This window comes from Mustela putorius, unplaced genomic scaffold (genome assembly GCF_011764305.1).
Source record: "Mustela putorius furo isolate JIRA1106 unplaced genomic scaffold, ASM1176430v1.1 tig00003853_pilon_pilon_pilon, whole genome shotgun sequence".
NCBI classification, from domain to species: domain Eukaryota; kingdom Metazoa; phylum Chordata; class Mammalia; order Carnivora; family Mustelidae; genus Mustela; species Mustela putorius.
In genome coordinates this window covers 5,478,983-6,055,698 of record NW_025422005.1, presented here as the reverse complement: position 1 = coordinate 6,055,698, position 576,716 = coordinate 5,478,983, and the positions used below count along the sequence as shown (strand labels likewise).

General features: G+C 44.2%; 4 protein-coding genes and 1 pseudogene across 12 annotated transcripts in view; 2 read left to right on the top strand and 3 right to left on the bottom strand.

Annotated features, from left to right (window-relative positions):
* CA6 (carbonic anhydrase 6) overlaps positions 1-8,161 on the bottom strand; it is a 20,546-nt gene extending 12,385 nt beyond the window's left edge. The window contains exons 1-2 of the mRNA XM_004768616.3: positions 7,977-8,161; positions 5,668-5,847 (exon numbers count right to left, since the gene is read on the bottom strand). Of these exons, the coding sequence (XP_004768673.1) occupies positions 5,668-5,847; positions 7,977-8,055 (259 nt within the window). The 5' untranslated portion in view covers positions 8,056-8,161. The remainder of the gene's footprint in view (positions 1-5,667; positions 5,848-7,976) is intronic.
* A 39,023-nt stretch (positions 8,162-47,184) lies between these two features.
* Positions 47,185-62,097, top strand: ENO1 (enolase 1). 3 transcript variants are annotated; one of them, XM_045063686.1, is made up of 12 exons: positions 47,185-47,317; positions 50,211-50,304; positions 52,961-53,056; positions 54,461-54,519; positions 56,153-56,222; positions 56,611-56,744; positions 57,080-57,302; positions 58,446-58,643; positions 59,213-59,414; positions 59,898-60,006; positions 60,182-60,240; positions 61,657-62,097. In XM_045063686.1, exons 2-12 carry the CDS (start codon positions 50,220-50,222, stop codon positions 61,724-61,726), a joined length of 1,305 nt encoding a protein of 434 aa, XP_044919621.1. In that variant the 5' UTR covers positions 47,185-47,317; positions 50,211-50,219; the 3' UTR covers positions 61,727-62,097. The 3 variants fall into 3 exon arrangements, with proteins under 3 accessions (XP_044919621.1, XP_004768674.1, XP_004768675.1); XM_004768617.3 differs by lacking the exon at positions 47,185-47,317 and adding an exon at positions 47,651-47,805; XM_004768618.3 differs by lacking the exons at positions 47,185-47,317; positions 54,461-54,519 and adding exons at positions 47,651-47,805; positions 54,078-54,136.
* Positions 62,098-81,228: 19,131 nt separating this feature from the next.
* Positions 81,229-82,216, bottom strand: LOC101692587 (annotated as a pseudogene).
* Positions 82,217-99,046: 16,830 nt separating this feature from the next.
* On the top strand, positions 99,047-524,883 carry RERE (arginine-glutamic acid dipeptide repeats). Of its 5 annotated transcripts, none has more exons than XM_004768623.3 (23): positions 99,047-99,169; positions 268,026-268,494; positions 292,666-292,736; positions 302,592-302,717; positions 350,698-350,803; positions 352,393-352,489; positions 367,813-367,917; positions 396,314-396,362; positions 401,827-401,951; positions 403,563-403,662; positions 428,074-428,172; positions 468,707-468,787; positions 512,600-512,762; positions 513,724-513,816; positions 514,222-514,421; positions 515,540-515,701; positions 516,197-516,310; positions 516,588-517,918; positions 518,027-518,249; positions 518,553-519,273; positions 521,050-521,196; positions 521,709-521,889; positions 522,233-524,883. In XM_004768623.3, the coding sequence occupies exons 2-23, from the start codon at positions 268,170-268,172 to the stop codon at positions 522,264-522,266; spliced, it is 4,653 nt and encodes a 1,550-aa protein (XP_004768680.1). In that variant the 5' UTR covers positions 99,047-99,169; positions 268,026-268,169; the 3' UTR covers positions 522,267-524,883. The 5 variants fall into 5 exon arrangements, with proteins under 5 accessions (XP_004768680.1, XP_004768679.1, XP_012920042.1 ...); XM_004768622.3 differs by having other exon boundaries at positions 518,550-519,273; XM_013064587.2 differs by lacking the exon at positions 99,047-99,169 and adding an exon at positions 215,365-216,025 and having other exon boundaries at positions 518,550-519,273.
* A 4,823-nt stretch (positions 524,884-529,706) lies between these two features.
* Positions 529,707-552,186, bottom strand: SLC45A1 (solute carrier family 45 member 1). 3 transcript variants are annotated; one of them, XM_013064589.2, is made up of 9 exons: positions 551,948-552,186; positions 546,433-546,853; positions 545,783-545,875; positions 545,129-545,353; positions 540,319-541,061; positions 537,553-537,706; positions 535,882-536,058; positions 534,624-534,829; positions 529,707-530,046 (listed from the first exon to the last, which is right to left on the bottom strand). In XM_013064589.2, exons 1-9 carry the CDS (start codon positions 552,107-552,109, stop codon positions 529,984-529,986), a joined length of 2,244 nt encoding a protein of 747 aa, XP_012920043.1. In that variant the 5' UTR covers positions 552,110-552,186; the 3' UTR covers positions 529,707-529,983. The 3 variants fall into 3 exon arrangements, with proteins under 3 accessions (XP_012920043.1, XP_004768683.2, XP_044919620.1); XM_004768626.3 differs by lacking the exon at positions 529,707-530,046 and adding an exon at positions 531,702-532,118 and having other exon boundaries at positions 551,948-552,180; XM_045063685.1 differs by lacking the exons at positions 529,707-530,046; positions 546,433-546,853; positions 551,948-552,186 and adding an exon at positions 531,702-532,118 and having other exon boundaries at positions 545,824-545,875.
* Between the last annotated feature and the right edge of the window lie 24,530 nt (positions 552,187-576,716).

Genomic DNA, 576,716 nt, shown 5'->3' with positions numbered 1-576,716 from the left:
CAGCATAGGAATAGGAAGGGGGGTTGGGGGACCTCTGGGGACTAGTGTGATGACTTTTATTCCCAGAGCACTGTTTGCGAGGCCAAGTTGAGGTGTTAAATATCATCATCCTGGGTAGCATTTTAAGAATAGCCCAACTGAGCTCCTTGCTCAGTGGGGAGCTGCTTCTCCCTCTGCCCCTCCCCCGGCTCGTGCGCACGCTCTCTCTCTCTCTCTCTCTCTCAAATAAATGAATAAATAAAATGAATGAATGAATAAATAAATAAATAAAAGAACAGCCGACTCCACTCCATAAAACCCCTGTAAGCTTCAGTGTTTTTATGGACAAGGAGGCCAACCTGGGGAGGGGGAAAGCCTTCCTTGCTCAGAGGCACAAGATCACATGGTGGGTGGGGGAGGCAGACCAGGCCAAGAATGGGTCATGGTGGGGACAGGATATCACCTACAGGCTTCCACTTCTCTTTGGAAGACAAGAGATCACATTCTGCAGCAAGTCAGGAAACACACGGACCCCTGGCCTGGGGCTTAACTTGTTCTGATCAGTGGATGCGTTCAAGTGTTAAGTTCTTGCCGCCAAAAATGGGCTACTCTTCCCACTTCCTCCTCCTGCCCGGTGCCCTACAGATTGGCCCCAGGGAGGTCCCTCTGGTCACCTAGCTGCTGTTTGCTTCAACGGTTCAAGCCTCAGAGACATTTGAACATTCTGAAATGAGCCAGGGAAAAGGGAGACTCCAGAGGGCGAGAGAAGAGAGTGACCTAGGAAAAGATCTATGAGGATGTACATAATTTAGGTCTGGGACAAGGACAAGCAGCATCTATTCTGTTAGCCGGGTCTTCCTATTGAAAGTCATCGAAGAGAGGCGCCTGGGCGCCTCAGTCATTAGGCATCTGCCTTCGGCTCGAGTCATGATCGCAGGGCCCTGGGGTCGAGCCCACGTCAGGCTCCCTGCTCAGCGGTGAGTCTGTTTCTCCTGCTGCTGCTCCACCTGCTTGTGCTCTCCCCCACCCCTCTCTTTCTCAAGTAAATAAGTAAAATCTTTAAAAAAATAAATAAAAACTTCTATCTTGTAAAAGACACTATGAGGAGACTTAGAAGATAAGCTTCAGACTAGGAGAAGATATTTGCAAAAGACGCATCTGATGAAGGACTCCTAGCCGAAATGTACAAAGAACCCTTTAACACTCAACAATAAGAAAACAACCAACCTGATTTAAAAAAAAATGGGCTGGAAACCTTAGCAAACACCTCACCAAAGACACACAGACTGCAAATAAGCAGGTTCAGGGAGACTCCACGTTGTAGGTCATCGGGGAAATACAAATGAGCAACAGTGAGATACACGTGCACTTATCAGAACAGCCCAAATCCAGGACACTGACTACAGCAAATGCTGGGAGGGCGCGGCGGGCAGGAGCTCGCGCAGGGCGTGTGGGGGTGCGACATGGTGCGGTCCCTTTGGAAGACAAAGCTAAACGCAGCCGTACCATCACGTTCATTGGTCTTTACCCAGTGGTAAAACCAAACTCTGCACCTGGATGTCTATGACAGCTTTATTCGTAATTACTGAATGATGAACTTGAAAGTGGCCAAGATGCCCGTTCAGTAGGTGAATGGATAAACTGTGGTCTATCCAGACAACGGAATATTATTCAACGCTAAAAAGAAACGAGCTATTGGGTGCCTGGGTGGCTCAGTGGGTTAAGCCTCTGCCTTCAGCTCAGGTCATGATCCCAGGGTCCTGGGATCGAGCCCCGCATCGGGCTCTCTGCTCAGCAGGGAGCCCTCTTCCCTTCTCTCTCTCTGCCTGTTTCTCTGCCTACTTGTGATCTCTCTCTCTCTGTCAAATGAATAAATAATCTTAAAAAAAAAAAAAAGAAAGAAATCAGTTATCAAGCCATGAAGAGACATGGAAGAACCTTAAATGCATTACTAAGTGAAAGAAGCCAATCTGAGAAGGCCACCTACTATGTAATTCCAACTCTGTGACATTCTGGAAAAGTCCAAACTACGGAGACAATCAAAAGGTCTGTGGCTGCTGGGGTAGAGGGGGAGATAAACAGGCAGAGCACAGGGGACAATTAGGGCCATGAAAACACTGTGTATGATTCTGTAACAATGGATACTGTCATTCTCATTGGTTCAAACCCATAGAATGTGTAAGTTAAGAACGACCGGGGCACCTGGGTGACTCAGTGGGTTAAAGCCTCTGCCTTCAGCTCGGGTCATGATCCTGGGATCCTGAGATCGAGCCCCACATCAGGCTTTCTGCTTGGTGGGGAGCCTGCTTCCCCCCATCTCTCTGTCTGCCTCTCTGTCCACTTGTGATCTCTTTCTGTCAAATAAATAAACAAAATCTTTAAAAAAAAAAAAAGAAAGAAAGAAAGAAGAAAGAAAAGAATGACCCCTAAGGCAAACTCTGGACCAAATTATACTGTGTCAAGGTAGAGTCATCCTTGATTTAAAAAAAAAAAAAAAAAAGTATTTTTCTGGGGGACCTGCATGGCTCAGTTGGTTAAGCAACTGACTTTTGATTTTGGCTCTGGTCATGATCTTGGGGTTGTGAGATGGAGCCCCATATGGGGCTCCATGCTCAGCCCTGAGTCTGCTTGAGATTCTTTCTCCCTCTCCCTCTGCCCCTCCCTCTGCTCACTCTCTAAATAAATAAAGAAATAAAATCTTTTAAAAATATATCATTCGGGGCGCCTGGGTGGCTCAGTAGGTTAAGCCTCTGCTTTCAGCTCAGGTCATGATCCCAGGGTCCTGGGATCGAGTCCCACATCGGACTCTCTGCTTCAGCAGGGAGCCTGCTTCCCCCCCCCCCCCTCTGCCTGCCTCTCTGCCTAGTTGTGATCTCTGTCAAATAAATAAATAAAATATTTAAAAAAAAAAATATATATATATATCATTCGGGCACCTGGGTGGCTCAGTTGGTTGAGCAGCTGCCTTTGGCTCAGGTCATGATCCTGGACTTCCAGGATCGAGTCCCGCATCGGGCTCCCAGCTCCTTGGGGAGTCTGCTTCTCCCTCTGATCTTCTCCTCTCTCATGCTCTCTCTCACTCATTCTCTTTCAAATAAATATATAAAATCTTTAAAAATAAATAAATAAAAATAAAAATATATCATTCTGGTAAGTAATATGGATAATGTATGTGGAGGCAGAGGGTATATGAGAAGTCTCTGCATTTTCCTCTTCATTTTGCTATGCACCTAAGACTGCTCAAAAAAAAAATGAAGTCAATTAAAAATACATGTATACAAGTCCGTATATACGTACATATATAAGTGTGTATGTATATCCGTATATATGTACATATATAAATGTGTACATGTATAAGTGTGTGTATGTATATGCATATATGTATATTAGGTTCTAAGATCTAAAAGGTAATAAATGTTTAATCAAAATCAAAAGTAATAAATGTTTAATTATATCGTATCAACTTTCTTGTTAAACTTACTCAACAAAATGTTATCAGATTTGAAAATTGGTTGAGTGGGGTGGTGTTGTTGCCTTTTTCCTTCAGGAGAATTCTTGAAGCTTGGAGCTTGCTGACAATGTAAAGCCAATTGTAAAGAATTCTAAAAATCTTGCAAAATACTTGACATAAAAAAACGTTAAGTAATGGGAGCTGTTTGAGTGCTTTCCCATAGGTTTGACATGATGTCAGGTGGACTGGGGACCCTACAGGCTACCAGCCTCTAGAGAACCCAGTACAGCCCATAGGAGGAAGTTCCAGGGTTTTCTCCAAACTGGGAGGAGGGAGCCGCTGGGACCCCCTGGGAAGCTAGGACCTTCCTAACACTTCCCCTCTCCTGGGTCCTCAGCACAAAGCCCTATCCGGCAGGTCCATGTCACCAGTGGGGGTTTTCAGTCGTTCGATACTTCCGGCTGCCTGTCCTGGTGGGGTCAACCCAGCTTCCTCCCTGCCTTCAGTTGCTACCTGTAGCCCCTCTTCATCGAGGGCAAGGACTGGACGAAGGGCAATTTCAGCGATTGACAATGTTATTTAATTATTACTGTTTTAACAAAGAAAAGGAGTCCTTAAGAAAAAGCCTGAGGTCAAATTCTTAGATTTCAAATACTGAGAACTGCGGGTCTAATTATCCTCTCTTGGAAGAGCCATGACTTAAGGTTCCCCTAATCTGGCCCAACCATTACTGTAATTATTAATGTTCATGTTGGTATGAACCAAAATAAATGTTTATTGAACCAAAAAAACGGGGGAGGGGGTTTGCAATCTGCCAATTTGCTGGAGGCTTCAGAGAGAAACTTTGGAAGTAGGAGCTTGACATTAAAGATAAAATCAGGCTTTCATGAATTATTTGTGGAGTTCAGGGATCCAGGCCACATGTGCCTGAGGGCTTTTATAGCTCTTCACTCTCCTGGGTCTACCAACCCATCAAGGGCAACTGCTTTTATCTTCTCAATTGTGCAAATAGGAGATCTAAATCCTGTGACCCCAGGCACCTATGTGGGTGGGCAGTAAGTCGGCCTAGCCCAGGAGGAAGTGGGGAGGGGGGTGTCCGAGGAGGAGGACAGGGTTGAGGAATCAGACATCCAGGGGCAGGGAGTGGCCTGGGTGCAGCTCAGCCGCCAGAGACCAGGTGACCTTAAGTCCTTCAGCCTCCCAATGTCCTCACCTCCAGCCCTAACAATGACCCCTGCCATGGGTGGGGGTATCATGAGGCTCAGAGGAGAGGGGCCCACTTGGAAAATCAAAAGTATGTTCAGGGGCGCCTGGGTGGCTCCGTGGGTTAAGCCGCTTCTCAGGTCATGATCTCAGGGTCCTGGGATCAGGCTCTCTGCTCAGCAGGGAGCCTGCTTCCCTCTCTCTCTCTCTGCCTGCCTCTCCGTCTACTTGTGATTTCTCTCGGTCAAATAAATAAATAAAATCTTAAAAAAAAAAAAAAGTATGTTCAGTAAACACAAAGCAAGGGTTTTCCAGTTGTCCAGTCCAGGCTTCTGAACTGGGGGTGGTCTACAAGACCCAAGTCAGCCTTTTCCTGTCTGACCTCTACCTCCTCCCTAGAAGAGGACCCATTCAAGGCCCCAAGAGTCTCTTTTTAAAACCTTTGAAGGATGCCTGGGTGGCTCAGTTGATTAAGCATTTGCCTTTGGCTCAGGTCACGATCCCAGAGTCTTGGGATCCAGATCAGGCTCCCTGCTCATCAGGGAGCCTGCTTCTCCCTCTCCCACTCCCCCTGCTTGTGTTCTCGCTCTCTCTGATAAATAAATAAATCTATCTCTAGAAAAATAAATAAAACCTTTGAGAAATCCTGGGCCCTCCTGTCAGGCATTTTGAGCCAATCAGACTCAATGCAGAAAATATGGAAAAATCAGACGAGGGCACAGATCCCCGAGGACAAGCGGGTCCCTGGCGTCAGCGGCACAGACTCCGTGGGCTGCATTTCCCACTGGCGGGGTTGGAGTGAGCTGGGGGAGAGGTCAGCCCGCGGAAGGAAGGATCCAGCCAGGAATTGAGGCCAAAGACTGAGCACCAAACCCCCCCTCCACCCCGTGCAAAGCTTGGCGTGGGGGCCACCACCCGCCTGTGGCCTGCAGCGCCCAGCCTGCACTCTGCATCTCCCTCAGGCTGCTCCGGCATCTGGCACCTGCTGCTGGGGCTGAGTGTGAGGGGACAGCGGCCTGCGACCTGCTCCTTACCTGTGTGGCCGTTGTTGATCATGTGGAACTCGCCCTCCTGGACCCCGTAGCCTGTCAGGTTCAGAGCCTTCAGGGAGGGGTTGTACTGAACTTTTCTCCTCTCCAGGTTGATGGGGGACTGTCTCCTCCCGCCGCAGGTGGGGTACTCCCTTGGCCAATGCAGTTCATCCAGCGCCCCCTCTGTGATAGGAGAGAGCCAAGGGGGTCAGAGTTGGAGGGGCTCAGCGCACCGCAGGGCCTGCCCAGCGGGAGGCCAGGATCAAGGTTAGAGGTCTACCTTCTAGAAAGCAGAGCCTGACCCCTAGAAGTCAGAATCTGCTTCGTAGAACCTGGTGTCTCGGGGACGTGACCCGGATTCCAAACTCCCCTGTTGTCACTGGCACCAAGAACAGTTGGTGTTTGGAAAACAATAAAGGTCTTTAATATATAAATTTTAATATATTTTTATGTTTATATTTTTATATGTATGTTTATAGTAAATATATTGTATATATTATATTAAATCTATTAAATCTATATTTAATATATATAACATATGTTGTATGATTCATATTTTTATATTATATATATTTTATGTAATATATATATTTATACTTTTTAATATTTATATTTATGTAGCTTGGTTTTCCTCTGGAATGGGGATAAATGCACTAGAAGGCTCCTCAGGGCTTGGTGTTACTGAATTACTCTTAGGGGTCCAGTCCCCATGTTCTTCTAATGGCACAGCTTTCCTTCCCCTCTCCCAACAATCATGCAGTGCCCTCTCCCTCTGCAGCACCCCCCCAACTGTTTCCTTGCTCCAGCCCCGTGCGCTGGGTCTCAGTAGGGTAGAGACCCCCAGGTTGCCTACACCTATGGATTCAGGACAAGAAGGTAAAGCATCAGGTTCAAAGATGACCAAAGTGATTAGTTGAAAAAAACCAAAGTAAGGAAATGTCTCATTTTAGAGTGCGTGATCATTCCAGGGAGGAAAGGAAGAAAGCTTGTCGCTATAATGGGCCCACACCTTCGCAGTCGGGAATCCAAGCTCTCCCCCCGTTAGGGAGTAGCTGTATGGCAAATGCCTGGCTTGTTTTAAGGAAGGTGTTTGTTTGGGGACCCCTCACAGTTGCTTGGTTTTGCAATCAACAGAAAAGTCAATTTTTTATTTCTCTGCTCTTCTCGATTTAATCCTACAAACCAGTATTTAAACAATTCTTTCCCAGAGGTGGGATGCCAGGATCAAGGCCGGTGGCCCCGAGCACAGCCCCTGCATGGATCAAGAGGCTTTGGCCTGTGTCCCTAGCTGTGCTGCAGATTTCCCGAGGATTCCTAAAAGGCCTTTGAAGTAGCCTCCCCAAGTGTTGCTGGGCCCCTGACGGCTTTCAGGAAGGCCTGCGGTCTCGTGGGCTGGGCTGAGCCCGAGAAGGACAAGACCTGCCTGTTGGAGTCTTTCTCTTGCTTATCCTTCTGAACCACCCTTCGTACCAATGAGCCGCACGAAGCTGAACTCCAGGGCCTCCACGGCTCTGGCCACGTGTGGCCTCCTCTGCTCCAGAGCAGAGCCATAGGCCACAGCTGACGCCCTGCCCTCTGACGCCGGACTCTCTGAGCCACCCATGATGTCCCTAATTCTGCTGCCCTTAACTCAACAAGACACGCATCCACCATGAATATATGCTTCCCTTGGGGTCCAAAGCTGGTGGGGGCACCGTGGGGAGAGTAAGTCAGTCAGCAGCCCTGAGAGTCCTCCAGAGCCCGATCCCTGGGTGCAGTGTAGGGAAAGGGGGGCAGGGCAGGAGCTCTCTTCACCACCCCATGGGGGGGGTGACTCGGGTCCAGATGTGCAGCTCTGGACCTTAGCAAGGTCATGGCTACTGGGAGGCGGCAGCCCCGGAGGCTGTGCAAAGGTGTTGGGTTCTCAGGAAGTCAGGATGTTCTGGGTAAACTTCCAGAGAGACCATGAACTCTCCAAGAAGAAAACTCCACAAACCCGCGTGCCCTCTGTGAGATGGCAGGGAGCCTGTTCTAGCAACTTCCTCCTCCACTGCAGAGCCCGAGAAAGCAGAGGGCTTTGCAGTCAGTGGCGGCAAGCGGGCTCTCCAACCAGGAGCATGGCCAGGAAAGGTTCTAAGGCAAAAACACCTGCCGGAGAATCTTGGGCACCCCCGACCAAGACCTGGTTGTCCAGGAAGGGAGAGCAAGCTCCCCTTGTCCCCGATTGGAGGTCTGAGTTCCGCACACTCTCTGTAGGCGGACAGGGCAGCTCCCGCAGGGGTGAGGGTGACAAGGAAAGGCACAAACCCAGCGGGTGTAAGGGGGGCGCTTACCTGAGTAGCTCCACTCAGACCCGTGCTGGGCCTGGGCCCCCAGGAAGAGCAGAGCCACCAGAGCCACCAGAGCCATCATGGTGCCACGGGTCTGGAATCGCGCTGATCCTGGGGCGCTCTTCTTTTAAAAGCTCAGAAACTGTAAATAACAATTTACCCAGTCTCGCTGACTGACCCACCCTCCGCTGCGCCCACTAAAACAATAACACCTTCCCACAATGGTCCTTGTGACTCTGGTGACGGGCCAGGTGACGTGCGCTCGCCCAGGCCCGCTGGTGTCATCGCCACGTGTGCTGAGCCCACGCTTGGGGTTGTTCCATGTCCTAACTTATGAAAACTCCCTTGAAGGACCACACAGTGCACCCTTTGTAGATGAGTGCCCACAGGACAGGGGAAAGGCCCAAGGCAGAGAGAGGCAGGATGGGAAGGATTTCCAGGGACAATGACATTTCCTGTGCCCTTGATCCTGGCAAGCGGGGACTCTGGGAATGGGTGAGGGCCGTCCCCTGAAAGCCCTCGCCAGATTCGGCTTGGCATCTCCTGCCCATCTCAGCAGTGCCCAGAGGCTGCCCCTGCAGACCTGGGCTGCCTCGGCCAGCTGTCCTTGGAAATGGCCTGCCTGGCCCTCACCCCCCGGCTTGGGCATGGACCAGACAGTCCCACCTGGAGGCCCTGTTCTTGGCCTCGCCCTTGAATCACCTGTGGACCCTGGAGCCCCAGCTCGGGACCCACGTCCCAGGGCATTCCTCGGGGCCATGGAGCCCGTGTGGGCATCCTGTTTCTCCAGGGGAAGCCTTTGTTCTGACAGCTGCCATGGGCCCAGGCACACCCAGACGGGTTGGATGGGCGGTGTGCCTAATCCTTCCGTGTCTCCTTGGGTAAACAGTCCTTGAAACCCGCTGAGGGAGAAACTTTTGAGTTTATACCTGCTGACAGGTCAGCATTTCCCATGCCCTTCCGAGAGGGCAAAGGCACAGGGCAAGCAGCATCCCCCAGGGCGCACGGGGCTCTGCCCGGACACAGAGGACATCCTGTTCTGGAGAGCAGCGCTACCCCGTCCCCCTCCCCGAGCTCGTCACACGCCCCCTCCCTGGAGCCCAGAGGATGCTGGACCCACTCCGCGCCAGCGCGAAAGGATTCTGGCCAAGAGCAAGGGTTCTTCCGATCCCCGCTCTGCCACTGATGAGCTGTGTGGGACCCCGAGCAAGTTACTCACCCCCTCTATGCCTCAGTTTCCCCACCTTGAATAAGCGTTCACGAGAGGACCTCCCTCCTTGTGTGTGGCCACTGGCAGCACCTTCTACCCAGATCCCTCACTTTACGAAGAAAGGAAGCCAGCCCGTTAGTGAGGGGCTGGAGGGAAAATGAAGGACTCATCCCCCCCCTGCTGGAACTCTCTTACACGTTTTCAGAAATTAGAAGCTTGCTCTCCAGTCTTTGCAAAGAGAGTCACGTCCTGCCTGCTGGGCTCCAGCCCTGGGTGAGACCCCACTTCTCCTGAGGACAGCAAGGACGCTGGGGACCTTCCCCAAGGCCAGGGACCCCTGACATCGAGCGGGCAGGGAAACACGAACCAGGCGTGTAAGCGTTTTTCTTGGGAATCTGAGGTGGGACTCGAGGAAAGAGGGAGCACAGAGGGAGCCCCAAAGTCACAGCCGGCGGCGGCTGCTGGTGCAGAGCCCGAGCGGGGGAGGCAGGAGGGAAAGGGAGGCTGAGTGAGGGGTAGGGGCAGCCCACAGAGAGAGGGAGGGAGTGGGGGGCACGGGGCAGTGTGAGGAGACAGGACCCGTCCTCACAGGAAGGAGGGCTCAGGGAGCAGGTGTCCACAGCCACTGCCCAGGAATGGGAGGGCGTCGGTTACTCCCCATGACTCCATTTCCCACGGGTTCCCCTGTCCTGCACTCAGAGTTTTGGGGACGCCCAGGGAGCCCCGGCCCTTTTGCTGCCCCACGGAGGCCTCCAGTAAGCACACGTGAGTCTGTCGTTTTAGCAACCTCACCAAGCAGCCATCCTTCTCTGAATCCTTGGCTCGGGCAAGAACCGGGGAGGGCTGGGAATCTGTGCCGCTGGCTAACGTGGACAACAGCCGGTTAGAGTGAGTAATTGGGTTAATCGAGTGGTCGGACCAACCGGGACCCACCTGCTAATGAGCGCATCTTACTAGAGAAAGAGGGTCCCTCCCTCTTCTCAGTGGCAGACTCTAATGACATCGTCAACACCGTCAAGCAGGGTCCCTTTCTTTGCCTACACTCTAACTCACTGTCTTCTTTTTTTTTTTAGACATTTTTTTCTCTTTAGAATTTATTTATTTATTTGGCAGACAGAGATCACAAGTAGGCAGAGAGGCAGGCAGAGAGAGGAGGAAGCGGGCTCCCCGCCAAACAGAGAACCCGATGCGGGGCTCGATCCCAGGACCCTGGGATCATGACCTGAGCGGAAGGCAGAGGCTTAACCCGCTGAGCCACCCAGGCGTCCCCTGACTCACTGTCTTCTTCAACCACAAAATTTTCCATTCACTTTGAACATGAGTTTCCTCCTTGTATTTGCGAAGCGTGCTGCTTGTTTTGGTTCGGGATTTGTTTCATTTTAACTTGTCACATTCGACTCTGAACTCGCTTCTGCCATCATCAGACCACATCTCTGGCTCATCAAAGCTGTGTCTAATTCTAAACTCCTGTTTTTCTAGCCCTATGGCTTGAGGGACTGGCTGAGATGAACTGACAAGTATGCCATTTTCAAAGTAATACCATATCAAAAATGAGAAGGGAGCTTTGTTCTTCCTCAGTGCCACCACAGCGCCGTGACGGAGGCCCACGGAGGCAAAGGAAAGGAAGAGGCAAGGATGTGTGATCAGCCCAGGTAAACAGGGAAGCACCATCAGCCCAGGTGAGCTGGGAGGGGTGGTCAACCCAGGGGAGCAGGGAGAAGAGGTCAACCCAGGTGAGCGGAGAGACAAGGTCAACCCTGGTGAGCAGGGAGGGTGATCACCCCAGGTGAGCAGGGAGGAGTGGTCAGCCCAGGTGAGCCAATGCTCAGGTTTGCATAAGACTAGCCTAGAAGAATGCACATTCTGGTTATAGTAATACAGATGGGCCACCATTTCATTCAGAAGAGCTAGCTCAGGAATCCTAAAGAATGAGTCATGCTCAACAAGTGAACTTTCTAGCTGGTTAAAGGCTCCATTCTACATAAGTACCAACACACAGTCTCTTTTGGATTAAAACTTCTCAAATGTATTACAATCATGCCTATTTTCTTAAACAGATTTAGCTAAACATAATTAAACTTTTCCTAATGACTGAGACTCACTGAGAGGAAAATCAATTATCTTGCATCATCACCTATTAAATGTCCCCTGGGCCTATAACTATATAAGACTGTTCTCCCTACATGAAACAACCCCTGGTATATTTTTTGATTTCTTAGATGTTGAGGGCGGGGATTGGCTAGCTTAGTTATTAAAGCAATATAAGCTGATGTTCCTGAGAGGTATTCTAATTATTAACATTGAGAAGGCCAGCGCGTGACCAATCAGGACAGAAGTGAGACTTGGTGCCTTGGCAGGTCTGGAAGCCCCGTGCTTTGCCAGGAGCTAACCCTTTTGTTGGAGGACTGTATGGAGACTGCCAGGCCGGAGCCGCGCTGGGCAGCACGAGTGTCTGGAGGTACCCGTGTGTTTCTGCTTAATTTTTGCAGATAGCACTGGTCACATGGGCAGCCAATTGTTTCCTCTTAGGGTCATCTGTTTGCCTGCGCTCATCTCCTGCCTTTTTGTGTACTGGTTTTTACCAGTTTGGCTAGAAATCAGTTGACTACACATCTTAGAATTACATGCACAAGAAGAATGAATGGAGCTGAACTGAGAGCCCACACAGGTTGTACTAAAGCCAAAATATGCAAACTCTGAAGCACCTTTTTTTTTTTTTGCATATCTTTTATTTTCTTTTAGATTTTTTTTTTAAAGATTTTGTTTATTTATTTGAGAGAGAGAGAGAGAGATCATAAGTAGGCAGAGAGTCAGGCAGAGAGAGGGGGGGAAGCAGGCTCCCTGACAAGCAGAGAGCCCCATGTGGGGCTCGATCCCAAGACCCTGAGATCATGACCTGAGCCGAAGGCCGAGGCTTAACCCACCGAGCCACCCAGGTGCTCCTTTTTTAGATTTTTAAAAAATTTATTTATTTGGGGCGCCTGGGTGGCTCAGTGGGTTAAAGCCTCTGCTCAGCAGAGATCCTGCTTCCTTCTCTCTGCCTGCCCCTCTGCCTACTTGTGATCTCTCTCTCTCTCTGTCAAATAAATAAAATATTTTTTAAAAATTTTATTTATTTGACAGAAAGAGAGAGAGATCACAAGTAGGCAGAGGGGCAGGCAGAGCGCGGGATGGGGGAGCAAGCAGGCTCCCTGCTGAGCAGAAAGCCTGATGCAGGCCTAGATCCCAGGACCCTGGGATCATGACGGGAGCCAAAGGCAGAGGATTTAACCCACTGAACCACCCAGGTACCCCTTATTTTATTTTTTTAAGTAAGCTCTACACCCAGCATGGAACTTGAACTCACAACCTAGATCAAGAGTCGTATGCTCTTACCAAGTGAGCCAGCTAGGCAACCTTGAATCATCTTTTTTGACTTATATAAAAAGTTTTTATTTCCTTTCTGACTTGCAACTATGTCCCTATATGTAAGTATTAATGTAACTAAATTGTCATATTAAATAATCTGCTGGGGGCGCCTGAGTGGCTCAGTGGGTTAAAGCCTCTGCATTCTGCTCAGGTCATGATCTCAGGGTCCTGGGATCGAGCCCCGCATTGGGCTCTCTGCTCAGTAGGGAGCCTGCTTCCCTCTCTCTCTGCCTGCCTCTCTGCCTGCTTGTGATCTCTGTCAAATAAATAAATAAAATCTTTAAATAATCTGCTGGCAGACTATTCAGCCATATCCACCTGCATCAGTGGGATGCCCATGTTTCCTCCACCAACCTCTCTGGGAAGATACCCAGTCTTATAGGATATCTTCCAACTCATCTGTCCCCCCAGAATTCAGTATTTAGGGTGTCTACCAGCAGGCAGATCCCTCCATCATATCTACCCTTGGTCCAGTAACATCTCCCCACACATTCACACACAAAAATACCACCCAGACCAAAACCCTGGTGGAAATTCTTTTCTCCATTATTAGTTTAGGTATTAACAAAACTGGAACCAACTCCTAACAACATTTACAGCCCAGCCTGCCATTAACATTCAGAGCACCTTATCTGTGTAAACTCACCGTAAGACCTGGCGTTGGAACCGGTCCTCTCTTTTGCACCTGCTGGCTGGACCATCTGCTGCTTCTTCTTCATCTGTAGACCAGAGTCTTGCTTATATCCCTTTCATGCACTCCACACCCACCTGCCTTCTGGAGGACAGTCCATGCCTGTCAGCTCCACCCTGAAACCAGTCAGTAAACAATTCCAAATCTATACTGAGTTCTGACTCTCCCCCTTACACTCAAGCGAATGGTTGTGAAAGTAGACTGTATCAGTTTCCTGTTGCTGCTATAACAAACCACAGCAAACTCAGGGCTGAAAACAACATAATGTATTCTCTTCCAGATTCAGGGGTCAGAAATCCAAAAAGCAGTTTCACTGGGCTCAAGTCAGGCTGTTGGCAAGGCTGGTTCCTTCTGGAGACTTTGAGGGGGAAAATCCATTCCTTAACGCTTTCAAGCTTCTGCAGTCACTAGCCTCCCTCCCAGAATCCCTCCCAGCTCGTTTCAACCGCCATGCCTCCTACTCCTTGCGTCTTCTTGCTTCCCTCTTACGAGGATGCTTGAGACCGGATGTAGGACCCACCCCAAAAATCCAGGATAATCTCCCCCATCTCAAGGTCCTTAATCATATCTGCAAGTCTCTTGTGACATTCACAGGTTCCAGGGACCAGGACATGGACATTTGGGGCCAGGGGAAATATACAGCCGAACACAAAGAATGAGGTAGGGACCCAAAGCTAAATGAAACTTTAAGCCACTGAAAACTGGGTTTAGATTCAATGTCACCAAACACGCCAGGGATGGTGTGGGCTGTGAGGGAACAACTTGGAGAAGGGCTGATCTGTGGGGAGAAGACCTACAGCTGGGCAATTTTCTGAGTTCTTAACAGTCACCACGGTATGACCCAGGTCAGCTGGTTGGACCAGCAGAGCAACCCAGTAACCTGAAAACGTGTCAGTAGCACTTTAGGAAAGGGTGTCAAAGACCCAGTGTGGTCAGTCTCCCAGGAGCAGGTGGTATGCTGCTCCTTGGTATGCTTCAAGGGGGGCAGAGGAGTCACCTTTTGGCCCAAGTTACAGTCTGACATGGAAGGACAGTCTCTGCATCAGAAATATAAAACCCTTTGCCTTGTGCCCATACATACCTCTGTGATCTTGATCTAAGACTGAAAAGGAAAAGATAACAGATACACCAAAATTTTAAATCTTTAAGGTTTTTCCTCCTCAGCAAAGGAAGCCTAACTCACTTTTTTACCAACACTTTCAACAAGAAAATTAGAAATGCCGGACAAATTATTTTTTAAAATATTTTATTTATTTATTTGAGAGAGAGGAAAGAGAGAGAACACGAGTTAGGGGGAGGGGCAGAGAGAGAAGCAGACTCCCCGCTGAGCAGGGAGCCTGACGTGGGACTCAATCACAGCACCCTGGGATCATGACCTGAGCTGAAGGGAGACGCTTCACCGAGTGAGCCACCCAGGCGCCCATTTTTTTTTTTAAGATTTTATTTTTAAGTAATTTCTGCACCCAGTGAGGGGCTGGAACTCACAACCCAGAGATTAAGAGTCTCACACTCCTGTGACTGAGCCAGCCAGGTGCCCCAAGGACAAATTAGTTTTTTGAAAAGTCTCTTGGAAAACATTAGAGCTCACCAAGGCAGGGATATATAAGTGGAATAATATGTCACCAGAGGTTGGGAATGCAAGGTTAGTTTAACATCCGAAAATCAATGTAACAAAAAAATAGGAGAAAAGGATATTAAAAGCATTTCCGCATGTGAAGAGGATATCAATCAATAAAATTCACCAAGCAAAAGAAAAAATCAAAATCCACTTACGATTTAAAAAAAAAAAAAAAAGCCACGGGGCGCCTGGATGGCTCAGTGGGTTAAGCCTCCGTCTTTGACTCAGGTCACGATCGCAGGGTCCTGGGATCCAGCCCCAAACTGGGGTTTCTGCTCAGCAGGGAGTCTGCTTCCCCACCCCCTCTGCCTGCTTCTCTGCCTACTTGTGATCTCTGTCTGTCAAATAAATAAATAAAATCTTTAAAAAAAATTCTCTAAAAAAATTTTCTAATCTGGAAAACTTTCCCTTCTTTATTGCTCTGGCCTGGACCTCCAGGTAAATTTTAAATTTTAAATTGGGGTAGCAAGTCTCTTTCCTGATGTCAGAGGGAAACTTCCAGTATTTCACCATTATGATGTCAGAGGGAAACTTCCAGTATTTCACCATTTATTGTAGAATTAGAATTTTTTGTAGATATTCTCTGTCAAATTGAGAAAATTCCCTCTTTCCCCTAATTTCTGAAGAGGCTTTTAAAAAATTTATTTTTTATTTTTTTAAAGATTTTATTTATTTATTTGACAGACAGAGATCACAAGTAGGCAGAGAGGCAGGCAGAGAGAGAGAGGAGGAAGCAGGCTCCCTGCTGAGCAGAGTGCCTGATGTGGGGCTCGATCCCAGGACCCTGAGATCATGACCTGAGTCGAAGGCAGCGGCTTAACCCACTGAGCCACCCAGGTGCCCCCAGATTAGAAATTTTAAATCAATTTCACACCCAATATGGGGCTCAAACTCACAGCCCTGAGATCAAGAGTAGCACTCTGCCCAGTGAGCCAGCCAGACGCCCCCATGGTGGTGTATTTGCACAGAGGAATGAATTAGCTACTTTTACAGGGAACTACACGGAGGATTCTCATGATATGTTAAATGAACAAAAGCAATCACCGAAGAACAAAAAATGATTCTATTTGTATAAAGCTCCAAAGCCAGCAAAACTAGTCTCTGGTGGGAGGAGGGTGACTGGAGGGGAACACAAGGGGCCTCCTGGAGAGCCAGTGAGGATTCTGATCTGGGCGTTGATCTGAGATGATTAAGCGAAATGCTCATGTATGATTTATGCCCTCACCGATGCGTGAAACATCAATTAAACAGTTAATAATGAAGGAAAACTGTTTGACAATTCCTCAAAAAACTAAATACAGAATTACTGTATTAGGGGTCTCTGGGTGGCTCAGTTGGTTGGGCAGCTGCCTTCAGCTCAGGTCATGATCCAAAGGTCCTGGGATCAAGTTCCACATCAGGCTCCCTGCTTGGTGGAGACCTTACTTTTCTTCTCCGTCTGCCTGCCACTCTGCCTGCTTGTGCTCTCTGTCTGTCAAATAAATAAATAGAATCTTAAAAAAAAAAAAAAAGAAAGAATTACCGTATCATTCAACAATTCCACTTTTTTTTAAAAGTCTTTATTTATTTATTCATTTAAGTAATCTCTACACCCAACATGGGGCTCCAACTCACCACCCAGATACCAAGCATCTCATGCTCTTCTGACAGAGCCAGGAGTCTCTTCACTTCTTGATCCACACTCAAAAGAATCGAAAGCTGCAACTCAGACACTTGCACATGCATGTTCATAGCAGCATTGTTCCTCATAACCAAAAAGTGCAAACAGCCCGCATGCCCTTCGACAGATGCATGGATAAACCAAATGTGGTATGTGTATACAGCGCCGTTTTATTCAACCTTTAAAAAGAAGGGAAGCATTTTTATTTATTTCTTTTCCAGCTTTATTGAGATAAAATGGACAGCTAACCTTGTGTTAAGTTTAAGGTGAACAGTGTATTAACATGATACATGTCTATATCACAAAACCACTACCACCACAGTGTGAGCTAGGAATGAAATTCTGACAGACACACACTACGACCAGGATGACCCCGGAAAACATGCCAAGTGAGAGAAGCCAGACAAAAAAAGACACACACTGCATGATTCCACTTACAAGAGGTACTTGGAGTGGGCAGAGTCATAGACACAGAAAGGGGAATAGAAGTTACCAGGACCCTGGGGACAGGGCACTGCTGTTGAGTGGGTCCTGTTTCTATTTGGGAAGATGGAAAACTTCTGGAGAAAAAAACTTCTGGAGATGGGTGGTAGTGGTGGTCGCACGACATCATAAATGTGCTTAATGACGCCAAATTGTGCACTTAAAAATGTTCAGTGTTCAGTTCTGCACTTCCGCTGAGGTCATGATCTCAGGGGTTGTGGGATCGAGTCCCAAATCAGGTTCCCTGGTCAGCGGGGAGTCTGCTTCTCCTTTTCCCTCCGCTCCTCCCCCTGTTCACGCTCTGTCCCCCAAATAAATAAATAAAATCTCCTAAAAACTAAATGAAATTGGGGCGCCTGTGTGGCTCAGTGGGTTAAAGCCTCTGCCTTCGGCTCGGGTCATGATTCCCAGGGTCCTGGGATCGAGCCCTGCATCAGGCTCTCTGCTCATTAGGGAGCCTGCTTCCTCCTCTCTCTCTGCCTGCCTCTCTGCCTACTTGTGATCTCTGTCTGTCAAATAAATAAATAAAATCTTAAAAAAAAAAAAAACTAAATGAAATTAAAAAACAAAAATAGCCAAGATGGTAAGTTTTATGCCGTGACTACTCTACCACAATTAAGTGATTTAAATTTTGGGGGGGTTAGAATGGTAAATTTTACTCTATAGGGAGTAGTAGAATTTCCATATAATGTATATCATATGTATATTTATAACCCCATTTTATGGGGGGTTAACCCCAGCTAATGATGAATAATTCTTTGTCCATTGGTGTGAAAACATAAACCAAAGGGACAACCCTCTTCAAGAATACAATGTATTGTCTCTTAGAAAGAGACAAGCAGAATTATCCTATCATTTTTAAAGAAATTAAATCAACAGTTTAAACACCTCTTCACAAATCAAAAGCAGGCCCATGAGGTATTACAAGAGTGTTTTCTCAAACACTGAAGACACAAATAATTCTAAACTCACACAAAACATAGGCGAGTGTAGGGATAGGTAAACCTCAGTTTGTAGGCTGAACGTGGCTGTGTCTGTCCTTCCCGTCGTCTGTGACCACTCTGGCCCAGAGACCAGAGAGTCTGCCAAGCCTAACATGTTTACTCTCTGGACCTTTACAGAAGTCATTTGCCAATAAGAGGGAACTGCCTCCAACTCATTTATGAGCTAGTATATCCCTGGCACCGAAATCTAACAAGGACAGCATAACAAGGAAAAATTATGATATCTCTCATGAATTTAGATACAAAAACCTTAAACAAAACAGGAAGGAAGGGAGGAAGGAAGGAACTAATGAGTGAACAAACAAGCTTCCTAAGACTTTCTGCATTTTCAGTCTGCAGCCCCTGGGCATGTTTGGTTCCTCCTGTGACGTCATTTTGCTATCGATCAGTCTCTTTTCCCTCATTTACTCAACCGTGGAAGGCACCGTTATTAACCGTCCCTTTTCCTTTGCCTACATCTCAGCCCCTCTTGTGGCTAATAGGAGCCACATCACTCACTTTTAGCCAATGAGACATAAAGAGAAATCTGCAGGGAAGACTTCTGGGAAAGCTCTTGCTTGCTCTCTCTCTTTCTCCTTTTTTTTTAATAACAGTTTCTTCCCCCCACCCCACCCCCCTTTTTAAAAAGATTTATTTATTTGACAGAGAGAGCAGGAAAGCACAAACAGGGGGAGCGGCAGAGGGAGAGGGAGAAGCAGGCTCCCTGCTGAGTAGAGAGCTCCAAGTAAGGCTCAATCCCAGGACCCGGGGATCATGACCTGAGCCAAAGGCTGATGCCTAATGGACTAAGCCACCCAGGTGTCCCAAAGCTCTTGCTTTCTTATAAAAACAGGCAAAAAGGTAGAAAACTTGCCAACATTGTTTCCTCCTCTTTCTTTGACAATAAAATTCAAGTTTGATGCGTGGAGCTGTGGCAGCTATCTTGTGACCATGAAGACAAAAAGCCAATATGTTAATGATTGTAGAGCAGAATGAGAGGAAGAATGTGGGCCCTCTGGGGCGCCTGAGTGGCTCAGTGGGTTAAAGCCTCTGCCTTCAGCTCAGGTCATGGTCCTGGTGTCCTGGGATCAAGCCCTGCATCGGGCTCTCTGCTCAGTGGGGAGTCTGCTTCCTCCTCTCTCTGCCTGCCTCTCTGCTTACTTGGGATCTCTGTCTGTCGAATAAATTAAAAAAATCTTTAAAAAAAAAAAAAAAGAATGTAGGTCCTCAACGGCTTCATAGAACATTTGCCTCTAGACTTCTTGTTATCCGAGGAATCAACCCCTTTTGTCTGGGTCTCTGGTAGTTGGGAGTTCTGCCACCGGCATACAAAAGAAAGCATTCTTAAGAGATACCGCCACAAATATACAACATTTCTGTCACTTTCCTAAGCTATGCTTCACAGAGCTTACATTCTAGTTGGAGGAAACAAATATATTTTAAATAAATAAATAAATAAATATCAATAGGAAATCAATAAATAAAAATGGGGTGCCTGGCTGGCTCAGTCTTGATCTTGATCTCAGGCTCTTGATCTCAGGGTCATGTGTGTAAGTGCCATGTTGAACTCCATGTGCGGGGCATGGAGTCTACTTTAAATTTTTTTTATTTTATTAATAAATAAAATTTAAAATAAAATAAAATTAATATTATTTATATAAAATAAATACTTTTAAATAAAATAAAAATTTTTATTTCAGGGGCACATGGGTGGCTCAGTCGTTAAGCATCTGACTTTGGCTCAGGTCATGATCCCAGAGTCCTGGGATGAAGCCCCGCATTGGGTTTCCTGCTCTTTGGGAAGCCTGCTTCTTCCTCTCCCACTCCCCCTGCTTGTGGTTTCTCTCTTGCTGTGTCTCTCTGTTAAAAAAATAAATAAAATCTTAAATTTTTTTTTAAAATTTCAAATAGTGATAAATGTATTAAGAAGATAAAGCAGCATAATGGCATAGAGGATAAGGGAAGGAGGAAGACATCAGACAAGGTGGTCAGGGAAGGCTTCTCTAAGGTGATGTTTGAGCTGAGGCCTGACTGAGAAGAAGCAGCCAGGTAAAGGGGTGAGGGAGTGCGTTCCTGACAGAGCAACCCACAAAAACCCAAAGATGGGAAGAAACACAGTGAGTGTGAGGGTCCCCCCCACACACCCAGTCCATTAACAGACCCTGTCAAGTCTACCTTCAAAATATTTCTGACCATCTTTCTCATCCTGCACATTGTTACCAGCCCGGTCTAAGCCACTAGGTCCCTTGCTTGGACACCTGTAGTGGCCTCTACCTGGTCTCCTACTTCTACTGAGGTCCTCCCTTATAGTCTGTTCTCCAAGCAGCCATAGAGAACCTTCTAAAACATGAACCAGCTGATTGCAATCCTTGCTCAAAGCCATCCAATGGCTTTGGTCTCACTCAGGGTAATAGCATCTCCTACCACCGTGCTCCCCTTTCCCTACTCTTCTCCTATCAAATGTGTTCTCACCACAGGGCCTTTGCACCTGCTGTTTCTCTCTGCCTGGAAAGCTATTTCCCCAGATAGTCATATGACTCCTCCCGCATCCCACTCAGATTACTGGTGGAGGGACATCCCTTCACTTGATCTTAGCCAAAAGGCCGAGAAGCAATTGGTGGAGGGACATCCCTTAAGAGAAGGTCACTCCAGCCACTCACTCTAAAACACCCATCTGTCATTCCTGGTCCTTCTTATTTCTCCTTGTGCCATTGTTCTCAAGAATGACCAAATTTTCTTTTTACATTCTGAATCAGGTCTTTCTCCCATACAGAAGTTGTTAGCATTAAGGATGGGGAGAGTTGGAGTGCATTCTTAAAGTGCAAGCATTTCCTTCCTAGACTCCTGGATTTGCTCAGGGCCTGGGCTGCTACTTTAAATCACCTACTATTGAATACCTCCTGGAAATAAAAATGTAGTGGCACCTGGGTGGCTCAGTCAGTTAAGTGTCCAACTCATGGTTTCTGCTCAGGCCATGAGCTCATGGGTCATGGATTGAGCCCTGCGTCGGGCTCCAAGCTCAGCAAGAAGTCTGCTTGGGATTCTCTCTCTCTCCCTCTGCCCTTCCTCTCATCAGAGCACACTTTCTTCCTCTCTCTCAAATAAATATTTAAAAAAAAAAAAAGGAAAGAAGGAAGGAAGGAAAGAAAGAAAAAGAAAGGAAGGAAGGTGGGTGGGTGTATTTTTTAGATGTCTTACCTACTTTTCTAGATACAGTCTTTTCTTCCAGCCCCCTGGTTCCAGTTGCTCTAAGTCCCAGATTGCAACACTTCCATCTTCATGAATTGGCTTTTAACAAACCATTCAAATTCTTATCTACCCGGTGGGGTGTGTGTGTGTGTGTGTGTGTGTGTGTGTGTAAAGAACCTCCTGTCCTTGGAAGTAAGCGATTTAAACTATCAAGAGCCCAAATTTACTTCCTACTTAAAACATTGACATTCCTTCCTAATTAAAAAAAAAAAAAATTTAGCCATGTTAGTGACAGATGATTTCTGCAGCCAAGAGGAATTAATTAAAGCTGCTGGTTGGCACACTCAGGGCCCCCTGACTGTCCCAGCTTAGAGCGGGGCTGAGAGCACGTCCACAAATGAGGAAATGCTGATGTCAAAACCCGCTCTATCTGAACATTCCATAGTCGTGCGGTTCTGGAGTGGGATCTGCACCAGGATGGCTTACACAGAAGTTACTCTCAGAGGAACGAAAAACTATTCAGTGGAAAATAAGATCGTGACAGCAAGCATCTACTTGTCCTTTCTTTACTTTGCTAAATGAATGAAGCTCTGTACCGTCTGAGGCCAAAGGGTACTCCCGGTGTCATGCTTGCACAATCAAGACTTTTCTTTTTTCTTTTTTTTTTTTTTTAGATTATTTATTTATTTATTTATTTGACAGACAGAGATCACAAGTAGGCAGAGAGACAGGCAGAGAGACAGGAGGAAGCAGGCTCCCGGCTGAGCAGAGAGCCCGATGCAGGTCTCGATCCCAGGACCCTGGGATCATGACCTGAGCCAAAGGCAGAGGCTTTAACCGACTGAGCCACCCAGGCGCCCCACAATCAAGGCTTTCAACAGCCCATCGCTTGCGCCATGCCCTCTGCCCAGACACATGGGGGACCACCACCATATTGAATGAAGCGGAGCTCCTCCAAAAAGGCTGTTTTTCTAGCTGGAGGGATACACTGTGCACTCATGACATCCAGTGGCCAGAAAAATACTGTGCAGCATTTTCATTTATTTATTTATTTATTTTAGTTTCTTACACCACCCACGGTGCAACTGCAGACAGCTGCTCTGTGCAGGAATAGAGGATCCACAATGAGAGGGGAATGAGTTGGGTGTCTCCCTGCTGCAGTGCGAGCCAGAGTCCAGGCTAACCCGGGAAACCTACTGGATGGATGCCCATAAAAGGTCATTTGGCTATCCAGAAAATTCCGTTCCCCACACCATTAAATAGGCGGTTACAGAAAGAGTGAAAAAAATATATTTAATGTCTTAAATTTTAACTAAGATTTAATTTAATTTAATTTTAAAATTTAAATTTAGTAAAATTTAATTTTAATTAGATTTTAATTTTTTTTAAATTTACTTTTTTTTAAGATTTTTTATTTTATTCATTTGACAGACAGAAATCACAAGTAGACAGAGAGGCAGGCAGAGAGAGAGGAGGAAGCAGGCTCACCGCTGAGCAGAGAGCCCGATGCGGGACCCTGGGATCATGACCTGAGACGAAGGCAGAGGCTTTAACCCACTGAGCCACCCAGGCGCCCCAAAAAATTTAATTTTTTTTAAATGGAGGTGAAATTTACACAACATAAAGTTAACCTTTTTTGAAGAGGCAATTCACTGGCAGTTGGTATATTCACAGTGTTATGCAGCCATCACCTCTGTCTAATTCTAAAACATTTTCATCACCGCAAGAAAATCCTGTACCCATTAAATAGTCCCTCCCCATTCCCTCGTTCCTTCACTCCCTGGCAAGCACCAGTTTGCTTTCTCTGTCTGTGGATTTACCCATTCTGGCTATTTCATATACATGGAACCAGCCCATATGTGTGGCTTTTGTCTCTGGCTTCTTTCACTTAGTGTAATTTGGGGGGTTCATCCATTTATAGCATTGTATAGGCATTTCATTCCTTTTGGTGCCTCAGTAATATTCTACTACATAAATACATTATCACATTTGATATATTTACCAAACTCAATTATTGGTGGACATTTCAGCTCTTGCCACTGTTCGGCCACTGCTAATGCGTTGCTGTGAACATTTGTGTACGAGTATTTGTTTCAACAGTGGTTTTGATTCTTTGAGGTATATGCCTAGGAGGGGAATCTCTAGGTCACATGGTCCTTCTCCTCAGTTCTTCAAAGAAAAAAATTTTTAAATCCTTGAAATCAATAGAAGAAATTTAAATAGATTTTTTGTAGACTCCTTGAAATTGATAGAGGAAGAATTTTATTTAGACCAGGACCTAACCCTAACCTTAACCCATTGATTTTTTTTAAGTTTCCATCATGCATGTGTATCTAAAGTTATTAGCCCAGCCCGAAAGTACCCAGGGGAATGAAAGCAGAAGGAGGAGATAAAAGAACCCATTCAGGGGAAAGTTAATTTGCCTCAGGATACTCTGCGGACATTTGTTTAACTTGGGATGACAGTTCAGCAAACGGGAAATCCCTGCCCCAAATCTTTGGTATGAGCTCTGTCATAACATTTTATTTGAAAATAAAATGCAAACCTAAAATGAGTTTGGACAACGAAAATGAATTAATTAAGCTGAAAATAACTCTCAAAACAATGATTTCCCTGGTGTGTTTTTTGATTCAAATCTTCCGGGTCACTAATTTGTCATGTTTTCTTCCAAAGGAGAAAACAATGAGGGGAGGTATTCGGCGCCCTCTATGGTGCCTCTACAGTCTTGATCCAACAACAGTGGCAAAGGAGCTGCTTGGCGTCAACGAATGTTCCTGCAAGTCCCTGTTATAAACACGTTAACCGTGTTGGACGGAATGCTTTCTAAACCAGCTTTTGATTTATTGTCTTCTCAAACAGAGGATTCTGAATGTGATTAGGAACATATTGGTCGGACCCAGTCTGAAGGACAGCACTGTGGTCTTCTCCAGAGCGAAGGGCTTGGAAAGATGCTCTAGGGCCTGCAATTCACCCTCAAATCCTTCAGCGCCATTTGTACGTGTGACTGAGTTTCAATTTACTTCCCGGGGACAGCCAGCTTCCTCAATGGGGAATGTGAAAACTCGGAAACCGGAGGTAGTTAGAACTTATATTTGAAAGACTCATCGAAAGCCCACTTCAGCTCTCTTTATCTCCAATCAACACCAGATGGTTTGCCAATTAGCATAATGGGTGTTAAGAATAATTTTGCACTGATGGATTGATGGAATACCAAGGCTACTATCCTGAACCTCGACTCTAAACACTCTTGCCCGTGTATGAGCAGCGTGGGTCTATCTGATGAGCCCATGTGTGATCTTAATTCCCGAGTAGTCACGTTTAAAAAAAGTAAAAACAGCTGAAATTAATTTGAATAATAAATTTTATTGATTCCAGTCTATCCAAACATCACTTCAGCATGTAACTGACATTTAAAATACTTATGAGATATTGTACGTTAGTTTCCTTGTACTGAGTCTCCGAAATGCCGTGTGTATTTTGCATATCACCAGCTACACAACACTGTGCTAGAAGCTCTGGCACATTATATCTCTAATCCTTAAAAAGTCAGGATATATTTTTTTAAGATTTTATCCATTTATTTGACAGAGATAGCGAGAACAGGAACACACGCAGGGGGTGTGGGCGAGGGAGAAGAAAGCTTCCCACAGAGCGGGGAGCCTGTATGTGAGGCTCCATCCGAGGACTCTGGGATCATGACCTGAGCCAAAGTCAGATGCTTAACAACTGAGCCCCCGGGCGCCCCAGGGTTTGTTTTGTTTTGTTTTGTTTTTTAAGATTTGACAGAGAGAGAAAGCATGAGCAGAGGCAGAGGGAGAGGCGGAAGCTCCCTGGGAGCAGGGAGCCTGATGCGGGACTTCATCCCAGGGCCAGGGAACTTGACCTGAGCCGAAGGCAGATGCTCACCAGACTGAGCCACCCAGGCGCCCAAAGTTCGGGTATTTTTGACCCATTTTCCAGAGGAGCAAACTGAGGTGAGGAGCCATGAAGTGACCTCCTCAAGTGACATGCAGGTGTCAGGGGCAGGCGGGGGGGGGGGGGGGGGGGTAGAGGAAATGCGGCCACACCCAGATCCCCCCCCCCTGTGGCAGGCGCCAGTCCTCCACCTGCCAAAGCAGGGATGCGAAGGCCCAGCCCTCTGGTCTCCATTTCAGAGCTTTCTCACAGAACGGGCCTCCCCTGCAGCCACACTGGGCTCACCTTCTCCCTGCGCCAGGTCCTGCTCTCTTCACAGCCGCGGGGCGTCTCTCCCCGGAAACTCCCCAGGCAAACCTCTGCAGTGTTTCAAAGGGACCCAGTCTAAGACCCCAGGACTCCACTCCGACTCCAAAACCCTTACGCAGCTATGCCATTCTCTCGAGGTGCCGGGCTGGCTCAGTCGGTAGAGCATGGGACCCTTGATCTTGGTGGTGTAAGTTCGAGCCCCACATTGGATGCAGAGATTACTTAACAAATAAAATCTTAAAAAAGAAAAAAAAAAGTCTCTCTCATTACAGGCTAGCTGCAAAGACGGGGTGGTGAGAGGAGGGGGAGGTAGGCATCTGCATTTTTAAAACACACAGACACAGAGAGAGACACATAAATCAACAGGAACATCGGCTTGATTTCCAAGGAATCCCCCAACCAATAAAATGTGTCTTCAAAGTACTGGCTGAAAATGACAAGACTCCAAGAGACCTTAGACACTGTGGATTTTTTTTTTTTTAAAGATTTAATTTATTTATTTGACAGAGAGAGACACAGCGAGAGAGGGAACACAAAAGGGGCAGGCCGGTGGGGGGGTCGGGGGGAGAAGCAGGCCTCCCTCTGAGCAGGGAGCCAGAGGCAGGGCTCGATTCCAGGACCTTGGGACCATGACCTGAGCCAAAGGCAGACACCCAACGACTGAGCCACCCAGGCACCCCAGGATCTTTGTGTCACTTTCAATCAGCCGGACTTCAAAAATTACAACAGCAAATTTCTCAAGTGGACCAGCCCCAGCAGGCCAGAGGTCACTGGGGAGTCAGCCATGACCCAGTCACCTGGCCACTCAGTCCCCTGGGTTGGCACGGCCAGCCCCCCAGGGCATGGACTCCTCTGAGACCCGAGGGACCTTCCAGGACCAGCAAAGGCTTTACCCATCTTTAGAAACCCCTTCCCGGGAGACCCTGGCGGTTCATGAATCCAAACCGCCCAGTTCGCTAACTTGGAAGGTTCTGCTCAGTACATCCTGTGGCCACTATGCATTCTATTCCTGGGGTCCCTCTGATCAAATTACATAGGACTTTTTCTAAATAATTAAAGGGACTTTTAGACACAGGCCCTGGCCTGTCCTAAACAGCCCACCAGGGAAGACAAAGCAAAAAGAGGGGAAGAGAATGATGGATTGCTTTTATTTATCTCTGGAGCTCAGGGGCAGCTCTGCATAGCAAGAAAACTCATCTTCCAACAAACCCGTCCCCACAGAAAAGGAAATGGCCTAGGGCCGCAGTGGGCCTCGGAAGATGGGGGTGGGGCGGGGGGAGCTACCCAGGTTTCCAGGCAGCTTGTCCCTCATAATCCAGGGTGGGGACAAAGAAGTGAAAATAAAAACCCAGCTGGCCCCAGGGGCTGTGGCTTTGCCCCACCTCCCCTCTCCGGGCCACTCCCCTTCTCCAGCCGGCCCCAGGGACACAAGGCTGTCACCCCCTCCTGCCCCAGGCCACCCCTCATCGTAGGTGATCTGAGTCCAGCTGGAAGCAAACCCGTGTGGGCTCCAAAAATTGTACACCACACGCAGTAATGCCTGTTATAAACAAAACAAAATGGAATGAAAAGAAACGAAATAAATAAAATAAAGGACTAAATAAAATATCCCAGCAGTACACAGAGGGGTCAAGGTAAATCCATTCCCTTCCACCCCTCAGCCCTTCCCCAGGGGTTGCCATGTTAGACGTAGGGTGTGTGTCCTTCTAGACATGCTCCAGATGCATGCGCGCGCGCACACACACACACACACACAGTGGGGTTCCTGTGGCACGTGTGGCCCAGAGATTTAATTCTTTTCCTCTCACCAAGCGGTGACACCTTCCCGCATCACGCATACCCTGTAGATCATTCTGTTCATGGTGGAAGCCTGTTCCACGGAAGGGACGCCCCATAACCTGGCCCAGAGGAGGACACACATTCCTCTCTTCTGCTTCCCCTCGGGACGTTGGCAGGTCCTCTCCCCGGCCCACCCAGCTTCCCCCCTCGAAATACAAGCTCTCCTGTCCTTTCCCACTGTGGCTCCAGCCGTGGGTAAGCTCAGGGCTCAGAAGGACACTTTGGCCCCCTGGAAGGACAGGCCTGTGGGCGCTGGAAAGAGGAAAGGTTTATTTTCTAATTCTACCACTTATTCTACATTCATTAGCTGGGATTCTTGTATAAATAGCTCTTTCCCTCAGCAACTGAGGCTACTTGGTTACTATGAAATATAGAGTATGTTCTACTGGGATAAATACTTGAATTCTTTTCCTTCAAGTACCCATTCTCGGAGAAGGGAGGTTGCGTAATAGTCATTGTCAGTGGTAACAAGCGAGATGAGTTGTTGGTGGTAGTGGTTGATGGTTTTTAGCTTTTCCTTCTTGGGTATCATTGACTTGTGGATTCTCATATATTTATTATGCTAGAATTAACTACAGTCATCTCCAGCTATTCCTCCCATATCCATTAGAATTTATCAGAATCACCAGGAATCAACTGCAGGAGAAAGGGCTCTTTTGTGGCTTTGACCTTTGGTAACTGTAGGAGTGGGATCCTGTGCAGCTGTGCTTCTGTGCAGGCAGGCAGCTGAACAGGAAAAGATGGACATAAAGTAGGGAAAGGAAGGGTAACTGGAACCCACAAGGACGAGCCAGACCCATGCTGGTCTATCACTGCCTCAAAGCCTCCAACTTCAATGGTGTGGGTGACCTGTGAGAGAAGTCAGGGCCTTCCCCCTAGAGCTGCACACAAACCTGGCTGGAGGAGGCCTGGCAGGAGCTAAAACTGCCTTTTCTCGCCTGGGGCTCTACTCCAAAAAGGTGAGCCAGCGATCGGCCATACATGTGAGCTGTCGTAGGGCCTGACATGACGCAGACCCTACCATCAGCAGAAACACACCTGCTGCTCCGCCTTTATTTTTTTTTTAGAGAGAGAGACAGTGTGTGCTTAAGATATACACTGGATTCCAAAGACTTAGGCCAAGGAAAGGAATGAGAATATCTGATAAATAAGTTTAATATGGATCACATATTGAAATGACATTTCGGATCTACTGAGTTAAAAAAATAGAGGACTAAAATTAATTTCACCTGCTTTTTTTTATTTTTTTTTCACCTGCTTTTTTTTAAAACTTTGTCTAATGTGCCACTAAAAAACTTTGAACGGTGTACGCGGCTCATGTTATATTTCTTTTGGACGGCAAAGGATATAGACAATTGTGTCATCTTCAAACGATGAGAGTTTGGTTTCTTTCCAATTCTGCATTTCATTTATTTTTCTTGTCCTACTGCATTCGCTAAGACCTCCTATTTAATACTTAATAGAATCAGTAATGGTGAGGATCGTTGTTATGTTTCCAACTCAAAAGGATGGCTTCTCAGATTGAGGAATTTCCTAGCTTACGTGATGGCTAAATTGTACCCCTCCCCCAATTTATATGTTCAGGTCCTAACCCCCAGCAATCTCCAAATGTGACCAATTTGAGGACAGGGTTTTTAGAGAGATAATATTCAGTTAAAATGAGGTCACTAGCAGGGGGCCTGGCTGGCTCAGTCAGTTAAGTGTCTGCCTTTGGCTCAGGTCATGATCTCAGGGTCCTGGGATCAAGTCCCGCATCGAGCTCTCTGCTCAGCGGGGAGCCTGCTTCCCTCTCTCTCTCTCTGCCTGCCTCTCCATCTACTTGTGATTTCTCTCTGTCAAATAAATAAATAAAATCTTTAAAAAAAAATTTTTTTAATGAGGTTATTGGGATGGGCCTTAATCCACTATGGCTAGTGTTCTTATAAAAAGGGGAAAGTTAGCCACATAGAGGGAAGATGCTGGGAAAAGGAATGGGAGAAGATGGTTGTCTACAAGCCCGGGAGAGCACCGTGGAGCAAATTCTCCCTCACAGCCTCAGAAGGATCCTGCCCTGCTGACACCTTGACCTCAGACTTCCAGACTCCAGAATTGGGAAGATACATTTTTCTCCTGTGCAAGTCACCTAGTCTTGCTACTGTGTGATCACAGCCCTAGCAAACTAATACGAATTAAGGCATTTCCCTTCTATGCCTACCTTGTAGGCATTCTTACCATAAACGATGCCTGACTTTTCTCAAATGCCTTTTCCATGTACATTGAGATCAGCATATGGACTTTTTCCTTCAACCTATTTATCAATAGTGCATAGCTTTTCTGACTGAGCTGGCCAAACGCCCCCATCTGGTCATTTTTGGAAGCTTCTTCTGTTGCTCAATTTTTTTTTTTTTAAAGATTTTATTTATTTATTTGACAGAGAGAAATCACAAGTAGATGGAGAGGCAGGCAGAGAGAGAGAGAGAGGGAAGCAGGCTCCCCGCTGAGCAGGGAGCCCGATGTGGGACTCGATCTCAGGACTCTGAGATCATGACCTGAGCCGAAGGCAGCGGCTTAACCCACTGAGCCACCCAGGCGCCCTTCTGTTGCTCAATTTTTAACTCCCTTTTTCTTTCGGTCCTACTTAGGTATTTAGTTATCTGTATCTGATCGCTCCACAGTCTGAAATATTTCGCTGGCCTAAGTCTGTTGCTCATAGTCTCTGCTGAGTGTCACTCATGATGGCTCGTTTCTTAGATGTTTGCAAACCGTGTCTCATGAGTTTGTCTTTAGTTGAACCTGGTATAATCCGGAAGGCCAAGCTGGGGTGCTCGCCTCTAGACGGGAGTGACATGCAGCCCAGTCAGCCACACACCGGAAAAGCGGTGAATGAGACATCCTCAAACATCCCGTGGTCTGACACCGTGGAAACTGCTAAGTGCCCAGGTGAGGAAAAGGGGGATAGATCTGAAACGGGTGTTAGTGAGCGAAACGGGTTGTTATGTTATGAAGACAAGTGATATCCTTTTCCTTTACAAAAATGTATTCTCGGGGCACCTGGGTGGTTTAGATGGTTAAGCATCTGCTTTTGGCCCAGGTCATGATCTCAGGGTCCTGGGACTGAGCCCTGCATCAGGCTCCTTACTCAGCGGACAGCCTGCTTCTCCCTCTCCCTCTGCTGCTCCCCCTACTTGTGTGCTGTCTCTCTCTCTCCTCTGTCAAAGTAAATAAACAAAATGGGAAAGAAAGAGAGAGAGAAAGAAAGGAGGAACGAAGGAAGGGGGGAGGAAAGAGAGGAAGAAAGACGGGCAAAGGGAATGTTGGACACAGCTCGGGACTCTGGGGGTCTGGGAGGGGACGAGGAGTGGGTGGGATGGGGGTGCAGGGCGCCCAGGGGACGTCACTGAGAACGGCCCCACGCTTTTCTCCTGCCCCTGGTCCTCCCAACGCTCTATAGTAACTGACCTTTAAAATATCATTTTGTTTCCCATCAAAATTTACTCAAAACAATGAAAAATAAGAGACAGGTGCCTGGGTCCCTGCAAATTTCTTTCCTGCTCCTGCCTCTCTCTGTCCCCTGTTTTTGCCTCCCCACTTAGGGCAGGATATCAGACTGTCTGATGTGGAACCCCAAGTCTCTTGCATTACCCCAATAGAATGTTTTTATTTTTAATCATTTTTAATCACAGAACTTCATTTTAGGTACTTCTTTTTTTTTTTTTAAGATTTTATTTATTTATTTGAGAGAGAGCAAGGCGTCTGGGTGGTTCAGTTCATGAAGCATCTGCCTTTGGCTCAGGTCATGACCCCAGGATCTAGGGATCCAGCCCCACATTGGGCTCCCTGCTCAGTGGGGAGCCTGCTTCTCCCTCTCCCTCTGCCTGCTGCTCCCCCTGCTTGCGCACTCTCTTTCCATGTCAAATGAATAAATAAAATCTTTTAAAAAAACAGAGAGAGAGAGCGCGCGTGCGCGTGCATGAGCGGGGGGGGGGGGGGGCAGGCAGAGGGAGAAACGGGCTCCCCGCTGAGCAGGGACCTGGACAGGGGCCTCAACGCCAGGACCCCGAGATCATGATCTGAGCTGAGGGCAGACACTTCACCGGCTGAGCCACCACGGTGCCCACCCCCGCCCGTCGATACTCTTCATGTACTTGGTGTTGTACTTGGTGTACTTTTCATACCCAAAGTGACCGTGTTTACAAATTGAGTTGAGAAATCCCTAAACCCTTTCTGGGGAAGTCTACTCTGTTGCCAGTTCAGGTCACTCTACCACAGGCAGGGGGTCAGTGGTCACCCAGGAGTGGGGAGAGCAAGAAGCTCCCAAGGGACCCTTCGCTAGCCACACACTTAGCCACTCCCTGTAGTGCCTCTGCTGGGGAAGGAATCCTGAGGCTGAACATATCAGAGTGGAAATAAGTAGCCCAAACTCCCAACGAAAAGCAATCCTTGTTACCCCTTAGTATTGGATCGTTAATATTTAAAAGTTGTGCATCATGCCACGTACACGGGCTGCTTGTGTGTTGACTTTACTGTTAAAATAATACTAGAACCTTCCAGATAGTTTGAAGCAGGCACACCTGGAGAGCTGCCCTCAATTCCGCCCCCTAAATATCATTTTTCCAGACCTAGGCTGTATTTCGCCCAAAACACTAATTCGTTTTTCAGATTATAGGTTAGAAATACTTAATGACATGAAAAGATGTCTCCGAGTATGTTTTTAAGTGGGGGGAAAAAAGAAGCTACTTAACATTATGTTTGAAGTTTGTCCATTTGTTGGGGAGGAGGGCCCTATTATCAATATAAAAACAAAGGAAAAGCGAGTGTGATCCAAGAGTTTCACTTTTAGGTTTAAACACAAGAGGAATGATAATATATGTCCACACAAAAACATGTGTATAAATGGTCAAAGAAGTGTTATTCATGGGGCGCCTGGGTGGCTCAGTTGTTAAGCGTCTGCCTTCCGCTCAGGTCATGGACCCAGGGTCCTGGGATCAAGCCCCGCATGGGGCCCCCTGCTTGGCGGGGAGTCTGCTTCTCCCTCTCCCACTCCCCCTGCTTGTGCCCCCTCTCTCTGCTGTGTCTCTCTCTGTCGAATGAATAAATAAAATCTTAAAAAAAAAAAATGTATTATTCATGACAGCCAAAAGGGGGAAACAACCCAATGCCCACCGACTACTGAATGGATTAAAAATGTGGCCCATCTGGGGCCCCTGGCCGGCTCAGTCGGCTAAGTGGCTAACTCTTGATCTCAGCCCAGGTCTTGATCCCGGGGTCAGGAGTGCAAACCCCTAAAACTGAGCATAGAGCTGCTTAAAAATCAAAAAGTCTGGTGTATCCAGGGTGCCTGGCTGGCTCACTCGGTAGAACATGAGACACTTGATCTTGGAATTGTGGGTTCGAGCCCCACCTTGGGCATAATTAATTAAAATGAATAAATAAAATGCTTTTTAAAATGTGGTATATCCCTAGAAGAAAATATTATTCAGCAAAAACAAGAAGTATCGACACTATAGCAATCTTTTAAAAGATTATGGTAAGTGGAAGAAGCCAAACACCAAATATCACATATCATGTAAGGCTATCTGAATGAAATATCCAGGATAGGCGAACTTCGTCAGAGACAGAAAATAGAGTAGTGGGTGCTTAGGGCTGGGGAGAGCAGGAACAACCTGCGAATAGGTGGGGGTTTCTTATAGGGAGGGTAAACTGCCCTAGAATGAGATTGTGATGGTGACACAACGCTGTGAACATTAACATACTGAAACATTTTTGAATTGTGTACTTTACTTTTTTTGAGGATTTTTTATTTTTTTATGTAACAGAGAGAGATCACAAGTAGGCAGAGAGGCCAGCAGAGGGGGGTGGGGAAGCAGGCTCCCTGCTGTGCAGAGAGCCTGATGTGGGGCTCCATCTCAGGACCCAGAAATCAAGACCTGAGCCAAAGGCAGAGGCTTAACCCACTGAGCCATCCAGGCGCCCCTAAATTGTGTACTTTAAATGAGTGGATTCTACATTATGTGAACTCTATCCCAGTAAAGCTGTCAAGAAGAGAAAAAACAAACCCCAAGTTGTGAGTGGGCTCGTTTAGGAGTGGATACAAGCATGGGTTTGACTTGCTTCTTTTCATTTGTCTGTACGTTCTAAACTCGACTACTTTTGTAAAACGAGAAGGACTATTTTTAAAAGATTATGTTTTCCAGGGACAATGTATATTAATATTTCAGCTTTGTTCATTCATTCTGACCTTGGTTCACAAGCTCCATCTGTTTTCAGAAAACAAGGGAATTTTTTTTTCCCACTTAATTCCAGTCAACAAACATTTACTTAGGTGATACTAGGCCTTACTATACACTCTATTTGCCACGAAATCTCATTTTTACTTGTCCTAAAGCTCACTGGGGACATAGGTATCCACCTCCATCCATCTGAAGCTAACTTCAGAGATTCGAGCTTAAAGATCTTTAAGAGCTTAAAGAACTTCAAGATGTCTTCATAGTATTTTTTTAAGCTTGAAATTTACATGACATTATTCTAGCTAATTCTAAAAATGCATGCAGGTTTAATAACGACAGCTAATGAAAAAAAAATAACACCAACTAATGGTGATCTTGTGATTTGGTGGCCCTTATTTTGGGGGGGGGGGTTGTTTTTGTTTTTGCTTTTGTTTGGTTAAGACGGTAAATTTTATGTCACGTGTTTTGACCACAGTTAAGAATAAACTATAATAATTAAAGCTGATAATAGAGGTATAAAAGTTGGTAAAAATTATCTTCAATTCAAAAAAGTGTTTGTCAGGTGCCTGGGTGACTCAGTGGGTTGAGCCTCTGCCTTCAGCTCGGGTCATGATCTCAGGGTCCTGGGATCGAGCCCCGCATCGGGCTCTCTGCTCTGTGGGGAGCCTACTTCCTCCTCTCTCTCTCTCTGCCTACTTGAGATCTGTGTCTATCAAATAAATAAATAAAATCTTTTTTTTTTAAAGATTTTATTTATTTATTTGTCAGAGAGACAGCGAGCGAGAGCGAGCATAGGCAGACAGAGTGGAAGGCAGAGTCAGAGGGAGAAGCAGGCTCCCTGCGGAGCAAGGAGCGCGATGTGGGACTCGATCCCAGGACGCTGGGATCATGACCTGAGCCGAAGGCAGCTGCCCAACCAACTGAGCCACCCAGGTGTCCCAATAAAATCTTTTTTAAAAAATGCACTGAATTGGGGTTCTTAAGTGGCTCAGTCAATTAAGCATCTGGCTTTGGGCTGGGTCACAATCTCAGGGTCCTGGGATCGAGTCCCACATCCGGCTTCCCTGCTCAGCGGGGAGCCTGCTTCTCCCTCTTCTACTCTCTCTGCTTGTGCTCTCTCTCTGTGTCAAATAAATAAATACAATCTTCAAAAAAAAAAAATGCACTGAGTTGAAAAGCATCATCAAAAAACAGAGTACATAGGTGAAAAACAAAAACACAATTAGCTAATGTTGTAGAACCTACCATTAAAAGAGAAGCATATTTTTATGGAATTGCAAAACAAGAATAAGAGAAACTTTAACCCCAGAAATTCTGAATAAAACATAGATGTACCAAGTATAAAAAAGAATCCTACATAGCTGCAATTTTATTTTATTTTATTTTATTTTAAGATTTTATTTATTTGACAGAGTGAGATCACAAGTAGACAGAGAGGCAGGGAGAGAGAGAGAGAGAGAGAGAGGGAAGCAGGCTCCCCGCTGAGCAGAGAGCCCGACGCGGGACTCGATCCCAGGACCCTGAGATCATGACCTGAGCCGAAGGCAGCGGCTTAACCCACTGAGCCACCCAGGCGCCCCCATAGCTGCAATTTTAAATTATGACTGTGTGCCCATGAAAAGCAAGCGTTTTGAACCACGGTCATGTGTTTTATGGCAGCAAGACTAGGCAGCAAATTCATTATAATCAATCATAAAAGCTTTAATGAAAGTTTTATGAATAAGCATTTAAATGACATTAGAGAAATTTATTATATTATTAATACATTGCTCCTACTTTTACACAGAACACAAAGGCTTTAAGTCATCCCTTAGAGGCAAAAAAAAAAAAAAAAAAGGAAAGATAGAAGAAAAGGTAAACAAACAAAAAAAGCCACTTCATTTCTGATTAAAGAAACATCATGAAAGTCATTAAATATGCTGAGAATCCCTGAAATACAAAATAAACATTTGGGATTAAGTTACCCCACGATTCGGAGACATTTTAAAGAGAGTGAATGATTATTGCAATAGTTACTTCTTGCCGGAACCTATATTTATGAACCAAACATTTTAATAAATATGGAGAGCCTATTAGGTATCTGACTCACTTATTAAATGTGTGTACATTCTAGCACATTCTATCAGAACTTACAGATCTAAAATCACAGACAAATTTCACATAAAATGTTGTCCTATGTTCACATATGTTCTCCCATATAGGACATAATCCCAGGAAGCTTCATATTAAACAAGGTGAAATTATGGAGTGATAATCATTTAAAAATAAGGTGATGGGGCATCTGGGTGGGTCAGTTGGTTAAACATCTGCCTTCGGCTCAGGTCATGACCCCAGGGTCCTAAGATTGAGTCCCGCATCGGGCTTCCTGCTTGGTGGGGAGCCTGCTTTTCTCTCTCCCTCTGCTGCTCCCCCTGCTTGTGTGCCCTCTCTCTTGCTCTCTGTCAAATAAACGAATAAAATCTTAAAAAAAAAAAAAAAAAGACAAACAAACGAAAGAATTCTCTGATGCAGATCCACACAGTGAGCTCACTTACCACTGAGGAACTGGAGCACACAGAGTTGAAATGGCTCAACGTGTGTTCACTCAAAGAGAAAGGAACTTTTTAAGCAAAATCAAGGATCGGGCTTTCCCATTTTAGGGAGGTGTTTGTGCTCTGATGAAATCACGGCCTCTGAATGTTGCTGTTATGTTTGAAGCCTCCATTAGATCGGAGATAATAAAGCTGAAAATATGTCTGTCTCTTCTGAACCAAATCCCAATATTGTCATGAACCTCACAGACTTAAGACATGAAGTCAAACCAGAACTTGAAGGGCTTAATGCAGGGGTCCTCGCAATGGGCACAGATCCTTCCAGACTGCACCCCACCACCACCACCACCAAAGGAAGCAGCGGGAAAGCAGGTCCCACTGGCCTGGCCTTGACCGCGATGGAAGACACTGGAGCCGAGAATCTTCCAAGGACTGGCGGCAGGACGGTGTCAGACAGGTGTCCTCTCTGGGCGAACAGCCAGTCTCCTCTGCTTCAAGTCCCCGGGCTCCTGCCTTTGCTCCAAGAAGGTGCCCGGGTCTGGCTTACAAACAGAAGGACCGCAGGGATCTGACTTCCAGTCATGCGAAGAAGAAGCTGCCAGGAGACGTTCCTCAAAGGAAGGAAATGAGCCCTGAGTGCAGTTTGGGGATCCTGAAAGGAAGTTATCCTAAGGATGCCTGTGTGGCTCAGTCAGTTAAGCACCTGCCTTCTGCTCAGGAAGTCAAGATCTCAGGTCCTGGGATCAAGTCCCAAGTAGGGCTTCTTGCTCAGCGGGGATCCTGCTTCTCCCTCTGCCGGCTGCTCCCCCTGCTTGTGCTCTCTCTTTCTCTCTCTCTGACAAATAAATAAGTAAAATATTAAAAAGAAGGGGCGCCTGGGTGGCTCAGTGGGATAAGCCTCTGCCTTTGGCGCAGGTCGAGATCTCAGGGTCCTGGGATCGAGTCCCGCATCGTGCTCTCTGCTCGGCAGGGAGCCTGCTTCCCTTCCTCTCTCTCTGCCTGCCTCTCTGCCTACTTGTGATCTCTCTCGGTCAAATAAATAAAATCTTTAAAAACAAAAACAAAAAGAGTGAAAATTTGGAAATGACCTAAATGTCCACCAGCAAGACACTAATGAGATCACAAGTGATATTTAAACTCTGATGGTCAGCGTTGTCTCAAAAAGATCAAGGATAGATGAACTGAGACATCTACGCACAATGTAATGGGTTGGAGAGGAAAGCAAACTGAACAAGTACATACATCAACTATTATTCTAGTTTAGTCTTTTTTTTTTTTTTAAGATTTTATTTATTTATTTGACAGACAGAGATCACAAGTAGGCAGAGAGGCAGGCAGAGAGAGAGGAGGAAGCAGGCTCCCTGCCAAGCAGAGACCCGATGCGGGGCCTGATCCCAGGACCCTGAGATCACGACCTGAGCCAAAGGCAGAGGCTTATCCCACTGAGCCACCCAGGCGCCCTCTAGTTTAGTCTTTTTAAAAAGTATTTATCCATCTCTATATGTTTCCTGGACCATACACAGAAAAAAAAAATCTGGAGGGTCCCACACCAGACTATTAACAGTGCAAGTGAAATAGGAATGGGAAACGGGTATGATTCCGTTTTTGCTGGAATTATTTCATAATTAGTATCGAGTACTTTTGGAATTTTAAAAGGAAGTAGTGAAAAACTCAACTGCTTCTTTTTCTGCCCTATTTTAAGATCTAGGAGAGTCTCTAAAGATAAAAACTGCTAGAATTTTATATTAATAAACTGATCTGTATGTCTCACATAGCACCCTGACCATAGGTGTCCCACCTGGACTCCCTTTCCCCCTGAGACCTGCTTTCAGGATCTTCATAGCATTTGCCACCAACTGACTATCTTTGTCTTACTTGCTTATGGCTTGTTTCCTGCATCATGCGATAATCGCCCTGAGAGCAAGAACTTTACCTCTCTGTTCCATCCAGCCCTGAAACGGTGTCTACTCATACAGTAGGCTCCCTATAAATATTTGTTGAATGAACCTTAACCCGCAGAGGAATAGCTAAGTAACTTCAGGATACATAATCTGAATCAGATTTCAATACAAATCAGAAACCAGAGGTGTTGCTGCCCCAGGTCTGACATTGTCAGAGAGGCAAAACTGTTCCTCTACTCTGTTGCACTTAGTCATGGGGCCCTGCAAATTAAACTGACGAAAGACAGATCAGCAAGACAAAAGACAGATTTTGAATTTTGCAACATATATAATTGTTGAATCATGATGTTATAGACCTGAAACTTTAAAAAAAAAAAAAAAAGACAGATTTTCATTTTTGTATGTAGGGGAGGTCACAGAAAAATATGACTCAAGGAGATTAGAACTTGACCGGGGAACAAAGGGGTGGGGGACCCTTCGGAAGATAGATGGGAATTTTGGGACAATGTCTATTGGTAAGAGTCCATCTTCCCTGGCTGCTCCTAGGAAGGGGATTTATGACAATTTGAGTTCCTTTGGGGGTTCTACTTTTAGATGGATAAAGGAGACAAAACAACAACAAAAAATCCCATTCTCAAATGCCTCCAGCTCCGAATAATTCTCATGCCATAGTCCACATCACGGACACCTTCAACATTTAATTTTGCTTCGTAGCTGTGTGTGCTCTGTCCACCCAGCCCGTCCAGCTGCCTCCGAGGCAGGAACTACGTCTGACTCACCTTGGAATCCATCCCTAGCACTGAGCTGGTGGCCAGAAGGCATTTAATAACCGTTGCTGCATGCAGAACTTTTCAAAACCGCTCACAAAGGAGGCCAAAGAAGAAGGTGGGGCTCTCTCCCCTTCCAAGTCGAAGAACACCCAAAACTGTGTGTATCAACACATAAATGTACATTTTTTACTGGGCAAGAAACTTGAACTCCAAAAGGGTATGTAACCCTCTCTAAAAGGTAAAAAAAATGGCAGGGGGACGCCTGGGTGGCTCATTGGTTGAGCGACTGCCTTTGGCTCAGGTCATGATCCTGGAGTATCCCGCATCCGGCTCCCTGCTCGGTGAGGAGCCTACTTCTCCTTCTGACGCTTCCCCTTCTCGTGCTCTCTCTTTCTCAAATAAATGAAATCTTTTAAAAAGTAAATAAAAATAAAAGGTTAAAAAAATACCAATACAGGTGGTAGAAATTGATGCCTTCCCCCCACTTTCTGATTCTCTTCTCCTGGCATATTTAGCATAGATTCTGGCCCAAGGCATTGCTCCTGGCCGGGGCTAATGCTGCCTGCCAAGACGGGGGCCTCTTCCTGCCTCCCCACCCCGTAAGATGCTGAGCGACGCTTCCGACTTCCTAAGCATAAAAGGCCAGACTTTGTATTTCAGGGGAAATGTCCTGGTAAATGGGACATATAGGCTGTAATTGACTCTTTGGGTGAATGAGAATACATTAAACTCCGAGCATAAGAAGCAAGACATAGGCTCCTGCCTGGGGAGCCAGTATCTGCGGGTCTGGCAGCAGAGAGTAAAAGCTTCTGTCCAAAGCGAGCCCAAGGACGCCATTAGGACGGGACCCAGAGAGGGACGTTGGCACAGGCGGCAGGGGCCCATTCCCTGCCAGGAGTCTGTGCACAAGCACCTCATTGGTGAGGCCTGGGATGGCGTCCAAATGGGACACTTTAATTGGAAAGTGACAGAAGCATCTCTGTCTTTCCTGGATCCGAAAATCCATTCGTTATGAAGGGAAGCCGTGGCGGGTGTTTGTTCTCAGCCTTGGGGGTTTTGTTTGTTCTCTTCTTTTTTTGTTTTAATCCCCAGTGTTCACAAATCATCTTAAAGACCTTCTAAAAATCTCAAAACGGTTGACAGTAAATTGATTTTAATTCGCCTTAAATATGTAGGCACATATGCCTTTCGGGACCAAGGGAGCAACGGCAGCCCGCAGACTCTCCCGGCACGGCTAGCCCCCAGAGGTGGGACTGTGTGTCCTCTAGAAAAGCTGCCTCCCATTTTGCTTCTACATCCTTCTGAAGCAGACTCCCAGCCTCCTCGAGACTCTCTTTCAGCTTTCAAGTCTCCTGAAGTCTGCTCTGCCCCTGAGGGTAGGAGGTGGGTGGTCCTGCCTTCCCCCCATGTTGCCTTCGTAGCAGGGTCCTCTGTAGGTTGGATAAGAATCTTCTATCGACTTGCTTTAGCATTAACCACTGTATCACCCCGGGCCAGAAATTAGGAGGAGGCAAGCAGGCACTCGTCTCGTCTGGAGCACACAAGTCAAGGAGGGGCTCAAACCTCAGCGATGTAGAGAAATCATATCTTTTTTTTTTTTTTTTTTTTTTTTTTAAAGATTTTATTTATTTATTTGACAGAGAGAGATCACAAGTAGACAGAGAGGCAGGCAGAGAGAGAGAGGGAAGCAGGCTCCCTGCTGAGCAGAGAGCCCGATGCGGGCCTCGATCCCAGGACCCCGAGATCATGACCTGAGCCGAAGGCAGCGGCTTAACCCACTGAGCCACCCAGGCGCCCTCTTTTTTTTTTTTTTTTTTTTTTTTAAAGATTTCATTTATTTGACACACAGAGAGAGGGAGATCACAAGCAGGCAGACAAAGGGGGGTGGGGAAGCAGGCTCTCCACCGAGCAGAAAGCCCGATGCAGGACTCGATCCCAGGACCCCAGGATCACGACCCGAGCCTAAGGCAGAGGCTCAACCCACTGAGCCACCCAGGCGCCCTGAGAAATCATATCTTAAAACATCAGAACTGACACCAAGATCCATGATGTGCAAAATACCACAATTTTATTTTTTTAAGATCTCTTTTTTTTTTTTTCCAAGGAATCTCTACACCCAATGTGGGGCTCAAACTTACAATGGATGCCAAGCTCCACTGACTGAGCCAGCTAGTCTCTCAAACATCACAATTTTAAGTAAGAAGACTTGCAATATTGGAGCCCAACACAGGAAGAAAGATGTATGCCCCCAAATACATATGTTTATATATTTTTTCATAGTTGACCCCCCCCCGGACATTAAAGTGGTTGAGGAATTATTTAAAAATTGAAAAGTAAGGGGCGCCTGGATGGCTCAGTTCGGTTAGGCATCTGCCCTCAGCTCAGTTCATGATCCCAAGGTCCTGAGATGGAGTCCTGAGTCGGGCTCCCTGCCAAGAGGGGAGTCTGCTTCTCCCTCTCCCTCTACCCCTCCCCGTGCCTGTGCTCACTCTCTCTCTCTCTCAAATAAATAAAACCTTTACAAAAATTGAAAAGTAAGTGTATTGAAATTCACGTCATTTTTAAGTGAAAATATTTTACTTATACACCCCCCCAAAAAAGAGTCAGTTATAATCTTACCTTCCCAGCTTTAGTGGAGGCAAACTCATCAGTAAGCCTTTACAAAATCTTCTGTAATATATTTGGTATTACAGTGCCCAATCGCACCCCTGGGCTTACAGCACACTTGGTCCCCAAGCAGGACCACTGCCCACCTGCGGTCAGAGGCTACACCACCCAACGGTGCTGCCTCTCGGGGGGCACCATTCCCTTCGTAGCCATCTTTCCTCTTTGGACACTTTGGTATTTTTATTATAACTATATTGATTCCTAAGACAGAAGAAAAATGGTCTCAAGGAACAAGTGTGCCCTGAGCCAAGGCAGCGCTTGCTGCCAAGCCTTTCCCTCCCCTATGGCTGTTTGCCCATTCTCTTGACTGCTTGGTACATATCTTTCCAGTCTTGATTTAATATGTATGGATTTTATTGCACGCAGCTCTTTTCAAGGAATCTCAGATCCTTTTTGGAAGTAGGTGAAGTAGAATCAATAATTGGGTGCTTTCCCAACATCCAGTCCATCTGCAAAAAGCATCAGGTGTGTTTGCAAATCCATCTGGAACCAGTCACTTCTCATTCCTCTTTTGCTACCACCCTTGGGACCTATGCAGCCAACACGCACCATGGTCTGTCCCCTGGACAGGCAAGAGTCCCCTCTCTCCAAGCCTCCCCATTTCTGGCCCGCCCTCTGTGGCTGACTGTTTCTTTGAGGTCCCCATGAAATGGCCTTTTGGGAGCCATGCTTGTGGGTAGCCCCACCCACAAAGATGCGGGGCCTGAGCATGTGACCTGCTTCAGCCAATGGGACAGCAGCAAGAGGTGTCGCTATCACCTCTTGTCCTTTTGGATGGCTGCTTCATGGGCTACAGCTGCCATGTGGGAAGCTGGAACAGATGTGGGTAGGGGGCAAACTTTCTCTATAAAGGGTTAGGTTAGGCTCCGTGGGCTTTTCGGTCTCTGTCACAACTACTCAACTTAGCCATTGCAGCTTGAAAGCTGCCACTGACAATATGTAAACAAAGGGCCACAGCTGTGACCAATAAAACTTTATTTACAAAAACAGATCCAGTTCATGAGCCAGTTTGTCAACCACGGGGCTGGCCTACTGCATGATGAGAGGCTACAGGGAGAGACCCTGCAAGATGGGAGGCTGTAATTTGTTGAACGGTATCCCCCAGAACGTCATGTCCACCTGAAACCTATGAACATGACCTATTTGGAAATAGGGTTTTTACACACAGTCAAATTCAGATGAGGTCATGGTAGATTAGGGTGGGCCTTAAACCAGCAGATACCAGACTCCTCACTACCTCATGGAGTCTGTTTCCTCCTGGACTTTCAAGCCTCGTGGCTTCTGCTTAGGGCCTGTTCTGTGCCTTTCTACCATGAGATCATTCTCTTTATATATCCGGGGTTCAAACCTGGCCGCCCAGTCAGCCCCAGGCCATTAGGACGTGCTCCTACCAGACAGAGGCTCTCAGGCCAGGCCAGCTCATCGGCCATTTCTGGTGCTAATCTTCAATCCAGTTGGCAGCGTCCAGTAGTAAGGGCATGCCCCGTCTGAGAGAACCTTCCACGGGTGCTGTAGGCGTGGCAGGCAGTCAGAAACCCCTCAGGAGGGGGTAGTTTATCACCCCCTCCATCTCGGCCTGGCCCGGCTGGGGCAAACCCTGAGTCAGCCATTTGCCCACACAGCTGTCTGGCCCAGAGTCTGACAACCTGGGACTTTTTAGCGTCATGTCCTTGCCACCCTTATCAAGAAGCGAGCCTTCAGTTCGGGATCAGCCCTTTAGAAGACGAGGTCAGCCAGTTATAAACCGACCCAGTCTGCACCGCCCTTCTCACCACGAGGCTATCCTGATAGCCTCTGACAGCTCGGAGCTGAAAGCCCTTCTGTCCTGGCACTTCCCCACCCACAGGAAGCACTCGCACAAAGAATCAGAGGAGCCCAGGAATCCCAGTGTAGGAGGCCCAGCAGCTTCGCTTTTCAAGGGAACTGGAAAGGGTTTGTGGAACATCGGACTTTCTGCCCTTTTGTTTAGGAAATGCCAGTGAATGCCACCATGAGAATGGGGTTGGGGACATTTTGTAATTGGAACTCAAACTGCAATACGGTGTAACAGCTGCTTTGATTCTGCAAGCTGCTTTCTCCTTCCAGCTCCAAACTCATTCTGGAGAGAATCACATAGTATCTAGCGGATAAGGAAGCCTTCATGAGTCTTGTTTCTCAGTGTGAAGCTGTTACAGTTGAATTCGGGGAGGGAGTTGTAGTCCTGGGTAGATAATGTTAGTTATGGGAAGGCTCCCTGGACTAATTTCAGTGTTGTGGCAGCTCGTTAAAATCCAAGGACAAGGTGAACTTCCTCTTCGAGGAGCAGGATGCCAAGAGCTGGTCCCCAGGCGCCTCTGTTCACTCGCGGTTGGCTTGAGCACATCAGCCTGTCACTCCTCGCTTTGAGAATGGAGACAACTGCATGGAACCTGTTCATGGTTTTGTTGACAGGGAAATGGGCTACACCTGGCAGGTGATAAGGCCTCGGTAACACCCATCTGTGAAAAGTGTAGGAAGAATTTCTCATTGTCTTTCAGTCCTCCTGACCGGCCCATGGAAACTGCATTCTGGGTGAATCACAAGCGGCCACGACCTTCCGGAGAAAGAACTCAGCTCCTGCTTTCCCATCAGGAGCACTTACACTGTGTCCTCATACTTCCCTTTCCTTCGTGGGGATTCATAGTTCCAAGTGGGCCATCTGGGGGTTCTGTACCCCTCGCCTCTAGAAAAGCCACCAGCCTGCCTGACAGCCAGGAGCCCTCTGTGCTGGCCACACCAACAGGGTTTTTTGGCCTCCAAGGCCACAGCTGCCTGGGCCTCCTTTCCAGTGACAACCTTAAGAACTGGGAGTAAAAGAGGGTGGGAACATGGGGCGCCTGGGTGGCTCAGTGGGTTAAGATGCTGTCTTCGGCTCGCGTCATGATCTCAGGGTCCTGGGATCGAGTCCCATGTCGGGCTCTCTGCTCAGCGGGGAGCCTGCTTCCTGCTCTCTCTCTCTCTCTCTGCCAGTCTCTCTACCTACCTGTGATCTCTCTCTGTCAAATAAATAAATAAAATCTTTAAAAAAAATTAAAAAAGAGGGTGGGAACAGATAGGGATAAAAAGAATAGGGCCCCAGGAACCTGTCATAGCGGCTCAGCACTATCGGTGACCTGCCCGTCTTCACTCCCGCTTTGAGAGATGATTCCCACATGGATAAGAACTACCTGGAGCTGTTAACAGTTCCTTTCAGCCTCCTAAGGTAGTATTATCACACCCATTTCAGAGATAAAGGAGTTGAGGCACTGAGGATCTGTCTGGCTCTTTCACACCAAGCCTCCAGCCCCCATGTGCTCTCCTTTGAGAGCTCCTCCAAGGGGGACTCTGCTCCAGGGGCCTGCTCCTTGCTTCCCCAACTTCCCTGGGTTTTTAAAATCTTTAGTCCCCCTCGTCCTTATTCCTGGCCTCTGCATACCCCTAGATAAGTTCCCTCCTAGCAGGGACTGTTTTAAAACCACACTGTGCTCTGTCTTCCTAAATCCAAGTCTTGCCCAATCCTTCCTTCCTCCTGCTGACTTTGTGAGATCATCTCTGAAGAAGGCAGAGGAGGCATACCCTAAGACACGCCCTCAAAGCTCAAAAGCCACTGTAAAGGTAGAGGCTCAAAGCCTCCAAGCCGCCGTAAAGGTAGAGGGACATGCAGGTTTCTTTGTGAAGAACCAGAAAAGGGTGCTAAGTTAAGAATCAATCAAATTCCTAGCAAAAATTGCAAGGGAAGAGTGGAATTTCCTTTTCTTTTGTTTTTTAAAGATTTTATTTATTTATTTGACAGAGAGACACAGCAAGGGAGGGAACACAGCAGGGGGAGTGGGAGAGAGAGAAACAGATTTCCTGCCGAGCAGGGAACCCGACGCGGGGTTCGATCCCAGGACCCTGAGACCATGAACTGAGCCAAAGGCAGACACTTAATCCACTGAGCCACACAGGCGCCCCTAAATTATTATTATTTACACCAGATAACTTTATGTGGTTTTTGGTATATGTGAAATACTTTGCAATAAACACAAAAGCCTCACAGTCTGTTACAAGGAGAGGCCATTCACTTAGAGCCCCTGATGGCCACCATTCTCCTCTGATCTCTTATCACCCGTATGCCCCTTGTCCAACACTGAAGTTTCCTATCTGGTTAGAGACTCGCCTTCTCAAAGAGCTATGTCCCAGCAGTTTCCAACCAGAGTGCATATATGGGCCACAGATAGAATCAGTAACCCAGGTAGGTCATAGGCTGCTGTGGTTCACCTTCCCTCAACCCTGGTGTCAGCAAATGTCTTCCAGGAGCTACATGTGCATGGTCTTCTGAAACAGCACTGGACACTCATATCCCTCCCTGCCCGGCAGGAAGGTGAGGGCTTTGGATATGCCACTGCAAAAATTGCTCCCCGAGCATCCTGTTGGTGATAAAGAACTAAATCCCTGTAACCAGGTAAACTCCCCTGCACTGGGCAGCAGACAAACGTAAGCTCTGCGGCCTGCTAACAATGCCTCAGGAGCTGTGAAGACAGGGAGGGCATTTGGCAGGCTGTGGATTTGGGGAAAGATTTGAGGGCATCTCTACGAATCATTAACATCTGAGCTACAACTTGAGGTCGAAGTGCTAGCTCAGGTCACTATGCTGTGGCCTCCGAGAATGTTGCAACAAAAGCTGAGACCAGGTTCTGCATTTGATTTCCTGCTAGATTCACTGGGTCTGGCCAGGGAGCCCTGTCTTTCTTCTTTATCTCTCTAACCAGGTTAATGGAAAAGAGATTGTTTCCCAGCCTTTGAGGGCCACACCCTAGGACTGCTCTGAACAGCACCTCTAAGTGTCTGATTTCCTGAGTTAGAAAGCTTAGAAGCTGATTTAGCTGCTGAGTCATGGGGCTGAGATCTTGGTTTTTAAGCAGTCTGCAACATCAGTGGATGACTGGCAGTATCACAAACTCTGCTTGCAAAACTCACACAATTCTTCAGGAAACATTTTACAACTTCCCTGTTGCTTTAATCCGAAAGTTCTTGCTTCTTAGCCAATAGGAAACAAAATTCTGTGGACTCAATTGGCCCTCACCTTTACCTTGGAAACCTAACCCCGTAGCTCAGGGGATAAAAATGTTACCAGTGAAGCAAGAAAAGCGGTTTTGCCACTGATCAGGAGAATTAAGAATTAAATTCCAATGCATATTTGAATCTCTCTCTGCAAGGTGATGCAGAAAATACGGAGATGCATGACATTACTTTAGCCCTCAGATTTAGAGACCAAGGTGAAAGCTGGCAAATACAAAAGTAGCGATAACAGAAAGCCCTTCCTTCCAAGGGGGATTGAACTACAGAACTGATTTTAAAGGGGTAGCAGCTCTCTCTTGATCAGCAAGGTGAAATCTCCGCACCCACCCTTTCCTGTTTTCATTTGCCAGACTACCATGGAATACTACCTGGTTTGAAATACCCAGATCTGTGTGAAATTCCAGTCCCAATCATAACGTGTATAGATGCTTTCCATGTGCAACATTAGCAAGAGCTAAAGGCCGAACTGCACTGGGGATGCACGTGAAGAAGTGCCTGGCACGTAGGAAGCGCTCAAAAAGCATCAGCTCTAACTGAAGGAAAGTGAACTTCCTTTTCGGCCACCTGGGCCCGCTATCCATTGTCTGGGCGATGCACAAGGACAAAAAGACCGGGTCACGCTGGCAGGCCGGCGGGCGGGCGGGCAGGCGGAGCGGCCAGGAGCGGAGCGCGCAGGCGCGGACGGGCGCACGTGGCCCCCGACACGCGGCCCCGCGGTCCCGCTGCAGCCCCGGCCCGGGAGCGCGATCGAGGCGCGCGGCCGCCAACGTTTCGAGGCCGAAGGGGTCTTCCGCGCCGCACTGAGGGGCGGGGCAGGCCGGGAGGGGCGGGCCGCGAAGGTCGTCGCCAAGGTCGTGGGCCGGACGTGAGGCGCCGGAGCGACGCCGCGTGCGTGCGGGACTCGGAGTACGTGACGGAGCCCCGAACCCTCATGCCGGCCGCGCCACCCCGCCCCACCCCGGGGCCCCGGCGCCACAGACCCGGCTCGGCCTGGGGTCCCGGCCGGGGGCGGGAACGGAGGGCGTCGGGGCAGGGACTCGCCCCCACCCCCACAGAGCCGCGGGGTAGTCGGGACTCCCCACCCCCGCGCCTCTCCGCGTCCCCGGGTCGCCGCTCCCCCCTCCCGGCCGCGGCGGCCGCCGCAGCCCCACCCCTTCCCGGGAGGTGCGGGCCCGAGTGACGGCGCGCCGGGCCAATGGCGAGGCGGCGCGCCGGAGGCGGGGTGGGGGGTGGGAAGTGGGCGGGCTCTCGGGGAGCTGGGCAGGAAGTCGGGGCGGGACACCGGGAGACGACCTTACGGTCCTCGGAGCGGCCAGACCTTCCGTCTTTACGCTCGTCCTCGGTGCCTGCAGCATCTTCTGCTTCTTTCCCGGGCAGCGCTATCCGGCCGCCAGGTGGGGACCCGGGGAAGGCAGGCGGGCCGCCGCCCAGGCCTGCGGGGCCCTGCCCTTGGGGGGGACAGGGACGTGGAAGGGGCGGGTCGGCACGTGCGAGCCGTGCTCCGCCGGAGGGGCAGGAGCTGATTAGCCCGGGATTACGCACTTAGCGGGGCCGCCGCGCTGCTGGGAGCTCGGGAGTGGGACGCGCGGGCCTTCCGTGCAGCGGGCGCGGAGGGTGCAAGGCCTTGGGGAGATGCGGGCCGCACCCCGGGTGCTCGCTAGAGCCAGGCCTTCCCTAAAATGGAGGAGGGGCAGGGACGGGAGAGATGCCCAGAAGCCGCGATCCCTGCCCCCCACCAGCAGCCCCTGTGCCCCGCTGGTGGCCCTCGGCCTCCGGTCGGGCGGCTGGTGACCGAATGGGCAGGGACTGATGAATGGAACTGCAGAGGGTGCTTGTTTTTGAGCCTGCGGCCGAGCCGCTTCCCTACTGGGAAAACCATCCCCCGCGACCTCGCCCAGGTCAGGCAGGAGCTGCTCCGGCTCCCCGGCCTGGCCATCGGCAGCGGCCCCCGAGCTGACATTAAAAGGCCTTATTTTAAGAAAACTTTCTGTTCGTTGTTTGTCGTGCAATGGGGTCTTCCCTTTGCGCGGTGTGGCGGTTGGGGGACGCGGCGGGGGACACACGTAGGCCCCGACTGCCCGGTCCACAGGTGCCGCCCCTGGTCCGGGGTTCAGTCCAGGCAGATAAGCTGTGAACACTCTTGGGCAGGCCAGCCTTTCTTGCCCGCCTTGCTTACTGAAACTTAATGACTCAGGAATAGTTTTTTGACCAATTTAAAGATAAGTTCAATTTTGTTTTCACACCCTGAAATAAATCACTTTGTCTTAGTATCACTGAAATTTGAAAACGGCATCTGAGGATAGGATGAGGGCATAATGTAGTAAAGATGTGCTTGAAAGTGCTTCTAGGGGGGCCTGGGGGGCTCAGTCCTTAAGCATCTGACTTGGGCTCAGGTCATGATCTAAGGGTCCTGAGATAGAGCCCCACGTGGGGCTCCCTGCTGGGCGGGAAGCCTGCTTTCCCTCTCCCACTCTCCCTTCTTGTGTTCTCTCTTGCTGTGTGTGTCTCCCTCCCTCTCTCTCAAATAAATAAATAAAATCTTTAAAAATGAAAATAAAAGTATATCTAAAATTTATAAAGTCAGTTACTGGTGGCCTGGGGATGGGGGGAGATTGACTGCAGAGGGCCTGAAGGGGACTTTGGGGGGGGGTGGCAATCATACACAGGTATATAATTTGTCAAAACTCAAGTTGACTAAAATCTTAAAACTGAAAAATACATTTAAACAAATTTTCCTTTTTGTAAGATAGTAAATAAAAACTAGATACTTTTTATTGAGTTATGAATAAAAGTCCATTGTTAGATAGACTGCAAAGCCTCCGAAGTGACTTCACTATCTAATTTTGAAACTTAACACAAAAGAAAGATGCTATTTGCTGCCTCAGAACATTTCCAGACAAGATACTGGAGAGGAGCCCAGCTAGATAATGGCTCTGAGCACTAAACCAATTCCACCGGGCCACTTTCAGTCTTACAAGAATGCATTATTTCTTCCTTAGAGGCCCCTGTGGGGGAGGGGCAATGAGAAAGGGCTTTCTTTGAGAACTTGGTATTTGTTCTTTGTAGCTGCAAATCTACCCCCTTTTTTGAGGTGCTTTCAAAGAATGCCTCTAACCTTAGAGTATCTTAGCATTCAAGGATAGAATCTTTATTGTAGTTTCAAGTAATGATGTTTCATAATTCAGTCTGCTTTGAATGGGTAAAATGCCCATTTGAAATACTAATTAGATGTTATTTTTGGTGCGTTCTGTCTTGCTAAAGATCCAAGTACTGTGGAATGTGAAAGGCCCAGAAATTGGCAGTAGCAGAGACCACAATGTACAAACCATGTTTCAGCTATGAATTCACCATTCCACTTCAAACCAGATTTTCCTCCTCGGATCATCTTGGGAGTTTTTGTCCTGGATGAGTTTGCTTGTGACCTTCATGTCCCCTTGGTCCTTTTCCATTCTCATGCCAACCCTCGTTGGGAACTATTGACAATAACCCACTTCAGACTGCCTCAATTCCACCAATTCTGCATGCCAACAGCACATTAATCTTTCCAGTTGTTTTTGGTTCTCTCTGGCACACATGACCGGTCTTTCTTTACTTAACAGGACAGGCTCTGGACTAGGGATTTGAGGCCCTGCAGAGCTGAGCCCAGCAGGTTCTCCTGACTCTTGGCAGCATTCTTGCATCCCATGTGTATCTGGTGTAAATTCTTTCTAGCCCACAAATCCTCAGAAGTGATTCTTTGAATGAATGATCCAAGGCTGCATTATGACTGATTTGAGATACGAACTGTGTTTCCCCACAGAAAGTCACCATGTCTATTCTCAAGATCCATGCCAGAGAGATCTTCGACTCTCGTGGGAATCCCACCGTTGAGGTCGACCTCTACACTGCCAAAGGTACGTGCGCCTTTGCTTCTGCACCTCCTCTACCTCACTCCATCCTTGGAAAACGATAGAGCTTTGGGCCAGGAAAGGTCTGTTGGAAAAGCCTTTCCTTCTGATGTGCATGTGCTGGTCGGTTGTGGTTCCTGACTGGGAGGAGGTGGGGAGGGCTGCCAGGCGTGGGGTCCTTGTCCTGCTGCTCTTCAGTATTTCAAACAAGACTGCTTGGCTCTCAGGTCAGTGAGGTCAGGAAGTAAGGTGACAGACACCTCGACCCTAAAATGGCCCGTCACTAGGTGGCTTCACAGCTTGCTCTGAGCAAACAAGCAGATCTGGTGTGGTGGGATGGAGTTTTCTCTCTTGAAAAGGTAGGGGAGTGCAGGTAGATGGCAAAGCATTCTCTTTTTTGTCTGCAGAAGTCTTTTTTTTTTTTTTTTTTTTTAAAGATTCTATTTACTTGACAGCGAGAGAGGGAGCCTGATACAGGGCTCCATCCCAGGACCCTGCGATCATGACCTGAGCCAAAGGCAGATGCTTAACGACTGAGCCCTCAAGGTGCCCCTAAAAGTTGTTACTAAACCAAGGATTGGGAACAGTTCTCCATGTGGGTGTTGGGACACCAGAGGCCCTTGTTTTCCCCATGGCTCTAAGTCCCAGGGCAGGGAGGGGCGTTGGCCCACGTGAAACAAAAAAATAAGTAAATGGGGCGCCTGGGTGTCTCAGTGGGTTAAGCCTCTGCCTTTAGCTTGGGTCATGATCCCAGGGTCCTGGGATTGAGCCCCATGTTGGGCTCTCTGCTTGGCAGGGAGTCTGCTTCCCCCTCTCTCTCTCTGCCTGCTTGTGATCTCTGTCAAATAAATAAATAAAATCTTTAAAAAAAAAAATAAGTAAATAGAATGGGGACTCCTAAAAGCTCTCCCCTTGTGTTAACCTCCAGCAACGTCTCAGCTGTTGTCTAAATGGCCCCGGTCGGTGAGGTAGGAAAAGAAGCTTCAGGCAGAATTAAGGCTGGTGCTGAGCGCACAGACCTGCCAGTCAGAGCTGAGTCACTGTGGAAAGTGCGGCCCTTCCCTTCCGGTCCGCTCCTACCCCCACCCCCACCGCTTGCCCAGGAAAAGAAGGTCCCTCGAGTCCAGGCATCGCTGAGCGAAGCCTGCTGCGTTCTGCCCAGGCTTACTCACTGTGGCGGGTGCCCTGGGAGCAGGGTGGCTTCGAGCATGTGCTTCGTGGCCTGGACCGTGCGTTCTCAGAGGATGCTGGGAATTCCCTTGCTGCTTAAGAGATTGGCTTGCTTAGTCAGAGGGTGGAACTTTCCATTTGGCAAGTAATGGACCTTAACCAACGGTGGAAAAAAGACCCAAGATTAAGATTGTTGGGAAGGGGGCATTTCCCTTGAAATGCTTTACAATGATCAAAGTTAATATTTTTTGGAAATTTAAAGGAATGGAACTCTGTCGTGTTTCTCTTGGTGCTTTTCAAAAACAGGAAATCGAGGATCTGTTCAGAGCCTCTCACCACTTTTTTTCCCCCCAGTTTACTTCTTAGAGCAGTTTTAGGCTCCCAGCAGAATTGAACAGAAGGGACAGAGAGCACACGTCGCCCCCTCCCTCCCCACACAGGCACAGCCTCCCCACCAGAGCGGGACATTTGTCTCGTCAGACCTGTCCTGATGCATCATCACCCAGAGTCCATAGTTCTTTGGGGGGCACTAGCTTTCCTAACTTCCTCACCCCGTGGGTGCCTGATGGGGACAGAGCGAGCCAGCGCCTGTCCCCGTGCCCGGCTGCGCACACACAGGCGTAGTTAACTGATCTCTTGATTTACATCTCTGGTGGGTTTTTTCCCTATTTGTTCGTGTACTTTCTCCTGCCTCAGACGGCAAATGCCTTACAGTTTCACTTCAGGTAGTCTGGAGGCCGCCTTCATTTCCTGCTCCCTGAACTTGTCTGCCCTTGTAACCAGATCATGCAGTACCTTTCCAGACACTGATCTTGGAGGCCAAGATCAGCCATGTTTATGCCCAGGATACAGGTCTGGCCCCATGTCTGGATTCTGTGTCCGTGAGGCTGCATAGGGCAGTGCTTCCTCGTGTTCTGATGTTACCACGTTCATGCCTTGGTTATCTGTGTTTTTTTCTGAAGCTCGTGTGTCATAAATGACATATCTGAAATGATAGTCTCTTGGATGTATTTGGTTCAACAGCATATTAAATGAGTTTCTCTTACTTCAGCGTAGCTACTGGGAAATCTTAAATCTCTTAGGTGGCTTGCATTGTGCTTCCATTGGCGGTGCTGCTGGGGGTAGGCGCCACAGGGCCCCAGCTGGGAGCTCGCAGGAGGTGCAGTCGCAGAGTCTTCGACCTCCCGTTTCAGAACCTACGTCTTAGGTTCACCCAAGATTGCCCGGTGATCTGTGTGCGCGTTAGTGTTCGGGAAGCTCTGCATGGAAACTTGATTAAACTAGACAAATCCACCGGTTCGCCTTACGGTCGGCGCGAGGGACTGGTACCAGCGTGGAAGGCAGGGGAAACGGACTATCTGAATCTCCAGTTGGTGGAAGGAAGTGGCAGCATTTCCTAAGAGATGCCATCTGCTGGGGGGCGGGAGTCCGCTAAGGGCTGAACTGTGTTTCTCAATCGCAACTCTTCTCCCCGCCCGCCCTCGACATCCAGGTCTGTTCAGAGCTGCTGTGCCCAGTGGTGCGTCCACTGGTATCTACGAGGCCCTTGAGCTCCGGGACAATGACAAGACCCGCTACATGGGGAAAGGTAAGAGTCGGACCCCAGGCCCTTCCCTGTAGAGCATGGTTGTGTGCCCCTCGCAGGCCTGTGGCCCACTCTCCATGTGCCTTGGATTCGAGGGCAGCACCTCATTCGGCCTATGGCGTCAAAGCTGAGCATGTACTTGGGACAGCTGAGAGAGTTGGCCCTATCGGGTCCAGCCTTCCTAAACCCATAATCTTGGGGGCAAGCATTTTAACGTTGCTTCTCTCGTGCTTTCTCTCCCATCTAGAAAACTCCTGGTTAGGCCAGGGAACCTCAGGCTAAGGAGAGTGTTAACTAATACTGAGGAGCCCTGCTGTGCTCCCAGTCTCCCAGGGTGTCGTCTCGGGAGTATCTGAAAGTTCTAGCCTATGGCTCACCGACAGATCAGTCCCGCTAGTTCGAACTTTCTGGTGATGAATTCACAGAGACACCAGTCTGGCCAGGCCAGCCTCGCTGAGCACTGTGCCGATGGACTTGTTACTGGTTTTGCAATGCTCACCTCTCTGGACAGAATCTAGGTGGCCAAATTACAGAAAAGCAGGTGGGGCCAGACCTTGCGTTCTCAGCAGGGAAAGTATCGACCCAGGGGTGGAAATTGGTTCTTGGGGGAGGCAAAAATACCCTCCGATTTTAGCATGATTTATGGCCCTCAAAGGCTAGTATGGATGGACAGTGTATCTCCCGTATTACATTCTCAGAGGAGGGCGATGATAGGGGAAAAGTCTAGAAAGCCTGCAGATGAGGGGCGGTGATGAAGGGAGCTGGGGAAGCCCGGGGCTGGCGATCGTGCCGCAGGAAGGCCCTTCCCCCGGGTTCCCCCTGCCCGTGGCCCCCCGGGCGGGTACTGGTCTAAAAGCTGCGTTGTGTCTCCCCGGACTCTCAGGAGGGTGAACTCCTGGTCCCGCGACTCTCCTGCCTTCCTGTCTCTCTGTCTCTCTCTCTCTCTCTCTCTCTCCTGTCCTTCACAGCCTGTTCTCTTCTGAGTCTGTCTTTTTTTCTTTCTCCGCCAATCTCTACTGGTCAGGTGTCTCCAGACCCGTTAAGTATATTAATGAGTTCCTGGCACCAGCCTTGTGCACGCAGGTAATACATTGGACATCGGTAGTTTTATGGCTGGTGTCCCCGTGCATGGTCTTGCCAACTAACGCCCCTTCGGACATGCTGAGATGGTTGCTCTGTGTGTGGCTCTAATCCTTGGGGGTCCTAGGTAAGAGCACTCAGACTGAGCCAGAAAGCACCCCAATTCTGGGAGGACAGAGAAATGGGGATTTGGAAGCGGTCCGTCCCACTTAAGGTCTTTTGGGCGGGCTTCTGGATATTTGGGTTAACAACATTGGTGGTTCGCTCAACGCTGCTCAAGCCTGTTTCTGGTTAATGTTGGTAATTTGATATGATTGTTCCTTCTAGGTGTCTCAAAGGCTGTTGAGCACATCAATAAAACTATTGCACCTGCCCTGATTAGCAAGGTAGGACCTGTCTCCCAATAACTAATATATTAATGCCTTCGGAACATCTCCCAGGCCAGTGGGCTTTCCTGGTTACGGAAGAGCTTATTCTGAGAGCTAAAGAAGCCGGTCGGATTCCCTGTCGTGCATGAGAATGATCTCACCCTTTCTAATCTACCCCTTACCTGTGTGTCCACATCTAACAGTGAATGGAATTGGAACAGAGCCACGGGAGACCGTCTCATGGCCTTGATTTCCCCCTCCAACTCTCTTGACCTTGGGGATGTTGAGATCCAAATTTTAAGAGCGGTTCTTGGGCACTGAGCATGGTATCCATGGTGGCCTGACTATTTCTCATGAACTGTGAATTATTTACTATATCTCTACTGACTTTTTTTTTTTTTTTAATAAAATCTTGATTAGAAGAGTAAGCTTAGAGAAAAGTTGAGCTGCTATGAGTGAAGTGGGGAGGGGGACCCGACGCCCCAAGCCCCATCCTCCCATCTGTGCTTAGGTGTGGACCCCCCCCCCCGAATTCCTCCTGTACACCAGCGGCAGGTGGGGTGCCTCTGTGGTCTCTCCCTGGCGTGCTCACCTTCAGTAATTGGTCCCAGACGGTTTCTCGTTGCTGCTCTGTGGGCTCAAGTGCTGCGAACCTGGGCCTCCTGGGCCCCTCCCCGCACCCTGTACTCTCTGCCTCGGTGCTCTTATCTGGCATGTCCAACACAGTGAGCTGGGCTTTCCTGAACATTTTTCTTCCTTTGGGAGAAACAGTTCTTCGGTCAAACTCATGAGAAGTTTTGCCTCAAGCCATCATGCTCGGGTGGCGGCTCACTTTGTCAAAAAAGCTAAAGGCGTCAAATTATTAATGGGGCATGGTGGGGTTCTGCAGGGTTTTCTTTTCATTTTTTAGTTTTTATACATAGATCATTACAAACAAAGTAATACATTGTTACAGTCAGGTGTGAAGGTTTTAAAGTAATGCTGACTTTCAGTGAATTCCTTAGAGCCGGTTTTTGAGACCCCCATTTTGGGGGGCTTGAGGGGTTTTACTTGGTTTGTAGGTACCATGCCCGTCATGGAGCCCAGCTGGCTTAAACGTCATTACTTGACCAGAAATCACACCTTTGAGGCAGTCGTCAAGCATTTAGCTCAGATTCTGGGCTATCTGCCAGAGTCCTGTCAGCTGTGAGGTGACGAGGCGTGCTGTCACTGAGAATAGCCGGGGCCGGTGGCTGTGTCCCCTAACCTGTGAGGAACACGGCTCGTTTGCACGAATGGAGTTGGTTACCCCGAATCTCACTACGGTGTGGCGCTGCCTCTGTCAGCATGTACCCGGCAGTTCTGTCCTATGTGTGATGTGACTTTGGACCCCTGGGGAGGACTCACTCTGTGACGCCAGCTCCAGACCTGCATTTCACGGTCGGCTCCTGGAGCGCGGAGGAATGCCATGGGAGAGCAAGGAAGCACAGTGTCACGTCTCCGTTTCTCTCGATTGCTCCCCTGCCCCCCTTTTTTGGGCCTGCCAGAGAAGAGATTCGGGCTTCACAGGTTCAGAGTTATCTGGGTCCCCTCACGGGAGCCCAAAGATCCTATGGGGAGAGTGACTGCACGCCCCACACCCCAAGAGACTGACGCGCTCTCCTCCCCGCAGAAAGTGAATGTCGTGGAGCAGGAGAAGATCGACAGGCTGATGATCGAGATGGACGGAACAGAAAACAAGTGTGAGTTGCTGGGGGCGGCGCGTGCTGGCCGCGTGGACACCTCGCCCTCGGTTTTCAGGGCCCCTCACCCGCCCCACCTCCCCCAAATAAATCACGTTTTTAAACCTCAGGAGCAATAGCCTGCGACTGCAGCATTTGCATAGGGTTACCCAAAAGACGCCTGTGCTTTAGAGTAAGTCATGCAGTCTGTGGGATTTGCCAGAGTTCTCTAGACCAAAGAAGGGCTTTCCCGTAGCCGGAGAAAGCAGGTCAGTCCCCGTGGAGCATTTCTGGGTGGGACACGGGGAGCAGGTGTCTGGTGTCTGGTGTCAGGAAGGTGCTCTGGTGTTGGGGTACAGGCCCGGAGGCCGTGATTGAGAAATTCTTCCATCTGACTGTTCTGTTGCAGCTAAATTTGGTGCAAACGCCATTCTGGGGGTGTCCCTGGCTGTCTGCAAGGCGGGGGCCGTCGAGAAGGGGGTGCCCCTGTACCGCCACATTGCCGACTTGGCGGGCAATGCTGAAGTCATCCTGCCGGTTCCGGTGAGTGGCTTGGAGCCCCCCAAGTGAGGAGTTGTGGGCTCCTGAGACACCCCCCCGACACCCCGTTCTCCACCTGCGACTATCCCAGCCTCAGACCCCTGCCACTTGGCTAGAAGTGTCCAAGCAGGGGACTCCACTTCCCGGGACCCCCGTCTCCTCCTGTTGATAAGGGGATGAAACTCCTTGGGTTGTGTGTGCCGAGGCGGCAACCCCTCCTTGGTGGTGATCGCTGCCCTTCCCGAGGGGGACCCGGCGAGCATTCCAGAGCTGCATGTGGCCCGCTGGGTGGGACTCTCAAGGGCCAGATGGCCGTGTTTGTCTCTGTCTCTCCCCAGGCTTTCAATGTCATCAATGGTGGCTCTCACGCCGGCAATAAGCTGGCCATGCAGGAGTTCATGATCCTGCCCGTGGGCGCGGCCAGCTTCCGGGAGGCCATGCGCATCGGGGCCGAGGTCTACCACAACCTGAAGAACGTCATCAAGGAGAAATACGGGAAGGACGCCACCAATGTGGGGGATGAAGGCGGGTTTGCGCCCAACATCCTGGAGAACAAAGAAGGTAAAGGCTGGCGTGGGGGCTCCCGTGTTCTGCAGCCTGGCCCTCTCAGCTGCTCTGCTGTACCCCACACTCGCCAGCTCCCTGCACATTGAGTTCTGAGGAGGGCTGTGCAAGCTAACACATAATTTAAGATTTTATGGATTTATTTGAAAGAGAGCAAGAGCATGAGCTGGGGAGGGAGGAGCAGAGAGGGGAGGCCAAGTAGACTTGACAGAGCAGGGGGCCCGACTCTGGGCTCCATCCCAGGACCTCCAGGATAGTAATGAGCTAAGCCAGAGTCAGATGCCTCAGTGACTGAGCCACCAGGGTGCCCCGTGTCCTTGTCATTCTTACATCACCTCCATGAGGTCTGCTCTGTGTCGGAGATATGTCTGTCCGGCCTGCGACCGGCACCCCCCAGCTCATTCCCCCACAGGCACGCTTACACAGAGCCGTTTTGCTTGGAGTCCTCAGACACAGGGTTAAATGGAAGAGTTCAGTTAGACAGAGTCGGGACAAAGACTCTCGGCTGAGGTTTTTGTTGTAGAAGGGAAGGAGAGTTCAGCCACAGTTTTGTTGCCTTCCGGGCAAATAGTGAAAGAACAAATGTCCATCCTCTTCGGGTCAGTCGTACAAAACGCCTGATACTTCCCCATTTTTGACCTACAGAAAAATGACCCTTTCGGGGTGGGACAGGCGCCGAGTGTCTCTGTCCCTTCCTGTATGGGCAGTATTGCCAAGTGAGGTGGACCCTGCACCTGGGCTGGGGACAGCGGGCCCTGTAGGCAGGGCCTCACCCTCACCCTGCCCTCCTGGGCTCGCCGTGCCCCGGGCTTGCTCTCAGATCCCAGCTCAGCTTATCCAGGACAGCTGACTCAGCTGGTCACTGTCACTGTCTCGACCTGCACAGCTGTCCTAGGTGCTAAATCGGGGAGCATTCGTCAGTGAGAAAGCCTCTGAAAGTCGAGACTGAATTTCCCAGGGGGTTACCTGCTGGGGGCCCTGACCAGCGGTTTCTTGCTCCGTCACAGGAGAAAGCACTGGAATGCTGGAAGCGATGGCTGGGGCCAGGGCCCCCCTCGGTCTCCTGGGAGGGTTCCCGTTGGGCAGCTCTTGGAGGGCCCTTTCCTCACCCCCTGCCTTGTTGCCACCCTCCCCGTCCAGCTCTGGAGCTGCTGAAGAACGCCATTGGGAAAGCCGGCTACACCGACAAGGTGGTCATCGGCATGGACGTAGCGGCCTCGGAGTTCTTCCGGTCGGGCAAGTATGACCTGGACTTCAAGTCCCCCGATGACCCCAGCAGGTACATCACGCCCGATGAGCTGGCCAACCTGTACAAGTCCTTCATCAAGGATTACCCAGGTGAGTGCCCGCTGGCCTCGTGCGGAAGGCGATTCTGTCATTGTCCCAGCAGGCTCCTAGGCCGAGGGCAGCGCTGGCTCTAGCACGCTGGGGCGGAGAGCGGGTGCTGCTCTGGGCGTCGGATAATGCACACAGGGTAGAGACCGTTTGATACTGGCCCGTGTGGGGTGTGGGGGCTGAGGCACAGAGTGGGTCAGTAATTCACTCAGCACGTGCTGGAGCAAGAACCAGGCCGGGAAGTCTCTTAGTCCCCGCGTTGAAACACGGGGTTAGAGAAGGTGCCCAGGTGGGGGCCGAGACAAGCCCACTCTTAGCCTCCCGAGCCTGTGGCTGTTTCTGTTCTCGCTGGCACAAGACTTGGGCCGCACTGGACAGAGCCGTGTTCCCCTCAGCATCTGTAGCGGCCGGGGTTGCGGGTGATTTCGGTGGGCAGGCAGAGTGTTTCCAGGGCTGGTCCTGTCCTGGTGGGGGCAAGGGGAGAGACCCGGCGAGGAAGTTGGGGTGCCGGTGGGTGCGGGGGTGTGGGGCAGGGGGCTCAATGACCAGACGTGGCTCTCTCCTTTCCCCAGTGGTGTCCATCGAAGACCCCTTTGACCAGGATGACTGGGAGGCTTGGCAGAAGTTCACTGCCAGTGCTGGCATCCAGGTGGTGGGGGACGATCTCACTGTGACCAACCCGAAGCGGATTTCCAAGGCCGTGAGCGAGAAATCATGCAACTGCCTCCTGCTGAAGGTGAACCAGATCGGCTCCGTGACTGAGTCTCTCCAGGCGTAAGTGCACTGAGGGGGTTGGCTATCCCAGAGCTAGGGGCTGACCCTCAGCCAGAGCTGCTGCCTGCTGGGGGGTGGAGGGCCTGTCGTTCAAGCTTAAACTTCTGGTGGCCTGTAAGCAGTGGCACCAAGGGAAGGGGCCTGGGGTGTCGGGCGACTGTGGCCCAGTCCTCACACTGCATGATCAGGTTAGACTCGCGGAGAATGTCAGTCATGGGCGCTACCGGGGGAGACCAGCCTCTCCCCTCAAGGGGGCTGAACCCCGATTTTTAAATGTGACGTAAGAAGGTCCTCAGGGCTCTGCGAGTGGAGAGGAATGTGAGGATTATTGTCCCCAGGAGTTGAAAGTTTGGCGGTGGCTTCTGGCTCTGGCTGCTCTTCTGGTCTACCAGGGGTGGTGAAGCCGGGCATCAGGAGGGCCTGATGGGGCTGCTGTGCCCAGGAACGGAGTCCCAAGCATCTGGGTTGTTTCCTGACGTCTAGGTGCAAACTGGCCCAGTCCAATGGCTGGGGCGTCATGGTTTCGCATCGCTCTGGGGAGACCGAGGATACCTTCATCGCTGACCTGGTGGTGGGACTTTGCACTGGGCAGGTAAAGAGCCGCTTGTCTCCGTGTGCTTTGACCTCAGCTTCCTGGCAGTGGTACTGGGAGGTCGGCGCATGGATGGGGCCCTGGGTGCTCCTCCTTCCCCTCCTTCCTGCCCAACATGCTCTTGAAGATTGAACGTCTGCAACGAGTGCAAGTGACCTTGCTTTTCCTGTTCTAGATCAAGACGGGGGCACCTTGCCGATCTGAGCGCTTGGCCAAGTACAACCAGATCCTCAGGTAAAAAGGAACCCTCCCTGTAGTGGGGTGGGGGCCCCCGCCTGAACACTGGGAGCTCCTGGCTCTTGGCGGGGGGGTCTGTGCAGATGTGTGCGCGGGCCCGGGGCGGGGCTGTGGCGGACTGGCCCCTGAGCATTGTGGGGTTGGTGCTAGCTGGGCAGAGAACTTAACGCACCTTGCCCATGGCCAGGAAGCTGGAGCCTGAGCCGGACTGTGCTGCCATCTCCTGGTGGACGAGGGAACAGGTTCCCCTTTAGCTAATTTAATCCTAGAATTTTTTTTTTTTAATATTTTATATATTTTTAAAGATTTTATTTATTTATTTGACAGAGATTACAAGTAGGCAGAGAGAGAGAGAGGAGGAAGCAGGCTCCCTGCCAAGCAGAGAACCCGATGCGGGACTTGATCATGACCTGAGCCGAAGGCAGAGGCTTAACCCACTGAGCCACCCAGGCGCCCCATATTTATTTTTTTGACCGAGATCATAAGGAGGCAGAGAGAGGCAGGTGGAGGGGGGTGGAAGCAGGCTCCGAACTGAGTAGAGAGCCCAATGCAGGGCTCGATCCCAGGATCCTGGGATCATGACCTGAGCTGAAGGCAGAGGCTTAACCTACTGAGCCACCCAGGCTCCCCAGTCCTAGAATTCTTCGAGCTACGAGCAGATGCTTAATCGACTAAGCCATCCAGGCATCCCAGTCTGGTCCCTTTTTATCATAATGCATCCTTGGGAAGCTCCTGAACTTGGAAAGTTGCCTTTATTTTGTTCCTTTCTCCAGTCCTGCAGGAAAAGGACCGTCCCTTTGATGAGGCCGTCCCAGGTTATACTAACGGGCTGTCCCCTACCCATCACCCATGTACTGCAGCCGCTGGCCTTCCTGTGGGGCTTATCTGTGGACACTGTGCTGCTTCCTCCTTTACTGGAGACTTTTAAGCTCGTTCTAGCCTTAGGGTTTCCACTATGAGTGCCTCAGTCTGTGTCTCAGAGAAACGTGTAGAAACGTCACCGGTTACCCCACCCCTGCACCATGAGCACACCCAGGGCTCAGTCATCAGTGACACCCATGCCTCCTGCCCGTGTGTCCAGTCAAGCTGCCCACTGGGCAGGGCACCAGGATGCAGATGCTTCATGAACGAGCTCCCCCCAAAACTGGGTTGTCCATGTGTTACATTCCAAGAAACAGCAGACCTGACCTACCTTCTAGTTTGTCCTGGGCTGGGGGAAGGCAGGGAAGGAGGAGGAGGAGCAGCAGCAGATGGCCCACTTGCTGGGGGTTAGGGGGCTGGGGAGAGCCGGCTGCTCCCTCTCCTGCGGGCTGCGGGCAGCCACACTGTGGGGAGGCTGAGCCTGTGTCTCTGCGGGGCCTTGGGAACAGACGTTTGATCTCTCTTCTCCCCCCCCCCCTTTTGCTTCCCAAGAATTGAAGAGGAACTGGGTAGCAAGGCTAAGTTTGCCGGCAGAAGCTTCCGAAACCCCCTCGCCAAGTAAGCTCCAGGCAGCGCACCCCAGGTCCTGTGGTCCTGAGTCGGCTCGTTAGACCTCTGTCCCCGCTGCTCCCGGGGCAGCTCGAGGCCCCCAGGCGAGACTGGCCGGGGCCTCTGCTAGTTAGCTGCCCGCTCCCCTCCCTGTGCTGTTCTCGCGCTTCCTTAGAACTGCTACAGAAGCCTGACTCGACCATCTGGAGCCCTGCTGGAAACTCTAGCTCTGTAGTTGTGAGGTTGGCCCGAATCATTGTTTTCTCACCTCAATTCCTACCCAGTGTCTGGAGCCACATCTGTCTACGTGATAATCCCGAGGTGTCCACAGGGGAGATCCCCAGTGGTTCTGTGAGCAGAATAAAAAGGCCTCAGTGACCCGTAGGAACACTGTGTGCGTGTGTGTATGAACCGGTCCGAGTCCGTGCTCGTGTTCAGTGCTCACGGATGTGTGCTGGGCCGCGGGGCCTTTATAAGTAGGAGGCTCTGTCATCACCAGAAGAGAGAAGTGGTGCCTGGCTCAGTCTGTCGAGCACACAAGTTTGTTGTTAAGATTTCTTAGAGAAAGCATGAGCTGGGGTTGGGGGTGTGGGGAGCGACAGCCAGAAAGGGAGAGAATCTCAGACTCCCCACTGAACAACAGAGCCTGATGTGGGGGATGTAGGGCTCAATCCCGTGACCTGTGAGATCATGACCTGAGCTAAAACCAAGAGTCAGATACTTATTAACTCACTGAAGCACCTGTGCGCCCCGAGCCCATGGCTCTTCATCTTGGGGTTGGAAGTTAAAGCCCATGTTGGGTGTAGAGATGACTTAAATAGGGGAGTGGGAGAGGACCGGTTGTTGAGGACACTTCGTAGTCCTTGGGCAGAGCAGGTGAAGGAAAAGGGAGAGGGGGCCCTGTTGGGTCTTTGAGCAGAAGTGGGGTCTGGGGAGGCAGAGCCTGACTTAAGGTTCAGACATCCTACTGGGGAGAAGACGCAAATGCAGAGCAAATACAGATGATCCTGGGTGGTGGCATCTAGGGGATGGCGGGATGCCGTTGTCCGAACTGGAAGGCCTGCCCGAGTGCAGCTAACCGTTCTGGGCGGGCTGGAATGTGGCTTCTCAGTTCCTGGAGGAAGCAAGTGAAAGGATGGTGAAAAGGCAGCTCTGGGGAGGCGGGAGGCGCCCAGAGGATCTTGGGAACCCTATTTTAAGATGACACAATTCCATTTCTCATTTTCACTGATGTCCAGTGCTCAAAAGCCGCACATAGTGATGGACATCCACTGTGCTGTTCGGCGCACATACGTGAGCTTCACGGAAAGCCCCGTCTCCGCAGTGCGCTCCGTGTTCAGGAGCAAGGGTCGGAGAACAACACTTGCCACCCGCGGGGAGAAGTGGTCTGCTGTTTCTTAGCTCTGCTGCTTTGTTAGCGCATCATTGTTCAATCATACCCAGCTGGGGGGCGAGGAGGCCCCCTTGTGGCCATTCTTGTTCCTTGATTATGAGTCAGGATTTAACCCAAGAAGCAGAACCAATAGGAAAAGAGGGATCTAGAGACTGATCACAGGAATGGGCTTCTGAGAACGTGGGGCTTGGCTGGGCGAGAATCCAAAGTCCACAGAGCAGCCAGTCAGAAGGGAAGGTGACCAGGGCGCAGCAGGCACAATCGAAGTGTTGAGTGGCCAGTGGAATGTGTGTCTCAGGGAGCCTTGGGCCCTGCTTTTCCAACCACTTCAGTCAGGGAGGCTGAGGTATCTGTAAGATCATCCAGTGCAATTTAAAGTCAAGTGACGGCTTCAGCTGTCTGCGGGAGAGCTTCACGGTGGTACTAAGATTAGTGTTTGAGTAACTAGAGTAACTCTAGTCAGGTCGATGGGCCTCAAAGCTACCACCCATTGTCAACTCCACAGCCTTACCCAGGCATCTCACACCATACCTGATTGCCAAATAACCATAACGAAGTCCTACTTCCACCTAATGCAGTATGACTCCTGCAGCCAAGGCCATCCTTTCCAGGTGTTCATGACTGGTTTCTCTCTGAAAAATGGATTCTGGGGGGAAAGCAAGCCTTGAACTGGGGCAAGTCTCGCTGGAGCGTCCATGTCTATTCCAACTTGAAAGCAGCAAGTCAGCGTTACTAGTCCATTAGTACATTTCAGGGCAGTTTCAGGGCAGTTTAATGTCCTCAGTAACGCTGGTTTAAAACTGGCAGATGAAGGCATTTATCACCCTTGGGTTAAAGGGTAAGTGCAGGTAGGATCCCTTTCAGATCTGTGGGACCTGTCAAGCCTGCCGGGGCGTTAACACTGGCCCTGGGACAAAGATTTCTGACCCAGCCAAAAGGAAGCACATGCTTGCTGTTGACGGGCCTGTGTAAGCTGCGAAGAGCTGGAGACCAGAGGACCTTTTCCGAGGAGCCCAATCAAGGAGAACAGGCAACATTCTCAGTTTCCAGAAAACCACCTTTGGGCCTTTTGACGACCTGTGATTATGAAACAGGACTCTGGGTCACATGAGTTTACCAGAACCTCAAGTGTTTTTTAGTAAACATCTTTGTTAGCACTTAGAGGTCTCTTGACTTGCTTTATGCGTTTTCTTTTTTAATTTTTTTTTAAGATTGTATTTTTTTTTATTGTGTTATATTAGTCACCGTACATAACGTTAGTTTTTCATGTAGTGTTCCGTGATTTCATTATTCACATATAACACCCAGTGCTCTGCAGCACGTGCTCTCCTTAATACCCATCACCATCACCGGGCTCACCCCATCCCTCCCCACTCCACTCCCTTTTTTTCAATTTCTAAGTAGGCTCCATGTCCAGCGTGGAGCCTATCACAGGGCTTGAACTCACGACACTGAGATCAGGACCTGAACTGAGGTCAAGAGTCGGATGCTTTAACTGAGCAATCCAGCTGCCCCTCTTTTTTTTTTCTTTTTCTTTTTTTAAGCTTCAGATTACAAACGCTCTTCCACAAAACATGTATTTCTCATCTGTGGTTGTCTTCCAACTTCCCGCAACTCTGACACTACAACAAAAATCAAGGGAAAACTTGAAGCAGTTGTTCCCAAACTTGGCCAGATAGTAGAGACACCTGGGAAGCTTTTGAAGCTCCTATTGTCCCAAAGAACAGTCAGAAGCTCCGGGTGGAACCCAGAGCATCGGTATCTGTTCGCGTCTGCCGCCTGACCTGAGCTTGGGAAGCACCGGCATGTGCTGACCGGTCGCAGGGTCAGGGCCCCCCGCAGGAAGGGCAAGGACGCCGGGTTCTGGGGGAGACGGGGTGAGCAGCCAGCTTCCCCCGGAAAACCCCAGTGCTGGAAATTTTCTCTTGGATGAGTGCCTCCGGGGCTTGGAGATGGCCGCTGCAGGGCGGCTGTGACAGAGGCCTGCTCCTGGACTGAATTCTGCAGGCTGGGGCCCATAGCCAGTCCAGGCCCTGCCTCTGATGGCCGCTGTGGTCCCACCTGCCTGCTCCCTTCTTCATATACCTGCGCGGCTCATCTGGGCTTTCAAACCTGCATCCCCTGGTCCACAGCCCCTTCCGCAGGCTGATCCTTCCCCATTTCTTCCGTTTCCAGGGAAACCCTCTGTCCTCACGGGTTCTGTGAGTTCAGGTCCTGCAAGGCTTCTCTGCCACGGACAGCTGATCTCCTGGGGCCTTGAGGGAGCAAGAGCCCCTCAGACGCCACCTTGAACACCTCAGCCAATCCAAACCCAGAAACGGGGTGGCCGGGCACCATCTTCACCCGCCTCTGCTCATGAGCCCGAGCACCAGGCCAGCCTGACCAGGGGCATTGGGCCTCCTCCTGCCGATCATGCTGCAAAGCGTGAGGGCGGCGGTCCACTGGGACCAAGGAGGATCGCAGCCTCATTTGCATATGTGACCTGAGATAGTAATTAAAACCAGGCGCCCCAGGTGTGAGAAGTAAGCACATTAATTCAGGAGCAATTAAAAGCCTCCAACATCACTAGCCACCACTGCCGACACTGACTCTGATGACAGTCGCTTTGCGAGACATCCTTGGGTCTAGCCGGAGCAGATTCCCGAGACCCTCAGCCTTTCTCTAGGACCTCCTGCTCCTGATCTGGAGAAGTGGCTGTGCAAGGCCAAGCCCTAGTCTTTCTGTGTGTGGGGGGGGGGGGCCCTGGCAGGAGGGCAAGGTGCCCCTCCACCCACCGTCCTAGGGTGAAATCAGAGCCAGGGCCAGGGAGAGGTGTGTGGGGCACGCAGTGTAAGAAGGAGCTTCGCCCCCATTAGTCCCTGGGCCCGCTCTAGGCTCTCATCGAGGTATTCCTTAATTGAGCGCAGGGCACCCTAGTGTCTGGGGGGTTTGGGCTCGCCGGCGCTTGGGCGGGGTGGGGGGTGGGGGGGGGAGGTGTTGGAAGGTTGGGGTGGGCTAGGGCACCCCGGGGCCGCCAGGGGGCGCCGTGGGAGCTGTCCTGAGCCCCGGGCCTCCCAGCCTCGCCCTGCGGACTGGCTGGACCCGGCGGCCCCTGCCCGGCTGGCTGACCTCCCCGCCCTGCGCTCGACCCAGCCGGCTGGCTCGGGGTTGCGGCTCGCAGGGGCTCGGGGCCAGAGCGACGGCAGCCCAGAGCTGTGCGCAGAGCTCAGGGAGGTGAATGGAGCTGTCACTGGATAAAGGAAAATTCCTGGAGAGCAAGTCCTTGTCAACACCTGCTCTCCCTGGTCACCGCACGGGCTGTGGCGAGGCATGGAGGAGCCGGCCCGTGCAGGGCCGCTGCAGCGCCCGCCCTGGGGACACGGTCAGAGTGAGCTCTTCTCTGGCTTGCTTTGATCTCTGAACCTTCCAGGAAGCACCTCCCCGCCTCCCTCAGATTTCGCTGTTGACGACTTTTGTTCGGTGTTTTCAAAGTAGAAGGAACAAAAAGGAAACAGAGGCAGAGAGACTGAATGATGCACTCCCCCCAATCCCCACTCTGCTGTGCTGTCCCTAAAACCGAGCTCCGGGGGACTAAGCAGTGGGTCTCATTTGGTCTGGCGGGCCACGGGGACACAAAGCATTGCGCTATCAGCGGACGGCGGGGCCTCCCTCCAGCACAGCCGTGTTCAGCACTGCCAGGAAAACAAGCCAAGGAGGGCTGGGGTGGCACGTCCTGGTGGCTGCCTGGGGAGCACCCTGGAGAGAGCAGGGCCCAGGAGGTCGCATCGCAGCGCGCCAACCCTGGGCACCCGCTTTGAAGGAAATCCATGGGGTCTGAGCAGCATCGCTCATCAGAGAGCCCCCAAGGTCAGACGGAGGCCTGAGTTGAGGATTTCCCACAGGAGCTCCATCACGCCCCTGTTTAGAGGGACGCTGGGGTTGGGTTTCTGGCCTTGCAGTCCGGCTCTGCCCTTCTCTGTGCCAGGTGGCTCAGCAACTCCACAGAAGGGGGTGGGGAAACATCCAGTCTGGGGAACGGTGGCCGGAAATGGGGGTGGGAGAGTGATCAGACCCTTGGCTCTCTCCTCTTGGGCACCACGTCCATGCCTTTCCCTTGCTGTAATGCAATGTTGGACCTCATCTTAGCCACAGCATCAAGCGTCGGCAGCCTCCGGAGAAGAGGCTGAAATATTTGGCGGAGAGCCGCTGGGGTTAAAAGGTACTCACTGGAGTCTGGCCAACACCTCCAGAAACCCTAGAACTATCAGCAGTGGAGAAATCTACATCCCAGAGCAAAATCTACATCCCGGACACTGGCTAAAAATCTAAGGCCTTGACCAATTCGGGGGGCTCTTGGTGTGGGTTGCAGCCACTCCCCCTGAAATAAGGCCCCTGGCTCTGATTAACCCACCGACCAACACAGAACTAGTATGTCCATAATCAGGTTACCGCAGCCAAAGGAAAGATAGAGACTAGAATGGAAAGTAACCACTGACCTCAGATGTTTGAGACCCAAGAAAGCACACTCTTGCCTGCCCAGGTGTCCTTTGTCCTAACTGATACCTGCAAAGTAACAATGACAGTCTCTGTATAAGGTTTTGTCATGTTCTAAGTCCCTTTATACAGATGTGGGGGTGGAGGCAGGGGACCTTGGAGTTGTTGGCACATGAGATTTGGAGAGCAAAATCCATTGGGAGTTGCACATATCCAAGGGGGGACATGCCGTCAGCCAGCACTTGAGATCTCAGGACCCCAGTGTTTATATAATAGCATCATCAACAACCATAGCCAAACTACAGAGAGAGCCAAAGTGTTCATCAAGTGACGAATGGCTAAAGAAGATGTGGTCTATGTATATACAAGGGAATATTACTCAGCCATGAAAAGAATAAAATCTTGCCATTTGTAACGAAGTGGATGGAGCTAGAGTGCATCATGCTAAGTGAAATAAATCAGAGAAAGACAGATACTATAAGATTTCACTCATGTGGAATTTAAGAAACAAAAACAGAACATTGGGGGAAAAATAGAGGGAGGCAAACCGTAAAATAGATTCCTAACTCTAGAGAACAAACGGAAGGTTGATGGATGGGTGGTGGGTGGGAAGGGGCTAGATGGGTGATGGGTGTTACGGAGGGCCCTTGTTGGGATGAGCACTGGGTGTTGTATGAAAGTGATGAACCACCAAATTCTATTCCTGAAAGCGGCATTATGCTATATGTTAACTCACTAGAATTTAAACAAAAAAACTTGAAACAAACAAGCAAACAAACAAAGAATTCAGTTCCTTTGGTCCTTATAAGCAAAGGATGAGGAAGAGGAAAGGAAAGCAACTTTTCTGGCAAAGGTAAACCCCTTTCCCTGACAGCTTTCAGCAAAGGGAAGAAGGAAGGGGAGCTCCTACCAGAGGAGGACCAGTTCAAGGGCATGGGCAGGCCAGGCAGCTCGGTCCGGGTCCTGGCCCCTAAGTTGTCCCTCTGGAGCCTGGGAACAGTGAGGGCTGAGCACAGGCGGGAGTCTGGCCCCTCCATCCGGCTCTCTGTTCTTGCTGTGAAGTCCTGAGCAAAAGGGTCCTTAGTGGTTTTTCCAGGATTGGGGCAAAGCAGTGTGTTGATTTCGGGAAGCACCCAGCTGGGCCCCCCAACCCCAGCGCAGGTCCCCACGTTCCCAGGGAGCCTGCAGGCGCCTCTGGGGGCCAGCCTGTGTGCGGCTGCCTGCTGACCTAGTGTTGGGTAAGCTTCCTCTACCGTGACTCTGCCCCTGCCTGGCTGGTTTTGTCCTTGTCCAGCGGAGGTCCATCCTTCTGTCCTCGGTGACTCTGAGCTGCTTTGCCTGGAGCGGTGCCTGGCTTGCCTTGTCCTCCAGCTACTCCTCTCAACCTCTCCGCTTCCTTCCTGGCAAGGCTTACAGGAGGGTTTCTTCTCTGTGATGCTTATTACGGTTTCCCGCAAGAGCACGCTGAGTGATCTGTTCTGCCTCCTTTGGAAAGTCACGAGCCACCATGCTACGGTTGAAAATGGAGGAGCAAATGCGTGGGAATCTGAACCATTTTTCCAATAAGAAAAACACTGACCACCCTTCTGTTTCCAGGCACGAGAAGGGTTCTTGCTCTACTGAGCTCTCTGTCTCTCTCCTGGAATTCGGCTTCCCCCAGAGGACCCTACCCTCTGTCCTTCCCACTGCTGGTCTTCCCGGCTTTCCATCTGTTGCCTCCCACAGACCCTCTGCTACCTGAGTCATCAGCCCCCGGCTGGGGTGGGGTGCAAGGCACACCCCCACCCCTGAAATGCCAACGTGTGAGTATCAGAGCTGGGATCGTGATGTTCTGGGCCCGTTATAGCAGCAAGACTGAGTAACGTTGGCTCAGATCTTTGCAGGGCAGAAACCTCGTGCGTATGACCTGTTCCTACTTATCCCATTGTCATCATGGGTTCCTACCATTCTTGCTTCTTCTTCTTCTTCTTCTTCTTCTTCTTCTTTTTTTCAGTTTTATTGAGATATAATTAGCATACCCAGGTCCTTTTTTTTTTTTTTTTTAAGGAAACTCCACATCCATCCTGGGGCTCGAACTCAGGACTCTGAGACCATGAGTGGGACACTCTACCGACTGAGTCAGCTGAGTGCCCTCATTTTTGCTTCTTTATCATAAGGGATTAGCTGAAGGAGTCGAAGGTGGAAGAAAGGTATGAGGGGGGAGGCATCAGGCTACAAACAGGTTAAAGTTTGTGTTCTCTCTAGTATTGCTTTCCAGTGAACCCAACTTGTCCATTAGCTAATCAAGCAAGATAATGTCTTGCAGTTCTTGAACTATTACTATTTGTGCTGTTCTTTTTCCCACTTCCTTTGCTCCTCCCTTAGGAAGAAGCATCCACGTTGCTTCAAGAATATGACAGGTGCAGTAAGAATCTAAAGGCCAAGGAACGATCAATCTCCCACCTTTGGGGGACTCAGCAGGAAAAAGCAGCAGGCCTTATGTCACTCTGAGAGAACTGGAAAGAGGAAAGAGAGAGAGAAGGGGTCCCCACGGGCCCTGCCCAGACAATGGGAGCATCCCCGGGGCTGGGCAGGGAGAGAGGCTGAGGCTGGGGGTGACCTGAGAAGAGGACGGAGAGCAGAGGTGCAGAGTGGGTCAGCCCTGGGAGCCCTTCCTGCAAGCAGCCCCGTCCAAGGGACCGTGTGAAGCATCTGCTATTGGGGCGGGGTGGGGGGTGATGTGCTACTTTCTGAAGGCTGCCCTAATGCAAATGACCACAAACTAGGTGACTGGAAACGACAAAAATTTATTCTATCACAGTCCTGGGGTCCGGAGTCCAAGATCAAGGCCTCAGCAGGGCTGTGCTCTCTCTGAATACTCTAGGGGAGGATCCTTCCTTATCTCCTCTAGCATTTCCTGGGCCCCCAAGGAGTGTAGGTGTATCACTGCCCTCCCTGTCCTTGTCACCACCCGGCCTTCTCCTCCCTGTGTGTCTCTTCTGCGTCTAGATTGCTCTCTCCTTGTAAGAACCCCAGTCATGGGATTTAAGGCCCAACCTAACCCAATGATAACATTTGCGAAGAGCCTATTTTCTTTTTTATAGCAGTGTTATTTATTTATTTATTTTAAATTTTAATTATTTTTATTAACATATAATGTATTATTTGCCCCAGGGTTACAGGTATGTGAATCGTCAGGCTTACACACTTCACAGCACTCACCATAGCACAAACCCTCCCCAATGTCCATAAGATAACCACCCTCTCACCCTCTCCCTACCCCTCTTCCCCCAGGAACTATCTGTTTGTTTTGTGAGATTAAGAGTCTCTTATGGTTTGTCTCCCTCCTGATCCCATCTTGTTTCATTTTTTCCTTCCCTACCCCCCAATCCTCCTACTCTGCTTCTCAAATTCCTCATATCAGGGAGATCATAAGATAATTATCTTTCTCTGATTGACTTATTTCGCTCAGCATAATACCCTCTAGTTCCTCCATGTCGTCACAAATGGCAAGATTTTGTATCTTTCGATGGCTGCATAGTGTTCCTGTGTGTGTGTGTGTACCACATATTCTTTATCCGTTCATCTGTTGATGGACATGTAGGTTTTTCCCATAGTTTGGCTACTGTGGACATTGCTGCTATAAACATTCGGGTGCACGTGCCCCTTCGGATCACTCCATTTGTATCTTTAGGGTAAATACCCAGTGGTGTGACTGCTGGGTCGTAGGGTAGCTCTATTTTCAAACTTCCTTTTTTTTTTTAAAGATTTTATTTATTTATTTGACAGACAGAGATCACAAGTAGGCAGAGAGGCAGGCAGAGAGAGAGGCGGGAAGCAGGCTCCTGAGCAGAGAGCCCGATGTGGGGCTCGATCCCAGGACCCTGAGACCATGACCTGAGCCGAAGGCGGAGGCTTAACCCACTGAGCCACCCAGGTGCCCCTATTTTCAAACTTTCTGAGGAAACTCCACGCTGTTTTCCAGAGTAGCTGCACCAGCTTGCATTCCCACTGACAGTGTGGAAGGGTTCCCCTTTCTCTGCATCCTCGCCAACATCTGTCATTTCCTGACTTGTTAATTTTAGCCATTCTGATTGGTGTGACGTGGTATTTCACTGTGGTTTTGATTTGTATTTCCCTGATGCTGACTGACATTGACCACTTTTTCATGTCTGTTTGGCCATCTGGATGTCTTCTTTGAAGAAATGTCTGTTTATGTCTTCTGCCCATTTCTTGATTGGATTATTTGTTCTGGGGTGTTGAGTTTGATAAGTTCTTTATAGATTTCGAATACTAACCGTTTATCTGGTATGTCATTTGTGAATATCTTCTTCCATTCGGTCAGTTGTCTTTTGGTTTTTTGCTGTGCTTTTGATCTTGATGAAGTCCCAATAGTTCACTTTGCCCTTGCTCCCCTTGCCTTTGGCGATGTGTCTAGGAAGAAGTTGCTGCGGCTGAGGTTGAAGAGGTTGCTGCCTGTGTTCTCCTCAAGGATTTTGATAGATTCCAATCTCACATTGAGGTCTTTCATCTATTTTGGGTTAATTTTTGTGTGTCAAAGACCCTATTTTCAAATCAGGTCCCATTCATAGGTCCTAGGGGGCGAGGGCTTGGACATACCTTTTTGGAGGAAACAGTTCAATCCATAAGTGGGCCCTTCAGACAGAAGATGACAAACATTGATGCCCCAGGGTGCCAAACCCCTTATCTCTGGGAGTAGCAGCCAGGAGGCCAGTGTGGCTGGAGCGAAAGGGTCCAGATGGACGGCAGGGGAGAATGAGACCATAGAGAAAGCATGGGACCAGATCCCGTGGGATTTTGTAGTGGATTTGTTTGAGGGGCGAAAGGCAAAAATATGACTTAAGTCTTAAAACAATTTCTCTAGTGGCTCCACAGAGACTGGACTGAGAATTGGTATGAGGAAGCGACTACCCTGATCTCCAGACCAGGATGGAAGCCCGGCGAGGGGTCAGAAGTGGTCAGAGCCTGAAAAAAGAGGTAAATTGAGAATGATTCTGAGGTTTTGGGTCAAACAGCCAGAAGGATTGAGTTGCCATCAGCTGAGACAAGGAAATCCAAGAAGGAGCAAGTCTGAGGGAGGGAAAGCAGGAGTCTGGTTTGGGACCTGGCTGGTCTGAAATGCCATGGAGATGAGGCCATGGAGGCCCGCCGAGCTCTGAGTCTGGAGCCCTGGGAAGAGGTCTGAGCCAGAGCATGCGTCTGGGAGTCATTGGCACGAGCTTCCATGCCAAGCTGTAAGCCCAGGGGCCACACACAGGCTGAGTATAGAGAAAGAAGAGAAAAACCTGAGGTCTGGGCCCCGGGGCAGTAGACCGTTGGCAGGTTGGAAGACATTTTAGGGGAAACAGTCACCTAAATTTCCCCCAAGTTTAAATATTTTTAATTGTTATATTTAACTCTTTATTTATTTAAGTGATCTCTACACCCAATGTAGTGTTTGAACTCGTGACCCCGAGATCAAGAGTCGCATGGTCTACTGACTGAGCCTGCCAGGTGCCCCAACCCATGGTCTATTCAACTCTTTAGATAATGAGGTTTTATTTTGTATGGGATGAGAAATACGATTCTGCATTGACTCTTCCCCTCCCCCCACGTAGTGACAGTGGATAACTATTTCATCTAGAAAGACCCTTCCTGGTCGAATCCCTGGCTTAATAATTATTGATTAACCATTCCACCAGGCATCCATGTCTTCACTGGCAACCTTGCAATAGTGGACCAAAGTAATTGAAGACGACCCACCGGAATCAACTCTCCCAAGTGCAGCACAGCCCACTTACCAGCTTCAAAGGAATGCCAAGCAGTTAGTGAAACGCAAAGTGTCAAATCTTCGGGGGGGGGGGGCCTTCCAAGGTATTTGCTAGATCCAAAGTGAGGCTCTGCTCCCAGGAAAAAGTCTTGCATTGACAGGGAACAAATATTTGTGTGATGGACCAGTTATTATAGATAACTCTGATGTTCTTATCCTTTGCAAATAAATAAAAAGGTTGAGATTTTGAGTCAAGATGTGGATGAAGGAATCACTGTGCTCTTTTTAATGAGCATCAAAAATCGATTTGTGAAAAAAGAAATTGATTTGTGTTCCTCTGTAAGGGACAGGTTGACAAAGAGGCTATTGGCAAGAATCACAGTGATGTGGCTGAATGTGTCCCTAATGCATTTCCTTAGTGCAGGGAACAGTCTTCTAGATACTAAATGCGTTTTCTTCTTTGGAATGATTTCTTGCATGTATGTGATCCCTTTAGAATTTTTGTGCTTTTGATGGGTTTCATTCATTAAAACATAAAATATTTTGTTATGAAAAGTCTTTTTTGATATTTTCCCCATTTCTTCAGCTTTCCTTTTTTTTTAATATGAAGGCACTTTTTCTTTTCTAAATTGTATCTATATTTATCGAGAAAGATTGCATTCTCAGTTTGAGAATTTAAGAATTATGTATTATCAGATAACTTATTTGATAGTAAAATTAGGCTTATAATTCCATATTTATTTATTCAGTGCTGGAACATAGCATTAAACTAAAACACATTTTATCTGAACATGCTGTGTTGAAAAAGAAGATGTGTTAGCTAGACAATGACTGGTTTTCACTATACCTTATGCTATGTTATTCTACTGTAGAAATGAAGGCACTTTTTAGTGTGCAGTAATGACAAGGAGATACAACTTAGATGACTGATTTCTGAGATTTATAATGAAAGGAAGATGATTGTTAAAAACCAGTTTGCCATATTAGGAACGTATGTCATATCTATCGGACAAGCTGGTATTATTTGGAATAAGGAAATGCTGAAGGGTATCTGAGTAAGGCATTGTGACATTTATAATCGGAAAGTTCCATATCCTGAATCAGATCTTTGTCAACAAACGATGGTGACACCAAAATATTTGTGAAATTATTTGTAAGTCAGCCAAGAAGGAGCCAAATGATCCCATAAAGACTTTGACCTTTCAGACAAGCACCATTAAATAATGAACTGTAAAATAGAGATGACCACAATACATTGATGCATAATGACCATAATGTTCGTACCGTCTTAATAGTCATGGCATCCATCAGAAAACCTATAACTTCCATGACATCGCGAAGAGGCTGTTTTGGACTCAGACCAAAATAATTTAATTAAACTGTGATATTTTACCAGATAAGATCCAAGAGTGAACTACTTTTTATTGCTGCAAGGTATAAACAGAATGCATAAGTAGGGATGTAGGGGGTTAGGCAATTAAATCCCACTCGGTGGGGGGTAGTAGGGGGAAAGACCTTTGGCCAGGAGCAGTTACAGCCTTTGTGAATTTGAAGGTGAACCAACACCATCTTTGGAAGATAAATTTCCTTTTCCAGAAATGGCCATGACATCTTTTTGTTGTCCCACAAAATATACAAAAATAAACTATGAGTTATTTCCAACATTTGTTCAACTGAAGTTTTTTTTAAAGTTGTTTTTATGCTGCATATTTTGGTGTTTAGATGAGAAATCAATCTGCTAATTTCTCTGCTCAGAAGCTTCCAGAAATAATGTGATTTGGGCAAGTGGAGCTGATTAATGAACATGACCATGCGAAGACGAATAACTGAAATGTTTGGTTATCATGAAATTGAACTTTAGATAGTTGGAGGAACAATGACAAGATTTTATTTGTCTCAAATGCATATACCTTTTTTTTTTTGCTGTTTATTTCCAATTAGAAAAATCTTACTAAGTTACCTAGAACAGAATTTAGTCCATCAAGATCTATCCAATATATGTCCAAGTATTAAAATATTTAGAATTGGGGCGCCTGGGTGGCTCAGTGGGTTAAGCCTCTACCTTTGGCTCAGGTCATGATCCCGGGGTCCTGGGATCGAGCCCCGCATCGGGCTCTCTGCTCAGCAGGGAGCCTGCTTCCCTTCCTTTCTCTCTGCCTACTTGTGATCTCTCGCTGTCAAATAAATAAATAAATAAATAAATATCTTTTAAAAAAATAAATAAAATAAAATATTTAGAATTTTAAACATCACCATTATAGGGTTTGGATTTATATGAACATTTGTTTGTCCTGGAATGAAACCACAAAGTCTGTGCCTCTGGGGGCCCCCTCCCTGTCCCTACAGGCCTGAATTATTCTGTTATTTGATGACTGCTGCAGGCAGAGGTCATTCTTCACATGACTTTGGAATGAATTCGCTGTTTTGTACATAGCTGGTTTCAGGTCATGAGACATGGGCGTGAAAGCCTCAGGGCTGAGAGAGGTCCCATCGCACATGTGTGCAGTGTCGTGCTGGAAGACTTGTCCTGTGGGCGGAAGAGGGAGAAGTAGCTTGATTTCAAAGTCCACGTACAGCCCAGAGAGAAGCCTCTGAGTCAGCATTCCCAGATGACCTTGCCCTCTTGCAGTGGTTTGTAATCTTCTTTGGGTTGTTGACCGCCCCCACCATTCCCCCCCCACACACACACCAACCCCAGGGGGTCAGGAACACCCTACATATCCTTGGCATCACAATCACATGTTGCCTTAGATGTTGGGGAAAGGAGCTTACTCTTGTCTCTTAAAATGTGGGCCACATCCTTTCTATCACTTTTTGTTTTGTTTTGTTTTGTTTTGTTTTGTTTTTAAGTAGGCTCCACCCCCAATGTGGGGCTTGAACTCATGACCCTAAGATCAAGATTTGTGTGCTCTACTGACCAAGCCAGCAAGGCGCCCCTAAACCATTTTTCTTAAAATAAATGAGGGCTGGGGTGGCTCAGTGGGTTAAGCAACTGCCTTTGGCTCAGGCCATGATCAGTGGGGATCCTGCTTCTCTCTCTCCCTCTGCCACTAACCCCTGCTCATGCTTTTATATCCTGTACTTAGAGATGTAACACAGTTTAGAGCAGTGTCTAGTCTAGACTAACTAGTTGGTTCCGCTCCTGTTACTTGCTCTCACCCCTCCCCTAAACATTTGTTCTGCAGCTCTGTGGTTCTAGGAACCCCCCACAAGGGAGTCAGGAAGCTGGGACTCTAGCCCAAGACTAAGGGGAGGCTCCTTCTCACCTTTGGGCTTTGGTTTCCTGGTCTATAAAAGGGAAGGGATTTGGACTGGTTACCAGTTCTCAGTGTACCCTGTTTTGGGGTCCGTGAGGTCAAAACCATTTCACAACAAACCTTGCTATTTGCCTGGATGGCTCTCATCCTCTGGCAAGTGCGCAGTGGGGTCTGGCAGAGGCTGTGTGGCCTGTGACGACGTCGTTGTTCAGACAGCATGTGGGTGTGTGCTTGTGTGTTCTTGTGTTTTAAAGACACATGATGTGCTACATGTTGGAAGGTAAAACACACCCAAACAAGAGTTCTTTGGTTTATTTTCTTAGTTTCCTTAGCTCTAATGGAGTACCACAAAGTGGGTGGATTAAGACAATAGAAATTTATTCTCACAGTTCTGGAGGGTAGAAGCCCAAAGTCAAGGTGTTCATAGGGTGGCTTCCTTTTTATTTATTTATTTATTTATTTTTTAAATATTTTAAAGATTTTATTTATTTATTTATTTGACAGACAGAGATCACAAGTAGGCAGAGAGGCAGGCAGAGAGAGAGAGGAGAAAGCATGCTCCCTGCTGAGCAGAGAGCCCGATGCAGGGCTCGATCCCAGGACCCTGGGATCATGACCCGAGCCAAAGGCAGAGGCTTCAACCCACTGAGCCACCCAGGCACCCCGGTGGCTTCCTTTTTAAAAAAAAAAAGTTAAGAAAAAACTTTTCAAGATTTTATTTCTTTATTTGACACACACACACACAGAGTGGGAGAGCACACAAGCAGGGGGAGCAGTGGACAGAGGGAGAAGGAGAAGCAGGCTCCCCACTGGCAGGGAGCCCGATGTGGGACTCGACCCCGTGACCTGAGCCAAAGGCAGATAGATGCTTAACTGACGGAGCCACCCAGACGCCCCCTTAAAAAAATTCTTTTGAGAGAGAAAGAATATGCACCCAAATGCAAGTAGGGGGTTGCAGAGGGAGAGGGAGAGAGAATGAAAGGCAGGCTACAAGCCCAGTGCAGAGCACTGTAACTCCAGCACCATGACCTGAGCCCAAATCAAGAGTTGGACACCCAACTGACTGGGCCACCCAGGCCCAGTTTATTTTATTTTTTAAAAAGATTTTATTTTTAAGTAATCTCTACACCCAACATGGGGCTGTAATCCAGGGGTCTTGGGATCAAACCCTGTGTTGGTTTACCTGCTCATTGGGGAGCCTGCTTCTCTCTCTCCCTCTGCCCTTCTCCCTCACTTAGATGCATGCTCTCTCTCAAATAAATAAAATCTTTAAAAAATTATAATAATAATAATAATATTTAAGATCTTGAGACCAATGTGTTTATCTAGATAATTTCAAGGGTTCTACCCTGATGAAATAGTGTAAGATTCTAAGGTAAATTTTAGTGGATTCTGAGGTGGCTTCTGTTAACCTTGTATTTTTCTCACCTTCAGGTTTTTGATATTTGTATCTTCACACCATCCTAAGGGGCTGAAACAGCACTAATGGCCTTGGCTGAATGGGACAACTGGTGTATCATTTTTTGGTTACTTCCGTGACTACTGTGCTACTGATTTGCAGATGTTTCTAAGATGTTTCTAAGTTTCAAAATATCAGTTTATTTTTTCAAAAGATTTTATTTATTTATTTGAGAGAGAGAACAAGCATGAGTGGGTGGGGGAGGGGGAGAGGCAAAGGGAGAGGCAGACTCCCCGCCAAGCAGGGAGCCCCACTCCGGGCTCCGTCCCAGGACCCCGAGATCATGACCCGAGCTGAAGGCAGACTCCCAACCGACTAAGCCACCTACGAGCCCCCAAAATATCAGTTTAAAAAAATGTGATATAGGGGCACTTGAGCGGCTCAGTCGGTGGAGTGTCTGCCTTCCGCTCGGGTCATGATCCCAGGGTTCTCGGACGGAGACCCTCATTGAGAACCTGCTCAGCAGGGGGCCCGCTTCTCCCTCTGCCACTGAAGGTCCCCTTGCTTGTACTCTCTCGTAAGCTCTCTCTCTGTCAAATAAATAAAATCTTAAAAAAAAAAATTGTGATGTAAACTGAAGGTTTTTGTTTTGTTTTTAAAGATTTTATTTATTTGACAGAGATGACAAGTAGGCGAGGGGGGGGGGCGGGGGGAAGCAGGCTCCCCACGGAGCAGAGAGCCTGATGCCGGGCTCGATCCCAGGACCCTGGGATCATGACCTGAGCCGAAGGCCGAGGCTTTAACCCACTGAGCCACCCAGGTGCCCCTGTTTAATTTTGTTTTTAAAATTGAAGGTACTGACTGTCAACGGTCCATCAAGGTAATTGGAGGCAATGACAGTAGGGACACCTGGGTGGCTCAGTCGGTTAAGCATCCAATACTTTTTTTTTTTTTTTTCCCAAGAGAGGGAGAGAGACAGGAAGGGATGGGGCAGAGGGAAAGAGAGGGGGAACCTTAAGCAGGCTCCATGCCCAGCACAGAGCCCCATGTGGGGCTTGATCTCACAATCCTGAGACCATGACCTGAGCCAAAATTAAGAGTCCAATGCTTAACCAACTGAACCAGCCAGGCGCCCCATGTCCAACTCTTGATCTCAGCTCAGGTCTTGATCTCAGGGATGTGAGTTTAAGCCTCCCTCCTTACCCTCCAAAAAGGAAAATAATGGCACCAGAGTCTTTAGAAAACAGATGAAAAATTTTTTGCACACTGAACAGGTGTACATTTCAAAGGGTTGCTCCTAAATCTTAAACCCCATTCAGTTCAGATTTGAGAATATGAGATATGGAAAACAAATGGAACCTTTGTTTATTGAGTAAAGGGCTCTGTCACTTCTCTATGCTAGCTTTACTCAGCTGGTGGAAAAGAAATCTTTCTAAGGTGAGTGCCAGGGATTTGTCTTAAAAAGCATGGTGGAAGGGGTGCCTGGCTGGCTCAAGCAGTAGAGCATGTGACTCTTGATCCTGGGGTCATGAGTTCAAGCCCCACATTGGATGTAGAGTTTATTTATTTATTTTTTAAGTATGGCAGAGAAAGAGAAAGTGGCTTTTTGTAATCTTATAAAGGATACTTGGCTATTATTTTTCCTTTTTTTAAGGTTTTATTTTTAAGTAATCTCTACACCCAATGTGGTTATACAAACCTGAGATCAAGAGTCGTATGTTCCTGCTGTGAAATGTGGAAACCTGATGATTCACAGACTTGTACCCCTGGGGCAAATAATACATTATATGTTAATAAAGATAACTTAAAAAAAAGAGAGAGAGAGAGAGAGAGAGAGAGTCGTGCATTCTCCTGACTGAGCCAGTCAGGTGCCCCACTGGGGCACTGACTTTTCTGCTTTTTTTTTTTTTTTTAAGATTTTATTTATTTATTTGACAGACACAGATCACATGTAGGCAGGCAGAGAGAGAGAGGGGGAAGCAGGCTCCCCGCCGAGCAGAGACCCCCGACGCAGGGCTCGATCCCAGGACCCTGAGATCATGACCTAAGCCAAAGGCAGAGGCTTAACCCACTGAGCCACCCAGACACCCAACTGACTATTTTTCTTAAAACTTTTGGGGCACCTGGGGCGCCTGGGTGGCTCAGTGGGTTGGGCCACTGCCTTCGGCTCAGGTCATGATCCCAGGGTCCTGGGATCGAGTCCCGCATCGGGCTCTCTGCTCAGCGGGGAGCCTGCTTCCCTCTCTCTCTCTCTGCCTGCCTCTCTGTCTACTTGTAATCTCTGTCTGTCAAATAAACAAGTAAAATCTTTAAAAAAAAAAAAAAAACTTTTTGGGGCACCTGGGTGGCCCAGTTGTTAAGTGTCTGCCTTCGGCTCGGGTCGTGATCTCAGGGTCCTGGGGTGGAGGCCCACATCAGTCTTCTTGCTCACAGGAAGGCTTCTTTCTCCCACTCCTCCTGCTGTGTTCCCCCCACCTCTGTCAAATAAATAAGTAAAATATTTTAAAAAAAATCTTGTAAAAACTTTTCCTTAATAAGCTAAGTATAGAACATAATAGACAAATAGAGTTTTTAAATGTTCTTTTTTCATATTTGTTTTAGTTTTTTTTAGATATTTTTTAAGGAAATAAAATATTACAGACATGGCCAAGATGCTTCCAATTCCACAGTCCTGCCCCCCTCCCCAGACATAACCTATCTCAAAGCTTTGACTCTTTACAGTGACTTTTTATATTTGTACTGTCTAGATATTATCCATCTAATACATGTGGCATCATATAATATGTTTTTATAATTCATATAAATGGTGTCATTCTATAAATGTCTTTTTTGCAAATTGTCTCTTTTCTTCAGCATCACACTCCTTAGTTTTTTCTGTTTTGTTTCGGTATCCCTACATGTAAATCATTTTACAGTCACTCATTATTCCTTCTTGATTGCTCTTCCTTCCTTTTGGGTCTAAGTTCTGACAAATGTCTCTCTCTATGAAGAACTTATTTTAACGCTTTTTGGAAAGAATGTCTACTGGCAAAAAAATTCCCTCAATTTTTGTTTGAGAAATTCGTTATCGTTCCTGGACTATTGAAGGATTAGTACAGAATTCTAAGTTAGGGGTTTTTTCCTTTCAACACTTTAAATACAGCACTATACCACTCCGACTTTTTTTCCCCCCCGTGCTGTATGATCTGTAATTAAGAATAAAGACTTCCAATCATGTCACCTGGAGACCATTTTTCCCACTGCTCTATTTGGCCGCCAGTCTCTTGTTTCTCTTCAGCAATGGTAAGGCGGATACCCTTTCCACAGAAAAGAAAAACACACGGTTTTTGTTTGTTTGTTTTTTAAGATTTGACAGAGAGAGAGAGACAGCGAGAGAGGGAACACAAGCAGGGGGAGTGGGAGAGGGAGAGGCAGAAGCAGGCTTCCCGCTGAGCAGAGAGCCTGACTCGGGGCTCCTTCCCAGGACCCTGGGCTCATGACCTGAGCAGAAGGCAGATGCTTAATGAGCCAAGAGAAACCCATGGTTTGTTGCCTTTGCCAATGACAAAAACGTTGGAGAGCCTGGTGGCAAAGCGGTTGCCATTGGCATCTTTCATGTGAACAACATCAAAAGAACCACAGTGTCTCTCTCTGTTGGGGATCACACCAAATCTTCCCAGGGTAGCACCTCTGGTCACCATACACAGATTACCAGGGTCAGACTTGATGAAAGCAGTAATCTTTTCAGTGTCCAAATCAGTCTGAATGGTGTCATTCATCTTGAGGAGGGGGTGGGGATAGCGGATGGTACGAACATCATGGGTCACCAGATGAGGGATTCCTTTTGTTCTCACAAAGATCTGTCTCACTTTGACTACTTACAGTTGGCCTCCTCAAGTGTTATCTTATCAGTAGTCAAGTGACCCTTGGTGTCAGAGATCTGATGGAAATCCTCCCCAGTGTTGTCAGCGCTAATGACAGCCATAAGACCAGCAAGGTAGATTATATCAATTGGGACCTTGCCATGAATCTCAATAAAATGTTGGATACAAATCTTTACTTCATATCCTGTGAGGACATACTTAATTCTGGTCCTGAGGAAAACGATGAGAGGGAGACATTCTCTCAGTTTACGGGGAACCAGTAGATGGACGAGGGGCAAACACACCTGTCAGTGTATCCAGGGTCCAAGACTTGGGAACGGCTCTGTGTTTCCAGTGCTTCTTGGGAAGACAGGTGGGCTGCCTAGGCATGGGAAGAGCTCACTCCAATCCTTTTCTTGTCTGCTAGGTTCTCCAAGGGAAACTATGTAATTCTTTCCTTGGGCCTCTGTAGGTAAGATCTTTTCCTCTGGCTTCTTTCCAATTTTCTTTTTTTTTGGCTGTGATTTTCTGCAGTTGGACTATGATATGCATGGGTGTAGATAATGAGGTCTTGGTCCTTTGGGAAATCTGTGCCTGTGGGCTGTGACTGACCAGGGCTGCTCAGCTCCCTTACCCCTTAGCTGAGGCATGAAGGCTGGAGGAGCTGCAGTTGGCCATTTCCCTTCCCCTGGTCCATTAGGCTCTGGTGAAACAGCTTCTTCTGAGGACAGAACTTGTTAAAACAACAGAGTACTCAGGTGTGTTCCAAAATGGCTCCTCTTCCCCCTTCCCCTGCTGGAAGCATGAGGGGGTTTTTCTCTGGATCCTTACAGTAGAGTCTGGAAGGGCTCCTAGAGGGAAAACTCGGATGTGTAAGGGGGTCCCCTGGAGTTCCTAACTTTCAAACTTGTCCACACTGAGCCTCTAGCAATGTGTTGACCACAGTACCTTCTCAGGTCCTGGTTCCTATAGAGGTTTCTGCTCAGGTAAGTTGTGATTCTTTGTACCTACCTACCTAGCTCTCCTAATCTGGGGTCAGCCGATTTGCCCTGTAACCTCAGTTTTCTGATGGATCTAAGAATAATTGTTGATTTTCAGTTTGTTCAGCTTTTCTCTTGTTGGGTGAATGAAAGCGACTTTCGGGGGCTCAGTCAGTTAAACAGCTGCCTTTGGCTTAGGTCAAGCCCTACTCAGGGTGAGTCTGCTTCTCCCTCTGCCCCTCATCCCACTCTTGTGCTCGCTCTCACTCTTTCTGTCTCATTCTCAAATAAAAAAATAAAATCTTAAAAAAGAAAGAAAGCGATGTCCAATCTCTTTGCAAGCTGGAGGGAGACAGGAAGTCAAAACATGTCAAATGAATATGACAATTATGTATCAATGGTTCTGCTGATGTAAACTTCAAGTGTTTCCAGCTCTTTCTCTATTATTAATAGTGCTCTTATGAGCATCTTTTTGCATGTCTCTTTGGACACATGGGGATGAGTTTCTCCAAGATACATATTGGGACGTGAAATTGCTGAATTGCAATAATTCACGCTTATCTTGGACTTGACCACAGAGTGCCAAACTGCGCTCCCAAGTGGTTGTACCAGCGTGCCCTCTCCAGCAGAGCAGATTTCTTCTCACTAAATCCTCATCAGGGCTTACCATTGTCAGACGTGAATATTTTATCATCTGACAGGCATGATGTAATATTTTGTGGGTGGTTTTGGTATGTTTTGTGACCACTAGGGAGGCTCCCTCACTGAAGCAAAAAATCCTGAGGCCCTGTCTTGCGCAGATCCCGATCTGGGCTTGGCTTGTGGGGGTGCACCCAGGAATAAAAATAGACAAAGCCTCTGCCTTCGCTGTCCTCAGAGAAGTGTTTGTTCAGGTATATGTGCAGAGTGGGGTGAGGAGTAAGGGATTATCATGCACCTAACTGAAGGCAGAGCCACGCAGGCAGAGGAACGGGCTCTCGGAGGCACTGGTACCTGAGAGAAAACAGGAGGAGGTGAGCCCAGAGAGGGGAGGGGAGGGCCTGCTAAATGCCAAGCTTCAGAGGCCATTGTACGGATTTTGCTTTTATTTTTTTAAAGATTTATTTATTTATTTGAGAGAGCAAGAGAAAGGGCATGGGGGGGGCAGAGAGAGGGGGAGACAAGCAGACTCCCCACCGAGCATGGAGGCTGGCATGTGGCTGGATCCCAGCATCCCGAGATGATGACCCCAGCTGAAACCAAGAGTGGGACGCCTAACCGACTAAGCCACCTAGGACTTTGCATTTATTTTGAGCACTGCTGGGAGCCTACGGTGCTCGGGAGCTCACTGCATATGCCCAGCTCCTGGCCGTCACAACAGAGCAGAATAACACTCTTTGGCTCACTTAAGAATGTATCTGTCCATGTGACTAGTGCTGGCCACTGAGTCTACAGAATTCACTTGGGGAGTATTTAATTACCAGTACTAATCTTCTAGGGCTGTTTGCTCCTCTGCCAAGGTGACCAGAAACATCCAAGACAGTTTTCTGAGCTGTAAGTCCAAATCTCTGACCGGTGATGGTGATGAGCAGCTCCCTGTCGCTGCCTGAGATGGACATGGCACATGAGAAAGAAATGATCACTATTTTAAATCACTGAAATGTTGGGGTCATTTGCCACCACAACATAACCTAGGTCATCTGGACTGATACAGAGGCATTGTCAAGTTTTGAGCAGCACCTATCCTTTCAAAGGATCACTGCTACCATATTGGGAAGAGACTATGTGGAGAGTCGGACAATTAAGAAGCTACTGCCATAATCCAGGCAAGGGATGACAGCGACTTGGGCCAGATGGTAATGGCAGGGGTGGTGAGGAACAGTCCACATGTGGACATTGTTTTACATCAGGGCCAACAGGATTTTTCTGATGAATTGAATGTGGATATGGGAGACTCAAAGGTTTAATCCGAGCAACTGGAAAGATGGAGTTGCTATTGACTGAGATGGGGAAGACCTTGGGTGGGGCATGTGTTTAGTTTGGGACATGTGAAATTTAAGATACCTTAGACGTCCAAGTGGAAATGTTGAGCTGGCCGTTGGCTGTATGAGTCAGGTTCAGGAGGGAGGTCTGGGTTGGAGATGTACACTTTGAGAGTGATTAGCAATTGGGTGGACTTTGAAGCTATGGCAGAGAATGACATTAACAGGGACTGAGTGTAGTTATAGAAAAGAGCAAGGACTGAGCCTGGAGGCTCTAACATTCAGAGGCTGGGGAGAAAAGAAAGGGTCACTGAAAGATGCTGAGACTCACCTGTGAGGTGGGGGGAAACCAGGAGGACGGAGTGTCCTGATGGCCCAATGAAGAGACTGTTAGGTAAGAGGCGGTCATCAGTTCTATCAAATGTGGCCAATGGATCAAGAAAGTGGGAGACTGAGAACTGGCTCTTTTTTTTTTTTTTGGCAATGTGGAGCTCACTGGTGACATCAGTAGGACAAATTTTAGTGGAAAGTGTGAGTCAAAGTGAGATTGGAGTGGATTGAAAGAGAAGGGTAAAAATTGGAAATAGATGGGGTGCCTGGGTGGCTCAGTGGGTTAAGCCTCTGCCTTCGGCTCAGGCCATGATTTCGGGGTCCTGGGATCGAGCCCCACATCAGGCTCTCTGCTCAGCGGGGAGCCTGCTTCCCCCCCACCCCCGCCTGCCTCTCTGCCTACTTGTGATCTCTGTCTATCAAATAAATAAATAAAATCTTTAAAAAAATATATTGGAGATGGCAAGTATAGACCATCTTTTTGAAGATGGTTTTGCTGCATAAGGGAGTAAAAAAACGGGGAGTTAGACAAAGGTAAAGTGCAGTCACTAGAAGGCTTGAGGTCAGAGAAAAAACATGTTAATTGTATCTTAGTAGGAAGGATCCAGCAAATGATGAAAAAAAAAATGATGTAGCAGAGAGAGGGAATATGCTGAGAGAGATTCGTGAGCAATGGGAGGGGAGGAGTGAGAGCAGAGGGCTAGGCTTCCATAGGACCATTGGTGATTTATCCATAATAGCAGACAGGAAGCCAGAGGGTGGGGTTCCAAGACAGGACGGGGAGTGGGCCGTCTGTGGATTTTCTCTGTTGATCACATCAATACCCACGGTGACCTCAAAAGAAGGGAGGGGGTGTTGGAGGTTTGAGGAGAGAGGAACGGATGTGAGATTACTGGCTGGAGCACTGGGGAAGAAATGAGCCTGGGTAAGTATCCTATGATTGCCAAGGGCATTAAGAGTCCACTTGAGGTTTGTGGTCATGAATTTAAAATGAAACCAGGCAGTGTGATGCCAAAGTCATTTGGCTGGCAGGTGCCGGTGCCGAATAGGCAGCATGTTGGAATTATCACCAGGGTTGCGGCTTGGCTCAGGGAATGTTAGGAAGTGAGGGGGCAAGCCGCTGAGGGTTTGCATAAGGCAGAGGGTGCAGTGCTTGACGGTGGGATGCAAACAGACACGGAGGAGCGAGAGGGCATCGAGTCACTGGGCAGATGGTATTAGGACCAGCTCAGATTTGCTTTCGGAAGCCAAGAATCTGAATTCTTCTCAGACGCAGATACACACCATTATAGATAACTGGTCTAATCCCATGTTCTCAGAAAATACTTAAAATTAAAACAATACCTGTAGCTTTGTCTACTTCCTGTTGGTCTCTTTTAAGCTGCATTAACATTAATTAATATAAACATTATAGGGCAAAGAACTTACTTTAAACGAGATCGCAAAAATTGATCTGACAATATTTTAGTGATTTTAGGTATTTTCTTTCCCCAAAGTCCTATAATCAACTTCATTCAAAAGTTTTCAAAGATTTAGGGTGCCTGGGAGCCTCAGTGGGTTAAGGGTCCGCCTTTGGCTCCAGTCATGATCCCAAGGTCCTGGGATCGAGCCCTGCATTGGGTTCTCTGCTGAGCGGGGAGCCTGCTTCCCCCTCTCTCTCTGCCTGCCTCTCTGGCTACTTGTGATCTCTGTCAAGTAAATAAATAAAATCTTTAAAAAAAAAAAAAGTTTTCAAAGATTTATACCTGAATGTGGTCAGGGCCAAAGGTCAGATTATTGGCTCTAAGTGAGCTCAGTCTGACATTGAGCTAGGCAGTGTCCACAGCCCACCCTGAGGGCTCTACATGCTTTCTTTCATCCCAGCACACCCCTTCCTTGTGCTTCGACAGACAGACCTATCCTTGCGAAGCTTACATTCTAGCAGGGCCTAATGATAGGTACACAAATAAGGAAGTGACGGAGTAAGCTGGTTTATCTCAAAACACTTTACCAGTGACCTTGAGCCCTGAATCCAAGGGCCTGTGGCTATCAGCTTTCTCCTAAAATGCAATTAATAATAAACTCTCAGTCAAATCACTGTTCCGGCCTAAAAGGCCACGAGGCTAAGCAGTTGTTTGCTGTCCTGCTATATTAATCTGCTAATTAATTAACTTAAGCAGCTTAAACTGTTAGGGCAAAAGAAATGGGCAAGTCCAAACACAGTGAGCCCAAACCGTTTTGTGGGTCCATCACTTTCGGTTCACAAAGGGGCAGGTCCCCCTGGAGGTAAGGATGCTCACCCCCAATGTGGCTACATTTAGAGTTGGACCTTAAGCAGAGCTGATTAAGGGAAAGTGAGGTCTCAAGGATGGGGGCGGATCCAACAGGACTGGTGTCCTTGTAAGACGAGGAAGCGACATCAGGGATGGGCGCACCTAGAAAAGGCCCTGTGAGGACCCAGGGAGAAGGCAGCTACCCATAAGCCAACGGGACAGACCTCAAAAGAAACCAGCCTGGCTGGCAGCTAGATCTCAGACTCCCAGCCTCCAAGAAATGCGAAAATAAGCTTTTGTTGTTACGCCATCCAGTTTGCAGTATTTTGTATGTGAGCCCTAGCAAATTATATCAGAATATTGGCCTAACTGAAATAAACCAGTCACAGCAAGGCGAGCACTGTTTGATTTCCCTTGTATAAGGTTCCGAGAGTGGTCACATTCATAGAAACAAGACTATGGAGGAGTCGTTGCCAGGGCCGGTGGAGAGCAAGAGGAGGAATTGTCGTTTCATGGCTGCAGAGTTTTCATTTTGCAAGATTTCACCTTGCAGAAGGAGGCTGGTTGCACTACACCGTGACTACGCTCAGCACTGTCGAGCTGTGCACTTGACCATGATTAAAATGGGAGATTTCATGTTCTGTGTGACCACAATTAAAACACACACACAGAAGCTGTTAGAAGGATCATCTGCGTGTGTGTTCAAACTGCCAAGAGGGGCGCCTGGGTGGCTCAGTCATTAAGCCTCTGTTTTGGGATCGAGCTCCCTGCTCGGTGGGAAACCTGCTTCTCCCTCTCCCACTCCCCCTGCTTGTGTTCCTTCTCTTGCTTTCTCTCTCTCTATCAAATAAATAAATAAAATTTAAAAAACTGCCAAGAATGAAGACATGAGATACTGAGTGTCATTTTCTGTTTGTTGGACATACAGATTCTTCTTCTACTGATTGTCTGTTCTTATCCTTTCCTGACTTTTCTGTTGGGTGACTGGTCTTTCTCCAATAGATGTATAAGCTTTCTTGCTATAGTCTTATCCCTAATCCTGTCATGGTCATGGGAATTACAATGACCTTTGTCCAGTGTGTGATTTCCACTAGTTTTAATGTAAATGATCATATGAAGTCTTTAATATTATTTTAGTCAAATGTGTGGTTGTCCCGTTTGTGCGTTTTAGGACTTGTTCAACAACTTCAATTTTATCCTAACTTTGGGTGCAGTTTTTTTTTTTTTAATTATCTTTTTTTCTTTTTAAAGATTTTATTTATTTATTTGAGAGAGAGACAGTGAGAGAGAACATGAGCGAGGAGAAGGTCAGAGAGCAAAGCAGACTCCCATGGAGCTGGGAGCCTGATGTGGGACTCCGGGATCATGACCTGAGCCGAAGGCAGTTGTCCAACCAACTGAGCCACCCAGGTGTCCCTGGGTGCAGTTTTTTAATTGAATCTTTAACCCATACTGTTTGATTTCTGTATTGGGTTCAGTTATGCATGTACTTGAGTATGTTTTTGGGGGTTTCTTTTTTTTTTTAAGATTTTATTTTTATTTATTTGACAGAGGGACACACACGGAGAGAAGGAACACAAGCAGGGGGAGTGGGAGAGGGAGATGCAGGCTCCCCGCCGGGCAGAGAACCCCATGCGGGGCTCCATCCCAAGACTCTAGGATCATGACCTGAGCAGAAGGCAGCCGCTTAACAACTGAGCCACCCAGGTGCCCCTACTGGGGGCTTCTAAAAGAAGTTTAAGATTGATTTTGTTTTATTTGAGAAAGAGAGAGAGAGAGAATGTGTGTGAGCACAAGCAGGGGGAGGACTAAAGCGGGGAGAGAGAGCGAATCTCAAGCGGACTCCATGCTGAGTGCGGAGCCCATCTCACGACCCTGAGATCATGACCCGAGCCGAAATTGAGAGTCAGACATCCAACTGACTGCACCACCCAGGCGCCCCTAAAGAAAAAAAAGTATTGAGGGGCGCCTGGGTGGCTCAGTGAGTTAAAGCCTCTGCCTTTGGCTCAGGTCATGATCCCAGGGTCCTGGGATCGAGCCCTGCAACAGGCTCTCTGCTCAGCGGGGAGCCTGCTTCCCCCTCTCTCTCTGCCTGCCTCTCCGCCTACTTGTGATCTCTGCCTGTCAAATAAATAAATAAAATCTTAAAAAAAAAAAGTATTGAAATACTTAATTGCTAAGGTTCGGTTTTACTCAACTGTTCATGTTTTTGACACAAGCCATTCCAAAGGACAACATCCCTGTCAGGCACAACAAGAATGCTGCCGACACCATGGGCCCGTCTACAGGGAGGCTGCTCGGCCAGAGTTCCTGAGGAAGCAGCAGCTCTGAGCCTTGGGAATTGGCTGCACAGTGCGGGGGACACCCTTCACCCCTCCGCTGCTACATGCACCCACAGGGCACCAGGGGCCAGGACAGGGTTGGGCCTTCAAGGAACGAACTGGGCCAAGTAGGTTCGCCTGTCTGGAGAATTTTAAACAGGAAGCCCTGAAGTCCTGAGGTGGTCGGCAAAAGCTGGAGAAGCCATGAGAGGCCACAGGAAAGCCACAGTCATGAAGGAGCTGAGATGATGAGAAAGCAGACACTGAAGAGAAGAGAAGCTACGCTGCATGGGGAAGGCTGAGGAGAGAATGGGGAGCAGGCGGGAGAGAGAATGGGAAGCAGTGATAATGTCCTGGGGCCCCCGACCTTTGTGTGGTCTCGCCTCTAGCCCCACAGCTCCTGATGTCACTCGGTTCAGCTTTGCCTGGGCTCCCATCTCCCGTTACTTGACACACTTGCATGAGTCTCTCATACAATCAAAGAGCAGAGCTAAAATGCTCTTTATAAAAAAGTTAATAGGCTTTTTCTGAGTAGTTTTAGGTTCACAGCAAACTTGAGCAGGAAGTGCAGAGGTCCTACGCACCCCTCCCCCACCCCCTACCCCAGTCTTCTTTTATTAAGAACTTACAGTAGTGTGGTCCATTTGTTTAACTGATGAACCAACATCAATATAATATTTATTAACTAAAGTCCATAGTTTACAATAGGGTTTATTCACTTTGTGTTTTATAGATTCTGTGGGTTTTATTTATTTTAATATTTATTTACTTGAGAGAGAGCGAGCGAGTGGGAAAAGACAGAGCATGAGCTGGGGGAGAGGCAGATGGAGAGCGAGAGGCAGATGGAGAGCGAGAGGCAGACTCCCTACTGAGCAGGGACACACACCCCCGATGTAGGGCTCAATCCTAGAACCCAGGATCATGACCTGAGCTGAAGGCAGATGCTTAACTGACTGAGCCACCTAGGCACCCCAATTCTGTGTGTTTTAGCAAATGCATAATGACATGTATCCCCCCTTATAAAATCATACTGAATAGTTTCACTCCCCTAAAAATCCCCTGTATTCCATCTGTTCAGCCTTGTCTTTTCCCTAATCCTGGGAACCACTGATCTTTTTACTTCCTGTTCTAGAATGTCGTTTCCAGAATGTCGTACAGTTGGAAACACACAGTAACCTTTTTCGGATTGCTTTCTTTCACTTAGTAATGCCTGTAAGGTTACCCCATGCCTTTTTATGGCGTGATAGCTTGTTTTTTTTTTTTTTTTAGGGCTGAATAATATTCCATTGAACGGATGCAACATAGCTCGTTTATCCATTCACATATTGAAGGATATTTTGGATACTTTCAAACTAAAATGCTCCTTTTTAGATTAAAGAGAGAAAAAAGATTAAAGAGAGAAATTATTCTGGAAGTTGGAGTATTAGAAGGAGACATTTGGGGTTGATATTTGAATTTAAGATGCCTAAAGTGGGGGTGCCTGGGTGGCTCAGTGGGTTAAGCGTCTGCCTTCGGCTCAGGACATGATCTCAGGGTCCTGGGATCCAGCCCCACATCGGGCTCTCTGCTCAGTGGGGAGCCTGCTACTCCTTCTCACTCTCCCTCTGTGCTCTCTCTCTCTTGCAAATAAATAAATAAAATCTTAAAAAAGAAAAATATGTCTTAAGTGTTGAATGAAAAGGAGTCAGGCATTAAACTGAGTCCCCCAGACATGTCCAGCATAGACGCTGAAGCTTGGATGGTAGAGGGTGAATTTTATCTCCTCTGGTTTAGAGTTTCTTTCCTGTTTGTTCTGTTTGTCAATATGCCTTAGATTGAAGAAATGAATTTTGGTGGCAAATAGCACCTGCTTCGTCAATGTTTAAAATTAAATTTTGGGGAGTGCCTGGGTGGCTCAGTGGGCTGAGCACGTGACTCTTGATTTCGGCTCAGTTCATGGTCTCCAGATCCTAGGATCGGGCCCGGCGTCGGGCTCTATGCTCAGCGTGGAATCTGCTTGTCCCGCTCCCTATGCTCTTCCCCTTACTCATGCTCTCTCTCTCAAATAAATAAATAAAATATTTTAAAACAGATTAAATTCTGGATTCCCAAATAAAGTCTTAGGATCTGAAATTTATTTCCTGTGGACTCTCCCTTCTGAGGGCCCCTTTGTGAGCCAGTCCAGGCTGCCTTGTGTACCAGTCAGACAAAATAGGGCTCGTGGATAATTTTTAACTCCCCATTACGGTGCCCTTATTCTCGCCAGAAGACCACATCTTTCCTCCAAGGTAAATCTAAGTAATTTACCAAAGATGCAGAGGAAATGTTTATCTTGAAATGCAGCTTCCCCCAGGGTGGAATTTGCTGGCTCTCTGGCTCGCTCGGCTAACAGTGGACAGCTGTTCATAACGGGAACTGTGCAACAGCACGTCTCAGGGAGATGGCAGGCAGACAAAGGAGGAGGACTGGGAACGATCAAACTTGGAATTGGGCCAGGACAATGAAAATCAGCATCTCCTCCCCTTAATTCTTTCGTGAAGCCCTGTGAGACTCTTCAATGACCACGTGTGGTCAGAAGTCAGATGTTGGGTTTTGATCTTATCCAGAAGGCGCCCATTGCCCCCGGACACCAGGCTGTGGCCTTGGCTGGCTGAGCGTGACTCAGAGAAGAGCATCCTTCCACTGGATCTGATGTGGTTCAGTGGAGCAAGATTGCCTTGGGATCTGTCTGTAGGTGTGCTGGTGTACAGACCCACTTCTCCTTTGGTTGAAAGAAAATTCACTGGAGCCTGGACTTGAACGGAGAAACTTCACTGTTCTCCATAATCGGTCACGTGCACACAAAGGAAAGGGGCTATGAGTTTTGCAAAGCGGTTTCCCTTTTGTACACGTCTGCATGCGTGACTTGTGCCTCCTTAATTAGTGCCATAATCACGATTTCTCCATTTCAGTTCTGTGCGGGGACTATCGGGGGTCACTTACTTGGCCTGAGGGAAAGGCCTGGGATTCCGATTTCCAACACATTACGAAGCGAAACCCCACTGTGGGTAAACCCATGGTGTGCTGAGTGCCCAGAGACATACCACGGCGGGCAGTACTCAGCCCTACTCTTGCTCAACCTGAAAAACTGCAAGGGGAGAGGGCTGAAGCTTGTGTTGGCTGGCATTCGCACCGCAGAAGTGTGGAAGGCCATCTCAAAGAAAATGCCTGGAAACAAGCTTCAGTCTGTTAGCAGGCTTGATAAAGCACCCTCGTTTTGCTGAAGGCATTTTGGAGGAAAATAATTTACTTGTTCTAAAGCTTGAGCTCTTCTGGTGAATTATGAAGGCTAGTTACCAGCCATATGTTCAAAGGACTTGAATTCTTTTTTTTTTTTAATTATAAAAATTATACATGCTTGATAAGAAGAGAAATAAAATCAAACAGAACAGAGTAGAATGAAATCAAAGGTCTGTTTCCTGTTCCCTCCTTACTCTTCATGCTATGCCCCCTGGCCTCACTTGAAACATTTTCCTGGTGACTATGTTTTTAGACATCTTTGAAGCATAGACAAATTTGTTCTTCTAAAAAGGCAGTTAGAGGGACGCTTGGGTGGCTCAGTTGGTTGGACGACTGCCTTCGGCTCAGGTCATGATCCCGGAGTCCCAGGACCGAGTCCCGCATCGGGCTCCCAACTCCACGGGGAGTCTGCTTCTCTCTCTGACCTTCTCCTCGCTCATGTTCTCTCTCACTGTCTCTCTCTCAAATAAATAAATAAATAAAAATCTTAAAAAATAAATAAATAAAAAGGCAGTTAGGGGGTGGCTGGCTGGCTCAGTGGGTAGAGCCTGTGACTCTTGATCTGGGAGTTGTGAGTTCGAGCCCCATTTTGGGTGTAGAGCTTACTTTAAAAAATACAAATAAAATTATACTTTGCATAATTGTTTTGTGACTTGTTTTTTTCACTTAGCTCTGAATCCTGATTATCATTCTATATCAATTCAGACTTACCTAATCCTTTTTGAAAGTTATAAAGTATTCCATTGTATGTTTGTACTATAATTTATTCAAGTGTTCTTTGTTGATGGATGTTTGGATTTTTCCTGTTTTTCACTATTATAAACAATGTTGCAATTATATGTGTGTTTGTGTATATTTCTGTACATTTATGCAAGATTATTTGTAGAATGAGCTTCTAGAAGTGGAATTTCTGGGTCAAAGGATATGGATATTTAACCTTTCCATAGGTGGTTGCCAAATTGTGTTCTGAAAAAGGGACTGATTTGGGGTGCCTGGGTGGCTCAGTGGGTTAAAGCCTCTGCCTTTGGTTCAGGTCATGATCCCAGGGTCCTGGGATCGAGCCCCGTATCAGGCTCTCTGGTCAGCAGGGAGCCTGCTTCCTCCTCTCTCTCTGCCTGCCTCTCTGCCTATTTGTGATCTCAAATAAATAAAATCTTAAAAAAAAATAAAAAAGGGACTGATTACATTTTTACCTACAGTACATCACAGTACTTGTTTTCCTCATGCTCATCAATACTGGGTATTATGAAGTTAAAAATATTCCCTAACCTGAGAGATGATTTTAATTTCTACTTACTTTATTATGACTGAATCATGTTTATTGAACACATTTCTCTGTGAATTTTTTGTTCATATATTTCTTTCCATCTTTCTGAATTTTGTTTCTTACAAATCCGTAAGAGCTATTTGTATTAAGGAAGTTAGTATTTTAGGGGTGCCTGGGTGGTTCAGTTGGTTGATTATCTGCCTATGGCTCAGATCATGATCTCAGCGGAGAGTCTGCTTCTCCTTCTGCCCCTCACCCTGCTCTCAGGCTCTCTCTCACTCTTTCACTCTGTCTCGAATAAATCTTTTTAAGAGAGAAAGGGAGTGAGAGAGAATACGAGCAAGTGCCTGATGCCGGGCTCCATCCCAACACCCTGGGATCATGACCTGAACTGAAGGCAGACACCCAACCAACTCAGTCACCCAGGCACCCCAGTAAATAAAATCTTTTAAAAAAATAAAATCTTTAAAGAAAAAACGAAGTTAGTACTTTATGACAGGTGTTTTTTTTCTTGGATTGTTGTGATGTCTTTTTGCCTTACAGAGATGTAAAATATGCATGCATTAAATTTACTGGTGTTTTTCCTTTATGGCTTCTGGGCTTCCTGTCATGCTTAGAAAAGACTTCTTCAATCCATGATTTGAAAAAAATTCTCTATTTCTCTAGTTTCTTTCATGGTTTCATTAAATCACAAAATATCTGATATACACAAAAGAATACACATAAACTCTATGTGGGTTACAAAAGAAAGTAATAAAATAAACTCCCAAACTCAACCTAACAAAGAGCAGTTCCATGGGTCTTACAGGATCCTATAAGAGACCATGGTAGAGTCTCTGCAATTTTTTAAAGAGATTTTTTTTGAGAGAGAGAATAAGAGAGAGAGCGAGCGAGCTGAGATATGGGAAGAGGAGAGGGCGATGAAGAGGGCAGACTCCCTGCTGAGTGTGGAGCCTAGGGCAGGGCTCGATCACATCATACCAAGACCATGACCTGAACTGAAATCAAGGGCTGGATGCTTAACCAATTGAGCCACCCAGGCACCCCACTGCCTTTTTTTTTTTTTTTTTAAGTGATCTCTACACCCAGCATGGGTCTTGAACTCATGACCCTGAGATCAAGAGCTGCATGCGCTACTAATTTTTTTTTGGTGCCGAAACCCGGGAACCAACCAGGGACTGCATGCTCTACTAATTGAGCCAGGGGCCCCCTCAGTGGTTTCATTTTTTACATTTAAAAAATGTCCATCTGTAATTTGGGGTGAGTGAAGTGTTTAGAAATAAAGTAAATCTAGTTAAAGAATTTTTTTCTTAAAGATATATTTGAAAGAGAGAGAGAGAAAGCAGGTGGAGGGGCACAGGGAGAGGGAGAAAGAGAACTTTTGTTTAGATATTATTTATTTATTTGAGAGAGAGAGAATAGGCAGGGGGAGCAGCAGAGGGAGAGGGAAAAGCAGGCTCCCCAGTGAGTAGGCAGTGCACTCAGGGCTCGATCCTGGGACTCCAGGATTGTGACCTGAGCTGAAGGCAGACCCTTAGCCAACTGAGCCACCCAGGTGCCTCAGAGAAAGAGAATCTCAAGCATTCTTCACATCCCGGTCCAGCGCGGAGCTGGATCTTACAACCCTGAGAACCCTAATGACCTGAGCTGAAAGCAAGTGTTGGACACTTAACCAACTAAACCACCCAGGTGCCCCTAAGGAATTGTTTTTTCTGCATTTTTTCCCTATATGGTTATCTGGTTGTCCCAATGTCATTTATTAAAGAATTCCTCTTCCTCCTGTTTCTTTTAGATAATGGTATTATGTCTCTGATGTGACCTCTGTATACAAAATGAAATCACTTCTAGGACACATAAAATGACTAACAAAAGTCCTTGATATTTTCAAATTCAATAACCAAAGTAATCCCCGTTTTCTAAAGCTTGCTGAAAAGAGAATAAGGAAATTCTTTCTAATTTCATAGTGGGGAAAAAAAGACCCACTAGATATTTGACCTCATTCACCTTGATCAAGTCATTTAACTTCTCCAAGTCCCAGTTTCTTGACCTTTATGATGGAGATAATAATACACCTCATGGGCTATTGTCAGGACTAAGTGGACGAAGGAATACAACATGGTTTGCATGGCACTTGGGACGTAGTAAGCTTTCAGTCAGTCAATGGTTTAATAGTTGTCTTTATTAAGATGTATTGTTATTACATTATCAGCCTCTCAGGAAGGCCATTCTCTCCAGCTTTATGGCTGGGCCACAGTTCTTGCATGGGCTTGTTGTAGTTAAAGACATCCAGTTTGCTAATTTTATGGTGCAATACCATAATATTATGCTTTGTAGCAATGTGAAGTCTTGAGACTTCTAAATCTACATTTTATTTTGAAGTAGGCTCTACATCCAATGTGGGGCTTGAACTCAGGACCTGGAGATCAAGAGTCACATGCTCTTCCAACTGAGCCAGCTAGGCACCCCTTAATCTACATTTTTTTTTTTTTTTTTAAGAGGGAAGAGAGAAGGTGCAGAAGGAGAAGGAGAGAGGGAACCTTAAGTAGACTGCCTGCTGGGTGCATACCCTGTTGTGGCGTTTTGTGGAGCTCGATCCTACAACCCTGAGATCATGACCCAAGCTAAAATCAAGAGTCAGATGCTCAACCGAGTCGGCCAAGCACCCCAAACCTATATTTTTATAGATAAATGACAGTAATGGCAAGCCCTAATACTACGATAAATGTGGTTGACTGGTCTTGAGAGCCTCTCCCCTCCTTGCTTAATGGTAGTGTAGGATCAGGCACCTTCTGAAAAACTGTTGTCCATTTGCCCACCGCAGGGCTGAACCTTTATTAGAAAGAACGCTCGCTCTTGTAAGTATAGATTGTGATGGACACTGAAGTCATCTAATACATCTAACCCATCTAATACACTTTACTCCTTGTTATTTCCAAAAGTGATGTTGAATAATTCCATCCATATCTAGGATATCCGGAGCCACTTACTGAATTTACTATGTTGTAAAATTCAGTTCTCACATTATTAGATATATAATGAGGTATTAACTACGTTTCCCATTTCATAGCTGAAGGAGTTGCAGCAAGAGAGGGTTTTTCTTGCTGTAAGTTACTCAGAAAGGAAACGGCAAAGACCCATTTGTTTTTAGATCTCTTGGGTCACAGTCCAATGATATGTGCTAGTCCAAATTATTCTTAAAAGAAACTGCTGCATGTGGAAATTGTAATCTGAACAGATATTCCAAAGAGAAAATTATCACTTTATTTGAAATAGATGAGTGAATTATTTTGCGCTGTGTTCTAGCCCTTAATTATTCCATTATATACAGATCTGAACTCCTTCAGGGAGAGTGTACAGTGTAAGAACACCAATAAGCATTTACGTATATTAACAAACCAACAATAGGTTGATGATTCGCCCTGGATTCATGCCAGGGTGTGTGAAAGAACTCAATAAACATGATACGCATTTCAAAAACTGCTAGTCATAATTAAAATTTCCAAACCCCTCATTCCTATAAATTATATTAAATAGAATATGAGCATTTGGCCTGCCCCTCACTCCCCTTACAGCACCGCAGACCCTGTGATTACCAGCCTTTTGGGAAGTGGGACAGAATACTAGGTTTCTCAAAAGAAAAAGGTGATATTTGGATTTTCTTTTTAAAAAAAGGTTTTATTTTTCAAACTTATGGCATAGGGTTGTGCACACTGCTCTCTCCCTAACCTTCGTTCTGCGACTGGGGTTCTAGTCCCTTTTTTATTCCTTGAGGAGACCTTCCAGGCTTTTTCCTCTTTATTATATTCTTTTCAAAGAAGCAGCGCGACCTGCGAATTTCGTTTTTCTCTTTCTTAATTAATCTTCGGCCGTAGACTTATTTTGAAAACGTTCATTCCCATCAGAATTTCTTAAGAGTCCTGAAGCGAATCGTCGGAACCCACTCCGTGTCCCCTCCTCCCAGGAATAGGAGTCCGCGTCTGGAGTGGCTGAAAACGCAAATTGGGACCCTGGTAACAGCAAGGGCAGCGGGACTCCGGCCGGGCGCGCCCGTGGGACCAGCCCGCAGAGCGCCGCGGCCCCGGCTCCGCACAAAGACGCGCCCCGGTGGTGGGGGGGGAGGGCCCAGCCCACCGCCGCCCGGAGCGCGCGCTCGAGCCCGACCCGCGGCGTCGCCACAGCCCGGCCGCTCCCCTCCTTCTCTCCTGCTCTTTTTATTAGAAAGAAAAAAAAAAAAAAGAAAAAGAAAAAAAAAGGAGAGAGGGGAGGGGGGAGAGAAAACGAGAGAGCGCAAGAAGTCCCGCCCCTCCGTCCGCCCTCCGTCCGCCCTCCGCCCGCCCTCCGCCTCCCGTTGGCCCGGCCTCCGCGCGCGTCACGTCGGGACGCGCCAATGGCGAGGCGTGATACTGCGAGGTGGGCCGGGCCCGAGCGCGGAGTGGGCGGCGGGTCGGTGCAGCAGCCCCGCCGCGGCTCGGCCACCATCGCCGAGGCGCCGCTGCTCCCACAGACGCTCGCGAGCCGCCCCCCGCGCTTCCAGCCTCCTCTTCCTCCCGCACGCCCGAGACACTCGCCCGCCTTGGGTCTCGCCCCCGCCTCCGCCTCCCCCGTGCTCTCCCCTCGCTCGCCTCCCATATTGTCTCTGCCTCATTTTCTCTCCTAGTTGAGGCAAAAAAAAAAAAAAAAAAAAAATCACCATCATCCTCAGGGAGCCCCTCGCCCTCAGAAAAACAAAACTAGACATGATCCTGGGCTCCCGCTTCTGAAGGACTGGCCGAGCGAGGAGCAGGGAGCTAGTGGAGACCGTCCCAGAGGTCACGGGAGGGAAGCCCCCGCAGCCCCCGGCCCCGTCCCCGCGGCCGGCCCCTCCTCGGCCCGAGCCCGGCGGTCCCCAGCCCCGCGGGCCTCCCGCGCCGTCCCCCACTTTCCCGGGAGCCGGACGAACACACCTCCATTGATGGTGTAGCGCATTCGGGGAAGGTAAGTCTCCAACTTGCCGGCGCGAGGCAGCTGCCTTCTCTCCTGGCCGCTGGACTTGGGGACGGGCGTGGGGCGGCAGGGGGTCGGCTTGGACTCCTCGGTCGGTCGGGAGCCGGGGAGGGGAGGCCGGCGAGCGAGCCCCGCGTCCGGGGGGGACGGGAATAAAGGGCCGGGGACTTGTTCGGCCCTGCCGGGGCCAGGTAACTGCCCCACTGGCCTGCCGACCCGGGTTCTGTCTTTGCTGCTTATTCATGATCTTGTCGGACTTGTCTGAGGTGAAAGCCTGCTTCATGTGACTAAATTACTGGCTGAACTGGGGGTTGGGGTGGGGGGGGGAGGAAAGGAAGTGAAAGACCCAAACTGTAAATTTTTTTGACTGTTTGTGGATTTGGGGGTCTTGGGGGAGGGCTTTTCTTAAAGTAGTATTTTCACAGTAGGGAAAGAGTCCTTCTTTGTGTGCTAAATCTCCAGTTCTTTGCTGTGTGTGATTACTAAATCATGAAACCCCAAATCACTTGCAGCAGAATGGGATTCTTACTACCATGTTTTGAGTTCTGCTCCCTGAAAGAAAGTGACTTCTGTTTTTTTTTTTTTGTTTTTTTTTTTAAGGTTTTGGAAAGAAGAGAGGTAGTTTTACATAGATTTTGTGTGTGTGTGTGTGTGTGTGTGTGTGTGTGTGTTGGGAGGGGAAAGTATTGCAGGTTTCCTTTGAAACTGGTTGCTTGAGAAGTTGTTGAAAGGAAAACAAAATGATTCATTGTTGAATTGTCATTTTCCTCTGCCTCTTTTCCAAGGTTTGCTTACAATCTTTCTGGATTACAGACTTCAAACATTGATTTAAGCAAAATGTGTCCTTGAGAAACTGGGTGCTTTAAATGTTTCAGTCTGTGTTGCTATTTTAAGGGACATTTAGAAAGTAGTTTTGTATGAATCCTGAAATAGCTTTCCCCAAAGCAAATTTTTAAACACAAAAAAAGATAACTAGTAAAAGGGAAACTTGGTGAATTACAAACCAAACATTTTGGTGTAACATAAATTAATGCATCCTCTGTTTAGATATGGAACAGTTTTGATAATTGCTTTCCATTTAAAGAGAGACCTTTTTGTCTGATGTACACTGGTTTCTTTAGTCTCAGTCTGTTGGGGGAGGGGAGAGAGGATGGATCTATACAATAATAAAATGATCTTTGGGTAGCTATTTCCTTCCATGGATTTGCTTGCTGAGTTAATTCCACTGTAAATTATAAGCCAGTTTTGGTTTTGATGGCCTGAAGGAAAAGCTGGCTTCCAGCTCTCCCTGTTGTTGTTGAGGTCGAAGGGAAAAGAGGCAGAGGCAGGCAGGCAGGCAGGCAGACACACACACACACACACACACACACTCACAATACCAGGCTGAGGGCTCATTGTTCTTCCATACACACATTCATTCTCTCTCTCCCATATTTGGGACTAGGTTTGCACAGACAAACACAGCTCTTTTTGGGAGAGAGGAGAGAAGATGGGGGAAGGGTGGACGCTTTTCTTTTCCAGCTTTCTTTCACCCATCTCATGTCTGGCGGTTTTTTTTTTTTTTTTTTTTTTTTTTTTTTTTTTTTTTTGCAACCTTATGAGAGGCAGAAGAGTAGATTGGAAACTAAAGGACACTCAAAAACATGTTCAGAGACTCGACTCCTCCACCTCCCTTCTTTCCTCTGCAGCCCTAGTTTCTGCTGCTCTTTTTTTTGTCTATGTAAAGATGAAAACCTTTTCTATATGTCGTGACCTTATAGTCATCCTTCCTATTCCTCATTGCCCCTGACTTTGTTTGGGGACAGTGACTTGTTCAGTTGACTCTTATTGTAGTGAATGTGATGAGGGTCTTTTCTAGGTAGAAGTAGATTGTCTCAGTTAAGATGATAATGATCATATTTGTGGTTAATATTTGGCAAAGAGTGTCTGTGTGTTTTGACATTTTAGTGGTCTGATGGTTGATAATCAGGTATGCTGGCTATTGAGATGTCATTTTTTTGTTTTGTAAGTAGGGCTTATAAAGAAAGATCTGTTTTTCTCTTTCCGGGGCTGGTGTAGAGGCTTCCTTGAGTATTGGTCAGGGAATACGCTGATAGAGTCCTCCTGGCTTAAACCCAGCTCTGGGCCAAGGATGGAGGTTGGTGTGAATACTGTGGGTTGCAGAATAGCACCTTCTACCGGTTAATTGCTTTGAGGGATCCTGATGAAGAGGATGGGGGAGGGGATTAACGGCTGAGGCCTAATGATTTTCTTTTGAACGCAGTTGTAGTGCCTTCCTGCAAATGCCACTTCCCTGAGCTGCTAATGCAGATGTCCTTTGACTGGCACGGATGTGTCGAGGCTTTTTATGTTATTGGCTGTGTCTTGACATTAGTTTGTTCTATCATCAGAAGTGTTTACACATAGTGACTTCCAAAGACTCGTTTGAATTGATACTCTTTTATGAAAAACATAGTTTGTCTTAGAATACTAAACAAAATCAAGGGATTTGTTTGTGTTCTTGGTGTTAGAAATTGTACGTACACTAGCAGTCTTTAAAAAGTTTTCAGTATCATTAGTAAAAAGTCAAATAGACCTACCCAATAGAAGAGAAAAATCCTAGCTCTGGACCCAGGCGTTTTCTTCTGGGATTTCTTGGGGATGGTGGGGAGGTAGGGGAGAGAGGAACTCACTAAAATCAGTATTTTTGTGGATGTAGTAGTGTTGTGTTGCAGTAGTGTTGTTTTCAATTGTCATATAAACAGATGAAATTAAGTCTGATAGGATGACTAATTCTCTGGGTTAGGTTAAAAAAAAAAAACAGAGGCAAGAGAAAATGAAATGAATGTGTACACAGATTAACACAGAAGGCCAAATTCCTGCCCAAAGACTTGTAATCCAAAGTGTAGTTTCAGAGATAATCTGTTTGATAAATGTCCAGAAGGTTTTTTATCACACATCCTAGCCCATCTCTGTTGTTTTAGTGGAGTGGACTTTTGGGAGAGGTTTGCAGAGGCAAAGGGGACTCTGCATAGAATAAACATCTGTTTCAGACCCTCAGGAATGTGATTTCTGATTCACTTTGCTTTCAGAATTTAAGAGTGTAACCCCTGAAGTTGTGTACCTTTTACAGATGAAATGTGAACAGTTCGAATGTATTATTTATTCAGTAGGAATAGAGGCTAGTAATTTCAATCCAGTATATTCTCTGCCAGTGTTTTGTTGCAAGGTAACTAGAGTAACTGAGAACGGGTTCACAACAAAAAGGTAATCCAAATCAAGAAATAAATGGACCAGTTACTTTTTCACCTTTGACATGGTGGTCAGTGAAAAGGTTTCTAAAAAGTAGGGTAGAATCACTGTAAGTCTTGAAACAATTATATGTACTGTTGACAAAAATATGCCAGGTGCTATAAAAACACACACACAGAGGAATATGACCTGTGCCCTTCTAGAACCAGTGTATGTTGAATATTATTATGGATTTAGTAAGCACCCGTTAGTTTTAAAATTAGTTTTGAATCTTTAACATCTTGTTTAAATCCCAGTAATCAAAAAAACATTTAAGTAGTAAAATAAGTTGTATATACTGAGTTCTTCTGGGAATTTCTGTGCTTTCCAACTAACTGCTTTTGGCAGCTTCTTTTGCAGTTGATGTAAAGGTTAAGATAGCAGAAAATTCAGATGTTTAGAGTCATTAGTGTAACATAGTTGTGAACTTCATTTTACACATACATACACCCTGAAACAATAGTTATTGTTTTACATAATCACTCTCTGATAATGCTGTGCTCTGGCTGATCATAGAGTCTTTCAACAACTAGAAATTCCTTTTGAATCATGTTTAAGTGATTGTTAATTATTAGTAGTTATCTTTGTAGTTGTTCCAACTTTGTAGCTTTGCTTGTCCTGTTTAAGTGAACATTTATTTGTTAGAAAATGGTTAAGATTGCTTAAGCCATTTAAAAAAAAAATTATTTATTTATTTGAGAGAGAGAGAGATAGAGTGATCGAGAGAGAGCATGAGAAGGGAGGTCAGAGGGAGAAGCAGACTCCCCATGGAGCTGGGAGTCCGATATGGGACTCTTATCCCAGGACTCCGGGATCATGACCTGAGCTGAAGGCAGTCGCTTAACCAACTGAGCCACCCAGGTGCCCTGCTTAAGCCATTTTAATGAATATTTGATCACATTAACTCAGACATGTTCAGATCCTAAATATATTTACGAGAATGAAGTTTTGGTTGGAATTGTGATTTGTATAATTAACTTGTTGGTGTGCCAAGTAATATAATCTATGCCATGTGTCTGTATATTGGCTAACTAGGTCAGGCTGGACTGCTAATACAAGAGGTTTTTGGTAAAGTGACCTGTTTGTGTCAGTGTAAAATTGTTTTTATTTGGTAAAATTTACCAAATTTACCAGCAACCATAAGCAATATGTTTACTTGTGAAATATTTCCTTATATAGTTATGTTACAAAATGATATGATCTCTAATTCATTAGACCTCTTGGTATTTGAGGAATCGTTACAGCCTATTTGTCTTGGGCTTTTGCATCAGAAGTTGAAGTTATAGGCCGTGCCCTAATTTAAAACCAGATATACATATGATTTGTAAAGGTTTTGTTAGGCTTATTTGGTTGCAAGGAACAGAAAGCCTTCAAGTCATTTCACGCATTGGAGAAAAGAGGAGCAAATCTGGAAACCTAGAGAATCAGGCCTCACAGAACAATAACCTCAGGTTCTGATGGGCCTCACAGATGCTGGAGTACTGATTGGGATAAGGATCCTGCCCAGCTCCAGTGACCAGATTACCTTGTTGCCTCCTCAGCAGGAAGGATTTGTTGAGACATACCCTGGTGCCAGGGCTGGCCATGGTTGTGCAGGCTCTGTGTAGCATAAGGACACCACACCACTCTAAAGGATGGTATTGACATTGTGGGCCTGGAATAAGCTGAAAGAGAGCTTGTGAGCAAGCCTGGCGATGCTGGACCTCTAGACAGACTCTTTGAGCAGCAGGGGAGAGCCCCTCCTACAAAAACCCATGCTAGCACAGGTGGTCACACACATACTCAGCAGAGCACACATGTACTCATTCATTGACACCTGTACGTGTTCACCAGGCTCCCCGAGGTCTGATTCCTGACACCCTTACTTCTGGAGGTGGGGAACAGGGTGAGTGGGCTGGTGGTGGCACTTAATGTATGGGGGCTGACTAAATTTGTGGGGAGTGTGAGCAGGTGAGAATGTGGGCATGTGTCTGCATGTATGAATTCGGAGCAGCTGCCTGGGGACTCTCTGGAAACCTTTTCCTCCCTGGGCAGAACATGGTTGCACTGGGGTGGTGTATCAACGCTACAGTAATTTTGGTTGATTCCTAATGAGAAGCAAAGGCTGACCACTGATTTAAAAAGATGTTTGTTATATGAAGACATTCAGGTGAATTTAAACTAGATGCTCCTTTTTATATCCAGTGCCAGTGTTCCCCTGCCCTTCATTCCTCTTTCCCTCCCCTTTTCTTTCTTTATGTGTGGGTCCCTGAAGTGACTGAAGGGGTATCATCAGTTTGCAATCCTGCTGTCTCTGGGTGGGTCAGCACCTAAGTTGTTGAGGTTGGATAGTATTACACTAACTTAAATATTTTTTTACTGAAGGCAGGTATTATGCACAAGACCCTAAACAGGCAGGGCTGGCTCACCTAATCCTTTTCTATTCACTCTGCTCTTTTCTGTCTGGTTTCTTTGTGACTTTATGCCTCTGCTCAGCTTCCACCTTTACTACTAAGGACTCATTATATATTTAATTAACGTTTCCCAGGAGAGGATCTGATAGGACTCTTGGTTAAGGGTTTGGAGCCAGACCATTTCTTAAGCTACCTACCAGCCTCCCAGATGGTGGGTTGCTCACTTGTTCAAGCTGTATCTCACTGAGGTACACAGTAGGAGGTATGGGAATGGGAGGCATTCTGAGCCATGGCCTATGGGAGAGGATTTTTTTCTGCTGTTAAATCCTGTCATGTTTTTCCCGTCTTTATTTTCCTGACATCTGGTATGGCTGTTGTTGCTTTTGATAGCTTATCCAACAGTTTATTTTCCTTTAAGAAACTACATCATCATAAATGGTAGTTAAGATTTCTTTTTTAGGTGAGATCATATTATTACATCTGTCTTGCATTTTTCCTGGGAATCTACCCACCTATGTGGTCTACCTTCCTGCCTACCAAGTCCTTTATTCCCAAACTGTATTCATGACATACTAATATGCTGCGAATATTTTAAGTATTTTGAGGTCAAGTAAATTTATTTTTGTTACTATTTTTTATTTTTATTTTTTAAAGATTTGTCAGAGAGAGAGAGAGAGAACACAAGCAGGAGGAGCGGCAGAGGGAAAAGCAGACTTCCTACTGAGCAAGGAACCTGACGTGGGACTCGATCCCATGTGTTGGGATCATGACTTGAGCTAAAGACAAATGTTTATCAGACTGAGCCACCCAGGCATCCCTATTTTTTATTCTTTTTTAAATTAAATTTTATTTTTTTTTAAAGATTTTATTTATTTATTTGACAGACAGAGATCACAAGTAGGCAGAGAGAGGCAGGCAGAGAGAGAGGAAGGGAAGCAGGCTCCCTGCTGAGCAGAGAGCCAGACGTGGGGCTTGATCCCAGGACCCTGGGATCATGACCTGAGCCGAAGGCAGGGGCTTTAACCCACTGAGCCACCCACATGCCCCTTATTCTTTATTTATATTTATGGTAGTTAGCATATACTGTATTATTAGTTTCAGGGCTAGAACTTAGTGATTCATTGTTTGCATATTGCTCATTATATATATATATATATATATATATATATATATATATATCTCATTGCACAGTGCTCATTATATCAAGTGCCCTCCTTAATGCCCATCACCCAATTATCCCTCCCCCTACCCTCAAGTAAATTTATAATGTGCCTTAAAACCTTAAAGGCTCAGAAATATCTTGTAGTTTACAGAGGGTTTTTTCATTTGTCTGTTTCGTTGGTTTGTTATTTATTTATTTTTTAAAGATTTTATTTATTTGACAGAGAGAGATCACAAGTAGGCAGAGAGGCAGGCAGAGAAAGGGGGAAGCAGGCTCCCTGCTGAGCAGAGAACCTGATGGGGGGCTTGATCTCAGGACCCTGAGACCATGACCTGAGCCAAAGGCAGAGACTTTACCCACTGAGCCACCCAGGCCGCCCCTATTTTTGTTTTTTCCCTTCCCCAAAGAATACGTTTGGCTTTCTTATGGAAACTAATGTGCTATAGAACAGTTTGAGAAGCACATCTAAAATTAATCCTTCTTAGTCAAGTGGCTTGTACTTTTCTCCTGGATAATGAAGTAAGTTTGGTGTTACTATTACAGCACTTTGCTGCTCTGCACTATTTTTTTTCAAGCAAGCTTTGCCCTCCAGTACTTCCAAGGGTATTTCCAATGACTGCCTTTTCCACCTTTTACATATGTCATTCTGGAGTGTGTGTGTGTGTGTGTTAAGTAATCTCTTCACCCAGTGTGGGGCTCAAACTTGACCCCAAGATCAAAGGTCACATGCTCTACTATCTGATCTAGCCAGGGACCCCATTCTGGAGTTATTTTTGATTGTTCTATCTATAGTCCCTCATTCCATCTTTAAATCAGATCACAGTCAAATCAATATTTTCTTTTTTTACCCCACTTCACTAGCTGTGCTCTTATTCAAGAATGTAATCACCTCATTTTTGGACATCTGCAGATATAAACACTGGCAAGAATCAAAAAATATTAAAAAAAATCCTCAAGTACATGACTATAGCTCATTGAGGTAAACCTTGCAGGCATGTAAAGATGAAGAGAACAGCTTTCTAGAAATCAATGTCTTTACTGGCCATTTATATACACATAATTGTTAAAAGATAAACTTAAGTGTTTGAGAGACGCAAAGTGCCATGGGGTTATATTAGTGATGTATTGCTGCATAAAAAATTACCTCAAGACTTGGTGACAGTACAGTAAATATTTATTATCTTACAGTTCTGTGGTCATTCATTTGGGAGTGGTTAGGTTTGAATGGTTCTGGCTCAGGTCTCTCTTGAAGTTGCAGTCAAAATGTTAGCTGGGGTGCAGTCATCTGAAGGCTTGACTGGGGCTGGAAGCTCTGCTTCCCCATGGCTAACTCTTTTGGCTGTGAGCAGGAGTCCTCTGAAGCGTCCTGCTGTCTGTGTGGTTACCTGAGTGACCTTGTGATGTGGCATTGGCTTTCTTCAGAAGGAGTGATCAAAGAGAGAGAAAGAGGAAGCAAGAAGGAATGCTCAGTGCCATTTCTTTCTTTCATTTTTTAAAGTAAAAACAAAAAAAAACACATTTATTAATTTATTTTGGTGGGGAAGCAGGCAAGCTTTTGTGCATGAGTTGGGGGAGGAGAGGAAGTGGAAGAGAGAATCTCAAGCTGACTTCCTGCTCAGCATGGAGCCTGATACAATGGCAGGGCTTAATTCCCCAACCCTAAGATCATGAGCTGAGCTGAGATCAAGAGTCAGATGCTCAACTGACTGAGCCACCCATGTGCCCCCTCAGTGCTTTTCTGACCTAGTCTCAGAAGTCAGACATCATCACCTCTACCAAATTTATTCATTAAAATCAAGTCACTAAGTCCAGTCCATGTGCAAAGGTATAGAAATTAAGCTCCACCTCTTGAAGGAGGAATATCAAAGAGTTTGTAGATTTATTTTAAAACCACTCTGGGGTCATCTGGGTGGCTCAGTTGGTTAAGCGGTTACCTTCAGTTTGGGTCATGAGCCCTGGGATCTAGCCTTGGGTTGGGCTCTCTGCTGAGCAGGGGAGTCTGCTTCTCCTTCTCCCTCTGCTTCTCCCCAACATGTTCTCTCTCTCTCAAAAAAACCACCCCCATAAAACCACTACAGGAGTTAGAAGGAGAAAAATATAGAAGACTTAAAAAATGTTTTCCCTTTTGTTTAGTTATCCTCAAGCAATGCTTTACTTTAACTGGAGAGTAGTTGCTGGAGAGTGACATGACCATAACCTCATTCATCTTCTCCTTCTACCTTTGTTCAGATACCATTTATTCTCTACCTTCTTCCTGTTATTCTTACATCAGATTTAATTCTCTCTCTCTCTCTCTTTTTTTTTTTTTTTTTAAGATTTCTTTACCCATTTGAGAGAGAGAGGCAGGGAAAAGGCAGAGGGAGAGGGAGAGAAATCCCCGAGCAGACTCACCGGTGAGCATGGAGCCCAGTGCAGGGCTTGATCCCACGATCCTGAAATTATGACCTGAACTGAACAAAGAGTCGGATGCTTAGCCAACTGAGCCACCCAGGGACCCCAGATATAATCTCTTTCTATTAAAACTGTGCTTAGGATGCCTGCCTTTTTTTTGGTTTGGCCACTGTGAGTTCTTACCAAGTACCTTTTTTCTTTTCTTCAGTTCGTTTACCTTTCCGCTTATTTTATCATTTTTTTGTGTGGGGGGGGTTCCATTGAGGCATTTTATTTATACATAAGTATTACATGCTGAGAAAAAGAATCCCAGGGTTTTTGCTCCTGTGTAATTTTGTCTTCTTCATGGTTCATGATGCCAGCTGAGGTTGTTAGTACAATGAAACAAAACTGGTAGGACGAGAGTAGATTATTATGTCATCTTTTTAGACCTTTGAGTTGCATATAACATCGGGGGCTGACTGCTGCACATGTTTTTAACCTGCCTGTGAGATTCACAACAATTTTTCCAGCTCCGAGAACGTCAGTGATTTCAAATTCACCAGTGGAGCCATGCTTTATCATCACAGTAAGAAACCGGACAATGACTTTGGAGCATGGCCTAATAAGAACTTGTCGTTTGGCTCTCTTCAGCATTGGTGATGCTCTTGAGAGCATCAGCCCAGGACATTCATGTGCACCATTAGGGCCGTGTTGAAAGATGGCAAAAAGACACTTACATCTTGTGTTAATGATTATTTCTTCCATTTATATCTTAATGTGTGTGTTTTTTTAAGATTTTATTTATTTATTTGTCAGAGAGAGAGAACATGCATGACTGCACAAGCGTGGGGAGTCGCTGGCAGAGGGAGAAGCAGATTCCCCGCTGAACAAGGAGCCTGATGCGGGACTTAATGACCTGGGCCAAAGGCAGACGTCCAACTGACTGAGCCACCCAGGCATCCCTGTATCTTAATGTTAAATCATGTTCTTCCCATTAGATTGTGAAACTACTGAAGTCAGAAAGTTTTAACTACAGCAGTATATATGCTTACATGTTGAATTAAATGTATTCTAGAAGACACATTTCATTGTATCTAAGATGTGGTCATTAGTAACCTGTACCATTATTTTATGCACTGCTAAGAGTGAAAAAAATGCTAACGAACTGTGTAAGATCTGTCTCAGTTCCCATGTTGTATAGATGTAAACATTGGAGATCTTAAAATCTTTGAAGGGTGGTCATGTATTTAGGCCATCTTTTCATAGCTTTATACCCTGGAAAACATAACTGAAGATAGATCTTCAAGCAGATTATTTTCTCTCATAGCAGCACTGCTATAGGTAGTGTTATTGTCTAAAGATTTAGCATGAAAAGTTTAGTTATGATGAACAGTACAGTAAAAACAGAGCTGCTACCATAAACCTATAGTCATTATAGTTAAATTATGTTCGTTTCCTTAGAGTAGGTATAACTATTATATATTTTGATATGTAATACAGTATATGTTATATATACATATAACATACAAAGATACATCCCTACTGCATTACCAGTTTGGCCTAAAATGTCAACTTTCAACTATTTTAACTACTTAATATTTAAGTAGTTTCTCATGATTGAGAAAACATATTGTTTCTCACGATTCTGTTTATTAACTTCTCCCCTAGTACTGTTTTCTAATGTGACCTTGTTCTACCTCATGTCTAGTTTGCAAGTTTATAAATATATAGCCCTAATCTCTTTTCTGAGATCCTGATCCACGTTGCCCTCTTGTCTCCTTGGATGGCTTTTGAATGCTGAGCTTTAAAATGTACCAGTTGGTATTTGTCCACTCTTAGCCATCATACCATTGAACAAAATAGTTAAGAGCTCTAGACTCAATCCCCAGTCTGCTGCTTAATCATTAGGCAAATTGGGGCGCCTGGGTGGCTCAGTGGGTTGAAGCCTCTGCCTTCAGCTCAGGTCATGATCCCAGGGTCCTGGGATTGAGCCCCACATCGGGCTCTCTGCTCAGCAGGGAGCCTGCTTCCCTTCCTCTCTCTCTGCCTGCCTCTCTGCCTACTTGTGATCTCTGTCTGTTAAATAAATAAATTAAAAAAAAAATTAGACAAATTACTTACCTCTCTGGGTCTCAGTTTACTTATTGTAAAATGGGGGATAATAGTTGGAGGAACAAAGTAATTGATACATACAAGATGCTTAAAATGTTTCTGGTAAATGGTAAGTATTCACTAAGTGCTAGTCTTTAAAACTTACTTACTGTTATGATTGTCATCTAGAGATCTAGCTTTCTGTTATGTTTGCTTCTTTATTATCTGCAATACTCAGTAACCAGGAGATACTTAGGATCAGTGGGGTCAACTCTACAGGGCTTAAATAAGTGCTGAGTTACTAACTAAAACTTTCATTATTTCTTGGGTAGGACATGCTACAGAATTGTATATGATTAAATACCAAGTGAATGACACAGACTATAGAATCATAGTGAGGTTTGGGGTGTTAATGAATTGTGAACAGAATGTGATAGCTTAGTTGTTTTTCTTCCTTGTGATGATCCTGAGGGAGATATATATAAGTAGAACCATGGTGAGTGGGAAATTCAGAATATTTTATTATTGGGCTTTTGGCCAAAATAGCCATGTAGATTTGTCTAATACCCTGGGTTGTAGCAATTGGTTAAACTTAAGGCCTAGGCAAGGGATCTCTCTTCCTCCTAAATCCTACTGTCTTACTATTCTTAGGCTGGCTACTTTACAGAATGCCCAAAGAGAGAAAAATGAGCAAGTGCAAGATAGCAAACCCTCATATATATGTGTCATGTTTAATTTGATCTTCAAATTTATAAACAAGTCCAGTCAGTGTTTTGGACTCTGACCCAGTCAGGTTAGTATTCTTTTCTCTTAGAGAGATCCAGGAAGGTAGGGGATGGAGAGAGAGTGCAAGGCATCTTGTTGGTCCAGCTTCTGCTCTTTAGTGAGCTTGGTTTAATGGCCTGCGAGGAATAACTAAACATGGTTGGCCATCTGTCTAGCAGTCCTACTTTCTGACCTTTTTTATAGGACATCCCCTGGGAGCTAGGGGGAACTGCAAAGTATTTTTTTAAATTTAGGGATAGGTTTACTTTTTGAGATGAAATTAAGGAGAAATGTTATGTGAAAATAAGATTTGCCATTTGGAAAAGTGACCCACCATTAGTGATAGCTGCTATGGCATTTTGGTAATATGTTGATTTTAATTTCAGTAATGGGAGTATACTCTTTGAGGAATATGATTATATATGATTATGTTAGTAGAGCAGGATTGAAGCCTAATCATATTATACTCAGTCTGAAACAAGAACACGGTAGCAGAAGGGGTATAATTAACTTGGGAGGCTGGAAGAGGGGCATCTGGAGTGTTGCCCTCGCATTCTGCAATCTCAGGTATATTGCTGTCAACTCCAGGAGGGCACTGCTTTGGTCATCTTTGTGTCCTTTGTACCTAGCGTGTGAAGAATGTAGCAAGTATTCACTTGTCACGTGAATGATTGGATAATACTATTTTGTAGTTTATTGAGGTCAATTATACAGGAGATTTGGCTTAATCTCCTGACTCCAAAAGATATTCAGGAAGCTGATTTTCGGACAAATTCTTGCTGATAACATTTTTGTATCTTACATATAGTATAGAAAGACATTTCAGTGCTTATTGGTTTTTTGAATTATCAAAAAAGTTATTTTAATCCTAGGAAGTATAAAATATGTATTAGAAATTGCTTAATGAAGTAGTACTTAATAAATACATATAGTACTCTTTGTAGGTGTGCCTTTTTTTTTTTTTTTAAAGATTTTATTTATTATTTATTTGCCAGAGACACACAGTGAGAGAGGGAACACAGGCAGGGGGAGGGGAGGAGGGAGGAAGCGGGCTCCCGCTAAGCAGGGAGCCCAATGTGGGGCTCGATCCCAAGACCCTGGGATCATGACCTGAGCTAAAGGCAGACACTTAATGACGGAGCCACCCAGGTTCCGTGTTTTGCCTTGTTTTAAGTAGGATTAGGTTTAGAGGTGAGTGGCAGAAACCCAAAATAACAATGGCTTGAACGATGTAGAAGTTTCCTTTTTTTCATGTAAAGCATGGGCAGCCCTGAGCTAGTATGGTACCTTCATGCTCATTAGGAGTCCCAGTTTTCTCCTTTTAGTCAAAGAGCATCTCTAGTTCTTCTGGTCAGTTCTGTATTCTTACCAGGGGGGAGGAGGAAGGGGCAAAAGCTGGGTATATCCCCAATCTGTGAGGATACTTTCCAGAAAATGACACACATCACTTCTGCTCTGTCCCTTTAATTATGACAAAATCCTCAGGCCACTGATAGCTGCAAGGGAAGCTGAAATTGTAGTCTTTCGTGGAGATGGCTATGTGCCTAGTCAAAAGAAATCAGAGATTCTGTTAGTTTAGAGGAAAGGAAGACTCCTTATTGCAGGACAGCTGGCACTCTGACCAAAATCCCAGCAGATTATGTAGTATTAACACATTGGGTAGCGATGTCTGGGTGGCTCAGTCTGTTAAGTATCTTCCTTTGGCTCAGTTCATGATCTCAGGGTCCTGAGATCAAGCCCCACAATGTGCTCCCTGCTCAGCAGGGACTCTGCTTTTCCCCCCAGGTCATACCCTCTCTCACTCTCAAATAAATAAATAAAAACTTTAAACACATAATATGCACACACATTGGGTAATTTGCCCTTCAGTATTTTTTAAAAAAATATTTTATTTATTTATTTGACAGAGAGAGAGAGATCACAAGTAGATCACAAGAGCAGCAGGCAGTGAGGGAGGGGGAAGCAGGTTCCCTGCTGAGCAGAGAGCCCGATGTGGGGCTTGATCCCAGGACCCTGAGATCATGTCCTGAGCCGAAGGCTGAGCCCCAACCCACTGAGCCACCCAGGTGCCCCAGCATTTTTTTTTTTTTTAGATATTTTATTTATTATTTGAGGCATACTAGAGCACTGGGCGTGGGTGGGGGCGGCCTTGTGTGTGTGTGTGTGTGTGTGTGTGTGTAGAGAGAGAGAGAGGGATCCTTACCTTTCCTACTTCTGTTGTTTGTGGTACATAACTGTTACCTAATTAAATAGGAAAAACCTGTGCTTTTTAGATTCTTGCCGTTTCTTACATACTTTAGTGAAATACCAGTTTAATTTATGTATGAAATGAGGCATACACGGTGACCTAGACACTTATGTGCCCTTGATGAGTTTTCTCCCCAGTAGGAATAAGACATGTACACTGTTGACTACTTGATAGAGGAATATGTCTCAGGAGGGGATGATCCCATGGTTTAAGAAAGAGAATCAGCTCTGGCTGGGGGCATTAGGGAACATTTGATATAGGAGGAGGTGTTTAACCTGTGTTGAAGGATTGGCAGGATTTGGACATGTGATAAGTAGGTAAGAGGATTTCAGGCAGGAAATTGCATGGAGCAGAGGTACCCAGGCTGGAAGGATGGGAAATGGGGAGAACTCTTGCTGCTTCTCTGATGATTATTAAATATGTTTTGATTTCCTTTTTTAAAAAAATTCTTTTAAAATGTTCAGTAGCAGATGCAGGCATATGTAGTTCTTTCAGCTGAAGTAGTTTATGTTTGAAGCTGTTACTGGTAGCTGTTCAGACCAAGTTGTTAAGAGTATTTTGGAGAGGAGTCCTTTGGGTTGATTTCTCAAAGGAAGAACAGACTGGTTTGGCTGGAACCATGAAGCACTGGAAAGACAAGTTGGGGTCGTAGCATGGGGAGATTTAACACCAGGGGAAGGCTTTATTTGAGAGCCTGATTCATTCAAATTAAATACAAATTGTAATTATAAAATTAATATGTGCTCATTGTAATCACATTCCTACAGTTCAAAAAGAATAATGCTTATTCCCCCAATATTCTTCCAGACATTTTCTATGTATACATAAACACGTGTACACACTACATATACTATAGTGAATTTTTCTTTATTTAATATTTCAAGCAGATACTTTTCAAGTCAGTACTTGTAATTATACCTCAGGTCTTTAATTTTTTTTTTTTTTTTAAACAACTGCCAGCTGGGATATCGGTATGGATGTATACTTCAGTTTCCAATCCATTGATGGATACTTAAATTGGTTCTGATTTTTTTTTAATACTTGTACCTGTACAGCTGTTTAGGTATATCTGTATTGTAAATTTGTAGAATTGGAATTGCTGGATCCATAAGTATGTACATGAAAAAAAAAAGATTTTATTTATTTATTTGAGAGCGAGAGAAAGCAAGAGAAGGGGGAGGGTCAGAGAGAGAAGCAGACACCCTGCTGAGATGGGCCTTGATCCTGGGATTCCAGGATCATGACCTAAGCCTCAAGGTAGTTGCTTAACCAACTGAGCCACCTAGATGCTCCAACATTTTAAATTTTTTAAAAAGATTTTATTTATTTATTTGAGAGAGATCGCATGCCTGTGTGAGCGCGGGCAGGGAGAGGGAGAAGCAGATTCTCCACTGAGCATGAGCCCACCGAGGCAGGGGATGGGGGTGGGGGGGAGAGGACTTGATCCCAGGTGATCCCAAAGACAGCTGCTTAACCACTTAACCAGCTGAGCCACCCAGGTGCCCTTGTACATTTTTAATTTTGAAAGCTGTTAATAAATTGCTCTCCCAGATATGCCAGTGTGCACAAAGAATGTTTTGGAGTTCAGTTTCTTCATTTTTCCACCAACCCTGGGTATTATGAGAGTTCTTAATCTTTGCTAACCTGATAGGTGAAGAGTGTACAGTGTCACTTTAATTTGCATTTCTTTGATTATAAGTGAAGTTGATGATCTTTATATATTGCAATTTAGTATACACAGTTTTAAAAAAAGTTTATATTTATTTAATTAATCTCTACACCCAACCTGAGGCTCGAACTCAAGACCCCAAGAGTCCCATGCTCTTCCAGCTGAGACAGCTATACGCTCTAAAATCCACATTTTATGGACTCTCAGTAATAAAGTCAGGTGGTTTATATATGGAGTACTTCTTTCTAACTTTTTTTTTTTTTTTTAAGATTTTATTTATTTATTTGACAGAGAGAGTGAGAGCACAAGCAGGGCTCTGGAGCAGGAGCAGGAGCAGGAGCAGGAGCAGGAGAGAGAGAAGCAGGCCATGATCAGGCAACCTGATGTGGGACTTGATCCCAGGACCCTGGGAGCTGAAGGCAGATGCTTAACCATCTGAGCCAGCCAGTCACCCTCTAAGTAACATTTATTTATTTTAAAAAACAATAGCCTAGGGTGCCTGGGTGGCTTAGTTGGTTCAGTGTCTGACTCTTGATTTCAACTCAGGTCATGATCTCAGGGTTGTGAGGTTGAGCCTAGAGGCTGGCTCTGTACTGGGTGTTGAGTCAGCTTAAGATTATCTCTCTCCCTCTCTTCTCAAAAAAAAAAAAAAAGAAAAAGAAAAAGCTTTATTGAGCTATAACTCACATACCATAAGGTTTATCCTTTTAATATATATATATGTATATATACAAATATATATATACCCCGTGGGTTTTAGGCATTTATTTTAAAATTGAGTGCCAGTCATTGCTTTATTATTTGTAGTAAATAACTGTCAAGCTGAACTTGAGGTCTTCTCTTTCTTTCCAGACTCATCAGTATATTAGACTCAAAATATGAAATGGGAAATGCAACTTCTGTTATTTTTCTAGTCTGTAGGCCTTTCTTTTTGGGAGTGCAGTTGTGCTAGTTGGGTTCTGATACGGAATTATGCATGACAACTGCTTTGGAATCTCAGTGCTGTGATACTGGATGGGGAGTGATTTCTTTTAAATAAATTGTAGTTGAAACTGATTTCCAACTGTTGGAGGTAATACAGATTTTTGACTTTTTCTGAAAAGTCTGACATGAAAAGAGCTTCTGAGGTAAAAAGATTTTTAAAACATGGTAAGTGTTTAAAATTAGTAAGTCAGTTTTTTTTTTTAAGATGGGTAATTGAATCCTTTGTAGTTAATATGAGATTTCTTAACAACTAACTTGTGTATGTGTGTGTGTTTTTGATATGATGATTATTTTGCTTCACATTAAGAACAGTACTGTTGTGGGAAAAAAACAAGACAAAACAGTAATGATTTGGCCTGTGTGTGTTCTTGGTTATAATTCACACAGACATTTTAGTGTGGAGAAAAGGATACCAGTAATTTGTTAGACTGAGTTTTTAGGGTAAACCTTTTCTGTCCTCTAGCTTTGGCTCCCATCTAATAGAGTCCTAGGCAGCTCCTGTCCAAGGACTCCCATAGAATAGTGGCCCTTGTTTTTGGCCAAGTCTGGGATCCTCATCTGTATGGTTTCCACTTGGGAAAAGATGTCAACATAGGCTTATAGTAGATGGATTCTTTTAATTGATTTTGATAAAATCAAATCTATCATTCTTTTGTTTTGATTTTATAAGATTACTTATTTCACACAGATCACAAGTAGGCAGAGAGGCAGGCAGAGAGAGAGGAGGAAGCAGGCTCCCTGCCGAGCAGAGAGCCTGATGTGGGGCTCGATCCCAGGACCCTGAGACCATAACCCGAGCCGAAGGCACTGAGCCACGCAGGCGAAAATGTTTAGTTTCCTATTCTTCTTAGTAAAATATCCTTAAAATTGTGATTCTGTGCATTTTAACCCTCTCCATTTTCTATTATTTTTTCATCATTTTATGCTTCCTCTGTTTGGAAAGTTATTTTTGATAGTTATTAGTTAGTAGTCCTTTAAATTAAAATGTCTCCTCTTTTCCCCCCTTGACATCTCTTTTCTTCTTACTAATTTTTTCATGTTTTGGGATTTTTTTCCCTACCATAAAGTTCCTTGGCCTTTGGGGTGCAGCTTTGATTAAAGTGGATTTTTTCTTGGGCTTTTAATTAGATTTTCTTTTCTTTAGCTCTTCCTATGGAGATTGATGTTGATGCTGACTGACACTTGGGTCAGTAGCATGACTACTTAGGATGAGACTAATGTGAACATGAGTGGCTTGAACATAGCATTTAGCTTAGCTTGTGAGTGTTTTCCATTTCCACTTGGGGCTGTTTCCTCCCTTAGAAGCACTGTCCTAAAAAAAAAAAAAAAAAAGAAAAAGAAATTCTTGGGTAATATGTGCGTTTGAATCAATGTGAGATCGAGATCAATGTGAGATCGAGAACTGGGTGACCTGTGGGAAACAGTGTATATAACTCCAGAAGTAATGTTGTACTCAGAGATGGGATGTTGGTTTGATAGGAGGGAGTAACTGGGTCTTTTAAACATACCGTGTATGTACTGTGCCCTTCATGATTTTTCTTGCTTCACCAAAAAGTTCTGAACCATGATAGCCTCTGAGCATTATAAATAAGCTGGATTTATGTCTTCTATTTAGCATGAGAAGACTTGCACCCTGATTCTGCTTGTGCTGTGGGGTCAGCGTGTGATAAAGGGCCCTGCCTCCCTAGCTGTCAGATGGCAATGGTCGTACATTCACTGAAAGGAAGAAATAGACATGAAAATACTTTGAGAATATAAACATACTCTATAAATCTGAAATACTTTAGTTTTCCTTTTCTTTCTTAGGAACTCAGGACTGTTGTAGCCCACATTCTTGCCTTTGTCTAGCAATATTTATTCTCTATAATGTTACCTAGAGAAGTCCACTGTCATCTTGATGTTTTTCTTATAACAACGCTACATGCAAATATATTTGTTCCATGTATTTTTATGCAGGTATTAACTGCCCAGTAAGTCTTCAGCTGCAGTAGAGAATTAAGTTTTGTCCTAAAATAAATACTTTTGTTTTCATTTTATGACAAGAGACATCAGAAAGACATTTTATGAGTGTGATAATGCATTGCCTTTTCTTTTTTATTTTATTTATTTATTTTTAAAAAAGATATCATTTATTTATCTGACAGAGAGAGATCACAGGTAGGCAGAGAGAGAGAGAGGAGGAAGGAAGCAGACTCCCTGCCAAGCAGAGAGCACGATGTGGGACTCGATCCCAGGACCCTGAGATCATGCCTTTTCTTTCTTTCTTTCTTTCTTTTTTTTTTTTTTTTAAAGATTTTTATTTATTTATTTGACAGACAGAGATCACAAGTAGGCAGAGAAGCAGGCAGAGAGAGAGAGGAGGAAGCAGGCTCCCTGCTGAGCAGAGAGCCCGATGCGGGGCTCGATCCCAGAACCCTGGGATCATGACCTGAGCTGAAGGCAGAGGCTTTAACCCACTGAGCCACCCAGGCGCTCCCTTTCTTTCTTTTTTTAAAAAATATTTTATTTATTTACTTGACAGACAGAGATCACAAGTGGGTGGAGGGGCAGGTAGAGAGAGAGGAGGAAGCAGCAGGCTCCCTGCTGAGCAGAGAGCCTGATGTGGGGCTCAATCCCAGGACCCTGAGATCATGACCTGAGCCAAAGGCAGAGGCTTTAACCCACTGAGCCACCCAGGCGCCCCATGCCTTTTCTTTTCTAACAAACTCAGCAAATTTTTAAATCCCAGAAATCCGTAAATACACTTTTTTGTGGTAGATTCAATGAGGATAGCATCAATAGGTTATTTGAGCTAGGAATTTGAGCAGATATCAGTATTTCCTGCCACCTCAATCACAGGCTCAGGAACTTACATTTTTATTTATCTGTGTATTTTTCAATTTATTTTAGAAAGCAAGAGCATGAGGAGGAAGACAGACAGAGGGGAGAGAGAGAGAATCTTTTTTTTTTAAGATTTTTTTTTTTTTTTTTTTATCAGAGAGAGAGAGGGGGAGAGAGTGAGCACAGGCAGGCAGAGGCAGAGGGAGAAGCAGGCTCCCCGCTGAGCAAGGAGCCCGATGTGGGACTCGATCCCAGGACGCTGGGATCATGACCTGAGCCGAAGGCAGATGCTTAACCAACTGAGCCACCCAGGCGTCCCGAGAGAGAGAATCTTAAGTAGATTTTGCGCTAAGTGTGGAGCCCACTGCAGGATCTAATCCCACAACCCTAAGATGATTCCAGCCAAAACCAGGAGTTGGACCCCAACCAACTGTGCCATCCACGTACCCATGTTTATTATTTTTTCAAATATTTATTTATTTATCTAAGTAATCTCAACCCCCCAGTGTGGGGCTTGAACTCACAACCCTGAGATCAAGAGTCACAGGCTCTTCTGACTAAGCCAGGTGGGTGTTCCAGACCCAGGAACTTTTAATATAAAGATACAGAAAAAGCTAGAGTTAGCTTGTATGATTGACATGATTGTCAATCTTGACATGCTCTAACAGGCCATTTTTCTCCAGTTGCTTATTTCAGTCCAGTTGTTCTGGAAAGAAGCTCTGAAACTTTTTTGCTAAGGAGTCAGAGATAAATTTGTAATTACAGCGGTTAATATTGGTCTTTTTATGCAGGGGGTTGGTGAGATGAGAGAGACTGTCCTGAATCAGGGGAGAGTAGTCTGGGTAGTTGCCTCTTTCCTGAGGTGCTCATATAATTTGGTTTCTCATTTGGTTTGTATATTTAGGGTAATTTCTCCTTTTAATGATGTGGCCACATTTTTGTCCACTCCGCAGAAGAATACAGGTCATGGCACATTCCTGGCATCCCCACAGTCAGTTTTGGTTGGGACTTGCCCGTGTTCAAGCAGTTTTCTGGGTTGCCATTTGCAAGCCTTGCTGATGTGGGGCTGCCTTTGAAATCCAAGGCATCTTTTGAGAATATCAAAGGACTGTAGGAGATCTAATGTTAAGGTTGCAAAATGCTTGCAGGGTACCACATGCTGTTGATATGCTTACTATAGTGATTTATGATCCTTGGAAATTTAGGCCTTTGATACAGCTGTCATCAAGGTGGGCCTCAGCTTTGTCTGCATTGCTCCAAAATGATTCACTTTAAGCTCCCAATATAAAAATGGACCCCTGCTTCTCTGATGTACTCTCCAGCCCCCATCCCCCCCAGCTCCTTTAGACCCTCTTAAAATTGAGAGAAAATATTACGTGTAAGACACCACTGAAAAGAATCTCACCTCTGGGGGGAGTGTTAGAGATTTGCATGTTGCTAAAGAACCAAGGAGGGAGGAGTCTGACCTATTTTGAGCTCATTTGACACTTGCTTAGAAAACTCCAGTGCTACTTAGTTGGCACGGCTGCATTTCTGAGGTTTGGTTTTAACTTTGGATGCAGTGACTGTCATCTCTTCTTTTAGGAGGTGATTGTCTAGAAGTAACTGTATGTGTACACATGGCACCGTGTCACAGTCACTGCAGGACCCACTTACAGAGATGATTTGTGAGGGTTTTAGCCTCCTGCTCATGGTGTTCCTGAAAAGGAACTGTGGCTATTTGCTATAATTTTGGACACAAGATCTGTTGTTTGTATCACACTGAATTAGAGGGGAGTATTTGAAATTCTGTTTCAGTGGATATATTAAGAGGGTCCATAAGAATAATGGATGACTATGAAATTAGCCAAGTGCATAGTTAAAAGTATGTTTCAGAGATGAGGTAAACCTGCCATGTTTATGACTACCTGTTTTCTGCTGTGAATTATTGAGCTGAGGTTTGTTTTTAGATGCATGGAAGAAGTTATACACTTGGTACCCCTTCAATTATATAAGCTTAATGGGTTATAAAAAGATGTAACTTTGGCTTTATTAAGTGAACAAGGCTCCCTTCTAATTTATCTTTTTTTCTGTGAAGCTTCACCTGTTCTGTTGATGATAAATTCTGGGAGAGATTATTCTAAGTTTATCATGATAATGTACTTTATTTGCCCTTAAATGGTTTCTGACAGAGCTTTTTTCTTCCTATTTTCTGTTTGCTTGAGAGCTTGAGAGAATTGTAGGTTTGAAATCAATGTCTTTCTTCTCAAATACATAATGCTCCCATTTCTTCTGTAGTTTTTATGGGTGCCCAGGAGTGATGTGTTTAATTTGGGGGGGAAAAGATTTTGGAAGAATCGTGCTTTCTATGTACCTATACTAATCACGAAAAGGAAAACTCAGTCGTTTTTCTGAAATGGTAGATAAGGTGATTGATAGGTGAGAAAATAATTTTTATAGAAATGGTCTGTAATTTCAGGCTTAGCTTCTATGTGAAGGCTGCTCTCATCCAGGTCTCCTTTTCTCTGGGTGGTCAGCTGTTAAAAAGGGAGGATGAGTGACACACTGGGCCATTCATTCTGCAGCACTGTTTCTGAAGTCTCTTGCAGGGCACAGTGTTAGGCACTGAGAGCACAAAGATGAGTGAGGTGTGTCCCTGTGATGACGATCGTGAGGAAATGGAAGTGAATAGGAATCACTATAATAGTCTGAAGAGAACTAAAATAGAAGTAGAAACATCATGCTGGCCATCAGCCCACAGTGAGAGATGTGCATGTACCATGGACATTTACATGGTACTTACGGGACATCTTATCTGTTTGTCAACAAATGGGTTCTTCAGCCCATCTTTAGGCAGCTCTGTTTATTGTGGATGTGTGGCATGAAGTAATTGGGATGAGGTTTTCCTGTCACTAAAGGTTTCTAGGGAGAAGAGGGTAGTAAATCTCTTCAAGGAAGAGGTTGGGCACCCTAACCCTGTCTTCCACTGAAACTGAAATAATTTTCTGTATGTGTTGTTTACTTTTTTTTTTTCTTAAAGATTTTATTTATTTATTTGTCAGAGAGAGAGAGAGAGCAAGCAAGCGAGCACAGGCAGAGTGGCAGAGGGAGAAGCAGGCTCCCTACAGAACAAGGAGCCCGATGTGGGACTTGATCCCAGGATGCTGGGATCATGACCTGAGCCGAAGGCAGCCGCTTAACGAACTGAGCCACCCAGGCGTCCCTGTGTTGTTTACTTTTAAGAACATACTCTCAGAGCTTATTTAATTGTTTTCATTTTTCCTGAGTCCCCTTTTTGGAAAAAGAACTCTTCAAATAAAGAATAAGGTGTCCAGGGTGCCTGGGTGGTGCAGTTGTTTAGGCGTCTGACTCTTGGTTTTGGCTTAGGTTGTGATCTTGGGGTTGTGGGATCACGTTGGGTTTTGCACTCAGCTCAGTGGAGTCTGCTTTGGATTCTCTCTTCCTTTCCCTCTGCAGCTCCCACTTGTGCTCTCTCTAAAAGGAATTAAATAAACCTTAAAAAAAAAAAAAAGGCTTAGGGTATCTTATATTGGAAGGACTTAGCATTGCTTTTGACCTGCCAGAGGAACTTCTCTGCTTTGGAATCCTGCAGATTTTTCTTGTGGTCACATGCTACAAGTAAATTAGATGCTAGTCTGATTTGCGTATTTTCTTTGTTGGGTGGCAGGGGACACATTATTTAATTTTTCAATTCATTCTCCCCGCCAGTGTTTCTTCCTCCTTAAGTAAGAAGTAATGCCTGACCTTTTTTCTTCCTGGAGAATGGCTCACTTAGTTTTCAGAAAAATTAAGATAACTCCTTATGGAGGATTTGAAGCATTGTTTAAAAATAAATTTATTAGCATTAAAAAAAAATAACACAAGGATCACCTTGGGGCTTTTAAAAGTAAAATGTGAGCTTTTAGTTATAACTATTACCTCATTTTTTTTTTTACTTGTATTAAGTTTCATTATTCACAAATAGATTTATTTATTTGTATTATTATTATTTGGTGTTTGCTAGATAATGTACAAGGTGCTGGGGAGACTTGCAATATGGTAGTGCTTGCCTACTTTAGGATTCAGTCGGTCAGTCAATTTTTTCCTTTTATTTAGGTTTTTGATGTTATTGTTCCTTTAACTGTCTTGCATTGTCAGTATTTATGCTCTGTTTCCTGTCCCAATGGAGCATGTAAATTAAGTCCCAATCACAGTCCTTAAACCTATAGCTTCAGAGAGAAGCAGCTGGTATTGAATTATGCTTGGCTTAACTTTCCACCCAGGAACTGTCAGCCAGCCAACAGGTATTAGATATGTGTTTTCTAAGTTTCATACTTATATAAGTGGGATATGAAGTAAAAGTTATTACCTTTGGCCTCACAAACTAGGAGGCAAGCCTTGCAAGAATACATTTAGAGATTTCTAGAACAAAAGTGCTGTATAGCCAACTACATATTGTTTAACATAAACGTTTATAAATACATAGTTCAAATTTAGGTTAACTTGAGATTATTGTGGGTTAAAGAACTTGACTAAGTATTTATTGAGCTAAGAGCCCAGCCTTGAAGAGTGGGTGCTGTTTAAATAGGAACTGGGAGAGCAGGTTCTGATGGTCCAAGCAGGGGTCAGCCTGAGGCAAGAATGAGTGTGGTGTGTACAGGGTCAAGCAGAGAGAGCCTTGCTGGAGTGAAGAATCTGTGGGCAGAAATGGGGTGAGATACATTAGGTGGGCCAAATGCTGGAGGCTTGGAATGCTAAAGCACAGAGGTCCTGCTGGCACCTGAGAAGAACGGGGTGTTTGGGTTGGGGTAGAGGTAATAAAGTAGCATGGCAACTTGAGACCAGGGAGCTCTGAGTATTTCTGGCTTAGTACTTCTGGGTGGGAAAGTGCCCTGGCCAGGCCTGGGAAGGCTGTGTTTGAGCACTTGTGTGCTGTGTTCAAATTGTTTCCTGTCCCTACTTGTACTTTGGTCAGAAGGCCAGATAGACTGAAGGAAACAGAAGAGCCACAGGACAAAATAGGCTTTTAGAAGTCTAAGTGGTTGAAGTATCACTGTTGGGTTTTTATTTAGTATCATAATTCATAGCAAATAAAGAATTTATCAAAAATTCTACCAAATATAGATGCTATTTTATAGATGTTATACACTTAATTTACATGCTCCATCGGGACCTCTATTTTTATTTATTTTTGTTTTAGAAGTGGGGGGAGGGGACGGAGGGAGAGGGAGAGACAGAGAGAATCTCAAGCAGACTCTCCACTGAGTGTGGAGCCCTACATGGGGCTCAATTTCATGCCCTGATATCATGACCTGAGCCGAAATCAAGAGTTGGATCCTGAACTGATGGAGTCACTCTGCCCAGGTGCCTCTCTTTTGGAACAGTTTTTTAAACAAATCATAAATCATAGTGTATGTATGATAGTTTTATCTCTTTTCTTGCCTCTTACCCAGATACCCACTCTGTTTCATACACCTACGTCCCGTAAGCGCTCCTCCCCCACCCTGCCCCTTCTTTCGGCTGTCTCCTGTGTATTCTTCAGTTCTTAGTTTAGGGATCCTTTCATCAGAAAGCCTTTCCTTAGGGTCATACCTAGCTGTGCTCTCCTGTGGCACCTGTACAGTCTGTCCTGGGACATCTCTTCTTCTTCTTCTTCTTTTTAAAATATATTTATTTATTTGACAGAGCACAAGCAGAGGGAGAAGCAGGCTCCCCGCCAAGCAAGGGAGCCCGAAGCAGGGTTTCATCCCAGAACCCTGGGACCAGCCCGATCCAAAGGCAGACACTTAACGAGTGAGCCACCCAGGCGCCCCAGGGACATCTCTTCTGCTACTGCGCTGTGATTGGAGACAGCCTCTGCTACCCTGGTTGCTCAGAGAGCTCAGGGACTAGGCTTGATAGTTGTTGAAGCTTCTTCTGCCAGTGGGTCAGGCCCATGCCTCATGACTAGTAAATATTTAAGCAATACAAAGGTTGGACATATTTATCATAGTAATTAATGTTTTTTTGTTTTTGTTTTTGTTTGTTTTTTGAAAGATTTTATTCATTTATTTGTCAGAGAGAGAGAGAGAGTGAGCGCACAAGCAGAGAGAGCAGCAGACAGAGGGAGAAGCAGACTCCAGGCTGAGCAGGGAGCCCAATGTGGGACTCAGTCCCAGGCCCTTGGGATCATGACCTGAGCCAAAGGCAGACATTTAACCAACTGAGCCACCTAGGTGTCCCTGTAATTAAGGTTTTAAAACGTAATATTTCCTGAACACTTTACTGCATTTATGTATTCATGACTATTATTTATTATGGTTGTATTAATGTTTTTTAATATATATTCCTTAAGTATTTACCTATTTTGGGGCATTTGGGTTATATCCATTATACTTTATTCCTCTGTGTCTAGTACCAATACATGACCTTCTTGTATACGGCACTTCTTTTTAATACTTTTAAAAATAATAAAAATAATAAAGGAAAACCAAACACAAACCACATATTTATTTTTAAAAAGGAGTGTGTTTGTGTTGTGTCTAATGTCATAGTAAATGGCCTATAAAACAGCATTTGTTTTGCCCAGATTTCATTTTGAACAAGGAAAATATACCTCTGTTTTTATTCAAATTAAACAAATTATAAAATAAGAACTGTGATGCTCAAAGGGGAGGGACACTGATGAGGTGATGGGGTACTATTTTAAGTACATTATATGAGGACAGCTTCTCTGAAGAGATGACATTTGAGCAAGGCCTTGAATAGGATAAGGAGCCAGGCAGAGATCTGGGGATAGGGCATTCAAGTCAGAGAGAGAACCAAGTGCAAAAGTCCCAAGGTAGGGGCCTCTGGTGTGGTCAGGGAACAGTGGGATAGCTCTGGAGAGCTGTAGGAGGTTAGGTCAGGAGGAGGGGTAGAGAGAGGCTGGGTCTTACAGGTCCTTTTATTTTTTTATTTTTTATTTTTTTAATATTTTATTTATTTATTTGAGACAGAGAGCACAAGCAGGAAGGAGGGGCAGAGGGAGAGGGAGAAGCAGACTCCCTGCTGAGCAAGGAACCCGATGCCGGAGCTCAACCAACTGAGCCACCCAGGCGCCCCCCCATACAGGTCCTTTTAGACCATGATGAGGTTTCTGCCTTTTATTCTATGCGTAATGGGATGCTACTGGAAGGCTTTGATCAAGGTTATGGCAGTATCCGATTTCTCTTTTAAGAAGACCCCTGTGGCTGCTGTGTACAAGTTAGACTGCTGCCAGTGGAGGCTGGTGAGGAGACAGTTGCAGGAACCTGGTGAGACATGGTGGTTTGGACAGGGTGGGGTAGTGGAGGAGAAGGGAGTGCTCAGGTTTGGGATTCGCTGAAATGTGTTTTGAGAGATGAAATTTTTACCACTTGTTAAAAAATAGCTCAAGGCAGGGGCATTTGTATGGCTGAGTTGGTTGGGCATCTGCCTTTGGCTCAGGTCATGATTCCAGGGTGCTGGGATCAGGCCCGGCATCAGGCTCCCTGCTTGTCAGAGTCTGGTTCTGTCTCTGCCTCCCTGTGCCCCCTACCCACTTGTGTGTGCACACCTGCACACACACACTCTCTCTCAAATAAATAAAATATCTCCCAAATAAATAAATAAAATCTTTTAAAAAAAGAAACAGACTCAGGTAAAACCTCACATTGAAAAAATGAGTTAGTAGTGTTCAAAATGCCTTTCTCTTCAGAGTATTTGGTTGATTTTCTACCCTGAAATTACTGAACTGGTTAAGTGGGGAGAGGAACCAGTAAAGGTAAGGGCTGGAACTGGATTGTACTGTAACCCATTTGGTGATGGAACAGGACAGATTCCATAGCAGCAGATGTGCACATTTTTGTCTGTAATGGCCATTTATTTAATATAAAAGGTATGTCTGAAGAATTATGCTTGGATATATTATATACTGAATTCTGGTGCTTAGTGTGATTGTGTTCAGCTTGACCTACTTAGTATTAACTGTGAAATATGTTGCAGCAATAATAAGGAATGCAATGGGTGCCTTTCTGCTGTTATCAAAATCCATTAACAAGTTTTGCTGTGCTTGACTGCTTTTCATTGTTACGCTTTATGGTTCATACCAGAGCTGTAGATGTAAATGACATCCATTCCACAGTGGTTTCTGAGGCTGTACAAACAGTGATGTTGTATTTGGAGTAAACATCTGTTTACTCCATAGGAATTATAGATGCTAGATAGGTAATGGTTTGCTCTGGTTCTGTTCTACTTTGCATAGGATTTTAGCCAGGTTAGAGAAAAGTATTTGACAGTGTTCTTGAGCTTTGTGAAACTGCCTTGGCTTATGTGAGTGTTCTGCATGGATGACCACTCTTCTTGATTGCTTCAGCTAGAGAGAGACAGTCTTTAGCCATTGGTACCCTTTAGGATAGGAGGTCCCGTGAAAAGTTGTTGAAGGTACTTCTCAAGCACTAAATTGGAGTGCTTTTTTCAGTAAAAGTTTCTTTTAGGAGTATGAAGTTTAAACTTAAGGTATTTGCTGTTTACAGAATGCAAGATAGTCATAATGTTGAGTATTTATTGGTTTTTGTTTGTTTTTCTAGGGTTGGGGATGTGTATGTGTATATTTTAAAGATGTATTGATTTGAGAGGGAGAGTGTGAGCGAGGGGGAGAAAGAGGGGCAAGGAGAGGAAGGAGAGGGAGAGCAGCAGACTCCTCACTGAGTGCAGAGCCTGGCATGAGGCTTGATCTCATGACTGGAGATCACAACCTGAGCTGAAATCAAGAGTCTCAGACTCAACCTACTGACCCATGAGGTGCTCCATGTGTATGCATGTGTGTTTTAAGTAATCTCTGCACCCACTTGGGGCTTGCACTTAAAAATCCCAAGAACAAGAGTCCCATGCTATACTGACTGAGCCAGCCAGGTGGACCAGGGGTGGGTCTTTTATGATAGAATTTAAGAATCTTTTTTTCCATAGCCACTTAAAGATTTAAAACAAAGATTAGGACTTTTTTTGGGGTGGCAGATCACTTTATTAAACTGAGGAAAGCTGTGGACTCTATTCTCAGAAAGGTACATGCACATATTCATTCAGGAAATTTATTCAGCTTGTTTTTATCAAATGGTTACTCTCCATCAGGCATAGTTAATAGGTGTTTAGGATACATAATGAACAAAAAAGGAAATAAAACAAAAAACAACCCCAACAGACCCCAAACTCTGCCTCTGTGGAGCTTATAGGCTAGTGAAGTCAGCAAGTAGTAAGTGTAATAGATAAGAGCATTATGAAGTATAGGGGGGCCCCTGGTTGGCTAAGCATCAGCCTTCAGCTCAGGTCCTGATCCCAGGGTGCAGAGATTGAGGCCCATGTGGGGAATCTCTGCTTGGCAGGGAGTCTTTTTCTCTCTCTGCCTGCCACTCCTCCTGTTTGTGTTCTCTCCCTTTCTGTCAAATAAATAAATAAATAAAATCTTACAAATATATATTAGAATGTGCTGAGTGCTGTGGAAAAGATAGAATGCGGAAGGGAAGAATGGCAGTTGTGATTTAAATACAGAAATCAAGATAGGCTGGCTGGCTCAGTGGGTTAAGCCTCTGACTTCGGCTCAGGTCATGATCCTAGCATCATGGGATCAAGCCCCATATCAGGCTCCCTGCTTGGCAGGAAGCCTCCTTCTCCCTCTCTCACTCCCCTTGCTTGTATTACCTCTCTCGCTGTGTCTCTCTCTGTCAAATAAATAAATGAAACTTGAAAAAAAAAAATCAGGATAGGCCTGATAGGGTGATATTTGAACAAAAGGTTAAAGATGGTACACCAGATAGCCATGCAGAGTTTTGGAGTTTGAGCATTTTGGGCTCAAATGAGGGGAATGCCAGCACAAAGGCCAGCAAGGGGAAGAGTGGTGTGTTAGTGTCTTGGAGTTGCAGTAACAAAGGAACACAGGCACGGTGACAAAACAGTGGAAATGTATGCTCTCCTATAGTTCTGGAGGCTCTGAGGGAGGATCTGATGTACGCTCCTCTCCTGGCTTCTGGTGGCTGCCAGTAATCCTTGGCATTTCTCTGCTTGTAGACACAACACTCTCTCTGTCCTCACATGTCCTCTGTTTCATCTTCTGCCTGTCATTGAGTAAATCCAGGATGATTTCATCTCAAGATCCTTACTTAAATCTGCAAAGGCTTTTTTTCCCCAATAAAGTAACATTCACAGGAACTGAGGGTTAGGACTTAGACTTACCTTTTTGAGGACCACCATTCATCCGTACTGATTCTGAAGAGAGATAAAAATCCTAGTATGTACGGGTAAGGGGGTAGTAGCAAGTAAGGTCCTGGGGCCGCTGGGGTCTTCATCTGGACCTTGGCTTAAATTGAAATGGGGAGGTCTTATAAGGCTTTGAGCAGAGATTTGGCAATGATTTACATTTTAAAGGGATGGCTATAGACTGGGGTGGAAATAAGGACACAGGTGAGGCTATTGTGATAATAATCCAGGTGAGAAGTGATGGGGGCTCGGACTCCTGTGGCAGTAGTGAGGGTGGTGGGACGTGTTTGACTTCTGTACATATTTTTTTTCCTGTATATGTTTTGAAGGTAGAATAATAGTAATTTCTGATGGGTTTTTAGCAGTGAGAGTGAGGGATCAAGAATGATTCCAAATTGGGGCACCTGGATAGCTCAGTTCATAGAGCATGGGACTCTTGATCTGGGAGGTTTAAGTTCAAACCCCAGGTTGGGTAGAGAGCTTACTTTAAAAAACAAAACAAAACAAAAAAAAAAAAAACAAAGACTGGCATATTTTTAAAAATTAAAAAAAAAAAAAAAGATTTCAAAGTTTGGGACTTGGGGCTGAGCAAGCTAGGCACACTCCAGAAAGATGCAATTGTCAGGAACCAATATAGGAAGGCTGTGTTTAGAGCTGGCTTTTTGGGGAAGATCAAGAACTTAGTTTTGGACGCTGAATTTAAGGTACATAGTAGATTGCCAAGTGGAGATGCCATGTAGACTGTTTTAAGACACTAGAAGTAGTCTGGAATTCAGGTGAGAAACCTGGATTGGAGATACATAGTTGTAGTTCTTGGCAAATGTAATTAAAGCTGGGAAGTTGGAAGAGATCACAACAGGAATATAGAGAAACCAAGAACTAAACTGTGGGACATAAAAAAGTCTGAGAAAAGAACAATCAACAACAGAAATCTCTGAGAAGAGATCAGTGTAAAAGGAAACCAAGATGGCATCTTGGAAGCCAACTAAGAAAAAAGGAGAAACTTAAAAAAAATCCGCTAAATTGGGTCAGATTAGGATGGAGACTTAATCTTTGAATTTAGCAATGTTCAGGTCAGAGGTGAACTTGGCCAGATTAGTTTCACTGGCATCTTTGGGTCAGTCAGGATCTTTATTGGAATGGGTTTAAGAGAAAATGAAAGCAGAATTTGAGAGAATGTATATAGCACCTTTTTGCTGTAAAGGAGAAGAACAAAACAGGGTTGTAGATAGTTGAAGACCTTTTTTTTTTAAAAAAAAAAAAAAAAAAAAAAAGAGTAGGCTCCATGCCTAGCATTGGGCCCTACATGGGGCTTGATCTCATGACGCGGAGATCAAAACCTGAGCTGAGATCAAGAGTCAGATGCTTAACTGACTGAGGCACCTAAAGACAGAAGAAGTAACAGTACAGAAGTATCTTAACTGCCTCAAAATTTTGCTGAATTTCAGGGGATTAATGGGTCCCCTGCATCCTTTTGTGAACCTGCAATTTAGAAACTCTTGGTCTTAAGCTTGTCAGTAAGACCATGGGATGGCATCCTCACTTCCTCCCTTAAGATTTGGGTGGCTCAGTGGGTTAAGCCGCTGCCTTCGGCTCAGGTCATGATCTCAGGGTCATGGGATCGAGTCCCGCATCGGGCTCTCTGCTCAGCAGGGAGCCTGCTTCCCTTCCTCTCTCTCTGCCTGCCTCTCCGTCTACTTGTGATTTCTCTGTCAAATAAATAAATAAAATCTTTAAAAAAAAAAGACTTCTCTTTTATATTAAGAGTTTGCATGGTCTAGTAATTAGGCCACAAGGAATGAGAATTCCTGTCTTCATTCTTTGTTGTAAGGAGTAAGCCTTGTAAATCACTTACCTTACATTAAAAAAAAAATATTCTTCACTTAGTACATATACTATCACTATTCTACATGAAACTAATCTTTATAACAGTCCTCCATAATAGTTACTATTTTCCCCATTTTACTGCACTGGAAAAATGGAGGCATAGAAAGGCTTAGTAACTTGCCAAAAGATGCCTGGCTGGGAAATGGCAGAGCCAAGTTTTTTGCTTTTGAATATATATATATATATTTTAAAAAGATCTGTTTATTTTAAAAAAGATCTGTTTATTTTAGAGAGAGAGAGAGAGAAAGAAAGATCATGCATGAGTGTGAGTGGGAGGAAGGGCCGAGGGAGAGGATCAAAGCAGATGCCCTGCTGAGCATGGAGCCTAGCCTCATTACTCTATTTCATGACTCTGTGATCATGATCTGAGCCCAAACCAAGAATTGGGTGCTCAACCGACTGAGGCATCTAGGCTCTCCATTCTAAACAAAAATTTATTTATTTGTTTGTTTATATTAAGATTTTTTTTTTTTATTTGAGAGAGTGAGAGAGTGCATGGGGTAGAGACAGTGGCAGAGGTAGAAGGCGGCACCCTGCTCAGAAGGCTCCCTGTGTGGGGCTTCCTCTCTGGGACCCTGGGACATGACCCGAGCTGAAGGCAGGTGCTTAACTGATGGAACCACCTAGGCACTCCTATTTTGTTTTTTTAAAAGATTTTAAGTAATCTCTACACCCAGTGTGGCGCTCAAAGTTACAACCCCAAGATCAAGAGTCTCATGGTCTACCGACTGAGCCAGACAGGCATCCACCTTTAAAAAAAAATATTTAAGTAATTTCCCACCCAGTGTGGGGCTTGAACTCACAACCCTAGGATCAAGAGTTGTACGGTCTTCCAACAGAGCCTGCCCGGTACCTGTGAATATTGTAAGGTTATAATAGATTTTATTCCAGGGATTTGAGAATGGCTGCTTTTCTTCCAGCAGATAGATGAGCGTCCTTTTCCGCTGTCTACAGCTGTTGGCTGGCACGGAGACGTACTTTCTCTATTCCAGCAGGTGTACTTGCTCCCTCTCCACCTGTACTCTGTTTTCTGGTTCCTTTTTCACTAGGGCTTGATATGTTGGTGTACCCTGGATGGTATTGTTCTGTTGGATTATTACTAAATTACTGGCTCTGTTTGTTGTAGAGTGGTTCAAGTAAGCCTTTGGGGCCCTAGAGTTAAAACGGGTGGTTTGAGTCAGTGTGGTTTGAAGAGCTGATCACTGAGGATCTCCAGCTAGTCCAGCTGGATAGTGCAGGTTCCGTTTGCTTTGGTACAGTTCAGATGTGTTCTTCTCCCTGTAGTCTCTGCCCAGGAATGGACTAGGGCCAAAGAGTGGTGGAAGTAATACACATAAGAGGGTGCTGGAGCCCAGATAGGTCATCATTTACACCAAGGCACAAGTCAAATTAGTGACTGAGCTGACATTAGAACCTAGTTTTCTTTGTTCCTCTCCCTTCCTTTTCCTTCCTTCCTTCCTTTCTTCCCCCCCCTCTCTTGATTTCATTTATTAATTTGTCAGAGAGCGCACACACAAGCAGGGGTAGTGGCAGGCAGAGGGAGAAGCAGACTTCTGCTGAGCAAGGAGTCCAAGCGGGACTTGAACCTAAGACCTTGGGATCATGACCTGAACTGAAGGCAGATGCTGGCCACCCATGTGTCCCAGAACCCAGGTTTTTAATGTTTAGATTAATGCTTTAAAAATGAATGTGTTGGGGTTCCTGGGTGGCTCAGTTGGCCAAGCAACTGCCTTTACCTCAGGTCATGATCCCGGAGTCCACAGATGGAGTCCTGTATCAGGCTCCCCACCAGAGGCTGCTTCTCCCTCTGACCTCTCCCCTCTCATGCTCTCTCTCTCTCATTCTCATTCTCTCAAATAAATAAATAAAATCTTTAAAAAAAAATGAATGGGTTACTTTAAAAAGTATAAGCATTTCCATGCAATTACATACTTTTCATCATAATGACTGCATAATACTTCATAAATTTTATTTTTACTGTTGTAACGCTATGTGGTTTTTTTTTTTTTTTCATTCAGTAAATAATGAGTATCACTGTTCTAGGCATTGAGGATTTGGTAATGAATAAGTAGGAAAAAAAATCTCTGTTCTCCTGGAGTTTGTAACAGATCAGTGTCTTCTCATATTTACAATTATTAGTGTAGAGTATGAATGAACTCTTATTTTATTACAGATTAAATTGTTCAGTGTCTGCATTTCTGAAATGCAGTTTTTGAAAAAACTATGTAGGGCGCCTGGGGGACTCAGTGGGTTAAGCTGCTGCCTTCGGCTCAGGTCATGATCTCAGGGTTTTGGGATAGAGTTTCGCATCGCATCGGGCTCTCTGCTCAGCGGGGAGCCTGCTTCCTCCTCTCTCTCTGCCTACTTGTGATCTCTGTCTGTCAAAAAAAAAACAAAAACAAAAACAAACAAACAAAAAACCCCTATGTAAAAAATGAAGCCTTCTAAAGTATTTGTTTTCTTTGATTAAAATGTATAGTGTTTGCCCCCTTACACTCAAGTGCTATTAAAAATTAAAATAAATAGGGACCTGTAAAAGAAGTGTTTTAAGTATCATCAACTCTTGATAATTAAAGAACTTGCTTAATTGCTTTTTTCACCAATTAGGTAAAATGTATAAAGAGGACATGTGATTTTTGGCATGGCTGAGAAATTTTTTCAGTTGTTGTATTTGTAAGCTTAGCAGATAAGATCTATAGTCCCATCAAATTTCAGGTTGCAGAGTTGACTAGTAATTTTTCATGCTTTGCTTTGTGTGATTCTCCCACCTTCCTCTTCTCATTTCTGAAAAATCTGTAGGGACTAGAGTGGGCGGGATTAGATGTGATCCAGTTCACTCTTAAAGATGCCCAGTTTGAATTTTGAGTCAGTGAAGTATGCCTATGTTTAGAAGTACAGAAAGACCCCTTTAAATCTTATACTGAAATCTCGGATGGAAAGCAAGTCGTTGACCTCTTCCAACCGCACATCAAGAAACAGCTTTCTGTAGCTGACTACAACAGAGACTGTAAGCCAGTCTGTCTATGCCGGTGCTCCCATGAGAAGTGTTCTGGTACTTGGTCTCACGTATACTCAAGAGGTAAATTTTGTACAGTGGTTCATATTTGAAGTGAATCAGTTCTTTGCTATTTGCTTTGTGTGTTGAATATAACTACTTCTAATTACCATTCTTCAAGAGAGGTATTATTACTGGTTTTCAAGGGAGGAAATGGGGAGTCAGAGGACTCGCCTCTAATGATACCAGATTTGGGCTTCAAACTACTATTGAAGTTTTTCTACCATGCCATACACCTTTCCTTAAAATTATAAACAGAATTGTATTTTGTTTTACAGTGATCTGTCTAAAACTGTATTTTTCTTTAATTTCATTTAGAAAATAAAATATTCATTCTCTTCTGTTTTCCCATTTTATTGATATTTTCCTTCAAGAAGTTCTAAAAATTAAATCTAAGATATGTCTCCTCTTCCCACCCCTACCATTTTCTGCCCTCCCCTCCTTCTCCCCCACCCTCCATTGCAAACTTACCTTCCCCAACAAACTCAGGTGCTGCCACCCCTTTTTTCCTCCCCCTTCTCTTTCTCCCCTCTGACTCTCCTTCCCCTCCCCTCCTGTGCTCTCTTACACTCCTGCTTCCTCTTCTTTTTTTTTTTTCTCCTTCCTTTTGCAGTTAGTTCCATTATTAAATTTTAATGCTAGAAGCATAAAAAATATTCATTGACGCTGGATAATATGTTTTTTTTCCCTAGGAGGGCAAAGAAAAATCTGGATTTCTTAGATAAGACACTGCCTTCCAGGTTTGAAACAGCCATATAACTTAGTGTTTTAAGTAAATTGCAGTCTAAATGTTAGCAGATAAAATATTGGTAACTTTCTTGCTCCAGTTAGAATTCCTTCAGAGGTTGAAATGTTTGTTGGAGTCACTCAGAATAAGTAGTTCTAATTTTTGACTTTGATGTTACTTTAACATTCAGTAAAAGAGAACATATTTAAGTGGAAGGCCAAATATTGATGGTATACAGAGAGGGGCAAGGAAAACTTATTTTTAAAATTTGTTAAATTGTGTATTACATACTTAAAATGAGACTATTTTGGGGGAAGAAAGTTTCTGATAACATAGGTGAAGTAAAAAATTTAGAAAGATACTAAGCATTTATTTATTTTTTAAAAAAATTTATTTATATTTCTTTATTAGAATACTAAGCAGATTGCCTGCTGAGCACAGAAGCCCACACCCATGACCCTGAGATCAAGACCTGAGCCAGAATCAAGAGTAGGTCACGGGGTGCTTGGGTGGCTCAGTAGTTAAGCGTTTGCCTTCGGGATGCAGCCCCACCTTGGGCTCCCGGCTCAGTGGGAAGCCTGTTTCTCCCACTCCCCTTGCTTGTATTCCCTCTCTTCTCTTTCTCTCTCTCTGTGGCAAATAAATACAATCTTAAAAACAAAAACGGCGAAGGTCACTTAACTGTCACCCAGGTGCCCTGAAAGTTACTGAGCATTTAAAGTGGAATCAATTTAGGGACTTTATGTAAGAAATGGTTTGTTGTGGGCACGTGGGTGGCTCAGTTGGTTGAATGTCTGACTCTTGGTTTTTGCTTGGGTTATGGTCCTCAGGGTCCTGAGATCCGGCCCTGTGTAGGGCTCCATGAGTCTGTTTGCCCTGCTCCCTCTGCTCCTTGCCCAGCTCTCACTCCCTCTCTGTCTCTCATAAATAAATAAAATCTTTAAAAAAAATTTATTTTATTTTAAATGCATTTATTTTATTTAAAATATTTTATTTTAATTTTTATTTATTTTTTCAAAAGATTTTATTTATTTATTAGAGAGAGAGTAGTGAGAGAGAGCGTGAGAGCAGAGAAAGTCAGGAGAAGCAGATTCCCCATGGAGTTGGGAGCCTGATGTGGGACTTGATCCCAGGACTCCAGAACCATAACCTGAGCCGAAGGCAGTTGCTTAACCAACTGAGCCACCCAGGCCCCTGAAAATATTTTACATTTATTTAAATTTTATTATATTTTTAAATATAATATTAAATTTTATTAAAATTTTTAAAAAATTATATATTTATTGAAACTATTGGGGTGCCTGGGTGGCTCAGTGGGTTAGGCCGCTGCCTTCGGCTCGGGTCATGATCTCGGGGTCCTGGGATCCAGTCCCGCATTGGGCTCTCTGCTCAGCGGGGAGCCTGCTTCTCTCTCTCTCTCTCTCTCTCTCTGCCTGCCTCTCTGTCTACTTGTGATTTCTCTGTCAAATAAATAAATAAAATCTTTAAAAAAAAAAAGAAACTATTTATTTGTTTTTTTATTATTTTTTATTTTATTTATTTATTTGAGAGAGAACACAAAGTGGGGAGGAGCACCGGGAGAAGGAGAAGCAGACTCCCCATGGAGCAGGGAGCCTGAGGTGGGGCCCTGTTCCAGGACTCCAGAATCATGACTTGAGCTAAAGGCAGATGCTTAACTGACTCAGACCCCCAGGAACCCCAGTAAATAAAAATAGTTTGTTGAAAATAGAAAGGATGTATTGTATTTTCTTAGAAGATGCTAAGAACTTTGGGATTAGTACAGTTGGTATGAAAATTAGGTACCGATTTTATGTTTACTTAAATCATAGATTGAAATTATTAACCATATTTTCAACTGAAAGATTCTTTCTTCCTTCCTTTCTTTTTTTTTTTTTTAAAGATTTATTTGACAGAGGTTAGGGGGAGGAAAGGATGAGCAGGGGGAGGGGCAGAAGAAGAAGAAGCATGCTCCCTACTGAACAGGAGCCCACCTGGGGCTCGATCCCAGGGCCGTGGGATCTTGACCTGAGCTGAAGGCAGATGCTTAGCTGACTGAGCCACCCAGCTGCCCCCAACTGAAAGATTTCTAAGTTAAACAAAAGTTGAGTTTCCGTTTGAGAGGCAGTGTGAAGTGGTGGTGGAGAGCACAGACTTGGAAGTGGGAAGCCTGGGTTCAAATCTCAGCTCTGCCAGTAGTGGCTTTATGTTAGTGAGGAAATTATTTCAGTTGTCTGGGCCTCAGTTTCAGTCATCTGTCAAATAGGAATAATAACAATATCTCCTTGTAGGGTTGCTTGGAGCATTAGATGAGGTAATACGTACAAAATGTGAGTGATGGGAGGTCAAGTATTCCAGTGCTTATTGAACACCTGCCATAAATATTTGAGGGTAGGTGCTAGAAAATACAGATGTGGGAAAGATTTAAAAAGAATTTGGGAGAAGGTGAGCATTATGAGGGGAGGTATGAGAATGAGAGAGTTCACATGATTGAATTCTGCTCTGCTACACCAATGAAGTAATTCTGAGGAAAAGCAAATGAGAATTTGACCATTCAAGAGTTAAAATACATGGCAGTACTTGACCAGTTCCCTGATTATCTCCTTGAGCAGGTGAGGTGGGACATGATTCTGTTCTGTATAATGGAGTGGGAGAAGCAGACACCCTGCTTAGCAGGGAGCCCAACATAAGGCTCTATCCCAGGACCCCTGATCATGACCTGAGCCAAAGGTACAAGCTTAACTAACTGAACGCCTCTTATGTCTAATTTTTAAATAGTTTACCAAAATGAAGGGAGAAATAGGAAATTCCTAGAGGCAGTGAGTATAAGCCAGAGTGAATAGAAGTGAAACCTGAAAGATTCTGACAGGAAGAAAACAGGATTAGGGGAGGAAAGGTCCTGTTAAAGGCAAGAGGACAGATGTATCCAGGTGTTCAGAGGGTTAGTGCCTGTGAACCAATGGTTTCAGATATGGAGCAAGTTGTAGTTGTGTAAGTTGGTGGTTTCAGTGGAGGGAAGGTAGAGGTCATTGGACCTAGACACCAGACAGCTGACTTTTTTAGATGGACACCCTCTTGTTGCCCTCACCATGACTGTGCTAGAACCAGATGAGAAGGAAGACTAGGAGCAGATGTTAAGGACTTTCATAAATGAGGGGGAAGGAATACCCAGAGATCATTTTTCTCATGTTGTGTCATATCTTTTGTGTCATTCCCATTTCTTTTTATCTAATCTTCTTTGAATATCATTGATGCCCTATGTATATACTGTTTTGTAACTGGCTTTAAATAGAAGTCAAATGGTAGTAGATGTTCATTGTATGAAAGTCAGAAAATAGGGATAAAACAAAGAAACTAAAACAGCATCCGTAGATAACTAATGTTAGCTACTAGTGGTATACTATTCTAGACTTTTTTCTTACATAGGCAGTAAAAACACATTTTAAGTGGGGCACCTGGGTGGTTTAGTCTGTTAGGCGTTAGACTCTTGATTTCAGTTCAGGTCTTGATCTCACGGTTGTGAGTTGGGCATGGAGCCTACTTAAAAAAAAAAAAAAAGGTATCGTGTGTGTGTGTGTGTGTGTTTAAGTAATCTCTACACCCAATGTGGGGCTCAAACTCACAACCCTGAGAGCAAGAGTCAGTTTCTCCAACAAATGAGTTAGCTAGGCATCTCTCCATTAGATATATTTTTGCAATTACTACATATTGTATTTTCATGTCATTCAATGTCAACAAATACACTGTTAGGATTATAATTATTTTAATTATAATTATTTCATATTTTTTAAAGGTTTATTTGTTTTAGAGAGAGAGTGCAAAGTGGGAGGGGCGGAAGGAGTGGGAGAGAGAGTTTCAAGCTGACTCTGCACTGAGCACAGAGCCCGACTCTAGGCTTGATCTCCTGACCCTGAGATCATAACCTGCGCTGAAACTGAGCCAGCTTTTCAACTGACTGTACCCAGGTGCCCCTGTCAGGATTATTATTATTATTATTATTATTTAAAAGATTTTATTTATTTATTTGACAGACAGAGATCACAAGTAGGCAGAGAGGCAGGCAGAGAAAGAGAGGGGGAAGCAGGCTCCCCGCTGAGCAGAGAGCCCGACGCGGGGCTCGATCCCAGAACCCTGGGATCATGACCTGAGCCGAAGGCAGAGGCCCCAACCCACTGAGCCAACCAGGCGCCCCTGTCAGGATTATTTTTAATAACCATGTAGTGTTCTAAGAACCTGCTCTAATTTACTGACGGAATCAAGTTGTAATTGAGCATTTCTAACATCTGCTACTTTGCTCACCTAATTGTGTATCGTATCTTTAAATTAATACAGTTTATGGTGGTTGCATAATGTTTGGTGCATGGATGTGCTGAAACTTGACAGTAGTGAAGGGTGGCTTTTAACCTCTGACCTGATAGACATAGAATTTATGCAGGCCAATTCAACTGTAGTTGTGGCCACACACATTAACATGGTACTTGTAGTATGAACTCTCAGGGTTTTGGAGTGGTGGTTTTTGTTTTTGTTTTTGTTTTTGGGTGGTAGAGGAAGTTGACCATATCAGCCTGGTTCTCTGTGCCATTTCCTGGACCAAAAGATTAATATTAAAGATGCTGGATGCTTAATAATTTGGAATTCATTTTGCCCAGTTTTGCAGTAAGATACTCTAATTTGCCTTCCTTCAGTGAAAAAGGGTAAATAATCACTGACTTTTTTTCCTTAATTAAACATTAAAAGCCAAATTGGGCATTTATGTGTTATGAAAATCATGACAATGACATAAATTGCCTTGCATTTTCTTGTGTGATGTCCTTGGGAACAATACATGTGTTTTGCAGAATGCTTTGATTGAAAATATTTACACAGAAAATGATCTTGCCGTATGAACACATTGAACTAAGTAATTTATCACCCCTAAAATACATCTCAGTGACTACAGCATCCAAGGAGTCCTAAAAGCTGATTCTAAAGATAGGATTGGACTGGAAAGACGGACTGCTGCTGAGTTTTCACATGACTTGTTCAAAGCACTTCTGTGAAATGAGTTTTTTACTTATTTGTTAACTTGTTCATTGTTTGTATGTGACTTCATATTCACCAGTCCCAGTTAATAAAAATTGTTAAATGAATGAATAAATTGTATTATATCTGTTTTTAAGGCATTTAAATTACTAAAGAATTGACTTCTTTGGGAGAGTAATTTTTGAGATACACATGAGTAAAATGAAATGAGGCATAGAGAATTTATCTGGGGTGTTCTGGTGATGTAGAAGGATAATCTGGAAATCTTGCATTTCTCTAAAGAGTATTCTTCCCTCTGAATCACCTAGGTAACAACCACATCTCTATCATTTTGACCATTTCAGCCATTCCATGTTTTTCTTGATTCTTTTCTTGATTCTAAAATTGTAGTTCTTATTCTGGTGCTACTTTGATGTATCTAGGACAATATTGTGCAGTAGAAATTATAATGTGAGCTTTAACTATGAGTCACTTACATAATTTTATGTTTTCTAGTAGCCACATTAAAAAAAGGTTAAGGGGAGGATGAAATTAATATTAATTATATTTTATTTAATCCAGTATGTCTAAAATACTACTTTAGCATGTAAATAATATAAAAATTATTGAGTTTTTAACATTATTTTTCATATTAAGTATTTAAAGTCCAGTGTGCATTTTATACTTCTCTCTCAGTGTGGATTAGCACATTGCAAATGCTCACTAGCTGCATGTGGCTAGTGTTTACCCTGTTGGATGGTGCAGATCTAAGGAATCATTTAGAAACCAAACAAAAAGTTAATAGTATAGGTAATGGCAAAGATATCCATTTCGTAAGCTGAGGATAGCTTTAATAGTTTTCTATTTTAAAGGTTATTTGATACAGATAGTTTCATATAACAATAATACATTTTTTGCTGCAGGCCAAACCTATACATTGAATTGATGGTGTTTAACCAAGATGATACAAATATGTTATTATAGATGTTCTAGAAATCCTGGCACCCTCATACTTGGTCATCTCTAATCTCTCCTTTTAAAAATGTTAAAAAGAGAGGCTCTAACTGTATCTATAATATTTTATTAATTGCAATGGGGAAAAGAGATCTGAAGCATCCAGCAAAATAATAATAACTGTTAAAACTGGGTGGTAAGTACATGGTGTTCCTTATAATTTGTAATACTTGTCTGTGTGTTTTAAATATTTCATGAAGAAATTTAAATATACAGAAACTTGATTCATAAAAGTAAAATGTGAATGAGACATCATTTAATGTGTTAGAAATTCTGGAAGTGATGCTCTGCTTATACTTTCATAGTGATGGTATTCTTTCTTTTGCTTCCAGTTAATAGTGAGTTGCAGAAAAATGGCAACTTCCATTCAGTAACTGCTTTCTTTGGATGAGACTTGTTATGAAAGATGTGCCATCTGGAGATGATTTAATGTAATTTCATATTATAGCTATAGCATTTCAAAGAATGGAATATTTCTTAGACATCTCTGTGTTTAGACAGATGTTTGACTTGAAGATCTTTAAACTGAGATGTCGAGCAGTACTGACATTTTTGAAGTTCAACAATTTTTTAAACTTTTTTTTGTGATTTGGTCAGAAAAATATTTTTTTATTTATTTGATAATATATTCAAGGTGCAGACCAGATGTTCACTTATTCACTGTAAATAGGCCTGAGTTAGGTATATGATTCCTTGATGGAATCTGACGTGTATTTTGTAAAATTTTGTTTGTAATGATGCTTCAAGAGGATAAGGTAAAACTATCATATATCACGAACATTTTTTTTAAAGATTTTATTTATTTATTTGACAGAGAGAGATCACAAGTAGGCAGAGAGGCAGGCAGAGAGAGGGGAAGGGAAGCAGGCCCCCCCGCCGAGCAGAGAGCCTGACGCCGGACTCGATCCCAGGACCCTGAGATCATGACCCGAGCCGAAGGCAGCGGCTCAACCCACTGAGCCACCCAGGTGCCCCGAACATTTTCTTTAATTAAGGTTTTACCTATTCATTTGATGGAGTGAGAGAGTGAACACACAAGCAGGGAGAACTGCAGAGAGCTGGAGAAGCAGGCTCCCTGCTGAGAAGGGAGCCCGATATGGGTCTCCCTCCCAGGACCCTTGGATCACAACCTGAGTGGATGGTAGACACTTAACTGACTGAGCCACCCAGGTGCCCCAGGAACAGATTATATTTTTTTAAAGCTTTATTTATTTATTTATTTATTTATAGAAAAGCTTTATTTATTTGAGAGAGAGAGAGAGAGAGCGGAGCTGGGGAACGGGCAGAAGGAGAGGGAGAGAGAATTTGAGCGTGGAGCCTGAAGCAGGGCGCTCAATTCCATAACCCTGATGTCATGACCTGAGTTGAAACTGAGAGTCGGACACTTAACCAGCTGAGCCACCAGGTGTACCAGGAACAGTATTTGAAGTAGTAGGTTTCAGTCCAACGTAGAAATAGCTTATTTATGGAAATATATAAGAACATATATATAGCTTATATATGGAAAAAAAATGAACCATATACACACAGAGAGGAGGAGCAAGTTAGAATTGACAGTTGAGAATTGTATATATTCAGGCTGTGCGGTTGATTTGATATTCGCATATCAAATGTGTGAAGTCATCTCCACATTGAAGCTAGTTCACATATTCATCACCCAGGTAGCCAATGACCTTTGTTGTTTTGTGGCAGGAACACTTAGGATCTAACCTTTTTTTTTTTTAAAGATTAATTTATTTGAGAGAGAGAGAGAGATGAGCAGGGGCTAGGGGTAGAGGAAGAAGCAGACTTCCCATTGACTGGGGAGCCCTATGTGGGACGTGATCCGGGGACCCCAGGATCATGACCTGAGCCGATGGCAGATGGTTAACCAGCTGAGCCACCCAGGCACCCAGGGTATAACCTTCTCAGCAAATTTCAAATATATAAGAAAGTATTGTTAACTATTGCTACTATTGTTACTATTATGTATGTATTAACTATTGTTAATACATTTCCAGAAATATTATTTTCATTCAACAAATATTTGTTACTGGGTGTATATTTTAATATAAAACAGTTGAAGCCTCCACCTTCATGAAATCTATAGAGATGACATTTGTTTGCATTTTGGTGTCTTTTCTTCCAATTTCTTTTTCTAGTCATGGTTTTAGAAAATTGGGATCATACATACATACATACATACATATAGTTTTGTATCTTTTCCTAAAACAGCATTTGCAGCATGAACAACTTCTCACAGTATTAAAGTCTTTGAAAACCTCATTTTAAAGAGCTTCTCATTGGGTCGCCTGGGTGGCTTAGTCAGTTGAGTGTCTGCTTTTTGGCTCGGGTCGTGATCCCCCGGCGTCCTGGAATTGAGCCCTGTTTTGGGCTCCCCACTTGGCGGAGGGCCTGCATCTCCCTCTCCCTGTGCCTGCTGCTCCCCTTGCTATGTGCTCTGTCAAATAAATAAATAAAATCTTAGGGTGCCTGAGTGCGCTCAGTTGGTTAAGCGTCTGCCGTTGGCTCATGTTACGATCTGGGAGTCCTGGGATCGAGCCCCGCATCGGGCTCCCTTCTCGAAGAGGAGCCTGCTTCTTCCTCTCCCTCTGTCTGCTGCCCCCCTTGCTTTGCTTTCCCTCTCTCTGTCAAATAAATTTTAAAAAATCTTAAAAAAAAAATAAAATGAAAGGGTTCCTATTTTTTTTCTTAGAGTAAAAATATATATGCTAATTGTAGGGGCACCTGAGTGGCTTAGTCGGTAAAGTGTCTCTCTGCGTTTGACCCAGGTCATGATCCCAGAGTCCTTGGATCGAGCCCCTTGCCAGACTCCCTACTCAGAAGGGAGCCTGCTTCTCCTTTCCCCTCTGCCCACCCTCCTCCCCCACCACCGCTGGTGCTTGTTCTCCCTCCCTCTCTCTGAAATAAATAAATAAAATCTTTGAAAAGGTACATATGCTAATATAAATTTTTTTTTAAAGATTTTATTTATTTATTTGACATAGAGAGACACAGCGAGAGAGGGAACAGAAGCAAGGGGAGTGGGGGGAGAGGGAGAAGCAGGCCTCCCGCCAAGCAGGGAGCCTGATGCGGGGCTCTGTCCCAGGACCCTGGGATCATGACCCAAGCCGAAGGCAGATGCTTAACGACTGAGCCACCCAGGTGCCCTGCTAATATAAGCTTTATATATATAGAAATGTATAATTTAGCAAACAAAAGTCCCTAATGGTTCTGGCTTTCAAAATGATAAGTGTTAGTAGGTTGATATATCTTTATTTCTAACTTACTCTATAAAAACACGTTATGGGGCCCCTGGGTGGCTCGATGGGTTGAGCCTCTGCCTTTGGCTCAGGTCATGATCTGAGGGTCCTGGGATCGAGCCCTGGATCAGGCTCTCTGCTCAGCAGGGAGCCTCCTTCCCCCTCTCTCTCTGCCTGCCTCTCCGCCTACTTGTGATCTTTTTCTCAGCCAAGTAAATAAATAAAATCTTAAAAAAAATCACATTATATACCCTTTGTGTCTCAGATTAACAGAAACAGTGTTATACTCAACATACTATACTGTAATTAACTTTTTTCACTTAACTACAAATTTTGAACATTTTTCCATATTGGTACACACATAGCTTATCAATTTTTAATAATTATATTCCAGAGTGTGGCACATTAATTTTGTAATTTAGCTAGTTCCCTCTTGGTGGTTGTTTGAGGCTTTGTGTAGTTTTTGCTATTGTGAACAGTGTTGCAGTTATCATTCTTGGCAGTATTTTCACGTCAGCCTGTGAGTATTTTTGTGGGTTAAAGTCCTTAAAGTATAATTACTCAGTCAAAAATTAGGTGCACTTTGAATTTTAATAGAAATTGCTAAATTAGCCTCCAAGTTGATAGTATCAGTTTACATTCCTGTGGGCAGTACATCAGCCGTAGCTTTTTAAAATACATCATCTGTTGAGCGCTTGCAGCATTCTCCATCGGTGTCGTCCTTCCCCCGTTCTTCAGGGGCTGTTAGTTCTGCAGATGAAAAGCTGAGCATGGCTAGCAAGCAGTGGGGCTGCCGGTCAGCTTGAGGCTGTCTGCTTCCCAGGCCTGTGCTCTTAATCATTAGGTGGCGTTTCCTCCTAGATCTGCGTTTGACCAAAACGTTTAATGCTACTAGTGGTGGATGTTGAATTTTGTATTAATGAGCACGTAAAGCCCTGATTATCCATAATCTGTGGAGGAATGACCCTCCTAGTCAACTGTATTTTTACTTATTTACTTATTCTAAAAGATTTTGTTCATTTATTTGAGATCGTGAGAGTGAGTGAGCAGAGGGAGGAACAGAGGGAAAGTGGGGGGAGAGAGAATCCTAGGCAGACTCCCTGCTGAGTGTGGAGCCCAACGTGGGGCTCAGTCTCATGGCCCTGAGATCTTGACCTGAGCTGAAATCAAGAGTTGGACGCTCAGCCAACTGAGCCACCTGAGCTCCCCTTGTCAACTGTATTTAAAAGAAAATCAAGTTCCTACAATGTGTTAGGTCCTGTACCTTGGAAGACAATTTTACTTAATCTTCACAGTAGTCTTCTGGGGTAAGAGTGTTCACCTGGCTGGCTCATAAATCGTAGAAAACTCTAGTGCACTGTCCCATATGATAGCCATTAGCCTCATGTAGCTACTTAAATTTAAGTTAATTAAAATTAATTAAAAATTAAGTCTTTCCTTCACACTAGCCACATTTCAAATGTTCAGTAGCCCCATGTGCCCAGTGGTTGCTGTCCTGGGTGGTGTGGATATGGGGTATTTCTGTCATTGCTGAAAGTTCTGTTGGACAACATTGGCCTAGGATTCTGACTTAGGAGTTAAGGAGAAAAAGAGGCGTGGAAATGATATTAAAGTATAATGAGTAAATGACATTTTTATTATCTTCTAGAAGAGATACTGTGTTTTACACTTCTTTACTGGAAATAGTTTTTTGCTGTGCTCAGGATTAGAGCGCAGAAGTACTCCTCTTTAAGTAAGTTATGTAAATAGATTTTCCTTTTGGTTATTTCTATCTTTAAATTATGGCTAGAAATAAAAATTCTAGAAACATGTTCTGTTTATACCTCAGAATAACCAACTGCATATAGCATTTGGGAGAAAGTCATGGTAACGGAGTTAAGAAAAGGCCTCTGATGGGTGCCTCTGTGAGGGTGTAGTCTCCAGTCTGCAGACGAGCTCTGCGACCACTCTAGCTGGTCATTCTGTATCCCCTGCTCGCCTGTTCTTTTGCCATCGCTTTTATATGAACTGTTCATTAGACTTAGTAGGTTCTTGTCACCCTTCCTCCTATCACTTATCCTTCCTTTCCCTGTCTTGCACAGATGACCTCACTTCCTATTTTACAAAGAAAACAGAAGCTATCGGATTGGAGCTTCTCAACTTCTAGCCACTAATGCTACATGTCAGTGATACCCGGCTACTTACAGTTACTGGTGTTCGGAATTAAGTCAATTTATTAAAGTTAGAAAATGTAAAACCCAGTTTTCCTTAAGCCCTAAGTTTAATTTATAAATTTTATTAGTGTGTTCATTTATCCAGTACATTTTGTATAAAAGTATAAGAAAAATGACTTTCAAGATAGATTTTGATGTGTGTTGATTAAAGCAGATTGGATAGACTTAATTCCCTTTAACATCCAGTTCAATTTATAAATATAACTAACATTAAGTTGCATTAAAACGTTGAATAAACAAATGCCTGACTGGGAAAGCTAACAAACCTCTTGAAACAAAATGTTTTCTAAGTACTTATGTGACTTCTGTAAATATAATTAAACTTAAAAATACAGTGAATTTCCCTCACCCAAACATGTCTTTCCTTGTTTTCCTGTTTCCATAAATGTTTCTCAGTTGTCTAAGCCAGAAACCCTGCAGAGTGTGGACTCCCCCTCTCCCCCCTCTTTCTGTGTCCAAGTATTGTTTCTTTTTCCTCTATTTCTTCCTGGTCCCATTACCCTAGTTCAGGTCACTGTATCTCTCCTGAGTTACAACTTTGAAGCCAGGCTTCCTGTTCAGATTCTGCGCCCTTCCAGTGTGTTCTTCACTGTGTCCTTTGATCTTTTGTTTTAGTTTATAATAACCGTATTGAGATCGAATTCATATACCATACTGTTCGTTTATAATGTCCAATTGAGGGGTACCTGGGTGGCTCAGTCTGTTAAGTGTCCACCTCTTGAATTCAGCTCAGGTCCTGTCTTAGGGTCCTGGGATTGAGCCGCACATTGGGCTCCGTGCTCAGCAGGGAGTTTGCTTGTTCCCTTCCCCCTGCTCGTGCTCTCTCTCTTAAATAAATAAAATCTTTAAGAAAATAAAACATTCAATTCTGTTATTTTTAGTATGTTCACAGAGTTATGCAGCCATCACTGTAATCAATTTTAAAACGTTTAATCACTTCTAGAAGAAACCCTGTGCTCATTGGCAGTCAGTACCCATCTTGTTCCTACCATCCCCTAGCTGTATGCAACTACTTGTCTACTTTCTGTCTCAGGATTTGCCTAGGACTGGCTGCTTTAACTTAGCATAGTATTTTCAACGTTCATCCTTATAGATACATTATAGATACATTAGTTATAGATTATTATGATAGTTATAATAGATACATTATACATAATATGTATTATATATCTGCCTATTATATATTACACAAAATATATGAAATATAATAGATTCATTAGTTATAGATACATTGGTACCTTATTCCTTTTTATTGTCAAATAATTGTCCATTGTATGGCTGTAGTACATTTTATTTATACATTCATTAGTTGGTGGACATTTGGATTGGTCCTACTTTTCGGTTATTAAAAAGCTGCTGTGAACATTCATGTACAAATTTTTGTGTGACACGCTTTTTCATTTCTCTCAGGTATATACCTAGGAGTAAAATTGTTGGGTGACATGGTCCCTCAGTGTTTAACATTTTGAGGAATTGCCAGACAGCTTTCCAAAACGCCTGTACCATGTTACAGTCTCACCAGCAATGTGTGAGCCTCCAAATTCTCTACATCCTCAGTTAACACTTACTATTTCTGTCTTTTTGATTTATAGTCATTCTGGAGGGTATGAAGTGATTTTATTATTATTATTATTATTATTTATTTTTTAAAGATTTTATTTATTTATTTGACAGGCAGAGATCACAAGTAGGCATAGAGGCAGGCAGAGAGAGAGGAGGAAGCAGGCTCCCTGCTGAGCAGAGAGCCCGATGCGGGACTCCATCCCAGGACCCCAAGATCATGACCTGAGCCGAAGGCAGCGGTCTAACCCACTGAGCCACCCAGGCGCCCCTGATTTTATTATTATTTTTAAAGAATTTATTCATTCATTCATTTGAAAGAGAGAGAGAGAGCATAAGCAGGGAGGGAGAGGCAGAGGAAGGGAGAGGGAGAAGCAGACTCCCTGGTGAACTGGGAGCCCGACATGGGGCTCCATCTCGGGACCTGGAGATCATGACCCCAGCTGAAGGCAGATGTTTAACCATCCGAGCCACCCAGGTGCCCCTGAAGTGATTTTACTGTAGTTTTGATTTTCACTTCCTTAATGACTAATGATGTTGAGCATCTTGTGTTTATTGGTCCTTTGCTGTCTTCTTTGGAGCCCTTTGATCTTTTAAAAATACAAATCTGATTGTATTTGTTGTCTAGGTAAAGCCCTCCAGTGGAAAACATTCTTTCCTTTCCTCTTTGCCTGCTCAGCTCTTACTTTTTTGGGCCTCAGTTTAGAGGCCTTCCTTCAAGAAGCCTTCCTGATGCCATTTATTAGCAGCCCACCATTTGTTTATTTACACTCCCTTTCTCAGTCAGACAGTTCGCTCAGTCAGTAGGGATTGTGCTGGGCTCATAGATGGCTGAAAAACTGAATATGTGGATAACTGTACCTTGTTTTTTAAATTAAGCATTTACATTTTTTTTTTTTTAAATTCTGCCTTGGAATTTTAATTGGACCAAAGGCAGTATTACACGATTATTGTGTGTGCATTGTTTTTCCTCATGTTTTCACAGATGACATGAGGGTAGGATTATATAGAGAATTGTGCTTGGCTCTTGGTCTGTATAGTCAGAGGCCAGGCAAAACCTGTGCTCAGTCCGCTATCCAGTGGCTGCTCCTGGTCTGCTCTGGGGGTGCTCTTTGACCTGGAAGAGGCAGAGCTAAGATAAGGGGAAGGGAAGCTGGAAAACTGGAACCACAGCATTGATTAGAAGTGGAAGGCTCTGAGTAACAGCCTCGAGGACTGGTGGACTGCCGCAGGTAGTAGAGGTCTAACCTTTAGGTACCTTTTTGCTTGGAAATAAATGTGTTCAGTCAGCTGGTGACCTAGTTCTGCCTTCAGTTCTTGAATTATAGGCCAGATGTTCATTTTTCATGCTACATGGAAAATCTGGTCATGGGGATAGATTTTTTTCCTTTTAGCTTTTAGAAAGGACTCATTTCTGAACTGAAAAGGTGGATTAGACTTTATGCTTTACAAGGTTGTATAAACCGTTAAAACAGAGTCTGGATTTGTTTCTGTGATTGTGACTTCACGGAGAGGATTTTACTCCTCTTTCTCTATCAGAATATCTAAAAGTAGTCTTCCATTTTCATTTTTGTACTCCATAACTACAGTAGTTTGCAAATGGGAAATTTCACAGATTGAAATTTCATCTTCTCAGCTTTCTTCTTCTTCTCCTCCTCCTCCTCCTCCTCGATTGATTGATTTGAGAGAGAGAGAGAGGGAGAGCCTGCACACACATGGAGGGGTGGGGTATGGGTGAGGGAGAGAAGACGACTCCCTACTGAGTCTGGAGTCCAAAGCAGGGCAAGTCCCGTGACCCTGATACCACCACTGGAGTCAGACGAGTTGGAGGTTTAATAGACTGAGCCACCCAGGTGCCCCTCTTCTCAGCTTCCTAAATGCCACCTTCCTTGACTCCTTTATGCCTAGATTTTTGTTGTTTGCAGGGCCTGATGATGTTTTTTAACTCTTGGCCCAAGGGTGTAACTTTACTTTACAGGGCTAGATATTATTGGTGCATAAAATCCATGGTCCAGAATATTCAGGCATTTTAAACTCTGCATCTTTATTTACATGGCTGAGTTTCTCTCTAAGCCATAGCACTAGGGCCTTGTCATACAGGGAAACAAAAGAGGAGCTGACCTTATGGTGTAAACATCAATGTCTGGAAGAGAGGTTTTTGGGGAAATGAGGAGGGTGTTTTAAATAGTATAGTCCTCTCGAAGCATTTAGTGCACCGTCATAAGGAAGCTCTCTTGAGGCTTCATCCAGAAGTACTGAAGCTGAGGCCTAATGAAGTGATGGTTCCTGGCGTCAGGAGGAATAGATGTTGCTTGAGCTAGCTGACGGCTTTTGTTCTGTCTCCAAATAAAATATGCACCTTTCCCTGCCTATTCTAGGAACCAAATGAAACTTGTAAAGAGCTGGTTCTATGGAAATCATGATTATGATTCCAGATTTCTCAGATTTGTGTGTATGTTTCTAAAAAATTAAGTAAATGGGCACAAATCCTTTTGCTAAAAAAACTAGTGTTATATCTAGAAGGCTGATTTAGAGTTTTTTCATTTATCAAATATTTGAGTACCTATTATGTGTACTGTATTCTCATCAGAGTCTGTAGGAGACTCAGAGATGAATCAGACACTGGCCCTGATGCTGTGGAGCTTATCCTTCAATAAGGAGATGATGCATACATGTAATATAAATACAGACACTTCTAATAGGAGGTCAAGGGCTGTTAAGTTCAGAGGGGGAAGCAGTAACTTCTGTCGAGGGGAAGGGAATTAGGGTTGCGTGGAGAAAGAAGCATTTGATCTGAATATTGAAGTAAGATTGTCTGGTGGGAAATGTGCTTTTTTTTGAAAGTTTTGTACAGGAGTGACATGATTGGAGTTGTGCTTTAGGAAAATTATTTCTAAGATATGATCAGAGAGAGATTGGAAACTGGGTGCAAAGCCAGGGGAAGCTCACCTTTCTAAGTGGCGATAGAACTAGAGAGGTGTGATAGATGTGAAGCTTGCAGAGGTGGAACCACATGGATTTGACAGCTGAAACAAGGCATAATCTTTTTTTTTTTTTTTTTAAGGCATAATCTTTAATAGGAGATTTCAGGCACAGGTAATTAGGAGTATGGCAATACCATTAAAGATTTGGGAACATAAGAAGAGAGACTGATTGGAGAAGAGGATAATAAATACAACTTTTCATTGAGAAACTGGGTGGCTTTTGTCATAAGGGAGATACTTAGGTAGACCTGGAAGAAGTAAGGGTTGAAGGTAGAAATATTGAGAATGGGGATTGAGAATTGAGAATATTGAGAATGGGGAATAGATGAAACCTTGAGATTAAATGAAATAGCCAGAGGATTAGTATCAAATGTGTCTTTACCAAGAATGTCACATTGCAAAACTCCCAGATCCTCCAGTTTTAGGACAGGAATGCTCCAAAAGAGAGGATGTTGTTGAAGGAACTCAGGCTGTTCCTTCCAGAGTTTTATTTCTCTTTGGGGTTCTTTGAGTTTGATTCTCATTTTGGTTGGACAGTAAAGTGTAATTGTTTTGAGCATGAGAGCAGAAAAATAGGGTTTGAATCCCTCTTCTGCCACCTACCCTGCCATGTATGCTTGTTAGAGTCATACAGCTTCTTTGTGCTTCAGTTTCCTTCCCTATAAAATGGGCGTGATAGGGGCACCTGGGTGGCTCAGTGGGTTAAGCAACTACCTTCAGCTCAGGTCATGATCCTGGAGTCCTGGGATCGAGTCCCGCATCATACTCCCTGCTTGGCAGGGAGTCTGCTTCTCCCGCTGACCTCTCTCCTTTCATGGTCTCTCTCTCTCTCTCAAATAAATAAATAAAATCTTTTTTTTTTTTTAAGATTATTTATTTATTTATTTGACAGAGAGAGAGAGAGATCACAAGCAGGTAGAGAGGCAGGCAGAGAGAGGAGGAAGCAGGCTCCCGGCTGAGCAGAGAGCCCGACGCGGGGCTCGATCCCAGAACCCTGGGATCATGACCTGAGCCGAAGGCAGCGGCTTAACCCACTGAGCCACCCAGGCGCCCCAATAAATAAAATCTTAAAAAAAAATGGGCGTGATAATACCCCCCTTTTATAGGGTTGTTTATGAATTATTTAGTAATTTATCGTGGTGCTTGAAACCTTGTAAGTACTCCATAAACAGTGGCTAATGTTAATGCTAGATTCTTGCTCCACTGCTTCTGAACTTAAAGGGTGCACTACTTTTATTCATTTATTTATTTAATTTTTCTGCCCTTTTAAGATCTGGATTTGTACAGAATACTTTTTTGTTTTTTGTTTTCCCTCAGCTTAAATGATATCGGCTGAATTTTCACAGTTTTACTTAGTGTTAAAAGAGAATAAAAGGGAACAATTATTGTAAATACAAAACAAATATAGAAACAGTCAAACCTCTATCATCAGATGCCTATACAACTTGTTACTTGTTTCTGGGTTTCCTGCCACTCTCCATGTTGACCCTCAGGACCCCAGCATTCCACATAGTGGGCACTGCTTTCCATACGGAGGAGTGGTCTGCCTTTCACCTCTACCGAATACTCTCCAGATTCCTGCTAACAAAGCTGTTTTACTGATCCAGGACATTTTCTTTTCATTCAGCTAGGATTTTGTTTGGCATCTTACCCAAGCCTGACTTTTCTGGACTGTGGTGATTGACATAAATGATTGTAAGTGATATATAAATGTTTGTCCACTGGGATATAAATGATAGGCCTAAGTCTACTTATTTGTGAGGAATGTACTTGGAATCATTTCTCAGATAAATCTTCCTTTTCCTGTGGCGCCTGGGTGGCTCAGTCATTAAGTATCTGCCTTCGGCTCAGGTCATGATCCCAGGGTCCAGGGATCGAGCCCCGCATCGGCTCCCTGCTCAGTGACAAGCTTGTCTCTCTCTCTTTCATGCTTCTTCCTCTCCCACTTGCCCCTGTTTGTGTTCCTTCTCTCGCTGTGTCTTTCTGTCAAATAAATGAAAAAAAAACAACAACAAATAAAAACCAACTTCCTTTTTCTATATGGGAATTTGGTCTTGATCAAGTAGAGCTGCACAGTGTAACAGGGCATTGATCATCAATAAATATATGAGTTAAGAATTATCATCCATGTGTTAGCAGAAAGATTGTTTTACACATTTGAATTTTGTAGTTGTGTGTGTGTGTGTGTGTACCGAATTTGGTAATGTTCTCAGTTCTCCATGACTCTTTAACAATTGAAGCCGAAGGGTGTGTAATTGTGCACAAGCTGCAGTTACATTAGCAGAATAACTTAGTTATTGGGATAGAATTGGAACCCAAATCTCTTGATTTTGATTAAAAAAAGCAACTGTACTAAACTGTCTTCTCTGAAGGGAAGACAGAGAATTTTGAGGTCTCTATTCTGGTTTACTTTTTAATCACCCCAGGAAGAGTCTAATTTGAAGGGGTGTTTGTTGTTGTTGTTGTTGTTTTAAGAGAGAGAGAGAGAAAGAGGTGGGGTTGGGTAGGGGGAAGACAGAATCTTAAGCAGACTTCATGCCCAGACTCTGGACCCTGGGCTCTGGCTCGGACCCTGACTCGGGCTTAGTCTCATGACCTTGAGATCATGACCTGAGCCAAAATCAAGAGTAAGATGCTTAACTGACTGAGCGCTACCCAGGCGCCCCTAATTGAGGAATTTTAACTCTTGTAAAAGTGCAGAAGTCTTTCCTTCCTCCTTTCAGAAACACCACCTAGAGTCTTCTGCCTGTGCCCGGGGAGGCTCAGCCTCTCGGTGGTTGCAGTTGTGTGCTTTTGGGTTTTTTCTCCCTAACGGTTGAAGATGTTCTCCGTCCTTACCTTCTGAAAGGATGATGTTCCTTTCCACATGACAGCTAGTAAATTCTGAGGTATGGAGGCTCTAATAATTTCCTTGTATAAAAGGATTCTGTGTTTAAATTGATGTGTCAGAAAGAGGTAATAATTGACAGCAAAATATGAATTCTTAATTTTTCTGAATGAAAATTATTTCAGTCATTTCATACTTCTGTTTGTTTTCTTTGACAATCTGTATGAAGTATTACTTAGGAGTGCCTTAATGTTGAAGTGAGGATAATCCCATTTTGTGTCCTTGTATGAGTCATAAATATTCACCATCTTTATGATAGGGAAGAGGAGTGTCTTTGGTAAACAGAATGCTTGGCATTTTGGCTGGACTCGTGCTTTAGAATGAAAACAAAGGCTGACATCCAGTTATTTTGTGTCAGCATCAGCACTTTCTGTCAGCTCTTAATTCAATGCCAGAGTTTGATCTGTTGCAGGAAGAGTTGAGAAGAGTAAGAAAATGCAGACCAGCCTATCCTGTTCGTCATCTTCTCGTTGTCTTGTATTTGTTCCGCTGTTAGGATTGCGGGGAATTCTGTACACTCTTGGTCCCTTTTGTTGGAAAACCATACTTAGTATTAGATTAGTAATACACAAGAGAAGTTGAGTTTGGTGGCCCATGTAGTTCGTTCTCTCAGTCCTGGGTAGAGGGTGAAGATTTTCAGTGGTGTTTCTTCAGTGTTAATTTTAGAAGAAATTGATTATTAAGTGTAAAGAAGTACTGGAACGATAACTTGCTAACCTAGGGAAAAATTGTACAAGACAGTGGTTATTAGAAATACATTTTGTCTAACAGGAGTAGGAAGGTGTTTACATTGTGACATTTGCCAGTTGTCAACACTGTGTGTGTGTATATGTGTGTTTTATGTTGAATGACCAGTACCTTCATTATCTTTTACCATTGGAAGCAGTGAAAAAAAATAAGTGGCTTCTAATGAGGGAATTATTTTTAAAATTTCAAGCCCACTGAAACTAAAGAGATTATTTTCAGTGCACATTTTCCTCCTAATGTTAAACTGATTCTGATCTTCAGAGAGAACTTTCAAAAAGATAGTCTGTAGTAGAGCAAAGCAGACTAATATTTTACAAAGAATATTACCAGTAATAAAAAGGACAGAATTATGATAGTTTGATGCATTAATTTTAATAACTTTTTTTTGCATAGCTCTTGAGTCAAGATGAGAAAAGTGAAACAGAAATATGGTCCTCATCTTGATTGTACTGAATTTATTATATGAAGATGTAGAATCTGGGTTTATGTTCTTTTTGTTTAAAAGAGTAGGTGGGGCTAATTTTTCTGTAGCAGTGGAATTAAAAATTCTTTTCACCGGTTACCATTTAAAGCAATATCCTAGAAAATGCAGTAATTTGAATATAGTAGTCTGGGCAGTAGTTACTCCAGTTGCAAGTGGTCTTCTGCCTTTTTAGGGAGCACATGGTTAGAGATGATCTAAAACTGTTCATGAAATAGTTGCTTATAAAAATTATATTTGTTCCTTGTCCTGTAGCTGCTACAAAATTGATGAATTGGTCTTTAACATTTTTCTATAATTATACTTTTTTCCCAATGGTCTATCACAGATTTGGGGTCTTGCGGTTTATAAACACATGTTGTAAATCCATCCTGTGATGGATTAATTTACTCTTGCTGATGTGCCTGCCTAGAACATCTTTTTTGTTCCTCTGCAGATTGCCAGTTAAGTTGTCTGCTTTTTATGTTTTTTTTTTTTTTGCTTTTTATGTATTTTTTATCCTTTGTACCAATTCCATGTGCCACTTGGGATACCATTTAGTCTTTACCTTACGCTGCCTTTAAACACTCCCCAGAGACAGATTGTCCATCGAGCTCATGAAGCTTAAACTAAAGGAGCCCTCACTTTCATGAGCCCTGTGGGATTTTATATACAAAATTTTATAGTCTTTTCTTAAAGAAGTCCCCCAAATTGTATAAACATTAGACCTCACAAAACCTGCCTTTTCTAAAATAGAAGACTGTTAGAAGAGATGAAAAACAAAAGTAAATGCAGATTTTAGCTGTTCTAGGTGAAAAGGATATAAATAGAATATTCGAATGGGTTTTGTGTGATGTCAGATTTAATTTATCATGATAACCATCAGTAGTGCACCAGATGTTTTGACTCTATTTAGCTTCATATTAAATTAAGCGTAGCCAGTGGCCTCTAAAGTCCATTTGTACTGCTGCCAAAGGTAGCATGGGAGCCAGTGCCTTTCCTGTCCGTTACTGCTGCTAGCTGCTTTCTTTCTTGCCATGGAATGTAGGCTTTCAAATTGCTCATAGAAAAGGTGAGCCTTCCTATTTGAACTTTGTATTTTACAAATCTGCACTGAAGGAAGAGGCTTGAGTGTTTCTTTTCATCACAGTGGGAGGTCATTTTTAATTTTTGCTTATCTTCAGGCTAGTGGAAACAAATAAGATTAGTTAGGACTTCATTGAGGCCTGAAGTATAGTGAGAGGGAAACCATTACTAAGTGCCTGTTAAACATAGGTGCACCTATGTTCTACATCTATTACTACTCACGGAAAAAAACCAATTACCTTAGGATTTTGTCATATAAATACATGTAAAGATCTAAAATCCTCACTTTTATTTATCCTCAGAAAGACAAGTATTGAAATCACTGAAAGCCTTTATATGAATTTAAATGAACACTCTGACTTTTACATGATTCCTACTTCATCAGCGTAATCAGAGAATGCATGGATTCTTTTCCCACAAGTGAGGGTGTAACATACATCTGCAGTGTTCTTACATGAGGATCATTAAGATGGCAGACCTTGCACATCAGACAATTTCCTCCCATACTTGCTCTCACTCTCGTCTAGAAAAGCATTTAGACATCTCTGAAATTAGACCTATAAAGCATGTGCTAATGCCAGAACAAATATGTTGGAAATTTTATCATAATTTTTTTTTAAGTACTGAATGTCCTCTATTTAACATGAAATTCTTTTGTATTAACCTCCTTTCATACGCTAGCTTTCACCAGACTGCAGAATTGCCTGATCTGACTTTCTAATGTAACTGTAATGAATCTTCTGGGAAGCCAAACGATTGAACACAACATATTCTGCAACTCTATTGTGAAATATTCAGGCAGTCCTGTCGATGTTGCTGATTAAAAAAGAAAGGGGGACCAAAAAAAAAAAAGAACTGGGGGGTGAGAGAAAAATGAAAAACTCCCTAACATGTATTAAGGCTTGAAACCAAACACATTCTCTCAGGAATTTCAAGCTATACTGGACATCATGATTGCAGTAATGCCTTGCTTACATATATTCAGGAACACCTTATAAAAACATCACGTGGGTGGAGGCAAAATCAGCTTTGTAAAGCCGGAATTAGGACATATGATTAAATTCAGTTTGACACATTTATCTGAAAAAGCACGTGGGCCCATTTGCACAAGCAAATTGCCCAGTGCATTATGCTTGAGTACCCAGCAGAGTTAAATATTTGCTGGCAATAAATGCAGAACCTACATATACCAGAGCCCAGATGTTTAGGGGTGGTCTTTCCAATGTGTGTCCCTTATAAGATACTTGTGGTCTTATTTAACAGCCAGAGAAGTGAGAAGAAGGCTTTTCCATGATACGTTGTTGTAACTAATGTATCCCAGGTATTTCTAATTGTAGCAGTGTGTGTTTGGCTTATCCATGTGAAAGAAATTGAACACCAGAGTTTAATAATTAAGGATTTATTAGTTAAAACTGAATGTTATAATGAGCCAGATGCTGCTGCTGCATGGAAACAACCATTTTCATTAGCATTTTTAAATTGAAGAGAATTGAATTTAAATTTGGAGTGCTTTACCTTTGATGAGTTAACATTTTAAAATCTCCTAAAATCCATCAAATATTAGGTAAATTTTCTTTAATTTCAATGAAAGACAATACAATGTAATATCCAGATATGTAAATGAATTAAAGCCTCTGGCTTCTAAAAATCCTGAGTTCCTTGTTTTAGATATTATAAAATAATCTTGAAATTCTTGTGAAAAGAAATCATTGCAAAAATGTGTAGATTTGAAGAATGAATTTTACTTTTGAGTGGAAAAGATATAAATCATTCATACGGAAGAGGCAGTGATGAATGGGAATGGGGATTTTTTTTTTCTCTTATCGCAGGGAAGCATTTTTAATAATAGCTTGAGTGGTTAGATAAAGCAACCAAAGGAAACTCCCAGGAGAAGAAGATTATACTGGGGAGAGAGATCTTTCTATGAATCATTTACGCTAACCTCTTGCTGAAGCACAGCTTGCATTTTTAATGAAGGATGATTGCATTTCATAAACAGACCTTTAAAAATTAAAATAATATTGATCCTTCCTAATTTAGGTCGATTAAAATAGCATGCTATACATGTCTTTCTAATAGCTCAGGACAGATTATTATTATTATTTTTAACAGTATATACATGGTTTAATACTTTCTAATTAGAAGTTTCTTTAAACAGGATTTTGATTAAAATGATTTTGGAGGGTGCCTGGGTGGCTCAGTCGATTAAGCAGCTGCCTTTGGCTCAGGTCATGATCCCAGGCTCCTGGGATTGACTTCTGCATCGGGCTCCCTTCGAAGCAGAGAGCCTGCATCTCCCTCCCCCTCTGCCAGCTGCTCTGCCTACTTGTGCTCTCTGTCTGTCAAATAAACAAATACAATCTTTATAAAAAAATGTTTTTGGAAAATATTTTTCTTTGTTAAGTAGTAACTATGAAAGCAAGCTTTAAATTACAAGATGATTTTAAAGTTTGGCACTTTAATTTTTTATTATTTTTTATTTTTAAGTAACCTCTGCAGTCAACGTGGGGTTCAAACTGACAACCCCAAGATCAGGAGTCACATGCTTTACCAACTGGGCTGGCCAGGTGCCTCTAATGTTTGGCACTTTAAATTGTTTTCAACATAGACTGTCTCTGGTTTCACATATATTTCTTTTATTTCTCTCAGTCACATTAGTTTCCTACAAAGGAAATGGGTTTATTATTTGTATCATTGAATGTAGCATAGGAAGGGAGATTGGGTGGCTTTCAAGAAACTTTGGTTCAGGGTTCCTGGATGGCTCAGTCCATTAAGTGTCTGCCTTCTGCTCAGGTCATGGCCCTCGGGTCCTGGGATCGAATCCCTGGTAGGGCTCCCTGCTCAGTGGAGAGTCTGCTTCTCCCTCTCTCTCTGTCCCTCTCCTCCTCCCTCCGGCTCCTGCATGTTTGCTCAGATGTTCTCTCTCTCTTCCCACCTTGCTCCCTCTCAAATAGAGAAATAAAATCTTAAAAAAAAAAAAAAAAGAAAAAGAAACCTTGTTCACTTAACACTGTGTGACTGAGGAAAGTGAAATTATCTGTCGGTAGTCCGTTTTCTTTGGAAGTATGTCCCTCCATGAGATGAACTATCTGTAAAGTTACCTTGAAATTTTCTGAATTACCACTTTACAGTTGTGTATTGTTTCGAAGACTCTTCTCTGAGCGAGGGTTATAGGAGTTGTGTAGTTTAGTGCCTCCCATGTTAATATAACTAGAAGATGGTATGGATAGTGTTACTTTCTTTTTTCTTTTTTTAAAAATGAAAATATTCCTAAGTTAAAGAGTTGGTACAAGAAAATAAAACTGCAAAGGAGGGGCGCCTGGGTGGCTCAGTGGGTTAGGCCCCTGCCTTCGGCTCCGGTCGTGATCCCAGGGTCCTGGGATCGAGTCCCGCATCCGGCTCTCTGATCAGCGGGGGGCCTGCATACCTCCCTCTCTCTGTCTGCCTCTCTGCCTACTTGTGATCTCTCTCTCTCTCTCTCTCTGTCAAATAAATAAATAAGTAAAATCTTTAAACAAACAAACAAACTGCAAAGGAAGTGCTTCCCTTAGGTAGAAGGGATAGAAATACAAAGCAGAGTTAAAATTCAGCATTTTATGACAATCTTTTGGGTGACATCCAGTTTTCTTTTTTTCCCCCCTCATTTGACAACTGGTACACTATAGTGAGTAAGAGCACAGACTTAGGAGGCAGTCTGTTTGGGTTCAACTCCTGCCCCTTCCACTTAACGCTGGCTTTGTGATCTATGGGCAACTTACATGGCCTCTGTAGCTTTCTGTTTTCTATAAAATGGGGTTAATAATACTAGCTTTTCAGGGGCTGTTGTGAAAATTACCTGGGTTGCTCCTAGAAGCTAAGTAAGTTTTAGCTGCTCTTGTATTATTTACTTTGATTTTACTTGTTTTGGAATGTCTAAAGCAAAGTTATTATTTGGGGAATGTTCTTACAGTATAGTCAAATGGAAGAATTCAGTATAATTTCTTGGAATTAAGTGTTTTTCCTCAGTTTTGCTTTTTATTTTACCTCCCTAGTGCCTTGTATATCACTAGATGAGGATGCTGATAATGTGTTACTTGGTTTTTCCATTTGTTTGTTTTGTTTTTGTTTTTGTTTTTGTGAGTAAAGCCATAGAATTTTATTAAGCAAGGATACAGAAAAAGCTCTCAGGAGTGAAAGGGGTCCCAGCTGGTTTGCCCACTTTTTTTTTTTTAATGAAATAGATCCTAAACTAAAGATTAGTATAAGAATGTAAAGCTGCAAAGGAAGGTCTTCTCTGAGGTAGTCTGTGGAACTCACTCTGAAATTCTGTTTAGCTTGCTAGTTGTTATAGGGATAAGCACCGTGCTTGGGATTCCTGACAGTAAAACCATGTGTGTCTTACACATTGTTTCACCCAAGACTGTAGAGGGGATCAGCAGAGCAAAACCAACCAGGCCCGCGTCAATTTCACTTTGGTGTTGGTTAGGAACCCTGGCAGAAACACGGACATTGCTGTTTATTTAGAGATAAAATGACTCCACTGTTTTTAAATTAAATATTAAATTACATGTGATCAGGCTGGTTGCTTCTGAAGTGCTGGGCTGCTAGTATGTGATGACCGGACAGGGATAGCATGTTGAGACCCAGTCTGCTCAGTGGAGGCTCCTGTGCTGCTCCAAGACCAGCAGGGATGTGTGGTTTCCCTAGTTGTTCTAGGGTAGAAGAATCATTTGTTCTTACTCTTTTTCCTCTTCATAATGACCGAAGGAGAAGATACTATGGAAAATCAGAGACTCTTACTCTGGTTGAATCCACAGTATTTTATTAATGCTCTCTAATCCCCCACCCTCAGCCCCCAAGCCGGATCATATCTGGTGACCATTTGTGTGAAGAAGTATTACAGAGAATAGTTTCTTTTTTTTTGGGAACAGTACTGACCTTAGGCAGAATTAGGAAATGAATAAAATTTGCTTTGGGGATCATTTTCTTTTTATGTGACCTTCTTACTTCCTCTACCAGCCTAGACACCCTCCGCTCAGATGCCAGCTCCTGTTGTCTTACACCTGCCCTGCCACTCCACTGCTCTGTGCGGCTGCTTTCAGCCATCTGAGTGAACAATTACACATTAAGATGTTTTCCCCAGAAGGCTCCTAGAATTATTTGTATAAAAATAAGTTGTAAGTAAATCATAGGTGGAAGTTACTGGATGGTTATTAGATGCCAGACACTGTTCTCAAACTTCTTGACAGTGGGTTAAGGACATTTATCATGCTAACAACACTATGCAGGAGATACTGTTATTTCTCCATTTTATAGAGGGAACCAAAGCAGAGCGAGTAATTTAAACAGGGTTTTAAGGGGCGCCTGGGTGGCTCAGTTGGTTAAGCAACTACCTTTGGCTCAGGTCGTGATCCTGGAGGCCTGGGATCAAGTCCCACATCGGGCTCACTGCTTGACAGGGAGTCTGCTTCTCCCGCTGACCTCTCTCCTCTCATGCTCTCTCTTTCTCAAATAATAAATAAATAAAATCTTAAAAAAAAAAAAAAGGTTTTACGGATAGTAACGGGTAGAGCTGGGGTTTAGACCCTGGCAGTCAGGATCCACAGGCTGAAACACTGTGCTGAACTACCTCTGTCAGTGTGTATGGATTTCCAGTTGAGAGAGTTCCAGGTAGTCTAGGGGGAAATGCCTCTGTGTGTGTGTGTGTGTGTGTGTGTGTGTAATGTGTGGGCAGGGATAGGAAGAGAGGAGCAGAGATTTTTGCCTTCTCTGCCCCCTCTTCATCTTCAGGATGATCAGTGTTGTCTGGAAATTGGCTTTTTAAAATAATTTACCTGCTTGTCCCATTTCCTTTCCTTCCTATTCTCCCAAAGGTCTCGTTAAGAGTATTGGTGCAACTCTTGATCTGGGGGTTATAAGTTTGAGTCTCACATTGGGTAGAGAGATTATTTAAAAATAAAAAAAAATCTGGGGGCACGTGGGTGGCCTAGTCAGTTTAGTGTCTGACTCTTGGTTTTGGCCCAGGTCATGATCTCATGGGTTGTGGGATGGAATCCCATGGAGAGGCTCCATGCTCAGCTGGGAGTCTGCTTGAAACTCTCTGCGCCCCGCCCTCCCCGGGCCCATCCCGCTCCGTGCATTTGCATGCACGCTCTCTCTCAAATAAATCTTTTTTTTTTTTTTTTTAAAGATTTTATTGATTTATTTGACAGAGATCACAAGTAGCAGAGAGGAGGCAGAGAGAGAGGAGGAAGCAGGCTCCCCGCTGAGCAGAGAGTCCCATACGGGGCTCGATCCAAGGACCCTGAGATCATGACCTGAGCCGAAGGCAGGTCACTGAGCCACCCAGGTGCCCCGACTCTCTCAAATAAATCTTAAACAAATCTTTTTGTTTTTGTTTTTAAGATTTTATTTATTTGACAGAGAGAGATCACAAGTAGGCAGAGAGGCAAGCAGAGAGAGAGGAGGAAGCAGGCTCCCCGCCAAGCATAGAGCCCGATGGAGGACTTGATCCCAGAACCCTGAGATCATGATCTGAGCTGAAGGCAAAGGCTTAACCCACTGAGCCACCCAGGCGCCCCAATCTTAAAAAAATCTTAAAAGAAACCTGATTCTCTAATTTTGAGCAAGATACTTAACCTTTTTAAATCACAGCCTCCTTATCTCTAAAATGGGCATAACACTAAGAATACCTACTCTTAGGTAAGGGTCAAATGACAGAATTGGTAAGAATTGCTTGGTGTAATTTCTGGCATGTCCTAAGTGGGTTTTTTTGGCTTGCTTGTTTGTTTTTGTAGTGGCAGGATGGGCAGAGGGAGGTTGGTGGGTGTTTTGTAAACAGGGACTGCTTGTATAAGTATCTTTCAGAGTTAATGAGAGATCATCGTGATAAGCAACAGAAGGGTACCTGTTTCAGGAAGTGCGCTCAGGTGTTTCAAGCACTTTAGAGCAGCTCGTATTGAAGACAAAGTTGATAATTGCTTTTGAAATGATATATTTGGTATTACAGTAGTTTGAAGCTATGAAAGAGAAACTGTGACTGATAATCATTAACCTGGGAGCTTTCCCTGATAAATAGTAGGGATTAATTTCAGAGAGATAGGAAAAAGAAGACAGATGGACTTTTCACATAGAAATGTATATATTTTTAAGTCACTTCAAGAGAAGGGGATTTGGAATGTGAAAGAAAAATGATTTCTATGTGGTGAAAGCATCAGTTTTTCTAGTATCCGGTTAAATGATATTTAACGTTTGCTTTTGCCAGAGGCCTTAAAATAGCAAACATTTCTCTGTATTGCAGATGAGTGAGAAAATACCTTTTTAGCAAAAGCAATTTTGTAAAATATGTCTTGATTCTTACTCCTGGATACTTAAAAATTGTTTTTTCTAATCAGCTGAAAATTACATCTGTAAGCAAGCTTTAAATTTTGGGGTTAGTATCAGAGCTGATATTTTCAACACCCCCCCTTTTTTTCAATTTAAAAATAAAGGTGGCATTTAAAAAGAAACCTCCTAGGGTGCTGGCTCAGTGGGTAGATAGAGTGTGAGACTCTTGATCTTGGGGTTGTGGGTTCAAACCCCATATTGGGTGTAGAGATTACTTAAAAAAATTAAATCTTAAAAAAAAATGAAAAGAAACTTTTCAAGTTAAATTAGATCTTAAAGTTCTAATTGTTCATAATTCTAAACATGTGGTAAGAATCCTTTTTGACAATTAAAATCTTTGTTATTCTTCGTGTTTAGTGTAACCATTAATTCTTAAAAGCATGGAGAATTATAAACCTTGGCAGATGCTATAGAAAAGATGTGTAGGAAGATTTATCTAAGAGAGGTCGTATTTCTTCTGCATCCAATTTGCAGATCCTACCCCCATTTCAAATGTTTATAGTTTTTCCCATCACTTACTTTTTTCTTCTGCTATCTTTGTTTTTAATTAATTTATTTAAAGTGGGCTCCATGACCATTGTGGGGCTTGAACTCACTACCCTTAGATCAAGAATTCCAGGACTACAACTAAGCATCCAGGCGCCTCTTTTCTTCTGCTGTCTTTACTGTCTTTCAGTAAATTAAGATCTTTTAAATATACACAGTCTTTGTCAAAAGCCAAAGGATTTTAATATAGCATTTGTTTTATTATGCATGTATTAAGGAATGGAAATGTATGTATGTATATATTAATCAGAAACATTTAAATTAATTTTTGAAAAATATCAATTAAATTATTAGGCACTTTTTCAGAAAAAGTATCCCTATGGTGGGAAAACCTTGTTAGTAATTGGTATGACATTTCCTCCCATTTTTTCTTTCTGTCTACTGTGGGCAGCTTTTGACAGTTACAGAAGATGTCTGTAGAATCCAGTCCTCCCAGGAAATTCCCTGGGGTGACTGACTTCGATGGATCCTGGCCATGAAGTTATACCCACCTGAGTGTTAGAGCAAGCTATGGCACAAAGCCTGGAGAGTTCTGTACCCATCACCATAGCCCTAGTTTGAAGCATTTTCTACTCTTTTTTTTTTTTTTTTTAAGCAGTTTATTCTAAGGAATATTTGCTGTTTATTGTCTATTTGGTACGTACATCGCTTCAGGTGTCAGAAAAAACAGTATTCTGAGATTCTGTGTCTAACAACAGTATTTGTTTGTAACAACTTAAGGCATTTGATATAAAGAAATGATGTGATTCCAGCAATAGGTGAAATATATTTTTGTTCCAACTCTGTTTTTAAAGGTCCTATTGATAGGTTGTAAAACATCTGTGATATATAATAGGGCTAGTCAATGGCAAGAGTATAAGTGCATCTGGTGGCTAAAATTAAAAAGTTTTATGCCAAGGGCTGATTGGGTGGCTCTGACGGTTGAGCATCGTGTCCCAACTCTTGGTTTTGGCTTGGGTCATGATCTCAGGGTTGTGGTTTGAGCCACTGGCTCTGCACTTAGCTTGGAATCTGCTTGACCTGCTCCCACCCCTTCTTCCCTTCTCCCCCTGCTCCTGCTCTCTCTCTGTCTCTCTCTAAAATAAGTAAATAAAATACTTTAAAAAGTTTTAAGACAAAAAAGGGGAAAAAGAACGTAGAATTACACAGACCAGAGGCAGAACCTAGCAAGGCACCAGGGCTGTTTGTAGATGACTACTATACCCCAGTTAATGAGTGTTTTCTTATTTTGATGCCTGATAAAAAAAAATTATTTTTAATCCTTGGTTTTTGTGATGAGAGATCTTATTTTGAGAGTTGGTATTTTGAAGGCATAAAATAATGTAACATTTTATTTTATTTTACTTCAAGATATTTATTTATTTATTTCTTTGAGAAAGCAGGGATGGGGGAGCAGAGGGAGAGGCAGACTCCTCACTGAGCACAGAGCCAGATGTGAGGCTTGATCCCAGAACCCTGAGAATCATAACCTTAGCTGAAGTCAAACCCTTAACCTACTGAGCCACTTAGGCAACCCTGATGTAAAAGAACTGGAGTTGGTTTGTGTGAAAACTTAAAAAAAAAAAAAAATGAACTTACCAGTATTATTTGGGAGAAAATTCCACACTGTACCTTTCTAAGAGAACTTAGACATTGGCAGACTAATCTTTATCAGTCAACTGCCATAGCAAAGTTACAGAATATCAGGTACTGAGGCTAACCTTGGAGTAGTACAGCTGTCGAGGATAGTGTGTGCGGAAGGGAAGTCACTTGCTGGTAGACATGGAATCGAGATCTGAACCCAGGCAGTTTGATTTCATAGTCAAGCCCTTAACCATGACCTGAAGGGGCCAAAAGCCACTCAAAGAGCCTGAAACACTGCTTAGTAAAGTAATGCCTATTGGTCCTTAAAAGACGTGTGTAGGTGTTGCATAGAGGCAGTGCTTGTACGCATGCAGCGCTGGCATTCCTGCTCCTGCCCTCCTCTTCTCTAACTCGGCTGCTGCCGCACTGGCTCATTCAGCACATCTTTATTGACTACGGACGGGGCCAGACACAGACCTGGAATAGTAACCTCCTAGTTTCTCCCTAGACGTGGTGCTTGCTCTTCTAAAAGCCATTCTTTTTTTTTAAGATTTTATTTATTTATTTGACAGACACAGATCACAAGTAGGCAGAGAGGCAGGCAGAGAGGAGGAAGCAGGCCCCCTGCTGAGCAGGACCCTGGGATCATGACCTGAGCTGAAGGCAGAGGCTTTAACCCACTGAGCCACCCAGGTGCCCCTCTAAAAGCCACTCTTAACATAGTAGGAGTGATTTTTTTCAGAAGCACAGATCAGGTCATTCTCTTACTTAAAACCCTTTAGGAGTTCCTTATCCCACTAGGAGTAAACTCTAGATCTCTTTCAGTGGCCATATGCCACCATGGTCTCACTCTTCTACTCTCTGATATAACCTCTGACCACTCTCTACCTTGCTTTGTTAGCTTCAGTCACATTGGCATCCTGTCTGTGCTGTCATTTGAGGAACTGACAGCTGACTCTCACTTAAGGTATATTGCATTTATTGAAACCCCCAGCTTGGAATGCGCTTCCATCAGGTTTCGCTTTGCTTGCTCTGTTTTATAATTTAGGTTTCCTTTCAGTATTACTCCTCAAGGACGCTTCTCTGGCCACCAGTCTAATGTATTAGCCCATCACACGGGGTGCCTGGCTGCCTCAGTTGGTAGGGCATTTGACTCCTGATTTTGGGGTTGTGAGTTCGAGCCCCACATTGAGTGTGGGGACTACTTAAAAAAAATACAAACATAAATAAAGTAGTCCATCACACTATTTTGTTGTTGTTGTTTTACATCATTTATCATCTGAAATTGTGTTGTTTGCTTATTTGCTTGTATGTATTATTATTTGACTCCTCCCTGACCACAGGTTCCGCAAAATTATTGTCAGGGATTGAATTACCAATGCCAGGAGAAGTTCTCTCTCTCTCTCTCTTTCTCTTTTTTTTTAAAGATTTTATTTATCTACTTGACAGAGATCACAAGTAGGCAGAGAGGCAGGCAGAGAGAGGGGGGGAAGCAGGCTCCCTGCTGAGCAGAGAGCCCGATGCGGGGCTCGATCCCAGGACTCTGGGATCATGACCTGAGCCGAAGGCAGAGGCTTACTGAGTCACCCAGGCACCCCCAGGAGAAGTTCTTGGCACATAGTCAGCCCTCAAGAAACATTTTTAAAATGAACGAATAAGTTTACCATGGTCTCCTCCTCCTCATATCTCTGTTAGAGTTAGCTGCTGTGGGAGCGGTGGTTATAATAAAGTGGTGGGGAGTACTGGGTCTGAATGTTTTATCCTGACACCATTTACTAACTGTATGACCTTGGACATGTGTGACATGTTCCTTAACTCCTCCAAACCTCAAACTTCTTATCCAAAAATTGTGGTGGTGTTGATGATTCTAATTGCTGTTATACTCCCCCTTCATGGGGTGGTTGTGATGAGGAGAGGAGTGGATGATGGAGTACTTACAAGGGAGGGGAAATAGTACCTGGCACATGGTTTACTGGATCAGGATAAATAGCATTATTATCACCATCACAGTCTGGTGAATGTGTGAGGTGTCAGATTAGAGACTCAGTTGTTTGTTTATTTCTTTTCTAAAATATGCATGCCCTGATGCCTTATTATGAGATATTTTAATCAAATCCATGCCTATTGGGGCCTTCTAGGAATGGCTTTTTTTCCCCACCTTAAGATTTTATTTATTTATTTGAGAGAGTGGGGGGAGACAGAGAAGGAGAGTACACACCAGCCGGGGGAACGGGAAGGGCAGAGGGAGAAGCAGACTCCCCGCCTAGCAGAGAGCCCCATGTGGGGTGCCATCCCAGGACCCCTGGATCATGACTTGAACCAAAGGCAGATGCTTAACCAACTGAGCCACCCAGGCGCCCCAGGAATGGCAGTTTTGATTGGATAAGAGGAGAGAGCAGTCATTTAGGAAGGTGGGACTAGGTGGGATGAAGTTCCACCAGTGCTTGATGTCCTGGCCTTTGGGATGGGGAGGTCGGAAGTCTGAAAGGGGAAGTTTGGTAAACACCACATTTTCCCTACTTGGCGGTATTAATGAGCGTCTTGAAATAGGGATTACACCGGTTGAAGATTGCTTGGTAAATTGCAGGGGCCAGAATTATACACACATTGATACAGAAAGCTGTAGCCTTCAGCTTTTGAAGTTTTAGCTCTTCTCCCTTAATCCAAGCTTTATTGCTTGGGTTGGAGCACAAAGTTTATGTTAGAAATGCAGAGGGTGGGGCGCCTGGGTGGCTCAGTGCGTTAAAGCCTCTGCCTTTGGCTCAGGTCATGATCCAAGGGTCCTGGGATCGAGCCCCGCATCAGGCTCTCTGCTAAGCAGGGAGCCTGCTTCCCCCTCCCCCTCTCTCTGCCTGCCTTTCTGCCTACTTGTGATCTGTCTGTCAAATAAATAAACCTCTTAAAAAAAAAAAAAGAAATGAAGAGTATATCTGATGATAGTATGGAGAAAGGTTGGAAGAACAGTATGGGAAATGGTGCCATGACCTGTAAGACTATTGTAGGGGTTGAGAAATCCCAGGCTGCTGATTGATGTGACTGGGTGATTTAGGAGTGCCAGTTTGAATCTCAGCTCCATCACTTTCTAGCAGTGACTTTCGGCACTATTACTTCATTTTTCTGACTCAGTTGCATTGTCTGTAAAATGGTGGAGATGGTTAATGGTGTTTGTCTTACAGAACTGTCTTGGGTTTTAAACAAGGCTTTATTTAGCATGTAATAAACTATATGATAATAACTGAAAGTGATTAGTAAATATACCTTCTTAATATCTTTACTAACAGCTAGGATTGGGAATATTACTAATGAGATAGTCAGATTAGGGAGTAAAAGAAGAGTAGGTTTGTGTATATGGGATATCTAGTTAGAGAATTCCAGCTGGCTGTTTGAGTATGGGCTTTGAGTTTAGGAAGGAGTTCTAGGGCCAAATAGCTAGCAAGGAGGTGGTAATTAAAGAAGGGTGTCTTACATATAGTAGATACTCAGCAAATTAAGCATGAATACCATGTGTTGACTTATCTCTTTTTCTAGAGTTGTAATTGGCAACCAAAAAATGGTATATTTGAAAAAGAAGCAAATTCTAGGCTGAACCATTATCATCTTTGGACTAGTTGCTCTTTAACAGTCACTTAACAGGCTGTGTGCTTCCAAGAACTCTCCCCTCCCACCACGCCCCACGCCAGATGTATACACTGGGCTTTTGCAATATTGCAGACAGTGGTAATTTTTTTTTTTAAAGATTTTATTTATTTATTTGAGACAGAGCATGCGAGAGAGCATGAGTAGGGGTTGGGGGGAAGGAAGGGCAGAGGGAGAGGCAGAAGCAGGCTCTCACTAAGCGGGGATCCTGATGCAGGGCTCCATCCCAGGATCCTGGGATCATGACCTGAGCTGATGAAGTAAGCCACTTAACCAGCTGAGCCACCCAGGAGTCCTGCAGGCAGCGATCCTTTTAAAACCTAAGCTACAACCTGTCCCTCCTTTGCAGGAGACTTTCCAGTGTCCTGACATTTTTCTCATAAAAGCCAAAAGCCTTTCGGTGCCATCTAGACTTTCCCCCTTATCCCTCCTCCTCCATGTTTGCTCACTCTCTCTAGCCATATTGGTTTTCTTACTGTTTCTCTTGCCTGCCAGGAATTCTCTTTTTTCTTCTGTCCTGCACACTATTAGTGATAATGTGAAGCAGACCATGATCATAACGTGTATTAGTCAGTACTGAGTTAGTTGACAAGGGACAGAAATCCAGCTCAGACAAAAAGGCGTTTGTTTGTGTAATCTGAAAGTTTTGTGGGTGATCCTGTATAGAGGTTCGATAAGCCTGAAAATCTTTTTTTCTCCATCTTCTTCCTTTGTTTTCCTTTGTGTTCACTTTATACTCATTAGGCTTTCCTCATGTTGTAGCAGAGAGGACTATCTGTAGCTCTAGGCCTCATCTCTGTAGCTAGGGGTTCCAGCAAAAAGATTCTTTTTTCTTACTGTTCTAGCAAAAATTCTGGAGACGGTTCCAGTTGGCTGTGTTTGGACATAGGCTCATTATTCAACCAATTTTAGTGGCCAGGAGGGTTTAGCACACTGACTAAGCAGCCCTGGATCTACCCAAACTACATGTTATTAGATTCCCCCACAAGAAGAAGGGATTCTTTGCCTAGTAAGTGGCAGGAGGAGGCTAAACAGGTAGAAACCATCGTTAGACTACTATTTAACATGAACGTAGATAGCCTCTGTTTTTAACAGAGGTACAAACAGAATACTTTGACAAGATGCAGGAAGCACCAGCTAATTCTGATTTTGAGGACCAGAGGAATCTTCACCGAGATGACATTTAAACTGAGCCTTTCAAAAGTATAAAAAGGATGTTGTAAAATGGAAAAGAAAGGTAATGTACTTGAGGTGGTGGAAAAGTGTGCTGCCAAGACTCGGCATTTGGAAGGATGGGCTAGGGCCAGAAGTTTAATCCTTAAAATTAAGAGTACAGGGAGTTAAGACTTCATTCAATGCATGGTAGAGTCCAGTAGTTTTTAAGCAGGAGAATAATCTCCTCAGGCTCCTCTTTGCAGTGATTTAGCTGGTGATCAAGAAGGCTGAACCAGGCCAAGAGTTAGGTACGGTGTAAAAGGGGACAGATTGGAAAACATTGGGAAACAGAAATGAAAATACTTAATGATACTTAGACTTGCCAGATATCAGTAAATAAGTGTAATCATGGAAGTACTTAAAATAACCTGGGTAAAGTGGCCTGCAAGGGGAACACACACCACCTCAGTGACGTACTTCCCTGGAGCCAGGATAAGCTGTGTCAATAGTGCCGTTGATGTCAAAGAAAAATCAAATTGTTCCAATATATGGTATCTTGTTTTCTTGGGTCTATGTGATTTTGAAGTTTTCTATTTTATTAAAGATTTTATTTATTTATTTATTTTAAAGATTTTATTTATTTATTTGACAGACAGCAATCACAGTCAGGCAGAGAGGCAGGCAGAGAGAGAGGAAGGGAAGCAGTCTCCCCGCTGAGCAGAGAGCCTGACAGTGGGGCTCAATCCTAGAACCCCGGGACCATGACCTGAGCTGAAGGCAGAGGCTTTATCCCGCTGAGCCACCCAGGTGCTTTAAGATTTTATTTATTTATTTGACAGAGAGAAACACATCGAGAGAGGGACCATAAGCCGGGAGAGTGGGAGAGGGAGATGCAGCCTTCCTGTAGACCAGGGAGCCTGACGTGGGGCTCCATCCCAGGACCCTGGGATGATGACCCAAGCCAAAAGCAGACACCCAACAACTGAGCCACCCAGGCACCCCAAGATTTTATTTATTTATTTTGAGATAGAATGAGAGAGAGAGAGAGTGTGTGTGTGCACAAGCACAGGGAGTAGCAGGCAAAGAAGTGGACTCCCTGCCCAGCAGGGAGCCTGATGCTGGGCTAGATCCCAGGACCCTGGGATCAGGACCTGAGCTGAAGGCAGACACTTAATGACTGAGCCACCCAGGCGCCCCCATTTTATTTTATTTTTAAAGTATTTATTTATTTTAGAGGGAAAGGGAGAATGCTCTATGTGGGGGTGAGGGCGGAGTCAGGGAGGGGGAGAAAAATCTCTAGCAGACTTCTCACTGAGGGCAGAGCCTGGTTGTGTGGGTTGGGGCGGTGCAGCATCTCATGGTGGTGAGACCACGATCTGAGCCAAAATGAAGATCTGGTTGCTCGACTGTGCTACCCATGCGCCCCTGAAGTTTTCCATTCTAGACCATTGGCATTTTCCTCCACGGTTCTGTAATTCCTATTTATTTTTTCTCAACTGGATTCTAAGAGTCTTTTAATATGTGAATTATATGTTTTATTTCTTTTGTGTTTTACCATGAAACTCATTATAGAACTGTGCACTTGACTGACTGAATATTTGTTAAACAGGATCTCTATTTTTAACATTTTCTTGTTTTCTTTTACTGCCTTGTTAAAATGTGAAGGTTATCTGTACCTGACCCAATAGATATTGTGAGCTATTTGATCAGTTCTGTATTCCTTATTTCTGTTCTAACGGCTAAATGTCACTTCTTATTGTATAATTTTCTCTATAAAAGTTACTTGATTGAGAGCTTATTCATCAGTTGTGTTGCTCTGCACAGGACTTTGTGATAGAACATTTAAGGATACAGCTACCATGACTTACTGTCATGTCTGTGAAGATTTATAGTATCAGAGGATTTATACCTGAAGAAAATTCTGTTACAAAGGTAAAACTGAAATCCTTCTGTAGTCCGGACCTCATAATGTTATGAAAGCTATGATACAAAATTAATGTCTTACCATGTATGAAACTTAAGTAGTTTATATTTTCTTTCTTTTTTTTTTTTAATTTTTATTTATTGGACAGACGGAGATCATAAGTAGGCGAGAAGCAGGCAGAGAGAGAGAAGGAAGCAGGCTCCCCGCTGAGCAGAGAGCCCGATGTGGGGCTCGATCCCAGGACTCTGGGATCATGACCTGAGCTGAAGGCAGAGGCTTTAACCCACTGAGCCACCAAGGCGCCCCAGTAGTTTATATTTTCTATGGCAGGGTTTTCTTCAATGCTGAAGCAGGACATAGAATTCTTAGCTTTTTGTTAAAATGTACTTGAGCAGTTACTCAGGGGTGGCCTTAGTGGTCTTTGGGTGTAACTGAAATAGAAATTTAATTTCATAAAGTCCTTTGGGTCTTGCGTTGAATCAAAGAGAATTACCTCTCAAATATGTGTCCACTCCCACTTGGAGAGCTTTTCATTTCACAGCCTCCATATTAAGATCAGTTTCTGGTTCTCTGTTTTCATTCATTCAGTCTGTATCCATTGAGTACCTACTGTGTTTCTCACATAGTCTAAGAGGTGAGGAGGTAGCAGTGAATAAAACAAACTAAATATTTCTTTATTTGTGGAGAAATGTTCTAGTGGAAGGAGACAGACAATAAACAAAGGCGTGCAGACATGTTGACAGTGATAAGCCCTGTGGAGCAAAATAAAGCAGGAAAGGGGAAAAGGAGCGCCAGAATTTGGCAGAGGGAGGGGTGATGGCGGGTTTATAAAGAAAGTGGTGGGGGAAGAAGACATTTGAGCAAGGAAGTGAGTCATATAGACGTCTGAGGAAAGTCTGTTCTCTGGTGGAGAGAATAGCTAGGTCTGAGGTCTTTTTTGAGTTTCATTTTATGGATTGTCTTTCCTTGATTAGGCTATGGATGTATATACAAAGAAACTTTATGTAGAGAATGAGATATATATCAGTTGGAATAAAAACAGTTAAAAATAATCACATAAACACACAAGGTACTTGAATTCTTTTCTTGATATTGGATTGGTGTTAAAATATGTGTGGAGTGGGGCCCCTGGCAGGCTCAGTTGGTAGAGTGTGCAACTCTTGATCTTGGGGTTTGAAGTTCAATTCCCATATTGAGTGTAAAGAATACTTAAAAATAAATTTTTGAAAAAAAATATGTAGCGTATGTGAACATATGTGTCCCTGGCTGTTTCTGCATGAAACAGGGCAGCCCTAGTAATTATATTGTAGAATGTTGTTACAGGGCAAGTTGTAATTGGTCATTTGCGTTCAGCAGTTAGCATGTGTTTATTAGACTTTTGCTGTTAGATTAGTACCATGATTAGTACCATGCCGAGTATGGGGGAAGATAGTAAAGTACAAGATACACTCTAGTCCGATTGCCCAGACTGTTGTCTATACGGATTCTGTAAAATAAGCTAGCATGATGGGGTGTGAGCAGTACTGAACTAGTACTCCTGCGTATCTTTCCACAGTGGCAGAATAACTCTACATACCAGTTCAGTTCTGTACCTTTTACTCCTTCTAGTCTGAACAAATCCTGAGAGAGTCAGCAAGAGAGTAGGTGTCAGAGAAGAGCTAGCTTTGATTTCAGATGGGTTCAGCGTGCTTGAGAGGACTCTTTTCATTGCATAATGATTCTAGAACTATGGTTGAGTAAACAAGTTACTGAAAACAGAATGTATTGATTTTCTACTGTGGAACCATGGTGGGCTATGGCATGTCGTGTTGTAATATTTTATTTTCATTATTGGGTATAAATAAACTGAATCCTTTGGTATTTGTACTACATAAGAATGGCACTGTTCACCTTGAAAACCAGCAGTGTTTTTCCTTATCTTATACTATAAAGTTGTATTAATTTTTATTACCAGCTGGTTGAATTAGGTTTTTTCCCTTTTTGAGGAGTAGACTTTTTATTTTACTTTATTTTGGTTGCTAAGTGTGAACCAAAGCCATTTTCTCTTCATCCTTCAAATGAGGTGTGGCCGATCTCTTCATTGTAGTACGGTGATCAGCATATCAGGTATAATGTCATTACCAAAATATTTTCCTCTTAAGCTGTTACCTCATAAAGTCTTTTCCCTCCTGCATTTAATGTTCATTAACTGAACTGGTATTTATTGAATGCCTGCTTTGTTCTAGACATCTCTTTGGTATTCATTGATGAGGAAGACCTTTTTCTTCATAGAGGTAAAAGTATGGAAGGTGAAATACATTAATTACAGCAATGGGTGGTGTGTGTTCTAAACTAGGAAGGAGAAGGTTTAATTTGGGTCTACTTAGCAGGGGCACGTGACTTGGAGCAAGAGACATCTAAGTTGAAACCTGAAGAATGTTGAACAGTCTTCCAACTGAAACATGGGTATGGAAATATGAAGGAAAACAAAAGGCCATTCTGGGAATGGAAGAAACTCGTATGTAGTGGCCCAGAGGCAAAACAGAACAACAAAAAGCACATATCTTTGCACATGGCAAACAACATAAAGTTCCTGATATCTGGAGTATAGTTTTTTTTTTTTTTTTAAATTACGCAGGCTCCACGCCCAATGTGGGTCTTGAACTCACGACCCTGAAATTAAGAATTGAATGCTCCACCAACTGAGCCAGCCATGCGCCCCAGATTTTTTTCTTTTAAAGTAAACTCTACCCTGGTTGTGGGGCTTGATCTCACAACCCTGAAATTAAGTGTTGCATGCTCTACCAACTGAGCCAGCCAGGCATCCCTGGAGCATAAATTTTGAGGAAAGTTGCAAGGAACTTTCAAAGCCATTAATATTTTTGAATCCCATCCTGTTGATACTTGGGAAATGCCTGAGAGGTTTGAAGCAGTTGATTGACAGAATTGGATTTGTCATTTACAAAGATCATAGTGGTCGCAGTTGAATGGAAAAAAGAGGGCATGTCTGTCTGTGGTAGGAGGCCTGTAGCTGTGATGGCAAGCATTGTGATGGCAACATTTTAAGGAGTTGTTGTGAACCAGGACTGGGGCATTAGCAGTGGGAATAGAGAGAAGTGGATGGATTGGAAGATAGGACCTACAGGACTTGATGACTGAAGAAGAATCAAGGATGCTTCTAGGTTTCTGTCTTGGGCAAGAGTGATAATGATTATGGTGCTTATACCAATTGTTGATTTATTGCCTTTTACCTCCACATTTGTCTTTTACTTCCTGCTCTATGAAAAGGAATGTGGACCCTTTAAATACTTAAATACCTCCCCTTGGCCAGTGGCAGGAGAAAGGGAAGGGTTTTACTTGCTGGTTTCAGTGTGCTTACCTGGCGGGCTCTGGCAGCCCACCCCTACCTTGGGCAGTTTTGTAGCAGGGTGTCCCCGGTGAGATACTTCCCTGCAGAACTCCATTCTTTGTCCTTCTAGAGGACTGAATTCTAGCAAGTCCAGAGAGCAGATTTCCAGAAGTTCCATCAGATGTGAGCCCTCTTCAGCAGGGTCTGGATCTCAGTCCTAGGATTGGGAGAACTCTTCCTTGGGTGCTCTGTCTCAGCCTTAAGAGTAGTGGTGATGATGTATTTTGCCATTTAATATTATATTTGCTGTTATATTTTATGTCCTCTCTTATTTTGTTCCTTAGAGTTCTTTTTACTTCTTTCTAGCCAGTTCTTTATTACTCCAGTTCCCTGTTGTAGTCAATTAATTCATTATTTTAAAAACTTTTCTAAGAACATATTTCGGGAGGGAGGTAGATAAATGCCAAATTTTTGAGTATATGACACTGATAGAAAGATGTCCAAAAGCATGTAATATATGGGTTTGGAATGAGCTCTGGACTGAAGATGTGTTGTTGATTGCCCAGGAGGAATGTTGAGGAAGGAGGTAACAGTAGGGCCTAGGCTAGAGCCCTATAGATCACTGCCCTGAGGTCCGTTAGCTGGAGAGGAGTCTACCAGCTAAGGAAAATTGGCCACAAAAGCAGGAGAACAAGGCAGTATTGAAGGAAGAAGTTATCGGTGATAAATGCTACTGAAAGGTCAAGTAATAGGAGGAGTAGAAATTGTCCACAAATAGCAAAAGTAGCGAACAGCTTAAAAATATTTGGTTGTTTATTTGGGAAGCGCTAATAGAGATTCTGCTAGATTAAGTTTACCAAGTATCTGGGTCCCCACTGCTAGTAGCATGGGTTCTGGAACCTGGCTGCTTAGGTGTGAAAGCAGGTTCCACCACTGACTAGGTATGTAGTCTTGCACAGTTGGGGAAACTGTGTGCCCTACTCTCTCATCTGTGTGTAGAGTGTACAGGGTGAGAGTGATGTGTTTCTCATCATATTTTATTCCTAGTGTTGCAGCGAGGGCAAAATGGGTTAATGTCTAGAAAGCGCTGAGCACAGTGTTGGCACTCAAACCCTAGGTAAACTGACCTGGTGGTGTTGCAATGCTGGGCATTGTGGTGGGTGATAGGGGCAAGAAGATGATCAGAGCTGCAGCCTCTGTCCTGAGGGCGTGGGGTTGTGGGAAGAGGCTTACTCCTACAATACAGTGAGTGTTAGGAATGAGGTAGAGTTTATGCCTGAGGTTTGCTGATGAAGAGTCTGGAGGAGGTGAAGGCTGGGTTGGATCCTAGAGGAGTACAAGGAGGAGGAACGGAGAATGCTGGACGGTATGGACCTACAGTGGAGTCATGCTGGCCCCTGGAATTGGGATGGGGTGATGGTAGAGGTGTATATCATCTGAACATACCCGCAGAACAGGTGTTTATTTTACACTCTTGTGTCCTGTAGCATACTTCATTTTATTTTATACCCTTGTGTCCCATAGTGTACTTCACAACAGTCTAAAGAGACTTAAAACTTGGTGCCAACATCCCCGTAGGCTTTCACTGACTGTGAGTTTTGGGTGTTGTAGGTTAAAGTGTTCTAGAAGGGAAGGGAGGGACTACACTCCATTGTGCTGCTTCATTGGGTTTTACTCTCAGCTTTGAATAATTTCGCTCAAATCCTGGACGTTGATAAAATGCAGAATTGCTTACAGTTCACATGAGTTCTCCTCAACTTAAAATTCTTTTTGAAAAGTTTAACAACTGAAGAAATGGGAATTCCTCAAAACTGTGGCTGTTCTTTTAAGAGCTTACATTTTTGGAGATTTAGGTAATAAAAGTGTGATTAACTTGATTCCTTGGAGGAAAAAAAGCAGTAATTCAGTCTTAAAACTAGGTGATTTCCTCTCTGATTGGAATGTTCTTTCTTTCCTTTTTTTTCTATCTAGCAAACTGCTGCCCCTCCTCAAATGGACAGCTCAAGTATCCATTTTCTGTGGAGCCCTTTCCTAACATTTATGAGTCTGTAGTCCCCCCAAAGCACTGTCCTAAGATGAGTCTGTTGTGGTGCTGATGAGCTTGCACTGAGGATTCTTAAGTCAAAGAATAAGAACAAAGCAACAAGCATTTGTTTGAATTTGTTATCTTAAGATCCTGGTTGAGGATGTCCCTTGCCTGGAATGGTACTGTGATCCATAAAAAAATCTTTTGAAAGTTTTGCTTCTGACTCTTCAGAGGGAGGGTGAATGTATTTTCTACAGAAAGATTAGAAGAGTTTTTTCTGCCCCTAGAAAGAAGAGTTAAACCATTCTTTATTGGGTTGGACTTTTGGGAATTATGCAGGAAGGAAGCTAAGAAGGAAGATGTCAAACTGTGACTCTCTGAAGGCTTTTGTTTTTTCGTTTTTCCCTTGCTTTTCTTAGATGTCACAGACACCTATAGGGAACTCTTTGTTTTTGGTGAACACCAAGTGTTTATGTAAAAGAGCATTGAGAGACCAAAGGAAATAAGACTCTTGGGGCAATTTTACTTTGCTTGACTATAGCTTGTGTGAAATGAAGAAGGCAGTCGAAGTCTGAATTCGTCTGGTAATTGCCTCTTTTGCTTGTTTGGATTATAAATCAAGGGCGAGAACCATTACCAGATTATTATATTTTTGGAATTTTGGGGTTGTTTTGAAGGTTGATAGGGTATTTCATTTTGGTGATTTATTGAAGAGTTGAAAGAAAAACATGGTATGTACTTTAAGAACAGTATAAATTTGGTAGTTTAAGTGGAGAACAATTGAAAGAATTGTATAGTGAACAACCCATGCTTACTACTTAGATTCCACTCCATTTGCTCTGACATACATTTACTGTATTTACTACTATATAGTTGATACTTGAACAATGTGGGGAGATTAGAGGTACAGACCTCCCTGCAGTCAAATCTATGTGTAACTCTTTTTTTTTTTTTTAAATTAAAGATTTATTTAGGGGCCCCTGGGTGGCTCAGTGGGTTAAAGCCACTGCCTTCTGCTCAGGTCATGATCTCAGGGTCCTGGGATCGAGTCCCGCATCGGGCTCTCTGCTCAGCAGGGAGCCTGCTTCCCTATCTCTCTCTCTCTCTCTGGCTGCCTCTCCGTCTACTTGTGATTTCTCTCTGTCAAATTAATAAATAAAATCTTAAAAAAAAAAGATTTATTTATGGGGTGCATGGGTGGCTCATTTGGTTAAGTGTCTGTCTTCAGCTCAGGTCATGATCCTGGGGTCCTGGGATCGAGTCCCACATGCTCTCCCTGCTTAGCGGGGTGCTGCTTCTCCCTTTCCCTCTGCCCCTCCCCCTGCTTGTGCTCTCTTGCTCTCTTCTCAAATAAGTACAATCTTAAAAAAAAAGAAAAAGATATATTTATTTTAGAGAGAATGAAGGGTGGAGAGGGACAGAGGAAGAATGAGAGAGAATCCCAAGCAGACTCTGTGCTGAATGCAGAGCCCCATACTGAGTGTAATCTCAAGGATCCTGAGATCACGACCTGAGCTAAAACCGAGAGTTGGATGCTTACCCAACTGTGCCACCCTGGTGCCCCATGGATAACTTTTGACTCCCCCAAAACTTAACTGCTAATAGCCTGCTGTTGACTAGAAGTCCTACTGATAACTTATAGTCGATTAACACATATTTTGTATGTTACATGTATTATGAACTGTATTCTCTTTTCTCAAATTATTGGAGTATACTTGACATATTATATTAGTTTCAGGTTTTCAGCATCGTGATTCAACAGTTGTATACATTGTGCAATTTTCACCCCATCTTAAGTGTAGATCTCTGGGACGAGAACACACATTTATAGTACTGTGCTGTATTTATTAAGAAAGCGCCAAAAGAGAAAAAAAGGAAAAGTCCACGTATAAGTGGACCTGCACAGTTCAAACCCATGTTGTTCAGGGGCCAGCTCTGCTATGTAATCTTGTATCTATCTTCTGCCCATCCTTTTATTTGTGTTTCAAGGATTATCATTGCAGCATTTTATATTGTAGCAAAAGGCTACAATATGTAGGAGAATAGGAGTATAGGATATGGTATGCCCAGGCAATAGAATTCTGTGTATCAGTTGAAAAGAGTAGGGGCATCTGGATGGCTCAGTCGGTTAGGTGTCTGCCTTGGTTTCAGGTCACGATACCAGGGTTTTGGGACCAAGCCCTTCATTGGGCTCCCTGCTCAGCAGGGAGCTACTTCTCCCTCCACCTCTCTCTGTGGCTTGTACACGTGTGCCCTCATGCTCTCTCTCTCAGATAAGTAAGTCTTTAAAAAAAGAAAAAAGAGTGGGGCGCCTGGGTGGTTCAGTGGGTTGAGCTTCTGCCTTTGGCTCAGGTCATGATCCCAGGGTCCTGGGATCAAGGCCCGCATTGGGTTCTCTGCTTGGCGGGGAGCCTGCTCCCTCCCCAACCCCTGCCTGCCTCTCTGCGTACTTACACGATCGTCAAATAAATAAAATCTTATTTAAAAAAAGTGGAAAAGAAAAGAGTGAGGCACTTTGTGTGTATAACCTGGAACAATGTCCAAGACAGATGAAGTCAACAAAAAAAGTTGCCTAAGGATATGTGAAGTATACTGCTATTTATTTGTATAAGAAAAAAAGGTATTTATGCATTTCTGCTATAAATGCATGGAATTTCTCCAGAAAGTTTAAATAAGAAGCTGATAAAAGAGGCACCGGTGGCTCAGTTCATTAAGTGTCTGCCCTCGGCTCAGGTCATGATCCCAGGGTCCTGGGAGAGAGCCCCACATAGGGTTTCCTGCTCAGCAGGGGAGAGCCTGCTTCTCCCTCTCCTTCCTGCTGCTTCCCCTGCTTGTGCTCTCTCTCTCTGTCAAATAAATAAATAAAATCTTAAAAAACAAGCTGATAAAAAGTGGGTTTTTATCTTACAGCCTCCTATAGTAATATATAGGTATATATTAGATATTGTATATATATAATATTTTATAAGTAATAATATATAGCCTATACATCTATATATCTAAGGACTTAGAGATGCCCAGCAATTGAAAAACAAAACAAAACAGAGTTTAGGGGAATCTGGCTCGCTCAGTCAGTGGAATATGCAACTCGTAATCTTGGGGTTGTGAGTTTGAGCCCCTTGTAGGTGTAGAGATTACTTTACAAAAAAAAAAAAAACAACCAGTTTATATTTTGGAACAGTTTTAGATTTATAGAAAAATTGAGCGTATAGTACACAGAGTTCCTTTAGAGTCAACACACACACACACACACACACACGGTTTCCCATATTATATCTTGCATTAAGGTGGTATATTTGTTACAGTTAATGCACCAGTATTGATACTTCATTATTAAAATCCATACTTTAAGATTCATTCTTACTGTTATAAAGTAATGTGGGTTTTGACAAATGTTATGTAACCATCATTACATTATCATGCAGAATAGTTTAACTGCCCTAAAACTTCTGTGCTTCACCTACTCATCTCTCCCTTTTTCTCCCCTGAACCCTGGCAGGCAACAGTCTTTTTCCACTGTGTAGTTTTATCTTTTCCAGAATATCCTATGGTTGGAATCATACAATATATACCCTTTACAGAATGGCTTCTTTCACTTAGCAGGGTGCACTTAATGTGTGTGTGGGTGTGTGTGTGTGTGTGTATGTATTGGTACCTCATTTCTTTTTATTGTTGAGTAGCATTCCAGTTTGTGGATGTACCACAGTTTGCTTATCGATTTACCAATTAAAGGACATTTTGGATGCTTCCTGTTTTTGGTTATTATGAGTAAAGCTGCTGTAAATATATATGTGCAGGTTTTTGGGTGGATATGTTTTCAGATCAGTTGGGTAAATACCTAGGTGTGCAATTGTGGGATTGTGTGGTAAAATGATGTGCGTTTTGTTTTGTTTGTACGCTTTGTTTTTAAAGATTGTATTTATTTGAGAGAGAGAGTGAGCACAAGTTGGGGGAGCAGCAGAGGGAAAGGGAAGGCTCCCCGCTGAGCAGGGAGCCCAGTGTGGGGCTCAATCCCAATAGATCGTAGGACTCTGGGATTGTGACCTGCGGCAAAGGCCCTTAACCGACTGAGCTATCCAGGCGCCCCGTATGTTTGGCTTTGTAAGAAACAACCATACTGTGTTTGATGTTTGCTGTAGGTGCCCAGTGCTTCAGCTGTCTGTAGTTTCCGCCCCCCTTCCTCTGCTGTCTTTGGGTTTCTCTAAGAATTCCTTCTTAAATAGGATCTGTTTTGCAGCTCTCAGTTATAATCCACTCATTTTATACAGGAGCCCTGTTGATTTGGTGATAAGGTATTGGGAAGGAGGAACATTTTTATAATCTTCTATTAAAATTTGTTTTTTTAGTGGGCCTAAGTCCCTGGGCTGTGATCTTCAGAATTTTCTTAGCTTCCTCCCCCTGTGCCTTCCACCATCCCTCTTCTGTGAGACACGAAGGCAAGAGGGAGCTAACGTTGACTAATTGTATTTTCCCTAGGTCACATAGGCTCTGGCAAAGCAGTTGCCCTTAGAGGACAGACATTCCTTATAGAGGAGGCTCTGAGCTATTTCAAAATTGTTACTCTTCCCTCCCTCCCTCTCCTGCCCAAAACACTAGGGAATTTTACTCTGACCTTCATGTGAGAACCTGGTGAGGGTCTTGAAGGTAATACTTATATCCAGGTTTCCCTAAGTCTAGACCTCCAGGAGTTTTTAACTCTCAAATGAGGCCTTAAGCCTTGGGGAAATTTGCCAAAATTACCATTGAAGTGTTCTTACCAATTACTGGCTCTTGTAGTTGTGCTTCACGTAAGCTAATCTCAGCTGTGATTCTCAATATTTTCTTTTCTCTCCAGATTTTGGGGTGGTGGATCTAGGAAAAGTGATTCATTTCAAGTTTCTTTTTTTTCTTGCTCTGAAGATGGAAGTGATGACTTCCAAGCTCTGTGGGTCAGAACTAAAACTGGAAGTCTGGTGCCCTGTAGTCTTTGTTTAAACAGATCTCTCCAGGTGATTCTGATAAATGCTCATGGTGTGGAGACCTACTGATTTAGCCCAATCCTCTCATTTTATAGATGAGAACACTGAAATTTAACAAGGGCAAATAACTCTTATAAAATTATACAGAGTTCAAACCTAGATTAAAATCTTGCTCTCTTGACCAAATCATCTTCATACTGTTTTTTGTATTTACTTATAGTTACCTTCATTGGGATTAATTATACTTCATATTGTAGGTTATGGAAAATAATCTTTAATTTTGATACTTAACTGACTTAAGTCCTTGCTATTTACTTCAAATTCATTTTGGGGTCTGGTTATAATGATACTGTTGTCATAGTTATCTCAAAGGTCACTTGAAATGTTCTTTTTGATATGAATATCAACCCACTTCATAAGTGAGGTCTTATTGTAGCATGGGTGTGAGTGAAATTATAGAAATTTTTATTTTCCGCATTTATTCCTTATAGAAATATTTTAAAGTACCCGAAAGAAAACTTTAGAGCTCTTCATTTAGTCTTTCGGAAAGTTCATTGTGTACCGACCATTATAGGGGATGAATCAGCTGCATCTGTCAGTTCCTTCTTCCCACATGTTCCTATCATGTCATTTCCTTAATTTTTTAGTACAGGCTGAATAGCAGCTGTAATGTCTTTTTTCTCTTCAGACCAGCATCCCTCCTGTGCTTGTGTATATGGTATGCTTCTGAATCCCTGGAGAAGTCTGGGAATCTGTGTTCTAGAGCAAGTATTGGCAGGCTTTTTTGGTAAAGGTCCTAAAGGAAATATTTTAGCCTTTGCAAGCTGTTTTGGTCTCTGTAGCCAACCATTCAATTCTGCGCTTATGGCCAGCAAACAGCCAACCATTAGCTGTATGTAAACAAATGGACAAGACTGTGTTCCATTAAAACTTTATTTATAAAAACAACCTGTACGCACTTCATTCATGGGCCCTAGCTTAGTAGCCCCTGTTCTAGAGTCTATAAAAATGCTGTTTTCACTTTTATTCTTCAAAAGATGCTCCTGTTTTTATTTACTGGATTGGAGCACTGAGATCACTTTTATTAGCTTGCTTTCAAAAGTAGTGATAGATATTTTGTCGTGGAACATTGCATCTTAGTTTTGGTTTCTATTTTGAGATCTGCTTTTTTTGGTGTCGAAGAGATACAGATTTTTTTTTTCCTCTAAACAAGATTTGAGCAGGGTTGAGGCTTGATTTTCTCATGTGAATCTAGATTAAAACAAACAAGGAAAAAAACCCCAGTCACTATAATAGCTGAAGCAAGCTGTACCATCCGTGGCAAATGGTAAAGCATATTTTTTAATAAGTTCTTAAAGATAAAGAGTAATAAACAATCTCAAGTTACGGTGTGTTATAGGTGCCTATGGAGTTATTAGGTTAGAGAGATGGTTTTAATTCTTGGAGTCCTTGGCAAGTTGCTTATTGCATGCTTAGGAAAAGTAGATATTGGTGTTTGTGCTTTGCAGTTAACACAGGTCTTGGTTGCTATGGCTTCTCATTAGCTCCTTAAGTTCCCTTTAGGACTCAGGGTTGCCCGGCTAGAGAAAGGGCAGGAACTGCCAGGAGCTGAGAAGACAGATGCAAGCTGAGAAGTAGCCCCAGGGAACACTAGCTATATGATATGGGGCCAACAATTGTATGTTTGGTCAAATGTGTGAACTTGAGGTTTTGCCAGAAAGAACTCCTGGCCACTGGGTCAGTTAAGATATGCTACAGGTCATCTTTGTTTCAGAGATCTCTGCAGTTCGAGTCATTTAAAACTTAAAATGCAAATATAAAATTCTGTTTTGGGTGGTTTCCTGTCCTTTGGGAAGTTCTACTGACCTTTAATAATGGTGGGTAATTGAAATATTATAGGTCTTAGAATGTCTGTTACCAGTCCATTTAAAAAAAGGTTGGTCTGCAGTATTAGAATACTGAAAGCTTGCTTAATTAGAAGCGTCTTACAATGGATTTAATTATTTCAGACTAAAGAGAATATTCGAAGAAGACTCTAGAGGGCAGTGTAACTCAGCAGGTTCATGTTTCTGGTATTTAAGTTTGGCTTCGGAGAAGCAATCTTTGGTGTTCTGAGCTCTTTCCCCACTGCGTGGAATATCAGTTTGGTAGAATGTGAGTTTTGGAAAAAAGTGCTGTGGTTTGGCTTAGAAGGATTGCTTAGATAATATATCATAATTATTGGCCTTAGGGAATATCCACGCCTGGTTTAAAACATATTGGCTTAGAAAACCTGGAATGGTCTTACTGATTCAACTCAAGTTGAATTGAGTTAGCTTTTTTTTTTTTTTTTAAATAAAGATTATTTATTTATTTATTTGACAGAGAGAGAGAGATCACAAGTAGGCAGAGGCAGGCAGAGAGAGGAGAGGAGGAAGCAGGCTCCCTGCTGAGCAGAGAGCACGATGCGGGACTCGATCCCAGGACCCTGAGATCATGACCTGAGCCGAAGGCAGCGGCTTAACCCACTGAGCCACCCAGGTGCCCGAATTGAGTTAGCTTTTTAGACATTTGTGGAACATTAAGCAAAAGGAATGGCATATCTTGTGTTTTTAAAAATTTTGGGGTAGGAAGTAAACGTACCCTCTGTTAGAGCATTCAGACAATCAGGAAGAGCTTGGTTCAGAACACATTTTTGTACAGCTCTTCAAAGTGGAAAAGTTGAAACTGGATGCTTGATTGGTGAATAGCTGTATCAGTGTTGAATTTTTGAAAACTTTTAAATGTTTACATTTAGCAAAACCCAAAGCATATTATGCCAATCATTTTTCCCTCTAATTTTTAAACTTAGTTTATTTTCACAGAAATCTAATCTGTATGTTTTTGACTCATTTACACATAAGTCATCAAATGTGGTTTGGGAAGAACTATTTTGTACTTTTTAGTCCAAGGAGCTCTTGGGTCCTTTAAAAGTTTTTTTCTTCTTGGGGCGCCCGGGTGGCTCAGTGGGTTAAGCCCCTACCTTTGGCTCAGGTCATGATCTCAAGGTCCTGGGATTGAGCCCCACATTGGGCTCTCTGCTCAGCAGGGAGCCTGCTTCCCCCTCTCTCTCTGTCTGCCTACTTGTGATCTCTGTCTGTTAAATAAATAAATAAAATCTTAAATTTTTTTTCTTCTTGTAAAGCAAAAAGCGGGGATTACAAAGCCCAAACTAATGAATCTTCTAGAATTCTAGGTTTGAGATTTTAAACAATTTTTCAAAAGATTAAAAAAATTAATTTGAGAGAGTGAGTGAGCAAGAGCACAAGCAGGAGGGACAGTCAGAAGGAGAGGGAGAAGTGGACTTCGTGCTGAGCAGGGCACCCAACTTGGGGCTCAGTCTCCGGACCCCAGGACCATAGCCTGAACTGAAGGCAGATGGCTAACTGAGCCACCCAGGCTTCCTTAGATTTTAAACTATTAATTAGAAATGTAGGAAATAGTTGTTGTTAACTGAATTTTCTGGTGTTGTTACAGTGTGGAAATTGGTATGTCTAGAGGTTAAGTGTGACAGTTGGACATTTGGGATTTTGAGCTTTTTGTTTTAATTTAGACCTATTAGAATAATCTTAAACAAAAGTGTACTTTTTGAAAGGTTTTTATTTTCTTTATCTGATGTAGGATAGTTTCATGGTTGAAATGAATGTGTTTGTTAAAACACTTTAAAATTTTTGGTTGAAAGACCTTATGTTCACACTGGTTTGTGGATATCAACCAAAGTATCTTCTTGTTTTGTCTATTTATCTCCCCAAAGCTTTCTTCCTCAGAGTGGAAAAAACAGTTATTTTGACTTATTTCTTCTTTGGAAAGAAACAGATCAGGAATTACTTTCAATGATAAAAGTAAGTGTTCCCCACATTTTTTTAGTAATGTTGAAACTGAAGCACGGTTGGAAACAAGCCATGAATATTGTGCGTGAGCTTTGGTCATTGGTGTTGGGTCTTAGCTTCACCTCCAGTGCCGTCTATGTACAGACCTTTCCCCATCCTAATCACACAGAATAATATTAGATATCTACTCAACATATATGAAATATGACACACATCTGAGCTTTCACTTAAAATTGTGTGTTTTAAAAATTCATAATTGATTTGGTATGTGGGTAAAACAAAGAGCTTTTGTTTTAAGAAAAAAAGTTAATTACAAAGTGGTTTCTTTGGGGGGGTAGAAGTTTTGAGGTTGAGTATTCATTATATCTAGAAATAGAAAGTTAAAAAACATTTTTTTTTTTTTTTAAAGTAGGTTTTGGGCCCAGCATGGGGCTTGAACTCATAACCCAGAGATGAAGAATTACGGGCTCTACCAACCAAACCAGCTGCCCCTAGGAAGTAAAATTTTTAAGCAGCTATAATAAGTAGAGAAAGCAGCGAAATCTCTGATTTTTCAAAGGATTTCAGTGACAACAGCTTAATTCTCACATTTGTTTGTTTCAGTTCTAGCAAATGACAGAACATTACTTTGGTATAGATAGTATTACTCCTTTTTTTTTTTTGAATGTACATTGCCATTGTCTCTTGGTGTTTTGAAATATGTAAGAGAAATTTTCCTTAACCTAAGATTTACATTCCACTTAAGTTTAATCCTTTCAATTTAGGTATTATAACAATACATGCCACTCAGTGTTTCATACTTTTAAAAAACTTCCCTGTGAACAATACCCTATTTCAATCCTTTGGAGCAAATTTTAGTTACTATTTTCCCTCAATTTATCCCAGTTTACTCAGATCCATTGTTTTGTTTTCCCCATTTCCCCATTTTACCTGTTCCTCCATTGTGTGGGTTTTGTTCTTGTTTTTGTTCTCTGTGGGGGCAGTAAATCCTTTTACTCTAGAGAAAAATTTTCTGAAACCTGATTATAGAATGAATGTCTTGAATTGTCTAAATGTCTTGTTTTAAGTAGATAAATACTTTTGGGTATTACTTAAGAGAATCACATGCTACAGTTACTAACAACTTCAGATATGGGATATTTCACGAAATGGAGGTGTTGTCTATCAATGCTAGCAGGAATTTACTTAACATTCCAGATTTTCTCATCAGAGCATGTTTCCTTTCAGTGATCGTATCCCTGGTGGTTCTGTTGCTGTCCATTGCTCCCTAATGACATGTCATGTAAGCCTTTGATCACAATATCTAGAATAGAGTTAGGCAAACTCTTTCTTAAATGGGGCAGATAGTAAATATTTTGGGCTTTTTGGGCAGTATGTGTTGCAACTTCTCAACCTTGCCTTTGTAGCACCAAGGCGGCCAAAGGCAGTTTATCAATGAATGGGTGTGGCTGTTTCTAGTAAAACTTATTTATGGACACTGGAATTTGAATTTCATGTAATTCTCAGGTGTTATGAAGTGTTCTTCTTTTAGAGTTGTTTCCCTTCTAAACCATTTAAAATATTATAGAAACTATTCTTTTACTTATGGGCCATGCAAAAGCAGTGGCCGTATTTTACCTTTGGCCCATATTTTGAGGACCCCTGAGCTTATAACCCAAAGAAGAAAGTACAGGGAAGTGGTTATTTATTGATAACTTTAATTCATGCACATACTCAGGTTCCTTTTGCTACCATCAAAAATAAAATAAATGTGTTTCTTAATATGATAGATGATGAAAATGATGTCATTTTTATTTTTATTTATTAAATTAAATTTTTTTTTTTTTTTTTTTGTTTGACAGAGAGTACAAGCAGGGGGAGCAGCAGAGGGAGAGGGAGAAGCAGGCTCTCTGCTGAGCAGAGAGCCCGATGCAGGGTTTCATTCCAGGACCCTGAGATCCTGACTGAGCTGAAGCAGACCCTTAACCAACTGAGCCACCCAGGTACCCCAGTGATGTCATTTTTAATGATAACTTTAAAATTGGGTCTAGTCATACAGAAGATTAAAGTTGGTTTTCTGGGGTGCCTGGGTGGCTCAGTCACATAAGTGTCTGACTCTTGATTTTGGCTCACGTCATGATCTCAGGAATCAACCTCTAGGCTCTAGGCTCAGTGCAGAGTCTGCTTAATACTCTCCCTCTCCTGGGGGTGCCTGGTGGCTCAGTGGGTTAAGCCTCTGCTTTTGGCTCGGGTCATGATCTCAGGGTCCTGGGATGGAGCCCACATCGGCTCTCCGCTCAGCAGGGAGCCTGCTTCGTCCTCTCTCTCTGCCTGCCTCTCTATCTACTTGTGATCTCTCTCTGTCAAATAAATAAATAAAATCTTAAAAAAAACAAACAAACCTCTCCCTCTCCTTCTGCCCCCAACTCCAATATTTTCTCTCTCTCAAATAAAAGATCTTAAACAAAAATAATGTTAAGGGTGCCTGGGTAGTTCAGCTGGTTAAGCCTCTGCCTTTGACTCAGTTCATGATCTGGGGCCTGGGATCGAGTTTGGCTCAGCAGGAAGCCTGCTTCTCCCTCTTCATCTGCTCCCCTGTGCCTGCTCTTTCACTCGCTTTCTCTCTTCTATCTCAAATAAATAAATAAAATCTTAAAAATAAAAAGATGTTGGTTTTCTTGGGGCACATAGCTGGCTCAGTTGATGGAGCATGTGACTCCTGATTTGTGAGTTTAAGCCCCACATTGAGTGTAGAGATTACTTAACAATAAAATCTTAAAAAAAAAAAAAAAAGTTGATTTTCTTCATCACATCTTAAATGTGGAAAATTGCCAAGCGTATGGAACAAAATCTTTGATTCACACATTGTCAAAAGACAATACACAGGAGCTGTATGGATTTGTTTAATATAAAGGCCTCATTTAGGGGGAAGAACTGCCTTCAAGGCCGTTTCAGCTTGTGATTTCTATTTTGGTGTATTCTGTCCCTACCTGATGATTTGTGTGATTTAATGATGGTAATTCAGAACTGGAAAGTAGGTTGTCTCTAATTTTGATCTTTTCTTAGCATTATAGTTTTTATCTGTAATATTCAAGGGACCAAACTGTTCTTCTGTACAGTAGGAATTACTTTCCTTCTGCTTAAACTTAAAAAATTCAGCCCATTTGTTAGCGTTTTTGGGCACGAAATAGTGCTTGTACACTGTATATTTCACAGCATACGTTTTTTTCTGCTTAACATTGCGAGCAGTTGGTAGGTTTGAAGAACTGTTACTTCTGCTGATTCTTGCTATGACAAAAATCAGTGTACACAGCACAGTCTGAATTAATAGGACTCAAAGTCATTAGGCCATGAAAATGGTTTAATCCAACAGTGAACCCTTTAAAGACCTTGTCAGAGAGTATCCTAGAACAGATTCAAGGAAAAAAATGCTCAGCACTTAAAAATATTTTTGGAGGGCGCCTGGGTGGCTCAGTGGATTAAGCCGCTGCCTTCGGCTTAGGTCATGATCTCAAGGTCCTGGGATCAAGCCCTGCATCAGGCTCTTTGCTCAGTGGGGAGCCCGCACCCCCCCTCACTCTGCCTACTTGTGATCTCTCTCTCTGTCAAATAAATAAGTCTTTAAAAATAATTGTGTTTTTTTTTGTTTTGTTTCCAAGTTTATAGTTTTCTTTTCTAAAGCCTGTGCAATAACTTCTGGGATTGCTGCTATGTTCTAGTTAGAGGGAAAAAAAAACCCCTATTATTTATATATTTTATACCAAACCGTAGTTATTCAGTTTAATGACAGACAGTTCTTAACAGTGGTTCAACATAATGATTTTTCCACTTTGTGATGGTGTGAAAGTGTTATGCATTCAACAGAAACTATATTTTGAACTTTGGATTTGGATCTTTCCCCGGACCTAGTGGCACTATACTCTCTCCTGGTGCTGCCGGACAGCCTCAGCTCCCGGTCAGTGACATGATCACAAGCATAAACACCGATGGCCTGACAGCCATTCTGTACCTGTGCACCCATTGCTTTTCACTTTCAGTATAGTATTTAATAAACTTCACATGAGCTATTCAGTACTTTATTGTAAAATAAGCTTTGTGTCAGATGATTTTGCCCAACCGTGGTTGTAAGTGTTCTGAGCATGTTTATGGTGGGTGAGACTAAGCCGTGATGCTCACGCAGTAGGAGCACTGGAATGAACGCATTTTTGACTTAGGGAATTTTCAGTGTATGATGGATTTTGGGGGGGATGTAACCCCATCGTAAATCAAGGAAGATCTGTACTCATTTTTTTTAAGTAAAGGCTCTTAATACCCCTTGAAAGACACTTTATTCAATCTTATTTCTAACCTGAGGGTATATTCTGACTGAATTGTTAGATTTTCCCCCCTCTCTTGTCATTCTGCAGTTTTATCCTTTTCTGCCTCCTCACCCTTACTTCCTCTTCCAACCCCTTGTTTTGGTAATGGTTGGCTGCTTTGATGTTTGTGAGGCATACAGGACACAATAGCTGTGTTCTGGCAGATTAGCATTCCCTGGCGGCACCCTCTTCCTCTAATGCAGGTTCTAATTAGATTGTGCAGTGGGTTATTTTTGATAGGTAGGTAAAGGTTTAAAAGAGGATGCCTATATTGACTAGTAAATTGAATTTTCTTTTCAGATTGCTGTTTATTTTTAGGGTCTAGAGCCTGATTTTGAACCCTGGATTTGAAACTTAACTGCTTGGCTTTGTTGAACAGATGTTGAACAGATGATAGCTTTGTTACTTGGTTTGCTCATTTATAAAATGGAGGTAATAATAGTACCCATCCTGTAGGAATAGCGGCATGTATACAAGGTATTTAGAACAGTACCAAGCACATAGTTAGCACTCAGTAAATATTTATATCATCATCATCATCATCATCATCATCCAGTTTGGATGAAAGACAGCTAAAGACAGGGTTTAAGCAGGGAAGGACATTATCTGGATCGAATCTCAGAAAGATTTCGTAGTCCGGGGAAGATGGTTGCAGCACCGGCTGAGCAAAGGTAGACAGAGGTGGGAGGGCGAGTGTCACGGGTTGAATTGTGTCCTCCCCAGACTCATTTGTTGAAGTCCTAACTCTGTACATCAGAATGTGACCCATTGCCCTTAGAAAATAAAATAGCCAGTTCTCTATTAGCAGCATAATTTGTTCAGAAATAGTAGAGGAATTGCAACTGGGGACAAGCTAACCATAGCAAAAAATAGGCAGGTTTGAAGAGAAAAGGAAGGGTCAGCTCTTTCTAGGTTTAAGGAGGAAATTGGGGAACGTTGTTTCAGACAGAAGTTCCGTGGAGGAGAATAAGAGTTTGATTATGATGATTTCTCTTCCGCCTCAAGAGGTGGTGAGTGTGTTGTTGGAGGAGGAGTGAGCTTCCTTCTTTCTGCTGTTATGCGGGCTGCCCTGAGCGTCTGTGCCTGAGAGCTCCCTCTTCATTTTAAGTGAGGGTGGTTTTTTTAAACTAATTTTCACAGACCTTATTTGGAAATAGGGCTATTGCAGTGCAGTTAGTTAAGATGAGGTCATTCGAGTAGGCCCTAATCCAGTATGACTGGTAGCCGAGTTAAAAAGAGGAAATTTAGAGACACACATAAAGGGAAAACAGTATGCAGAGGCACAGGGAGGAGATGTCCATCAGCAAGCCAGGGAGAGAGGCCTGGGACATATCTTTTCTTCACAGCCCTCAGAAGGAACCATCTTTATGGATATCTTGATCTCAGACTTCTAACCTGTAAAACTGTGAGACAATAAATTTCTATCATAAGCTGCTCCATTTGTGGTGCTTGGTGAGGGAAGCCTAGGAAAGTAACATGGCCAGCCAGGGGAGATCACGAGATTCTCAAGTGAGGTGGTAGTAGTGGTCCTGAAGAGGAAATGAGAGATGTTTAAAACACAGAACTGGTAATTCTTAGTAACAGTTGCCTATGAGGAGGTGGGGGGAGTAAGATTGTTTTGCTTGAGTGGGTGATGCCGTTAACTGCTACTGGAAAGGTGTGTGGAACATGTCGAGTCTGAGGTGCATGTTGGACCTTCAGGGAGAGGCCCAGCATAGGGAGGGTTGGGTATGTGTACCTGAAGCTCCAGAGGAGGTTGTGTCTGGAAATTTGATGATTATCATTTACGTAAGCAGGAGTTGAAAAAACTGGAAGGGGAAATTGCTTAGGGTGAGTGTATGGTGTTTGAAGAGAAGTCTGTTTATAGACTCCCTGAGGAATACTCAGATTTCGTGGTGGGCAGAAAAGGGGCATTGTGGAACAGAGATCTACAACAGGGCGGTGCTGGAGACCGCTCGCATTGGAAGACATAAATCCCTTGCATTTCCAGTCTGTACATGCAGATGGTTTTGTCATGTCCAGCGGCCCCTAGATTGGACCTGATATTTTTAGTGCTTATTAGGTGTCAAGATTTTATGTGTAGCAGCTGACTTAACCTTTGTCACAACTCTAACCCAAGTGCTATTATTACTTATAGGTGTGGAAACAGAGGCTTGGAAAAAATAAGTAACTTGCCTCAGCGTACACAGTGAGTAGGCAGTAGGTCAGAATTTGAGTCTAGGTGGGCTGGCTCCTGAACCGGCTCGCCTCTCTCACTGCCGTGGGAGGCCTCCTAATACAGATTTAGGCTTGAAAGTTTTCGGGGTGGATGTGAAGAGGAACAAAGGGAATTGAGGGATAAGGAAAGAGCAGTAGAATGAAACTAGATTTCTTTCTATGCCAGGAATGAAAATTTGGGACAAAAGGAATAGATCAGTGGCCTGGAGTTCTCAGTGAAAGCTGACAGGGTGACAGTTTGAGCAGGCGGAGAGCTACCATGAAAAGGGAATGCGGAGCACGGGCTTCTCTTACTGAGGATAACCAGAGCTGGCAGCGAAAGGCTGAACTCCTGAGAACCTAAAATCATTTTGTCATTTGCTTTGCCAACCCCCGCAACCTCCAAAAACAAACAAATGAAATAGAAATGTACTGAAATTTTGATGGAAATAGTTTAATTTGAGGAGTAAGGCTTACTTTCTTATAGGAACATGTAGGAACATTGAATTTTTCTGCTTATTCAAGCCCTCAGTAAAGTTAATGTACATACATGTAATTATTTTTATATGACAAATACAGCAATATGGTCTTATTTATATCCATCCTTTGTATTTCCTCTTAAATTTATTCCTTTTTTTTTTTTTTTTAAAGATTTTATTTATTTATTTATTTGACAGACACAGATCACAAGTAGGCAGAGAGGCAGGCAGAGAGAGAGGAGGAAAGCAGGCTTCCTGCTGAGCAGAGATCCCGATGCGGGGCTCGATCCCAGAATTCTGGGATCATGACCTGAGCCGAAGGCAGAGGCTTTAACCTACTGAGCCACCCAGGTGCCACCCCCCCCTTAAAAAAAAAAAAAGATTTTGTTTATTTATTTAAGAGAACAAGCAGGAGTGAGAGGGAAGGGCAGAGGGAAAGGTAGAACCAGTCTCCCTGATGTGGGGCTCAATCCCAGGACACTGGAATCGTGACCTGAGCTAAAGGCAGATGCTTAACCAACTGAGCCACCCAGGTGCCCCCTCTCTTAAATTTATTCATAATATTATTTCTATTGTAAACCCTCCACTATTTCTTTCTTTCTTTAAGTTTTTAAAGAGATAGCTAGAGAGGGAACACAAGCAAGGGAAGTGGAAGAGAAAGAAGCAGGCTTCCTACTGAGCAGGGAGCCCAGTGGGGGGCTCAATTCCAGGACCCTGAGATCATAACCTAAGCTGAAGACAGCGGCTTAACCCGCTGAGCCACCCAGGCACCCCCTCCACTGTTTGCAGTAGAGTGTTAGTATTTAGAAAAGCAACCGATACTTACTGCATGATAACATTACTAAGCTTTTATTTGGCCCGCCCCCCCCCCCCCTTTAAAAGAGTCCGTTTGTTTATTTTAGTGAGAGAGCACACACACTCCAGTGTAGATGGGGAGATAGAGGGACAAGCTGACTCTGAGCTGAGTGTCAAGCCCTTTTTGGGGCTTGATTTCTTGATCCTGAGCTGAAATCGAGTCGATTTCTCAACTGACTGAGCCACCCAGGTGCCCCAAACTGTTCATAGTTCTAATACTCTTCCAGTTTACTCTCTTAACTTACTGTTTACAAAGAGTTGTCTCTTCCTTCTTTATACTTTTTTTTTTAAAAGATTTTATTTATCAGAGTGAGTGCATGCATGGGAGAGGTTGAGAGAGAGCAGGAATGGGGAGAGGGAGAAGTAGACTCCTTGCTAAGCAGGGAGCGCAATGTGGGCCCAATCCCAGCACCCTGTGATCATGACCCAAGCCAAAGGCAGATGCTTAACTGAGAGAGTCACCTAGGTGTTCCTCTTTTTAAAAAATTTTCTTATTTCTTTATGTTGTCTTAATTAACTAGAACGTTTGAAAATATTGTTAAATAAAAGTAGCAATAGTGTACAGCCTTGCTTTATTCAAGATCCTGTAATATTTCACATTCTTAATGATGTTGAATTTTGGCTTGAGATATAGTTTTTAAATCATTTTTTAAATTAAAAAAAAGTATTTTTTTAATGGAGATTTTTACCAGTTGCCTTTTGGCAAGGCCTTCTTTCACAGAAATATCTTCTTTGCCGTTTTGTGGAGCTGTTGGCTGAAATAAGGATGGTTTTTGAAGGTTTCCCAAGGGCAAAGGTTCTCAGTTACCTAACTCTCTGCTGCCTTTGTATCATTTAATTCCATAGCAAGTCAAGCTCACGCTAACATCTTGTCATGATCTGGACATTACTGGAGTCTTCGAGGAAGGAAAGGGTGACTCTTGGAAAGTGCAGTTGGCTAAATCCATTTAGGTCTGGCATGCATCTTCATATCTGAGGCCAGCCAAATTCCTGGACCAGTGACTACTCCTTGATCCAGATCAATTAGGACCTTCCCAGTACTACCTCTTTCCTGGACCACAAATTGATTGATGGGCTAGAGCTTGGGTTTTAACTTATTGCCTGATGGCCGTCTAGTCATTACCTAGAGGGCTTGAAGAATGAGGGGGAGGTCTCTGCTTGTCCGGGGGCTATGCTGAGCCCTCTGGCTTCTTAAACAAGGCAGCATTGGGCTCAAGCTGTCCCTTTCCCAGGGCTCTACTAAATTCTGCAGTGTACAAGGGATGTTGAGGGACAAGCCAGGTTGTTCAGTCCTGTGGTCTACCCAGTCCCCATCCATGTGCTTCTGGCTATGCCTGTGTATAGTTTGTGTTCATTATGAAGACTTGCTTTGTTGGTTGTTTTTAAGGAGGGAAAATAGAGTCAATTTTAGCAAGTCTCCCATTTGCTAAACTTTGTTATCTAGTAGAGCACTCCCTACAGTTGTAGGAGGTTTTATGTTTTATTTTAAGTAGCTCAATTGTAATAAAAACTGGGTACCAAATAATGGGCAAATGTATGCAAATACTGGCCATTTGCATTTTTGGCAATACCGTGTCCCTGAAGGTAGGAAGTAGGAAATTACTTTTTTTTTTTTTTAAGATTTTATTTATTTATTTGTAAGAGAGAGAGGAGCGAGAGTGAGCACAGGCAGACAGAGTGACAGGCAGAGGCAGAGGGAGAAGCAGGCTCCCTGCCAAGCAAGGAGCCCGATGTGGGACTCGATCCCAGGACTCTGGGACCATGACCTGAGCCGAAGGCAGCTGCTTAACCAACTAAGCCACCCAGGCGTGCTAGGAAATTACTCTTTTTGAAAGAATTTTTTGGTTTCCATACTGAATTGTGGACTTTGTTCCCTTTCAGTCACTCTCCAGAAGAGTGGATATATTAGCAGTTCTTCTCAGTTAGAGTTGAGTGGTAGGATGGCCTCTTTGTCCCTGGGATTTTCCTGGTTTTAAAAGGGGAAGATCCTGTGTCTTGATGGGCACCCTCTCAGTCCTAGGAAGCTGGGACAATTGGTCCCTGTGGGTGGGGGAGCTAGGAACAATGTGAATCTTTGAATTTGTCATACACTCTCTTATCTCTGGGCCTTTGCACCTGCTATTCCCGCTTCTAGACTATACAGTTTGGTTAATTCCTTCTCATTCTTTCATGTCTCAATTAATTGCTCCTAGGGCTTTTAACTAGGTTAAGTTGCCTGGCTCTAGGGACTGTACTTGCCCTAGCATAACACTTAGCACTCTGGACTGTGATTGTTTAGGAAGGCAGTGCTGTCTGGTGCAGTGGTGTGCACCCATGGTTGCACATTAGAATCACCTGAGGAGCTTTATACATTTTACAAGCATTCCACGGCTTTTGGCAGCCGAGATTGAGACTGACCGGTATTAAAAAGAATAGGAAGGGAGTGAACCTGAGATACATATAGGTTGAAATTCTGGCTCCACCATTTTCATTTATTCAACAACTGTTTGTGGAGTATGGTGTGCCAATCTGAGTGCCTGGGGATATGGACAGAGAGTAAGATGGGTGATGTGTTTCTCATGGTGCCTGTGCTTTAGCGCGTCCCATGGTAACATTGTTCCCTCAACATCAGTCTTTCACTGTGTATAACCACATGAGCTCTGCTTGTTCTGTACATACTACTGGAGTGACATTAAGCATTTTAGAATAAAATATTTAAAAATTTCTAACCTTTTATACTTAGACACATTTGTTTTATTGTTTTATTTTTATTTTTTTAAGATTTTATTTATTCGACAGAGAGATGGCGAGAGAGGGAACACAAGCATGAGGAAGCTGGAGAGGAGGCTCCCCACTGAGCTGGGAGCTCAAGAAGGGGCTCGATCCCAGGATGTTAGGATCATGACCTGAGCTGAAGGCAGGCATCCCTGACACATTTGTTTTAAAATGAAGCTTTATATCACTACTAAAATTAAAAAGCCTGTCACTTGTCATAATTGGAAGTTAAAAAATAAATGCTGTAGAAGCAAAGCAATACAAATTTTCATTTATAGGGGAAGCCTGGCTGGCTCCGTCAGTAGAGCTTGCTATTCTTGATCTCAGGATTGTGAGTTCGAACTCCACAATGGGTGTAGAGATTACTTAAAAATAAAAGAAAATAAAATATTAAAAAAAACCCCACCATTTATAGGGGTGCCTTGCTGGCTCAGTTGATAGAACATGTGATTCTTGATCTTGGGGTTGTGAGTTCAAGCTTCCCATTGGGCCTAGAACTTACTTAAAAAAAAATTATGTTCACAAAACATGTACTTATAAAAATAAATTACTCAACATGAGAAACAGAGGTATTTATGGACATTATTAGTAGGTGACTGTTCAGCTCCATGTATGGTTGTTTAAGACAGATGAAAGTTGTACATTCTTAAGATGATTTAGTTTTGAGTTTTTTTTTTTTTTTTAAAGACTTTATTTATTTATTTGACAAAGAGAGATCACAAACAGGCAGAGAGGCAGGCAGAGAGAGAGGAGGAAGCAGGCTCCCTGCTGAGCAGAGAGCCCCATGCGGGGCTCGATCCCAGGACCCTGGGATCATGACCTGAGCTGAAGGCAGCGGCTTAACCCACTGAGCCACCCAGGCGCCCCTAGTTTTGAGTTTTGATATTAACTAGCACTGAGAGACCAATTTCATATGTTTAAGCAGTCAGAAAGGACAACATACTTGCCATAATATAATTAAAATTTTAATAGAGGCCAGCAGCTCTTCCAGCAGAGAGAAAACAGATAATGGTACCAAGCCATCAAATCCAGTTGGCCCAGGTCAGGTACTTCTTTCCTACCAGAGTGGGTTTTAAGAAACTCCTGAATGGGGGGAAATAAAAAAAATCAATCCCCCTTCTGGTTCAACTCTCCCATATCCAAGGATTTTCTTTAAGGCCTGCAGAGAAAGTTCCAGGCTGTGTTGAGGGGCTCAGGGATGCACGCCCTCTGACTGCTCCCATCTGTTGTGAGAATACAGTGGTATCCAAGCTGTGAGAGCACAGGGCAGTGAGCATCAAAGAAAGGTGTTTCTGGGTTGCTCAGTTAAGCGTCCAGTTCTTGCTTTTCGCTCAGGTCATGATCTTGGGGTCCTGGGATCTAGTCCCATGTTGGTCTATGAGCTGAGTGTGGAGCCTGCTTGAGATTCTGTCTGTCTCTCTTTCTCCTGCTCTGTCCCTTCTCTATGCTCTCACTCTAAATAAATAAATAAATAAATAAAATCTTAAAAAAGAAAAAAAGGGTGTTATTTCTCCAAAGAACAATGCTGGATGATCCATTGGGGTTCAAGGGAAACACTGAAACTCTTATTTGAAATTTTTAGTAGTGCCTGGGTATTTTTCATATATAGATATACATATTTTAAGATATGTGCTTCTTGTCTGTTCTTGGAGTTCTACAATTATAATACCCCTTATAATGGCCTGTGAGGCCCTCTCTGACCTGATTACTAGTGTCTCCTCCCCTCCCATTCCAGTTCCTCTGGCCTTTTCCTGCTGTTTCTGAAAGACTGCTGAATCACTTGCTTTTCCTCTGGTGACTCCCTCTGCCTGGAATGCCTTTTTCTAGAGATCCACTTTATGCTCTTGGCTAGCTTATCTCGTAAGGGGTTTGCTCAAATGTCATTTCTCCACGAATCCTTACCTTGACCACCCATTTTAATACTGCAGCTAGTGCTTTACCCCGGCAATTGCATACTCTCTCTTTTTAAGATATCATTTATTTATTTGGCAGAGAAGGAGAGAGAGAGAGAGAGAGAGAGGGAGGGAGAGGGGAAGAGAGGAAGAGCACATGCAAGTGAGCAAGCATGGGGAGGGCGGAGGGAGAGGGAGAAGCAGGGTTCCCACCAAGCAGCGAGCCCCGATGCTGGGATCCTGGGATCAAGACCTGAGCCAAAGGCAGATGCTTAATGACCCAGGTGCCCCCTACTGGCACATTCTTAAGCCGCCTTCTTCTTCTTCTTCTTTTAAAGATTTTATTTATTTATTTGACAGAGTGAGAGACACAGATGAGAAAGGGAACACAAGCAGGGGGAGTGGGAAAGGGAGAAGCAGGTTTCCCGCTGAGCAAGGAGCCCAAAGTGGGGCTCTATCCCAGGACGCTGAATCATGACCTGAGACAAAGGCAGATGCTTAACGACTGAGCTGCCGAGGCACCCCCACTCTTAAGCCTTCTTATCTTGATCTACTTTTTATTTTTCTTTAGCATCTACTGCCTTTGGATATACTTTATAATGTATATCTTACAGTTGGTTATTAATTTGTTTCCTCCTGCAGAATGTAAGATCCATTAGGCCATTTTGTTCACAGATGTGTTCCAAATGTTTATTAGAACAATTTTCAGTACCTTTTGGTTGAATGAACATAGTGCCTGACATGTAGTAGGCGCTGTAGGCTTCTTTCAATGAGTGAAAAAATTATTTAGGAAACTGGAAACACAAAAATGCCTAAAACATGCTTATGCCCTGAAGTAGCTCCGTGTAACAGTGAGACCAATATATAAGAAATTAATTTTAAATCCGTGCGAATTGCAGTAGTAGAATTCTGTGGGAGGGTAGAGAGGTGTCATGAGCGCTCTGGGGGCGGAGGCACTTCGAGGTCAGCGCGTCTGAAGGGAGTGAGTCTAAAGGAAAAAGCTTAAACTTGTAGAAACCTGCATAAACCTGGGACTCGTTTATCTAGCATGTGTGTAGAGTGAACTCTGAATTGAGGAAGATTTAGAAAACCAAGATTAATTACTATTTTACTTTTTATTTGTTTTCAGTGAATTAGATTAGTAATAGTCTGCTCTTGGAGAAAGATCTTTTGGAAATTTTCAAATGCCTTTTTTTTTCCTTTGGGCAAGCTGTTAACTGGAAGAGAAGGTGCTTTTCCGCGCGCACTCACCGGTCCCTAGTTCCCTTCTTCCTGCTTCACCCCTTACTTTCTGTGCCACAGCGAGTGTGATCGTCAACCAACCAACCAATCCATGAGTACTACACTATGTACCGATTACTAGAAATAGAAAAAGGAATATCTTTGTATGAAAATATGTCGGGGTGGTGATTTCTTACTGGAAATCAAATGATCTGATTTTAAAAACCAAACTGTTCTGACGGCTGGGTGGCTCAGTCCATGGGGCATCTGCGATTGGGTCTGGTCATGGTCCCAGGGCCTTGGGATCAAGTCCCGTATTGGGCTCCTTGTTCAGCAGGGAGCCTGCTTCTCCCTCTGCCTGCTGCTCCCTCTCCTTCTGCTCATGCGTGCACGCTCTCTCTCTCTCTTTCTGACAAATAAATAAAATCTTAAAAGAAACTCTTACTGTGTTTGGCTAATTAAATGTGTTTCTTGCAAAAGAAAAAATTAACAGTAATTTGAATAGGTTATTTCAGAAGTGTTTTTTGAAAATATTTATTTTTTAAATATGTATGTATGTATGTATGTATGTATGTGACAGACTGAGAGAGAGAGAGCAAGAGTGCCAGAGAGGGAACACAAGCAGGGAGGGGAGGTGGTGGGAGTGGGAGAGGGAGCATCCCCCCGCCCCTGAGCAGGGAGCCTGATGCGGGGCTCAATCCCAGGAGCCTGGAATCTTGACCTGAGCTACCCAGGCGCCCCTGAAAATTGTTTTTAATCCACTAACTGTAGATAGGCCTTCTTTTACTAATCCAGAGAAAATTGAAATGAGGAAACTTATTTAATACAGCGCTTGTGATTCTCTCTATAGAAACTCTTTCTTTGATAGACACATCTTTCCTCTAATTTAAATTAAGCAACATATGTATATTTTCATCATTTGTGTTCTTTGTTTATGTTATATAAATCGGTGTTTCTCAGTAAGTTTATTAGTTTTGCTTTGGTGAACACAAAGCCGGGAGCCTCTTGGAAATACCTGTCCTCCTTTCCCACCTCCCCATTCCTGTCGGCTCTGGTCCGCCCTGGGCCCTTTGGATGTTTACCAGTGCTTTAAGGACGTAGATTGAGAACAAAGGAATCTTTGAGCGATGGATCACTTCAGCAAAATCTATGGCCAGAATGCTTGGACTGAAGCATTTTGATGTATGTGGCCACTTTGTGTCTCCACTGCAGTCTTTTCCGTGGAGATGAGTAGTGCAAGGGAGGGAGGAGGCAGGGGAGGGAAGCCCCGGCCTGTGTGAGGTTCTCTCCTTGCCAGGCCCAGCTGAGCCGCTGGACAGCGTCCTCCTCTGTGTGTGTAAATAATGCAGTGGGGGTGGTAATAAGAATGAAAAGCAAATTGTTGACACCCTGCCCAGTAATGTGCTTTAGATAGTGAATTGTTAACCTGACTGGTAGGGTGGTTTAGGTCCAGGCTTACTGTTTTTTTTTTTTTTTTAAAGATTTTATTTATTTATTTGACAGACAGAAATCACGAGTAGATGGAGAGGCAGGCAGAGAGAGAGAGAGAGAGGGAAGCAGGCTCCCTGCCGAGCAGAGAGCCCGATGCGGGACTCGATCCCAGGACCCTGAGATCATGACCCGAGCTGAAGGCAGCAGCTTAACCCACTGAGCCACCCAGGCGCCCCCAGGCTTACTGTTTTAACCAGGTTCTTACAGTGAGTCCAAGATGGAATCCATGATCACAGTGCCACCATCCCCAGCATTTACTGTGGGCCCAGCACTCTGTGTAGGGCTTTACTCTAAGTTGTTTATCTCATCACTGTGATAACCTTATGTATTAGGTATTATTATGAATCATGTTTTACAGAGCAGCTTATGGAGGCTTCCCAAGGTTACTCTGTTAAATCTGGAACAGGGGCAATCCGGCCATCAGACATCAGCGCTCGTGCCCTTGTCTACTAGTGTAAATTGCCCAAAGACTGTTCTCCCTTAGGAGAAGCTACGGCTTTGGGCCTCGGGCTGAACTGACTGGTGCTGCCTGCTCTTAGAGCACCAGGCGAGGACTACGGCACTCACCACTTAACACAAGGCCTGGAAGAATATGCAGGCCTAGACTCTACCATTGCTGAAATGAAACCGTTTTATTCTGAGAACTGAAAAAACTTCTAGTGACTAGTGCTTTGTTAGCAGTCAGAGCACCATTGCTTTTTTCAGCACAAACTGTAAGACATATCTGCCTTTGCCTATCTGGTTTGCTTGATTTTTGGGGGATTTTTGACACTCTTCAGAGTGGAACCAGGCATATTGCCTCAGCTAGACTAAAAACAGCAGGAGGAGAGACTCCCTTTTCATCTGACTTTATTTCTTAAGAAAATTTATAAAGTTCCAAAAATCTAACTGCTTTAAAATTTGTAATTTTTGGGATTCCTTAAAAGGTCCAATGTTCCCTAAGGTCAGTTGACTGTTCTTTCTTTCATGTGCCACACCTACTCTTTTTCTTACTCTTACACTCCCTGAGCAAAGAAATAGAGGCTGTAACAAGGATACCATTGGCGAAACAGATGTTTTTAACCTGAAATTACATGCACTTACGGTCTTGTGTGTTAACCACTCTTAACAACTGTGTTTACCATTGAAGCTGGGAGTACAGACTTGGATTATACTTCAGCCAGCTTTTCTTGTACTGTCTCCTGTAAATGGATTATTTTTAGTTTAAATTTTTGCTGTAAGACCTTTCCCACCACTTAATTGACTCTTCAGTCACCACTTGCAGTGCACATGTCAGCATTCCCACGGACACTAAACACAATGTAGTCAGCACAATGGTAGGTTCTCTGGGAATTACTGGACTGTTTTTCTGTTGCTTTTAATGCTGGAAGTGGGATTCGTTTTGGTTTCCTTCCAGTTCTCTAATGGAGATCTAGGGAGTGTATGTCTGTCTGCTTTCAGAGTTTACCCTCATAGTTGGTGGTTGTCATAAGATTATCTGTCCGAAACCTAACAGATTGTAAATGAAATTGGTATCTAGTATTTGTTTTGTTGCTGCCTAATGATACCCCTGTTTGAGTCATTGAATACTTTCAAAGCATAACCTTTTAAAAGTGTGTTCCCACATCTTAATTTGCCACTTGGCACATTTAGTTCTAACAAACTAGAAGCAAATTCTGTTTCATGAGAAACTGCTTGCCAAACTTTAATTTCGGTCTTCTTAGAGGATTGTTAATGAACCTGTGAAGTGGATGCAAGCACTCTGTTGACTAAACAATGGCATTAAAATTCAGCAGCACTTGCTCCTGTACTCTCAATCAAAGACCTGGCATGGCCTTTGGGAGACACTGAAAACTGCCAGTGGTATCTGATGATAAGCTTGCAATTCTACCTCTAACTAGTATTTGGAATGCCCTCTGTTCCCCTTTACTTGATCCATTATATTCTCTTTTTTAAAAAGCACTTTGCTGATTATGGAATATGACTGTGGATGAACAAATGGATAAAATGCTGAACGTTTTTCTTTTATGAATACTAAAGTTATTGTGATTGGATTTTATTGTTCTATCATTTATTTTTAAATTTCTTGTGATTGATTTGCCACCCCCCCCTTTCCTTTTTAAAAATTTGAGATTATGATTATGGAGTGGTTAAATTTCAAGAGTCTTGCCAGCAGGTGGCAAAATGTAGTATAACTTTCTCTGAAGAAAAAGAGATTTCAGCTCTGATGCCTATGTCTTAAAATGATTGACTATTCCTTTGGTTAGGTTTTTTTTCTTTTGTCTTAATTTGAAGTCCTGAAATTTACAACTCTGTTCACCAGGTAATCAGAGCACACCGTAAAACACTAAGGGTATGTGTCAGTGAATTTCTCAAAAGAAGTAGTTAAGTTCTTTCAGCAAAATTATTGTTGATATTTACTTTAACTGTACATGGACTTAAAGAATCAAATGTGTTGCGGGGCGCCTGGGTGGCTCAGTCAGTTAAGTGTCTGACTTTGGCTCAGATCATGATCTCAGGGTCCTGGGAGTCTGCCTGTCCCTCTGCCTGCGACCCTCCCTCCCCTGCCCTGCATTCATGTGCGCGCTCTCTCTCTCAAATAAATAAAAATCTTAAAAAAAAGAAAAGAAAAGAAAAGAAAAAGAACAAAATGTGTTGTAAGTTTTATTTATTTATTTTAAAATAATTTTCTTCTTGTCCCTTCCATCCTTGGGTCCCATTTCCCAGAGATAGATAGCCTGTTTTAAGTTTGTTTGTTTGTTTAAGCTTTTATTTATTTAAGTAATCTGTATACTGAACATGGGGTATGAACATACAACCCCAAGATTAAGAGTTACATGCCCTCCTGACTGAGCCAGCCAGGCACCCCTGTTTTAACTACTTAAACCATTTCTTTTGTTGCCTCAATATTGATAAAGAACTTGCTTATGTTTTTATTTTCTATATTAGACATTATTTCCTGACTTTGCCTGATGGAAGATGAGGATTTAGCTTTTGTATGTCACCCTTCCCTGCATCTTCCCAATGTAGTTATATCACAGTTTATGATTAAATTGATATCAAGTCTTTCTGTTATTGTGCCAGCTGAATATGGTGCTATGACTTAATTCCTTTTTTTTTTTTTTAAGATTTTATTTATTCACTTGACAGGCAGAGATCACTGGTAGGCAGAGAGGCAGGCAGAGAAAGAGAGGGGGAAGCAGGCTCCCCACTGAGCAGAGAGCCTGATGCGGGGCTCGATCCCAGAATCCTGGGATCATGACCTGAGCCAAAGGCAGAGCCCCAACCCACTGAGCCACCCAGGTGACCCCAATTCCTTTTTTTGTACAACTTCTTCAGTGTCTTTCCTGGAGTTAATAATTCTTTCTGTCTTGTTTTTATTTCTTTCTTTAGTTTTGTATGTTCCTATCTTTAAATCAGTCTCTCATTTTCCTACAGAACTAAATAAAACACCTTTCGATGTAATGGAAAATGTTAAGGACGCTATAAAGCATTTTTGGTGTTATCCATTCTGGACCTTTTGTCTTGATTTAATGTTTAGACCTGCCACCTAGTTATTGGAAAGGGTCTTCCCTTTCATGTCACTCTGAGCATCTCCTTAGAGAAAATTTTTCATGGATTTTTATTTGGTTTCCTCCTTCATTTATGGAGTAATTTCCTGAAAGACTATGCATGGAAAGTAAGTGTTTTGAGGCCATGAGTGTCTTAAATGTTTTTATTTTATATTCATACCTGATTAGTAGCTTGGCTGGGTATAGAATGTTTGGTTAGATACTAGTTTTCCTTAAAAATTTAAAGGCATTGTTTTATTGTCTTCCAATTTCCAGGAAAGGAACCTGACCGTTAATGCAGCGTACACTAAACTGAAAGCCGGTAGGACCCTTATAGGGTTAGTTGTTGTTAGAGTGATGCCTTTTAAAAGATAAGTAGGAGGGCGCCTGGGTGGCTCAGTGGGTTCAGCCTCTGCCTTCGGCTCAGGTCATGATCCCAGGGTCCTGGGATTGAGCCCTGCATTGGGCTCTGCTCAGTGGGGAGCCTGCTTCCCCTGCTGACACCGCCCCCCCCACTGACTCTCTGCCTACTTTTGATCTCTCTCTGTCAAATAAATAAATAAAATCTCCCCTGCCCCTCCAAAAGAAGATAAGTAGGATACTTAGGGAATGTTCTTCTACTCCTATATGTTAAATGAAGGTAGTTCAAACCCCTGTAACAATATTGTGGAGGTAAATATTAAAAAATTTTAAGGCAACTGTGAGCATCAAATGGGAAACCACCACCTTGTTTTCCTTCCTTCCTTCCTTTTTTTTTTTTTTTTTTAAAGATTTTATTTGTTTATTTGACACAGAGAGATAGCGAGAGAGGGAATACAAGCAGGGGGAGTGGAAGAGGGGAGAAGCAAGCTTCCTGCTGAGCAGGGAGCTAGACTCAGGGCTTGATCCCAGGACCCTGGGATCATGACCTGAGCCAAAGACAGACGCTTAATGACTGAGCCACCCAGGTGGGCTCCCCCACCCCGTTTTCCTTCTTGACACACATTTGGGCAAATGGCAGATTTTTGTGGTAATAGCCCTTTGTGTTCATATTTTATTTTATTTTAAAGATTTTATTTATTTGTCAAGAGATCTACAGAGAGAAAGAGCACAAGCAGCGGGGAGTGTCGGGCAGAGGGAGAAGCAGGCTCCCCACTGAGCAAGGAGCCTGAAATGGGACTCAGGCCCAGGACCTTGGGATCATGATGTGAACTGAAGGCAGACCTTAACGAACTGAGCCACCCAGGGGTCCCTGTGTTCATATTTTAAAGCACCTTATCTTGATACTATGATTTTCCATGGAGTGCCCTTTAGAATCCAGATGAAGGGGTGCCTGGGTGGCTCAGATAGTTAGGCATCTGTCTTTGCAAAGCTCAGGTCATGAGCTCCAGCCCCATGTTGGGCTCCCAGCTCAGTGGGGAGTCAGCTTCTCCATCTCCCTTTGTCTCTCCCTCTGCTTGTTGTCTGTCTCTCTCTCTTAAATGAATAAATAAAATCTTAAAAAAAAAAAAAGAATCCAAATGGATTTTAAATTGATAAGATACATATTATAATATTGGATTTTTTTTGCCTTAACTTTTTCATGTTATAACATTTAGTTCCATATACACTGGAGTCCACAAATGTCAAAGCATTTATTTTTGGTTGCCTGTTTAAACAAAGGCTAAATAAAGAATAGAATCATGAAACTGGATTTTTTGGAAATAATGTATCTTTCATGTTGGATATGTTATGAATTTCTTTTGCACTCTAGTAGAATAAAAAAAAAAAAATCTTTTTTTTTTTTTTTTAAATAAAAAAGAGAGTCTGTGAGTGGGGACAGGGGCAGAAGGAGAGGGAGAAAGAGAATCTCAAGCTGATTCCCCACTGAGTGCAGAGTCCGTTGCTGGGCTCTATCTCAGGACCCTGAGATCATGACCTGAGCCCTGCAGTCAAGAGCCAGATGCTTAAACTGACTGAACCATCCAGGTGCCCAATTTGCATCCTGTTTTAAAAGCAGAAATTAGTCATTTTGTTAGGAATAAAAAATATTTTTTAAGTTAATCTGCATCGGTTTGATTTCTTTGCAAAATTTGCATTCAAGGAAGGTTGTCATTATTATATTTGATTTCTATTTAATTTATTGTAATAGTAACAAAAAAGGTGATCAGTAGACAACGTATAAAATGGCAAGTATCAATCTTAATCCAGCTGCTAATTGTTTCTTTGTGGCTGTTTTAGCACTGGTTTTTCTTCAGCCTTTATAAATTATCACAAGAGATGAACTGTTTCTCCTACTACACTCACTAAATTAGCTCCTCTTTAATGTTGAAGGATAGCTGGGAAGATTTACAGTTTGGATTTCATAACAAGTCTTATTTTAGGATAATGTGCTTTTCTAGTTGTTCAGGCACCTTTTTGGCCTTTTCACCAGGGACATTAATCCTTGGCTGGAAAGAATAAACTAGTCTCCCCTAACACCTGACTGCAAATTGCAACCGTAAAGCCTTAGACTCTTAGAATAAACATTTTTCAAACTTATAGCACAGACTTCCTGTTTTTAAAGCTTTTCCAACGACCTTCCTGAGAAAAGACCAATACAGCTATGGTTACATCCTCTGGTTATTGTCATTAAAAAAAAATCTATTGAAATTTTCTAAAGCCCTTGAGTATAAAAGTGATTAATGCACCAAAAAATGTAAATAGCCCTGGACTCATGTCTGATCTTTGTTTGGCTTTCAATAAAAGATAATAGAACCAGGTCATCTTTTAATGCGTCTCTGTTTGTTCAAGGTCTGCTACAATTGGAATGTCAGGAAAATCTCACATTAAAAGGATCTGCCCTATTCTGGAGAGATTGTAAAAGGAGCATTTGGCAGTCATTTCCTTTCACTTGTGAGAAAGAACATGCTTTACGTTGTCATTGTTTAAATAGACCAGAGTCTGATAGGGCTCTCATATTTATCATTGTATAGTTGGTTAGCTTGCTCTGCAGATTGGAGAGGATGATCTGTGTTTAGGTTTTATTGTTAGAATTAATCAAATGATGTAAATGTTAAAAGTTAGTCCATGTCTTCCTTTGTACTAAGTTGTGTTTCCTGTAGCCCAGATATTTGCTTTTTCAAGTCTGTTAGCATTAAACTTGAATGGATGTTCAGAATTTTTCTTCACAATACTCTCACTCGCCTCTGACCCCCTCCTTCCTTCAGAAGAAGAGAAAACACCCTGCGTTGTTTAGGTCAGACATTTATGAGACTGTGGCTTTGATTTTTGTCCTTTCCAATGTATTGTATGTTTGAGTGGATATTTTGAACTAGATAGGGTCTTCTGACATTTTTATGGAGAGAAGTGATTGGTTTTTAAGCATAAAAATACTGTATTGTTAACACTCCCTGTGATAAGGAACCTGGGAAATAATTCTCAATGTTTTGAAATATTTAAATTCAATATTTTTTCTGGAAATAGATTGTGATTTTATTTTAAAGGAGTTTAGTTTATTGGAGCCATTGGAGTTATTTATGACCAGAGAGAACACACATCAGAATTTTTTTCTTTCTAAAGAAGAGCAAAGCTGTGTTTTGGATTTGTAATGACTATTTCAGTTTTATAAATATCTCTCTCTCTGGTAGGTGTTTCGCATTCTTGGTATAATGATTCCAGTTCGAGTTTATAGTTTTCTTAAGATTATTTCCAATAAACTTGCTTGGATATTCCCACTGATTTTATCACGTGTTGTCATCTTAGACAGTATGGAAAGGGTCCCATTCTAAACCCCCTGTCAAGGTCCTAAGTCCTTAAGCTAATTCCCTCCACAAAACTCTTTGTTTGTTTGTTTTTATAAATTTTTAGGTTTTTAATTAACATATAATGCATTAAAAAAAAAGATTTCATTTATTTATTTGACAGAGATCACAAGTAGGCAGAGAGGCAGGCAGAGAGAGAGGGGGAGGCAGGCTCCCTGCCCAGCAGAGAGCCCGATGCGGGGCTCGATCCCAGGACCCTGAGATCATGACCTGAGCCGAAGGCAGAGGCTTAACCCACTGAGCCACCCAGGCGCCCCTAAAGATTTTATTTATAATGCAGTCTGTACACCTAGTGTGGGTCTTGAACCTACGACCCTGAAATTGAGAGTTGTGTGCTCCACCGACTGAGCCAGCCAGGTGCCCCAATAGTTACCTATTATTAGAGTAGGATTTCATCAGTAGTGCTAAAAACTGAGAAGTATTTTATGTTCGATGTGCTAATTCTGATTTCACATACATTTCAGAATATAAATCATAATTTCCTTTTAAAAAGAAAGGAACCAGGGCTTTTAATATTTAATTAATATTTAACCAGGGCAATAAGAGTACCTGGGACTGTGTTGGGGAAACCAGGATTTGTGGGAAAGAACATTTTGATTTGTTTTAGTGTGATTTGAACGTGTGTGGAATACCATTGCGGTAGTGCCCAGAGGGCATTGGAAAATGTGGATCTGTTGCTAAGAAGCAAGCTCAGGCCTGGAAAAATAAAATTTTTCAATCAGTGACACAAAAGTAATTTGAGAGTACATCTCATTCATGAGGGATGTTAGAGTGTTATTAAGAAGAGGCTAGACAGGGATGCCTAGGTGGCTCAGTGGGTTAAGCCTCTGCCTTCGGCTCAGGTCATGATCTCAGGGTCCTGGGATCAAGCCCTGCATCGGGCTTTCTGCTGGGCAGGGAGCCTGCCCCGCCCCTCTCTCTGCCGGCCTCTCTGCCTGCTTGTGATCTCTGTCAAGTAAATAAATAAAATCTTTAAAAAAAAAAAAAAAAAAAAAAAGAAGAGGCTAGACATTAACTGCCTACAATTAGGAGGAGTCATATTTAGGAGAAGTCATTGAAAGGACTAGAGAATGGTTAGAGAAAGATAGGAGATCCAAGAGAGTACATAATGTCACACTCAAACTACCGGAATGCCAGTGTGGAAGTGGCCTACTGTTGGGAAGAGGGTAATTTGGTCCAGGTTTTTGGAGGGCAGGTTGGTTCAGTCTCTCTGAGTAAATAGTGAGTATTTTTTGAAATGTAGATTCCTTCAGTATAGAAGCAAGAAGTACTTATATATATGCATGAAGATCCATGTAGATGTTTGTTGTAGCGGTTCGGGACTCATTATCATGGTCCTCCCACAGTGTGGAAGCTGTGCCACTATAAAAAGGAATCAGATGTTAATGATCTGCTGTAAAGTGAGAGAAGCATGTAGCATGAATGGTAGATTATATTTTCATGAAATAAAAATAAACAGAATGAACCCCCAAATGAATATATATGTTCTTAAGTATTGGGATATGTTTATATACATATGTACTAAAAGGGAGCCTGGAGAGCTAGCTATACTTAAACTCATTGAATGGAATTATTTGGATTTTCTGATAATAATTTTAAAATTTTTTAAAAATTCTAATGATTTTAAAAAATTCAAAAGAGCTTCAAAGAGAACTATGGATTTTTGTTTCTCTTTTTTTTAATTTTGAAAACCCCAAAGGTTTTATTATGTGGTTCCATTATGTGTTGGTAAATGCAAGGAAGGAGAAAGTTTGCTTAAAATGGTAACTATATTTTGCACACTAATACAAAGCTGCCTGTCCTAGGACACTCTGCAAACACAGCTAACCAGTACTTACACAGCCCTCGAATCTGTCACTGTTTGCGTGGTTAACTTTGGTGTGTGTGTGTGTGTATTTTTTTTTTCTTTTCACATTTTGGTACTGGGGCGTGGTGAGCAAGGTTACTTGATCTGAATGATTTAGATAATGCTGTAGAAAAGCATGTTGATTGTCTGTACTTGATGGACTCTAGACAGACCTAACTAGTTATTGTTAGATGAATGTTACCTTTAACCTTCCAGTTAAAAAAAAAAAGAAAAGAAAAAGCAGCTCTGTCCCTCTTTGGTGGTCTTTGGGAAGTAGTCCAAAGCCACTGTCTTTAGAATTTGTGGCCAAGAGTCTTTCTTACTGTGACAGAAACAGAGTGGCACAGAGAGTAAATGCAGGTCATTGTTGGAGGTTAAGGGTCAGGAATAGCCTGGGCCCTGTTCAGCTGCTGCTAAGGTTATACTTTACATTTCCCGTGTGTACTATTCCTGATCATAGCTTTAATGTTAGTTTAACTAGACTTTGTATTTAATTATAACTGTTAGGGTAAAGTCAGATGTCAGCCCGCTTGGCTTCATGCTGAGGCCTGTAGAATATGGAGTGCTTTGCTTCTAACCACATCTGTTGTCTCCTCTCATTATCTGTTAATGGTACTCAACTTGACAGTGTTGTTTTGATAAATGGAGGGTGTTCTAAAACCTGGACCTGGAATTTCTGTGGAATGGAACTCAGGACAAAAGGAAGCAGAGATAGGCCGGGGTGAAATCCTGTGGGAACCAAGAAGGGCCAAGAAGGGCTGTGTGGAATCCTGGAAGTAACAGTGAGGATTAATTTGGAGGTGAGGGTGGGGTATAGCTAATATTTTTAATTCACATCTTACACATTCTTTTATATTTTCACGTGCTCAAATGCAAAACTTGTGAGAAATTGTTGTTCCCATTTCTCATCTACAGATGAGAGCTCAGGTTAATAGGGTTTAAAATGAATTCTTGAAGAGTTGGGGGAGGGTGGTTTTAGAATGGTCTGTCACCACTGACTGCAAGTGCTCAGGTCAACTTTTAGAGGGAAAAAAAAAAAAAGGGAAAAATTCAGTGTGAAAGAGAAGTGAGGATTATCTTCCTCCCCTGCAGAATTTGGTAGGAAACTTGCATCCAGAGAAGTGCTGAAGACAAACCGGTGCACCATGTGCTTTCAGACTTTTCTATCCTGTTTATATTGCTGTCCGTGGACAGGCTTTAGCGGTCTATCCAGTTTATCCACTGCTCTTTGCCTCTTGCTTAAGTACCAGGTAAGTAGGAAGAATTGGGGTTTGAATAAATTAATGATGGCTTCTGTTCCTCGTTAACTCTTACCCAAAAAAAAAAAGTGAACCTTGCCAATAAGACCTGGTTAGAGTCTCAGTGGTTTTTTTTTTTTTTAAGATTTTTTTTTTTTAATTTCTTTGACAGAATCGCAAGTAGGCAGAGGCAGGCAGAGAGAGGTGGGGGAAAGCTTAGGCTCCCTGCCTAGCAGAGAACCAGATGCCAGCCTCTATCCCGGGACCCGAGACCACAACCTGAGCCCAAGGCAGAGACTTAACCCACTGAGCCACCCAGACTCCCCAAGTCTCAGTGTTTTTAATGAATTACCCTGGGCACAATTATTTATCTCTCTATAAAACAGGGATAAAAACCTTCCTCTTTTAATAGACTTTTAAAGGTTAATAAAATAAATGCTATTTATTACATAGATGCTACTTATTGAAGACAGGCTTCTTTGTGCTGAGAACTGTGCAGAGAATATGCAAAATGAGTAAAACAGGGTTGTTGCTCTCTGTTCACTTATTCATTCCATGAATCTGTATGTGTGACACCCAGTATTTGAAAATGAGCAAACATACAGAACTTTCTCTAATGGAATTTGCTGTCTAGAGGGGGTCTATAGACATTAATCAGAAAATTACACCAGTGAATTACAAACTGAGATAAGTGCTCTTAAGGAAAGGAACACAGATCTCTGGGAGATTGACCTAGAGCGGGGCCTCAAGGGAAGTTTCTCAGACAGAAGTGATATTTGACCTGAGATTTTGAAGGTGGAGTAGGCTTTAAACTGTGTGTGGGGTGGGGGGCGGGGGAGGGGGAGCAGGGGGAATTTCCTGTGCCAGTGGGAAGAAGCAATGATGACCTGTGGTAGAAATCCTGATACCTTGGGAATTTGAAAGATGGGCATAACTGGAAGGTGGGGGACTGGAGAGGAAGCTAGACTGGGACTGAAGAATGTATCATAAAGCTCTGTCAGACATTTAGAATCCCTGACAGACTAGGTAGAGCGAGAATTCGGAATAGAGCAGTGTGGCCCTTTACAACTCAGTGTAAACCAGGGATTTTTTTTGGGGGGGGGGTATTCACTTTTCCTTTATTCTGTCTTCTAAAGATTTTATTTATTTATTTGACAGAGGTCACAAGTAGGGAGGAGGTGGGGGTGGGGAAGCAGGCTCCCTGCTAAGCAGAGAGCTGATGGGGAGCTCAATCCCAGGACCCTGAGATCATGACCTGAGCCCAAGGCAGAGGCCTAATAACCCATTGAGCCACCCAGATGCCCCTATACCAGGGATTTTAAAAGGGCCTACAAAAACAAAACAAAACACCTAAATAACTAAAACCCTTGCGAGGCTCTGCCATTTATCTACATAGAGCTGGTTGGAAAACTAGGATTGTGTCTGAGTATGGGAGTGGCTTTTTTTTTTTTTTAAAGATTTTATTTATTTACTTGACAGACATCTCAAGTTGGCAGAGAGGCAGGCAGAGAGAGAGGAGGAGAACCAGGCTTCCTGTTGAGCGGAGAGCCCAATGCAGGGCTCATCCCAGGACCCTGGAATCATGACCCGAGCCCAACAAAGAGGCTTTAACCCATGGAGCCACCCAGGCGCCTCCAGGAGTGGCTTTTGTAGCTAGGCTTTAGGGTCGATTTCATCTCTGACCTGTATGGAGTGATCTCAGAGCCACTGGGTTATGAAGCATATTTTGAAGCTGCGGGTCCTCTCAGGGTGGTCTCAGTGAGGAATGGTGTTTCATGGAGCTTATAGCAGAGCTACGCTGGCGTGCTAGACCACCTCTGATTTGTGTTGACCATCGGCACCTTTCAGGGTGGCAAAGGCATTATGCTTCATCAGCTCTTGCTCTCAGTAACTGTGCTGTTAGTGGTTTTATTTATTTTTTTTATTTTTATTTTTTAAAGATTTTATTTATTTATTTGACAGAGATCACAAGCAGGCAGAGAGGCAGGCAGAGAGAGAGGAGGAAGCAGGCCCCCCGCCGAGCAGAGAGCCTGATGCAGGGCTCGATCCCAGGACTCTGAGATCATGACCTGAGCCGAAGGCAGCGGCTTAACCCACTGAGCCACCCAGGCGCCCCTGTTAGTGGTTTTAGATAGATATTTTTATCTCCTATAGAATAACTTGATTTTTCTTTAAGAGAAATCAGCAGAATAATGTTTAAATAGCACATGGGCATATCATTTGGTTATCCGTGCCAGCAGGGTAGGACCCTTGGGTTTTACTCTGTGCTTCCCCCTCTGGCCCCCTTTGAGAGACTTTGGGTTTATCATTTGATATAAATCTCTGACTGACTTTTGGTGAGGGAGGTACCTAATAATTTCGCAACTTTTTTGGACTTTGGAAGATCCAATAACATTTATAAAGCTATTTTAGAAGTTTCCATGAAACTTTGCTAGAAGCCAGAGGATGTTCTGTTAAAGATTCCAAAAGAGATCATTTAAATTTTGAGTTTGTAACTTTCAAATTTGGGTTGACACAGAGTGAGTTTAATACATTGAATTCATATGCTTTAGGAATGTGTTTTTAAAAAATTTGCTATGGACTGTCTTATTTAATTGGGACAAATGATCTTGACCTTTACTACTTGGAAATACATGGTGTAAGGGTTGTTTAATGTTATTAAATTTTAGCAGGTGGGTATATGTTTATCAGATTGGGGGTGGGGAAGAAACTAATTTGAGATTAACAGTAGGTAATTCTATTTAGATTCACGTAACAGTGGAATTAATGAGGGTATGTGTTTATTTAATGCCAAATGGCAAAAAATTATGCATTTATTATGCTTCCTTATTAGGTGGATTTCAATAAGGTCTAATTTTTTTTAAAGATTTTATTTGACCGACAGCGATTACAAGTAGGCAGAGACAGGCAGAGAGAGAGAGAGAGGAGGAAGCAGGCTCCCCACTGAGTGGAGAGCCCGATGTGGGACTCAATCCCAGCACCCTGGGATCATGACCTGAGCCAAAGGCAGAGGCTTTAACCTACTGAGCCACCCAGGCGCCCCTCATAAAGTCTAATTTAAGATATGCCTTATGTAGCAGAGGGACCTTTACTTTCTTGGGGAAAAGGATCGGAGAGATACTTTTAAACAAATGACTTACAGAGAATTCCTAAAAACTGTAAGGAAAATTGGGGTCAGAAATGTTGACAGCAAACAATGCTTCTTTCTCTGTTTTCTTTGAAACAAAAATGTTGTGCATGCCTATGATTGTTGGTTATTTCATCTGCATTTGTTAGACGTCAGAGGTGGTTGGCATTAATATTCCTGGCAGAAGCAGAGGCAGCTCGAGGATGTGTGAACTGCTGATCACTCACAGGGTTGAGCTGCCTCTTTAATATCTTGCTTGCAGATGCATTTTCTAGCTGACCACGCTATTAAGAGCTGCCATCAATCACGCAGCCTCCCAGTTCCGGCTGTCGGGAGGGGAGGGAGACTTGGGGAGAGCGGAGGCTGGCAGAGCTAGGAAGGAGATAAAATTGCAGTGGCGCACGCGCGTGCGCGCCCCCGCCGTGGTGGCGGCAGGCAAGGGTGTGTGTGGAGCAGTCCCGGCTCCAGCCCGGGTTTTTCTGGCTGCCGCCGCCACCTCCGTGGGGTGGCTGCTCTTTCTCTATGGGAGTCTGGGTCACAGGCATGTGGCAGTGTTGGCCCGGACACCCGGGCTGAAGGAGCGCGAGCCGGAGCAGCGGCCGCATCTCCCAGCCGCGGGCGGGGCCCCGCGCCGCCACCTCCCGGAGCCACAGAGCTCGGGGACAGGAGCCCAAGCCGCCCTGCCCTGCGGCCGCCTGGGCCTCCTTTTGTTTAGCAAGTGCATTTCACGCCCTGAGCCCTTTCCCGCCCCGCCCCTGCCCGCGGGCCCGAGTTTGCGGGGGCCCTGCGCCGGAGGAGGACAAGGCCTGCGGGCTCAGCTCCTGCCGCGACCGGCCGCAGGCAAGTGGCCAAGAGCCTTGTGCTGCAAGGGGGAGCGGGTTCGCGGGCCAGGAAGTTGGACAAGTGTGGGCACAGGGGTTCTCGGAGGTGGGTGAGAGTGTTGTAGTTGACCCTGCACAGATGAACCACTCCGGTGTTAAGAATGATGATGGCTTTCCAGGAATCAGGCATCGCTATTTACTGTGTCCCATTGCATTTTTGTTGGTTTACTAGTTTGGTGTTGTTGTTGTTTCTTTTTTTAAATCGCCCAAACTCTAGAAATCCCAGTTAAATAAACCAATTGAGAAACACCCTTCAGGGCAAAGAAAACACTATTTGAAAAAAAGGTGTATGTGTATGTATGTGTATATGTATGTTTTTGTCTTTTCTGAAAGGAAAGCATTATTGAAGATGAGCACAGTAATGTAGTAGTCACTGATTAGAAACTTAATTGCTTACTGTGAAGTAAATTTAAGTTTAAAAATACAATGAATTTGATGGACTTGATTATAAATAATATTGGCTACTTAAGTGACAAATGCAATTTGTTTCTGGGATCAAAAAACTGTTGTTTTGCTGGACTAGCCAAAATGCAGAGATTGTTTTGAAAAAGATGGCTTTAAATTTAAATTTAAACTGTTAAAATTGTTTTGGTTTGAGATGCTGGCTTCCCCGCCCCTTCCCCTTGTTTACTTGGCTTTACTTGAAGCTCTGGGGAGACCTGCCTGACCACTTTCTGTTTGCTGAGACTTGTTTAATGGGTTATTGTGTTTTACTCGGTTTTTAGGCTTTCCTGGGGCACATGTGCCACTGCTGTCCTTGAGGCATTGTTTGACTGGAGGCCTCCTCTCAGCCATACGGAAATTTAAAAAAAATGTCATGTGAATGAACATAGGGGTCAACAGAGATTAATTTTTCCCTTTGAATTGTGTCTGTGTGGTTTAAGATTGAGACACTGAGTGAAAGTTGAGAAAAGAGTTGATTAAGTCCTTAATATTCTCTGCCAAAGTTAATGTTTTGAGGTTTTCTTCCTCCTCCTTTCCTTCTTTTTGGCTAGGAAGTCCACATGTAAAGTAGACATGATTTGAAACCTTACAGATGGAAACAATATCCCCTGTTAGCCCGTTGATCTGTGGGCAATTATTTCCAGATGCACAACCAGCTCTACATTTTTATGCATGTGTTAGATTTGAGCTTTAAGGGCATTTGCCGTTCTGAATATTTACATTGCCTAGTAAAATAACACAAGGCAGACATTTTAGAGGCTTAACAGCAACTTCACAATACTGTGGGAGCAGCTAGAGCTTGTATTTGTTTTTTCCAACTCTGTAATTTAGTAGTGTTTAAACTATTTTATAAAGATCTCTGGGACCAGTGAAAGGTGGTGTTCGGTCCCGAGCACTTGAGTGCTCATTGTACTCTGGCAGGCTCTGGTGCTTGGCAGGCGGTGCTTGAAATGTTATTTGATCTGGTTGCGTGATAGAATTGACTAAGGTTACACTTTCCCTGCCCCTGGCTGTTGAAAGCGATGCAGCAATGTGCTGTTGTTCAGTGACTTATTTAAAGACTTAACCTACATTCATTCACTGTAAGAAAGGTTCCAGAAAAAGGCCATTAAAATTTTTGTCTTGTTTTTGTGGTTTTGCATTTATGAATTGAGGCGAGAGCTGACGTAATGTAGCTCTACCACTTCCTTTGTGTGTGTATGGTTTTTTTATAGCCAGTGTTCCTATAGGATGTGTTTCAGTCCGCATGGTTGTGATTATTTCTGAAATGTTTAAATGTCTATATATTCCAAATTCAGGTACCTTCAGCTATGTGCCAATTTATTGTTTACTTTGCCTGTGAAAAGTGGATAGTGAACCCCGTCACCCTGTCAGTAAGGTTCAGTGAATTGCCTGTGTGTTATGCAGACTAGCTTTTCATTTTAATTAGTGCAACTGTGTACAGCTGTTAGGTTAGAATGCATTGGCTGCCCCTGCAGGGTGGTTTTATCTTACACTGGAGGTTTTATGGATTTGTCTGGCTGTGCTTCTTAATCCCTCTCCCACTGGCACTATGCTTCCTTTTAAGCAAATGATAGAATAAGACAAGCTTTTGTTTACTCATGAAATAGTTGACTTGTTAGAGATTTATTTTTGGTTTTGAGGAAATTGGTAAACCATGTAATTTACTGGTAGGCATTACATTTACTATGCTTTTCTAAGGTCAGAGGGTTTGCTTGCTATTGTGTAGTCTGATTAGCCAGTGGAACCATCCATTTTATAGTGACATGGAAGCCAGTATTAAAAAACTCCAAACAAACCTGGCTTTTATTTGCTATTCTAGAATTAGTTTTTTAAAACAGAAGTAAATGTTGAGCTCAATGCAGAGAACATGGCTAAACTGTTTCTCCCTGTCTCTTGCCTCTTGTTACACTGTAATGAAAGGGACTGCGAGAGCCATGGACTAACAGCAGTTTGGCCAAGGACTGGATGATTAATGGAAGGTTTTAGAGAAATGTCTGTTCAGGGACATATGTGGCCACCTTTAAATTTTAAAATGGGCTTTTGGCTCCAAGTTATTGGCAGGTATTTCAGATTGAGTAGCTTTGAGTATTTGAATATAGGTCTGTGACAAAGCCAGGCTTTTGGGGTCGTAAAATAGATTGCGGTGTGAATGAAACATTTTTCTCTGTAGTCTGGTTTCCTTATTATCTGCCTCTGTCTTGAGGAGATAGTCACTGCCAGAGGCTTCTAAGATTGTCCTCTACATTTCTTAAAAAAAGAGTAAAAGCCATAAACAAAATGGATTGAAATCTGTTTATATTGAGAGGCTTTTTTGAAGCACCAGTTACTGATAGAAGACTAAGGAGCTATGCTGTTGGGAGGAATGCTGGGATAGGGCAAGGCAGGTTGGCGTAGATTGAAGTATTTTTTAACTCTTTGGAGAAATGGGTCCTTCTCAAGATAACCTGGAATGAGGAAAGAAAGTGCAGCATTTTCTAGAAAATATAATTTCAGTATAGCCTATCTAGAAAGTGTTTTATCTAATTAAAAGAAATCAAAACATTTAGATTAGCAAGGGCAACTGCTGAATCTAAGGGAAAATAAAGGGAAATATCCTTGATCTGAACAGTTTATTTCAAAAGTTCATTCGTAAGTTTTTTTTTTTTATCGAGACCATATTTTTTGAATCTGAATATTAATGGTGATTAGGGTCATAGACTTGCCCTTCAGAATCTGTTTAATCCTTGATATAGCTGATACATATTTGTAATGAAGAAAATCCAATAATGTTGACATTTAATTAGAAAAAGCATAATCAGGGGCGCCTGGGTGGCTCAGTGGGTTAAAGCCTCTGCCTTCGGCTCAGGTCATGATCCCAGGGTCCTGGGATCGAGCCCCGCATTGGGCTCTTTGCTCATCAGGGAGCCTGCTTCCTCCTCTCTCTCTGCCTGCCTCTCTGCCTACCTGTGATCTCTGTCAGATAAATAAATAAAATCTTAAAAAAAAAAAAAGGGAAAAAAAAGAAAAAGCATAATCATACTCAGTGTTTAATGCTATATATGGAGCTCTGCTGCTATAATTAATCAATTTATTAAGTACACCTTGGTGGTTAATAGCTAGGCTTCCTGAGTTCTCTTCCTAGCTTCACGGCATACTCACTGTGAGACCCATTTATAATACATTGCTTAGCCTCTTTGTAACCATGAGGAAAATGATCGGTCTACCTCAGGGGGTTGTGCAGAATTCTTAGGAATGTGCCTGACGCATACTAACAGCTAATATTTAATATAGTAAGCACTAATTCTGCTCTAGGTACTGTTTAAATTGCTAAAATACAAAAAAGGGTGAAGTCCCTGTCCTTAGAGCACTTACATTCCGGTAGAGGAAGAGAATACAAATTAAAAGGAGCCTGACTGATAATCTGTGCAATGATAGAGCTTCTAGGCATGCCAGTGGTTTTTAGAAGCTTAATATTGGAAGTTTAACATCACTCTTTAAAGCCACCTTTCTTTTCTTCCTTGATAAAATGTATCTCACATAACTAGATGACGTATTAGCTCACAAGTAAAAGAGAGAAGGCCAAAGAGACTTTTTCTGGGAAAGAAAGAAAAGGAAAATGGAACAGTAAAGAATTTAAAGATTGTGATTTGTCAGTTTAAGTGCCAAACAGTAGAAGGGGAGTGTTGACTCCTGCCCATCCATAGAAGGAAATACAATGTAGCCATTAAGAATCAACATGGTATAAAAACTTGTAATGTAAAGCCCAGTAGAAAAACACCTAGAAGCCAAACTGCTTATGCATGGTGATTCCAAACTATGTCCACACCTGCATGTTCGGGCAGAGGCTAAGGAGAAAGGTTAGAAAGTAACAGACCAAACATTAATAGTGCTAATCTAAAGATGGATTATGGATAACTTCATTTCCTTAGTATTCTATCTTTGCATGCATTATTTAATCCTTGCAGGTTTAAATACCCCTTGGGTATACATAAGGAAGGGGAGATTTGGAGCCCTTAAGCAGTTTGACCAAGGCCTCACAGCTAGTGAATGAGGAGGCCAGGAGTCCAAGCCAAACCCTGACCACCTATTCTTGGTTTGACCAACTCTTATCCTCCAAGAGGTGACCTTTGTAAAAGGGTCTCCTCTGGTCTTTTCCCCCCACAGCTGTGGTCCACATGGCTCCAAGATGTGTTTATGCTAACCAGAGGGCACTGAATCTCATGTGGAAGGTTAGTGCTGAGGCAATGCATGTATGTATACTTATTGGAGAAGAAAAGCCAGAATGCTGGCAAAGGAGGAAACAGAAGAACAACTTGAAAAAGTACGTATTCTTTCCTCAGGAGCCAGTGGAGGCACCCTGAGAGTTTCGTGCAAGCAGAACATCCCAGGAGGGAGGAGGAAGGCCAGTGACTAGTAGAAGCTAGTTTGTGGTTGTTGAGAAAATGTTGAGGAGGTTGGCAGGTGGCTAGGAGCGGGTGCAGGTTAATAGCTGTAACTGGTCAGTGCTTTAAGAGGTTAATGGTAATGACGTTCTGTAGGTAGGACTTTCTTTTTTTTTAAGATTTTATTTAATTATTTGACAGAGATCACAAGTAGGCAGAGAGGCAGGCAGAGAGAGGAGGAAGCAAGCTCCCTGCTGAGCAGAGCAGAGCAGAGCAGAGAGCCTGATGCGGGGCTGGGGCATGATCCCAGGACACTGGGATCATGACCTGAGCTGAAGGCAGAGGCTTAATCCGCTGAGCCACCCAGGTGCCCCCTGTAGGTAGGATTTTATGATGATTAATATGACAGTTGTATTCAGATTTTGGGATAAAATGGAGTAATGGAATCACTTTAGAAAGTAGAAAACATTTTGATTTCAGAAGATTGGCTAGAAGTTACCTGTGAAGAGCTTTTAAAGAATATGATAGGTTAAGTATGGGAAATTCTTTACAAAATTCAAGTATTTACGCCAGCGAAGATTTGAAATAATCACTTGGTTCTAAAGATGAACAGTTAGGTCTGTTTCGCCTGTCTTGTTTTCCATCAAGTGAATGAGCTTTTGTAGTTGTGGTTTTAAAAAAGGGTCAGTTTATAGGCGACTGTAGAGCTTCAAAGGAACAAAATAGAGTGAATATACTGTGTGTTTGAAAGATTGCTTAAGTCAAAAGCCTCCAGATGGCGTGTACTGCTGTGTTCACAGCTGTATTTACTGCAAGCTCACCAGATTATCTACTAATAATTTAAAAATAGCTGGTTGGAAACAGTGGTATATTCAAGTCTCTGCTGGTTTTGAACCTCAGCGGCAGTAGTGACTTCACTTGCATGCCTTTAGTAAATGCCAGTTGAAATTACTTACTTCCTTTTGCCTTGCTTTCAGGATTTCTTATTTGGGCCAGCTCATGTGTTGCACAAACAACCAGAGTGCTTACATACAGAAGCAGATAAATAACCAGCTTTTTAAAAAATACGGTCTTTTAGGAGCGAGATTGGAGAATGGCTCTTGATTATTTTAAAAAAATGTTTTTGTTTTACTTACCTTTTATCTTTTTAAATGTTTTAAAAGTGCTAATATATTGAATTGATGTCTTACACATATATAACATAGAGAACTTTCTGTATTTTTTGGTATTACCAACAAACACGACAACCAAAAAACCCTTTCAATACTCTGATCTACTCCCCAATACAAAGGTTTTTTTTTCTCTTACAGAGATTTAATAAATGTTCTTTTGGAAGGACCTCAATTACTGAATCTTACTTTTTTTGTGCGGGGAGGGGGGCATACATAGTATTGTTTATTTGGTTAGTAATGCATAAATTAAATATAAAACGAAATAGTTTGAATTTGCCTAGGGATTTTAAATATGTGAGGGGTGGTAAGAAAGACACACATTTATTTATTGAATAAAACTTAATAGAAAAATGTTTTTTGGGGGGTGCCTGGGTGGGTTAAGCCTCTGCCTTCAGCTCAGGTCATGATCTCAGGGTCCTGGGATCGAGCCCCGCATTAGGCGCTCTGCTTGGCGGGGACCCTGCCCACCCTCCCACCTGCCTCTCTGCCTACTTGTGATTTCTCTCTCTGTCAGATAAATATATTAAAAAATCTTTAAAAAATGTTTATCTAGTTTGAACCTTTTGAACAATTTTCTAGTTTTGGTTTTAGATATTTCATTCTTTTGTCTTTGGTGTGTGGATATTTTAATAATTAGGAAACTCAGGCCAAAGAGCTTTTATTTGTTTATATATTCTTTGCTTTGTCTACATCCCCTCTCCCCTTTTTATCTTCCCCTAATTCTTTGATCATCTGCCTAAGCAATCTCTTTTTTCATAGGCTATGCTCCTTATACAGAGCATAATTCTCACATTGAATAGATAAGGGGAAATATTCAGTAGTGGAATGTTTATTTATTTTTTAAAGATTTATTTATATGGGGGGGGGTGGAGAGAGAGAAAAATCCTCAGACTGACTCCCTGCTGAGTGTGCAGGGAGGGGTGTGGGCGTGCTGTCTCAGGACCCTGAGATCATTACCTGAGCAGAAATCAAGAGTCCGCCACTTAAGTGTCTGAGCCACCCAAGGGCCCCATACGCACACGCACGCACTTTAAACACGTTACACCCCCGGGGCACCTGGGTGGCTCAGTGGGTTAAAGCCTCTGCCTTCCGCTCAGGTCATGATCCCGAGGTCCTGGGATCGAGGCCCGCATCGAGCCCGGGATCGAGGCCCGCATCGAGCCCGGGATCGAGTCCCGCATCGGGCTCTCTGCTCAGCAGGGAGCCTGCTTCCTCCTCTCTTTCTGCCTGTCTTTTTGCCTACTTGTGATCTCTGTCTGTCAAATAAATAAATAAATAAATAAAATCTTTAAAGCAAACAAACAAACAAACAAAAAAACCACGTTACCCCCCCCCCCCAAGCACAGTACACAGTTATGCGTAGTATATGGACCTCCTGCACCCCATCCCTGTCGGGAATGGTTCATCCAGAGGTTTACGAGGCTGCTCTTCACCATAGCACACTGTCTTTATGCGGACCAAGAGGAGAAAATTTTCTCAGCTTTAGTGCAAGAAAGAACTGACCCCCATGAGCAATGTGATTTGTTTTTAACTTACAGGTTTAGAATCCTTTGATCAAGTTTCCTTTGAGCTATTTGCTTAGAAAATTTTGGCCACATGTAAGGAAGATATAAAGTGAACCTGAACACCTCATACATGGTTTCATCTTTTTCATCTCTTCTCCACAACCCCCACGATTTTCTTTTGTCTCAAGGAAAAGAGAAGCGGTGTAGGAGGTATAGTTAGAGTACTGGCTTGGTAGCCTGTATTACCTGTGACTTGCCATGTGACCTGAGGACACACACCTCTTTTACTCCTGTGTGCTCAGAGTCCTCTTCTAGAAATCATTCCTACTCTGTATGGCTACGGTCGGGGTAAAGTGAAAGCTCCTAGGGGCAGTGCATTGTATAGGGAAATGCCGAATAAATCTTAGCCCTGTTATCATCTGACTTCCCTCATCTGTTGTAAATTTTATTTTATATTGTATGAATCTCAATTAACCCAGTTTAAAAGTAAGCTAGCCTTTAAATCTTCCCTGCCCCCTGTTCATTTTTTATACAAAGGTTTAATTTCTGCCTGATGACAGTCATTAAAAAAACTATATAGGAGAGTGCAGTGGACTGAATTGTAGTCTCCCAAAGTTCTTATATTGAAGCTCTAACCACCAGTGTTTTGGTATTTGGAGGTAAGGCCTTTGGAAGGTAATTAGGTTCAGATGAAGTCTCGAGGATGGCACCCTGTGATGAGAAGAGAGAAAGAGACCAGCGCTCTCACTGCCCCCCCCCCCCAGGCCCATTGACGATGCAGTGAAAAGGCAGGGCATGGGATAGGATCAAACCTTGATTTTGGACTGCCTGGCCCCCAGAACTGTGGGAAATACATTTCTGCTGTTAAAGCCACCCAGACTGTGAGATTCTGTTATAGTAGCCTTGAGCAGACTAATACACAGTAAATTTCATACATGCAGAGTAAAAGGTGATCAGTAGGTTATCACAGCAACTGAGCTTTTCTGTAGTGAAGTGGGGATTATGCTACTGTTTGCAGAAGGCTTTATGCCTGCAAAATAGCCTTCCCTGACCTCTGGCTTGGTCTTCACGGCTACCTTGTGAAGGAGACAGAGCAGATGCTGGCCTTTCAGGTTACGAAATGGGAGAGCCAAGTTTAGAGAAGTTACTTGAGTTACCTGCCTTCACAGTGTCCATTTTGGAGGTGGCTGTTCTTTCTTCTCTATCCATTCATTGTTCCTTCCATGACCGTTCTACTACTGGCAGTTCAGTCTTCTAATCCTTTGCCTTAGTAAGAGCACAACCTTTATTTTTAGTCTTTGTTTTTCAAAGTAGAGAGAGTAACTCCCACTTTGCACATTTTGATATGGGAACTAAAACATCTGTGGTGAAATTGTTGAATTTATCTTTCCTGTCTCAGGGAGAAAAATAGAATTTATGAATTCTTTGGCCTGCTGGTTATATTTGAAGTATAAAATTTCCGTGAAGTATCATAACTCTAAGAAATGTGACAGTACTTGAAATAGTACCTAGGACACTTTAATTCTTTTGTTTTGGTTCGGATACTGGTTTGCATTTAGTCTTGCTGATGAGTGTCTAGAATGTAGGTGTTCTTTGGAGCTATCCAGTCAAAAGATTGCTTGTGTTCATTTTAGTTAATGTGATTTGAGTATGTCTTGATCAAAGGGATAAAACACCACTGTTAGAAGCTACAAACACTCAGTAGTTAAAAAGGAGAAAAACAAACAAAACCAAACCAAACTCAACCCAGAACGCCAACTCAGACTCTGCCCTTCATTCTGAAAGAATTCTGGATTCCTACAAAGTTAATATTTATGAGCTGTCAGAACATACTGTATTTGCTCCATTTTCCATTAAATTTTAACAGAGAAACTAAAAAAAAGAAAATCAATTTTTTATTTCCTGATGACAAAAATGATTCTATCGGGATTCAAACCTTGGAATACATTTTTTAAAGTTTATTGAGATAAAATTCCAAAATAAATTTTTATAATAAAATAACAGACAATTTGCCTATTGAAAAAGTGTATAAATCAGTGGATTTTAGTGTATTCAGAGTTGTGTAGCCTTCACCACAATATAATTAGGAATAGATTTTTATATGGCAGTTCCCTGGATAATCTTTTATGTGCAAATTTGTACTTCCATGTGTAAGAATAAGTTAATAAATTAACTATATGATTTACCAATACAGTATAGAATTGACTGAAGGCCTTCAAACCCAGCTTTGTATACAGTGGTCTGACGGGGGAGTTAGCTTTAGCCCAGGGCTATTAAATCTTTTGGTGCCTATGACTCCTTTACGGTATGATAAAGTCGTTATGAATATGGTATGAAAATGGGATATGTAGTCTCTTTGAGCATATTGGAGAAACTGCAACTTTCCCAGAGCATTGTCATAATTTGGTACACTCAAAATATGTTAGACATTTCCCATTTTAAGCTACAACTTAAACACAGCTTGTTTGTGTCAAAGAATTTTTCATTTGTTCATGAAATGAACAAATGTTTCAACTTGTTAATAGAAAGGCAGCTAGCCCTTATGTCTCAGGTTAGGGAAATTTTTTGGTGTTGATTCCCAGGTGGTTCATAAAATTCAAGTAGGCTCTTAGGTTGCTGGGCAATCATACTTTATTTTCCTAGTTCATTCACCCAGGTTCCTAGAGAACCCGTACTTTCTCCTTTTATACTTCCTCTCCTCTTCATGCTGGGCTTCCTACTTCAGTGAGAAAAGTCAGTGCTGTCAGAAGAGAACTTTTGTAGATGCTCACCTTACGTTGACCTACCTTGCAGCATAGACTCCACCTTCCCGGTGGCATGTAGACAGAGCAGCTGTTCCCAGGCTCTCCAAGGACCAGGCTAGTCCATCTCATCGCACCACTTCCAGGATGCCACCCTCTGCCCTCTCAGGTCATTCATGTTTCAGGCTCTACCCGATCATTCCCAACAACATAGTCCTGTGCTGCTTTTCTCCTGTCTTGAAACAAAAACCCCAATCTCCCCTTTTTGGCCCCACTTCCCCTGCCAGCTTTTGCTTATTTCTTAGCTCCTCTTTGCAGCAAAACATCTCAACATGAATTTTCTGTACTAAATGTCTCCAGTACTCTTCTCTCTCAGGTCCATTACCCATCATGCCAGGGAGACCACTCTGGTGAAGATTACTAAGTCCTTTGTACTACCTGTTTTCCTGTGCCTGAAATATATTTTCCCAGATTTCTCTGTGGCCTCACTGTTAAGTCTCACGGAGGCCTTTGTTGACCCTTGGTCTCTGCTTTCAATTCCTCTTACCTTGCTCTGTTTTTTCCCTAGAGTGTCATCTTGTCACATGATAATAATGCATTTACTTTCATTGCTTATTGTCTTGTTTCTCCCACTAGAATGTAAAGTCCCGAAGGGCAGAGAGTTTTCAACTCTGTAGTTCATTGATGTATCTCCAGCCTATAGAACAGTAACTGGCACTATTGTAATAGACGTCTGATAAATTGTTAAATCTCTGCACTGTGCCCTAGGACTTAGTACTTTAAAACCTAGGACTGCTCTAAATTTGGACACCTGGGTGGCTCAGTTGGTTAAGCGCCTGCCTTCGGCTCAGGTCATGATTCCAGGGTCCTGGGATTGAGTCCTACATCAGGCTCTCTGCTCAACCGGAAGTCCGCTTCTCCCTTGGCTTGTTGCTCCCCTTGCTTATGTGCACTCTCTCTCTCTCTCTCTCTCTCTCTCTCGCTTTCTTGCTCTCTGGCAAATGAATAAGTAAAATCTTAAAAAAATGATACAAATGAATATAACTAAAAATTTTATTGCTAGTTCAGACCTACTCAGCTACCTACTTCACATTTCTACTTGGATATTTCAAAAGCATCTAAAACTTAACATGTCCAAATGGAACTTCTGATGTTTTCCACTACACCACACATAGTTTTGGGGTTTTTACTTTTTGACTTCTTTTATCTAGTACGATTTCACTTGTCAAAATTTTAATTTGGTGTAAAAACTATGCCACCTGGGGTGCTGGAGGTAGACTAGAGCAGTCTTAAGTCACTTAGTTTCATCTGGTACCTCGAAAGCAGTTACGTTTTTGAAAATTGAAAAAAATTCTAACAGTACTCTACCAATGAAAAGAAGTCAATCTTATTTGTTTTTAATAACCTTTAAATTATGGATACACTACAACCATTAGTAGTTTGTTGTTTGATACTTGAAGATATGATTTTAGCTTTCAAAGTAAGGAAGTACAATATTTGCTATGGAGACTTTGATCTAAAAATATTTTAATTGCCACATACTTAGCAAATAGAAAATATTTTTCAGAAAGCCTTTCTAACTGTAGTGGATAGACTGTTCAATCAAGAAATGTGTACTTAAACGAGTTCTTCTCGGGGACGATCAAATCAGTGCTCTTAAGATCCAAACTTAAAAATGTAGGGTGTTAGTGACACATGGAGTTAGTGGCGTCTCCTCCCTAAAGGCTTATTAGGTCACATAGCATCATAAATACTGAGGTAGCTTTCTTGAAATTAAGTTTAAATTGGCAATTACATTTACTCGGTACCAGTAAATTATTAGATTTCTTGCCCATGAAACTCTTTTAAAGAATCTTATCCTTGTGGATTAATGTATGTAATTAGTTTAACAGGACAATGCTTGGACTTACTGGTGATTTATTTTACACACACACACACACACACACACACACTTTAGTATTATATTTCTGTAGATGATAATAGAGATCAAAGGAACTTGCAGTAACGTTCTCTCTCTCTCTTTTTTTTAAGGAACCAGTAAACTAGCAAAGTGAGTTTGTTTAACTTAATTTAGTGCTAGTGGTAATATAAAGGCAATGAGACTGTGATCACACTATGCCAAGAAAACCCGAATGATCAGTGAAAAAGTTTGTTAGTATTTGGTAGAGGGGAAAAGAGAGAGGAATCAGTCTGAGGTTCTTACTTTGTAACTAATTACATTTCCTTTATTCATCAAGTACGGTACAGTTCGTTAACTGTAAGAACTGTTTTTAATAGTCATATATGTAGGTCTTTGATGAACTATGAAGAGAGAGATGTAGTCCTTAGTTTATAAGTCTGATAATATGATCTTTCCTTTTTGCAACATTAAAATACTTTGAACTTCTTCCTCAGCACAGTCTTTTGAGGTAGAACCTTAATTCCCATTTAGCAGAGGAGAAAATAGCTGAGAGGTCAAGTTGCTTTACTCCCTGCCCCTCAATACTTCATTTAATTTCCATGAGTAATGATATCTCTTCAATATCATAGTCTCCTAACTTGTTGGAATGGATGAGAAAGAAATGGCAACAGTGAGATTTCTCTAGACCAAATGTGATTGAATATGTAGGGGTAGAGGGGGAGGGAGAGAAAGCTTCTACTTTGAGTGTGGTTGATTTCAGTAGATGCCTTGACCTTAGAGAAGATTCTCAGTAGGTTGGTTTTGGTCATATCTGTAAATATGTATTTCTTCTTTTGTAAGGGGTGTATTAGAGAATTGTTTTGAGAGGGAAGATCATTTCACTGGACTTAAAAAAAAATAATAGTGTCTATAAAAATGAAAACATGTAGGAGTGCCTGGGTGGCTCAGTTGATTAAGCCATTGCTTTCAGCTCAGGTCATGATCCTGGAGTCCCAGGTTGGGCTCCTGGCTCTGTGAGGAGTCTGCTTTTCCCTCTCCCACTCCCCCTGCTTGTGTTCCCTCTCTTGCTGTTGATCTGTCAAATAAATAAATAAAATCTTAAAAAAAAAAATGAAACCATTTACTCATTTCAGTTTTTCAGTTTCTTAAGACAACTTCAGTTTGGTCTACTGGGGGTTGAGTTTTAAAATAAAGGGGCCAGGGAGAGTTCAGTGTATGCCTTAAAAAAAAATTGATTTCAGCATCTAATACTAAAAGACAAAGAAGCAAAAGCTTGGTTTACTGATAGTGCTAGGATTAATTTTACTTGTTTAAATTAATATTCTCTTGGTACATAAACCATTTCCAGGTTTTTTTTTTCTTTTAAGATTTTATTTATCTATTTGACAGAGAGAGAGATCACAAGTCGGCAGAGAGACAGACAGAGAGAGAGATGAGGAGAAGCAGGCTCCCTGCTGAGCAGAGAGCCCGATGCGGGACTCGATCCCAGCCCCTGGGATCATGACCTGAGCCGAAGGCAGAGGCTCAACCCACTGAGCCACCCAGGCACCCCCCATTTCCAGGTTCTTGGTAGACAAATTTAACTAAGAACAGATTACAGAATACTACATTAATTTATACAGATTGTGCCAAATAGGAGCATGTAGAAAAAGAGAGTTCTTTTTTAAAGCTCTTAGTGGGAGATACGGCTTGATCATGTAGATTTTACCCCCTTTTCTCTTCTTATGTCTTCTCTTTTAAGATTAAAATAATATCTTACATACTGAAATGAGGTGTTCAGGTACTCTTATAATTAACTTTACTGTCCTTTAATTTCTGTAATACTCATTTGAAAAAAAGATGGAAAATTTATTTTGCTTTTCAGAGCAATAGAAACACTAGGTAAAAATTTACTCAGAATCTAGTAAGTAGATCTGTAGTTCTTTAATTTATCAGTTGGAACCAGAAGAGGTTTAGTTAAAAGGACTTTACTTAAAAACTGCTTAAATTGAAGGCGTCTGTGAATTACGTACTGGAACTCAGAAGGTTAGCTCTACATATCAGGATTAGTAAAGGAGTTTCTTTCTTTCTTTCTTTTCTTTTTTTTTTTTTTTTTTAAAGATTTTATTCCTTTATTTGACAGAGAGAGATCACAAGTAGGCAGAGAGGCAGGCAGAGAGAGGGAGGAAGCAGGTTCCCCACTGAGCAGAGCCCGATGCGGGACTCGATCCCAGGACCCTGAGATCATGACCTGAGCCGAAGGCAGAGGCTTAACCCACTGAGCCACCCAGGTACCCTAGTAAAGGAGTTTCTAATCCACTTTTGGTAGTTAGCTTCTGAAGGTGACCAACTTGTCGTCTGCATTCACTGCTGTTGCAGGAGCCAAGACGGTGCTGACGTATGGATCTTGTCATTATGAGGAGATGGGACTGGAGGGCACAAGGTTGGCTTGATTCTGATGGTCTGTAGGAGCCACAAGATTATTATCCAGCTGCTTTCGAACTTGATTATTGCTTAATTGACTTTTTTTTTTTAAAGGTTTTATTTATTTGACACAGAGAGAGATATCACAAGTAGGCAGAGAGGCAGGCAGAGAGAGGGGGAAGCAGGCTCCCTGCTGAGCAGAGAGCCCAATGTGGGGCTTGATCCCAGGACTCTGAGATCATGACCTGAGTGGAAGGCGGAGGCTTAACCCACTGAGCCACCCAGGCGCCCCTTAATTGACCATTCTTGTTTGTTTTGAAAACAAAAAAAAAAAAAAACATATTTCAACTGAAATATGTTTTTTTTTTTGTTTTCTTTTTGCTATGAGTTTGACAGTGCTAATATACCTATTGGACGTGATTTCATAAGCTAGTGTGTTTTAGCATTAATTCCATCATGTAAAAGGGAGGAAAGGTTTTTTGTTTATGCCCAGGATCTCCTCCCCCTGCCCCCCCGATATTTTTTTAATGAGAAATGATTCCTTATTTAATCACACTGACTTGATGATACTGGGTTTTCTAGCAGACTTGTCAAAAGAGGATGAAGTTTTAATATGCCTAATTATTAATTTGGTAGATTGATTCATTGGAAATATATTTGATCACTGAAGTATAGTTCATTTTTTAAATTTTTATTTTTTTAAAGATTTTATTTATTTGGCAGAGACAGAGAGAGATCACAAGTGGGCAGAGAGGTAGGCAGAGAGAAAGGGGGAAACAGGCTCCCCACCAAGCAGAGAGCCTGATGCGGGACTTGATCCCAGGACCCTGAGATCATGACCTGAGCTGATGGCAGAGGCTTAACCCACTGAGCCACCTAGGCCCCCTGAAGTATACTTTAAAATGAAGGCTTTTAGTATTTTTGAACCATGAAAAATTTAAGTCATCTTTTAGCACGACTAACTCTAATGGAAATTTTATTTAGTATTTTCTTGTTACTAAGCTCCTTTAAAAGCCATCTGTACAAAACTAAAAGCCCAGCATTTTAAACATGTTAAACAGTATTGTTAACCTAGCTTTGAAAGAGGGCTTAGGGGTGCCTGGGTGGCTCAGCGGGTTGGGGCCTCTGCCTTAGGCTCAGGTCATGATCCCAAAGTCCGAGGATTGAGCCCCGAATCGGGATCTCTGCTCAGCAGGAAGCCTGCTTCCCCCCCTCTCTCTGCTTGCCTCTCTGCCTACTTGTGATCTCTGTCTGTCAAATAAATAAATGAATAAATCTTTAAAAAAAAAAAAGAGGGCTTATGGAGTAAACTTGTTTGGTTTTAATTTTTTAAAATTAAGATTAGTTTTTTTTTTTAATTTTTTTATTTTATTTATTTATTTGACAGACAGAGATCACAAGTAGGCAGAGAGGCAGGCAGAGAGAGAGAGGGAAGCAGGCTCCCTGCTGAGCAGAGAGCCCGATGCGGGACTCAATCCCAGGACCCTGAGATCATGACCTGAGCCGAAGGCAGTGGCTTAACCCACTGAGCCACCCAGGCGCCCCAAAATTAAGATTAGTTTTAATAGCCCCATGGAGTCGTAGTTGTGATTTTTTTTTAAACTAATAGAGGTGGACGCATTTTAAAATTTTCCACAATAAGTGCATATTTTTTGTTTTATAACGTTATTGGTTTTCTTTTCAAAAGCAACACCAGTAATTTCTGGGGATAGTTTTCCCCTAGGTGATCTATAGCAGAGAGATTGTAAAGTTTCTGAGTGTCACCAAAGGTTTGTGGAAAGGTCTCCTTTCTCTTTTTAGGAGAGTCTCCTATTTTCTCTTTAGGAGAGTTCAGCAATTTAATTTCTCTAGTCCTTAGGTAGAATTATTAGCTCTGAGTAGTGCCCTTGGTGCCACTTTCAAGCAGAAAGTGAGGGAAAGAGTGAGAACAAGTCTGGAGGGAGAAATGGGATGAAAGAGAAAAACGAGGCCGGCAGAGAGGTCATATGTGTGGTGTTGAGTTGGGGGGTGCCGGAAAAGCGGCTGTGGAGCAGTGAGGGGACCCCCCCATCATCTTTCTACTTGGATGTGCAACTTTGGTGTTCCCAGTCCTTTAGATATTTGACACCTAAAATATTGATAATTTGTAACATTTGTTACATTTGGTCTATAAAATTATTCAGTTGAAGTTTGATGAATCATTCTAATAGAGCTTTAGAGTCCCATTCCATTTTGTGCAGGGGGAGAGAGGGGATTGGGAGGGAGGGGGCGCAGAGAGAGAGGGAGAGAGAGAATCTTAAGCCCAGTGTGTAACCTGATGTGGGGCTCGATATCACAACCCTGAGATCATAACCTGAGCCAAAATCAAGAGTCCCACACTTAACTGACTGGCATGTCCCTGCCCGCCTGCCTTTTTAAGGTGAAGAAAGTGAGGCACAGAGTTGGCAAATACTAGGGCCTAATTTCTGATTGGGATCTTTCAGCTTCTCCAGTGCTCATTCTACCAGACCATACCAGACCAAACAACTCAATGTAGTTTTATCTCCTACTTTTGGACATATGATCTTTCTATTTTATTTTATTTTATTTGATTGAGAGAGAGAGAGAAAATCTTGAGCAGACTCCGAGCTGAGTCTGATGTGGGGCTCGATCTTAACAAGCCTGAGATCATGACCTGATTCGAAATCAGGGGTTGGGAGCTTAACCGATTGTGCCACCCAGACATCCTGAATCTGTGATCTTTCTGAGACTTAGATTCTTTGGATTGAATTAAGGTGTGTGAAAGAATCACTTGTCATTTCTAATAAAGGCTTGGTTAAAAAAACCTGATTGAGGCTGGAGTACCTGTGAAATGTGCATCATTACTTGCCTCCATAATTTTTATTTTCACTTCTCTTACTAGTGCCAGTAGTTTTCTTAAGTAATCATTACAGGCTTCACATTCCTGCATATAGATATCAGTCACTGTAGTGTTATGTTTGTTTTTTAGATAATATTAATTTTTATCATCTGTACATGGGAAGGCTTATTGTCAATACATAGTAAACATTGTGATCTCAAAGAAATCAGGACATATAGTCATGAAACAAGATATGGTCACAGTCATTGTGAGAAAATCTGGTGGCTCATACTCAGTAGGACAGATTATTGAGGTGAGTACGACAGAAATGCATACAGGAAAGTTTGACTTCAACAACAAGAAAGCCCCAAGAAACTACGTACAATTTTCGCAGTTTCTCGGAACAAAAACTGGTTGTGTAGTTTAAGAAGCGTGCAAGGTGGGGCGCCTGGGTGGCTCAGTGGGTTAAAGCCTCTGCTTTTGGCTCAGGTCATGATTCCAGGGTCCTGGGATCGAGCCCCGTTGTGATCTCTGCCAAATAAATAAACAAACAAACAAATAAATAAATAAAATATTTAAAAGAAGCATGCAAGGTTATGTTGAAATGTGAAGGATTTATTGTATCATATTCCATAAATACTATAAAGGAAGTGAAACGTAATTTACTTGCAATTATTAGTCATGGGATTATGAAGAATATAGAGCCTGACTTTGTTATAAGTGTAGCCTGTAGAATAAGGAAAGGAACAAGTCCCCATTTCACACATGAGTAAACAGACTTAATCTGATATGACAGAGCTGTAGAACAAAGGACAGCGCCTGGGGATGAGCAAGGCAAAATCTTTGTCACTTAGCCAAAGTAGGTGAACACATTCAGAGTAAAGGAGTCTTGTGATCAAAATAAGCCTCCAGTCTCATTAGGGCTTTGCATGATTATGCTGATTAAGAGTAGCATGTACAAAAATACTTTTGTTGTGGAATTTATTGCGCTTAAGGGCCTACTTTTGAAACCTAGAACCACCTTGATTTACAATATTTGTCCACATCTCTCGGTATGAATATTAGGATATAAAATAATAAGTTTCAGTTTCTCCTCCACTCCTGACCTGCTTCTTTAAGGTTACCCTTAAAATTACAAGTATGTACTATATTTCTTTATCTTTACTGAGATCTGTGAAAATCGGTGCTGTTTCTATGAGCAGCTTCAGGTAACTTCTTTCTGTTCTGATCTGTAGTAGAAAGAGATTCCATTTTGTCTTCTTGATTTATTTTTTATTTTTTAAAAGATTTTATTTATTTATTTGACAGACAGATCACAAGTAGGCGGAGAGGTAGGCAGAGAGGAGGAAGCAGGCTCCCCCGCTGAGCAGAGAGCCCAATGTGGGGCTCTATCCCAGGACACCAGGACCATGACCTGAGCTGAAGGCAGAGGCTTTAACCCCCTGAGCCACCCAGGCACCCCTGTCTTCTTGATAAAGGCTTGTGATGCAGAACTTGAGTGCTACCCAAACTCAGTTTTTGTTTAATAGTGCATTTTAAACTGGAGCCAAATTTAGGCATTAATGATTTTAGGTTTCCTTTCACATTTCATATTTACAGGGGAAGTAGAATAACATATAGAGAGTGATTAAGCTAAGCAAATATTTGTACTTTGGCATTCTGTTAGGTATTCTAAAGTCAGATATTTGCTATAAAAATTAAAGCTGAGCTGAGCTAAAGAACCAGCTATCTCACCTTTTAAGATGGTGAGATGTGGCTGCCAAAACCTCATTTTTAAAGCACCTTAAAAAAAATTTAAAAAGACTCCCTGATTACTACAAAAAATTTAGTATATGAACAGTGATCTTTTATATATAGTTCATATCTGATTTGGCTTGGAAGTGCTTAGACCATTGTGGGAGTGTAGTATATTGTTGGTTTCGGGTCTTTCTGTGGTACATCCTTTCCCACCCACCATTTAGTTTTCTTTCTGGATTGTTTCTGTTAGCTTTTTCGTAAGTTAGAAAAGACACATAGTTTTAAAAACCCATGAAGTTTGCTAATAAGGACCCCCCTTCCCCATTTTTAGCATTTTAATCTCTTGGTGCTTTTGGTTATTTTATGATGAGTTTTCAATTTCCATTCTCTTCCTCTTTTTTGAAAGGTTTTATTTGAAGAGAGAGCACACGCGTGCTCACAAGCAGAGGGAGGGGAGAAGCAGGCTCCATGCCATACGGGGCTAGATGTAGGACTCAGATCACTTCCTACGCCGAAGGCACATGCTTAACTGAGCCACGTAGGTGCCCCCCATTCTCTATTTCTTTTTTTTTTAACATGCTCTTGGACTTTCTTTTTCTTGCCCTCTGTCCACTTAGCTCGTTGAGCTATTAGAGAATTTGACCTGTACTTAAAATATGTAGAATACATACTGTAATGTTTTCCTGACACGTATTCCTGCAGAATTGACCCATATTAGTGGGAAGCAATTTTCTCTCTTATTTACCTCTATCTCCCCACCCCCACCCCGCTAGGTTGTAGTATTTGCAGGTCCTAATCTGAGCTACATGGGAACAATAACATGGTGTTCTCTCATTTCTAAATTAGTAAAGTTTTTCACAACCCAGTGGGGAACTAAGGTGGTGTAATGCTTTCTTTCCTTTTTTTTTTTTTTTTTTTTAATTTGAATCCTGGCTAAGTGCTTTTTTTTTTTTTATTCCAAGGACATATTTAAGCATAGATGTTGTATTTCGCAGTCTTTTTTTTACTTTTTACCTCGAAGCCTTCGATTCTGATTCTCAAAATGCCTCAAGAACTAAGTTGTGTGTGTTTTTTTTAAAATAGACTGTTCCATCATTGTCCTTGCTTCCCTACTTTACCCCCAATATATATGAATTTATGTCCTTGCTTTTGAATTGTTCCTTCCTGTTGTCAGAGCCTTCTGGAAACGTTTTCTGTGGAATACTTTGCATTCAAGCCAGAATTCCCTGGGGAGAATTTGCTTTACAGACTACCACACTATTTTTGCTTGCTTTCTCAGATTCAGAAGCTGCTTTTTCAGTGGAAAGAAATAGTTGCGCACATCTTATTGTCCTTTCAAGGCTGATAGCTGACTTTACCCTTCAGAGATCATGGCTGCTTGGGACTTATAGGGTAAAAGAAAGTGCTCCAGAGAAATGCAACTCATGCCAAATACTTAGGGTGGTGTCCCCCCCCCCCGCCCCCACCTTTCCCTTCTTCTAATAAGCAAAAAGTTAGAGTGATTACTGAACAAGTTCATCTGGCCTTCCCCACTTTACCCCAAATCTCTGAAAATTGTATTGGTATCATGTGACTGCCATTCTTCCAAAACATTAAATCCCTTGCCACATACCCATGTTATAACATTCTTTCCTCACACATCACTCAGAAAACCCATCTCCCCTGGGTTATCATAACATTTTAAAGCTGGTACCATAGTATTGAATTATGGAAAGATGTTTATGAGGTTCAGATTTTAGAGGGGAATTTTAAAAAAATATCCCTGCCCAGAATCATGAGTTTTTCCCTGTTCTGCTTCTCTTCCTGTATATAGGCAGCCTGTGATAATCAACGAAAGTGGCAGATAAAACTAGTGAAGTACTCAGGGAATGCTTCCAGATATTTTAATTATTATTGAGAAATAAGTGATTGAAAACATATGCTCCTAAAAGCCCTAATTTTGTAGAAAAACAGAGCTTTGCCTGTCATGTTGTGTTTTAAATGCAGAGGTAACTTACCAACTTTGCAGAAATTGGGATTTTGTTTTATTATGAAGAAAAATGTGCAGCCTCCCACATAACCCACACAGCAATTGCATAGGATTGGAAAAACCTTCCAAGAACAGATAGACTTATGATTTTATCCAAATTATCATTACATACAGCCTATCTGTCAAGAGACTCTAGGCCCTGATTTTAGAGTGATGGCACAATACACTGACTGAGTTCAAGGAAATCAGTGTGGAAAGCGGACTTGACCGAGGAGTGCTGACGCTGCAGGACACTGGAGCCTGGGAGTCGGAAACCTGGCAAATGTGACTCTGTTGGAGAAAGGGTATTGTGGAGAAAAATGCTTTCTTGCTCTTTTCTCCTCAGGTCAAGTTGTGTAAATTGCTGAAAGAGTAGATGAATAAAGCCTTAGATTGCTGTGGGACTTTCTTACTCTATCTTTTCTAAGAAGAATTGTGATCCGTTGTCTTTGTGAGAGTCCATGATAATGCTACTGGGTTCATGCTTATGCATATTCTTGTATTTGGAGCTTTTAGAGTTGATCATAAGGAGGTAGGTTATTGATGAAATGGGATTCTTACTATCTTTATTTATATACGTTTAATCTGGATCAGTGCTGTCTGATAGTACTTACTGTGACGTTGGAAATGTTCTGTATCTGCTCTGTCCAATATAGTAGTTATTGGCCACTTATGACTGGTAAGTACTTGAAATGTGGCTAGTGTAGACTGAGGAACTGAATTTTAAATTTTATTTAATTTCGATTAATTTTAATAGCCACGTGTGGCTCCTGGCTACCGTATTGGATAGCACAACCCTGTGTTAAATATAGTAAGTGATTCACATGGCGGTGTAATTAGTAACATCTGAGGGCACTCTCTTATGTATGGATGTATTATAATTTTGTGGACTTGTGTTTTTATTTTATTTTATTTTATTTTAGAGAAAGTTGGAATGAAAAGGGGATTATCGGGGCTTCTGGGTGGCTCAGTCAGTTAAGCATGACCTGCTTTGGCTCAAGTCATGATCCCAGGGTCCTGACATCGAGTCTCGCATAGTCCGGCTCTCTGTTCCATGGGGAGTCTGCCTCTCCTTCTCTCTCTGCCTCTGTCTGGCTTGTGCTCTTGCTCACCCTCTTTCTTTCTCAAATAAATAAATAAAAGTCTTTTTTTAAAAAAAAAAGAAAAGGGGAATATAAATAAAGGCACTCTTGGTATGTGACACGGAGAGTTGCAATTTAAGTTTCAAAACAAAAAACCCAGATGTAGCCTGTTTTCATGTATTTAAGAAAAACATTAATGAGAACCTTACTATTCTACCTTAATAACCTGTGGTCTTTGATTGTAAGAGGATAGCTTATTAGTGGATAATGAAAAATAAAGCCTAATTAACCTAATTAATAAATGGATTTTGTACATTCATCAAATACTTGATTGCTTTCAAAGTTTAACATGGAATAATTTCTGCTTTAAGGAATCCAAGCGGAAACAGGAGACCATATTTATACAGCCAGAGTAGGTTGGTGTGGGGAAAAGAGGTTCCCAGAGGGCTGAGAGTGTGCTTTATAGGGGCTTAGGCAGTCAGTACACGCTTTTTTGAGAACTGACAATTCTTCCTTGTTAGCAGTACGAATGGAAACAATACTCCAGGATCAGCTAGAAGTATTGTAACTACTGTCTTTTGCAAAACCTCTGTTGAGCTCCTCCTTGCTGTGGGATTCCAGGGATGTGTTGTTTGTTAGTATCACCAGTGTTAACTGACACACGTTGAACATCTTGTATCTGCTAGGTATTGTGCAGACTAGTACTTGACATGGATTATTTTTCTGATTCCTCTGGAACAACTCCATGGCATGTGTATTATTATTATCTTTTTTTTTTTAAGATTTTATTTATTTATTTGATACACAGAGATCACAAGTAGGCAGAGAGGCAGACAGAGAGAGAGGGCCTGATGCGGGGCTCGATTCCAGGGCCCTGAGATCATGACCTGAGCTGAAGGCAGAGGCCCAACCCACTGAGCCTCCCAGGCGCCCCTATATTATTATCTTTATTTTACTGATGAAGAAGCCAAAATTTAGACAGAGCAATTGACTTGCCTGTGGTTTAAAGCTAGCAATGACCAAGCACTGCGGTGTATTTCTTTTTCCTTTTCTTTTTCTTTAAGATTTATTTATTTATTTGACAAAGATCACAAGTAGGCAGAGAGGCAGGAAGAGAGAGAGAAAGAGGAAGAGAAGCAGGCTCCCCGATGATGCGGGGCTCGATCCCAGGATCCTGGGATCATGACCTGAGCCGAAGGCAGAGGCCTTAACCCACTGAACCACCCAGGTGCCCCACTGGGGTGTATTTCTGTTTGTAGGCCCTTACAGGGAAGGATGAGAGGAGGCAATGTATGAAACACATGAGTTACTAAATAAATAGCGAGATCTTTTACATTAGTAATATATGTTAAAATGCTAAGTGGTAAAATGCAACAGACTGTGATTGTAAAAGCAATAAGCTTAGTTAACATCTGTCACATCACATAGCCTGACATGGTTTGGAGACGCTAAGAAATTCTTCTCAGGGTTTACACTGGACTTGAATGATGCACAGTTATTCAACAAATGTTTATTGGGCTAGCAGTGGAGACAATGTGAACAGAGTGAAAGAGAGTAAGTCTCAAGTGTTGGGGATACATGTAGAGGGCTTTCACTGGACAGTTTTAGGAGAACAAGGCTATATAGTGAGGACTGGAGAGGCGGTTTATTGAAGGAGGAAATTAGACCCATAGTCTCTTCTCAGAAGTTCTTTTTTAAAATTGAGATATAGTTGACATATAAGATCATACATTATAATATTATTTGATATATATTATTATATATTATAATACATGAATTATATATCATTATAGGATATAATATTATGATTCGATACTTGTATATATTGCCAAATGGTCACCACAATAAGCCTGGTTAACATCTGTCACATCACAGTTACAGTTTTTTATTAATTATTTTAATTAACATATAATGTATTATTTGCCCCTCTGGTACAGGTCTGTGAATCGTCAGACTGAACACATTTCACAGCACTCACCATATCACTTACCCTCCCCAATGTCCATAGCCTGGTCACCCTTTCCATACCCTCCTCCCCCCAGCCACCCTCAGTTTGTTTTGTGAGATTAAGACTCTCTCCCTCCCGATCCCATCTTGTTTCATTTTTTCCTTTTTTACTCCCCAGACCTCCCACCCTGCCTCTCAAATTCCTCATATTAGGGAGATCATAAGATAATTGTCTTTCTCCGATTGACATATTTCGCTCAGCATAATACCCTCTAGTTCCAACCAGGTCATTGCAAAAGCCAAGATTTCATTTCTTTTGATGGCTGCATAGTATTCCTCTGTGTGTGTGTGTGTATGTGTGTGTACACGCACCCCACATCTTCTGTATCCGTTCATCTCTTGATGGACATCTAGGTTCTTTCCGTAGTTTGGCTACTGTGGACATTGCTGCTATAGACATTTGGGTGCACGTGCCCTTTCGGATCACTGCATTTGTATCTTTAGGGTAAATACCCAGTAGTGTGACTGCTGGGTCGTAGGGTAGCTCTATTTTCAACTCTCTGAGGAACCTCCATGTTATTTTCCAGAGCGGCTGCACCAGCTTGCATTCCCACTGACAGTGTGGAAGGGTTCCCCTTTCTCTGCATCCTCGCCAACATCTTTCGTTTCCTGACTTGTTAATTTTAGCCATTCTGACTGGTGTGAGGTGGTATCTCACTGTGTTTTTGATATGTATTTCCCTGATGCCGAGTGATGTGGAGCAGTTTTTCATGTGTCTGGTGGCCCTCTGGATGTCTTCTTTGCAGAAATGTCTGTTCATGTCCTCTGCCCATTTCTTGATTGGATTATTTGTTCTTTGGGTGTTGAGTTTGAAAGTTCTTTATAGATTTCAGATACTAGCCCTTTATCTGGTATGTCATTTGTGAATATCTTCTCCCATTCTGTCAGTTGTCTTCTGGTTTTGTTGACTGTTTCCTTTGCTGTGCAGAAGCTTTTGATCTTGATGAAGTCCCAATAGTTCATTTTGCCCATTTTGCCCTTGCTCCCCTTGCCTTTGGCGATGTGTCTAGGAAGAAGTTGCTGCGGCTGAGGTTGCTGCCTGTGTTCTCCTCAAGGATTTTGATGGATTCCTGTCTCACGTTGAGGTCTTTCATCCATTTTGAGTCTATTTTTGTGTGTGGTGTAGGGAAATTTGCCAGTTTCATTGTTCTGCATGTGGCTGTCCAATTTTCCCAACAACATTTGTTGAAGAGACTGTCTTTTTTCCATTGGACAATCTTTCCTGCTTTGTTGAAGATTAATTGACTGTAGAGATGAGGTTCCATTTCTGGGCTCTTTGTTTTGTGTGTCTGTTTTTGTGCCAGTACCATACTGTCTTGATGATTACAGCTTTGTAATCGAGCCTGAAGTCTAGAATTGTGATGTCATCAGCTTTGGCTTTCTTTTTCAATATTCCTCTGGCTATTTGGGGTCTTTTCTGGTTCCATATAAATTTTAGGATTATTTGTTCCATTTCTTGAGAAGATTGATAGTATTTTGATAGGCATTGCATTAAATGTGTAGATTCCTGTAGGTAGCATAGACATTTTCACAATATTTGTTCTTCTAATCCATGAGCATGGAACATTTTTCCATTTCTTTGTGTCTTCCTCAGTTTCCTTCATGAGTACTTTATAGTTTTCTGAGTACAGATTCTTTACCTCTTTGGTTATATTTATTCCTAGGTATTTTATGGTTTTGGGTGCAATTGTAAATGGGATCGACTCCTTAATTTTGCTTTCTTCTGTCTTGGTGTTGGTGTATAGCAGTGCAAATGGTTTCTGTGCATTGATTCTATATCCTGACATTTTACTGAATTCCTTTATGATTCTAGCAGTTTTGGAGTGGAGTCTTTTGGGTTTTCCACATAAAGTATCCTATAATCTGCAAAGAGTAAGAGTTTGACTTCTTCTTTGCCGATTCAGATGCCTTTTATTTCTTTGATTGCTGAGGCTAGGACTTCTTGTACAAGTTGAATAGCAGTGGTGATCGTGGACATCCCTGCCATGTTCCTGTCCTTAGTGGAAAAGCTTTCAGTTTTTCCCCATTGAGATTGATATTCACTGTGGGTTTTTTCATAGATGGCTTTGATGTTATTGAGGTACGTACCCTCTATCCGTACATTGTAAGGAGTTTTCATCAAGAAAGGATGCTGTACTTTGTCAAATGCTTTTTCAGCATCTGTTGAGAGTATCATATGGTTCTTGTTCTTTCTTTTATTATTGTATTATATCACATTGATTGATTTGCAGTTGTTGAACCAACCTTGTAGCCCAGGAATAAATCCTACTTGGTCATGGTGAATAATCCTTTTAATGTACTGTTGGATCTTATTGGCTAGTATTTTGGTGAGAATTTCGCATCTGTGTTCATCAAGGGTATTGGTCTGTAATTCTCGTTTTTGATGGGGTCTTTGTCTGCTTTGTCTGGTTTTGGGATCAAGGTGATGCTGGCCTCATAAAGTGAGTTTGGAAGTTTTCCTTCCATTTCTATTTTTTTGGAAGAGTTTCAGGATAATAAGTAGTAATTCTTCTTTATTTTTATTTATTTATTTTTTAAAGATTTTATTTATTTATTGACAGAGAGAAATCTCAAGTAGGCAGAGAGGCAGGTAGAGAGAGAGAGAGAGGGAAGCAGGCTCCCTGCCGAGCAGAGAGCCCGATGCGGGACTCGATCCCAGGACCCCGAGATCATGACCTGAGCCGAAGGCAGCGGCTTAACCCACTGAGCCACCCAGGCGCCCCAGTAATTCTTCTTTAAATGTTTGGTAGAATTCTCCTGGGAAGCTGTCTGGCCCTGGGCTGTTGTTTGTTGGGAGATTTTTGATGACTCTTTCAATCTTCTTACTGGTTATGGATCTGTTCAGGTTTTCTATTTCTTCCTGGTTCAGTTTTGGTAGTTTATGTGTCTCTAGGAATGCATCCTTTTCTCCCAGAGTGTCAAATTTGCTGGTGTATGGTTGTTCATTATACGTTCTTATAATTGTTTATATTTCTTTGGTGTTGGTTGTGATCTTTCCTCTTTCATTCATGATTTTATTTATTTGGGTCCCTTTTTTTCCTCCTTTTTGAGAAGTCTGGCCAGCGGTTTAATCAGTCTTACTAATTCTTTCAAAGAACCAGCTCTTAGTTTGGTTGATCTGTTCTACTGTTCTGGTGGTTTCTATTTCATTGATTTCTGCTCTGATCTTTATATCTCTTTCTCCTGCTGGGTTTAGGGTTTCTTTACGGTTCTTTCTCCAGCTCCTTTAGGTGTTGGGTTAGGTTGTGTACTTGAGACCTTTCTTGTTTCTGATACCTTCAATCTTCCTGTGACCCCATGGGACCTGAGACCAGCCCCCTGTCCCTGAGGGCTCCACCCCTGCTTAGCCTCTAGAACCATGCACCTCAGTGGAGCAGACTTCTAAAAGTTCTGATTTTGTGCTCTGCTTCTGCAGCACCTGCCAGGAGCCAACCCCTCCTCCCGTGATCTATCTTCCCAGCACTTTGGATTCACTTCTCCACCCATCCTACCTTTGAGAAAGTGGTTGATTTTCTCTTCCTGGAATTGCTGTTCTTCTTCTCTTCTATCTCCTGTTGAGTTTGTAGGTGTTTGGAATGTATGATAACTATCTCTCTGGACTCCTGGGACCTGATGTCATTTCAGTCTGCTACTCCTGTCTAAAAATATTTTATTTATTCATTTTTAGAGAGCAGGGTAGGGGCAGAAGGAGGGAGAGAATCTCAGGCAGACTCTGTGCTGAACCCAGAGCCTGACACAGGGCTTGATCCCATGACTGTGAGATCACGACCTCAGCCAAAACCAAGGGTTGGATGCTTAACTGACTGAGCCACCCAAATGCCTTCTGCTGAGAACTTTTAAGATTTATTCTTAACAACTTTCAAAATACAAAACTGTATTATCAGCTGTAGTCACATGCTGTACGTTTAATCCCATGTTATTTATTTTATAGTTGATGTGTTTGTGACACTTTTAACATGTTCCTCAAAAGTTCTTGAATGAGAATCTTCAAAACTGAGACAAAAGGTAGCTTCCTTTGTGCTTATAGAGAGTGAGTGTAAGAACTGAGGTCTAAGGTAAAGTAGGACACTGGGGTTGTGGCCAGTAATACTCATCTGCTTGCTCTTTTTTCCAGCCTGTGATGTGTGCTTATCAGTTTGACTGATGGATGATTTCTGGTGATCACAGGGGAGGTTCTCTCCGTTCCTGGCTTAGAGTCTGAGTTGTGATGAGTGCACACTAAGGCCAGAGATATGCCCACTGCCTTGGCACCATAGTGGTTTTAGGCATTAAGAGACTCTTTTTGTCTTGAGATGCTGCTATCCTCCTTCTGTTTCTTAACATTTTATTTTAATATCCCACTTGAGGGAGTTGATTCCTTGTTGCCGACAGATTCTTTTCTCCCAGCTCCCCCCAACCCCTGATAAACCTCCTTCTGTCCTTTTGTCCGCCTGTTCTACTGTCCTTCCTTGGTAGAAAGTACCTAACTGGATTTTATTTAGTTCTTCAGCTTGACTTCTAAGAATGTTTTGTGAAGTGAATCATTCTTTATATGGTTCTTCAGTGATGTTAGTCTCTAATATGAGGAGAAAATGACCAATTGAATAGTCTGGAGTACTTTTATATAATCTGAGCAGTGGTTAAGGCAGAGTTGATGTGGCAAGTAATTGGGGCATCAGATACCCAACAAGACCTTCTAAGGATTAGTTAAATGCAGTTAGGTTGAAGAATTTCTGTTAACTTTTCTTTTTTTAAACCAGGTAATGTATTATTTGCCCCAGGGGTATAGGTCTGTGAATCATCACGATTACACGTTTCACAGCACTCACCGTATCACATACTCTGCCCAGTGCCCGTATCCCAACCACCCTATCCCTCTCCCCCTACCCCCCAGCAACCCTCAGTTTGTTTTGGGAGATTAAGAGTCTCTTATGGTTTGTCTCCCTTCTGATCCCATCTTTTCTCATTTTTTCCTTCCCTGTCCTTGCCCTGCCTCTCATATTCCTCATATCAGAGAGATCATATGATAATTGTCTTTCTCTGATTGACATATTTCGCTCAGCATAATACCCTCCAGTTCCATCCACGTCGCTGCAAATGCCAAGATTTCGGTTCTTGTTTTTTTCTTTCTTTCTTTCTTTTTTTCTTTTTTTTAAAGATTTTATTCATTTATTTGACAGCTAGAGATTACAAGTAGGCAGAGAGGCAGGCAGAGAGGGAGGGAGGGAGGAGGAAGGAGGCTCCTTGCTGAGCAGAGCGCCTGATTTGGGGCTTGATCCCAGGACCCTGGGGTCATGACCCAAGTTGAAGGCGGAGGCTTGTGAGCCACCCAGGCACCCCAAGATTTCGTTTCTTTTGATAGCTGCATAGTATTCCATTGTATATATACACACCACATCTTCTTTATCCATTCATCTGTTGATGGACATCTAGGCTCTTTCCATAGGTTGGCTGTTGTGGACATTGCTGCTATAAACATTCGGGTACACGTGCCCCTTCGGGTCACTACATTTGTATCTGTAGGGTAAATACCCAGTAGTGTGATTGCTGGGTTGTAGGGTAGCTCTATGTTCAACTTTTTGAGGAAACTCCATACTGTTTTCCAGACTGGCTGCAACAGCTTGCATTCCCACCAATAGTGTAGGAGGGTTCCCCTTTCTCTGCATCCTAGCTAACATCTGAATTTCTGTTACTTTTGTCTGCAACTCACATGCTGTTCGGAGGAAGAACAGGTTGGCATTGATCATTTTTTGTAGATGAATTACACCAGGCAGTATCTTCTGGGTGTTTGATTCTGTTGGTAACTAATTTGTTGAACATTTTTCTTACCTAAAGTCTTTGACCCTTTAGTATGACACTATAGGTGTAAACTTTATGAGCACCAGCAGTGTGTCATACACTTACTTTGTATTTATTATATTTTTTATTATTAAGATATAATGTATTATTTGTTTCAGGGTACTTGTCTGTGATTCATCAGTCTTAACACAATACACAGTATTCACTACAACGCATTCCCTCCCCAGTGTCCTTCACCCAGCCACCACATCCCTCCCACCTCCCACCACTCCAGCAGCCTCCATTTTGTTTCCTAAGATTGTCTTATGGTTCGTCTCCCTCTCTGGTTTCTTCTTATTTTTTCTCTCTTCTTCTATGATCCTCTGCCTTGTTTCTCAGATTCCACATATCAGTGAGATCATATGATAATTTTCTTTCTCTGATTGTCTTATTTTGCTCAACATAATACCCCCTAGTTCTATCCACATCGTTGGAAATGGCAAGATTTCATTTTTTGATGGCTACATAGTATTCTGGTGTGTGTGTATCAATATATCATATCATCTTTAACCACTTATCTGTCGATGGACATCTGTGCTCTTTCCATAGTTTGGCTGTTACACATTTACTTTAGATAGAGGGTTTTATTGTTATGGTTGTCAGTTTTGGGCTGCCTTTATAAGGGGTCCAGATTTTTCTTTTCTCTTTTCTTCTTTTTCTTTTTTAAGGAATTCGGTTTGGAAACTGCTCCTGGTGTCTATGTTTAGCCCCTTACTCTTTATTTAATATATTTTCTGGGCCACCTCATTTAGTACATAATAAATACCTTTGGAATCTTTGTATTTTAATTTTTTTTATATATTGAAGACCCACATGTCCATGCGCTTCCTTGCCTTGGTCTTTCTTCTTAGCATTTGATGGAGCTGAGACTGTATTTCCAACTGTCCAGTAGATTCCTCAGTCTGGATGGGTATGTAAAAGGCAGCTGAAGGTTGACACTTTTCAAAATTAAAATCTCTTCTCCATTCAATTACATGCATCATCTGCCTCTCCCCATGGGTTATGAGAACTAGAGGTAGAAGCCCTCACATCATCTTCAGTTGCTTTTTGAGTCCATCTGGTTGATTACCAAGCCAGAATTTAGCAGAAGGGTTAATAGTATCACCAACAAAATGTATCCTGCTGTTTTTTGATCCTGGTAGAGGGTAGGATTGGCTTAGTGTGGGTGCGGTAATGAGGCTCTCAAGATGCTTAAAAATTTCTTCCCTACTATTAGGGACTTTTGTGGGTTTTTCATTGGTGTGAAGAGCTGCCTTTTACTATCACTGCCTTTTTGACACAGTTCTAAAATTCTGTAATAGTCTAAAATCGTTCTTTGTTCATATCATGGCATTTGTTTAAAAAACACCAAAGTGACAGACCTATAGGGAAGAGGTAAAACACATCACATCCAGCTGGTTAAAAACCAATAAAACTGTAAATTAGCAGTTGCTGAAAATGGCACACATGTCTCTAGGTAGTTAGTCATATTGTTAGTCAATTTGCAAGTTGCAAGATGAAGCAGGCAGGAGAGTAAAGAAAGGGATTTTGTGCATTTCCCTCAGGTCTCATAGACTTGATCAAATTGACATTAATCGGCAGTGGCAGTTTTTCCATTGAAAGGATTTGAGAAAAATTCCTGTTTTCTGAAGTGAAAGAGAGGATTTCTTTGAAGAATGCTGCTGTAACCCTCTGCTCCATTTACAGTTCAGTCTTCCAGTTTTTGTTTGTCAGGTGCTTTTGAGATTTATGTTCTCTTCTGTTGAATATTGCTTGCTTGCACTTTCCAGGTGTTCGTAAAGGTCACTAGAGACTATACGTTTACATTGGGCAGTAAACTGAGCTGCTGATATTTTTGTGGTTGTGGAGTATGGAAAGAGTGTTTTGCTTATAGCTTTAATTTTTCCTTGACAACAAAATTGGGGAAATTTGTCAAGGGAACTTGACTTTAAATAGTTGGGATTCGGACCTTATTTAATCTGGCAGTTGCTCTAGTGTGGTTTTTCTTTTTGTTTTTGTTTTTGTTTTTTAAGAGTATATGAGATGAAAGCTTAGAAAAAAATACCTTTGTGGTATTAAGCCTGCCAACACATGACCAATACAAGTCGTGTTAGCATATGGACTTAGCTTGTGGAGGAAATGAATGCAGTCTCTGCCTCCTCCCGTCCTGCTCAGTGTTATCACAGTTACTGTTCCTAGGTGTGATCCTTTCACTTGCTCTTTCATATTTTCTTTTTTTCCACTCCCTGTATTACATTCCTTCTGATAATGATGTTCAGGTCTATAAATCAGTAGGTTCTCTTTTAGTCCAGTCATAGTTAAAGGGCTGCTTAATAATTTATAAATGTCAAGATGAGGATGAGGCCTATGGAAAAACCTGCAGTTTTGCACATAATATTTAATAAAATTTGCATTTTAAATTGTAATGCTGTAGATTTAATGTGTGTATGTTTTAACAAACTATTGACAGTATTATTAAGCTTCCTCACTCTGTTCTTTAAAGAAACATGACATTTAGTGTTTCTTGTTTTCGCATTTATCTTTTGGAGCCCTTCGTTGCAAATTAATGGGTCTCTCAGTAATGACTTTATTTCCAAGTTCTTGGCAGACACTTGCTTTAAAGAGGTGCCATACTTATATTGGAAATCCCTAATGTAGACTTGATGGCTTTCTCTTTTCATTCCCAGGTGGACAAGAGGCAGATGATTTTTTCTAATTAGAGTATGTGTTGGAAGCTGAGCAGGACTAGGGTATATTATGGGTGATGTCCGGCTCTTATTTTATCCTTTAAAGTTTGATGTAATAAATAAATTAATCTCCTATATTATGTCAGGGACTATTCTTTTTTTTTTTTTTTTAAAGATTTTATTTATTTATTTGCCAGAGACGGAGGGAGAGAGAGCGAGCACAGGCAGACAAAGAGGCAGGCAGAGGCAGAGGGAGAAGCAGGCTCCCTGCCGAGCAAGGAGCCCGATGTGGGACTCGATCCCAGGACCCTGGGATCATGACCTGAGCTGAAGGCAGCTGCTCAACCAACTGAGCCACCCAGGCGTCCCTCAGGGACTATTCTTGAATGTGTATCTCTGTTCTTACCAAGAGAAGGGTGAAAATGAAATACTATTTTGTCTTCCATATGAGTTTATTCTAGGTATTGCTGATTACACATATTCAAGGTATTTGTTTTTTGTTTTGTAGACAGAATTAGTATTTGACCCTGAGTTAACACTATTTAAGATTTTTTGTGAACACCTAATAGAGAACACTGGTATATCCTTTTTTTTTTTTTTTATGTGTAGTAAATGATTTAACACATAACATACAGAGGATGTAAAAAACAGAGGAGTATCAACAGTAATAAAATTAAAAAAAAAAAAACCCACAAATTTCTGAAGTCATCTGTTTCCAAAGTTGCTTGTAGAAAGAAGTCTCCTAGCATATTTTAAATATATCAATTTCACTTATATCTTCAATTCTTTGCTTCTCCTTTTAGTGGAAAAGGCTATTTTTGAATAGACACTGGATGAGCTGCCCACTACCTCCCCACACTGTTTCAAGTTTTATGGATTAATCTTCCCATCACATACATGCAGCCACTTCCATTTAAAATACATCTTTTTTTTTTTTAAAGATTTTATTTAGTTATTTGATAGACAGAGATCACAAGTAGGCAGAGAGGCAGGCGGAGAGAGAGGGGGAAGCAGGCTTCCCGCTGAGCAGAGAACCCAATGCGGGGCTCGATCCCAGGACCCTGAGATCATGAGCTGAGCTGAAGGCAGAGGCTTTAACCCACTGAGCCACCCAGGTGACCCTTATGGATATATTTTTTAAATTGTTGCCTAATGTTTTTCAGCGTGCAGTTTTCATTAGGGAACATTCATTTCATCTAGAATGATGTTCAGTTTATTGACATAGGTGTGGTAAAGAATCCTTTGCTGTAAGAAATTGCAGGCCTGGGCTCGAATATCTTCTATACACTCTTTATGTATTTGCCACCTGACAAGTTATTCATGAGTCTCAGTTTCCTAGTTCACAAGATTGTGATGATAATAGTTGTAGCTCCTAGCTGTTTGAGGATTAAATAACACCATAGGTTTGAAGCATTTAAAAGAATGACCAGATCAGAGCAAGTGTTCCATTGGGGACAGTTATTGTTTTATATAAGGATTGCCATACCAGCTTTCCTTTGATGTCCATTAGCATGGTAAATGGTTTTCTACCCCCTCACTTTAAATCTGGAGGTGTCTTTGGGTCTAAAATGAGTCTCTTGCAGACAGCATATCAATGGATCTTGTTTTTTTCAATCACGTCTGATACCCTGTGTCTTTTAATTAGAGCACTTATCCATGTACATTCAGGGTAACTATTGAAAGATATGAATTTAGTGTCATTGTATTGCCTGTAGGTGACTGTTACTGTATATTATCTCTGTTCCCTTCTGAGCTATGTTATTATTAGGCTTTCTCTTTGCTTAGAGGATCCCTTTCAATATTTCCTGTAGGGCTGGTTTGGTGTTTGCAAATTCTTTTAGTTTTTGTTTGTCCTGGAAGCTTTTTATCTCTCCTTCTATTTTCATTGACAGCCTAGCTGGATATAGTATTCTTGGCTGCATATTTTTCTCATTTAGTGCTCTGAATATATCATGCCGGTTCTTTCTGGCCTGCCAGAATGTGGATAGGTCTCCTGCCAGTCTAATGTTTCTACTGTTGTAGGTTACAGATTTCTTGTCCTGAGCTGCTTTCAGGATTTTCTCTTTGTCTCTAAGACTTGTAAGTTTTGCTATTAGATGTAAGGGTACCGACCTATTTTTATTGATTTTGATGGGAGGGGGGTCGTCTCTGTGCCTCCTGTTTCCTTCCCCAGATTTGGGAAGTTTTCTGTTGTAATTTGCTCCTGTATACCTTTTGCCCCCCTCTCTCTTTCTTCTTCTGTGATCTCAAAATATTCTAGAACTGTTTTGTCTTATGGTATCACTTTATCTCTGGAATTCTCCCCTTGTGATGCAGTAGTTTTGTATCTCTCTTTTTCTCAGCTTCTTTATTCTCCATCATTTGGTCTCAGTATCATTAATTCTCTCTTCTGTTTCATTTATCCTAGTAGATAGAGCCTCCATTTTTTGTTACACCTCATTAATAGCCTTTTTGATTTTGACTTGGTTAGATTTTAGTTCTTTTATTTCTCCAGAAGGGGATTCTGTACTATCTTCTGTGCTTTTTTCAAGCTCAGCTAGTATCTTTATATTCCTCATTCTGAATTCTAGTTCTGACACCTTACTAATGTCTGTATTGATTGGGTCCCTGGCAGTTAGCATACCTCTTCTTGTTCCTTTTCTTTTTGAGGTGAGTTTTTCTGTTTTGTCGTTTTGTCCAGAGAAGAATAGATGAATGAGAGCACAAAATGCTAAAAGTGTAACAATGACCCCAGAAAAATACACAGTAAACAAATTAGAAGAGACCCAAAACTGGAGGGGATAGAAGGTGGGAGGGAGGGGAGAAGAATATAATCAGGCTAGTGAATAGAACAGAACCACACACTAGATTTTGGGTGTATTTTGGTCTGTTAGAAGAAACTGCCTCCCAAAATTTTGAAGAAAGAAAACTTATTTATATACAAAAGAAGGGTAAATATGATGAAGGCATGGAATATGAGTATAAAGATGAAAATTTAAAAAGATTTAAAAAAAGGAATTGATAATTGGTTAAAAAAGGAAAGAGAAAGTTTTTTTAAAAAAGGGAGAGAATGTGATCAAGTGGGAGACTAGAACAAAGCCATACATTAGATTTAGGGTATATTTTGGTTTTTTAAAAGAAGAAGCTGTATCTCAAAATTTTAAAGAAAGACACACACACACACACACACACACACACAAAATAAGGTTAAATACAATGAAGGGATAGATATGACTGTAAAAATGAAAATTCAAAAAGATTTTAAGAAAGGAATTGATAAGATGTTGGTTGAAAAGGAAAAAGAAAAATTAAAAAAAAAAAAAAGAAAATGAAGAAAACTAACTTTGACAGAACGGAGAATCACGGGAAAAAAGCCATGAATTCTATGTGCTGCATTCCCCTAGCACTGGAGTTCTGTAGTTCTCACTGATCGGTGAGCTTGGTCTTGACTGGTTATTCTTGCTGATCTTCTGGGGGAGGGGCCTGATGTAGTGATTCTGAAAAGTCTTTGTCCAAGGTGAAACTGCACCACCCTTGTCAGGGGCCAGGCTAAGTCATCTGCTCAGGTTCGCCCTCAGAGCTTTTGTTCCCTTAATGCTTTCTATACAGCTTTGGAGGATGGGAATGAAAATGGTGACCTCCCAAGCTCCAGCCCTGGAGGAGCTGGGAACTCAGGGTCCCATTTTTCAGTGAGCCCTCAGAGAAAAGCAGTCACTCCAGTTTCTTGTTCTCCAGCTCTGCTCCATGGTCATCTGGCCTGTTACTGAGCCTTCTTGTCTCTGGCACACGGTCCTGTTTAGAGTCTTCACACCCAGCAGATTTCTGCAGCACGGTGCCATGCTGCTTCCACCTGGGGGAGGAAGGGGGAGCCTGCCCGGATCTGCTGCTTGTTGGGTTCTTGCTGGAAGAGTAATGGCCCAACTCTGCTGGGATCACGGTTTATGGCAACCCCTACCGGAAAGCCCATGCCTGGGCTCAGTCTTTGCAGCTGGTTTCCCCGCTTTGATACTTAGGAGCTGTGCCACACTCAGGCATCCCTGGTCATTCTGTGACCCCAAGGTCCTGAGACCACACTGTGGTCTAAGCGCTGGAGCAATGTACCTCCATGGAGCAGACTTCTAAAAATTCTGATTTTGTGTTCTGCTGTTCTATCTTACTAGTTGGTTGATCTAGGCACCCTCACCCCCCACCCCCGGGTCTGTCTTCCCAAATATCACCTTGGATTCACTTCTCTGCATGTCCTACCTTCCAGACAGTGGTTGCTTTTCTGTTTATAGAACTGCTGCTATTCGTTTTTTTTTTTTTTTCTTCCCCCTTTTAAAACTTTTTATTTATTTATTGGACAGAGAGAGAGAGATTACAAGTAGGCAGAGCAGCAGGTGGGGGTGCAGGGGAAGCAGGCTTCCTGCTGAGCAGGGAGCCTGATGCAGGGCTCTATCCCTGGAGCCTGAGATAATGATCTGAGCCAAAGGCAGAGGCTTAACCACAGAGCCATCTAGGCGCCCTGAATTGCTGCTATTTTATTCTTCAGTCTCCTTTTGAGTTTGTAGGTGTTCAGAATGGTGTGCTAACTATTTAGCTGAATTCCTGGGACCAATGAAATTTAAGTCTCCTATTCCTCTGCCATCTTGCTTTGCCATCTTGCTCTTCCCTCCAGGCTCTGGTATATTCTTAAGCTATTTTTTATTTTGCAAAGGGACTCTGTACAAACTGTGATGGTACAGTGGGGCTAAACATACTAGGGCTTGAAGCCATGTATGGTGTATCTGAATAGCCAGAGAGGTTAGAGCTCGCACTTAGCAGTGGGAACTTCAGGAGACACTCTGTTGGTCTGTGCTGTACCATGCCTCCTTCCATAGTTTCCTTCTATTCACTTACAGTTTCTTCATTTTTATGTTTCAGAATGGTAAGTGTCCATGTGGCTCTTGCACCCACAAATTTGACTGTTGTGCTTTTCAGCTTCTCGTTGTATATCACTTAACTGCTCTTGGCGTCTTGGTTACCCTTCTTGGTCATGGAGAGACTTTAGTGCTGAGAAAACATTAGCGGTGCTGCCATCACTGCTGATAAATGATGGCAGCTGTATAATTATATGTAAGAATGCTTATTTAGAAATGTCGACTGTCTTACTGGGAAGTGACCCTTCCCCTCTTTTTATGGTTATTCTTATTCTGAATGTTAATATAATCAGTCTTTTGGCCCAGGAAGTACAAGGAATCTAAAATAGTCAACTGTGGAACATACTTGCACTGTTCACGTTACCTGGACTTCATGCTTACCACTGTTCGCATATGTAGGAGATGGTATTTCTATAGCATACTGGATATAGTTTGCAAGTGCTTATATGGGACTTTGAAAAATTCATTGTATATTCTCTACTATAAGATAGGAAATAACAGGGGCGCCTGGGTGGCTCAGTGGGTTGAAGCCTCTGCCTTCGGCTCAGGTCATGATCCCAGGGTCCTGGGGTCGAGCTCCGAGTTGGGCTCTCTGCTTGGCAGGGAGCCTGCTTCCTCCTCTCTCTCTGCCTGCCTCTCTGCCTACCTCTGATCTCGCTCTCTGTCAAATAAATAAATAAAAATGTAAAAAAAAAAGGTAGGAAATAACAATGAGGAAAGATAATCGAAATTGAATTTACCTAAAATATCCAATAAAGTGTTTTCCAAATTTGTAATAGGAAATTTGAGCATCTTCTATGAACCATACATTTTTGTGTCAGATCTCTAGGCATAAAATGACTACATTCAGTTTCTGATACAGACTCTTTGATGAACATAGTTTCAGATTCTGGAAGGTCACCATGCATGAAAGAATTTGTTCATAGAGGAGGTAGCAAATGACAGAATATTGCATTTTCTCTTATTGTTGAAAACATCTTTTCTGTCATTAGCCAGAATTTGGTAATTTGATCTTTTAAAATTATATTTCCAGAGTATGATTTTTTGAATTTGGCACTGTTTCCTTTCTTTCATTGATTAATGTAATCATAATTTTCTTGATAAGATGCATAGATTTTTAATCTAGGTATGCCTTTCATATTAAACATTTAAAAATAATACTTCTTAAAAATAATTCTTCTTTAGGATTCAAATTATGGCACCAACTAAACATCACTAATGAGCCTATTAAACTTTGTTTTTCTGGGATTGAACTTCTATTTTGAATTCAATGCTTAATCACTATATTTTCTTTCTTTCTTTTTACGTAGACCTTAAACGTACAATGTTCACTTTAGGGCCTCAGAAATATTACCTATGGAAGTTATTTTTAAAATCCAGTACTTCTCTTTTATTAATTTGCAAGGAGAGAACCTTTCAAACAGCATACCCTACCCTTAAGTCTTCATTTGGACCACAGGTGTATTTCCCTTTGAAATAGGGTGGGGGAGTGTTCCCCTCTTATGTCTTCCTAGAGTGGAAACCAACTAAGACTGTAGCAGCCTAGATTTTATTAAATGCAGCATTTGGTACCATCATTAATACAGAATTTGTCTATAGGCAATTTTTACATTTGTAGTGGATTTCTCTGTGAATAAATCCCTCTATTGTTTTCGTTTTGGGATTTTCAGAATGTGGTCTTGATGCAGTCTTTCCACCATCTTGTTACTGTAGCTTCACTGGTCATTCACAAATTTAGTTGGCCTCTCAGTGGTTTCTTACTTGCTGCAAATTATTTTCTTGCCACCTTGGAATATTTCAGCCCTATATTTCAACCATCTAGTCACATGGTTGTTGATACTACTTTTATGGTGAGGACTCCTAGGTTTACATGCCCAAAGCTTTCTGACCTCTCAACTCTGCTTAGCTATCTACTAGCCATCTCAAATTTAACATGTTTCAAACAGAATTCCCAGTTTTCTTTCTTGTCCCAAGATCAGGAAATGACAGCTCAGTTGCTCAGGCCTAGATCTGGGCCCCTTCTTTGTCTCATTCTATATCCAGTCTGACAACAGATTGTGATGGCTTTGCTTGAATAGTCTGTGTTCTGACTTCTGCTAGTGCCCATGTGACCACTACCTTGCGGGAATCAGTAGTTTGCTTATCCCTACAGCAGCCAGAGGGAATCTATATAATGTAACTCAGTTACTTCTCTCTGCAAGACCCTACAGTGGCTTTTCTCTTATTTCAGTAAATACTCCCAGCTTCCTCTCATCTCTGGCTTTCTTCTTGTCTCCACCGCTCTGGCCACCTTGGCCTTCTGCTGCTGTTTGGATATGCCAGGCACGCTTCTGTCTCAGGCCTTCATTCTTGCTTTTTTCTCTCTAGCTGGAGTGCTTTCCTCCTGGCTAACCACACAACTTGCTCACTTACTTTCTTTTAAGTCAAATGACCTCTTATGAGTGATTACCATAAATAGCTTAACAGCCTTTCATCGTCTTTGCCTGGATTTGCTTTTCTCCATCGCACTTATCACCAGGTAGTAAACTATGTATTTTCCTGTTTGTTTGCCTTCTCTCTCTCTCTTCCTTCTAAACTCTCAGCTCTGTCTGAGGTTAGAGATTTCATGTATTCTGGTCACACATGGATATTTGCTGAGTTAGTGGAAGAAGTAACCGAGAGTCTGCTCTAGACTTTGTGTGTATTTGATGATCAGTGTTGTGGTCCAGGCCCTGGGACTTGCAGTATACCCTGCTCACTCACTGCTTGCCTGCCTCTGTAGCTGAGTAGATCTGGTGGCTCTTCTGTTTTTCTCTGACTGACCACAGGCCAACAGAGATGGCAGGGCAATACATGCGGTCAACCTAGAGAGTGTCACACCCAGTTAGAGTAGCTCACACATACGGTGCCTGGGTGGCTCAGTTGGTTAAGCTGCTGCTTTCAGCTCCCATCATGATCCCAGAGTCCTGGGATCGAGCCCCGGCATCGGGCTCCCTGCTCAGGGAAGAGCCAGCTTCTCCCTCTTCCTCTGCCTGCTGCTCTGCCTACTGCTCTGCCTACTTGTACAATCTATTTCTGTGTCAAACAAAACAAAACAAAACAAAACAAAACTCAAAAACCTTTAGACTAGCTCACACATAGAAAATGGCCAGTTGAGTTTTGGCTTAGACTTCTTTTAGTCAGGGCTACTTTTCGTTTTCATCTAAGGGTCAGATTCTAAGTGTTTTTAGAAGGACTGCTCCAGTGAGTTTATGATTCTGTTTTTCCCTTGATGTAATTTGTACCCCTGGATTAGAAGTGTATTATGAATGCTTTTGGTTTTTCATATGTGTGTGAAGTGTAATTGTATTAACTATAAAATTCACCCTGTCATCAAATGCTGAGAGCTTCTGTGCCATGGTTGGGAATTATTTTGAATCTTGGAACCCTGCAGACTTAAAGCCACCCTGTCCCTCTTACCGGCTTTTGAACATGTTGGATAAAGGTGGTAAACCTGACTACATATTCCTATGTATTAAAGATTGCTGTGGTCCAAAGAAGATTCTCTTTCATTTCTAGCATTACATGAAATAAAACTTCTCCTTCTATATGTTTAATTAATTATTCTTTTACAGCTTTAAGAGGTGGTGTTAGTTCCAGAGGTAAAAGCTCATCCTTACTTTAGCCAGGTTTATCTTTTTTCTTAGCTGGAGTTAAGCTTGAGCTTTTTCTTACTTGTTTGTAGCATTGCTGTTTGTGTGTTTGAATAGCTTTATTGAAATATGATTCACATATAATTTACCCATTTAAATTATACATTTAATGGCTTTTAATATATTCACAGATAGGTGCAACCATCACCACAGTCAATTCTAGAACATTTTTATCACTCCTAAAAGGAACCTAGTAACCATAGCAGTCCCATGACCCCCCACCCCCAATCTGCTTTGTATCTCTGTGGATTTGCCTTTCCTGGACACATCTGTGACTGGCTTTCCCCCCCATGTATCATAATGTTTTCCAGGTTTTATTCATGTTGTAACATGTATAAGTATTTTACTTCTTTTTATTGCTGAATAATGTTCTGTTGTGTGGATGTATTTTAGTCATCCCTCTGCTTAGGGTTCTATTTATGGCTGTGCTTTGGGAAAGTGAGTTTAGGAATTCTATATCCTTTCATATCAGGGACTTGGATTCACAGGCATTTGGTTTCCCTCATACTTGGCATTGTGGACATCAGGTTTTCTCTTTAATTATATGATAACAGAAGCATCCACTTGGCCCCATGATTAGGCAAGTCACTGACAAGTAATACTACTCCTAACAACCCTTCAGGGCTTGCCAGGGAACATCAAGATTTTCAGGATATATTATTTCTGTTTTCCTAATTCAGTGTCAGGGACCTGTGTAATACTATTTCAGGCAGTGCTTTGAATTAGTCTAGCTTTTTGCAGAGAACAAAAAACATGCCATCTTAGAGTTTTTGTAATGGTGTTTGCTTTATGGATTGCATATTACGTAAGCATAATTACGAACAAAACAACACACATGCTTATTAGCCCCTTGAAATCTCTGTGATAGAATTTATTTGTTTAAAGCAGCGGTTCTCAACTGTAAGCAACTTTGCTTCCCAGAGGATAGGTGTCAATATTTGGAGTTATTTTTTGTTGTCCTGATTGGAGCAGAGGGTTGTGATATTACAGCCTGCATGGGTTGAGACCCAGGGATAATACATAGGACAGCCTCCCCACAACAAAGGATGATTTGGCCCCAAATGTTTATCATGCCACAGTTGAGAAAGCCTGCTTTAGAGTGACCATTGAATTTTCTTTAATCCACTGAGCAGAAGTGACGTAGCTCTAGGCAGTGTGCAAGGCAAAAAATTCAGTGTGTATTTGGTAGAACTTCACATTTAACAATATAGGAGAGCAGTTGCTTATATTGAATGAGTTTGTGTGTTCTTTAAGGGATGCTCGAATGGTTGATTAGTTATTTCCTTGTTGGAAACCACCTTGGACACCTCATCTTTCCTTACTCCTACTTCATATAAAAAGAGTATATATTGTTTGTTATTTAAACAATTTAATTGAGTTGTTAATTGTAATCTAGAGTTTTGCTGTTTCGGGTGCTTTGCAGGTTCTTTGTTTTGTGATTGTTATGTGTTTTTGGAAGAAATTGTCAAGAGTCCACTAATCTTTATTCTTTCCACTTTTCCCCAAGCTTCAGAGGGAGGAAATGTTACTCTAAGCATTATATCCACTTTTGAATAAGCGACAGTCATTCAGCACTTCCTTCTGTTTTGATATCACAGAGGTCCCTCCCTGAATTTGACTGGTGTGTCCCATCTCCGTTATGTTCTTTCAGTACCGGGTATGCTAACTCATGATTGATTGAGTTTAAGTATTCATTAACCCCAAATGTAGAGAATTGTTGGAGTTGCATGTATAGCCACTCATTCGCTTATATTGTTGAGCTTGTCGGGTGGAAGAACTTCACAACTCATTTTTTTTTTTTTTTACACAGAAGAACTACTCTTAAATACCACATCAGTTTTGGGTAAAACATAGTCTTACCTCTGCATGGGGTCACAGACCTGCTGACCCCATATTTCAGTGTTACCTTGCAGGTTCGTAGGTGATTTCTCTGCCATATTTTGAAGTATTCTCTGCAGCAGGTTGCTGTTTATGAGAATACCGTATTTCTTATCCAGTGAGGGCAAGTGTTGGAGTGACATTTCCCTTTCTAGAGCAAAAGTCATTAATTACATTTTCTCTCCCAGGATGTTGATATGAAAAGGAACAGGAGAAGAAAATTGGTTTCCTTTTGAAAGCAAGTTGCCCAACTGTAGCATGCCTTTTTGGTTTTCCTTGGCATGCAGGCTGCAGCTGCTTCTCTTAGAGGCAGGGCCCGGAAGATGGGGTAGCTTTCTTGTGTCTTCTGCATTTGGACCATCTCATTTTGTTCCTAAGAGAGAATGCTAAATGCGGAAATGGCAAAGGCAGAAGTTCTTGGGGTGCTTTGGTTCCTGATATAGGCTTTCAGAGACGGGATTGGAAAGCAAGCTTGTTCAGATGGAGCTAACAACTCCTACACCTCCGGTCAGACAAGGTCAATGTTTCCAAAATGTTCCTTTTGTCTCAAGAGTCTTCAGTGACACCTGTTTGCTTAGCCTGTTGTTTTGGATAACTTAGCTTTTAAGGATGGATAATTTAAGGCAATATGGCCTTGTGGTTAAGAGTATAGGCCCCGGAGGCTGCGGCCTGGTTATATATCCTAGATCTAACACATAATTGTGTGATTTGGGTCTACTTGCTCAGCTTCTCTGTGGTTGCTTTTGCATTGGAAAATGTACATAACAATAGTACGATTGAACAGAGTTAGATTGGTCATATGTCCTGGTTTACATGTTTTTTTTCTTGAATAATTACTAATCTGGTGAAGATTAAATGGATTAATGTGTAAAATGCTTAGGGCATTTTAAGTGCTCAGTGAGTGATAGTTGCTTTATTATTTTAGGAACCTCCATTAACTGTCCTCCCCATGTGCCCCTCCCCCAGCCCATTTCCTACTGGTTTTTCCCTATAGTTCCCATTAAGGATGGTGATTAACCCACCTTTCTTCTTACTGTACTTCTTTGCACCTGAAATGTTTTCTCTATCTTTTTGCTCATCCTTACCCTGTTCAGGGTTTATGATCCAGCCTGAGCACCACTTCACTTGTGTGCTCATGAAATATTTTCTTTCCCAAATAAAAGTCTTATCATAGTGCTCTCTTGACTTACCTAGCTTATGTGTGAGACGGAGGGCAGGAAAAGATGATTTATTGCTCATCTTTGCATACCAGGCAGAGTTAGGATTTGAGAAATCTGAGAATACCAGAGGGGGTAGAAACAGTCAAGGGTCAATTTCTCATGGAGCTTCTAGCTTCTGGACAGCTGCTAATCAAGTCACACAAATAACTGTGAACTTACAGTTGTAGAAAGTGTTGCAAAGGGATTTAACCTAATCATTTTGGACAGGAAAAGACATCTCAAGGAAGTTGTTGTTGAGCTGTGACCTGAAGGAAGAGTAGGAGACACATAGGTTAAGAAAGGAGAGAAGCATCACAGACCAAAGGAAGAACCTGAGCAAAGTACATGCTCTGGGCAGGGGGGCATGTGGTATATTCAGGGAACTGAGGGAAGGAATGCCAGAGTGGTGTGAGATGAGTCAGATAAGATGAAGGGCTTGGAACATTGGTGTGGCTTAGTCAGAGGAGTATGCAGCTCTTGGTCTTGGGGGATTATGAGTTTAAGCCCCACATTAGAGGTAGAGATAACTTAAGAAAACATTAGAAAAAAATAAAAGGGCCTTGTAGATCATGTTATGATTTGGGTTTTTAGCCAACAGAAGTGGGAAGTCATTGAATGACCATTTTTAAGGTGTGATTGACATAATCATATCAGCCTTTTGAGAGGTGTACCCTTGGCTGGAGTGTAGAAGGAGAACTGTAAGGGCTCATAGTGGATTTGAAGAGAAGCTAGTTGAAGTGGTCCAGAAAAGCCATCCTAGAAGCTGTAACTGAGGTTGTGATGTTGGAGGTGTCCTGAAGTAGAGGAGGTTGAGAGAAATTTATTAGGTAACAGTGACAGGGTCGGTTGATGCTAGGGTGAAAGGTGGTCACTAATGATGCTGCCCGGGTGTCTCGCTGGCATGACAAGGATGAGGAGGGAGAGAGAGAGACCAGTCACTGAGAGAGACCATTTAGAAGAAGGGCTCATTTGGGGCCAGAGCATGCCTTTAGTTTGGATATGTTGAGGTACCTTTGAGATCTCCAGGAGGAGACTTGAGGTGGACAGTTTTCATTCTGTGGAGGTTTGGTAGACATGTCCGTTTGTGGTCACTTGTGTGTTTGTGTTACCTGTGGGCTGGTGGACGTGTATGAAATTGATAAGGATAGAAGTCGAGGATGAGAAAGGGGACACCGTGCCCTATAGAACTCCTGCTCTGGCTGGTGGGGTACTGGGGGGCAGAGGGTCAGGTTGATAGACCCAGGAGAGGACTGTGCCAGGTAATCCAAAGGTGAGCAGCCTTTCCAGAGGGAGGGTGTGTGTTCAGTGGAGTGGTCAAATGATAATGAGGTTGACACTCTACAGTGGGTTTGGTACAGAGAGGAAATTGCTGTAATGGGAGTTGTTCCAGTAAACATGCTATGATAGCCATGGTCCTTGTCAGTTAGTGGAGAATGACCATAGGCTAGCAGTGCCTGATGGCAATGGGATGAGCGATGGCCCTTTTACAGGCAGACTGGGAGTACTGGGAGCCTTCCTGGAGTGAGGCGGCAGAAATGCCTGAGGCCCTGAAGGTGAGCTGAGGTTAGGCAGACTAAGGGGAGGAGGTGAGTATTCTAAGCACAAGGGTTCCTGAGAAGGAAGGGAGTGCTTTGAGGGGGCTGGAGCGCACGGGAGAGGTGGAGAGGGAGCTGGCGAAGCCAAAGGACAGTCAGGACATGAGGTTCTTCCCAGTCTTTGGAAGTGAATTGTACTTTATTTTATTTTTTTTAATTTTTAAAAAAAGATTTTGTTTATTTATTTGACAGACAAATCACAAGCAGGCAGAGAGGCAGGCAGAGAGAGAGGAGGAAGCAGGCTCCCCGCTGAGCAGAGAGTGCGATGTGGGGCTCTATCCTAGGACCTTGGGATCATGACCCGAGCCAAAGGCAGAGGCTTTAACTCACTGAGCCACCCAGGCACCCCTGAATTGTACTTTAAAGGCTGGATTGTGTGGGGGTGTGAATTATACCTGTTTAAAAAGAGTGGTGCAGTGTCGGACATGCTGGCTGGCTGCATTGCGGGGAAAATTGGAAGGAGGGCAAAAACCAAAATTTTAGTGGCAGAGATCAGTTTGAAGGCAGTTGTATTAGTCTCTGTGAAAGATGTTGATGCCTTGTCACTGAATCGGGGGGAGCAGTAGATAACATTATAGAGATACTCAGGCTGTGACTGGTGGACCCTAAGAGCTGAGCCAAATACTTGCTGTGTGATTGGGAATTTGACAAACAAATATTTCTTGATGTGGTTGAATGAGGAAAAATTAATTGTACTTCACTAGCTGCATTGGTGAGTCAAGTGTCCTATAGAATTTGGCTTGAGTAACTGGATTATTAGCATTCAGGGAGTGAGACCTCAGGAGGAAGTGGCAACTTTTCATGGACAAGTGAGTTTTATATGATCGCAGAGATGATCTTTTTGAATTTTTGTCATTTGTAGTCCGTTCTACACAATTTAGTTCTCAGTCGTACAGTAGAATGCCCCCACCCCCAGCCTGCGCCACAAGAGGCACTAAACCCTGGAGGGTAGGCATGATGTTTGGCTACGTTTGTATCTTGCATAGCACAATATACTATTGGGTATTATCTGCTGGTGAGAGTTTGCATCTGTAAAGCACTTCACAGTCTATAAGTGCATATGCATAAAGTGTGCTTAATTAACTTAATTCTCAAAGCAGTTCTGGGAGGTCGCTGGTGATTGTCCTTATTTTATAGCAGTGAAACGGATTTGGAGAGGTAGAGTGATTTGCCCAAGGCAGTTCAGTACATAGCAGTGCCAAGATCTTGGGTCTTGGCTTTTCAGTCCAGTTCTGACATGGGTCTAACCTCCTGAGACTGCTTAAATAGTGTCAGGAAATGGTTTTCTTAAAATGAGATTTGGGCCCTGAGCATGACAGGAATTTTAGCATTTTCTGAATTGGTTCTGGTAAGTCATGTTGAGGGGTTTGTGAGCGGTTGTTGGTTTCACTTTAAGAGCCAAATGATGTTTATGCAGAGGGTGAACTAGCTGAAGTTATAAAGAGTAGTAGTTCTGTATCACTGACTCTTGAAGGCCTTTGACTTTGATAAGATGAGAGCACAGCTAGGCTGGCTGACCAGATTTTTATCAGTTAAGATAAAATGATGAAGTGCAACCTGATAAATGTGGGAACTACTGAGAAGAATACATGTTTTTTTAATTAGTCCTAGGGGTGCTGCTTTTGGAAATTTGTAAGTTGCAGGTCTGTTTTGAATATGCTCTCCACTCAAGCATGAGTACTAAAGGTTTTTGTGGGTCTAAAAAATTTTATCAGAAAAGCTATGCACATTCACTTCCTTGGTGATCTTATTCAATCTCATGGCTTTAAAAATGAAATTAAAAGTAAATCTTTATCTCCAGCATGGACCTCTGCCTACTGAAGATCTTTGTGTGCTTTTTATAAGCCTCTCAAACTTAGCATGTTCGTACCTGAGCTCTTAATTTTCTTCCAAAACTCATATAACGCCTGCTTCGTCATCCAGCTGCTCATGCCAGAGCACTTGGAGCTGTTCCTGGCTTCTTTCCGTCCCACCTCACCTCCCAGTTTGTCAGCACATCCAGTTTGCCACTTACCTTAAAAGCACACAGAAAATAAGACTTCTCCCCTTCTCTGCCCGTGCCGTGCTGGTCTGTCTCAGCTGCCTCTGCCTCTTACCTGGCTTATTATATAGTAAGCCTCCTCCCTCACTGGTCTTCATGCTGTAACCCCTGCATCCCTTTAGGTTTTTTCTCAACGATTAGAGTGATCTTAAACATAGTCAGATCATGTCTTTCTCTGTTACTCAGATCCCTGCAGTAGCTGAAGTGTCATTCAAGTCACTTCATGTCACTTCATGACACTTGAGTAAAGGCTCCAGCGTTCTTACACTGGCTTGCAAGGCAGGATTCCGCTGCCACTTCACCTCTCTGAACTCATCTCCTTCCACTTTCCCTCTTCCTCATGCCACTGCAGCCCCACTGGCCTCCTGGATCTTGTGTGTGCTCAGCTCACTTCTGTCTCTGGACATTTGCACCTCCTCCCTCTCTGCTGGAATAAGCTCCTTTCATGTACCCCACGGCTTTAACAAAGCCCAAGGCCTTCCTTGCAAGTCTCCCACACTGAGTCCTGTTCTACCCCCCTCTGGATTCCTTACTTAAGATCTTCTCATATACTGTATACATATCATTCTTTTGATTATGGTGTCTTTCCATTCCCTGGACCATCAACTCCACAAGAGCAGGGAAGTTTGTGTGTGGTTCTCTCCTGCTTTCCTCAAACCTAGAGCAGTAAGTAGTACACAGTAGGCATTTGGTAGACATTTGTTCAGTGAATAGACTTGTGACTCTGAACATGTTCTAGATTAGATTTTCTTTTTTCTTTTGTTTTTAAAGTATTTTATAGTGGTATGCGAGTGGCTCAGGAAATTAAGCATCCAACTCTTGATTTTGGCTTAGGTCATGATCCTTGGGGTTGTGGGATGGAGCCCTGCATGGGTCTCTGAGCTCAGTGGGGAGTCTGCTTGGGGTTCTCTCTCCCTCTGCCCCTCCCCCCAACTTGTGTGTGAGTGTGCCTCGCTTTTGCTCTCTCAAATAAATAAAAAAATAAAATCTTAAAAAGTATCTTATGGTTTTTGTTTAACTGGGTTGAGCAAGTGAATCAACAGAAATATCTTCAGTATTTTTGTCTTTGTTACTGGATAAAAATTTCTTTTGGGGAAGGGAAGGGCAAAGTGAGTGTGTTTCCTAAATCTGTCTGTGCAAATTATCAGCCTGGATGCTTGCAGGAAAAGTTAGCACCGATGAAGAGCTGGTGACTTTGGGGCACAGATTACAACCTGAGTAGTAGGTTATAATTGGGTCGGATGGGGCTTCCTTGGGCAGAATCATTGGCTGTATGGCTTCATGCACATGATTTCTTCTCAGTTTCCCTTCTGTAGTCTATAAAGTGGGGATGGTGACTTCTGTCAAGTTCACTGAGCTGCTGAGAAAGAATTGAATGAGATCATGGCAGGAACCTGCTCTATAAACCCCTTATTGTTAACAAAAATGCTATTGTATTGATAGATCATTTCTAGCAAATTGAAATGACATCTACACTTGTTATTGCCATCTGGTTTCTCTCTGGATTTCTTTCCTTAAATGTCACATTATTATTGTGTGTTGGTCATTGTATAATGAGGCTCAGAAAAAATCTGATTAGTATGGTAAATGCAGAGGGAAAAAAATACATCCCTGTTGCACTGTGTTTTAGAGTCAAATGTAAATGGTAATTGGTTGACTTTTGCTTTGGATTATCACTGTTCTTAGTTACCTGAAAGTTTTGGATATACACACGGGGCTTTATTTTGTGGATGTCCTCTGTTGTTTCTTGAATTTTTCTTTCTTGCTTAGTCTTGGCAGAGATAACTCAAATTTCTTTGAAAATAGAAGCTTGTATATATGATTTTTAAAGGAGTAGTTGAATGTACGACATGGACTTAATATTTCTTTCCTTTCTGAGTGCTGAAAAAATATTTTTACATAATTTTCTGATTATCTTGTTAACCCTGGAGAGAATGCTCTTTTTCTTAAATTCATCAGATGTCTGTCCTTGAGCTATATCTGAGAAGTTTTCAGCCTAAGCTGCTTGTTCTTATTAGATTCCAAGTAGACCTTGTTGTGTTTTCAGTGTCAAAGAGGAACGTTTTATTTTTTTTTAATTTTTTTATTTTTTAAAGATTTTATTTATTTATTTGACAGAAATCACAAGTAGATGGAGAGGCAGGCAGAGAGAGAGAGAGGGAAGCAGGCTCCCCGCTGAGCAGAGAGCCCGATGCGGGACTCGATCCTAGGACCCTGCGATCACGACCTGAGCCTAAGGCAGCGGCTTAACCCACTGAGCCACCCAGGCGCCCCAGAGGAACGTTTTAAAAACGGTGTTTGCTAATAGTTTTCTTTCTTGCATGATTGGCTTGTTCATGCTTTAAACTTTAGCCCAGTGGAGAAAGTAGTATGTCTCCTTGTGTATTTTCAGTTGCTAATACTAGTGGCCTTCAGGGACTTGGGAGTATATTACTGTCTGTTTAGCAGATTATTCATCTAGGCAAAACTTTTGCAGGCACTAGGATAATTTTTCATTTTCTTGAAATATGTTTAGAAAATTGAAATCCTATCAGAAGCCTATTTCCTATGTAGAAGGAAGTAATCCAAGTCTATGCTACACGCTTTCTTTCTTCTGACTTTAAGTTGTCAGCATTATTATTCCTTTATAGGTCTGTCTTCCATAGGTGCTTGTGAATATTTTATATTTTCTTGAATGCCTGAGGATATTTGAAGTGCTTATGGAGAGGTCTTTTCTGGTGTCAGAGTTGACCTAAAAGCTTTAGAGAGAGAATATAATCATTTTGGATGGTTTTGGCATGACCAAATAGAATTTTCTCTGTGTTTAAATATAATAGAATAGACCAAATAGACCAAATAGAAGTTTCTCTGTGTATGTAATTGCAAGTTGATTTGTTTGTTGTTGTCTGAATAAAGAGGACCAATCTTTTGTTTGTTTGCATGTGTCGTTTTCTGTCTGGCCCTAGTAACCTAAGAAGCAGATGGTTCTCATATTGATCAGTTGTTTGCTTTTGGGGGGGTGGGTAGGGGCACTTAGAGCATTGAGGGCAAGGACTCTTGAGTTTTTTCCTCATTGTGTCTTCAGTTCCAAACACCTGGCATGTAGATAGTATTTAGTATAGATTGTTCAACAAATGAGAGATGTTGAGGAAGATGATTCAGGATGGCAAGAGATAAATTACTGGTAATTATGACTGTCCTAAAACTGACTTGTAAACAAAATAGTCCATGTCCATCTGTCACTGTCCTCCCCTCACCCTGTAAAATTTTTACAAGAATTGTGTTGGGTTGAGATTGGAGAGTCTCTTTCCTCATTGTAAAGTCTTACAAACTTCAGTCTTTCCTTGTTGAGCTTAGTTCTAGAGAGGAGTTTACTAGGGAGGTTATTAATAGTGGAAATTTGAAAGCATGTAAAAACCACCTAATATTCCCTAAAGATGGAAGATTGTTTTTGGAAGCTGTTTTGTCAAGGCAGAGATAATTCAGAGATACCATTTCTCCTGGAAAATAACTAGAGCAGGAGACTTAGAAGATGGGAAGAATTGCAGTTGAAGGCAAGACTCTTGCTTTGAGGGTCATCACTTTTATTTGAGTCAATACCTGTGTTTATTCTTGAGAGGAGCTCTGGAAATTTGGCAATGTGGCTGGAAAGAGTTTTCAGAAGATAGTTCCCTGTGAGAGACATCTTGAGACATTTTTCCAGGCTATCCAATTATTTTTTAAAACCCCCCCCCCCGTGTTAATACTTTTAGTATATAGGTTCTTGCCCTTGTAAATTAATATTATGGGTTATGAAGCTCCTTTTATGTAATTATACCCATTATATATTGTGTATTAGGTATGCGTTACTTTTTCCTTCAAAAGAAGAGAACAATTGATGAACAGAAAGTGTGGTTTACTATTATGCATTGAGATGTTTTCATTATTGGTGTGGTAGTAAATCCCAAGCCATAAACTAGCTGAGGCCAAAAACTTCACATACTTTGTATCACTTGTCCTAACTTTTTCCAGTGGTTTGCCAGGTTTTTGGGGCTAAAACATGAGTAAGTAAGAGATTCATTTAACAAAGCATTATTTTAGGAAGGAAATATGAGAAAATGTTAAAGTAAAATCAGTTTCTCTTTCTCTCTTTTCTTGCCTAGCGTTTTTGAAACGTTGGGGTAGTTGGAGTGGTTGGATTTTCCCTGGAATTGAGTGAGAAATTCAGAAGACTGAAGCCCAGGCTTACTGTCTACCTTTCACGGAGGCCTAGCCGTGAGAGGACAGAAGAAGGCACGTGGAGAATCATGACAGCTGATAAAGACAAAGACAAAGATAAAGAGAAGGACCGGGACCGAGATCGGGACCGAGAGAGAGATAAACGAGACAAAGCAAGAGAGGGTGAGAATTCAAGACCACGCAGGAGCTGCACCTTGGAAGGAGGAGCCAAAAATTATGCTGAGAGTGACCACAGCGAAGATGAGGATAATGACAATAATAGTGCCACCACGGAGGAGTCCACGAAGAAGAACAAAAAGAAACCACCGAAAAAAAAATCTCGTTATGAAAGGACAGACACTGGTGAGATAACCTCTTACATCACTGAGGATGACGTCGTCTACAGACCAGGAGGTAAGGAGCACAGTGTTTGTGGTGGCGAAATGTCATCTGCATTTACAGGCCTGTTTACACGTTAGGGAAGACAGGAGACCCAGAAAAGTAGATAGTAGTTTTGGGTTGAAAACAATCAAGGTAGGAAACACATTGACCCACTTCGGCGCAGTTGGATGCGCTGGCTTCTTGCTTGTGTAGAGACACAACTTGGTCTTTTGTCCCGGTTAGTGCATTTGTCAGTTTCTTTCTTTGTGTCCTTGTGCTGCTGCTTCTCTCCCTTCACCATCTGTTCAGTAGATCTCATAGTTAGATGGCTTCCTTGCCTTTTATGTTCAACACAGTTAGGCAGTGGCAACCCTGAGAATAGAACGCATGGAAGGATAAGTAAACCTTAGTGAAGATTCTTAGGAGCGGGATGTTCACATGAGCTGCAGCAATGAGCAGAAGCTGAAGAAGTATCTTTAAAGGCCTTCAGGCTAAAGTTTATTTCTCCTGACAACCTCCTTGTCCAAGGAACTGAGCTTCAGAATCTCTAACCAGTGATAAGAGATGAGGACAACTAACTTGCTTTCTTTTCTAGGAAATGTACTATAATTTACTCAGTGTATCGAGGCTTATAGCATTGTTCAGAGAGAGACAGACCCAGCCTTCAGATGAGATCCAGGGAAACCAGTGATGGAAAACCTGTTGGGCGCCCACAAATCTCCCCCCTCAAAGATTTATTTATTTCTTAGAGAGAGAGGAAGAGAAAGTACATGCATGAGTGGGGGGAGGGGAAGAGATAGAATCCCAGGCAGACTCCCCGCTTAGTGGGACTTGTGGCTGTATCCTGTGACCTGTGAGATCATGACCCCTGCTGAAATCAACCAGCTGAGCCACCCAGGCGCCCCACAGAACTTTTCTTTCTTCATGTCACCTGTTGTGTGTGTTAAAGTTTTTTTCTTACAGAAGTCAGTAAAACCAGTAAAATCGTTTGAATTGCTTATGATGCTAAGAAGTGATATGAATTTCATGAGGTATAATTAAGAGATCAAAAGTCTCCCAGTTTGCTGTTCTTCCAGGGAAGGGAGGGTAAAGAAATTAGGTTATGTTGTTGACGTTGTATAGTTGTTTTACCGAGGAATACTGTAACTTTTCTGAACTTTGTGTAAAGTACCAGATTTTTTTTTATTCCTATATAGGAATTTGTTTTAAATTTCAAAAGATAAGAACAGTATTAGAACTTACCTAGATGAACTTCTAGTCACAAGTATAGTTTATTGATGATTAACTGAGAAGATGCTTACATGGCATGAAAGTATAGCATTAGGTTTTAGGCGAGCTAGAGCTCTGCGGGGAGATCGAGTAATGTGTGCATTACAGTATTGTTAGGGTCTGTGATTTAGAAGGCTCAGATACTGTACAGTAAGAATACCTGAGCTGCTGAAGAATATCTCATTTCAGAGTTACTGCACATTACTTGCTATCGACCTATTCAGTTCTAAGTTGTGAGAAAGGAACAAATGTGTTAACTTATTTAGATACAGATATAGTATCATAAATAAGGAAAATATTCAAAATAAGGAAAGATCTCACTTGTTTTCCTTTTCTCATGATATATAACAAGTCAGTGTGGTTATGCGATTGTCTGGATCATTGTCAAAAGGCCTGCTGCTTTGTGCAGTACTGAATGCCCACCTTTCTCAGGGGAATATTACTCCTGTGTCAGTGGCAGTATTTCCCTCAAATATTTGTAGTCAGACACGTATGGGAAGTGCTGTACATACTGTCCCTGTCATAAGAGTTCATAGATTCAACTTCAGGACCCTGAGAAGTCCTGCAGTTCTGGTAACCTTTGTAACATTAAAAAAACAAACAAACAAACAAAACCCCACCAAATCTGCTGTTTATTCCCCATTATGGGATTGTGGCACCCTGTTTCTGCTGATTATCTCCCTAAGAGAAGCCAGTTTGGAGGGAGTGGGTTTGGGAGCCATTACACATTGATCTTGCACCTTCTAGTGGATAGAAGCCCTTCCTGCTTGATGTGTGGAAGAGTGTGTGAAGGGGTGTCACTCGGGGCTTATTTACAGTGAGTTTTTAAGGGTTTTGGAGTTGAACTGAGTAATTTATGAAGGCAAGCATTGTTTCGTAAATCTGAGGACCTTTGTGAAATATGAAAAAGATAGGCTCTCTCCTGAAGCTACATATGCTACAAAGAAATGATGAAAACCAAAGTAATGTCAAAGTTTTTTGTGACACTCAGAGCATAACCACTTTGTGTGAGGTGCCCCTTGTACTCAGGTGCTGACAGTATTATGACCTGGGGTTCGCACAGGTCCAGTGGATATGTGACGCCTCGGTAAGGAGACTGACCTTGGCCTCTCAGTGTTCTTCAGATTATTTAGTCTGAAAAGAATGGGATTTTATTGAGAAAATCGGTATTATTCGGAATTTCTCACTAGCTAAATTTTATTCTCATCATGGTCACAACTAGCTCTTGTTTGCCCCTGCTCCTCATCCCTGGAATTATTTTTATTTTGTCCTTAAGAGCTCAGCACGATGGACTTGAAGTTACTTATTGGCCCCGTTACCTCCTGCCTTAGGCCACTTGCACTTGCAACTTGCTGTTGCCTCAGGCTAGTGAACCCCTCTTGCATATACACACAGACAGACATACTTAATTCCTGTCCTTTTTTTCAGTGCTCTCCTATCAGTGTTACTGCTTTTCCTCTCCCAGAACTTACAACCAGTAATTTTCTTTTTTATTTCTGTTATTTTAGGATTCATAACTGTCTCCTCCGTAAAGGGTAGAAAGTCTGTTTTTTTGCTTATCATTGAATTCCTGTCTATGACAGTAATGTACATAAAGTGTGTATTTTTAAATATTTGTTGAATAAATAAATTTCTGAAAATTTTTCAAACATTTATTGACTGATTAATGATGTCAGAGTTAGAATAATGGGATGGATGAATGAATAATGGAGTAGGTTCAAATATGGAAGTCTATCTTGAATCATTTATTTGCCAATGAATGATTGAGCTGACTTGTTATAAGAACCAAAACAAAAACCTTGTGGGGCTCTATTATATATTGCCCCATGTCTAATCTAACTTCTTTGTTGTCTATCAACCGTTACTCTACTTTTGAGATGACTGTCACGGTAACAAATTGATTTATTACACAGCTGTGTGCAGCCAGATTTCCCGTATGGGCTTCCTTAGCATAGGATATTGATCTCTAAAGTTTGCTGTAGGTGGCACATTAATTTCTTTCCACTGTTTTCTCCCCCTCCCCTCCCAGCTTTATTGAGATATAATTGACATCTAATGTTGTTCGAGAGGTACAATGTAGTGATTTAAAATATGTGTATATTGCAAAATGATTACCACAATAAGGCTAGTTAGTTAACACATCTGTCACCACGTGTAGGTACGTGTGTGTGTGGTGAGAACTTTTGAAATCTGTTCTCTTAATAACTTTCATGCATACAATGCAGTATTGTTAACTGCAGTCATTCATGCTATACATAATATCCCCAGAACTTTTTTATCTTGTGACTGGAAGTTTGTACTCTTTGACTACCTCCACCCTTTCCCTCCATCCCCTCCCAACCTTCCACCCTCTCCCTGTGGCAACCACTAATCTGATCTTTGTTTCCATGAGTTTGGTGTTTTTCGATTCCACATATCAGTGACACCATGCAGTGTTTGTCTTTTTTTGTCTCTTTGATTTAGCATGATGCCCTTAGGGTTCATGTAGTCGTCAGGATCCCTCCCTCCCCTGCCCCTTTTTCATGGTAGGATAATATGTATCTGTATACCACGCTTTCTGTATCCATTTATCCATTTGTGGCCACTTAGGGTGTGAATAATGTTGCAGGGAACATAAGGGTGTGGATAGCTCTTCTAGATAGTCATTTCAGTTCCTTCAGCTAAATATCCAGAAGTGGAATTGCTGGATTGTATGGTGGTTCTATTTTTAGTTTTTTGAGTGAGTTTTTCTGTAGTGAGTACCAGTACTCATTTATATTCTTACCAATAGTGTATTCACTATTTTTCAGTTAGGTACTATGATTTTTTAAAATTTTTATTCCTGATCAGGTAGAACAGTCAAAAATTAAATTCAAATTATTCAAATTAAATTCAAATTATTGAGAAATACTTTCTCATTTTGGCATATCAGTTTGCTTGCTATTTTGATAAGGAAGCATGTTCTTAAAAAAAAAAGCCTGTTAAGTTGGTTCTGCTTTTCTTGTATTTTGTCATATCCACTGCTACTTCTGTTTGACTTTTCCATTTGCCCTAGATATATTCCTAGAATAACAGAAATCTTCCTCATATACATTGGGGTAGGGGGAGTCAAGATTCAGGATTTTCAAGTTTGTTGCATCTGTGTTCCTTATACCCTTATGAAAAAGTTTACTTTTCATGAAGATAAATTTTATATATAGAAGATAAAGAACTTTAAGTTTGTGGTTTATGAAATCTTAGGTGAAATAAAACATTTCCTCCTTTTATTTGCAGAATTTCTCCCTTTATTACAATGGGGGGGACTTGAACTGGAAAAAAAGAATACATAGAAACTAGAACTCAATATACATTGAACACTGAAGTGTTAATTTCCTTTGATTCAAGTGGAATTTAAACTGGAAAAAGTCAAACTAAACAAAATAAAACCTGGGAATCTGGTTTGAATGTAGATGAAATATGCATTATTTTTGAACAACTACTGAATTAAAAATAGTTGAGTAGACACAAAAAGGTCTTATACTGTATGATTTCAGGCCAGTTTTTGGTGTTTTGAAGTCAGGTGGTAGTTAGACTGATGGGTGCTGGTGTCCAGAAGGAGGCATAAAAGCAACTTCTAGGGCCTGGTCATGTTCCCTTTTATGGTAACAACTGCCAGTTACATGGGTTTCCTTGCACTGTGGGAGTTTATCATGCTTTGCACTTTTTGGGTATGTGTTATACCTCAATGAAAATTTTATTTAAAAAGTAAAAACATGAAACTATTTTCCTAATGGATAATTTCCCTTTAATTCAAGTTCCTAGTTAGAAAGGGAAGAGAGTTCCCAGTGTTTTAACAAATGGCATCTCTTAACTTTTAGCTACTGAGTGTTTGCTGAGGGGTTACACTTGGACGTGGTCACAGCCTGACTTTGGTTTCAAAGTCTTGATTTTCTGAATAATTGAAAGCTTTTCTGTGGCAGTCACTAAGACAGACATTAGAAATAAAAGTAGACATAAAATAAAATAAAGCAAAATAAAATTCTGCCATTTTGTGTTCCAGCACATAAATTTTTGTAGAAACTGAAACTGCATTTGATCTATAACTTTTTATCTATGTCTCTTGTAGAAGAATTTTAGGTAGATGTGACACACAAATGAAAGTATCTTGTGGCATTCTTACTTTGGGTTGAGGCACAAGTTTTTCTGAAGACTGCAAGAATATTTGTTGTGTAATAAGAAACATAAATTCTAGATAAAGAAACCTATAGGGCCGGTCAGCTTGAATGAAAGTGATTTGACATGTGTTACAAGTTTGTTTGCAGTCAACGAAACTAGTATTAACCTGCTTACTGCTTTTCAGTGGATCCCTTGTGGCAGTAGGATCAAGCCCAAGATCTTCATCAGCATGCCAGACTCTGCTGTGATTGTATGTCTGCATAATCATCTTTAAGACATTTGGGAGGAGGAAGCACAGTGAGGCAGTGTATGCCTTTCCTAGGGCTGCCATAACAAAGTACCATAGACTGAGTGGCTTGCTGCACAACAGAAATGCATTGTCTCATAGGTTTTGGAGGCTAGAACCTCAAGATCAAGGAGTCAACAGGGTCAATGCTCCTTCTGAAGGCAAGAGAAAAGATCTGTTTCTTCAGGTCTCCCTGAGTTTCTGGTAGCTCCTTGACTGTGCTAGCATACCTACAGTCCTCATGTGGCATTCTCCATTTGTACCTGTCTGTGTCTGTTCAGATTTCTCCTTTGCATAAGGATACCAGTCAAGGTGGATTAGAGCCCTCACCTTGCTATATATGGCATTAGGGTCTACCTCATTGTAACTCATTACGTCTCCTTGATCCTTTTTTCTTCTTGTAAGGTTACATTCTGAGGTATTGAGGATTAGGATGTAACATCTGAATTTTGGGGACTACAGTTCTGTCTGTAACAGGAAGAGCCTTGTTGCTAGGTAGACTCAGGTTTGAGTGGGCACCTCAGCTTTCTTAGTTATGTGTCCTTAGAACAGTGGTGAAAATTTATTTCTTATTTTTGATCACATTCTAGTGTGCTTTCAGTTGTAGATTACATTAATTTTTTTCCCGTTTCTTTTATTTTGTTTTTAAATTTGTTTGTCAGGGAAAGAGAATGAGCGAGTGCATAAGCAGGGGGAGTGACAGGCAGAGGGAGAAGCATCTCCCTACTGAGCAAGGAGCCCAGGGTTTGTTAAGAGCCCCTTATATTCAACATGTTGATGAAAAGATGTAGAAGCCCACTTTTATTTTTTTAATTGATGGTATGTAGGGGTGGCTGGGTGGATCAGTTGGTTGAACGGTTGCCTTCAGCTCAGGTCATGATCCCACCGTCCTAGGATCGAGCCCAAGGGTAGGCTCCTTGCTCAGCAGGAAGGCTTCTTCTGCTTTTCCCCCTGCCTGCTGCTCTCCCTGCTTGTGCGCTTGCTCTCTCTCTCTCTCTCTCTCTCTCTCAGATAAAATAAACTCTTAAAAAAAAAGTAAGTTGATGGTGTGTAGCTTGGCTTGCTATGGCCTGTTTTCAGGTAAGAGAGCAAAAGCTTACCTGTTGCCCTTTCATTTCACGGTTATCCTCTCTGTCAGGTTCTGAACAGTAAAGAAGACCAAACCAGATGAGTAAAATAGATCATCTAAATTAGATGGCAAACAGATTTCATCTTTTCCAGGTGTAGAGGCTGAATGTAGTACATTTGGAAGGAATGCTCTGATCAGTTGAGTGTTTTTCTTGGGTGTAGTTGTGGAAGGGAACATTTGCCATCTCTAGATTCACAGATGATCTGAGTTTTTTAGCCCAGATGAAGTACATGGCAAGGAACTCGGCGCATGATATTAGAGGCACTCTACTGTCCTTGTAAAGACGTTGTCTAAAAGGTTTATTTTCTATGATTCAGGCTCGTGTACTTGGTACTAACCTCTAGAAAAATTGTTGCTTCCCCCTGCTTGTGCTTTCTCTGTCAAATAAAACAAAACAAGTAAATAAATAAAAATTCTTTCCCTACTTAGTATTTTGTGCTACTTTAAAAATGTAATTTGCTTTATTTATCCAGTTAAATTAAAAATAATTTTTACTTGTTTGTACTTACTGGCATTAAGTTGTAATTTTTCCTGCTTCCCATTAAATGCTGTGAGGCATAGATGCCTTATGAATGAAGTTGTCATGGGTATCTCCACCCTCCCCTCCCCCATCAATTCAGGGTTAATTCTTCTCAAGAAGTTTGCTGGTGGATGGGATGCCTGACTGGCCCAGTTGACAGCACATGCTACTCTTGATCCTGACGTTGTAAGTTCAAGCCTCACATTGGGTGTAGCAGATTATTAAAAAAAAAAAAGAAAAGAAAAGAAAAGAAAAAAGAAAGTCTTAAGAAAAAAAAAAGTTTGCCAGTGGAGAAGATACCCTGTGAAGTAGTTGCTGTCCCAAATGATACCACTTTGAAGCCCTGTGTGTGTTCTGTTTTCTTTTTGAGTGTAGAGATGTATGTACATCCGTATGTACAACTTTTCTTTTTGAGTGTGTGTACATCATAGAAGCTGAATGAGGAAAGAAAGTAAACTAGTTAATATGTCACCTTTATAAACTGGCACAAATCATTAATATTTTCAGAGACGTTATCACCTCGCAGTTGTGTGGTACGTTTTCAGAGTCTTATTTGTTGGTTGCTTATAAGAGCAAGCCAGCAGCTACCAGAGCTCTTCTCTGTCTAGCACGGCACCTGGAGGAACTGGACTAACACCACAGTGTGGGGGAGAGACCACAGAGAGGGTGGGGGTTCTTTTGTTTGAATCTCCTAGCTGGATACCAAAATCCGCCTGATGGACTGTGACAAATAAGGTCCCCGTCACAGTGGAACGAGATTTAGATTTACCTAGAGTCTGATTGGACCGGGATTTCCTGCAGTTGTGTTAAGATCCTCCGCCCCTATGCATGGTGAGCAAGCGTTTGAACTCTAAGCTCTGGAGGTTTAGCTTTGTGGGCTCAATTAATTGTTAAATGTTTCCTTTATTATAATTATATGTTGATGCCTTGCTTTGTAGTAGCCAAGGAAATTGCTGAAAGAGTTGTTTAATCTGTTATACTCTATCAGTTTTGTAAAAAGCTCTTTTTAAAAGGAAACAATTTTGATTTGAAGTGGCATGGTGGTATTTGAGTTGGAGAGGATCGTTGAAATTGAAATGCAGGAATCTGGCTCCACTCGTGACAGGGATTGGCTTGTAGCTGACGTTGACCCATGTGTTTGTCGTCTTTCCAGATGCCGCCGTCTGTGTGGTCTGACAGCTTCATCAGCTGAGAAAACCAGACTTTCCAAGATTAAAAACATTGTCTCTGAATTTAAAGATGGAACAGGGTTTTATGTTTGTTGAATTACTTTAAAGTGTATGTATATAAGAATGATTTCCTTTTGTAAAACATTTAAATACTAGAGGAATAGATCCTTGTATACATGGGTTTTGCTTTGAAGATACCTAAATGCCCCCAACCCTACCAAAAGTAAAAATACGCTTTTCTTTTCCTTCCTGTGTTTGTGTTAATATAAATTTTGTAATAGATTTTTAAGTACCATGAAATAGATGGGAGTCGTTAAGTAAGTTACCTGGTTCTTTTAAGTTAAGGCTTAGAATGCCTGGAAATGGGTAGACTTCTAAAGTCACTTTAACAAGTCTCTTAAATTCGTATATAATGACCCTTTATCATTGTGTATGCATAAAATATCCAGTACCTTTAAATCTTTTTCATTATTTCACCCTTAAATATGCATTCAAACTAATAAGGCAGCATGCTATATGTTGCATATGAAAGAAATTCTATACTTGTTCACCCGTTTGACCCCTGAATTTATTTTCTCACTTACTTATGTTTCTGAATTTCCTTATTCAGTTGCCTTTACAAGGAACCTCTTCAGTGACGCTCTGTGTAATAATTAGTAAACTGTGTAAAAACTGAATTGTAGAAGGCAGAGAGAGAGTTGTTTTATATTCCCTCGGAAGGCTGTAGGCCTCGTTCTGGCTTTCTTTGTGTGCTGGGCAGATGTCGATGTTTGACACGTGGTGTATTAGTGGCTCACTTTCAACTGATCAATAGATACATGGTAAGAAAAAATGTTGGGGGGGTGTTGATTATGGCTTTAAGTTCTTTTTAAAAAGGGAATATGGAGTGAGTTTATAACAAGATTTTTAATATTATTTCATTATGTTACTTTTCATTATTCTCAGCTTTTACATTAACATTTTAATTTGTGCTCCATTAGTGAAGCTGTGTGTGCGGCTCTAAGGCAGGCTGTTATTATTGTTATTAGGTGGTATTTAGTTTTTGTGCTTGTCCTGTCATCCTCTTGTGCTGGTATTGTAAAACATAGGTACCGTACATACAATTACCAGATTGATTGAGGGAATGTTAACAATACTTTGTATAATTATATTTTTTTCTTCTTTGGTAGAGAGAAGGTAAATGTCAAAAAAACCAGCCTCACCTGTTACGCTGTGTTTTTGTATGGTTGGGAACAATAAAAAGCTAAGAACTAATGTTTTAATTAACCACGATTCCATGGTGCAGAAATACACCTCAAGGTTTGAGGTTTGTGTTTGAGAATTAACTCTAGCAGCTCTCAGCCCTCAGAGGAACATTATGCTTCTTCCTTACAGAGGATTTTATATCTCACATTTCAGGTTGTGCATTGGACACCTCCTGTCCAGCTTGCTCTCTGTACTGGCTAGAAGACATTTTGAGGAAGAAGAACCTTGGGCCATCTTTCGGGCTCATAAACTAGAATGCTTTTGAAGTTTGCAACTATCTAGAAAGTGGATATCTGGTATTATGGAGTTGTGGTGCTTTTGGCATTCCTGTCCTGGTGGGTGGAGGCTTCTTGTTCATAGAAAGCAGCAGTTTTGTCATATGTTTTACTTCTCTTCACCCCCCCATCCCCAGCTGCTAGGATACACAGTGCTGTGGCTCCTGCTCAGCCACAGGTGGATCTCCAACTCCCTTTCCAGTGTTGTTCCTGTACTGATGACCGGTGGTCCCATTTTAATGTTCTCGCCTCTGAATTCACCTGGTGCCTTTGCCTTTGCCCTGTGAATGTATTTATAAAATTTGGCTATAGGCATTTCTTTTTATCTTTCTCCTGTATTTCCCCTCCTGTGTTTGTTCTTTTTTCTTTTTGATGAGCAAGTAATATATCCAGGGAAGAACATGGAAATGCTCAGATAAGCAAAACTTCAAAGTCTCAAAATCATGACATTAATATTTTTTTGTATTAGCACTTTCCTTAGTAAACAGCTGTGGGGTTATGCTGTTCAGAGTTTTATAATAGTGCTTTTGAAATTAACATGTCCCGAATTTATTGCCATGCCAGTAATTATAAATCTGCATCATTATTGTTGCTTTCTATGCCAAGAATACCGGCATTCTCAACCTGGAAGGGTCCATGGTCAACCAAGGGGACAGTGAATTCAGGAGACTTATAAACTTCAGTGGGTAAAAACTGTATCTTTATTTTCACTGATTCATTACATTTCAAATGACATTTAGCATTCTGTCATGCTTCAGTTATGAAGATAGGCAATAAACCATAGTAATATTGGCAGTACCTCTGACACCAGTATGAGCCACAGATATTCCCATATCATATAACAGAGAGAAAAACATCTGAAAGTAATATTTATGTTCACCAGGACTTTGAAATTATAAGAGGTTATTAAGGTAGTAACCTTTAGTAAATTTTATTATTTAAGGAGTCAGTTAAGAAATCGATATAATTATAAATATTTTTTCTCATACTGTGGTATTTTAATACTTTTTTGTGTGTGAATTTAAAACAAAATTGCTTTTGAAGAGTTGTGTATAGGTTGCTAAAGGCACTTGCTGCCCGAAAAATATTAGGTGCATCCACAGTAATGAGTAGGTACCAGGGATGTGACTTGTATATTGTTGGATTTTAGGTTATTTCCAAATATTTTCCTTTATGAACAACAGTGGTGAGCATTTATTCATTTCTGCTCACTCTCCTTAGGAATAGAACTGCTGAGTTAAAAGGTGTATCTGGATGTCCAAAGATTTTTAACGTACTGCCATTGTAAATCTTTCCAATTACCCTGATGTACCATGGGATTTTGGCCTCTGCAAGTGACTGAATTTGTGGTTTTGAAACTGCAGAAGTGTTCTCTAGGTAGAGCAGGAGACTCCACATTACCTCTGGATAGTATATCTTCACTTCAGAGAATGGATCAGACGCATTTGTGTGCTGTTTTTTATCCACAGTTAATGGCGTGGAAAGGAGATAAAGCTGTGACATTAGAGAGAATGCCTTCTTTCCAGTATGAAGTAAAATATGGATTATATTCCAAGAATTTAGTGTATTATGATGAATTCTGGTCAGCTTTAACTTTTATAAATGATAACATGTTCCAGAAAATTCGGTTATCAGTTGTTCCCGTGTTTTTGTTGGAGGAGCAGCCACATACTCTCTCTCAAGTCCTAAAATCAAACTTACGTGGAAGTGGAGAAGGAAGGGAGACCCTGAGTGGTGCCAGCAGACACCGTCAGACTGCCCTCTGCTTGACATGCCGGTCAGTGTGCAGAAGTTACTATCCCTTGTATACATCCTGTGAAGCCTTCTGGGTAGAGTCAGCTGTAGAAGCTTGGCTTAGCTGTGAAGTCTCTTCAGGGAGGCAGTTGTGGACTTTGTTCTGCCTTGTTTTATCTGTCTGTGGGGATTGATTGTTAATCCTACTGAAAGGTAATGATATGCTGTCCATTCAGACTGCTTTAGTCATTCTGAATTGAGCTCACTGTGTTGTATGTTTTTACATACTTGCTAGGGTTATTTGTTCCTTCCTAGCTTTTCCTATTAAAAAAAAAAAACACAACAGAATGTTTTTCCCCAAATCATTGTTCAGGATATCACTCTGTTCATGAATGTAGTTTAAATATTGTGCCCCATTTTAAATAATTTAAAGATACTTGTGTTCCATGGCCAGAAATGCTGAATTGTGAATAGTAAATTCTTGGTCTGGTTCTTTAGCTACAGTCAAAGGTTTTATAATTTTAGCGTGTGTGGCCTTCATCCCGTTGACAGTTTTGATATATTTCATGCTCCATCTCCAGCCAGTGTATTTGCGTTTAGGCTGATTGGAAGGATAAGGAGAGCCAGACCGCCTCTTCTGTACTCAGTCCCTAGGAGCTGAAATACTGCTGTTCTGTTTATGTCCCCTGCCAGAGCTTAGTCACATTATAAAATCAGCTATAAGGGAAGCTGAGAAATGCCATGTTTATTCTAAGGGGCATAGGCCCTTCTAGACATCAGATATTCTGTTATTCAGGAAGAAGGAGAGAATGAATGCCACACTTAGCTAGCAGTCTCTGCACAGAGACTAAAACACACACGCAATTAAAATTACTGCAGACATACAGTGACTTACTTGTTTTCGTGCCTGGCTCTGATACGAGAATGGTGAACTTGGCACAGGAAGGACTGTATTTTTATTCATCTCAGTATCTCTGACACTAGCTGGTATGTAGCTGGTGCATAGGAAGTCTCTGTGTGAATGTTTTAGGAGTTTATGATTCTGTTTCTTGTAGAGCATATTTGTCTTTATTTTTTTAACTTTCATGTAATCTCTACAGGATTTGTCTATTACTACTTCAGTTAAAATGGAGAAGTCTCATTTTCCCCCCAAAGTTCTCAGCAGATGTTCAAAACATGATTTTTACAAGGTACAAATTACAAAAAGCAAAAGTCTCATTAAGTCTTATATTGGCCCAGAGCAGCTGCAATCATTTTTTGACGTGTGTTGAGTACAGTTTCGGATAGAAAGCATCCAGAGCTTCTTACAGTCCAAACAATAAACTAAATCTCTCATCTCATTTTGGGAATCAAGAGGCATTTAGGTACTTAAATACTACTACCTTGCATAGATCTTTGCAATTTTGATTATAAAAGTGAGAGGTGAATGGCAGATTATCAGACAAGATCTCACCTACTTCCACCTATCCTCCAAAAGAATACTTTTTAGCCTGAGAATGATGTATATGTTCTAAAGCAAAATTACCACATGTAGAATCCTAAGATAGATCATTGGAAATTGTTGTATAGGTGGAATTTTTTCCCCAAATACCTGTTGAGTACTTACAAAATTACATTTCGTAATTCACAGGGGGCTAAAGATCGATAATGAAAATTTGAGGTCTCAATATTTATTCAGTCATGTGAAATTGACTGGAAGTTTTAAATTATTCTTAAAATATCTTTAGTTTTTTAAATTTTTTAAATTTATTTTTATTAACATATAATGTATTATTTGTTTCAGGGGTACAGGTCTGTGGTTCATCAGTCTTACACAATTCACAGTGCTCACCATAACACATACCCTCCCCAGTGTCCAACACCCAGCCACCCCATCCCTCCTACCACTCCTTGCACTCCAGCAGCCCTCAGTGTGTTTCCTGAGATTACGAGTCTCTTATGTTTTGTCTTCTTCTCTGTTTTCTTCTTATTTCATTTTTTTCTTCTCTTCCCCTATGATCCTCTGCCTTTTTTCTCAAATTTCACATGTCAGTGAGATCATATGATAGTTAATCTTTCTCTGATTGACTTATTTCGCTCAGCATAATACCCTCTAGTTCCATCCACGTCGTTGCAGATGCCAAGATTTTTGTTTCTTTTGACGGCTGCATAGTATTCCATTGTATATATACATACCACATCTTCTTTATCCGTTCATCTGTTGATGGACATGTAGGTTCTTTCCATAGTTTGGCTATTGTGGACATTGCTACTATAGACATTTGGGTGCACGTGCCCTTTCGGATCACTGCATTTGTATCTTTAGGGTAAATACCCAGTAGTGTGACTGCTGGGTCGTAGGGTAGCTCTATTTTCAACTCTCTGAGGAACCTCCATGTTGTTTTCCAGAACGGCTGCACCAGCTTGCATTCCCACCGACAGTGTGGAAGGGTTCCCCTTTCTCTGCATCCTTGCCAACATCTTTCGTTTCCTGACTTGTTAATTTTAGCCATTCTGACTGGTGTGAGGTGGTATCTCACTGTGTTTTTGATATGTATTTCCCTGATGCCGAGTGATGTGGAGCAGTTTTTCATGTGTCTGGTGGCCCTCTGGATGTCTTCTTTGCAGAAATGTCTGTTCATGTCCTCTGCCCATTTCTTGATTGGATTATTTGTTCTTTGGGTGTTGAGTTTGAAAGTTCTTTATAGATTTCGGATACTAGCCCTTTATCTGGTATGTCATTTGTGAATATCTTCTCCCATTCTGTCAATTGTCTTCTGGTTTTGTTGACTGTTTCCTTTGCTGTGCAGATGCTTTTGATCTTGATGAAGTCCCAATAGTTCATTTTGCCCTTGCTCCCCTTGCCTTTGGCGATGTGTCTAGGAAGAAGTTGCTGCGGCTGAGGTTGAAGAGGTTGCTGCCTGTGTTCTCCTCAAGGATTTTGATGGATTCCTGTCTCACGTTGAGGTCTTTCATCCATTTTGAGTCTATTTTGTGTGTGGTGTAGGGAAATTTGCCAGTTTCATTGTTCTGCATGTGGCTGTCCAATTTTCCCAACAACATTTGTTGAAGAGACTGTCTTTTTTCCATTGGACAATCTTTCCTGCTTTGTTGAAGATTAATTGACCATAGAGATGAAGGTCCATTTCTGCACGCTATATTCTGTTTCATTGATCTAAGTGTCTGTTTCTGTGCCAGTACCATACTATCTCAATGATTACAGCTTTGCAGTAGAGCTTGAAGTCCACAAAAATACCTTTAGTTTTTGACTTTAATTTTAAACTAAGCACTTGACCAAACAACAGTAGCAAGAACAACAAAAACCCAAATTAAAAAAAATAATGATTAAGTGTGAGAGGGAAGAGGTACGAATAAGTGAGTCAGGGAATAGGGTTCGTTTGCTCTTAGAAGTTTATATAAATTACATAAACTATAAAATTCTGTAAAGCAGAGAATTAAACTTAATCCTTGAGATATTCTTTGAATACACTAGTAGAATTTAATGGGGTATGTTAGACGTCAACAATAGTATTAGCAGCATATTGATCAGCTGATAACTTAAGAACCCAATCTTCTGTACCTATAACTTTGTACAAGGAGTTTTGTGGAGGTGAGGAAGGGCAAGATATAAAGGTAGACAGGATTCTAGTCCTTGATCTTCATTTTATAGGGAGAAACTACACTTATTCGAGTGATGTTTTATATTAGTAACAGGCAGTGAGTGGACTGAATAGTCCAACTGAATAGGTCAGACAATACGTTGGTGATACTGGGGAAGACATGAAGGACCATGAAGACTTTGATTTGGGTCCTGGAGTTTGGACAGAATTACAGTAGGACTTGGTAGAGGCAGATCATCTCTGTTAGGGGCAACAGCATGGGGAATTTCATGGAACAGGGCATGACATGGTTTTCTAACTATGATTCAGGACCCAGTTGAGTAGATGTAAATATCACACGGTAGAAAGGAATGAAAAGGGTAGCTTGTGGTTTTCCTTTACTTCTCTTGTGTGTGGATTGCGGTTTGTCGGTCTGTGACTCTGGTGGTTCTGGTTTTGGGGCAGCAAATTCTGGATGCTTGCCTTAAAATTATTTGGGTCTTGATTTGATAAGTATCTTTTAAGGTGCTTTTTTGCATGCCTTTTTCTCCTGTTAGCATCTCCTAGATGGATGTGTGGATGCTTAGGAGAAAGACTAATAACTCAAGAAGAGAACTCACTCATGGGATTGTTGTATTGTCTGGTAAATAAAACTCAGAGGTAAATTTCTGTAAACGGTGTATCAGTTTCAGAAGCAATTCAGTACAGTAGTTGGTAATCTGTGTCATGTATCTTGTGTGTATATCTAAATCCATATAGTAAGTTTAGCCTATTCTTTTTTTTTTTTTTTAAGATTTTATTTATTTATTTGACAGAGAGAGATCACAAGTAGGCAGAGAAGCAGGCAGAGAGAGAGGAGGAAGCAGGCTCCCCGCTGAGCAGAGAGCCCGATGCGGGACTCGATCCCAGGATCCTGAGATCATGACCTGAGCTGAAGGCAGTGGCCTAACCCACTGAGCCACCCAGGAGCCCCGAGTTTAGCCTACTCTTAATGAATTTCAATTAATATTGACATTGTGATTTATTTGAAATATATAAGAAAATTGTCCAGGGGCGCCTGGGTGGCTCAGTGGTTGGGCCGCTGCCTTCGGCTCAGGTCATGATCTCAGGGTTCTGGGATCGAGTCCCGCATCGGGCTCTCTGCTCAGCAGGGAGCCTGCTTCCCTCTCTCTCTCTGCCTGCCTCTCCGACTACTTATGATTTCTCTCTGTCAAATAAATAAATAAAATCTTTAAAAAAAAAAAAAGAAAATTGTCCAGTAATAAGTAAAAAAATATGTAAAGCAGGAAATTTTAATCTTCAGTTTTGCTAACTAAAAAGAAATCCATGAAAATTGAGCCATCTGTCTGTTCAGACTGATAACTGAACTTCTTTTCCCAGCCTTTAGTTATATTTAAGTCCTCTTTCTAAAAAGCTGATAATAAATATTTGAATGGGTTGAAATGTTATATGAATGTATACAGTAGTCTTACAAGAAAGACTTACAAGATGGGGAAGCCTATAAAATACAAAAAACAATTGGTGTGGGAAATTCTGTAGCTTGGTGCTTCAGCTGTGGAACAGTTGCTTTTAGAAAATTGAGAACTGCAGACTACAATTAACTGTCATTAATTTCCATGAATAGAAATATGTTCCATTTACTGTACAATCAGGAGCCAGGCTTGAATGAGTTTAAATAGATGAAATCTAAATTATCCTGACAGTCCATTAAACACTAGCAGAAAACCTGTAAAGAAAATGAATTCACTATGATACCAGTTTATAATAAAATCATTTGCCAAATAAGAATTATAGCCCAGGCGTCGAGAATTCTCCTGTGTATTTCCAGTGAGCACTGCAAATTGGTTGAACCATTTGTTGTAAAGCCCAGGCTCCCAGCACATTGTTTTCTGAGTAGGAACAAGCAGTGTTGCTTGAAATCTGCTCTGCGGGATGTGACACCAGAAGATCAGACCAGCGATTTGTTTGTTGTCAGCCATATCGGGAGAGTGGAAGCTTCACTTGATCCTGTTGCTGGTTATTTTTTTCCTACGATTACTGGGCAGGGCGTTCCTAGAAGTGTTTGAATTCTATTCGAGTTGGTTTCCTAAATGTACATATTTAGCCGTGCTGCAGTTGTAATCATTGCGGTGAGGACCTATTGTTTTTCATTAACAATCAGTCAACCTCAACTTAATAGGGATTTTATCGCAGAATTAACCTTTTTTTTTTTTAACATAGATAGACACAGTGAGAGAGGGAACACAAGCAGGGGGAATGGGAGAGGGAGAAGGAGGCTTCCCGCTGAGCAGAGAGCCTGATGTGGGGCTCAACCCCAGGACCCGGAGATCATCACCTGAGCCGAAGGCAGACACTTAACAACTGATCCACGCAGGCGCCCTGAGAATTCATGTTTTAGATAGGACCCACTGATTTGGGGGTAGGGTTCTTACCCACCTTCCCAAGCACTAGAAAGGTAGGTGCAGTGGGGCAGCAAGAGTGCGAGCAGGCTGGAAATGCCTCTTCCTTGTGTCTCTAATGCCTTTTGCTTCCATGGGGCACGTGGCCACCACTGATTTGTAAAATAGATCTTCCTGCCAGCTAGATTCTGGGTGTTCTCTTATGGTACAAAAGCTCCACACAAACAGTCATTAGAAACTGTAGGAGAGATCCACATCACTTAACTGGAGTTTGGATGTTCAGCTGGCTTGGGTCTTTTTCGCAGTTGGGATTCAGTGTGGATCACAAGGAGGGCTTTTTAAGGAACACTTGCAGAAGGAAATGGTGGTGAGAGGGCTTCAGACACTCTTTGCTTGAGTAAGAGTGTCAAACTAGGGCCAATACTTAGCGTATCCATGTAACTGGTAAGATTGCTGCTGCTGGCAGGGCAGAGTTCTCTAGTCTGTGCAACAGATGATTGATTTGAGATGTTGGGTGGGGTCTGGCCGCAGCCGTTACTCCACAACACCAGCATCACTTCTTCAAGTTAGAAATGTGACTGTTTGGGATCAGTCTTTAAGCTTTTGATATACTAGAAGATTTTTTAACTTCTAGAGGAGGAAAGGGGAAGGTGGGAAATTGAAACAGCCTTCCAGCTGGTTTTTCTCATCATTTAATTTCCTGTTAGCATTGAGGTTTATCCTCAGATGAATGTTTGCTGGAAGTACACAACTTTCTGTCTTCAGATAAAAGCTCGCTTTGTAGTGCTAGGTGGTAATCTGTAGACATTGGAATATGTGGGATTTAATTTTCATGAAGTTTAAAAAGGAAGGGACCAAGGATGTGTTACCTCCGGTATTTTCCCCACTGGCTTTAGACTCGTTAAGGTGTAGCAAGCCGGGTTGGTGCCAGTTTTCAGGCTTAGAACACAGGATGGAGGTAAAAACTGAGAGGATTTCACTTACTGAGGTGCAATTTTCCCAGTAAATTGTTTTTGTTTTTTTGTTTTTGTTTCCTTTTCCCTTTTTACTTCTCCGCAGTTCCTACGTGATGTGGGTATATCCCATCCCTGCAAAAGAATCTAGTAGAAAACTAGAAGTAGACCATCTTGCAATTGAGTTAGTCCTTAAAGAAGTATTTATTAGAAAATAACATTTATGTTCACATTGATGTTACACAACAGCATTTTTAATGGGATCTCATATAAGTGCTTTTCTGTTTTTACATTTTTGTTCAGGTCATTTGCTCCTTGTATAGTTCTTGAGTGTTTACTGTGGAGTGGAGTGTCTTGTTACAGAGGTGAGGAATGGTGATGGATTTGGTGGTGCTCAGTGGGGAGGCTGCTGGCCAGGGGAGAGGCTGCTCCGCTGGAGGCCATGCGGTGTGGGTTGGGATTTCAGCGTTGTTTCTTACATGTGTGCGTAGCTCCGTACCTTTTTGCATGTTGGACATTTGGAAACACCCATATTAACTAGTGAGATACTTGTGGACTTTTGACCCTGTAATATTAGACCAGTCGGCTGATACCTCACTGGAAGGTTCGGTGTCCAGGGTGGAGGAATCCTGTGTAAGGGAAATGGAGCACGGAAGGACGGAGCAGTCCTGAGAGTCAGCCTTTCTGTCCACCACTGTGCCACACTGCGTGTCTCCGGGAAGTGTGTTTGTGAGAAAGCCTGTCTGTGCGTGCTGCTCCTCTTCTTTTCTTCTCTCTTTTTTAAAACAAGTAGAAGGTTTTCTCTTGGAAATTATATTACGGTGGCACTGTCATGCCTTGCAAAGGGATGAGAGGGTATTTCAAAGATTAAGGGGGCAGATACGCATTAACAGGAGGGAGATTCTTTAAAGGACAGAGCTCAGCACAGGCTGAGCCTTGCCTGCACATTGTGACCGCAGCTTTAATGCTGGGCTCACAGCGCTGCTTGCTCAATTAGTTGGTGAGGTAGGTGTCCACTGTGCTCTGGGAGGAGGCTGTCAGGAAGGATGCTGACAGTTCTTTGTGTTTCAGGATGACAAACTGCCTGATGCTTCAGGCTGTGGTTTGTACCCTTGAGAGGACCATGCTCTTGCTCTATTTACATAAACCTGCTGATTTGCTGAGGATTGAAAAGCAGAGAGGGCTTTCTTTGCCTTAAGAATCTGCCTTCATGTTTTGGCTGACTTCGTTCCCCAGCTTAGCAAATGTTCTCTTGTTTGCGGATGGCACAAAAGATCCTTGGACGCAAAGCTATGTTGAGGTTGTGAGAAACAGCCAGAAACACCCCTGTTCAATATCACTGCACGGAGCATGGGTACAGGATTTGAGGTTGCTTAATCGTGTGATCCGTTCCTTGGCAGAGGCTCGATGTTAGAGAACAGGTCTCAACCTAGACCCGTGGTTTTATTTCCAGACACCCCTAGTAAGAAAAAAAGGAGTTATCATGTATTGTTTGAAATAATTGATATCGATGGTAATAGCCTCACTCATTTCTCTGGTGTATTTCAGGCTTGCTGATTTTAAGATTAAAAAAATACGTGTATTTGCCCTGCAGCAGCCATTTGCTCAATCTGGTAAATACGCATTTTTGTATGGTTGATTTTGAAAATGTGCATCATGCTCTTAATGGATTACTTCAGCTTTGCTCAGTTTTTTCAGAACTGCTGGCTTTGTTTAACAAAAGGGGGGGCTTGCTTGCTTTGCTTTTCCTTCCTTTCTAAGAAAAAAGGTGTCTGTAGTACTTGTGTCAGCTATGGGAGATTTTCAGGTTGAAGATCATTGATCCAACTGACTGAAACCAATTTTCTAACCAGCCTCAGATGATCTATGCACTTATAAATTGCATGAAAATGGGGCGCCTGGGTGGCTCAGTCGGTTAAATCCTCTGCCTTCGGCTCGGGTCATGATCCCAGAGTCCTGGGATCGAGCCCCGCATCAGGCTCTCTGCTCAGCCAGGAGCCTGCTTCCTCCTCTCTCTCTGCCTGCGTCTCTGCCTACTTGTGATCTCTCTCTGCCAAATAAATAAATAAAATCTTTAAAAAAAAAAAAATAAATTGCATGAAAATTCTTGGCAAATCATTTTGGCTTTAAAAGATTGCTGGGCATATATTCCAACTGAAATTTTAACATTGCTCTTGACTTACGTTCTCCTCTTGCCCTTGCCAAATTATATCACTTTAGTTTTGTGCTCACCATAAACACCTATATGAAATTATTTTCTTAAATAGCTGCTTCTTTAATGAGACAAGAGGGAAATATTTCTTGTGAGTATTTGGCCTTATTTAACCTTGTTTTGAAAATCACTAAGAGTAATAATAAGTAGATTTTTTTCCCCATGAGACTTTAATTCCAGATTGTCGCTTAGGATGTACAGTTGGATCACTCTAATTTTTATGGGAGGGTAATAAAAATTTGACTCTACAATAATTTTTCATGCTTTTAGTTTTAAAATGAATTTAAAAAGTCAGGTCAAAACAATGTATTTTTCCCCATTTCTTTGGCAAGTTATACATTGTGAAAAACTTTAATTTATATTTCCCCTGATCTTAGTGATTCTGTGATTAAGGACTACTTACATAAAATAAACTTAAATTTTGTCATTTAATTATGAAGTGAGCTTATCTTTTTCATGTATGAGTTTCCAGATACTGATAGAGATCACTTGATACAGTGACCTGTTTTACAGATTATTATTCGTCTCTTACATATGAATTAGGATCAATAGTAGCTTTTTTTTGTAGTAGCTTTTTTTGTCAGTAGCTGACATAGTAGCTTTTTAAACAAAAAGAGGTGACTTTTTATCTGTTAACAAGGCATTAATAAGTAAATGTAGTAATTCCATCTGTCAAGTTCAGGGTTCTTTTTCACACCACCTTATTCCTCATGGCAGCGTTTCTCCGGCCAGCAGGTGAGAGTCTGCCTCCAACACTGCCAAGAAGCTTTTAGGCACAAGGATACCAGGGGTCATCCTCCATGTCCCAGTATAGTTCTTTCCTCCCTCTCTGAGAGTGTTACATCCAGGTATATTTATAGATCATTATTTTCCTGATGTAACTTTGCAGTGAGAATCCTTTTCTGGAAAGTTTTTTTGTATTCAAGTGACTAGATATTTTAATCCTCAGAGTTAGAAGGTTTATAGTTCTAATGATTCTATGGATTATGAAAAGTATACTTAAAGCTTTTTTAAGGAAGATGTTGCCATTTCTTTTCAGAGAACCCATTAGAATTTACTGGCCCTGGAGCTAACTCATGGTAAAGTAGGTGCTGGTGGGATGGAAGGAATTAAGAGGGTTTGGCCTGGATAGGGTGGTGGAATTTTGGATGCTGTAGCTCAGTGGAGGTTGAGATGGGGTGCAGGACCAGACCTTTGTGTGCTGCACGTTTTGGTCCCATGGACTTTAAGGAAGTGGAAGTCATCAGTCGGGAAGTGACCCATTTGTGTTGAAGTCAGTGAGTGTATAGCCCGCTATGACAGTGTTATGAGATTTAGAAGAAAAAGCTCTCTGTAGGAGGTGATAGGAAGAAGAAGGCCTCTAGACTGTGATTTGTGTTCAGGTTGAGTGAGGCAGGTAAAAAATTGATATCCAGAGATATGAAATACTGGTATTCTGTACATTAGGGATTGGGACACAGAAATTAAGAATCTTGGGTTGTTCCAAAATTGTGCAGATTGGAACTGCAGTTTTTTATGTAGGGAATGTTTTTAGTTGAATACCAAATTAGGGATAAGAAGACAGATATCAGGGGCGCCTGGGTGGCTCAGTGGGTTAAGCTGCTGCCTTCGGCTCAGGTCATGATCTCGGGGTCCTGGGATCGAGTCCCGCATCGGGCTCTCTGCTGAGCAGAGAGCCCGCTTCCTCCTCTCTCTCTCGGCCCGCCTCTCTGCCTACTTGTGATCTCTGTCTGTCAAATAAATAAAATCTTCAAAAAAAAAAAAAAAAAAGACAGATATCTGATATCTACCCAAGTAGGAAGAGCTCTCTTGTTCCTTGAGATGATTGGCATGTTAAATGGATATTGCTTGAATGTTAAGCGGAGTTATTTAGCGTCCTGGACCCTGGAACAAAATAGAAAGTTCAGTCAGCATTTTATTCCTGAGCTACTGTTGTGCATGGATTCAGGGATCGAATCTTTGTTGTTGCGTCTCCATCTGAGTAGAGAAATCAGTCGGGACATTCTGAATGCCTAGATGATTGGCATTCACATTTCTTCTTTTTCTGACTTTGGGCTACAGAAATCCTGATGTCTTTCAGAAAGTTTCTTGGAAGGAAGTGTCCTTGGTGAGGGCTTTCTTCATGATCCACCTCTTAGTGGCTCAGCTAGTGCTTGTGGTGGTACTGGACTGTCCATGGGATGGATGGCTCCAAATTTCTGCTCCTTTTCTTTTTCTTGGCTCTGTGTGTTTAACATAAGGCAGTAGAGGAATCTGCTCGTATTCTTATGCATCTGAGTTATTCTGAGATTCACTTATCATGAAGGGTCACGAGGAGGGATAAAACAAATGGTATTTTGAATGTGGGTATTATGTTTATTATCCTTAGAAAATTTGATTGACTACAGATGCCTTTAGTTCTCAGTAAATAATACTTAGAGGATCCTATCTTAAGCTTTATGATGATCTTGGGTTGCCTTGTGGAGAGTGTTAAAGTCCCTTTAAAGCCACTGCTTCTCTTAAAATCATTGCTTCTTTTAAAAAAAAAAAGGTATCTCAACCTGCCATTTTAAAGAGCAGCCCTTTAAGACTCCAGCTGTGGAGAATGTTAGACATAATTACCCAACCATTGCTATGTCAAATGTAATTTAAGAAAGCGCTCTTTATCCCTTGAGGAAAGTGTGGTTTGGTTTACTGCATCCCTTCTCTGATAGGGTGCCTTGGTTTTCTTTATAATTAGAACACATAACAAAGTGTTTAAGTTGAAATTTAATAGTAAATTATCCACAACTGGTTAGATTTCTTTCTTTTTCTTGGTTTAGGTGCACAGGTCATTGTAACAGTATGTTCAAGCCAGTCGTGTTTATATCTTTCATGTATTTCCTCACAAATTGTTTACTGAAAACAAAGAAGCACTTGGCAAACCATGTCTCTTTGTGAAGACATGGTACTATCTTTCTGAATAAGACATTCAAGATTTTGTCTTGTGTAGCTGTGATCAAGTAATTCGCTTGGTTGGATTTTCTTCCTCATAAAATGGTTAATCCTGTTTCTTTCTCCCCCTTCTTCAGGCACCTTGGAAACAATAATTGAGGCTTTATCAGGTTCTTTAAATTATCAGAAAAGTGGTCGATAAGAACCCCAAGGGCTGTTTTCCTCTTAGCTTAAACTTACTTGTAATTTATGATTCATCTTTGAAAAAAATTTTCTATAAAAGATATGTACTTTGCCATGTGTGTGTTTATGCAGTGGCTTTATGGGCCCTGTCTTTGTTCCCTTAATGGTAAATATCATTGTTTTAAAATTTCTTTTTCTTTTAAAGACTGTGTGTATATCGAGAGTCGGAGGCCAAACACGCCGTATTTCATCTGTAGCATTCAAGACTTCAAACTGGTAAGCATTTTTAAATGTGCTGTTGATTCTCCTCTGTGCCTTCTTTTTTTCCAGTTGCATTGGCTGTCTCTCTCAGTTGCTTCTTGCTGGTTGTGGACTTGATAACCAGGCCACTTCCGAGTGCTCACTGCCTGGCAGCTGCACCACATGTGTAAGGCTGTTTCATCCTTCTGGTTTTGTAACACTTCCAAAGCTTGTACTGTGATCAATGTTCCCAAAGTTTTCATTCTCTAGCAGTTGTTTTGACAATAATTTCAGAGATTTTCTTGAGTTTCTGAAGTAGTTTGTTTCTTCTCAGCCATCGTGAAGAGCCTGAAGTAAAGTAGATTTGGGAATTGGTGGTGAGTTGGAAAAAAAGAATATTAACGCGCCAGAGACTAGTTTTTGGTGGCAACTATCATTTCCTTAGAGATTTTAGTGAGTTTGGAGTGTATCTTGGGGTCACCTGGTGATGGAGTTTGGGGAAAGGAACTCTGGCTTGGGAATAGCATGGCTACTGTACTTTCTTATTACAAACCTGCCCCAAGTTTAGAGGTGTTGATACTGCCCCTGAGGCAATCTCTGGGTTTTAGACTGGTGATTCCCACACTTGGGACTTTGGATCCCTGGATATCTATAGAGATTTTACAAAGGTCTGCAAATAAACATTCTCAGTTTAAAATATGCCTCTCCTGTGTTTGTACAACTACTTTTCAAATATATTAATATGCTGGTGTGCTTTAAAAAATTCACTTAATATTTAATGACAGTATACAGTTAAGAATCAGCTTATTACATATTTTCCTCAAATAACTGCTGTGTGAAATACTATCAGAGTACTGCCATTTGGGGGATCTTTTGAAACATTAAAAAGGGATCTTTGTACTTGAAGGTTGTGAACTACTCTCTCCCTTCTTAGGTGTAGAGAAATCCCAATTCTTTAGCTCCGTAGAGGTATGTATAAGTCTCTGTGAATGTTTTTTTCCAAAACCCTTTGTAACTTGACAAAATCTGTATTCTCACATTCTGTATGTGATACTTCAGTCTAAAGAAAGGTAATGTAGTAGGGAGAGATCTTTAATTCTGCATCTCCTTTGTTTCTTTTTATCATTTTTAATGACCCCAAATACCCAATTAGTATATTCCGACTTAGCTAGTTCAAAAAAATTGCATGCCACTTATTTTTTCTTACTAAAGTTTTGTTGCATTAAGTAACACATGCTTACTGTTTGAAAAGAGAGTCAAAAGTACCATTTACTTCTAAGATTTATTTATTCTTGGTAGGCTGCTTTTAAGTTCCCTGCTTGTTTTACAAGGAGGTCTTGCAGTGTAATTTTGTATATCAAATGCTTTCTGTTCCCATTTTATGTCAACATGAAGTTTTGCCATTTTTAGAGGTCTTTGCTATTTATTAAATATTTTTTTCCAAAGATGTTTTTTTGCAGATGCTGCACTGACATCTCAAAATCTGGGCAGTGGTTTTGCTTCCTGATGAATTTTCTTTTGCTTGCAGAACTGCTACTTCTCTGTCCCTGCTTATCCTTTTTGTGTGTGTGGTTTTTTTTTTTTTTAAACCAAACATAATACCAGTGCACCATGGAAAAGATATAGTTGTGAAATAAAATTGCAAAGATTTTTTTTTTAAACCTATTAGATTCAGACCCCTTTTTGTACAATTTTAGCACATTAGCAGGTACCTTCATGTTTGAACAGCTTCTCTTATGAAATGCTGATTACAATGTGATAGTTGCTGTTTGGGGCAGAGGTTCCTGCTGAGTTACAGTAATTGCTCAGTGTATTAACAGCAATAAAAGCTGAAGCTTCTGTTGTCAGTATTGGTCTGGTACAACACATTAAAGCTGTCTGCAAATACAGTGTGGGGAGTGGGCATGGTATGTAAGTTGCACACTGCTGTGTCTCTTGTTTTTGTTGAGTTCTGTATTCAGCACATGCTTGTAGTTATTGTGTAAGAATATTTACTGAAGAAAGAATGCAGTTATTGTCTGGATACTCACTTTCTTCTTTTCTTGATTGCATTTTTACTTAAGAAAAGATAGCTTAGTAGATGAGAACAATCCTAGCTTTTTTCCCTTCAGCATACCCAGGCTATAAGGGGAAAAGATGAACAGAAGGAAATATACTTAGTTTCTCTGCAAGAATTTAAAAAAGAAGAAATTGGAGTTGGTTTTGCCCACAGCAGATACCATGCATGGCAAGTGGAGCAGTAGAAAACAAAAACCCAATAGCTTTGAAATGTTGTTGACTAATTATATATCTTTTTAAGCTTTTTTGGTTTGGGGTTGTAACGGAGAGCTGTGTTCCTTTGTTTACACCATGAATTAGAATGACCCCTTACCTTGGTGAGTTTTTGAACATATGGTATATTTGGAACTGTAAAAACTGGGCAAATGCCCTTATGGTGCATATTAAGTAAGATTACAGTGTTAGACACGATGGAAGTTAAGGAATTGAGAAGCGGGCATTAAGGAAACATCTATGACCAGTAACCCAAACTAGCATAATGCCAATTTGTTGAACTGAGAACCCTGGGTAACATTTCAGGAACTAGTTCCATGAGAGATAAGAAGGGTCTTCGGATTTTATGTGGGAACCTGGGTTGTCTTCTGGGCTCTGCTACTATGTACATTCCATAGAGTCAGAGTCCGTGATTTGGAATATAGTTGTCTGTGTGTGCAGGATTATACTAAACCTGGCAAACTGTTACACAGTGTCCCCTTTTGCTTTCAAAGTTATCCTTGTTGTGGATGATAGTTTATTGGGTCATCTTGCCTGTGGGAATGGGATCCAGGGCTTCTGCTTTGTTAACATTTAACCATCGAAATATGTAAGGTCACAGTCACCGTACATGGGTAGATGTGTTTAGAGCCCGCACTTTCACAGGCATAGGCAGAAGCTGTGGTGGAGCAAAGTGACTGAGCTCCTGGCAGAGCAGAGGCTGCTTTTGAAAGTAGCATTTTCACAGGAAGCAAATTATATGTTCTGTTAGGAAGCTTTCATCCTTTTAGGGAGTGTTAATTTCATCAGGCTTTTTACAGACTAGGAGACCAAACTGGATTTGTTTGACTACGATGACAGAAGTATCTATGGCACAGGTAGTCAAAGCAGGGGTTCAAGAGACAGGAGAGGTGAGGTGGGATTATGGATAGTGTATGCTTAGGAGTAGGAATAAGGAGGGATCGTCAATTAAATAAGGCAGCTTTGTACCTTAGGCTTCTGAACTAAATAATAAGGCAGCCGGCAAAATCTTTATCTTTTTGAAAGAGTAGTAATATGGAATGGCCATCTCTGATCTTTGTGGCTTTTCTTGAAAAGAGAACTGAGAGAATGAAGCAGTTAGCTGAGGGGGAAAGCCGGAAGGATGAATGAAGGGTCGCCTCAGCCTCAGTGCAGAGAGCGTTGGCAAGTGTAAACAGGTCACAGGCAAGCTGGCGTTACAGGGCAGGAAGCCAGGAAGAGCAGAGGATCAGAGCATCTGTGCAGAGAGCAGTAGAAGGCCAGCAGGAACGAGGGCATGCCTTCTCCCTGAGCTCTCGGGAGCCTGCTGTGTTAATGCTTCTTCCCTTGGGATTCTTGGATTATCCTTGTTTCTGCTCAGGAAAGGCCTCTCTTCTTGGGCCAGCTTGAGTGGATCTCCATTAATTAACTGAAAGGGGCTCATATAATGTCTTCAACCGTTTTCTCTGCTGCTCTCCCTTAGCTTTCCCAGATCAGTGTGTGGTGTGACTTAATTTACTTTCGGAGTCCTCTTTCTGAGTGAGTCGGAATCACTGTATCACCAAGGAGCAATATATTCCTGAGTGCAGTGAGGAATGTTTTTGGTGGTAATCATTGTCTTTTTCTGTTTTTTTTTTTTAAATATTTTATTTATTTATTTGACACAGAGAGAGGCAGGCAAAGCGAGAGGGGGAGGCAGGCTCCCAACTGAGCAGAGAGCCGGATGCAGGCCTCGATCCCAGGATCCTGAGACCATGACCTGAGCTGAATCAGGCAGAGGCTTAACCCACTGAGCCACCCAGGCACCCCTAATCAGCGTATTCTGTAAGCATTTAACAAAAGCCTACTCTGTGTGCTTTGTTGGGTACAGCACCTTGGAAGAACCTGAAGTCTGCAGGGTAAAGTTCCTTCCCTCAGTGACCTTAGTTTCTAATGGGACAGACATCTGTGGCATTACTGGATGTCTGTCCATTCTCTTTGGAGAACACTCTGAGTAGGATCAATGTGAAGGAAGCCATTCACCTTTTGTCCCAAAAGAAAGATTTCTTTCTTGCTTTTACTGTAAAATATCAGTAAACTTCCATTTTTATAGAAATCTAGGCCTTCAGCATATAATGGAGTGAATTTGCTCTCTGGACATAATCGTAAACTCTGAAAATGCTTTTTGCAAGATTGTTTAGTGATTTTCATGCAGTAAAACACCGAGGAGTACCTTGTTTGGCTCTGGTAGTAGTACTTCATATCTAATTCTTCAGTCACAGATAAGTAATTGACGCCCTTCCTTTTAATATTCTACATGGGCATTCTTTGTGGATTCCCAATCATTCATACAATAGAAAAAAAATAAGATTTTGGTTTCCTAGAGTTATATAGTTATTGATTCTTTAACTGTTGCATGAAATGAATTTGTAGGTTGGGTATGTAATTATTACAAATATTATTTTGAGCAAATACCATTCATCTTGGCTCCAGTTTGGTTTATTAAAAGTGGAAAAGTTGTGGTTAAAATTAAACCTGATCTTAGAGATTCCCTGAAGTTGGGGATATATCATTACGGATATTATGGTATTTTAGTTGACTGTTCAGGGCTCAGTGAGTTGTTAGGACTCTGCATGGATGACTGTGCTTTTGTATCATTTATGTCCCTGACAGTATACATTGTTAAGTGTTGGTTGTGAATGTGGGGTAGCTGAGACTGCATAGTACCACTAGTTACCTTGACAGAGGCACATCTCTAGTACTGCTGTGAACATGGGGGCCATGTTATTCAAGATTGAACACCATCTCCCTCTTGGTTTCATTGCCAAATGTGAGCAGCCAAGGGAGGAACATTTTGGAATTTTGGATTCCCGGTCTTCATCTATAACCCTACCCCAAAAGTTGATTGCCACAGTACAACAGAGAGAGGCTGCAGAGAAATTAGCTCCCTTGCAGCTTCCGTGCGCCGCTGATGTTGTCCCCTCTCCCCCAAATCAAGTTTCTCTGAAAGTAGATTAAAAGCAAGAAGGTGCTTTTCCATCTTTAAAGTGAAAACTTACTGAGGATAAGTAATTTTATCTTCTCATTTTTGGTTAGAGACCTTTACATAGATAACACTAGGGGATATGGGATAGTTTGTTAATATGCACTGTGTACACACTTCTGTGTGTACACACGAGTTAATTATCATTCCGGTATCACATGCTGCAATTATTTAATCCTGCCTTGGCTGCTGTGACCATTCAGCACAGAATATATGTTGTATAGACATTCAGGAAGTGGGCATTCATTTTAGGTAAATCTTGTATTAACTTTCCTGGGGATGGGACAGGAGGTCTACATTAGCGTGAGTATGGCTCTTTCAGAATTTGAGATGTTACTCGGGGACTGAGAGGAGAGATGGTAGGGTATAGAGTGCATGTGTTGGGAGCTTGACTTTGACATCAGTTGCTCTGTTCTTGAGTTGCTCTCCTAACATTTTATTTACAGATGAGGCTAGGATATAAGTAAACCTACCTTGCAGGTAGGCGGTTTTTAGATGAAAAGATCAAGCCTACAAAGTGGGTGATAGTGCCTGGGCCATGGAATGACATGGTAGGAAGGTTGATGTTTCATTGGTGCTCTAGATCTAAGTTTTTGTAGGGGCAGACACTATACCTGTGTTACTCATTGATTTATACTGTGTGCTCAGCTCATTGCCTGGCCCATATAACATCCACAATAAATGTTTATTACATTTAAGTGGAAAAAATTCACTGCATGAAGTTTTAGAAGAACTTTAGTAGTAATTTGATACGATGCATTAAGTACAAATTTACCTTCTGTTTATTAAGCAAACCAAAAAGACCTGTTTCTTTTCTTTTCTTTTTTTTTTAATTTATTTATTTGACAGAAATCACAAGGGGGCAGAGAGGCAGGCAGAGAGAGAGGAGGAAGCAGGCTCCCTGATGAGCAGAGAGCCCAATGCGGGGCTTGATCCCAGGACCCTGGGATCATGACCTGAGCCGAAGGCAGAGGCTTTAACCCACTGAGCCACCCAGGGGCCCCAAGACCTGTTTCTTTACCTTTAGTTTACAATACGTAGTATTTTGGTAGCCTGCAGTGGGTAGTATTTTATTGATTTATTTTTAAAAAGATTTTATTTACTTATTTGACAGACCAAGATCACAAGTAGGCAGAGAGGTAGGCAGAGAGGGAGGACAAAGCAGGCTCCCTGCTGAGCACAGAGCCCGATTCGGGGCTTGATTCCAAGACCCTGCGATCATAACCTGAGCTGAAGGCAGAGGCTTTAACTCACTGAGCCACCCAGGTGCCCTGTATTTTGTATTTTTAAATAATTTATTCTTAAAATATGTTAAAACTCAATTTCTTATTTTCTTAAGGAAATTTACATGAGTAATGCCAAAGTCATAATATTTTTTAGGCATCATAATCTATTTTGAATTTTTGATATTACTGACTTTTAGCAAAGACAAATGAGGGCTTAGTCTATAGATAAACATTCCTGAGAAGGCCAGTGGATAGGAAAAATGCCTTATGGTGTGATGGTTCATTTTTGTATAAAAAGTGGCTATTTTTCTCTTCCTGATAGTCTCTCAAGTTAGGCCTGCAGAACTGAACCTTTTTCTCCATACTTCCCTTTTCTCCTTCTAGTTCATTTCCTAGGAAAAGGTCAGTACCACCCACACACAGCTTTTGTGACTTGGAGGGTAGTGTTGGATAATGAAGTGAGACCCATGAAATTATCAACTGTTTTTAGTTTGTAGAGTGAAGAATTAAATATTACTTAGAGACATAGTGGAAGGTACAGTTGAAATAATTCTTTCAGAGGAGTTGTTCCTGTCCACTAGTTTAGCTGTTCTCACGTGTTAGGAGTGAGTACGTCAGTGTGGCCCCACTCTTCTTACATGGTGATTTCTAAGTCAAGAAAAGGTACACATTCTTGATTTGGTGCTTCTGAAGGCCACACCTTTTTTCTCCTTTTGTTTAAAGTAAAGGCCATGGTTGCTTAGTTGCTATCTATAAGCATTATAATAAACTATAAAGGGGTATTGGACTTACTCCCCGCTGTTTGTTTGGAGTAAGCCAGGAATAATAAATATATGTGGTGAGACCAAATGTCCTTTTCACATGTAAATATGAGGCTTAAAATTTTATTTAATCCTTTAAGAAGCAAGAGGGGGGATGAAATCCTTAGCCCCAAGTTTAATGGACAAAATGTTGTTAGATATTTCTCCTGGCAATTATGGGGTAATCTTGTTGAAAGTTACTTTGAATCACCATCACCTTTTTGCAGGATATGAATGTCAGCTTATGAATGGAGGGGATAGTATTCACATAAGTGAAAATCACAGTGAGGCTTTGGGAATAAATAATCTCATAGCACTTTATTGGCCCCATTTTCTCAGCTTCTCGGCAGGCTGTTTTCACTCATGACCGACAGTCATTATAGGATACATGGGATTTAAAGTTTTAATGGTTCACAATTATTGTAAAGTTGGGTAATTCATTTTCTCCTGGTTTATTTGGATTTTAGAACTAAGAAAAGAGTTTTAATTTTACTATTCTATAAAATATGTATCTAAAAATGTTTAATGTTCTATGTGAAATGTTTTCAATGTGGAAAACTTTAGGCAGTCTCATCTTTTCTTAAAAAGGAGCCTAAGAAAGTTCGAGATAATTTGATATTGCAGAGAGCTGCTGTGCAAGAGTATTGGTCAAGTCTTACTATTCAAACGTGATTCCTTAGAACTGGACAAGTAAAACCCATTAGAAGAACGGAAGAAAATCAGGGAAACAGATACTGTCTATGTTTTCTGATTCGTAAATAAGAACAGTGATATGCTTTAAAATGTATTTTTTAATATTTAAAATGTTTTAATAATTATTTGAACTTTCACATATTTAAAATAATGCCAAGGTGCTTTGAAATGCCTTACTAGGTGTCGACTTGGTTTAAAACTCTGAATTTGAATGAATAAGGATTTGCATGATCTGATTAATGAATTCTAGTGCCAACGATTAACGAGCAATTCGTTTTTATTGGATGATTATGGTACAAAGTACTGAGTATATTGTACATTCTGATACACAGCGGAACTTTTGATCTGTCTGCAGAGCGGGTATGGGGAGGAGGGGGGATGTGGTAGGGAAGGTCATGTCGCCAACGATGTTGGCTTCATCCCGTGAGGCCGTGGGAGCCGGAGCCTGACTCGCGGGAGTGTCCTGTGCGGTGCCCGGTGTACTCTGGAGCGCGAGCTGGGCCAAAAGGAAAGCAAACCGTCATGACGAACACGTTCCCGGTATTGGCTTATTTTCCCGGGATTCATGTTCTTGTTTGTTTTCAAGGAGACAGAGGAAAACAGGTCATTAATGGAGGATATGAAAATCTTGGATCACAGGAGGTTATTAGTGATTCTAAAGAATTGAATGTAATAAGGCTCCCTAAAAATGGTTTAATATCAAAAAGTTTATCTGTCAGTTTTAAACACCTTTAAGAGCAGAGATTCTTTTTTTTTTTTTTTTTTTTTAAATAGTTTTTTTTAAAGATTTTATTTTATTTATTTGACAGACAGAGATCACAAGTAGGCAGAGAGGCAGGCAGAGAGAGAGAGAGAAGCAGGCTCCCTGCTGAGCAGAGAGCCCAACGTGGGGCTCGATCCCAGGATCCTGGGATCATGACCCGAGCCGAAGGCAGAGGCTTTAACCCACTGAGCCACCCAGGCGCCCCAAGAGCAGAGATTCTTATATAAGTATCTGATTTTATGGAGTGTTTTTAGTTCATTTAAAACCACACAAAATTGGATTGATTAGTTTTTGGGAAGTGTTATGTACTCTCTAGAATATTTGAAAGGGAACACGCTCCAACTGTTATTTGAGGTGTCTTTTTTTGATGCTCACAAGGACGGTGCTGACTTTCAGGAGTTGCTCTATAATTGGCTGCTGCTTTTAAATGTCTTTAAAGTTTAAAAGAAAAATAAAATAGACGTGTGATACATACCAGACTGGTTTTGCCCCTAAAAGAAATAATGCCTGTCTTGAGCTTTACGTTTTGTTCAGGTGGGCGTTTGTGAGAAAATTAAAGCTCATTTGAATTGTGTCTTTTTTCCTTCTAGTATTAAGCCTTTGTCTTTTACTTTTAGCTTTATAAAATTAAACCAGGACTTTGAGAATCATAAGGTCTTTCTTTGACCCGCTAATGTCTTGAATATTTCCTTATTAAGTATCTGTCTTATGCCCCTAGCATCTCACATTGGAAACTCTTCTGAAAGCTCAGTTTGTCCACTTGTGGTTCATTTTATAGTTGTGTTTATCTGACACCGTTGCTTTTTTGTTTTTAATCTAAGCAAAGCATGCCATTGTCACTGTGCTTTGGCACTGTGTCGCATCTTAACTTGGTTATTTTGGGGGCACACACCATACTGCTTTTCACCAGGACCCAGATTCCATTGTGGAGCCAGAAGGGTCATAGGTTTGTTCTTACTGAAACAAGGAAACAGCTCTGATTGACGCACAAAGGCTAACTTCAGCAGTAGAATAAATTCTCTGAGAGGCCATCTGCTAAAAGGTGGTGCGGATTCCTGCTTGTGTGCTGCGTGCCCCTAGTAACCAGGGCCGGAGGGGACGTTGGGCATGCTAACTGAAAGCTCTTTTCTTTTTTAGGTCCACAACTCCCAGGCCTGCTGCAGATCTCCAACTCCTGCTTTGTGTGACCCCCCAGCATGCTCTCTGCCGGTGGCATCACAGCCACCACAACATCTATCTGAAGCCGGGAGAGGGCCTGTAGGGGTAAGGAGAATCCCGTTTTTAAAAGCTATCAATATTTTATATCCCATAGGGTATAAAATAGGAATATTACCTCCCTCCCCAGAGCCCCTTTAAAAATGTGCTGTATTGTATGTGTTTTTAAAGGAGTAACAAGTACATGCACAGAGGAAGCAAAATACGGGACTTGCCTTACCCCTCTAGGACAGTTCCAGAAGTCAGCGGGGTTTGGTGGTGTGGGGTATTTGGGTGCCAGCAGAGAGCATGCTGGGCCGCTGCAAGGAGCAGGAGCTGGCAATCAGCAGCGAGTATGGATGTTGGCAACTGCAAGGGGAAAAAAGGGGGTAAGTTTGAGTCCAAATGTGGAATGCGCACTTCCCCAGCATCTTTGGGACTCAGGGCCCACGAATCCAAACTATTTTGGATGCTGTCCTCTCAGGTGATATTTTATAGAATATTGCTGAGGAGTAGTGAGGCTTTTCTGCAATGCCAGATACAGAATTAAACACTTCCAGAGTCTTGAGTTAGGGCATAGATCTGGTGCTCTCAGCTGTGCCCTGGTAACGTCTCTGGTACCTGGTGGTAATGACGTGTGTGAGACGCCGCAGGAGAGTGTCTGTGGTGTTCTGTCCCCAGAACACAGGGCCTGGCGTTAGTGATCGGTGGGTTATTTGTGTGGGTTGTATCTCACCTTTTATGAAAGTTTTATATACACCTGTTTTACTTTTTTTCCCTCTTTGTAAGGATTTAGTGATAACATTTCCTGAAAGACAGGTGTTTATTATTCTGATTAACTGCTGTTAACCGGGAAAGAAGGGTGAGGACCTGTCTTTCTCTTTTTTTTTTTTTTTTTTAAAGATTTTATTTATTTATTTGCCAGACAGAGACCACAAGTAAGCAGAGAGGCAGGCAGAGAGAGAGGAGGAAGCAGGCTCCCTGCTGAGCAGAGAGCCCGATGTGGGACTGGATCCCAGGACCCTGAGATCATGACCTGAGCCAAGGCAGAGGCTTTAACCCACTGAGCCACCCAGGCGCCCCTGTCTTTCTCTTTTGTATGTAACCTGACTATGGGGTTCAAATCCAACTCATTTACAAAATAACACCAGGGAGTAGGAGAAGGGAGTGCTGCAAATGGGCTCTTGCACTTGGGAAAGTTATGGGAAGGTAGGCAGGTTTTGAGGAGCTAGGTTTGTAACATGTGGACAGGCAGACTGGAGGAGCCTTCCAGGTGTACGAGTCAGCTTGTCGCTATAAGCCACGTAGGCAGTGGGCCCGGTGAAGCTGGGAATTGAGAGAAGATGACCACAGGACGTCTGTGAAGAGCACAGGTTAGTGAGTTGTGGGAACAGAGGTGGGATGTAATGTGGGGCCAGATCATAGAGCATTGTAAAGGTGAGAACAGGGAAGATTTTATGTGATAGGCAGAAGAGAAGCCTTTGTAGGCTTTTTTATTCCAGGCAAGCTGATTTGCAAATGCCTGCTTACGAAGATGGATTGGGTAGTACAGTGGAGCCGGGGCAGACTGTGGGAGCTCCAGTTAGGTGGTGAGGGCTATCACCCATGTGTAAAGTGAAGAGGACCAGGGCAATGGAGATGTTGGATATTAGTAATCGTAAACAAAGCTAGGATAATCATCACAACAATAATTTCATGTTCAAATAGATTCTGGTGTAATTTATCAAGAATTAGACCAGAAAAAATGTTCACACTGAGGAATCCTTGGAATTCTTGATATAATAACCATTCACAATGGATGATAAGACCCAATGTAGTGGATAAAAGTCTATTTTTAATCTTCGGAGAGATGCACTGACATCATAAAGGACAAATTAGCAGAGTCCCAACTTGACCACCTACTTAAAAAACTTAAGCCTTTACCAATTGTTTTCCGTATGTTTCTAAGAAATGATTTTATCTTTCAGGCTGGTATTTTCTCACTTTATTCTCCATTTAGTGTGGGTGTCATTGTTAGACTGTCATTTACCACAGTATTCACTAATCAGGATTTGTTGAATGGACTTAAAATTCTGCTCATAATAACAATGATTTTTAGTAAACTTTTTGTATTAGCGTTAGTGATGACCAGTATTTGTTTGTTTATGTATTTATTTATAGCAGTAAAAAGTATTGTGTTCAGTGGGGTAAGTAAATTCATGATTGGTGGCATATTTAGGTACCATCATATGTAGGTTTAAGAAGATTCTATAATAAGATAATAAATCTTTGAGTCAAGATGATGCTGCATAAACCAAACTGTATTGATTGTTCTTTAACAACGCTTCTTGCTGCCAAAGTCATTTGAGCTGGATCTGAATCAGATCCAGTTGGCAAAGCTACCCCCCATGTGTGGAGCTCTCATAAATTCTGCAGGCACACAGATCTAATACAGTGCAATGAGAGAGCTGCTGGCAGAAAAAAATTGATTACAGGGTTGCAGACAATATCATTAACAGTTCTTGCCATTATACACCAGATGTCTTCCCTAATAGACTATTTTTGTTAATTTAGTTTTTATAGGGTAGTGCTAACTGCGTCATAATTTAACTTTCTATGTATATTCAGGTATATGTGATCTGTGTTTCTACACTGATGATGATCTCAACTCAGATTTAATCTTATAAATTTTAACTTACCTGTTCATATTTTTAAAAAGGCAACCTTTTTACTTACGGAGAATCTATTAGCTTTTTTGTTTGTTTGTTTTTTAAAGCAAAAAGTGCTGTATTTGCTGGCAATTCAGGGGTAGTGAGGGAGGTGGAAAGACAGAGAAAACATTTCCCAGAGCCTCCCTAGACTGGGCAAAGATGATCCCCTCCAGGCACCCCCCCCCCCCAAGTATTGGATGGTTTCAGAGGCAAGGACAGATTCTATCCAAAGTAGAAAAGTACAGCTATTTAAAGGAGACTTAAGATGCTTACTTATTTCCTGTGTCATGGATGCGGCTCTGCAGGCAGGAATTCTTGTTGGCAGCATCTGACTGCTTCCTCACTAGGAGATGAAGGATTTGACTAATTTGTTTAGTATTTTTTAAAAAGATTTTTATTTATTTATTTGACAGAGAGATCACAAGTAGGTAGAGAGGCAGGCAGAGAGAGAGAGAGGAGGAAGCAGGCTCCCCGTTGAACAGAGAGCCCAGTGTGGGGCTCCATCCCAGGACCCTAAGATCATGACCTGAGCCAAAGGCAGAGGCTTAACTCACTGAGCCACCCAGGCACCCCAATTTGTTTAGTATTTTTATTGTGTAGTTGTATGTTTTTTGCGTGTTTAAGATCGCTGTTAAATGACTAATACAAATAAATAAAACAGGACTGTAATAGTGGAACAAACTTTTATTTCTGTCTTTTTTTTTTTTAAACTACTGGTTTTGTTTTTGGTGCATTCTTTAGAGTTCCTTTATAACAGGGGACATATTAATTATGTTTTTGACACTTAGTTTTCTCACCTATAAAATGGGCACAGCACTACTGTCTACCCCAAGGGTTGTTGCAAAGTGTAATGAAATAATTCATTGAATTGCTTAGCATGGTATTAGGCATATAATAAGCATTCAGTAAGTGTAATCTGTTGTCTTATAGTTTTTCATTGTACCAGCTCATGTTTTAAATAATTTATTAGTATTCTAGACAATCTTGTTCTAAGGTCCATAGGGCCGAAGGACTCTGAGTTTATCAGGGTCTGTGAACTTCTTAAAATTCTTGCAGGGTTTTATATGTATGTGAATTTTTCTGGAGAAAGTATTTGTTTCAACCATGGGTGCTAATCAGTAGATTCCTATAAATGTTGAAAAAAAATTCTAAATTAAGATTAGAAACTGTGGCTCTATAAAGTCTGCAGTGTGTCATTTAAAACCTCAAATCAGCTAGCTGTTTGTTAAGGAAGTAAACTAACATTGACCATTTACTTTATGTCTAGGCATTGTGCTACTCTTTTCACATAGTTTAATTTGTGATATTTATTTCATTTTGCAGATGAGAAAATTTGAGGTTTATAATTATATAAGATCTTGCCTTGAGTGAATGTCAGGACTGAGTTTAACTCGGGACCTCACCTTGGCCCTTGTGTGGTCTCTGCTGCTCTCACAGCTGACTTTTGTATTTCCCCTTGAGTGAATGTCAGGACTGAGGTTTAACTCGGGACCTCACCTTGGCCCTTGTGTGGTCTCTGCTGCTCTCACAGCTGACTTCTGTACTTCCTGGATGGTCCCTGCAGCGAGGCCACCTTTGTCTTCACTTTACTTGAAGACCTCCTGAGCTGCATGCTGCGCACTTGCTTGGTAGAGCAGACGGCTTCTGCCACTGAGAGTGTCCCAGGGTGGCCCTCGCCTTGACTGGACACTGGTGGGAAAAGCACGGTGTGAGAACCCTTAGTAGCAGTTCATTTTGTTTTTGCGTTAGCTTTTGTGGTGATTATCTTTTTAGTGTCCCTTTGTTTAAAAATGCATGATTAACCAACAGCTGCTCTTTGGGTTTCCTTTTTATTTATCTTAACGACATCTACATACATTTGAAAAATAATTCCTGTAGTCTGTTGTGTTTGTTCATCTGTGTGTGTGTTTTAGGTAAAACTTCATACATGTAAGAAATTGGGCTTTGCATTTCCCTTGGAGTAAATCCGCTCCACGGAAGTGCCCAAGCCTGCTCCACTAACACAGAGCAGGGAGCGAGGGCCCTGTGGCTTTCCCCAGATCCCTGCTTAGGCCGAATCTTGGTCTCCTGTGTCTCTGGTCAGTGAGTGCTCTTTCCACTGCTCCTTGCTACCTACCTCAACTCTGAAAGGATGTCTTGTAGCGGGCCTATGCCATACATCATTTACTTCTTTAAAATCTAAGAATGCTTTGCTTAATATCTACTTTAAACTTTTGTGACTGTAATTCATACCAGTGTTAAGATAGTATTTCTTACTGTGGAAGGCAGTAGTACCTCTTACTGTGGAAGGCGCTTATCATTTTCAAGAATCATTTCTAACACTGGTATTTTTCATACTTGGGGCTTCAGTACCATCTAATAATTAAAAGGAAACATTTATTATAAAATGCCATTTTAGGGACACCTGGGTGGCTCAGTGGGTTGGGGCCTCTGCCTTTGGCTCAGGTCATGGTCCCAGGATCCTGGGATCGAAGCCCCACATCAGCCTCTCTGCTCTGCAGGGAGCCTGCTTTCTCCTCTCTCTGCCTACTTGTGATCTCTGTCTGTCAAATAAATAAATAAAATCTATAAAAAAAAATAAAGTTAAAATGCCATTTTAAATGCTGATTATGTTTCTTTTGTAGTTCTGTGTAGAGAACTCTAATCTGGTTGCTTGTGTTGATATGCAGGGGTTTCTGAGGATATCCTGCTTTTTCAGTATTTCTTTGGCTCCCCCAGTTGACATTAAGAATGCCAAAAAAGGGCACCTGCATGGCTCAGTGCATTGATTGTCTGCATTTGGCTCAGGTCGTGATCCCAGGGTCCTGGGATTGAGTCCCACCTTGGGTTCCTTGCTCAGCGGGGAGCCTGTTTCTCCCTCTCTCTCTGTCCCCCAGCTTGTGCTCTCTCTCTCAAATAAATAAATAAAATCTTTAAAAAAAAGAATACCAAAAATAACCACTGTCTTTTATATTTGATTGTAGTGAAAGGTGTTAAAACAATGGAGTTTTTAGAAAAATTGCTAATACAAATGCTGGGATTAATCCAACTACCCTAAATGAAAGGTGATTAATAGCTGTTGAATTTTAATGTAACAGGTTTAAAAAAAAAAAATCTTAAAATACCCAGCCAACCAGTATTAGTAATAGAGAGCATTATGACCTGCTTCCAGAGAAATTCCTTCACTTGGATTGGTTGTTTTCATATCCTGTTCTCCCATAAAGGCTAACTTCAGCTAATTTGTGATTAAGGGCTTTCATGTTCATCTGCTCTTTTTTTTTTTTTAAACAAAAGGGGCATCAAGCCACATTTAGAGAACATAGATTTGAATAACCTTATTGTTTTATAAAACTGCGTACTATTTAAGCAGTCTTTTTGTAATCATAGGTCTATATGAGGGATAGGGATTCCTTGTAGGTTTCACTGAGCTACTTTTCTTTCAGTGATGCTACTACATCACCCTTTATTACTTACAGATACTGTTGATCTTTTAGCCTTGCCTTCCTGGAGCTGTTTTATATTGTTAGAAAAATATCTAAGCAAATACGTGGAGTTCTCAGGTTTTATAAGTTTTCCAGAATTAATTTGACTAATATAAATTGCCAAAGAAATATCAGCACATGGAAATAGAACTTGCAGTTTTGTTTAGCTTAACTTTTTTTTAGTGTTAGCGTTATCCCTCATTTTAGGATATCAGATAGTACTTTGGTGACAGCGGCTCTGGTAAATATCAAGGCCTTCAGTAGAGTACCGGATTTTTCTTAGGGACTGGAGTGAAGTTTTAGTGGTAAACTAAGGTTAATCAGTCTCTTTCAGGGTTTGTAGAAATTATTATACTAAGTTATTTTGACTCCTGCCTCGAAGTGAGCATTTTCTGGTTTTGTCTTTGATTTCATGTTATGTCATTAGACTGAATATCAGGTACTTGTTCGTTGGTTCTTTTTTTTTTTTTTTAAATGGGCTTTTTAGTCTTTTTTTTTTTCCCCTTCTTTTTTTAAGGTTTTATGTATTTTAGTGGGAGAGAGAGCAAGAGAGTACAAGCGGTGGAGAGGGAGAAGCAGGGAACCTGAAGCGGGGCTCAATTCCAGGACCCTGGGGTCATGACCTGAGCCGAAGGCAGACGCATAACCCACTGAGCCACCCAGGTGCCCAGTAGGCTTTAGTCTTTAGAATGGTTTTAGGTTCCCCACAAAATTGAGCAGAAGGTGGAGTGATTTCCCATATCTCCTACATCTCCATGTGTTTTCATGGCTCAAAATTTATTTCTTTTTCATGCTGAATAGTATTTCATTATTTGAATATACAACAGTTTATCCATTAGCCTACTGAAAGAGACCTTCATTCTTCTGAGTTTTAGCAATTATGAATAAAGCTGCTCTAACATCCATGTGCAGGTTTTTGTGTGTATATAAGTTTTTAATTCTTTTGGCTATATATCAAGGAGTGTGAGTACTGGATTGTATGGTAAGAGTATGTTTAGTTTTTGAAGGAGCAATCAGACTGTTTGCCAGAGTAGCAGTATCATGTTGCGTTCCCAGCAGTGGTCGAGAGTTCCTTTTGCTCCACATCCTTGCCAACATTTGGTGGTGGTAGTGTTCTGGATTGTGGCCGTTCTGATAGGTCTGTAGTGGTATCTAATTGCGGTTTTGACTTGCATTTCTCTATAGCATTGATGTGAAGTTTTCCTCCCCACACCCCAATTCTATCTGTATATCTTCTTTGTTGAGGTGTCTTTTAAGGTTTCTGGTTCTGTCATTAATCAGGTTATTTTCTTATTGTTGAGTGTTAAAGGTTCTTTGCAAATTTTGGGCAGCAGTCTTTTGTCAGATGTGTCTTTTGTAGGTCTTTTCTTGGCAGTGTCTTTTGCAGAACAGTTTTCAATTTTGATGAAATCTAGTTTATCAATTCTTTCTGTCGTGGATTATGTGATTTGTGTTGAATTTAGAAAGTCTTGCCAAACTCAGGGTCATCTAGTTTTTTTCTTACATTATCTTCTAGAGGTTTTATAGTATTGCATTTTTACATTTCAGGTCTGTGATCCATTTCAGGTCAATTTTTGTGAAGGATGTAAAGACTGTGTCTGGATTTCTTTCTTGTTTTTGCATGTAGGTGTCCAAACACCAGTCATTGAAAAACTATCTTTACTCCATAGTATCGCCTTTGCTCCTCTGTCAGAGGTCAGTTGATTGTATTTATCTGGGTCTATTTTTGGGCTCTCTGTTTTTGTTCTGAATCTGAGAGTAAAGTGTAGACGTCTTGACTCGTTACTTCTAAATAGTTAAGTGTGTGTTTTGTAAGAAGATGTTTGTTTATATAGCCACCACAGAGTTACCTAAAGCAGGAAATGTCACAGTGTAACAATACGAATCTAATCTGTAGACATCCACTGTTTGCCATGTGTCCCAGTAGTGCCTTCCATGGCACTTTGATTTGGGGCCAAGTAACTAGACCAGCATCATGCTGATACCTAGTTACTGTGTCTCTTAACTCTCCTTTAATCTGGAACAGTGTCTTAAGCCTTTTCGTTTTTTCATGGGATTGACATGTTTTTAAAGAGTACAGTCCAGGTTTTTTTGTTGTTTGCTGTTTCTTGCATATTAGATTTAGGTTATGCATCGTAGGCCAGACTATGTCTGTCAGTGGTTTTGTGTCCTGAGGTCTCCATGTTAGAGATAATATGATATCATTTTGTCACATTATTAGTGATGTTAACTTTGATTATTTGGATAAGTAACTAACTTTTCCTTCGTAATTAGTAAGTAATTTGTAGAGAGAAACTTTGAGGCCATATAAGTATCCTATGCTTCATCAAAATTTGACCCACTAATATTAGCCCTCCGTGATCATTTTTTTTTAATATTTTATTTATTTATTTGACAGAGAGAGAGAGATCACAAGTAGGCAGAGGTAGGCAGAGAGAGAGGTGGAAGCAGGCTCCCCGCTGAGCAGAGAGTCCGATGTGGGGCTCGATCCCAGGACTCTGGGATCATGACCTGAGCCGAAGGCAGAGGCTTTAACCCACTGAGCCACTCAGGCACCCCCTCCGTGATCATTTTTGCTGAGTCACTGTGGTGATTGTGGAATGGCACTGATTTTTTGTTTGTTTTGTTTTGTTTTGAACTCAGGCTAAATTGCTCTGCCTTTGAAAAAAAGATCAGCATTCAGCTACCATTTATTCAAGTGTGGTATTTTTGTGTACAGTGAAAGGAAGAAATGGAGAGAGAGGGGTGAGGTGATGGAAAAGCTTGTTTGAGGCTTTAGGGTATTTCATTTTTAGCAACAGAGGCTATATACATTTTCAGTGGTTTTTTTTTTTTTTTTTTAAGTAGAAAGAGGGAAAAACCTGTGATGGTGGGTCCCCCCCCCCCCCCCCTTTACACTCTAGTGGTGAGAAAAGCTGCCTGGAAGTAATAGATCATGGACGTGGTTAAAAAAATACACATTTTTACTGTTGAAACTGTGGTCTTGATTTGGTTCGTGTTGGCAGCATTTACTAGTGATCAAGTTACTTAATCTCTCTGCCCTTCAGTTTCCTCACTATAAAACCAGATTATTATATTAGTAGCTCTGGAGCAAGGCCCAGGAATCCATAGCTTTTCCAAGCACTCCCCAGGAGATGCTGATGGGCAGCCAGCTTTAGGAAATGCGAGTCTACCTTCTGCCTCAGTGACTGTTGTAAATGCAGATTTGATCATGTCCTTTGCAGGAGATAGATCAGTCCCAGAACATCTTATGTTTCTCAAACCTGAGCATCTTACGCATTTGAAAAATTGTTTTTGTGCTTCTCCCTTATCACTTAATGTCTTGCCTTCTCCAGCATACAAATTAGGTATAATCTGCATATTTATATCCCTACTACAGCTTTAAGAGACAGTTTATAAATTAATTCAAACAAAACGAAAGAAAAAAAAATGAAATTCTAACTACCAACATTAGTTTAATAGAATGGGTGATTTGTGTTTTGCTGAAATGGAAGAGCCACTTGCTACTGATTGCCTATGGGCCCAGATTAGTAGGGGCTGGGGTATGGTGTATAGCATGTTTAGATACAATAGCAGGTTCCTCAGGATGACTCAGCTCTTCCTTTTCTTTCATTTTTGTTGTAATAATTGAGAAGCCTCCTTAAGTGTTAAGTGTAGCTTGCCATGATGTGACTTTGCCCTTATGTGGCCTTAATATGTGGCAGGTTCAGTTTATCTGATTTACTTACTTTGTGATACCCATGGTAATACTACTTAGTTATTTGATTGTATATAAACTTAATCAGAACTAAATCATGTATTTCTAAACTCTGTTAATTAAAATTATAAAATAGACAGCCAAGAAAATGAATACATTAAAAAAAAGTTAGGATATACATTGAAATGAAAAGAAAAATGAGTCCTCTCCTTCTCCCGCTTTGCCATCTCTTGCTGCTCTCCAAGAGAGACAGCCAGCCAGTGCCCCTGACGTTGTGCCCTGGCTACTTCATGTATATATACAGTTAATCCTTTTTTTTTTTTTAAGATTTTAGTTATTCATTTGAGAGACAGAGATCACAGTCGGGGGGGGGGGAAGCAGGCCCCCTGCTGAGCAGAGACCCCCCCCCCCCCCACCGAATGTGGGACTCAATTCTAGGACCCTGGGATCATGACCTGAGTCGAAGGCCAAGGGTTTAACCACTGAGCCACGCAGGCGCCCCCATATACAGTTAATTCTTAAGGAGTGTGGGGTTTAGGGGCACTAACCTCCTCCTCCCGCCTCTCCGCCCCCCACAGTAGAAAATCCCTGTATAACTTTTGGCTCCCCCAAAACTTTTAACAGCCTAAATGATGACATGAATAGTTGCTTATTATATCTTTTGTATGTTAAACGAATTATGAACTGTATTTTTTTTTAAGATTTTATTTATTTATTTGACAGAGATTCCAAGTAGTCAGAGAGGCAGGCAGGGAGAGAGGAGGAAGCAGGCTCCCTGCTGAGCAGAGAGCCTGACGCGCGGGGCTAGGACCCTGGGATCATGACCTGAGCTGAAGGCAGAGGCCTTAACCCCCTGAGCCATTCAGGCAGCCCTAAGAACTGTATTCTTAAAGTAAGGTAGAAACAAAGAAGATATTATTAAGAAAAACGAGGAAGAAAGAATACCTTTGTATTACTCTAATGTGACAGATCTACATGTAAGAGGGCCTACCACTGTAAACCTGTGTCGTTCAAGGGTCCACTGCAGTCTGTCCTTCTGGCCAGAGTAAATGAAACAACTGTGCTTCTTTAGCTGCTTGTCCGCAGTGCATAGAACAGTTCCTGACTCTGAGAAGTTGCTCCTTATTGAATTGGTGGTTTTCTTCATTTAGAAGACAGGAAAAAAATATATATTATGAAAGAATAAGGTGAAAAAGGATTGATTTTTAAAGGAATACGTTAAATGTGACAAATGAGACCATCAGTGCAGAGCATAACCATTTAATACAGTCAAGAGGGGAGATCAGCCAGTAACAGCCAGGAAACCTAGTGTACATGTGTATTGGGTTTTTTGGAGGGAAGTGACAGGTGCTTTTTCCACCCTGTTTTCTACCTCGCACTGACAAGGGAGAGGTGTGGGACCCAGAGGAGATTTCTGATGACGGTTTCAGTGATTAGATATAAGTATATGGCTCAGGAAAAAATTTTTTATTTTAAATATTTGTTTCCATGCCTGTTGGAATTCTCAGGGGCTTGTGGAACTCATAACAGCATATACCTTGTACACATGCACATATCCCTTTTTCAGCTAACGCAATATGAAGCCGGTTTATTATGTTTTTTATTTCATTTATTTGCTGTTTTGGTCTCTAGTGCTGGTTTTCTTTGCCCTTTGAATCTCTCTTAGAGGGGAGCTCACTGTAATCTTAAAACAGAAAAGTGGGGGATGTATTGTTGGTTATGAGGCGGCTGCCCTTGGTTACAGCCTCTTGACAAGTGAGGATTCTGTGATGCCTGTGATGCCGGAATCAAATGGAGAACGGAATCAAATGGAGAACGCTGCTGCACTGCCCCAAGGCCTTGTAACAATTTATAGTTTGGATGGAAAAGCAGAAGGAACTAAAAGGCAGTTATACAATGCCTTTGGTGTCCTGCAGTAGGTGTGTGTGGTGACCAGAGACCCTTGGGATTAATTAGTAAGGTGCCTTGAGCCAAAGGATTGCGGAGGGATGTTTAGGAATTGCATCCAAAGGCAAATTAGCAGCAGAAGTGGCTGACCCCAGCTTCTTACTCCCACACATTTGGTGGGAGGGTGGAGCTAATTGTCTACAACAACAGAAAGGAAATTGAATGACATTAGTGGAGTTTTAGTGTAGTGTAACTGGCGTGCAGAACATTCTGTCAGGGATGAAGCCGGTTTGATTTATACTTGAATCAGAGACCATTGGCTTGATTTCAGTCTAAACATTTTTTTAAAAATGTATTTCTAGTGTATAAAGATTCAGAAATACTCTTAATATTACTACTAAATTTACTATTTGGTTAAAAAACTTTTTTTGGAAGTTCGGGGACTTTGTAACCTTCCCTGTTAGAATGGGGAATTGGTGGTCGATACCTATACAGTTTTGCTTTGTTAGTAGTGCCTGCTTGGATATATTGAAAATGTCCACAGATGTCCAGAGATTGGCACACTCCCCACAGTGATTGAATGTCAATCTGCTCCTAAGAAATTGAGCAGATTTGTTAACAAACAAGATGGGAATGCACAAAGATAACTGATGCATTGTTACACTTACTTAAAAGAAAGGCAGCTGGCAAATGATAATTGACAGATATGTTTAATCTGTAGAACTTGAAATGCTGCTATGGTTACTGTTGGTTAAGTAGGGAAGACACGTCCATGAGACCAGGGCTTCTCTAGAAACGGATGAAGAACGACAAAGAATTCAAGGTGACAGTTAAAGGATTGCATGGCAGGAAAGGCACTGTGATTAAATCCCCTGATGTTGTCACTGAGCTGTAAGGCTGAAGATAACGCGCTCTCCTCAGCTGAAAACAAGAATCGATACTCACTCCTTGATGGGCTAAATTATTAAAAAGAGCCCTTCTTACAGTGTTTCATTATCTTGGATTTGCCTCAGCTGGTGATTTGTCGGCAGCATAGGAAGATTTGCTAGGCATTTTGTATTAAAATTATTCAGTCGGCCGGTGGAGCCTTTGGATAATTCCTTCCATTTAGCAGTGCTCTTGAATAGATGTGTGATTTACTTTTGCCTAAGTGGCTTTGTATCTTTTGGAGTTACTAAACAGAGTGTTAGGCTTTCTTTCATTCTTTTTAAACCTTGTTTTCTTGTTTGTTTGTTTTCTTTTTTGTAGCTGGGGGTGGGTGGTTAACAGATTATTTTAGTGATGCCCTTAGCAAACATCAGCTGCATTTGGCACTTTACGTCAGCCTGTCATGTTGGTTAATGCATGCTGAGTTTTATAGTCTTCCCGTAGGAGGAAAATTTTTTAAGAAGTTGACTTCATTTTTATTAATAGTGTGTGTGGGGGTGTGTGTGTGTGTGTCCCTTAGTGGTTTTAATTTAATTTGTTGGCTGATGTGATTTCAGCCAAGTTGAAAAGCAAAGTAACCTCATCTCATGAGCTTTAGGGAGAGAGGAAAAAAAACTAGCACTGTGATCCCAGTATAATAAAAAGGCTAAGGAACGTAGAGGAGGAAGAGCCTTTGCGGTCGGTCAGTGCTTTGCCATTCTCCATTGGCCTGGGAAGAGTTATACAGGAGGCATTGCCATGTGGAAGCAAAATTTGACTTGTCCATTGGACCGGCACAGCTGGAATCTTCTGGATGAAGTTTGAAGCCTTCTGCCCTTCTACAGTCTGTCTGAGGAGAGATAAGACTCTGCTTCTCAGTGTTTCAAGATTGGTGGTATTTTTATATAATCTGTGGTAGAGACAGTACTGATTCTAAAAGATTTTATTTTTTATTTCATTATTTTTTTAGAGTGGGGAGGGGCAGAGGGAGAAGGAAAGAGAGAATCTTAAGCAGACTTCATGTCCAGTGCAGAGCCTGACATGGGGCTCGATCTTATGACCCGGAGATCAAGACCGGAGCCCAAATCAAGAGTCAGACGTTTAGCCCACTGAGTCATGCAGGCACCCCTCTAAAAGATCTTTTTGGTTCAGCCTCAGCCTCAGGAGGAGCATGCTTAGCTAGATAAAGCCGTGTTAAGAAACATTGGTCCCTGTAGTGGAACCATGAGGTGAGGCTAAAGAATAGTGTCAAATCACATTTCTGCTTCCCTGGAAAGCTGATCAGATTGAAAAATCCTTTTTATCTAGTGTGGAGGGGAGAGTAAATGGAATAAGGACGGAAAGAGAGGGAGATCTTTGTGAACTACTGTGGCTAGCTTCAGTAACGGTATGAGATGCAGCTTATGTGCGTGGAATCCAGCCATGATGGGTGCATGGCTGCCATGGAGAGACTCTGGTGTGGGAGAGCTCACCTGGGAGAAGTGAACCCCAGGTTGGGTTCCAGTGTCAGAGAATCTCTGGGGAGAGAGATCCTGTTCCTAAACATTGCAGCCAGCTCCCTTGGCCAGCTCCATTGCTTCTGTATGTGCCGGGGAGCCAGGAATGCCCTGTGAGCCCCACCTGTGTTCCTATAGATGGTTAATGATGATCTCTTGTGTGCTCTTTGTTTCCTGTTCCCCCGGCCTGATTTGTAGCTTGCCCTTCCTTTCCAAGTCTTTTTGGTTGAAAGGGTAAGTAAAGGACGTGGGTAGTGGTCTGTCCAGGAGCGAGAGAGAGGTGGCACTCCAGCAGGCTGATGGGTTGTACATTTCATAATTCTGGTGAAGGAGTAATGTGGAGAACACAATCTCCGCTTTCAACTTCTTTCATGATGCTGCTTTGAATGCATTTGGAATTCTTCTGAAAGAAAGAGATGTATTTCCCTTTTGTATTTTGGGGAGAAGGGCGGAGGACTGAAACCTAGACAACCACTGGTGTTAACTTGCTCCTTGGATGAAATGATGCCTTCCTCTGATTGCCAGAGAAAATAGAATTACCTAACATTGACCGCTGAGTATCAGGCAGTTTGTTGAGCAGAGGAATGGGTTCTTTTAGAAGATGGACTAGAAAACTGTCAAAAGGATTAATCAATTTAAAAAAAAAATCCAGTGAGATGTTTATTTACAAAATTATAGTGAAACTCCCTCGCTTTACAGACTTGATTATTGTTCAGGTCAAATTAGGTTATGCGTAAGTGCACTTTAGCCTCTCACTCTGCCTCGAATCCGACTCGGACATCCTGCTCCTCTCTCTGCACACGTGGGGCAGGGACCCTGCAGGCTCAATTCCTTTGTATCTGCATCTTCTTAGTCATGGGATCTGAACACATTGGTTCTTACTCCTACCAAATTTTCTAGTCCTATGTATTTTTTCTTCCTGTTGGTTTATTGCTTGGGTTATCATTTTAGAGATCTAGTTTAGGGAGAAGCAACATGAATTTCTTTGAAAATTCAAATGTCTGTTTAAAAATTAGCATTGGTACAAATGAAATGGTTAAATACTTGCTATTTTAGCTCCCAAAAGAAGCAGTGAGAGGTGAGACCCAGTGAAAGTTCCCTTTTAACTGGAGCATGCCCTGGGCATCTGTCATGTTTAATAATGCTTTTGACCTTTAGGAGTGTTGAACTTGGAATTTCTCTTAGGTCATCTTGGGGGGCATTGTCATACACTCTGTATTAGCATTGTTTCTAAAGATAGGTCACACCAGATCATACATAGACCTTTGAGGTTAATTCATTAGAGAAATTTGTTTTATCATTCAAATTGAGTTTTCCCTGTAAGGGAGATAAAATATCAGTGTGTTTCACTAGATTTTTGAGTCACAGACTGCTTTGTTTTTGGCGTACTGGTTGGAGATGTTTCTATCTTTGTGTGTCAGCTTTTTTCCAGGTTAATCTTACATCTCATGAACTATAACTGCATATATGTTCACAAAGGTATTTAGGAAACTTAGGCTCGTTCTTGACAATTTCCTGAGAAGTGCCATCTTAGTTTTTGCTGCTGCTCAGGTAGGTGATTAGTAACATTATTACTTCTACACAGGTGTTTTTTTGCAGCCAGTGGGTGGTAATAAGCATATTGCATATAGGAAGAATTAAATGTATGGCTTTTTTTTTAGGTTATTTTTTCTTTGGCAGTCAGCTTATACCTGTAAAGAATATTGTACATAATAAATAAAAACATTAAAGTTTGGGTCCTAATTTTCCATGTGGGTCCTTTTTTTTTTTTTTTTTTTTTTTTCTTTTTAATGTTGCAACAAAATATTCAGGACAGCAGAATAGCCTTTGAAAAATCTTTTTAATGAAAAGTATGACTTTTCTATTTAATTTAGTATTTAACAGATAAGTATTGATATGGGCAAATACTTCAGTGTTTGTTGCTGATGAAATAAAACATTTGATACCCACATAAGCAAAGAAAATTTGCCCAAATAAAAATGAGTCCATAGTCACAGATGACATGGCTGATCACCAGCTTTTTAATAATAGACTTTTGCTCACAGATGCATCGTGGGAACTGAGTGGGGCTGGACACATGCCAGCCTTTCTTCACCATTTAAAGAACAGTACAGAACTCATCAGAGTGACAGTGGTTCTTAGAAGCCTTTATATTAAAGGACATTATTATTATTAACAAGACCATATTATCCAAACAATTTTTAAGAAGCATTGTTACTTATTGACAGATCCTGTTTGTATCCAGATAGAGTGTTAATGTTTCAGATTTTACTTGAGAGTAGGATTTGAGTGTTTATGTAGTATCCTAAACTAATGTGATAATGCATGTATCATTTGTATTTGCTCTTAGTTTAGTCGGTGCATTTCTGGCTAAATTATTATAAAATTGTCTGGACGTTCTACCTCTTTGTGTCCTTTCCACAAATGCTTTGTTAAACTACTGTAAAATGTAGTACATTCTCACTGCAATCATTAAATCCCAATTCTGTCTTCACTAGTGGACCAAACAAAAGAGTTAGTGGAGAATTGCTTTTTTCTTTCCTCTTATTATTTTGAGCTGGTATATCTTTATATCCATTGGCATACATATATTATGTAACTCATTGTGTAGTACTCGTGATCATTTATGTTTTATTTTACTATGATAAGGATTAACTAATTTCTCTTCACTGAGAGTTCGATTGCTGTTATGGAAGAAGTAGCCAGCTGGCTTCTTTTTTCAATTCTTGCTATCAAAACTTCCCAGCTGTGTTACTTTAAGTGAGCTATTTAATCTTCTAAGGGTATTAGTTTCCATCTATCTGTCATATCAAGGTAATACTTGTCCTGCTTACTTATAGGATTATTCTCATGAGAATAAAGAGAGGTAATAGAGTGCTTTGAAAATTTTACAGTGGCCTCCAAATGTAGGAGCATTAGTTATTATTAGGATTGGCTGTATATAATAAAAGCCTAAATCATAGTGGTAAAAAGTATGTGTTCTCATGTAAAACAAGGTGTCTTCAAGGGTACGCCATCCAGGGTTGATAGAGGGACCATGCTTCTCGGGCATCTTGTTTCCTGCCTGCGGCTGCATTGTCCTTACTGCATGGTTTCCATTCTCAGGCTTTCCTTGTGGCCACAGATGGCCGGGGAATGAACTATTTGTTGCTATTCTACGATGAGGTAAGTATAGAAACGGAAAGTAACCATTTAGAGATTTTTTATAGCTGTTTGACATTGCTACAGCATCTTATTTATGTTGTATAAAACACTGCTCTGGAGTGGATGGGGGCAAGTGGTTCTTCGCCACAGCTAGATAGCTGAAGGAGGAGGGCATACAGGCAGAAGCCAAGACCGCCCATTCCAGCGCGTCTCTAGTAGCCCCATCTAGCAGCTTCAGTTCACATGGATTTTCTAGGGGGCTGCAGTTGTTTTGTCTGTGTTCCAGTAGTGGAGGGGTTCTGTTACTAAGGAAAATGGGAGAACAGCAATAGGGTAGGCAGCCAGCAATCTCTGCCCCAGTTGGACAGGTCTGAAACCTCAGAGCCATTCAGCACAGAATCGGATTCACAAAGGCTGCCCAGTTCTTTAGTGATAATGACTCCAGGGGCAGCAGCTGTTTCTGGGGGCTAGGAGAACTGTGAGTATGTCAGGTGGAAAAACATACTGAGAATGTCAAGAGCAGAGTAAAATATAAGAGATTTATAGTTACTTTTCATAGAGAGGAACATTTTTTAAAAAGATTATTTATTTATTTGACAGGGGGAGAGAGACAGACAGACAGACAGAGACAGTGAGAGAAGGAACACAAGCAGGGGAGTAGGAGAGGGAGAAGCAGGCCTCCTCCTGAGCAGGGAGCCTGATGTGGGGCTCCATCCCAGGACTCTGGCATCATGACCCGAAGTGAAGGCAGATGGTTAATAACTGAGCCATCCAAACGCTCCTGGAAAGGAATTTTTTTTTTTTTTAAGATTTTATTCATTTATTTGACAGACAGAGATCACAAGTAGGCAGAGAGGCAGGCAGAGAGAGCGGGGGAAGCAAGCTCCCTGCTGAGTAGAGAGCCCGATGCTGGGCTCGATCCCAGAACCCTGAGATCATGACCTGAGCCGAAGGTGGAGGCTTAACCCGCTGAGCCACCCAGGCGCCCCGGAAAGGAACATTTTTAACAGATTGTAAATTTATTTGTATTTCTATAACTTGAAAATATATTTATGAATTTAGTTACAGTTCCTCATCTTAAACCAAGATGGATTATCTTCAAGCAAATATGATTAAGTGTGGTTCTCCAAAGATAAGCTATGGAAGTGGAGGGGTGCTTGGCTGGCTCAGTCAGTAGAATATGCCACTCTTGATCTCAGGGTCATGAGTTCAAGTCTCGTGTTTGGTGTAGAGCTTACCTATAAAAAGGTATGAAAGTAGAGCTTTTGAAAAGATGACTTTTAAAAGGTATCTTTTTGTTAGTTTGGAATTGGCATGATCCTCTTTGGTATGTTGTGTGTAAACACATGTAGGGTACAATTTGTAGGGAAGTTTTTAAGAGACTAGTTTAACAAGGATGAATGGCTTATGATTTAGTTGAATTTTATTTGTGTTTTCAGATCTTAATTTCATTGTTTCATCAGTATTAGGAAGTCTGGTAAAATGTCTTCACCATGAATGGAATCCTTCACATTGCGGCATTGATGTTTTTTCCCCCCTAATATAAAAGTGTTTGTTTCCTTCTGGCGTGTTAAGCCAGTGTATATTAATAATGTTCTTATTATGTAGCATTTGGTACTAGGCATCTTTAGAGGAAGGGATTATGAATGATGGCTGCATCTTTAAGAGAAAGTCCAAGTTCTTGCCTTCATCATGTGTAAGTATTTGTGGGAGGCATAAGGGCACAAGTAGATGTCTTTAAGGTAGCTAAAGGCATTGTATTTGCTGTAGTGTCTGTACATTAGAGAGGAGGTGCAAAGTGATCGAACCTGTCCATTGGTAAGGTAAAGAGGAGGCATCCTAATGAACTGGGTGGTTTGGAGTTGGCTTTTACAGATAACGGGGAGAAGGGGCAGGTCTAGATGGAGAAACTTTTACCACCAACTGCTTGTTAGTTCAGAGTGATGTTTGTTCTCTGTAGTTCTCATCCTATGGGTGATTTTTTTTTTTAATTTTTTTTTTAAAGATTTTATTTATTTATTTGACAGACAGAGATCAGAAGTAGGCAGAGAGGCAGGCAGAGAGAGAGGAGGAAGCAGGCTCCCTGCTGAGCAGAGAGCCCGATGTGGGGCTTGACCCCAGGACTCTGAGATCATGACCTGAGCCGAAGGCAGAGGCTTAACCCACTGAGCCACCCAGGTGCCCCATATGGGTGATTTTTAGTCATAGTGATGGGATTTGGAATGTGAGAAGGTTGTGGGCAGTGTCCATTAATTAGCTTATGTAGGCAGTTTTGCAGTGAAAATCGATGATTGTGCTTGGCTTTTCAGCTAAAGGCATTAACTGGCATTTTATTTTTTCTCTTAGTCAGTGAAGGTAATGCTGATGGTCATTTGCCATTCATGGTCACTGAGCAAAACCTACCGTGGTCACATGTGGTCAGTGACTGCTGGTCAGGCAGGACTGTTCTTGCTTTTAGACCATTTTTTTCTTGACCATTCCATTTGAAGAAAAAATGTACCTTTCCTTCTCGTTTTATCCCAGAAAAACCTTCTCATGCCACCCAGTTATTCATAGAGAAAAACTTGCCTTATCTGCTAGCCCAGGTGGCTTGATCTTTACTTTCTTGCTGCCCTGTGGAAGTTGGTACAAGGTGTAGTGCATTTGACGACAACGCCACAGGACTCTCTTGCAGCCTTTTCTTCAGAGTCTCAGTTGGAAGAGGTCTGCTGGCTTTTCCTCTTTATAGTGAGCAAACATTTGGGAAGCTCGTGCTCAGTTCTGAACATCTGAAATAGTTGAATAACTTTCAGTTGCTCCAGACCCTGACAACGATGCAGTTGAGTGAGGATAGTTTGGAGAGTAATTGGTTGGCAACTCTTTCTACTCAGCAGTACTTCAACTGTTTCTGGAGAAGGAAACTGCTAGAGGATTCTGGGTGAGCCCAGGCATGTGGTCAGTGGCAGAGAAGCCGCAGCTGTGACTCGGTATCACTGAGGAGGCTGCAGGAGTAGGAAGTCAAGTAGAAGTGGAAGAAATGCAGTCGGAGGACTAGGTGTTCCAGAGCAGCAGACTGACCGTGTACTTACCCTGCTGCTTGGAAGCACTGCCTTCAGATTGCTTTTCTAAGTGTGAACTAATTAAGATTAGAAAATTTCAGGTTTTACTTTAGAAATCATAAAGCTGTCGTTTGTGTTCTTTTCTCCGGCAGTATCAGAGTCGTAATACCGGGTAGACTGCCTTGGCCTTGGAGTCAGTGCGACTTGCAGGCTGCAAAGTGGGCCACATTTCCCCCTCAGTTTTCAGGGCTTCTCTGGCTTTCTGCGTAATGCTGTAGAGTTTCAAGACATTTATTTCATGAGTTAATTAACCCCCCTAAATGGGTTTTAAATTTCTTAAGGGAACAAGCTGTATTTTGAACATTTCTGGTATTTTCTGTGGTCCCTAGTACAGTTTCATGGGCAACATAGGCTGTTTGTTTCTGGAGGTGGTGGATTTGCTGCCTCTCTCCAAGTGGCTGGCTCCTTGTCCTTCAGATCTTCGGTCAGATGTCACCTCCTCTGGCAGGCTTTTCTGACTGCCTTATCCATGGCCTCATCCTCTTTCATCCTTGGTCATTTTTGTAAGATAATTGTCCACTCTTAATGTCTTTTATTATTTTTTTTTTAATGGCACTGATGATCATCTGAAATCCCTTGGTGGTTTATTTACTTGTTTTCCTTTCCCCAAGGATAGAACTTGGGCAGGGGTGATGGTGGTGGTTTTTGAGCTCGGCCTCAAAGAGGTGGTTTTTGAGCTCAGCTTCGAAGGGTTGGAAGGATTTAACTGAAAAGTTACCAGGGCTTTAGCTGAAGCCTTTTTGGACAAAGGAAGGAGGTAGAATATTTTTGTTGAATATTGGAGTCTAGTTTGTTTTGGTAATGGCAGTGATTGATGATAGAACTGGAAAGGTATGTCTGACTCTAGAAGCCAGGCTGAGAAACTGGATTTCATTTGTTAGATGGTGGGGAACCATGGATGGTTTGTTAGCAGTTGAGTGTATGATCAGAACTCTGCTTTAAGAAAATTAGATTAGAGATAGAAGGAACTCACTGGGAAGCTGCTAAAATAGCTCGGATGAACCAAAGTGAGGGCCTGATCTTCCATACTCTTAGTGAGAGGAAGGGAGGACCTTGCTTAAGTTATTAAGCAGGATTTACGTACTGTGCAGCAAAAACAAATGTCCTTGTCACCGATCAGTTTGTATTGCAGGTAGGAAACACTTAGAATTCAGTGAAATAATTTGACATATGTATTATATGCACTGAGGACTCATAGGTTTTTGTTGTTTTGTTTTTGTTTTTGTTTGTAAGGGTAGGTAGAAATTATTGATTTTGCAAATTTTGTATGGAGACTCAGAGAAGTTCAGTGATTTTCCTAACATCATGTTATTGACAGCCAGATTTTGAATTTAGGTCTCTGTAACTTTAAATCCTGTGCTTTTTTTCCTATAAAATGGGCTGTAGAGAACAAATGAGAAAGATGGTGGAGTCAGAACATCAAGGATTCTCTGATCATTGGCTGTTAGGTGTGAGAGAAGGTGAGGAATCCGGTAATAAAGGGTTTTGAGATCCAGAGCTTGGGACAGGGTTTGTTCCATCAGAAGCTGTGGTAATTGTTATGAGAAAGTAATTCAGTGCTAATTCTCTCATAAGTTTTGTTTTACTTGTTTATATTTCAAAATTGTTCTTAAATTTTAGTTTCCTGGCCTGAATCCTTACTCTAAGGATGCCAGTCTGTTCAAATAGGCTACGAAGAGATTATCTGTTATGGGCAAATTAGCTATTCATTCCTTTTGCAGACTCCTATGACCATTCCAGCTGCTTTCTCATATCTTGTCTTTATTTTCTTACATACATTTTCTAATTTAGTTCTTTTGGTTTGGTTGCCATTTTGTCTTTTAACTAGCAGCCACATAATTATGAAATGTTTAAATTTGTGAACATTGGTAAAATATATCTTCTAGCTGCTGCATGTAGCATCTGGTCTCCAGCTGAAATCTGTCTGAGGCCTGAAGTTCACTTACTCAGAGGAGACTGGTCCTTTAGGTGCACTGTTCTTCCCCTGAGACTCTTCCTCTGGTTACCAGAGCTTTGCCTGATACCTTTTCTTTTCTTTTCTTTTTAAAGATTTTATTTATTTATTTGACAGACAGAGATCACAAGTAAGCAGAGAGGCAGGCAGAGAAAGAGGGGGAAGCAGGCTCCCTGCTGAGCAGAGAGCCCTGTGCAGGGCTGGATCCGAGGACCCTGAGATCATGACCTGAGCCGAAGGCAGAGGCTTTAACCCACTGAGCCACCCAGGTGCTCTACCTGATACCTTTTCTTACACAGAGTGTTGGTGAGGTGTATTATTAATGTTTTCTTTAAAAAAAGAAAGAAAGAAAAAGTCCTTACTGCAAAGCACAAGTATAAACAACTCTGCAAAGCATGTATGTAGCTTAAGGAATTATTTTAATGTGGAAATTCCTCTCAGGTCAAGAAATAGAGAACTTTGCCAGCCATCTGTCGAGTTCCCCCGCAGTGATGGTCCTCTCCTTCCATACAGTGTTAACCATGGCTCTGACTTTTGAAGTCATTATTTATGTTCTTTTATAGTTTTACCTCCAAGTGTGGCTCTCTCTGGGCGCTAAAGTTTCGTTTTGGCTGTGATACGTCTTTTAAATCTGTTATAATCTATAGATTTCCCCTTCATCATCCCTTTATTTTCTTAACACTTTATATATTGACAAATCCAAGCCATTTGATCTGGAAATTCTCCCACAGTCTGCCTATTATCGATTGTACAGTGCAGTCAATACAGAGATGTGCCTCTGGCCTCTGTATTTCTTGCATAGTAGTAGCTGCATCTCGAGGTTTGGTCGGACTTGGGTCTGAGCCATTTGGGCAGGTTTATGGATAGTGTAATACACTTTACCAGTTACATGTTACATCTGGTATTTGTTCATTTTTGGTATTATGCCTATACCTGGTAGTTCCTTGGGAGCTGCAAAATTATGAAATTCTAATTGTATCATTTTGTCTTCATTTATTAGCTAGAATAATTTTATATGGCAGTGCTTCCTGTCATCTATTTGGTTACCCAATTGTGCAGCTTGTATTAGAAAGGCAGGATATAGACTTGATGTTTTTCTTTATTCACCCAGTTTTCAAATAATGCATTAGTTACCATTAAACCTTTTTGTTGATGGGTTTCAAATAATTGCAGTTCTTAAAACTTATTGAAGCCCATATTGCTCCATGGTTGACTAGTTCAGTTGGCTTCTAAGTGCTTTTGATATGACCCTAGTGGTCTAATAGTGCCCTTGGTGTCTGTATGTTTAGATACTTCATCCTTCTCTTACGCATTGTAATGTTTCCTGGAATCAGCATTTCTTCTAGAATCCTTAGTTTCTTTTAATGAGAAATGATAGTTCAGGAGCACAGTCTGGGCCATTTAGGTCTCTTTGTTACCAGATTGGTCATTGATTCTCGATCTTTTTTCCCCCTCGATTTGTATATTATGTGAAAACTATGTGAAAATTTGTAAAATGTCAGTGGACAGAGCTGGTAAATACCTATTATACCTTATAAGTCATACTGATTTTTTTTTCGCAGATTTATTTATTCATTAGAGAAAGAGGGAGAGGGGGAGAGGGGAGAGGGAGAGAGAGTCTCAAGCAGACTCTTCGCTGAACATGGAGCCCAATATGGGGCTCTGTCCCATGGCCCATGAGATCACAACCCAAGCTGAAACCATGAGTCAGATGGATGCCCAACCCACTGAGCCACCCAGGTGCCCCAAGATCGATCAGTCTGCCTACACACACACACACACACACACACACACACACACGGTGGGTCGTAATTTTGGTTTTCTGGACTAGTATGCTTAAGTGTATACTGTGTGCTTTTAAAGTACAGAGTTTCAAGTTTTTTTATTTCGGGAAAATTTTCTTGGATTATACTTTTTAGTATTTGTTCTTACATTTAAATTTGATTTTCTTTTTCAGGAGATCCTGTATCTGTATGCTAGTTGTTCCTTGCCTGTCTCTAGTATTTGTCACTTTCTCCTGAATCCTTTTTATGTTTTTTTCTTTTTTTACCATTTTAAAAGTTTTCTTCTTTTCATTTTCTTTTTCCCCTCGTAGGCATTGTTAGCTGTGTTTATTCACTCTTGTATTCCTCTTGGATTAGTCTTTATTTATTAAATAATTTGTCTGGCCCGTTGCTTCTGAGTTCTCTGGAGTCTGATTGATGTTGTTCCCTAATGTCTCGTATCTTTTATTTAATGGTATCTTTTTTAACTTGTGTTGTAACAGCATGGTACAGTTTGTCTGAGGGCCGTGCACCAGTGTGTGCATTTTTTCCTGTGCTTTCACTGACTGTAGGGATGTTACCCAGTGCCTCCTCCTTTTTTCCTCTGTTCATAACATTGTATGACGTTTATTCTCAAGTACTTTTCTTTTGCTTATTTTTATGCAATTTTAATTTTTCATGAACTTTCAGAAGGAGATGTGGTTCAATGGAGTTTATATCTTCTAACTTCACAGAACAGCTTCTTCCCTGTTAAATTTGTAATTGTTCCATTCCTTGTAGCTTCTCCTCTGTCGCGGCTCCTTGTCCTGGCAGGGCACTCTGGTAACTTTTTATGAGTTCACAAGTGGTTAGACTTCTTAGCCTCCTCTGGCTTCCTCCTCGTACTGACTTGCTGTCCACATGGTCAGAACCCTTGCAGTCTCCAGCTGCTGTTATCACCTTGATCTGCCTCATTGCCTGTTAGCTGTTTTGAGAGCCTCCTGATCCTAGGTATGCCAGATACCCCGTTCATTCCTTCTGTTTTCCTCTCCTGCAGATGCTGATAACCACAGTTCTTATAGCTAATGGTGGTTTATAAAAATACTTTGTTTCCTTATTTTGTTGTACTGTCAGTGGGAATTTGATTTGATTCTCTAGTTGATCTGTTTTTATGTGGGGATCTAGGACGATCCATAATCAATGCTCCCTTCTTCCCAGACTTGCTGGTATGTTAGTTTTTATTGAAATGCTTTTCTGCTAAGCCCCAGGATCACAAACCCACGAATTCTTAAATCATGACCTGCTGTTTGTCATGAGTGCCACTGTTCTTGTGTACAGCTTGAGGAAGGTATAGGTACAGAAGACAAGACCATACAATATTGGTTTAAGCACAGGTCAGAGGCATAGATACTCAGTTTTCTTCTAAAAAATTTTTTTAGGTCAAGTTCTGGCATACAGGAGATTTCCTTTGTGCTGTCTTCCTAAAAAGATATGAAGATTGGTCTGAGAAATCTCAATTTATACCATTAATAGTGAGAATATGCTTTTCTCCCTCCACCTTCAACTCTTCCTCCCCCATAGTATATGTTTTAAAGCATCAAATTTTCCCTGTTGGTGTATCCCTTACCGAAAAATCCTAAAGCATGTTAATTTTTCAGACAAGGCAGCAACCATATTGGTCAGTGAGGTTGGAGATTTAAGGGGGTGTTTCGTTTTGTATGAATATGATTTCCGATATATACATTCATCTGATGTAATCCGTCAACCAGCGATTATTGCTGAAATTTTATGTTTTGCAAGCATAAACATTAGCCATTACAGGTGTCAACAGTTTGGTGTATATGCACAATATTAAACAAATATATATTTATGAAGTTTAATTACATAGTTCACATGGCAAGATCTCATAATATGTAACCATTAGGTCAATATTACTATTTATTTTATGTAAATATAAAGTATGCTAATAAGAGGAAATGGTACTTTCAGTGATACCATACAGAGGGAGTTAAAAATACCAGTGGTCTCATGGGCTAAAATACACCTTTTAGTTCTTAAATACAAATTTTAAATGAGTCTACATAGATAGTATCATGCTATTTTCAAAGGGAGAAAGAAAGTATTTTCAGCAGATAGGAACAACTGGGTATTCATTTGGCAAAAACAAAAGACAACACACAGCCCTACCTTATGCCATACCCAAGAATTAATTTGAGATGGATTGTTGCCCTAAGCATAAGGTAAAAATTATAAACTTTCAAGAAGAAAACAGGAAGGTATCTTTACAATCTTGATGTAGACAAAGAGTGGTGACAGAGGAGATAGAAAGTACAACCATAAAAGGAAAAAAAAGGAGTTAACCAAAGACACTGTTGAAAATGTTCCTAGGGGTGCTTAGGCTGTGGGAAACTATTCACAGCATGCATCTTAGAAAGGAATTCAGAATACATTTGAAACTAAAAAAAAAAACAAGAACAAAAACAAAAAAGCCAACCTACTACAACTCAATAATAAGACAACTCAGTTTTTTAAAAAAGATGAAGATTTGAACAGGACACTTTATAAAAGAAGATGCACAAATGGTGGGTGGGCCGGTGAAGACATGCCCAGTGTCATTAGCTATCAGGAGGATGCAAATTAAGCTCTAGAAAATACCACCACTTGGACACTAGGATGCCTAAATGGAAAAGACTCATTACACTGATTGCTGGCAAGGATGCCTGCTCTGGCAAGGAAGTGACATATTTCGCTGGTGGGAATGAAAATGGTACAACCATGTGAACAGTTTGACAGTTTCTTAAAAATTTAAATATATATATATATATATATATATATATATGTATATGTATATTTCTTAGTCCCTGTGATACAGAAATCAGAATAGCAGTTCCCTCTATCAATAGGGGTAGGGATTGTGTGGGAAAATGCTCGAGAGAACTTTCTACATTTGTAGAGATGCTTTGGGTTTGAGTTATAAAGGAGTATATATATATTTTTATAAAAACTAATTGAATGATATACCTAAAGTACCTGTATTTCACTGTCTGTAAGTTATATGTCAATTTTAAAAATCCAGTGCAGGTTTAGAAACATTTTATACAGTTTAGTAAGTGTAGATCTTGTAATATTGTTTCATAACATTTTACTCTTGGGGTTTAATCCAAATTTTATTTGCCTTTGCAGTACATTAGAGTAGAACTTACATCAGGGGTTTCACATGTGTTTTTGCTCACTGGTATCTAGCTGGTTTCACTGTAGTGCGTGAGAGGAGTTCCAAAGTAAATGGACCAGTTAATGTGGTAAATATAATTAAAGGCTCTTTGGTTATGCTGTGAACTGTTTGAATCACCTCAGCTATTAATGCATCACTTTTTTTCTAGATGTTTAGGAAATGTAATACTAGTGTGTAGTAATTTGCCTACCATGACTTCCGCAAGGGGCTGTTTATGTAGGGCCCTGAGATAGATGTGATGGTGACCTTCAAAGACGAGATCATGCCGAGTTTTTTGACATTCTCACTAAGGTTAATTTTTGAGGTGTCCTTCCATTTTACTATTTATATTTGGTTAGCTTTTAGCCTCTTTTATCTTACATTATAATCAACTTCTAGAAGATGCTGGCTCCTACAGATCCAACCCAGTTTGAATTCCTCTCTGCCCTATTTTTCATACCAGTGTGACCAGATTTTTGAAAGACAATGAATTTCTGCTTTGTTAGAAGCTTCTGGTTTTGTGGAATTTGAATATAACATGGTAATTCTTATGAAACCTTATTAAATTTGATCCTCTGTACTTTTTCTTTAAATGTGTTTCCCCTTTCTTTTCTCTCTCTCTTTTTTTAAAAGGTTTTATTTATTTATTTGACAGAGAGATCACAAGTAGACAGAGAGGCAGGCAGAGAGGGAGAGGCAGGCTCCCTGCTGAGCAGAGAGCCCAATGTGGGCTCAATCCCAGAACTCTGAGATCATGACTTGAGCCGAAGGCAGGGGCTTAACCCACTGAGCCACCCAGGCGCCCCGTGTTTCCCCTTTCTTACCTAATTCTGGCTATTTCATATCTGTACGGTATAAAGGTATATCAAGATATAGATTACATACTGGAGTATCATGGTCGGATCAACTAAAAGTACATTAAAATTCCATTTATAACCCTTTGGGGGAAGGGGGACTAGGGTACAGTTCTGATATTTTCTGCTTATAATGAATAACAGTGGTTATTGTTTCTTTGCTTCTACTGTATAACGTAGGCACAGTAATGGATTTTTGCACAGTAGGTAATCTGGATTTATGTGGTATCATAGATTGACAGATTCACACATAATACACACAAATGGAAAACCTAAAAATATTTTTGTTTAGAAATTGTGATTCATTTTAAGTTACTGTTTATTTAAAACTAGCTTTGCTGGAGCAGGTCATGTTCCATGAATTGCCTAGGGTTAACCTATCCTTAGTATCCTTGCTAATTTGCTTAGGACTTCATGTTGATAAGATGGTACTAGAAGACCTTTTCTCCCTATTCGGTGTGAAATGGGTGGGTGGGTGAGGAGCCGGCTTTAGTTCATACATGGAAGTATCACATTATTCACTGAGTCTAGGGTGCAGTGAAGGTTTTCAAATTTTGTTTTGGAAGTTGTCTTTCTAGTCTAGGGCAATTTAATGTTTTGTTGCTTGGGGTTAGTTATATCATCAATTTGTGTTTTTATCGAAATCATTCAGTCACTCATTCATTCCTCTTAGTTGAAGTTCTGCCACGAGCAGACCGTGGTTTGTTCCAGGGAACAGCAAGGAACAAAACTGATGATATTGCTGCCCTTGTGGATCTTGGGTTCTCTTGGGGTGCTCGATAGGGGTACAAACAGTACGTAAGCAAGTGTTACAGTGGCTCTTACACTGGGGCCTCTGGGCGTTCAGACATTTTATGTAATAGGTTGCATTGTATGCACCTTCTTTTGGGGAAGAGAGACCATCTCAGCAGAGGTTAAGAACCATTGTTCTGGAGCCTGATTTAAGGTGTAGTTACCACGTATTGATTCCTGTATAAATGCAAAGAGGCAGTAGCCTGTCTAAATTCCCTGGGCAGTTCGTTCCGCTGTCTCTTCCTCCATATGATCAGATTAAATTTTCTCAGGCATTGTTTCATTTTATGTCCTAGTAATTATTTACTGCCAATTAGAACTCTGACAGTTTCTCTTCTGAGCCTATCTGACATAACTTGGTAGAGCTAGGAAATGATTTCCTGCAATTCCCTCTGTAGTGATTTCCTCCCCCAAATGTCAGAATATGGTAATATTGTTAATAGGTAAGTGGTGGCTATATTATGTGTTAATTGTCAGGAGTCGGCTCCTAATGTTTTCTTCTGACAATAAAAGCTTTTCTGACCTCAGAAGATTAGGGAAGTTATCTTGATTCTTGTTTTAGAGATCATCATTGCTGATAGGAGCTTGAATGCGTAATTGCACAGATCTGGTCTTTAGCTTGCACTAATCTTGGGTGACGTTATGTGAATAACAGAGCAACACAGGGGAGCATGGCGTTGTGCTTGGTGGCTGGCTTAGCTTTGGCTCCACGCAAAGACTTTCAGGAAAGGTTTCTTTGTTCTTAAAAACTGGGAAATTAATAGATCTTCTGGCCAGGAGGCCTCCCTGATTTCTGTGGGACACTGGCCAAAAACAAGGACTCTGTAGGTATTAATATAACTTTGCTGCTTTATTAGTAGCCTTGACAAAAGCTCCCTTTTTATGTGTATTTATTTTTCATATAAAAGATCTTTTACTATTTTGTATTTTAACACAAGGGGCAGATGTCTCCAGCTCTGAGCTGGGCTTTGCAACATGTCCTGCCTTTTGAATGTTTCTTTCAACTTGGGTAGCTCTCTTTGTTAAACGGCCAACCCCTTAGTGAGATGTTCTGGGAAAGAGGACCCCTTGATATTTGAAAGGTGAGAAATCCATTTAAGCCATGTGATGGCTTCCGACAGCCCCACTGCTGGATTCTGCTTGTTTTAATGTAAGTGATAGATGCTCTCATTGGTTGTGTTCAGTAATTGGATGTGAACTATGTAATATAAGTGACATTTCATGGCAAATGCGAGGGCGCTGTGGATGGTACCTGGTTTCAGTGTGCTGCGTTTTGGTTTAAAGGTAGAAACTCTAATGGAATTTAATTACCAGAGTGTATATTCAAAGATTAGTTCAAAACATTGTAGTACCCGTAGTTGTTAGGTAACTGGTTATTGTTCAGGACAGTGAGTGTGTGTGATTGGTAATGCCGGCGCGTGCCGGCAGCCGTAGACATGCTGATAAGGCTGTGTGTAAGGAGGACAGCCTCAATACTTTGTCAGCAGCTTGTAGCCAAGTAGTCTTCTTGGAAAGACATGATCTGTAATCACAGAGGAGTTTGCGGAAATAGCAAACATAGGCAAAAAAATATTACAATAAGAAATAGTGGTCATTGCTTTCTTTCAGGAGAGGTTTCAGTTACATCTTATTAATGACATCTGTCCACCCTGTGTAAGTGTGTATACAGCCATGATGGTCTATTATAGGATGAGCAGGACTTAGTGGTTCTCTCCTTCATTTCAAGGCTGGTTTTATAACCAGCACTGAGTGAAACATCTTATATTCAATTGGAGACTCTTTGGATTTTATATTTAAAGACCCTGTGTCTTTTTAAATTCAGCAAACAGTGTGACCTGCATAAGGATGGTATGGTATGCACGGAGGGCAAAAGGAGTATGTGACTTTCTTCTACAAGCAGTTGAGAACATGTATGACTGCTTTATATTTATTTGCCTTAACATTCTTAGAATCTAAGTGTAAGCCATTGGGCACGTGACTGTTGGCATGAACAGCTGTAATTAACTACTAGGCTTGTTCCTGTTCATTTTGTTTTCTAGCAGCCTGTTTGGTGCATATTCTAACTCAATTAGACATCGTCTGTCATCCAGGGAAAGCTAGTGACATGGAAAAGAGAGCCACAGAAACACGCCAGGGTGGGCAGAGAGAGAGAGAGAGGAGAGAGAAAAGCCTGTGACATAAACAAAATAATCTGTGACTTAAAAAAAAGTTGTATTTGCTTAGGTAATATGTTTACATGATTCAGAAATCAGAAAGTATTAAAAGGTGTACTGAAGAGTCTACCTCCTGTCCCAGGGCTTTTATTTGCCTAAATTCTTCACACTTCACCCCATGCAGATAATCATTATTATTATATTCCATATGTATTCTTCCCAGGAGCCTCTGTGCACACATAAGCAAATACAACAGCTGTCACATCATGCACACTATAGGGTAGCTTGCCCTTAAGAATATATGTTGGAGATCTTTTCATATCAGTATACAGAATGTTCTCCATTCCCTGCTCCCTTAAAATCATGTGTATCTGTTTGGTTCTCCCTTGTGTGCGTGTTCCATAATTTAGTTAGTCCCCTTATTGAGGATTAATGGACATTGCTTATGTTAAATAAACTTGTTTGTTCCTGTTATTTTGTGCATATGCAAATGTATGTTTAGACTAGATTGCAATCAGTAGTATTTCTGGGGAAACAGGTGATGGAAGATATTTTAATTCTGATATGTATTTCCCCGTTGCCCTCCGTAAGGGCTGTGCCAGTTTATATTTGTGTAGGAAGTACATGAGAGTCTGTCTCCTCACAGTCTGGCTAGCAGGGTGTTACCAGTTTAGATATTTGCCAGTTTGAGCATATATTCTTGATGTGACTTTAATTTGTATTTTTCTCCTTATGGTTTTATTTTTCACATTTTAGTCTTTGTCCTAATATTTTGGAATTTATTTTGGCATAGAGTCTAAGGTATGGATGCAACTTAATTTTTTTTCTAGATGACATCCCACCACTCTCAACAGAATTATCAAACAGCTTATCTTTCTCTCCTATTTTGCAGTGCCATCTTTATCGTAGACTGAATTCCTGAAAAATAATTCATAACTGAGAGTGGCTGCATTATTCTGTACAGTTATTTCTCATCGTTTCATTCTTACACATCACACCCAGCTGTGAATCTGATTGATTAGAATGGTTTTCAGTGACTGCTGCTTGTGACGATGTACCTTTAAATTGGAACTAAATATTTCCCTAGTCTTTAATCTAACCAATCCCAATCATACAGAAAAGTTGCAAGTACAATATTAAAAAACCTCTTTTTCCTTGAGTCATTTGAGAATGTCATCAAGTTATGCTACATGAATCCCTGACACTTGAGCGTGTGTTTCTTACAAAGGACATATTTTCTTACATAACGAACAGTTCAACAATCAGCTGTCAAAACCAGCCTCAGTACATTGTTACTGAAACCCCATGCCTGTTTAGGTAGTTGTTCATTTTGTGTTACATCTAGTAGTCATGTTTCTGTAGTCCTTTGCAAAATTTGGAACAGTTCTTCAGTGTTTCCTTGACTTTCATGACCTTGACCTTTTGAAAATTTACAGGCAGGTGGTTTTGTAGAATGTTCCCCCATTCATGTTTGTATGGTGCTCCCTTGTTACTAGATTCAGATGAAGGATCTGCTCATTGCATCTCGTTGCAGGCATTATTCAATTTGTTCCGTTATTGGTGTTCACTCTGATTACTTGATTAAAGTTGGGTCTACCAGGCTTCTTTGCTTTAAAGTTACTTTTTATCCTTTGTAATTGGTGGGTATTTTGTGAAAAGGTGCTTTGTGACTATGAAAATACCTTGATCCTCAGTAATTGTTCAGTTTATTCATTTATATTTATATCAGCCTGGATGTATGGTTTCCTGTTTTATTCAGCCTGGATGTATGGTTTCCTGTTTTATTCAGTGGGTTATAATACATTATTATCATTTTATATTTTGATTTTCAAATTGTTTCAGATTCAGCCAGTGGGAGCCTTTTCTGGATAGTTTCTTGTGTGTCTTTCACATGTCCCTGTCATTCTTTGAGCACCTTCCTTCGGGTATAATAAATTGTTCCAGACTTCTCCTTCTTAGAGGCAGCGATTGTTACCAATTTCTTGTATCTTTCATGAAATGTATTAATGTGTGTACATTTTAGTTTTTGTGAATTTGATTCTAATTTTTAAAATTAAAAAAATTCATTTAAGGCTAATATATATATGAAAGAATAAAAGTTATAATTGTACATACAGTTCAGGGAATTAACTATACATTGTATGTGTTCATAATATGTGTAGAGTTCTATTCACTAGTACTCATATCAAGAAATAAAATGCCAGGGTGCCTGGGTAGCTCTGTTGGTTAAGTGTCTTGACTCTTGCTTTTTGGTTCAGGGCGTGATCTCAGGGTTGTGAGATCCTGTGTCTGGCTCCACGCAAGCATGGGGCTTGCTTGAAATTCTCTCTTCTTCTCCCCACCTTTCCCTTCTCTTGAAAGAAAGAGAGAAAGAAAGGGAGGGAACGGAAGAAATGCTGTAAGCACTCCAGAAACTACCTTCCTGCCCTTTCCCAGACACTACCTCTTGATAACCACTGCTGTGAGCTCTACCATCATAGTTTAGACCTGCCTGCCTTTGAACTTCATATGCTGTGATACTTCTGTGTCTAGTTTTTTTGGCTCTGCATATTGGTTATGAGATTCATCCATGTTTTTTTTGTGTGGCAGTAGTTTATTTTCATTGCGTAATATTGCGTTGTATAGATATACTGCAGTTGATCTTAAACTGTTAATGAATATTTGGACAATTAGATTTTAACATATCTCCTTCAGTAATTGAGCAAATAAGTATATTACAAATCAGTAAGAAAATAGACTATTGAGCAATACAATTTAAAAATATGAGCTGATTCTAATAAACAACACTATACCCAGTGACTGAAGGATACACATTCTTCTCAAGTCCATATGAGATATTAATCAGAAGTGATTGTGTTAGATCTTAAAGCAGGTCTTAACATATTTCAGAGGACTGCAGTCATAGAAAACATTCTCTGACCACAGTGGAATTAAGAATCAAAACCAAAATTACTACCTAGAAAATCCACAAATGTGTGGAATATAGTGATACATTTTTAAGGCTTAAATAAGAAATCACAGTGAAAATTAGAAAATATTTTACTTGAACGATTATTGAAATTATGACATATCACAATTGTAGGTTATAGCTAAAGCTAAACCCACAGGTAAGTTTTTAGCTTTAAATATATATAGGAATGTAAGAAAGGTTGAATAAAATCAATAGTCTAGGTATCTGTATTAAGAAATTTTAAAAAGAACTTAAGATGAAACCCAAAAAAAGAAAGGGAATAATGAAGACAAGCATGCAAATTACTGAATTAATAAGGAAATGAAGGAAGATAATCACCAATTTCAAAAGTTGTTCCTTTGAAGTGACTGATAAAACTTAAATTCCTATAAAGATAATAAAGAAAAGGAAGAATAAAGACAGCAAGTTACCAATACAAAGAATAAAAATGGAATAATATTACAGATCCTATAGGCATTATTAGTAAGATATCAGAAGAACATTACGAACAGCGTTATACTGATAAGTTTGAACATTTAGCTGTGGCGTCAAATGTTCAGCGTAATTTAGGTCATTTGAATTGAAGAGTTTCAGGGGTGCCTGCGTGGGTCAGTTGGCAGAGCATGCAGCTCTTGGTCTTGGTGTCCTGAGTTTGAGCCCGATGTTGGGGTATTGTTTACTTCAACAAAAAAAGTTTCCTGTGCCTTAGGTAAACTTGCACAGACATGAATAAGAGTTCACAATTTATCAGGAAAATTTACGAGCAAATTCTGGTCTTGTGCATGGAGGTAATCTATTTTACTTAGAATGAATGAACTAGGGAATCGGTGACTCACACAAGTGTAATGCTGAATAAACAGATTGCAGAAGTCAGAGTACAGTGTCATTTATGAAAGTGTAAAAACTAAAAAACTCTGTTATGTTTTTAGTGCCGTATGTGTATGAAGTAGAAGCATAAAGGAGTGTACAGGAATGAACAACAGTAAATTCAAGGTAGTGGTTCCCTCTAGGGGGAGCAAGAGAACCATGTCTAAGTGGACGGTACAGGAAGCTTCTTCGGGTTTGGTAATGTTTTATTCCTTAAAATAAGTTTCATACATAGTACATTATGTTTAAACCTACTGCCTGTGAAGTGTTTCATAATAAAGTCTTCAAAAGAAAAATAATAAAGAAGATAGAAGAACCTTTGGGTGTTCTTATGAACAAAGCTCAGCTTTAGCTGAGAGACAGAGACATATACGCTTGGGTTTTAGTGTTCGTGTGGATGGAGAAATTGGTGTATGGATTTGGCAAGGTTATTTAGACCCTTCTCTGTCTATATGAAGCAGTCAAGTCATATAGTAGATGTTTTCCTGCCATCCTCAGGTGCCTTTGGGAAGACTGCTAGTTTTAGGGAAAATAATACCCCAAAAGACTACGTATCGTATAAAAAATTACTTGCTTAGGGGTGTATGGTTACTGAATGGTAGGTTTCATTGCTCGTGGCTTTGTTTAAAACATTTAACCATTCATTTTTTTGACCTTGTTTTTAAGGGTGGAAGGGTTGCAAAGGGTCTCCATTGTAACATAAGCTCTATCAAGCCTGGGACTTTGTTAATCTCTTGTGAATCCTCATTGTCGGTCTCTTGAGCAATGTCTGATAGAAGCAATGTCTCATAGAAGCTCATTAAATATTGGTTACATGATTTGAGGAAAGTATACTATAAAACTAATTTGAAATTATTTTCCTTTATTATTGTAACTATGATCACTATAACCGCTATCTATGTTCTGGAAATTTTAGGAGACCATATAATGTCTCAGCCCAGAACTTTTATCTAGTAAATTATTTGATTTTAAAGAGTTTGGGATTGTTGTTTGTAGTAGTCTTCAACAATAATTAGGGGAAAACATCATAGCCAACTCAGAGTTGTTTCTCTCGTATTCACTTCCGTCTGACTTGAGATGGAGGAAGGAATTTAGATTAGGATGTTTCTTTTATAGCTTTCACTGGTGCAAAGCTTTTTTAACATCGCAGATTCATCACTTCTAAAAGAAGGTAGTCTTTTTGTGGTAATGGAAACATTCCCTATCTTGATGGTGGTGATGGTTATAAAACTAATTGAAACTGTAAATATGTTAATTTTATTGTGTATAAATTATGCCTCAATAAAGCTGATTTAGAAAAAAAAAGATGAACCAAACCCAAACAGTAAAACAAAACCCAGAAGTTAAAACTCGTTCCTCAAAAAGGATAGAGGATGAGGATTTTAAAGAAAAATGTCTTAATTAAAGGAAACTAACATTTATATATATTGTGTTAGTGGTTGAATGTGATGGGGAATCTTTTTCACCGAAATTAAACTATTTTAAAATGAACTGTGGCTCTCGGGTCATGTGTTCTTTGATTTTTTTCTCTCTTGTGTTTTGTGTGTGTGTGTTGTGGTTTTTTTTTTTTTTTGTTTGTTTGTTTTTTTGGAGTAGCATTTCCTCAGTTTAGCTCACACTTGACTACACTGATGGATTATCTGGGGATTAAGTAACCCTTCTCATTTCCTGCTTTCCATTTCTCCTCTCCAACAGACCAGTGGGCCTTTGTTGTCTGGCATGTGGACTGAGATAAACTATCAAGGCATGTTTGTATTAGAAAAATGGTTGTAGATGGAACAGTTATAAATAGACTAACAGGTATTAAAGGTTAGTCTTTGTTTAGGTTTAAATCAAAAGGAGAGAAGAATAAGATGTTTAAGACAAGACAGACAAGTTCACGTCAAATGAACTAGCAAAACAAATTCTCCGGGTTCCTACTGATTTTTTCTTTTTTTTAACCAGACTGTTTGAATTTGTATATTTGCAAGTTGGAAATGTTTGCCAGCTGTAACTGTTTTCCTGTTATTATACAGGCTGACTTTATTTACATCGATGGTGATTTCTAAGCCTATATCAGTGCTCTTTGAAAGTACAAATACTTAATTCTAAACATCTTTGTGTTGCTAAAAGGTATTTTACTGCATTACCAGCTCTATAGTTTTGCACTTTAATTCAGAAAGCAAAGGTACTAAAAGGTTATTACCTAGAAAGGAATATTGCTGGAGTCACATAAAATAAGCATGTCCATCTTTATAAAAACTGATGCTTTTGATATAGTACTGTAAGCTGAAAGTCCTTCATTTTTCTTTATTAAAAATTTAGTGTTTCATGGTGCTACTTTCCTGGGGTAGGAAGCAGCACCACTTTTGAAATGGTCACAGACTTGCCTGGAATTTTGGATGGCTGCATGAAGTTATTGGGGCCACGATTTTATACTTGCACACTTTCAACTCTTATAGGCTCACCATTGTTTTAAAGTACAGTTTTTTTTAAAGTGTAGATTTATGCATTCTTGTTTGAATCAAGTTTTAAATATTCTTGATATAATGAGCTCAAATTTTACTTTTTCTTTTTTAAAGATTTTACTTATTTTTTAGAGATAGATAGAGCATGAGTGGAGGGGCTGGGGAGAGGGAGAAGCAGGTTTCCTGCTGAACAGGACCCTGGGATCATGACCTGAGCCAAAGGCAGATGATTAACCAGCTGAGCCACCCAAGTGCCCCGAGCTCAAATTTTAGGAAGAAAATTACTTTAAACTGAAATGACAACCTTCTTATCTAGATTTTCTTCCCTTTAACAAGAGTTTGACTTCCTGCTCATTATTGGAATGACTGATTGCATAAATAATAAATAGTCTTCTATTATTTTTTAAAGAATTTATTTATTTATTTGAGAGCACAAGCCGGTGAGTAGGGGGTGGGGACAGAGGGAGAGGGAGAAGCAGACTCCCCACTGAGCAGGGAGCCCAATATGGGGCTTGAGCCCAGGACTCTGGGATCATGACCTGAACTGAAGGCAGATGCTTAACCATGTAACTTACTGAGTCACCCAGGCACCCCCAATCTTCTATTCATTTTTTTTTATTTTGAAAAAAATTTTAATTAGATTTGATTTGTTTGACACAAAGAGAGTACAAGCAGGAGTAGAGGGAGAAGCAGACTTCCTCTCTAAGGAGCCTGATGTGGGGCTCAATCCCAGGACCCTGGGATTATGAACTGAGCTGAAGGCAGACTCTGAACCCACTGATCCACCCAGGCACACACACCCCCTCCCCTAATCACCTATTCTTAATAAGTATCTTACTTCTAAATGAATGCGTGCTTTCAAATCTCCATTCATGGTTCTGTTTGGGGAGCATGATTACTTACTTCCATGGTATAAACTACTAGCATCAAAAACGAGGGCATCTGGGACTTTCTATAGCTTGTTCATTTCATTCCAGAGAGCACCTCTTCTCAGATTTACTCCATGGGCAGGCAGGGTGAGACTGTTTGCATAATTATGCGAAGATATCATTTGCCTTTTTCATTCTCCTTTCAGGAGTGTAGAGTGGAGTTTTATAAGGGCTAAATGATGTGTAATATTTCAGTAGATTGAATGTAACTATCTGATATGAGAATCTGTTATCTTAAGCCATACATAAGAAAATGTATGTATTGGGGCTCCTAGGTGGCTCAGTGGGTTAAGCCTCTGCCTTCGGCTTGGGTCATGATCCCAGAGTCCTGGGATTGAGCCCTGCGTGGGGCTCTCTGCTCAGCGGGGAGCCTGCTCCCCCCCCCACCCCCCGCCCTCCGCCTGCCTCTCTGCCTACTTGTGATCTCTGTCTGTCAAATAAATAAGTAAAATCTTTAAAAAAAAGAAAATCCTACCTACAGAACGCCATTACCATTAACCTCTTAAAGCACTGACCAGTTACTGCTATTAACCTGCAGCCTCTTCTAGCCACCCTCCAGTACTTCCTGCTCTCCCTGCCAAATTCAACATTTTCTCAGCAACCACAATAAAAAAATCTTAAAAAAAAAAAAAAAAAGAGAAATGTATGTATTACTTGTTTCCTAAATTTTGTTTTAAAATTTTGTTATTTTTAATGTTTTAAAAAAGATTATTTATTTATTTATTTGACAGACAGAGATCACAAGTAGGCAGAGAGGCAGGGGGAGGCAGGCTCCCCTGAGCAAAGAGCCCAATGTGGGGCTCAATCCCAGGACCCTGGGATCATGACCTGCGCTGAAGGCAGAGGCTTAAACCACTGAACCACCCAGGTGTCCCTGTTATTTTTAATTTTTTTTTTAAAAGATTTTATTTATTTGACAGAGTGAGCAAGAGAGGAAGCACAAGCGGGGGGAATGTGAGAGGGAGAAGCAGGCTTCCTGCTGAGTAGGGAGCCCAACATGGGGCTCGATCCCAGGACCCTGAAATTATGACCTGAGCCGAAGGCAGACACTTAATGACTGAGCCACCCAGGCGCCCCAATTTTAACATATAGTTAGGTTATTATTGTTAAATGATTTAGTAAAAAATACCTTGAAAAATTTTAATTTTTATTTTCCAATATAGTAAATATTGATAAGATATAGTCCACATAAACAAAAGTTCTTTGAATGCCTCAGTAATTTTGAAGAGAGTAGTCTAATGAGTTTGAGAACCACTTCTATAAAACATTTGTTGACTCAGTGAACTCTTTTCAAGATATTTCAGCATCTGTTTCTAATAACAAAATCTGTGTGATGTGCCTTTAATCATGTTAGTAATTTTTGTTTAAAAATTAAAGTGATCATTTGTTTCATTTGTGAAACTTCCAGAGAAATTTGGAAACCTATAAAAATCCCAGGTTTTAACCCCTCTTCCTATGACTTCCTTTTCACCACTACACCATCTGAAACTGTTGGTTTGTGATAGAGCTCTCCAACTTTCCTGGCTAGGTCATGTAGAAGAAGTGAGTAGCATCACTGCTGCCGTCACAACCATCAACAGAGAACAACCAAAGTATTGGAAAGATGTCAAATTTTATATCAGCTTGACTTTTTAAAAAAGAAATTCACCAGATTGTTTAATTCCATTTAGTATGGATTAAAGGCAATTTGGCAGTTTCTTAAAGTGCTGCCTGTGAATAGCTGTTTTTTCCTCCATTGTGGGGGAAATATTTGGAGCCAGATAGAAAATTTGTGATTATAAATTTATCTGATAAAACCATAGCTACTAGAAAGAATACTGGTTTTTAGTAAGGAATTTATTTTGTTTTGGACAGTAGATGTTGATGATTTAACTATAAAGTCACAATATATCTGTGAAATTTCATCTTCCTAACTTGATCCTGTCAACCCAAACTTGAGACCTTTTATTTATTTTTATTTTTTTTAAGATTTTATTTATTTGTCAGAGAGAGAGAGAGTGAGAGAGAGTGAGTGAGCGCGTGTGCGCACAATCAGGCAGAGTGGCAGGCAGAGGCAGAGAAGCAGGCTCCCTGCTGAGCAAGGAGCCTGATGTGGGACTCGATCCCAGGACCCTGGGATCATGACCTGAGCTGAAGGCAGGGGCTTAACCGACTTGAGCCACCCAGACATCCCACTTGAGACCTTTTAAATCCTGAATCTGACATTTAGTATTTGTCACGATAATATATGTATACATGTGGGAAATGACAGGAATGCCTGGTAGTTTGGTATATCTCTCCCAGTGTACAGAGTTTCCCTTTAAGTGTAGCTTACTCATGTGTATATCACATGAACTTGTTATTTAGTCTAAGAAGACAAGGAAAGTGGACACCACCTGCCAACCCTGCCTGCTATCTTACAAGGGAGGCCAAGAAGTAGGAGTCTTCCCAGGTGGCACCTGTGCTCAGTTTTGGTCTCTCCACTTCAAATAAAGGAATCTGTTGTCTCAAAAATTGTATTGTTTCTATACAGTGTAATCCTAGATAGACAGAAAATGCCTTAATAAACTTGGATTCCATAGTTAGTAGGTGGAAGATGATTTCATTTTCATGTACCTTTTTGGTCCTACCAAAATATCGACTGACTTTTGTCCAGATTAAACTGTAAAAATAGGGGCACTTGGGTGGCTCAGTGGGTTAAGCCGCTGCCTTCGGCTCAGGTCAAGATCCCAGAGTCCTGGGATCGAGTCCGGCATCGGGCTCTCTGCTCAGCGGGGAGCCTGCTCCCCGCCCCCACCTGCCTCTCTGCCTACTTGTGTCAAATAAATAAATAATATCTTAAAAAAAAAAAACTGTAAAAATAACCTAAAGACCGAAGTTTAATAAATAAGACATCATCAAAAAAACAGTGATTTTTAGAAATGCTTTCTGATCATTAGAGCATAGGTTTCAGTACACTTTTGGTTGCATCATCTTTCTGGGGATTTATATGTAAACAGTTACTTGCACAGCTCGGTTGTAAACACTGTAAAATTCATCTTCACTCCCAGAGAACCACCTGCTTGCTTCACCTGATTTCATCTGATACAAGGTGGTTTAAATCCTCTTACAGGATCTAGATGCTGATGCTATCTCCTGAAACATTCTTTTGGAGTGAGGTGCCGTGGTTTGGAAAATGAGCTTGTAACCTTGATTCTGGTGCCTGCAGCCAGTTCACACCTTAGTCAAATGGATATGTTCTGTCTCTCGGTTTCTTTCCTCTATTTATTTATTTTTAAGATTTTATTTATTTATTTGACAGACAGAGATCACAAGTAGGCAGAGAGGCAGGCAGAGAGAGAGGAGGAAGCAGGCTCCCCGCTGGGCAGAGAGCCCGATGTGGGGCTCCATCCCAGGACCCTGAGATCATGACCTGAGCCGAAGGCAGAGGCCTTAACTCACTGAGCCACCCAGGTGCCCTACCTCTATTTATCTTTAAAGAGAGTTTTCATTATGCTAGTTCTGAGTAGACTCCTTTGTAGTCCCAGGTTATGTCCATTTGGAAATGCCAATAAATAGTAGGCCCTGACCACATTGTCTGCCCCTTCTCCCTTCCCTCAGAGTCAGAAATATTGGAGCCAGTAAGACTGTGTCCCCAAGGTCTTTTGAGGGCAGTCTTCCCAATAAGCATGTCTTTGCAGGTGAAGGTGGATCCAGCAGGATTGGAATACCACTTTCAACTTCATTATTATTGTTACTATATTATTATTATTCTTTTTAATTGTCCCCCGCCCCCCCTTTAAACTGAATGTGTGGAACACTGAAAAAGCGGATATTTTGTCTCTGGCGGGTCATGACTGCATCCCCCTCCGCCCCAGCTTGGTGTCCTAACACCCCTTCAGTTTGTGTAGATATATCTGAAATATACAGTAAACCTTTAATATTCATATAACTTTTTAAAAAAAGACTTTATGTATTTGAGAGTGACAGGGAGAAAGAGAGAGGGGGCAAGGGAGAAGCAGGCTTCCTGCTTAGCTGGGAGCCCCGTGCAGGACTCTTGTCCCAGGACACCCGGGTCATCACCTGAGCCTAAGGCAGATTCTTAACGACTGAGCCACCCAGGTGCCCTTCATATAACTCAACCTTATCACCACATTGTGGAAATGCATGAAAAGTTTCTTCAAAAGGTATTTTCTTAAACCATCTATTATACAAATAAACTTCTTTTCCCCAAGTTTCTGGAAAAAACTTGATTCGCTATTTTGGCTTTTGAAAATAAGAATTTTGGTCTGATTTCATCTGACTCTGAATCTAGATTTTCCATTATTCGAAATGCAAGCTCTCAAGAACTGAGCAGTTAAAAATTTGAAGGAAGGGGCGCCTGGGTGTCTCAGTAGGTTAAGCCTCTGCCTTCAGATTAGGTCATGATCCCAGGGTCCTGGGATCAAGCCCCGCATTGGGCTCTCTGCTTGGCAGGGAGCCTGCTCCCCCCTCTCCCCCCTCCCTGATTCTCTGCCTACTTGTGATTTCTGTCAAATAAATAATTAAAATCTTTAAAAAACAATTTTTTTTGAAGGAAGTTCCCCAATTATTACCTCTAGCAGATTGTTTTGAGTTTGCCAAGTTTTTAATGTGATGGTATCCATCTTTATATCTTGTTTTGTTGTCTTTGGCCTGATCCTCTGTCATATTTGATAATGGTGGAGACATAGTGGGACTTGTTTGGAGGGCTTTCGGAGCCCAGATGATATCTACCAGGAGCTGATAGGTGATTGATGGGATAAAGAAAGTCTTTCCTATATAATGCAGGTGAATTTAAAATTATTGTTGTTCCCATCCTGCATTGGGGTCCTCCTTCATATTGTATAAAACAATCTATGCATTTGTCCTGTTGGTCATGTATGACCACACCCCCCCATACTTCATTTTTTAAAAAAATATTGAATTAAAATATTTTTTCAGGTGATATCAAGACTGGTCCTAGAAAGATTCAGATTGGCTATTTAATCAATGGAAGTACTTTATTAATAATCATGAAAGATCTCTAGGAAGGGAAATTTACTTCTTGACCTTAGATCTTAATGTTTATTTGGGATGGTCACATTCTGTGCTGCTGATAAAATGAACCAGTCCCTGCAAACAAGCAGCTTCCTGTTTCTCCTGGTCTACCTTTGTCAGTTACCTCATCCTGAATGTTTAATTTCAGTTCTGACTTTTTAGTGCATTACTTTTCAACCCATTGTCTGATATTCATTGGCTCTACAAAACCTCCTATTCTGTTCCCAGGCACCCTACATTAGGCTTTTCTAAACCCAAGTAGGGGTGGGTTTTGTCCTCAGTTAAATTATTTCCTTGGATTTACATAACGTCCCTTTTTTCAGAGAAATCCAGGCCAATGATGGGGAAGAATCCATTAATTTAATCCAGAATCAGCTGCTCTCCTTGTTTACACAGTCATCCTGGGAAACCTTACTGTACAGCACATTGGACACGTTCCTAAGTGTGGTGTTTTTTCTTAGAGCTGGTGCTTCCTGCTCCCTGTACAATCGGTCAGTCAGTTAGAGCTCTCTCTCTAAGACAAAATGGTGGGAAATTATTTACTTCTCCGTGGCCTCTTCTCTGTACCCAGAAATATACCCCAGGGTGCCTTCACAGGTGAAGCTTCTCACCACTTCCCTCTTCATCCAACATTCTGTTAAAATGTATCATTTATAACCGCTTTGACCTTTATGAAATTGTACAGTTCATCACTAGTTGGTAATGAGGCCTGTTTGTTAAAAATGCTTGATCTGCTGCCCAGATTGTTGCAGAAGTGGAGATTCTCCCCCCTCCCTTTGCTACGTGATTTATTTTTATGTTGCTCTTACCAGCTTCAATTTCAATCTGTGGAAAAGCAAAATATTTAAGTAAACCTTGTGTAGCTTCATTCCTGTCTGCATTGGCAAAACAATGGTAGTGATAGCGAGCACTTTATTGAGAGCCAGTTCATTCTACTCATGTTCATTTACTTAACCCTCACGACTACGTGTGGTAGCAGCTGTTACTTCCCCTCATTTTATGTTGGAGAGAAGTGAGACTTGGAGAAGTCATCTGCCCAAATCAACTTGCAAAACCTTGATTCATACTTAGGTGGTTTGGGCTAAATCAGATGATCTCTAAGCTAACTTTTATTTTTGGTTTTCTGTGGTTCTGAGCAGCCGTCTTTGTCTAATGAATAGCGGGAAGAACTCGGAGATACCCTGTGGTTAATACTGGGTAGCATCTGTTTCTGAGGCAGCTTGGGAGCGTTGACTGGTAGTGGCGGGTGCGCTGCTCTCTTCCCTTTTGCTGCTCTTCACTGCCCAGCGGCTCTGGGGAAAGATGGCATTTTAATTATTTGTCAAACCTCTTTAGGATGGTGATGTTAGCTGATGCCATTATGTTGATGTAGAGAAAACAGGAGGGGCTCTTCCCAACCCCACTTTATCTACTGGTTTTGTCTGGGGAAGAAATCTAGATACAAGCATATAAAATGAAATGTGATCCTAGAAATAAAGTTCTCCCCTTCATTTGTCAGATGGCCAGGAGACTCTACTAAGGTTTTCCCCAGCTGACTAGTGATTACAGACAGGACTAGAAGGCTAGATTATTTAATTTTAGTCTAGTACTCTCTGAAACAGCACACTACTTCCTTTTATAGATGTTTAATCTTTAACTTACAGGCCTGTTTAAGAAGCTTATATCTGGTACAGCTACTTAACGTTTGTTCAAAACTTTTGTTTACTTTGAATCTACCTTTTGTTCTGTTGTATTAGGAATTAAGAGTCTGGAGGCTTTTTTTTTTTAGTGCAATGCTGCCGCTCTCTGGTGATTAGGTAGTACTGCATTAAGATAGCCAATAGGCTTTCAACTGTGTTAACTGCCTCTGGTATTAGGAGTTACGAATCTAGGCACAGATAACCAGAGCAGTAGTTTTGTGCATGTGTGTGATCATTATGAGGGTCGGAAGTTAACATAGGTATTAAACCTCAAAGGGTAGCCAGAATTGCTGGCTGCTAATTAAGGTACGTTTTAAAGCTTATTTCTGTTGTCCCTCAGGTTTTCAGACATCTTAGGTATGTTAAAGAAATATAGATTTCAGAACATGGTTGCTAAGACTGCTGGTAGATCTGAACTCCTTTGAGCCTTGTTAAGTCGTTCATTACTGCGAGCATTGAGGCGTCCATTAGTAGTTAAGGGACTGCAGATCCCTGTCATCTCCTGTTCTCATTAGAAATAACTCTTGTGATTCTCAGCAAAGTTCTTGACATTTTTCTGTGAAGCACCGGTTATGGTCACCTACTAACAGAAAATTGAGTGCCTACTCAGTTCTGTTCCCTTTTCCATCTTTCTTCTTCCAGTCATCTGTTAGGTAGGTTTCAGTATTCCCGTTTTACAGAAAAGGGGAGTCTCAGAATATCTTATTAACATGCCTCCCATCCTGTATCTAGGAGGTGGTGAAGAGGGGGTTCAAATCCAACTTTTGGCAGACTTCACCGGGCTCTTACCTACATTCCATGTTCTCTTCTGGTAGTACTTGAACCAGGTTTTATTCTCACCATTCTGGTTCAGCTTTCCTTAAAGAGGAAACTAAACTGTTAGACCATTGGCTTTCAACTGGGGTCGGGGGAGGGGAGTAATTTTTTCCCCTCAGGGAACATTTGACTATGTGTGGAGACATTTCTTTGGTTGTCTCAGTGAGGGAGGGGTGCCCTAGCATTTAGTGGTCAGAGGCCAGGAATGCTGCAAAGCATCCAGCAGTGCACAGGGTAGGCCCCCACGATAGACTCATCTGGACCAAATGTTAGCAATGCTGAAGGTGAGAACCTCATGTAGGACAGCGCATTAACTTTGGCCAGTTTATTCTTTGACCTCCAGACAGCTTCCGCCCCTCCCCCTGGTTTGCCTCATCCTGGCGGCGCTGTTTATCACTCTGCCTTGGAGGGAAGCTAGTCTTTTAGCTGCTTTCTCATGAGCTGGTGTGTTGTCCCTCACGGCCTGTGTATTTGGTCAGCAGTAGAGATCGAGAGCCCCACTTGTCCAGAGGAAAACCCACTAACTCTGCTCTGTACCATGCAGAACACTTTCCTGTCCCGCATGCACACGGACTGTGGGGATGTCTTGTGCTTCCTCCCTCTTTACTCCAGCTTTGTGTCTTCTTCAGGTCTCCTTTGCCTAGAAAGAATCTGTTGGAATCTTTCCCATCTCTCGCCCCCCACCCCAGGTTGGATGTTATCTCCTTCATAATCCTCTGCAGGGAGTAATTACTCTTGTGTGTAAAGTCTTGGCATGGAACTTTTATTCTTTTTATGTAACACTGATTCATCCTCGTTTCCCACCTTTAGTATAAACAGCATAGAATAGAACGGAGCAAAGTGGATACAAACTAGCATGTACCCATTAAGTAGGTTTATTCTTTGTGTACAGTCTGTTTTATTCAAACCAGTAGTGATGCCCTGTTTCTGTAGGCCTGTGTGCTTGACACAGTTAATTATAAAGTATGAACCCTGGTGTTGGTGATAACTCGCTGTAGATTAGCACTTCTTCACATGGGAGTTCATCAGGACTTTTGGCGGTTCTTTGTTTCTAGTAGCTTAAATGGCTTAAATATTTTAGTGAAGGTTTTTGTTGGTTTTTTGGGGGAAGCCTTTCTGGCCTTTTAGTAAAGACCATATACATACCTCTCATTTAAGCAGAAAGCATCTTACTTTATTAAAGAAGACTCCTTTGACATATTTTAGACTTGGTCATCTCCTTCATAAACCTGAGATGTGTCGTGAATTTTAGTTCTGTTTCATTTCTGACTCACCTCTGACTTGTGATGAGAAGGTAGACACTGCTAAGAGGAATGATACTGCATTCACCTTGGGGAGGTGTCTTAAGGCCCTCACCTGGGTTATGAATTATTTTATGAGGCCTTGGGAAGCCTTAGTACACTGCCGTGTTCAGCTCTTTCACAACCAGGTGCACAGAGACATTCTCCCTCAGGCTGTAGACCCATAGTCTTCAAGTAGACATTATTTCCTCCTTTAATCTTTGAATGAACCAGGAACAAAATTAACTTTTGGGGATAACATGGCTCAGTGTCCCACAGACTCTTAGGGGCCCCTGATCATCATAAAACTCTATTATTCATACATATTTATGGACAAGTTGATCCATTCTCTGGAAATTCAAAGATAAATAAGATAGGGTCCCTGCTCCATGGACTGCTGGTACCTTTACCACGGCCCACAGTTGATGTGTTAGTTGGCTGCATAGCAGTTCCTGCAAGTCAGGTGGCCGAACCGGGGAGGGGGATGTAGTTCAGTGTGGGAGATTGGGACACCTTGGAGAGACAACTTTGTGCCACGCCTTGCAGGGTAAGTTTTTTCTAATTTATTGCCCTTTAAATGGCCTGGACACTGTGCTGACAAAATTTACAAATTTTTAGCAAAATGATTAAGAATTCAGATAGAAGGATGTGTTCATGTAGTTTTGTATAGTTAATGCTAAATAACACAATATTGAATGAATTAGTTAATCAAACTCAGGAGATGTATAGGTTCATGTTTGGTTTCCTTTGGTTTCTTGGAATAAGTGTTTTGAGCGACAGGATTAGAGGGTGCTCTGGCTGGGGTTAAAAACACCTTTGACTTCTTCATTGACTTATGTATTTTTGTGGTCCTGGTGGTAATTGTGAGTTCTCCCTCTCTGCCTCTCCACCTGTTTACAGGGGCTTTTGATCATGGGTATGGTGTATACCTCTGGGCACCCGGAATCCTGTTCCTAATGCTGTTAGATTTTCCTTTTCAGAGTAAGAGGGACCATCTACTCATGAACGTCAAATGGTACTACCGCCAGTCTGAAGTTCCAGATTCTGTGTACCAGCATTTGGTTCAGGATCGGCATAATGAAAATGGTAAATAAGTCCTAGTTTGATTTTACATTTTCTTAGCTTTGGACAAGGCTGTTTCTAAAGACATTCACTAAATGGAGATAACCACTATGAAAAATTGTCTCTGAAAAAGCTTTTCACAACTGAGGACATTACTGGAATATTTATTTATTTACTTTTGCTGAGTTCTTTCATTATTTTGCATTAAAGAAAAAAACAAACAACCACAGAGATGTGCCAATAACATCTTCCCCTTAAACTTGGAGTGGAGAGAGGTCTCTTTTGGAAGTAACAGTAATTTCATTTTTTAAGTTGCTTTTTCTCCCCTGATGATGAGATAATAATACTTCAAACATGAAGGTTACATTTTATTTCTTTTTTCCTTTTCAATAATCTGTGTGATTGCACTTCTGCATTCAGGGCTGTGAACTTCAGTTTTGAAAGCATGGCTTTTCTGAGTGGTTTGGAATTTAGTTTGCATCTTGACTTTCAGAATAATCAGGAAGGTAGTTCGGAGCATCTTTTATTTTCTCTTCCTCTGGCATTGTAGTTTCTACCTAATAATTTTATTGGCACATGAGATATGCATATAAAATGTGTATTGCATTTGTTCAGATGTATAATTGTGCATTTTTATTGATTCTTCTGAGCAGTGCTGGGCTTCATGTTAGCTGATACACATTTGTTACCCATTAATCAAAGTGAGTTAGAGTTTGTCACTCACTGCCCACTTTCAGGTGAGGAAAGCAAGGTAGAGATGCTCAAGGACTTGCCAGGTGACACGTCTTCTAAGTGGTCCCAGCCAGGCTGGGATCCAGCTTGGTTGGCCCTTGTGTCTGTACTTTTCCACACTGCTTTTGGTGATAGGTTTTGAGTCAACAAAGCAGTAATCAAACACCGTTTTGAAGAATGATGTTCAGGTTTTTTTTTTTTTTAACTTTTTCAAAGATTTATTAATTTATTTGAGAAATAGAGAGCGAGAGAACACAAGGAGGAGGAATGGCAGAGGGAGAGAGAAGCAGGCCTCCCACTGAGCAGGGACCCAGATGCAGAGCTTTATCCCAGACCCTGGGATCATGATCTGAGCCAAAGGCAGATGCTTAACTGACTGAGCCACTCAGGAGCCCCCAAAGTGAAGTTCTTTTATAACTCACTAGTTTTTTCCTTCTTTGAAACTATAAAAATTCCTGTTAAAACAGTTAAATTATGGTTCCTAATTAAAAGTAGTAACTTGGTTATTTTTTTCAACAGAAACAGTGGGATTTCACTCCATCCTGGAATATATAGCAATAAGAAATTAAAATGGAAGGATCACTAAATAGTTCCATAGTTTAAAAGTTTGTTAAAATGTGATGGTTGTTTTTTCTCCCTTCCCCCCACTTTTTTTCATTAATTGCTTAATGCATTTCAGCAAAGTGTGGGGACTTAGTAAAGTATGTAAAACATACCCAACAGGATCCTTTGTTCCTGTTATTATTCCTCCTAACCAGACCTGGTTATTTATTGTACTTTGTGTAGTGGCAGGTGAACCTGAAAGAAAGATTTTGCAAAAATTTTCCTAATTGTTTTTGGAGGCTCAATTTTAATATCTTCTTAATTAATTATTTTGACAGACTCTGGAAGAGAACTTGTCATTACAGACCCAGTTATTAAGAACCGAGAGCTCTTCATTTCTGATTACGTTGACACATACCATGCTGCTGCCCTTAGGTAAGTGCCAGAGCCATGGTCTTTCCTGCAAAGGAGCAGTCCTCGAGCACGGGAGGTAGAGATTCTAAGCTATCCTAATCACTTTCGATAATCAGGATATTAACCAGGCTACTCTTACGGTCTCAGTAAGCTCACGCGCCAGGGTTAACTTTGTGGATTATTGGCATTTGAGAGGTTACCTGTATTTTCATTCATCTGAGTGGGGGAAAACAACTTATAAAAGTTTTTTTTTATACCTTCTCTGTAGTTTTGTACTCTGTTTCCTTGTTAGTATGCTGGTGTTGAAAACTAGTATCCTGCCACTGGTTGCTAAAGTATTTAGGATGGAGTGTAATGATGGTCTGCAGATTATTTTTTAAAGAATCAGTTAACTTCTACTAGAAAAGATAGAGAAATGGGTGACCCAAGTATGGCAACATGTACTTGGGAGTCTAGGCAAGTTTTATAGGAGTGGACCTATTCTTCTGATGTTTTGTATGTATGAAAAATTTCCTACCAAAAGGCTTTGAGTTAGGGAGAATATATTGAAGATTTTATTCTGAATAAGGAGGTAGTATTACATGTTAGGATTAGGCAATTACGTGAAAAAGTGGCTATAAGCCACTGCTTTTGAACTTTATGGTATTTTCTGTCCTTTTCAGGAAAAGAACACTGAGATCTATATTCTGGTTTATTTTGTATGTAAGTGGAAGACTTTGGGCTTCTTAAGTAGTAGGGGAAGTAAAACAAGTAATATTCATATAACTCTTTTCCAATCAGAAAGAACAAAGTGGTGGAAGACTACTTTTCTTTTTTAAAGAATATAGTTGGAAAAAAAAGTCATGGGGATTTGCTTGCTTTTAGCTTAACTATAATGAGATAAAATAGTTTCTCTATTACTCATATGGTATTCAGTAAAACCATCTGGAGTCTCTTCTGTAAAGCTACCGAGCTAAAGCCAGTTATTTCAAGGCAGATTAGTAGTAACTTTTAGGGCAGGTTTGGGTAGATGATTTGGGCCAGGTCCTCTTTCATATGGTCCCCATTGTGTAGCCGCTCTGCTCAGCCACTGTAGCACAGACGTCAGAGGAAACGTGTAAATAAATGAGGTCACCTATGCATAAAACTTTACTTATGGACACTAAATTTTGAATTTCATTTAATTTCCACATGTCAGGAGATACTACCTCCCCCCACCTTTTAAAAAATTTCTTTCTTTAGGCTTTTAAAAAAATTTTTATTTATTTATTAGAGATAGAGAGTACAGGCAGGCAGAGTGGCAGGCAGAGGCAGAGGGAGAAGCAGGCTCCCTGCAGAGCAAGGAGCCTGATGGGGGTCTCTATCCCAGGACCCTGGGATCATAACCTGAGCCGAAGGCAGCCGCTTAATGGACTTAGCCACCCAGGCGCCCCTCTTTAGCCATTTAAAATATAAAAACTATTGTTGGTTCTGGGCTGTATAAAAATGGCCATGGGCCAATCCCTGCTCTATGGGAAGGGGTGTGTGTGGTTAGATTTGGCCTCTTACAGGACTTCCAGATAAATATAGAGAATTCCTGTGGTGTTTTATAAATGTCTTCCAAAATTCCCACTAGCAGTGACTTTCCAGTATTAAACTTAAATGCTGAACAAAGCAAGTTAATGGAAGGATGGATGGATGGATGGATGGAGCCATTAAATTGTTTGTGAAGACAAGTGTCTTGATCCTAGCATTCTTTCCTAACTTGCTATATGCTTTCCCCCTCCTGTTTCTGTTTTGTTTCATTGGTTGAGGTTCATGATTTTAAGCAATGTAGAGTGGAAGTTAAAACAAATAAGTATGTGAGACATAACTCTGGTTATTTAACATGTTTTGATGTATTTGCTTAAAATGAATATATTTAACTATTAGTGGCTCTTCAGATTCGTGGAGTCATTTTATACTATTTTACCCTTTCTATTAGAAAAAAAAATTTTTTTTAACGATTTTATTTACCTACTCGAGAGAGAGACAGAGATAAAGAAAGCATGAGCAGGGGAAGGGGCAAAGGGAGAGGGACAAGTAGACTCCCCACTGAGCAGGGAGCAGCCCTGTGTGCACCTCTATCCTGAGATCATGACCTGAGCTGAAGTCAGGCACTTAACTGGCTTAGCCACCTGGGAGCCCCTGTTTTACCCTTTTTAGAGGAACCAGTTGTCCCACATAATTCCAACTGGACCAAGTGATTTAGCTAGTTTATAATCAGACACTTTCTGGAGATGTTTCACCGCGTGGTCATTGCCCCTTCCCTGGCGACCGAAGGGCTAGCGTGCTGATGGTAATTCTCTGTCTTGTTTTCACTGTGGATGTGACTAGAACCCTTATGGATGAGTCCTTTCTTCCTTTTTTTAATTTCCTTTTTCTTTCTTTCTTTCTTTCTTTTTTTTTTAAGATTCTTAAAAAAAATTTATTTAAGATTTTATTTATTTATGACAGAGAGAGATAGCAAGAGGGAACACAAGCATGGGGGAGCTGGAGAGAGAGAGAAGCAGGCTCCCCGCTGAGCTGGAAGCCTGTTATGGGGCTTGATCCCAGGACACTGGGATCATGACCTGAGCCTAAGGCAGATGCTTAATGAATGAGCCACCCAGGTGTCCCTTCCTGTGGTATTTTCTTTGAAGTGGCCATGAGGTGGTTTCATTATAGCTGTCATCTTAAATTTGATTTGTTAGCTCTTTGGGTGACCTGACAGGGATTTTTTTCCCCCCAAAGATAAGAGATGATAGTGGTCACATAATTATTGAACTGGCCCAGTAGGTGCTCAGTAAATACTTGCACACGTATTAACATTTGTCTGCATCTGAGCTCATATGTATGGTTCTTACCATTACTTAGGAATCTTGCCTGGTTCTCAGTTTTAGAGTGCTTGCTCTGAGATCATCTCCCATAAAAGCAGCATTGAATGGTGCCCCCCTCAACCCCAAGTCTCTCTTTGTTTCTTTTCTCTTTACCAAAACTAGATTACTTTGATTTGATTTAATTTAGTGATTAATTTATTTAGTTTTTAAGGTTTTATTTGAGACAGAGTGTGGAGCTGGAGGGAGGGGCAGAGGGGCACACAGACTCCCCACTGAGCATGGAGCCTGACATGACCTCGGCCCCTGAGACTATAACCTGAGATGAATTCAGATGCTTAACCAGCTGAGCCACCCAGGTGCCCCTAGAATACTTTAATTTTAAAATATGGCAGGCGGTGGTAGTGAATTAACCTTTACTTTTTAAAAAGATTTTATTTAGGGGCGCCTGGGTGGCTCAGTGGGTTAAGCCACTGCCTTCGGCTCAGGTCATGATCGCAGGGTCCTGGGATCGAGTCCCGCATCGGGCTCCCTGCACAGCAGGGAGCCTGCTTCCCTCTCTCTCTCTGGCTGCCTCTCCGTCTACTTGTGATTTCTCTCTGTGAAATTAATAAATAAAATCTTTAAAAAAAAAAAAAAGATTTTATTTATTCATTTATTTGCGAGAGAGTGCCAGTGGTAGGGAGGGGCAGCAGGGAGCAGGGAGAGAGGGGGAGGGAGAGCATGATGTGGGCTTGACCCCCTGACCCCAAGTCCACTACCCAAGCTGAAATCAAGAGTTGGACACCCAATTGACTGAGCCACCCAGTGCCCCAATCTTTAACTTTTCTTCCACAAAGTTTTTTAACTTTTCTTCCACAAAGTTTTTTACCACAAAGAATTTTTTCTTTATAGCTATAAAGCAGTTCTGCCAAAAATAAAATCAGTTTTGAAAGAGACAAATAACATAGTCCATAGGCACATGAAAGAGGATCAAATGAACATGGTGGAAAACGTGGAGGAGAAATAAGAAAAAGAAAGGCTGATGGTGTTAGTGCTGAGCACCCTTCTTGTCAAAGATCAGAGTGCTCAGTGTGTGGGTTCATGGGGCGCAGTCAACCTGCGGGGGCTCCTGCCATTGCGCTCCCTCAGGAGGAAACCGCTGTAGACATTCTCTTTGAAGCTGGTGCTAGAGTTGTGTTACAAGGGAGGGCAGCTCTTTGTCCTCTGGCCCTGATGAATCAGACAGAAGGCAGAATGCCTCGACAGCCTGTTCTGTGTGGAGATTATAGTATTTCCCTGTCCAAACTAAAAGTCACTTTCAGAGGAGTCTGTGGGTCCATTGGTCACAGAAACCTGTGTTGAGATCAGCATTACTGCTTGCCTGCCGTTTTTAGATTCTTGCCTTGGCTGTCCCTCATCCTTGCCTTTCAGGCTTATGTTCTGCTGCTGTTTGATTTCTTCATTATGTTTATCTGTAGCCTTACAGTAAAGTTTGTATCTTTCAAGAATATTTTTGAGTGTTCTTTACTCCTTGGTATGTGTTTTTGGCCCATGCTGATGAAATAGAAAAAAACACAGATCGAAATGAGAAGACTTCAGATTTTTCGTTGTTGTTTAAGATTTCTTTATTTGAGAGAGAGAGAGAACATGAGCACATAGTGGGAGGAGGTGTAGAGAAAGAGGAAGTGGGAGGGGGTCTCTAGCAGACTCCCTGCCCGGTGTGGAGCCCGATATGGGGCTCCATCTCACGACGCTGAGATCATGACCTGAGCTGAAACCAAGACTTCGAACACTTAACCGACTGAGCCACCCAGGTGCCCTGGAATGAGAGGACTTTAGTTTCAATCTGGGCTCTGCCATATAATTTTGTGATCAAATCAAGTTTGTTAACTTTTGAGCCATCCTTTTGACAGACTTACTCAGAGCCATATTTTGAAGTGACAGAACCCTGAACCACACATCTTCTGGTTCTGCATCCCCTAAGAGAAGGGGCGTGAAAAAATCTCTCAGAATGCCTACTACTCAGTGTAGCATGAGTAGTGCTTACCGTCATTGAATCTGAAGTGGTACGTAGAGCATAAAAGGCAGAAAAGAAAAAGTGAAATTAAATGTAGTTCTGTACCGAGTTATCGATGGTACATTACTCAGATTTATTTTATTTTTCTGTTGCCTCTTGGCTGAGTTGATTGGGTACTTCAGGTATGGGAGGAAGAGTTTAGCTTGAGGAGATGTCTCCAGGTGCTCTAAGAATGAGCAGGTAAACCTGCTCTGACAACGAGCAGGTAAGTTTTATTACGTTAAATAAAAATCACTGCTTGCAATTTGTTTGTTGTGTTACTTTTTTCACCCTAAGGATCATGTTTTATGGATGATCAAAGAAGGGATCTAGAGAGATTGCTTTGTGATTGGACCATGATCATGTGACCTGGCAGCATTTTTGGCTTTACTGAGCACCTGTAACATAGAATTCCCAAGTATCAGAAGTGTCTCAATGACTTGAGGGCTGTTTCTCTGCTTTCTGATTATCTGCTTCTACAAGGAATCACTTAGGAAAAAACCCACAACATCCACAACATCCTCAGGTCAGGTGACAAGCCATCATCTTAGCTGAGAATTTGTTTTAGAGGGAATTTTCTGGCAGCCCTCTGGACCAAGAAGCCCTGAACTGGCTCTGCAGAGCCTCTGATCTCCCCGTTTTCATTCTGAAATTGATCTCTTTGCTTTGTTATGGGCATTTAAGATCATACGTGTAGGGATTGGTACAGACTAATTACATCTTTTACAGTTTTCCAGCCATTCTTAGCATTGACACAGGGCCTTCAGCTCCCGAGACTTCCCCGGGGAGCTTCATGATGCCTCGGAACTTTTAGTTTTGCAGTTCCAAGATCATTTCCTGGCTTTAATCAACTGTTGTTTTTACATTTGAAGTAACTTCGACCTTCAACATTTTTGTTGTTTTGTCTGTACGTGCTTAGTACTTCTTTAGACACCGTGACTTGACAATCATTTTATTTATTGGCTCTTTCATCATTTAACAGGTCATTGAGCTGCTAGTTGGGGAAGGACTCTGAGGTGCTGGGAGCACCCACCTGAACAATGCACTTTCTCTGCTCTTGAGTACTTCTGGGTCCCTTAAAAATTCTTTTATCTGGAGCTACTCGTAGACACACAGAAAAGTTGTAAGTGTTGGGTCCCCCAATAATGGGTCAGTGATCAAAGGAGCGAGACTGATAAAAAGCGAAGGTCAAGCAAAACTTTATTTCACGCCAAGAATCAAGAATCAAACTGACCGGCCAGGGCCGTCTCTTACGAAGAGGCGACCTCTCTCTGCCTTACAGATGAGCTTTTAAAGGCAAAGGCCATGTGGTTGGGCCTGGCCACACACAGGTGGCCAGTGAGATTGTAAAACACACAGAGAAAGCTGCACAGTCATGCTAGGTCACACATAAGTGACCAATTGAATTACAGTTTACCCTATAGTAGATATTTGAACTAGTCTATCATCTTGGTTAGAGCTGGCACCCAAAAGGCCGCCCAAAGGGCAGGGCCCATGGTAGCTAGGGAGACAGTATGCATCCCCCCACTGATTGGATGTCTCCACCTGGCCTGACCCACCCTTGTATTTGGGCTTTGTTACCTGGGACTGGTTTCTGGGACTTGTTTTTAAGTAAGTCCCCTGGGGAGAAAGGAGGCAGGGACAGTTTAAGTTCTACTGTATAAACAACAAAATCACTCTTTAACCCGATGGAATCACTCTGGCTAAATAGGCCCTTATAGTAAGAACTGTGTTTCCCCTAGTCTTCCTCAGTGTTAACATCTGACGTAAGTGTAGAATGGCTATCAGAACCAGGATATTAACATTAGCATGATACAACTGAACTTTTCAATTTCACTAATGTCCTATTCCATTCACGTTCCTGTAACAAAATACCATAGAGTGCGTGATTTGTAAACAACAGAAATTTATTTCTCACAGTTCTGGATGCTGGACGTCTGGGATTGGAGTACAGCGTTCTGGTGAGATCCCTCTTGTAGTTTGCACACTGCTGACAGAGTCTTGTATTCTCGGGTGGCTAAGAGCAGAGAAGGAAGGCAAGCTTGTAGTCGAACACCACAAGATTCATCTTACTGTGCCTCTTTTTGCAACTTATTTTCTTCAACAGTGAAAAATCCTGTTCCAGTTGTTAAGATACAATATTTTTATTTTCTTCAAGAATACACATGGTTTCAGAATTTGTAACCCTAGTCCCTGTGAGAAACAGAGGTATTGACTAAATTTTTGTCTTTGGTCTTGAAATACATCAACAAAATAGCATTTTCCAATGAAGCTTAGGTCAGTTCTGTTTTTTCACACTTCCTTATGTGTGACTGTGTTATCCGTTTGTAATGGAGTTAGGCTCACCTGTTGGACTTCACGTTCCACTTCTAGCTCCTTCTGGTTGGTGTGGACTTTTGTTAAGTTTTGGGTATGTGAAGGTGTGTGGACCATGACTGTGCTTCTGAGGATCAGGGCTGTGGACAGACATGTAGTTGTCAACTCTCTTGCCATGCTCCCATGCCCCACCTCTTTCCCACCCACCTGCTATAGGTACTTGTAATTGATCGCTTTGCTGCTTACTTTGTCCCTTCTGCATGTTTTCATTTCAAGTGAGCAAGTTCATGTTTGTTCTTATAACCTCGTCTTTCTTGTATGAAGATATGCTTTTGTGTTTCTTTTTCTTTCTTTTTTTTTAAACTTAATGGTATGTTTTGGAAATTGCTCCGTATCAGTTCATAGAGATCTTCCTCATTCTCTTAGAGCTGTGTGGAACTCCACCGTGTGGCTGGACCATAGTTTGTTTAGCTGCTGTCCTGTGAACAGTCACTTAGGTTGTTTCCAGGATGGTCCAGTCATAAGTGATGTTGCAGTGAATACCCTAATCATGTGCAGTTCCTTATTGCTGGGTGTGGGTCTTCGCCGGTGTCGGGGGGGTGGTAGGGTGGGGGAGTGGTCATCAGAAAGAGGTTGCTGGGTTGAAAGGCCTATGTGTGTGTGGTTTTTTCATTATGTTTGAGGGATATTTTTGTCTTTTTTTAATGAGTTACCTGTTCCTGTCATTTCCTTTGGGATTTTTTTTGGTCTTTCTGTCTGGAAAAGTTCTTTACACTTTCTCTTGTATATGCTGCAAATGCTCTCACTTGTCAGTTTTCTTTTATGGTTTAAAAAAAAAAAATTCTGCAAAATTTACTTTTACCTGGTCACATTTGGCAGTTTTTTCATTGATTCCCTCAGGTCTTTGAGTCCTACCCTGCACCTGGTTTACAGAGGAGTTCTACCCCGTCAGCCCAGCATAAGATAGGTTTTGTTTTTCAATGCTAGTCATCCCAACATTATTTTTCTACCCAGTCATCCCAGCATAAGATGGGTTTTATTTTTCAATAAAAATTTTTCAATAAAAATTTATTTTTCAATAAAACCTATCTTATGCTCACTTCAGCAGCATGTAGACCAAAAGCCTGTCTTTACCTCAGTGGCTCAAGATGCCACCTTTGGCGTAGATTACTTCCATGTGTGTTCCAGGCTTGTTACTCTGTCATCTGTTGTCTATAAGTGCCACCGCCATGCTCCTTTAATTGTGGAGGCTCTGTAGCGCGTTTTACCGCGACACTGATAGTTTCCCCTTCTCCGTTGTTTGTTTTCCTGTGACTCTTCATGGTGAAGTGTTTCATTCCGTTAAATAGCTAGATAGCATTGAATTTATGGCTTAAACTGTGGAGAAACACGATGTGGAGTTTTCCTATCTGAGAACAGGGGGATGTTTTTCCATTTGTTCATGTTTACTTTTGTGTTGCTCAGTAGTATTGAAGAATTTTCTTCAGAGGAGATGTTCTGATTCTTGTTACACATTTATTTCTATGCATTTAATCATATAGACACATATTGAACTCTATACTCTATAAAGAATGCACGTTCTTTTATGTGCCCTGGCACATTCTCAAACTCATCATCTGTTAGAACACAAAGGAAACATTTATCTAACTAAAAGGCAATAAACTGTAGTTTACAAACAAAAACAACAGAAATTTCCTTTCACCTGGAAATTTCAAACTTCCTGTTTATTAACTATAGAGAACACACTGATGGTCACCGGAGAGGGGGCGCAGGATAGGTGATGGGGATTTAGAGGACACTTACCATGACGAGCACCTTTAGAATTGTTGGCTCATTGTAGTGTGCCCCTGAAACAGATACAGCACTGCATGTTAACTATACAGGAATTAAAATTAAAAACTTAAGAAAATAAAGCTTCCTGCTAAACTCCTCCTGAGTAGAAGGGGGAATAAAACTGAAATTAAAGGAATTTATTTTGAAATTAAAGAATTTTTAAAAAATATACTCTATCTTTATTTATTTTAAAAGATTTTATTTATTTATTTGACGGACAGAGATCACAAGTAGGCAGGGAGGCAGGCAGAGAGAGAGGAGGAAGCAGGCTCACCGCTGAGCAGAGAGCCCGATACAGGGCTCGATCCTAGGACCCTGAGATCATGACCTGAGCTGAAGGCAGAGGCTTTAACCTACTGAGCCACCCAGGCACCCCGAAATTAAAGAAGTTTTTAAAAACAAGTCAAAATCCTGTATACTAGAATCTGCGGCATGCATTTAAAACACTGATAAAAGGAAAGCTAGTTACACTAAACACATCAGTTTAAATGAGAGAAGAAAATTAAACAATTGGGTTCCCAGATTAAATGGTAAAAAGAACAACAAATAAATCAAAAGGACGCACTGATGTCCAGCTCAGCTTATGCAGAGGAGATGCTTAAAGCAGCTCCATTTGACGGCGGGGAGGCTGAGGCACTGAAGTGGAAGTGACGTCAGTCACACACATAAACAACTATTTAGGGAACTGTGTGGAGTGATATTCTCAAAACACCGTAAGTAAGTCAAAATGAATCATAGAAAGTGTTCAGATAACCCCTAGAAAGGCAAGAGGAGCAGAAGAATGAAAAACAGAAAAGAAACTTAAAAAAAGTTCTGGGGGTGCCTGGTTGGCTCAGTCATTAAGCCTCTGCCTTCTGCTCAGGTCATGATCCCAGGGTCCTGGGATTGAGCCCCGCATGGGGCTCTCTGCTCAAAAGGGAGCCTGCTTCCTCCTCCCTCACTCTCCCTGCTTGTGTTTCTTTTCTTGCTGTGTCTCTCTTGTCAAGTAAATAAATAAAAGTCTTTAAAGAAAATTCTGTACCTGGGGTGCCTGGGTGGCTCAGTGGGTTAAAGCCTCTGCCTTCAGCTAAGGTCGTGATTCCAGGGTCCTGGGATTGAGCCCCGCATTGCATTGGGCTCTCTGCTCAGCGTGGAGCCTGCTTCCTCTCTCTCTCTCTGTCTGCCTCTCTGCCTATTTGTGATCTTTGTCTGTCAAATAAATAAATAAAATCTTAAAAAAAAAAAAAAAGAAAATTCTGTACCTGTCATTTAGTCACATGGCTCACAGTTGACAAGATGCCGACTCTGTCTCAAGACCTTTCCTTCCCTTTGCGCTCAGGCAAGAGGGGGCGACTGATGCTCTAGGCAGGCCTCCTGCTCTGAGCATTCCATGCATTGCCTGTGCGCCTCTTGGCAAGTTTCTCCAAGATTTGCATGTGCCTGGGAATCTACAGAGACTTTCCCAGTCATGGATAGTTTGGATGGAATGGATTTCTGGGCCATACTTCTGTTTCCGTTCTCTCCTGTGTAAGAGGGTTCTTTCCGTGCTCCTTCATCCCCTTCGATCACTGTCTCCCACCAGTCGGGGCGCTTGTCAAAGGGTGCTGTGCCCAGGGTGGGGGTGTGGGTGTGGGGCACCGCACCAAGAAATACCAAGTTACACCAAAATGAGTCCAGCAGGAAGCCTTTGTTTCTGATGAAGGCAATTCCCCTTAAATAGGGCCCTTCCCAGTCTTCAGTCCTATTTCTGTTAACAGTGAAGCATCCCATTAGAAATACAGCGCATAGGACCTTGGAGGCTCTGAAACGAGGTATTTGGGCAAGGTGAGAGTGGTGGCAGTTTTCTCTTATCAGTCTCTCCTCCCTCATTCCACAAACACGGTCAGATCGTGTACTGCCTTTGAGGGAGTAGATGAAAAGGCTGCTTTGGAGAGAAAAAAAATTGAATGCTTAAAATGATCCTCAAGCACATGCTTTTAAAATGTAATCTCTAGGGGTGCCTGGGTGGCTCAGTGGGCTAAAGCCTCTGCCTTCAGCTCAGGTCATGATCTCAGGGTCCTGGGATCGAGCCCTGCATGGGTCTTTCTGCTCAGCGGTGAGCCTGCTTCCTCCTCTCTCTCTCTCTCTCTCTCTCTCTCTCTCTGCCTGCTTGTGATCTCTGTCAAATAAATAAATAAAATCTTTTTAAAAAATTAAAAATGTGATCTCTAGTCTTTATAAGCTCTACTCTTCAGCAACAGGTGACATGAAAAATACTTCAAAATGGATGCCAACCGTAGTGGACTTGCCTACTCTCTCGTCAGCTCTGCTTAGTACTCAGGGCTCTGTACAGGATGGCTCCTTAACTGCCAAGAACAGTGGCTTTATTTTTTAAAAACACATTTATTTATTTATTTATTTGAGAGAGAGAGAGAGAGCGAGCGAGCGGTGGTGAGGGGAGGGATAAGCAGACTCCATACTGAGCATGGATTCTGACGTGGGCTCCATCTGAGGACCTGCACTGAAATAAGAGTTGGATGCTGAACCGACGGAGCCATCCAGGCACCCCAGGAACAGCAACTTTAAACAGCCATACTTACATGCTAGTGACACTTGCTGTTTTATTTTCCCCGATACTTTAAAAATATTTATAAGTAAAACACACCCTAAGTTTATATTTTCATGAATTTTGATAAATTCAACCCTGAACACTACATTCCAGAACGTTCTCTTAAACTACTCTCGTCTTAAAACTTCCCACCCAGAAGCAACCATTATTCTGATTTCTCTCACATAAATTAGTTTTGGCTGTTGTAGAAATTGATTCCCTAGACGTGGAATCATACAGTATGTGCCATTTGTGTGCCTGTCTACTTTCACTCAGCATTTTAATATTTGAAACTTTTTTTGAGGTGTGCTGTTTATCAGTACTTCTTAACTTTGTATTTTTGTATTTTTGTCAAGTATTTCATTTTACAAATACATAACTTTACCCATTTCCTTATTGATGGGCATTTGGATTATTTCTAGGCTAGTATGAATAAAAGCTGTTATACAGCAAAAAAACACAAAGAAGGAAAATAGAAATAAAAATAGAAATTAATGAAGAGAAAAACCTTAAATCTAATTAATCAAATCCTTTAAAATTTTAATATCTCATTAAAAATGACATGACCAACTGGGATTTATTCTAGGAATGCAAGGTAGGTTTATTACTAGAGACTCTGCTTAATATTGTATACCATATTGTTACATCTAAAGGGATACAAAACCCCATAACTCTAAAGCAGTGATTATTTCTAAAGCTAGTATCATATTTAATAGTAACACCTGAGAGACATTTCCACCAAGATCAGGAACAAGGCAAGGGTGTCCACTGTTTCCATTACTGTGCATATTATTTGAGAGGGTCAGTGCGATTCAAGACCTAAGAAGGAGTAAAAAAGGGGGTCTCGGGTGACTCGGATAGTTAAGCTTCTGCCTTTGGCTCAGGTCACAATCTCCAGGTCCTGGGATTGAGCCCCATGTGTAGGTCCCATTCAGTGAAGAGTGGGCTTCTCCCTCTCCCTCTGTCGCTCCCCCCTACTTGTGCTCTCTTTCTTGCTCAAGTAAATAAATCTTTAAAAAAAATAAAGGGGGCACCTGGGTGGCTCAGTGGGTTGGGCCTCTGCCTTCGGCTCAGGTCATGATCCTAGGGTCCTGGGATTGAGCCCCGCATCGGGCTCTCTGCTTGGCGGGGATTCTGCTTCCCCCTTTCCCTCTCTGCCTGCCTCTCTGCCTACTTGTGATCTCTGTCTGTCAAATAAATAAATAAAATCTTAAAAAATAAATAAAGAGTAAAAAAGTTGTAAAACTATGTTTATTTGCAGACAATAGGTAATATACCTGGAAAACCTCAGTAAACCAATGATTAAACTGTATTAAATAATAAAGAATTCAGTCAGCAGGATATACAATTAACATATAAAAATCCGTGCCTTTATTACAGTTTCATGGTCATTTACCAGATGATATGCTTCTGTTCCTGCCGTGTCTGGCTTTCCCTAAACCAGTTGTGTTGCTGTCCCCATGAAATATTTGGTGATGTCTTTAGATATTTTTGATTGTCATGATGATGTATGTGGCTGCAGTGGGGTACTGTATCCAGGGATACTGCTAAGTACAGGACAGTCCCTGACAACAACAAATGATTTAGTCCAGAATGTCAATAGTGCTGAGACTGAGAAACCCTTTCCTGAACAAAACGTATCTGTTTTCCAGTGTCTGTTTTAGATTTGTGGGTTGGTAGGGTTTCTCTCCCTATAACGAATACACTGATAGGATATACTTGCATGTAAGTAATGGTGAAGACCAAAGAGGAATCACCTTCCTCTATTTACAGACAATGATGGAAATAACTTAATTTGTGTAGCAGTTCGGTATAAAGTTTCATAGACTTCTTATTTATCTCCTTAATATGAGATGGGTATAACAGGTGTTCTTATCCCTGTTAGCTGTTGAAGGAACTTACCTATTTTTTCTAGGTTTCAGGGACTAAATGACATAGCGCTGATGGGTAGTTAGTTTCAGAGGGAGTGCATTATTTGTTCATCTGTAATCTTACCTGCTTTTTCCTTTCCAGAAGCTCGGTTTTGTTCCAGCTGCATACTAGATATAAGTCCTTTGCCTGTAAAAATTGATTCCTAGTCCTTGTTTCCCTTTAGCTGTATCTTGTTACTTATAAATCAGTGCTTCCAGTGGAACTTTCTGTGGTGACGGGAATGTTACATCAATCTGTGCTCTTCACTATGGTAGCTACCAGCATGTGTGGCTATTTAAATTTACATTAATTAAAATTAAATAAAATTTTAAAACCCAGTTCTCTGCAGTTGGGCCAGACACATTTCAAGTGCTCAACAGTGCTGCATTATGTTATAAGGAGTCCCCAAAGGAACTTCAGTAAATCAAAAGCATTTTTGTTTGATTTTTAAAATGGAGGTTGAGCCCCATCTTAGTTTCTGCCCATTACTAAGGCTTGGCCCTGTGGAAAAGGAGTGCATTGCTCTTTTTGTTTCTTCACAGGAAGCAAATGAATGTCGTCCCCAGGTTGCTATCCCTCAGCTAGTCTCTGTCTCTCACACCTTGGTCATTAGCTGGTGTGTATGTTGTTAATGTGCCAACTCGTGGAGTCCTCATGGGAGCGGAATGCCTGTGGAAGTGAAGTGATAGGAATTCATTCCCCTGCAAGCTTCCCACGTGTGCAGCCGATGTGCTGTTGATTCTCCCAATTCCATCTGCTCTACTCACAGCCTTTGACTTCCACTTGATGTTAAAGTTACTTTCTGTGACCACTGAGGGAATTGCTTAAAATCTCCCTGCCTCTTTGGGAACCCTGGAAATTCTCCCAGTGCGTGCGCACACACACACGTGTGTGTGTGTTTCAAGGACTTTGGTTGTATTATAGAGTTTTCAGCTATATGGCAGTTTATTATTTTTTTTAAGATTTTATTTATTTATTTGACAGAGATCACAAGTAGGCAGAGAGGCAGGCAGAGAGGGGGGGGGGAAGCAAGCTCCCTGCTGAGCAGAGAGTTCGAAGCGGGGCTCGATTCCAGGACCCTGGGATCATGATCCAAGCTGAAGTCAGAGGCTTTAACCCACTGAGCCACCCAGGCGCCCCTATATTGCAGTTTAAATGATTGGTAGATGGATCTGGAAATATTACTGTTCTTTTTATTGCAATATTTCTTTGAGAAGGCATTTTCCAACTTATGGTTATTTAACATGACCTGAAAATTTGGGAAGTGGATGTTTATCTATTAGATCCCCATCTATGTATTTAAAAAGTTAAAGTCTCTCCAGTTTTAAGTTCCAAGTTGTTTTATTTTTTGCACATTAAAAGAGAGAAGAAAATATTTGACAGATTTACGTTCTGTCTATAGTAAAGTAAGAGGAAGAAAAGCCCATTTTGTTTTGAAGATTTAGAAGGGCTTTAGGCAGATTTATTTTTGGTAAAGTAATTTAACTGTGGTTTAGATTTTTCCTGTCGTTTCTAGTTTAATATCATTTCATCACAGCCCTGCCCTCAATTTACCTCTGTGATTTAATCAATTCTATTCCATGACTAAAATGCTGAGGTAAATGTAGTTTAGTTGTGAAATTGTAGGTTGAAGAAGTCTTGAAACAACAACAAAAAAAATTACAACATTTGGACATTTTCTTAGTTCTTTTGGGAACTCTCCATTTTCTGAATTGGTAATTATGGAATCTGGAGCCATATTCTGCATGTTTTTAGAAGAATGTGGATTTAGTTCTCTCTTCCCTGCCCCTGTCCCTCCAGTAGCTTATTGGTTTGCAAAGTAGTTGACGATGATACTAATGTATTTTTTATGCTTGTTTGTTTTCAGAGGGAAGTGCAACATCTCCCACTTTTCTGACATATTTGCTGCTAGAGAGTTTAAAGCTCGAGTGGATTCATTTTTCTACATATTAGGCTACAACCCTGAGACAAGGTAAGTGAGTTACTTGGGCCCACTCTGTGAGAACTTTTGCTTTTACATGTGTGTGTGTCTGTATGTGTGCTTACACATTTGGGTATATGCTAGGAATATTTTAAAAAAAGAACTCCCAAAACCCAAAGTAAACCTTTTGGAAGGAGTTCTGATTAATGTCTTTGGTGTCTAAAACAGCTTATTGTTTGCTCTTGATTTTCTTAAGAAAAGGAAAAGTGAGAAAATTTGGGTTTTGAGAGGGCAAGGCAATGAACTATTAAATGCAAATGAACATTAGTTGATCTGTATTTTGAATTTAACTATAAATTGGTAGTTTATTACCGTCCTGCTCATTGTGCCAAGCCTTTCATGATACCATATTGAAACCTAGGACATTTTTTCTTAAAGGTTTTATTTATTTGAGAGAATGAGAGCACATGTACGTGTGTGTGAGCAGGGGTAAGGGCAGAGAGAGGGAGAAGCAAACTTCACACTGAACAGAGAACCCGATGCAGGGCTCAGTCCCAGGATCCTGGGATCATGACCCAAGCCAAAGGCAGACACTTAACCGACTGAGCCACCCAGGTGCCCCTGAGAACAGTAGGACGTTATGGAAAATTTTGTTGGTTAGTCATTTGTTTAATTCATTTAGTGAAACTTCAGAAACACTCGTAGAAATATCTTTAGTAAGGTTACTAGTATGAGATGGATACATTCAGTTCTCAACCATTTGTAAGACCTATGTAATAGGTAGAATTATTACTTTTTAATTGAGAAACAATTGAATCAAAATAATTTAATAGGAAAAATTCTTGGTTTATGTCTATAATAGATTGTAGTTTAACTTAATACATGGAAGAACTTAAGAGTATGTGCATCATTTTAATTCTGTTTCGATCATGCAACTACAGTGGATTAAGGATTTAAAAAGAAAAAGAGTGTTAGCTGGTGATCAAGTAGTCTGTTCTCAGGACATCTGACATGTCATCTACAGACATGAGGATATAGAGAAGCTGCTTGGCTAAAGGAAGGTAGCGGGTAGTGGAAGAACAGTTCAGTGTCATTGGAAGGTGGGCGTTCTTTTAGAGAAAACATTTTCCTAGAGGATGCTGAGAAATTTTATGTAAATTAGAAGATTACTGTTTCGATAATCAATCTAGAGTTCAGAAAAGGCAGTATATTCTTTGTCACAATCCTAAGAGGCTGCCTAAAGCTCTTTTGGCACATACATACTAGTTTCTCTCTCTGTGTACATTGTAGATGACAGCTATAGGGGTAATAGTGCAATGAATGGTCACCTTTTTTTTTTTTAATTAAGTTCAATTAACATATAATGTATTAATTGGTTTCAGAGACAGAGGTCAGTGATTCATGAGTCTTACATGCAGTGGTCACCCTTTTTTTTTTTTAAACTTTATTTCCTTTAGAAAACAATATATTTGAGTTTTTATTTTCTTTTTCAAAAGTATGCCGTGTTCCAGCGACAAAGAAGTTGATCAGTGATAGTATTTCAGAGCATTCCTGTATTTCAGAATGTTCATTTTACATATGGATTTATTTGACTCCCTGGTCATATCTTGGATTTCTGTCTTAGATGCAAAGGAGTCCAGAATTTCGGTGATGCCACGTTGATTTAACTGTTTGATCAGTGGTTGTCCACATTGCACAAGTTCGATTGTTATCAGTGAATTGACTAAATAGCCTTTGTGTTTTAAAATGTTTAGCTCTTGGGTTCATAAGAAGCAACCAGATTTCTTACTATTTTTGGTTATGTGTCTTTTTTTGCTGAATGCTTATTAAAAATGACATTATACAACTTAACTGTGTAAATAAAGACTCGCACAGGTTCTGGTCTCATTTTTCAGTGGTTGTTGCTGCCAGTCATTCAGAGGGATTCTTCCCATCAGTTATGTTTTAAAGTGTGGCTTAGGTGTGCAGCAGCAGCATATCTGTCTCTCATCTGAAAACACAACACCACGACATGCCCATGGCAGGACGTTTCTAGATTCTGCCTCCTCGGTCACTCTCTTACTGCTTTGACTCCCAGTAGCCACGTGTACATTTCTGTGCTTGTGTTCGTCCTCCTTGTCCAGCTTGTGCTTTGATATGTTGCGGGGTTTTGAGGAGTGTTAGATGAGTTGAAATGAAGAAAGACTTGAATGTCTGCTGATAAGTAAAGCTTGTGGTGGTCTCACACTTCTCACAAAGTGAGTGTAAAGATTTGCCCCTGCTCACCGGTTCTGCCCCAGATACCACTGTGTAACTCCGGAGTTCCCACAGCTGCTCAGGTTGTCACCAGAGCATATGTAGTTTACAGGAGTGTAGAGACACTCTGCTTTCCCCACCTGGCATGCACACAGCGTACCTCTCAGGATGCTTGGGCCTCATACCCTTGCACAGTTTACCTCTGTTTATGTCTTTGTTTCAAGTCTGTAGGGATGGGGTTGCTGCTTCTGGTGTGTTTCTGCCCCTCTGGAGAGAGCGGCGCTGGCATGTGATGGTGGCTGTGTGGTTGCTCTGTGCTCTTAGTGCCCCGAGTCATTTGGAGAGGAAATGTCAAACTGTTCTATGTCTGTGAGACAGAGCATATACGGCTGCGACCCCTGCAAGTGACAGAATGGTGGCTTTGATGATCATTCCCCTCCCTGAAAGTAACTCAGAATTGTAGTCCAAGTGAGCAGGTGAAACTACAGCATGAGATGGGATTGTTTCTTTCTTGTAGCGCGTTTTCTGATAGTAGTTCAGAGCTGATTTATGGGATTTTCCATACTTTATTAATCATATTCACCTGCACTGAAAGTTTGGGATGGGTTTTCACATTTTTTCATACTTTTTTTTTAAGCTGCAGTGTTTGGCTACTTTAAAATTGTTCCCCTAATCTGGTTATTATGTTTCTGAATGTTTCATCTGATCAGAGACCTGACCTTTCCAGATTTTTTGTTTTCGATGGGATTACTTTATTGAGCATGTGTATGATGGGAGGAAACAGACTTTTCCATATTCTTTGGTACTGTACCTTTAAAGTTCAGGGAGGATGGTTTACTTGGTAATTGACATGGAATTTTTATTACTCTGAAATTCTGTATTTAATTCTGAAATCTGAAAGCTCTGAAAAATCAAAAAAATTTTTATGCTAGGTTTGGTGCTGAAGCTTATTGGATGGTCATACTTGACCCGAACTGAGATGAGGTTATTTATATTCTTTATGAGTTGCGTGAGTTTGCACAGTTTTTACTGCAAAAGTACCAGTGTGATAGAGTTGGGGATGTCATTGCTCAGACACTTCTGAGGTGTCACATAGTATATAGTACCTTTCTAGATCAAAACATTCTGAATTCTAAAAATCTTCTGACCCTTAGGATCTTTGATAAGGGATGGTGATACTGTATTCTTGTTAGCCATGATATTTAAGGAACAAAACTTGAGTAGAAAATTTGGTGAGTAAAATGAAACATAGGGACATGGCTGCTTTCATCTGCTTACTGTCCTTACTTGCTTTTTTATTTACCCAGTATCTTACTGCCATTTAATCTGACTTCTTTATCTTTCTGTTAAGACTCCTTCTCCTCTTGGACCCAGGCAGCCTGGATTCTGATTCTGGGCTGTCACTTCATCATTGTGTCCAGGGCTAAGGCTGCTACTTCCTAGACTCTGTTTCTACTCCAGTAAAGTGGGGGGTGGCACAAGCTACCCTGTAGGTTACTTGTAACTGTCAGATTTCTTCCCTTTTGCTTCTTGGGAATTGCAAAAAAATTTAAAAATTTGGTTGAAAAATATCAAAGTTTTTTTTTTTAACCCCATAAAATGTTATGTCTAAAAGCAAAACATAAAGTACTTCCCAAGATGTCTTGATTCTTCTAATCAAGTAGATCATTAACCATCTGGTTGAGTTTGCTGACATATGGAAGTCTGAGCACTGGAGATTTTTGACTCTGCTTTGAATATTGATTATAAAACTCTTTTTGAAAATAATAACACTTGTTAAAAATGAAAGATAAATTTCTTGCTGCTAAAGAAACTGACATAACAATTATAGTGAATATGTAAGTGGTATGAATGTGAAACAATACATTTCTATGGTCAGAATATTTCAATTACAAATTTGAGAGAACCAAAATTGAAAAAAATTTTTTTTAAAGATTTTATTTATTTGAGAGAGAGAACGCAGCAGCAGGGGGAGAGGGAGAGGCAGGCTCTCTCAGTGCGGGGCTCCATCCCAGGACCCGGGGATCATGACCAGAGCTGAAGGGAGAAGATTAACTGACTGAGCCATCCAGACGCCCTGAAAAAGATTTTTTTTTTTAATTGAGAAAGCGATCTGAGGTTTTATAGTAAATGAACCTGCCTCCCTACATAGCGTGTGGGCCTCATTGAGTTTTTGGATGTCGCTTTCCCATCTTCCTTCCTGTCCCCTCACCGCGGCAGCTTCAGCCTGTCGGCCAGTACCAGTATACTTTCTGGCCCTTTCTGGGCTTCTGTTTCATACCTTTGAAAAGTTATAAACATCTTGCCTCAGGCCAACGAGTTAGGAGGGGAAGGAATGGAAGGGAGTAATGGTGGAGTCTCAGGAGGAATGAAGGATTTTGTAGTGGCTGTGAAAGAAGATGCCTTTACCTTTACATTGTGAAACACAGATTTTCCCAGGAGCCAGTCCATTTGTTTCCCTTTGCCAGATCAAGAGTTCTTTAAGTCACTGAAGTGCATGTTGCGATAGTGAAGAGAACATATAAAATGCAGCATTTTGTATTGATGGTCACTGAGCTGTTGCTTCTCCCCTACTCCCACCCCTACTGCCTTATAAAAGTGTTGTTGATTTCTTCACAGACTTGCTCTGTAGCATGAAACATCTGATTGTATTTCTTGTTTTTGCTTCGTGAAAATGAGTTTTCTCTTGCTAGTCAGATGGAAAACAATTTTTGTTGAGAGCTCAGATCTCATCCAGGAGAGAATGTCAGTAATCAGTCCCCTGTGCCTTCTCCGCTTTTCTTCTTCTGAGGAATTTTTGTTTTTATTTATTTTAAAGATGTTATTTATTTATTTGACACACAGAGAGAAAGTGAGAGAAGGAACACAAGCAGGGGGAGTGGGAGAGGAAGAAGCAGGGTTCCCGTTGAGCAGAGAGCCTGATGCGGGCTCAATCCCAGGACCTTGGGATCATGACCTGAGCCAAAGGCAGACGCTTAACAACTGAGCCACCCAGGCATCCCTTTCTGAGGAGTTTTTAGAGCAGTATTGAAGCTTAAGGATTATTGCCATTATATTTAGCAGCAGTCATAAACCAAGACACTTGCAAGGACTTAAAAGTAATCTCTCCCCAATTGACAGTGACCATAATGTTACTAATAATAGTTATGGTTAGTGAGGCCTCCTATGCCCAGCACTACTCTGAGTTCTACTTGTGCAGTTAATTGATTTCACTTGGGTTTGAAGCAGCCTCAGGCTTACAGAAGGCTTGCAGGCGTAGTAGAAGACCTTTTCTACCTGAACCATTTCAAAGTAGCTGTCACCGGGAGGCTGCACCGCTCTGGGGTTCCTTGTGAGCAGGGGCATTTTCTTCCACAACCTCGAGGCAGTCCTCTGGCTCGAGAGATTCACATTCAGATGTTGCCATGGCATTGCAGACCTCACTCAAGATTTTAGCAGTTTTCCTGATAAAGACTTCTATAGTAAAAGGAGCCGGTTTGATGGATTCAGTTGTCTTAACAGCTGTTCAGTCAGTCTGGAAGAGTTGCTCAGTCTTTCTTTCACTTCATGACCTTGGTACTTTTGAAGATTATAGGATATTTTGTAGACTATCTCTCAGTTTACATTTATGATGTTTCCTCATTAGATTTAGATCATGTATCCTGTATCCTTGACAGGGATAGCGCACAAGTCATGTCTTCTTTTTTTCTGCATCCTATCATAATTTGTCTCATGTTGGTAATGTTTACTTTAATCAGTTGAATAAGGTGCTCTTTGCCAGACTGTGCAATTACAGAATTTCTCTTTCTCCTTTTTTTTTTTTAAAGATTTTATTTATTTATTTGACAGAGATCACAAGTAGTCAGAGAGGCAGGCAGAGAGTGAGAGGGAAGCAGGCTCCCTGCTGAGCAGAGAGCCTGATGTGGGGCTTGATCCCAGACCCCTGAGATCATGACCTGGGCCGAAGGCAGAGGCTTTAACCCACTGACCCACCGAGGTGCCTCTCTTTTTCCTTTTCTAATTAATGACCATTTTGTGGAAGGTTGCTTTGAGACTGTGTGGGTAGATAGCCTCTTCCCATGAAAACTTTATTTATTTATTTACACTAGGTGGATTAATGGCTTCCTATTTTATTCAGTTGTTTATATAATCTCTTACTATTATTACTCGTTTTTAGGTCAAAATTGTCCTAGATTTTGGAGAATGATACTTGGGTGTGGTCATTACTTTGTATCACTGCTCTCAGGGCTCTGAGTAAACAGCTAGGTTGCCTCCAGTGGGGGGAGAGGGAGAGAATGCAAACTTTCACATCTGAATTTCTGTATCAGTGTGTGTCCATGCATTCATACCCAATTCTTCACATCTAATCCAATACCAAAGGATTCCTGCTGGTTTTTTCCTTATTTATAATTCTCATTTTTAAGAGTGAGAAATCTTATTTCATAATCCTTAATATTTTTACTTCAGTTTCCTATCACTGACTTTGCTCTCTCCCCCACATGGATAGGTTTTGGTATCTTGAACTGTATTTTTAGTAGATTTAGCTTCTGGTATTTTTTAAAGCATGACCTCAAAGAATCGAATTTGTAACATCTTCTTTTTAGGACCCAGGGGACAACAACTACTGCCCTACCCAGGGCACAGTAAATGCTTATTCTGTGCTTTATTCTTCAGTTCCCATAAAAGCTCAGTGAGGTTGGCATTACCTTTATTTTACAAATGAGAAAATTGGCATTATATTAAAGAATTGCCTAAGGCATATAGTTACTAAACTGGAAACCCCAAGCCTATTTGACTCAAAGCCTGTGCTCTGAACATTGATGATTTTATCATAGATTGACTCGTATACAACCTCAGTTTCTTCTGGCTGTGCTGGAAAATAACTTGAAGCATTCTAATAAAGAAAAATACATGCTCACTAGAGAATAACTTGACAAATACAAAAGTTAAAGAAGCAGGCTGAAATGAAAATAATTGTATAATCCATGTTTGTGTTTTCCCCCTTTGGTTTACATCTACATGCATGTGTGTATGGGTGTATGTGTATGTGTTAAGATCATGATTAAAATATTGTTTACATATAATGTACATATAATTATGCATTCTTTTATTCATTTTCTTTTATTATGAACATAGTACCATGTCATTAAACATTTTACACAAACATTTATGATGAACACTTTATCTACGATGATATGGATGTCTAATAATTATCTCTTCCCATCTTGTTGAACATTTATGGTTTTCTAGTATTCAGTTATTCTAAATAATATTGTGACTGTCTTTTTTTCAACATAAATCTTTATACTTCAGTAACAATCTAGATCTCCTTTATTTCAGTTAATTTGGATTCCAGACATTTCAAAATCTCTTTCTGGTCAGTAAAGTTGTCTTTTCCATTCATCATAGCTCATGGTGTTTGTGTAGCGGTTGAGGACAAGAAGCTGGAGCTGGGTATAAAAATTTTTTGGTCGCTTTTCCTCTGCCATCACATTTGAACTCTCACAAGGTTTATGTCAGATGGCAAATGTTGGAAACGGTTGAGAGTGCATGTGTATTTGGAAATGCAGCCCTACTGAGGATATAAGAACTTTTTTTTTTTTTTTAAATATAAGAACTTTAATCAGATAGGACAAAAAAATCAGATTTGATAATTTCAAAAATGCTTTGCCAGTAAACATCTACCAATGTTGAATAAAATATAACAGAACTTCTAAATGCAGAGCTGATCTTGTAGGAATTAAAAGAAACTGTCAAGTAAAGCATTAAGCTGATCGTTCACCAGCCCATGATAAGAGGAGATTGGGATAGTTAGTGTCTCCTTAATCAGAGGGTCTTGCCTTTAACACCCACTAGGTATAGGAGATGGGGTCTTGATCTCAGGGGGTTAAGAAATTGGAACTGAGAGCCCTCAATCAAGTTAGAGCCATCGAAGTTCTGTTCTTGAGTGAAAGGGTCAGCTAGATGATATGTCCAGAATTAGAGGAAAATGATAGCAAAACCTATTTGGGGCTGGTACTCTAACATAGGAAAGAAAAAGAGGGAGGAATAGAGGGAGAATTTCCCTTATAATTAATAACTTTGGGCTTTGCCCCACATGACAGTTGGGACATGAATTTGCATTCTTGAAAAATAGAGAACTCTAGAGTGAGAAGACAACATAAAAATTGGTCTTGGGTCATTGAGCTTCCAAGAAGCCTACTCTCATTCAAGAACTTGTAGAATACCTGCAGATATTATATCTTTGAATGCCAAATGCATTGTTAAAAATCACAAAATATTGGAAGAAACCATGTGCCATCAACCTGAGTTGATGTACACCTGAGAACTTCAGTGCTAGAACTATCAGAGACAGTATAACAGACTGAAACAAAATAGGACCTTTATTTCCCTCTCAAACTCTGAGAAGAAGCAATCCTGGGTGTGTGTGGGGCTCCCCAACCACCAGGGACCTATCCTTAACTTTAATTTTTACCTTGTACTCAAGGTGTCAGGGGAATGGTAGCTGTGACACCCAAATTTCACGCTGGTAGAAGGAGGAAGTAGGTTAAAAAAAAAAGCATGCCTTCTTCCTTTAAAGGCATTTTGATAATTTGTGCAAGACATTTCCTTTTCTTCTCATTAGACAAAAAATTAAATTTTTTTTTTACCTTTATAGGTAAATTCTACCAGTATTCGAGGGAACAGAGAGAGATGGTGTAGGTTCTCTGAGTAATTTTATGAAGCTAGTTAAACTTTTATACCAAAACCAGATTAAAAAGTAAAATTTATAGGTCAGTTTTACTTAGGAACATGCATGTAAGATGTTTAAATAAAATAATAGAAAATGGAATCTGGTAAAGCATGAAAAATCTACTTACCCAAATTGGGTTTATAGAACATTTCCCAAATTGGGTTTATAGCTATTAATATAGCTTACCACTTTAAATGATGAAGAAGAACTATATACACATCTTGATGTTGAGAAAACAGTTGTTGAATGTCAACAGCTAGTCCATGTTGGGGGCAGGAACTCTTACAAAGTAACTGTAGAATGAAACTGCCCTCTTGTGACTGAATAAACAGAAATCTACAATAAGCACTCTACTTAAAGGCAGAGTGTTGGAAGTATGCCTCTAATTTCAGAAAAAAATTGGAATTCCATGTCCATTAAGACATGAAAATGTATGAGAATTGGGGATGAAGAAGTGAACCTCTAATAATATGGTATAATAGCTTTTGCCATAGGGACTCTGAGAAAGCGTGTGAACAGATAGTTAGAACTGATAAGATAAACCAGCATGTTTGTTGGAAATCGGAGCCGTCTGTATAACACTCTGCTCCATGTTCACAACATGAGGGACAGCTAGAAAATAAAATGAAAACATGCTGTTTCTAAATGCTTCCCTTCTCTCTCTTTTTTTTTTTTTTAAGAGATTTTATTTATTTGACAGACAGAGATCACAAGTAGGCAGAGAGGCAGGCAGAGAGAGAGGAGGAAGCAAGCTCCCTGCCGAGCAGAAAGCCTGATGCAGGGCTCGATCCCAGGACCCCGCGATCACGAAGGCAGAGGCCTTAACCCACTGAGCCACCCAGGTGCCCCAACTTCCCTTCTCTTGATGTGAAGTTAGTACTAATTGAAAGTCAAATAGAATTTTTTTTCCTCCAACAAGTGTTTTTCTCTAGAGTTGCTTGAAGGTTAATTTTTTGTTGCTGCTTTTGCTTTATAGTATGTTGCTAATAAATTAAACATTTTAAATATTTTTCTATTTCTAGTAAGAAAAAACTCTTTGAAATAAAACCTGGAAAACTTGGTTTCCTAGGTTTTCTTTTATTTGTTGAGAAACAAAAAAATAAAAAATTTGGAAAGAACCCATTAATATAGTATTTTCATTTTACCCTCTAAGCTCCCCTTTAATCTATTAAAAAATGTTAATCCTTCAACTGTTGTCTGCTAAAGGATGAATCGGAGGAGAGAGGGAGGTCTAAGATCAGAAGACAGTGTAGGAGTACTTGGGATCACAGGATGTTAGGGAAGACCTAGCATTAGAGGCCACAGAAGGAAGCACATGGGCAGCCTCTGTGCAAGTTGTGTGTGCCTCTCCCTGCAGGCAGCCCGCTGGCAGGGAAGTGTGGCAGGAATGAGGTCTAGGTGGAGAGTCAACCGCAGTAAGTAGACATCTAGTGGTCAGGACAACTGTGGAGAAATCAAAGCCCAGGTCTCAGGGGCTTGGAAGTGCTGAGTAGAGTCACAGGGTTGTCCTCAGTGTAAGATAGGACTTGCTCAATGGAAACAGAGCCCATTTCTAGATCTGGAATTTATGTTAAAATGGCCCACTGGCTTACTTAATTACCAAATCACTAGGTTTCAGGGTGCCTCGATTTTCTCTGAGGAGAGCTGACCTCAGAGTCAGAGGTTAGATTGAACTCAGTTGGGTGTTAAGTGATTCAGTTTGGGGGTTAACAGCACTGCGGAAGCAGATAGCCTGGCAGGTCACTTGTTGCCAGTCACGTGTCCAGTCTTCAGACTCCGTGAGGACTGATGATTGAAGGCTAACTAGTACAAGTAGGTGTCGTGTGTGTGTGTGTGTGTGTGTGCGCGCGTGTGTGTGTGTGTGTGTGTGTATCATTTTAAGTATTTTATGTATATAACTCAAGAGTTACGATGCTACTACCTGTAACTCCTATATGTATCTTTCACCCAGTTTACCAATTGTTAACACTTTGTAATATTTGCTTGAACAGTTTATCTTACTGATTTTATTTTGTAAATTATATATCTTTTTAAATGTATTACAGATTTGCCTTATTATTTCTGTTTTTGCTGAGTTATTCTCTGTATTAACCCTCTTTGCTTCATTGTTCTGTTCTCCTTCCCTGAACTGTTTAGGTATGAGGTGCAGCGTCAAGCTTCTTTCTCCCTAAGTATTTCAGTGTGTCTTTCTCAAGAACAAGGACATTCTCTTACATAATCATGATGTGGCTAGCAAAATCAGGAAAGGTGAAATTGATAAAATACTGTTTCTTCTAATATAGTCCATATTTATATTTTGCTAGTTTTTCTAATATTGACCTTCAGGGTGATTTCTCCCCCTGATCACGATTGGCATTTAGTTGTTTGATCTCTTTAATACACCTTACTTCTCTTTGTTTTCACAACATGTCTCTTAGCTTTTTTTTCTTTTGTCATGGTATTAACATTTTTGAAGAGTTAGAAGTCAGTTTTGTTGAATATCCTTCAGTTCGGGTTTATTTGATGTTTCCTCATTGTTAGATTTAGGTTTTGTAAGTTCTGCCAGGGAATGACTATCTTAAGTGCCATTCTCAGTGTATCAGATTTTTTTTTTTTTTTTTTGAGGTACAAAAGAAGAGATTTAGATAGTTCCAGTAAAGATGATTTTGATACTGTCCTTGCCCCCAAAGAGCTTATCATCTTTTCAAGAGAGGTGAGGCACCCCAGGAGAAGCTGACATGAGTTAGGGGGCAGCAAGAGGAGAATGAAGTTCTCTGAGGTTTCCCAGCTGTTCCCAGTAGGGAGGTCTCTCCAGAGAGTTTCTGGCTGGGCTTCTGGGTAAGTGGGTGAATTCTGCACGTGCACGAGAAGAGAACTGCGTGGTGAGGTGAGCCCTGGAGTGTGCCACCACTGTGCAACAGGGCGGGGGGTTCTGTCCAGGTGGCCTGCCGAGGCATCTATGAGGTCAGGCAGCTATGAGTGTCAGGAAAGACAACCAAGAGGGTGTTGAAAGAGGCTGCAGCCACCACAGGACCCAGTGTTTGGAGAAAAGGTTGTAGGGTTTTGGTAGCTTGCCCGTAGTGTCACTCAGGGTATTTGTTGAGGTCAAAATTATAGTTTACACTTCTTGAATTGCTTTTTATGCTATATTTCATGGAACAACTCTTGTGGTTTTTCAGAATAATGATGAATTTATTCAATTATTGTTTTATGTTTATTTCTCCAAGAGAGCATTTTCTATGTGATTTGGTAGTTTTGAGAAATGCACTTTTGAAGGAAATACTTTGTATTTGTGCTGTTTGGCTTCTAGGCAATTCAGTCGCTTCGGACTGTTCTTGGTCTCACGCGTCTGCGGACATGTTATTTGTGCTAATAAGGAAAGTGGTCTTCCAAGCTGTGGATCCTTGCTTCAGGGGCTGGGTCGAAAGCAAAACTTCTTCAAGTGTATTTGACATTTCTTGTATTGTATAAATGACATTTTCAGTATAATGAGAGTTTTTTTAGTCAAAGTCTCGGAATTTAGTTTATTTGATAGCAAAAACAGGAGTACTAAAGAAATGGAATGCATCCTATATTTATTTTAGGGATCTTAAGGACACAGAGCACTCTCTTAAGCAGGTTTTTAAGTTCTTCACACTCTGTTATATTTGTGGGAAACACACTTAGCACTGCTCTTTCCTACTCTGTCTTGTCCTTTATACGTTTTTGGGAGTTTCATGGTCTAATTTTCCTTTTTTAATTGTAACTAAATAATCATACGTAGAATCAATCATCTCTTAGTTTGCAAATGGAAATCTCTGCTTGCGTACACATCCCAAACTAGGCTATCTTACATGGCTGACAGCCCACTTTGCCTTTTTGTTGGAGGTGGAGGTCGTGGGAAGAGGCATAAAGTGTGTTTTTAACAGAAAATGTCTTGGCCAGTGCTGTGGACAATATGAATACTTCACAGCACTCAGTATGACTGGCATGGCGTGGCCTTGCTGATGTGGCTTTAGAAATATTTTCTGACTAAATTTCAAATGAATTTAGCTTCTTGGTTAGTGCTGTAAAGAATTGCCTTGGGGTGCTTGGGTGGCTCAGTCTGTTAAGCTTCTGCCTTTGGCTCAGGTCATGATCCCAGCCAGGGTCCTGGGATGGAGCCCTTGGTCCGGCTCCCTGCCCAATGGGGGAGCCTGGTTCTCCCTCTCCCTCTGCTGCTTCCCTTGCTTGTGCACTTACTGTTTCTCTCTCTCTCTCTTTGTGTCAAATTAATAAATAAAATCTTTTTAAAAAATAAAGGAATTGCCTATAACTTTGAGTCATGAGATCTCAGATGAGATTTTTAGATGCACGAGTGTTTGTGGCATGGTGTTCTTTGAACTCTTGATTTGAACTTTCCTGCCCTTGTTAGTATTAGAAGGACATTTTTCAAGCTAGACATGCCTGAATGGATTAGTATTTCTTTGAGAAATGTTTTTATTTATTAGGCAATTTTGGAGCTTCTTATTTAAGAGAGATTAAGCTCTTTGCATAGAATAAAGTGTTCTTTAGATACTCTGCTTTCTATACTGTCTACACTGCATTTGGAGCTGTGACAATACTCAGAACTCCACAGCTTTGCCAGAATTGTTTGTGTGGCCTTTTCCCAAATGTTTACAGAGTTTTCAAAACGAAATTTGTGGGGTTGTTCCCCTTAAGTAGCTACTGCTGTGTTTGTAAATGTGCTGTCGTTTCTGTTCATTCATTCTGTGTATGGTCATTCATATCTGTATCTTTTGATTTTATTCCTTCTTAAAGATCTTGCTATATAAAATCACAATTAACCCCCCCCCCCAAAAGACAAAAGCAAAACTTGCTGTTGTCTTGTCAGAGCAGGGCTGTTCTCTGAAGCCTCTCAACGGATGGTTTGGCTTTCTGAGTTCCCGGGTGTTGGCTGTCTCGGATCCCCTTTCTAAGGCCCCACTTCCCTGCACACTAGCTTGGTATGCAGGGAGAAGCTGCAGAGTCTGTTGGCTGGGCTTTATTTACGGAAACAGCAGGGTTGAGATTGATTGCGTTGAGAGACAGTGTATGGATGAGGGAGGGTCACAGCACATGCTCAGTCCTGTCAGTGTGGGGGGAAGTTTCTGCGTTCTGCGTGAAGGCTTAGGTCATAGCACAAGCTCAGTGCAAGCTCTATGAGGTCTCTCAGACTGCATGTGCCTCCATTTTGAGTTGTTAGAGTAGAAAAGGGCAGAGTTTTACCAGTAAGTAGAGGTTCAGGGCTACAGCTAGACTCACCAGAGCCTCTGTTAGTCATGGATGAGCCACTCAGCCCCTGCAGGTAGGCTATCTTCCTCTGGCCTCACCGGAACAGTGATGGTTTTTGCTGCTCTTTCTCACTTCTGAAGATGTTTATGAATCATTTCATCATTCATAGTGCATGTTCCTACGAGCCTTTAATTCAGCCCTGGCTGGCCATGTAGGTGGTGTTGGGAAGCGTGAAGTCAGCTAAGAATGGGTCTGCCCAGAGATGCTTTAAGCAAACGGAGACGTTGTGGATCCCAGCTGTCCCTGTCCCTTCCCCTTTCCCTTCGCCTTTCCTCTCCGGGTATAGCTTTAGCCCGAGTCCTGCATGGGTGCCTGGTGCTGAGCTTGTTTGCCTTCAGGCACCTGCACAACAAACGTGCCGGCTGCTCCTTTGCCGGGTGGCTGGCAGGGAATGCCTGGGCCCCAGAGCAGCTCTGTTTGGATGTTTTAGGAAGGGTGGTAGGTGGGCAGCTATTGGTTGCTTTGAAGGTGGGTGGAACTTGTTTTGATTGAGAGCCTGTTTGCCAGAGCAAATTATGTTTCTTGTGATCTGTTTCTGAAGTCTGAAGATGAACTAGAGATTATGACATATACAGGAGGAAGTAGTTGTGGACCCTGGTCGCAGCATTATCACCTTTAAAAAAATTTTTTTAAGATAAGTAAAAGGTTATGTCACATCAATTTCTGTTGTTTCAGAAGGAAACAATCCATTTTCAGAGTTTATGGGAAATGACAATTAAGAAAAGAATTGTATGCAGTGACATCTGTGATAGAAGTTAAGGTTTCAGGTATTTTATTTATTTTGTTTGTTTTAGCAGAAGATGGCATTTGTGGTGTATATGTATTTTGTTGTGTGACTTACACATTCTGTAGGAGAGGAGTAAAAAGAGGAGTTGATGCTAGAGAAGGTAGAAGCACTGAGCGGGCCCACTGCTTGATGGGCCCGGCACTAGCCTTTTCCTTGTCGGGGAGTCATACTTTTTGTGTGTCCTGTTTGAAGCCAGGCCTCAAACAGATGCTCTTACTATGGTTAATGTAGGGAGCCAGGCATAATGCTGAGGGTTAGGACGAGTTCAGTTCTTACTCAAGTATATGCTAGGTGAGGTTGGTGAATCGTATTAGTTGTTACTCTCTGTTTTCTCTCCCCTTTTTTCTTCTGATGAAAGTTGGAAAAAATTTTGAAGTGACAGTTAAGTCTTATGTATTTGTGAGGTTGGAAGTGGAGGCATGTGATACGGAAGAAAGTGCAGCTGATAAGTGCTCACGGGATAGTGAGGAAATGGATGGGACATCAGTGATACGGGGAGAGATTCTGAGCATAAGCCCTTCGTTGTTTAATGTGAATGTGGAACTTGTCTTTATCACTCCGTTTTGATCGAATACTCTTCCTTTCTGCGAATACTCTTCCTTTCTGCTATTTTCAGTCTAAAATTACCGTTTCTGCAGACAAGAGGATCTGGGCCCAGAGGTGGCACTTAACACTCCAGAGTTGTTTCAGAAAATCCTCATTTGAGTCAGGACAGTACTTGTCAAGAAAACAGTTGTGGACTGCCTTTCTTTTGTAGGGCCTTCACTTCTTCAACTTTTTTTATATTTACCAAACAAAGTGGACTAGGAAGCTCTGGGCAGTTTCCTCCCGCTGGTCCGGCTGGCTGGCATGGCCCAATACGGATGCGCACTTGTGAGCTCATATGCGGTCACCTGTTTCGGTGGTGAGGACTTGAAGTGACCACTGCTGGCTGTGTAGAGTCAGATCCTGTGTTTCAGATCCTTACTTCAGGTGAAGTAAGTCACAAGAGCTGTTCCCTGTGTAGTGTGCATTTGTTCTGTATTTCCCGGTCTTGGGAAAATATTTTTGGAATGTTACTTGTTGACCAGCTATCTCGTGTTCAGGGGCTCCTGTGCTTGTCTGGTGGTGGTGGAGGTAAGGGACAGCACTGGGAGGTTATTCTCTTGGCTGGGGAAGTTGTCCAGGGTCTTCACAGCTTGGACATTGGAAAGATGCTTATTAGTTTCATTTTGTCTTATCACTCCCTTCCTGTTGTACCTCAGAGTATCAGGAAATGTTGGTGAATACAGACAGCCTATGTTTTCAGAAGAACATAGAAGTGAAAGTTCACTAGTCATATAAATAGTATCCTTTAGTAGCTTTCCTTCTCATTATATTAGAATCTTGAATGAGAATCAAAGAGGTGAGGCTTAGATTTAAAGGGTTCCTCCTACGTAAAACATAAATTTTTTAGAGCCTGTGAATCTGCTAATAACATAACTCCATTTTTGGATCACTTCCTAGGTTCTGGTTTGATGCATTTGATTGGAAGACTCTGGTATACCTAAGACCTAATGTTCACCATGTCTGTGATTCTCCAAGTTGTTCATTGTTTCTGAGCCTTTCTCCTTCTGAATTTGTTTTTCATTTTCCACTTTACTTTTTGGTCATTACTAAACTGAGCTTTCTGTCTTTTTTTTTTTTTTTTTAAGATTTTATTTATTTACTTGACAGAGATCATAAGTAGGCAGAGGCAGGCAGAGAAAGAGGAAGCTGGCTCCCCTTTGAGCAGAGAGCCCAGTCCGGGACTTGATCCCAGGACCCTGAGAGCATGAACTGAGCCAAAGGCAGAGGCTTAACCCACTGAGCCACCCAGGCACCCTTAAACTGAGCTATCTTTCCACCAGAGAAACATTTATTCTAAAGCCATTAGGAAAAAAATTCCTCCAGAATGAGAGAGAAAATAGAAAATACAGACTGAAGGGAAATGTGAAATAATGAAATTCATGAATTTGTATGCATTCATGAGTCCCCTCCCAAACTCATGATGATCTGTATTGAGCAGCTTGTGATGGGGGAGGGTAAGGGTTCCTGAACATACTTAAAGCAGTTCTGAAAGAAAATTATTCTATTCTCATGTTGTGTATTTTTGATACTTTGGTTCTAAGCTACAACAGCTCATTTTCATTCAGTTGAGACAAATAGACATTATTTCTATCAAAGTTCTTTGAATTATACATTTATTTGTGACTATTTGTCTTCTGGGCTGTGGGCTACATCTGTGCTTATAGCCTTAGTTTGTTTTAGAGTGCCTGCCAATGGGCCTTTGGCATAAATATGTTGAATAAATGAGTGGCATTTATTGTAGGAGAAAAGACTAGATTTAGAGTTAGATGGTTTGTTTCAAATGCCACCTAAATAGTGACATTGGGTGAGTTTCTTCACTCCTCTGAATTTTCATTTTCTCATGGACTATATCTCCAATAAAATAAATATATTTTCTCACAGTTATAAAGATGGGGTGAAAACAGTATAAACTATTTGGCACTTTATTACTCAGTATATTATTGTTACTAATTTAAAGGCCAAGTCTACAATCTCATGTAGGTACGGTTATCTCAACAACATCTATAGTTTTTGGTGAGTCTACATAAGACAGCGTCAAGAGTTGTGTTGGAAATTATGGTAATTAAATTAGTGACCAGTTTGTTTAACCACCATTTATTGATCTTCTTTCTTCTCTTGTCCTTTGGGTATTTTATATTTTTCTTTATATTTCCTGAAAAAAAAATTTTAAAGAGGCTTTACTTACATGTCAAGTAAAATGTTCAGTGTGTGCAGCATTAAACGTCCTTCTTTTCTTACTTCCCTGATGGTGTGTGTGTGTATGTGTGTGTGTGTGTGTGTGTGTTTCTGCGTTCTTCCTCCCTGCCCTCACCTCTTCCTTCTCCTCCTCCCGTTCTCACACCACCACCGTGAAGAGGCAGGAGGCGATGGTCATGATTTTCATAGTATTTCCCAGAGACTTCCCACTGGGAACAAAGAGACATTCACACATGCATTGAAGACATACTTGGAGTCCAATGTCCCTCTTTGTCTGGGGATGTTACATTTTTGGTTTTATAAAGTTTGATTTTGGTGTGTAGAAAGCCAGCAATATTTTTGTTCAGATTGGCTTAATCTTCAAATATTGCTACATTATAAATTATTTCAATCACAGTAGGATTAAAATAATAAGTCTGTTTTCTAAATCTTTATGTATGTACAGCTTTGTGTTGGGCTGTGATTACTGCTTTGAAATGAGATTCTTTCTCATATGTTGGTTTGGTTTTTGTTATGTTTTGTTTTGTTTATTACCATTTTTCCCCCCGATGTCACATACGTTATATAGAGGCATATTGACTGCATCTTATTATCAGCATGAAATCTCCTCTTTTTCCTCAGCCAATGCCTAAATCCTTAGTTCTGGACTCTGACTTCTATCTCGGCGGTACTCTGTGGAAGGAGAACTATGTCTGTGGCCTGGACTCCTCCATAATTAACTCACCCTTTGAAAGAGCACCTTTATCTTCTCAGGCCTTGGTTCCTTCTCTTAAGCTCCAAGATGAGATCACATGGCCTCTAAGGAACTTTCCATCAGGGAAAATGTAGAATATCATGATTCAGGATTTTGAAGAGTTTCTGTCTTGACCTTTGCATTTGTGTCTGAACTTGAAACATTAACTCTTTCAACTGTTGATGGGTTTCTCTCTTTCTCTCTCTCTTCTGATAAATCAATATTCATTCAGAATATCCTTTCTGCTGGGCAGGAGGGTTAGCCTTCTATCACAGGTGGCTTGATTTAATTTTGTACCGAAGTGCTTAGTTGCTACCTATGGCTAAACAACAGATGAATTGAAATATTGGAGTCATTTATTCATTTAGAATATATTTAGTGAGTGCCAGTGGGCCCTCGGATATAATGCAGAGGTAAAAACAGACTTGGTCCCTTACTTGCATGGTACTTTCAGTTTAAGGTCAGGACATTGGAGGAAATAATTACACAAAATAAATATAAAATCATGCCAAATAAATAAAAAATCACGCCTGTGGTAAGGGTTGAGAAGAGGTAGGTGGTGCTTTGGGAATTCCTGGTAGAGGAATTAGCTTGTGTTGTTGTCGGTTGCCGGTACTTAAAGCTAATAATAGCAGGGGCTACTGTGCTGGTGCCGCTTCTCCCTATAGGTCATCTTTTATTTTTATAACAACTTTGCTAACCAGTCATCATGAGTGTCATCTCCTAGATGAGACATTGAATTGTGTCCTCAAGATCACATGTAAACTAATAAAACTTTGTTACTGAGATTTTAATCCAGGCTCATGGGATTCTGAAGTCTATGCTCTTCGCTTGTGCTTAAGCATCTGCTGTGGTGTGTGTCACATCTCCTCCCTCCCAGGAGCGGGCTGCTGGAGTCTTGGGACGTCCGATAGGGTACTCTGTGCATAGGGTACACAATACAATAGGGTATACAAAGCATAGTGATTTTAATCAGGTTTAGGGAATTGTTTCCTCTTAAAACAAATGGGAATATATTGTCAATAGAATACAAAGTTTACATGGGTTTTAAGATACTGTGTCAGACTTTAAAGACAGTTCAGGCTTCTTAAAGACTGCTTTGGGGTGGGGCTCCTCCGTGGCTCAGTTGGTTGAGTGTCCGACCCTTGATTTCAACTCAGATCATGATCTCAGGCTTGTGCCAGCAAGCTCTGCATCAGTCTGCTGATTCTCATTCTCTCCCCCTCTCCGCCGGCCCCCACGTGCACTCTCTGTCTCTAAAATAAATAAGTATATGTTAAAAAAAAAATTTTTTAAGAGGGGGTGCCTGTGTGGCTCAGTCTTTTTGGTTTAAGTGTCTGCCTTCAGGTCAGGTCGTGATCCTAGAGTCTGGGGATCCAGTCCCACATCTTGAGCTCCCTGGTCAGCGGGAAGCCTGCTTCTCCCTATCCCACTTCCCGTGCTTCTCTTCACTCTCTTGCTGTGTCTCCCTCTGTCAAATAAACAAAATCTTAAAAAAATTTTAAAGACAAGACTGCTTTGGAAATGTGCGTTCATGCTGGAGAAATCTGAGAAACCCAGGATGCTATTCTAGATTTCCTTCTTATCATTCTTGTTTTCACTCCTGCCCACAACCCTGCTTAAAAAAGAGTGATTCCCGTGGTGCCTGAATGGCCCAGTCGGTTAAGCATCTGCCTTTGGCTCAGGTCATGATACTGATCAGGCTCCCTGCTCAGAGGGGAGGCTACTTTCTCCCTCTGCCCCTCACCTCATGCTTTCACTTTCTCTCTTGTTCTCTCTCAAATAAATAAAATCTTTTTTTTTTTTAAATGATTCTGATAAATTGCCTTTCAGTTTTCCTAAAATTTGTTTTGTTTCATTTTGGACCCATAGTTCATTTCTGTGATCACTGTTTGAATGAGCTAGTGAGTAGTAGAATTTCTAGAGTCTTCTTTGTATTGATTTCATGTCAGTCTTCCTGCTCAACTGAACAGCTTATGGAAAAGGACCCTGAGCCGGTGATCTGAAGGAAGGTGAAGGAAGATTGCACAGTGATTTCACTCATGCATGATACCAGCCCCAAAGAAGGGGTCCAACTGGAGAGTTACGCAGTTCAAGCCTTTTGGGAACGGGCTGTAGGCCACGCTGCTGTGATATTCTGGGCTTGGATTGAGGACCAGGTCTGGGTTGAGGGTGGGAACCCATGCCAGCTCCCTGTGACAGGCCTCTGTTCTGCCAGCTCATGTCTTCTCCCTGGGATCCTGTGCTCTTGTACTTCTTCCTCCCCTGTAGACCCAGGTCCTTGATGTAAGCAGCTACCACACTCTTGTAGAGCTATTTGCTTGTCTTGAGTGAATGTTCCTTCACAGACACTTGCCTTTCCCAGCCTGCATCTGGCTAGCCGGCTCACTCATCTCCTTTGCGTGGATGCTTCTCCCTTTTTGATATTCAGTTACAGGCTTCCTGCCCCTTTCTGTCCATTCCCTGTTTACTTCTTAGACTAAAATGTTTCCATGGTAACAGGTTACTTTTCAAAGGGAACATCTTGTCATTTTATTTAATCCACTGCAGCTGAAGAGGACTGAAATATTAAGTTGTAGTTGCCATGGATACTGCTTTGTTACATGGATTTCTTTTGTATCAGATTTCATATACAATGAATTTCTTTCTTTCTTTCTTTTTCTTCCTTTCTTTCTTCTTTCTTTCAGTGCTCAAGGAATAAACATAATGATTTGCCATTATTGTTGTAATTTGGTTTTTGGGACTGTATTTTCATAGTCCAAAGCGAAGATTTGTCGAATAATGGGGACTGAACCTCAGCTGTTTTGAAAAACATATATTATTTGCATTAAGCTCACAGAGACATTCATCCTTGCTGGTGAGGATGGTGTCAATTTTTTATTTTTTTAAAGTATGATTCACAGGGATGTCTCAAAAAGGATGACTTCAAGCCAGAATCCTTAGTAAATACAGGGAAAAAAGAATTTATGTGACTTGACTTAGTTCCTTGAACATCTTTTCTCCTTAACTGTGGCACTCTTTCTTCTGTTACTTGTTCAGCTGTCTACAGTACATCTTAGGGGAATCTTAGGGCCATTTAATTAGCTTTCCTCATATCTAGCTTTCTTCTCTCCAGTCTGCCTGTAATACATCACTCAGCCAATGAACTTTTTTGGCCTTTTAAAAACTTAATTTTTTAGATTCATAGGCAGTCGGAAGTTACTACACACCGCTCTTATATACGCTTTGCTCACTTTCCCCATTTGTGTGTGACTCTAGTTTAACATCAGAACCTGGATATGACATTAGTAAAATGTGTGTGTGTGTGTGTGTGTGTGTGTGTGTGTGTGTGTGTGGTGTCAGTCAGTGTAGCTTTATGTGACCACTGCCATTGTCATATCTGTTCCGTTACCATACAGACCTCTTGCTCCCTCACCTTCCTACCCATCCCCCATTTCTAACACCTGGCAACTACTAATCTGTTTTCAGTTTCTATAATTTTGTTATTTTGACCATGTTATATAAATTGACCCTTAACTTTGATAGGTTTTCTCACTAAAATTTTTTTTTAGAGAGGGGGAGAGAATATGCACTTGTGAGGTTGGGGGCATGGAGGTCAGAGGGAGAAGGAGAGAGAATCTTGAGCAGGCTCCAGGCTCCACACTCAGCACAGAGCCCAATTTGGGGATTAATGTCACTACCCTGAGATCATGACCTGAGCTGAAATTAAGAGTCAGATGCTTAACTGACTGAGCCACCCGGGTGCCCCTATAGGTTTTCACTTTTAAGCTGATTTTCAAACTAAAACTCTTTTTGATAATTCTTTGATGCTTGAAATGAAGAGAAGGGTATGGTTTCTCATACTTGTTCTATTCGTGATTACATTATTTTGGTTCAGTAGCTTAATCTCTGTCATGTAGGAGCTCTGACTTTGGAGTCAACTAAACTTGAGTTTGAATCCTGTTTTTTTCCCCTTGTTAGCTGTGTAATCTTGGACAGTTTCATAACTCTCATTTTCAGTTTCCTTACGTGAAGAAGTAATAATAGCACCTTCCTTATAGGGTCATTCTTAAGATTAGATAAGAAAATATTTGGAATTTGCTTAAGCTTAAAACGCCTGGTACATAGTAAATGTTCACCGTATATGTTTATTTACTAATACTACAATTAGTACTGTCATTATTATCTATAAAGTGGAGATACTGCTTCATGGGGTTGTCACAAGAATAATAATACATACCTGGCACAAATAATACTTAGTAAGTGATAACTAGTATTATTATTTTGCTGGTGTTTGTCACGCAACTGCAGGTATCTAAATTTAAGATAATGTCGTGAAAACACTGAGGCAGGGACAGGAGTGTATATAGATCTGTCCTGCATTATCCTGGAACATGACCTTCATCTTTGGTTTCTTATTTTGTATGTAGTGTCCTTTATCCGACCTCACTGGGATTTACACTGTTCTTGGTCTGGATTTTCCTTCCTTAATTGGTGGCCATCCTGTTTTTGCCAAGACCTAGTTATTTAATTAATCAACAGTGTACATCAAGCAGAAACCTCTTCAGCAGCTGTGTTATTTCACATATAAGATGCAATAAGCTCTATATTTCTGGGACTGTCACTGTTAATGCTTCCATTAATATCAAAATCTGAATTAAATGAATACATAGAAATGAAACTGCAGAGCACCTAGAACAGTAAGAAATATTTACATGCTAACTGTCATTGTTACTAATTGAAGGATAAGCCTGAATCCAATATTTTCCATCTAACTTATACATGACATTACAAAAATCACGTCCAGGTAGAAGGACCCATTGAAGGGCCAAGACAAATGGATTTTTAATGTACAAGAGTCCAGAAAGATCATAGATGAGGTTTTAGATTTGTATTGTGGTAAAAAACGTTAAGAAATGACCACTTTGTCGAATTTTGGGGTAGTATCCAAAATAATATCCATAATTGTCAAAAAGACTATTAAAATATTCTTCCCAGGGGTGCCTGTTGGCTCAGTGGGTTAAAGCCTCTGCCTGCGGCTCTGGTCATGATCTCGGGATCCTGGGTTCGAGCCCCACATCAGGTTCTCTTGCTCAGCGGGGAGCCTGCTTCCTCCTCTCTCTCTCTCTGCCTGCCTCTCTGCCTACTTGTGATTTCGGTCTGTCAAATAAATAAATAAAATCTTAAAATATTCTTCCCATTCCCAGTTACTGTCTTTGTGAGTCTAGGTTTTTCTTCAATACTCTAACTAAACTAACATGTTGCTGGGCACCTGGGGGCTCAGTAGGTTAAGATCTGACTCTTGATTCAGCTCAGGTCATGATCTCAGGGTTGTGGGATCCAGCTGCATGTCAGGCTCTGTGTTCAGTGAGGAGTCTGCCTGAGACTCTCTCCATTTCCCTCTGCCCCTCCACCTACTTGCACTGTCTCTCTCTCTCTCTCAAATAAATGAATAAAATCTTATCTTAAAAAAAATAAAATAACTTATTGCAACAGATTGGATGTTGAAGCACATATGAGAATCTGGTTGTCTTCTATTAAGTCCTATATTGTATTTGCAAAAATGTAAAACATTGCCTCTGTTTTCATTGAATTTTTTTTTTTCCTGGTTTAAATAGATGTTTTCCTTTATCTTTTCAAGATATTTATTTATTTATTTATTTATTTGACAGAGGGGGAGAGATTACCAGTAGGCAGAGCAGCAGGTAGAGAGTATGGCAGCGGGGGAGGGGGGGGAGAAGCAGGCTCCCCACAGAGCAGAGAGCCTGATGCTGGGCTCGATCCCAGGACCCCAAGATCACGACCTGGGCCGAAGGCAGAGGCTTAATGCACTGAGCCACCCAGGCATCTCTCAGTACAATTATTTTTCAAAAAAATAAGTTATACATGTTAATATGTAATAGGCTTATTGCTATTTAAAAACAATTTTGGAGGGGGGGGGATATTTCTCAAAAATCTAACTTCCTTAGAATGCTCAGTAATTTAAAGACCATAAAGAATTTCTGAGACCAAAGTTTGGGAACTATTATGTTAAGTAAAAGGAAATATGTACTAGTCAGCATGTGATTTTATTAAGAGTGTTTTCCACAGGCTGTTGATACTGCATTTAAATAGTAATTCCTGGTGATTTTTGTCAGGTTTTACAATTGGTAATCTAGAAGTATTCATGCTACTAAGGAACTTTACATTTGTCCTGAATGTGTAAAGGCAGGTAGTGTATTAGATTCTGGGGGACACACAAGATGGGTATCATTTCTTGTGCTTTAGAAGTCTACAGTCCCATGGTGGGTAGTGAGGTAGGAAATGTCCGAATGAGTCATAGCAGAGTATCATCCTCTGATAGGGCGCTTTGGACCACAAGAGGAGCATGCAAGAAGAAGGGGGCAGTGAGGCAGCAGGGGAGGAACATGGTTTTTTTGCTTTGTTTTGTTTTTAAAGATTTGATGTATTTATTTGACAGAGAGAGAGAGAGAGAGAGACAGCAAGAGAGGGAACATGAGCAGAGAGGCAGTGGGAGAGGGAGAAGCAGGCTTTCCGCCTAGCAGGGAGCCGGATACAGGGCTTGAACCCAGGATCCTGGGTCCATGACCTGAGCTGAAGGCAGATACTTAACAACTGAGCCACCCAGGCACCCTAAGGAACATGTAGTTTAATGTGGAGTTTGGCTGCTGTCAGAAGAGGGAGGGGGATGGGGATTGTTCAGTGGATTGCAGATGTGGCTGGATACTGGCTATTTCCCACAAAGCTTACTTCTTGTCTGCTGTCTTTACTTCATATGCTGACAGTTTTTCTCTCAGATGCATCCAGTTCTCTCTAAAGGGGCGTGTTGCTATCTGCCTCCTTTTATCTTGGACCTAAAACACGTTTCTACCATTTATTCTATATTCAGGAGTTCCTGGAAATGGTAGGCCAGTGCCATTGTCTGCTTACCTTGGATCCTAATCTTCAAAAATAATTTTGTTGGGGCACATGGGTGGCTCAGTGGATTACGCCGCTGCCTTCAGCTCAGGTCATGATCTCAGTGTCCTGGGATCGAGGCCCGCATTGGGCTCTCTGCTCAGCAGGGAGCCTGCTTCCCTCTCTCTCTCTGCCTGCCTCTCTGGCTACTTGTGATCTCTCTGTCAAATAAAATAAATAAAATATTTTAAAAAAATAATTTTGATGTATTTCTTGCTATAAGAAAACTTGATATTTAAAATTGCATATGGTTAAGAAATAATTTTGTTACAAAAACTGATTTTTAAATTTTCAAAGGTTGTTTTATTTTGGGCTTTTTACACCACTAACCTTGTTAGTGTACCCATCATTGACAGAAACAAAAATAAGAGAAACCATTTCCAATTTAAGCTCTTAAGATCCTCAGTACACTTGTTTGTGTCACTTGTGTAATTATTATTAGTAATAATTATTAACTTATTTTATGCAAACCAGTGGGATATAAGATATTTAGTGTTTGTTTTGTTATTTTGGCACATTTTTGTGCTAAATATGATAATATTGGCATATGAAAATATTAAAAGAAGAAACAAAAAATAAAAAAGGAATAAGATTAAAATAAAAACAGACCAGGAATGTTTGTTCTAGAATTATCAAGGACTCACAGTGTGTGTGTAGCAGTGATGAGGAATTGCTTTCATAGGCATCCACTTGAGAACTTTGGCATAGCACAGAGCTTCTAGAAGAGCCTGGAAGTTGAGTTGTGCGCACAAGTTACTGGATGGGCTGCAGCTGAAGCCTTTGATGACACATTTTGGCTAGACCTGCTTGTAGGCAGGCGAGCATTTGGAAACTATTTAGGAAAACAGGGGAGAGCTTTTGGCAGCTAGTTTGCTCATAGCTGGTTATGAAACAGAAAGGGATGAGTTAGAAGGGAAATGGTCAGTAATACTGACTGCTTGTTTTTCTTAAAGTAGTCATGATTAAAATAGCCTGCTGGCCTGTTTGATTCTTCTCAGACCTCCTGAAACAGCGTGCCCTTCCTACATCAACCTACTAGCAAAGTCCATTTTTTGACATGTGTTTCAACATGCCGTTCCCCTAGTGGGGAACTGAGGTGCTTTGTATAGTATAGACAGTACTTGCACAGCCTTTTCTCCCGCTGTGCAGGGTTTGATTCCCTCTTGGGAAGTCCTGTTTTGTCCTGCTGATGTGCTCCCCTTCACATTAATTTCTTTGGAAATTAACTATTGCATGCACTGTTTTCTCCCTGTGAAGCCTGTCTAATTTTGATCATTTTCCTTGGCATTTTTGTATTGTTTCTTCTGAGATGTTTTATGCTTACCAGTGTACTGATTGGACCTCTTCTGGTGTTTTGGGAATGGATCCTACTTCCTGGGTAGTTGGAGTGTGAGCTCCTTAAGAACTTGGCCATAACTTTCCCTTCTGAGTCTTCTCCCTTCGTTATATCTACTGCCCACTTTCCCCAAGTAAGACTTTTTGTGAGAGAAATTGTTGGGTCAAAAGAAGGAAGTAATCATTTTCCAGAATTCATTTTAACAACCTTATACATTAACACTGGGGTTATCAACTCTCGTGGAGGACAAACATGAGACCATGCAGCATCTCTGGTCCTTTGCTGGCTCCATTCTACTCTGCAGCACAGCGAAGTCCACCAGCCACCGTTAGCACTGCTGGAAATTCAAAGGTGGCTCTGCAACACAACAGACTTGTCCCTGGGCATGGGAAGTGTGGCCTGAGACCTCTTGCAGTTAGTCATGACTCAGAGTTGAGGGTAACCAGGAGTTGGGAGTGGAGCCCCGGGAGGGCAGGGACTGTATTTCTTTGTCCGTCACCATATACCCAGTGAGCACCCTGTGCAAGGCTGGGACAAAACAGTCCACAAGCATTTTGTGAAAGAGCGTAAGGGGAAGGCAACACACACTTTGGGGAGTTGTGGGGTGAAATGGGAAGGAGATCAGGAAAGGCTTTGCAGAAGTAGTGGCTTCTGAAAGGAACCTGGCATGGCTAGAATTTGAAGCAAGAGAGGGTGAGCTTTGCAAGTACAGTAGGAATGACATAACACACCACAAGACAGATTCTTCCACCTCCTAGATCTTCTGGGCTCATTCCCACACCTTTTTCATCTCTGCTTTTTTTTTTCCCTTAACCCCCCCCCCTTTATTATGAAGGCCTTTTCTGGGGTGTGCGTGGATGGCTCAGTCAGTTGGGTGCCCAACCCTTGATTTTGACTCAGGTCATGATCTTGGGATCATGAGATCAAGCCCCTTATTGGCATCTTTCCTGGGCATGGAGCCTGCTTGTGATCCTCTCTCTACCTTTCCCTCTGCCCTTCTCCCCCTGCCCCCACAAAGGCCTTTTCTGACTATGTTGTGTAAAGAACTGTAAAAATGTTCACCATTCACCATCTCCTTAATTTTTTGGCCCTTTTATCATCTGATCTATTTGTTTCTTTGTTTTACACCCAGATAAGAATGTAAGTTCTAGTAAGGCAGGGGGTTGTGTTGCTCATTGCTTTATCTCCCAACACCTAGGACAGTTTGGAGTGTATATTGGGTCTTAATGAATATTTGTTGAATGAATGAATGACCCAGTGTATGTGCTAGGAACCATAGTTCTCTTGTTTATCTTTCAATAAAGTTTATAGTAGGGCCTGTGAAATGCTTTGAAAAGAAGAAACCTCTCCTGGGGTTGTACTTCCTGGGGTTGTACTGTCAGAATGTACCTCTCTGAGGTCTGAAGGAACAATGGTAGGGGAGTCAGGACAGGAAGTGGTAGGAAGGGGGTTTTTAGAGGAAAGAGATTTTAGAGATTTGTAGGGAGGGTGGGGGAGTATGCATGTACAAGATAACACTAGAAATAGTGGGGAACTTAATTCTTCCTGGGTTATCCCTCATTTACTTCAAATGAATTATTTGCCTTGAGAACAATGTGTGAATGTCAATGCCAGAACTGTATGCGCTAACCTGATCTGCTCTTTTCGTGACAGGAGGCTGAACAGCACCCAGGGAGAAATTCGTGTTGGTCCTAGCCATCAGGTAAAGCAAATTTTAGTAGCTTTTCCAGTAGGGTTTTATTTCTTATTATTCTGCTGGTCCTTTATTCTGTTAAGCAGGAGCTTAGAATCATTGTTAAGCTTTAGGGAATTTTATATAAATGCAGGGTTGGGTTTTTTTCCCCCTTATCATTGCATACTTTTAAAAAATTGTTTTAAGATACACATAATGTAAAATTTACCATTCTAAACATTTTAAGTGTACAGTTCATTGATTTTAAGTATATTCATATCGCCATGCAACCATCAACACCATCTACCCCCAGGGCTTTCTTATCTTCCCAGACTGAAACTCTGTTCCCATAGAATACTAATTCTCCATGCCCCTTCCCCACGCCCTTGGCAACCCCAGCATCATGACCTGAGCCAAAGGCAGATGTTTAACGACTGAGCCACCCAGGTATCCCGAAAAAAGTGGTTCTTAAGTAAAAGATGCTTAAATTCTTGGAAAGGAACAGATTTATTATGCTTACATTCTTTTATACTTTCATTTATTTTATATCAGATTTTAAATATATTTATTAAGTTTATTTTAAAAAAGAAATGTTTTGGAGCACCAAATATAACAACTTGTTTATGGATTGGCAGTATTTTCCTTATTAAAATTTTAATTTTTTGAATTAGGTACAATATTAACATATGTGAAAATTAAAAAAGAATAGTACAATAAATCCCCTTTTCCTTATTAGTCAGCTTTCACACGTACCAAATCATGGTCAAACTTGTTTCATTTATTCTCCTTCATACCTCTCTAACCATTATTTTGAAATGAATCACAAATCTGTCATTTTACTTGTAATATCCCAAAGATAAGAGCTCTTTCCAAAAAAAATTGTAATCTGTAACACCTAATAAAAATTAACAATTTCTTAAGTACCCCCTTAGTCTAGATTTCCCTCTTTTTTTTTTTTTAATAGTTCAGATTGGAATCTAAATAAGAGCCATGCATTGCAATTGGTTAGTACATCTCTTAAACCTCTTTTATTTATTTTTTTTAAAGATTTTATTTATTTATTTGACAGACAGGGATCACAAGTAGGCAGAGAGGCAGGCAGAGAGAGAGGAAGGGAAGTAGGTTCCCCGCTGAGCAGAGAGCTCGATGCAGGGCTCCATCGCAGGACCCTGGGATCGTGACCTGAGCTGAAGACAGAGGCTCTGAGCCGCCCAGGCGCCCCTCTTAAATCTCTTTTAATTCATATATTGTTCTCATTTTTCCTCTTCTTTCAATGTATGTATTGAAGAAGGGGAGTGTTTCATCCATTCGGTTGTCCCATAGTCTGGATTTGGCTGATTTCATCTTTATGTGTAATTAGACTTGCTCCTTTGTCCGTGGCATACCTTGAAAATTAGTAGTTAAATCTGGAAGTTGAATATCATTCTGGTTTATTCCTCTGCCCCTGGCCTGGGTCATGTGGTATATATCCACCAGGAGGTATGTGTGTCCTTGCAATGCTGATTTGTAGCTGTGGCTTATTAGTTAGATCTAGATTAAATAACTAGATTAGTTACTTAAAATGGTGATATTCTAATCCAGTCATTCCTTCATTTATTAGGTGAATAAAGGAAGCTTTCCCTTTACCACCACCTATTGATTATCAGAATCACATGAGAAAGGCAGGATGAATGCCCCGTTCCTTCCTTCTGTTCACCAGTTTTCAAAAAAATATTAGGTTGGTTTTTCAGCACCTTCCAGCAGTCACCAGTGGATTTTAAATTATTTGTTATCTGCTAACCATTTGTCCTTATTCTTACTGATGATTAAATTATCCATTTGGGACTGGTAGGATGCCTCTTCCTGCCATTTTGTGTCCTTTTGACTGAGCAGACCCCGGGGATTTTGGGTAGGATTCTTTTAACTGGTATGACATGATTTTAATGTCTCATCTTGTGTATTTCCTTGATCTAGAATTAAACTTTTCTCTTAGGAGCCCTTACTGTTTTATTGGAAAGTGACATTTTTTGACTGGGTGTAGGGTGTTCATTGTTACCCAGTTGGTTACTATTTCTAGGCCTTTTCAGGGAACAGATTAGAAAATATGCCCTGCTCCCCCTTTTTTAAAGATAAAATATATTGTGGATTCTTTTTAATTTCAATTCAAATTTTTATCTGGGTTTTATATTTAATCGTATCTTTCTTTCCTTTTGTATCTGTGTCTTTTCCTCTAGTCTCAAATCCCATTTTCAAATGACTCCAATATAAATACTCATTTGCTTTTAATCCCATAATACATATATAATAGTGCAGAATAATAGTACTTAGAGTGCTATAAACAATATGATTATTAAAAACAGTTTAAAATTTAAAAATTTTTTTTTGGTCTTAGAAAATATCCCACTGTCTGTCAAATAAATAAATAGGGCTTTATAAACAAATTAATACATGTTTTAAAGTTAGTTGAAATAACTCCTAGAGAGGAACCAACTCAATGTATAGCTAGTGCATTTATTTCACTTTGCTTTAGGGTTTTTAAGAGATTGTTGTTCTTTAAATTTCATTTTGCTTTTATAATAATGTAAAGTTACTCACATAGCTCCAAAGTCAAACATACGAAGGAAGAAGTGTGCTCAGAAAACTCTCCTGTCTCTGTCCTCTCCACATTTGCCTTCTCTCCCTGATGGATAATTGTTGTTTTTGTTGTTGCTGTTATTTGTTTTTGTTTTGTTTTGTTTTGTTTTGTTTTTAAGATTTTTATTTATTTATTTGACAGACAGAGATCACAAGTAGGCCGAGAGGCAGAGAGAGAAGAGGAAGCAGGCTCCCCGCTGAGCAGAGAGCCCAATGAGGGACTCGATCCCAGGACCCTGAGATCATGACCTGAGTCTCAGGCAGAGGCCCAACCCAGTGAGCCACACAGGCGCCCTTGTTTTTGTTTTTTTTTGAAGTTTCGATTTATCCTTCTTATTTTTAGTCCCCAACCTTCTGATCTTAGACAAGGGATAGCACGATATACACACTTTTACCAGCTTTCTTTGAACTTTTAGCAATGTATCCTGCTGTTTCCTCCAAAGCAGGATGTAGAGCTCCTTCTCACTAACTTTTGCTACTTCACGGAGCTCCATTGCAGGCCTGGGACAGTTTATTTTTCCAGTTCCTGTTTTTGGGCATTTAAGTTGATTCCAGTCATGTGTTGTTATAAGTAATGTTGTAGTGAATGGCCTGAGCATACAGATTTTTATACTTTTATCAGTGTATCTTTGGAATATTGCCAGAAGGGGGATGGCTGGTGTAAAGGGCAAGTGCACCAGGAAGTGTGAGGGCGGTACAGAATGCCCCTCCGTGGAGATTGTACCATTTTTGCATTTGTGCTAGCAACTCATGCAGGTGCTAATACAACAGCCTTGTATATTGTTGCACTTTGGGATTTATGTCATTCTGATAGATGAGAAATGGTATCGCAGTGCTGCTGTTTTGCCTTTTTCTTATCAGCAAATTTGACCATGTTTTCTTATCTTTAAGAACCATTTGCATTTCTTTCTCTGTGAACTGTCTGACTGTATTTCCAGCTTATTTTTCTCTTGACCAGGGGGATTTGTCCTCTCCCAAAATAATAGTGCTTTTTAACTAATTTAACAAATAGCCATTGGAGCGCTACTACACCAGGTACCATACTTGGTGCTGGGGGAGCAGAACTCTGTATAAATGTCAGAAAAGGCTCTTTGATGTGAACATCTGTTGAGTGTTAGATTTCATTCCTGTATGGCACTGTGTCTTAAGCAGATCTCATTGAAGCACCCAATTAAATGTTATAAAAGTCAGTACTGAATTAAAGAGCATCCTTGTTCGGAGAAAGTCAGCACTTGTTACACATTTAGAGGAATCAGAGATCTCCCGTGAGGCAGGCTGGAGCCCTAGGACCACATGGTTTACTAATGTTATGTTTTGCCACAAGATTGTTTTAAAAAGTCAAAATTTCTGGACTTTGGGGGAAAAAAATCAGGGGATATACAAGTACTAGTTTTCGTCCCTGCTTGGTTGCTTTCCCTGGACAGGGCAGTACTCTCTCCATTACACCCTGGTTCCCTTCACTGCTTAGCGTCTGATACCTGTGCACCCAGGGCAGGAGCCACGGGCGCAGGTGGCTAAGAACACTTGAAATGTGGCTAGGCCAACCTGGGAGGTAATGTTTTACCTCATAAGGATACTAGAATGTTTAAAATGAAATATGTAGCTCTCATTTTATTTCTACTGGACAGTGCTGCCTTATCCTCTTCTTGCTTCAATTAATTTTTTTGCCTGGTTTCTGTGGACACTAGAACTTTTTTTTTTTTTTTTTTAAGATTTTTATTTATTTATTTGACAGACAGAGACCACAAGTAGGCAGAGAGGCAGGCAGAGAGAGCAGGCTCCCCGAGGAGCAGAGAGCCTGATGTGGGGCTCGATCCCAGGACCCTGAGATCATGAGCTGAGCTGAAGGCAGAGGCTTTAACCCACTGAGCCACCCAGATGCCCCAACACTGGAGCTTTTTAACTGTAGCCCTTAGTTTAAAATATGCAACGGAAATGTCCACGTTCATGCTGTTTTGCAGATGGTTGGCTTTCTAGGCCTCTGAAGGTTGTGGAAGTCATAGTATCTGCTGACTCTTGCTCTGCCCCAGAGGAGTGAGGTTGAGAACCTGCTAGGGGTATTTGGATCTCTAACCCAGAGGTGATTCAGAATCTTGGTTGTTGAGCACTGTCGTTCAGATACTTAAAAAAAAATAATTTTATTGAGGTACACTTGACATAGGGTCCATATCTCATGTAGACTGCTTGCCTCTGCTGTCACAGTTCACATCACCGTGCATCTCGCTGGTCTCTGAAAGCTCCTTTTTTCCCCTTCAGAACAGTCCACTCCTCCTGAAGCTGCTGTAGTCTTATTTCTGACCTGATCATTTAGTTCAAGCGTGTTTGTAATATTAACTCCAATTTTGTGTCTTTTTTAATGTTTTTCTTGATAATACTCTAGTTGTTGACACTCTTGAGAGTAGCTTAACTTAATAGGATAGCTCGTTTGTTTTTTTAGTGAATATCCTTAGGTGAAGTTTCTTTATTTTTATCTTGTCATTTTGTAAACTTGTTCTATTGGAAATGTGTGTTTTCCCCTTCTCCATCAAGGAGCTATTATGTCCTGAGGGTTTTTTTTTTTCCCCTAATTTCTTTTATTCACATGCATCCATTTTTGTTTTACTCTTTAGATTATGCTGGCACTGGTTTATTTTGATGCTGTTTGCTGCTCCTTAAGTAGAGATTAAGCCATCCATTGTGAAATCTTCTATGGTGAAATGATCCTGAAATGTCCTACAGGCTGGTTTCAGTGACTCACAGTTTTTCTGTCTCTCCCCCCCCCGCCCCCCCCCACTGCCTGGAGAAAGCGGCTCAGTAACTACTGCTTCTGTTCCCAGGGCCTGCCTGTTGAGGCAGCTCTTTAAATTCTCCTTGAATGTGACTTTTCATCCCTGTCTTACAGGCCAAACTTCCTGAGTTGCAGCCGTTCCCTTCTCCAGATGGTGACACTGTGACCCAGCATGAGGAACTGGTCTGGATGCCTGGAGTTAATGACTGTGACCTCCTCATGTACTTGAGGGCAGCAAGGTAATAGGAATTCTCCGCATTCTGCCCTCTGAATTAGGCCATCTGGATTGATTAGGAGGCAATAAACTTTCTCCTATCCCCTGAAATTTTATTTATACATCAAACATTCTCTCACTTTATGTTTTGTTATACGCTCTGTAATCCGTGCTCTGATTTTTCTTGCCAGAGAAAAAGTTTACCGTGATAAAGTCACTTTTTGCCCCGTCTCAATCTTTGCCCCATATCAGATTTTAGAACTCTTCAGAAGGGAAGCATCTTAAGCCATACATGCGATTATCAACACTTCTAAATACAAGTTGAGTAATTGGGTCATTTAGCCCATTTTAAAATCCCTTTACAGCTTTCTCTACTTGAGGCTGTTCGTTGATGGCTGACCCAAGCTTGGTGTTTTTGTGGCTTACCTACATGCGGACTTGCTAACCTATGAATGCCTAAAATATAAAAGATAAGTTTAAATCTGGCCCTGCATGTCACAGTGCGGGCTGAGAGCGAGCCTTCCTTCCTCTGCAGTGGTCTCTGGGATTCACCGCAGTATCAGCGGTGGGTGCTGGGGCACGCCGGTAGCCGCGTTCCAATCCTTCGGTCAGCTGCGCTGTGCCAGCAGAGAGGCCCGCAGCAGAGGCGAGGCTGCCTCAGGGCGGTGTGTGAGTGGCCACTAAGAATTCTTCTCCTTCCCTTTCCTGCTTTTAACTCCACTAAAGTTAGTGGATGTATAGCATGAAAGGAATTAAGCAAGGTTTCAGAGGATTTAATTTTTTTTTTTTTCCAAAAGATCTTTCTTTCAGAATGATTATCCTCTGAGTATTGGTAAAGTGCGGGAAGAAGTAACACAAGTGGACTGAAGTAGACGAAGCACTTTCGTTTGTGATTGAGTGAAGAGTGAAATGTAGAGGATCTTAACTTTTTTTTTTTGAGAGAGAGGGAGAGACTCTTAAGCAGGCTCCACACCCAGCTCTTATCACCCTGAGATAATGACCTGAGCCAAAAAATCCAGAGTCATGCTTAGGGACGCCTGGGTGGCCTGGTGTACAAGTGTCTGCCTGCGGCTCAAGTCGTGATCCTGAAGTCCTGGGATCGAGTCTGGCCTCAGATTCCTTGCTCCGTGGGCGGTAGCCTGCACCTCCCTCTGCCGGCTGCTCCTCTTGCTTGTTCTCTTTCTCTGATAAATAAATAAGTAAAATCTTTAAAAAAAAAAAAAAAAAAAAAGGAAGTCAGACGCTTAACTGACTGAGCCACACAGGTGCCCCTAAAAGTTTTTTTTTTTTTAAGATTTTATTTATTTATTTAGAAAGTAAGGGTGAACGTCCAGGTGAGGGGAGGGGCAGAGGGAAAGAGAGAGACTCTCAGGCAGACTGTGCTCAGTGTGGAGCCAGGGCTCAATCTCAAGACCCTGAGATCATGATCTGAGCAGAAACCAAGAGTCGGCTGCTTGGCCCACTGAGCCTCCCAGGTTCCCCTAAAAACCGTTTTCTGTTTTAGAAAAGCAGAAATAAGACCGAGAACTCTAGCTTATCATGCCTGTAGTAATGGAATTTGGTTTGGGCTGAAAATGCACTCTGAAAACTGAGGGTTATAGTTTCTTTGCTGATGTTTCCCTTCCTGTCTTCCAAGGAGCATGGCCGCGTTCGCAGGGATGTGTGATGGAGGCTCCACGGAGGATGGCTGCGTCGCGGCGTCCCGGGATGACACCACCCTCAATGCACTGAACACAGTGAGTCTTTAGAAGTTGCCCTGAGTGGGAACAAAGTTCTTTTTCCTTTGTGCTGGCTGTAGGGAGTATGCGATGAGTATGAAATTGGAGGAGACTGGAATCTTAGGAATGAGTACTGTGGTATAGCGCTGGGATTGAAAGATGGGTTGTGGTCTTGGCTTTGGGCCCCATGACCTTGATCCAGTGATGTGGCGCCTCTAGGTTCATTTCCTCACCGTCCCTCAGGATTGTGTTGAGCCTCAAATAAAAGCCTGATGCTAGTGGTACTTCACCCTAGGTCCCACAAAGCTGACCACTGTTACCGGATTATTTTATTTAATCCTCACAGTGTCCCTCTGAAGTAGGTTTTATTATTATCACCGCTGTAGACATGAGGAAATAACTTTGGAGCGATTAAGTCACAAGCCAAGGTAATACACTCAAGATGTGAATCTAGAGGCCATACTTTTTGCCTTCTTCTCTGTCTCTGAGAATGTGTGTGGGAATAGAGAAGAAGTCAGACTTCCTGGAGTAATGTAAATATTGGAGCCATGTAAATATTTCACATGATTATACGACTAAAGTAAGTTTTAAAAATAATAGTCCTTCAAATAATCTAAGTGAGCCTAATGATACTGAGTTGGTTGTGTGGGATCCTTCAGGACTACTCATCTGCTCTAATCCTGTAACAGCACAGCTCTCAGAGGAGCAAAACTCAAATTGCTATAAATAGTACAAGCACTGAAACCAGTTTACTTTTTTTGGACATTTTGCGCCCCCCCCTTTTTAAAAAAGATTTATTTATTTATTTGACACAGAGAGAGATCACAAGTAGACAGAGCATCAGGCAGAGAAAGAGGGGGAAGCAGGCTCCCCGCTGAGCAGAGAGCCCGACGTGGGGCTCAATCCCAGGACCCTGAGATCCCAGGACCCAAGCTGAAGGCAGAGGCTTAACCCACTGAGTCACCCAGGTGCCCCATGGACATTCCTTTTTGACATTAAAATACATCCTGTTAGGGTTGTTTAGGAAAAGTAATCGTATTTTAAAGTTTATTGAAATAATTCTTCTCTGAGTGGTTACTAATGTGAAATCATCAAATCTGATGAAGTAATAATGGGTTTCTATGCATTACTGAGGTACTCATAAAGTTACATATATTTACATAGGATACTGAGCACAAGGCTGAGGAATTCCTGGTAACTAACTGAATGTAAATTAAGCCCCCTTTTCGTTTTTCATTTTTCTTGAGAGGTGACTGTAGTTGAAAGGGACTTTTGAGATCATCTGTTCAGTCTCTAAGTAGATTAGATTCTAAGGCTCAGAAAGGCCAGATGATTATTAAATGCCAACAATCCAAAAAGTTCATAATAGAGCACAGAATATAATCTAGATTCCCAACTTAGGGACTTTTCTACTCTCCAGCTTGCTTTCAGGGAAGCATGTGGATATGGCTGATTTGTATTCCTGGTCTAATTGTGTTTCCTGAGTATTACATGACATGATAATAGTCTTTTATGTGTTAGAGATTGAATGATCTTGTTGGGATTGGGCCATGTGTTAAATAACTGAATGATTTTTTAATATTCGCATGGATTTACTTCTTACTTTCTCACCTCTTCCATACTTAGGGTTTTTGTTTTTATAAGGGGGTCTTTTAAAAAATTAAAAAAAATTTTTTAAAGATTTTATTTATTTGACACAGAGAGAGAGAGACAATGAGAGAGGGGACACAAGCGGGGGGAGTGGGAGAGGGAAAAGCAGACTCCCTGCTGAGCAGGGAGTCCAATGTGGGGCTCGATCCCAGGACCCTGGGTTCATGACCTGAGCCGAAGGCGGATACTTAACAATTGAGCCACCCACACGCCCTTTTATAAAGGGCCTTTATTCTGAGTATACGTGATAGAGCCAGAAGGGTTCTGTGAGAGTATTTTATCAGTGAGGAATCAGACTCAAATCGGTGAATCTATAGACAGTGGGAACAGTGTGAGTGGTGTGAATGTCTGTGAATTCAAAATACCCTAAGTAGCGTGTTTAGTCAGAGTAACTCTTTGATATGAGCTTGTCTTCTGTGGAGTTTTTTGCATAAAAGCTTTATGAAAAAATTTCCCCTTTCACGACCATGCTGATCACTTGAATTTTTAAATAATGAAGATGTTGCCATATTTAATTAAATGTCTATTTTTGGCACTTGACTGAACTGATCTGATTGATCTGTTCTCTTTCTTATTTCAACCCTTGTAAGGAATCTGCACAACATACTTCTATACAGAAATAATTTGGGCTATTTTTGCCCATGGTCCTTTGTAGCAAGTTCCTTCTGAAGTTTTCTTAAGCATTGCTAGAGGGCTTTGGTTTTATGAGTTTTTATTTCTGTGAAGCTGCCTTCCCATCATTTGAAATTTTCCTGTCTAGGCGCGTCCAAAAATGGCTCAAGTGTCTTGGGTTATGCAATCCGAGTGCATTTAGCAACCAAAGGACTGAGTTGTGTATACATTTTGTGTTGAATGGAAAAGTTTAGTGGCTGTTTTTAATTTTTCTACTTCATTGTTTTACTGGCTCACAGAGATTTAGTTGTAGGTACTTTCTTAATGAAAAGTGAAGTGAATTGAAAAATCTTACAAGAAGTTAATGTTTATTTCAAATTCCTTGGAGTAATGGTGGTTTTGAGCTGTGTTAAGTAATAAGTTTAAAAGATAAGCGCGTTGTCATGTGAGAAGTATTTATTTTTTTTTTTGTAGAGTCAAAACAAGGTTAGGCATTTCTCTAAACCTATGTCTATCTCCTGTTTCTCAGGACGGTACAGAAATTTAAAGTGTATGAAATTCTACAGTACAGCCACATTACAGTGTTTAACATCTGAGTAGGACTATTGAATTTAAATGCATGTAAATAAATATTTTGATCTTTAAAACAGCCATCTCTAATTGAAATTTTTGAGCTGTTAAATCTTAATGACAATTACAGGGACCTATTTTTGAATAGAAGCTCTTCTACATTATTCTTTTTGACTCAATTTTTCCTTCATTATTCACAAATGATATTTTTAGTGTGTAAGTTTTCAAACAACATATGGGCTATAATTTATGTAGAGTAAGCTCTGATTTAAAGTATATACAGTTTGATGGTTTTTTTCAGATGTATATATCAATGAAACTACTACAGTGATCAAAATACAAAACATTTCCAAATTCCTCAGTTTCCTCATGCAGTTTTTTAATGCTTTGCTGCTTCTCACCTCAGACAACCATTGGTATGTTTTTTCACCTCATGGACTGGTTTTCATTTTCTAGAATGTTGTATGAGTGGAATATCTTATGTAAACTTCTGGGTCTGGCTTTTTTCAATGTAATAATTTTGACATAGATTTCTGCTGTTGCATTATCAATAGTCCCTTTTTATTGCTGAGTAGAATGATAGTGTATGGATATTCACAGTATTCAATTCGTTCACCTGGTGATGGATACTTGTGATGTTTCCAGGCTTTTGGCCATTATGATAAAGATGTTATGAACATTGTTATTCAGTCTGTGTGAGATGTGTATTTTCACTGCTCTTGAGTAAATACACCCAAGGAGTGAAATGGCAAGACTGTATGTGTGCAGGTAGCTTTTTAAGAAACTGTCAAACACATTTCTAAGTGGCCATACCATTTTACCTTTCCATTCATAGTGTGTTAGAATTTCAGTTCTTCAGCATCCTTAACAAGACTTGGGGTGTCAGTCTTTTTCATTAATGATTCTAATGGAGGTGTAGTGGTATCTCATTGAGATTTCTTTGTTGACATTTGACATTACTAATGATGTCTGTCTGTGTCTCATTCAGTGAGGTTTTACTTTGAATTTCCTGACCGTCATATTGAACATCTTTTCATGTCTTGTTGCCTATTTGTATGTCTTCTTTTGTAAAGGATCTTTTGCCCAATTTAAAAAATTGGATTGTTTTTAATATAATTACTTAGTTGTAAGATTTGTTTTTATATCGCAGATACAGTTCCTTTGATACATGCATTTACAAGTATTTCCTCCCATCCCATGACTGTCTTCTGTAAAGGTGTGTTTTAGAGAACAAAATGTTTAACTTTCCTTAAGTCCAGTGTATCATCTTCCTTTTGTGAAAGTTCCTTTGATCTCCTCATGATAACAGAGGAGCTTTCTGTGCTTTCTTGATGTTTTCGTTCTTGCCTTCAGGTCTGTGATCTTTCCAATTAATTTTGTATGTGATATGAGAGAGATGGAAGTTCATTCTTTTTCTACACAGGTGCCAGTTGTTGGAGCAACATAGACTTTTTCATTTCATTGCCTTGATACCTTTATTGAACATCAGCTGCTGTATAAGCGTATAGCAGTTTGAATCTTTTTCTGGATTCTCTTCTGTTTCACTAATGTAATATCTGCCTTTTCACCCGTACCTCAGTATTTTGAGTACTGTAACTTTGTTTTTGTTGTAGTTGTTTTTGAGAGAGAGAGAGAGAGAGAGAGCGCATATACCAAAGGGTGGCCTGTGCTGGTGACCTGGTGACCGGTGGGAAGGGTGCGGGAAGGGGCCAAGGGAGAGGGAGAATCCCAAGCAGGCTCCCTGCCAGGCTCCTCTCAACCCTGAGATCATGACCTGAGCCAAAATTAGGAGTCTGGTGCTCTATCAGCAGAGCCACCCAGGTGCCCCTTGAATAGTGTAGCTTTATTGGAACTCAGGCAGTCTAAGTCTTCCTACTTTTTACTTTTTTTTTTTTTTTTAAAGATTGTTTTGGCTGTTTTAGTTCATTTGCATTTCCATAGAAATTTTAGAATCAGCTTGCCGTTTTCTGTTTTTAAAAAGGCTTGATGGTATTTTCATTGGGATTGCATTGAACCTATGGATCAAGTTAGGAAGAATTGACATCTTAATATTGAATCCAGAACACCATACATATCTGCATTTTAAAAATTTTTTTGTTTATTTAAGTAATCTCAGGGCACCTGGGTGGCTCTTCAGTTAAGCACCTGACTCTTGATTTCTGCTCAGGTCTCAGGGTCATGAAATGGAGTCGTGCTGTTGGGCTCCATGCTGGGTGTGGAGTCTCAAGATTCTCTCTCTCCACGCCCTGCCCCCTCTCTCCCTCTCTTTAAAAACAAAAAACAAAACAAAACCTCTACATCCAGCAGGGGGCTCAAATTCACAACCCTGAGTTCAAGAGTTGAGCCCGCCAGGCACCCCACATACCTTCATTTTTAAAAGAGGTCTCACTAATTTTTTTTAGTAGTAAGATTTTACAGTTTTCAGTGTACAGGTCATACATATATTTTGTTAAATAAGCACTGTTTGAAAATTCGATTGTTAACAAAATTACAGTTTTATTTATTTACTTTTATTTTATTAAAAGATTATTTATTTATTTTGATGGGGCATGAACAGAGGGAGCAGCAGAGGGACAGATTCCCTGCTGAGTGGGGAGCCCAACACCGGGCTTGATCCCAGGACTCTGAGATCACAACCTGAGACAAAGTCAGACGTTTACCAACTGAGCCACCCAGGCGCCCCTAAAATTACATTTTTAATTTCAACTTCTAAGTATCCATTAATAGGATAGAAATGCAAACACTTTTAATGTGCTCTGTGAAGAACAGGAAATACCTGTTCTTCCTGCTAATTTCTAGTAGCTTTCTTAGGATTTGTGTGCACAATAATGTAATCTGCAAATAAAGGCAATTTTACCTCTTTCTTTCTGATTTATGCATTTTGTGTCTTTCTTGTGCGTCATTGCACTTGCTTGGACCTGTAGTAGAGCGTTGAATGGAAACAGTGAGAGTAGACATCTTTGTCTTATATCTCATTTCAGGGTGAATACATTCACTGATAGGTGCAGTGTAGGGTAGTGTTGTTAGTCAAGTTGAGAATGTTCTCCTTTATATCAAAGTTTACTTTTTATCTTTTTTTTTTAAAGATTTTATTTATTTATTTGACAGAGAGAGATGACAAGTAGGCAGAGAGGCAGGCAGAGAGAGAGAGGAGGAAGCAGGCTCCCTGCTGAGCAGAGAGCCCGATGCAGAACTCGATCCCAGGACCCTGAGATCATGACCTGAGCCGAAGGCAGCGGCTTAACCCACTGAGCCAGCCACCCAGGCACCCCTACTTTTTATCTTGAATGGGCATTTTAACTTTGTCAGATGCCATTTTTTTGTGTAACTAATGAGATGATCATATGCTTGTTATACTGTATTTCGTTAATTTGGTGAATTATATCGATTAATTTCAAATGTTAAAGCAAGTATGGATTCTTAGGATATATTCTACATAGTCATTATGTTCTGTTGGATTCAATATGCTTGTATTTTGTTAAGAACTTTTACGTTTGCATTCATGAAGGATCTTGAACTGTAGTCTTCTTTCTTTGTAAATATTTTTTAAAGATTTTATTTATTTGAGAGTGAGAGCAAGGGAGAGAGGGAGAATACAAGGTGGGGGGGTGGGGAGAGTGACGGAGAGGAAGAAGCAGACTTCCCGCTGAGCAGAGAGCCCAGTGCAGGGCTCAGTCCTAGGACCCTGGGACCGTGACCTGAGCTGAAGACAGATGCTTCACCAACTGAGCCACCCAGGTGCCCTGTAAATAAATAAACCTTAAAAAAAAGAGTTTGTAAAGGACTAGGGTGTGTGGGGGGTTGGGGATGTGTGTGTGTATGTATGTATTCATTGTTAAATATTTGATAGATTTCACAGTGAAACCATCTGGGACCATATTTTTTAATGAAAAGCTTAAAATTACAAATAGAGATTTTTCTATTTGTATATATAATAATATGAAGATATATCTATAATTCTTCATGTGTGAATATTGGTAATCTGCTGATCTGTGATTTTATTTTGTTTTTTTAAAGATTTTATTTATTTATTTGACAGACAGAGATCACAAGTAGGCAGAGGGGCAGGCAGAAGGGGGTGGAGGAATCAGGCTCCCTGCTGAGCAGAGAGCCCGATGCGGGGCTCAATCCCAGGACTCTGGGATCATGACCTGAGCCGAAGGCAGAGGCATAACCCACTGAGCCACCCAGGCACCTCTGATCTGTGATTTTAAACTTCCTGTCCATTTCATCGAGGTTATCAGATTTATAGATTGTCCTGTTGTTTTTTTTAACATCTAAAGGATTTGTAATTTTGACCCTTCTATCGTTCCTAACATTGGTGATTTGTATCTTATCAATTAGTCTAAATAGGTCTATAAACATTATTATCTCAGATAGCTAACATTTGGTTTTGTTGATTTTTTTTTGTTTTCTTTTTTATTATTATTTTAAAAAATTTATTTATTAGAGAGCATGCATGCCCCAATGCATGGAGGAGAGGTGCAGAGGGAGAGGGAGAGACCGTCTTAAGCAGACTCTGCACTGAGCACAGAGCCTGACTTGGGGCTTGATACCATGACCCTGAGATCACGACCTGAGCCTAAACCAAGAGTCTGACTGGGCCAAGAGTCGTAACTGACTGGGCCACCCAGGTGCCCCTGATTTTCTGTTTTCAGTCTCTTTTATCTCAAATCTTATTTTTCTTTTTATTTTGGGTTAACTTGACCATTTTCCCCCTACTTTCCAAAAGTGGGAACTTAGATAACGGATTTTTATCACAAATTTTGATTTGCTGTTCTTTCATTATCATTGTGTTAAAAATATTTTTTGAAATTTCTTTTACCTATGTCTAGTATTAATTTTGCTTAATTGCCAGATAATTGAGATCTCTCTTGTGTACAGTCTCTGTCCCTCCCCTACCCTTTTGTTTTGGAATGATACTGATTTTTCATTTAGTTCTGTTGTGGTCAGAGAGAGTACCCAGTAAGATTCCAGTTTTTTGAAATCTGTTGAGATTTGTTTCTTGGCTCAGCATGTGGTTCATCTTGGTGAGTGTTCCATGTGCATTCGTATTGAGTTTATATTCAGCAGTTACGGAATGTACTGTTGAATAATTTTTGGTTTCTTTAAAGTGGTCATTATTATTACTTAGATCTTCATATGCCCTACTGTTTTTTTTATCTAGTTGTATTGTCGGTTGCTGAGAGAGTTGTACTAAAAGTCTTCAGCTGTAATTGTGGATTTGGGTATTCCCCATTTTGGTTTTGTTTGCTTTTGCTTGATATATTTGGCATTTGTATCATTAGGCTCATGCACGTAATATTTACCTTTCTCTGTATGTGTGTGTATATATATATATGTGTGTGTGTATTTTTTTTTTTTTTTTTTTTTTTTTTTTAGAGAGAGAGAGAGAGGGAGGGGGAAGCAGGCTCACTGCTGAGCAGCGAGCCCGATGCGGGACTTGATCCCAGGACCCTGAGATCATGACCTGAGCCCTAGGCAGTGGCTTTAACCCACTGAGCCACCCAGTCGCCCCACCTTTCTCTGTATATTAGCTCTTTTCCCTTTTTGGAGTGATTCTTTCCTTGTCTTGAACTATGTGTTGTTTGATACTAATATATACAACTACTCTAGCTTTCTTGTGCTTGTTCACATGACAAATCTTTCAGCTTCTTACTTTGAATCTTGCTTTTTCTTTGTATTTAAAGAACATCTCTTATGTTCTTCAGTTCTTTAGTTGTTTCTGACTTTTTAGTCTGGCAAGCCCTACCTTTTATATGGAGTCTCTTATTTTTTTTTTTAAAGATTTTATTTATTTAATTAATTGACAGAGAGAGAGAGAGAGACAGTGAGAGAGAGAACAAGCAGGGGAAGTGGGAGAGGGAGAAGCAGGCTTCCCACTGAACAGGGAGCCCGATGCAGGATCCCAGGGTCCTGGGATCATGACCTGAGCCGACAGCAGAGGCCTTAACCCACTAAGCCACCCAGGTGCCTCTGAAGGCAGATTCATAATGGCTGAGCCACCCATTCTTTGGAGTTGTTTGGAGTGCTAGTCCATTTTAATCTACTGTAGGTGGTCCTTGCGTTGTATAATACTTGAGTGACATGTGTACATTTTCACTAGTATAGCTCATGTTGGAGAACTACAGTAGCAAGTGATGTAGCTTACTGTCATGGCCACAAGACTGACTACTTGAGGTCCAGTGGTGAACCTGCAGAATAGTTAGAGACACAGTTATATCATTTATGTTAAAAATATATTTATCTTTTTACTTCATAAGAAAAAGAAGCAAAGCAAAACAACAACAACAAAAAACTTATATTGGTGTAGAGGAAGATGATGTGATAAACGTGTTGACCTCTCAGTGGAAGAAGATGGTGTTCTTGGTGATGGGTGTGCACTCTTTAATGTATGTTGGCAAAGATATGTTATATTTTACTATTTCAATTGTGAACACCTATTAATATAAAATTATTCTATTTGTAATTTTATAATATATTAAATAATATATGATAATATGACAAAGCAGTGGTGCTTCCTCTAGAAGATCTTAGATAGAAATGTTTCTGTGTGTACTGTTCAGGCATGTGTTTCTTCATATACAGTTTCTGCAAGGTTCATCTGTGTACTTTCAGTTAACATACAATTTGTAAACATAATGCTCTAGAACACAGAGATGGCCTGGGGGTGTCTGGGTAGCTCAGTCAGTTAAGCATCTGACTTCAGCTCGGGTCATGATCCCAGGGTACTGGAATTGAGCCCCACGGTGGGCTCCCTGCCTGGCTGGGAATCTGCTTCTCCCTCTCTCTCTGCCTACCTCTCTATGCCTGCTTGTACTCTCTCTCTCTCAAATAAATAAACAGAATCATTTTAAAGAAGAAACCATGGGGATGCCCTATGTTATCCAAATGGCATTCAGCTATCTTTAGTGCTTGCATTTATTTGGCCTTTTACAAAATCCATCTTTATAGTTATGCTTAGAAACTGTAACAGAGTTCTGTAGTTTGAGACTATGGTTTTCTAGAAAATGCCATGCTGACTTGTTTTTATTAAGTTGATACTAGATTTCATTCTGTGGGCTTAGGTATCTTTCCCATTTCCTAGTAAAATTCAAATTCTTTTGGTTTCTCTTTCTCTGAACTTATTTGCATTTTTATGTTTACTTTCTCTCACTAAAACTAAACATATATATGCTCACTATATATAAGTAAAATTTATAAGGCAGCAAAGATTTCACTTCTCTCTGGACAGTTTTATTCCTTGAGATATGGATGGCTTTTAGGTATTTGGATTAAGCTTTTTACATATTCAAGAGAGTATATATTTGTTTGTTTGCTTATTTATGCACATCCACATCTCCTTCAACAAAGGATGCAAGGCTTCCAATAGCTTCATAGTTAGATAAATAATCACTATTTGCTAACAGTTGGGTATTAATTCATCTGTGTTTTCTGAGGCGTAGCCCAATGCCTAGTACCTAGTAGAGAGGCACTAAGTATTTGCTGAGTGATTGACATCAGGTTCAAGCCCAGATCACATTTGATCACCCAGAACTTGGTATTATAAGGCTGGCATAGCAGAGTGTGCTGATTAGCCCACTCTCAGGGTCATGTTCATCTTTCTCTCTTTTATTATAAAAAAAATTAAGTCTATAGAATTTTTCTCAGAGGTATTCTATTTGTTCATCATAAATGGTCTTCACTAAAGCATCTGGCTCTGAGTTAGTTTTGCAGTACTTACGACTTAAATGAATGTTTTGTATTTTCTATCTCCCAAATAAGGCATTACTGGGAAGCCCTTTTATTACAGCTTGTCTAAAGCTTATGATCAGGATTCTTGTGTTCATGCTACACTCACACCCTTAATTAAATTATTTTCTTTTTTTTAAGATTTTATTTATTTATTAGAGAATGAGAGAGCAGGGGAAAGCAGGTGTGTGCACACACGAGTTGGGGGAAGGGGAAGGGGCAGAGGCCGAGGTAAAACCAGGCTCTCCAGTGAGCAGGGAGCCTGATGTGGGGCTTGATCCTAGGACCTAGGACCCTGGGATCATGACCTGAGCTGATGGCTGATGTTTAATCCACTGAGCTACCCAGGCACCCCCTTGCTTAAATTCTTTTTACCATTCTCCATTCAGATTAGTCATTATGAAACAGAATGGTGGGTTTTTTCCTCTAAGATTCTGAACTGTTGTTGAAAAGAGAAATGGGAAAAGTTTATATGCTGTGTGATTTCTTATGGAAATGCATTAAATTTCAGAACAGTACCCTATGTAAATCAGCCTTGGCAAATACCTCTGCTAGTATTTTATTTATATTATATCAAGATATTGGCGTATACAGCATATGACATTGTTAATTATAGCATAAGTAAAGATGCAGTGGTTTTCTGGTATAACCAAGTCCTTTTCAACGATTATCAGCATAATATATAAAGTTGAAGTTTTATTTATTATACTTCGATCAGTTAGAAACATTTTGAACTTTTGAAAATTGTTTCAGTGTTTAGAAATTTACCAATATGGCTCTCTTTGGGCTGAAAACTAAATAAGTTCACTTTGTTCAGAAGTTCTAGGCAGGGACGCCTGGGTGGCTCATTTGGCTGAGTGTCCAACTCTTGGTTTTGGCCCAGGTCATGGTCTCAGGGTCCTGAGATCAAGACCCCCATTGGGCTCCACACTTAGTGTGGGGTGTGCTTGAGATTCCATCCCGTTCCCTCTCCCTCCTTGTCTGCCCCTCTTCCTACTCTCACATTCTCTGTCTCTGTCTCTCAAATAAAAAAGAATAAAAAAATAAAATCTGAAAAAAAACAAAACAAAAAACCCCAAAAGTTCCAGGCAACGACACTTTCACAGATTGCATGATTTATTCTTTTCGTCTCATTTGGATGAAGATGACTTTTTAATTTAATGCTTTGATGTTTTGTTCCTTTGTAGGTGATCTGTACCTTTAGTTGAAGTTTAACATTATGCCCTGCTCTGTTCTTTTACTAAGTACAACAGAGAGCATTCTCAGAGCTCCTCAGGGGTGGATGGGGAGATAGAAGGCCGTCCATGCTACCCTCTGGTAATGGCACCTTTATGACTTAGTGCAGCAGTGATTTTGTATTTGATAGGTTTTTGGGTTTTTTTTTAAAGATTTTGTTTATTTCTGAGAGAGAGAGAGAGTGCGTGTGCATGCACACACAGGTGGGGGATACAGAGGGAGAGGGAGAAGCAGACTCGATGCTGAGCAGGGATCCTGACATGGGACCCCTAAGATCATGACCTGAGCCAAAGGCAGATGTTTAAGGGACTGAGCCACCCAGACGCCCCTGCTTTTGATAGTTTTAGTATATATGCTGCTGAAGCGAGCACTGTTTTTGATAGTTTTAACAGGAAAATATCAGTCTAAGTTCTTCTCACTTGTGTTCCTGATGCAGGTCTTCATGGTTATGGCCCTGCTTGGCTTTTCCACATGAACCACTCTCAAGTTTCTTTAGCCACCTTTTTCCCCCCTTTTTTCCATTTTTCTTCTTTTTTCTAGAATAGCTGTATTGAGATACAATTCATACGTTTTCACCCATTTAAAGTGTCCCATTTAATGGCTTTTATAATATTCCCACATTTGTGCAGCTGTCACCACAGTCAATTGTATGATGTTTTTGTTATTCCAGAAAGAACCCTCTACCCATTAGCGTCACCCTTCAGGTCCCCCCTACTCCAGCCTTAGTAATTACTAGTCTGCCTTCCAGCTCTATGGACTTGCCTATTCTGGACATTTCATATACATGGGATCATAGAGTATATGGCCTCTTGTGACTGGCGTCTTTCACTGAGGGTAACATTTTTGAGTTGTGTAATATTGTTAAGCCATTTTATATTTCACAACCATTTTATTTCTGCTTCTGGTCAGCTTTGTCTGTGTTTTTAAAAATGCACCACCTTCGCTGAAGCAGCATTCCCCAATCTGATTGGCATAAGGTGACAAAGAAATACCACTTCAGCCTTCCTAAAAGCTCATCTTCCTGATGCAGTCTAAGCTTTTATGAGTGTGTACTTGTCACATTTTTTTGGTCTTTTTTTCATCTTGTGTTTTGTCATGTTTCATTCCATTTCTCTCTGTGTACTGGCCTTTGCTCCGCCATTTCTCTCCCACCCTCAGCATTTCAACTGATTTTTTGAACCAGGCACAGGACCTTAAGCTTATCACTGTTTTCATTCTGTTGGATATCAGCTATTGGTCTGCTGCCTGATGTCATTTGTAACAAGAGCTATATTAATAACAACAAAATTAAAATATATGCTTGTATGCCATATAGCAATTATATGCTATTATATGCTATATGCTTATTAGTTTTATGCTATATAGCATATATAATATATATATAGCACATATAATAATTCTGTGCTGTATAGCTAGTATGCTATATAGCAGTTATATACTACTCATTTTTATGAATGAATTAATTTAGTCTTCATAACATTCTTTTTTTTTAAGATGTATTTATTTATTTTAGAGAGAATAAGTAAGAGCGAGCAGAGGGAGGGGAAGAGGGAGAGGGAGAGAGAATCTCTAGCAGACTCCCCACCGAGCGCAGAGCCCAGTGTGGGGCTCCATCCCAGGACCCTGAGATCAGGACCTGAGTGGAAATCAATAGCTGGCTGTGTTACCGACTGAGTCCCCCAGGCGCCCCTTAATCTTCATAAAATTCTGTAGGTATGAATATCACTTATAGATTAATAAGCATACCCTGTCATGTATATACACATAATAATTTAAACTTGAGGAAAGAACAGAACTGAGCCCAGTGCCTTATAGCAGTCTTCTTGAAATGTCTGTCAATCTGCAGGTTTGGGGCTTTGCTCTTTAGCCCATTCATAGAAATTCCTCATGCTTGGAGTACCTGGGTGGCTCCTTCTGTTGAGTGTCTGACTCTTGGTCTCAGCTCAGTCTTGATCTCAAGGTTGTAAGTTTGGCCTCCGCATTGGGGTCCAGGTTGGGCTTGGAGCCTATTTTTAACAAAATAAATAAATAAACAATAAAGAAATCCTTCATGCTTTAGCCTCTTGGTGCATTTCCATCCTTTCTTCTAGACACTCAGCAGGGGCTGGGGAATTGAGTGGGCCTTTCCTTGTGTTTGGCAAGTTTAGAAAGTTCCTTTAAGAATTTAAGAAAGCTTCTTTCTCAAAGGATTTCTTTCTTCCATAGTGAAATGTTTTGAGAATTATGTGGTGTTTTGAAAAATGTCCGCTTAACATGAATCATAATTTTACCCATCGACAAACCTATATTAAGCATTCATATTAACACAGTAAGTATTTAGCCAATCAAGGTAAAAGCCCTTAGCCTTTTTACATTTAAGGAGAAGCTTTAGTAAAATCATTCATCTATTTATTCAGTAATAAACATTATTCAATTCCTGTTCTTTAGAAAGCCTTTATGCAAGGGTATTTGTTAAAAGTGTTGATAATCTAAGTAAGCATTTAATCTTAGAAAAAAGTAGGCCCCTGAGTTTTAAAAGGGCTCATATGTTACCATTAGTTCTAAAATATGCTACAGAATATTAAAGTTTATATTTGTGCTAGTGTGTATATTTCTTAAACTAGTTTTGAAATATACTTGGGAATACTTTTTTATAGCTCTCCTAGATAATTTTTTTACTTCCAGACTTTGAAAGTTCGTGTATTAGTTTCCTGTGGCTGATGTAACAAATCACCACAAACTTGCTGGCTTAAAACAACAGAAGTGCATTCTCTCCCAGTGCTAGAGGCTGGGAGTGTGACGTCGAGGTGTCCCCTGTGCCTTGCTCTCTCTGGCTCCTCAGAAGAATCCTTCTTCCAGCTTCCTGTGGCTGCTGCCATTCCTTCATTTGTGGCCACATCTCTTTCTGCCTTTATACTTGCCTTCCCCTCTGTGGGTCTACATTTTTTCTGTTCTTTTCCCACTGCTTCTCTTTCATAAAGATGTCTGTCCATTGGATATAGAGCCCACTTGAATAATCTGAATGATCTCCTCCTCTCAGAATCATTAATTTCATCCTATCTGCAAAGACCCTTTTCCCAATGAAGGTCTTATCTGTTCCAGAGATGTGAGGTGGGTATCTTCTGGGGCTCATTTTTCAGCCTGCCATAGTTGGACTTTACTATTATATTATAATGTGTCATTGAAATAAATTAGAGTACTTAATGTAAAAGCTTTTTGGTTAAGTATAAAAATATACTTAGTATATACTTAGTATGAAAATATTTCTAGTAGGGACTGTGATATTTCTGTATATCTGAGGATATTTGATTTACAGAGTAGTACAGTATTTGTGTGGTATATGGTACAGTGTCTCTGGTTTTCCTTTCACAAAGAACATATTTGGGTAATAGAGTTGTAACTACTGGATTAACTCTTCTGACCAGTGATTTTGGGGACTGTTTCTTCCTTGGCTGTACCTCAAGGCCACTGAGCTGGGCCCCCATGGAGCCTTCGGGGGCAAGTCTTATGTTGCTGACAGGTTGCCCTTGAAGCTGTTGCTCTTTTAAGTCTCTGCCTTCTCTTCTGGTTTCTGGTCTAGCCCTGAGCCCAGCCCTGCCAAATTCTGACAAACTACGTTGCCCTGGCCAGCTCTCTTACCCAGCAGGCTGACACTCCTCCATAGCCCATCAGTCACTGGGCTTCTAAGGTGATGGCACGGGACTTCCTGGCCTTGCTGGCCTGCCTTCCCCCTCCGTGTGCAGCAGTTGGTAAGCCATGTTGAGCTGTGTATTCCTGCTCAGCCCAGGACTCTGTGGGGTATCAGTTATCCAAGCATTTTTAAGAAGGTTGACTCTTCATTCCACCCCCCACCATCCCAAAATGAAGTCTACATTTTCACGTGTTCTTAAATCAAGTCTGCCTTTACTTGCTACCTCTGAGTCCTCATTATGTGGCCATAACACAAAATTATGTGTGACTGTTAAGAGTTGTGACTTTCGGCTTGCATGATGAGTTGCAAGTTCTGTGGTCTTCCACAGTCAAGCTGTTTTCTACCACTGCTGCTTTGAAATCCTGCAGTCTCATCTGTTCTCCTGAGACCCTTTGTTTGGGAAAAGCAGAGTTTCAGAAGCTAGGTTTCTAAAGCCCGGACTGAGGGCCTTCTAGTTTCTCCAAGGCCGTTGCTTGAGAGCACTACTATAACTGCCTGGAGTTTTTTTGCTTCTCTCTTAGTCACTAGCTCTGCTCTTGGCTGAGGTTTCCAGATAAAAGAGCAGTCACTCAGAAGTGTCCCTACTGGGACACCCGGGTGGCTCAGTGGGTTAAGCCTCTGCCTTCAGCTCAGGTCATGATCTCAGGGTCGTGAGATCGAGCCCTGCATGGGGTTCTCTGCTCAGCGGGGAGCTTGCTCCACCACCCCCCCCACCTGCCTCTCTGCCTACTTGTGATATTTCTCTCTGTCAAGTAAATAAACAAAATCTTAAAAAAAAAGAAAGAAAGAGAAAGAAAGAAGTGTCCCTACTCTGGAGCCACACATGTTTCAGTGCATGCCTCTTTAATTTTCCTGGTTACATTAGTTATCATTGTGATCACAAAGAATAGGTGTACTGGTTTTTTGTTTTTGTTTTTGAAGATTTTATTTATTTAACAGAGAGAAAAGAGGAACACAAGCAGGGTGGGGGTGGGAGAGGGAGAAGCAGGCCTCCCGCTGAGCATGGAGCCCTACATGGGGCTCAGCCCCCAAACCTTGGTATCATGACCTGAGCTGAGGGCAGACACTTAACGACTGAGCAACCCAGGTGCCCCAGTGTACTGCTTTTTTAACACAACTTTAAAATTACTTGCTAAAAAGCACTGGGGTTAAGCTTTGTGAGCTTCATGGATTGGGAGCAGTCATTTCTGCACCTAAACTCAACTTAGTGGGAGTTCTAGCAATTTCTGTAAATGTTTTTTACTTAATACTTTGTAGCTGCTCTTGAAGGTTTTTGTTTGTTTGTGTGTTTTGTTTTTTAAGTAATCTCTATACCCAGTATGGGGTTTGAACTCACAGCCTTGAGATCAAGAGTCACATGGTCTAATGACTGAGTCAGCCAGACACCCTGGTCTTGAGGTTTTTGTTTTTATTCATTTTCTTAAACTTTCTGAAGGAATCTGGATAAAATTGACTCATAGCTGTACTTTCTAGGTCAGTTTAGGCCTTTATCAGTGGGTTCACTAGTGCCTACGTTTCCATGAGATGGAAAAACTATGTTTTTTTCTGTTACCCTCTAGAGTAGAGCCTTACATACTGTTTTTCTGTATTCAAGGCTGTGAGAATGCTCAGGAGTAAATGAAAAAGTGTTTTAATTTCCACTTGTGGCCCTGAACCATTTCCGCATGTGCTCAGACATAGATCTTTCCGAACTGACACATTATCATTCAAAAAAACAGCATAAATGATCCAGATTCATGCATCCATCGGTAGTTTTTCTCTCTGTGGCCAGAGTTGTTCTCATTCTGTAGGGGATTGGTTTGCTCAGTGCTAAGGAGTCAGCCTTCCCTCAGGAACACAGGGCTTAGATCCACAACAGCCTTGCTTTCTTTATGGCCTTTAAATCTAATATTGTTCGTAATGGACCAATTATTTAATATTTAGCATGGATGCAGTCTAACTCAGGCTTTTTCTACCGTTATTATAATGGCTATAATTGCAAAAGGATGCTTTGGGGTAGGAGAAACTGCTAGATGCAATGCCATTTGATCTAAAAAGGTCACAGCAAAAGGGACATTTAAATTAAGTTATAAATTACAATTGAAGAACAATATTTTGATGTGTGAGACCAGAGATGTCAGAGCAGGGAGATGTAATTCATGGGTTCATTATAGAACAGAGGTGCCTGACAGCTGAGCCATGCCAGAAGGAAAATTTATTTGCAACATCACGCAGACCAAAAACGGCAGCTAAGATGAGAAGCCAGAGCAGAAATTTGAAGCCCTGTGGTAATACACAGAGTTTGTGCTAATACAACTGCCCAAGATCCTGTGATGCTTAATGATTGTTGTAGTATAAATGAGGTATTTGGACATGTGCACACTTTCTGTCTTATTTAAATTAAGACCCTGTCCTTGCTTTATAAAATAACATACTTTATAACTAGGTGTTAAGGTTGATTCTCACCTCTCTGTCCAATATACATATTTGCTGAAATTTCAGAACTATTAGGCAGCAGGGCTAAAGCTTAAAACTGGATCTCCATCCATGGCAGCTTTGAGGAAGGATGTAATTTAATGTTTATAGCAATCCATGAGAAGTTCAATCATGAGTTAATTAAACTGTAGGCAGTCATTAAGTATTATTTATTCTTTCGAAAAGCTTGCCAGTAAAGCACTTATATATATTAAATTATAGAAAGTAATAAGCAGGGAATGATTTGTCAGGCAGAGCGAGAGTACCACATTTAACTTGGGCAATTATGCAGCAATGTGTTTTTCTTCTTGGGGCATGATCCTTCCTTGCTGCTAGTCACAGAGAGGTCAGAAGCTGTAAGAAGCCCATGGCAGGTGTGTCGTCTCCAGCACTGTACAGCAGGTGCTCTGTTGAACTTGGGTCTGCTGAGCAGTCTTTGATAAGAGATGTGTGCCCGTGATGATGCCTCTGCACAGTTGATAGCCTTTTGACATTTCACGTATCTTGTCACATATCTCATTTCATACCTTCCATTGTCTTTTGACACAACTGTGGGAGAGTGGTGTGAGGCCCATTTGATAGATGAAAACCTCAGCTCAGCCAGTTTGTGACAAAACTGATAACAAGAATCTGTCTCCTTGCTCAGATCCTGTGCTGTGTTCACTAGGCATTGACAGAGACCTTAACAATGGGATGGCTTATATACAGGAGAGGCGGCTTGGGTGCCCATGGTTGTTGAGAGCTTTTTATGCAGCTGACCAAGTGCATCCAGTCACATGTGGTATCATAGTCTTTGGCTTTGTGTGGGGGTGTTATTGTTACAACAGAACCAAATCAGGAGCTTGTGTTACTCAGGCTGCCTTTGTTTTTAGCACCAAATCCCCCACGAGGTTGACTCTGCCAGTTCAGTCCTGACGGTCCTTGCTAGCACAGTGTCTGGCATAGGAGGTCCGTAGTAACTCTTGCTGAGACGGTGGAGCAGGAGCGTGTGGTGCATGCGGCCTGCCTCTGAGGCTAGGACGTCCCACTGGACCTCACGGGCCCGGGAAGCTGTGGTAGAGGAGCGCCGGACACCTGATAGGGGAACAGTCCTGTTTGCTGTCTCACAGTGAACAAACCAAAAGTGAAGAACACAGCCTGAGGAGTCTGTGGTGCGAGCCCAGGGGACCAAAGGTAGAACTGGTGGAAAACAGCAAAGCAGGGATGGTTCCTTGATGGAATGACTTGAAAGGCTTGGAGATTGATGACATATCACCATTTTGTTATCACATTCCTAGCCTAGTGACCTGTGGTTTAGGGGAAGACAGATTTTGCTTGTGTAGAAGTGCAGACTTGCAGTTCAGTGATGTGGAAGCAAGAGATTTACAAGTATCTGCCTCCCTGCTCATTGGATTATACACCCCCATGCCCACCCCCACGCCCACCCCACCCTGGGATGATGAATCTGAAAACAGTGGTTTCAGCTGAATGATATCCTGCTTTAGTGGCTGGCAGGGTGATGGGGGGTGGTGTGAGATCTAAATGCTTCTCCCACCAATAGCTTGTAAACCTTGGCAGCTGGTTGAGTAATGATGTTGTATCTTGGTACCTTGTATTTTGTGATGATTTTTTCCTAGTCACTCCGGAATGGTACAGTTTGCTATACTCTACATTAAAATTACATTTAACCCCAGAATTTACTAGCCCTGCTTGGTTGCAAAGTGGACAGAAGAGTTTACTTATTTTCCTTTAATTGCTTTTCCAAGGCTGCAAAGTGAAGCTGTAAGACATTTGAGGGTTCCCCTCCCGACCCCCCGTCTTCATTGCAGTTTCCTTGAGCAGTCTTCTGCTTTATTCACATTAAAGGACCTTTTTACCTCAGCGATAGTGAGAAGCCTGCACTACATTTCCTCACTATATAGATATGTCTATATGGTTGTGATCAGGTATTTGAAACCCACATGTTTTCCACAAGGTGAAATTATTATAATTTGTTCGAGCTTGATGCTGTATTAGAGGAAAATTTTTAATGGCTTTTTTTTTTTTTTGAGATTTAAGGTAGCCAATATTTTCATAGGTTTAATTTTAATATACATAAAGAATCCAGTTTAGCTCTTCCTCAAACATTATTTTGGCTCCAGTCTGAAGAAGGGAAATCTTCATAACCACCTAGAACACCTCCTTCTTTCAGAAGAGCTTACTTGTCGCCTCACACATGGACTGAAGAAGGTAGTACCCACCCTTTGAGGACCCTAGAGTTTTTTTTTTTTAAAGATTTTATTTATTTATTTGACAGAGAGAAATCACAAGTAGATGGAGAGGCAGGCAGAGAGAGGGAGAGAGGGAAGCAGGCTCCCTGCTGAGCAGAGAGCCCGATGCGGGACTCGATCCCAGGACCCTGAGATCATGACCTGAGCCGAAGGCAGTGGCTTAACCCACTGAGCCACCCAGGCGCCCGAGGACCCTAGAGTTTGAATGTGAGATTTAGATAGACGTGTTATACCAAACTGGTACTTTACAGTGCCTCTCACAGGTTGCCCCTTCTCGCTCCTCTATTCCCAATGTGTGTGTCGGTGTTCTCCAAAGCTGGATCTCTTCCTGGCACCTAGAGTAGCATCGGGCCCAGTTTAGCACTAGGTACACGTCTGTGGAAGGAAGGAAGGATGTCCTGACCTCCGGCAATTTTCCCAAGGTGCTCAAAACTGATCTTCACTTTTGTGAAGCCGTGAGGGCCATAATAACTTTTAGTATGTTCAAAGTGTACCTTTAGTTACATATAATTTAAGGATTTCTGTAAAGATGTAAAACTTTCAGAATGTTCTTGGACAAGATTCCTAGAAAGTAGAATTAAATGTTTATAACATTCAGAAGAAGGTGAAGGTGTGGAAAGGTTGGGTTGGGTTCCCTAGGAAGAGGGCGGGGCAGAACCACCCCTTGACAACAGGCTTTTGGACTAGCGTTTATGAATTATTGATGCAGCACAATAATTCCCTAACTTCATTTGTTCAGTAAATATTTCATCACTGTTGGTAAATAATCCCATAGCTCTGGCTTTTCAAATATGTCTTGGTAGAGGTGTGGGAGCAGACACTAAATATTTATTGGGTTTATATCATGGAAAGGTCAGGAGCAGGAATATTTTAAGAGGACAGGCAGACAGTGGATCAAATGAAAGGAGGGAATTGCCCATTATTTAGAGAATGAGTAACGGAAGGAAGCCCAGGTTACCACACACACGTTGCAATGGCTTCTTCAGGGGGAAAGTGTGATGAGAAATGAAGATTTGTGAAGGAAGTGTGAACACTGGGATATGTTTAGGGAACAAATAAGCAGCTCACTAGAATTTTAACTCAGGGCACCATGTGTGCATTGGGCAGCTTTTCTAATAAACCAAATAGCCAGAAGTTCAGCAGATTGTTCAGAACGTTTCTTGCAGCTCCCATTCAAAGCTGGCCTTCGTTCACCAAAAGTCAGGAACGGCCCAGGGATTAATGAGATTTGATTTAGCTTCATTCAGCAGTATACTTTTGAACAGGCCTTCCATTCTTAAGAGTAATTTCCTATCAACCATATAAGACTTTAAATTTTAAACTTTTTTCTGTGTACTATACCAGTATTTTAGTCAAATTTCAAAAATTATTAACATATGAATAATTTTGTGTGACATAAGTGATTTTGTTTATAGTTTAACAGTCTGCCCCCTCCCCGCCCCACGGAAAGGCTACTATCTAATCCAGAAAATTGAGTAGAGACTGCTTCCCTTTTTTTTTTTTTTTTTATTCTTTCCTTTTAAAAACAAATCACTAATACTCATTTAGCGTATTATGTGCCAGGTGTAGTTCTAAGCAATTTACATGTATTTTCTAATGTTATCCTTATAATACCCTAAGACATAGCTGTTATTATTATACTCATTTTTAAAGATGACAACATTAAGTTCCAGAGAGGATAAGTAGCTGGATTCTAGTAATAGAGCTAGAATTTGAGTCCACATAGTCTGGTTCCAGAGTCCATGGCCCTTCATAATTACCTCATATACTATAATTACCTCTTAAGAAATGTTAATTTTCCATAAGCTTTTTATTAAGAATTTATGATTTGATCAACTTGAATTGATTTCACTAAAATATGTGCTTTTTAAAAATTAAATAGGCATGCAGTTTTTTCTTTTATTCAGTTCTGATCCACATTGTTAAGGTCATATAGATTCTTATTGTATTATAGAACCTTATTGTATTATAGAACTTGACACGTATCTGCTTGGTCTGCATTTTGAGCAAAGTTATTTTCATCTTTTTATACTGCTTGAATAAGTCTAGATTAAGATCTAATGATGAATGTTATTAAAATATATGTTAATATCTAGCATTCATATTCAGTACATACACCCCCTACACACACACACACACACACACACACACACAACACCATCATCAAAACAGAATCCAGGGGTGCCCAGGTGGCTCTATGGGTTAAAGCTCTGCCTTTGGCTCAGGTCATGATCTCAGGGTCCTGGGATAGAGCCCTGCATTCGGACTCCCTGCTCAGCGGGGAGCCTGCTTCCCCCGCCCCCCGCCTGCCTCTCTGCCTACTTGTGATCTCTCTCTCTCTCTGTCAAATTAAATAAAGCAAATAAACCAACCAAACAAAAAAACAGAATCCAACAATCTAACATTGATTGTTGTAGGTATTTCATTTTGTTTTAAGGTAGTGACTTATTGTTATAGTTAATACATAGTCTGGACTTCCTTGGACCTGGATTTAAAATAAATGGAGTCCTCTAAACTGTGAGAATACTCAGGAGATTTTAATTTTTAATACATTCTGTTTCTCTGAATGTGCAATGAAAATGGGTATTTGTGATATCTCTTCCATTAGCAGTTGAGTAGTTAGAAGAGAGACTGGCTGTGTATGTTTCAAATATTATTTTAGCTTATTCAATAAATATTTACTGCAGGCTTACTATATGACCAGCCCTGGGTCTGTAGCAGTTGGTGGGAAGGCAATTTGCACATCCTTCTTAGGAGTCTTCTACTAAAGAGAGGAAACCATGTGCTCTCTCCTCTTTCTTGTGTGTCTGTAGTTCTTTACTTACACCTAGGTAGTAGTGATTACTATCATCTGCTCGATCTTGTCATCTCCTATGTATTGTGTCCCCATGATACATCCTTAGGAGTTTGCAAGTTTCCCAGAAATAAAAACTATGGTTTGCTAAGGTGTGGACCTTACTCATTCGGAGTTTGCAGCTGATGCTTGTGAATTGTTCAGATAAGGGATTAAAACATGGATGAGAAGATTGGAAGGTCTGCTCTATGACTGCAGGGATGCCTTTGCCTGTTTTTTTCACTCCTGTGGGCCCAGGGTCTAGTACGTCACATGGAATGCGGTAGGCACTTTGTCAACTTCAAGCTGAATGAATTCACATCAACTGAGATTTAGATTTGGGTGGAGTTTGCACAGGGACAGTAGTTGAAGGCATTTATTTGTTAATTTAACCAGTAGTTCTCTTAGATCTCCATATGCTATGGACTGTGTTAGGCGCTAGAGATAAGATCTTAGTCAAAACGGATTCTGTCTGTAAAGGAAAGCCAGATTTCCCAAGAGAATTTTGGAGGAATGGCCATAGTTAGGGGAGGTAGATTAAGCAAGAGGATCTTTCTGTTATTTCATTCCATTGTCTGCAGGTTGAAACTCTGGAACTCGAAGGGGGTTGGGGTCACATGAACCAAGAGAAGAATGTCTTTGCAAGCTAGAGAGGGTGAGTGGTGTCAGGCACTGCCTGAGGTTGGAAAGGATGTGGAGCGGAGGAAGTTCGTGACCTTTAATGAGAGAAGTCTGGTCCTAGAAGGAGAGTGTAGATAAGCCAGCATCTTCATTCACATGTATTGCTAGTATACTGTTACAGAGTTTCATTGAAAAGCTTTTACAGTTCAGATACTTGAAAAAAAAATTTAAGTGAAATTACTGCAGTTGAAAGACTTCAGAGATGCCGAAGGGAAATAACACAGTTCAGTAGGTTTTGAACCGCCTTTTGTGGGGAATGGGACAGTAGTGGTAGAAATCATACTGGCTGGAGTCTTGGCTTTACAGCCTGCTGGTTTAGTGTGGTGAGCACCTTTGACCTTTCTGTGCCTCAGTTTTCTCATCTATAAAATGGGATGACTGTAGTTCCTACCCTGTAGGCTTAAATGAGAAAATACCTTTCTCATAGGCTTAAGAAAGAATAAGTACATGGATTATGCTCCCTATTCTGTCTGGCCACATGTTCAGAAAGTGTTTGTTACTGTTGTTCTGAATCCTATTCCTGTTCTTGCCAAAGTGTTCTCTACCTTACCTGCCTCCCTTTCCCAGAACAGCTGGAACTGGGGGCAGGGGGCAACTGGAGGAGAACGAATTCTCTTGCGGACAAATGTGCCCTTTCCGTGGTTCTTCTGTTGGAACAACTGCAGGGCTTCTGTTTTATTGATTTGCTTCCGGATCTGTTACTTGGCACGCTTTACTAACGGAAGTTGTTGTTGTCGTTTTAGCTACACGAGAGTGGGTATGATGCGGGCAAAGCCCTGCAGCGCCTGGTGAAGAAGCCTGTGCCCAAGCTGATCGAAAAGTGCTGGACGGAGGATGAAGTGGTGAGTGCGGACGGGTGGTCTTGTGGCTGGTGTCACCGGGCTGTTGGCTTCTCAAGTGTGCCCTCCCTGCGCCTCTGGGGACTGTCTGTGGTAGCCGTTAGCCAAAGGAAAGAGCCTGCAAGCGTCATAATTGAACAGAGAGACTTGATCTTAGCTTAGTGGGAAGGGTTTTCTCTCTTTCATGGAAAGAGAAGAGATCGGGAGTGTTGGTTGGCTGGTTTTAGCCAGCTAGTTTTTGATCCCTCCCCATTTTAAAACCCAGCATTTTTAAACCAGTTGATACATATCCTAAGTGGAGCCAGTGATTTGCAGGAAGCATAGACCTGATTATGTAAATATAGTGGCTCTTACATATTCATCCTGTCATTATGGCCCATCAGAGAAGGTGGGGAGATAAAATAGGTGCCCACAAATACAGATTTGAATGCCCATGGATTCCTGTTCCAGCAGACCGAGTTCTCACGAAGCTACATCCCCATCTTGTGACTTCTGAAAGGTATTGCCGTAAAAGACTTAGACATTACTTGTGCTTTTGCTACTTCAGTCTTGTGTCTGAGTGGTTCTGCTTGATGTTTGCCCTTTAGGTTGAAAGAAATTAAGATGAAGGCTGGCACTGATAGACATATCAATTGTAAGCTTGTTGCTGATACTTTAAAATATGCTAAGAACAAATGTTGAACAACTTTTTTGTGCTTTCCTAATCTTGCTCTTTTCGTTTTTATTTATTAAGTACTTACTGTGTGCCAGGTGCTGTGTTAGGACCATATCAAGAACAAAAGTTCCCTCGGGGGCACCTGGGTGCCTCAGTGGGTTAAGCCTCTGCCTTTGGCTCGGGTCATGGTCTTGGGGTCCTAGGATTGAACTCTGCATCGGGCTCTCTGCTCAGCGGGGAGCCTGCTCCTCCCGCCCCCGCCTGCCTCTCTGCCTACTTGTGATCTCTGTCAAATAAATAAATAAAATCTTTAAAAAAAAAAAAAGGCTCCTCCTCATGAGGCTTATGTTTTAAGAGGAGAGACCATCTATAAATCAGTATATGTCAAGTGGTAGCACACCTGTGTGCTGAGAATAGAGGAGGTGAGGAGGAGGGAGAACAAACTGGGGGAGTGGGGAGGTGCTGTCTTCAGTAAGGGGCAGAGGAAGGGCCCTGGTAAGAACCATTTGAGCAGAGACCTTAGTGCAAAGATAAGCCTTTTGGATCATGCCAGGGGAAGAGAAGTCTGGGCCCTGGCATGGTCAAGAAGTAGGCAGGAATGTGTCTGGAGGGAGAAGGGGTGGGGGACAGCAGGCGGTGGATCATGTGTGATCTGTGGACAGATGGTCGGAGCCTTGCTCTTTGGTCTGCATGGGCAGATTCTGAGCAGAGGGGTGACTTGATCTGCTGGTGGGGTGCACTCTGGCCCGAGTCATAAGTGGGCTTCCGGGGCAATTGCGAGCTTCCAGGCCCGAGACCAAGGACCGAAGAGCACGGCATCAGTGTTGGGGAGAAGTGGTGAGATCCTGGGTGCGAGCTGGAGCAGGAGCAGGAGCCGAGAGGATATGTTTGAGAAAAGGTCGTGGGGAGGGGGTGGCCAGTGGAAGCAGGGAAGTGGACTAGGAGCCGCAGAGAGGGACCAAAGCAGCCCTGAAGGTTTGATTAGAGAGCTTTGTCAGGAGTCCATTAACGCTTGCTGCTGACCAGATGCATGAGGAAGTTGGTGCTGCTGTTTGGAAATTAAATATTTAAATGCTTTACATGATTGTCAAGAGTTGGAAACTTCTTAAACGTTTGTTATTCAAATAGTGGCAGAGTGAAAATGTGAGATTTGTTTTGTCAAGTCAGATGTCATTTTTCACTGTGGACCCCTTTTGTGAGAAGGAGAGAATTTTGACTGATAAAAATTTAAGATTCTCAAACAGCCTTGTTGCAAGAAAGAGGAGGTGGAGAGGATGGAAGGAGCGTGTGGAAGGCCGTCACCGCGGGCCCCGTGTGCCTGTGCTAGGAGCCCCTCTCGGCCCTCCCTCACCTTCACCTTAAGGCTTCTCGGCAGCCAGGAGCTCCCGGTGCTCTCTCCGTGGCCCGTCCATTCTGGGGTTTAAGGACTCCCACTTAAAGGAAAGTCGCCTTCCTCTTCCTGCAGCGCTTGCCTCTCTTGGGCACGGTGTGGCCTGTATCCCTGCTGCTGCTGTGGCTTGGGGACTTGAGGCAGCCGTGGGACAGAAAGGGGAGTCTTAGACATCGGAAAAGGCCTGACTTTCTTTTGGAAAGTGAAATGCAACTCCAGATTGCTGCACACTCCGAGGACGTGGTAATGATCCCTAACTGCATGAATCCTTGTCTTTCCGGTGCATTTTTGTCATGGTTGCTTTTTGTTTTGGTTGGAGTTTTGAGAAATGTGCTGGCACTCATCCAGTTCTTGCAGAACCCAGGGATCAGATGCTTCCCTTATTTGTAGGAAGGTCAGCTTCACTTTCTAAAACCTGAAAAGCAAATGAGCAAGAGGGCTTGAGTAAGTGATAGGCTGAAAGCAGCTTCTTATGAATGTCTTCAAGTCAAATCTTTGACCAGCTTATGTGGCAGCCAGGCACAGGCACTCGTGGATCTCTGCCTTGGCCTGGTTTGGCTGTGAGAATATAACCTGCTGTGTGCATCATCTCACCCCAGGAATCACAGGAATAAGCAAAGCAAGTGTGTCCCAGCGAAAGTAAGGACATGGGCCTACCTCCTGTTCTGTACCCTCCCCCACCCCCAGAATAACATTTTAGTTATTTTTAAGCGTCATTGCCTCCAGGATACGGGTTTGATCAAACTGCAGCAGCGTCGATGAGGCCGTCATCACACCGTCTTCTGAGCTGCTTCCGCTGCTCGCCTGTGTGTGTGGGCGGCTCGCCCTTGCTTTCTCCTGCTGCCGACGCCAGCTCTGTTTCTCGCAGCTTTGCTTCCACGTTGATTGCCCTCCTCACTGGCGAACTTGCTAGAGTGAGGCCTTCACTGATGGTGAGACCAGTGCCTGGTAGAGAAGCATGTTTTTGTCCCAGAGGGACTTGAAGAATATTGACAGGTCTTTATTTAAGATGAGTGTTTTTAAAGATTCTTTACCATAATTAAGATTGTCCTCAATCTAACATTTTAAAACTTGTAATAGTTAATAATTATCCATCAGAGAAAAACTTTTATGTACACCCAAAGCTGACCTTAGAAGTTTTACTTTTGGAAAAAAAAATTCCCGTATTATTAATGATAACACCACCCAACATCTTCATCCTAGGTCTTTCAGATAATCACCAAATTCTTGAGATTTTAGGCCTCAGTGGGAGGCCTTTCATTTTACATTTTCTCTCAGTGATTCCTTTGATGGCTTGTGTGTGTGTAGGTACAATATTTCTCACCAAAGTTTCTTTGGGGCTGAGATACTTTAAGTCTTGTGGAATGGATGCCAGGTTTGTGGCACTTTCCGTCGAATTCTAGGCCTGAAACTGACAACTGCACTCTACTTTAGTGCAGTGACTGAGAAACATGTTGGTAGTGGGCTCGAGGCGGGCTTGAGGCGGTCTCTCAGGCTGAATAAACTGGGTCAGATCAGAGAGGCAGTTTCGAAGAAATGCTGGGTCAGTTGGATGGAGCTGAAGTAAACAGCCGGCGCCTGTCTTCGAGGGTCGTACTGACGGTTAGCCGGTCTCACTTACATTATGCGGAAAATAGTATTGCATTTCAGGAAGCCATTTAAATCAGTAAAACTTATGAAGAGAAAGAGGAGAAAAATACTGATCAGAACATTAAAAAAAAGAAACTCTAGATTATTAAGTTTTTAATTAAACATGGCGAACACATTTAAATATAACACAAAGGCCCCAGGCTGAACTGCACCTAATCGAAACAGATTAAGTCACCCTTCCATGCTCGGGTAGTTATTAATTCTGCTTATTTATGCATGCAAGCTGAAGGTAGCATTTGCTGCCGCTGTGCTGGTGCTTATTGCGCTGGGATTCCATTGCTGCTTGACGCTGTGCGCTTAATTAGCATTCAGCTGTTGATTATGAAATACCGGGGACGCTAATTGAATTCTTCTTAAAATTCAGGGCCTGCATTTTCCTTGTGGAGTTTGGCCCGACTAGCAAGGTTGTAAGAGTGGGTGCTCTGCTGAGCCGTGTAGGCACTTCACCCTTTGCTTCCCAGCCACTTGGCTGTGTTTGTTTTGGAAATTATTTTCATGTTGAAGCAGCTTTCAGCAAAATTCCAGGTGTTCCAGAAGGTAAAGGTTTTGTTGCTCACGATGTTCCCACAGAGCGTTCATTCCATGTCACTGTGGGTAACTATAACTCTATAACTTTTATCTGGAAGTGTGTTTTCCCTTAAAATATTTTATGCCAGTTTTGGTGTATTATATTGAGTGAACAATGTAGACACAAATAATCTGAAATGTTTATGCATAGGCAGTTAATCTGTCGTGCGGTGATAGACTTACAATGGCCGTGTACATGGATTTACAAATCATAAATTTTAAAACCTCTAAACTTTCCTTCAGTTTAAAGCTCAGCATTATCATAAATATAAATGAAAATCCTTCTTTCAAAATTGACATGGCGCGACAGACTCATTTTCTGAGTATTTGTAAACCAATGAGCCCGTGTGGCTGTTCGAGGAATTGCGTCCACAGGACACGCCAGCTGTCTGCGTGGTGTCTCCCCCAGCGGCGTCTTCAGAGGCCTTTGTTAGACCCTTTTTGGAATGTCTGCTCGAGAAAACATTGTTTTCATTGTTCACTCTTTTTAAGCCGGGCATCTGGATGTGCCAGAAGACAGAGCCGCTTAGTGGGGCAAAAATACAATGAATTTTATTTACTGTTTGTGTGGCAGCTGTAGAAAATGGAATCCACAGCAAAACCAAAGGTCCTATAGCAGTGGGAGGTGAAGGTGAGAGCAGAGATGGAGACAGCGGCGAGGGGACAGGGAAGCAGAGATGGAGACAGCGGCGAGGGGACAGGGAAGCAGAGATGGAGACAGCGGCGAGGGGACAGGGAAGCAGAGATGGAGACAGCGGCGAGGGGACAGGGAAGCAGAGATGGAGACAGCGGCGAGGGGACAGGGAAGCAGAGATGGAGACAGCGGCGAGGGGACAGGGAAGCAGAGATGGAGACAGCGGCGAGGGGACAGGGAAGCAGAGATGGAGACAGCGGCGAGGGGACAGGGAAGCAGAGATGGAGACAGCGGCGAGGGGACAGGGAAGCAGAGATGGAGACAGCGGCGAGGGGGGGACAGGGAAGCAGAGATGGAGACCGCGGCGAGGGGACAGGGAAGCAGAGATGGAGACAGTGGCGAGGGGAAAGGGAAGCAGCGATGGAGACAGTGGCGAGGGGACAGGGAAGCAGCGATGGAGACAGCGGCGAGGGGACAGGGAAGCAGAGATGGAGACAGCGGCGAGGGGAAAGGGAAGCAGAGATGGAGACAGCGGCGAGGGGACAGGACAGGGAAGCAGAGATGGAGACAGCGGCGAGGGGAAAGGGAAGCAGAGATGGAGACAGCGGCGAGGGGAAAGGGAAGCAGAGATGGAGACAGCGGCGAGGGGACAGGGAAGCAGAGATGGAGACAGCGGCGAGGGGACAGGGAAGCAGAGATGGAGACAGCGGCGAGGGGACAGGGAAGCAGAGATGGAGACAGCGGCGAGGGGACAGGGAAGCAGAGATGGAGACAGCGGCGAGGGGACAGGGAAGCAGAGATGGAGACAGCGGCGAGGGGACAGGGAAGCAGAGATGGAGACAGCGGCGAGGGGACAGGGAAGCAGAGATGGAGACAGCGGCGAGGGGACAGGGAAGCAGAGATGGAGACAGCGGCGAGGGGACAGGGAAGCAGAGATGGAGACAGCGGCGAGGGGAAAGGGAAGCAGCGATGGAGACAGCGGCGAGGGGACAGGGAAGGGAAGCAGCGATGGAGACAGCGGCGAGGGGAAAGGGAAGCAGAGATGGAGACAGCGGCGAGGGGACAGGGAAGCAGAGATGGAGACAGCGGCGAGGGGACAGGGAAGCAGAGATGGAGACAGCGGCGAGGGGACAGGGAAGCAGAGATGGAGACAGCGGCGAGGGGACAGGGAAGCAGAGATGGAGACAGCGGCGAGGGGAAAGGGAAGCAGAGATGGAGACAGCGGCGAGGGGAAAGGGAAGCAGCGATGGAGACAGCGGCGAGGGGACAGGGAAGCAGCGATGGAGACAGCGGCGAGGGGAAAGGGAAGCAGAGATGGAGACAGCGGCGAGGGGACAGGGAAGCAGAGATGGAGACAGCGGCGAGGGGACAGGGAAGCAGAGATGGAGACAGCGGCGAGGGGACAGGGAAGCAGAGATGGAGACAGCGGCGAGGGGACAGGGAAGCAGAGATGGAGACAGCGGCGAGGGGAAAGGGAAGCAGAGATGGAGACAGCGGCGAGGGGACAGGGAAGCAGAGATGGAGACAGCGGCGAGGGGACAGGGAAGCAGAGATGGAGACAGCGGCGAGGGGACAGGGAAGCAGAGATGGAGACAGCGGCGAGGGGACAGGGAAGCAGAGATGGAGACCGCGGCGAGGGGACAGGGAAGCAGAGATGGAGACAGCGGCGAGGGGACAGGGAAGCAGAGATGGAGACAGCGGCGAGGGGAAAGGGAAGCAGAGATGGAGACAGCGGCGAGGGGAAAGGGAAGCAGCGATGGAGACAGCGGCGAGGGGACAGGGAAGCAGCGATGGAGACAGCGGCGAGGGGAAAGGGAAGCAGAGATGGAGACAGCGGCGAGGGGACAGGGGGAAGCAGAGATGGAGACAGCGGCGAGGGGACAGGGAAGCAGAGATGGAGACAGCGGCGAGGGGACAGGGAAGCAGAGCAGATGGAGACAGCGGCGAGGGGACAGGGAAGCAGAGATGGAGACAGCGGCGAGGGGAAAGGGAAGCAGAGATGGAGACAGCGGCGAGGGGAAAGGGAAGCAGCGATGGAGACAGCGGCGAGAGGGGGGACAGGGAAGCAGCGATGGAGACAGCGGCGAGGGGAAAGGGAAGCAGAGATGGAGACAGCGGCGAGGGGACAGGGAAGCAGAGATGGAGACAGCGGCGAGGGGACAGGGAAGCAGAGATGGAGACAGCGGCGAGGGGACAGGGAAGCAGAGATGGAGACAGCGGCGAGGGGACAGGGAAGCAGAGATGGAGACAGCGGCGAGGGGAAAGGGAAGCAGAGATGGAGACAGCGGCGAGGGGACAGGGAAGCAGAGATGGAGACAGCGGCGAGGGGACAGGGAAGCAGAGATGGAGACAGCGGCGAGGGGACAGGGAAGCAGAGATGGAGACAGCGGCGAGGGGACAGGGAAGCAGAGATGGAGACAGCGGCGAGGGGACAGGGAAGCAGAGATGGAGACCGCGGCGAGGGGGACAGGGAAGCAGAGATGGAGACCGCGGCGAGGGGACAGGGAAGCAGCGATGGAGACAGCGGCGAGGGGACAGGGAAGCAGCGATGGAGACAGCGGCGAGGGGACAGGGAAGCAGCGATGGAGACAGCGGCGAGGGGACAGGGAAGCAGAGATGGAGACAGCGGCGAGGGGACAGGGAAGCAGAGATGGAGACAGCGGCGAGGGGAAAGGGAAGCAGCGATGGAGACAGCGGCGAGGGGACAGGGAAGCAGCGATGGAGACAGCGGCGAGGGGACAGGGAAGCAGCGATGGAGACAGCGGCGAGGGGACAGGGAAGCAGAGATGGAGACAGCGCGCGAGGGAAAAGGGAAGCAGAGATGGAGACAGCGGCGAGGGGACAGGGAAGCAGAGATGGAGACAGCGGCGAGGGGACAGGGAAGCAGAGATGGAGACAGCGGCGAGGGGACAGGGAAGCAGAGATGGAGACAGCGGCGAGGGGACAGGGAAGCAGAGATGGAGACAGCGGCGAGGGGACAGGGAAGCAGAGATGGAGACAGCGGCGAGGGGACAGGGAAGCAGAGATGGAGACAGCGGCGAGGGGAAAGGGAAGCAGAGATGGAGACAGCGGCGAGGGGACAGGGAAGCAGAGATGGAGACAGCGGCGAGGGGACCGGGAAGCAGAGATGGAGACAGCGGCGAGGGGGACAGGGAAGCAGAGATGGAGACAGCGGCGAGGGGACAGGGAAGCAGAGATGGAGACCGCGGCGAGGGGACAGGGAAGCAGAGATGGAGACCGCGGCGAGGGGAAAGGGAAGCAGCGATGGAGACAGTGGCGAGGGGAAAGGGAAGCAGCGATGGAGACAGTGGCGAGGGGACAGGGAAGCAGCGATGGAGACAGTGGCGAGGGGAAAGGGAAGCAGAGATGGAGACAGTGGCGAGGGGAAAGGGAAGCAGAGATGGAGACCGCGGCGAGGGGACAGGGAAGCAGAGATGGAGACAGCGGCGAGGGGACAGGGAAGCAGAGATGGAGACAGCGGCGAGGGGACAGGGAAGCAGAGATGGAGACAGCGGCGAGGGGACAGGGAAGCAGAGATGGAGACAGCGGCGAGGGGACAGGGAAGCAGCGATGGAGACAGCGGCGAGGGGACAGGGAAGCAGAGATGGAGACAGCGGCGAGGGGACAGGGAAGCAGAGATGGAGACAGCGGCGAGGGGACAGGGAAGCAGAGATGGAGACAGCGGCGAGGGGACAGGGAAGCAGAGATGGAGACACCGGCGAGGGGACAGGGAAGCAGAGATGGAGACACCGGCGAGGGGGGACAGGGGAAGCAGAGATGGAGACAGCGGCGAGGGGGAAAGGGAAGCAGAGATGGAGACAGCGGCGAGGGGACAGGGAAGCAGAGATGGAGACAGCGGCGAGGGGGGACAGGGAAGCAGAGATGGAGACAGCGGCGAGGGGACAGGGAAGCAGAGATGGAGACAGCGGCGAGGGGACAGGGAAGCAGAGATGGAGACAGCGGCGAGGGGACAGGGAAGCAGAGATGGAGACCGCGGCGAGGGGACAGGGAAGCAGAGATGGAGACAGCGGCGAGGGGAAAGGGAAGCAGCGATGGAGACAGTGGCGAGGGGACAGGGAAGCAGCGATGGAGACAGCGGCGAGGGGACAGGGAAGCAGAGATGGAGACAGCGGCGAGGGGACAGGGAAGCAGAGATGGAGACAGCGGCGAGGGGAAAGGGAAGCAGAGATGGAGACAGCGGCGAGGGGAAAGGGAAGCAGCGATGGAGACAGTGGCGAGGGGACAGGGAAGCAGCGATGGAGACAGTGGCGAGGGGACAGGGAAGCAGAGATGGAGACAGTGGCGAGGGGAAAGGGAAGCAGAGATGGAGACAGTGGCGAGGGGACAGGGAAGCAGAGATGGAGACAGCGGCGAGGGGACAGGGAAGCAGAGATGGAGACAGCGGCGAGGGGACAGGGAAGCAGAGATGGAGACAGCGGCGAGGGGAAAGGGAAGCAGAGATGGAGACAGCGGCGAGGGGGGGACAGGGAAGCAGAGATGGAGACAGCGGCGAGGGGACAGGGAAGCAGAGATGGAGACAGCGGCGAGGGGACAGGGAAGCAGAGATGGAGACAGCGGCGAGGGGACAGGGAAGCAGAGATGGAGACCGCGGCGAGGGGACAGGGAAGCAGAGATGGAGACAGCGGCGAGGGGACAGGGAAGCAGAGATGGAGACCGCGGCGAGGGGACAGGGAAGCAGAGATGGAGACAGTGGCGAGGGGAAAGGGAAGCAGCGATGGAGACAGTGGCGAGGGGACAGGGAAGCAGAGATGGAGACAGCGGCGAGGGGACAGGGAAGCAGAGATGGAGACAGCGGCGAGGGGACAGGGAAGCAGAGATGGAGACCGCGGCGAGGGGACAGGGAAGCAGAGATGGAGACAGTGGCGAGGGGAAAGGGAAGCAGCGATGGAGACAGTGGCGAGGGGACAGGGAAGCAGCGATGGAGACAGCGGCGAGGGGACAGGGAAGCAGAGATGGAGACAGCGGCGAGGGGAAAGGGAAGCAGAGATGGAGACAGTGGCGAGGGGAAAGGGAAGCAGAGATGGAGACAGCGGCGAGGGGACAGGGAAGCAGAGATGGAGACACCGGCGAGGGGACAGGGAAGCAGAGATGGAGACAGCGGCGAGGGGAAAGGGAAGCAGAGATGGAGACAGCGGCGAGGGGACAGGGAAGCAGAGATGGAGACAGCGGCGAGGGGAAAGGGAAGCAGAGAGATGGAGACAGCGGCGAGGGGACAGGGAAGCAGAGATGGAGGAGACAGCGGCGAGGGGACAGGGAAGCAGAGATGGAGACAGCGGCGAGGGGACAGGGAAGCAGAGATGGAGACACCGGCGAGGGGACAGGGAAGCAGAGATGGAGACACCGGCGAGGGGACAGGGAAGCAGAGATGGAGACAGCGGCGAGGGGACAGGGAAGCAGAGATGGAGACAGCGGCGAGGGGGACAGGGAAGCAGAGATGGAGACACCGGCGAGGGGACAGGGAAGCAGCGATGGAGACAGCGGCGAGGGGACAGGACAGCAAGCAGCGATGGAGACAGCGGCGAGGGGAAAGGGAAGCAGAGATGGAGACAGCGGCGAGGGGACAGGGAAGCAGAGATGGAGACACCGGCGAGGGGACAGGGAAGCAGAGATGGAGACAGCGGCGAGGGGAAAGGGAAGCAGAGATGGAGACAGCGGCGAGGGGACAGGGAAGCAGAGATGGAGACAGCGCGGCGAGGGAAAGGGAAGCAGAGATGGAGACAGCGGCGAGGGGACAGGGAAGCAGAGATGGAGACAGCGGCGAGGGGACAGGGAAGCAGAGATGGAGACAGCGGCGAGGGGACAGGGAAGCAGAGATGGAGACAGCGGCGAGGGGACAGGGAAGCAGAGATGGAGACAGCGGCGAGGGGACAGGGAAGCAGAGATGGAGACCGCGGCGAGGGGGGACAGGGAAGCAGAGATGGAGACAGCGGCGAGGGGACAGGGAAGCAGAGATGGAGACCGCGGCGAGGGGACAGGGAAGCAGAGATGGAGACAGCGGCGAGGGGAAAGGGAAGCAGCGATGGAGACAGTGGCGAGGGGACAGGGAAGCAGAGATGGAGACAGCGGCGAGGGGACAGGGAAGCAGAGATGGAGACAGCGGCGAGGGGACAGGGAATCAGAGATGGAGACCGCGGCGAGGGGACAGGGAAGCAGAGATGGAGACAGTGGCGAGGGGAAAGGGAAGCAGCGATGGAGACAGTGGCGAGGGGACAGGGAAGCAGCGATGGAGACAGCGGCGAGGGGACAGGGAAGCAGAGATGGAGACAGCGGCGAGGGGACAGGGAAGCAGAGATGGAGACAGCGGCGAGGGGAAAGGGAAGCAGAGATGGAGACAGTGGCGAGGGGAAAGGGAAGCAGAGATGGAGACAGCGGCGAGGGGACAGGGAAGCAGAGATGGAGACACCGGCGAGGGGACAGGGAAGCAGAGATGGAGACAGCGGCGAGGGGAAAGGGAAGCAGAGATGGAGACAGCGGCGAGGGGACAGGGAAGCAGAGATGGAGACAGCGGCGAGGGGACAGGGAAGCAGAGATGGAGACAGCGGCGAGGGGACAGGGAAGCAGAGATGGAGACAGCGGCGAGGGGAAAGGGAAGCAGAGATGGAGACAGCGGCGAGGGGAAAGGGAAGCAGAGATGGAGACAGCGGCGAGGGGAAAGGGAAGCAGAGATGGAGACAGCGGCGAGGGGAAAGGGAAGCAGAGATGGAGACAGTGGCGAGGGGAAAGGGAAGCAGAGATGGAGACAGTGGCGAGGGGAAAGGGAAGCGTCTGCCCTCAGCCTGCAGTTACAGTCCTGTGAGTTTTAACGTGTCAGTAATTTTGGTGTTTAGTTTTAAATTGTATTTTTTCGATATAGGGGAAGGTTTAATTGCATGATGCTGATTTTTCGGAATGGTCGGATTGCCAGAGTTACTGAGTATTTTATATAGTCATTCCAAAAGGTGGGTGATAGGAAATCCTGTAGGTCATCCGATATGAACCCATTCATTTTTTCTTCGTTTGTAAATTTTATGTGAATTTTAATTCTGTTGTTAGAATATCATGTGAAAACATTAAAGGGGATTGAAACCTCACTCCCATTTCACGTTCCTAGTTTCATGCTCTCCTTGTGTCTTTGTTCATGTACGTAGATTGGTTCGTATGTTTGTAAACTTACATAAATGGAATCATTATATTGAAATTCTCACTTTCACAAGAAGTCTTAATCTGAGAATATTTGTAGTTCACCTGGAACCCAAAATAGGTATATACTGTATTTAGTGCAACACATAATAGGCAATAGTAAATTTTAAATAGAATTGATGTGGCTTTTTCTCTCAATTTACTACCCTTCCTCTAATTTTAAGTTAATTGGTGCTGCCTCTTGTGAATCACTTAATTCTGAAATATGAGAGTAGGAAAGATAAGAGAAGCATGAAATGTTGGCATATTATTTATATATTAGTAATACACATATTATTCACTCATGTTATGTGTTCTTATGGTCCATGGCAAAAACCAGTCCTTAGTATTAAGAGAGGGAAAGGTAGGGGGTTCCCAGCTGGCTCAGTTGGAAGAGCAAGCAAACTGACTCTTGATCTTGGGGTTGTAAATTTCAGTCCCACGTTGGGTATAAGACATTTACTTTAAAAAATAAAATCTGTAAGAGTAAATAAATAAATAAATAAATAAGGAAAAATGTAGATGCAGGTAAATTTGTGTAATGCTTTAAGTATTAATGAAATTCAACTCTTTTTCCCATGATTGATGCCCATCAGCCTTTGTATCAAACCCTTTTTTTAAACAAGTCAATAGTGTGAATAGAATGGAGTTTATTGTCAAGTCCATTTGACAATGTGACAGTGAATTAAAAATCAATTATATGTTCAGAAGGTTGGTGTCAGGCAATCAATTTTGTCAGTTTGCAGAGATGTTCTACTGCATAACAACCTGTAAAGAGAAATGCGTTTTAAAATCCTTCAGTAAATGAGATGGGCCACGCACTAGAAGGAGAGAGATATTTCAAAAATTTATTTCAGTATTTCATGTCAATAGAAGTTGCCTCTGGATCAAATCTACAAATTCAGCAGTGACCTTGCCTTTCACATACATGGCTTTATTGCTTTCTAGGCTTCCTCTGTAAACTATGGTCAAAGAAGGTGGTATGCCTGTTTTTCTCAACAAGGTCATTCTTTTTCGCATTTTCTTTAACCCATATGTTTCTCAAGTTCCTTATCCTGTAGCCCTGATATTAGGTATTTTTGTTGAAAGCCAGCAGTAAGTTATGCTGTTCTTTGGGCTCCATGTGTCCGTGAATGTTTGTGCACCTGTCCATGTTCAGGCCTTGGGGTGATGCAGAACAGCACAGAGACTTGGAAAGTAACTCCACACTGAGTAGAGGCATTCTCTAAATTATTCTTTGCCGCTTAGGATAATCTTTTAAAATCAAAGAGCAATTTTTATGGGACATTTTTCATTTTTTGCTTGAGTAGGGGAGCATTGGGGAGAATCTTCAGCTTGAAAGATTAATAAACACTACAGCGGTGGGTTATTGAAACCATGTTTTCCATCTCATTTTCAAGGGCGTGTAAAACAAATGGAGATAGCATACACTTTCAGCTGCCCTCCATCATCTCTGCGTTTAAAAAATGAGAACAAGACACAAGGGAACTTGAGAGATTGCATTTGTTCTCCCATAGACAAAGTGGTTATTTTTTAAATGAAGAGGATTGAAAACCCTCTCCTTCTGCAGTTTCTTAGCAACAGAGCTGGAGTCCATTTTAATGTGGATGCATGGAACATTCTATGTATAATGACATTGGAGCCATACATTTCCACAGGAGAAACATACTGTATCAGCCTGGTAACTGGAATTCGTTGTGGGGGAAGGAAATGGGTTTAAAAAAAAAAAAAAAAAGGACCCCTACAATGAAAGGAAATAACTCATTTTAGACTGTCTCCTCTTCCCTGACATACTTGTATCTCAAACCTAGAGTCTCTCTGAAATAGAAGTAATAATGGCCTTAGTAGCCCCCTAATTGCCCCCTTCACGGGAAGGCTAGCACATTTTTTTTAATATTTCCTACTGTGTTTTGTTATCCATCTTCCCCACCACCCTGCGTGCTGTTAAGTGACACTTTCGACTGACGTTTCAGAACTCACTTTAAGACGTTTTTCCAAAGTATTTCATATGGGTGAATTCCAGTTTATTTTCCACATGTATAAGGCGAAGTGCTGCGGTGTTGGGAAGCAGAGTATGTTTAGTGGTCACCAATGGGGAAAAGTCTCTGCATTTGGCCTCACCCGTTGAGAGTTCAGACCCACGTGTGTCTGTCCGGCCCTGTAGTTCTTGAATTTGTTGTTGGGACTTGCGCATGGCAAGCCTGTTCATCCACCTGTGTGAACACGACGATAGGATGACCCTTCATGTTGTTTACCAGGTTACTTATTTCTGATTTCAGATAACTGGTGGAAATTTGTCCATCCAGTCATTCCACAGATGTTTCTATAGCACCAGCACAGCACTCTGCCAGGTACCATTTTATGCACTGGTGATCCAGCACTGAACAAAACAGGCAGAGCTGTGCTCACGGAGCTGGTGTTGTAGTGGGAAAGCTAGATCCAAGCCAGAACGCCAAGTACCACGCACAGTGGGCTAGCTACACCCCAGAGCGTGTGGGGGGTCTGCCGCACTGGGTCGTGATGGCGAGTTTATCTGGGGGTTTCCACGTTAGACTAGGAAATCTCAACATCAGGGCCTATAGTTTAATTCTTCTTTTATCTCCAGAACATAGCCCAGGGCCAGGAGTGTGGTGGATAATCAGAAAAGACTGTTTCGACTGGGTTGGAAAGGAGAGAAACTAGTAGAGGTTGTTTCCTCCCCCAAGTCCTCACATCACCTCCACAGAGTTGGCCCCTTCGGCTGGGCTGAGCTCAGATGTTGCTGCTTCGGGGCTTCTCCTCCCACCCGCTCGGGGCCAGCGCTCACTCCGGCTCCCCCAAAATTGACTGGACACTGCCCCGTTCTCCCCTTGGAAGCAGGGCTCAACCCCTCCCATTTGTCTGTGGTTTTATTTTCTAGGCTCCAGTAGAAAAAAGCTCGTTCTTTGGACACCATCACTTGTTGATGTGTGTGGTTGCCGTGTTTTGTTGTGGGAGAGTGAGGGCAAAGAGAACGAGAAGGAAGAAGCCTCAGTAGGTGGCCTGGTGTCTGTCTAACCCGCCTTTCCTCCCGACCCTTTATGCATTTGAAAAGCAAAACCCTCTATTTGCAAATCTCTTTCTTAAGGCTCTCCACTTGTTTGGGCCATCTTTTTTGTGACTGTGGTATGTGGGTGATAGACCCTTCCTCTCAGGTTTCCTCCCAACCTCTGGGGTGCTTCACCTATTTGGTCACTTTTGGGATATTTTCTTCCATTTTAAAGGGCTTGATCCCATGTAGTTAATCCCAGCAACAGGACACAGAAGAACTACCAAATAAATACACCGAAGAACTAAGGAAGGAGCAAAGCAAAGTTGCAAATAAAACAAGAACCAAGCAGGGAGCCTGAGTGGATGAGTTGGGTAAGCGTCCAACGTTCGATTTCGACTCAGGTTGTGATCTCAGAGTGATGGGATCAAGCCCCACATCTGGCTCTGTGCTCAGCAGAGTCTGCTTGTCCCTCTCCATCTGCTTCTCCCCTCACTTGTGCTCTCTCTCTCCCTCAAATAAATAAAGTCCTACCAAAAAAAGAGCTAAACAGTAAGAGAGTGAAGCAGGGTGGCTGATAGTACACCATGTGCCCTTGAAGGCTACAAAGTCTGCCGACACTATATTTCATATTTAAAGTGTATGTCTAGAGCCTGTTTTGTTTTTTTAAGTTTAAAAAAAACTTAAAAAACCGTTTTTCTGGATCATTTTATTTAGTGTTCAGAAATTATGAGCCAGAGAACACTAGAACGATCTCTGTCCTGGACATAGGAACGTGTCTGGGCCACACTGAATGTTTGTAGCTTTGTGGCCGCTGCCCGGTGTCCTGCGCGCCTCTACCATCCAAGGGCATGAAGCGTGCTACTGAAGTGCTGGGGGAATGAAAGAGGGTGAATCACACCCTCCTCTCTCCGCTCTCGAAGACTTGCTTGGGTGGGGTGGGGTACAGAGAGAATGCGGCCCGAGAACTTGCAGGGCTGGGACAGCGGTCCTCGGGCTGGTAGCCACCTTCGGGACCTCGCGGAAGGAGAAGGCATGGGGAAAGGACAAACTTTGCCATGGCCGGCAGGTGCGTTTGACAGTCCCTGTCTACGGCCACCCCTCCCTTTCACTGCCCCGGTAGAAAACTGCGCTGAGGTCTTATCTACAGCTGATGAAGTCCTCTCTGGTTAAGAAAAATGAAAGCATGTATGCCCACACACTTACGTGCCTTAGTGCTAACTAAAGGTTCTTGGTTTCCCCTTGCAGCTCGTTGGTCAGTTTTGATCATTTATTTTTCTATTCTTTTTCTAGTTTTTCTAATCTTTCCTCTCAGATTAATAAAATAAAACCTCTGGACTGCAGAGACTCATGTTAACAAGTGTTTCAGGCTATCCCAGAGCCAGACGGAAGGACAGTCCATCACCAGCAGCTCTGCTCCGCGTTACTTCTGTCCCTTTTCTCTTCTCCGGAGCCCCGCTGCTTCTCTGGGAGCCGCTGCTCCTGAAGCCTGGGCAGGTGTTAACCTCTTTACTAATAAGCCACTCTCCAAACAGGCACGTTCAGCCTAAATTAGTCATTTTCCTTTTCCATCTAGGGCCTCTGATTAATTAGAGTAACATAACTAGCTAAGCTGGCTTGGCTATCCATTTTTGAAAAAGAAGTTTTAGAGAATGAATTTTAACGAGGTGTTATTAAGTGTAGATTTGGGGAACCAGTTAACCTGGACCCCAAACCTGTCCAAAATTAATCTAAAAATAAAGTAGCTTTGCTTGCAGAAGGCCCTGGGCTCTTGGTGTGTGATTCCCAGCAAAACACCCCTTGGGACTCTCAATTTTATCAAAGCTGTTCCAGATTCCCAAAGCAGCTGAAAGTTGGGACGGACTCTGAATATTTGGGAATCTCCCTCTCAGTCCAGCCCATAAAAATGAGATTCTCTGATCCTTTAGCAGAAACGAAAGTTAGGAAATTATTTTCTGATTATCCTTTGAGATGGCCCAACTTCTTTGTCTTCTTTCCAGGTTTTGGACCCCAGAGCAGCCTGACCCTGGTAGTACGTCCCCCTCCCTAGAACTGTCTGACTTTATACTCTGCTCACATTCTCACCCCACCCTCCAACCAGGCTCACTCTCTCTTGTGAGCCAGCGCTTTCTCTCAGACCCCTGTCAGACATCCCAGAGATTCACTTGGACTGCCTTGCTTTTCAGGCAAACTGTTGGATGGGTCCTTCAGTTGCTCGCACGTTTAGAGGAGTCAGTAAGCACCATACCATGTTATCCTCCACTGATTTGAAATAATCTCAGACACTGCAGAATCCCATTGCTAGGAAGATATGCGTGTGTAAGGGAAGCACTCTCTTTCAGAGGAGTATCTTGACAAAAGGAGTGATGAATTTTTGTAGCTCCAAACCAGACATTATTTTCTTTTTCTGGATAACTAACTTTAGATTTTCCTTAAAAAATTTATTGTATGGTGGGAAGTGGATTCCCCCCCCCCCCCACTTTCTGTTGAACTTAAGTCCACTGCCTTTCCATACCTGTTCTGTGCAAGGTTCTGCTGGATTCTTATGAAGCCCCTTTATCCGTTGGTTACTGTCGTAGTTCATCCTCTACAGCCTTCTCTCCCTACTGTTGTTAGTTAAGCTTCGTATTTTAGAAACGAGGTTAAAAAATAATATTAGTTCCTCATTCAAAAGGAAGGGAGCTTATTGCTGACTTGAGACAAAGAAACTACATTTGTTCTTTAACCACTAAGATTTCTGCAGACGTCCCCCCTGACCTTGCTGATTGCCTGGCAGAGTGGTGTCCTTGACTTATTTTGACAGTGGGTGTCCGTGAGCACTCTAGTTGGATGTTGTTGCCACAGGCTAGAGAGGAGATGGCAGCCACACTATTGGAAACTTTTGGAGTGCCTCTTTGACTCCTGATGTTCTGGGGTCCACAGGGGATGCAAGGCTGAACATGTTGCTTTTTGCTATTGAACAGGGAGATGAGGAAGGGCTCCAAGGAAGAGGTGTTATTTGAGAGGAGCCCTGAAGGATGGGTAGGATTTTGCCAGGCACATTGGATCAAGGTGGAAAAACAAAGGCATTAAAGAATGTGGGTGGTTTAATAGCCGGTCAGCCCGTTTGAGTGAAGTACAGATGGAGGAATATCTAAGATAGCTGATGGATTCAAAACCACCTACTCTGTATGGGAAGAGAAGTTTAATTTTATAGAAAATAAAGAATAATAACACATTTCAGAATGTGGGGAATGATAGGACCGGGGCCATCACTGAAGGCTAATCTGGCAGTAAGGTGGGGGGTAAAGTGAGTAGAGAAGGAAATCAGTGGTTTTGAGACCTGGCTACGCGTTAGAATGACCTGGAAAACTTTAAAATGTCCCTGTGTCCAGACTGCACGCCAGACCCGTTGGGTCAGAATCTCTGGGGTGGGACCCAGGCATCCTTGCTCCAGGCTAAGGACTGGTTCTAGTGAGAGATGTTAAACTCAGAGTATCTCTTTAAGTTTATAGCCGCGATTCTCAACCTTGGTTGCACACTGGATCACACAGGGAATTTTGGTATGCGTGTGCACATGCACGTGCGCACGCGCGCGCGCACACACACACACACACTCACAGAGATCCATCCTGAGATTCTTTTTGAGCCATACAGAGGGATAAGAGGCTCTTGGAGGAATTCTTAAGTTGAGAGGCATAGGGATGGACAAAATGACAAAGAAAAGGCGAGAGAAAGGGTTGGACTCTCTGTTTTTTATTTGTTAAACATTATATTTAACTCAATAAAATATGAGGAGTAACTACATTTTTTTTTAATGTCTTTGACATAACTCAGTTGAAAGATTGGGGAAGGAAACTGGTCCGAGGTCAGGATGCTGAGGCATGTCTAGTAGTACCAGTGACGCTGTTGAAATGATTGGTAGTGAGGCCCAGGCTACACTGAGCTTGGGGAACCAGGCAGAGGTGGTAGAAGAGTCAAAAAGGGCTATGGGGCTCAGTCAAGAAGAAGAAGTTTGTGGGATTAATGGTGGTGGTACAGTAATAAATAAAAAAATTCCTAGTTTTGTATCTTAAATGTTTTCAGGGATGCGCAGACATAAGGGATGGCTACCAGTGGGTGGCTTGGTTTGGGCTAATGCACACTGAGGACTGTGGATGCAAACCGTAAGAAGGGTTCTGGGCAAGATTTTTCATGTTCCTGAGAGTACTATTGAAAGACAGGATGGGGGCGCCTGGGTGGCTCAGTCGGTTAAGTGTCTGCCTTGGGCTCAGGTCATGATGCTGGGTTCTTGGGATCGAGCCCCACATTGGGGGGGGGGCATCCCTACTCAGCAGGGAGCCTGCTTCTCCCTCGCCCTCTGCCCCTCCCCCTCCTCTCTCTCTCTCTCTCCCTCTCTCTCAAATACATAAATAAAATCTTTTTTTAAAAAAGATACGATAGAGAAAGGGACTTTTAACTAGGCATAGGATCACTGAATAAGAATGAGGGAGACTGGATTGTTTGGTTGATTCTGTGATGAGGAAAAGCGGCTGGAGGTGGTAGATGATGTGGCCCATGATGTGGCCCGACAGGATTGTCCCCATTGGAATCAGAGAATGCGCATGGAACTAAACCTCTGGCTGTTGTTGGAGGGGTTTTGAGGGATGTTGCAGGGGTCACCTGTGAGGATGCTGAGGGGGTAGGGAGGGCTCTGGGGCATGCAGACTGGGGAACAGAGAGGGGGAGGGAGTGGGGGAGAAGACAGTAGGTCCCTAGAGGATGCGGTATGCTGGGCCATTGGGGGCTTGCTAAGGTGAGATGTCCCTAGCCAGAAGTAGACATTGGGATGGGAGTAATGGGAAGGTGTGGGAAGGAAATTTGTGGTTAATTTGTGGTTACTGATGACCATTTTTGGTCCCGTGGCAGGGCAGACTGCGCCCCCTCTGTGCTGCTCTGCTCCGTGATGGGCTTCTTGAGGGCCGACCCACCTCTCAGCGTGTCCAGTCACTAGATGCTGAGTTGAGTTGAATTGGATTCACATGTAGAGATTGTCGACAGAGGCGAGTGGTGAGGAGGGAGGATTTGGGGACTGGAACAATAATCAGAATTTAAGACGTTGGCTGGGAATGTTGGCTCCCAGAATGTATCGTGCTGTTTGTTTCCTCGGTCGTTCCACAAGTTTTGGGCATTTAACTGTGTACTAGATGCTCAGCCTTGGAGAGGAAAATAACGTTGGACATACTGTTCTCGTGGAGCTTGTGTTGTGGTGGGAGGCACAGGCAAATGCATGTAGGTGAGTAGATGCTCTGGAGAGGCCAAATCTGTTGCACTCAAGGAGACTGAGTGAGGCAGGGGCTGGGCACGGCCGAGCCGCAGCCTCCTGGACAGTGGCAGCTTCTCCTCCTGGATAATTGAAGCCAGTTACTCAAGAGCGATATGTGTTTTTCTGATAATTCAAATTACTTAGCTCCTATCTGGTGATTTTTGGGGTCATGTCTCAGTTGCCCATAAACAGTTCCTTCTCAGGAGCAGATCGATAAATGCCTTCAGGACTCGGGAACTTTTGAGAGCTTAGAACCAACTGAATTGGACTGAAAGGACAGGTGGGAACTTGGCTGTGGGAGTAAAATCATGTCGCTAATTAGACATCTGTTCATTTCTCATGCATAGATGTGCATTTCCAGTATGGGGGACACAGTTATAGAATGTTTCTGAATGTCAAAAAGATTCTATAAACCTTCTTCATAACCTTTTAGATCGGGGGGGCAGATTAGAAGAGAAGGATTTGGTTCTTGTAAAATGTTTGCTGATAATCTTAAAGCAGCTTTGGGTGCATATTGTGTGTGGTGAGGAGAGAGAGCCGGGAGAAACTGTGGTAAACCCAGAAGGAGGTTCTGTCTAGCCCCTGAGTCCCCTGTAGATGTCACTACGGTTTTGTTTCCTTCAGTGCTTCTTGGTATACTGTGTTTCATCAAAAAAGCCGGAGAGCCTCAAGCCAAAGAAAAGGGAGGGGGGGTGAGGGGGGCATGAAGGAACTTGATGAGTAGATGATTCATTTCCTCATTGTGAAGAACATTTCTTTCATCCTTTATTATTGCCGCAAGAATTCTTTCACTGTTAACCATCCTAGACTGTTTTGAGAAGGTCCCATCAACCCTGGCGGCCTGTGCTCAAGGCCATCTGAATCTTCTACCTGCCTCGGGGAGAGCCGTGAGGGCTCCTTTCAGGTCAGCAGGGGGAAAGAGACTTAGGTCTCCTCTGAATGTTTGCTGCTGTTGTGCCTGTTACTTTTCAGTTCGTGATTTGCTCAAAAACAAGAAACTCTAGCCTCTTCTTTGTTTTCTTTCTACCTCTCCCTTCACTTCTACTTTTCTCAGATGACTCCTTATCTCTTTATAGACAACCACCTACTGGTAATGCAGTTAAAGTTAAAGTTTGGTGGTAGAAAACAGAAGTGTTGATAAACCTGTTTCTGGTTGAATCGGTGCTTTAGACCAGCTCTGTACCTGGGCAAGCCTCTGATCCTCTCTCTAAGAAATGGGTGTATTAATTAAATAATTAGGTCTTTACTGGCCTTCAAAGGTTCAGGTACTGGTAATAAGAATTGCCTTTGAAGAAATATTTATCAAATGCTGACTTATATATGCAAAGGTCTCTGACAGGTACACCCAGACAGGACCACCCAACCTCAAGGAGAAAGACCCTGTTGGCAGTGATGGACTTAGGTGCCCAGAACCTAGTGCTGGGCAGGAGTGGGAAGTGGGATGCCCAGAGAAGGACGACAAAACATAGGTACGAGATAGTATAGAAACTTGTTCAGGGTTAGACCAGCAGTGAGTAAATCCAAGTCACCAGTCCAAGAGAAGCTCCGTACTGACATTGCACAGGCTCCCCAGACACAATACTGAAGTGTGAGGTGTGTGGGACACGTTCAGGGAGCAGCAGGGACCTGCCTCTAGTTGATGCAGGTCAGTCATGGTCAGTGTTAGGGATCTGTATGCAGCACAGGTTCTGACCCTGCTTTCTTGCATTCATTGTGGACATTCACACAGCACTGTCTCCTTGTGAGCTGAAATGAAACCTCAAACTCCTTTTTGACACATTTTCTAATCCACATACTTGAGGGTGGTGGGCACTGAGGATTTAGTGGTAGAATGGAGTATGCTTGACTACGTACGCTGAAGGGTTTGTGCTCTCCATCTGTCTTGGACAGAGAAGTGCCATAATCAGTTCTTTCGAATTCAGAGAAAGAATGTTCTTTACCTTGGTAGGGTAGCAGTTACACCGTGCAGGGTTTATAGTGGTGTCATCTGTCTTGGTCCTGAAAAGGGTTTTTAGTGGCCCTGGTTTGGTTCAGTTAGGTAAAACCAGAGTATAAAAAATCTAGCGGAGATGTGGAAGCGTTCTTGGCTTTCTCCACAATTCCCTCATCTTTTCCCTTGTAGGTACAAAGTTTAAAACAAACAAACAAACAAACAAAAATCTCTCTTTCCCATGTAACCCCTAAGAGAATTTTATTTTGCTTTAAAAACCATATGCTTCCTCCCAAGATTAAATCGGCATTTACCTTTCTCCTGATAAGGATGTAATTTCTAACTAATAAATAGTGATGTTGAAAATGAGACTGTTCCATGAATCTTAAATCTAGCCAGGGCATTTTGAACCCCATCTCAATTTATACCTATTATCTGTCCTAAAAATACATGAATGGTCTCTTTTTTAGCAGTAAAATTTTACATTATGTCTTTCTTTGCCCTCCTTTAACTTCTGTAACTAGTAACTTTTCTTCAATCTACTGCCCCATAGACTTTATTCTTAGTATTAAACATTTCCTGGGGCACCTGGGTGGCTCAGTCGGTTCAGCATCTGATTCTTGGTTTCAGTGCAGGTTGTGATCTCGGTAACCTGGGATGGGGCCCCGTGTCAGGCTCCACACTCAGCATGGAAGTCTGCTGAAGCTTCTCTCCCTCTCCTTTTGCCCCTCTCCTCTGTGCCTGCAGTCTCTCTCTCTCTCTCTCAAATGAAACTAAGTAAATATTTACAAAGGGGAAAAAAAAACATTTCCTGCTTGGGAATCTGTTGTCAGATCACTCCTCCACTATGCCCTGCAGCAAGAAGTTTGTGTATCAAAAGACATGTACATACTGTTATTTCCTTAACATAAAAGTTCTAAGTGTTAAAAGGGAAATTCTGTCCAATTATGTTATAATAATTATTAGTATACAGATGATCAAAACAAGATATTATAAAATATTGATAAAATTTAATTTTTGTTTAATATTTGTTGGAAATAAGATGGATTCGGGTTTTTTTTTTTTTTAAGGTTTTATTTATTCATCTGACACAGAGAGAGAGAGCATGAGCATGGGGAGGAGGCAGAGGGAGAGGGACAAGCAGACTCCCCGCTGAGCAGGGAGCCTGATGCGGGGCTCTATCCCAGGACCCCAGGATCATGACCTGAGCCGAAGGCAGACACTCATTCGACTGAGTACCCAGGCACCCCTGGATTCAGTTTTTTTTTTTTTAAACATTTTATTTATTTATTTGACAGACAGAGATCACAAGTAGGCAGAGAGAGAGAGAGGAGGAAGCAGGCTCCCTGCTGAGCAGGGAGCCCAATGTGGGGCTTGATCCCAGGACCCTGGGATCATGATCTGAGCTGAAAGCAGAGGCTTTGACCCACTGAGCCACCCAGGCGCCCCATGGATTCAGTTTTTTAAATGCATTAATTCTTGGATGAGTATTATTTACTGTTAGAAAGAGACCGTGTTCTGCATTGATTTTTGTTCTTATTTTTCATGTATTTGTAGATAGAAGCATGTATAAACCTTTTTTGCATGAATAAGCAGATGGGAATAATGGTTTTGTTACAGTGTCATTCTGTAATTTGAATTCCTTCCATAACAATGCCAAAAATATAATGGATCACCAGACTTGGTTTGTAGTAATCTATCAGATGATACGCCATTAGATCCTGCTTTAATTTTGTTGAAAGCAAAGAAGGAGAAGGTACCTGACTTGCGCAAGGCTTTCTTATCGTGACCTTAGAGTTAGTCACTGTGTCAACACCATCAATGTTTTGAATGGATCCTTTGTTTGGTTGGGGGGGTTCTGCATCAGGGCAGCGCTGCCTGCTGGCATTCCAGGTGGGAGAGGGGTGGCGCTCTGTCTGTGCTGTGAGGGGAAGGCCTTGGTGAGAGGGGAGGTGAAGGAAGGGTTCCTTTCCCACAGGAGTGTGCTGCAGGCAAGTGAACGTTACCACGCGAATTTAGGAAGGAAACCCTTTGAAAGCAGGCTTGGAAATGAATTCCCTTAGAACCATTTGGGTCTGTTTTGTGTCTGCACATCCTAGTTTGCAGACTTTGAACCTACAAATCTTGCCTACCAAGTCCAGTCCTAGGCCCTGGGAAAGCCCAGGGAAAGTCAGGCCCCATAGGCTCCTGAGGGTAGGGAAAGGGCCAGTCATCCTGGGAGCCTGGCAGACATCTTCCAGGCTTCAGTGGGTCAGCCTTGGGCCCTGAACCAGGCTGCGCAGTGCTGTGATGAGGGAGTGATGAGTCCATCATTGTCTTTGTCCTCTGGGCGTTTATAATCAGAGCTTATATTATAAAGAAAACAAAACAGCACCCCCAAACTAACAAAAACCAAAATCTCTATGACCTTGTTATTTAATATGCTAATAAAGTATGTGTATTTACAGTTTTTAATGTTTTGATAAGTAGATTTCAATATGACTGGTTTTATTTGTAATCCCATATATTTTATTTTAGGCATATAAACCCATTTTTAGAAGAGGCTAGGCATTTCCAGACTGCCGAAAGTGCCCATGGCACAAAAAAGGTAAAGAACCCTGTTCTGAGTGCCAGCCTCTTCCAGGTACCACAGTCAGTTTGTAAGGAGTCCGGAGGACAGCTCGGTGAAGCAGTTTCATGAAAGAGTGCTGCATACATGGCCTGGGCGCTTGGTAGCACTGTGATGTGCGGCACACTGTGCTGTGCGACATTATAAGCTGGGGGCGTGCAGGTAGGGGTTTAAAATGTTGCAGTAGGTGCGCCTGGCCGGCTCATTCGGTGGAGCGTGCGATTCTTGATCTCAAGGTTGGGAGTTCAAGCCCCGCATGACTTTAAAAAGCCTGGTATGTTAGACTGTCAGACCCTGGACTTATTAACAGGCATCCTCTGAAGGATATCAGTGTCTACTGTAACCAGTATACAGGCAGGCCTTAGGGACACACACACACCCTCCCATGCTCCAGAGTGAGTGGAAGGAGAAAACTGGTAATCTCCAGGATGCCACACAATTGAGAAGGTTCTTGGTTTTGTTATTAAGTAACGTAGACCTATGGCTTCCTAGCTCCTCCTTGGTTTGCCTCTGGAGCATCTCCACATTCGTTACTTTCTTCCTGGTGCTTTCTTAGGCAACTGGTTCGCTCCACGCAACGGCCCCGGACTCGGACTCGAAGCTGCAGAGCTGCGTTTAGATCAGATTTCTCACATGCTGCTGACTTTATCTCATGTACAGCCTCACATTTCTGTTGCCATACACCATGTGATCTGGACCTCCTTACAGCTTTTTAACAATTAGTAATTGAGCAGGAAGTGTGTTTTTATTACAGTGGCCTTTTGATTTTGATTTTACAATCATGTAGTGTTTAGCAGAGAGCAGAGGTGGGGAAGTGGCTCTCTGAAACACATTTTTGACAGAGAGAAGTCTGTTGTTTCAGCCACTTGGCTATCTGTCAGCTGCTCTCAGACTTCCCCCCTTGTGTTGGTTGCCTGGCAACCCGGGGCTGGAGCAATCAAACCGTGGCCAGTGCTTTTCCAAGCCCAGATCGGGAGGTGATTTATTGGTGGAACTGTGAGCGTGGTAAATCCACGCCTCAGAAATGGACCTTTTTTTTTTTTTCTTTTTTAAACTAGGAGTTTATCAAGTCACATCCAGCAAAAAGGGAAAAAATATCAGTTGGAGGGTTTTGTTGCAATTTTTTTTTAAAAGAATAAAATTAAGGCCTATAGTGTACTTAATAGCTTGTTATTATGTGTCTGTCAGTACCTGTATAGATTAATATTTTTACTTAGTTGGATCATTACTCTTTTTCAAGTTTTTTAAATTTTACTGGCACTCAGCAGCTTAAAAGTTGGTGCTTTTTTTTTTTTTTTTTTCTTTTAAATTAGGATACTTGAGATGCACTCTTTCCATGAGCAAGCATGCCTGGGGTCATCTGTGAAGCCTTGATAGAATCATACGCAGAACCGTAGCCTTGCTTTCTTGATAGCCTGTATCTGTGTTCTGGATTTGATGCAGGAAGCATAAAATACTGAGTGCTTTCCATTTTTCAAAATTAGCTGAAAAATCCAAAAATCCTGCCTTACTATGTGCTGTGTTAATAGATACTTAAGTAGGCCTTCTTCTTTGTACATGTCTGCATCCATGTGTGTGGGAGAGCTGTCATTTTAGGACAAGTTAATTCTGAACTTCCAGATTCTTCTCACTTTCTGCTTCCACCTATACTGCCTTCTTTTGTGCCCCTCCCCCATTTATAATTATAACCTTTTAACCATGGAAATTATCCCATATTAATATATTTTTGTTATAAAAGTGAGGTTTTAAATTCTTTTGGACGTTTCCCCTTTATAGAGTCTCAAATACTCTAGTATTGCAGGTGGAGATGAAGAGGAATTAATTTGGGGAGGCATTCTGCATAGGGTGAAAGAGTCTTAGCCTGACTTAGCAGGCTGAGCACTTCTTAACCATTTCTTCTGTAAAATTTTAAGGAATGTGAGCAGGAAATACTTTGGAACTCAAACTTCACTCTGCATGCAGCCCAATGCATCTGTGTATGTAAATGTGCTATTAGTATGTTTGTATTCCTTATAAATATACAGATCTAATCTGTTTGTGTAATTTACACACAGCTGTGTTCATGCTCCCTTAATACCAATATTTTCAAGCAAGAGTGAGGTATCATGGGAGCACTATTGTTCCAAACAAAAGCCACCAGAGCAGCCTTGTGGTGGGGCCCATTACCAGGCCGTGATGTGGGACCCTCCCTTGAGGGACTCTATGTGGTAGCCATTCTGCTTGGGGATGGCAGGAGACCAAATGGGATGCCTGTAATAGAAATAATAACCACTGGCTAGACAGAGATCTGCCTTATGGCCAAGGTTTGCCTTTTGTAATTGAAATACACTCTTCTTCCCCCTCACTCCCCTGCATTTCCTCAAGGAATAATTGATCTCCCTCCCCTTTTGGAGATGGTTTAAAATGAACAAATTCAATGAGGAACCCTGGCCCTTGTCATGAAGGGAAAGCAAAGTCCAGGAGCCCCTTCTGTGGCAAGAACTGAAGTGAACCTCTGATGCTGGTCAGGGCCTCAGTTTCCTCTGTTTGGGAAGAGGGACAAATCATAGCAGCTTCTGAGTTTGCTTTAAGTTCTTCTGGAAGACAGATTTTACTTAATTTGAAATAACAAGCCTTTATTAATTGTGTTTCGTTTAGGATTGTGTATGTGATACCATTGTCCATAATTCTGACCAGTTTAGGTGTTCTGCCTGCCTAATAGAAAACTTTTGGTGCTTTGGGTTCTAATGTTTTACAAAAAAGAAGTAAGGATCATTCTACACATGCACTGATAATGGTACCCACTAACCACATGTGGCTGTTGAGCACCTGAAATGTATGCTAGTCCAAGTTGAGATGAGCTTTAAGTATACAATATACACTGGATTTTGCAGACTGAGTAGGATAAAGAGAATTTAAAACATTTCATTAATATTGTTATATTGAGGGGCATCTGGGTGGCTCAGTCCTTAGCCATCTGCCTTCGCCTCAGGTCATGATCTCCAGGTCCTGGGATTGAGCTCTACATCGGGCTCCCTGCTCAGCAGGAAGCCTGCTTCTCCCTCTTTCCCTCTGCCTCTCCCACTTCTCCTGCTTGTGTGCCCTCTCTTGCTGTCAAATAAATTAATAAAATCTTAAAAATTTTTTTATATTGATTATGTGTTGATATTTTGGATATATCAACTTAAATTGTATCACTAAAATTAATTTTACCTGTTTCTAAAATACAAGTACTAGAAAATTTAAGTTACATGTTTGGGTCACATTTGTGGCTCCCAGTCAGTTTCTGTTGGGCAGCCACGGATCTAGACTCTTTAGTTTTAATTTTCGCAAAGGGCTTCCTGATTAAAGATCTCTACTTCTTTTTTCCCTTGTAACTTACAGACAAGCCACATTTCTTTTTTGAGTTAACTCTTCCTTCCTCCTGTGCTGAGTTCTACTTTTTTTAATGACTTATTTATGAGCCACTTTACAGGGACATTTATGTGGAAATTTTATGGTGGTATTACAGGGATGCGCATTTGGGTTCTGTTATTAGTGTTGGGTTATTTTTAATTTGGGCATAGTTGGGCAGCCGTAATTGGCAAGAGGTATTTCTACATCTGTTAATGCTGCTGCCTAACTACGCACTTCTCATTTGACTTGAAAGTGCATTGAAGCATTCTGATAGTCACCCAGTGGTAGTGCTTTGTTAGGCCTGAAATAACAACGGGACTTCCATATACTCAGCGTAATCATCTAGACTCAGAGGAGCATATAGACAAAGCTGTATGGTCTGGCGCAGTGGTCTTTACTAGTGGGCTCAGTTGCTATGTAAACCATCCAACATGAGGTCGTTTTCCCTTGGGGCATTTGGTCTTTGAATGGAGAAGTGGAATACTGACTAAACTTCAACACTTGACATTTGAGCCCACCTGGGAAGGGTTTAACTAACACAGTTGTGTTGAAAAGAAAATCACTGGCTTCACTCTGGGTGCCAAGCTGGCATCACAGAATGGGATGGTGTGGTTTCTGTAGTGGGGCTTGTACATTTGAATGCACAGGAAAGTTGGTGTCAAATCATTTGGTAGTTAGTAATTAGAGAGTTAGAAACTTAACAGTGAACACTGATCAGGAGGCACTGAGTCAAGCTGGAAAGCAGGTGGGCTAGGAAATCAAATGATGTTATGGGAAGACCAAACCAGCTCACCTGCAGATAACATTCATTTATTAATTCAACCAGTGGTTGTAGATCACCTGTGGTTTGTGTCAGGTGCTGTTCTAGGTGCTAGGGATATAGTAGTGGACAGATTTTCTTATGTATTCAGGATCCTATATATTATGTCATATCCTATGGCAATAAGAGCTGTGTGTTAAATCAGTAAGATTATACAGAATGATAAGGCATGCACATCGTTTTAGGGAGTCTAACTGGAAAATAGTTTACTGGCTCATTTAATTAATTAATAGTCGACTGACATGGAGGCTAAAGTTTTTTGTGGTTTTGTAATGAATCTTATAGTGGTTTCCTATTCCTGCATAACAGATTACCCCAACAATAAAAATGACCTCAACTTAAAACAGCAGTGACCATTTATTATGTCACAGTTTCTGTGGGATCAAAATTTAGGAATGGCTCAGCTGTGTGGCTCTGGCTTGGGGGACTTTCATGAGGTTGCTGGTCGGAGTCATCTTGAAGTTTCTTTGACTCATGAGTCTGGGTGAGAAGGACTCAAATGGCCAAGGGCTGGAAGAGCTGGAACCTGCATCTCTCTCTGTCCCTGTGTGGTCTCTGTAGCACAGTGGCTTCAAGACAGCTGGACTCCTTAATATGGTGGCTCAGGGCTCCAAAGACATGTGCCTGGAGAGGGAGAGCTGGGTAGAAGCTGTGTAGCTTTTTTTATGACCTAGCTTCATGTTACCCAGTGTCACTTCTGTTACATTCGTCAAGCCAGTTTGAAAGGTCCGCCCAGGGTCAGGGATAGAGACAGAGACCCACTCCTCAGTGGAGGGAAGAGTGTTTTCATCACTCCATAAATAAGAGCATCATGTGGGATGGGAGAGAAACACAGTTTGTCGCAAATACAAGGCCTTGTGGGTATGTGTGTTTTAGTTTGTTTTGTTTTAAAGAGTATGTGATCCTTGTCTGTAAAATGAGAATTTTGGCATGGTTAGATGCCCTACAGCTTCCTTCCAACTTCAACATTCTCTGATTGTACTATTGTTACAGATGTGGCAAGGGAGTAAGGGCTGGCTTGACAGCTGCCCAGCTTTTGTAGCTGTTTCTGGGGCATGTGAGAAGGAGTCAGCTGGGGAGGTAAGAGGTCTGCTGGACTCCTCCCACTGGCCTCAAATAATTTCGGACCTGACACTTCATTTCCCCTTTATGTTCTGTTTCTGTAGCTAATATCTTATGGGGGCAGGGTTATATAAAATAGTGATTGGAACCAGGAGCTGTCCATGATCATGATACTCAAGAATGAAGAAAGGTGGAAGGACCAGGGCAGAATTATGTTAGCCCTATCTTCCCCCATTCTTGTTCCTGTACTCTTTGGGCTTTGGAAGATTAGAAAGGAAAGGAAAAGAACAAAAAAGAGAATGTCTCTGTGACAGCTTAGCAGCTGCCATATTTGATCCTAGAGAAGACTTCTCTTAGAAATGGACAGGCCCGGATTTGGGTTTCTGTCGTAAGTACTATCAAATCTTTTGGGACGAGGCAGGGAAATAGGTCTTTCATTGTTGTTGTTGTTGTTAAAGTAAGAATTAATTAACTAATTAATTAATTTGCATGAGCATGCACACCAGTTGGGGGAGGAGCAGAGGGAGAGAATCCCAAGCAGACTCCCTACTGATCACAGAACCCAACACAGGGCTCAGTCTCATGACCCACGAGATCATGGCCTGAGTCGAAACCAGGAGTCGGATGCTTCACCAACTGAGACACCCAGGTTCCCCTAAAACTAGAATTTATTTAATGTTAAAGATATCTTCGACTGGGGCGCCTGGGTGACTCAGTGGGTTGGGGCCTCTGCCTTCGGCTCAGGTCATGATCGCAGGGTCCTGGGTTCGAGCCCCACATCGGGCTCTCTGCTTCCCTCTCTCTCTGCCTTCCTCTTTGTCTGCTTGTGATCTCTGTCAAATAAATAAATAAAATCTTTAAAAAAAAAAAAAGATACCTTCTACTAATCTTCTGAATTTCCAAGTAAAGGCAGTTGAGAAGACATGCCCTGCATTAACAGGGTCTTATTTTGAAGAATTTAGCTCTCGTCTGTGTAGGAGAGAGGCTGCCTACCTCACTGCACCTCCCAGTGGTCAAGAACTAGAGGCATTGACTGTTGAGGCTTTACAGGTAGCAGAAGGCCCAAAGGCTCCTCTTACAGAAGTGCTCGGAAACCCGAGAGAAGGATGGTGACTTTCCTAAGCAATGGAGTTACCAAGTGGCAGAGCCATGTACTTGAAGCTGAGTTGTTTTGTGAGAAAATGTTTTAACATGGCTATACAGCATATGATCTCTTTTGTTTCAAAAAGCAAGTATTAACTATATGTAACATTTCTTTTAGGGTCTTTTTTTTTTTTTTAAGTACAATACTCTTTAGTTCCTTTGCCATAAGTAGACACAATAGAATGTTTTTTACATCTAGATTCTAAGCAGTTAATCCAATTTTGAGACCTCGTTTTTACTTCTCCATCCTTTCTGCATTAGTATGGATTGGGACAGGATACTTAATTTACATGAACCTCAGCTTCCTCATCTCTAGAATGGCCCCAGTGGCCCCTGTCTTGGAGAGCATACGGAGGAGGATGTGGTCTGGGACCCATCAGTGTCCACACTGAGATTGTGGTACCCTGAGTCTGTGGGAGATGTTACTCTAAGGAGAAAGTTCAGGTGTGAGCCCGAGGTGGGGAATGTCCGATGTGGAGAGAGATTTGAGAGTCATCATAGAAATGTAATTACTGTTTTATATTGTTGTCTTGTTGGCTGTTCTTAAACTACAGCTGGCCCGTGAGCAACACAGGTTTAAACTGGCTCACTTACACATGGGCTTTTTTGAAATAGAGTACTATAAATGTATTTCTTCTTCCTTATCATTTTCTCTTTTTCCTTTTGATCATTATTATTTTATTTTTGAAATAAGCTGTACATCCAACATGGGTCTTGAACTCACAACCCGGAGATCAAGAGTCGTGTACTCTACCAACTGAGCCAGCTGGTGCCCCTTCCTTATGATTTTCTTTTCTTTCTTGTTTTTTTAAAGATTTTATTTATTTGAAAGAGAGAGAGAGAGAGAGCACAAGCAGGGGAAGGCACAGAGGGAGAAGGAAAAGCAGGCTCCCTGCTGAGCGGGGAGCCCGACACAGGACTTGATCCCAGGACCCCAAGATCATAACCTGAGTCAAAGGAAGATGTTTAACTGACTGAGCCATCCAGGTGCCTCCTTATGTTGTTCTTAATAACATTTGCTTTCCTCTGTCTTTATTGTAAGAATACAGTGAATAGTATGTGTAACATACCACATATGTGTTAATGACCTGTTAACTGGTAAGACTTCCAGTCAACATTAGACTATCAGTACTTAGTTTTGGTGAGTCAGGAGTTATGCATAGATATTTAGCTGCTGAGGAGGGTGCCAGTGCCCTAAGCCCCACATTGTTCAAGGGTCAACTGTAGCAAGTTTAATGAAATTATAAACTATCCTGGAATAATGCTAGTAAGTTCAGAGTGTACTTCCAAAGTGGGATGAGAAGTCAGGAGCACATACTAGAACCCTTAGAAATGCCCACCATGGCTTGCTGGCATGTCTCCTCACAGGCAAATTGATGGTGATGCCATTTATTGGAGAGGTAGTGCCTTACCTTAGGTCACCATTTCATCTGGGTGTTAAATATTTAAAACCAAAAATGCAGTGCTACTTGTGGTAGCATTATTAGTGGTATATATCCAGCAGGAAACGTGTTTGGGTGTGAGGTGATGGCAGTCTGTAACGTACAGGACTGTACTGATGATGCACAGTGGGTTCTCAGCAGTGGTTGGACAGTGAGAGCCACTAAGGAGCTGGTAGGCATTGTGCAGCATACACGTTCGGAGAGGCCTTCGTTTCTCTCTGCTTGGCCTCGGTGTTCTCTTCTTTCACCCTACCCCGTAGAATACATCTTTGATTTTCTTGTGCTGCTCTATACCTCAGAAGAGCCGTGGACATTCTCCTCTTACTCGCTGCCTGGCATAGGGTCTTGCATTTTTGTGTCTCTGGTGGGGAAAACTGAAGTTCGCTTATTTGCAGCTCTGCCTGCTCTTCAGTCCCCTGAGAACCAGTAAGTTATTAACATAAAATTTCGTGCAGAAAACGGGGTAGAGCAGAAGGAGCCATTTTCACAGTGGGAATCATTTTAATACCTACAGTGTTTTCCAAACAGTTATGTAAGAGGACTGAGTAGAAATGGCTTCTCCGAAATCCTGGTGAGTCTCTGACTGTGATTCACTAGTTAAAATTCACCAGAGGGAGTTAATTTGGAAAGCTCTCAGCCAGGGGTTAATGCAGAGTTATCTTTTAGCCATTTTTGTAGCACAGCCCCCTCTTCCTGCTTCTTTATCTGCTGCAGACAGAGGTCAGAGCCCTCGCTGGAGATGAGCCGTGGTGGGCGTTTCCCAGGTAGGTGAGAGAGATGAACACACCCTACCTTCTGCAAGAGTTACTCCCAGCCCGGTACACTTCTGGGCGCTATCCAATTTGATATGCAGAGTAATGGTTTTGAGATAGATAGGACAGGTATTTTATGGCCAATTTAAAAGGTGAACAAATTGAAGCAAGAATAAGTTTAAGTTACTAGAATATAGCTTACACTTACCACTTACAGATCGGGAGGAAATACTTAAATCTTTAAATGCAAATACAAACCAAAGATGCTTATTGCACCCCTCATCTGCACCCTGTGCTGGACTCCAGTTCTAGACCTCCCCCCATCCCTAAGGTTCCCCAGTTGTTCACGTATGTCACCCTTGATAGCTTCCATCCTGGTTCAAGGATTTGCTGACATGTGGTTAGTTTTCCCATCTGCGAAATGGAGATGGTAGTAGCCCCTGCCTTGTAAGGTCCTTGTGGTGCTTAGGTGAGGCCACACACTAGGAATCCTTGAGACAGCGTGTGGCTGTGACACTCAGCAGAGGCATTTCTTTTGTTGCGTACCGTGCTGTTACCCTGTGTTCTCCTGTCACTGACATGTGACGATGAAGATGCTTGCCCTAGACCCACGCGGCCACCCCAAGAGCGGAGAGGATCAGCTTCTGGGGAGGCCAGTGCACAGGGCTTGGGAGGCTTTGACATGGGACAGGCACAGCTACAGCACAAGGAACTTTTGAACATTTGCTTTATTGTAAGGGAGAACGTTACTTCATTTGGACCCAATTATGCTTATTTATTAATTATCTCCTGTTTAAAGTTAGTTCCTATTAATTATATCCTGTTTATCGGGGCACCTGGGTGGCTCAGTGGGTTAAGCCTCTGCCTTCGGGTCAGATCATGATCCCACGGTCTTGGGATCGAGTTCAGCATGGGACTCTCGCCTCAGCTCCCGCCCCCCGCCACCACCCCGCCACCGCCTGCCTCTCTGCCTGCTTGTGATCTCTCTCTCTCTCTCTCTATCAAATAAATAAATAATCTTTAAAAAGACTATATCCTGTTTATCGGAATTTCCTTTAAGGTACAGAGGAGCAGACAAGACCCCAGGACTTCTGAGTTCCGGTGTCCTATTCTCCCGTTCTACTGAGAACGAGAAATAAGAGTTTTGCATTGCAGAGTCTGTTAAAAGTACTATGTTCAGGTAACTCGCTTTTTAAAGCCAGGAGTTAAATGGTCTCTACTAGGAATTATAGGTAGGTAACTCCTAATGGTGATATAAAGTTTCAGCTCAATAATAGAAAACTATGGCAATTTGTCTATAAACTAGAGAATAATTATATAACATGATAGAGGTGCCAGTTATCATTGCAGTGGGAGTCATAGTACAGCATATAAATTAATCAAATTAACATGTTGTGCACCTTAAATATATATGTCAAAATATATTTCTTTTTTTAAAAAAGATTTTAAGGAATCTGAAAGATTCCTTTGAGAGAGAGTGCATGCACATACAGGAGTCGGACGAGAGGGAGAGGGAGAAGCAGACTCCCTGCTGAGCAGGGAGACCAACAAGGGGCTCCATCCCAGGTCCCTGGGATCATGACCTGAGCCAAAGGCCGATGTTTAACCAACTGAACCACCCAGGGCCCCTCAAAGTGTATTTCAATAAATAAAATAAAAGCTGGAGCACAGTTGCAAACTAAGTTGTAAAACAAAGCGAAGGACACCATCCTTGCCATAAATAAATTGATATTTATATTTGGATCTCGTCTGGCTTTGGCATTCAAAAATAGAAAAGGACTTGTTTTGTGCTCCTGGGGAACACACAGGTTGAATGGAAACAAACAGCACTGGAGAAACAAGTGCCAACACCCCAAGATCCTGAGCTCATGCATCTGAGCGTGGCTGGATGGCAAGCCTGTGGAGTATCAAAAGGCAGGGCTGCTGAGCTCTGGGAGCCGTGACTGAGGCAAAGTTACTGCCTCATAAATGAACAGTCTTCTTTCTCCTTCACCCCCGGCATGCTAGCATTCTAATATCTGTGCACTGCCAGGGACAGAAAAACTAATGGACATAGAAGTAATTCATAAGGGTTTGAATTTCAGCACTGGACATGCTGAATTTCAGTTCACCTACTCGAAGGCTATTAAGAAACAGACTGTGTCTATGAATTTTCATTTAGAAGCGTATAGTACCTGCCTGTTTTTAAGTCAGTAGCGTTAATTATTAAATTAAAGTCTGAAAACCTTCAAGGTCTCATTTGAAGAGAGATGAATTAATAGAGGGAAAGGAGCCTAAGGCCTCAGAAACCCACTTAACATACTGACCTATTCTCATCATTGACTGCTCTGAGTTGGCTTTGTTTCGATTTTAAAGGCTACTCTACATTTCTGGTAAACCACAAGGTAAAGGCTGGTCTCTGAGAAGCAGATGTTTTGCCAGTTTTGAGGCCTTGTGGCTTTCCATAGAGAAGTAACAGTACGGGCCACATGAAGCTTTTACTTCCTTTTTTTTCTTTCTTTTTTTTTTTCTTTTTTCTTTTTTTCTTCAAGTAGGACGAATGGTGCTTTTGCACTTGGTAGCACAGTCACTGATACACATTGACATTGGTGGTCTTTGTTCACCACCAGATTTTGAATTCATATCTCTGGAAGTAGTTAGTTTGAAATGTCTCTGAGACATTCGAGCAAGTGTTCCTGCTGGACCTGAACCATAGATGTAGCCTTAGATGTAGTAAGGACAATCTTGGGTGATACTGAAAGCCAAGGAAGCAGTAGAGATCGCATTGGGAGGGGGTCTAGAGAACAGAAAGCCTAGAACAAAGCCTCGAGAAGAGCTCTAACATGTACAAGTTGAGTAAAGAATCAAGACGGTTGATAGGAGGAAAATCAGCAGAGTTTGGTGCCGTGGAGCTGAGCAGGTCAACTCTGTTGTTAGAGTTCAAGATGTATTCTTTGGCTTTTACCAGTCCCTTCCTGCCCTGACCACCCAAGCCCAGGCCCTTGTCAGCTCATGCTTGTTTCACTTCTGCATCCCAAACTAGGGAGCTCCAGCTGCCTAATGCTATAGCTATGGAGGCAAAATGACTGAAGATACACTTCTTGTCTTCTCAGGGCTTACGGACTCCATGCGTACGTGAGGCCTTATATAAATAAACACCTTATACAAATAAACAAATAAACACCTCCCAAGTGAATGGGATGGAATGGTCAGGGAAGCTTTATGTCACAGGGGAGGGATTTGAGCTTGGGTTTGAGGTAAACTGAAAGTACCTTGGGTAGACCGTGGAGAGGAATAGAAAAGATGTCCCAGAGTCTAGAGTTCAACAAAGGGTGCAGTGGACCAGTTGCCATTACTGGACATCTGATTGGAAATGTAGGCAGAGACAGGATCCTTAGGGGTCCTTAAGAGCTAAGGGGTGTAAACACCATTCTGAAGAGGCCAAGGAGCTCTTTTCAAGTTGGGGTTTGAGGCAAGACAGTATGGGACTCATGATGACGTGTGGTTTGGAAATATTCCTTGGTAGAGGCTTATACATAGCCAGATGGGGGTGATGGGCTTAAATTGTAGCTACTAGGAGAGAGAGATAAGGGCTTGGCCTGGGACTAGCATCAGAATGGGTAAGAAAGGAGGGCTTTGAAAGACCTTTCTTAGGAAGAATGCTGAGGGCTTGGTGATGTGGTTGGGGCCAGTAGGAATTGGTGATGTGGTTAGGGCCAGCAGGAGAGGGCAGAGCCACAGGTAATGGTACAATGCCTGAAAACAGCTCCCTCTATAGACTCTTATCTCCATTTTACTGAGAGAGTGGCACTGCAGGAATTGGAATTTGGACCCTGGGTTTGTATTCTGTCCTTGCTCTGAAGAGTTAGGTGACCTTGGTCTGGCTGCTTAACCATCTGTGCCTTAGCTTTCTTGTCTGGAAAATGCAGATAGTACTAGTAGTACTTCCTTCTAGGTTATAAGGGTTTTGGATTAATGTATGTGAGGTTCCTAGCATATAGTAGGCCCTTAATAACCACTAGTTGAATGGATTATACTTGGTGATTACATCATAATAAGTAGAAGAATCGGGACGTGAACTTAGGTTTTCCCCAATCTGACACATTACCCTGATGTTTCAGACTTCTCCTCTCCAAGTTGCCACCTTCATTGTGCCAGCCCCCCCCCCCCCCGTGAGCCTATTGCATGTCCTTTGGCATCAAGCTTACATGCAGATTACATAGTCCTGGCATTCCACCGTCTGAGTCATGCCAGATCACCCACCTCAACTTTATATAGCCCCCCGCACCCGGAACCCGCTTCCCATTCTCCACCTCTGTGCTTCATGGAGGGTCTTCCCACTCCCCTCCACCTCTGTAAATGCTGTTGGTTCTTCGTGGTCTAGCCTGTCTCGCTGCCTTGGTGAAGGTATCCTGGACCACGACCCTCCATCCCTCTTCCTGGCTCCCCTGCTCCCCTGATGATTTACACTTCACTACTTACGCTCAGCTGAATGAAGTCTCAGATTGTTCTATAATAACTTCACACGCATTTATCTTACCTTCTGAAAATGAATCACAGTTTTAATAAAGGTCTATGGCTGCCCCCTAAAAAAAATCCCTCCCAGTGCTGTATGCTCAGTAATTACTTAAAGAGCAAATTAAGCTGATAGCTGAGGTAGAGTTCTGGCCCTTTTCTCACACCTGGGTTAGTTATCTCACCAGCCTCCTTCTTAACTAGTCTCTGTGCATTGCAGCCAGTCTGTCCCTAATTCGTGACGTAGGCCACACTGCCCCTGGAGCAACCCTTATCCAGTCTTTCCGTGGATGGCTTGTGCTTTTTAACTGGCCTGCGGTTAGGACCATGACACTTCAGCCTGGCTTAAAGGCCGTCTGCAACCCGATCTCTCCTGCCTCTTCGGTCTTACCTGCTGGCACTCCTTTCTGTATACCCTGTCCTCCTTGCAGTTCCTAGAATGTTCTCTGTGCCCTTGCTGTGTGACTCCTCTGCTCGAAGCCCTGCCGGAGCCCACCGGGCAGGCCCGTTCTTCCTTGTCCCTTCCTCTGAGACACCAGCAGATCAAGCTGCTTCCTTCTAGTCTCATTCATAGCGCTTCGCCCCTCCGCTGCCTTTCCAAGGGCCCAGAGAGTGATCCCTTCACTTGCCGGCCTGCGGAACTGGAGCTCCTTGAGGGCAGGACAGTCTTCTTGCCTTGCGGCATTCCCAGAGGACACGTTCTGCACGGAGCTCAGGCTGCGTGTTGACCATGCACGTAACAAAGGTCACTCTTCTTAAGATGAGAGGAGAGCTGCTTTCCTGTGCCTTGACAGATTTTTCCTTTGAACTATACAAATTGTATTGGAAACTGACAATGATGAGTCATATCTTAGAAAGGGGGTGAAAGCTGAAAATGCAGAGCCTCCAGGAATGGAGTAGGAGGTTGCAGATCTGTCTTGCAGGCCAAGTCTGGCTATTCACTGAATTTGCCCGACTGGTCTCAAACATCGGGAGTGGGAGGGACTCTCCTCCCGGTGGGCAGGTGATTTATTGGCTGGGAAGCTTCCGCGGTGATTTAGTTGTGAAACGGCGCCCTGCGAGGTGCAGGCTAATCCCTGGGCCCGGCGGAGCTGCCGGCCACAATCCTGGGCCGGAAGGGACCGTGAGGGTCGTCGGGGCCACCCCCCCATTTCGCAGTCCAAGGGCGGTGGGCGTGTGGCTGTCGCGCTGCTGACTCTGCCCGCCCGGAAGGAGGACTGGAGACGGAGCGGCCTGGGAAGAGTCCCGAGTGGCGGCTCGGGCCGGCTCGGGCCCCGCGGGTGCCCTGTGCTCGGGCTCACCGCGGTAAGAGGAAGTTTCTGCGCTCTGCTGCTCGGATTTACTCCTGCTGTTCGGAGGGAGGAAACCGAGATACCAGCGCCGGGGGCCGGAGGCTCTGACCGCGGAGCCTCAGGCTGGGGGCCGGGCGGGGACAGAGCTCGGGGCCGACGGGCGGGCACGGAGATCCAGGCCGCCTTTTGCAGCCTCCCGCGGCCGCGCTGGGCTCTACGCGCTGCGCTCCAGCCTCCTCCCCCGGCAGCGGCAGCCCCAGCCCCGCGCCCCCCGCGCCCCGCGCCGCGCGGCCCCGCCGCGGTCACACGCCGAGCCGCCCCGGCCGCCTCCGCCCTGCGCTTTGTGGAGCCGGAGCCGGAGTCGAGTGACAGGCGCGGCCTCTCGCCGCCCGGACCCTGAGTGCGGCCGTCGCGGCGTACCTGTGGCTGCCAGGCCGCCTGGCCGGGAAGTGTGGCTGGGGTTTGTCTTGCGGGACCAAGCTTCGAACCGAGAGCCCAACGCGGGGGGCTCAGAGGTGGGGGTCGAGGACCTGGGAGCTGCCCCCACGGTGCTGGGGAGGGGCTGCCTGGGAGGAATGGGACAAAGTGAAAGTCTCCGGACTGCTGGGGTGGCGGGGTGGGGGGGGGCATGGTGGGGAGTGTGGGGAAGGAGGAAGGGGTGCTGATGATTATTTGGTGCCTTGGAGTGGCTTTTAATGACGGCGATGGCTGGTCAGGCCAGCTGGGGTTCCGGCTCCCAGTGGGCTTCCGTGGATATCGCAGTCTTCTTGGCGAATTCCTCAGATTAACGAAAGGGCCTTTTAATCCCTCTAGGATGACCTATTGGAGAAAAGTCTCCAGGTTTGATTCCTTTTCCCTCCTTTCTGTTCAACACTCTGGGAAGCTTCGTTCTCAGGTGAAAAGCAGTTGTGCTGTTTTATTGAAACACGGAGGATATTTGTTTGTACCTTCGTGGACCAATGCTGAGACTGTGGCAGGGAGAGCTCGCATTGCTTCTTAGCCTCAGACCCAGGATGTCCTTCTCCCAAACCTGTCTGGTGTGTGCCATTGGGGTTCTGATGGCGGCTGTCTAGGGCCTGCCCTGGCAGGGGGTCCCAGCTCTCCTGCTGAAATTGTCTCCCAGCCTAGTCAGTATTCCCTAGCTCAGACTTTTTTGTGGTTGTTATTCTGCTGATTGCAGATATCTTTGCTTTGCTGACATCCTGTTTTGTTTTTGGTTTTTACATCCCATTTGTTGTTTCTTTTTATCACAGAAACGCTTCGTTAAGGGGCTCAGGCAGTACGGCAAGAACTTCTTCAGAATTAGAAAGGAGCTGCTTCCCAATAAGGAAACAGTGAGTACAATTGGACTTTATGTAACTTGATTTTTTTTCCCCTCTTTGCCCCTGCTGCTTCTCTACACTTGATCTTATGAAATGGTTTCCTTTAACCCGGTGCTGTGCTCAGACTCTGGCTAGCCTCTAGGATCTTCTTCATTTTACTTCCTTTAGTTTTAATTTTATCTCCTGATTTTAGATAGCAAAGTGACAGATTATGCTTATCCCCCACAAAGAAAGTTAATTCCCTTGTTAAGAACAGAAAGGTCTTTGACAACAGAGGGTTAGTTGAGGGTTGTCTGGGGTGTTGAGCCATTAACATCTAATTGTAAATATAGTGGCTGAAACAGGAAATGTCATTTACCACCAATTGGATTTGGTTATTGACAGAAGTCATCAACCAAGCAATAGAATGAAGAGATCTGTGGCTTACTAGACTTTGAATTCTCTGGGGACTTTTTCTTTCTTTAATGTTGCTTCATTTTGAAGAGTAGTTTTAACTCTTTAATTTTTCAGCCTTAAAAGTGTACACTTCTCAGGCTGTCTGGTTGTCTTGAGTTGGAAGACCATGAGACTCTTGATCTCAGGGTCATGAGTTCAAGCCCTACGTTGGGTTTAGAGATTACCTAGATAAATAAATAATTTGAAATAAAAGTTTGCACTTTTCATTGGACAGATACATAAGGATTCTTATAAATTTCTTAAATGAGTGTTTTACAAATTCCTTTGATATTTCACAAAACTGAAATCCCATCTTTTGCTAAACTTGGGGTAGAAGGGTTTGCTGAGGAAAGTTGAGGGTAGGATTATATGAAGAGAATCCTAGCAGGGGATTCAGTCACATTTACCTGAATTCCCTCCAGGTGGAATTGGAGGGGTGTGGAGAGTTCTTCTGACTGAGCTGGGGAATGTGGAGGCTAGGAATGGAGAGGGACGGACCAAGTCCCAATGTCTCTGGCCTCTGCAGAGCCTAGTTACTGGAAATGCTTCTTGGGCCTTGGGGATGGAGGGCGAATATCTAGACATGGAGCTGCTTTCACTCCACCCCCAACCGCCATGATTGGAAGGAGGAAATGGAGAATATCCATGATAGAAGGAGCTAGGTGGTTTTGGTTTGGTTTGGTTTTTAATTTTCTAATTGGGTGTTGTTGATTGATTTCCTCTCATTCAATTTTGATTCTTTTATTCTGAGTTGGTTCTTTTTTCTCTCTTCTCTTTTCAATGAACTGTTTGTTTGTAGACACCTTTTCCGTGTGGTACCTTATGTGAACAGCAGTAAGTCATAATAGAGAAGGAAGGTTCTGAGATTTCAAGTACATCCTTATGTAAATCAGTGGTTTGCATCAACCAGTCATACTTACATTAAACTTTCAATATTTATTATACATCTAAATATGCTGAGATAGATTATTTTGAGAATGGTTAAAAAGGGAACTGTTGATAGACATTAAGATAAAATACACGCTGTGATCGATCTATATAATCTACTTTTTTTTCTTGGGTGGGGGGGGTTCTTCCCAGAACCCATTGGAAAGAGGTATTTAATGTGGAACATGAAAGAAATACTGTTAAGTTTTCTGAGAATTTTAGTTATTTGAAGTTTGATATGTACCTTTGTAAAACTAAAATGCTTTACCCAAGTGAAGGAATTTTGGTTTGGCCAAGTTGGAATGAAAGTGAGCTCCATGAGTAGATGCGGTCTGATGCAACCTCTCGGCTCCAGCGGTCTCTCCCTGTGCTCTGCTAGAAGTTGCAAACCATGAAGAATTTGATACAAGATATGGCTTGACAATTGTTTATCTTTATGTTTTAAAAAATAAACTTATAGTAGTTTATAAGTTTTAAAAAATAAACATGGTTTTAAAAAATAAATTTATAGTTTTAAAAAATAAACTTATAGTAGTTTATTTTTTAGTTAGATAATAGATTTAAGTATCAAATCTAAAATCTACTGTCCAGCATTTGGGAAGTGCCAGGCAATTTTATCTAGTGTTTTTATCTCTTTAGTGGAAAACAGATCTGAATAACTTTTAGCCTAGGGAAGGGCCTTTTAATCCTTTTTTTCCCCTTGCTCTTGATAATGTCTGACTCAATTAGTAGTGTTTCCTCCCCCACAGAGAAGTTGCTGTTCTACCAGCCATTTGAGCTGGTTTTCCAGTCTTTTCTAGGCATCTCTGTCCTGAGACCCTTCCTTCCCCATCACTTCCATCCCTGTTTTCCAGCCATGTTGTTTCTCTCTTCACTTCTCCTCTGGCACCCAGCAGCCTTCCTGTTTCCAACCTCTTCCATCAGGGCACGATCATGGGCACTACCAGGAGAGTTATTGGCAGCAGTGGGGGTTTTATTATGGCTGACACTGGCCAAACATTCCTAGTGTCCTGCTGTCTTTTGCCTAGAATTGGGGGAGTTTGGTGGGAGAGTAAATCTGTAGTATTCTAACCCTGTGAGAGAGAGGGGCAGTCATTTTATATTTTCCTTAGTTATCAACATAACCGAGCTAATCATTCACAACTGCTAGGGTGGGGAGGGCAAAGGTTATTTTTCATTTTTGCTGCAGAAAATGAGAAAATTTGCAGGAACTAGTGCCCTTAGTTCAGAATTTCCTTGGTAGATGGAAAGCTTCGTATGGTCATGCTTTTTTTTTATATCAGATCCGTCTAATCGGGATACTTTCCACATTCTCTTCTATTTACCACAATTATTAACTCATTTATTTGCTATTCACAACTGACTTGAAACTTTAGAAGGGTATCAGCATCCAAAAGAACACGCCCAACTGGGCATGGCGTGAGGGTCACCAGACCTGTGTTCTATTCCTGGCCTTACCATTAACTATAGTACTTGACGAACTCTTCTAACTGTGCACTGTGCTTTGAGCTGTTCATGGGGAAGTTCAGGTCAAATCCTGACAAGGACTGGAGAATTATCTACTCTAGAATGGTGTTTCTGGGGGTTGGGGGAGTGGGTAACAGGGTGATGGGAATTGAGGGCACATGTGATGTGCACTGGGTGTTATATGTAACAATCCTTGAACACTACATCAAAAACTGGTGATGTACTGCTATACAGTGGCTAACTGAACATAGTAATAAAAGAATAAAATAAACAAAAAATAAAATGGTGTTTCTTTGTGTTAGGATTTTATAGATGCCACAGTCTTTTTATGAAATGTTTGTACACCTTTGGCTGTTGTGCAGAATAGGGTGATCCTTCTACCCTCTAGAATTGTTTCGAGAATTTAAGTAAGTTAATGTCTGCAGAGTGTATAAAAACACTTGAAGATGGCAGTTCTTCCCATCCACCCTGAATACTTTTATTCTGAAGTAGCTCAGTGGTGCTGTGGAAGGTACAGAATTATTTTCCACTTGGAAACATACCAATCCTTTATGAAAATAAATGACCTGTCCCTTATAGTCTGTCTTGGGAAAACTCCTCTATCTGTTGAAAAGCTGGGAGGGGTGAAGGGCGGTGCCTGGTTGAAAGGGTGCCTTTCCTCTGTCTCAGGAGTCGTGTTGAGGAGACTTGCATCCTCACTCCAGCATTGAGTGCAGTTTTGCAGACAGAGGTTGCTGGTGGGCATGGACATAAACAGCTTTCCTAGTTCTTTTGGCTTCTGGTGTTTATTATACAAGAGCTAAATCTGGCTTTTCTCTGAGAACAGTGGCTGTGATTGTGGAAAACCAACTATTTATAGAAGTTTAGTTGAGTGGGTATTACAGGTTAACCTCAGGGTGCCCAAGAGAATAACTGTAAGTCAGATATTTTAGTGTGATGGTTGTGCAGATATCCTGAGTTACTACCTTTCTCCCTCTCTTCCTTTCTCTGTAACTGGTTACCTTCTTTAATATGTTTCTAAGATGTGTAATAAGTAGGAAGATTATGGCAAAGGATCTTTGCTGAGCATCTCAGATTCCCCTTGACTGTATCCTCTTCTCTCTCAAGACACTGTTTGGCCTAATCCACATCAGAGTCTTGAGGGTTAGTGTGTTTGTGTAAGTCAGAGCAAGTGTCCCAGTGGCTGAGCTTCTGAGATGAGGGCAAGTCAGGCCTCTGGGTTCCTGCTTTCAGCACTGCCACACAGTCTTTGGATCAATGAATTGTAGGACCTCCTGATGCTAAGGTGTAGTGCTTGAGAAAATAGGACACCTAATAGAATTGAATCTTAAATCACCAGGAAGGGAACCCGTGTTGTAAATAATGCAAAATATGGGCGTTGCAAAAATAATTTGTTGTTTTATTTTTACACACATTGCAGTTTTCTTCAGAATCATGAGATGATTACTCCGATGACAGTGCCATGTCTTCTTTCACAGTGCGCACATGTCTGTGTTTGAATCAGAGGCTTTCTGTGTCTGACACCTGGATGATTGTCCCTTGAATCGTGGCTGGCCTTTGTTTATAGCTCTAAGTCCTGTTATGCAGACAGCTTGGGCCAGCCTCGGACCGTAGACAGGAAGTGCTTGCTCAGCGACCTCAGGTGCGGCTGACGTTGGCGAGAAGACAGCGTGAGCTGCCCTAGCTTGGCGGAGCCGAGAGGTGCTTCCAGCTATTATTACCCTTCGGGAGGAGGTGGAAAAGGTGTGCGCCTTAACAATTTTTCTCATCTCTGTAGTTCAATTTTTAAGCACCTAGCCCAGTAGGGATGAAACTCTTGTGGTTTGTAATCCTGGGTACTGGTGCCTTAATATATACTGTACTAAAAAATTCATTTTTTAACCCACTTTCCATTTTCAGAGCTAAACATTCAATTTAGCTTCATTTTAAAAAGTTTTGTATACCCACCAAGCGCTGTAACGAGTGGGATGTCTGTAATGAGAACCAAGGGGCCATCCGTGCCCTGTGTTGCCCCAGGAAAGGCACATCATGTGCATGCTTTCCAGGTTTGGCAATCCGTGCAAAGGCCCTTGGTGGAGGCTCAGGCCCCACAAAGTGTGCCCAAGAGCCTGGGGGCTGGGGGTGCTGCTGGAAGGCTAATTGGAGGGTGTGGTGTTTGAACCTCTAAGGAAGGATATGTTTTTGGACAGGCCATGGCTGGGAGAGTGGAAGAAAAGCAGCTTTCCAGCTGTAGGAAATATTATGAGCAAAGGCATGGAGACAGGAAATTGCAAACTGTACGTACAGTAGCCTGGTGGAGAGGAGGTTGCCAGCGCTGATGCGGTTGGACTCAGGCCAAAATTAGGGCCTGGAGGGAGACATGGGGGACCCTGCGGTCTCCAGAGAGGTTGTTCGGGGACCCATTGAGGCTTCTAAGAAGAGAAAGGAGTGGTCTCGGCTGAGCTGTGGGAGCGTTCTTAAGCAGCGCAGACAAGATGTGGAGGACCAGAGAGGGGATTCTTGTAAGAATTTGGTCTCATTTTAAGACAAAAAATGGAGAATTGAAAGTGATTCGTGGAACTGGAAGTCTGTCTTTTATCTTGATTTTCTCCATTGAAAATGTGTCGTTGTTTGTTTGTTTTTTAGTGGGACCAAGGGGCAGCTGGTTTTGATGTTTTGGGTGTTTTGTTTTGTTTTTAAACTTTGGGGAGATAGTATGAAAAAGAAGTACTGGAGATTTAAAATTTTAATTTGAGAAGTAATATGAAAAACAAGCACTTTTCTCAGCCCCATTTCTGGGAATGAATTCTGCTTAAATATGTACATAACTGTTGAATATTAATTGCTCATTTCTTTAGGCAAAATATCCTTTGCATAAAAGCACATTCCCCCAGCAAAGAATAACTACTATTGAGAAAGGTTTTAAGTCTGAGTAATCGAGATTCTGTTAATATTAAGAGGTTAAGAATGACTGGAGCATTTCGTATGAGCATTCAGCATGGGGTTTTATTTAACTTCAGATTAAACCCTTAGATAAACAATTTTCTAGCCTCATTAATACTTAATCTAATGTTACATAACAAAGTGTGGACTTCCTGAATAGGTTGATACTATTGAGGACACAATTGTGGTACAGCCACATGACCAGAGGCCTCTGCTGCGAATGCTGGGCGCCCTCGCTGCCCTCTGGGTGCTCCTCGGCCCGCATTCTCGCCGCACTGGAGCTTGGTCCAGCTGCAGATTCTCTGTGCTGCTCAGGTTGAGCCATAATCTGCATTTTAATCAGCTCCCCAGGTGATTTGAATACTTGGTTAAGTTTAGGAAACACTGCTGTTTACAGTGGTGCAGACTGCAGAATCCTAAACACATAAGTCATATTCATTCTTAAAACAGTGTTGCTTTTATTCTGTTAAAGTTGTAAATTACTTCACTATTAGGGCTTAATTTTGTTTTTCAGATTATTACAAAGTATCTCAAACCTACTAACAGTATCTGGGCTTATTTTCATTATCAGTAATAGAATTTCTTAATAGAGCTTCCTTTTTCCTAGCTTTCATATTTTCCTAGGAACACAGTTGTAACTCCTGTCATATTTCATATAAAAACTGTTGTCCTCTTTCCTTGTGGCATGTATGTGAGTTGGGCTAGCCTAGATCTTAATTTAAGTTTCTTTCTTTCTTTCTTTCTTTTTTAAGATTTTATTTATTTATTTGACAGAGATCCAGGCAGAGAGGCCAGCACAGAGAGAGGAGGAAGCAGTCTCCCTGCTGAACAGAGAGCCCAATGTGGGTGTCGATCCCACGACCCTGGGATCATGACCTGAGCTGAAGGCAGAGGCTTTAACCCACTCAGCCACCCAGGCGCTCCTTAATTTAAGTTTCTAACAGAAATCTTTTTATTTGAAAGGATGACATTCATGGGGTACCTGGCTGGTTTATTTGGTTAAGGGTCTGCCTTTGGCTCAGACCTCATTCCTAGGTCCTGGGATTGAGCTCTGTGCTGGGCTCCCTACTCACTGGGAAGCCTGCTTCTCCCTCTCTTACCCGCTTGTGCTCTCTCTAGCTATCTCTGTTACTATCTCTGTCTCTGTCTCTATCAAATAAATAAAATCTAAAAAAAAAGGGGGGGGTGACATTCTCTTACTAATACAATATTTACATACTATGGTGTTTCCAGGTGTTACTCTCTTTCCCTGGGCACCCCTTTATATAAAATGAAGAAGAAATATACATATTTTGAGAGGTTGGCAAGATTGGGTCCAAGGAGAGACATGTGCCATACCTTTTTTTCTTAATAACTTGTCCTCAAGTAGGGGCATATGAAGTTGAAATTTTCCATTCAAGAAGAAGTGATTACCTGATAGAAAAAGGCACTAAGTTTTGGCAGTGAATATTGTGGTCCTATAGTTATTGCCATGCAGGGGGTTTGTTCCCATTAAAATTGGGCAGAAGCTTGAATCTTTTCATCAGATAGTCTAAGCTGTGTGAATATTTGGCTGGGCAGTGGTCCAGTTTTAACTAGGGTAATCTAAATGAGACTGGCTGATTCCCTTGTGTAAGTGAAGCAGTTAAGAAGTTTGCATGTAAGAAATTTTTGGTGCTGATGTTGAGGGAATAAGAACATCTTTAAAAATTAGGTGACTTTTTAAACCAAGGGCTTTGAATATTTGCTGTTCTGTCTGTAAATGTCTTAGGCCTATGCTTGGCGTTATCCTGTGTATCAGAACTAGAGGGAATGGCATGCGAGTATTTTCGGTTGTGTATGACGTATTGCTTATGGACACTGCTTCCAGATTGGACTTTACTGAACACACTGCTGCTTACAAGGGTTGGTTACTTATTTGCTGTTGGTATTTGCTAACCCGTATTTCTGATGATGACTGGTCTTGGTTACCTGGTGACTTTTTAGATGGAGACATTTATGACCTTTCAGCTTAAGTAGACCTCCCCCATTTTATTAGCTAGTAAAACAAGTGGAAGGTTTGAAGTGGTCTTTAAGAAGACTTGTAAGCTGTGGTTACAGTGCTTGCATTTAGTGTGTTTATCCACTTGGAACTCAAATCTTATACATGGATTTTTTATTTTATTTTATTTTATTTTATTTTATTTTGCCTTCATAAGACCAGTGAACCCGTCCTAACTTGAACATCCAGTTTGCTGTTGTTTCAGGAATAAGTTTTAAAATTATCTGAAGTCTTAATCCTTGAGTTCATTTCCATCATATTTGAAGTTGTGCTTTTTAGTAATACTTAGGAAAGTAGAGTAAAAATTACTTGTCTTATTTTATTTTTTTTTTTTTAAGATTTTATTTATTTATTTGACAGGCAGAGATCACAAGTAGGCAGAGAGGCAGGCAGAGAGCCCGACGCGGGGCTCGATCCCAGGACCCCAGGATCATGACCCGAGCCGAAGACAGAGGCTTTAACCCACTGAGCCACCCAGGCGCCCCTACTTGTCTTATTTTGAAAAGTAAAGCAAGGCCTTCACAAGTCTGTCTTATGGCTGCTCCCCAGCTGGTGCCCCCTACCCTCCCCACCATAAGTTTTCTTTCTTTCTTTTTTTCTTTCTTTTTTTTTTCTGTTTGTTTTTTTTGTTTGTTTGTTTGTGTCCCCCCCCCCCCCGTTTTTCTACATGTAATTTGAAACCATTATTGTGTTACTAAAAATAGGAAAAGCGAACAAGAGAAGCCTGTCTTGGGATGCCAGAATTCTGTTAAGCTAAGTTTTCTTTATGAGATGTTTACATTTTAAATTCAGTTTCTATAGTAATGACCTTCATTATTTTCTGATTTTATGATTCCTTGTTCTGTTCACATGTCTTAAGTTCTTCTGAAGTCTCTAATTGTGGTATCATAATTCCCAGAATTTGGCCTTACAGGTGTCTACACGATTATCATCATTCTCCGTTGGCAAAGTTGGGAATCGTTTTGGGGAACCTTTAGTACCCAAGGCCTGTGTTCTCTTTGAGGTGTCTGTGGTGGGTGAGAGAGTGCTCACCCTTGTGGAGTCCACAGTCTAGTGAAGAGGCCAGTGGGGCTTGTGTTCTTTTCTGGACGGTGCCGGAGTGACAGTCCCTGAGACTGTCCAGGGCCCAGTTATAGGGCTTGGGCGATACACTTGTGAGCGCCGCACACTCATGAGAGCCACATGAGCCCTTCCTCTCTGTGCACTCGTGGAAATTACACAAATTGCCCAACTCTTTTCTCAGAAGAATTGCATTTTGTTCTGCCCTTGAAAAATTATTCTTTATTTTGCTTTATTTAGTCCTGGACTGTGGACACTGCTTCCTTTTGTCTTCTATGCATTTCTTTTCTGCACACGTACATGCGTGTTTGTATTAATGTAGACTATAAAGCCTTCTGAGCAAGGACTTCACTGTAATATTTCTTTATATCTCCTGTAGTGCCCAAAACAGACCCTTACTTGATATTTCTTAAAAATGAGGTGTGCAGCCCTGTATGTTCTCATACTTGTGAATGATGGAACAGAAGTATACTCTAACCATGGATAGATATATAATTATTGGTCCTAAAAGTTTCAAAGTTCTCAGTGTTTGTAAGAAAAGGTTTTTCTCGGTTTTTTTGCTCTTCATGTTATTTTTCATGATCTGCTTTTATGCTGTCGTAAAGACCAATTGAAACCTGCACATCCTAGGCTTTGAACTGTGTAGCAGACAGAAAATCCTTGTTAAACTTTCCTATCTCGGGACAGTAAGAGTAGGACTGGGGGGGTCACTGTGCCACATGTGGACTTTCCTGTTCCTGCTTATCATGGGCAGTAAATCAACTCTGCTGTTTGCACAGCAATTCTGTTTCCTAGATTATTTATAAGATTGAAACCCATTGTTTATTTTTCTCAGCAGGTTTATTGAGCAAGTCAAGAATAAAATATTGTCTTAAGCAGTAGAGCAAGCCATTAGCCAATTGCAGCTTGGCTTCAGAATGATCGTGTGTGTGCGCACGCGCGCCTGTGTGTGTGTGTGTGTGTGTGTACTGGAGGTGAGAGCCAAGCAAGGTGAAAGAAGTTCAGGGTTGCCAGATCTCTGCAGCTTTGCAAGGTTCCTGTGACTGTTCATGGATTTTTTCCCCCCTTTTAGTCAGTTAGTGAGTCACCGTCATATGCCGTTTTATTATCTTGAAAACAGTCTGGAATTTTTCTCCTTTGTCTTCACTGTGAGTGAAATCCCACTGATATGTTCGGAACGATAGCAAGTTAAAGTTTCTCATGTGATGCTTTGGTTCTGTATTTTCAGCTGCTGTTGTTTCTTTGTCCCCATGTGCAGGAGTTAGGATTTTTCTCAAGTTTGGCAAGAAATGGTGATTTTCACGTATTTGATTATTTTAGAGGACTAGGACAGCATAGATCCAACCCCCTTGATTATTGGTTTAGGCACCTGCTCCCTATGTTCAGAACTTGGTTCTCCTTTCCAAAGGTGCTGTTCTAGAAATGTGCTAATGAAATACACGGAAGCAGGTCAGAGGTTTGTGGCCGTCAGTTGTCAAGGGAAGCATTTAAGTTTTGGAGGGAGAATTTGGAATGTGTGGAACAATAGGAGGAATCACTGAATTCTAAAGGGAGTAGGCCATGGAGTCTGTAGACATGGCCAACTTCAGCAAAGCAAAGCAGGCAGCAAGAGAAGTGGGCAAATTCTGCAGCATTCTGGAGAAGGTGGGGTAGAAAACAAAACAAAACTTTTATTTTTTTTTAACTTAAAAAAAAATTTTTTTTTAAGATTTCATTTATTTATTTGACAGAGATCACGAGTAGGCAGAGAGGCAGGCAGAGAGAAGGGGGAGAAGCAGGGTCCCCCTCGAGCAGAGAGGCCGATGTGGGGCTTGATCCCAGGACCCTGGGATCATGACCAGAGGCAAAGGCAGAGGCTTAACCCTCTGAGCCACCCAGGCGCCCCTAAAAAAAAAAATTTTTTTTAAGATTTTATTTGAGAGAGAGCATGAGAAGGGGGAGGGTCAGAGGGAGAAGCAGACTCCCCACTGAGCAGGGAGCCTGATGATGGATGCGGGTCTCCATCCCAGGACTCCAGGATCATGACCTGAGCCTAAGGCAGTCGCTTAACCAACTGAGCCACCTAGGTGCCCAAACAAAATTTTTAAAAAGAAATTTTTAAATTTGCTTTGTCCTGTGGATTGAATTTGCTTATCAAAGTGTGAAGCTCAGGGTGCATGGGCGGCTCATTTGGTTAAGCGGCTGCTTTCCATTCAGGTCATGATCCCAGGGTCTTGGGGTGGAGTCCCACATCGGACTCCGGGCTCTATGGGCAGCCGGCTTCTCCCTCTCCCATTGCTTGTGCTCTCTGACACATGCGCTCTCCCTCTCTCCCAAATAAATAAATAGGATATTTTTTAAAAGAAAAAACTTGAAGTTCTTGGGGCGCTTGGGTGGCTTAGTTGGTTGATGTTTGGCTCTTGATTTCGGCTCAGGTCATGATCTCAAGGTCATGGGATCGAGCCCCACATTGGGCTCTGTGCTCAGTACTGAGCCTGCTTGTCCCTCTCCCTCTCCTCCTCCCCCTGCTTGTGCATGTGCTCGCTCTCTTACAGTCTCTCTCTCTCTCTCTTTCAAATAAATAAAATTTTTAAAGATTGATGCTCTTTATTTTTCTGAGCATGTCAGCCTATCAGGTGACTCAGGAGAAAAGTCCGTGCATTTCCCTAACAAGTTATATATGAGGTTTATCAGACGGTTGGGCAGAATAATACTGTTAGAGCACGGAATGCTTCTTACGTAGTCACCTTGTATTTATATGAAACTGTAAGCTTATACCTTGGACTGTGCATCCATTTGTCCGGTGTGTGTGTCTCGGACTGAAGCTGAAGCACTGTGTCCTTTGGTGCTGTATTCTGTTCTCATTATTGATGGCCCAAATGGTAAAGCACCTTACCAGCCATGTCTATAAATACTTATATTTCTTACAAAATTTTCCTAGAAATCAGTGACAGGATGTTAAATAGTGTGAATATAGAAATTTACAGTTTATTCCTAATGCCCGTCTGTCAGCGAGCACTTGCAGAGCTGCCTGAGTGTGATGGGAAGATGAGGTGTGACTGCACCCCTGGGGGTCTCTCCAGCTGTTCGGTTACCACGGGGGTGTCGGCAGGAACCTGCATGTGAAAGTATGGGGCACAGACGCTGAGCAGCGATGGGAGCCCCAGGACCTGGAGGTGGGGGCTGAAGGAGCATCTTGGAAAATGTGTGGTTGGGCCTGGAGGTGAGGTGAAGGGTCGGGTGCTTTAAAGGAAAGCCTTGCCAGGGAACGTCTGCAAAATGTCCTGAGGAACTCCCTTCCCCCGACCCCTCGGCAGTGCGCCTTCTAGGCGGCTGCCCTGCTGCTCCTGCGGTCCTGGGGACACGGAACTCATTCCAGGGGCCCACGGTGGTTCGGGACTGCTCCCTCGCTTCAGATGTCCTCCTTTTATTACGGCAGGATCCAAATCCCTTCGTCCTCCGTGTGTTGTCCTGGTTGAGTCCCTCGATGACACAAGGTATCTGGGCCGTGTCCCCCTTCGCAGAGGCTCTTCGGGCGGGTCCGCGTAGGCGGCGCCCCCAGCCTGGTGGTCCGCGTCCCCAGCCGGGCGCTCCTGCCAGCGGCCTCAGGCGCCCGCGGTAGCGCCTGGCCGTCGCCCCGGCCTTCTCCTGCACCCGCCGGAGGGCACGTGTGCTAACCCGGTGCACGCTTCCTGGCATAACCCAAAGTCACATTTAGGTTTTGTTTATTTTCTTGAGTTTAGCACATCTTTTCCCGCAGCGAGCAGAGCTGCCGTCAGGGTGTAGTCAGAGGCGTCCCCCGTGCGGTCGCGCGCGCCGACTGGCCGTCCGCGAGGCCGCGCCGCCCTGGAGCGCCCCAGCAAGGACTTCGGCGCCGAACTGCGGCGTGACCCCGTGCGAACCCGCGGGCTCTTCCCTTGCGGCCCAGACCCTTCGCGGTCGCCCCTTCCCCGAACCTCCCAGGAGTCGTGTCCGCGCTTGTCATCTTGACACCGGGCAGCCCCGAAGCCCTCGCCTCCTTGCTTTTCGGCGAGCCGCGGCAGGGGTGAAGCCCGCAGGGTTCCGCAGACGCGCCGCGTCCCCCGTCCCCCCGCCCGTCTGCGCCCGCGGCTCCCGGACGCGCCGGAGCCCCACGGCGGAGTCCTCTCCACTCGCGAACCGAAGGTGGGAGATGGGCCACTCGTGGGCGAAACTGGAAGCGCTGGATTTTAAGGGAAATCGTTGCTCTGGTGCTTGCTGTCACTTTTCCACGTCGGATCTTCTGCCTTTCACGGAGCCTTTCCTCTCCCGCTCCTTGCACGTTGGTGGGAGAGGACCCCAGCAACGCCCTCTGCCCGAGAGTGTCCTGACAGGAGTGTGGCGGTTCCCTCGTGTCCCCGTGGCCGCACCTGGTGGCTGTAACGGTCCGGTCCAGAGTAGGATGTCCAGCTTTTCGTCCTGCTTACAGTGCTGGACAGCCCGGGGCATGGTCAGAAGCTCGGGAACTGAGCTTCACAACCGCTGTCTTGCATAAGCACTTGGCCTTGCATCAGGCTGTCCGTTTCCTGTTCTCAGATGCTAGACTCCCTCTGCTGGGCTCGAGGCCACTGGAACTTCCTTCAGACCACGTGGCTCTGCGTTCAGGAGGACACGGTCTGGTTCCCCAAGCCTTCCGCTGTGTATGTTGCACAGAAAAACAAGAACTCTTCCTGCCTGTGGAAAAACGATTTCAGTTCTTGGGCAGGGGTGGCAAGGAGTGCATGTGGTGGAGGTCCCTTCTAGTGCCCTTCCCCTACCTCATGTCCTGCCCCTAAAATATTCCAAGACATTTTAACGCGTTCGGGGTGCCCCCAAGTCCAGCATTTCCCTGCTTGATTGTCGTCCTTACACTGGATTTCTTTCCCCGCCGGCCCCTGCCTTCGGCTCAGCCTCCACCTCCCCCCAGTGCTCACGGCCAGGGGCATTTTTTATAGCACACATAACCTTTAAACCAAAAAGAAAGTACATTGCTTATAACAAAATGAATCTCTTTTCTGCTTTTATTTTGAAAAGTCCTCCTTGTTGTTTAATGTGGAGGATATTCGTGCTGAAAGCCTGTTCCAAGTAGGCATTTGTGCATCCCAGAGGAACTTTTGATTTATTTCCTTAACTCTGCCCTCCTTTCTCTGTGGTTCAGAAACCTTTAATGGTCTGTGAAGCTCTGAGACTTCAGTGCAAAACAGTAGTCGTTTTAAGAACCCCTCCTACTATATAAAAGGCCTGCCAGTTTCCACATGCTGGGTTTTTGACTCCCTGACAGGCTGACCTCTCACAAATTTTGGTTGTACAGCAGGGCATCCAGGGTTGGGGCCTTGATAATGGTTTTGTGAAATATTTTTTTCTCCTCTCCCTCTCTTTGAAAAGTTGTAATGAGAATTCCGGGCTCTTCGCCAGCCCGTGGGATGTGATACAGTAGAAATGTTTCTGGTGCCCTTTGTTACTGTTCAGCTTTGATTAGGTTTATTTCCCGTAAGCTTAATTTTGCACCCCCCCCCTCCTTTTTATGGCTCAAGAGGTTCGCTGAGCCAAGGTTATATATTTTATTACGCAAGCTGCTGCGACCTTATGGAGCCACTGCACTGGGCCTTCGTGGCAGAAAGACGCGGGGAAGCCACTTCCCTCACATCCTTGTATTTCTTCTTGCGAAGGCTGCCTTCTCCTGATCGTTCCTGATCATGCCTGCTTGTGGAAGGCAGCGACCAGCCCTGTAGGCTGTGTGGCTTGTCCCTGTGTCTTCTACTCAGGGCATTCCAGGAAACCCTTGTACGGCATGTCTTGAGATTTTGAAGTTAGAAATCATGGTAGACCTCTCTTTCTCTCTGGGGTTTCTGCCTGGTGGAGGGGACAGGGGGTTGCCTGCAGAGCAGCAGTGAGCAAACAGTGACGCTCCTTTGATCTTTCTTGTGGTTCTCCATTTCAAAAGAAGTGGTTGCAGCTTAAAAAAGTTTTCTAATACTGCTTTGACTTTGTATTTATAGCCCTTTTCATCCTTGTAGATGAGAACACTCTGCAGACATTTCATAAGTTCTCCTGATACCCTGTGTGGGTACTGGGGTTCTTGCACAAGCTCAGGGGGCAAACTGAGGCACAGTGACACTAAAGGGGCCCTTGGTCACAGGCATCATCTAGGTCGGGAGTGGGAGTGAGGCAAGAGCAGAGCCTAATTAGTATGGGTGCTTGGGTTTGGGGCCATTCTTGCTTTTTATAGGAGGAGAGTGAGATTTTATTATTGTAGAAATTCTTTATTCACAGTAGGACTCCTTGGCTAACATACCGTGAAGAAGTATAAGTACATGTAACTCTTCTGTGTCCAAGAGCTGTTGAGACATGGGCTCTGGTACGCTACTGGCGGGGGTGAGGAGGTGCAGTGAGCTTTTAAAACTCTGTTTTGAATTTGGGCATAGACAGTGGATCTGATGTTGAATTCAGGTCCAGAAGCTGAAATCGGAGTTTGTGCCATTGCAGAGCTGACTTCCCAGGCTCCCACCAAGGGGATGTGATGGGAGCTGCATTCCTGAGAACAGAAGTCAGGGGTGTCGAGGGTCACTCAGCTTCTCTCTGCCGGTAGTTCTGTGCCTTCTCGAGTATCATTCTGGCTCTTAGGACTGGCTTAAAGGCATTTGCTAACTGAGTAGCTAATGGAATGGCCTTCCTTTAGGCACACAGAGAGAGGGGAAGTTGTCCCTGGTGCCGTTGGGGAGCAGAATAATATATACCGAAGTGGTACATATTATTTACCACTTTGAGCACTCCTTCCTCAGTTGGGTCCCTGTTTTCTCTGGCTCTCACCACCTGCTTTTGGCTACACCTCATCAGCTCTAAACCAGTTGAGCCCCTCATCCTTCTTGCTGTGCTCATGCAAGCTTCCTTGTGAAGGTTGTTGGGTTTTTACTCTCCCTGTTTAGAAACACAGATATCTTACATCTACATGGAAGAATTTTGGAAATAAAACTATTTACAGAAAGATCCATGCAAGTTTGACATTGTTTCCTCAAAGCACCTTGTTCTCAGTCCTTAGCAGATACACTGCTCTTCTGAGTCACATAACCCTCCACCTTTCTCTTCCTTCAGCCTCAAGTGTCCTCAAATGCCTTCACAGCTGAGCAGGAAATAAGGTTCCTTTTTTCCCTAAACTAGTCTTGCAAACAAGGCCAAAGAGGAAATTGCTCATTCTTTAGTATTATTAAGTTTATTTTTAGTGTCCTAGTACTTGATTTATTTTGAAGAAAGAAGAGGGATAAAATGCAGAATCTTACTAAGGGAAATACTGGATACTGTATCTGAAACATTATTACTAAGTTAATAAACTTCTCATGATGAGTGCTTTTTGACCGGTGCGTGCATGAGTGCGTGCATGCGTGTGTGTGTGTGTGTTTATGTGTGTGTGTTTAATCTAATGGCTGGTCACTCAGCAGACGTTTGAGTTCCTGGTGTGGAAGACTTTTCAGGTAGATGCTGAGGATATACCAAAGGCCCCTGTAATGGGTTTTCCAGTTTACAGGGCAGTATCTCACATTTTATTCTCTTTCTTCTTCATGACCATCTCTGAAGCAGTTAGGTGACAGTGGCCCAGTGCTGGGACGTGGGTGGTTTGTCATCACTCTTCCTTGCTCAGCCCTCCTGTAAGCACTGTGCTGCTGAACCTTTCTCTTCCCTCATGAGAGCTCATGAGTGATGGGTTTGTGAGCTTCGCAGTAGCCCCTTCTTCCTTCTCACATAAAATTGCTGGCAAAAGGACATGTGCACGAGTTCTTGCTCTGTTCTCCCCTGTCCTTGGACAAGTTACTCTGTTGCCATGTTTTTAGTCTTCTCATCTGTAATGTGGGGATACTATGACCTAATCCTAGGATATTCGTGAGGATTAATTGAGTACGGGCATACCTTGTGCTACCGTGCTTTGCAGACACTGTAGTTTTTTACAGATTGAAGGTTCAAGTCTTGATGAGTGCAGGAAGGAACTGCAGGTGTGGTGGATCCAGCGGGAGAACTAGAGTTAGAGGCGGAGCCTGGAGATGGGGCTGAATCGCTGCAGTCCCCGGGGTAAGACTTGAACTTCTTAGGGACATGTAAAAAGAAGTGGTTTCTTGAGATGGAATGTACTCCTGATGAAGATGCTGTGAAGACTGTTGAAATGACAACAAAGGATTGAGAACTTAGCGCAGCAGGGTTTGAGAGGATTAACTCTGACTGTGAAAGCAATTCTGCTGTGGCTACAAAGCTGTCAGACGGCACTGCGTGCTACAGAGAAATTGTTCATGAAAGGAAGAGTCCATCAATGCAGCAAACTTCATTGTTGTCTTATTGTGAGGAGATCGCCATGGCCACGTCAGCCTTCAGCACCCACCACCCTGAGCAGTCCGCGGCCACTGCATCAAGACAAGACCCTCCACCAGCAGAAAGGTTATGACTCGCTGAAAGCTCCAGTGATGGTTAGCACTTTCAAGGAATGAAGTATTTTTAAGGACGGTATATATGTGGTGGTGTTTTAGACATCGTGCTTTTGCACACTTAATAGAGGAATGTAGTGTAAATGTAACTTCATGGGAATGAAATGAAATGTAACTGAGAAACCAGGCAGTTCATTATCGTGATACTCACTTTATTGTGGTGGTCTGGAACTGAACCCGTCATATCTGAGTTATGCCTCTACTTGATGGTCAGAACAGTCTTACGTATACGTAGTTGTGAAACCTAAAATATTTTGTGGGCCTGAAAAGCAAAAAACAATCTTAGTCAAAATTTTACAGCTTGAAATTGTATACAGTATGTTTGGCTAATTTTGGGGGGGTGGCGGTGTTACTTACAATCCAGATTTCTGTTACACTCCTCAAATAATACCAGCTGGGGAAACTCCATATAACTGTATAACCGCCCAAAAATGAATCGTGTGAATTTATGGTCTGTCTTGCTTGTGAGGTTAGAGTGCTGAAATTAGAAGTTGAAATTTGGAATTTAGAATGTTAAAAAAATGCAATTGATTTGGTCTTCCCAAAGTATCAGTCCCATCTCTCCATCTTGCTGTTTTCAAGCTGTTAGGGTTTTTTATTAGAGAAAACAGGGGCTTTCCTTGGCCTGTGCTGCAGAGGATTCCTGCTGTGTGAGTCACCAGGTGGACATGTGTGAAAGACTGGGCCTTCAGCGCCTGTTAGCTGAAGCTTCTGATAGCACTCCAGATTATAAACAGAGCAAATGAAGGGGATTTAAAAAGATATTCTTAAATTTTAGTACATTTTCTTGAGATATTTTAAACTCTAGTTTACATAGTCTTCATTTTTACCAGGACACTACCAGTAAATCTGTAAGTAATTTGATGCCACCAAACTTTGATTAAATGGTCTCTGGTTTACTCAGTTGCCTGGTTCTGGCTGCATCAGACTTGAGGGTTATTGTTTTCTGTGGCCTGTGCTATTCAGGTGATGTTCATAACAGAAGTAATGTCTTGTTTGTGCTTAGTTGAGCTTAGTTGGTCCCTTTGTTGAGAGGGACCCGGGATGCCAATAACACAGAACCTTCTGTATCATTATCAAAGCATGTGGACCTGTTAGAGACAGAAATCAACCCCATTTCATGAGTACAACTAAATGAGACATGGGGAAGGGGAAATATTCACCTAGAGCAATTCAGCAGGTTTTTAGATTGTGTCACCAAGACACAGGAAGTCCGCTAAGCCAGGGCTTGCTGTTCTCCTTCTGTGGTTCCCGTTGGAAGAGCCCCAGAGTTGCAGATGCTGTGGCTCAGGCCTCACCAAACAGGACACTGCCTCCTCCTTGGCATTTATTTCTTTAGTGGGGTTGGAGGTAAGAAGCATTACGTTTGTGTCCTTCCAGAGGAACTTGAAGCCTGAAAACCTCAGAAATGTCTGGAAAGGTAAGATACAAAGTAATGCAAAGCATAGGATAATAGGTAGCAAAGCAGTATCGTCTTGGGTAAGTTGAATGTCCTGTCCCTTAGGGACTAGTCATGTGGAAGTCGTGTCTGAGTCTGTCCCTGTTCCTTCTTATCCACGAGCTGACCGCACACCGCTCCTCATGCTCCCCACTTGGCGTTATCTTCTGTAGTGCACATCTTCATTGGGTGGTACAAACTGTGTTCTTGACCAGGCTCTACATGGTTGAGAAGTTTACATTATTTCTCTGAAAGGGAAGCCCTTGAAAATGATCGCAGAGATGGCAAGTCGCGCCCGCAGCAGCTGCATTTCTGTGCAGGTCACTTGCATGGATCAGAGTGCTGCTTCGCTGATCCCTGCAGGCTTTGTGATTTTCCAGACCAGACTGTCCAGCCGATGGGAGTGTTTTCACGACATTCCTGCAGCAGATGTTTACTTGTGCACTGGCCTCACAGATGCTGGCCGACCTCGGTAGGGTCTCCGAATCCCTTGCAGATGGACTCCAGCACTCGTGTGAATCATGACTACTCTGTTACCATAATTAGAGCTGCTGAAGGAGGATGGGGTGATGTGGACTGTGTGCAAAGCAGGTGTTCAGTGTTGACAGGGAAGAGCAAATGTTTTATCTTTGCTGTTGAGTTTTTAGAAAGCTGGAAATGAAAAATGAGACCCAGGAGAGGAGAACGGGTGCTCCTTAAGCTTGTTACATATATTCAGTATCCAGGTTAGGTAAAAATATTGGGCTAGAAAGAGAAAAGAATTTGGTTAGAGTAGACTTTTTTGATTTTTCATTTGAATGCTATTTTGCTGATTGCTGTTTTTTACAATCTCCTCTGTAAGATTTTTTTAATCTCAAAAGAATGAGGCATTATGTTTAACTTGTAATCTTTGAAACATATAAATGGTTTTTAAGGTAATTTCCTAAAAGATAAGTCAAGTTGGTGTTGGATTCTCCTATAATCATTCATAAATATTTATTGATAGTCTACATAATGCTGAACGTGGTGTGAAATGCTAGAAGTGTGTATCATTCCACAAGAAATAGATTTCCTGGTTCATGGAAAATTTAAATCTATGAGGAAGACAGAGTAAGTGAATAATCCCTCAAGTATGTAGTTATAAATCTTGCTAAGTGCTATAAAAGAAAAGTACTGCATGTATAACAGGGACTTAACTGCAATAAAGAAGTCTGAAGATGTTTTGTTTAAATTACGACCCCAGAGATGAGGGAAGGTGGACTCAGGAGAACACCCAGGCCACGCCGGGACCAGTGTATACGGAGGCCCTGGAATAGGATGACCTTGAAACTCAGGTGGAACTTAAAGAAAATAAGTGTGTGGAGCTGTACAGAGCAAAAGGAGACTAGTGAGCACTGAGATAGAGGTGATGGGGACCAGTCAGCCCCATCGGGGTGACCTTGAAGGAGCCAGCAGTAGTGATAACCTGTCTGGAGGCCTCAGCTGGGTCAAGCTCTGTCCTGGGGCCTTTACGTGCGTTGATGCGTTGGCCTCATATAAGAGGCTGTGTATTTGCCCAGGTTTATAAAGTAGCATAGCCAGGATTTGATCGCAGACAGCTTGGCTTTAGAATCCATACCCTTCTTTTAAAAAAATTTCATTTATTTATTTGAGTGAGAGAGCGAGTGACAGAGAGCACAAGCTAGGAGGCAGAGGGAGAAGCCGACTCCCTGCTGAGCAGGGAGCCCGATGTGGGACTTGATCCCAGGACCCTGGAATCATGACCTGAGCCAAAGGCAGAAGCTTCGCGGGCTGAGCCACCCAGGAGCCCCTAGAATCCATATTCTTAAACACCTCATTATGTTTTTATGTGGAGAAACATGATAAGCCATTAAAGAATTTTTGAACAGGATAAGCTATATCAGATTTGTTTTATAAATATATATGAAGGTATGTATTTACACTATATTACAATATACATAACAAATTTATATGTACACATATGTATATATGCGTGCACACACATACATACCCATGCGGTATGGGTTGGAGGTCCGGAGTGCCGAGTTGGGAAATCAGGCGGCAGCCTTGGCCCTTGTGTGCTTGTTTGTCCCCTTGGACTCCATACAGTAGCTGCCTCCACTGGGTCAGACAAGGGGAAGAGTCTTAAGCATATGAGTGAGACGGCAAGGGGTTTTCGGAAGTAGCTGTGAGTGAAGAGCAGGCCGGTGGCGTGGCACACCCAGCAGGGCTGCGGGGTCAGGGCTTCACCTTGTCTCCGTGTGCATGCTTCGTTCTTCAGGTTTCACACAAACATGCAAGTGGGTCGGTGTGACATGTGTCACTTAACTTATCACTTATCACTTATAACATCATTCTTTGTATCACTTAACCCTGCTTGTCCTGTAGATTAATTTGGAAACTGTTGACATCTATAGAACAGTCATTTTTCGCCTTATCTGGAAGCACAGCCCTGCTTATTTTCAGCTCATTCAGATAATTTTGGAGACTACCGGAGGATGCACTTCTTGTCACCCCTCTCAGAAACAGGTGGTTTCTAAGGGGTTGCCGATTTATAAGCACAACTTCCTTTAAGATACCACAACATCCAGGAGAACGGGATCCTAACACTGGGCCGGCGAGAGAAGGCAGGGTCTCAGACCCGAAGCCCATGTTTGGATTCAAGGAGCACGGACACAGGTAGATGCAGGACACCAAAATGTGAGCAGCCCTGCAGTGGCTGTGCTGGGCACTTGGGCGGCTGGCGATCTGGAAGAGTGAGGGCAAGTAGAAGAGGAACTATCTGGGCTGCATCAACAGTTCGGGGCAAAGGAAACCCTTATCCTGTGGGCTGTTGAACAGGAAGTACTTGCCTGTAACTGTCCAGTTCTCAGTAAAGATGATAACCCTTTTTTCAATGGCAGAATTGGAATGTTTGACAATCTTCCGGTTTGTTGTTGTTGTTTTGGTAAATATTGAGAAATTATGAAAGAATCTTGTTTTTTAAAAGATTTTATTTATTTGACAGACAGAGATCACAAGTAGGCAGAGAGGCAGGCAGAGAGAGGAGGAAGCAGGCTCCCTGCTGAGCAGAGAGCTGGATGCAGGGCTCGATCCCAGGACCCTGAGATCATGACCTGAGTGAAAGGCAGAGGCTTTAACCCACTGAGCCACCCAGGCGCCTCTGAAAGAATCTTTATAAAATATGTGTTTGGTATAAAAATAACTTAGTGAATTCCTGTGTAATACCACAAGTTTGAGATCGCATGCAGTGTTCCCTCCCCGGTCCAGTTCCTTGCCTTCTCCACTGTCCTGAATACTGTGTTATAATCCCTTTCCTTTTCTTCATGGTTTTGCCTCAAATATTTGTATCCTTCCACAATGTATTGTTTACTTCATGTTTTTGAACTTCATGGAAATGGAATCACGGAGGAAGAATAGATACCTGAACCTTTGTTCTTTTTACTTATCTTTATCCCAAGATTCAACCATGTCGTGTAGTTCCCACTATTTCACAGTATGGTAGGAGTATAATACATTTTACTTCTCTTTTCTGCCGTTGATGGACATTTTCCGTTTGCTTCAGGTTTTTTTGCTTTTTGTTTTGTTTTGCTATTGCATACGGTTCTGTGAATGTTTCTGTACCTGTCTCCTGGTGCATGTGTAAAGGTAATTCTTTAGGGTGTACCTAGGAATACCATTCCCGCGTTATAGGCATGCATATCTTGTTAATAAATGAAGGCAGTTATTTCCAGACGCATATAAGAGTTCCGTGTTTTTATATCCTTGTCAACACTTGATAGAGTCACACATGAAAATGTTCGCCAGTATTGTAAGTTTGAAGTTTCTCACAGTAGTTTTAATTTGTATTTCCCTGACTACAGTGGACATCGGTCATCTTGTAATGCCTTTATTGCCCGTGTTTCCTCTTCTGTGACGGATTTATGTAAATCTTTTGCTGATTCTTCAGTTGAACTGTTTTTTCTTTTTGATTTGTAAAAATTCTAGGTGCTCCTTATTTTAAATATTGTGTGTTGCGAATACCTACTTCTGATTTGTGGCTTATCTTTTGTGTTCTTTATAGTAGAATTAGCATTTTCTTAATTTTGATGTAGTTAGTTTTATTAGTCTTTATGATTTGAGTCTGTATTGTTTAAGGAATCTTTTTTCATGGATGTAAAGGTAGTCCCTTCTATTTGTCTTTTAAGAGTTTTAGAATTTTTGCTTTTGTTGGAATCGGTTTAATTGGGATAACCAAGTGTCCCAATACCATCTTTTGAGAGATCCAGCCTTTCTTTGACTAATTTGTATTACCAGCCAGATATGTCAAAAATGAAATTTCCAGAAATGTTTGAATCTACATCTGGGCTTTTTCCATCGGTCTGTTTGTCTGCCCCGGGTCAGTATCGTACTGTCTAGCATTCGAGTAACTGTTGACATTTGGTGCGGCACTTTCCCACCAGTTCCTCTTTTTCAGTAATATGTTGGTTATTGGCCCCGTGCTCTTCTTAAAAGTTTTAGAATTTCTCGCTCCACAAAGTAACCATTTGGGATCTTAAATGAAATTGCATTACATTGCACCTCTAGATCCTATCCATGGAGTTTCTGGATGGTCTCTCCAAGTCACATTATGAAATACTTCTCTACACTGTTTCCTGCATCCCAAGTTGCAGCCTTCCCTTGAGAGAATATAGAATAGATTTAAAAACCTTTGTCTTCTATGTTATATCTTTGAGATAAACTTTGTTTGAAAAAATTCAACCTTAAGAATTTGGGGCTGCTGTTCGCTTTGCTGCCTCCAGAAAGGAAACTCTGGCTCTTTGGGATTCTGCCTTGACTGCATTTCAGAGCCTGGTTCTTTAGAGTGGGAAACCTTCCTTGTGTGACTTTGCTGTCTTTATGGGATGGTGCCACATGGGCTAACAGGAGCTCCTGAATGCTCTTATTATTAGTAATGCCCAAATGCGGGAGGTGTATCTTGGCTTCGAATGAGAGAGGTTCCTGGGAAGTTTCCTTGGCTCTCTTTTCCCCTTAAGATTTATATAGGACGCAGTGGCTATTCTTGTGTGTGTGTTTGTGTGTGTCTTTCTGACTCAAGGATAATTTTTAAGCAGAGATCAGTTAACCATAGTGTCACAACTTTTCTTAAATATACTGGTATTTTGTCTGGTTGGAACAGAAGTACACAATTAAATTGATGAAAATTCCTTTCCATACAAGCTTGGAAACTGGTTCTCCTTTGCATTTCTTTTGACTCCTTTAAGCCCAGTGGGGAGGTGGGGGTGGGTGTAAAAGTCTTCCTTCCCTTCAGGAGATAAAAGCTCACCAAGTAGCTGATCAGGCCTTCTTAGGCCTGGGGTTTGTTTTGTACTGTGTTGTTTTATTTTGACACCAGGAACCAGAAGGATGACATTATCTGATATTCTTTAAGGTCCTTTGGCACCGGGAATTCCTTTGTGAATTAACATAAAGCAGAATTTAAAACTCTGCTATAGCCTACCCCACTATTAGTCTTTAGGAATTAGACCAGCTCTTCCTCAGTTTGTGACTTATCAAGGGCTGTGCTTTACTCAAGACTCCCTAAGTAGCCCTGACCCTCTATCCAGGCAAAGAGCAAGGAGGCAGGAGACAGCCAGAGACTCTGGAAGGAGGGGCTGTGAGGCGTCATTAAAGACATTAATAGTCAACTTAGTCATTATGCAGTGGTAGGTATTGGTATTATTCATTGAACTATTAATTTATATGTATAATCCATTTTGATTTGATTTTAAACAGTGAACACGTTAAATTTTAAAGTGCAATTAGAACAATCAGAGGCTGCGACTGTGCCCCCCTGCGCGACCCCCACCCCCATACTTCTAAAGAGTAGCATGGGTCCAAGGCCACTCTTGATCTGGTCTTGCTAAGAATGCCAGGAACAGAAGATCGGAGGACCTAATATCCCAGTGGCTGGCAGAGATAGCCTCGCAGAACTGCTCTTGGGCAGGTGGGCCCTGGAGGGGAATGTGGGCTGGAGGGACCGACTTGTCAGAGACTGCTTTGGATTCACTTTTAGATCGTTGTTGAAGTGATCATGGTCGTGTCGTTGGTTGAAAAACGCACCCGTGACCGGCATGTTGGTGGCCAGTTGCTTGCACCCGTTTCACGGGGGCACTTGTCACTTTCAGTTCTCGGTTCCACCCACAGGAGTGAGACAGGGTTAGCTGGGGCTTTTTAGAATTAAAGTCATGAGACTAAAAAACATGCAGCTTGACTTCTGTATTAGCAATCTGGAATTACTTTCTGGAACATTTGAGTCAGAGCCTACAGAAGTGCTTCCTGTGGCCAGAGGGAGCATGGGAGACACCTTCAAGGCATCTGCTTGTGGCATTGGAGCCTTTGATCCAGATCGTATGTGACAAGAATTTTTAAGTGCTACTCATCAGACCAATTTTCCTTTTATCTGGGGTTAGTATGCAACCTCTTATCTCTGCTCTTGCCTTAAGCAGCTAACACTTGTCTCTTGATTTGCTGCCATGTGTGAGTTGCTGTTGAAGTGATGGCTGGAATTCCCAGGGGAGGACCCCTACTCCTCTTATTAACACTGTGTCGGACGTAGGTGCTTTAGTACTGCCCCCCCTGTGCATCCAGAGTAGCACATTAATTTTCTGGACCCGTCAGCACAGTCCCTGAGGGGAAAGTTAGGACTGCAGGTAAGGACACATGTAACTCAGGGACAGGCTGAACTTTACAAATGTCCGGTCCAGTCTTACACCATCCCCTGGCCGCATGGTACAGAGGGGCAGAGGGATAACCACATAGTGGGCTAGACTCTAGAACCCAGGTGCCTTGAGCCACTGGGCGCCAGGATGTTTTGGGGTGATTTCAGTGAGTTGTACGACATTTTTCGCCATCCTCAGCTCAGCATCCGAAATGCAGATTCTCTATAGCTTAAACTCTTCAAGAATCTTCTGCATTTTCTTTCTGCTTGAAGAGTTTGTGTTATAAGCTAGTGATTTTCAGTCTGGGGTTTGTGATGCTCTGGTATATTCCACATTGTCCTAAGAGAATATTTTTAAAGTTCAGTAATAGAGTTTATTTTAATTAGGTATAATTTTTAACATAAGTAAATGTTCTTTGATGCTTTTTAAAAAGTATTTTTTTTAATATTTTATTTTTTATAAACATATATTTTTATCCCCAGGGGTACAGGTCTGTGAATCGCCAGGTTTACACACTTCACAGCACTCACCAAAGCACATACCCTCCCCAATGTCCATAACCCCACCCCCCTTCTCCCAACCCCCCTCCCCCCAGTAAAAAAAGTAGATTTATGGTGTCTTGAACTTAAATAATGGGATGTTGCACGTCCCCTGGCTGGACCTTTCCAATCTGTTCATCAGACCTAATTCGATATTGAAGTATAGAGATAGCAGGGAAACCCACGGTAGTCTGCTGAAGATGAGCAGGTACATTGTTTTGGTTTTGTTCTAATTCCTGCTGAAGGGGTTACTGATACTATCTGTTCTGATTCTCTGGCTGATTACCTAAGAGTGGAAGCAAAGGCTACACAGAGAGGATTTCTAAGTTGCCTCCGTGAGGCCATTAGATAGGTGTATGTTGTCCTTATGGTTCTGTTTAGGGATATTCTGGAGAATGCTGACCGCTTTGAACTGTGCTGTCTTTGTCCTGTGAATTTGCCCCAAACACCATTATCACTCACGATGCCTAGCATTCCCTTGATCTCTGACTGTGTGAAGTGCCTGTAGACATGATAGACAAAGTCCGTTACAGAGACTACTATTCTTGGAGAGATTTCTTTTTTTAAATTCAATTAATTAAAATGGTTCCTTGAGTTGAACTTAGTTTTGAGTTTCTAGTCCTTTTCCCAAATGGAAGCAGAATAAAAATAGTAGTCATTTATTCAGCACATGTGCCAGGTCCTTATTAAATACTTTGATCCTACCCCCAACCCTGTAAACCATCCCTAGTTTACACAGGAGGAACTGGAGTCTCAGAGAGGTTAGTTCACCTTCCCTTGGACACACAGCTAGCAAGGAGAGGACTGGAAAGAAGGCAGTACAGGAATAGTACAATCCCCACATGTTGCCCTCCGGACTCCGGAGGTGGATTCTGGCTCCCTGTAGTGTGTCAGTTTGTGGTGAACATAGGTTAATGGGTACAGATGAGAAGCAGTAATTTGTAGCAGCGGACCTGAGACGTGTAGGTCTCCTTTGGCCACGCTGCTCCTGGCATTGCCAAGGCTCAGCTGTGAGCTTATGACTCCTGGGGATGGATGTTGCCAACCCAGAAGGACGGCCTACTCATCCCTGAGGCCAGCATAAGCGGCCGAACTCTTCAGATCCTCGCTCCTTCTTAAATACAGTTGTATTCTGTTTGTTCACCCAGTGCGGCTCAGATCTGCTTTTTAAGTCAGAGTTTTAAAATATTTAATGCATTTGCTATTTCGAGAAACACTGGGTTGGTTTGCTTTCTACAGCTTGGGACTTGGTGCTTGATTTGTGACTGGGCCACAGTTGTCTTCCTGGCGGGCAGAAGAGGCCGCACAGCCGCTGCCGCTGCCGCTTTCCGGTCCGCCCGTGCTTAGACACCGGGGACTCGGGAGCTCCCGCGTGCGCGGCTCGGTGACGGTGCGCCAGCCACGGGGCCAGCGCGTCCCGGCCGTCTCCTTATGATGGCGATTCAGCGAGTGGGGGCTGTCACTCTCCTCGGTTTCGAAAACGAAGCAGCAGAGGCCCGGAGGGCTCAGGTGCCGGGGATGCCACCGTGGTGGTGATTTCTGTGGCTCAGGTGTGGAACTCCAGGTGAGAACCTGTTCTTCCTCCACAGCCACCTCTCCCTCCGCCACCGTATCGAACAACATTATCAGGTAAAAGCAAGGGGAACCCTCATGTTGCTCATTTCAGTTTTTGCTCTGTTTAACTCTCTGTCCAGCCACAGTGTACACATGGCATGTTGTAGACGCTCAGATTCTACTTGTAAGTTAGCAAGGAACTAAACATTTCAGTGAACTCTGTTCTGGCGCACGCCCGGCCCCCTGCGCTCACGTTTACCACTGGACCAGAATGACCAAGCCAGGGCCCAGGCTGGAATGTGAATTTTTCGTCCGCGCAGTGGGCGCTTTTGTGTGCCGCCAGGTCTGCTGACGTTGGGATCCTCGTGGGCGCAGAGCGGGGCTTGGATCATCGCAGCCAAGCAGCCAGGCTGGCGCCGGTCCCGGCCGGGAGGGCCAGCAGGGGTGCGTCCTGCCGCCGCCCTGCACGCTGCGCTTCCCTGCTGCTGCTCTCGGAAGGGTCCATCGGGCCCTCTGGTTTGAAAGCACAACCCCAGGGCCTTTCGGTGACTGCTAGCAGCCCGCGTGCACCGTAGCGCCGCATGGGGCTCGTTTGCTCCTGAGACGGAGTTTGGAGCCTTCTTTCACTAACTCTGAGAGGAAGATTTAACTAGAACCGTCTTCAGTGCACTTAAGACCAGCCCCAAATACTCTTCACACTGTGAAACAAGGAAACAGCCAGCCTTTAGAAAATGGAAGTTACAGTTTTAGTGTCAGTCAGAATGTTCTGTTGGACCAGAGTATAGGTGTGATCGGCCAGGCTTGTGCAGCTCCTCACGTGAGGGGTTGTGGCCCAGGAATTTGGGGTGCACGTCGGTGTGCCCAGGGAGCAGCGCCGCCTGTGAGTCACAGTTCTCATTTCACATGTGTACATCCCTTGGGACAGGAAAATAAGTTTCATTTTTTGGATTAAGGGACTCTTCTGAGGCTGTGGTTTGTTGTTATTGTTACTTTAATATACACAGTTGTGTGGAAATCCTTGATAATCTCGAGTTTAAATCATCCTAACTAGTTACCCATGTGTTCATGTTTATCTTAAGTCTGAAAACCTTCACTGAAAGATGATGGAATTTCTCATTTCTAAGATTGAGAGTATGTAATTTTTATGAACATTGATGATTTTTTTGTCTTGTATCTTCCGTGTGAAAGTGTAATTCTCACGTGTGTGTAGGCTGTGGTAGAACTCCGTGCAAATCCATGAGCACTTATTGAGCACCTGTTCCATGCCGACCACGGTGTTGGTTGTTGCTGGGGATACAGATTGTGGAGCGAGCACATCCCTGTTCACATGTAGTTTACAGACCAGCTGGGGAGGGGAGAAATAGGGGATCAAACAAATAGATGTTGAATTCCCGTTCTCCCAGAGTCAGTGACATAGGCGCCATAAAAGGGTCACAGCTAAAACAAGAGAGAGATGGTATGCGTGGAAGAGGCTCCTAAGAAATCGGCTCTGTGGGGTCAGCAAAGAAAGTGTATATGAGGTGGCATATAGACTAGGTGCCCCAAAAGATGGCTGGGGTTGCAGGAACTGGTGGGGTTAGCTGGCAGCAGCCGGGGGGGGGGGGGCGTCGCATGAGCCTGCAGCAGGCCAGAAGGCAGTGCACAGGGGAGAGCCTCCGGTCCCCTTTCTGAGGATACATGCAGTAGGAGGGAGAAACTTCCAAGGTCCTGGCCGATGGCAGAGCAGCCTTTTCAGGACCAGGCCCCTGAGGGACATCTCTTTTTGAGAATCCTGCTCTGTGCCCTGACCTGGGCTCCTCTGTTAGCACAGGAGGGCGCCTTGGGCACAGGCCCGAGTCTGAAGTCACCCCACAGAGGAACCTCTATCTTTGTGTTCTCCTCTACTGCAAACGGTTTGGGCTTCTTTGGGGAAGTAAAGCAGAACTGGGTAAAGGCCAGTTTCTGAGGCTTCCTACAACTGGAAACTCAAGCTTTTTAAAGCTCTTGAATTAATGAAGAGTTTGTTGACTTTTTAAGAGTTGTTTCTGGGATCTCAGGTTTGAGTACTAAGAATGCAGAGCTCTTCCGTCAGCGTCCCTCACTTTGTGTCGCTTTTTGTTAGAGATGGTGGACGTTTGTGGGTGACCTTTTAAGGACACATGGGGCACACAGAGAAAATCTTTTCCTACAGCGAGCTAGGAACACACTCATGTCCCCAACCAACCAACTCAGCATTAACTCGGGGGTGGTTAAGCTGTCCCCCGGGGCGAGCTTCCCCTTACCTCTTCCTGCAGTACGTACCACATGTTGGCCTGAGGGAGAAGGGGGTGGATACAGTGGGATGAGTGAAGTTCATGATGACAACATTAGTTTGTTTCCAAAACAAGAGTTACCAGGAATTTTTTTTTTTTTTTTTTTTTGAGTTACTGGGATTTTGATGGAAACCCAGGGCATGCTGATCAGAATTTTGAGCCCTGTGGCGCTGGAGGAAAGCTGTCGCAGTCAGCCCTAGAGCGCCTTCCCTGCCACGTAGTTTGTTTCAGAGATCTAGATCCATCTAGCTTTTTCAAGCTGTGTAGTAAATGACCAAGGACACTCCCAGCTCTCCTCCGGATAACCAGCCCCACAGGGGGAGCAGAGCCTTCCTCAGGTCCCTTGAGGGTGAGGGTGCCACTGCAGGAGTAGCTTCGCCAAGCAGCTGAGTTAAGGAAGGAGTCCCCAGAGAGCAACCGTCCGTGCACTTTACAGGCTGCACACTTGTGCCAGCCCACGTTGGGCCTCCTGGGCCGGGGGCTGAAGGGCATGGCCGCCTCGGACAAGAACCCTTGATGAGACCCAGACACCAGCCGGGAGGAGCGCGCTCTCCGCGCCCATATCATGGGCTGTGATGAGGGGATCGGCGGTGGTTTTCATAAACTACCACCCAGACCCCTGGGGGCTCCCAGCCTGTGTGTTTTCTGAACAAACTACAGTGTGCGTGTTGGTATGAGTAACCTGGAACCACTTCCTGGAGACCCCCAGGACCACCAGGCCGCTGCGGTCAGAGTGCCTCAGACATGTGCTCGTTCCTGAAATACGGGCTGCTTGATGTTCCATCCGTCCCGTCGTAGCTGGACCAGAAGGATTCAGTGGTTTAAATACAAGTCGGGGGAAGTTCGTGCTTTGTGTTCTTCTGACACCTGACGGTCCCATCTTCCGCTCTTCTTCCTTTGCACTGAGCTCCTCCGGGGAGCTGGCTGGCTGACATCCGAGGTGTCAGTGGAGGTGGGCAGCTTCTCCCAGGCCATGGTGAAGCCGTGGTGAGAGACCTGTATGGAAACCTGCCCAGAGCAGCTCGGATCCGCCGGGACACTCAGCCCCCACCTGGAGGGGCCCGAGTACCTGTACAGTGGCCGCTTACTTGATCGCTTGCCCACACTGCGGCGCCTCTTTGGCACCTGTTCTTTCCCCCCAAACAAATCCTGCTGCCCCCCCTCCCCCCCCCCCCGTCAGCTTTGTAAGCTCTTCTCAAAGCCCAGAGCTGTCGGCTGGTGGGCATCTCTCCCCTGCGCCTCCTTTCCTGCGGGCTGTCGGGGAAGCCCTGTCCTTGGGCATGGTATTTGTGCGCTAGGGCTGCAATAACAGCGTCCCCCAGACCAGGGGCCTTAAGCACTAGATACTTGTTCTTTCACAGTTCTGGGGGCCGAAAGTCTGAGGTGCGGGGCTTAGGACTTGAGCATATGATTTGAGGGGAGGGCAGAGACACCCAACTCAGCCCTTAACGGCTTCTGTGAAGGCACCTGCTGCCCCCTCACCCTCCCTCCTGGATTTCTTTACGGCTAAAAGCCATGATGAAACGACTGCTAGCCACGTGTGTTGAGACCTGAGTACAGATTTGGTGTGAGAGCTTGTTTGGATTTTTCTAAGATCTTTGCCTTATGTTGAATCCAAAATTCAGGGAAAAGAGAGGACATGTTTCATGTCTGCATCTAAGGAGGGTGTGGAATTGTAATTGTGTCTGTGTGGCTTGAAGGGTAATCTTTGCTTCTGCTCTTTTTATTAAACAAATGTGATATGATAACAAAATTAAATACTCTTTTCCCTCCTTTCTTTGAGATGAGGAAGCCTTTCCTTTATTTTAAAATTCAACTTGCAGAAATGGATTGTACTTGATAATTTGCTATGCATCCATAAAAACCATAAAATAGAAGAAGCGATGTTGCTGGAGTAGCTGTTCTCATTTCCTGGCAGTCATTACATGCTCCCAATACAAAAACATTTTTCTCCTAACTGTCCGTTCTGAGCTCAAAAATGGATTTCCCTCTAGCCTCTGTCATTCAATTATCACCTCAGGAAATGCATAGAGATCTAACTGATGATCCCTTTAAGACGTCCTGCGGCATACCACCCTCTCTCATCCTTCATCTTTTGTCCTGTTCCCGTCAGTAAATGTTACATTGCCAATGTATATTTTATAGTGTGACCCTGACAGTGTCACTTTGATTCTGTGCAGGGATAATAAGATTGCACATATAATGAAAGGCCGATAAATAGAAAAATGTTTACGAGATGGAGAATAGCGCTTTTAACAGTTTTATGGCTTTCTCTTTTCCTCTCTTCTCTTCTCCCCCTTTGCTGGTAGAATTGTGGTTTTGTTACAGGAACAAGAAAACATTAAGAAGGGTGATGTGGTAATAGAACTGACGGCGGTGAAATCCCACTTGCCCTGTTGCTGAACTCCAATAAAATGAATTCAGGAAATAACGAAGTATTCAGCTTATAGGAAAGAAAACTGATTTCAGTGAATGAATTCTTGGGAGTTTGGGGGGCCCCTACAGAGAACACAAGATTCCCACTGTTGGTATAATTGTACTTAAGATAGTAAGTCTTCAACAGCTCAGTAAAACCAGAGACAAAGGCCCCTGCCTGAGTTGGCCCCCGTGTCGGGGTCCGAGTTAAGTGACGGCCACTCTTGTGGCTGCGTCAGGACTGCCCAGGCTTCTGTGCCACAGGTGGGTTCAGGCCCCACATGGGGCGGGGGTCCTTTGTTCCAGGCTGGTCTAGACTGCTTTGTGGTGGCTGTGACCTTTGTCTTCAAATAAGTCATTTCCAAATCTCTTGTTCATTTTTTACTGTGGTGGTTATTCTTGGTTAAAGGAAGAATCTTCTATGTTGCTCAATCGATAGGTTTTTAGTGGAGCTGCTTGGAGAAGTGGTAGTAGGAAGAGGTGCGGGAGACCCATCCCGTGGCCCTCGAGTCATCTCCACGGGTTTGAGCACGCTTCAGAGCTACCATTTTAAATAGATGCTTCCTGGGAGAGGTAACTTGGGAAAGAGACATTGTAGCATTTCTTAAGGGGCCCGGCCTGGTCAGGCTCTCAGGTCAGGACGCCTGTGAAGCTCATCTGCGTGGCACGTCTCTTTGGCATATGTGGCTTAGAGCCAAATGTGGCCAAGAGGGCTTCGCCCATAGCATAAGCCATTGGATGGCTTGAGGCGCGGTGAGCAGGTTGTGAGGGTGCTTGTGGGCTCCTAGGGTCTGTGCGATATAGTCCTTGGAGTTTGTTCTTGGTATGGGAAGTAGAACATATTTGTCTAGGCTTATGTGTAATTCTGATTGTGCCCTTGGGTCTACCAAATGTGTTTCTGAACCTGGTACCCTTGCTTTGGCCAGGTGCGGCTCTGTCATTCTTGGGTGCAGCATGGGGGGCTGGCTCCACCCTGAGGTGGGAAGGCTGGCTGCTCATTGTCGGGGATGCACAGTGCCCTTTTTTTGCTCCTCTGCCTATTCAAGGTCCATGGAAGAGGTTTAAGATACTTTGTAGATGAAAGATAACCCAAATTTGAGCCTCTGGCTTTAAAACCTATATATATATATATACATATATATATATATATATATGTATATATATATATATACATACACACACACACACACACACACTTCTCAATTCATAGTGGGACGGTTAAGAGCATAGGACTGGAACCAGACCCTCGGGGCTACCGCTTGAAGCTCTGTGAGCTTGGACATGTGGCTTTGTCTCCCTGTGCCTTGATTGTCTCATTGTAAAGCAAGGATAATGAAGATATTTATCTACTAGGGTAGCTATGAAGACTGAATATATTAAGTTATAGAGGACACTTATTTATAGTGCTTAGCTCTCATCGTAGATGTCATAGCCCAGTAACAGTGATTGTTGGTTTGTAGGTCTGCTAAAGAGGAAGTGGATTCCTCAGCCACACCCCCTGCTGTCAGCCCCTGGCACCCATCTTCAGAGCACTGCTTCCAAGCACCACACACACTGGTCCCTGGAAAATGAAACAAAAATAAGAGCAATGTAGTCATTTTTCTTAACACTAAATACCAGATTAAGGAACTCTTCTTATTTGGGTATTGTCTGTCCTTTTTACGTTTTTTAGAGATAAAATGTCATTTCTTTTATGAAATAATGGTACGATCAGGAAGCAATTACTTATTTGTCTTTTTTTAAAGATTTCGTTTATTTCAGAGAGAGAGAGCGCGCGCACAAGCAAGGGAGAGGAACAGAGGGAGAGGGAGCAGCAGGCTCCCCACTAAGCCAGGAGCCCGATGTGGGACTCAATCCCAGGACCCCCGGATCATGACTAGCCGAAGGCAGATGTTTAACTGACTGAGCCACCCAGGTGCCTCCAGGAAGCAGTTATTTTTAATGACCTTACTTGAGAACAAAGTCAGTAGTCTGATATCTCTTTCTCAGAAGTTAATTTCTTAGAATTAATTTCAGGTGAATTTTAATGCTCAAGAAATATTCATTCCATCAAATGTTTACTGAATACTCATTATATTCAAGATGTTGTCTTGATAATAATAAGATCTCTGGGGTACTCAAAAGAAGTAGACACAGTCCTGGGGATGTTGGACAGGTTCATTCATGGTTATGATCCAAGGGGGAGCCTGGGTATACCAGGAAAGAGGCAAGTGCAGAAAACTGTAGACGTGCAGATGTTGTGATGACCTCAGGGGTTAGAGGAGAGGGTAAGTAAGACTTCAGGGAGAACGTGGTATCTGTGGTGACCTGAACCCAGGGTGGTGAGGACTCCGATACAGACACTGAGGAGACAGTGGTGAGGGGTTTGCAGGGCTGTAGCCCACAAGCAGAAGGGACGCGCCGAGGGACGGCAAACTGGCTGCGGCGTTTGGCATTAGCCAGGGGCTGTGGGAGGTGGGCAACGCAGGAGAAGGGTCTTCTTCGGACAGAGGGAAAGTCCTGGGAGAGACAGCAGAGCAACTGGACCTTTGTTTTGTTGGCCTTGTGGCGCCTTCATTGACTTGCAGCGGAAAGTGACAAGGTCAGAGCTGGTCTGTGGGAAGACTTGAGCGTGTCTCTCTGGGAGAGGACAGGCCAGCCTAGGACCTCCAGTCTGGACATGTGAATGGCGGTGTAGGACCAGAGAGAGGACCCACAAGTGGCTGAGGTCAACAATGAAAGCAACATAGAGTTTAGGAAATCTCATTACAATTTTGGCAAAAAAAACAAACACCAAAAAAAAAAAAAAACCCATCGCCAACAAAAAAGAAAAACCTCTACAAAACTTTATTCATTCTTCCCCAGTGTATAAATAGTGGTAATCATCATTTTAAAAATTATTTAACCTCTCAACTAGGATTTCATTTTTAATATTTATTTATTTATTTATTTGAGAGCAAGAGAATGTCAGTTGAGTGCAGAGGGAGAGAGAGAATCACAAGCAGGCTCCCCACCAAGTGTGGAGCCTAACCCCGGGCTTGATCCCGTGACCCCAAGATCATGATCTGATCCGAAACCAAGAGCTGGATGCTCAGCCGAATGAGCCACCCAGTTTGCCTGTCAACTGGGATTTTTTAAAGAGATGTTGGGGGAGTGCCAGGTTCTGGAACATCTCTGTGGGCATGTTAGTGTGGCCTCTTCTTATACCCTGTTAAGCCCAGGAGACCTTCACGCACTTCCCAAGTCATCATCTTCCTCCCTTTCCCTTACCTTGCCCCAGAAGAGGAGCTGGAGGTGGGGCTGTTGCCTTGCCTAGAAACTGGCTGCCGCCTCACCCTCGGGCTTCCCCTTGTGGCCACGCTAGATAGGTGCCCTTGCGGCTTCTGGCTTCTTGCACGAAGAAGGCAGTGATCCTGCTGTGTGCCTTCAAGCAGATCGTCATTCTGTCAGATGCTCTCTGAGACCACAGAGTTGCTAGTTAACGATTAAGCAGCAGAGCAGTTGACTGGTGTCGGGCTCCTTCAGGGATTAGGGCATTCGGTTGGTTAACAAAAGGAGGAGCCCAGGAGAGCACTGCTTTAATTATCAGAGTTGACGCTGGAAGACAACCAGTTGCCTGCTGGAAAAAGATCTGTAAAGGTGGCTGTTCCTAAACATAGCTGGTGGTTCTGCCCAGTGCCCAGCTTCTCACCTCAGATGTTCGGAACAGCCGTCAGCACCAGCCCTTGAATCCTCAGGGAGTGAAAGGAAAGAATGACTTGCATAGGAGTCTCTGCCAGGAAATTTGACTGCCTTACTTCACTGCCCTGAGTTAGTAGTTTTTGCCAAGAAATGCAGCTGTAATTCCCAGGCAGGGGTGGTCGTGGAGGTCAGGGTGGCCAGGCTCAGCTGCAGGGTCAGAGCACTCCTATTAGAGGGCTTCCTGGGGGATGTGGCCCATGCAGGCTCTCCCGACCCGCTCCCAGAGCCAGAGCCGCATTCGCATTCGCCTGGGACCATGACCACTTTTGGGGCCCCGGGTTGGGGAGTGAAGTCTGAGAAGCAGCCTTGTGCCATGTTTCCTTCTCCCTCCTGCCCCTGCTGGGTTGGGGACCTTGTTCTGTAACTTTTCATTGCTCGCTGGAACTTCTCTCTGGAAAAACACACCTTAAAAAAAAGGAAAGAATGAAAAGAAAAAGGAAGCTTTAGATTTCTCCATTCCAGCCAGCCAAGTGGTGGGATTCTACACTCCTTTGTACCTCGGCCCCCAAGGGGCCGGATGGAAACTGAAGGGTCTCCTTCAGCAGAGGTTTTGCAGGGCAGTGATGCCCTGATTCTCACCAGCTGCACTTGAGCGTGCAGAATAGGGCATTGGGAGGAGAACAGTTAGTGTACTCTTTCTGCATATTCATGGTAAAATATTTATTTGGCGTCAGAACAGTTAATAATAGGTCTTAAAGAATTCACATAATTTCTTCTAAATGCTTACTTTCTCACCCACGCGGTGGGCCCTGTCCCATCACATTGGCTAGCCGGGGCATGTGGGCTTGAGGAGCTGTGAAGTAGTAGCTTTGGAGAGAAGCTCTGTTTCTACTGCCCTTATCCGAGAGCGGCTTCCCAGGCCTCCTCCCCCAGCCCCCACCCTGCTCTACCCCACCGCCTTTCTCTGAGGACGCCTGTTGAAGGTTTGGTGCAGAAGAGAAAGTGAGCGGCAGTTCCCCTCCCCAGTGGGGGAAGCATTTCTCTCCTGGGGACCTTCGCTGTGGAGCGGGCCCGGACCCGAGTCCTTCCTGCCTCCCTCGCTCCCTGCCCCTCCTCGCACAGACCAGGACTGGGTTCTCAAGGCCTTCCTTGACATAACTGAAGTCAGCAGTTCTCCATTTTTCCCGCTGGTCACAGAACCACTGTGAGAATGGAAGGTAACAGAGCGTGACTGTGTCCACCGAGTTGAGAGGAGCGTGTGAGAAGAGAGTTCTTGCCGAAAGACTGAGGCCTGCCTTGGCCTCACAGTAGCGGGCGGGCTGCAGGTACCCCATGGTCTGCATGCTGGGGTCACTAGACTTCATCTTCTGCCTCACACCCCCCACCCCTGCACCGCCTTCCCCACCCCTGGATGTCATGCCTTTTTTGTGTGGTTGTGGCAGGAATAATATGTTGTCGTCACAAGAATTGGGACTTAGTCCTAGGTTGTACCCTTAGGTTTCTCCCGTGGGACAAAAATAATTGACTTCTTTTCCTGCCTCCGTATCAGCCTCCCAGAGAGCTCGTTTCTGGAGGTGATGGCAGGCTGAGGCGTAAGAGAGCCTTGGGGGCGGGGGACTTGGCTGCAGTGCTCGCCCCGCTCCCCTGGCAAGCCCTTGACACTTGCCTTCCAGTGCCTGCTCGCTCGCTGCCCACCTGTGCGGCTCGTGCCTCTGTGCCTTCCTCTTCCCAGGGTCCCAAGACATGTAGCTTATCTTACTTTAAAAATATTGTGTGTGTTGTATGTGTGTGTGTGTTTATCAGGCAGGAGGGGTTACAGGCTCCCCTCCCTTTGCAGTGCAGTGCCTGTGGGAAATTAAATAATAATCACGTTTGTGGACATTGTTTTAACTCAGCGAGTGGCTGTAGGTAGATTGACCTGTTAGTAAGACGGGAGGGAGACCTGGTCAGGCTGCCAGCTGCCACCGTAGTACCCCACCCCGCTTCTGCTCTTGCGCACACGCGTGCAGTGGGATGCTTGCTTACCCTGCTCCCTGAAACGTGTCGCCAGTCTGTGGTTCACCCAGGGTGAAGCAGAGCTGGGCCCAGCCATGCCAGCAGAACTTACCTGAAATGAGTTTATACCAGGAGGCTCTTGGTAAGTGGTGAACAGCGTGAGCCCACCCCCACTCAGTTGCTTCAGTTCAGATGGTGTGGGGAGGGCGGGCATGGAGGACATTGCGCTGATGTTTTATGTGGAGTAAACTTGATGGCCTCACAATCCGACATGAGGAAGCACAGAACTACAATGGTGACTGCAGAGAAGGAACCAATCCTCCTACTAATTCCAAGTGGCTGAGCCCTAGAAGCTTCTGGATTACAGGAGTGGCCGTGATTGAGCTGTCTGCTGGTGCCTGGAGCCTTTGGTCAACCTGACTCTCTCGTCCCGGCCCCCACCCACCCCGATTGCAGAGCATCTTTAGCTCCATCCTCCTCCTGTGCCTGGCATTCCCCACCCCATGTTTTCATTTTGATGGAAAATCAGAGAAACTTCATGGGTCCTGGTTCTCTACCCCTGAGTGATTTGCCTAGGGAGAAGACCTGCTGTGCAGAGATCCTGCCTCAGGGCGGGGAGCTGGTGCCTAAACCCAGGAGCAGATCATGGGCTTCAGCCACCACTGCCCCCTTACACCAAAGGAAAGGCGAAGAGCTTGGGGTGGGGAGGGGGGCTGTGTGTGAGAGAGAATCTGCTAAATATAGACCAGTGGGTTTAAACGCTTCTCTTGGCAAGCACTGCAGCCCATAATGCTGTCAATTGGAGAGGACTTCGCCCCCTCTCCTTTCCTTTTTTGCCCAGGCACTAACCCAGTTTAGTCGCTCGTGCTGCGTGCAATTACAGCACGGAGACGTGAGGTGTGCTGGCTGGGAGGCCTTGTTGTGCGGTGGGTGAGAGCCCCGGGAACAAAACGATAGGGTCCGGCCATTCATGTCCACGTTGCTGCCTCTGTGTTTGCTTGCAAGCAAAGGCGGGAGCTAATTTGCAAGGCTGCCTTTGTAGAGCTGCCTTTTGATCAATGATTGCCTGTGTTAATGTTTCAGCAAGCTATTGATTTCTGCAACAGCTTTTGTTCCCTGAATTTATGTGCAGCGGGTCTCTGCAGCACACACTATGCATGTTTGATTAAAGTTCAATTGACTTCGTTCCTGGTGAGGCCTCTGGCTGCCTCATTCCCTATTTGTAGAACCAAAGCTTTTCCCGACATGTTCTTTTGTTTGTGCTCAAGACCTAGCCACCCATGCAGTCACCAGTATGCTGTTTCTAATCCTCCTAGATCCGCTCCATTCCAGTGTTTAATCCCTTCGTAGACATTGCGGTGGTTGAGAGGCAGCTAATAAAACCTGGCCTGGATTTTTTTAAGTCAACTTCACTGATGTGTAGTTGGTGTGCACACCATTTATACCATAAAAATATACCCACGTTACGTGCAGTAAGGGCACAGTTCAGGGAGTTCGATAACCGTGCCTCCGTGCAGATAGCACCACTATCCGTTCGTACGATGCTCCCTTCTACGCAAAAGGTTTCCTCATGTTCTTCAGCAGGTAGTTTTCTACTTCCTCGTCCTCCAGACTAGGCAATCCCAGCAAACTCGTTTGCTTTTTGGGATTGTAGATTTGCCTTCTCTCTCTCTCTTTTTTTTAGATTTGCCTTTTCTAGAATGGAATCAAACGGTCCATACCCCTTTGTATCTGGCTGCTTCTATCCAGTGTGATGTTCTGAGACTCATCCCTATTACCAGGTTGATCAGCAGTTGGTGCATTTTTATTGCCAACTAGCACCTAGTAGTTGGGCGCATGGTGACCGTTTATCCCTTCTCCCACTGAGGGGTGTGGGAGTGTTTCCAGCTTTTGTCTGCAAAGAGTAAAGTTTCTGTGAGCATCTGGATGAAAGTCTTCGTGTGAGCATATGTTTTTAATTCTTTTGGGTAAACACCTAGGAGTGGGATCAGTTGCTGGGTCATATGGTAGATGTTTGTTTAGCTTTGTAAGAACTGCCAAAGTTTAAAAAGTGGTTGAACCATTTTATAGCCCCACCGTCAGCGTATGAAAGTTCTAGTCACTACCCCATCTTCCTATATTTGAAACTTATGTTTTCATTTTCCAAACTAGTTTATAGGCTTGTAGTGGAACTCCTTCTGGCTTGGTTGTTTGATCCTTTGTAGTCCTCTAATAGAACCTGCTCTGGACTCCTTTTCCTTATTTTGTTTTGTTTGTAAGATTTCCTTTATTCTGTGAGAGAATGAGCACAGGCAGGGGAGCAGTAACTAGGCAGAGGGAGAAGCAGGCTCCCCGCTAAGCAAGGAGCCCACTGCGGAACTCAGTTCCAGGACCCTGGGATCCTGACCTGAGCCAAACACAGACAGACATTCAACCAACTGAGCCACCCAGGTGTCCCCTCCTTTTCCTTGTTTAAAAGGTTTTGTTGTTGTGGTTTTGTTTTTTTAAATTTGAGAGAGTGCATGCGGAGGAGTTCATGAGTTTGGGGGGAGGAGCAGAGGGAGAAGCAGACTCTGCGCTGAGCAGGGAGCCCAACTCAGGGCTTATTCCCAGGAACCCGAGATTGAACCTGATTCAACCTGCGTTGAAGGCAGACGAGTAACCACATGAGGTACCCAGGCACCCCTAAAAGATGTTATTTCTTAATTGCTGACAAAATGCTGATGTTTATTTCAATATTAGGTTTCTTTGTTTTGTTTCTTTTGTTTTCTAGTTCTCTCACACAGTCCGGGAGTACACAGTGCAGGAGTGGAAGTTAAGGTTGAGAACCTATGCTTTTTTCCTGAGCCTTTCTCTGTCTGGCATCTCGCTTTGGGCCAGTACCATAGCCTCAGTGAACTCTGGCTTCCCCGCTTTTCATCTGCCAGCTATGCCATCTTTTAAAGCCATTTGAAACTCTTTCAAACATTCCTATTTGAGACATTGAAATACTTTTGACCTTAAACAACACAGGTTAAATGGCTCAGGCTCACTTACAAACAGATTTATTTTATGTTGTCCAGTACTGTATATATATTTTTCCTTTTTATGATTTTTTTAGTAATTTTTATGATTGTCTTTAGTTTACTGTATTGTAAGAATACAGAAATAATACATAAAACATATGCAGTGTGTGTTAATCGACCGCTTATATCATTGGAAAGGTTTCTGGTAAACAGTAGACTCTTAGTTTTAGGGGAGTCAGAAGTTGCACCTGCACTTTGGCTGTGGGCGGCAGCAGGGGGGCGCAGGTCCCTCGTAACTGCAGGAGGCACTGCTGTGCTGCAGCCTAGTGCCGCGTAGAGACGTGCGGGCAGCTGTGCCAGTGCCACCCGCTGGCGCTGAGATTTTGGCAGAGACCCTGGTAGCGCCTTCCACCTCACTTTCTCTCCCATTTTTTATTCCTTCTGTCTCCTGTAGCTTCACATTTCCTCCTACATCCCAGGCCTCTCATCTGCTGGCCCCTAAAATGACTTCAGCTAGAGGAGGCAGTGGGAGGTACCACTTCCTTCCAGGTTTGGGATTGGACCATGATTTACTGTACTGGTTGTCTTTTTGAACTGATAGAGCATGTCACTTTAACAAAGTGTTGAAGACTGACAGTGACTTCTCTTGGCTTCTGTTCTGTATTTTCTCATAGGAAAACCAGAGTCAGATCAGTTTTATATCAGCACAGGTCTCTTAATCCCCAGTGGATTTAGGAATTTGTTCCCTCTAGCCAGCCAACACCAAAAGATCAGTAGAGGTAAGTGACTTTCCAAGTCAGGAAAATAGGAAGGAAAGAGGCAGGAGCCAGGAGGTTTTCAGTTCATGACCTAGGGGCTCAGAGTGCTTCAGTCACCACAGGGACAAAGGTAGCCTGTGCTTGTAGAACAGCACGTGATAGCCAACAGCTCAGAAATCCAAGGGCAGGCATTCCTGCATTGTCACTTCTTACTGTTTCTGTCTCGTGGATCTGAAAAGGGCCGGGTGAGTTTGCAGGCTCTTCTCTGGTGGCGGCTCCTGGCCTTCTGGGCCTGGGGTCATACTTCATCTGTTCGGTATTGGCAGTCACTAGCATTCTCTTAAGTAGCCCTTGGAAAGACTGAAACATACTCACGGCTCCAAGAGATACATGGTGTATGTAGGCTTCTGGAAGCCAGTCGGAAGCTCCTCTGGGATCACAGGCTCCTTTAAGGATCTGACGACAGCTGTGGTCCCACTTCTTAGAAAATGCACAGGCATAGACTCCGACTCTGAGCAGTGAACATTCAACACGCACGTGCTACCTGCTTTGCAAAAGCCATTTCCCCACTTAAAATCTGTCCTCTTCTCTACAAACTCACTTCTCATCATTCTAAGGCTCTAGCCATCACCAGCGTCTGTCTGTCGCCTGGTGTCTGTGCTCTTTGTCCACCGCCGTCTCACTGGCACTGGTCTTTCCAGCCAGATCCCAGGTCACCAGAGAACAGAAGCTTCATGTCTCTCTCGGCTCCTCCCTTCACAGGGCACTGAGCCTTCCCTTCCATGAGGCAGTGCGGTGCTCTGGCCACCTGGCTCCCACCTGGGGGTACGAGGTTCCCACAGGGGGGCTTCCCAGGATACAGTAGTCAGCCACACTAATTGATTGTCCACAAGATTGATTCAGTTAGAGAAAATCAATGTGAATTACACACTTTTGCTGTTTTAAGTGGGGTTTTTTGGCCTTTTTTATTTATTTTATTTTTAAAGATTTATTTATTTATTTGACACAGAGAGAGAGAAAGAGAGAGATCACAAGTAGGCAGAGAGGCAGGCAGGCGGGGTGGGGGAGGGGAAGCAGGCTCCCTGCAGAGCAGAGAGCCCGATTTGGGGCTTGATCCCAGGACCCTGAGATCATGACCTGAGCCGAAGGCTTAACCCATTGAGCCACCCAGGCACCCCTTTCTGTCTTTTTTTAATTCCTGGTAAAGATACTTTATCTTGGGATCTTCGTTTTAAGCAATTGATGGTGTGTCAACCAGGCTTAGCGGAACATGCCATTCTCCTGTTGGTGTGTGTGGTGTGTCTGCTGGGCTCCTGGGGTGGGAGGCAAAAAGCCCCTCTCTTAGAAAGGTTTATTGATTTGTTTTAAAGAGAGAGCACGCACATGGATGCATGGGGGACTGTGGCAGAGGGAGAGAATTTCAGACAGACCCCCCGCTGAGCGCAGAGCTGGGGGAGGGGCTGGGTCTCAAAGTTGCATTTGGGCTCATACCCCCTTGCTATATTTCTTCCTTCCTTTCTTCCTTCCTTCCTTTCTTTCTTTTGTTCGTTCGTTCTTGGATTTCTTGTCTTCCTTTCTGCTGGGCCATGGAAAGAATAGCTCCTTCTGCCCTAACGGCTGGCCTTGTGACGCACAGCACTGCCCCTCTGCACCAGCACCACGGTGTCTGTCCCTCAGGGCCTTCCATTGTCAGGCCTCAGTCTTCACCTTCAGGACGTTGTGTTAGCTTGTCCCGATGTGCGCACTCAGATTGGGGTAGAGGCTGTGGAGCAGTTTTCCTGGATCTGGGGTCTCTGTTTTTCCTAACCCCAGCTCACCACCATCTCAGTTTTTTCCTTTTCTTGTTCCTGGAATAACCTAAGTGGCCAGGATTTCCTTGTCATACCTGTGTGATTTCAGTGGAATGCTGTGAAGAAAACATCTGTACATACACTCTGTTGGAAGGCAAGCATTTTCCTTCTTTTCGATTGTTCATTGGTTTTTCTCCATGGCATCTGGCACATGGTAGGCGCTCAGCAGGTACTTGTTGAATGAACGAATGTTCTTGAGATCTAGAAATTCTGCTCTGCTGGGCTGAGGGGAACATCCCATTTCGCCAGTTAGTGGGCAGCTCACAGGTGTGCCTAGAGCAAGCACCATTCCCCTCATCTCCAGCACAGCTGTTCAGAACCAGCTCCTGCTCCTGGTGGCAGAGGGCAGGCCGACTGGGTGGCCTGGAGAAGGAAAGCCCCTCTGAAGCCAGGCTTCTCTCCTGCAGGGGGAGCTGATCACCTTCTATTACTACTGGAAGAAAACCCCTGAGGCAGCCAGCTCCAGGGCCCATCGAAGGCACCGCAGGCAGGCCGTGTTCAGGAGGATCAAGACCCGCACGGCGTCCACACCCGTCAGCACGCCCTCCAGACCCCCCTCCAGCGAGTTCCGTAAGTGAGGGTCTTCACCCACGAGCCGCAGCGCCTTGCCCCCTCTCTGGGCCTGCCCACACAGGCACCCCTGTCAGGGTACAGGTTGGGGAGAGCAGTGTGTGCTGCCTACTATGCAGCATAGTGTGAGGGACATAGCAGAGCCTGCACCGGGTGAGCGCTGACTTGGGGATTTGGTAGGAGAGTTTCAGTAATTATTCATGCATTTATATTTTTAAAATAATCTCAACATCATTTTAATTTTTTTATGAAAATGTAAGGCTTGACCCTGTCTTGGGGTGTTTTCGGTAACTTCAGAGGTTGTCCACTTAGTGGAAGAGGTACTGTTTGAGTTCTGTTGGTATTGTGTTAGGAATAAGATCAGATTAATACTTCCTTCTTTTTCCTCCTGCTTTATCAAGACCCTCCTCTTGGTCCCAGTATGATGTGCAGTGTGATATGATACCTTCCTAAGTCTTCCTAGCTGTCCGCAAACAGCAGTGGGCCTTGCGGTGCTGTCCTGGCCTGGGGCACTCAGCCTGCGGGTTGCTTATGTTGCACATGCAAACAGGAACTAGTCCACTGGTGCTGGGGTTGTGGGGGGAGGTGTAGGACTCGGTGGGGAGGGAGCTCCTCAGGATGCCTGGATGTGTCAGGGAATTCGTATGGCTGTGCTTCGCTGCCCCCATTCCCAGTTGTGGGCATCAGTGTTTGCCACATCAGGATTCAGATGTGACATCAGTCTCCAAATACAGGGTAGGGCAGACCCTTGGGTACCACCCTTCATATGAGTTCTTCGTTCTGTTCACTGGCCCTGAGGAATTCAGAGTGGTCCTTCGTGAACACTGCCCCACCTCAGCCTTCCACGCCGCTCTGACTGGTGGCTTGGAGCCTGGGGCAGGCCACAGGTCACAGGTGGTCCTGGTCTTGGCCAAGCATGATGGTGTCTCCCCCACCCCTGTTGTATTCCTGCCATGCCCAGTGGACCTGAGTTCAGCCAGCGAGGATGACTTTGACAGTGAGGACAGCGAGCAGGAATTGAAGGGGTACGCCTGCCGCCACTGCTTTACCACCAGTAAGTGGGGATCGGGGGGGCGGGGAGTGTTGGGAGCATTCACTGAGACAGGCCAGGCTCAGGCATGTTCTTGTTCTGAACATTTCATGAATCTAGTTCAAGACCTGCCAGAGTGTCACTGGCTTGACATTTGCATTGTGCTTCAGGGTTACCTGAGAAAGCAGAAATCTGTAGCTTTTGTCCCTCCCCCGTTTATAGTCAGTGTGGTTGGGGGGGCGGGGGGTACCTGTGTTTCTGGGAAGCCTGCTTTCAGCTCCTCTTGGGCACCGTGAGAACTGGGAGGGAACGGATATTCCTGAAATCCTCTCCCACCCTGGGAGAGAGCAAGCAGCAGCCAAGCAAGTGACGGGCGTCTGCCTGAGGTCACGGAAGGGCCCTCACCTGCACCTATCTGCCCTACTGCAGCCTCCAAAGACTGGCACCACGGGGGCCGGGAGAACATCCTACTGTGTACAGACTGCCGCATCCACTTCAAGAAATACGGCGAGCTCCCGCCCATTGAGAAGCCCGTGGACCCTCCCCCATTCATGTTCAAACCTGTCAAAGAGGAAGAGGATGGGCTCAGTGGGAAGCATAGCATGAGGACGAGGCGCAGTCGTGGCTCGGTGAGTCCTCAGGGCAGATGACCCGGCCACTTCAGGTTACTAGGATGCTGGGGCTTATCCCTCCCGGGAGGCTGGGAAGCGATTGGTTTCAGGTAGAGAACCATCCTCCTTTAAGGAGTGCTTGGCTTGAAGGTATTATTAGTTTTGTCTGTGGGTCTGGAAAGAGCCTCTGCTCTCTCCCTCCCTTGCACTGTCAGTGGGGTGCATGTCTTGAGCTTACTTTTACAGAGAACTCATCAGTGTCTTGTTCAGTGCAGGCTCTCCGAGTCCCCCAACTTTCCTCTGGCCCCTGGGCCCACCACCTGTAGTGTGGATTCTCTTGTCTACTTAAAACTTGCAGGAGCTTGCTCTTTTTTCTTCCCCCACAATATTTGATTCAGTTTTCAAAACTTCTGGCACATTTTTCTTCTCACTTGTGTAGAGATTCTGTTTTCCAGGTTGGAAATGTGGCAGCTTGGGAGTTGGGGATGCCCAAGGGTCTTCCCTGTAACTGGTCTCCCCAGTGACTCTTGTAGGCATGTAGATGGCACCGTCCACCTTCCTCTGACCCTGCCATCTTGTCAAGGCTGCTGGTGCCCAGGCTGCCTGGCAGATGGACTGATGTGAATCATTGTCCCCCCGTCTCTTCTGCGTGCCATAGCTTTGCAGAAACGTGCTCAAGTGCTTGGTGGTTTTAGGAGCTGAGCTATGTTATTTGACACCTTCTCCCTTTGGTAAATACTATCAGACAAAATCGGCAGGTGTTTGGTTTGGTTTGGGTGAGGAAGTGGGCAGTTCTATGGAATGAACAGAGCGAGGTGATAGGAAGCAGAGTATGTGATCATTCTGGAGAACTTGGCAGAGTAGAGGCCCTCGTGGACTTCTGCCCCCTTAGAAGATCTAGCTTGTTTCTGCCCCACAGCCAGGACCATCTCCGGAGAGGGGTGCTTTGGGTGAACCCACCCAGTCAGCCCCTCCCTTAGTTCCATATTGACCCCCACACAGCAAGGGGCAGCCAGAGGCGCCTGTTGCTCACCAGAGCCTGGGGTCTGCCATCGTGCTGGTGGCAGGCTCTGTTCCTGGGGATGCTGTGTGTGTGCTGGGCTCTAGTCTCACCAGCCTCCGATTTGGGTGGGCAGATGTCTACACTGCGCAGTGGTCGGAAGAAGCAGCCAGCCAGCCCTGATGGTCGCGCCTCACCCATCAATGAAGATATCCGCTCCAGTGGCCGGAACTCACCCAGCGCTGCCAGCACCTCCAGCAACGATAGCAAAGCAGAGACCGTGAAGAAGTCAGCCAAGGTGAGGTGCCTATCCCCCAGGACATTGGGCCAGCTCGGCCCTGCCCTCTCATTAAAGCCCGGGTTGCTGGGGTTGATGTTCAGATTCCTCAGCTATGGGGCTGCAGGTCGTTCCTGGAGCCTCCCTGGGCATCAGCATTGCCCTAGACTAGGGCCACAGATTGCAGCTTAGGGTCTAGGGTCTGGAGAAACGGGGTCCATTGCAGGTCCCAGCACTGACCTTTGAGGACTGTCTCTGCCTTGAGTTTCCCAAGGCCTCAGGGGCAAAGGATAAGGTGTGATTGGAAAGGTCCCTTCCCCCTAAAGCCAAATTATTTCCACCCCCAGGTACTTGTTTCTCCTGACCTCAACTAGTCCCTTCCAGAACATTCTTGCTTCTGGAGATGGAGCTCCGAATTCCAGAGCAATGTGTCAGCGAATCATTACCATTTACCCCTTGGGGCTGATGGGACATCCTCCCTTGTCCTGATGCCCCTCTTGGGCTTTCCCACTGCAGAAGGTGAAGGAGGAAGCCTCATCGCCCCTTAAGAGCAGCAAGCGCCAGCGGGAGAAGGCGGCCTCTGATACGGAGGAAGCCGACAGGACCAGCTCCAAGAAGACGAAAACCCAGGTGAGATGCGCAGCTGAGCCACTAGGACTGTAGCTGGCAGCTAACATCCCTTGAGAGGCCTTGAGCCCAGATCTCCCTGGGACCTAGCAGTGCCCCGTCTCCTAGGGAGAGACGAGAGTGGTTTCCGAGAGTGGCCGGGTCAGAGGGTACCTATGCTCCCTGGGGGCAGGCTTGCCACCTTGTGTGCACAGACCTGTGTTGTGTGCCAGGCGCTAGCACCGCAGGGCAGTGAGAGCCTTTGCTGTCCTAGAGCCATCCTTCCCATCTCTGGCCCTAGGAGATCAGCCGGCCCAACTCGCCATCAGAAGGTGAGGGAGAGAGTTCGGACAGCCGCAGTGTCAACGATGAGGGCAGCAGTGACCCCAAAGACATCGACCAGGACAATCGCAGCACGTCCCCCAGCATCCCCAGCCCCCAGGACAACGAGAGCGACTCAGACTCTTCGGCCCAGCAGCAGATGCTGCAGGCCCAGCCCCCAGCCTTGCAAGGGGCCCCCAGTGCGGCCCCTCCAGTTCCCTCCACTGTCCCACCGGGAGCCCCGCAGCTCCCCACACCAGGGCCCACGCCCTCTGCCACCGCAGGCCCTCCACAGGGCTCGCCCTCAGCCTCCCAGCCCCCTAGCCAGCCACAGGCTCCGGTGGCTTCTGCTCCCCATGCTCATATCCAGCAGGCACCTGCCCTGCACCCACAGCGGCTGCCCTCACCACACCCCCCGCTCCAGCCTCTGACCGTGACAGCTGGCCAGACCTCTGCCCCACCTCACAGCCAGCCCCCGCTGCATAGTCAGGGCCCAGGTGGCCCTCACAGCCTCCAGGCCGGGCCCCTGCTGCAGCACCCAGGCCCCCCTCAGCCCTTTGGCCTCCCTCCCCAGGCCTCTCAAGCATCTGCTCTTCCTCATGCCTCCCTGCAGCCCACGGCCTCGCAGTCAGCCCTGCAGCCCCAGCAGCCCCCACGGGAGCAACCCCTGCCACCGGCCCCCCTGGCCATGCCCCACATCAAGCCCCCACCCACCACGCCCATCCCCCAGCTGCCGGCCCCCCAAGCTCACAAGCACCCACCTCACCTCTCAGGGCCCTCGCCCTTCTCCATGAATGCCAACCTCCCACCCCCTCCAGCACTGAAGCCTCTGAGCTCCCTGTCCACGCACCATCCCCCCTCAGCCCATCCCCCTCCCCTGCAGCTCATGCCTCAGAGCCAGCCCCTGCCCTCCTCCCCTGCACAGCCCCCGGTGCTGACCCAGAGCCAGAGCCTGCCTCCTGCTGCTGCCACTCACCCCCCAGCGGGCCTCCACCAGGTGCCCCCCCAGCCCCCATTTGCCCAGCACCCCTTTGTCCCCGGGGGACCTCCTTCCATCACCCCTCCGACCTGCTCCTCCACCGCCACCCCTCCTGCGGGACCTGGCCCCTCGGCCCAGCCGCCCTGCTCTGCTGCTGTGTCTTCAGGAGGCAGCGGCCCCGGGGGGGCAGCCTGCCCACTCCCCACCGTCCAGATCAAGGAAGAGGCTCTGGATGATGCTGAGGAGCCCGAGAGCCCGCCTCCCCCGCCGAGGAGCCCGTCCCCCGAGCCCACTGTGGTGGACACCCCCAGCCATGCCAGCCAGTCCGCCAGGTACTAGCTTCCCAGGAATGCGGGCACAGCCAGGGCAGGGACAGGCTGGGCAGCTGGGGCAGGCGGAGGCCTTGGCAGGGCCCCAGCGAGAGATGTGGCCTTCTTTAGGTTCTACAAACATCTGGACCGTGGTTACAACTCGTGTGCGCGGACAGACCTGTATTTCATGCCTCTGGCGGGATCCAAACTGGCCAAGAAGAGGGAGGAGGCCATCGAAAAGGCCAAACGGGAGGCTGAGCAGAAAGCACGAGAGGAGCGGGAGCGCGAGAAGGAGAAGGAGAAAGAGCGCGAGCGGGAGCGGGAGCGGGAGCGGGAGGCGGAGAGATCAGCCGTGAGTCGGGGAGCCACCAGGCCACGGGGGGGTCCCGCCCCAGCTCTGCTCTGCGGCTCCCTTTCTCCGGTGCACAGCCCAGCCCCATCCAGGGCACGAGGGAAGCTGCCGGCACAAAGCAGACCGTTCAGCAGGGGCTGGACCGTGTCCTCGCGGCCCAAGCTTGTCCCTGGCTGTGGTCGGGGCTTGCTCTTGTTGGGGCGGACGGACCACCTTGGCTGGCGGGTGCGGGAGAGCAGCAGGGCTGGGCCCGGCTCTGCAGAGTGAGTGCCTGCCCCTCACAGCCTTCCCTTCCTTCAGCAGAAGGCGTCCAGCTCGGCCCACGAAGGCCGCCTCAGCGACCCCCAGCTCAGTGGTCCTGGCCACCTGCGGCCATCCTTCGAGCCGCCACCAACCACCATTGCCGCGGTGCCTCCTTATATCGGGCCCGACACACCTGCCCTTCGGACTCTGAGCGAGTACGCTCGGCCTCACGTCATGTCACCCACCAACCGCAACCACCCCTTCTACATGCCCCTCAACCCCACTGACCCTCTGCTGGCCTACCACATGCCCGGCCTCTACAATGTGGACCCCACCATCCGGGAGCGGGAGCTCCGGGAGCGGGAGATCCGGGAGCGGGAGATCCGGGAGCGGGAGCTGCGGGAGAGGATGAAGCCAGGCTTCGAGGTGAAGCCCCCGGAGCTGGACCCCTTGCACCCAGCCACCAACCCCATGGAGCACTTCGCCCGGCACAGCGCCCTCACCATCCCCCCCACGGCGGGCCCCCACCCTTTCGCTTCTTTCCACCCGGGCCTGAACCCCCTGGAGAGGGAGAGACTGGCCCTGGCGGGCCCCCAGCTGCGGCCCGAGATGAGCTACCCTGATAGACTGGCGGCCGAGCGGATCCACGCAGAGCGCATGGCGTCGCTGACCAGCGACCCTCTGGCCCGCCTGCAGATGTTCAACGTGACCCCGCACCACCACCAGCACTCCCACATCCACTCACACCTCCACCTCCACCAGCAGGACCCCCTCCACCAAGGTGGGGGCCCCTGGGGCTGGGCTGGGAGGGTGCTGTGGGTTGAGTTCTGGGGGGACAGGGCGCAGGCCAGAGAGGGAGCCGCTGTCTGCACGCAGAGGCAGTTCTTTCCGAAAGGCATCCTTCCTTCCTGCCGGAGCTGGGGGCAGTCGGCCTCGGTGCGGGGTCCTCTCGCCGCCTCCCTCCCCCGCAGCCTTGGCCTCCGCCCAGCCCCTCAGTGCTCCAGAACACTGAGTCACCCTGGGGCCCTTTGCTTCTGGTCTCCTGGAGGAAGCTGGGGTTTTTGGCCCTGGGCTTCCATGCCAGGGAGAGTGGGAAGTGACCTGTGCTCACTGAGTCCCGTTAACGGTGGGAGCTGGGGCCTGAGGAGCGGGGCAAGGGCATTGGAGCCCAGGTGGAGGCCCTGGGGTATCTTTCAGTGAGAACTTAAAGAACAGCCCTCCTGTTCCCTCTTGGGGTACAGGGCCTGGGCTTTTCCTGGCTCATCTGGTGAAGGCCACCCAGTGCTCTCCACTCTGGGAATGAGCTCCCAAAGGTCTGCCAACTGGCCAGCTGGGCCGAAGGCAGAGACCGGCACAGCCGGAGTCCCTGCTCCGTCTACAGCTCTGCAGACCTGCTGGATGGGGCGGGAGGAGCTCGGCCTGTGCCCTGCACCCAAGGCCTGCCATGGCGTCCACAGGGCACAGCCCACATGTAGGACTTCTGAGTGGGCAGACCTGCCCCCGTGCTGAGGAGGAGGGTGACTGCTAGGGCGACCCTTGGCTCTCTGCATACCCAACCCCGATTCAGGAGCCTGGACTCTGTTCAGGCAGATGGTTCTGGAGAAGCCTGGGAGCTGTCACTTTCACTCTACAGTCCTGACACCTGGAGCCTTGAGGCCACCCGGCATGGGCCGTGTGAGCCCTGGTGTCACCAGTGGGTGTGTCTCAACCAGCTATTTGAGAGTAGGCAGTCATCCGTCCATACGACATTCATCCACTTGACAGATAGTCACAGAGCACCTGGGGTACGTCCGGCACAGTTGTAGATGCTGACAACAAGCCTGTCCGCTTTTGCGTCCCGACGCAGAGGCAGTCAGCCAATGCATCTCGGGATGTGGAGAGCAGTCAGGGTTCTGGAGGACAGCTAACCGGGGGAGGGAACGGGAGCTGGGAGCAAGGCTGCTGTGAGAAAGCCACGAGAAAGCCTGGTCAAGAAGGTAACTGTGGAGCAGGCTTGACAGGGCAATGGGGCCCCGGGCCTAGGAGGAGAAAGTGGGGCTTCGTGCGCCGCCTCCCTGCTCACCGCGCAGGGTATCTGGCCGCTCCCACTCTGCTGACCCCTGTGGGTTCTGTGGGTGAAGGGCCAGGGAGGAGGCTCTGGGCAGTGTTGCCAGTCCAGCCGACAGCTGGGGTGAGACACGCTGGCTGTAGCACGACTAGAGTGACCCCGGGTCCCCTGCAGACCTGGCAGGTGCACGGCAGGCCTCAGGTGTTCAGCCAAGTAGGCTCTGATGAGCAAAGTCCTCAACAAAACAGCGTGGGGTAGACTGCCTTAGGGGTGCTCGGGAAAGAGCAGAGAATATCGTGTATCAGTTTATCTCCGTGTTACGTTCTGGAACTTTGCTGCAGGTTAGGGAGGGGGCAGCCACTCTGGGTCAGCACTTGGTGGCCCTGGTGGCCAGGAGCTGGCTGTGGTTGAGGAGGAGGTCACTGGTAATTACGGCCGAGGAGGGCGGACAGGGAGGGAGCCCCAGAGCCCTGCTCCGCCCTGCAATCTGGACTTCTGCCTCTCTTCCAGGCTCAGCAGGCCCAGTGCACCCGCTGGTTGACCCCCTGACCGCTGGTCCTCACCTGGCTCGCTTTCCCTACCCCCCCGGCACTCTCCCCAACCCTCTGCTTGGACAGCCCCCCCATGAGCACGAGATGCTTCGTCATCCAGTTTTTGGTAAGAACGCGCCTGGGAGAGGAGGGGGCAGTGTGAGAGCTGGGTGGGTGTCTGATGTCCCCTTCGGTCAGTCGTTCGTCCGCCTATTCAACAAATCACCTCCCGGGAGCCAGGCAGGCAGACCCAGCCCAGAGAGCTGGGGTGGAGCAGTGTAAGGGCGTCCCCGGAGCCAGGACAAGGACAGTGTGATGTGAAGGAGGGACGGAGGCACTGGAGCCCAGCTGAGGGCTCGGGGTGGGGCTCCTGAAGCAGTGAGAGGCTGAGTCCTGAAACCTTGAGGACCAGGCGGTGTATATTCCGTCCTCTCCTCCCCTCCGCCCCCAGGGTCAGGGATCCGGGTGGGGGGGCGCTTTGGGCCTCCTCTCTCGGGTCGGGGGTGGGGGGCTCTGCTGCACAGGCCCCTCGCCCCTCCCCTCAGGAGCCTGGCTCCTGACCTGACAGCCTTGCTGGCCCCTCGCTCCCTGGCCGCCTCCGTGGCCTTTCTGGATCGAAGGCTCTTCTGTGTTTGGCAGGTACCCCCTATCCCCGAGACCTGCCCGGGGCCATCCCACCCCCCATGTCTGCAGCCCACCAGCTGCAGGCCATGCACGCCCAGTCAGCAGAGCTGCAGAGACTGGCCATGGAGCAGCAGTGGCTGCACGGACACCCCCACATGCATGGCGGCCACCTACCAAGTCAGGAGGACTATTACAGGTGAGGTGGGGAGGGGCCGGCGTGGTGGGGTGGGGGGTGCTCTCCGTCTGAGCCCAGGCTCCCCCATGCCCCACCTGGGGGCTCCCACATACCCCACCTGGGGGCCACCGGCCCAGCCTAACCATCACCCCTCCTGGCGGTGCCCACGGCGCTCCTTCCATATCAGCAAGTGTCAGACCCCCTCCCAGTGGCTCTGCGGGCCCAGGCCTCTGGCCTCTGGTCTCTGGGGACTCGGACAGAGCCATCTTGGTGGGAGGGAGGGGCAGAGGAGGGTCATCATGCACGCCTAACCCACCTGCCCGGGCTTGGTGCTGAATACTTTCTCTTTCTGTTTGCTTTCTAGTCGACTGAAGAAAGAAGGTGACAAGCAGTTATAAGTTATTTATTTGTTAGCGCTGGCTGTGGAAACCCCAATTCTTGGGGGGAGAAACAGGACTTTTTACATACAATATGAGCTACAAAAGCAAAAAGAATATCTTCTAAAGATTTCTTTATATATTTAAAAACCCCACAACTAAAAATGTTATCAGCATAATAGTGTTTGTTTGTAGAGAGGATTCCTCGAGACTGGTTTGGGTGCTCCTGCATGACAGTCCCCCAGAAACTTAGTGAGTCCTGGACTGGACTGAACATTCAGAAAACTTTCCCTGCAATCTTGGGGTTTGGCTTTAGTTTTCTTTTCCTTCCTTGATTTCTTGGTAGGTGCTAGAATCCAGTACACACCCTTCACTGTGCGTGCAGACACACTCAGTTACGTGTGTTCCAGAACCCACGAGGTTTGCAGATAGGTGGCATATGAGTTTGGAATCCAAGAGCTATAATTTTTAAAAAAAACTTTTATTTTAATACATTGTAGGAGATCTTCATAATTTGAGAAAGTTCTGCAGCATGGCTTTTTATGTCTGTAAATAAATAATTTTAGAATGGCATTTTTTTTCTTCCACAAACTATTCTGATCTATTTTTTCCAGCCATGTCACTAATTGTGAATTCCTACCAGCTATTGACAGAATACAGAGTTGATTTTTTAATAAAAAGTTATATATAATTATCCCTTTAATTAAAGGGAACAGGTGGGCGTTACTAATCGCAAACGGGCAGAGGCTTGAGACGTGGGGCCGTCGCAGCAGGGAGCACCCGGAGGTCCGCAGGGACAGTGTGACAGACCGTCGCTTTGTTTTGCTGCCTTGATTTTCACTTCCGTCTGTTTCTAGCTTGGGCTTTGCCAGAAGTGCAGGTATCTGTTAGATGAAACCGTTCTTCTTTTGTCCCAGGAGTGCAGGAGTTAAGTGTCCACCTTGTTCTGTCTCTGCAGGATAGAAAGCACATGTTTCTGTGTGTCTGATTGTAGAATCCCTTATAGGTTTCTGTGCACACACGTTTGGTTGTTCTGGATCAACTGCCTTTTTAAATACTCTGACAATTTCATAAACATTCTAGAAAATTCAAGAAAACACGATTCCCTGCAAAGAACTCCTCACACATGCTTGCCAAAGGAATCTGTTTGAGAAAAAACCCTGCCCTGTGTGTGTCATCATTAGGGTCCTCCTGTGGGGAGGCCAGGTCCTCTGGCCATGCAGCTGGAGGCCTCGGAGTTGGCACAGTTGTGGGTGGCGGCCTGCGCACCTCCCCCAGGAGGCGGTCCATGCACGGTGACCCACATCACATGGGGACACCATGTTGAGTCCCACCGTTCCTCCTGGGGGCAGGAGCAGGAGTCGCAGCTGCCGATGTGGAATGAGAAGGCAGGCTTCCTTCCACCTGGGAGCTGCCAGCCCGAGGGCTCCGGCCGGTCTGCGGAGCGCCCACCTCTCCTTTCTGAGTCACGGGCATGGTGTGCTTTCTCCAGGGCGGGGGACCTGGGGATGTCTGCACCCGGGGATTCGGCCTCCCATCTGGGTGCGATCTTCTCTGTTCCTCCCCCTTCAGACTCTTGAGGGCTGCTTCTGCCATTGCATGTGGTAGTCCCAGCGGAGAACTGCTCGACAAGACAGAGCGCCCGGGGCTCGGGAGTGTGGGGTGTGGGGTGTGGCCAGGACTGGAACTCAGTTCAGGGGTCAGACGCGCCAGAGGCTGGCGCGTTGACCCAGAAGCCAGCAGGCAGATTTTGGGTTCTGGACTCAAACCTGCATCGGGGGCATTTCCAGTTTCTACTTAAACTGTTTGGTTTCAGTTGGGACAGACAGGATTGTTTTGTCTGCTGGGGATATTCTGGAAATGTTTGTCGTTTTCCTCTTTCATTTTCTCCCGTTCCATTTCTGCCTTAACTTCAGCTCCTTAGAGGGAGGCAAGCTCAAAGGAGCCCTGTGTGCCCAGACCCAGTGTGCGCGGGCCAGAGGCGCTTGTTTCCTCCGGGGACAGGGCCGGCCCGAGGCCCCCACCTCCTCCGCATCTTTGTTTTCCTTTCGGTGGAACACGGTGCCTGCCACTCAGACCTTCCTGACCGCCTCTCTGTGTCACCCGTTTTTCCAAAGAAGAGACAGAGTGAAGTACTTGCCGGTCTCTACTTGAAGACTGTCTGAAGGTGTTTTCTCGTTAGGTTTCGGTTCTCCCCCACATCCCAAGGTGAAGCACCGAGATTCCGCCGTTTGAGAACCTTCGACCCGACACCCTCACTGGCTCAGCTACGGTGTGTTCAGGAGGCCCCAGACCTTCACGGTGTCTTTGAAGCCCGACCCCTTGGTTTCCTTTTGGATTTTCCTTCCTTTTGTTTGAAGTTTGGTTTGGCTTCTCCGTGTCCTGTACGCGTCTTGTCGAATGTTGTTGGGATTGATCTTCGCGCTTCGCTGTGGCAGCAGAGCGGAGTGTACATTCTGGTTCGCGACGTTTATATATATCTTGAAGCTAAATGTATATATGAGTAGTTTGCCATGAGATAACACAGTGTAAACAGAGTAGACACCCAGAAATCGTGACTTCTGTGTTCTCTCCATTTGAGTATTTTGTAATTTTTTTGAGATATTTGTGGACATAAATAAAACCAAGCTACACCGCAGCAGCTGGGTGTGGACCAGTGGCCTGTGTCTCATTCCTGGGGCGGGGGGGAGATCTTGGCAGCTGCCCCTGCCTAGGTCCCCCAGGCTGGGGATGGGGCAGAGGGGAGAGTTGGGGTCTCTGCTGTTTCCGGCTCAATGTTTGCCTACCCTTAAAGTGGCTTCCAGAAAGATGATTCTCTGCCGTGTCTGGTAGGAAGGGTTTCTCTCAGTGCTCTCAGGAGTGCTCCGACCTCCAGTTGGAGATTGTCGGCGCCCACAGTGAGCATACCCACGCAGCAGAACGGGCCTGGGGGAGGAGGACACTAGCGCCGGGGACATCTCTCCTCACTCAGATCTCTTTCTCCCCCTGCCACTTGCCCACACTTCTAATTTGTGACCCTCTACGGTGAATGGGCATACAGCTCCTTCCCTGCTTGGAGGACAGGTCTGAAGCTAACCACCGGTGCAGTGGCCTCCTCCAGCCATCCCCTCTCTGCCCTGCCAGCGCGTCAGCCCACCCTCAGAGCTGCCCTCCAGTGTCCCGATGCAGTCTAGCGCCCGAGAGCGGAGCGAGGCAGCTGATGGCTGGGAGGGTGTGGATGTGGCTGTGGGGAGAAGCAGGCATCGGAACGGATTCCGGCTCAGCTTTCGGAGACTGTCAAGGGCTTTTTCCTAAAGCTTCAAGACTATCACTGCAAGACTATTGCCTTTCCGTCTGGAGTATGGGCTTCCAGATGCCCTGGGAGACGGAGCAAGAGCGACCCTGTTGATGAACTGCCTTCCAATGGGGCTGACTGCCTGGTGGTGGCAAAGGCTTGGGGAGTGGCTCATGTCACTGCCTAGTTGAGGGCGGGACAGTTCTGCCAAGCAGAGGACCCTGAGGGGCATACCCACTGATGGCCCTAGAGGCAGGTCTGTGTTCTCTGATGGCAGGCATCCTGCTCAGCAACTTGGGTGGTCGGGGGGATAGAGTTGAGGGGTCTGCCAGAGTAGGCATAGGGGGCACAAGTGACGGTCATTCTGGATCATGGATGAGAAGGCGGGAGTGGCAGGGGGTGCAGAGGGAAGGGGGAGCGGCCAGAGCCGCCTTTGCCGGTTTCTTACCTAGAGCGCGCACTCTCTGACCGTAGCGTCAGGCCTAGACCTACGAACTACAAGTTCCAGACAGGTTGAAGTATCAGGCTGTGGTGTCTGTGAATGGGTACTTAGATTGATGCTGCAGAAAGACCCTTGGATCAGAGCTGCTCAGGCCATAGTTGTCAGGTGTGGACAGCTGTGGCCATTGTCCCTGCCCTGCCCTGCCGCCTTCTGAGGCAGAGAGCCTGCGGCAGTGACCGTCTGCTGCTGGATCCATGGGGAGGACGAAGCCACTGGGGCCCTGGCTCTGCCCTCGCCTCTCGCCACCTGGATGAACGGGCATTGGTGTCCCCGTGGATGGACCCTCGGCTTGGGCTGAGGTCCTGGTGGCTCCACCGCCCCTCTGGTTAGGGAGCTGAGAAGCGTGAGCTATGAAATGGCACTCGGCAGGGCTGGGTGCGCGGTCACTGTGTTGACAAATGCCTACGGTAAGTCCAGGGGAACGGGGCAGCTCAGCGAGGCACCACCTGGGCGAACTGAGGCCACTTACGCATAGGGCAGGGACGCATGACAGCATCAGCAGTGATCTCCCATGCCGACACGGAGTTATAAGACCTTCAAATGCCAGGAACGCGGAGCCGAACACATGCAGGTGCAGTGGCTGACAAGGGACGGGCAGGGCTGGAGTGCTTCTGGCCAGAAGCTTGTGGGAGCCTGAGCGGCGTGATCCAGTGCCAACGCAGACCTTAGCGGCTGCCCTCGGCCTCTCCCGGACAACCCACTCAGCTCCTGGACTCAAAAGCTGTGGAATCCCAACAAGACCAGTTATACCAGACAGCTGGGGTCAAGCCACAGGCCCCAGGACCAGTAGAAGTATCTGTCCTGCACTAGACCTCCGAGCTGTGGAGACCTCAAGGGACAGAGGGACCCTGGGCCTCCCTGTCTCCTTCCCAGAGCGACTCCGCAGACCAGTCTGCGGGGGGAGGTGGCCGTGGGGCTGGCTGTCCAACGGGCTGCCTCGGGCTGCTGGAGAAAGTGAGCTCTGGAGGCCTGGGACTCGTGGCGGGCAGGGGCCCTGCGGGAGGCAGGCTGTCGGAGCTGCAGTGTCTCTTGTGGCTGAAGCCCGTGGCCCGGGAACGGCAAGTGCTTCACCACAGGGCTTGCCCACATCCCTGGTTCTCTGTTCTGCAGTTCCGGTCCGTGGAGGTCTCCGTATCTGTGGTGTCCCCTCACTGGGTCCTGGGCTGCCCCAGGGTGCTCTGGCAGCTTGCCTTCCAGACTCCGAATCTCTGACCCAGGGCGGCTCTTCGCCAAGAACAGCTTGCAAGTCTTGGGTAATTGTTTCCTTCTGGCATATTAGGGACCCAGGCCGCAGAAGCTGCGCCTGCATTCCCCGACCCCGACCGGGGTTCCAGGCGTGGAAGGCACTTGCTTTGCAAATGTTTGCTGACCGAGAATGAACAGGCACCTGCAGGGGAGGGCTCCTCAGTGCACCGACCGGGTGTGCTGTTGAGTCGTAGGCCTGGGTGACCAGAGAGAAGAAGCGCCTTTGGCCCCATTCACAAAGCTGGTCACTACTGGGGCACCTGAAGTGACCCTCTTAAGTTTCTCTCAATCCTGCCATCCCCTGACCACCTGAGCCTGCTCTGAGATCTCCCAGCCCCTCTGGCTCTGGCCTTGGTCTGCCCCATTCGATGTTTGGGTCGGGAGAGGGCATCTGCTTCACCGTGGTCAACCCTGCAGTGTGGACACCCAATGTAGCGAACTAGACTAAAAGCAGAACCTTAATGCCCTTCTTAGTAGACCTTCCAGCCTGTGGCGGGCATGGTGTTTAAGAGCGGATGTCTGTGTACCTGTCCCCCAGCTGTCTGTCCAAGGTCGCCCCTGCTCCTCTTACTTTTGCCCGGACTCTGCTGTGCTTCATGCCGCAGAAGACGCCACTCCTGGTCCCGACCACCAGGTGGCGGCGTCCGTCAAGCCCTGGTGGCGTTCTTCCCGTCACAGGGCCTGAAGGGACAGGTCACCGCAGAAGCGTGGGAGACAGGTGGCCGGAAAGGGGGCCGAGGGCTGCGGGTGGCGCGGGTTGGGCCCAGCATGGATGCTACGGCAGGGAAGGCTGTTGGGAGGTCAGGAGGTGCCTCTCTGCGGTGTTCAGCTGTATTCCCCACGCTGGGCCATACACTGTAGGTGCTCAGCAAACTCTGGCTGAGTGACGGTCACCCCATGATCACCTCAGCCATGGTGATTTCTAGCATGATGGCCCTTGAAGCTCCCCGAGAGTTCCCCTAAGCCACCACTGCCCTAAGGGTCCTGTACCGCAAGTATGCCCCCATCTCAGGACATCTCCTCTCCTCTGAGTCTTTCAGGAAGAGGGTCCTCAGAGGCCCTCCGACCTGCTCACGGCCAGGACGACGGCACAGCATCCGCAGACCCTGCCTGCGTGACCTGGAGGTCCCTGAAGCTGAGCGCCCCAGTACATAGCAGGCCCTGGCCATTGTCAGTTCTGTCACATTCCCTCAAAACCTATGACCCAAGGCACCTGGGCGGCCCAGTCGGTTAGGCGACTGCCTTCGGCTCAGGTTGTGATCCCGGGGTCCTGGGATCGAGTCCCACATCGGGCTCCCTGTTCTGTGGGGAGCCTGCTTCTCCCTCTCCCTCTGCCTGCCACTCCCCCTGCTTATGCTCTCTGTGTCTCTCTGTCAAATAAGTAAATAAAATCCTTAAAAATAAAAACCTGTGACCCGGTGTGATGGGCACCTTGACCAGTGCCCGTATCCCAGCCCAGGATCTAGGGTTAGTCCAACAGTCTGGGAAGATAGAAACCAGACAGGTGAAGCCTGTGGTTTCACAACTGGCCCCCTGGCCCCACGTTCAGTGTCTGCTGTAGATGCTGTGGGCCGCAGGCAGACGCACTGGTGTGTGCATTCCCGCGCAGCAGCAAGGGGCGAGTGCCCGTTTTCCAAGTTTGCTGAGTGGAAAGTCAGGAATGGCATCAGTCAGGAGTGCCCGGTTTTAGTGGCTTGGAGGGCGTCAGTCTCATCACGGGTCCGTGGAGCAAAGGCTTCCCTTCCCTTCCCTTTCCTCTTACCGTGACCAGACAGAGACAGACTTCGGGGAAGGACCACGGCAGCTCACCCTTTGCTCCAGAAACTTTTTAAGCAGCATGAGGTCTGGAGTCAGAACCCCTGGTACAAGCATGTGACCCTGTGTGACCTGGGCCAAGCACCTAAGGAGCCCATCTCGGGGCCCAGGTCCGCCTACCAAACAGAGTTAGGCCAGCTCCTCCCCCTCGCTGGGGAGGATGAAGCCAGTAGACTGCAGAGGGCCGCTCACCGCAGGGCCCAGCGGAGGACTTGAGGACCCGTGAGCAGAGGTCCCGTGTCCTGACCATCATCACAGCTCCACTGTTAAGTCCGGAGAGTGATTCTCTGGGATGGGAAAATCAAGCGATGGTGGCCTCAGCGAGTCCTGGGCCTCATGGTTTGGATCCTGCAGTTGCTCCCACTGCCATCTGCTGGGAACAGACCTGAAGGTCAAGGGCGGCGTTTGGGTGCGGGCCTGAGCGACCAGTGCTGTGTTCCGCCCACCGACTCTGTGCAGATGCCCACGTGTAAGAGCAATCTCTGTTTACTTAGAAAGTTCTAGGAAGAAAGCCCAAGGTTTGGCAAGCCAGGAGTGAGAGTGAAAGCTCCCTGTTCCCTCTCACACGACGATTTGACCATTCTGGGCAAAAGCATCCCAGACCAGCGGACACCCATCCAACACCACATTTTCTAAAACATCTAAAGCTCTCGAAAGCAATGTAAGTGCAGGGAGGAGGAGTCTGGAGTCCGAGGAAAACCATGCGACAAACAGGAGGCCCAAAGGAATTGGATGACTGAAAAGTCCCCCAAATTCTCTGCTTCACCTACACGTGGATCAGGGAGCATAAGACCTGCTTCACTTAGCTTGTAACCACCAAGGGTAGAATGGCATGACACAAAGGCACAGAGAGAGGACTCACTGATTCCGACCAGGGCGGGCTGCACGGAGGAGGTGGCGTTTTAGACGGATCTAAGTCGATGATTCAGAAGTCGATGGGCGGCGAAGAGGTAGTAAGACTTCACCTGTGGGAAGAGCATGAGCACATCTGTGGCAGAGGGGGCTCTGGGGCCGCACGGGCTGGGAAGACAGGCAGGGCCCACGTCGGGCGTGAAGAGTTTAGACCCTGTTCCTTAGGCTCCGAGAAACACCCCCGCCGAAAGTGTTAAGAGGGAAGGGGTGGAGGTTGCACAGGAAGGGTAGTTGCGGGGGGCAAGGAAGGGGGCAGAGATCCTGGGCCAGATCTGGGGGCACAGAGAGGGGACGCCTGGACTCCAGGGACCCCACAGGAGCCACCTCAATAGGCTCAGCAGCCCAGCAGGCAATGGCACTGGGGAAGCTGTGGCTCATGTGGGGAGGTGGGTAAGGTGCCCTGTAGAGTCCGGGGGGGTTACACCTACTGTCCCTGATTTGTCAGAAAGACGACAGGACATGTCAGCAGCCCATAAACCTCAGACTTTCCTTAGAGGCTGGCGGTGGGCCCAGGACCCCCATTGCTTTTGGGGACTTGTGATCAGTGTTTCCTATGTGTCCCCAGAATATAGGGACAATGCAGTGGGGGTGCTGGGAGCCAGGCCCAGTACCAGTGCAGCGGGCAGGTGCACGAGTGGCCCGCCACACCCCACCCCCTCACGGCACAGTCGGCCAGCACTCATAGTTCAGGGAGAAGAGCCCGCCCGGCTGCACCAGGAAGGGGCCTCGGCCAGCTCAGGGAGTCGATTGATGGAAGATGACCAGAAGACACATGGCAAAGGACCTCGACACAAGAAGTCTGAGATTCATGCAGGTCCATCAACTGGAAGATGGTGGGTGCAGGTGGGTGGGGCAAGTTAGAGGACAGATCCGCGTTCACCAGGGCGTCTGCTCCTCCTCCTGGAGGTTCCTACCTTCCCAGACGTGCTGCGACTCAAGCATTTTGGAGCCTATGATCCCTCAAACACACCAAACAGTTTGCCACCTCCATTCTCAGATGTCTTCCTCTCTTCACCAGGGCACTGCCCTTCTCCCTAGCACAGGCCACTCCCCAACCTTGTCACCGCATCCTCCTGCCCTGCTGGTGTTCACAGCACTCACCGCCATCCTCGGGCACAGACCTCCGTGTATTGTCTGCCTCCTCCTACACCAGCTCCACGAGGGCGGACACTTGCTCACAGCTGGACCCCAGCACCTACCCTTGCCTGCACCCCCAGGGCATTGGATGGCTGGCTGTAGGGTAGGGGAAGGGAGGGATGGACGGATGGACGGACGGATGGATGGATGGATGGATGGGGGAGAATGAAAGAATGAATGAATGAATGAATGGCTGAATGAATGGACACGAGGCCTTCTGACCCAAAAGCACTGCGCACTCTGACTCCATTCTGGGATCAGTGGGCAGGAGATTGGTTCTGCACCTCGGCACGATTGACCTCTGGGGCTGGAGCATTCCTCGTTGTGGGGGCCGTCCTGTGACGGTGGGAGTTCCGAGGCATCTCCGGACGGTAGGCACCGGAGTTGTGACAACCAGAACCATCTCCAGACATCGCCGATGTCTTCCCGGCGGGGCCGGGGTGGCAACGTGCTGCCAGATGAAGGCCACTGAGCTCCACCCACCTTGGAGTCCCTTCCCCGAGCCCCCGCGGGGAGCACCCCACTCCCCAGGGCACCTCTCCACCCTTGGGAGAGCCACGACGAGAAACCGTAGGCTTCGCGGCCGCCGTTTATTGTTTTATCACATATGTACATTCCGCAGGAGGCCAGTCCCACGTCCACCCGGGCCTCGGGCTTCTCCCCAGGCGGCCTGCTCCAGACCCCCGGGCACGGGCTCGGGGCCAAGGCCGGGGCTCGGGGCTCAGACGTTCAGCAGGAGGGGTCGGTGCTCCTCCTCGGCGGCGTCGCTGGGAGGGATCTCATAAATGACAAACAGGGAGGAGTACAAGCAGCCCAGGAAGGACACCAGGCTCGAGAAATACATGACCCCGTTGGCGCTGCCCACGGCCGAGGTCAGAGGCCCCAGCACCAGGGAGACCAGAATCTGGGCCAGGAAGTACTGGCAGCTGAGCAGGGAGATGTCCACGCCCATGCCCCGCCGGGTGCCGTCCGCGCCGGACCCTGCGAACTGACCCAGAAGGAGACACCGTCAGCGGGAGCCCTGGGCCGCGGCGGGACCCGGCCCCGCGTCGCCTGCAGGCCCCGGGCACCCGCGCGGTCCACGCGCCACCGGCTCACACTTTCCAGCGCCGACGCGCGCCGGGAGTTCAGCCAAGAGCTTAGTAAGGTCTGTGCTCGGAGAGATGACGCCAGCGAGAAGAATCCGCGACTCACGGCGGCGGACGCTCCCGCAGGCCCAGGCGGCGCGGAGGCTCTCCCCGGCCCCGATGGCCTGGCCTTGGCCTTCCTCTCCCCTGAAAGAAAGGCGGCCTGCCGGGCTGGGGGGGGGGCACTCCGCGTCCTGGCTCATCCCCTCTCCCAGCCTCTGTCGGCTGCGCGCCCTGAAATAGCCTCTCACGGCTCTGTGCCTGCTCCTTGGGCTGCTTTGCCGAGCCCCTTGTGGCCCCCAGGGTGGACAGGCCACGTTCCTTCCGTGCCACCCTGGCACCAAATGGGGGCTTGAGGGTGAAGACATGCCTCTGAGCAGAGCTGTTGGAGTGATGGTGGCTGGAGGTGGGGTGGGTCCCCTCCCTCTGCCCCCCGCACGGGCCACCACCCCCCATGAGGCAGCAGATGGGTGCCCCCCACCCCCGAGACACTGTGCGCACTGCCTGGGGCCGGCCTCCCGCATCCGGACCTTCGTGTCCTTGTGGCACCCGCAAGGTGCTGTGTGAATGCGCACGCGTGTGTCCTGGGGAAAGTGGGCCTCCCCCCATGGCCACGCACAGTCGGCAAGGCCTCAGCAGGCGTGCGGGGGGTGGGGGGCTGGCGATCACAGGTGAGCCCTGAGCCTGCGACTGGGCAGAGACTGACCGGAATGTGAGCCTCTAGAAGACTCTACAAGCAAGCGGCCCAAGGCTTCCAGGAGTGCTGACCAAATTCAGTTAGGGCGACCCGAGGCTCTGGGCGTCCCTTCGCACAGGGTGGGGCAGCCTCCCGCCAAGAGCTGGCTTTTTTCCCCAGTTTGTTTTCCCCAGTCAAGGGGGTCTCGGGCCTGCAGGGAACGGACAAGGGGATGGTGGCCACGGGGGGTTGGGGGAAGCAGAGGCCCCAGCTAGCAGGGGTGGCGTCACTCAAGTCCTCTCCCCGCCGGGGTCTCGTAGCTGCTGCAGGCTTGGGCTGGCAGCACAGGGCTCACTCTCCGGCCATCACAGTCTCTGTCCCCACCGTTCCCGACCCGGGGGGAGGTGCTGTCCTTGTGGCCACTGCCTGTGAGCGTGTCCGGGAGTCCCACGGCTGGCAGGGAAGGGGCTGGGAGGGGCCGCCACGGCTGCCACCCTCGGGCCCAAAGGCCAGCTCACTGTCACGCCTGGAGTCCCAGGCAGATGTGACTCTTCCCAAAACACACTGTGCTCAGAGCCGGCCCCAGCTGAACTCATCAGATACTTGGAAGCCCCTAAAACTACTCAGGATGCCTCTTGGGCCAGGCCTGGGGGAGGCGACAAAGCCCCAAATCAAAAGGGGGGGGGGTGTGAGAAACCCAGGGGTCAGGGTGATCTTTTAATGCAGTATTTTCAAATCTCCAAGTTACAGCAAAAAAATCCTTGATGGGAGCATCGTCGGGGCAGGAAGGAAGGAAGCCGTGCCCCAGGCCACAACTTGATGCATCTTGAAAACATGACACCGAGTGTGACACGGGTTCGCCTCCGTGACACGTCCCGACGAGCAAATGCAGAGAGGCACAAAGTGGCTTCGTGGTCTCGGGGGCTGGGGGCAAAAGGACGGGAAGGGGCCGGCTCGTGGGCCTGCGGTTTCTTTGGGCTCTGAATTGATGGCGGCGCGATGACCCAGCTCTGGGGACACACTGCCCCCACCAGGAGTGGGCGGACGGCACGGTGGTGTGCGGCGGCCCCCAGCTCCGCCGGCCGCTCAAGGACAATCCACACTGAGCCAAAGGTCAGAATCGTACATAAAGACAGGACCGAGTCTCCTGGCTTTTCCTCTGGCCTAGGCCTCGGCCCGGCGACTGGGCAGAGACTGACTGGAATGTGAGCCTCTAGAAGACTCTACAAGCAAGACTCCGGGGGCGGCAACTTCCCGTCTTCAAAGTCCTGACACTCTGAGCAGCTGAAGCCTCGGCACTCATTCTTTCTTTAGAAATACCGGGTTAACCTACTGTCGACCTTGACCACTGGGTGTTTAGTGTCCCAGGTGAGGGCCTCCCTTGCCTCACCCGAGGCCCAGTGCTAACAGGCGACCCCAAAACCTGCCAGAAGGGGACACGAAGGGGTGGGCCTCCCCTGCCACTGTCCCAGCTGCGCGATCCTCCCCCACGGACGGGGGGGCCTCCCTGGGCCGCTCCCTGCTCACGTTTCTGCTCTGCGCTCAGCAGCCGACTTCCTGAATGTTCAAACGGGCCCCCCATTTCCCGCGCGGGGCTGCTCCCCGGGCCACGTCTCAGGTGGGGTTTCTCCAGGCCGCCAGGCCCAGGCAGGCCTCTTCGGGACCCGAAGCAGAAACCGGAGACCCTTACCTTTTTGTTCTGGTAGTAGTCACACAGCAGCGAGTAGGGCAGGGTGCACAGGGTGGAAAATAAAATCCCGTAGGTTATGCAGAGGGACAGGACCACGTAGAGGTTCCTGGACAGGGTGGCGAGCCCGGTCCCCAGGCCAAAGGCCAGGTAGGCAATGAAGTACAGCGTGCGGATGCTGAGGTATTCTTCTAGCTTCTCGAGAATCGCTGTGGGCCGGAAAGGCACATGAGCAGCCCGCCGCACCGCCCGGTGGCCCCGGGGCCTCCGTGTCCCAGGGCCACTTCCCTGGGGCTGGCCCTACTGCTGGCCGGCAGCTCGCCCCAGACCAGAAGGCCTGCTTGGGGGTGGGGAGCCTGGGGCGACGGCTCTGGGGGCACCTGGGCCAGGGGGGTCTGGACGGACGGCAGGCCCTGGGGTGGGGGCTTGGGGGTGCAGGTGAAGGGGTCTTGGGCCAAAATAGCAGAAGGGCTCGGGGTGCAGGACAGGGAGGCAAAACCAAGCTGGCCTAGCGTGAAGGACGGTTTTTATATTCTTAGATGGTTTAAAAAAAAATCAGAAGGAGACAAGTATTTTGTGACACGTGAAAATTGTCTGAAATCCCAGTTCCCATCAAACATAAAGGAGGTCCCACTGGGACTCGGCCACGCACGCGCCTCAGACAGAAGCATCTCGTCCATCCGAGGCGGCTTCCGAGCCTCCCGGGGCGCGCCCGGTGCTTCCCCGCAGGCTGCGTGGCCCGCGAGGCCGAAAGCGCCCACTGGCCCCTGACGGAACCCCGGGGCTGACCCCGAGGTGAAAATTGGCCGGTGCCCCACCAGCACCCAGGCTTCCCCGCCCCTAGGGACCCAGCTCTGCGTCCTGTGTGTCCCCTGGATCCCCCACCGCCAACCTCAGGGTCCCCGCAGCCTCTGGGCTTGGCTCTCCCCACATACCCGCCCCCCACTCCCCTTCTCAGCTGCCGCTTCCCTCCCTCTGGACCAGCTGCCACGTGAATCCACACGGGAAGGATGGGGGCGGGGGGGCTGGCAGACGACCGCCTAGAGGTGACCTCCGTGTTCCTCCCGATGCCCCCACTTCGCCCTCCCCTCCCCGGGCCTGGCCTTTCTGCCCGCTGGCCCCAACCAGGTTGTCCCAGACAGGGGTGCGACGCCCACGACGGGGAAGACCCGGACCTCCCTTCATCCCACGACCCCACCAAAGCCCCCCTTCCCACGGGGGCCCCCGAGCCCCCTCCGCACCCCCCCAGGGCGGCGGGTACCTGAGTAGAAGGCAGCACTGAAGGCGTAAATACACATCCCCCAGCAGCCCACGGTGACCCCGCTGTTGTACTTCTGATACTCCTCCGACGTGTGCGGGGCCTTGGGGTCTCCCTGAAACACCACCTCACCCATGAAGTCCGTGTAGAACAGCAGCAGCCCCTCAAACGAGAGCCACCCTGGCGGGGGGAAGGGCTGGTGACCGGCGGCCCTGCGGCCCCGCCTCCGCCCACAGGGGCTTCGACCGCGGCTCAGGGTGATTCACGGTGGGTGCGGACCGGAACCTGACCGAGAAAGTTCCTGCAGCCTCACTACCCGGAGACCACGCGACCTCTGCTAAGCTCGCGCAGGTCCCCCACCGGTCGACGTCGTCGTGTTCTTTTTTTGTTTTTTAAGCAAATCGTCTTATAAACACAGGCTCTGTGGCGTGAAAGGTCATATTCTGTCCTTTGCCTAAACACGATCGTCACGAGGAGAGCGAACCCCTCACGCCGTCTCCTGCCCCTCACTCGCCTCTCCGCAAGGGGGACAAGAAGGTGGGGGGGAGCTGTCGCCACGGGCACGAGGGGGTGGCACGTGACCGCGGACGCGGATGGAGGTCCGCTGGGGCCCCTCCCCGCAGACACCGCGGGGCTCCGTTCCTCTGACGCCCGTGTCAGTGTCTTTGGTAGAGGAAGGGGTGGTGTTTGCTGGACCTCCTGAACCCCAGTAACTATCATATACACCTCCCTGGCCATTTCGTGTTCCTAAACAGCCCCTTTCAATGGCAGCAAAGTATTGCACGAGGCAGACCCGCCCCGCCTCCATGTAACCCCTCCCTGCACTGCTGGCATTCTGCTTCCCGCCCCCCCCCCCGCACCCCTCCTCCCCGCCCCGGCCCCCCAGCGTCTGGCTCTTAGGAATCGTGCCGGCGGATCCCTGGGACGTTGATGCCCGGTAACAGCTCCGATTGCCTTCTTGCAAAGAATACCAGGGAGGGTCACTGGGATAAAGGCTATGGGCATTTTTAAGATTCTTGCCTGTTGCTAAATTGCCTTCTAGAGAGACATCCTGATTTACATCCCACAGTGTTCGAGAGCCCCGGAGCATCTCAAATTTGTAATCATCCTCAGAGGCTCGACAGCCTGACGGCAAGGAGATCCCGAACAGAATGAGATGCGAGCTTGGGCTTTTCCATGGCGATCGGCACGCCAGGGCTCGTGGGCTCAAGGCCAGTGCCGGGCCCCCGTGGGCACGTGGGAGTGTCTGTGTGTGTCTGTCTTGGCTTGAGGAGGAAGACAGCAGTGAGGCCCAGACGGGCTTAAGACCCAAGCTCCATCAGTAGCGTCCGTCACTTAACTGCGAGTGGTCCGAAAAGCTTTTGATAACGGGAACCTGAACTCAGAGGAGACCAGGTGTCCGGCACGGGGGCAGAGCTGTGCCTCTCTCTGGACAACCTGGCTTACTTTGGGGCTGCCTGGAGGAGGCATCTCTCTGGCCCTTCCCAGGCCCCACCCTGGGTGGCATCTGGGGAGTCCACACGCATGGAAAGTGTCCCCTCGGGACAGGACACGGGGCTCTGGGGTGCCCTGGGAGGCTGGCGGGGGCCGGAGCCCCAGGTCAGGCAGCCGCGTTCCCCGCAGCGAGCCCCAGGCCGGGTCGCGGACGCACGGGGAGGTTGGCCAGGGGCTCACCCAGGAAGTGGTTGACGCAGAGGTTGCGCAGGGCCTTGGGCATGTGGCAGATGGTGACGCAGAGGTGCCGCACGGACAGGGGCTGCCCCGCCGGCTCGCCAGAGCCCGCCAGCTCGCTCTCATACTTGACGCCGTTCAGCAAGATGTTTGCCACCTGGGGAGGAGGGAGAGGAAGGGCGCACAGGCCGCTTGTCAGGGCACCGGGCTCCGGCCGTCCGGGGACGCGTGTGTTCACACGCACTTGTGCACACGCACACACACATGCACCCGCACACACGCGTGCACACACATATGTACGCACACGGGCACACACTCGTATGGGCACATACACAGGGCGCGCATGTGCGTGCACACACACGCGTGCATACACTTGTGCTCTTACGCCCACAGCATGTACCCATGCACTCATGCACACACACACACGCACACACGCACGCTGTGCAGCACCACCTGAACAGGACAGCCAGCATTAGGTCGTCTCGTCACACCCGCAGCGGCCACGAACAAGGCGTGGTGGGGGGGGGGGCGCCTGCACTGTGGCCACAGGGTGAGCCGTCTGTGCCACGGAGAGGGAGTGGATACCGAGCCCAATGGGGGACACACTTGAAATATGAGAACTATGGGTCGGTTCAAATCCAGATGTTACAAGTGTCCCTTCTTTTCTGGAACAGCAGGGTATAAAAGGGACTTATTGCAAGGGGCCTGGGGAATCTGTCCCCTGTTCTCTCGGGCTGGTGTGACTCCCGCCTACACGGAGGCTGGGGCGGCCGAGGGAGCAGGGGCAGGGAGCAAACACACGTCCCCTGGCCCTCGGCGCGGATGGGTCTCTCTCTGGGGCCCAGGAGCACCAGGCCCGCGGCAAACCCGCTCCCTGATTCGCTTTGCCAACCCTTCCTGGCACGGAAAGGCGTCACTCCTCGGTCGCCCTGCCTGGGTCTGGCCAGACACCAGCTGCGGAGGCAACCGTTCTGCACGCAGCAGGGGTGAGGAAGGGGCGCTGCCCCAACTCCGGGGCCGAGGGAGCCCGTGCTGCTGTCGGCCAAGTGGGGAGACCCAGAGGAAGCTAAGAGCCCAGGATACCAGGTCCACGGGCAGTCACGTCCACGGGGCTTGTCACCACGCTGCCGGAGGAAGACCGCTGGAATGACGCCTGCGTGCCCACCTGAGGCTAGATGCGTTCGTAGGTAACTCGCGACCTTTCCTTTCCTCAAAGAGCTGGGGGCTCAGGTCATGGTCTCAGGGTCCTGCGATCGAACCCAGCCTCGGGCTCCCTGCTCAGCGGAGGACCTGCTTCTCTCTCCCACTCCTCCTGCTGGTGCTCGTTCTTCCCCCCCACCTCTCTCTTTTTCTCAAATAAATAAATAAATAAATAAGTAATTTTTAAAAGCAGGCTCATAAATGATGCTGTACTGAGAATGGACCTAGAAGAAAGAATTCGCACGGGAGTTTCAACCGTAACTAAGGAACTGTATCTGACGCCCATCTGAACTGCCGGAAGTGGCCTCGGGTGACCCGCCATTGACAAGACCTCCTGTGGAGCGCTCTGAGGTCATCAAGGGACCAGATGAAGCTAACACCCTCGAGCCGTTAGACTTCTTTCTTCCGACGGTAACGGGACTGCCTAACCCTCTAGTGGGTTTCGGTTCTTCAGACCTTTTCCGGACCTGAGCCCAGGAGGTGCCCTCGGGACTTCGCCACAAGGACCCATCCTCACAGCAAGGGACAGTCACTCTCAAGACGAAGAAGGCTGCACGGGCCCAAAGAAGAGCGAACCAGACATACGGACGCCCTTGACCTTTAACCCAAGAGAAAAGGAACAACAACCTCAAAATGCGTCTCCGAACTGGGGCGTCCGTCAGCCTGGCCCAGCGTGGGGGTGGGGGCTGCCTGGCTGAGGAGCAAACCCTCCGGGGCCTGGGGGGGCTTCGGGTCTCAGGGACACGCCGGGCAGGGCAGCAGGGGTGCCCCCGAGTGACCGCCTGCTGCCCTCAGGGCCGCACAGTTTCACAGAAGCTCCAGGTCCTCACCAGAACCTTCCCTCACCCTGTGACCCCGCTGGGGGCAGGCGGGCCCAGAACTGTTACGTCTGCTTCAAGCGAGCAGCAGAGCCCTTCTTTCACTGGAGGTGACCACGGACTCTGACGGCGGCGAGTCTCACGTGTCAGCTGGTGGCCTCCCCGCCCATCTGACGAATACGAAATACCACACAAACAGCTTTCTGGAAAGTTCTTCACCGGCCAGTCCATGCCTCCCGCTGCCTTTTAGAATCCAGAGTTCTGACAGCCTCGGGGCCGGCTGAGGATGGACACCGGGAGGGCCCCACTCGTCCGCCAGGCCCTCCGTGGGGTGTCCATCCCGGGGGGACACTGAGCTCTGTGGGGCCCACAGTCGCGCAGCCCACGCGCGTGGCGGGCCCTGGGAGAAACACTGCGGGTGCTTCTGACAAACGCACCCCAGGGCCCTCTGCGCCCAAACTATCTTGGGGCCAATGTGGCCGCGTTTCAAAGCAGCGTCCCTCGGACGGGGACCGGCACGGTAAGCCGCTGCCAGACGCCCGACAGACCCTCGGAGCCCCCTGGTGCGGGCCCAGCCTCTCCCCCGCCGCGCGCAGTCCTCGTGGGCTTCGACCCACCGACTTCCCGAGGCCTCTGGCCGGGGCAGGGTTTGGGTGGGCTTCCCGGAGCGACCGCCCCTCTTTCCTACGAACTCCCGACGGGGTGCAGCCCCGGCGCCCTCTGACCTCTGCCCTCCCCCCTTCACCTCTACCTGCTGACTGAAGGTCACGTTCCTCCTCCGGCTGCTTTCGGGACCGCCGCCCCCTCCGGCCGCGTCCGGGATGGCCAGGGTCTGGGGTCTCTTCAGGATCCCGGCCGACCGCGGCTTGGGCGCGTCCAGGGAGCCCACCCTCAGCACGTCCCCGTCGGGGCCCGCGGCCAGGGCCCCCTCCCGCCCGTCCCCGAGGCCGCGGTCCCGGCGGTAGAAGCCGTCGGGGGCCCGGGGGAAGCTGACGCTGAGGGCCGGCCGCGGGGCGCTGCCCGGGAGGGCCAGGTAGGGGTCGGCGCCGGCCGGGAAGCAGTCGATGAGCACGCTGTCGATGTTGGAGGTGGCGAAGGACGAGGCGAACTCGCTGAGGCCCGTCAGGGAGCCGTCCCTGCTGCTGAAGCTGCCGTACTTGGGCGTGAGCGGGCTGAGCGGCGAGATGGGGCTGGAGAAGCTGGCGCAGGGCCCGGCGGCCGCGGGGCACGGCAGGGGCTCGCCCGCCCCGTCCTCGCACAGCAGCGGCGGCGAAGGCGGCAGCGGGAGGCTGGGGCTCTTCATGGCGGCCTTCTTCTCGCCAGGCGGCCGCAGGGGTCTCTCGGGGATGCTGACCAGGGTCAGGACGGTGGTGACGCTCAGGGTGACCGCGGTGAAGATGTAGATGACCCTCAGCTGCCCGCCCAGGGCTCTCCCGAAGCTGGTTCTGTCCCAGTGGATGCCCCCGACCACGTAACCGAATCCTCCTCCGAGGCCTGGGGAGAGAAGCGGAGTTAAGTACCCCCGGGCAGCCAGGGGGGTGGGGGAGGGCCCTCGCGAGTCGTGGTTCCGCGTCTGACTCAGTGGCCAAATCCGTTGCGAGGACACACATCCGGCATCGGTCCCTCCTCAACCCCAGAGAGACTGTGAAGGAGAATGGGATTCCCCTGGGGGGCCTCTCCTGGTCAAGGGCCACCCCCCGGGGCTGCCTGGCCCCAGAGCAAACAGCATGGTGCCCACCCGTCCACATCTGTCCCAATTACCCGTGGCCTTGCCGATTACTGAATGTCTACACTGGCTCACAGTCCCCTTCCAGGAGGCCCAGCCCCCAGGGTCAGTGCCGGGCAAGCAGGGAATATCTCTTCTCCAACACACAGACCACACACGCAGGTGCGGGGTGAGATTCACGTGGCCGCCCTGGTGGTGCTCGCCTGAGGCCCGCGTCCTCATGTGCGGCCACCACTAGGGGTCACCCCCAATGATGACCAAGGACGGCCGCCCTCGCCCTCCGGCTCAGCAAGCCGGCAGGAAACAACGAGGCTGCGGGGATCCGGTCCTCTGCTCCTGCTCGCGGCACCCCACGGCCTCGGGGAACAGGTGCACGTCAAGCTGATTCACGCAGCATGGCGTAAAAAGGTGGGCGATGCCATGTTGTGCCCAGCCAGCAGCACTTCGCTCCAGAAAGTTCTGTTTCTCCGTCGCCCGCTCCCACGTCCCCAGGACCCCTGGCCCACCCCGCTGCTACACCCCAGGGACTGCGGCCTTATCTTATCTCGAGTCCAGCAACATTTCCAGCTGGTTGGGAGGTGAGCTTCCTCCGTTTCCTCCTGCTGCTGCCGAATGCCAACCGCCCGTGCCATCCGGCCGCCCTCCGCCTCGGGGAGAACCGGCCTCTTGTGAAGCGGGACTTCTGCGGCAAGGCCTGGGCTCAGACACACGCAGCTCAGCCTTGCACGGGCCCCTCAAGCTGCCACGTGGCCCTGAAACCCATCACTTCACGGTTCTCCCCCCCACCGCCCGAGCGCCCTCATCTGTCCCCGACTGTCCCTACAAGCCTTGGAATTTCACGTCACCCTCCTCTTGGTATTCCTAACTCCCCACCTTCGTGGTCCCCACGAGCATCCCACCTCTCTCCAAGACACAATGGCTATTTTGTGGCCCTTAAATAAGGTCAGATTTGAGATGACCTCTATTGACCTTTTAAAAAAAAAAAAAAAAAAAACAATGACTGAAGCGGGAAAGAAACGGGACATCGTTCAGCCTCGAAAACAGAGACAACCCGATTCAAACATGGGCAAAGGACTCACAGATCTGTTTCCCAGCTATTTCTCCCAGGAAGACACGCCGATGGCCGGGAGGCGCTCGGAGGGGCCTCAGCGTCCGGAGCCACCAGGGAAATGCAAACCGAAGCCACAATAGAGCCCACCTCGCACCCATCAGGATGGGTTGTATCAAAACGACAAGACAATAGTAAGTGTTGGTGGAGACGTGGGGGAAATCGTAACCCAACGGTGTTGCTGGGGGGCTCCTCAGAAAATTTAGAATCGAATTACTGTACGATCCAGCACCTTCCCGTCTCGGTTTAAAGCCCAAAGAACCGTAAGCCCCCCAAGTCTGTAGCAGCGTGAGTCACAAGAGCTGCAATGTGGCAGCCGCCTAGTGTCCAGCAAGAGGGGAATGGAGAAGCCGGAGGCGATCTCTGCGCACAACGGGCACAACGGTGCGTTACTCCAGCACACACGGGAGGGACATTCTGACACTTGCCACAACAGGGACAACCACTGTCCGAAGTGAAATCAGCCAGTCACAAAAAGACAAGCACCGCATAAGGCCACCCACAGGAGGGACTCAGAGCTGTCGAGATGGCAGAGACAGAGAGAGCAGACGGAGAGCCTGGGGTTCTGGGCGTGGGGGCAGTTAGTGCTCAGTGGGGACAGAGTTTCAGTTTTATAAGATGAGAAAGTTGTGTGTGTGTGTGTGATGGGGGTGGGCGGTGGTGATGGCCCCACCACAACGGGAGTGTGTTCGATGCCACCAAACTGTTCACTTAAAATCGGTTAAGATGGTGATTTTTTTTTTAATGATGTGTATTCTAACACAACAAAAAAAAGAAAAAAGGGACACGCGGGTGGCTCAGTCAGTTAAGCATCCGGCTCTTGATTTTGGCTCAGGTCATGATCTCGGGGTGGGGAGATTGAGCCCAGGGTCAGGATCCGTACTCGGCGTGGAGTCTGCTCGAGAATCTCTCTTTCTGCTTCTGCCCCTCCCCCCACTCGTGCATCTGTGCATGTGCGCGCTCTCTCTCTTTCTCTCTCTCTCCAAAATAAATAAATAGATCTTTTTACAAAGAATAGCAACAATTCAGAAGATTTTCAGGTAAAAAACGGGGTTCGCCTTGCTCCCTCCCACACTCCAGCACTGGCCCAGCCGAGACCCCTGAAGAAATTCCCTGCCCCCATCCACACCTGTGTGCAAACAGAGACAGCGTGGCATTTTCTAGAAGAAACAGCTGGGATTGGACAGACTGAGCAGTTTGCCCAACGTCGCCGCGCTGAACAGGAGGAAAAGCCCAGAACTGATTCAGCCTTCCCGATCCTGGAGCCGCTGGCCTCACCCTCGTGTTCACCCAGGTCCTGCGCAAGCATGTCTTGTTACGTCTTCCCCTTGACCTTTAGAAACACTTCCCGACGCTTTCTTAAACGGGACCGTTTTAGTCCGTGTTTCGTAGAAGAAAGCCGGACGAACTGCTTTTCCGGGGATACCGTGATAAGCAAACATCGTACTGAATCCTTTCGCAGTCAGTTCTCTCGAAGCGCTCTCCGCTCTCGTGTGGGGTCACGGAGGGTAAGGCTCGCCCTCCGCACCCCTCCCTTCTGCTAACCGCACAGGCTCTGCGGCTCGACGGTCATTCCTGCCTCGAGTCTTACCTCCCGAGGCTCGTTTCTCCCATTGGCCGCACATGCAGCTCGGGTGTACGTGTGTGTGTCCGTGGCACGTGCATGTGAGTGCGTGGCACTCACGTGTGCTCGACTCCTCATCAGAGGCAGACTCTGTATGTGACAATTTCCCTGTTCTCTCCAATGTGACCGGTCGGTCAGTACCCAGGCCACACGCGATCACACCGGGTGCGGCAGGGCGGCGAGCCCTGGCCGGTTCCCTGACACACCAGGTCCACAGAGGCCCTACAAGGCGACGCTCTGCCTCCTTATTTCGGTCCTCAAGGGTGTGAACAGCCAAACTTTTTATTGTCGACACGATGCCACTTTTCTGTGGACTTTTTGCCTTTTTTGGGGAGGGTGACATCAACGTTTAAAACGCCCCGCGGGTCGCGCTCATCCAGGAGGAGGTGCTGGGTCTTGGGGGGCCAACACATGCGTGAGGTCAGCTTTGCTCAGGCACACGTTCCGGCGCTGTCGGCCACACACCCGTGTTTGTGGATCTGTGATCCACGTTCAGAAAGTGTTTTTAGACAGAAACGCAGAAAACAGGTTGAAGTGCCGACGTGGTTGGTGAGAGTGAGACCCAACCCTGTCCCCTTCCTGGGCAGGGACTCCGAGCCGGCGAACTCAGGGCTTGCAGCAACTTTGTAGACAGCAAGTCCTCGAACGGCGGGAGTCAGGTGCCCGCAGGCGCGTGCACTCGGAGACCTACCCACGCACACGCGTAGCTCGTGCACGCCGGCGCGCAGGCCAACACACGGAATCCTGCTGAACTAGATCGTTGGAAATAGGTATTTTCAATCAGCTCATTGTTCATCCATTTAGTTGAGGTTTTTTTTTTTTTTTTTAAGATTTTATTTATTTATTGGACACAGAGAGAGAGAGTTTGCACAAGCAGGGGGAGCTGCAGAGGGAGAGGGAGAAGCAGGCTCTCCACTGAGCAGGGAGCCCAACGTGGAGCTCGATCCCAGGACCCCGGGACAATGACCTGAGCTGAAGGCTGACACTTCACCGACCGAGACACCCAGGTGTCCCCCACATTTGAGTTTTACAACTTGGGTTTTGCACTGAGGCGATCAGCAATGCCCACAGGAAAGGTGCCGCTGCGCCAACCGGAGACCTACCTGCCAGGAGCGCGTGGATGTTGAGGCCGCGGTCCTGGTCGGCGGGGCTGCACACGTCCATCATGTAGGCGTGGCTGGGGTTGTCGGCGGAGTCGGCGCTGAAGTCCATGAGCACCACCCCACACACGGTCAGGAGGAGGCCCCACTCGTGGTTGTCGGATGAGTCAGCCAGCGCCGTGCCCAGGTCCCTGCCGTTGAGCAGGAGCGAGAGGCCCAGCAAGGCCCCTGCGGATGGAGAAACAAAGTCACGCCCGGGGACCACGGAGCAGCTCTGTCCTCCCCCAGCCCCCCAGGCTGGCCCCGAGAGTTCCTTTTCCACCAAACTTTAAGCAGAGCCCATGGGAAAAGTCCCCTCCAGAATCATCACGGTTTTTGGTTTTTTGGTTTTGTTCTCGATTTTGCTTGCATTGGGGTCTTTATTCGGTCCAGCTGAGTGGGAATGACCTAAATCTTAACTCGTTCTTGGAAAGCCAAGGTGCTAGATGGCCACAGTTAACTCGGGCTGGTGCCAGGGCGCTCGCTGCCACCCCACCTGTGGAATTTTATCTGTGTTGCTGCTTTGGTCAACGCTATTTTAGATTTTTCTAAGAGGAAGCAGTTGGGGACTGTTTTTTTTTTTTTTTTCCACTTTATTTCAGTTCCAAAACAACAGACCTATAGCCAGGACAAGAATGAAAGGGCGTCTCCTTCCAAACCTTGAGGTACATCGGTCACTCCAAGCACCCAGCAGTGGCTGCAGTAGGAATCCTGAAACAGAGCGGGCCGGGGTCACGGCCAGGGTCCCCCCCAACCCACCCCGCACGCCGCGCTGGACAGAGACAGCCCCGTCACAGCCCTCAGACACTTGCCCCCAAACGTCCCAGGGCGTCAAGCGAATAAAGCACTCGGGGCACACAGCCCCGGGCTAGAAACACGGAAGACAGACTCTTGGAATAGCTCGGCTTCTGCTCATATTTTCCACTCAGGCCCCTGGAAAACACTAAGTGGCCATGACCTTCCTTGGGAATCCGCAAACTTCCAGGACCTCCCCAGACCCAAACCACGTCAAGCTTTGGGGCTTGGATCCTCCAGGAATCCCTGGGGTCTGTGAAATGCCCATTCTGTGGTTTGGTTTAGACAAAGTCACGTAAACTACGGGGTGTGGTGACCCCACGGTGTTCTCCCACAGCCCCAGACCATGAGCATTGCTTCTCTCTTGCTCCCCCTCGTCCCCTTGGGACCCTCTAGCTGCTTCAACTCAGGATTCTGGAAGCTTCCAAAGGTGTCCGGAGGCCGTCCGCCATCGGGGTTGAGCTGGGGCTCACCGAGGATGGGGCTGATGAACCACACCAGGCTGTAGAGCTGGTCGGGCAGGCCCATCTGCAGGAGCACTGGGGTCACGTACGCCGTCTCCATGGCATAGCTGAACTCGATGCCAAAGAGAATGCAGCCGTTGAACAGCAGCTCCCGGAAGGACCTCTGTGGGTGCAGGTCCCCAAAGTCCACCAAATCGATCGGACACGGGGTGTTGGGGGGTGGGGGTGGGGAAGGGCGAATGCACTTCCTCCTCTTGGGGTGTCGTTTGAAGTTGTTGGCCCGGTGGCTGATATGCCGGGTCACGGACCCCGAGTAGCCCGAGATCTGAGACCTCCAGAAGTCCTGAGGAGCCAAGCTGGGGAACGGGGCCTCTCCCGGAGGGGTGCTGCTCGCCGGGAGGATCATCGTAGGGGGGGCCGGTGCGTGTTCCTGTGGGGAAAGCCCATTTGGGGGGCGACAGTCACTCACCAGGGCCTCCGCCATCAGAGTTAATCATTCCAGGTGGCTCCCCCCAGCTCCCCCCCTCCGACTGGCATCTGCTTATCCTTGTCCTGGGGGAAGGGAGGGGTTCTCAGAGCAATGTGCCCCCCAGGGTGGAGGCCTGCTGCTCCGGGATGTGGCTCAGGAGGCCACAGCCGGCGCTCTCTCACCGCTCAGGGGGACGATCCCCGTCCTCAGGTCCCTGCACTCCAGCTCAAGGGGACTGTCCCCTAAAGAGGCTCCAGAAGGAGGGCCAGGCAAGGAACCTCCTGGAAGGTGGGAGCAGCCGGGCTCCCCCTGGCTCTGAAGGGTGCCAGACTATTTTAGGACCTGCACCTATATTCAGGATGAATTTTGCCCCGGGGAGCAGAGAGGTGGGGAGACCAGACTTGGGGCAGGACCTGAGCACCTGTGCCCGGTCAGGGGACAGCCTTTCCTTCACGGGGCGGAAAGTCACAGAGGTCTCCCTGCCTGTCACTATGTCTCCTCTTCCTGGGAGGCTGGGGCCCTTGCCTAAAAGCAAATGCTTGAGTTGAATTCCAGGCCTTTCCTTACAGCCCCCGTGGGTGAGTGAATCTTTAGTCAAGTCAGGAGAACTGAGACTTCACTCTTGTTTGAAAATCCTCTCTTTTTAAAGAAATAAACCAAACACCCTGAATCCCACGTGTCCTGGATGACACCCTGAGTAGGGCTACTGTTTACCAAAAAAAAAAAAAAAGCAGGGGACACAAAGAACAAGGAAGGGTGAGAGGTAGATCGCCTCCGTCTTCAGATCGTCCTGTAGAGGAACATCCCCCGCGCCCAGGCCCCGGGTATGGAATTAGCAAGGACCCAGGCCTGGGCACGTGCCCCCTGGCGTCTGCAAACAGTCACTTAGAGGCCTGTTCCTGGGTGCAGCTGTTTTCACTGCTTCAGAATGAATCTAGACAGTAAATATTCAAAGAACGTATTCTAGTACGTTGACCCGTGCATTTTATTTTATTTTATCTTTTTTAAACTTTTTTTTTTTTTTAAGATTTTATTTATTTGTCAGAGAGAGGGAGAGAGAGAGCACAGGCAGACAGAATGGCAGGCAGAGGCAGAGGGAGAAGCAGTCTCCCTGCCGAGCAAGGAGCCCGATGTGGGACTCGATCCCAGGATGTTGGGATCATGACCTGCTTAACCAGCTGAGCCACCCAGGCGTCCCGACCCGTGCATTTTAGCCGATGTCAATTTTACTAAGCACAGGAGAGGAAGGCTACCAGGATCAGAGGGAAAGAGACAGAGACAAACACACGAGGGGCACCTTCAAGGGTTCTGCCGGCTCTGGTGACAGCCTACCCCATCTGCTCACCACAAAGCAATTGCCTATGCTCCTTTGAGCTCCTGCCCGAGAAGTGGGCTCCCAACCCAAGTCAACTTTCCCAACATCGATGGGCTTCCTGACCCGGACTGTTGTGAGTTACCACGATCAATGTTACAGGCTTCCCCGCCCCCCCCCCCCAAACTACTTTTAAGCTTTAAAAATGAAGCTCTGATTTCTGATGTTAACTCACCCCCTCCACCATGTTATGCCTAGTCCGTAAGCTCTTTATGAAGCCCTGGTCCGAAATGCCTCGTCACTCCAGATTTGTCTCCTAGACTCCCTGCCATCTACTCAGGGGTGGTTTTCCTTCTGTCCGGAAGACACCGGCAGTGGAAGTGATGTTCTTGAGAGACACCCCAGCAGAATGCAGAGCCCCGTGTTAACCCGACAGCCCATTCATCTCCCCATTCATTCTCCCTTCCACCTGCCTATCCATCCCCCCTGTAACCACACCCCGCCCATTCCTCGTCTAGTCCACCCTTCCCCCTTCCAAACACCCACGCCTCACCCGCCTGTCCGTTCACCTACACACCCATTCTCCCATCTGGTGAGTACTAAGTTCCAAGACACCGAGGACTCAGAGATAAAAGAAAGGCAAAGTTTTGGCCCCTGAGTTGGGTAGAAAGTGGAGGGAAGCAGTCGAAGCAGTGGGAAGCACCTGCGTCATCAGGAGACGCGCGTGCAGCCGCCGGGCGCCACGTCCACATGGTGAGAGGGAGTCACTGGGGAGGCATGAGCTGGCGACGAAGGGCCTTGTGGCCCTGCTGAGAGACGGGTTTCTTTTATGTTGTTGTTTTGTTTTGCCTTTTTTTTTTTTTTTAAGATTTTATTTATTTATTGGACAGAGAGAGAGAGACAGCGAGAGAGGGAACACAGGCAGGGGAAGTGGGAGAGGGAGAAACAGGCTTCCTGCCAGGCAGGGAGCCCGATGCGGGGCTCGATCCCAGGACCCTGGGATCATGACCTGAGCTGAAGGCAGACACGTAATGACTGAGACACCCAGGTGCCCTGTTTTGTTTTTAAGATTTTATTTATTTACTTGAGAGAGAGAGCGAGCGAGTGAGAACAGAGGCAGAGGGAGAAGCAGACCCCACGCTGAGCGGGGAGCCCAATTCGGGATTCGATTCCAGGACCCTGAGATCATGACCTGAGCAAGAAGGCAGATGCTTACCCACTGAGCCACCCAGCCGCCCCTGCTATGAGATGGATTTCGCACTGAGAGGCCAGGGATGGACATACCCAGAGACCCGGTCTACTCTTCCTTCCTGGACAGCTGGGGATAGGATGTCTTACCTTGTGACCTTAGAAACATCCCATGCTCTCTCTAAAAGAAGAAAAGGTATACCTAAAAACCGTGTAGGCAAGGTATACTTCGTTAAAAATATAACTGGGGCGCCTGGGTGGCTCAGTCAGTTGAATGTCCTGATGATTTCAGCTCAGGTCGTGAACTTAGGATCGTGACATTGAGCCCTGCATTGGGCTCCATGTTCAGCAGGGGAGTCTGCTTGAGAGTCTCTCTCTCTCCCTCCCTCTGCCCCCCTCCCTTCACACACACACACACACTCTCTCTCTCTCTCTCAAATAAATAAATCTTTTTTTAAAAAAACCTTTATGAAGAGGAAGTCAAACTTCATTAAAAAAAAAAAAAAAGCTCAATTCTTGATTCTGTTCCTCCTGTTCTAGCTCAGCCCATTGTAAATACTCCAGAAAAATCTTTCCTTTGGCCAGTCTTGCCTTCAAAAACCCAGGTGCCTGTTAGCATTTCCTGGAGTTTCACTCATTCCTTAAAACCACAGAAATAAGGTGCCCTTTGAATACTGCGTGATGAGACCATCTGCTTAAAAGTCAGAAGGGAGGCCTTTAGCACAGGTGTGTGGGAGAGCTTGGCCTGACCCCACCGGTCCGGTCAGACGCCCCTCCCCACTGTGGTGACTACTCCCTCTTGGCCTCTGCACTGGCTCCTCGCCCCTGCCTGCACAGGGCACCACTCTGTCCCATCGGCATTTTACCCCCATAAAGGGAACTTAGTGCACGGGCAAGAGACAACTTGCCTTTTGTTTTGGAATGAAGAACCACGGCCCAGTTTGGAAGAATTTCAGATTTAGACAGCATATGGTGGGAGCACACTCTTGCAAAGGGTTATGAACTGTGTGGCTAGCCCGTGTCTCTGCCTCTGACGTGACCACGTCACCACACCCAGCCACCACCCCTAGCTTTCAAACACAGCCCGCAGCCGGTTCTAGCCAAAGGGAGACCCTCACTCCCTGGCCTTACCGCCCCCCCCCCCCAGCACTGAAGCCAGAAATGAAACCTGGACTTCCCAGAAGTCTTCCCGGAGGATTCATTTTTGAATTGGGGGATCGGCGTTCCTATTTCGTTTCAAGAATACATTTATTAAAAGCTGTCCATGAAAGTTTAAGAAGAATGCTTAAAATTCAAAATAATGAAATAGTGAAATTTCAAATAATGAAATAGAATTTTAATACACGAATACAAATATTTACCAGACCATCTTGCTATCCTGATCATACTATGGGCATTAGTTCAGTTCAAATATATATATATATATATATATAGAGAGAGAGAGAGAGAGAGACATAGATAGATATATATATATATCTATCTATGTCTATCCCTGGCCCCACAAAGGTTCTAGGCTGTGCCCACCGTGTTTCTTGAAAACAGAGGATGTTTCAAGGAACAAATCCCTCAGATGGCACTGGACGATTAAACCACAAATGATTAATAACAATGCCCATGTCACTTGAATGCTAAAAATTACCCTACTATGAGCCAAATCATTTCCTCATCTCTCCTCTTCTTTATAGGACACAGGCTTTGCATCTGGGGTCCCAGGGGACCACATCCCTTTCCCACTCTTCCTTCCAACCATTCCCAAAGCTAATACTTCAAGGAAACCTTCCCAAGTCAGCGAAGGGCTGCGTGGACCCGAGGAGGTGTTCTAAATGCACTGGTTACTGACTCGGGGCCCATCCCTCATGTCTGCTCTCCGGAATCCGGCCCCTCCCTGACAACCAATTGATCCCCAAAGCCCTGGTCAGTCACTGAACTTGGGTTTCCTTCGCACCTGACTCTACTTCCCTATAAAAGCTGAAAAACAGAAGCAGTATGATAGCCTCAGAAATAATTTGAGGAGTTATTTGCTGATGAGATCAGAATGAACTGAATGGCCATCAGCCTCCCGTTGCAGCCCTGGCGAGAAAGCAGGAACCCTGGGCCATGAACTCACCATCAGCTTAATCCTGGGAAGCTGACAGAGGTCCTCCCAGAAGCCCCTGCCCTCTGGAGGGTTCGGCCTCAGGCGGGAGGCGAACCGGAAGCTGATGACACCTGCCCAGGTGACCGAGGACCAGGCCTCTGGCACCAATGAGCACAGCGTTAGCCTGGGGCAAATGGCAGCGTGTGTGCTCTCCCTGCTGGCCAGGGTGAAACCAAGCTGTCAGCCAGCCGCTACCCTCCAGTGCGCCGGGGGTTCCGCGGTCCGGGGGTGGGGGGGGCGCGGCGACACCGGGGGGTTCCATTTACAGGTCAGTTAGTTAGACATTAAGGAAGAACAAAGGTCCCCGGGCCAACCTCCAGTCCCAGTCCTGGCACTCTGATCACCCGGGGGCCTACGCCGAGTCGCTCCAGCGTGGAGCCGGGAAGCTGTGCCGAGCGCGGGGAGGAAACGCGGGTACCTGTGGTTCGAGACAGGAGGCATCCCTTTCCGAGGCCGGGCTCCCGCCTGGCCCGCGCGCAGCTCCGGTCCCTGCCCCGCAGCCCCCGGCCCGCTGCCGCTGCTGCTGCTCCTGCTGCTGCAGCATCACCCCGTGGGGCGGGGCCGTGACGTCACGCTGCATCCCGCGCCGCCCGGGGCCGGTACCCGCAGAGCATCCTTAAAGCGGCACCGCCCCGCCTCGGCCCGCACCCCTCCCGCCGCCAGGGCTCGCCCGAAAGCCCCAGAAACAGGTCCACTGTTGACTTCCGGTGGCCTCAGGCATTCCCCTCCCCCCCAATATTGCAGTTTTCCTTTAGGAATGTGTTGGTTACGGATGAATCTGATAACATTATGCATTTGATTATCTTCCTTGGCCTAAGAGTTCTCATCCCCACCCCAACCCCCCGCCCCCGACTTTAAAAGAAATGCACTCATTTTTGGCAATTCTTAAAAGCACTGTTGGCTCCAGGCACTGTGCCCACTGTACAGATCAGGTAAGTTGGTCCTGCCTAGAAATTTGGAAGAATTTCTTAATATGTATCAGGGTCTACTCTATGCCAGGCACTGTTCTAGGGACCGGGGATATAGCAATGAACAAAACAGATGAAAGTTCTCGCCCCTGTGGCCCAACACTGTAGAGAGGGAGCGACACATCAAACAAGACACACAACATGAATTCGTGACATGCCTGAAGGTATTAACTCCCCAGAGAAAGAGCTGGAGAGGGTGGGGCTGGGGAGGGGGTGGCGTATTTTTAAGCAGGGTTGTTTGTGAGTCCTTATGGAGAAGGTGACATGTGAAGAAAGACTAGGAGGAGGCCAGGGGTCCAGCCATGCTGATATGTGGGGGAAGGTCATTCCAGGCAGAAGGAAGAGCAGGTGCAAAGGGCCTGGGGTAGAAGTGAGGGGGTTGCTGAATCAAATAATGATAGAGCAGATAGATAGCTTGTAGTGAAATTACAACCACAGAAAATGTTACAAGAGGAAGCATGTGGCCCTGTGAAAGTTTATAATGGGGAGAATTTATAAAGGGTCGGGTGCTCCTTGAGGAAAGGGACACATAGGGACACATGGGGGCACACTAATGCTGAGTAAGGAGGGCAGTGTGTTCCAGGCAGAAGAGTCCACATAGGCTGAGCTCTTGTGACAGGAGAGGACACGGTGGGCGTAGGACTGAGGAACCAGTGGGGCTGGTTCAGGGATGTCGGGTGAGTGGGGGCTGGGGAGGCTGAAGAGGTAGACTGGGCCCAGCCTGCAGGCCTCGTGGGCTGCTGTCATATTTTAAGAACAAGGAGAAGCTTAGAAATGTCTGATGCAGGGAAGCGGATGGCATAAACAGGATTCATATTTTGCAAAGATCGTAGAGCTCAGAGTGGCAAATGGGTTGCAGGGGACCGGGAGACCAGTGGGTACACCAGGCAGGAGCTTAGAGAATGGTCTGGGCGGGAGAGGATGGGGGTGATGGCAGAGGGACAGAGCGTGGACTGGTTAGGCATCTAGAAGCTAAAAGCAACAGGACGTGATAGATTGAGGCTAGGGGTGTGGGAAAGAGGGAGGGAGGTGCCAAGTTTTCAGCTCAAGCGCCCGGATGAAGGAAGGTTATTGGGAAAAGAACAGGTTGGCGGGTGGGGTGAGAGTGGCAGGTTGGCTTTGGGACAGAATGCGTGTGAAGCATTCAGGTCACCAGAGATCAGGGTCTGGAGCTCAGAGATGGTCCTTAGAGAATCAGCTGCTCACAGGGGCGAAATGCAGGCCTGGCCGTCGAGGGTGGGCAGGGAGAGACGGAGGGGAGAGGCCCCCACCGAAGCCTGCTGGGGACTAGCAGTCTCTGGCCAGTGGAGAACAAGCCGTCCGATCATTGGTTCTATCTTATTTTCCCCTCTAAACGGGAGCAATGGTTTGGAAAAATATCAGCGTGTTTTTCTATTTTGCATTTACACCCAAATGACCTGCTGTTGAGACAGGAGAGAGCTCACAGCTGTAACTGAAATCCCTGGGCATCTTCATGCAATCGAAGCTTCTCTGGGATTCCAGTGAAATCCAAAGGGGTGTTCCTGCTGGGCAGGGGGCCTCCGCTCCTTCCATCTTGGCTCTGCGGGAGATAGGCTTGCAAGAGGCCCCCATTCCTCTCAGGCACGAGCCCCTGTCTGCGACTCAGCGACGGACACACCCAGCAGCCAGGGAGGCCAGGATGTGTGGCCCCTGCCAGGAGGAGGAGGAAGGGGGTGCGCCAGTAGCTGGGTGGCAGCTGCTTCTCCAGCGCGTCTCAGCTTGGGGGGTGGGGAAACGGAGGGGGAAGCCACTCAGCCCACAAAAGCGAATGTCTCCTTTCTGGTGTTCAAAATAGTATTTTGCAGCAAGAGAAAAGGCTTGAAATCTAGGCATTGTGGAGAAGGAAACAATTTTTTAAAAATTCCTTTGACCATTTTTAACCTTCCACGACTAGAAGCCTCCTTTCTTAACCCTCCAGGGGCTGACGGGAGGCTGGTGCTCCTCCCCTGGTGTGGGTGAGACTTCCCCATGTGGTCAGGAGGTCGAGGCAGGAGGCTCAAGCCGAGGGAGAGGGAAGGACCTCACCCGTCCTGGTCCCCGGGGAAGAGCCAGGAGGCCTTGTGTCCGGGGGACTCCTGAGGGTCAAGGCTGGGTCCCACCCTGTCCCGGGAGGAGTTTGCTCTGGGCTCAGCTGCCCCACACCAGGGTGGTGGCTGCAGCCTGGATGGGGCGCGGAGAGGCATGGGGGCTCCAGTCGCCCTACTCAGAGCTGAAAGCCCCCAGGGAGGGGGCGGTCCTTCATCTCGGTGTGGAAGGACAGACAGCCCCCCGCCCCCAGCAGACCCCCGGCCCCCAGCAGGCGGGTGGAGACTGGCAGAGAGACCCAGGCAGGGCGCCCGCCCACTTCAAAGCAAAGCCTGGGACGTGGGGATCCCGGGTGGGCGTGCGCACCGACGACCCGCCTGAGGCTGGGAGCCCCGCCCACAAGCCCAGGAGGTCACGTGAGCCCCGCCCACTCCGGAGCAGCATCCCGGACGCGATTAGGACGAACCCCAAAGGCTGTTAGTATCCTAAAGAGACCAAGTCAGACCCAAAGGGACTGTTCAGATGAGCCCATTGGACTCGATGTTACCCCAGGTCTGGCCGAGTTGGCGCCTCCCTGACCCCCCCTCCGCCCCCCACGGCGCACGGTCGGTGATGGCTTTTGAAAAAGCTCCAGTCGGGAACAGATGAATAAGCGAACCCCAGTTCCTCGGCGCCCCCGGGGGCGGCGAGCCGAGCAAACCTGCCGTCCAGCCAGCAGAGGAGGCTCACGAGCCGACCTCAGGCGGCGGCGAGGGCCCGCGGCGCACCTGCCATCCCGGGGTGTCCGCCAGGTGGTGGAAGAGCCTCGCGGGCCCGAGCGCGGCCGGGAGCGAGCGCAGCGCGGGCGCCCGGAGCCCGGCGCGCCAGTCCTTCCCCCGCACCGGAGGCAAGAGCAGGCTCTTCTGAAGCCTGTTCTGACTTTGCAGGGATTTGTGGCTCCAACACTGAGCTGCTCTTTTTACTTTGTGAACGCACTTTTCCTGCAAAGCACACGGCCCCGCGGAATTTATGAATAACATTATTTTTAATTAACAGATCTTGTGCCAGGCCCTGCTTTTATGTACTTGAATCCCTACTCACGGAACCTCACTTTATGAAAGGAGTATTACCGCCGCCGTGTGCTTCTGGTCCGGATGCCCGGGGCTCCCTGAGGAGGCCCGGCCTCAGGGCAGTCAGCGTGGGAGCAGGGACGCAACCTTTCGCTTGGGGACCCAGGCGCACGCGTCCAGCGGCGCGGGCGGGCGGCCCACAGATGCGCTGCCTGTGGGCTTGCTGGGGCGCGTTCCCGCCGGCTTCACCCTGGACGTTTTGTTGCGCACCTGCTTTCCACGGCCCAGGGCTGGGAGGCATGGTGCCCCGCGCGCCAGCGGAGACCCCACAGCCTTGCCTCCGTCCTCCTCCTCGGTCCCCCAGGGCTGTGGCTTCCGTGCTGTGACCGCCCCTGCCCGTCCACGGATGGCTTGTCAGAGGAGCTGCCTTCTGGGTCCTGGTTCTAAAGATTGAGGCCCTTGCAGAATCCCCAGTGTTTGCGCTTGCACGCGTGTGTGCACGCGTGTGCACGTGCGCGAGAACGCTTGGGGGAAAAAGCATGTGCTTACATGTGTGTTGTAGAGAAAAGTGTCCTCTCTTAATTTACGTGGACTTAACGAGTTATTGATGTCCTCTAGTCAATACTGCTTTTCAGTCTTCAGGGTAGCCTCCACGGATCTGACGCGCCCTACACTCACACGCACGCACACGTGTGTGCCTACTTGCCTGCACACAACCGCATGCACACCTACACAGCTGGCATGCACACTCATGTGTATGCCCATTGATAAGCACACAGATGCATGTACACGCGCACCCACGTGCGTGTGCACACACAATTCCCTTTGCCACGGCTCTTCCTGCTGGGGGAGCAACAGCCACCCTGAGACTCCGCATTTGAACCCAGAAGGTATGTTTCCGTAAAGAAAAAGTAGCAAAATGATGGTCCTTTAATTTAATGCATAGCAAACGCCAGGAATATGGGACAGCCCAATTCCTTTTTGTCCCGCTGGGAAACACCTGCTAACGGGCCACCCACAGACTTGCAGATGCATTTATTTGATGGACGCACAGTGGGGCCTGTTGCAGCTGTGTCGTTGAACCTGTGTCCGCACAGGTATGTTACCGGTTAAACAGATTCTAACGGGCTGGCTTGGGAAATCGATCATACCGTTTCTGCAGGGAAATGAATTCTGATTTCTAAACGCGTGCTCTCCTTATAGAATCTGGGGAACCGAACCCTGCATATGGGACCGTCCAAATTGTGGGACAATGGGCTATTAGAGCTACAGGGTTGTAGTCAGAGTCTGAACTGAGCCACAGCAAGAAGCCGGGGTCTGGACACTGGGCAGTGCCAAAACCAAAAGGTATTGGACTCAGGCTCCAGAACCAAGACCAAGGCAGTAACACCCACGGTGGCTGTGGACTCCTTGTCTGCGAGCCTCATCTGGACACAGGCTTGCCAGAGAAAGAGCAGGATGCTCCTGAAATTTGATTTTCAGGTAAACAGTGAGTAATTTTTACATATAATATGTTACAGGCAGTGTGTGGCATCTGCACAAGATGCACGCGCTCCATCCACAGCCTGCTGGGACAGCTCCTGGAACCCGGCAGGAGAAGCCGACTCTGGGAGCCGGACACCCGAGCCGATGGCACTGCTGGATGGTCAGGGCCCTGAGGCTCCAGCTGCTTTCTGGTGCCCGTGAGCCTCCCTCTGGCAAACACAACTTCGATTCGCTGTTCCCCTGAGAGAACAGTGAACCCGGCCTTCCTAGAGATGTCCCAGCCAGCCTCTGGGTGGGTCTTGAGAGAAGAAAACTTCTGGATAGGACGCCTCTGGGATCTTGAATGTTGCAATGGCTTTTGTACTTTTTAATCTCTTTATCGCGTTGTTCAATGTATTAAACTTCTGAATCTACTGAATGGAGATTCCTAACATTTAACCATTATATATACGACTAATACATTTAAAACAGGAACATTACAAACTATTTTAATCTTTTAAGAATGCCCATGAATTAGTTATTTTTTTTTTTGAAGATTTTTTTGAAGTTTTTTTTTTGAAGCTTTATTTGGCAGAGAGAGACACAGCGAGAGAGGGAACATAAGCCGGGGGAGTGGGAGAGGGAGAAGCAGGCTTCCCGCTGAGTACGGATCCTGATACTGGGGCTCAGTCCCACTACCCTGGGATTATGACCTGAGCTGAAGGCAGATGCTTGACAACTGAGCCCCATTAATAAACTTTTATAAAGTAAACTTTATCATGAAATCGAACAGAAGAAAGCTAGTGAGACAAGAGGAACAGCTCAGTGACTTCTCACGCCACGTGTAACCACAGGTAGGTCTGGAGCGGACTGCTTGCCAGCTCCCTAGAAATCCTCGCCGTGCCATCACTGTGACTACCCCCTTCTCGCCTCAGCTCCTGCCAAGAGGTTATCACCATTTTGACTTTTATGTGCATTGCTTTCTGGCTTATTTCTGTAGCTGTAACCTCTCCCCATGAGTCAGTTTTGGTTTCCCCCAAAGTTGGTCTTTTATTGGGAAGGAGGTCCCCAGGAGCAGGATGGTGATGGGAAGGAGAGTAGATGACCAGGGAGATCGCCCATGCTGGGCTCTCAGAGAAGCCCTATGATTGTCCTACTGGAGGAGGGAGCTAGGACATTTATTTACCAACTCCTTGCTCCCCCCTCCCCGGCTGTGGGATGCTCTGGTTGGGGACACTCACTGCCCTGCACTGCAGCTGGGCAGTTTTGGAGGAAGAGCAAATCCTCAGGGTGCTGGAGAAATCCCAGCAGCTTGGGCTGGGAACCGCTGTGCTCCCAGTGGACCCAGGTGAGCCAAGGAGATGCCCGGCGGGACTGCTCCGGGCGTCCGGCCGCTACCAGATGCGGGGCTGGCCCCAGGCCTAAAGCCATGTGCTGCTTCCTTATCTGGAAGTCTAACTACCAAGGCAAAAAAACTAACTGAACCAAACAGTGCATTTCCTGGCCCTCTGCCGCGAGCTCCTGGCCCTGGCAGATGGGAAGCAGCTTGCTGGGCGGCGCCCCCCGAGGAGCTCTGGGCTGCAGGGGGCATCCCTAGAAGCTACGGTTCTGTGTCGCCTTTCTGTTTTGTTTTGTGTGTTGGAATCCAAAGTACATGCTCGTTTGTGTCTGGCCTTTTCTGTTCATTTTGGTTTTGAGAGTTGGCTGTGTTGTTGCATGTGGTCCGAGCTCCCGTATGTATCCTCGGAACGTATCCATCCTTCTGTTGACATGGTGGAGGGTTCACTTTTAGGGTTATTGTGATCGGCTGCTATGGACATCGTAACACACGTCCGTGGTGCACCGATGTATGTGTTTCTGTTGAGTATAAATCCAAAAGTGGCATTTTGGGGGAAATATCCTTTTGCCTTCTGTCAATGATTTTAAACAGTTTTCCAAAAGGTTGTACAGACTTGCCCCCTTAACAGCAGTGTGGATGGCTACACACTTTGGTAAAGTTGTCTTTTACTTCTTGCCGTCTGGTGGAAGTCTGCTCGGGCATGGTGGTAGCTGTAACTACGTTCCCAATGGCTAATGAGCTCGAACATCTCCTCATATGTCCATTGTTCATCTCAGGATCTCCTCCGTAAGGTGCCCCATCATGCCACTTCCCCGTCCTCCTCTCGGGTCATCTGTCTTTCTTCTTGCAATCCCCTTAGATTGTCTGAGTTTGGGCCATTCCTCTTTGCAATGTAAGCAAGCATTCGGACTTACACGTCTCCCTGTGAGCACGACTCTGGAGGCAGCCCACACATTTTGACAGGCCATTTTTTTCATTATGAGTTAGAACTTTTGTCGAGACATTGAAGGGACACAGTGTGGCTCGGAGTTAGACACGTGGGCTGGTGGCTTCTCCATGCTTGGAGATGGGTCTTGAGCGAGGGAACAGACACACTCCTGGTTCCGGTCTGGGGCTACGAATGGGGCTGGAGAAGGGGAGGCTGACGGGGTCCCTCGATGCCCAAGGGCCATCTGACTACCGTGTGTCCACGAGGGGGTCTCCCGTTGTTCCCGCCTGTCCCCTAGCCCATACCCCGCTGCCTGTGTCATTGCTCCACTCACACACACAGCTAAACAGGCTCTGCCAAGTCGCCAAGTCTGACCCCCAAACCCTTGACTTCCTCCCCCAGATCAGCTCCTTGCTTGATTAACCACGGTGGAAAACTGAGACGGCATTTAGGAACCCACTGAGATTTGGGCCGTAAGTATTACTTGCTTCTGCAGGAGCGTCGTCGGGCAGAAGGTGGTATTATCCACAGCGCCGAGAGGCTGCCGCTTCTCAACGCCTCTTCCTGTTCCCCACATCTCGAGGTCTGGAATTTCTGCCTAGTTTTCCGGGCCCTCCATCACCTGCTTCCCCCCTCCCTCTCCTTGGCTTGCACGCCCCTCACCCCCAGCCCCCACCTGTGGGCGACTATCTCCTGTTCTTTCCTTGCTCTGGTCTGTTCCCGGTGATGTGTTCAAATCCGCCCGCGTCGTTGACCTTGGTCCTTTCCGCCTCACTCTCTTCCGCATCCTCGGATGGGCATGTCCACTGCACCTGACCTAGTGCCTAAAAACACGCTGGCGTCTGCAGCTCAGCATTGTTTCAGGTTTGTTTGTCTTTTGTCCCCAAGCAAATCTGTTGGCCCTATGATGCTTAGCACACTCTCATTCTCGGTCAATCCTCCCGGCTTGTCCAATGACAGGGACTGATTTACGACATCAGAGAACGAGTTATTCTAGCTTCCCAAAACCTCTTCTCCTCCGCAGGGCGGCGGGGAGGGAGGGCTTGCCCGTGCACTGGAGGTCGGTACGCACACAGTGGCTGGCCAAGGCCAGGAGACCTTCCCATCTTTTGGCCTCCTTGTCTTCTTGGCTGCACTAAGCCCCAGGGAGCAGAGCCAGGCTTCTGTCTTCTGTGATTTCGGTAAGTGGTTCTCGTGCTTTGATGTGACTCCAGTCCACCTGGGGAGCCCTTAGAAGTGCCTGTTGGGAATTCCTCCAGAGGTTCTGACTCGGTAGGCCTGGGATGGAAGTTGAACAAACATCCCGCTGCTTCTGGGCTGATCACACCATGACCACACCTGAAACATAAGCTCCAGTGAATTTGGGATCGGCTTGACAACCGAACGCTCCTTGGCTCTTGGAACGTCTTTTCACACACAGTCTCTCCTGTCCTGGATTTTGATGGACTTGCTGTGCTGTGTTTCCTTATAGGTGTCCCTCAAAGAGCATCCAGCCACCTCCGGGACAACCACTTCGGGGCTCCTCCCTGCTGAGGCATGATCAAGCGTACGACCTCCGTCTGCCTGGGATACCGTTTGCACTTCTTTTCAGCCACTGATCTGGCTACCGGGTTCCAGCCAGGTTGGAGTCTTGGCTGTCCAGACGGGATGACTTCAACAGCTCTGGGGTTGAGAAGGAGTTAAAAGACGGCTCCGACTCCAGCAGCTGGCCTTGGGAACGGGGCTTCTCCCTGAGAGAAAGCCTTGTGGTGTAGACCACGGTTGGGACTGGCACTGTTGGAGTGCTTAAATTACCTTGGTCTTAATTCTACATTTAGAAGCTTAGGGGAAGAAAGACCTACAAGTTTATATATCAGCATATGCAAAGGAAAGTTCTGGAATGGTACCCTCTGAACTACCCTAGTGTCTATCCTTGGTGGTAGTATCTGGGCGAGACAGGTGACCTTGACCTTCTAAATTCAGCCACCTTGGGACTCCTCATGGGGGCAGCTGTTGTTTCACAAAACACCTGCTACTTTACAACAAAAGTAAGTTCAAGAGCAGAAAACCCAGCACAATTCTCTTTCAGTAAATATCCAACAGAAGTCCTCGGTGAGGCGGGTGTCCACCGCACTCCCTCCGAGCTATACCCCGCACCAACAACTGGGATGTTTTCGAAAGGGGCTGAGACTTAGAACCAAATCCCGAACGATGGGAGGAAAGATCTTGGAAATAACGGGGAGCGTGGAAGTGTCCCGTCAAACAGCGCCGTCGTCCAGGAGGGGCTCCTGCAGTAACGTGTAGGGCGGTAGAATTGAAAGATTTCTGGGTGATCCATTTCTGCACACTTTTAAGGGCATTGTTTCCTGATTTCTAATTTTCCCAGCAACCTCACCTATGTGCTTTTGAACTTGGATGGAGCAGAAGGTCGAGCTCCCGCTGGCTTGTTCCCTGAGCACCCTCTCTACGTTTGAACCCCGAGGGCTTAGTCTTCGTTGAACCTTGACCGGCAAGGTCACAGGCAAGATCTCCCCACCGCCAGATCTCCACTCTGCCCTCCCACCACGATGTTCCTTCTGTCCGTGAGTCGTTTGGTATTAATTAACCAGCTTTGTCTTCCACTCAGCGAACCCGCCTCCCCGGGCTTCACTTGGGCCGACGGCTCACTTGCCAACAGACAGACACCTCATTATTTACCGAGCTTGAATCGGAACTATTTTTCTGTTTCTTGGAAACCTCCCTCAAGAGCTCCATAATCTTTTCTCTGATGAAAACAGTTGCTCCTGCTGAGCGAAATCCCGCTGACGGCCCCAACACAGCCTACGTTGTTCTCTTTCTTAAAGAGATTTTTTTTACTCCATTTAACTTGTTTTTCAACTCAGTTCAATGGATCAGACTTACCCATTCAGGAGGGACCTGCTCAACAGAAGTTATCTCTTTCAAATAAAATTAGATTCTTTACTCAAGGGCCTACATTCTGAAGCAGCCAACTTACTAACCTTGAGGTGGCCGCTGGCCCGCTATAGGGTGTTGATGAGTCCTGTTTGGGCTGAGCGGGTTCCCCACCCTGGTCCAGGCTGTCGATGTAGCAAGTAGCCCCAAGGATGGTGCCCCCTGTGGCTTCCTCGGAGAAACACCGCTGGAGTCTGTGGCACCATTTCGAAGACAGAAGATGCCAGGGACCAGGGAGGCCTCTGAAGGAGGTGAGGACTTTGGTTAAACCCGCCGAGGAACTGAGGGGACTGATCTCCTATCGCAGGGGCACAGAGGGCATTCTTTGTCACGAAGACCACTGGATGGGTCATTTCGGGGCAATTCCGTGGCACGAGTCATCTTCAAACACTCGCTCATTTTTTAGGAAGATTCTTTCACTCTTGGAAGATGAATAGTCAAGGTGTTTGGCGAAACACAGAGAACATGAAGTTGCCTGGCATATTTTTCAAGAGGTCGAATGCATCATAGTTCACGTTTCCAGGTCCATTTTTTTTTTAAAGATTTTATTTATTTATTTGTCATAGAGAGAGAAGCGAGAGCAAGCACAGGCAGACAGAGTGGCAGGCAGAGGCAGAGGGAGAAGCAGGCTCCCCGCCAAGCAAGGAGCCCAATGTGGGACTCGATCCCAGGATGCTGGGATCATGACCCGAGCCGAAGGCAGCCGCTTAACCAACTGAGCCACCCAGGCGTCCCTCCAGGTTCATTTTTGACCATATTCCAATCATGATCAAGGGCTTTATGGCTTACAGACAACTTCACTCCTGTATGACCAAGTCCCAAATGGGAAGATTGTACATGATGTAGCAAAATCTTGACACTTCAAGGACACTGGGACCAGGAGAGATGAAGTCACTTACCCATTAAACAGCAAAGCCAGCAAGAGATCACCAAGTTGTCTTCGCCCCCTGGAGACCCTCATTTGTCCCCGGATACCAGCGATTCTCAGCTTCTCATGGCAAACAGACCCAATGCCACTTTACTCTGATGGTGTTCACTGATAATATAACTAATTCCAAGCAGTCGGCGTAGCCTCCTAATTATAATATAGAGGAGGAATTAAACCAGGCCACTTCCTCAACATTCCTCACCTCGACATTTCCCCAGCCCCATTCCCTGTGCATATCCCGGCTTGCCTGGCACAGGGTCCCTCTCCCGGAAAGCTTCCCATGAGCTCGGGCAGTTACACGTGCTTTGCTACATCTCTGCTGAAAAATGTTCTTCCACCCAATCAAGGGCATTTATAGGAGCAGCCACATCTGCCTCCTTCACACACCAGTGGAGATGCCCCAGAAAGCGGCAAACCCGCAAGAAGCGGCGCCCCCCACTGAACACCTGGCAGGGCCCCTTAGCTGCTGCCCTAGTCTGTCCGAAAACTGGGTGGGTCTCTCTGTGCACAGCGACTAGAACCAGATTGACCATGGCAATGAGCTGACTTCGGCATTTGGAGCAGGGGAAGAACATCTTTCCTGGGTTGGGGTGACCATGTCACACTTCCAAACTTTATCTTCTTCCAGGTAAGTGCCCGCAGCTCCCTGTTCTTTCTATGTTGTAAAAAATACTTGGCTAAAAAATAATCGTCTTTGGAGGGTTTATGCCCATGTTTCACTTCTTTGGCCACAGCCATTTCCTGCTGTCAGCTGTGCCTTGAGGTTATCCGGTGAGCCCCTGATCTCATGAACTCGCCAACAGTCAACGTAATCCACGCGATTCTGCAGACCCACAGAGGTCAGTTGCACCGCGGCTCAGACGGAGCAATCTTCAGAGAACATACCCGGCCTCCGCTCAGGCCTCTCTGAAAGGCCTGCCTGGGCTCTCCTTACTCTGGGCTCTCAGAAGACTGAGCTTTCCGCTTTGTCTTCTCCAGCCTCGGGTCCCATCAGGGCACAGAGACGTGCCTTCGCTCTGGGGCCGGGTTTGTGACTGTCCAGTCAGCATCATCCCACCGAGGAACGCAGGTTTCCACGTCGGGGGAGCATGTTTATGAAGCACTGGCTTTTATTGCTGGGGTTTTGTTTAGACCTTGAAAAGAAGTCTTGAAATTAAGAGAACTTTAACCTTTTTTTATCCCCCCTGTATCCAACTTCCAGCATTTACAGGGGAGGTAATTACAGCCAACGTTCTGCCCAACGTTCGGGTGCAGGGTAACTCGCTGCCCATCCTGCCGCGGCCAAGACGTCCACAGGAGCAAACATGCGAGCCCAAGGTGCTCCCAACTGCCGCTTGTGGTCCTCGAGAAACAGCCTGGAGTCAGGCCTGCCGGTGTGCGGCCAAACCTCTTGCTCTGGATCAGGCTTAGCAAGAAGCAGTTGCAGAGGCAGACAACTAGCCGTGGAAGGTTTCCATCCAGAAAGATTCCAGGCTTCTTCTTTAACAGTTAGTTGTGGTGTCCTTGAAAGTGAGTTGATTCTGCGAAGACTCGTGCCTTTCCCGGTAGGTCTTGTTACCATTAAATACAATGACGACAACTGTCTTCTACATACACGGGGTTGAAGAGAATGTTTTCTATTTACTACACCACTTCCTCTTACTGGGTCCCCAGGAAGACGCCACCCCTTGGCATAGGGTGGGATCACGTGACTGCGTTCTTTCTGTTGGAATGTGGGTGGGAGGGGTTGGCCACGCTCAGTTCAAATCTGTGCAGAGCAGATGTGCGCTTGTGCTCTCGTTCAAGGACTGTCCGCAAAGAACTTGTGGGTAGCAGAGATGCCAGACAGAAGCAGACAAGATTCCCTGAGTCACAGCTGGAGGAGAGGTGCCCAACTGTCTTGCACTGTTTTTTTTCATTGTCTTGCTTGACCCTTGAGCTTTGGGGGTTGTTGGTGACCTTGGCTTAAACTACTTCAGCACCTCACACTTTCAAGATAGCACATTCAGAGGGATTAAAGGGACTTACGGTGTCTGAGCCTTGAGTCACACCGCTAGAGAGCTCATTCTGGGCCGCCATCACTCCAGTAATCCAGGCTCAAGGAGAACCGTCGCTGCTGGAGCCATCATCTTCCTAACGCGCATTGTTCGGATGCATTTCCCAGTGACGCACTCTCCTCGTGACTCAGTCGGCAAACAGGGACTGGGAACACGTCTTGGCCAGAGCACAGTGCTCATGTCAGATCTGAACAAGGCTTAGAGGGAGGACGGAGCTCTACAACACTTCCAGTCCTGGAAGCAGTGACAAGACCTCGCTTCGCACCATTCTGGAGAGTTTTTGATGGCTATGTGAGTAATCAGCCATTTTTAGTTACATAGCTCCCCCCAAAGCAAGAAAGGCTCAGACAAACATTCCTATTCTTTCTGCAAGTGCTCTAATCAACAGCTTACTCCTTGGCCCATGGGGCCACCCGATTTTCCTTGCCAGATACCAGTTGCTGGTCCCCTCAGGACGGCTGTAGAGACCTGAGATCTTTGCCAGCTGATCTGCCCTCCACGGGCTCCTTAGTCTGTCTCCCATTCAGCAAGTGGCATTAGAGATACTCTGGCCATTTGGGAAAGTATAGACATTTGAAATGGTGGCAGCGTGAGAGTATCTTCTCCCCCACGGTCAATAAGAATTTTTTAGACCTTTGTAGGAGCCATGGAGCCATGGAGTGGGACACACATGGGAGCCCATCTTCCCCTGTGCAGTTCAACTCACCCACTTGAGTGCCTTGTTCCTCAGCCCTCCAGAGTGGGTCCCTGATTCCCTGTCCGTCTACCTGCTTGAGCTCCTTGAACTTCAGGAGCGGATCTCTAGGTGTGCACCCGAGTGCCTGGGACTCAGGACAGCTGCTTGACCTGCTGTGAATGAAGTAATGTAGCTCCTTTGCTTTTTGTCCGGATGTCCTCACCCCAATAAACCAATTCTGAGCGAGTTCTAAGTGAGGGAAGGGCTTCCTCTCCAGCTTTGCTCCACTCCAACCATCTTTCACTGCATCCCCTCTCCACCGTCACTGTTTTGTCACCTAGACTGGTTGAACCTATCCTACCTACTTCACCAGCTGTCCCCACACTTCCTAGGAATTCTGAGACGTTCCAATACCAGATTTTTCTGGAAAGGAACAACGTTGGGGGAACATTAGCTTTGGAAGTACAGTGATAGGAGGAAGGTAAGGTAAATAAATCATGATAGAATTCAAGCCCACCTGCACCTCGGAAAGCCGTGTCTGACATTGAACCTCATATGCCTCGTCACTGGAGAGGACTGTTATTCCTTGTAGGGAGGACTGGTGAGAAGCTTTGGTGATGTAAGATTTTACCTGTAAGTGTGGTCAGAATTCTAACACAGAGCCAACTGAACACAGCTCCAGCTCTGTCCCTTCTTATAAATAAACCTGTAAACACCCCTCATCTTCCGAAGGGTCACGTTGTCAGCCTGACACAGACTTTCTGACTCACTTCTGAGCCTCATTGCAGCCAATTTTCCAGTTTGAAAAGAGGAAAGCGTCATCAAAGGCTTCATTTCCATTCGCCCTGTGGAGGAGGATGGAACACATGGTGAGCTGGAAGTTATGAACAAAATAAGTTTATAAAAATTCCCAAAAAAGTGGCACCTCAGACAAAATTAGTCAGACTTAATGTGGCAAAGTTGTCAGCCCTGCATGGGTTGATGTAACAGGGAAAGGGCTCGGCCGGGACAACGGCAGGACAAACTTGGGGACACACACGGACGTAGGAGAGGACACTCTCGGGCATGAAATTGCAGACCCTCCAAACAAAAGATTACAGGACGAGAGAGCTCAGCACACCATTCGTCCCACTGCCCTGTCATCCAGAAGCTCAGAACAATGACAAGAAAGTAGATGCAAAATAATAATTTCTATTAGGGTCCATCTTGTGTCTTGTTAGTGAAGGAGATTCCAAAATGTGCTGCTTTGATAAAGGGATTATTTTGAGTCATAGGCAAATGCTGGGAGGGACTTCCTCTGGACCTCCCTCTCCTGACTGAAGGCAGGTCCTTCTAAATGGCCTCGGCCGTCGTGTCCCCTTGGGAGTCCATCAACCAGGGAGGAGGGACTTGTGTCCCGGGAGAGGAGACCGGAAGTCCACACCACACGCAGACAGACTTGGTCACAAACAGTCACCCCTCCCATCTGTTCTCCCAAGGGCCCCTTCACCTTTCCTGAAGATCATTTCCTCCTTCCTGAGAGGCCCGCATCCTGCTCCCCCTTCCCCTACTAAGATGCTACATAAACGTTCAACTCCTACCTCCTCTCTGAGTATTCACTTTCCTCCCCTGTGATGCCCTGTGTGTGTAATACTGAAAATTAATTCATGTGTGTACCTTTTCTCCTGTTAATCTGCCTGTTGTTTGTTTATTCCACAGACCCAGCAATGGAGACTAGGAGGGTAGAGGGAGTGTCCTTCCTCCTCTACATTATATTCATGTGCGATTTACACACACACACACACACACACACGCACGCACACTTAAGCAAAAGGCAACCATTTTTATAACAGAAAAATGAATATGCAAAAACCCTAAACAAAATCAACCGATATAATAATGTATCGAAAAAATCGAAGGAGAGCAAGAATTTTTTTTTCAGAATTTTCAGTTGAGATGCAATTCACAGACTACAAAATTCACCTAGTTAACGTGTAGAATTCAATGGTTTGAGTATATTTGCAAGGTTGTGCAACCATCACCCCTGCCTTGTTCCAAAGCATTTTTATTGCTCCAAAAGAAATCCATACCCACTATCAGTCCCTCCTCATTCCTCCTTCCCCTCTTCACCTGGAAAACACAATCTACTCTTTGTCTCTCTGGATTTGTCTAGTCTGAACGTTTCCTATCAATGTAATTGCTCAACACTTGTCTGGCTTCTTTCATTTAGAGTAATGTTTCCAAAAATCACCCACTTTGGGGCTGGACCAACACTTCATTCCTTCTTATGGCTGAATGATATTAAACTTCGTATTTATCTGCTCATTAGCTTATGGACATTTAGGCTGTTTCCGCTCTGTGGCTAACATGAATAATGTTGCTGTGAACATTTGTGTACTAGTTTTTGTGGGGGCATACGTTTTCAGTTCTTTTGGGTATAAACCCAAGAGTGGAATTAATTGGCCACATAGTAATTCTATACTTAACTTTTGAGGAATTGTCAGACTCCTTTCCAAAGGGGCTGCACCATTCATTTTATCTTCCCACTAACAATGAGCGAGCGGTCCAATCTCTCCACATTCTCATCATTTTTTTTTTCTGTTTTACAAATTATAGCCATCTTACTAGGTGTGAAGTTAGTATTTCATTGTTTTTATTTGTATTGATTTGCATAATAACTTATTTCCCTAATGACTAATGACATTAAGTGTCTTTTCATGTGCTTGATGACCATTCTTCTTTGGAGAAATGTCTGTTCAAGTCCTTCGCGCAATTTTAAATTCGGTTGTCTTTTTATTGTTTAGTTGTAATACATTCTGGAGCATAGAGCCTTTCTTTCTTTTTTTCTTTTTAAGATTTTATTTATTTATTTGACAGAGATCACAAGTAGGCAGAGAAGCAGGCCAAGAGAGGGGGAAGCAGGCTCCCTGCTGAGCAGAGAGCCCGATGTGAGACTTGATCCCAGGACTTCGAGATCATGACCTGAGCTGAAGGCAGAGGCTTAATCCACTGAGCCACCCAGGCGCCCACATAGAGCCTTTCTTACCAGATATACACTTTGTAAATTCTCATCCATTTTTGTAGGTTGCCTTTCCACTTTCTTTACAGTCTTTTGATGCACAGAAGTTTTTAATTTTGATGATGTCCAAATTATTTATTTTCCCTTGTTGTTTGTGCTTTTGGTCATCTTATTTAAGAAACTGTTATTTAATCCAATGTGATAAAGATCCTATGTTTCCCTCTAAGAATTTTATAGTTTTAGCCATAACAGTTAGATCTTTGATCCATTTTGAGCTAATTTTTCTTTAGCAAAATTGTGAGATAGGGTTTGAGTTTATTTTTTTGCATGTAGATATCTGGTCGTCCCAGCACTTATCTTCTGTTGAAGACATTATACTTTCCCCATTGAATAGTCTTGGCACACTTGTTGAAAATTAACTGACCATAGATGTATGGTCAATTTATTTTTAGACTTTCTGTGCTATTTCATTGGTCTTTATGTCTATTTTATCCCAGTACCACGCTGTCTTGATTACTGTAGCTTTGCAATAGATTTTGAAATTGAAAATATGTTTCAAAAACGAAGACAAGATAAAGACATTTTAAGACAAATAAAAGCTGAGATGATTTCCCATCAGCAGATTCACATGAAGGGAAATATGCAGGAGAATTATTTTATCAGAAGGAAAATTATCTGAGAAGGAAACACGGAGAAATAGGAAGGAAGGGAGAGCTTCAGAAGAGTAAAACTGTGGGTAAATCTAAATGAATTTTGATATATAAAATAATGGTATTTTATATAGTGATATGTAACTAGTGGTTTGTTATTAAGGAGTCAAAACATATGGAAATATAAGTGGAATTAAAATATGTGACAACAAGAGCACAGAAGTTGAGAACAGGGTAAATACAAAGTGTTGCCTTATCTGAAAAGTGGTAAAATTACAACTTATATTAGACTTTAATAAATAAAGCCTGCAAGGTGTAATCTCTAAGATAACCAGCAGAAGAACAGTACAAGAATGTATAGCAGGTTAATTGGGGGGAAGGGAGAAATAATAAAAATAGCTGACCCAAAAGAAGAAAAGAGAAGGGAAAAACGAGAACACAGATGGGACAAATAGTTAAGATGATAGATTTAAGCCCAGCTGTACCAGTATTGTGTCAAGAGTAAGAACACAAAATACACAGGTAAGAGACTATCATTAATTAAAAGATGATCAGATTGGATACGAAAATCCTTCAACTATATGCTGCTACCAAGAGACACACCTTAAATATCACAAAATAGAAAAATAGAAAGTAGAGTGAATAGAAAAAGACACACCATGAAAAGGCTAACCGCAGAAAGCTGATGTATCTATTTTAACACAAGTGCCCTTAGAACTATATGGGTTTGAACTGCTCGGATTCATTCACGCATGGATTTCTTTTTGATAAATACAGTCCAGTAGTGTAAATGTATTTTCTCTTCCTTGTGATTAATAAGATTAATAACATTTAAACACAATAAAGATTAATAAAATTTTCTTTTCTCTAGCTGACTTTATTTTGAGACTACAGTATATAATACATATACAAAATTTGTGCTAATCAACCATTTATCTTATCAGTAAGGCTTCCGGTCAGCAGTAGGCTATTAGTAGTTAAGTTTTGGGGAGGAGTCAAAAGTTATGTGCGGATTTTCTACTACACGGGACCGGGTGGAGGAGTCGGTACCCCGAACTCTCAAGTTGTTCAAGAGTCAATCAGCAGACTTTACGTCAAGGAGAATTGTTACAGTTACAGAGGAAACTTGCCTAATGAGAAAAGGGTCATTCCATCAGGAAGCTTTTAAAGATGCTCAATTTTAATGCACTTAATATGACAGTCCCAAAATACATTGACAAAATTATGGGAAATACACAAATCCACCTTTACGGTGGAAGATTTTAACACATCTCTCTTCATAATGAGCAAAGACAATACAATAATCATTAAGGAAACAGATTTTATTAACCTAATTAACAAGTCTGACCTAATTGATACTTACAGAACTATCTCCAACCACAGAATGCACAGCCCTTTCCAAGTATACCCCGGGCACAAATATTGACCAAATGCCACACCTGCTTGCCTGTTGTAACACGTTTCAAAGGATTCAACTGCACGCAGAATGTTCTCTGCAAATAGCGGAATTAAACTGGAAATTAATAGCAAGGAGACAATAGACCCTCCCCCTGAATCTGGAAATTAAATGATCTATTTCTAAATAACTAGAGTCGGAGAAGAAACCTTACTACAAACAACTTGGAACATATTTTGACCTGAGTGAAAATGAATATAATAACACACCCTAAAACCACGTTGAAAGGAAGACTCATAGTCTTCAGTGAGCGTGTGGCGTAGAGAAGAAAGGACTGACATCAATGACTTAAATATTCAACTAAAAAAAGTTGGAGAAAGAATGGAAAATTAACCACCCAAACAAAAGGACATATAGAATTAATATAAGGCCAAATATTAAATAAGAGAAAACACAGGAGAAAGCAAGAATCGGCAAAGCTCCAGGCAATTCTTTGAAAAGATTCACATGGGAGGAATTATCAAGAAAAAAAAAAAGAACACGCAAGTATCTGGAAGGAAACAGAGGCCATTGCTATAGTTCCCACAGATGTTAAAAAGATAAAAATATATAGCTTTATGCCAATGAACTTGAAAATTAAGGAAAAAATTCCTAGGAAAAAAAACACATACCCCAAATGCAGGTATCAAAGAAAGTGCATCCATCATTTTAAATCTTCCCACGGAATAACTTCAGGCCCATAGGATTTCATCAATACATTCTTTTGAACATGTTGGGAAGATAAAACACCAATCAGAAAAGAAAGAACATTTCCCAACTTATTTTGTCAGCATCAACTCTGTGCTAAAGCCTGACTAGGGTGTTAGAAGAAACATCTCTCTTGTGATTATTGTTTATAAAGTCCTAAACAATCCTACACTAGAAACAATTTCAGTGATTAGATATAAAGGTTAATATATCAAGACCAACTGGGCTTGTTTCAGAAATGCAGGGTTGGTTTGCTCCTCAAATGCACTACCTTATCAGAAAAGGAAAGGTCATAGGATTATCTCAATATATGCAGAAAAATCATTTGATAAAATTTAATGCCCATTCATGATGAACATTTTCAGTAAATTGATTAATAAGAGGGAACTTCTTTAATATTATAAAGGGTATATACAAAAACCCTACAGTAAATATTGTAGGTCCTAGCCAGTTCAGTAATCCAAGAAAAAAAAAAAAAAGTGAAACAAAGATTCAAAAGCAGGAAGTAGACTGTCATTATTTATAGACCTCATGATTGGTAGGGCAGAAAAAAAAATTAAATATACCAATAAACTCTCCGAATTAATAACTGGATTTAGGAAGGTCACTGAATGCAAGATGAAGATAAAAAGTCATTTTTCTCTATTCCACTAACAACTAGAAAGTGAAATTTAAAAATAAGATACCATTTACAAGTTTTAAAAACATCAAAAACACAGAAAACCTAACAAAAGAAGTTCAAGATCTATGTACAGAAAACTACAGAACATTATTGAGATTAATGGAAGGAGACCTAACTAGCAGCAGGCATTACCAGCAATAGCTTAACTATGGAAAGAGCCCAGATGTCCATTTACAGATGGTTCATATATACAACAGAATACGATGCAGCCATCAAAAAGAATGGAATCTTGACATTTGCAAATGACGTGGATGTAGTTAGAGCATACTATGGGAAGTGAAATAAGCCAGTCAGAGAAAGACAAATCCCATGTGAACATTGGGGAAGGGGAAAAAAGAGAGAGGGAAGGAAACCATAAGAGACTCTTAACATTAGAGAACAAACTGAGGGCTGCTGGAGGGAAGTGGGTGGGGGAGGGGCTAGATGGATGATGGGCATTAAGCAGGGCCCTTGTTATGATGAGCACTGGGTGTTAAATGTAAGTGCTGAATCACTGAATTCTACTCCTGAAATCAATATTACACTATATGTTAACGAACTAGAATTTAAATAAAAACCTTGAAAATAAATAATTTAAATTAAATTTAAAAACAAGAAGAAGACCTAAGTAAATGTTCAAGGGTGAACATTTGTAAAGATGTCTGTTCTGCCCAAACTGGTTTGCAGATTCAGTGTAATCGCATGCAAATCTCAACAGGACATGTGTGTGTGTGTGTGTGTGTGTGTGTGCGCGCGCACAAATAGAAAAGCAGATTCAAAATGTATATAAAAATGCAAAGATTAAGAACATCCAAGATAATCAGAGACAAAAAAGTTGGAGGACTCACTCTATAGATATCAAGATACTTGAGTTTTGCTATCTTTTGTGTCATGCAGAGTACTGTATAAAATTGGTTTTGCCTGTATCATTTGGGGGTCTTGGCAGTGTATCTCTACAGGAAAGCAGTGTGCTTGGGTGTTATCTCCTATGACTAAAGCCACTTGCATTTTCAGTTTGTGCATTGTGTGTTCATACCTCTAGTCGTTCTTCTATGTGGCTGTTGCCCATTTTATTTCTAGAAGTTTTTTTACGTATTAGGTATTAAAATGAACTGTATGAAATTTGCTATCTCTTGAGGTCCAAATGGTTAAATGCCCAGCAATTTTGGGTGGCCTAACTTAATGTATTAATCCATTTGTCTGCAACGAAAACTGTAAATGTTTCCTGAACTTTGTTGTTTGGTTTTTACTTGGCTTATGATGCTTTTGGTCATGCAAATTTTATCCCTTTTATGTAAACACATTCACCAGTTCTTTTCCTTATTGCTTCTGGGATTTGAGTCATAGTTAGAAAGTTTCTTGGTTGTAACTCCTAGTTCATAAAGAAACTTCCCCATGTTTTCTTCATTTTACATCCAGATTCATGATCCATTTGGGATACATTCTGGTGTATGGTATGAGAATAGGCCCAATTATATATAATTTTTCATACACCTTTCGGTGTCTCAATAACATACATCAAATTCCACTGATTTGAGATGTCACCTTAATCTATACTGAATTTCTATATTCGTTTAGGTCTATTTCTGGATTTTCTATTCTGTTTGATTTGTCTATATACATGTTCATACCGATACCACATTGTTTTCATTATAGGGGCTTCATGATGTGCTTTAATGTCTGGATAGGCTTCTCAAACTCCCAACACTGCATTTCTTTTTTTCTTTTTAGCTGCATTTATTTGAGAGCGAGCATACAATTGGTGGGGGTAGAAGAAGAGAGAGAATCTCAAGCAGACTCCCCATTGAGTGGGAACTCCTATGTGGTGCTCAATCCTATGACCCATGAGATCACGACCTGAGCTGAAATCACAAGTCAGTCACTTAACCAACTGAGCCACTCAGGTGCCCCCAACACTGCATTTCTTTTCCTGGCTTTTCTTTGCTTGTTTGTTCCTTTTCATGACATTATAATCAACAGCTCCAGAGACCAACATGATACTCTCATTGGCGTTGTGCCATAAATCAATGTAGGGAGGACTGGGTTTTCTATTTCCTCTCCAGTCAATTTTGAGTATAATTTTTTATAGTCATAATTATATAATTATATAACTTGAGCTATAATTTTTCCAGAAATTTGCCCAGTAATCTCAGTATCCACCTTCTTTGGCATGAAGTGTTTATAATATTGTCTTTCTATATTTTACATTTCTGCTGATATGTGGTTGTGTTGTTTTTCGGTTCTTTGTGTTCTTTATTTTTTTTTTTCCTATCTTTTTTTTCCATGAGCAATCTTTCCAGTGGGTGGGTTATGGATTTCCTTTGAATTTTCAAAAGGTAAACGTTTGTCTGTCCTGTATGTCTCTCTCTTTTTTCTTCAGTGGATGTTTCACTCATTCCTTTTCATCTTTTCGTGTTTGCTGTTACGGGTGTTCCGTGTTATAACTTTGCTCCGGGTTTCAGCTCTCTGTCACAGACATTTTGATAAGTTTTGTTTTCTTTGTTGTTCTTTTCCCAAACATCCTGCAATTTCCTTTTATGCTTCTATGTTGACTTGAGTCATCAGAAGTCTTTACACTTCCAGGTAAAAGGTCCTTTTGCTTTTTATTTGTCATTAATTTTGTATTTTTATGGTATTAAGGTCATCTCACAAATGAGGCCCAGAGAGGTTAAGTGACTTGCCCAAGGTCACACAGTGAGTAAGAGGTGGGGCTGGTATGGAAATGCAAAGTCCATTGCCCTTCCGCGGCCCCTCCCTGCCCCTACAGCTCCCAGGGAGATATGCTACTGAATCCTGACCGGCACAGTTCCGGCAGGCGTCATTATGAGACAGTGAAGCTTAATTGAGAAACTGTAATGGACTATTAAAATTTAATTTCTGTGGGTAGGAAATTAGAATGTCAGTAGTCATAGTTAAGTGTGGGGGGCATTTTTCTTGGTATAAACTCAAATTACTCTTGATCTGGCTTCCCTCAGAGTCAGAGAAATGTTTATGTGGAGGATAAACCCAGGGAGCCGCAGGAAGGGTCAGAGAAGCAGACATAGAAGGGAGGGAAGCGATTCAAGGATGTGTTATGGAGTTGGCCATGGGGCTCTGTCTGGTGGGGCCGCACAAAACAAGTCTCAGAACTGTCCTCCTGGGGCCAGAAGAGGGAGGAATGTGCCCACCAGCTCCTGCCCACCGCGGCTCAGGGGTAGACCACAGCTCCGTCTCCCCACACCTCTGGGCTTGATGGTGTTGGGGGGAGGATGTCAGGGCTGATAGGGACCCGGTCCCCGCATCGCCTGCGGCCGGAGACACCTCATGGGGGCTTGAGACAAGATTGCCCCCCCAGCCCACAGAGCTGCTGGGTGTCCGCTCAGACCCAGCCGGGCGGAGCAGGCGGGGAGGTGGACCGGACTGGAAGTGGAAGTCGGAAGTGCCTGACCCGATGCTTAAAAAAACTTCCGATGTGAATCTTCAAAATTGCCCGTCTAGTGGAAAGTAGGGATCTCTATTTTGCAAGGAATGACCCTTATTATCAAAATGGATATGGGGGCTTAGAATTTCCTGACGACCAGGGAATATGTCATTTTAAACTGTGTTTGCTTTGTTTTTGCTTCAGTGTATGTGCCCGTCAGGGGCGAGAAGTTCAGGCCACCTGCCAAGACTTGATTATAGATGAAGGAAGGATAAAGCAAAAGGATTAAACCTGTCTTGACAGCAAACTAATCTTGAAACCCAGGAGCTAAGTTAAGGAGCTATAAACACGCTCATTATCCCCTCCACTACTTTCTCCTCCACAGAGGACTCCTGGCGCTGACCCACATTTACAATAGAATCTCTTATTCTATACATTTATCCTAAGGCTCATTATTCTAACTTTCAAATCCTAGGTTAATGTTTAAAAATCTGCACGTATCTCTGTGGTATTTATGACTCACTGGTACTGTTAATGGAGGCAGGGAAATAAATAACGTCCAGCACATAGCTTAATCCTCTCTCCACTGACACACCATTTCCATCTGTACTCAGAGACCTGATGCAATCTCCCTGATTCTCCCCAAGGAAGAAATGCCCAGGGGCCATTTCACCCGCAGGGAAACGGAAAGTTATTTTTCCCGTGACACAGATACCTGTGTTGAGACGGTGATTCCATACGAATTTATTCTAGATGAATACATTCAGCGTGTGGTGCCCATAGCATGTGGCCCGTGGAGAAGAAAGCCAGAGGAGACTGGGAGCTGGCGGAAGACCCTGGGGGTGCCCACCCAGGGGTGCCCGGAGGACCCGCCGTGCTGGGATTCACAAGTAATCATTCTCCTCTTGGTTTAAACGTCAACAGTTTGTGTCCTTCCATGTTTTACAAGACAACATTTTTTGCTGTTTTG

What these genes read in the sequence shown, in the direction of transcription:
- ENO1 (XM_045063686.1), top strand. Translation starts at nt 50,220, where the DNA reads ATGTCTATTCTCAAGATCCATGCCAGAGAGATCTTCGACTCTCGTGGG. An exon ending in GACCCGCTACATGGGGAAAG is followed by an intron (nt 53,057 to 54,460) that starts GTAAGAGTCGGA and finishes TGTTCCTTCTAG; the next exon opens with GTGTCTCAAAGGCTGTTGAG. An exon ending in AAGTCATCCTGCCGGTTCCG is followed by an intron (nt 56,745 to 57,079) that starts GTGAGTGGCTTG and finishes GTCTCTCCCCAG; the next exon opens with GCTTTCAATGTCATCAATGG.
- RERE (XM_004768622.3), top strand. Translation starts at nt 268,170, where the DNA reads ATGACAGCTGATAAAGACAAAGACAAAGATAAAGAGAAGGACCGGGAC. An exon ending in GGCTACAACCCTGAGACAAG is followed by an intron (nt 367,918 to 396,313) that starts GTAAGTGAGTTA and finishes TTTTCGTGACAG; the next exon opens with GAGGCTGAACAGCACCCAGG. An exon ending in AGTCAGGAGGACTATTACAG is followed by an intron (nt 521,890 to 522,232) that starts GTGAGGTGGGGA and finishes TTTGCTTTCTAG; the next exon opens with TCGACTGAAGAAAGAAGGTG.
- SLC45A1 (XM_004768626.3), bottom strand. Translation starts at nt 552,109, where the DNA reads ATGCAGCGTGACGTCACGGCCCCGCCCCACGGGGTGATGCTGCAGCAG. An exon ending in CATTCTTGTCCTGGCTATAG is followed by an intron (nt 545,354 to 545,782) that starts GTCTGTTGTTTT and finishes CTCCATCCGCAG; the next exon opens with GGGCCTTGCTGGGCCTCTCG. An exon ending in ACTACTACCAGAACAAAAAG is followed by an intron (nt 532,119 to 534,623) that starts GTAAGGGTCTCC and finishes CTTCTGGGTCAG; the next exon opens with TTCGCAGGGTCCGGCGCGGA.